A 576,716-nucleotide genomic window follows, 5' to 3' on the forward strand; every position below is an offset into this window, starting at 1 on the left:
AATACGTCAGCCACACACAGCCTCCAGACTGTCCTCCACGGACAGAGGCTCGAAGCCAGCTCTGGACCCAGGGGTCAAGCCCACCCCAGCAGAGCCAAGCCTCAGGCCTCCCTCCCCTCAGGAGCCAGGTCCAGAATAGTTGTCCATTTTAAACTTGAGGAACATCAGCATGTGGCCTCGAGTGTGAGGGCCACTCTGTCCCCCCCACAGTGCTTCGTGTACACTGTGACGTAATGTGAAGTCCTGCGTGATGGCCCCTTCTGCTCCCTCCTTGTTGAAGATGCGCTGGCCGTTCAGGGTCTGTGGCCATTGCTCTGCAGGCATGGTCGGCCCTGCAGGCAGTGTCCCTGGAAAAGGGTCTCTGTGTACTTGCAGAGCCATATGCCTTGTTTTGCTCTGGGAAGTGGTTTCTCCTCACTCAGGGACACACTTAATAAACCTATCTTTAAAATAGGTCACACACATAATTTAATGCCAATTTTGGAGAAAATCATTAACTTTCCCAGAAAGGCCACTGCTTTGTCTGAAACAAAACAAACTGTGGTGTCTCACTTCACACGTCAAAGCCAACACCGCAGGAGCCCATGTGCCAATTATCCAGCTGATGAAATCTGTCTTCTAGTATAGCCACATTGTCCCCCTCGCCCTGTTCTTCTCCAGCTACTACAAGACACGAATGCATACCTACCAACAACACACGCACGTGCAAAGCACTTGCTGCTGTCTGCACAGATCCATGGGCCACAGCTGGAGAGCAGGCTGTGGGTTCACAGGTGTGACCCAGTCTCACTCGGACTTCTCTACTCCGCAGCTTGAGCTGGGTCTCCTTAGACCTGACTCCACTACTCTCCTTGAGTCGTGAGAGTTAGAAGAAAAGACCAGGGTGCTGCATGAGCAGAAAGGTGGTGGAGTAAGAAGCTCTATGCCCCACGGATATACCCCATGTACCACGACACGTGGCCACACACCTCAGGAGACCTGCAGAGCCCCAGACACCCAGCAGTGACTCCAGGGAGTGAACGGGAGAGCAGTCCACCTCATCAGGGTCTGCCTCTACCCAGGCCAGCAGAGCTGAGAGGCCCTGAGGAGGAGGAGAGAGGTATGCAGGTCATGCCTGCCTGTCCCAGTATCGCAGGGCTGTTCCCGTACCACCTCCCCAGCTCTGAGGGAAGTGGAGCAATGTGGGTGCTGGGGCAGATGAGAGGAAAGAAATGGCCCGGGCAGCTCTCAGTTGCTGGCAGGCTGTGTGGATTGAGTACTGCCCGGTGGAGGGCAGGGCTGAGGGCCGTGTGCACAGCTGTGGGACTGGGAGAAGCAGCGCAGCCCGACACTTCCCCCTGGGGGCTTGCACGAGGCCTCTGGAAAGAGTGGACAGTTCAGGATGGCCCCCGCACTCTGCCAGGCTGGCAGACAGAGCACGGCCCCGAGATGTCTGCCACAGGAGGGAAGGGGAGGCACGGAGCCCGCGGTGGTGTCCCGGTGGTCAGCACAGCACTGCAGGGAAAGGGGCTGGAGGTGACACTAGCCCACTCAGCCCTGGGAGACGCCAGCCTGAGCGTCCTCACACGGGAGACAAGAGTGCAACACGCTCCTACCTGGAAAAGGCCCGGAGCTGCCGGGGTCTCTCGGTGGCAGAACTGTGAGGTCTGACCCCACTGAAGCCAGACCTACGTCCTAAAAGAGGGTCCGGCACAAAGCTGCAAAGGGCATGGGACATCATGGCTCCCTAGCACATCTCCAGTCACTGACACTACGGAGAGAGACCTGTGAATCAAGCCACCGTTTCAAAGAAGTGTCTCAGGGGCCCCGAGAGCAGACACCAAGAACGAAGCAATAACACATCAGCACAAGGACAATGTCAACAGAGAGGAGCCATAAAACAAGAAACAGGACATCTGTGGCTGAAGAACGCAACGACTGAGTGGAAGAACTCCATGGAGAGCTTCTATCGCAAACCCAGTCAAGCAGAAGATGTATAGAAACAGAAGGTGGCAAACATCAGCAAAGAGAGAGATTGACCCCTGCAGGGTTGGTGGGAGTGTGCACGGCTGAGCCACAGGGAGTGACCACAGGTGCAACCACCAGCCATCGGAACACCCAGAAAAAAACCTTCAATGCGGGCCCTGCAGGTCATGCCCCGAAGAACAGGGAAGTCCCCCACTGGCCACGGCGTGGGGACCTGGTGATGGTGTGTGAAGTGACCTGTCAGGCTGAGCCGAGATACATACCAGCTCCTGTCACAATCTAGGCATCTGCAGAGCCTTAGAAAGTCGGACCCACAAAGATGAGACCAGAACGAGGTGCGGGGTCTGTGCCTCACAGATGTGGCCCCAGGCAGACAGGAGGACCCAGGCCAGGAGATTCGTTGCACAGGGCCACCACTGTGCCCGAGAGCAGTTTATCTTACACTTGAAAACTGCTAAGAACGTCATCTTACACGGCCTCAGCACAAAACAGCAAAACACATGTTAGATAGTGTGGGTTTTATTTTTTTATTTTTTTAAATATTTATATTTTTTTTAGTTTTAGGTGGACACCATATCTTTATTTTACTTTTTGTTGGTGCTGAGGATTGAACCCAGGCCTCATGCATGCTAGGCCAGTGCTCTACCACTGGGCCTTAACCCCAGCGTGTGTTTTAATTACACGGACTTCGCCTTTTCACAAAATGTAGCTATATCAAAACAGCACACTGCGTACAAACTTGTGTGACATATGTCAATTAAAATACGAAAAGAAGGGAGGGAGAAAGAGAAGGTATATCCACCTAATGGACTATCATTCTGGCTTTTAGTAAAGAGGACTCTGCCACTTAGCGGGAGGCAGATGCCCCTGAAGGGCTCTGCAGAGAGCTGGTGCAGGATTCCACTCCCAAGAGGTATCGGAAGTCGTCCAGATGCACAAGTGCAGCTTAGAATGGCGGCTTCCAGGGTGTGGCTGGAGGAGGAGAAAACAGGGAACTCTCTTCTACGGATGCAAAGTTTCAGTCATGCATGCTGAGGGAGCTCACAAGGAGCACAATACTACTCTGTACACTTAACAAGGTGTTGAGAGGGAGCCAGGCATTGTGGCTACACCTGTGATCCCAGCAATGCAATCCTAGCAACTCCAGAGGCTGAAGCAGGAGGATCCAAACTTGAGGCCAGCCTCAGCAACTTCCTGAGACCCTGTCTCCAAAGATGAAAAGGACTGGAGATGTAGCTCAGGGGTAGAGCACCCCTGGGTCCAGTTCCCAGGACCAAAAATGTTGAAAGGGTAGATCTCACGCTGGGTTCTTACAACAAAAGGGAGGCACAAGCAAACTTCTAGAGGTGGTGGACACATTGAATACCGTGAACGTGGTGACCTTCTCAGGGTGTCTGCTTAGGAGACAACTCATTCAGTTGTACACGTTAGATATTTACACTTTCTGCATATCAGTCACTATTCAATAAAGCTGCTTTTCACAAACGGAAATGCTGTTGTTTGAGCTCTCCTTAGTCTTATTGATTTAATGATGAGATGGTCAGAACAGCGGTATTAGATCACCTTTTCTTTCAAAATACTTGTATCTACCATGCGTGCAGGGACCTTCAGACCAGGAAGGAGATGCACCAGGTCATGAAAAAACATCTGACACTCTTTGTTCCTCTGACCCTTCTGAGAATCTTGACATGCGTCTGAGATAAGAAAGAACTGACGGAGAGGAAGGGCTGAACAATACCCACTGATCTGCAGATCAGGGGTGAGTAGGGACCTCAAGCATGCTCCCTTTCCCTCGGCTCAGCTCTTGGCCCAGCGAATACGTGACCGCTCAGTCCTCGTGAACCCTCATGAGGACAGAGGCAGGGGCAGGTCTGTGGGCGTGGAGTGTGGGGCTTGAGCTTGGCTGGCAGAGGCTGGTGTGGGTCCCCACGCAGCTCCTGCCACATCATGTCCGCAGGGGACACAGTTTTCCTGAGAGGAGCTTCCTCTGCGCCCCCTTCACATCCTTATTCCGTAAGGTGTAGATAAGGGGGTTCAGAGTGGGGGTCACCATGGTGTAGAAGAGGGAGATGAACTTGCCCTGGTCCTGGGCATAACTGTCACTGGGCTTCAGGTACATGTAGATGATGGTCCCGTAGAAAATGACCACCACCGTGAGGTGGGAGGAGCAGGTGCTGAAGGCTTTGTACCTGGCCTCCGAAGACCTGATCCTCAGCACCGCTCGAGTGATGAAGCCGTAGGAAATGAGGATGACCACGGTGGGATCACGAGGAACAGGATGCTCACGAGAAAGAGCACCAGCTCGTTCACAGTGGTGTCCACGCAGGCCAGCTTGAGAAGTGCAGGCACCTCACAGATGAAGTGGTCCAGCCTGTGGTTGCTGCAGAGCGGCAGCTGCAGGGTGAAGGTAGCATGGATCAGGGAGTTAGCCAGCCCACTGAGCCAGGAGGCGGAGGCCAGCTGCTGGCACACCCGCGGGCTCATGATGACCACATATTGCAGGGGTCTGCAGACAGCTTCATAGCGATCCAGCGCCATGACAGCCAGAAGGATGCACTCGGTGGAGCCCAGAGCCAGGGACACGTAGAGCTGCACCACGCAGCCTCCGTAGGTGATGGTCTTCGCCGGTCCTCGCAGGTTCACCAAGGTCTGGGGTGCCAGGCTGGTGGTGAAGCAGACATCCAGCAAGGAGAGGTTGCTGAGGAAGAAGTACATGAGCGTGTGGAGAGTGGGGTCCAGGTACGAGACGGTCATGATGGCAAAGTTTCCCAGCAGGGTGAGGAGGTAGAAGAACAGGACAAACACGAAGAGCACAGCCTCCAGGCCGGGGTGGGCGGAGAAGCCCAGCAGAATGAACCCCGTGGGGGAGCTCCCATTGGCCCAGTCCATGCCTCCCAGGGAGCTGCCCCTGCAGAGGGAAGGAGGAGACCCAAGAGGGTGGGCCTAGGCCCTGTGAGAGCCCAAGGGGTCAGCAGACCCAGCCCTCTGTACTTCTCCCTCCAGCCCACTGACTGTCCGCGGGAAACCTCAAACACCTTCAGCTTTGGATCTGGTGATTGATGACCAGAGACGGAGTGGGTGTTTGCCTGCGTGTAAAGACTGTGCAGTGACTGTCACGAAAACAGGCTTTCCTCAGATGAAGGGGTGACGGGCCTCTGCGCTGTGCCAGCCACTGGCGAAAATCTTCACCGAAAACCTGATCACAGGCGCAGGTGGGGGTTGGGACGCGTGCCCCTTCTTGGCCGCCCCCACACGTGCTCATACTCCGTCTGTGCCCTTCTCTTCACAGTCCAGGAGACAAAACCAGATTGAACACTGACATAACTGAAATGCCAAAGATGAAGATCATTGTTAAAAATATACTTTATTTATCTAGGTATTATTTAGAAAATTTGGCTAAAAGTCTTCAAAGGTCAAAAAAAGAGAAATACTGAAGAATAATGTATATGTTACTAGTAAAGAGTTAAAATGCATTATATCATTCTTATAAAATTCACTTAAAAGAATACTTACACAAATCTATTAAAATTCCTTAACTTGAACCTGGAGAAAAATACCAATTAATTTTTTTTTTGAGAGAGAGAGAGAGAGCATTTTTAAATATTTATTTATTATTTTTTTTTAGTTTTTTCATTGGACATAATATCCTTATTTTTATTTTCATGTGGTGCTGAGGATCGAACCCAGCGCCCTGCACATGCCAGGCGAGCACTCTACCGTTTGAGCCACATCCCCAGCCCCACCAATTAAATTTTAAGGAAATGCAAAAAGTATATGAGAGAGGCCAAGGAGCCCGAGGTCATGAGTGAGAGTTGGACAGGGGTGCAGAAGCCCCCTTTGTGAAAGGTTCACAAAGACCTATGCCTGGGAGAAAGCAGGCAGAGTCTGCCTGATGGCCACTGAGCCAAGGGGCACCTCCAGCTCCCACCTCCACGCTGGCCTGAGATTCCCCAGGGCCCAAGGCTTCTTCTCGGATGGCCACTGACACAAAGACACCAGGAAGGGCTGACTGCAGAACGGTGTGGTGGTCCTCATGAGGTATCAGGCGCAGGGTGGGCACAGACTGAGAACCACCTGAACACACTCTTCCCTGACGGGGACCATGGAGTGAAAAATGCCCAAATAAATCTAAGCTGGTTTCCAATGGAGAGGGGGATAAACCAATGGCACAGGACGAGTCTGCACTTTGTTTTCAGATGAGAAAAGGAGGGAGATGTTAAATAACAGAACACAATTATCATTCTGAAAAATTGTCTGACTGGCCACCACTCCCAATTCAAATTCACGTCACAACCCGTCAGCCCGTGTTGCCTGCTGCGTACCCATACCCGGAGCTCAGCGCAGATTCTGAGGAAGGGATGCACACGGGTGCAGATTTGCTCCCTGCATGGGAAGCAGAAGCAAGGACGTCCACCAACACTGCCCACGCAAACCCGTGAGAGGCCTGTGGAGAACCGGGCTTTGGACCCGTCTGGAAGAGAGCCTTCTGCTCGTGCAGAAGGACGAGGGAGAAAAGGAAAGATCGCCAAGAGACTGCAAAGGACCTGGTTCAAGAACCTGGACACACTAGCGGCTGTGCCAAGGCTGATGTAGAGCCTGGCACTGCACAGACGGAGGAAAGAGATGCAGCTAGTAACACGCTCCTGTGAGCTGAAGAACCTTGTTCTCCAGGGTGGAGTGGCCCCTTTGCGTTCCTGCACCCCTGGGAAGCCCCCCACCCTGCAGCCCCCCCACCCTGGCTGCCCCCCACATGGCCACACCTTCTCTAACCTGCTGCCTGTGACACCCACGGGGAGAGTGACTGCAAGATCCTGGATCTCAGGAGACAAGGTCCTCCTGGCTCTGGCCCTAGCCTCCCCTGTCCCGGCTCCCCAACCTCATAAGATGCGTTTTGTGTCTCTTGTACCCTTAAATTATGTCTACCCCAAATCCAGATGCCACTGACCTCATGAAAACCTGCAAACACTGTAGGCTGCCTGGAAAGGAAGGGTCATATTTACCAAGACTTGATGGATGTCAAGTGCGCGCTAAGGGGTCAGCATGCTGCAAAAGGCTGGCTGCACTTTCCCAGTGTCCTGGGTCACACAGTCACTAGGCCGTTCTGGACATCGAGGAAAACAGGAAGTGGGCAACCTCAGGAATGGCTGGGTGGGGAGGTGCCAGAGAAGCCAGAGAGAGCAACAGGGACCCAAATGAAACTGCAGCAAAGCCTTTATTCACTTGCTGTGGAGCCATGAGGAAGCTCTGAGAGGTAGCAGGAGCTTCCCCTCCCACCCTCCTCCTAGGGAGCACAGTGTATGCCAGGTGTGAAGAGGAGCTGCCCCTGGGGGGACTCAGGAGGAGAAGAGGGGCTGGGCTTGCACAGGTGCTGACCACCGACTCAAAGACAGGCAGCTGTCCTTGAGATTCCCTTGCTGCATCTACAAGGCAGCCTCGAGAAAGACACAAGGAACACCTGTGCCCGAAGCATCAGGTGACAGGAATGCTCAGGACAGAGCTGGCAAGACAGGGACACGCATGACCAGCCAGGGACACCAAGTCCCCCCGTGACCCTTCAGTCTCAAGGCACTGCTGTGCTGCTGGCCAGGCATGGGAGAGCAGCTCTCCGGGGCCTGCCCACCACACCCTAGAGGTTGCCTGTGCCCAGAACCTCATGTGGGGTTTCGTCCACAAGCTGGCTCCACACCCTGCACCATGGCACCAGCCCAGGGCAGCCTCCGGCCACCACAGGCAGAGAGCTGTGCCATGGGCTGAAGGGGTACTCATAGCCTCTCCTAAGGGGCAGAACCAAGGTTCCTGGCCTGGCACACTTCCCAGATGCACCGTTCCTCCAGGATGACTCTGCCAACCAGAGGAAAGAGCAACGGTTACTGTCCCCCGTGTCTGCTCAGGCATCGTAGGACCAGGTCAGACGATCACCCGTTGGTGAAGTGCCTGGCCTCATGTTCAAGCTAGGTGCCCTGGACATGCAGACTTCAGTTCTTGCTGAACCTCAAGTCTGAGGAAATACAAGTGCTTCCCTGGAAGGACCCCGGAAAGGGAGACCAGAACCACAAGTCAGAAAGACCTGTCCTCCGCGACACCTCTGGTTTTCACCCAGCAGCATCTAGCCCCAAATCCATTTTATTCTTTTATTTAAACTTTTTCAAGTGTATTTAAAATTTTAAGTTATTATTTTAGAATGCTTTTAGGTTAACAGCAAAATTGAGGAAAAGGCAGAATTTTGACCATTTAAAAAAAACTGAAATGTAATAAACATTTACATTTTAATGAGGAGAGGGAGATCTCTCCTCCTTCTGTTTGTAATTTTACAGCAAAGATGCCTTCCAACCAGCAGCACTTATTGTGCCTGCTCATGAAGCCCGGATGCTCTGTGTAGGAAACACTCGGCTTATGATGCAGCCCAGGTCCCCCCTCGTCGTGGATCTGCCACCTGAGAAACAGTGTCCCAAACAGCCCTTGGTTATTAACAAGAGGCGGATTGTAACACCTTTTCCCACATCAAGTCCTGTTCCTCTTGACTCACCTTTTGTCTCCTGGCCCATGAGAAGACGCCCTGACTCTCACACCAATGCTGCTGCCTTTTCCCCTTAAGTCGGACCATTTCTTGTTCGCACCGTGAACTCTCCTGACTAGTTGCTGTGGTCTGTCTGCTCTGTGCAGTGAGTGGCAGAGGCTGGAGGGGTGGGAGGCTCCAGTCTTGCTGCTATCCACCAGGACTCACAGTCCCATCATTTAAAACTCTGTCATTTTGATTGACAGACGCCACTCCCCTGCTTGAGCCAGCAGCTCCCAATTTCAAAGGCCTGCAGAGCTTCCCTCCTGGAGGAAGAAGCCAGAGTAAGCCATTCCTCCGCAGCAGTTCTGCAGGGCTAGAGCTCCAGGGTTGGACTGCTCCCCTGGGGTACAGAGCCGAGGGTCTAGCTACTTGTCTGCCTGCGCACCTGTATGACTAGTGCCTCTCAATCTATCCTTCTAGTCATCGTGGCCATCATTATCCGTGGTGTTCTTATTTTAATTCTTGAGGGTTGGTGTCATACTAAGCAATTGCATGACACTGGCTTGCATTTATGAGAAATTACAAGATACAATTCTGAATCCCAGACAGTTCTTCTGGCCCAGGCAACATCACCATCACCCTAGTGACAGAAGCAGCTGACTGGGATGGGAACTGTGAGGTTCGTGGACTCCATGACCCCAGCAAGACCCTGGACACCCAGGCTGCACAGACTGCCAGCCTACTCACTGTGAAGGGCAGAGCTCACGTTTCTCCTGTCCTCAGAAAGCAAGCCTTGGGGTCCATGTCCAAATAATTCCCAGACCACGGGTCACTGACTTCAAATCAAGGTCTGTTGAGATACGTTTCCAGGACCCAATCCTGGAAAAGCCACCTCAGCAAGACAGGGGCTCCTGGGTGGGAAACAGAAGCCTCATCAAAGGGCCCTTGGTTTGTTCCTGGTGCTGCATCTTCTGGGGAAAGCCATGTCCCGCGGGCAATTAGCTGAGGAGCTGACTAACCTCTGACTAACCTCTGGGGGCGGTCCAGGAAGAAGAGGTTGCATCTCCCCAGTGTGAGGGGCCTTCCTCCTTGAGCATCACTCTGGGACCTTTTGCTTGATCAGGGAAGCAGCAGTCAACAGGCTTGTCCAACACTTAACAAAACCACAGTAAAAGAATAAATAAATAAAAATAACCCACTGTTATTTTTATAACGGTTATAGCTGGGAGTGATGGTGCATACCTGTCACCCCAGAGGCTTGGGAGGCTGAGGCAGGAGGATCCCAAATGCAAAGTCAGCCTCAGCAAGTTAGCAAGGCCCTGTCTCTAAATAAAATATAAAAGGGCTGGGAATGTGGCTCAGTGGTTAAACACCCTGAGTCCAATCCCTGGTATCCTCCCCTACACACACACACACACACACACAAAATCCACTTCTGCTAAGCCCTTCCCCCTTATGGCAGAGGATTCTCTCAACCCATTTAAAGCTCATTTTTCCACCTGTGCTCTTGGTTCCCTGCACCAAATAACTTGCTCCATGAGCATCTCTCCATCAGTACAAAGTAGCCTCACAATAAATTACCAGGAAAAGCACTGTCTCTCTTATAATCTCGTCTTTACCTGTGGAACCATCAAGCCCCACCCAGTTTCCTCACCTCTGATCCTGCTTCCTCTCTTGCAATTGGACACAGCTGCTGATCACATTCCTTTGTGCAGCTCCCTCAGGTGGACCAGATCCATGGGTCCACATAGAGTCTGCACCTGCTGATGGGCCTCCAAGAGACCTTGTTCAAACTCACACTATCCTGAAGGAGCAGAGGCCACTGCCAACCCAGTCATGCCTCTAGAGATGCGGGTCTCCCATCAGGCTTGATGGAAGAGCTGGGGGAAGGCCCAGAACCTGCCTTCTGAGTGTGACGTTCTTCACGCAATGTAGCACCATCACTTAGGGCATTCATCAACATGTTGAAACTGAGTCTGTTTACAAATATCTCAACATCTCTGTCTTCAGTACCTTGACTCTCTCAGAGCCTTCTATTGCTTAAATATTCTCTAAACTCTCTTCTCTGAACGTACAGCTTCCTTCAAATTTCAATATTTTCCTATATGAAATATACCAGTGTAGCTTGTAGTATGATTATTTGGGAGGAAAAACATCATTAAACACCTTTTTAAAGTTACTTCCCCTGGACTTTGGTACCTTGTATTAAGTATGTCTTGTTATATTAGTGTATATTGGGTAATTAGGGTATATTGTTATATTAATAAGTGTGCCTTGTTATATTGATGAGTGTTCCTTGTTATATTAGTGTGTGTTGTTACATTAACATGTGTTGTTATCTTGGTTTGTGCTGCTGTACTAGTGAGTGTGAGTGTACTAGTGAGTGTGGGTGTACTAGTGAGTATGGGTGTACTAGGGAGTGCCTGCTTATTCTCACTAGCACTCCTCACCATCCCCACATGCTCAGTTTGCTCCTGAGGCTGAGGCTCAGCTGAGAAAGATGACTGTCTCAAGTGAGTGACAGGCCTACACCTTGCAAAAACCAATCTTGGGTTGGGTTCCTAGCAGCTCCGTCCTCAGGTCTAGTGGCCTGGGTCTGCTTCCCAACCATGAAACCTATGGAATGCAAATTCTCCTGCCTTTCAGCTGGTGATGATGCTCTGTGGAGTAGAGAACACTGCAAAGACAATCATGCTCTAGGAAATACAAGGCCACCCATTCCTCCCAGACCGCTATGCCTAACATAAACCAATGCCTTTGTCCTTACAGAAATGGAAAAACTCAGATAACTCCAACCAGAGAGAGCACTGAGGTTTAATTTAAGGTTTTATGAAACTGAGGGAGAGAAAAACCACTCTTCATCACCCTAGAGAGTATGATATGGGTGTGTGGTGGTCTCGTGCCAGATGTGGTCAGCATTAGCAAACAGTCAGCTGGAGGGCTGTCAGTGGAAGACAACTACTTGGCAACTGTTGAAACCAGCAGCTGAATTGATTTCTCTGAGTCCCCACCCCAGCTCATTCCTCTTTCTTCTGTGTGTGCAAGTGCACGGGGATGTGGGGTGGGGTGGGGGTTGGTCTTGGATCTGGTTTTTATTCTTTGCTTCACCACTCCTTTAGGCACTCTGGACACCATCAAGCTCCAAAACCATCTTTAGGAAGTGGATTATTTTCTCTACCTTCTTAAATTTCTTTTTCCTACAATCATTTACATTTTAACCTTTGGCTCCAAGTGGATGCAAAATGTGCTTCCTGTTGGTGGAGGGAAGTCATTACAGAGATGTTTTATTACCACATGAGCACATCATATCTGAGTTATGAAATAACATGACAGTCCACATTGATGGTAGGTATTGATATATTTTCATAAAAATAAGCAAAGCCTAAACTGGTGAAAGACAGCTTGCATCGTTGACTAGGTATTAATTCAATGAAGATGTGATTACATCAGAGTAGAAATGTTTAATCCCATAACACACTGCAGTAAGACTTGAAAGCAGGAACAAAAAGCAAGGTAATTAGGAGTGCCAAAAGTTCAATCAGTGATCTTTAGAATTTATCAATTTTCAAACCCCTGAGCATCACAATGTAAGAATATTCAGGTTTAAAACTATTATTAAACAAGATAAAATGAATTAAGAAAGTTAATTTAGCAAAATACAAGAAAATAAAATAGTAAACTATCATTTTAAATAAACAGAAGTCTCTAAATTAAACATCAGCAAAAAAAGAGTCTAATAGCACATCAGAGATAAATATATAAAATTAAAAGTGTGGTAGATTTTAGAAACATTTTAATAGAATTCACTTCATAAAGAGGTTTCTACACAAGGCAGCAAATTAAGATGTTGTAACTCCAAGCAATTTGTAGTTTGGTTATAAAATTGGGAAACATACATTCTGCAAGACTCCCTGGTTTGTTTTTTAATTCCAGTGGAGAACATTTGCAGTCTTTCGTTTTGAAAAGCACCAAACGCTGCATTGAGACCAAATGAAGGAAGCTCCTCGCTGCCCCTCCCCAGATTCCCGAAGACTCTCTTCCCAAGCCCAGCCACTTTCCATCCCAACCCTCCCCAATGCTGACTGTCCTCTGGTACTTGATTTCTGAGCACCTGTTTTGAGCCTTTGAGACACTGCACCCTGGGTTCTCCACCACCACTAGAGACATTTTGTGTTGGGTGGGTGATGTGACCACATAAAGTAGTGTGGGGATTTGGGGTCCCACCATCTGGAACCAATCCACTGAGACTTAAGCCATCCCAGGAGACAGAGTCCACAAACACTTGACAATGCTTCTGTCTGTGTCCCCATGGCACCTGACACCTGTTAGGACTGCCAATTAAACGCACCACCCTTGGAAAACAAGGAACTCATAATGAATAATTGTCTTTGCCCCAGCTGTCTAGCTGAAGGCATTCCGACCCTCTATTTGTCTTTCTGTCACATGGCGTGGTGTTCAGCTTTCTGTTACTCCAACACACACCTGGGATCACCAGCCTATGGAAAAGCGGGTTTGGTTCTGCTCATGGTTTTGGATATTTCAGCCCATGCTTGGGGGTGGAACTGCTCTGGGCCGTGGTGTCCACCATGGTGGGAGCACATGGAGCAAAGCCGTTGATCTCATCACCTGGCAGCCAAAGAAAGAGACAAAGGAGAGGCTGGCACTGCCCGTGCCCTTGTTCTGGGACCGCCCAGTCCTGGTTTATGATGACTGGCTTCAAGTGCCGTGAGACCAAAGGAAGAGAGGCAGAGAGATCTCAGCTTGCACAGGGTAGGATTTACTCAGGGGCTTACTGACACAAAATGGGTCCTGGGTGGCAGCAAGATCAGTTGGATTCACGCAATTTGGGTCAGAAAGAGGGGAGTATTAGTGGGTTAGGGAAAAAGTGACTTCCTCCTGGCTGGAATAGACCTGGTTTGTTAGGATAATAATGAAGAGCCAGGCACACCCCTAGAGCCAGGGTCCAGTGGTAAAGGCCACATGTGACTAATGGCTTTGTCTCCTTAGGGCTTGCTGGGAAACCAGGCGGGAAACCCAGCTAGGGTTCCCCACGACCCAGGATGGCTGCCTTCGAGCCAGTCTGCCCCCATGCACAGCTTCATGGGCACAGCCCAGTGACCCAGACACCTCCCCTCAGCCCCATCTCCCAGGCTGGAGCTCTGTGCTAGCAGCCAAGCCTTCAGCGCCCAGGCCTTTGGGGACATTTCAGGTCCAGTCACAGTATTCCACCATGGCCCACAAGGGCCCTCGCAACATGCCATGCATGCATTTCAGCCCAGAGCACCAACATCTTAACTGCTACATGACCCAAAGTCCACGTCCGTCTCCTCCAAGACTCAGCTACCAGCCCTGTAAAAATAAAAATGAGAGTTACTTATTCCTGAGATTCAATAGTGGGACAGCTACAGGGTAAACATTTCCACTCCAAAAGGCAGAAAGAAGGGAACAAAAAGGAGAGCTCAGATCAAAGCAAGAGCAAAACCCAGCAGGGCGAACATTAAATCCTCAGGACAAGCCCATCCTTCTGGACACGTTGTGCTCAGACATGAGCTCCCAAGGGCTTGATTCTCGTGATGGTGGACCGCTGTGCACACTGCCTGCACTTCTTCCTCCCTGGGGTCTCAGTGAAGCTTCACCTCACCTCAGAGACCTGTGCATCATCGCTGTCAGGGGCGACTGGCGGGGAATCCAACCCCCAACACCCTGTCTGGCCCCTGGGCCTTGCTTTGAACCCTTGGTGAAGCCTCCACCATGTCCTGCACCCTGCATCCTGCAGAAGGAGTGTCACATGGAGACACCCATGTGAGCAGTGCTGGGCAGCCCAATCCACAGCTGCAGGACCTCGGAGCTGCTTGTTGGCCAAATGGGGTCGCCTTGGGCTTGGGGCTCCCTGGGCCTCTAGTCTCCACCAGTCCTGAAGCAGGCTTGCATTTCCACTTGTCTGAGCCTGTGATGGCTGCAGCCTGGGTGGTTCCTGAGATGCCCTCAAGGTGCCTTTCCTCTCGTCCTGGTGCTGAGCATGTGCACCCTCCTGGGCCAAAATCGCACACCCTCTTCTATAAGGGAACTGTAACAGTGATGTGTTCAACAGGGTGGAACCGAGTTCTGGAGTTATGCCACGGTGGGATCAGGTGCCTGTCTCTCTCTTTCTCTCATCTACCTCTGTATCTCTACTTACTAACTACGTTGTTTCTGTGAATAAAATGCACTTCACATGCCAATCGATCACAGTAACTGTGGGACACTAACTTTGGGGATGGCAATAAGTTGCCCCATGTCCAGGTTCAGTATGCAGAGCTGAGACCGGCCAGCGCTCCAGCTTCACCCATCGGCACACTCACTGCACTGAGAGGACAAGCCAACCCTGACTGCAGTTGCAAGGTTCGTTGTCACCCTTTACAAACCTTTGGGGACAGAGCACACTCCAATGACCCAGCCAGAAGGAACTCTGACTGTGAGGCAGTTTGAACTTGTTGGAGTTCCTACTCTGTCAGGAATTGCATCATATGACATTTCCTTAGCTTCCTTATTTTGTGTCCAGCCAGCTCTTGACCCACGGGATGAGTGGCTTTGAAACAACCCTGTTTGAGGTTCGTGTCTTACATGAGCATCTCCCCCCTACCCCAGGGAGCTACTGAGTGGTCATGAGGATGTGAAGAGAAGGGGGAACCTCAGGGTCACCCGGCAACCTTAAGCAAGTGTTGTTCACCTAGCCGTTGGTCTGGGGGTGCCGGTGTCCCTGTTGGCAATAAACTGAGGAACTGCTGACCTGTGGAGTCACCCAGGAACAACGAGTCACACCCTCTCCCTGTGTCCTTAGACACCTCTGGGGCTCATTACTTTATAGAGGAAATACATCGTTTAACATAGTTTCTGAGCTAATAAAAATAGCATTGTATTTTTCTAATATTTTCTTTTTCTTTTTAAACTAATTTTCTTTTCTGATCTCACACACACACACACAAAAAATACAAAAATGGTACATGGCAGTGGGTACATGTGATCCACCAGTAACCCAAACCGGGAAAGCACAGTGAGCCTCCTGCTCCCTGGCCTCTGTGGCTTCTCTCTGGCTAAGACACAGACAACCCTTCTTCCTTCTTGTTTTGTTATTTTTTCTTTTATTTATGATTAGGTTAAGTTACCATCATTTCAAAATAATTTGTAATAATCAACAGATGTTTTCTAAGCCTCCTAGTAACCACAAAGCAAGAATCTATAATGCACAAAAAAAAGTAAAAATCAAGGAATCAAAACACACTTAAGCAAGAAATCCAAGTTCCAGAAATGGATCCTAAGTCCATGGAGCTTGTGACGCAACTCTGAAAGGATGCAGAGGAACCCTCTAAGGGTCCCTCTAAGGACATTCAGGCAGTTGTACAAACGGGGATGTAAAACTACAAGAGCCTTTAGACCCGAGGCACCGCCCTGCATGTTCTAGTTGAATGGGAGGCAGCCGTGTGCCTCCCACCCAGGTTTCTCCTGTTCCTCTCACTTCTGAACCTTTATTCCAGCCAAGCCGCGTCTTGTTTAGTTCCAGAAGATGCTCACAGGTTCCTGCACGTCACTGTGGCTAAGCCAACTGTCGAGGGACAAGAACTCCCACACGCAGGGCCAGTGTAGTCTTCCTCTTTTCACCTCTGAGACTATAAATGGCCCTCCTCCCTTGACCTCGGTCCTGTCCTGCAATGGTCAGCACCGTGCAGGACGCTCCCCGCCCATTCTTGCTTGTCTCGCTGAACCGTTGGTTTATTTTGAGGGAGGTTTAAACGTGAGCATTCTTTCCTGCCGTGGACGGCCTAATGCCTGTTTCAGTAAAATGAAATGAAAAGGCAACATGGAGCTCACAAATTTTCCAAAGGTCAAGATCCAAGATTCTTCCTTTCTAGAACAAGAATGGTCCAGGCCACGGGCATTCAGAGTGAACCCATGTGAAACGAAGGTCAGTGGTGAGTGGAGATGATTGGATCACTTTTATGAAGCTTTTCCCTGAAAGATAAACCTTAAAATTATGTAAGCTGTGTTTTGTGATGGAAATGTAGCCATCCAGCAGCCATGGGTGCCCTGTTCATACCTCCGTGGACGCCAGAGAAGAGCACACAACTGCGTATTTCTTAGGAAGCAGAGGCCAGTCTCACTTGACGCCTAGAAACTTGACGCTCATCAGATCTGAGCATAGCCAGAGCCGGCCCTGCTGCCCGCTGTCTGTCACGTGGAAGGAAGTCCTGGTCCCTGTGCGGTGTCAACCCTCTCCCATCTCTTCCCTGCCTTCAGCAGGTGAGCTGCTGGGGCAGTGAAGGACTGGTCACAGGACAGCTCACCAACACCTCCACACACCCACACACACCCCTTTTACCCTGCAGCCATCTCAGCAGCATCCCGGTAAGCACATGGGCCCTGCATCCCTCTGCAACTGTGGGAAGGCACAAAGAGAAGCTGTGTCTTCACCAAGGGGCTGGCTGCTCTGGACATCCCCAACATGCCCCTGCTCACCTCAGTCTGGCAAAACACGGATTTACAGTGAGTCTCATAAGTGCTTCACAAATAATGCACTTCACAGAAAGTCCCCGGAGCCTAGGGCACTGAGGGTTCATGCCACACTACTACTGAGTGGCGGCCAAGTTGGGAATCTGCATGAATTCCAGGGAATTTAGAGAGAAAATGACACAAAAGTGTTCTGTTTTCAGATGATAAATGTGTTTACAAAAAGATGCCCTTCACGTGTTGCATGTACACCTTTTTGACAATCATGTACAGCTTACTCCCAGGACCTTCTCTAGGACCCTCTTCAGTGCCCCTTTAACCTCCTCATTCCTCAGAGTGTAAATCAGAGGGTTGAGCACGGGCGTCACCACTGTGTAGAACAGGGAGACAAACTTGCCCTGGTCCTTGGATCGGCTCCCGGCCGGCTGCAGGTACATGAAGATGATGGTCCCATAGAAGATGGTGACCACCAGCAGGTGGGAGGAGCAGGTCCCAAAGGCCTTCCGCCTGCCAGCAGCCGACCTGATCCTCAGCACGGCCTGGGCGATGTGGCCATAGGACACCAGGATGAGCGACAGGGGCAGCACCAGGAACAGGACGCTGGCCACAAAGAGCTCAGCCTCGTTGAAGGTGGTGTCCACACAGGCCAGCTTGATGAGCACGGGGACCTCACAGATAAAGTGGTCCACGCGGCGATGCCCACAGAAGGGCAGGCGCAGGGTGAGGGTGGACTGTACTAGGGTGGTGGTCAGTCCACTGAGCCACGCGGCAGCCGCCAGGGAGTGACAGAGGCGGGGGTGCATCAAGACAGTGTAATGGAGGGGACGGCACACGGCAACGTATCGATCGTAGGACATGACAGCCAGGAGGACACACTCGGTGGACCCCAGTGCGAGGGAGACGCAGAGCTGAGCCACGCATCCGCCATAGGAGATGGTTTTGAAGGGATCCCACAAGTTGACCAGGAGCTGGGGCACGACACTGCTGCTGAAGCTGAGGTCCAGGAGGGACAGGTGGGAGAGGAAAAAGTACATGGGTGTGTGCAGTCGGGGCTCCAAGCGGGAAACCAGGATGATGGCAGAGTTCCCCAAGGTGGTGAGCAGGTACAAGGCCAAGATGGTCACAAATAGAACCCTCTGCAGCCGAGGGTGGTCCGAGAATCCCACCAGGATGTAGCCTGCTGGGCCGCTCTCGTTGACACCCCTTTGCATCCACATCCCCACAGGTGCCGAGGCACAGCTGGGAAAGACGGCAGGCCCCACCAGGTCCCTGTGCCTGCCACCTCCGAGGAGGGCGCTCATGGGCGGCTCCCTTGAAGCAGGCAGCAGGTGGCTGGGCTCTGTGTCCTGGTGTCTGCCTCTGATGGTGTGGGGTGGACTGTCCAGGTCTTGCCATCCAAAGCAGAGCAGAGGGCAACTCGAAGGTTTTACAAGTCTGGAATAAACTAGATCACCTTTCCAACTTATCTAAGCCTACTCCTGTTCGTCACTGTCTTCCTGGTTACAGAAAGGTAGAGACTGAGATATTCCAACTAAAGACAGAACCTCAGGTCTTACTTTAGCACTTTTCAAATAAGGGGAATAAAGTCTGTTTTTCGTCATGTCCAAGTCTAGACACTAGTTATTCAGGTTTACATGGGTGAGAGATGCTGGGTTTGATTTCACTAAGTAAAAGCCAGCTCCTGAGACTTGGGTGACCTGGCAAAGACACCGTCTGGGGTGGTGGAAGCTCTCTCCTGGCCTCACGCCACTCCCCGCCTCCTGCTTCCCTCAGTCCTTGCTTCTTGGTCGTGTGTTCTCACATTTTGTAGCCTCCCTTTTGAGACCAGGTGCCTCTGGCCCCCACACTAGTTTTCCTGGGGACATGTCATCTCTGTGATTTTGACTCCCTTCTTTGGGGACCTTCGTACTGTAGGCACTGGCTCAGGGCACAGGTGCAGAACAACATTCCTATCACCAGAAGCAGCTAGGAGGAGGACGCTGCTGACCACGGCCAGTCCTTCCTGCAGGCCACAGCTACCAGAAGGACTCCTCTTAGCAGAGAAGTCGGAGCTCAGTGGTGGAGCACTGCCCAGCATGCATGAGGCTTCTGTCCCCAGTGCGGCAAAATCAGAAACAGAGAAAAGAATTCTTTACTGGTATGTACGCCTGAACCTTTGTTCTTATGAAATCTTTGGCAAAGGAGAGTTTTGGTTTTTAATGCTTTTTTAAATTTTATCTTGTTGCCTTCAACAAGGGGCATGTGGCTCTTCAGAATTGTTTGTGAAATTCACAGAGCCAGGGGGAGCCACACACAACAAGAGTGCCCAGCAGAGGGATGGCTGAAAAGTCACCCCTACCCCGCAGTGTGCATCTCTAGCCTTCCCAAGCGAGTTCACTGCGGTGTGGTCAACTGGTGTGAGGGTCACGTGACTCTCAAGGGAGGAGGGCACAAAGGCCTGGTAGAAGAGGCCCTGCTGCTCCAGTCATACCTCAGAGACACTGTGACTGTGCCACCCACCTGAGCTGCACTAACCCTGTGCATGTCAGCAGGGCTCCACAGCATGACAGCTGGGCAACAGGGAAACCCCGGGCATCAGGCAACAGGACCCCCTTCTGGCTGCTGCACCACAATCTGACCATCACAACATGGAAATGCCCACAGCCTCCTTATTGTCTGATCCTGCTCCCCCCACCTCCCCGCCCTAGGAAGTGCACGCACTGCATGGGCTGTGGTGAAAGGGGTGTTGGGCCCTAATAAAAGTCCACTCATAGGCAGCACCGGAGTGTGGACCGTGTTCTCTCTAGCTTGTGTTCATAAAACCAGATCACTAAAAAAAAAGTTTCATGCCCAAATTTGAAGAGAGTATTAAAATATATAATTCAAAAGAAACCTATCCAACAGCCAGAGTATTCGCAGTTTGGGACTCCTGCTCAACAAAGTAAGATAATTAAGAAAAAATTATTGGAAAACTATCAGAAAAGAATTCTTGGATAAAAACATCTAAAATTAAAAATTTACAAAAGCCAACATAAATTATGGTTTGTGAAATTCCTAATAAAATATGGGGTGGGTATCCAATAGCACATTAGAAATGATAACACAGAATTAGCAATTGCAGTAGTAATTTTGAGGATGTTTCAGGAACAGTTTTAGGCTCCTGCCTCAGACGGAGGCTGGCATACAAGACCAACAGCGTACTGGTAACACTCTGTGCTTTGGTTGCAAAGCTAAGAAACCTGGGCTGCAACACGTCATCATTACATTCCTTACAGTAAACTTCATGGCCCTGGTATAAAAACAGACCCGTAGGCCAGAAGACCCAGAGCCCAGCCACTTAGACCCCATGAGATGTGGAAAGTGACAAACCCAACATAGTAAGTCCTGGGGAAACGGAGGGAAAGGAAGCCACTCACTGGGGACATCCATCCTCTCCAGTACATCTCCCAGGGACAAGATGAGCCCTGGGGAGGACAGAGCCTTCCAGGACTAGACCACAGTCCCTAGGAAGAAGCCCAACTATCTACCCTTCCACACATAAGTCCTTCTCAGTGACAGTACAGTGAGGCCCCAGGGGGAGGAGATAATACTGGCCTTTGATGCCAGACCCTCCATCTGGGCCACTGACCGCTGACCCCAGACCCTCCATGAGACACGCTCTGGCATTAATTAAGTCACCTATATAAGCCCAGTCCCCTTCTTTATTCAGTGGCTCATTTTCCATCAGGAGAGTGGGTCCATCAGGACCATGAATAAAGAACCATAAATAAAGTGGGTCCATTAGAACCGTTTCTGAATAAAGGCTTTTGGCTGATGTGTGAAGTTTTTGTTCATCCAGGTCTTTTTCTGCGCTAACAAATACTGTCAACCTATCCTTGACAAAGTGCCCAAACATGCCCTGGAGAAAAGACAGCCCCTGTGCCCACTGGTGCTGGGGATCTGGTTACCCAGGTGTAGAAGGATGGGACTCGACCTTACCTCCCATCCTGCACTTTGATCCTGAAAATGGATCAAAGACCTGGGAATCAGACCAGAAGCTAGAAACTCCTAGGAGAAAATGTAGGGTCAGCTCTCAGCTTGGAGGCAACGGCTTTGTCAGTAGGACCCCCAAGCTCGGGAACTTGGGATAGCCTTGGGTTACAAAGCCTCTTCCCATCAGACCATTATTAGTGAAGAGAGAGCACCCAGGGGAAAGTCTTGGCTAGCTGCTCTTCTGACAAAGGATGGATCTCTAGGATATACAAAGAGCTTAAAGTAGAAAGTTTTAATGAAATGAAATTTTGAAATTCAAAAGAAACACTTTGGGAGTCAAAGCTCGGTGTCCCTAACATACAGAGAGGTCTTGGAAAGGACTGCCTCACCTTGCTGAGCCCGGTGAATCCTGCAGTCAACTGCCCCTCCTCCAGTGCAGGCAGTCTCTGCCAAGGTCCAACAGGTTCCCCACCAGCCTCCATGGGGGCCACCTCCCTGAACTTCTGCCTCTCCTTCTGCTCGACCTGCTCTCCCTGGACCTCACACACACGCAGCCTGGGCCAGACACCATTGGGCACAGACCTTCTAAACTGGCAGCTAGAAGGACCTATTTGCCCTGGAGGAGTTCACAGAGTCTGGGCAGTCCACGGAGGGTGTCCTCCGGAACTCTTCTGGAAGATGCAGTTCTCTGAATCCCATGGCTGATTATTTCCCACCCTCAGAAATGACAAGGTGATGACAAGGTGGGGGTGGGGTCTGTCCTGAAACCTTGCCAGCATCGCTGTCCTGCCTGACTGGAACACACCACGGACAGCCCTCACTGAAGGGCTAGATGAGCCAGCTCCTCACACCACCCCTGCTCCTGGCCCCTCCAGCTGCTCAGACGGGCCCTTCCTGACACTCAGGCTGCAGTGACATGACCATCGTCCCTCTCAGCTCTCACCACCAAAGAGGCCATGTGAGTCAACACCAGACACAAGCTCCCATACCCTACCTGGTTCACGAGGTTGGTCTTGTTCTTGCCGAGCACCCTGCACATCACTGCGGCTGCAGGGCGGGTACCGGGTGCAGGCCACACGGAGCTCGCAGATTCTCTTGAGATGCCAACCCTGCCCTGAGCCATTCACCCATCACTCTTCTCTGTTTGACACTTTTCACTTCCAGAATCCAACAACAGAACATAAATATGAAGGCTTCTTCAAAGAAAAGAAATCCTGAACACAGCTGTCTCTTCCAAGCCAAAGAGAGAGAACTCTAGGCCAAAGGCTAACTAACTAGTTTTGCCTTTAACCAGAAAGCTCTTCAACTGAACTCAATGCCTTTTCCCTCAGAGGGCAATTCTGGGCTGCAGCGTGAGGGGGCATGGGATGGGGAAATGACAGGAGGGGGCAAAGCAAGCCTTTTAATTGTCTTGAAGGTGATCAGCACAGGGAGGGGGAGCAGGGGTGGCACCATCATTCCTGAGGAGGAGCATTGGGAAACAGTTCACTGCTTGCATCTGCTAAATCACACCTGGCCACTGTGATTGGCCCTGGCTGCCAACCTCTGGCTCAGGAGCAACCGCTCTGGCAGTGTCTCCAGCCACCTGCAAGGAGTGGGTATAAACAGACCTTCCCAGGTGGTGCCCGGGGCATGGGAACTGCTAGAGAGGACAGAGTGGAAAGCAGACCAGGTGTTCCCAGAAGGCAGCAGCGAGCGTGCCCTCCAGGGAGCCAGGCTCCAGTGCTGGCCCCTGGAGACCATGTTGGGACTGAGGCCTTCTCCCAGGAGTCCAGGAGTCGGACCCCCAGGTGGAGCATGGCCCCTAGTTAGGAGTAAGAGGTGTTGCTCTGGCTAGAAGCTGCTTCTCAGGCTGACTCTCTGCAGTAGCTCAGAGAGGGGCCACTGCTGAGCTGCAGGAAGAGGCTTCTTCCAAGAAAGATGAAGAGTGGGGTGGGGGGGGACATCAGGAGAAAGTGAGCAGCAGAGTGGCAGCCTCAGGGAGGCACAGCTCACTTGGGAGAGAGGAGGAGCACCTGTTAACACAGCATGGGTCCCTGGAAGGCTTAGACAATCACTATCTTTCTTCTACAGAAACTCAAACAAAGCTGGGCATGGCAGTGCACCTGCAATCCCAGCCTAAGGGGGCTGAGGCAGGATTGCCAGTTCAAGGCCAGCCTCAGCAGACCCTGTTGAAAGAAAAGAAAAGAAAGGAAGGAAGGAAGGAAGGAAGGAAGGAAGGAAGGAAGGAAGGAAGGAAGGGAAAAAGAAAAGAGAGGGCTGGGGACGAACTCCGTGGTACGACACTGCCAAGTGTGCGCAAGGCACACCAACACAGTCCAAACCAGAGACTCCAGGTCACAGTCCTGGAAAAATACCCTCAGTCATGGTCTCTGCCATCACTTAGGGGACTGTGTGAGACACCAGCAAACTGGGCATCTCCCAAGGCTCACACACAGCCGTGGAACACCACGAAGGGGTCCTCGGGGAGATGGCCACGCGGGCAAATCCCCCAGGAATCGGCCCATGGCTGCAGGCAGCTATGACTGAGGTCGGGCACAACAACATGGGGGGCTGTGGCACTGCGCACCCTCCAGGGCCAACTGCCCCTCCACAGGGCTGTGCTAAGGAATCCACACCCCTGTCCCTAGTCCTTCATCTACTCTGATGACACTTCAGCTGGCTCAGAGAAGCAAATATTTCCTGGAACACCCGGTGCTGCCCCTTAGCACCTAGGATTATTATGGTGTCAGGGAAAATGTGAATTTAACTTAAAGCTTTTAAATAGCTATGAATTTTTGCTTTATTATATTCAGAACAGGAGCACCTGCTTTCCCTTGAATAACCACTGACCTGAACCCCTCGTCAGAGAGGTCCAAGATCTCCATCCTGCCAAGTCCTTGACAATTAAAAGTTACATTCTGGGAACTAAGACTTTGGACACATGTGGCAGGCAGAGAGCACCAGAGTGGGAGACTCTTATTATGCCCCGAAGGTGGAACCTGGTCTGAGACCCACAGGTGTCCCACGTAGCTCGAGGATCACATGAAAGTCAGCGTCATTTGAGAACGAGTTTGCCCCAGTTTTTAACAACATGGATTTTTTTAGTGTAAACATATTAGAATTTTATAGGAACTGTGGGAACTGCAAGCACTCTAGAAATATGGTTATTCCCAAGGTACCAAAGGCACAGAGCAGCCAGCAGGTGTCCGGGAGAGCCCCAAGCACGGTGGGAATGCAGCGGGGCTGCTCAGGACAAATCCAGGTGTGGTCACATGCTGCTCCCGAGGAGTCCAGAAGGAGGGCAGCCCAGCCTGAGAATGGAAATGGAGAGGGAACATGGTCAGAGCCAGAGGGAAAAGGAGCCAAATGTGGGGAGCAGCTACTGCACATACCGTCTATGCTTCAGAACACGGCATGTCCAGGGTGAACTGAAATCAGTTCTTCCAGGACCAAAGACATCAGTACACATTATCTGGATAGCATAGCCCTTGTTGAGGGGTTTTAGTTCAGTTCAAAATTTCCTTCTTAAGATAAATGTTTGCACAATGTAAGAGAATTTAAAACTTCAAGTACCCTGACCCAGAATCGATGTGTGGGGCTCATGGGACAGTGGACAATGTTGATGTCACACACTTGAAAGGGAGTGAGTGCAGTATGACCAGAAGGCAGGGAACTCGGCAGAGGTTGACTCATGAAGGCTCACCTGCCGGCAGTGGACTTGACCAAATAACAGAAGAAACCAAGAGATTGAACAGTTAAAAACAGCCTCTGTCTTTTTAATCTCAACCAGGGATGCTGAGGACCGTGCTGACCATGTCTGAAAACTCCAAGAAGAGAGTCCACATAGTTGATGCTCTTCTTGTAATAGGGACCTGGCTCCTGTCTCCTGGCACCCACCTTAACGCCAGCCACTGGCTGCGCATGCCTGGCTGAGCGCCCTGTGAACACGTGAAGCACAGGGACTCTGGATGACGGGCAGTTCCACAGCACCCGGGGGAGCCTACTGACTATGGCCACTGCCCTTCACAGGCACCGAGGCCCGGACATCTGCAGACTCATGAACAACCTGATCTTGCTCTTCTCCAGATGCAGCTGAGGAGTGACTCCCCGAGACCTGTGTCCACCCTGAAGTTGTTCACTCACACCATCCTGCTCAGGATGAAAGACTGGCTGACGGTGTCTTTCCCTGAATGAGCAGGTTTGCTATCTCAGCTCAGGTTTTCAAAGCTTCTCTTTCATGCTATTTATTAGAATGGGCCTGCACCTGGTGTCCTGCCACCAGGATGCCACTGAAGTCACCTCCTCATCCCTTACTGCCTACAAGAATGTCTCCAGAGCATGGTGGACAATCTGGTAAGAGAACAGGCTCCAGGTATGACCCGCTTTCTGCATTTTAGTTGTGTTCCTGAACATGTCACTGCATGAGGTGCCCTGGCTGGCTCAGCTGGGACCTAGAGAGGAGCAGAGCTGTCCATGGGGACGAGGTGCATGATACCAGCCCTGTGGAGGGACAAATGTGTGCCAGTGAACAGTGATTGCTGTGCCTATGGGCACTACTGCCAGCTCACATGGCCTTCGCATGCTCGAGGGCACCTTACTGTCCCCTGGAGCCTCACCTGCAAGCTGCAACAGGAAGCCCCAGACAATCAGAGCCACTTCCTGCTCCCCAAACATTGAGTATGGCTCCATTGCCCCTCCCACCACGGCTGCATGGTGTTCCCTCACTGAACCCACCTAGGCATCTCTATAAGTCCTCTAAGACTTGACCCAAAAGACAGGAAATCTTTAGAGAGATATCACATTTCCAACTAGTTCTACGATATTTTATATTTATGCATTGCTAGTATCAGAGTGTCAGGAATCTAATGACTTATTTATCTTTATGCTCTTAACGTCTACCACATTCTCCAAAAGCATTTGCTAAGTCAAAGTGCTTATGGAGCACCATGCTGTTTCACTGGGCAGATGTGGTGACCATGCTGTAACACATGCAGCGAGCAGCTGGACAGACATGCAAAACGTGCACCCCTAGAGCTCCCTGAGCACCACGTGGAAGCCCTGCTGTTTCACAGAAGGAATGCATGCCCCACCTACCGTAGGCAGGGCAAGCTTAAAGGCTTATGCACAAAGGCACTTCTTGGACTGCTTACCAACCACGTTGAACACAGTGCTACTGCAGAGGACGGACATGACAGTGACCACGCCACAGGGCCTGAGGTCAGGTGCTTAAGACAGAAGCATAAAGACAACTAAGTGTATGTCTGCACACACTACAACAAAAACAGAAAGGGCATCTCAGCACTCACCTCATGGCTCCCATCCCATAGATGTGAATAGAGAGCTGTTTAATCCCATGTGCTGCTCCAACCACAAACACCTGAAAGACAGGTTTCCCTATGTTTAACTGCACACTCTGAAGTCGGATGAAGACAGACAGACAGACAGATTGGATGAAACACTGGAATTTGTCTCTCACTAGACATTATTTCAGTTAATTCATCCATCAACCTCTGTTGGACGCACGCCGTGGCCAGCCCTCAAGCTGGACATAAGGGGTGTCTTAATGAGTTGGCCACTGACTCTCTATTCATTATGAGTCGTGTGCTCCATGCGAGCCAGGCAAGCACTCTACCAACAGAGCCCAGCCCAGCCAAGAATATGAAATAAGAAAGCTGTGTGTGTTGCTGTCAAGAATCTTGTCAGAGTAAAGTAAAATTAAAAACAACAACAACAACAACAAGAAACCCTTCTCAGTTGCCTGCTCGTGCTGCATGGATGGGGAGAGAGCAGCAGCACTAACCCTAGCCCAGGGACCCACAAGGTGAATAGTGAAGTATAAATAACCTTCCCTCAGGGTGTCACAGGCCCACTCACCTAGCTTGTGAGAGGATATCATGTCCTTGGAAGTCAGTATCTATAGATAACCCCAACATGGTGGCATACGCCTATTATTTCAGCTACTGGGGAGGTGAGGAAGGAGGATCCCAAGTTCGAACCAGCCTTAGCAACTTAACAAGGCCCTGGGCAAGTTAGTGAGAGTCTGTCTCAAAGTAAAAAATAAAAAAGGGCTGGGAATGTGACATACTGGCAAAGCATCCCTGGGTGCAATCCCCAATACCAAAAACAAAAAGGGAGGTAAATGAAGACAGCATTCTGTTTTCTGTGCATCCAAGGTGTGCTGCCAAGAGGAGTGAAAGGTTTGCTATTGATGTCAGAGCATATGAACACCATGCCAGCAGAGCCAGGATCTGCCAGGGACCTGAGGGGACACTCGCGGAGGACCCTGGGCGCCAGGCTGCCCTAGAGGACACGACTTACACACCTGTCTGTCTCCACAGGGAGACGAGCAGGACTCGCTTTCCTGTGGTCACAGAGGAGGAGGCCCCAGGGTGGAGGTTGCCCGCCCAGGGAGGCTCTGAGGCAGAGTGGAGTTGGGGCCCAGGGCTGGCGTTCCAAAGTGCTCCATGCCACACACACCTCCTGGTGAAGGAAATAAGTGGGCACATGGTGGCTGGGGGATGCCACCTCTCGTCCTCTTAATCACCCTTGTCCTCTCATGTCCTCCTTGCTGCTCTGCTTCCCCTAAGCCATCTGTCCTGCTTTGAGCTGCAGCTCTGCGCTCCCGAGGCTGCATTGTTCCTGGGGTGCCCCGATATCTAACATCTGAACAGGGGCTTTGCCATGGTGCAGAGGGTGCTCAGCGTCACCAGACACCGCAGCAAGTCCTGCTTCAGGGGGAAGCTTCTGGACCCTCTGCCTTGGAGCAAGAAGGGGAGGGAGGCTGAGTGGGAAGGCACAGAAAGCTCAGCCACAGGCTCAATAATTGAGGACCACAGTGGCACTGAGAAATGGCGAGAGGGATAAAGTGCCACCATGGGAAGAGCAGCAAACCCTCTCTGCAGCTCTGGGGTCCAGGGATGTGGCCTCCTGTGGCCATTGAGAAGGCCTGCTCCAGGCTGTTTTCCAGAAGTGCAGCATGGAGGGCAGGGTGGGCTCAGGACCCAGGCAGGAAGTGCTCCTCTCCCTTGAGGGATGGACCCTTGGCGTGGAGCTGAGCAGGTGCAATCCTTGAGCTCTCGGGCTATACACCTACGTGTTGCCATGGAAATATCTCCTAACTCGCCCTGAAACCTGCTGACATGTACATGAATTGTACCTAATATGCAAAAACATGAAAGTCGTATGTGTTGACGGGGAAGCTGGTGTTTTGACACATGGACACTCTGTGTGTTTAAGTCCAATTAAACGTAACTACCTCCTCAAACATCTGTCACTTATTTATGGAGAACATTCCAAACCATTCCTCCTGGGTTCCTAAATGTCCGCTGTGTCTTTGCTCTCTGGGCACCTGTGGCAGCAGCTCACCAGAACTCACCCCCATCTCCCTGCAACCTAGTGGGTGTTGACCAGCCTGCCCCACCCACCCTCCCTGCCCCTATTGCCCCCAGTAGCCACCATTCTGACCTCACAACTTACCTATTATCATTGAATGTATGGCTCACAAGGGAAGCTGCTGCTTACCATAAAGGAGTCCTGTGGTCAGAAAGCCTGGACGGACGTAACAAGGCAGGTTCCATCCGGTTCCCTCACCTCCACCAGCCCTGAGCAGGAAGGCACCCGGGAAACACAGCCCAGATGTCTCCTTCCAGACTCTGCAGTGGCTTTTTAATCTTGAAGTCATTCTGTCCATGAAAAATGCAGCCCTGATGGCCCCTGTGCCCAAGGCACATCTGTGGCAAGTAGGGGGTTGCTCCTCTCCTGGTCCCGGAGCAGCCCTATCTCACTAGGGAGCTGGCACCCTAACTGAGGCATGGAGGCTCCACGCTCCAGAGAGCTCAGTGGCCCCTGCCCCTGGGTGCCCTGCCCCACCAGGAAATGCTCCCTAAGCACAGGACAGCCAGAGAGCTGTTTCAGTGGTCCCTGGTGTCCTCCTGGGCAGCACTCTCCAGCCCCAAGAGCTCCAGCAGCAGTGCCACAACCCAGGGGCTCACTAAGCCCTGCCAGTCTCGTGGCCAGCCTCACAGCTTCCCCAGCAGACCCAGCCCCTTCAGGTCGCCTGCCTTGGGAGACTGGCCCTGCTCCCAGGACTTGTCCTCCTGCCGCCTGGGCTCTGCTGAACCGGAATTTTGGGCATTCACTTCTGGTACTCTACATCCCTCACATTTCAATTCCCCTGGTATCGGGACAAACCTCCTGCTATTCCTGTGCCAAACAGTCTTCTCACCCTCCTGTGTTTAGACCTCGCCCCTAAGAGTCTTGCCCAGCTGTCCATCTGAAGCAAATCCCTCTGACCATGCCTTTTATTTTAATTTCTAGCACACCTCCAGACCCGATGTCTCTCCAAATCGTGTGCACTAGAAACAGGCAGTACCTCTCCTGACCAGACCAAGGAGGCTCACACCAGTACCTGGGTGCCCAGGAAACGGCAGATATGGGAGGAGACCCTGTGAAATGAAGGCGAGAATGAAGGAGAAAGCCAAGTGAGGTCCACAGAAATGCACTGAAGGCAAATGAATGCAGCAACAAGAAACAGGGACAAGCCCAGGCCAACAGGAAATGGCCTTAAAGACTCACATTCTCAAATAGACAGTCAGCAACCATGCATGCTAAAATAGACCAAGCACACCCTCGGGATGGAAAGAGCTATTCTAAAAAGCTACTACCTAGGCAAAAAGGGCAAATGAAAGGTTCGATACAAGGGTCTACAGATTAGTGGAATAACCACCCTAAGAGGAGAAGAAATTCATAAAAATGGGAAAGATAAGAAAATTTAAAATCAGTGAATGTGGCCAAGAACATATAACCCGCAGGTGTTCCAACAGGCAACTCATTTCATGCTCCTCTTGCAGAGCAAATTTCTCTGTTGTTACGGGGACAGCCAGGTCAGCACAAGGCTCAACGAACTCAGCCCAATAAAAGTTTCCTCCTCACCCCGTCCAGACGGAGCCTGTTAGGTAGTAGCTATCCATGAGCCAGGAAATGTAAGCAAGGTCACAAGTGTCCTTTAAATCACTTTAGGGTCTTCTTTAAACTACTTCCAAAATAGATGAGAAAGCAAAGGGTGGTAGTTAGCAGAAGGTAGAAACAGGGGAGCTAATTGGAAATCACATCAAGAGAAAAGGATTAATAGGACTAACTCTTAACAGGGCCACTGAGGCTGATGGGAAGCTAGGAATTATGGCTACAAGCATCTCCAGCTATCTGGGATTGAAAATTCCTTGAGTGGTGCAGACACATTAAGGTAACTCTGACCAGCTGCTGACCCTAGTGCCCACCTTATCATGGGATTGACTTGTAGGTGAAGCTCCCCTCCCCTAAATAGGATGGCCACCAAGTTCCAGAGAGGTACCAAGTAAAATCAAAAACCACCGCCCGATGTGAAGGAGTTGAACACCTGATTGGCAAAGAGTGCAGAAGGGGGTCCCCAGCTCTCCTAGTGAACATAACAGTAGTAAAATTGGGGACAGCATCGTCTCCCTTGATGTCCTCTGCCTGGAGATATCTCTCCCTCTCTCTAGCTCTCTCTCTCTCTCTCTCCTCCCCAGGCTCTCTCTCCAACCTCAGTTTGCTTGTACTTCACTTTCACTTCTAATAAAGCTCTCTTGCATGACTTTTGGTGTCTTGACTTTAAAGTTTATTTCATCAAACACAAGAACCTGGTTTCCTGCGACGTCACATGAGCAGGGGCAGAGGAACCCCTAGGTTAGTTTTCCTGCAGGATGGGCTTCAGCCAGAGCATTGAGCATTCAGGGAGGGGCACTCCTGAGCATGAAAGGACTTGAGGGCAGCAGAGCTTGGTCACAGGGGAACACATGGCTTGGAGGGAGGCCAGGGAAGACCACACGGAGTCCAGCTTGTTGATGCATGTTGCCTCTCCATGTTGCGCAGACCAAGCAAGCACCTCTGTGGATGTCCCAGGGAGCCAGCTGTCCCCAGCTTCTTCACCCCAACCTGCTTGGCAGATGTCACCTGGCGGGAGCGGGAGAGCAGGTTCCACCCTGCCTCTGCAGCAGGCTGACAGGAGCAGCCTTTGCAATGCTGCAATCGACCCATTCTGACCCACCTGGGTGGTGACCACATGCTAAGACCTGGATCGAGACCGAGAGCTACAGTCACTGTCCCTGCGCTTCAGCCATCACATGAAGGTCTTTAGCATCCCAAGGTCTATGGTTTACCCACCCACAGTCACAGTCTAAATCAAGGACCACCATTTCTTGAGGGGACCAGAGAAATAACCCCCACCAGGCCTCTGTTCACCGCTGCGCCCAGCATGCTCTGCACTCTCCACCACAGGGGACAGAGTGACAGCTGTGAACTATCCACAGTCAGTCACTCAGCACTCATTTTTCTTGAATGACAGACCACTTAATTGAAAAGCATGTATTTATTATAAATAAGACATGAACAGCGGTTGCCTTCCCCTCGGAGGAACGCTTTGCAGGAGGCTTAAGGACTGGCTGTCATTGAGAGAAACTGGGTGACACTGGTCCAAGGGCCAAGGCCTCACCTGGGGCAGGCGAGCAGGCACAGGGGACACCCACTGTGTGAGCCTCTACAAAGTACAGACCTTCTTTTCCTCTAAAATAAGGAGAGAGTGGGGAAGTCACCAAGAGAAATAAAGAGGGTGCTGGAGTGGAAGGTCACTGGCGCATGGGATCCCAAGGGAGCAGTTACAACCCAGTTCAGGGGCTCCGTCAGCCCCAGGGAAAGAGAGCTTGCAAGGCAGGCGTGACGCTCTGGTCTTATTATTTAGCCAGACACTACTGGTATTTTTCAGCATGCAGATTGGACTCCAGATGGGACCTGGCATGGCTGTGCAGGGAAGGAGCCATGCGCTCTGAACCTCAGCACTGGTTAGTCCTCTCAGGTCCCCTCCTGATTGTTCCAATAACCCTCTCATTATGGAAAATGTCTTACCCAAGGGCTGATGTAGGTCCAGACACTTGGTTTACGCTCAATAAAATAATGTGCTGGGGGCGGGGGGCCTGAAGTAGAGCAGCTGGCTAGAGGGGGCAGCCCGGCTGGAGGCCTAAACCCTGACCACCTGCAGAGTTGCTCCCTAGGCAGGCCCGCTGCCTCCCAGAGACAGCTCTCCTCCAAGGCTTGTCGCTGTCAAAGTGTAGTTCATGGACCTAGAGACAGGTTTGAGGATAGAGAGATCTACCAAGAGCATTTCTACAGCTGGCCGTCACTCACCTGTGCTGTCTCGGAGCACTGACTGTGCAAGAGTTGAGGATGTGGAGGCTGGGGAGAGAGGGTGCGCTGGACGGGGACAGGGGGAAGGTGGTTAAGCTGCAGCTGGAGAAACTAGGAGTCCAGGGTGACTGTAGATGTCAGTAGAACACTGGGCATCTCAAACAGCTGGAAGAAAGGACTTCAAAAGCTTTTACCACAAAGAATCGTCAGGTGTCTGGGGAGACAAACAAGGCACCCATGTAGGAAGCATCAACCCCCTCAGCATGTGCAATGCTTATGTTTTACCTATCAGCTAAAACAAAGTTAATTTAAAAAGAGAGACCAAGGGAGAGCCAGGGTTTACTGGTACAGAGGGCTGGTTGGAGGCCTCACAGCAAGGAGGTGGGCAGGCACTTAAGGCCCTTTGTTAAGGAAAGTTTGGGGGACTTCAGAAGAACAGAGGAAACAGTAAAGGGGTGTCGACACTTGCTGGAGTAGGTGTGGGGGTCTCCCTGCTTTCTGGCCACAACGCCCCCTCCAGGCATATAGGGGGTCTTCTCTGGATCTCCCCCTAGGAGCAGCCTGCCCTGGGGATGGAATTGATGGCCCCTCCTTTCCCCGAATTTGCTGCTTTTCTTCAGGCAAAGAACTCTGAAAAGGCTTCTTTCTTCAGCTTAAAAGAATCTCCATATCAAACTCTGGGGTTCACGTGGTTCCCCACACGACCAAAAGGAAGATGATATTCAACTGAACTAAGGCAAATTAAACTTCACCACACACTGAGATGGGTAAGGGAAGAATAATCTCCACCAGTATTACATGTAACTTTTAGCCAACAATTAAATAAGAAGATGCAGGGGATGTGCCTGCAATTCACCTCCAGGTCAGAGGACTGTCCTTTAGAAGGTCTAGAGTTCCTGGGCACACTCATACACTGTCCTTGGAGAGGCTGCTCAGCCTCCAATCACCAGTGCTCCTCCTATGTGCTGTCTCCTTGAACTTGGCTTACTCTGATCTCTGACAGTAATTATCTGCCAGCAGATGAATCTACACAATAATGGGCTCCATCCAAGCCTTGGGTGAGCACCTGCTTCTTATCCTCCAAATCCATGAACATGTGCATTCCCCGCCCCACCCCACAATCTGAAGCTCCTTTAGAGTTAGTTTCACCTTTAATTTCAAATCTGTGGTCTTTTGATCATACAGCGGTCATAAATATATCCCTCATGTTTTTACAAGTGTTAGTATTTTTAGGGGCAACAGCCCTGTGGTAGAGAGCTTGCCTAGCTTGCCAAAAGGAAAGGAGGGCCAGCATTTTTAATGTTATTATTTGTTTTCGGTTAGCAACTTTAATCAACCATTAAAATGGTATAGAATGTGTGCAATTCTATATTAATGGACTTAAAACCCAAATAAGATTGAGGTGAGCCCCAGGGCAGCAATGAAACCAGAATCCTTAGCCACAGCTGGGCAAAGAGGGTCCAGGGGAAGAGCTGTGGCCTCTGCAGTGCTGCTGCCACCAGATGGATGTGGGGACATGGGTCCAGAGGGAGCAATCAGAGTGACTCAGCAGGAGGTCTCCAGAAGACTTCTTATTTTTACTTATTCACTCACTTCTTGCAGTACTGGTTTAGGCAAGAGCTCTATCACTGAGCTACAACCCAGCCCCCCCCCCCCCAGGTCTTTAGATTAGAACAAACAGCACAGCACCTTTTTGTGTTGATTGACAAAGGTGTGGGAGAAGGCCTGGAGTAGTTTCCCTGAGGCACAAGAGAGGTGTTGAGGGTAGTGGGGAAGGCAGGTGGTGGGAAACATCCTGAAGCAGGCAGGAACAGGGTGAGTTGCAGGTGCTGGCGGGCAGCAGATGGAGTGGTGGGCATGCCTGCGGGTCCTCCTGACCACCAGAATGTTTCTTAAAAACGCATGATGCTGCCAGGCGTGGTGACACACACCTGTAATCCCAGTGGTGCCAGAGGCTGAGGCAAGAGGATCGCTGGTTCAAAGCCAGCCTCTGCAATGGGCGAGGACTAAGCTACTCAGTGAGACCCTGTCTCTAAATAAAATGCAAAATAGGGCTGGGGATGTCCTCGGTGGTCTTGAGTGACTCTGAGTTCAATCCCCACTACCCACCCCAAAAATGGGAGGGGTCTCATGAACATGGAAGGGAAACCAGTGATGAAGGGGACCCTGGGAAAGGGGGAGGGAGGAGGGATGGGAAAGGAGACCAAATTGACCCAGTTGTGCCTGGTGCATGTGTGACTACATCATAGTGAGTTTCCCTTTGTGGATAATAGAGTGCACCAATTAAAAATAAATTGACAGAAGGAAGACCGACAGAGCGAGGGGAAGAAAGGAGGTAGTGTGGGGACTGAAATGGAGCACATTATGTCATGCACTTGTGAATCCATCAAAAGGAACCCCACAAGTAGGTAAAAATTAAAAAGAAATATGTTATAAAGTAATTAACAATAATCCAAATGTCTAACAGTCTTTCATCAAACCCCGGTTAGTGTGGGGAAAGAAAATTAAACAGCACTAATCATTTTAATTTTCAAAATATGATTTTTAATTTCTAAATGATGATAATTCTGAACTAAAAAATTATTATAGTTACAATTTTTTAAGAGAGAGAGGGAGAGAGAGAGAGAGAGAGAAAGAGAGAGAGAGAGAATTTTTTAATATTTTATTTTTTAGTTATCGGCGGACACAACATCTTTGTTTGTATGTGGTGCTGAGGATAGAACCCGGGCTGCACGCATGCCAGGCGAGCGCGCTACCGCTTGAGCCACATCCCCAGCCCTAGTTACAATTTTTGTAAAATTCTGAACTGATAGCAAGTCCACATTACTTCTCAAATACTGGATACTTAAAAGGTTAAAGAAAATGGTTTATGAAGGAAAAGACAGAAGAAAGACAAACAAAGACACCTTAAATTTTAAAAGTTAAAATAAAGGTAAAAAATAAGATGAAGAATTTAAGGGTAGGCACACAATGAGTGCTCATGAACCTGAGATCAGTAAGTACATCGCCTCCCACAGGGTGGATGTTTAATCCACAGAGGAATGTCATGGAGGGGCTTGAAAACACCTGCATTCAAGAAGCAGACACAGGAATGAACTAGAGGGAAAAGAGTAGGAAAGAATTGAACTAGAAAAATTCAACACAATTTCAATTTTAAATCACCAAATTGGCAAAATAGGGCAGCTTTTATTGATTTAAAGATCAAATCGACAACCATGTATTGATACACTGAAATTTCAGGTCACTAGCAAGCATCACTTATGTAAATCAAAAAATGTTAGGATTGACTGCACAAAATTGAAATGTACTATTAAGAAGAACTGGATTGACGTAGGGGATCAGCAGAGCATGTCTCTTCAACATCAGTATTTTAAGCTGAGTGCCATGGGAGGGAGCTGGTGCAGGAAGGGCCTCTGTGTCCCCTTTGCCTGGGGCAGGACACGGCCCCAGCTATGAGGGTCCTCTTGCCCCAACCACTAAGGACACCTTCCCCCTGGAGGTGGCACAGGAGGAATCTATAGAGAGAGCTGCCCGACTCTCCCTTATCTGCCAGGTATTTGCCTTCCCACAGCCTGCTGTTCCTGGAGGCCTGAAGTCTTCTCCCTTTTCCTTGTCACTTTAACAATTCACTAGTCTTATTGAAGGTGCCACGGACACTGGAGGTCTGGGTTGCCTGTTTGAGGATTACTGATCCCCTGATCTCTTCCGTGGATTATAAAACTCAGTGTAATGAACTCCATTTGTTTTCACGTGAATCTAGATGTCTGCTGTAATGGGGTTTTGCAGCAGGGGAGAGAGACTGGGCTCAAATCCAGATATAAATGTCGGACTGGAGAATTTAGAGCAGAGGGGCAGGGTGGTCAGTGTGGAGCGTTTCTAGGAAGAAACACCAAGATACACCGACTAAGTCAGTTCCACAGGATTCTTGCTGAAGGCAGGCTAGGGCAGCGGCCAGGCCTCCCCCGGGGGTGGAGGATGATGAGCCTGATGCAAACAGTGCCTTGCCCACAGGGTGTCCCTGGTCGCCCGCAGCAGGTTGCTTGCTAAACTTGGACAACGCAGAGACTGGAATGGAAGCTGAGTGTCGGTCCCTTTGGGAAAGAGTTCAAAGGGGCTGAGTGCAATTTGGCCAGCAAGAAAGTCCTGATCAAGGAGAGGTGCAGCCTGAGTTTGGCACTAGTTCTACAAATCCATCTTAGGTTTCTCGGAGCAGAATATGCAAATATGAAAAAAGTTGTAATCTTTCTTGTAGAAATTTAAAGTTAACACAATTGACAAAAAAAAATGGGGAAGGAAGAGTAGTTTGGCTGGCTGCAATGCTTACTTGTCACAAATACATTTAATGTAAATATTTATATTTTGTAAAATAAAAAGTATATACATTTTCCCCCCAATTCCAAGCACAGGCTGCTTTTAAAACCCACAGAATTTCCTGGGAGAACTGCCTTGGGTTACCCCTAAGAATGCCCCTCTGGCCCACCTGCTTTAGGGCCACCTAGAGGTTCTGGGATGAAGGGACTCTCCAGCCCCACCCCACCGCTGACCTTCTCGGAGGAGAGGAGTCCTGAGATGCAGTTGAACCCAAGAGGCCAGTAACTTAATCAGCTACAGGGTGAAGCTTCTGGGAAACCGAGGCAGCACAAAGATTCTCTTCAAACCTCGATTCTTGTGATTAAGTTAATCTCAGACCCGGCACTCAGAGTAGCAGGCATGAGTTCATTACAAGGGATGGGAAAAGGGACTGTCAAGGGAGAGAGAGAGAGGGTCCTCTCAGAGAGAAGAGGGACAGTGTGCCTCTGCTCCCCTCCAGTATTGTTGGAGGATTCCCAGGGAACTTTCCAGAGAATCCAGAAAACTCCCGACTTTTGACCGACAGCAGGATGATATCAGACTTTCAAATCCCCACTGTCATGACTACTCTAGGTCACTTTGGCCCAAGCTGACTGGTTCTTTGTAAGGGTCACAAAAGTCTCCCCCTTCAAGGTGACTGTGTTGTTCTTATCAGCATTTCAAGGCCTGCATTTCCTCTGCAGATAACAGAAATGTGACATATCCTGTCCACTTAGGCCAGGCAGGGCTGCAGGGAAATTGTTTTTTGAAAGTAAAAGTATTCAGGGGTCAGCACAGTAGGCCCATTTTGTAGAATTATTCCCTTAACCTCATGTTTCCCGCCAGTCACATCTGTCTGTCCCTTATCAATATATTTTAAGAAAATTATAAAACTATAAATTAAGGGATTTCCCAGCATTATCTACCAAACAGTAATAGAGAACACATCAGTCTGAGGATCCTGAGAACACCAGACCATCATAAACCCTCTGTGGTCACCAGAATGATGTCCTTCCCACACAAATCATCCAGGTTCCTTTGAAGAAGAATCCTGGGACCCACTCTCCAGATGGGCCAAATTTCCCCCTTGAATATGTATCCACTTTCCCAAATAAGTCTGTCTCTGACTAACACGTGCTGAAATCCTTCTGAATCAGATGGATGGAGAGCCTCCCTGGTCCTGAGCTGAGGTCTCCTCTGCAGGAACATTTCCCACGTTTTTTGGTGACAATGTAACCATGAACAGTGAGCAATCATCTGTTTAACAGTGATACAGTGGATCTAATGCAGAGAAGAGAATATTAAAACAGATGGTTACATTTCAGTGTAATCTGAGAATATAATTTCATGACACTACACTGTGAACAGAATTGATCTGAGATTCATCAGGATTCTAATTGGAAAAGCTGAAACCACAAAGCTTAACACAAGATCACAGGAGAACATGCTCATAACTTGGGAGCCTAAAATGGTCAGTTAGGACACAGAAAGCAAAATATTAAAATGATTCATAATTCTAACCTCATCAAAATTATAAACCCTGCTTGTCAACAGGTCCACTAACAGATGAACAGGTAAGACTTAGCATGACCAAGGACTTAGCACACGACTTCCTGGGCTTCCCTGTCCCCAACTCTGAAGTCACCCTCCTTCCAGTCCCCAGCTGCCCACCAAGCCCTACCACAGCCTCTCAATCTCACCTTCAACGCCAGGCTTATTATACATTAGGAATAAGGACAGAGACATACAGGGAGTAAATAACTTTGTCAGTTCCATAATGTGGTCTGATTTTTTACTAGACCAACAGGATGCCGGTGCTGCAGTTACTCGATTTCCATTAAGTTCTTTCAGACATCGACATCACCACCAAGAGGCACAAAACTAGTCAAAATCTGCATGCAACAAGTAGGACAGGCAGAGCGTGGCTGGAGTCCTGCGTGAGTGCTCATGGGGTGGGAAGGGGGGATCCTGTGGCTGTGGGAGACACTGTGGGCTCCAGTCTGCAACTTCTCAGGAAGGGCGGTCATCAGAGGCTAGCTCACTCCTGAGGTTCACCGGGAATGCAGGCGTTAAAACCAGCCTCGCATCGCAGTGAGTGTGAGCAAAGCCGTAAATAAGCACAGGGACTTTCCGTGAAGTTTTTGTTTGTTTTCATTTTTTCCTAATCTTTGAAAAGAATCCTCATCTTTACGGTTGGACTAACGAGCAACCACGTCCGAATCCTTTGTCCTTTCTCTCTGGGACACTTGCGTCCCTCCTCTGAGAAAGACCGGAGAAGACAAAAGCAGGGTCAGTCAGTGTCAGGTCGGCAGAGTCCGCCCTCGGTCTTGGGTCTGAGAGTTTATTAAGCAGACGACAGGTCCAAATGAGCAGGTACAAGTGGAGGTTCCGCGCCAGCAACTGGAGAAATGACAGGACCTGAGCTGCGAGGACCTGCCGGGGCACCGCGGTGCTGGAGGTACCACCCTCGGCGACCTCCGGCTTGGCAGGCAGAGTGTGCACGCTCCGCGCCGCCGCCGCTGCGACCAGGTGACCCCACCCAAGTCACAGGGGCGCCGCGCACAAGCCGCCCCGGCAGCGCAGAGACCCGCAGCGGACCTGGCCCCACGGACCTCGCTGGGGGCGGCAGCGGGCTCTAGCACGGAAGCACGAGCTCGTAGTCGTGCTCCAGGGTGCTGGCCATGGGGCTGGCAGTGGAGGTCCTCAGCAGCGCGTACTCCGTTTCCTGGGAGCCCCTGGACCGCCCCGGGCGCCGCGAGGCGCGGTCGATGTTCTCGTAGCCGTCCTCGTTGGAGCTCAGCGAGAGCCGGCGCAGGGGCGGGTGGCTGATGACTGTGTAGCACACCTCCTCCGAGCCGGGTTCCTGCACCGGGAAACCACAGGCCTGGGTCACACACGCACAGTCACCCCAGGGTTCTCACCCCGGGACCCCCAGGCCCGCTCCCAGGGGCATCGGGGACCTGCCCTAGCAGGCACCGTGCCCCAAGGCACTGCCGGGTCTGTGCCTGCCCCTCTCCAGTGATGGAGGAGGGAAGGACATTACCCTCGCAGTCACACATTGAGATGCCATGAGCAGATCATTAACCCGAGGTTTTTTTTATAAGAGAAAATTCTAATTATAAAATTAGAATTTCAACATATTTTCAATTGCATGGATAGTAAAGAAAAGAAAAAATCAGACGTTAATATATACAAATCAAACCAATGAGATGCTTGTGATGTAGTTTTTTTGTTTTGTTTTGTTTTTTTAAAGAGAGAGTGAGAGGGGGGAGAGAGAGAGAGAGAGAGAGAAGAGAATTTTTAATATTTATTTTTTAGTTCTTGGCGGACACAACATCTTTGTTGGTATGTGGTGCTGAGGATCGAACCCGGGCCGCACGCATGCCAGGCGAGCGCGCTACCGCTTGAGCCACATCCCCAGCCCTGTGATGTAGTTTTTAAAGGAAAAACTTTGTCCACATTATTGGTTTCTATCATGTTCACAAGCATGAATGCTAATTCCTGGGTACAGAGATAGGCAGAGATGTGGACGCTACACAGAAACGGTCTATGGTGTCCAGATCGGAAGTGCAAGTCTCTCTGATTCCACCTGTTTTGTTTTAGGAGCTTTAAAAATTAAAACATTAAGTCTCAGAGAAAATTGGACTATAACAATAACTTTCTAATCTTCTAAATCAGTTAAAATTTTCAAGTTTTTATTTCCTTCCATTTGTCCATTAATTTAATTACCAATTAAATGATTTAAAATTGAAAAGATTTATCTAAGTCCACTCAGAAATTGCAAGTACTTGAATAAGATCATCTGTATTTTAACATTTATCAGAAAAATTAAATGAAACTTAATTTGGGGTTCATCCTGATGATTTTTAATTACCTGATTAGAAGTGGATAGAAATTCTTTACCTAGAGGATAAAAAAACAAAAGGAAAAGAATGTGAGACTTTTGGGCCACCACCACAGTAGCAGAAGTGTAGGTAGAGCTGGTGGAGAAACTGCAGAGCCTGGTCCCCCACACTTCTGACTCCCCTGCAAGCCCAGACTTCCCCTGAATGGCAAGATGGAGAGGCAGGCCATCCTGCATTCTATGCAACTGGCACACACCAAGTCTGCTGACCGAGATGGACATTGGTAATATAAAGTCCACAAACACCAAGGCAATGAAGTACAGAGCATAAAGAAGAAGCCACGAGGCTGTGAATGTAAGACATAAACTCTATAAGAGTACCACAGGACAAGCATGATTCTTAAAGAGGAAAAGTCATGTAAGAGATAGATAGATACACAATAGCAAGAGTAACTATTCCAAATTAAATACAAATATACCCTTCAGGTTGATTCTGTCTGTGAACCTGAAGTAATTTGTATACAAGGAAATTGAATTCAACTTGTAGTAACTTGGCATCCACTACTATCCATTTTTTTTTTTAATAAACAAGCTCCAACTAGGGAATTCAACAAATACTGAATAAAGCAACTATCCCAATTCATAAGAATAAAAGTGACTGATTCTGAAACCTACAATCTAATATGTTTGACAGCTAATCTTACCAATTACTGGGCATATTAAGCAAATTGAATAGACTCTGTTGAACAAAATAAGCTAAGAATTTCTTTTTAAATTTTTTAATTTTTTTTATATATGACAATAGAATGCATTATAATTCATATTATACATATACAGTACAATTTTTCATATATCTGGTTGTACATAAAGTATAGTCACGTCCTTTGTGTCTTCTTACATGTACTTAGGGTAATGATGATCATCGCATTCCACCGTCTTTCCTACCCCTATGTCCCTTTCCCTCCCCTTTTCCCCTTTGCCCTATCTAGAGTTCATTTAATTCTCCCATCCCCCACCCTTTGCAGCATATTATGAATCAGCATCCTTAAATCAAAGAAATCATTCAGCATTTGTTTTTGGGATTTTCTAATTTCTCTTAGTTGCAAATGTCATTTACCTGCAAATGCCATGATTTTATTATCTTTTAAAGCTGAGTAATATTCCATTGTGTATCTATACCACATTTTTTTTGTCCATTCATCTAGTGAAGGGCATCTAGGTTGGTTCCACAGTTTAGCAATTGTGAATTGTGCTGCTATAAACATTGATGTGGCTGTGTCCCTATAGTATGCTGTTTTTAAGTCCTTTGGGTATAGATCGAGGAGTGGGTAGCTGGGTCAAATGGTGGCTCCATTCCCAGTTTTCCAAGGATTCTCCATACTGATAAGCTAAGAATTTCTAATAGCTAATTGTTCTTCACAAATAAAAAGTCATGTCCAAAGCATTGATTTCAAATAAGGAGTGCTACCTACATACGTTCATTTAATCATGTACCCTTATCAATGTAGCCATATGTGATTGTTTAGCTAGATAAGTATGTTTCAGTTCTCTCCTGTTTTATGATCATAGGCTGAGGAAGTTACGTAGCCTATGTGCAGTTCTAGAGACAAGTCTGAATGGCATGAAGAAATCATACTATTAGGTGAAGTGTTGCTGTTGGTGCTGAAATTCTTACAATATTGAGGAACAATTGTATAACTTTCATATTCAAAGGCCACAAAGTTGGTTTTGAAGGAGTTAAGGATGCACCATCTCAAAATATGCAAAAATTATAAATTGGTTATTTTAAGCTAAATTCACGAGGAGCGATACCTGTGGAAAGGGCTGTTTGGCCTGACTTTCCCTCTGCAGCAAGCCTGACAGATTCTTTTGAAGAGGGTATCATCCTTGTGCTAGGGTGGGACAAGAGCCAAAATGACCAGAGCCTGGTAATGGGGCCACACTGAAGGAGAATAACATGCTCACAGAGGCCCTGTTCCATTCACCCTCCAAACATGCATCCAGGTAACATCCCTAGAATGTGCTACCACAGTCCAGAGCTCCATCTGTCTTGTTGTTCCTCCACAAATGCATTGCTATTTGTCTAAAAAGCACAAAACCATCTTGCTTTGGTTATTCTTCAACTCCACTTTTTGGTGAAGGTCTCTACGTGTAAAATTTGTGAGACTTCTATGCTATTCTCTTGTGTTGACTTCATATTAATTTGATTCCTAGATCCAGCCTAAGAGCCCACATAAAAACCCAGGAGGGTTGCAGGTGTAGCTCAGTGGTGGGGCACTTGTCTAGCATACATCTGGCCCTGGGTTTCATCCCCAGACCCGGGAGAGACAGAGAAGCCTCAGGAGTGGAGGGAGGGATCTGGCCCCCCACATCCCACTTGCCCAGAAAACAGGCTGATGGGGCTGCCCCACCGCCTAAGGGCTCCCTAGGAGATGCATCCAGAGCTTCCCTGTCCCTGGGTTGTGGCCTCTCCGACCCTGAAGGCCAGCAACACAAGACATCAAGGGCTGGGCCAGTTTCACCCTGCTGCTTCACTTTGCCATCTTTCCTTCCCTGTCCTCCCACCTTTTCAGGGCCCATAGTCATAGGTGCTGCCAACCAGAACCTGGATATAGAGAGTGTGCAGGAGAGTGAGCATTTCAAAGTGAACATATGAATGTAGCTGCTGAAATGGCAAAGAAGGTCTTCCTCTCTCCAAGTCCAGGAAATACACACTAATGAGTATTGCATTTCTTCTTGAAATGCAAACTGAACTTGATTTAAATAAATCCAATTATCCAAGTATGCCTTGAAAGATCTTTTCTGCAGTTCAACACAAGTGCAGCCAAGCTGCAGAAGCTGGTGTGAAGGATGCTTCAAAGGAAGAAACGCCCAAAGATTTGAGAGTCTGGGCTGAGTTCTATCACCTGGTTTGGTTTAGAGGTTCAGCAGATACCATTAACATTTAAAAATGGGACATAAGCAGCTTATAGTTCAGAGCACTTGGGGCAGCAGGCCTACCTGAATCGGAGAGCTCACAGCCTAAACAATTGTTCCCATGGGGCATTATAGAAAGAATGGAGAGTATGGCCTATTTGTGATCCATGTTCTTCCAGAGCATGGAAACATAGGACATGGTATTATCATGGCTTTCAATTTGTGACTCAAGGCCTGAGTGAAGGGCCAAGGAAACTATTTTGAAGGTCTGCTTTGCACCTTAAGCCCTCCTTAGGGTAGTGGGACAAATACAGTTGTTCCTGGATCTGTTTCATCTGGGTTGAAAAGGCCCATCAACATACCCTGTGAATTTCTCCAGGACTGGACATCATAGGGTAGATAGCCACCAGTGCCCAGCTGGGAGCAGCATCACCCTGCCTCTCCTGCAGCAGGATGACCTCCCTGCAGTAACCAGGAAGGTGATTATACAAAGATGTGAGATTAATGACTTCGGTTGCCTCCCCTGTTAACTTCCCTTGTTTTGACCTGTGCAAAGATGGTTGAGTCGAAGTTTTCACAAACACTAGATGGAAACCTCAGTGTAGATGAAGCCTCTTTCCTGGACCCAGCAAGACATGCAAATGTCTAATATCCACTTCCCTGGTGTGCACCACAGGCTCCATCAGTTTCCATCTTTTGGTCAAAATCTGACTTCCAGGAAGGCTTCCCTTTCCATCTCCACATTCCTGATGGTCCACAGCCCTGAGGACAGAGGCGACAGATCCAGGAAGAGAGGAATCAGGCTCCTTAGCTGACTTCAAGCCCTGATGCCCAAGAAGAACAGGGACCTACCCTCTGGAAGGTTCTTCAGGCTTCATCCCCTGAATTACTTCAGGATGGACACATCAAATCAAGCCTGTATGCTCTCTTTCCAAAAGCAGTGCACTATCTGGTGAGCCCTTTAGTAAGCCATGCACCAGCTGAAGTTAGGTCCAGAGTGAGAGGTTCCATTAAAAATATCAATGCAATGTGTGGACTTGGGGACTGGGCTATGGCTCAGCAGTAGAGCACTCGCCTAGCATGTGTGAGGCCCTGGGTTCAATTCTCAGCACCACATAAAAATAAATAAATAAAATAAAGATATTGTGTCCAACTACAACTAAAGAATAAATATTTAAAATAAAATGTGTGAACTTGGTGCCAAGGTGTATTTTAGCAGTAGATGCTTTGCCTAGCGTGTGAGGCCCCCGGTTCAATTCCCAGGACTGGGGTGTATGCAGGGGGCGTGAATAAAATAACTGAAGGATGGACCACTAAGGAACACCACAATTTCAGATTGGACCCAGGACAGTGCAGTGGGGGAGGGTCCCAAGGTAGTGTGACCTCAGAGGGAAGCAGCTTCAGGAGACAGGTGTTGAGTCACAGCAGAGGGGCAAGAGACAGGGCAATCAGGATCCAGACTGAGGTCACCAGCTGGACCTGGCAGAGGTGTGACATGAAACATGGGTACAAAAGGCTTTTGCACCATGGTCCTTACGACCACACTGGCACTTGAAATCACTGTCAGGTGACACTTCCCATGTGATGACCATGGGGATTCCTGCTTGGGGTGGCAGTGGTATCTGCTGGCCCAGTGCCCCAGGCGTAGGGAGTGGGAAGAGCAAAGCTCCCCATGGCCAGAGGCAAGACGCAGGAGGAGTCCTGCAGGTGAAGAGGGGAGAGCTTGTCCCCAGTGCAGGCTCCAGCTGCAAGTGAGTGAGCTCTGGGCCCCAGCAGTGCTTGTGGCTGACACTGCGGGAGACCAGGCTGGCATGTTCCGGATCCTCTCTGCTGGCTTAACGCATTATCACAATGTGCACATACATCAAACCATCACCCACAATTTTTATTTGCCAGTTATACCTCAGAAAAAAAATGAGTGAATAGAAAAAAACTAGAGTTTTCTTTACAACATAGCTGTCCTCAGGGACTGAACACCGTTATTCTTAATTGCTTGTTTTGAATAATTACATAATTACTACCCTCAATGGTGTGGCAGGTGGAGTAAATAAAAAAGAAAAATATACTTCTCATCACCAGTTGGCACTATTTAAAAACAAATATATATATATATATATATATATATATATATATATATATATATACACATACACATAATTCAAGCTGGCACTATTTTAAAACAATAACATATATATTAAAATCCATAGGTTTTGGGCTAATCACCTTCTAAGTAAGTTTATGAAGTGTTGCTCAAAATAAATCAAGCACAAATATTACTGTGATTCGAAGAATAGTGAGGTCTGGTTTTGAGAAGGCAAGATTTTGAACAGCTGCCTCCAACACCAAGGGACCATCCATACCCTGGATGATTAGGTTTACCTCCCTGCTATCAAAGACCTTAGAAAGCAATGACTTACCATTCTTATCTTGACCTTGAGTCTCTCCTTCAACCATGGCCACTTCCTGCCTGCAAGGAAAGAGATAGTGAAGAGCCTCCGGTCTCCTCTGATCCTCCCACGCCCTTCACGGAGGCAGTGCAGTTAGGAGCCTGTCTCCCCAGCCCTCAGAAAAGTGGGGGATTCCAGGAAAGGGCGGGAACCAGAGAGTGCCCCAGCTGGGAGTCCCAGGACTTACCATCACCACACCACACATTGCCACACACAGGGAGAACACACGTAAGCGGGGGCAATGAGGACAACTCCAGGGAGACTGGCCATTTACCTCTCTGCTCTTCATGATGGGGCTGCAAATCCTAAAGGTGTTGAGAGGGCCCACAAATTCTCACAGACTTACAGGGGCACACATTAGAAAGTGTGGGCCGGCAGTGAGAGAAGTGGAGGTTGTCCTCACGGGGATACCGAGAGAAGGCCTGGGGACGATGGGCTGCCAGCACATCACCTTTATTCCCTTTCCACCCAGCCCCCTAAATCTAAGAGGAAGTATGGAGGCAGCCGAGGCACTACCTGTGCTGATCTTCACCTCAGAGGCAGCCAGTGCTCATAGAAGAGAGGTGCAGAGATGGGGGTGGGTGGGGCAAAGGAAGAAGTGCTCTAGAGCAGCCAGCCGAAGGAGGCCAATCCCAGCGCACGCCCCTCCACACCCTCAGACAGACACACACACACACACACACACACACACACACACACACACACTTGAGCCTGGAGCTGGAGAATGGCGTGATACTCACACAGCTGTGAATATAAAATATGATCTGAGAATCACCAAAAAAGAAAGTGTATTGCCGGGTGCAGTGGTGCACACCTGCAATCCCAGCAGCTCAGGAGGCTGAGGCAGGAGGATCGCAAGTTCAAAGCCAGCCTCAGCAATGGTGAGTCACTAAGCAACTCAGTGAGTTGTCTCTAAATAAAATACAAAACAGGGCCAGGGATGGGGCTAGTGGTCAAGTGCTCCTGAGTTCAATCCCCGGTACCAAGAAAGAAAAGAAAAAGTGTACTGTCAAACATGTTATTCCTCTGAGAATATATAACCTGTGAGGTTTTTTTTTTATGAAAAAGGGAATGAACATGACTGTGCAGCCACATTTGAAGTCTGCAACATGCAAACCTCTGGGAAACGTTGCAAAGAAGCTGGGAATGGAGAGCTCAGTTTGCTGCTCTCCAAGTTCTGAGGGTCTGGCCACAAATCCAAACCCACCCAAATGCAGGTGAGCATGGTCGGCACATAGCGTTGGCTTCCACTCTCACTTAAATCCAGCAGGGCAATCCTTGTCTAGGGGTCAGTTCCAGACAGTGGCAGTAATTCCAAATTCCCAGGAATGTGCTTGGATTTTCTTGGCTTGTGCTTTGAACTAAATTGTGTTCCCCTCAAGTTTCATATGAGGGAACCCTTTGTCCACAGGCATCAGAACGCTGTGGGCCTTTGCAGAGTAAAAATTCTGCTCAAACAGGGTCCTGTGAAGGGTCTCTCTTTCAATTTGCCTGGTATCCCTATTAGAAGCAGACCCTGGGACACAGAAAGATGACACAGATGGTAGCCACCCAAAAGCCAAGGATAGTGAGCTGTGATTTAGCCTTAATGACACCTTGATCTCAGTCTTCAGGCCTCCGGGACCATGGGGAGGTGGTTTATGCCACCCCACTTGTCTGTGGCCTGTGCCACCTGGCCTGTGGCACTTTCTGTGACAGCCCCAGTGAACCAACTCAGACTGATCTGTGACACTGGGGCAGAGACACCCAGAGGAACTAGCTGAAGGCAGTGGCCAGCCATTTCCTCCTCCTCCACCTCCCTTCACCCTACCAACTGTCCTCTGGAGGATGACTCCACAGACCACCTTGGTCATCTCAAATAAGGAGCCAGACAGGCCAGATGGAAAGCCACAGGCTCCTGCGGCTGCTCTGAACCCTTCACACCAAGGTACCTGGACTCCATGTGAGGCAGAGCAAAAGAAACAGTGAAATTAACTGAAATGAAAAGACAGTGCATCATTTGTGTCAGTCAGTAACGAGGAATAGGGAGGACGAGGGCGGGGAGTGTCTGAAATACGTAATGAGCTAAGTTTCTGTAGCAGGTACACTTCAAAATTATGATCTGAAACAAAAGGTGCAGAATATATTTTCAAATTCCCTGAGGCCAGCAGACCCACCGCCAGCCGGCACATTTTTTGCCGCTTGCGCTCCTGATAGACACCCGGGAAAGGACAGGCTTGGGTCTGAGCTCTGCTTCTCACCGGCCCAACTTCCGGTGGTGGTGCAGGACCACGTTACACGAGGACATAGAGAGTGTAGGTGACTGTCTCCCAGCTGACACAAGTGGCCAGGAGGACTAAGAAAACCCACGCAGCAGCAGAAGCACAGGCCACACGGGCCGGGCGCAAAGAAGAAAGGTGTGTTGGAGACGGTAAGAGTGGTGTTTGGGATCCAGAGCTCCTCACATCCAAGAAGAAGTGAAAGGCAACGTAGCCCAACACTGAACGCTGGGAACACAGCCTGCAAACTCCTGAGACGAGAAGAGGCTGGTGTGCCCTAGAAGTGGCCTCACTGAGACAGCACCACTCGCCTGTTCCAAGCACAGACTGACGGCTTCTAGTGTACTCAGAGTAGTGCGGCCAACCCACAGCGGTCCCCGCACGTCTCCTTCACTAAGAAGGGAAACTCCCTGATCCGGGCAGCCACTGCCCATGCGTCCAGCCTTCAGACCCGGACGCCATGTCCCTCCTGCCCCTGCTCCTCTCTCTGGGCACTGTTGGTCTCCCTCCTACCTCACTGTAATCCCAGGTCCTGCCACCTGCTTCCGGCCACTCCCCGCCCAGCCTCACTAGCCTCACTCTGCTCCACCTCTTGAGACCGCCTTTTTACACATGAATGAGACTTGTGGCACAGACAGAATATTATTTAAGTTTATATTCTTTCATCTTTCCATTCCTCAACAGGAAAGACTGAAAAGATACACAAAATTGGGGGTTCGAAATAATTAGAATAGCAACAATTTAGGGGAAAAAAAAGACTCCAGTAAAGATAAAACAATGATGTATGACTTCCTGCAAAGAAGAAAACAGAAATTACAAAAGTGGTGACCGAGGACGAGCGGGAGGAGAGAGGAAAGGGAGGTAACTGTATCTCGATTGTGGTGGTGACAGGACTGTGTATGTTTTTCTGAACTTATTAAACTATATACATAAAAGGTGAATATTATCGAATTATAGCTCCACAAATGAAAATTAAAGTCAAAGGCATTGAAAGATCTCATACAGTCCTTATTGGAAGTAAGAGTGAAGTTATGAATTAATTTAATGATATTCTGGTAAAAAAAATAATAGCCAAAATTTACACAGAAAGACATAGATAGATGTAGATAGACGTAGAAAGACTCCTCTCAGGAGCACGAATTTGCAAATTTAACCAGGAAGAATACTGTCTCTGGCCCAGCAGGTGGATGACAGGCCACAGATGTGATGGATAGAGAGAGTAACAGGGCTCTGGTCTGCCTCAGTACAGAGCCAGCAGAATTCCTGGACTCCTGCTACTGACCTCAACAGTGTGAGGAAGGCTAAAGAGGCCTTCCATGTCTTATTACCCTCTGATTGTAATCAAGACTGCTGCATCAGCTGAAGTGAAGGCTTCACTTATTTAGCAAGAAAAAGGAGAAGATAAAATCTACTGCACACCTTACTCCAGCCCTGACTGACTGCAGGGCTGGAAGAAGGTGGCCTCAGGTACTGAATGACTGACTGCAGGTGTGTTTGGGAGCTGGCCTTTATGCATGACCATGTCTCAGAGTCAGGTCTGGCTCTATTGATTATGAAACAAAAGTCTTCTTTAAATTCCTTATTGATGCCTAAATTAAATGGCTGAAGGAGAAGCCCTGGTTCAGACTCTGCACAGACTGCATTACTGCTGCCTGAGACCAGAGGCTTGCATGTGTCACAGGACAGGCTCCGCCACCCTGCTGTTTCTGCAGATTCACATACCAATGGAACCCTGTGCAGAGAAAGTCACAGTGAGAGACGGTGAGAGGGCCCAAGCTGCCAACCTCAGCTGCCCTCCAGCAAGCAGCCTGCCCCTCATGAGGAGGAGGAAGTATCTACCCCAGAGAGACAGACCAAGGCCCAGGATGACATGATGAGGAAGGAAGCTGACGGCAGAGATACAGAAGCCTGTGGTCATCAAGTCCACCAGGTGTTTCTGAGCCCGGGAGCCAGGGCCAGATATCAAGGGCCAGCGAGCTGTTTGTGCACTCTTGTCTTCCTTTTTCCACTGAGGATGGGACAACTGGTACATCCAGACAGTGGGACACATAGGGCTGGTGCCTAAAAAAGCAAGTGGTCTGCAAAGGGAGATGAAGCACAAGAAGCAAAGTAAGTCCAGAGTTTCAGCTGAGATCTGGGCCAGGAGAGGGAAGTGGGCTGTGGAAGTGCCAGAAGCTATGGGTGCAGAGGCACAGCCACCCGCCACGCACCCCCGAGAGCAGCAGGCCAGGTCCTTCAGAGGAGGCATGAGACTGAGCACCTCCAGGAGGCGCTCCTGTCCATCAGCCCCCCGAGGTGGAGGAGTAGCTTTAAAGAGAAACGATTGGGCACCAGTGCCTGAGGGGAGGCTGGGCTGCATGGCTTGAAGAACACAAAATGGTGGCAGGACAGGGCGGAGGCTGAGGAATGAGTCTGGAGAGGTGGACAGGAGCCAGTCCTACGCAGCTGGGGGTCCTGGTGAGGAGTGTGGGCTTCACTCTGGATGCAATGGAAGCTAATGGTCTTAATCAAGGAAAGAGTGTTACTAGACATATTTTCCAAAGGTTCTCCTGGCTACTTCATGAGAAATAGGCTGAAAGAAGCCCATTGTAAACGGTCAATGGGGAATAAGCATCCTTTACTCCAGCTAACAACCCTGCGTGTGTGTGTGTGTGAGTGTGTGTGTGTGTGTGTGTGAGTGACCTCACTAAGTTGCCCAGGCTGGCCTGGAACTTGTGACCCTCCTGCCTCAGCTTCCTGGTCCCTGGGACTACAGGCATGCATCATGTGGCCAGGACTCCTCCCTTTCCTTGAATAGCCAGTAAGAAGCAAGATGTGTACTAGCTCCACCTCTCTGGCTGACAGGTGCCACCTAACCTGCTCCCAGGGCAGAGGTGATCTCAAGGCTCGGCAGCTCCCTGGCTCTGAGGGGTCCCGTGGACAGAGACTCTGGGAGTGAACCCAGGAAAAACGCCTGACAGTTCTGCTCACCGTTTCCTTTTCACTCCTCGGTTTTCCTTCCTGTTCTTCTTTGGATTCTTTCCCAGGCAGCTGGATGGAGACACATAGGAGGAGAAAGAAGACCATTACCCTCTCCAGATGCTTTACTCCCTTCTCCAACTTTCTTAACCGTGGAAATCTTCTCCTTTGGCCAAACACCTCTTTCTCTCTGCATTGACAGGGAGTCACAAAAGCAGAACATGATTCAGAAATGAACCAAAGCTGCAACTCAAATGGGGCAATATCCATAGTCCGACATTTTAGATAGGCTCCAGGGTTGGTTGGGGTTTAAATGACCAGGCCAGCAAATTTCCCAAGTCTCCACAGGGCTCAGGTGAATCACCTGGCAAGGTATGGAGACCCTAGCATAGGGAAGGTGTGGCTTCTCCCATAGCCCAGATGGAGCCAGCAGCTGGTCCTCAGCCCTGCAGGGCAAGGCCCATGGGTCCTAGCCCCTGAGTGGGAGCGAGCTTCTAAGTCATCTGAAGAGTGAAGCTGAGGTGAGACAAATCCTGTGACTTGCATGGTTAACGCAAAGATTAGTGATGGGCCAAAGCCTGTGACTCGGCTACTCAGACTTTCTACTCCATTACCATCCAAGCAGCATTTCTTTGAATGCTTTTTCCCCTAAGTCTCCCTGATTTACAGTCTACTCTATTAGTCATTGCACCCAGATTTGACCATGACTGTGAGCATTGTGCATCTCTCCCTCAGAACCCACCCTGTACAAAGGCCAGGGACCTCCAGGTCACGCCCCAGCCCTGGTTCTCACCTCCACCTCTGTGCAGGTTCCTGCTTTCTGGCCACGTTGACCTTTCCTCCACATTGACCAACCCTGCCCTCCAAAGCCCTCCCTGCCTTTTCCAGCTTTCCCAACCATCACAACCTTTTTTTTTTTTTTTTGCCAACATTCTCTGTCCTTCAACACTGGCCAACATCCGCTGATACAGAGCACAATTCAGAAACCAAGCACAGAGACCCAGTGCCAAGCAGCTTGAGGAAACGCCCCACCACCCCTGTTATTGGCGCACCTTCCAGAAGTGTTTTGGAAATCGACGTGCAGGGCACCTGAGCAGACAGCAGGATTTGCACCATGCAGAGGAAGTCGGGGTCTCGCCTTCCAAAAGGAATGTTCTGATGTGGCGCTGGCATGTTATTCACAACCATGCACTGATGGTTGTCCCACTGGGCAGACCATGAGGCAGGAGGTGCGTACCCTCAGTGACCTAGTTCTCCCGTGGTTACTAGGGTCCAATGACTTACCTACCAAAGAATATTTGTAGTTTAAAATCAAAAGGCAGGATCTGACAGTTCTTGGCACTGGAGCGACCTAACTGGAATGTCAGATCAATATGCTAATGAATACGAATTCCCATCACACACAGCGTAAATTTTTATTAAGAGGAACTCAGATAATGTAAAAATTGTTTGACTGGATTAATTAATCAGCTAATACTTTATCATTTAAAAATAGATATTAAACTTTAAAATGTATCTTGGCCAAAGTTTTGGGATTATGGGAACTTTTTCAGACACTCTGCTTTTTTTATGCTTTTCTTGATTTTTCAAATTTTCCGTGCTAACTTGTGACTTCATAGAGCCATAAAGGAAGTCTCAGTGGGCAGCTCCCACATCAGCCACTGGCACCCACTTCTCCAACTATTTTGAAGTGAAAGAAAAGACCAAGAGTAAAACTGTAACTCAAGGTGCATGTCTGGGTATGAGCAACGTGCTGCACACCCCTACAGTAAGGACCTCGAGGGACTTCCTGGAGCTCACAGTGCCGGGAACCAAAGCCAAGGCAAAATGTGAGGGCGGGTTTCTAAATGACTCGGAAGGAAGACCTGGGGGCCAACCAGGAGGAAGTGAGAGTTCATCTCAACAAGCTGGAAAGGGATGGGGAGCAAACTGTTGGTAGAAATAAACATGGTGGAGAGCCAGCTATTAGACAGGAAGGCTGTCGAGAAGGTGCTACACCCCTGGCAAGACCAGCCACAGGAAAGGGAAAGACCTAAGGAATTAAATAAGCAGAAAATTCAGAGCAAATGCTGCAGCCTGAGGACAACCACGAAAGATTATCATAATAAACACGGCTTGGAACAGAAACCAGAAAAACCAACTGTAGGAGGTGGTGCATAAGTGCACTTAGGGGCTCTCAAGGATCCAGCCCACAAGACAAATGCAGCCTCTGTTGCATTTCAGACAGTAGAAAACGTCAACTGCTGTCAGACCCTTTCATGGGATTAGTATGATCTCATTCCAAAAGGAGGCAAGGAGAAGAAAAATAATCACAGCTCAATTTGCTCATGAAAATGGATGCAGTAATCCTTGCTAAAGCTAGAGTCAACCAAATCTAAAGATGCAAAAATAATATACAACACAACCAAGTGGGCTCTGCACCAGAAATTCAAGGATAGGTCACCATCACCAACAAAAAAACAATTAACATAAAAAAAACTAATTTAACAGAAAAATTGTGAAGTTATATCATAGTTTAAAAAAATCCATTTGATAAGATTTAGCCCCCATTAGCCACAAATGTTCTCATCATGCTTGTTCTAACATGAAATGCTCTTGTTTTGATAAAGGCCATGGGCCACAAGTACACAGCAAACTCTGTGGAAACACCTTCGGGAGAGTTACTAAGGTTGGGACAGGACAAGCATGCTTACGAATACTGAAGCGAAATGACATTAAAAAAGAAAAGGCCCGAGTGCTGTGGGCAGTAGAGCCTGGGGAGGTCCTTATCTGCACAGAGGGTGCATCACCAGGCAGGAGCCCAGGTGCTGACCATCAGCAGTGGAGACGAGGTACTCAGTGAGGCTGGTGGGCAGTCGTCTCACAGAATCCAGCAGCACCCCAACAAGGGCGGCCAGAAACGGTGACCTCAGACTCATTGCCATCACGTTTGGCATCTAGAACTCAACCTAAAAACGACTCAAGAAAGGAATGAAACCTGAAACTTGGAGAGCACACAAGAGGATCGGCGCAAGTACTTGGCTGGAGGAGACTGTCTGCATAGGTGTCACACTTAGCCACCAAATTCAGCTGAATATTTAGTGTTGCCCCCATCACAGTTCAAACTGGTACTTTTGATAGGGCTCACGGGTCCAGTTTTAACCGACAGTGCTGAGGAGCAGCGAGAAGGCACACGTGAACTGGACACCGTTGGGCAGCATCGATACTACCCTGCCCTCCTGGCATAAGGACCGCCAAGCTGCGAGGGACTCTCACAGCTGCTGCCAGGTCTCTGGTGGCAAAACAGGTGCTGTCCAAAGGATCAGGAGGCTTTGGCTTCTCCTCTGACAAACAGAACCGTCTTTGTGTCAAGTTCTAGTGTCCACTCTGCAGCCTGGCAGAGGGCACTGGGGAAGCTTGAATGTGAAACTACTCACAAAGCCTCCTGGTGTCCCAGCTTCCCGAGTCAGTTCTCAAACCCTCATCCCAGCCACCCCACGGTTCTGTGTAGAGCTCTCCCCACTGGAGAACCCTCCAAATGCTTCCTATTTCCCACAGTGACTATGACTAACAGTGACACTGGAACAGGCACTGAGCATGCAACAGTCACACTATGAAGACAGTGTGTTGCTCATGAAAGGCTGCAGCAAAAAGAAATTGCACAGACATGGAGAACACTACCTAAGGAAACAGATCCAAGTACAGGCACTCAGTGTATAGTCTACAAAAAAGAATTACATTCAATGGGAAAAGAATGGATCTTCTAACTTACAAAATCTGTCTTACATTTTGGAGAAAAGAAAGCTAAAACCCCACTTTATGCCATATGGTAATGGAGATTCAAGGTCTAACGGGGAAGGCAAAAGCACAGACTCAGTGGAAGAAAACTCAGAATAATGACTCTGTGACCCAGTCGTGAACAGAGCTGGGGATGCAACTCAGTGGTAGAGTGCTCAGGGCCTACTGTGTGCAAGACCCTGGGATCCCTCCCCACACCAGAAAACAAACATGAGGGGCAGGACTTTATCATAAATCCCAAAAGAATAACCTAGAGTTTCCCAAGAGAAGCAGAAGCCTACACCCCCAGGAGCACTGGGACTGAGTGTTTATGGAGACCCTTCATGACAGTCCAAACTGAAGCAACCCAAATGCCCTCGGTGGAGGATGCACACACATGCTCATATACACTTGCACATAAACAGACTCTGGTACATTCAATTAAAAAAAAAATAGAGTAAGCTGTTGGTGCCTGTGGTGTGGCCAAGTCTCTCTGACGATATGGGAGAAAGAAAGCAGGCACAGAAGAGGTGACATCGAGTGCATCCACTCATAAGGAGTCACACCCAGCAATAGAAACCACAGCAACATTTGGAGGTGACTGACCGGGGGAACACCAGGAACTCCCTGGGTTGACAGAAATCACAGACATTGTAACTGTGGGTGCGAGCACTCATAAAAGTAAGCAAGTGTTACGACGAACGCGCCATTTCACTATGTGCAAACCTTGCCTCAGTTCAGAAATCCACTCAAGGAAATGTATTTTAACAGACAAAAAAAAAATAGAAACTATGAGATAAAAATTGATGGATTCACTACTCAGTATTCAAGGTTTCTGATCAACAACATGAAGTGAAGTGAAGCCATGCCTGGTAGGCACAGATGCTGGCAGTGGCCAATACACAGGGGTGTCTAAGGTACTCACAGAGCATGCGCCAATCACAAATGATGCAAGAAACCCTGTGGAGCACGGCATGTATAGCAAAGCACCTGTACCATCCTTCCTTCATTAAGAAGATGGGGCAGAGAAGAGCCCTACTCCCTGGGAACCACCTGAAACTGACTCTGGCTCCTTTAGCCCTGAGAGGGAATGGGGGACCTCCCTATGGGCAACTATGAAGATCCAACCCTTACTTCCCATGCTGGGGATTGAACCCAGGACCTTGCACATGCTGGGCACACACTCCACTACTGAGCCATGCCCTCAAAAAGCCGAGTTCTAATCCATGTTGTCTGAGGAATTTGGGCTGAGTCTGAGCCACCCGGGGCAGGATGGATTTTCTATGACTGGAACTTTCTTTCAGCTCTCATCTTTGTTCCACTAACAGGCACTTGTGGTGCAGATTAACGGGTTCACGTGATATTCCCACTCATCATGCAGTGTGCATTAATCACATCTGACCTCTCTTCTTCACGCTTCCCTCCCATGCTGGACTGTCCTGTTTGAAGAGCTGGATGGTGTAGAGGCAGAGTGAAGGGATAGGTAAGGGGAGGCAGTGCAGAATGATGTCGTGTGCATATGTGCATATAGGACAGGGAATGTCACCTTTATGCATAAAGAGCCAATCGTAAATTAATATATGAACGAAAGGAACTCTACTGGAGGAAGGAGAATGGGGGAGGGGAGGAGGAAGAGAGAAATCGGGGAATCGTGAACTGAAATCGAATTCCATGCATGTGTCAGCTGGATGAACCAGTTTACTATGTACAACTATAAAACTCTAATAAAAAAATGGAAAAAAGAAAAGCTGGTTCACACAGACATCATAAGATATCTAAGATGATTAAGAACAATAACCTAGCAATCTACAATTCAGATTTTTGTCTGCATTAAGAAACTTCTCTGCTCTTTCTAGTTGATTAAGCAAGGTGTGCATACACATCTCACTCGCTGCACAGACAAGTCGAGAGGCAGAGAATCCTGCATTCTAGATCTGACATGTGCACCAGTTAGAGGTCTGCCATAGAAGACCCTCCGCCTTCTGCTTAGCGTTTGTCCCACAGACGAGCAACAAGCTTAAGGCTGCACTGCACCCATTATTCCCCTTTGGGAACCAGAGGCCGGCTTCCAGAAGGCGTGGGGGAGGCGCAGCCCAGCCTCCCAGGACAGGAGCCCTACAGTCCCACATGAATTCCCTTCCCCATCTAGATTACCAGAGAGGTCCCATGGGCTTCGGGCTCGTGTCAAGGGCCGGAAACCATCTCTTAGAACTGTGAAACCAAACCCTCTTCTGACGCATATCACCAGGGGAAGGAAGCCACCCTCCAGCCATCTACTGTGTGATTCCAACTGCAGAACGTTCTGGAAGAGATAAAACCATGGAGCCAATGAAAGATCAGTGGTTTTCTGGTGGGAAGGAAGGAGGAGTGAAGAGGTAGAGCACAGTGATATGCCCTGCAGGGTGCTGTGTGCATGGTACGCATTCGCCCAGACCCACAGAACATACGTCACTGACTGTGGGCCCGAGTGAAAACTGTGGACTTTGAGTGACACTGAGGTGCCCTGGTCAGCACTGTTACGTGTGCCACTCCGACGGGTGCTGACGACGGGGGAGGCTGTGCGTGGGTGGGGCAGGAGCGCAGTTTCACGGGAAATCTCCGCACCTTCCACTCAATTTTTCTATGAATCTCAAATTTCTCTTAAAAATAAAGTCTGTTAAAAAGTATTGGAATTCCATGGTCTGAAGGTGTCCCCAAACTTCACCTGTGGGAACTCAGTCCCCAGTGCAACAGTGCTGGGGCACCTTCCAGAGGTGACTGGGTCCTGAGTCCTCTTCCCTGTGAACACATCAGTGCACTGCTGGGGCAAGGACTGGTCACCAGGGAGTGGGCTCTTGAAGCAGGAGGAGCGGCCTCTTCCTTCTCTCTCCCGCCTGCTCACTTGACCTTCCTCCATGAGTGGACACAGCCAGAGGCAGGCCCTGACCTTGGACTGCCCAGCCTCCAGAGCTATAAGAGATAGATCTATACTCTTTATAAGTCACACAGTCTCAGAGATTCTCTTACAGCAACGGCAAAGCCGGGTGAGACAGGGAGGCAGCAATGCCTCCTCTACGGGGCCACTGAGGATTTGGTCCACCTACTCAATGCTGGGCACCCGCTGGCACTTTCAATGTGGCCTCTATTTGCTGTCCATGCCACTGGATTGGAGTGGCAGAGCAAGGGCTGGAGAGGGGTGGGCAGTCTTGAGCTCTTTGGTTGGATGAGTGGGTGGGGTGCTATTGGGTCCCAATAAAGAGAAGTACGCTACTGATAAAAAACAAAGGAGATTCCACGGATAGGGTGGGTGTTTCCTGTGACCTGCTTCCTCCATCCGGCAGCTGTGGTGAGACTCTGTGGTGGCTACAGGAGGACAGCCCCTGGGGACTGCATTTACTTTCCCTGCATTCTTTTTATTTCCGTTGATCTGGTGAGTTTCAGCTCTTCGCCATCTAACGTCTGGTTGTCTTCCCTCGGCCTCTCCCTGTCGCTGCACCTCGTCATGAGGATGGACACTCTCCCTAACCTGTGGGCCACATTGCATTTCTTTCCATCTCACACATGTCCACCATCTCACCACTTCCCAAGGGCCTCTGAAGGCCCTTCATCCCCAGTTGGTGAATCTCATTTTTAACTTCTCCCCCATGGGAGTCCACCCTTCCAAATATCCTCCAACGATGGACAAACAGTTTTCACTTCCTGCAGAGCTCTACCCTCCAAACGCTTGCCCGGTCCCCAGGTTGTCCCTGTGTTTGGACAGTCTCTGCATTGCTAAGCCTGCCTCCCATGACAGCACTCCCAAAGGCAGATGCTCAACACTCCTTCCTGCCATCCTCCCTAAGAAGCACCTCCCTCCTGTTCTCCTGTTTCTGCATCTGCCTGACCTGACAAGAGCGGCCACTGTGGTCATGACAGATGGCATCTAAATCACATGCTGCTTCAGCTCCTCTCAGAAGAGCCCACCTGGACGAGCTTCACTCCTCCCAGTTCCACTTCTCAGCTACAGGATCTCCATTGTCTGACCTACAGCAGCATGAGCATGCATGATGCTTTCCTCAGGACCTGTGCACTGGGCTTCACAGCCATCTGCCCTGCTCCAGTTCTCCCAAGGGTGAGCCTGCTGGGCCACACGGGCAATACCCTGGGCACATGCTGAGTTAAACTTTGAGCTGGGTCCTGTTGTCCCTCCCACCTACACAAACTCAGTGTCACCCTGGATGGTGGTGATCCTGCTCCATCACAGCCCTTTGGTCTTTTTAAGAAAGAGGAAGTTACTGAAAGGCCTGGTGGAAAACCAAGAGACAGCTGTGCCCTTTACCATGGCCAAGAGAGATGGTGTGGGCCACTCAGTGGATGCTCTTCTGCCTGGCTGGATGACCAGGACACCAAAATGTGGACAAAATGACCTGAAGGATCAAGTGTTTTTAGGCAATGAGAGAAGTACAAAGATGGAGGGGAAAGAATTCAGAACAAGCAGCTGTAGGATGGGCAGTAGTCACAGGGGAACCCCAGCAGCCTCCACCCTCCCTGTCCCAGGGGCTCCCCACTGGGCTCTGTGTCTGGAGGCTAAGCCCACAGTATCTCTGCCCTTCCTGCTCTGGTGGTTTGAGAGTCCCTGTCAAAACCCCGGTCAACACTTGTCAGTAATGGCTCTGGGCGGTGAGACCTGCAGAGAGGGTCTGGTCATGGGGACATGGCCCTTGTGGCGGGTTGCCTGTGAGGGCAAGATCTCCAGCTCCTCCTGACCACGCTGCAGCACCGACTTTGCACCACACTCAGACTTCCCAGAACCAAGAGGAATAAGTCCCTTTCCTTGTACGCCACAGTTCTGTGGTGTTCTGCTGCCGCGGCAGGAAATGGACTACAAGACTGGTCATTCTTATTACCTAGGGCCATGATGTCTCCGCCTCCCAGCCACCTTCCAAGCCCTGCTGCTCTGTATTCTACTGAAAGTGTCCCCACAGTCAGAACTTCGGCGCTAGCACAGATGTCACTTCTCCTGCTGGAGCACTCTGTGAGGCCAGGATCTTGGCCTCCCTGTGTCTCTAGCACATTTGCATGAGGCTCTGCCTGAGCCAAACAGTCCTGGGACTGTTCAAGGACAAGCTCCTTAAGACCAAAGGGGCTGAACAAGGGAGTTTAGGGAGACAAAGCCGTCTTTGCGCCTGCATAACCACCAGCTGTTCCCCTTCACACCCGTGCCCCTTCACATCTGTTCCCCTTCACACTCGTGCCTCTTCACACCTGTTCCCCTTCACACCTGTGCCCTTTCACATCTGTGCCTCTGTACAATCACCATGCTGTTCCCCTTCACACCTGTGCCCCTTCACACCTATGCCCCTTCACACCTGTTCCCCTTCACACCTGTGTCCCTTCACACCTATGCCCCTTCACACCTGTGCCTCTGCACAGTCACCATGCTGTTCTCCTTAAAACCTGTGCTCCTTCACACCCGTGCCCCTTCACACCTGTTCCCCTTCACACCTATGTCCCTTCACACCTGTGCCCCTTCACATCTGTGCCTCTGCACAATCACCAAGCTGTTCCCCTTCACACCTGTGCCCCTTCACACCTATGCCCCTTCACACCTGTGCCCCTTCACACCTGTGCCCTGTGCCTGAAATCTGAAATCTTCACAGCCAGACCAGGACAGGATGTCCCCTTCCCCTTTTTGAATCCTAGTTAGCCACCAAGCTAGGGCCTGGGCCGCTCTGAAGTCGAATCCTGGTGCTCTTCTAGGCCCTTTGTCCCCACAGAGCCCACCTGAGTGGTGGCAGGAGCCTGACTTGGGGAGGTCCGGCTGCAGAGAAGCCGGCACAGCAGGGCAAGGCAACAGGGCAGGGCACAGGAAAGCTGGGGTCAAGCTGGGAGGTGGAGGGACCCACCCTCAGGAGCTAATCCTGCAGCTTCCCACCACCACTGCAGGGGAAAGCCTGAGATGATTCAGATTCCCAAACAGCTGAAATCCAAAGCTCTCTGGATGGGAAGTGTGGGAGCCCAAGGAGAAGGTCAACCAAAGGCAGAGCTGGGAACCTTTGCCGGCCCAGGCACGGCCACTCTGGGTCCCACAGTTCAACAGAACATGGCTGAGTTGGATCTGTATCCTCTCGCGGCTATGATGTTTACAGAGTAAGTGACGTCCATGAAAGTTCCCAAAGAGGCTGCCAACATGAGCGCATTTTAACAACAACACACAAAGGGGGAAATTGAGAAAGGGAGAGCCCCCTTAAGTCTCAGCATTCCAAAGCAGATCCTCGCTCCCCTGGACCTCCTTGAGAATTACCTGTGCCTTAGTGCTGGGGTGTCAACAAATGTTTCAGGGACTTCACAGAATGTAAAAAAGGCATTGTCCTTGTGGTCAAATCATCCATAATCTAAAGGACTCACACATGTAGAATCACAACAGCGCACAGCCTGTGTTCAGTGTTGTAGCTGGACACAAACTGTCTCCAAGAAAACTGAAAGAACAATTTCTGGCAACAGCCAGGAAGACGAAGCATTAGATCAGAGCATTGCAGAATGGATGTTTGGACAAGTAAGTTGACTGGAATTAACTTTGGAGCAGGAGACCTGCCAGCCAGGGCAGGCACTTGAAATCAGAACCTCAGCCAGTGACCAGGGTGACAACAGCACAAGATGCAGGCAACATTTTATGACAGAAAGGGCAAAAAGGCATGTTTACTTAACCAGCTAGGCGCACTTTCTTCAAGTCCCTGCCACGTGCTGAGCCCCAGGGAGATGGCAGGGCTCTCAACAGGTGCCTGTGGACATCGGTCTGCCAGGCAGGAGGCACCAAGGGAGGGGCTGCAGCAAAGCTAGTGATGGAAGCAGCAGCCAAAGGAGAAGGAGCAGCGTGTACAGAACCTGAGAGCAGAGCCAGGGTGTGGCCGCCCAAGAGCTTACCTAGGGGAGGGAGGCAGCCTGGAGCACAGGAACCGTGCAGAGGGGGATCCCCAAGGGCTTGGGGAGAGGGGACCACAGAGAGGATGCCACAACGCCAATCCTTTCAGAAACATGTAAGGAGAACTGGGCCTGGTGTCACATCTGTTCCACCACCTCAAAACCCACCGAGCAGAACCACTCCTTGAAAGTATGCACCTGTGTGCTCTGCCTCCCCCTTCTCAGGCTCCTGGCCATGCATTTTATTGCCAACCCCAGAGGTTGGTGGATTGGAGGTCAATCCTAGACCCCAGGTAAGAAAAAAAGAAGGAATGGAGAGACTCAAGTGGCAGTGGTCTAGACCTGCCTGAAAAGATACAGATTCAGACTGTTAAGTTTCAATTTCAGATGAACATGAATTGCGTTTCATGTCAGTACCACCCACAAAAAAATGCCCAGGATATCACATGAGGTGCAATACCACAACAGCAAAACTTGCCTGATATTCTGAAATTCAGATTCGACCCATCATCTGCTATCTTCATGATCGGCACCTAGCGCTATCTGCACCTAGCACCCCACCGTGGCTCCATAGCTGGAGTGGCCATTTGCCCTTCAAGGACACTGCACTCAGAGCAGACCTCTGTGGCACAGCCTGGCCCACCTGCCCTGCCTCCTCCTCCCTCTCCTTCCCCCAGAAAGGGCGGTGTCCCAGCCAGGACTCACCTGAGCTCTCTCAGGAGACAATTTCCCATCCTCCCACAGGGCTCTGCTTCTCAGCTCCAGCTTCACTCCACCGGGCAGTCTTGACCAGAGCAACGCCCTGCAAAACGCGCAAGGTCCTCGTGGCATCTGACCACTCTCTTGAGCTCCTGCCAAGTGCTGGCTGCCGGGGGAACGGGCAGGAGCGAACAAGCAGAGATGGCCCTGAGGGGAGGGGAAAAGAACCGTGTGCACATGCAAGAGAGTTCATGCACACGCACAATTACAAGGCATGGGCAAACCAGGGTGCACAGTAGCGAATCTAAGACTCGGCTGTTTGCTTCAAAAAATTCCAGGCTCAAGACCAGACAGGGTAGGTGTCTGCTGTTCCTCAAAAGCCTGAGAGCTCAAGACTCCCAAATGCCTTTCCTTCCCAGCACATAAAAAGAAAATATCTTCTTAGGCAAAGGGAAAAAATAAAATTTATTTTTGTGGCTCTGGCCATGAAAATCAAATCACATGTCAGAGCCCCTTTCTCCGAATCTGACACTTCTAACCACAAGATGGGAAGAGAAAGGAGTGTGTATATAGGGCACACTGAGACCTTCTGCAGTAGGTGGAGGAGCAGCAGCTCTCCTTCCAGCTGTCACCTCCAGGGCTGATGTGGCAGGAGGAAGGATGCAGAGCCTGACTGGCCTCCCTCCATCTGGCCTGTGCTTCCTGCCGGGCCGCCCACTGGAGCCACAGTGCAAGCTGGTCCTGATGATAACGCCAAGGCCCCACCATCAAGGGCAGGAGATAAGCCAACAGCTGACTGAGCCTTTGCTCTCAGGGGAGAGAAGCCCCTCTAGCAGCCTCCAGCCTGGGAGGTGCTCCACAGGTAGCAACTCCTGCAGGATTGAGCCAAGGCGAAATCCATTTTCGGGATTGAGAAGCTGCAGCTGGTCCACTTCAGCTTTTTCCCCCAGGGGGAGACTAGAGCTGAGGAGTTTCAACTGTTAGCCAGTGGCAGAACGCAAGGATCTGAAGGACTGCATCTCGTTTAGCAGTTTCATGCTGTTCCTTTTTGTTGTTGTTGTTGATCACAAATGTGAGAAGATGAGGCAGAAGCAGTGCCTGAGTACTTTGATTGCCCCTCTACAGCCCTCTACAGCACACCTGGGCTCAGATCATGGTTCACCTGAGTCATACCTGAAAACCAGCACACCAAGCTCCAGTGCCGACTTTCTCACATGTGCCAGTCATCCAAGGACCCTGTCAGGGTGCAGATTCTGATTCTGTCTGATGGGTCAGCATCCTGCCTTTGTGACAGGTGCCCAGGGGATGCCTGCAGGTCCTGCAATCGCAAGGCACCTGGCCAGGTGTGCTGCCAGGTGGTCCTTGAGCAGCACTGAGACCACGCCTCAGGTCGGCTGGGTCAGAAACCCTGCTGGGCAGTGCTCCAGCTGCCTGCTAGAGTGCAGGACCTCAGGCAGCCCTCTTTCTCACACATGACTCCTTAGTCCCCAAGGCTCTGCTAAGCAAGACCACAGCTGCAGCACGGAAGGCCTGGGGGTCATGCAGCATCTCACACTAGCTGGAACCCAGATGGGGAAGGATGGTACTCAGCTCCACTACCACCGACTGAACAGCCAGCCTCCCACCTGCCTCGTCTGCTCCCTGGCATGGCCACCTCCATCCTGCAGGACGCTTTGCCAACCATGAGGCCTCAGTCCTCTGCATTTCTGCTTGGTCTCTGCCTGGGCTCCTGTCCACTGGCAATTGAAGGCTCACCTACCCGAAAGACAGAATCACCTCCATCTGCCCTGACAGCACTACCATGTCACTCTGGGTCTCCGTGCCAGATGTCCAGTGAGAGATGCTTCTTGCTTACTAAATTACTATATGCTTGGTGTGGGAAAATCTAGAAACTATAAGAGAAAAGAAAACCTCCAGAATCCTACTACCCCAAAATAACCCCACAGACCACTACTTCCTAGGCCATTTTTTGTTGTCAAGACATAATATTCGTATCATTTTATGGGCAGAGTATGATAATTCAATATGTGTTGTTGAGACATAATATTTGTATCATTTTATGAGTTTGAGTATAAAAATTCAATCTTTGCAATCACTATAGTGATTTAATCAGGGTGATTGGCATGTCCATCTCCTCACACGTTCCTCACCTGCCTGTTAGACCTTCCAGCAACCACCCCATCTCCCAGTATATCCACAGCCTTCTGAGAGTGCCTGAGTACTCTGATAAGCACCTCCACAGCCCTCTGAGCACCTGAGTACTCTGATGAGCACCTCCATAGCCCTCTGAGCATCCAAGTACTCCACAGCCCTCTCTGAGCACCTGAATACTCTGATTGCACCTCTGCAGCCTGCTGTGAGCTCCTGAGTACTCTAATTGTACCTCTGCAGCCCTCTTTCAGCACCTGAGTACTCTGATAAGCACCTCCTCAGCCCTATCTGAGCCCCTGAATACTCTGATGAGCCCTCCACAACCCTCTCTGAGCTTCTGAGTACTCTGATGAGCACAAGGAAGGTCCTCTTGTGACAGGTGGCCTACTGAACTGGGACTGGAGGTGCTGCCTCACCTGCTTCCCGCAGCAGCTGCTCACCGCCAGGAATCGAGAGGTGCAAAGGCCAGAGCTGGTAGTGCTGGGCACAGGGAGGTCGGACTCCCCAACTGGCATCAGGACTGGAGAGTGAGGCAGGCTGGTTTAACTCACTGCACAAGACCCTCGACTTCCTCCTGACTTTCCCTCGGACTCTGGGCCTTCCCTAGTACCTACCCATCATGAGCAATTCCCACGAACCCACCTCCACCCGCTCTCCCTCAGCAGTCTGTTGAGTGCAGGGATGTGTCCCAGCATTGGTTGATAAGCTCAACATGTTCTTCAATGCCCCGAGGGTTTTGATTTTAATTCTATGACACCAGGAAGTGGAACTTCAAAAGATTCTGATGTTTACAGCCAAGTAAGATTGGAGATTAATCTGCAGAAATTGATGGTGTTTACTTAGTCATTTATTTTGGATTTGGTGCCTATTACTTAAGAGGGGTTTGTAGTAAATATCTGAATTGCATTAAATTACATTGGAATCTTAGTTTTTCAAAGTGTAATCCTTAATGGAGGGAAAATATCAATATAATCCACTGTCATACAACCAAGATGCATTCACTTCTCATTAGAAATCACGGAAGTGCAGAGGAGACTTGGCTCTGCAAGTCAGGAGGCAGAATCCCTTCGCCTCTGGCCTTTAGAAGAGCAGACAAATCTAATGTGGAACTTACATATCATAGCCACTCTGTCTCATCCCACAGAGAAGCGGCATCTTCTTTAAGGCAAAGTATGCAAATCTCCCATTTTCTTCTTTGAGCTTTATTTTATTTTTGACTGACATGCAATAATGAAATCATTGATCTCATAGAAGCTACGACTAGAATATGGTCACCAGAGGTGGGGTGTCCAGAAAGAGGGTGGGGAGGGTTGGTCAGTGAGTCCAGCATTTGTCAGGAGGAATAAGTTCTGGCTTCCTCTTGCACAATAGGGTGACCACAGTTAACAAGAGTGTAATATCTATTTGAAAAAAGCTAGATAGAGAATCTTGAATGCCCTCACCCCAAAACAAGGTGAATGTTTAAAATGACAGATGTGCTAATCGCCATGATTTGGTCATTACATGATGAATGCAGGTATCCCTTTGTTCCTAATGCTGCATTCTGGAACCCCAAAGTCCTGTGGTCCATGTATTCCCCAAGGTCACCAGTGGCTCTGCATCTCACACCACCCCAGAGCAGGCATTGGGGCAGTGATCCACCTGGTAGAGTAGGTCACAGCCTTGGTTCTTGGCCCACGGGTCTCAGAGCCTATTCCATAAGTCACAGGAAAGGAGAGTGACCCGACAGAGAGCTCAGGCCACCCTACCATGGCCAGCAGGAGAATGACCAAAGCGGGGCTCAGCCTGATGGAGACAGCCTCCTGCCCTGGCCAAGAATCAGGACCGAGAAGGTCTGACAGGACACTGTGCGTGGTGCTACAGATGTGATCTGCTTCCCCCTTGTGTGGAAAGGCTCCAAGGTGTGGATCCAGCACTGACCATAGGACAGACTCCCATGCCTCCCTGAGTAAGGCCAGCACTCCTACCTATTGCAGTGACTTCCTCAGGACCTCCCTCACATCCACTTCCCTCCCTCATTTCCCAGAGCACTGGAGAGCTCTGGTGGGATTCCTTCCTCAGGGAGGCTCTGCAGGTGGTCGGGGGCTCCCCCAGAGACCCCTCTGCATTTATGCAAAGGCGCGGGGCAGGCAATAGGCTCAGGCTTATACTTGCACGCGTCTGCGCATGTGCACAGGTGCCCATGTCTTTACATTGTCGTTCACTGACTGCAGAAGTTGAGTACAGGGACATTCCCTGGAGGTTGCTAGGGTCTAGCCAGGGGCAGTGCTAGGCCTGGGCTCCACCGCTGAGCCACATCCCAGCCCTAAGCGGAGGTAGGTCTAGTCAGAACTGGCTGCAGAGTGCTCCTCTTTCTGGAGATGCTGGCCCCCCGGGAGCGGTCCTGGAAAATGTTAGTGTCGGGGGATGAGTGTAGGGTCCTCACCTCCTCTCTAGTGCCGCAGCCCCTGGACCTCAGGATGTGACTGCACGGTAGGCCCTGCTCAGTCATGGGGCCATCCCAAGACATGCCGAGTTTGCCGGCACCACGGTGGCGCGGCACTCTTGGGTACTGCGGTCTCCCACAGCGCACACCCCGAAAGTTAGCTTGCCAGTTAGAAGGGAGGAACAACGGTGACTGGACAGTAAGGACAGACAGCGCATAAGAAAGTGCTGTCTTTCTGGAAACACCGCAGGTGGGAGCGTGGTCCCCATGGGTGGCACATAGTGGTAGCCTGAGCCCAGAAGGGTGGCCTGCTGCACGGCACAGGGCTATGGCTGCTTCCCGTGAGAGGTTGGCTTCTTTTCATTGATGGATTTTCCCACTTTGTATTTTTACCCCTCAGTTGACCTCAGGTAACTGCAGCCACAGAACTAAAACAGTGCATAAGAGGGGCTGGGTGTTAGAGTCTGTAAACAAGTCTGAATGGCGCCTGGCAAAATGCCAGAGGGAGTGGTTTGTGAAGTAAGGCCAGCGAGCCATTAAGTGTGGAGATTCCTTATTGGTTAACTGCTGTATCGAGTTTATGTTAATTAAGATAAGCTGTGTATTCAGTAATATATATACCCCTCCAGTCGTACAATAAATGGCGTCCACTCCTGCTGTATCAACGTACACAAGTTGTTCGTCACCCCCCCCCCCCTGTTGTTTTGCTGCAGCCAGACTTCGACAGCTGGGTCTCTAATAAGGTGAGCGATTATAAGGAGACCCTTAAGGGGACCCTCCTCCAGTACAACCAGGTCTTCATTGGAGGAGGTTTGTAAGCAGGAGGGCCTCACATCCCAGAGGATCAGCCACCTGCCAGTCAAGGGGGAACCCCCAGGAGCAGCGCCTGGATCCCGACTCCCCTCCAGGTAGCTGCACGATCATTCCTGCGCAATGCCCAGTTGTGCGGGGTCTGTCAAGTGTGCCCTGGTGGGCCCCCTGGGTTTCCTTCTCCTGCGCATGCAAACGCACACACTTTCCTGGTTGCCCCTCTCCACCCCTCAAGCCTTCCTGCAGATAAGAGTCCTTGTTCTCACTGGGAATTCCTGCTACTCGGCTGTTGGCACCCCTGGGGACCACAGCCCTTGGCACTTACCACATGCATTAGCAGCATCTTGTGCTGGGTTCTGCAACTGGGATGCCCAGGCTACAGAGCAGACATCACCAGGCAACTCAACGAGCTCACGTTCTGAAAGAGCAGAGCAGGGAAGTAAAACTTGGGGAGAAAGCCACCGAAGTCAGGTGCTGAACTGAGCAAACGAAGGATAACATCTACTTTTAAGATGCTGAGATTTGCTGATTTTTGAACATTTAGCTATTGCCTATATAAAGTGGTTTTTCAAGTCTCTTGCCTGCTTTTCTCTTGGTGTCTCTGTCTTTTCCTTTTTGATTAAAAGTGCTCAGTTATATGTGAGGTCATTATTTTCCCACTCTGTCACTTCTCTTTGTACCTTTTAATGGTATCATTTAATGAATACAATTATTATATATTAAAAAGATAAAATTTCACCCTGCAATTTACTTTTTTCTTTTCAATTCAATTAAAATCCAATCATCCCACTACCGAGTATTTGTCATTTGGAGTGAGGTTTAGAGGAAACAGAGCAGGAGTTGGGACAGGTGACTGGACAACCCCAGTAGGCATGCCCAGTCGGGCACAGTGCCCTGGAGTGAGCTTTGAGGGCAGATGTGAAGACAGAGATGTGACCAAGCAAGAGATGGGAAACACACCTCTCTGGCCTGGTCCCCATCAGGACTAATGTGTGTGGAAGTGAGTGCCCAGCAGATGTGAGGAGCAAGCAAAGGCCCTGGGTAATTGTCACAGGAGGGTGAGGAGCTGAAGCCTCAAATCTTGGTTCCTGTGTTCTAATGAAAGAAAATTTAAATGCAGGCAGGAAAAGCACGCAAGAGAACTTTGTCATAAGTGAAAGTGAAGAAAGGCTCAGCAAGGAGCACTCTGAGGAGACGTGGTTGTCTCTGAGCAGAGAAGGAGAGCAGTACTCCGTCCAGATCTGTTGCTGTTTAGGCTTGTCCTTCTGCCATCTCCACCAATCAGATGTTGAACTCCCTCACATGGGATGTCGGGGTGTTGGCCCTAGTTGGTCTTTTCCAGAACTGTCATAGTGCCCATCCCAACCTGGGGACTTCCTCTGCAAGTCAGTCCTATGTTAATGCAGGCACTGGGCTGCAAGATCAGGCACACTGTACCTCCATGGACTGCACTACTGAAGAAATGTCCCTTTGTTATACACTGGGGAACCCATGGCATAAATCCTACCTGTACAGTGACCCCAGCTGACCCTGTCAGGGGTTGGCCTCATTGACCTTTCCCTCTTGATCTACTTCTTAATTGGCTCTCTTTGTTTCTTCCTGTTTATTCCCAGGCTTAGCACACCTATTATTTTTCTATAAATTACTTGATTATTTATTAGCCTTAAAAGTAATTTAAAGAAAACCTTCGACCTGCCACATTATGGGGTCACATTCCACTGACTGCTGCCTAATGGACAGCAGTTTATTTATTCATTCATCAATGATTAAAATAATATTGGTTGGATTCAGAGAGGTCATGGAGGTGGAAGGGGAAGACCCAGCCAGGCCAGGCTTTTTCTGGAGTCAGTGGACAATGGTGAGGTATTTCCAGGTAAGATGGAGGTGACCCGATTCACTGTTAATGCTGTTAATCTGCTGAGAAAGGTAGAGTCTTTAGTTGTGGGAAAGGATCCTAGTCTGGATAACTCAAAGGTAGAGTTAAGAGGATTTATTGATGGATTATGCATAAGATGGGGGGAGATTTGGAGAAGGACAGAGGTCACAGCTGGTACCACGGTTCCTGGAGCAAATGGAAAGACAGGGTCTCCATCAACTGGGGTGTAGGTGGGGCTGCACCTGGAGCAGACCCAGGATTAGCCCCCTGATGCCATCACAGCACACCCACAGAGCAGAAATTGACCTTCTCAGGGGCTCCAGGCTGGAGGTGCAGGGTCCCAGTGCAGCTGTGGTCCCCAGTGCGGCTGTGGTCCTGGGTGAGCCCCCTTCATGACTTGTGGCCAGCTGCCTGCCTGTGGTGTCCTCATGGGCCTTCCCTCTGTGCACATGGAGCGTGAAGGTGGTCCCTCTTCTTATAAGATGCCAGACCTCTGGGTTAGGGCATCACCCTCATGGTGTCATTTAATAACAGTCTCTCAAAGGCCCTGTCTCTAAACAGAGTCACACTGGGAGAGACCACCCAGCCCACAACACTGTCAGGTGCAGATGGCAGCCAGGTGCGTGAGTCTGAAGTGCAGTGCGTCTAGGAACGCCATTGGTAATTGAGCCCATTAGCTAGATAACAGCAGTGGGGAGGTGAGGCAGGAAAAAGGAATGCACAGCTGTGTGTGGGCCTTGTTCTACCCCTTGGTGGCCATGAGACCTGAGGTCACTTGCCCACCCACAGCTTCAGTGACCTCATCTGTCATGTGGGGGACTGAGTCGGAGTAGCTTGGATAACTCCAGGAAGACTGAAGGAGCACCCAAACGATGATCATCACTATGCAACAACTCATGGGGGTTTGCCAGCAGTAGGCCACGTCAACCACATAGTCAGCACAGTGACTATGGGCTCTAAGTAACAGACTAGCTCTAGAATCATTCATTCATCATCATAATGTAAATGATAAAAATTTGATTAAATTTTTAATCAATGATTAAAATAATATTGGTTGGATGCCATCAGCACACCAGGCATCAAGTCCTATGGTAGGATAGTGGGAAATGGACAGTCTTCTAGGACAGTCACAGATACTATCCTCATAGAACTGAGGAGTCACAATGACATATTGCAAATTCTTTCATGAACAGATATGAAAATTGATGACGAGTAGGTTCAAGTGGCCTGGCCAGCTGCCAGAACAGCCTTGGAACAGGGCAGTGTGCAAACCCAACTGATTCTTAGGCTGAACCCTTAGCAGTTGGACCAGCCACGGAGGGTTCCACTACACAAAGCCAAGAGCAGACCGACCCTCATGAAACGTGGGTCCATTTCTGGAAGAATCTAAAATGTCACTCAAGGCGATAGTCCTTATACGCCACACAAAAGATCACAACAGTCAGATGGAGACATCAAATGAAATCACAGACCAATGTGACTTACAAATAGAGACACACACACACACAAAACAAACAAACAAACAAACAAAAAACCAGCAAAAATGCTAACAAGCCAAATCCAGAGCAAGACAGATGCAGTAAGAACCAGAAAAGGATTCTATACTATGAGAGGAGGGGTTTATCTCCCAAATGCAGCAGTGGCCGACATGTGAAGGGTCAATGGATAAAATAAGTGGCATAATTCAAAAAGGGAACTTCCTCAGTGTGTGAAGACCACGCATGACAACCACAGCCGAGGTCACACTGGACTGACAGACCCAGCTCCCCGCAAGGGCAGGAATGAGGCACACAGGCCAGCATCCACCCCTTCCACCTGACACTGCTTGGGAAGTCCTGGTCATGCTAGGAGGACCCAAGAAAACAGAGGAGAGGGAAAAGAAGACCACCCACATCCACAGGTAACACGGCCTCATAGGTAAAAATAAAGCAAAGTAACAAAAAGGACATAGGGAACAAGTTATAATAGATAAGCGAATTTAACAAAATCGCAAAGGCTATTTTTTTGTGTTCTAATTAGTTATACAGGACAGTAGGATGCACTTTGAGCCGTCATGCATAAATGGAGTACAACTTCTCTTCTTCTGGTTGTAACTGATGTCGAATCACACCAGTGGTGAAGTCAAATATGTACATCGGGTAATAATACCTGCTTGATTCTACTATCCTTCCTACCTGCTTTCCTTCTATCCTCCCTTCACTCCCTCTACCTAATCTAATGTCTATTCTTCCCTGGCCTCCCCACCAGAGTGGGAATTAGCATCCACATATCAGAGAAAACATTCAACCTTTGGTTTTTGGGGGGATGAGCTTATTTCACTTAGCATGATATTCTCCAGCTCCATTTACTGGTAAATGCCATCATTTCAGCAGATGAATGGATAAAGAAAATGTGCTGTGTGTGTGTACACACACACACACACACACACACACACACACACACAATGAAATATCACTTATCCTTAAAGAAGAATGAAATGATGGCATTTGCCAAAGGCTATTTTGAAAATGAAAAATCCAGTATTCAATTTGTATGAAACCAATTCTTAAATTCATTTGACCCTAAAGAGCAAAAACAATCTTAAAAAAAAAAAAAAAAGTTGAAGGATTCACCCTTCCTGATTGCAAAACTTACTACAAAGCTGCAGTCATCAAAAGTGTGATGCCATCACAAGGACAGGACAGCCATCAGTGTGGAGATGACCACACTGACCTCTGACATGGCCTCAGTGGAGAAAGTGTCCTGTCTCAAAAAGTGGCAAGAAGACAACCAGATGTGCACCTGCTGAAGATCAGACCCCTGCCTTACACCACGTGTGACATCCAAGATACCCAAGGCCTAGGTGAGAGCCTAAAGTGGAAGACCCTCAGAAGAAAATAGCAGCAAGTCCACAGGACCCTGGTTGTGCAACAGTGTCTTAAACATGACACCAAAGCCACAAGCAACACAAGAAACAGGTGAAGTGCAAAATTAGGGACTGGTGTCCAAAAAGGAAAAGGCTAAGCGAAGGAGAGACGGTACTATCAAATCAGACACCTCCTAAGGGTCTGGCAGCCACCATACATGAGAACTCTTATGTCTCAACAACAGGAAAAACACACCAAGGAAAAAATTGGCAAAAGACTTAAATAGACATTTCCCCAAAGAAAATAAGCAAGAGACCAACAAACACATTTCCAAATGTACAACATGATTAGTCATTAGGAAAATGAACATGTACATTCAGAAAATGAGAAGGTACCTGCCATCTGCATGTGATATATCAAAGAACATAAATGCATGAATAATTAATTAAAACAAATAAAAAATAAAAAAACTAAAAGAGATATCGTTCCCATTACATGAGGCAAATCCATACAAACAGAAAGAAGATCCCTAGTTGCGGGGGGCTGGGGGCTTGGCAGAGGCAGGGGAGGCACCAACAGGTAGATGTTTGCTGCTTGCAGTAATAAAAGGGTCTGGAACGACTTAGCACTGAGGGTTGTACACTATTTTGAATTGACCTACTGCTACACTTTAAAATGTCTTCATCTCAGGTGTACATTATTATGATACAAATAAACTCACACTAGCATGGAAAATGCTATCTCATAAGCAGGAATAGAACAATAATAAAATGACTAATAAAAAAGAAGAGTCTACTGCAGCCTCTGCCAAAATCAGTGTAAGAGACAACTATGTCAGACTTCCCCCAACACCCCACAAGTCCCTGCGCACAGACTCACTCCTGGCTCTGCAAGCAATGCTCCAGTGTGGGCAGACACAAAACCAAATCCCAGGGTTCATAAAAGAAGCACACCTGTGCCCTCACTGCAGAGAGTGTAACTGTCCAGAGGGAACAGTCCCCGAGTGTCCCTCCTGCACTCCACTCCCTGGTGCACCCCCGCAGCCTACTCTCTTCTTGAAAGCTCCAGGGATGAGCAGCAGGCTCAGGACGTGCAGGGCTGTGCATCAGTATGTCCCTGGGGTCCCCTGTGTTTCTCCTCTGGAGCATGGCGGGACGACCTCCCTCCATGGGCTATTCTCTTCTCAGCAAAGCTGGGTGTGTTTTCAGTTCCAAGGCATCTGATCTAAGACTTAAGAAGGTGACCCTGGATGTGCGCTGGGCAAAGCTGGGCACGCTGTTCCACTGAGCTGGCTTCCCAGAGCTGGGATGGTGAGGTCCCAGGACTGATCTGCCCCTCCTGATCCCACATGGTCTGAATGCATGGGCATTACCAGTTCCCAAGGTTGTCCCCCTTCCTCCATGTCCCCTGCAGGAAGCAGAAGGTGGCTGCTGGCTCACCCTCCTGAGTGACCTTGGGTTTGCTCCTCTCTTGTGGGGGACAAGGGGACTGGGTCCCAGGCTTCCTGGTAAGTCCAGTGCAGGCTGAGGGGCACGGATCACTGAAATGCTCTGCCCTCCTCCTCCATGGCCAGGGTGTTTAGCGGTCGTCTACAACTGGGGGCACATGGGGCTGCATGGTGAGCTCAGGCCAATGAGGACTCATGGCTCTTCTCAGGGTCACTGGGCCACCACTCTCTGTTGACATGGCATGGAGGAGGGAAGCTGGTGAGGTGCAGAGTGAGGGTGCCGACTGTGTCACTAGGGACCGGAGCTGAACGTGATGGCAGGGTTCACTGTGACAGGATCGTACCCATGTGGGACAGAACTGGCTGCCTTCAGTGCCAGTGCCCCTCACTCCCTCACCTTCCCCCTGTCCTGCTGGTCTTCCTCCACTGACTCAGGGTTTCTGACTGGGCTGTGTGTGCCTCAGCTGGGTCCCTGGCTGTGCTCAGGGCACACAGAGCATCCCTGGGCCAACTCCAGGCAGCAGCTGCTCCCCTCCCCCAAGCCCCTTCCTCTCCTCCTCCAGCTCCCTGTTTCCATGGGTGGCCCCTCCCCTTCTGTCTCCCTTCTTCCACACAGGAGAGAACACGGGGACCTCCACTCTGTGCCTGGCTTATTTCTGCAGGAGGACATCTCCAGTGTTGAGGTGAGAGTGTGGTTGTCACCTTGGCAGAGGCCACCTCTTCCTCTGCTGGGGCTGTGGCCTTTGGGCTAGCTCCAGGGTCACCAGGAGCTCAGGCTGTGGATGCCTCTGGACGTTGCTGGAAACAGCCCAGAGCATCAGGAGGGTTGCTGGGCCTCCAAGAGTTGGCCAGACTGTCCCATCACAGGCACCCCTTGGTGTCATAATCATACTCATACCAAAACCAGATAAGGACATATCAAGGAAAGAAAACTACAGACCAATATCCCTGAGAAACTTAGATGCAAATCCTTTAAAAGTAGTAACAAATTATATTCAACATATTAAGAAGACTGTACATCATGGGGCTGGGGATGTGGCTCAAGTGGTAGCGCGCTCGCCTGGCATGTGTGCGGCCTGGGTTCTATCCTCAGCACCACATACAAACAAAGATGTTGTGTCCACCGAGAACTAAAAAATAAATATTAAAATTCTCTCTCTCCCTCTCTCTCTCTCTCTCTCTCTTTTAAAAAAAAGAAGACTGTACATCATGATTAAATTGGTTTTAGCAGGGTTGCAAGGACTGCTTTACACATGCAAATTGATAAATTTATCACATAAAGACAAATACTGACAAAAATTACTTAGTTCATCTCAACAGATACAGAGGAAATCTTTGACAAAATTCAGCACCCAATCATGATAAAAACACTAAAGAATTGGGGCTAGAAAGACCCTACCTCAATATCACGAAGGCTTTATATGAAAAACCCAAGATAAAATCACGTGAATGGAGAAAAACTCAAGCCACATCCTCTAAAATCAGGAACAAGAATGTCCACTTTCACCACTTCTATTTAATATAGCAGTAAAAATTCTAGCCACAGCAATTATGCAAGAAGAGGAAATGAGAGGAATAAAAACAAGAAAGCAAGAAGTCAAATTATCACTGTTTGCAGGTGAAATGATCTTGTACTTAAGAAATCTGCTAGAACTAATAGACTCACCAAGGTAGCAGGTTCCAAAATCAATATACAAAAATCAATAGCTTTCCCATATACCACTGTGAATCTTCTAAGAAAGATATCAGGAAAACAATTCCATTCACAATAGCCTTTAAAAAATAAATACCTAAGACCAAATATAACCAAAGAGGTGAAAGCCCTCTACTATAAAAAGTATTACACTAAAGAAAGATATTGACAAAGACATGAGAAAATGGAAAGACCTCCCATTTCATGAACAGGCAATATGAATAATGTTAAAATAACCAAACTAATAAAAAGCAATATACAGATTCAAAAATACCAATGACATTCTTCACAGAACTAGAAAAAAAAAGTTCTCAAATTCATTTTGAGAATTAAAAGACCCAGAAAAGCCAAAGAAATTCTAAGGGGAAAAAGAAGAAAGAAAGAAAGCAATGCCTGAGGATCACAATGCCTAACTTCAAATTATACTGCAGAGCGAAACAGCAAAAAATGCAGGGCACTGGCCTGAAAACAGACACACAGACCAGTGGAACAGAACAGAAGACAAGGAGACAAACTTGCACAAATAACATCATCTGATCCCTGAAAAGGTTCCCAGACCATACACTGGATAAGAGACAGCCTCTTTAACAAATGATGCTGGAAAAACTGCTTATCCATATTTAGAATGAGACTAGACCCTAATCTCTCCCTCTGCAAAAATCAACTCAAAATGGATCAAAGACCTAGGAATCATTTCAGAAGCTATGAAACTGCTAAAATAAAATGAAGGGTCAATGTTCCAACATAGAGGCACAGGTAATTAATTTCTCAATAGGACCTCTAAATCTCAAGAAATAATTCCAACAGTTAATTAGTGGTATGTCATCAAATCAAAGGGCTCTGCACAGCTAAAAAAAAAAAAGCAATTAGAAATGTGAAAAGAGAACACACAGAATGTGAACAAATCTTTGCTAGCTACTCTTCAAATAGAGGATTAGTATCTAAAATACGTAAAGAACTCAAAACAACACCAAAAACAAACAAACAAAAAAAGACCAAATAACCCAATTAATAAATGGGCAAATGAACTAAGCAGACATTTCTTAAAAGAAGAAGAACCAATGGCCAATAGATATATGAAAAATATTCAACATCATTAGCAATTAGGGAAATGCAGATCAAAACTACACTGAGATTTGATCTCACACCAGTCAGAATGGCAGTGATCAAGAAGACAATGATAATAAATAATAATGCTGGAGAGGATGTGGGGGAAAAAGAACACTTCTACACTGTTGGGGGTTGTAAATTAGGACAACCACTATTGAAATCAGTATGGAGCCTTCTCCAAAGAGTAGCAGCAGAGCCACAATGTAACCAGCCATGCCACAGCTCAGTATCTATCCTAAAGAATTAAAGTCAGCATTCTGTATGTAGCAATCTGTGCATACCCATGTTTAACACAGCACAATCCATAGTAACCAAACTCTGGATCCAGCCTCCATGTCCATCAGTGGATGAATGGATAAAGAAAATGCAGCATACACAGACAATGGAGTTTTATTCAGTCATAAAGAAAAATGAAATTATGTCATTTTCAAAATGGATGGAACTTGAGACCAGTATATTAAGCTAAATAAGCCAAACTCAGCAAGTCACGGGTCACATATTTTATCTCATCTGCGGAAGCTAGAGAGGGAAAAAGGAAAAGATGGGGATATCTGATGGAAACTGAAGGGAGATCAGTAGAGTAGAGGAAAGGGATCAGGGTGAGGGAGGAGGGAAGGCGGGGAGGAAATACTAAGGAATGATATCGGCCAGTTATTGTGTGTACTTATGAATACATAACAACAAACCCCACCGTTATGTACAACTATAACTCACCAGTAAATATGTGTGGAAAAAAATCCTGGCCAATGTTAAATCTAGATAAGTTATACAACCCTGGTTTCCTGTCTGTTTCTACGTATGTGTGTGCAAGCTGGATTTCATGTGCTTTTACCTGTACGTTACCTGATACAGATACCAAAATTGGCTAATGGATAAATAAGTGCTCTTGAGAAAACAAAAGAAATGGATCCAAATGCCTTTGGGCTCATGTGACTTAAACCTTTAACACAATTTAGGGGGGTTAGAAGATAGCAGAGTAGAAGAAAGCTGTATTCCTTGTCTCTCTGAGGCTTAGGATTCGAGCACAGGAGGACCTTTTCTCAGCAAGGTGAGTGAAAGAGGGGTTTCACTAAAGTTCGATATTGAACATTCAGTGGCTGAGGGACTTAGAAATTTGGGACAGTAAATGAAGAAGAAAGAGTACTTTGGAGCTCAGCTGCTGCTGCACCAAGAATATCAGTGGCAGTGATGATGGCGCTGATTCAACACAGAAGGAGGGACAATATAAAGAAACCCAGATTTGGGGATAATCAGGAGACCAAGAGCTGCCTACACTTACAGACCCAGAGGCTCCTCTGTGCACTGGTGCTTGAAAAGTACTCTCTGTTTCTCAGCTGGCCACAGAGAGCAGAAGCAGGGGTGACTTTGAAGCAATTGCTGCAGCTGCTGCCATGGAGCCCAGATATAGAGCAAACACTGCCACACCATCCTAGCAAGCACCTACCATGTGGCCTAGGGTGCACCTAGCAGAACATAGAGAAGATTGTGCCCAGCGGATTCAAGTCAGAGAAAGGGAGGGGAGTGCAACTGGCTTCCTCTCTGAGTCTGGTGGCTCATGGAACCAGCTGAAGTGGGCTGGGAATCTGAAAGGTACGAATACACCCAGGGATGAAGCCTGGGAAGATGGTGTTGGAGGCAGCAGAAAGTGTGCAGGACTGGCTCCCTGGTGCCTGGAGTAGAATTCTTGAGAGGTTCATGAGATCCAGCTCCTGACAGAGATCAGCAACTGCCAGGCCTTAGGGGTATGTTGATCTAAGCTCCCCTGAGACCTGATTAGCCCTCAGGCCCAGCCTCTGGAACCCCACTCATGGAACTCTGCAGGAGCCCCAACCTCATAGTGCACCGATCTGGCCCATGTGGACAAAACTCCAAATAGCAGTACTTCCTGATCCAGCCAACCTCTTACTGGTCAGAAGGGAAGCTGAGACTAACTTCAAACAATTTCAGACTTAGGCCTCTCCAACTGGAAGTTGAGAGCAACATCAAAACAGAATGTCATTATCAACCCCATTCTCTGGGGTCCTTATCTTCAAGACTCTCATTTCTCCCAGCCTAAAACTGAAGAGTCCACTGACTGTGGTTAGGGTTCACCCGTTCACCTTGTTAACAGCTGGCTCTGAAGGTCACCACCTGCAGTTCCAGGATGCAGAGTGGCACTCACCAGCCCTGTACCTGGGCATGGTCAGGGGGGCAGGAACAGCATGTTCACTGAGTGCTTTACCTGGGAACTCAGGGCTATGCAATACCTGCAGGTGGACCTGGGAAGGGAGAGCAGGGGCAGGTCACCAGGGCTGGAGAGCAGCCTGCCAGAAGGAGGGGTAGAGGGCCATCCACAGCACCACTGGTGTTTGCCAGGAGGGTCAGGTTCTGTCCCAGCATGTGAGTGCGGTTGACCACAGTGCCCTGTGTCCCTCCCAGAAGAGAGCAGTGTGAAGGGACTCCCTGAGGAAGCAGCAGAGGCCATGGTGATGCTCTGCTAGTGACCCTGAGGCCATGTCCACCCAGTGAGCACCCGAATCCCAGCTCACAGGAGCCTCCTAAACACGCACAGAGAGTGTGCACCAATCAGTCAGTTAGAGAACACGCAGGGACTCCTTGGCACAGGTAGAAATGGGACTCAGAGAGCACCAGGCATTTCCCCTGGGAGACTGTCGGAGAGGAGTCGTGCCGAGACAGGGTCTGCTCTGCAGACAGCCGGCCAGCGGTGTGCTGGACCCTGGAGAGGGCGTCTTGAGGAATGCATCCCCACCTCCTCCATGTCACAGGCAGCTGAGGCCCTCAGAGCATGGCTGGCTTCATACCTGGGACGTGGGGATGGGGGAGCCTGGCTAGTGTTCTGCCACTGCGTCATGCAGGAGTCCCAGTGATGGGTCCTTGCAGGGAGGCCCCACAGCTGACCTGAAAAGCAGAAGGCTGGTTTGACAACTGCCCTGTCACTTGTGGGAGGAAGTGTCCCCCCTGTGGACAGAGAGAAATGATGCTGACTCATAGCTGACACCCTGGCAAATGCAGAAATGTCACCAAGAGATGGATACCAAGGGGTGCCTGCGATAGAACAGTCTGGCCGACTCTTGGAGGCCCAGCAACCCTCCTGATGCTCTGGGCTATTTCCAGCAACGTCCAGAGGCATCCACAGCCTGAGCTCCTGGTGACCCTGGAGCTAGCCCAAAGGCCACAGCCCCAGCAGAGGAAGAGGTGGCCTCTGCCAAGGTGACAACCACACTCTCACCTCAACACTGGAGATGTCCTCCTGCAGAAATAAGCCAGGCACAGAGTGGAGGTCCCCGTGTTCTCTCCTGTGTGGAAGAAGGGAGACAGAAGGGGAGGGGCCACCCATGGAAACAGGGAGCTGGAGGAGCAGAGGAAGGGGCTGGGGGGAGGGAGCAGCTGCAGTCTGGAGTTGGCCCAGGGATGCTCTGTGCGCCCTGAGCACAGCCAGGGACCCAGCTGAGGCACACACAGCCCAGTCAGAAACCCTGAGTCAGTGGAGGAAGACCAGCAGGACAGGGAGAAGGTGAAGGAGTGAGGGGCACTGGCACTGAAGGCAGCCAGTTCTGTCCCACATGGGTACGATCCTGTCACAGTGAACCCTGCTATCACGTTCAGCTCCGGTCCCCAGTGACACAGTCAGCACCCTCACTCTGCACCTCACCAGATTCCCTCCTCCATGCCATGTCATCAGAGAGTGGTGGCCCAGTGACCCTGAGAAGAGCCATGAGTCCTCATTGGCCTGAGCTCACCATGCAGCCCCATGTGCCCCCAGTGTGTGGACGACCGCTAAACACCCTGGCCATGGAGGAGGAGGGCAGAGCATTTCAGTGATCCGTGCCCCTCAGCCTGCACTGGACTTACCAGGAAGCCTGGGACCCAGTCCCCTTGTCCCCCACAAGAGAGGAGCAAACCCAAGGTCACTCAGGAGGGTGAGCCAGCAGCCACCTTCTGCTTCCTGCAGGGGACATGGAGGAAGGGGGACAACCTTGGGAACTGGTAATGCCCATGCATTCAGACCATGTGGGATCGGGAGGGGCAGATCAGTCCTGGGACCTCACCATCCCAGCTCTGGGAAGCCAGCTCAGCGGGGCAGCGTGCCAGGCTCTACCCAGTGAATATCCAGGGACGCCTTCTTAAGTCTTAGATCAGATGCCTTGGAACTGAAAACACACCCCAGCTTTGCTGAGAAGAGAATAGCCCATGGAGGGAGGACAGCCCGCCATGCTCCAGAGGGGAAACGCAGGGGACCCCAGGGACAAACTGATGCACAGCCCTGCACGTCCTGAGCCTGCTGCTCATCCCTGGAGCTTTCAAGAGGAGAGAAGGCTGCTGCAGGGGTGCTCCAGGGAGTGGAGTGCAGGAGGGACACTCGGGGACTGTTCCCTATGGACAGTTACACTCTCTGCAGTGAGGGCACAGGTGTGCTTCTTTTATGAACACTGGGGTTTGTTTTTGACTGCCCTCACTGGAGCATTGCTTGCAGAGCCAGGAGTGAGTCTGCATGCGGGGATGTGAGCGGTGTTGGGGGAAGTCTGACATAGTTGTCTCTTACAATGATTCTGGCAGAGGCTGTAGTAGACTCTTTTTCTTTATTAGTCATTTCATTATTTGTCTACCCCTGCTGATGAGGCAGCATATTTCTTGCTAGTGTGAGTTTATTTGTATTGTGATAATATACACCACAGATGCAGACATTTTAAAGTGTAGCAGTAGGTCAATTCAAAATAGTGTACAACCCTCAGTGCTATGTCGTTCCAGGCCCTTTTTTACTGCAAGCAGCAAACCTCTACCTGTTGGTGCCTCCCCTGCCTCTGCCAAGCCCCCAGCCCCTGCAACCAGGAACCTGCTTTGTTGTGTTTGGATTTGCCTCAGTTCGAAGTCCCATGTTAAGGGAACCATAAAATCTGTGGGCTTCCTGTCTGGATTCTCTCATTTTGCACATTCCGAGGCTTTCCCATGTTGGGCCGTATGTCAGCTTCCCTTATCTTGCAGCTGAGCCATATACCCGTAGCCCCACCAGCTCCACTGCCCATGCTCTGTGCCTCACACACAGGTCACCTTGATTGGGCCCCTTGGGCTGCTGTAATGGGTGCCATGGGAAACCAGGGCCCCTCTGGAGAGCTCTAGGTCCCCTTCCTTGACATCACTGTCCTGCCCCTGAGCTCACAAGAGTCTCTGACCCCAGGTAGCCATCCTCCCCATTTTCTGCCCCATTGGCACGTGTGAAACGTACCACCGCCAAGCCCACAGAGCCAGTGTACCAGACTCTGAGCCAGATGGAGGTCAGGTCACCAGACCAGGCAGCGGAGGGCCAGGGAGATGGTGAGGGTGTGGGAGATGAGGACCGCTGAGCCTTTGGCAGGCTGTTAGTAGGCACTGCAGCATGCGGGTGGGGCCACAAGGCCCTGGCACCACAGTAAGGCTAGACACGAGTGCTGAAGTGTCCATCGGTCACGAAAGGGAGTGGAAACTGTAAAGGACTGTGGCATCACAAGGTCCCCAGGGTCCACCACTGTCAGTGGACATGGTCTTCTCAGCTGACTGGGCAGGGTCAGGCTGGGGCACACCCTCAGCAAGGCCTGGTGGCTGCGGGTAAATAGAATGAGTGGCTGGTGTTGATCAGCGGCACGAGGCCCACGGCGAGAATGGCAGAGGATGGTGGGCTGGGTGGCGAGTGTCAGGTGAGTCCAGGTATACTGAAGGCCACTGCCTCCAAGAACAGCTGTTGGCCACCTGCAAGAGGAACCCTCACACCCCGAGGGCTCCGGGTCTCCCTGCACATTTCTGTAAGTGCATGTCAGAGTTCCTCCTCTCCTACTCGCTCTCCCTGGTTCCACACAGACCATCGACGTGACCCTGGCATGGGTATGACCTCGTCTGTCTAAACGCCGGGCCCCGGCCCTGGACTGAGCATCAGTGAACTCAGGTGATGCATCCTGCATGCCTGGAGGGCATGGTCCCCGGCATCCTGCTGCCATGTCCCAGTCCCTGTGCAGCTGCCTTCAACATGATGTAGGTGCCTGTTCTCACAATGAGACCTGCAGACACAGTGTGTTCAGGACAGACCCTGCTACGTCAGCCCTGGAATTGATCTGTTGCTTCCAAGTTGTGTTTATTTGTTAAACTCTAGGTCTCATTATTCATCACATATGGCTCCTTTTCTGAGTTTAGACCAGAAAAGTGGTCTCCCTTTCTCTTTAGACCACACATGGGTACATCTTGCCCATGGACAGCAGAGCTGTGGGAAGCCACAGGGACACACATGCAGACCTCTGTCCTGGTATCCTAGCCTCTCTGGCATCCAGGTGTCTGTCACACCAAAATGAGTGTATGGTAAGAAACTGAGTCCTCAGACCCAGCTTTTAATTGTTGACATAGAAAACATACCTTTTTGTTAATCCTAGGGGAGGTCCATGCTCACTGTCCAAATATTTGGTTCATGTCTATTTAATAATGAGAATACTTAGCTCACTCTTACAGAGTTGAGGCAGATCAGAAGCAAACTTATTGCAAAATGACACCCACACAATGATCCTAGCTTCTCCCTCAAGCTGCCCTCTGCTGACACGGGATGCAGTGTGGTCAAGATGACTGGGTCAGGACCAGGGATGCATGGTCAAGCACCAGCTGTCATTCTCCTGGTCACACGGTTAGTGAGTAGCTGGCAACGTACTGGGCCTGGTCCCTGTCCAGCTCTGCAGCTCGGAGCAAGGACAGCACTGACGCACAGAGTGTGAGGTGGAGGTGAGGGTACTGATCCTGCTAACCAAAGCTGCTGCGCCCCACATTCTAGATTTCATCAGGAAACAGAAAGGGGCTTATCACTGGCAGAGCCTAAAAAGAAGCTGGGTTTTTTATGACACTTTAGTTCTGGAAATACCAATACAGATCTTTTAAAAGCTCTATTTTGCAGAGGTCTCTAGAGTTATATAGACCCCAGTGCTGCAGACGGAAAGCTATAGCCACACCCCATTGCAGACAAAGTCCCAACTTGACACCTTCCTACAGATTCGAGGCACTGGGCAGAAGAGGTGGATCAGTGAGTCATCTTCCTGTTCCTGGTGACCTCTCAACTCCACACGCCCACATACTTCCTCCTCAGCACCCTGTCCATCCTCAGCTTCTGCTATACCCAGCATCTTTCCCTGGCTGCTGGTCAGCCTCTGGGCCCAGGAAAAACCATCACAACTGGAGTGAACAGCCCGACTCCTTCATGTCCACGAGGCCATGGATGCATGCCCCTCTGGTCGTGGAGCATGGCTCTTTACAGCCAGCTTCAAGCTGCTCCATCATGGGTCATGATGCGTCCATAGCTGTGCTTTCAGATGGCAGCCTAAGCCTGGCTCAGTGGAACCGCCAGTTCCACCTGATGTTGTCCCCACCGACCATGTCCCTGGGGCTACACAGTCATTGCTGTCACTGATGCATCACACATTGTATGTGAGGTGCCGGCTGCCATCAGCCCATCCTGCCTGGACACACTGTCCTGGGTCTGTCCTGATCCTGGTCTCCTACAACTGTGTCCCTGCTAAGGGGCTGGGGTCAGCCTTCACCAGGTGACAAGGCGGTCACCACCTGCTCCTTCATGCAGTCTGGTCTCTGCTCCACAGCATGTCCTCTATGGTCAACCAGGGCACACCCATCCTCCTCCTGGAGTCCCTTTGAGTCTCCTCTGAGTCCCTTTGCCACCACATTCAATTACCCCATTTTTTTTAGTGTTCTTGTATATTTAAGATTCAAGAAGCATTTCCTGAATAAAGGCCCCTGTTTATAGAGCATTGCAATCAAATTAACCCAGTATGCCTCCTTCCCACGGCAGAACAGAGAAGCATAGGGATGATCTCTGTGGGTGTGGACTGGCTTCTGAGCACAGCACTCAGGAGGTTCCACTGTGGACAAGGTAAGCTTCTGTCTCACCTACTTTTGGAAATAAAAATCACACCAAACCCCAGGCCCTGCTGCAAGCTCCTTTTCATTCATGAACTCCCTTGAGGAATGAAAATCCCGTTATTTGAGACAAAATTCTTATGAATTTAGTTCATGTTTGATGTGAATGAATAAAGTTTTTTAAGTCATTACGAAATATGTTGAAAAAATTCAAAAGAAAAATTTGTATCAGAGCATCTGTAACATGATTTCTAAAAAGAAAAAAAAAACTCACAAGAATTGAGCATTAGCAGTAAGAAAGACAAATTGCTGGAACGAGTGGACCTCCATATGCTATCAAAAACCCTCATTTGAACCTCATCCCTTCTACAAGATCAACCCAAACTGGGTCACGGACGATTGATATGAAATGTAAAATCATAGGAGTTTAATAGAAAACAGAAGAAAAACACTTAGAGGCTGGGTAGACGCAGATTTCTTAGCACACCATAAGCCAATGGGCAACAGAGAGGCTGGCCAGGGGACGTCATTCAGATTGCAAATGCTGCTGAAAGTTACCGTGGAGAGCACCGAGAGGCCCTGTGAAAAGCTGGGGTGAGACTTCCGCAGGCCACTGTCCACCCATCGACTCTGTCCTGACTTGCTGAAGATTGCACCGACTCTACAGGGAAAACAGAAGCAAATCGTTAAAAATGAGTAAACACTGGAAACGGCCACCTTACAGAAAAGGACGTGGTGGTGACAAATCCACATGGAAAGGGGCCCTGAGTCATCACCACGAGGACGTTGGCATGGCGCGGCCTGCAGAGGGCCTGCACTGGGCCTGCACACCTCCTGCGCAGCTAAGGCCAGCTAGTGGCAGGGTGGCCACACACCACTGTGGGATGCACCCGCCACCATGTGAAAGGACTTGGCAGCTTCTGAGGGCCCCTATACGTTCCCAAGGAAACTTGTATTTAAGAGTTTATAGCAGCTCTACTTATCATTACCCAAGACCATGCACAGCCCAAATGCCCTTCAACCAGCGAAACAGGCACACGGAGGCCACCCATGCAAAGGAATTCTGCTCAGCACAAACTAAACCTGAGCGGCCCGTGCAGCCTGCTGACTTTGAACGGGCAACTTTAAAGTCAGCCGTGGCCTTCATAAGTGTCCTTCAAGATGACACGTATGCCACGCTGTCCTCAAGAAAAAATGATAGTGATGAACACAGATTCAGGATTCAGAGTTTAGGGCTGGGGCAGAGTGTAGACAGAAAGGGTACCAGGGAGCCCTCAGGGTGGGCACCCTGATCTTGATGGTCTTTATATAAGTCTATGTGTCTACAAAATTAATAGAACTGCACACCAAAATTTTTACAGTTTTACTTCAGGACAAATCTTAAAAAGTAAATCAACTCAAAGTAAGTGTTGCTTTCACCTGTATTTTTATCTTAGGTCTGTATATACACATGGACTCTGCACTTATTTGGAAGATTCTGTAGCAGAAAAATTTAAATTTGAAATTCATTTCTCCCTCTGGGATGAGGAAGACGCATGTCTGAGGCGTCTGAGCCTGGGCGTCTCTCCCAGGAGCTCCTTAACCTGAAGGGCCCAGGATGGCCTTGCTCCCCAGGGCCAGGAAGCGCTCTCTGCCATTGGTGTAACTGTGTTCCAAGGCCAAGTGAGGGAAGACAGGGCTCTGGGACTTCCTGCAGGCTGCCTTCCTGTGCAGACGCAGACCCTGGGGATCCCTAGGGTCCTGGAGGCCTCCCGCAGTTCAGCAGGGCACAGGAGATGCTCCTCAGAGGCCCCACCCAGACACACAGCGGACTTCTTAATGGCTCCATTCCCCGCAGACTTCTGTGCCAAGAGGGTAATGAGCCCCCTGTGCCAGGGGCTTTGTCTCAACAGGATGGATCTGAGGTCATTATTTTCACAGCATTTGTTCTAACATAATGATTAGTTCTAACATAATGATTCTTCCCATTTATTTGAGAGAAAACTGCTAATTACCAACTAACAACGTGTTCCCTCCAGGCCCAGAGAAGCAACCAGGACTGGAACTCTGGAACTTCGCTTTCCACGCCCAACCACGTCCCCAAGCCTCACTGTCCCACTGCTTTAACATCTGTCTCCCAAACCCAATTCCTAGTCTCCATTACTCTCCTGTTTCACTAATTAAACTTGCATAAGTTCTTCCTGAGTTGTTAAAAGGCTTTTTTCTTATTTTCTTTCATATGAGGAAGCTAGAGCAGAATAATGGAAGAAAAGGGGGGCAGATCCCTGGAAGTAGAGGGGAGGTCAGTGGAGCAGAGGAAGGGGGCCAGGAGGGAGGAACCAAGGCAGGAGATGACCAGCCCATGCTCTGCATACCACGTACACTCCACAGTGCATTGTGCCTGTGTCCAGCTGTAAAGCACTAAGGTAGACAATAAATGGAAGGAAGAGCTTAGGGAAAGGGAAGTGAGGAGATGGAGGAAAGAGGAAGCACAGAAGACTGAAATGGAGCAGGTGACATTGCACGCAGCCACGATTATGTCAATGTACCCCACTATCGTGTGATCATGGGGCACTAGGAGAGACGTTTTAAAAGGCTTTTTCTCCCCTTCTCCTCCAGGGCACACTGTAAGCTGCAGCAAGTGACCTTACTTAAATGTATCCTATTGATGCCAGGCTTGTCCTAGGCCCACTCATTTTCTCTCTGTGAGGGGCCAAACCAAACCCAGTCAGCTTAACACTGGTGGGGGCATGCCTCCATGCTGAACCCTGGGCGAATGCACCTACTGCCGTCTCCCTCTTCCCTGCACCACCTTCCTCATGCTCTCCTGCTCTCTAACACTCTCAGTCCTCAAGATCCAGCAGACGTGTCTCCAACAGGACACCAGACCTCAGAACTAAGAGAGGGGTCCAGCTGCCCCTCCATGGCAGGCCAGCATGGGCGCCACTGGATTTCCCCACCATCTTTTCATCCATCTCCACAGTCCTCACACTCGCTGAGCGAAGGAAAATCAATTAAGTGCAAATGACAAATGTGTGAATGTTGTCATTAATCATGAATTTTTCTATCCCCTGCAGGGACAGGGGATGTAGTGTCACTGGTAAGTATTTGTGATAAATCAGTACAGCAGTATAAAAGTGAGCTCTCACCATACCTGAGTTTGACTTCTGTGTTCTGCTTCTGAGGTAAAATCAACGTATTTTGCAAAGCTCTGTTAAGTACGCCCCCTCATACCAAGCTCTAGCTCAAGAGATGGGAGATCCTGCACTGGCTACACCTGCAAGGGGCTGTTCACTTAAGTACCTGGCTATTTGGGATGGAGCATGAGTTCATCTCTGCAGGTCTACCCGTGACCTGGAATCCTAGCCTTCCTCCATGGTAACAGCACAAGGCCAGAGCCCTCAGACCTGCACTACAGCGTACACTTGAAATTCCATTTTCTCTCCTTTCTTCAAAGCAAATTCATGTCAGGAAGGTGGAAGGCCCTGCTCAGAGGCGAGAAAGACTCACTTCCCTCTGAAAGGTCCCAAAAGTTCAGAGCACAAGCTCTTGGTGGGAACATGGCTGAGCAGCCTGGGTCGATTGCATGTGTCTGATGTGAAGAGACAGAGACAGGCACCAGAGTGACAGCTCACCACAACCTGAAGGAAACTCCAGATCTGTCAGAGTATGCGTGAGCTGCGAGCTAATGCAGCAGAGGTAGAAGCAGGACTTGCAGGCCCCGGTGGAGACCTTGTCTCCATAGTAACATCGCTAACTTTTATTATTAAAAATCAAATCACAGAGACCAGTTTCCACAGATTTGTATCCACAGGCTGGAGGGCAAGTTTGCATGAGTTTTAATCTTCAGGGACTGATCTATGGAAGCAAAAGATCTCCAGAAAACAGGTAAAACACACCAGCCTGGCCCTGAGCCCAGGGAACCCTAGCCACTCTGCACCTGGCCCTGAGCCCAGGGAACCCTAACCACACTGTGCCTGGCTCTGGAAACCAGGGAGCCCTACCCCACTCTGCACCTGGCCCTGGAAAACAGGGAACCCTAGCTTACTCTTCATCTGGCCCTGAGCCCAGGGAATCGTACCCCACTGTACATCTGGCCTTAGGCCAGAAACCCTAGCCCACTCTGTACGTGGTCCTGAGCCTCGGGAAACTCTACCCCACTCTGTACCTGGCCCAAAACCCAGGGAACCTTAGCACACTCTAAACCTAGCCTTAGCTCAAAACACCCTAGCCCACTCTGTGCAAGGCCCTTGAACCCTACCCTATTCTGAACCCAGTAAACCCTACCCCACTCTGCATCTGGCCCTGAGATGAGGGAACCCTAGCCATTCTGAATCTGGCCTTAGCCCAGGACACTCTTGCAACCATGCACCTGGACCTGAGCCCAGGAACCATAAACTGTGTACCGGTCTTACCCAAGGGAATCCTAGACCCCACTGCATACCTGGACCTTGAATCCAGGGAACTCTAGCCCACTCTGCATCTGCCCCTGAGCCCTGGGAAGCCTAGCACACTCTATACCTGGCCCTGAGCCCCAGGGAACCCTAGCCCACTCTACACCTGGTCCTGAGCCCCAGGAAACCCTAGCCCATTCCGCATCTGGCCCTGAGCCCCAGGGAAACCTAGCCCAATCCACAACTGGCCCTGAGCCCCAGGGAAACCTAGCCCACTCTACACCTGGCCCTGAGCCCAGAGAACCCTAGCCCACTCTACACCTGGCCCTGAGCCCCAGGGAAGCCTAGCCCACTCTACACCTGGCTCTGAGCCTCAGAGAACCCTAGCCCACTGTGCACCTGGCCTTGAGCCCAGGGAACCCTAGCCCACTCTGTACCTGGCTCTGAGCACAGGGAAGCCTAGCCCACCCTGCTTGGCCAAATCTGGACATAGTGCCCCCACCAATAGAAATGGACCATGGCCTCCTACGTCATCCCTTCCTTGGTTTCTCACACCCAGCTGCAGAGGTGTGTGTCAGATGTTTTCTTAATTTCATAATTTAGGAAACAGATTAGGGATCTTAAATGTGAGACCCAAAAGTGGAGAATAGCTGGCAGAAAACATAGATTAAAAGCTCCATGACAACAACTTTTTGGATAGAACCCCAAAAGCACAGGCAACAAATGTGGAAATGAACAGAATTCCATCAGACTGACAAGCTTCTGCACAGCAGAGGACCCAATCAACAGCAAAGGAGGACAGAATGGGAGAGCGCACCTGCAAGCCACACCTGACAGGGATCAGAATCCCAGACACACACGGAACCCAAAAAGCTCAACAGGAAGAAAACAAGTAATTTGATTCAAAAATGAGAGGAGGATCTAAATAGGTATTTCTCAAAATAGATATTTCTAACAAGGAGCATTCAAATGCCCATACAAAACCTTCAGAACCACTGACCATCAGGGCAACGCAAGTTAAGACCACGTGAGATGTCACCTCATGCTTGTTAGAATGGTCATTATCAAAAAGACAGAAAGTAATAAATGTCAGCAGGGGGCAAAGAAAAGGGAACCCTTGGGCGCTGTGAGCACAGCCACAGCAGAGAACGGCAGCCCCTGGGATCCAGCAGTTCCGCTCCTGGGCGTGTATCCAAAGGAACAGAGAGTAGTGTATAAGTGACAACTCATTCCCACACAAACTTCCACAAAGAACACACTTGCGGTGGTGCTTCTGAGATGCTCCTTAGGCAGGGTCCCTTAAGCCAAACCAACCAAAACCAAACAGATCCAAGGAGGAGCCAGATGAGGAGTCCACCCACTGAGCACAGCAGTGTGGCCGTGGGTCCTTCACAATGCCACTCTGTGACACCAGCTGCATTTATCCCTGCGTGACAAGGAATGCCAGCAAGCACAGAGCCTCCTCCCTGTGCAGCCAGGAGACAGTCTAGACAATTCCGTCACCCACAGCTTCAGAGAGGGTCTCAGTAAGCTCTGCAGCAGAATCTGCCCTGAGCTTGAGATAAGGGTTTCCTTCCCTTGTTGGTATCTTCTCTAAGCCAAGGACAAACGGAATCCCACACCAGGCTATCTGGAAGGGCACACCTGCGGCCACACTCTCAGCTCCACTAACTTAAGAGGAGGGGTCCCAAGTGCTGCTGTTACTGACTGGCAGCCATGCCACTGAGATTCCCAGCCCCTCAGCTCCATCTCACCCAGAGGCATGGAGTTGCCCCTGGGCACTGGCACAGCACCTTCCCAGATAAGTGTCCCCACGGGTGCTCTCCAGGCCCCTTCTCCAAGCAATTCATCCACGGATGGTTCCTTGGAAGGGTGGGATCAGCGGTTTCCAGCCAGGGAGCCCAGCGGAGTCATTATAGGTTAAAGCCACTGAGCCTGGCTGGGGGTCAGTGGCTCTCAGTGTGAACCCATTTCCCGACACGCTCTCTGCTCCTGGATTTTGTACCCCTCCAGGGTTAAACGAAAGCCAGGACTTAGAATAAGGCTAGTCTATGAAAGGGACCATCCGTTCACCTGGAACAGTCACCGGAGGGACGCTGCTGAGCAAGGAACAGGGTGGGCTGAGGCTCTCTGGTCACTCCCACCCCCCGAGGGAGCTCATGGTTCAGGACATGGGAAGAAGGCTTGGGGAAAGAGAGGAGTCAACTTTGACTATCCCCAACACAACAACTCCCAGGTCTGTCTGTCACCAGAGACTGGGGGGAGCCTTTAACAGACGCCTGCCCAGCCGTGGTCTTGCACTCCGGGGCTGCGGAGCCGGGAAGTCACATCCTCGGGCTCTGAGGCACCTGCTGCTGCGGCGCTGCTCTTAGTGACGTCCGGCTGCACTGACCTTGTAAGATCGCCAACAGCACCATGTCTGGTGAGGTTGGCCAGGAACCTCCCCAGGAGACTAAGGTCATCGGTCCCCTCGAATGAAGATCATCTGCCCGGCTCCTTCTAGGCCCTTGGCTGCTCAGCCCTCCTGGGAGCACTCTGCTGTGAGAACAGCCAAGGAGAGGGGCCAAGACCCCCAGTCCTCCCTTCCAGAAGATGCACCTAAAAGGCCACTCCCGGCTCATGAGGACAGCCTGGGCAGAGGCTGTTCTCCCTGCATGCCCAGATGTCCATTGGAAATGTGACCACAGTTGTGGGCACAGGGGTGCTGAGAAAGGCTGCTCACTGTCTCTCTTTGACACCTAGGATGTAGTTGCAAACTGCCTGGTGCTTGTGGGACAGGGCAGATGACAAGTCCCCTGCCATTGTGGAGCAGAGCTCCTAGAGCTGGCAGCTGGTCCCACCCAGACCTGGCAGGGCAAGCCACACTAGAACCCTGAGCCACTATGTTGTCTGCCTCACTTGGTGGCTCAGGTGACTGGGAACAGCTCCAGCAAGTCCTCCACATGGATCAGGCACCCCAATCTGAGCTCCCCGTGTCCCAATGCTCCAAAACCCAAAACCTCCTCAGCACCATCACCACCCAACCATGGAAACCCCACCCAGGACCTGCAAGCCTGTGGCAACACAGGTGATCTGAATGCCTACACAGACTTTGAGGCTATGTGTATGTGCACACAGGAAACACAGATGGATGTAACATTTGTACTTGAGACTCAAGTGTGAATTTGAGATATCTCATGATGTATATCCTCCCCAGCCTGCCTCCACAGAATACCACTGGCCTGAGGATGTGGACGAGGGCACTGCACTCAGCAGCCAGATGCAAGTGCTGCTCACTTAAGCTTCCCCAGACCCCTTCTCCCAGCCCAGGAGCCTGGCCACTGCCCCCTTCACATCCTTGTTCCTCAGGGTATAGATGAGGGGGTTGGCGCTGGGTGTGACCACCGTGTAGAAGAGTGTGAGGAACTTGCCCTGGTCCTGTGAGTAGCTGTTGGCCGGCTGCAGGTACATGTAGATGATGGTCCCGTAGAATAGAGAGACCACCAGCAGGTGGGAGGAGCAGGTGCTGAAGGCCTTCCTGCGCCCCGCGGTCGATCTGATCCTCAGCACTGCGGCTGCGATCGTGCCGTACGAGACGAGGATCAGGGACAGGGGCACCAGCAGAAGCGCCACCCCCAGGGCAAAGGCACAGGCTTCCACCAGCATGGTGTCTTCACAGGACATGGCGATGAGAGCCGGCATCTCACAGAGAAAGTGGTCACCCTGCGGCTCCCACAGCGCGAGAGCCGCATGGTCTGAGGACACATGACGAAGGCATTCAGAAAGCCGCAGCCCCAGGCCACAGGGACCAGCTGCAGGCAGAGGCGGGGGTGCATGAGCACCATGTAGTGCAGGGGCCGGCAGACGGCCACATGGCAGTCGTAGGACATGACGGCCAGGAGGACGCACTCGGTGGAGCCCAGCACCATGTAGACGTAGAGCTGGGCCACGCAGCCGTGGTAGCTGATGGTCTTGTCTGGGCCCCAGAGGTTCCACAGCAGCTGGGGCACAATGCTGGTGGTGAAGCAGAGGTCCAGGAAGGACAGGTTCCCAAGGAAGAAGTACATGGGCATGTGGAGCCTGGCATCCGCGAGGGACAAGAGGACAATGGCAGCGTTGCCCACCAGTGCCAGGACATAGAAGACCAAGACAGAGGCAAACAGGACCCTCTCCAGTCGAGGCCGGTCAGAGAAGCCCACCAGTATGAACGCCTGGAAGGAGCTGTCGTTGCCGCTCCCCATGGCCACCCCACTGTGTGCAGAAACATCGAGGGCACTGGTAAGAGAACACAGCATGGCCCCCTGCCCGCTGCACCCGGCTGTGCACTCAAGAGAGTTCACCTCTGAGTGTACACCTACAGATGCCCATTATGTTCAGGGCAGTGTGCCTGACTCCCAGGCAGGGCATGGATCTGCCCTGGAGCCTGCCGCCTTGGGGAACAGTACAGGCATGTGATGACCAAGGTGGGTCAGAAGCTCAGCCAGAAGAATTGTCGAGGGCTGGGTGTTGGCCAGTGGCTCCCAACGGGTGGGGAGAGCCCTGCAGCTGCGCCTATGTTAATGGAGGCCATGACCTGAGAGCTGGGCTCTGGCTGTGTTCACAGAAGCAATGTGACCTATGGCCCACTGAGCAGGATGCTCCCACAAGAGCCAGCAGGATGTGCCCAGGTACAGAGATCAAACTCAGGGGCGATGCTCAGGGACTTCTCGAATGCAGACAAGAGGCCACCTTGAATGGCAGGCCATTGTATCAAAACAGGACCCAATAATTCTTGAGGTGACAGATGTGATTCTGCCTCTGCAATACATGACCTACAACCCAGCTTGGCATCCTGTGTGTTGGCTTTCCTCATGCAAGATGGAAAGAGGACAGGGCTTTTAGGTTCCCATCCATACCTCCCATGTCTACATGCCTGGTGACAGTGGGCTTATACCTTGGCCACCTACAGCCTCCAGGGCTACAGTTGTCTAAGATAAGGGCTGTGAAGGGGACCCTGCATAATAGTGCCAATAGCTACTGAGGAAGGCCTCCCCTGAGACAGTAGTAGCAAGTGACACCAGGCAACTCAGGACAGTGGACATGGGAGTACAGAAGCATTTTGAAGGACCCCTGTGTGCATGTGGCTGCTGCCCTACCTGTCGGCCCTCATGGTGGAGTCTGCAAACTCTGTCTGGCTGAAACTGTGGTGGGGATCCCTAAGTTTGAATCCAACAGTTCAGACACCAGATCCCCAGCTAAGCCACACAAAGGGGTAGAAAAGGGGCAGGGAACCCTCAGAAGTGGCCAGACAAGTGCTAAAGAACCCAGAGACTTTCACAGGCACACTTTGCAAGCGTCGAGTATGAAGAGCAGCTGAGCTTCGGTATCCACAGACCCATTGCTAAATTGCACCCCATGGAGAGACCCAAGGACTGGCGATGACAAACTACATAAATTATTTAGCAATGGCTGTCACTTAGACTGCCACTCCTGAGCCAAAATTGCAAGGTGACCTCAGGTCTTTTAAAAACATTTTTCCTCCATGCTTTATTACATCAGTGTGAGGTGGCCACCATGCATAGTCCTCTGACTCGCATCCTGCCCAGGTGTTTAGTTGACAGTCATGAAATTGCAAAGGAGCTATGAAAATGTCAAATTTCTTTAGTAGTTTCATTGGCATGAAATAATAAATGTGAACTCATTATGGAAACTTCGGCCTAATGTTCTGAAATTGGGTTGGTGAATGGGACTTGATTCTCTGACCTAAGGTTATGCTGCAACCACACCAACTCATGGAGGACAGACCAGGGCTTTCTAGGCTTTAATGGATAGAAATTAACAACAAAGAGTAGGGGAACTATTTATATTTCAGATATACTGCACATTCTTATTTAGGAATTTTTAGACCCCTTTTTCCCCATGTGGGGATCAGCCACTGTGAGACAAAGGCATTGATCTGAAATGTGGGTCCAGGCCACACCACCTACTGAGCTAAGGTGAGACTCTCTCTGGCCATTCCTATCTCTATGCACTCCCTCCTTCCAATAGCAGCCAAGCCCAGGGCTCAGGTCCCCTTCTCTGCACTCCCTCCTGTCCTGTGCCAGCCAAGCTCAGGGCCCAGGTCCCCTACTCTGCACTCCCTCCTGTCCTGTGCCAGCCAAGCCCAGGGCTCAGGTCCCCTTCTCTGCACTCCCTCCTGTCCTGTGCCAGCCAAGCCCAGGGCTCAGGTCCCCTTCTCTGCACTCCCTCCTGTCCTGTGCCAGCCAAGCTCAGGGCCCAGGTCCCCTGCTCTGCACTCCCTCCTGTCCTGTGCCAGCCAAGCTCAGGGCTCAGGTCCACTTCTCTTCACTCCTCTCCTTCCTATAGCAGCCAAACCCAGGGCTCAGATCCCCTGTTCTGCACTCCCTCCTGTCCTGTGCCAGCCAAGCCCAGGGCTCGGGTCCCCTACTCTGCACTCCCTCCTGTCCTATGCCAGCCAAGCTTAGGACTCAGGTCCCCTGCTCTGCACTCTAACCTGTCCTGTGACAGCCAAGCCCAGGGCTCAGGTCCCCTCTCTGCACTCCCTCCTGTTCTATGCCAGCAAAGCTAAGGGCTCAGGTCCCCTTTCTTCACTCCTCCCTGTCCTATGGCAGCCAAGTCCAGTTCTCAGGTCCCCTGCTCTGCACTCCCTCCTGTCCTGTGATAGTCAAGCCCAGGGCTCAGGTCCCCTGCTCTGTACTCCCTCCTGTCCTATAGCAGCCAAGCCCAGGGCTCAGGTCCCCTGCTCTGCACTCCCTCCTGTCCTGTGCCAGACAAGCTCAGGGCCCAGGTCCCCTCTCTGCACTCCCTCCTTCCTATAGCAGCCAAACCCAGGGCTCAGGTCCCCTGCTCTGCACTACCTCCTGTCCTGTGCCAGCCAAGCTCAGGGCCCAGGTCCCCTCTCTGCACTCTCTCAGGTCCTATGGCAGCCAAGCCCAGGGCTCAGGTCCCCTGCTCTGCACTTCCTCCTTTCCCATCCTTTTCGTGCTATAGGGCTGTGGCTGCTGTCATTTGACACCTTTCCCTCACCAACCTGCACTTACATGCCTACAGAGAGCTCCCTTAGTCTCAGCCATCTCTAGAGGAAAGCCTGTGATTCTTTTCACAATCACAGAGAAGCTCTCTCTATGCTGATACAGAAGAACAGAGCTTTCTGTTCAACCTGGCTCCTCTCCCAAACAAGAGTGTGGTTTTATGTTAGCCCAGCAGGGACAAGGCAAACAAGTAGAACAGAATCATCTTTATATGCCTACGATTCATTGTAGAAATCAGTGTGTTCTATCTTTTTTGAATCAGATGCATTATCTTTCTCAAAAATGGAGTTCCAAATTAGAAATCGGGGTTGGGAAGCTCCCTACTCTGATGCACACTAACCAATATAAGCCCTAATAGAAGCCATCACAAAGATGATTTCAGTAGAGAGTCAGACCTGAGCCTCATTTCCACACACACACAAAAAAATTCAAAGTCCTCACCCTTCTTATTCCGGGAAAGTTGAGGACCTGAGGTTCTGAAGCCCTTCTTCCCTCAATTCCAGAGATCAGGGAGACTTCTCCAGAATGAGCAGCCAATTCTGGGTCTTCCAAAGGTAACTTCAGTGACAACTCTGATAGAAAATCAAACAGAAAAATGACATCTGACCTGAAGAAGAGTTGGTGGAGCTCTCAGCAGCAGAAGGAGGAGGAGAAATCACTTCCTGAGGCAGGAGTGGCCAGAGTCTCACCTTAGCTCAGCAGGTGGTGTGGCCTGGACCCACATTTCAGATCAAAATGCCTTTGTCTCACAGTGGCAGGTCCCTGCATGGGGGAAAAGGGGCCTCCATGAGGAAGTAGCCTGAGGTGGGGAAGCAGGCTGAGTCCCAGGCATAGCCAGGGACACCGTGGCACTGGCTCACCTAGGGGCAGGAAAGGTGGCTTTCATCTCCTGTAGCTTGGGAAATGAGGCACCTGGGGACCTGAGGAGGCTGGTGTCAGCTTGTTTACAGAGCCAAGCCCGGGGGACCCCAGGGACTATGGTGTTCTCAGGGACCCCCAGGGAGGAAGCACTAAGCTCCCACATATAAAAAATTAGCATAAGCCTCACAAATGTAAAAGGAAGCATGCATAGAACCCACAGGCTGAAAACCAAGACCCAGATGGAAAGAACCCCCCAAGATTTCAATCTGCAGAGGCCTCCAGCCTTGGTAGATTCAAGACAACCCAAGTGCCAGCTGTCCCCCACACAGGCTCAACACCATTCTTACCCCAAACCACACCCCTTCCAATTTGTAGCTACAGACAAGATTATTCTACATTTTTTTAAGGAAAGGAAAATAAACTAGAAAGGCCAATAGTGAGTAACTCTGAAAAGATAAGGAACACAGAGGAAGGAAGCAGCCTACCTGACTCCAAGAGTGTGTACAGAGTCACAGGACTGGAGCAGGGAGGGGAGCAACCCACAAAGACTGCCAGGGCCTGGAGCGAGCTCCCCACGTGGGCTGGAGCTCCCGAGAGGTTAGGAGCAATTCTGGGGAGAAGACACAGCCTGAGGACAAACACTGGCACTGAGGACACCCAGGGCCTCAACATAGGTCTCCTGTATGACCAAACATTCTGGACCATGAACTTGGATGCAAATGGACCACACAGCTCAAGGAATTGAATGTGTTGTGGGCTTCAATGTAAACTGTAAAGCTATGTAATTTTAAAAGAAGAAGGTGAGGAAACCTTCAGGACCCAGGAAGAGGCAAAAAAAAATTCTTAGACTTGACTCTCAGCAACCCACAAAAGGAAAGGTTATCGATTGGGCTTAACCCAAATCAAAACTCGCCTAGGAAAAGATACCACTAAGAGGCTTAAAAGGCAAGCTATAGAATGGAAAAACATTTTCAAACTATAACAGAGGTCTGGTGTCTAGAATATATGAAGCTCTCTCAAAAATATTCAGTTTAATCCGATTAGAAAATGATCAAATGTCAGGAGGAGGTGTTCTCACCACAGAAGATACGTCATGTGTTGGGGATACTAGTCATTAGGCAAATGCAAATTCAGATGCAAATGAAACATCGGCACAAACCTATCAGAAAGCTCCAAAGAAAAATACAGAAAATAACAAAGGCTCACAAAGAGGTAAACAAACTGGATGATGGATAGTCTTAAGAAAGGGAGAGAATGACGCCCTTAAACTTATACATGGATTTGGCTCTTGCTAGGCACGATGGCACAGGCCTGCAATCCCTGCTACTTGGGAGGCTGAGGCAGGAGGATTGCAAGTATTAGTCCTGCCTCAGCAACTAGGTAGACACTGTCTCAAAATAAAAAGTAAAAAAGGCTGGACTGTAGCTCCATGGTGGAGTACTTTCCCAGGATATGTGAGGCTCTGGGTTTCATTCCCAGCACAAAAAAAAAAAAAAAAAATTGAAAGAGAAAAGTATGTGAATGGGGCAGAGGCTATACTGGACTTGAATTATTGCTCTTAAAACCTGAGTGAAATGTCCAAGCGATTCCAAAACAAAGTTAAATGGAAAGCCTACAGTAAGCTAGTGTTGCCTCCATGTTTGGGCCCTGCCTTTCCCTCTGGCTGTTCTTCGAGTCTTGGCTTCAGCCCAGATGTCACCTGCTCCATGAGTCTTGCCCTGTGCACCCTCACTGTGGTTCCCAGTGCCCCTCTGTGCTGTCATTATGGGTTCAGGGCTCCCACCAGAACGGGAAACTGCCTTCTACGCTTCCTGGTTTCCCTCACCAGCTGTGAGTCCCTTCCAACCAGAATGCAAGCTCAGTGGAGTGAAGACCCCATCTGCAGACCCCAGCCCACAGCACTCGCACCAGCTTGCAACCTCCCACAGAGTGGGAGACAGACCAGAGATGGATGGAAGACAGAGGAGAGAGAGGGATGATAGACAATGGCAGGTGATACAGAGATCAGAGCTAGAGGATAGACACAGGGTGCATGGATGGGTGGATGGATCACCGATGACAGATGATTAGATGCCGCAGCCCGGCTGGCTGGGCAAAATAGCCGGGGGGTGATGAACAACTTGCGTACATTGATACAGCTGGAGTGGGAGCCGTTTATTGTAGGACAGGAGGGGTATTTATACATTCCACACAGCTTATCTTAATTAACATAAACTAGATACAGCAGTCAACCTATAAGGAATCTCCACACTTAATGGCATTACTTCACAAACCACTCCCTCTGGCAAAATGCCAGGCACCATCTTGACTTGTTTACAGACCCTAACAGATAGACATGTCACAGATGACCCATACAAGATGATGGATCTGGATAGATGGATGACAGATGATGTAGACACAGGAGCTGGAGGGTAGCTACAGGATGGATGGAGGGATAGGCAGACAACACATGATGGACAGGGGAGGGGGACACATGATAGATGATGGAGCTGGATAAAGAGATGACAGATGACATACATATCAGATAGGTGACAGATGACACAAGATGGACAGAGATGGAGAGACAGCTGGCTGAGTGGAAGAATGACTAGCACTCCTCATGGGGACAGAGGCTTGGGTGGAATTCTGTAAAGCACATTGACCGGCTGCTCCTCACTCACACTTATGTGGAATGTATGTAGCGTAACTTTCCATGTGGGGATCTGGAGGGGTTGGCCAGACCCTGTGTGGGGACACCTGTAAGGTTGGCTGGTCTATGTGTGGGGACACTGGGAGGGACTCACTGTTGCCTGTGTGGTGACACCTGCAGGGATCTCTGCCATCTCTACATAGCTGAACCTGACCCAGGCATGCTGAATGGTGGGGCAGAAAGGCCTCTCATGAGTCAAACCCATGTCACCTTTCAGGAAATGGGGTAAGTCGGGAGATCCAGGAATGTGCCTCCATGTGCACTGAGGCCCAGTGGTGACACTGTGACAGTGCTCTCCGTGCTGGGCTTGCACTGGTTCACCAGGAGCCCCCATGGCAAGTACAGCCCTCACAGTCAACAAGGCGTTCACAGACCAAGCCAGGCAGTGTCTGCTCTCCCAGGGACTCTGAAGGGTGACAGCCACACTGGGACCCCAGGAGTGAGTGTGGTGGCCAGTGTGAGGGAAGCACAGCTCCAGCTAAGGCCCGGCGGAGCCTGCTTCACCAGAGGCCCAGCTGCCCCAGAGACTGTGGCTGGCCTATAGGCCAGGGCTGCCCCAGAGGTCATGGCTGCCCTGGAGGCTATGGCTTCACCAGAGGCCGTGGCTGCTCCAGAGTCCATGGCTGTCCCACAGACTGAGGCTGCTCCAGAGTCTATGGCTGCCCTGGAGTCTGTGGCTTTAACAAAGGCCGTGGCTGCTCCAGAGTCCATGGCTGTCCCACAGGCTGAGGCTGCTCCAGAGTCCATGGCTGCCCTGGAGTCTGTGGCTTTAACAAAGGCCGTGGCTTCACCAGAGTCCACAGATGCCCCGGAGGCTGTGGCTTCCCCAGAGACTGAGGCTGCTCCAGAGGCTGAGTCTGCTCCAGAGGCCGTGGCTGCCCCAGAGGCTGTGGCTTCACCAGAGGCAATGGCTGCCCTTGGACTAGAATGCCCATGGTGACGGGCAGAGATGCTGGGTTCTCACTGGAGCCACAAGCTGCTTCGCCAGTCATGAACAAAGACACCTGTCCTCAGTCACCTTACCCTGGACGCGCCCAGCTCATCTCATGCAGAAGCCATGCCAGGCCCAGGAAGTACTTGGGAGGGAGCCTCTGGGGACTTAGAGTGGCTCCCTGTGCTGGACACAGCTCCCTCTGCTGCTCTGGTAGGGAGCCACACAGGGACACGAAGTGACCACAGACTGCTCAGCCCCTGGGGTGAGAGCTTTGCTGTGTGAAGAGACTTCCTTCACTTTCAGCCATGCACCCCGGGGGAGGACTATTCTCAGAATAATGAGTGAGACTTGACTCCCCCTGGATGCACCTTCCTGCAAACTTGGCCCTTGAACTAATTATCTGCTTGCACGTGGCTCAGACCCCAGAGGAGCCACACACTAACCCTCAGGAGGCTCAGTGGAACAAAAAATGCTCTCTCTTGGCTAAATTCTAGAGTCACCACCACAAGATCTCAGACCCTCTGAAGAGTCACACATCTCCTGAGCAAGGGCTCTGTGTCTAGGGCGGGCTGTCACTCTGCTCAACTCCTGCTTCTCCCCCTCCAGGTAGAGGGGCCAGGGCCAGGCTGGGCATGAGAGCAGGCCCCCTCCTTTCTCCTGGTGGCTCCACACCACTGCAAGACTCTCACCCAGGACGGGCAGCCTAGGCGGGCAAGGGGACAGAAAAGCAATCCTAGGCTGAATCTTCCCTCTCAGCACAGCAGCTTGCAGACCCAAGAAAAAATCAGGAGTAAAGGAGGCGAGCATCTATGGAAGCTGCTGACAGAGGAAAAGACAGTAGCCTAGACTCCTGAGAGCAGGACAGAAGGGCAAAGAGCCCACGTGGACCCCATGCAAGCCCAGAGCACTGGACCAGTGTCACACAGCAGGAGGCAGGCAGGATGCTCAATCTGATTCCAACCAAGTGTGAAATGTAGGGTGGCAAAGAAGGCGCATGAAACGTGGAAGAAATGTCACCTGCAAGTGAGCTGTGGAGGAGCCAGCAACCCCGTACAGGAGGCCACCTGGGCAAGAGCTGAGGGACTCCCGCTGCCACTGTGGAGGAGAGAAGGTGCTCTAGTGAGAAGGGCTCCAACGTGCAGAAAGGCAGGAGAAACTTCCAGACAGGGGACAGACATGCTACCCACCTGGCCTGCTGCCTACACGTGGCCTAGGTGTGTCACTCATCACAGAGCAGCACAGCAACATGGGACATTTTATAGTGATGATGAACATTAGGACAGCTTCTGGGAAGCTTGCCCAGCATCTACTCCAGCAGTGTTGGGAGGCAGAAGGGCTCTGTGATGGAAGGACACACTGAGCATGGGCGCCACAAACAGCAGGGCTGGGCGGTCTGACCAGGAGAGGGGCTCTGTTGGCCGTCACGGGAGCAGCCTCCCTTGGTGCACAGAGAGGGAAAGAGGACCCGGCTGAAACTATGGCCCCTGTGTGTGCTCAGAGCCAACAGCAAAAGGAGGTTGGTGTCACAGGAAATAGAGAGAGGCCACATCCGAGTTGGACTGGGTGCCACGAGTGGGTGCCCACAGGGTCCCAGTGCCCTCTAAAGGGATGCAGGGCAGACTGAGTACAGCCTGCCGTGAGGAAGGGACCCACGCTGCTCCACAGCAGGATCTCCTGGGAGGGATAAAAGGCCAGCACCACGGCAGTAGGGGTCCAGAGAGGGTTGGCCCTTCCTGTTTTTCAAGAACCTTCCTTCTGCTGGTCACCAAAGCTGGTGGCCAACTTGACCCAGTGGTTGCCCACAGTGTCATGGCACAAGGAAAATTCCTTATAAAATCACATTTGTCTTTTTATGCCTGGCTTATCTCACTTAAAATGATGGTCCTGGGCTTGTCCATTGCCGCTGGAGGAAGGATTGGCCTCTTGCTGGGAAAGGAGCTTGCCACTGTGCACAGCCCTCAGCCTCCCACCCTCCTGCTGATGGACACAGTGGCCGTCAAGCTTGGGTGCAGCTTCAGAAGCTCCCCTGGCTGATGTCCTCCTGGGCTGTGGTCCCCTAACTGACTGCTGGTCACCCAGCCACTGTGTCTTAAGTTTGGGAGGAAACTCCATGCCGCTCTCCATAACGCCTGTGCTAACTTCCCTTCCCACCACTGAGCAGAGGGCACCTGTCCTCCACACCCTGGCCACCTTAAGGGTTGCTTTTGTAATAGGCACTCGGACAGAGAGGGAAGAGACATGTGCTGGTCCTCACATACAGAATGTAAAAGAGCTGACCTTGGAGGAGAAGGCAGGATGGTGGCTGCAGTGCTGCCAGCCATGGGGGGACACTGGAAGACTGTGGACAGGAGTCATGGATGACAGCCGTGGCAGAGGGAAGGCTGAGAGATCTGCACTGGGCTGTTTAGTCATGACAGAAGAGTGGACGCTAAGCACCCTCTGCACCAGGAGGAGGCCAGCAGGTGGAACCCGCATCTCCATCAGCCAGACTTCCCCACTCCACCCACTCCGTGCTCCTCAGAGCCCCACGAGGCACCTGAGCAGTACCAACGAATGTGTTCCTCAACCAGAAACTAACAGAAATATAGGATACTTACTTATCCAAAATTGACCATGCTAAAGTTTGGTTTAGCTGGGTTTGGATACTGTAAGGGAGAATTCCTGTCAGGAGCTGAAGTGCAGCTGCCCAGCTGAACGGCCAGGGCTTCCGTGCGACAGGGGAGCACGAGAACTGGGACCAGGCACTGACCTTGCCCTGCCCACACTGGGTGCTCTGTGCTGCTGTGGTTTCCCTGGCTTGCTGTGTGGTCATTACATATTAAAGGAAAGTCGTGTGGAGAGTAAAGAAGTCACTTCAGCAGGCCTCCTCCTGCCAGGCCACCCGCAGCAGAGTGAGTCTGCACGCCCTGAGGGAGGCATGCCATCTGCTTTCCAGGGCAGGAAAGCAGAGCCCCAGGCTGGGGCTCCCTGTCCCACACCCTAGGGTCCCTGTGTCAGGCTGGCCCCACTGGATCCAGATGTGGACTCTGAGCATCAGCACTGTGCTCCTCAGCCATGCAGAGGTCCCACCATGCACAGCACCACCCCAGCCAGCCCAAAACCTACTGCCCCTGTTGTGGGCAGATTAGAACTCATACCCACCTGCTGCAACCAGCACTCTCTGGATGCATGCACATAGCTGATGGACTGCTGTCCACTGCGTCTCCAGCCTGTGTCACTGGGGAGTGAGCACACAGCCCCAAGATTCTGTTTCCTCTTCTTCTAACACCACGTGTGACCTTGGCCCCTCCAGCTGGTGATGCGCTTCCTAACTTTCTTGATGCATGGTGCCCACTCCTAGCGGCTGCACCTGGGTGAGGACACGCTGATCTAGAACCTGCACTTCTGAACAGAGGGCAGAGGACTGGGATCAGGGCACACGTTCAAAATGGCACAGAGGTATGTGAGCAGATCCACAGCCAGTCCTGAGAGGGAAAGGACAGTCCCGAGGGAAGAGCTCACCAGAGAGACTGGGGGCAGCTCTGAGGGCAGCTCTGAGCATGTGCAGGGGAGTGTCCCCCTGTTGAGAGTCACAGCCAAGTCGGGATGGCGCCTGGCATTTTGCCAGAAGTAGTGGTTGGGAGGTGCCGCCAGCGAGCCATTGGGATGATGGTGATTAAGTTAAGCTGTGTATAATTATTGGGATGGTGACTGATTGCTGTAACTGGATGATGCTGTATTGGGGCAAGCTGTGTATTCAGTTGTGTATGTGGACCTCTGCTGTCCGGCAGTGGGGCGGCTCCTGCTGCCTCAGGTGCCCACTACTTTTGAGTTCTCACAGAGTTCCCGTTGAGTTCCCATTGATTCTCGCGGAGTTTTCGGAGAGTTCTGAAGAGTTTCCATGGGGTTCTGGCAATAAAGTAGTTCCTGGTTGAACCTACAAGTGGCTCGTGACCTCCCGGTTATTTTGTGCCCAGCCAGACTACGGCATCCCCCAGGGGAGAGAAGGCAGAGGAAAGTCTGGAGAGAAGACAGGAGCGACAGGTCTGGCCCCCCACCCCCAAGAGAGTCCTCGAACCAGGCAGAAGGAGGGCATGGAGACAGCTGAGGAACACATGGCCCCAGGCCCTGCACAGAGGGCAGTGCCAAGCAGCCCCAGGAGGTGACAGACCACAGAGGACGAGCACAGGATGTCACCAGAGGCACACGGGTCATACACAGAGAACCAAGCCCAGGCAGGAAACGAGAGCAGACAGAGGGAAGTGACTGGTCCATGCAGGGGACCCTTAGGACAACGCCTGGAAGCCTCTCCTCATGAGTGCAGCAGAGCAGTTGGAGGGGCAGGAGGCTCAGAGTGCAGAGAGAAGGAAGGGACATCAAGGACACTGGTCCTGCAGGGGCAGGAGGCTCAGAGTGCAGAGAGAAGGAAGAGGGGTCAAGGACGCTGGTCCTACAGGGGCCCCCAGGTCACAAGGCCACCGGAACCAGACAATAGCGAAGTAGAAAGTGAGCTCGCTGTAACTAGGGATTCCCCACACACCACCAGCCACACCTCCGGGCACAGTAACTTCTGGACGTGGAGGCTTACTTCTGACCATTGCCCAGAGGCCAGTGAGGAAAGGACACAGTCTTCTCAGAGGCTCTGAAGAGATGACATTCTTTTCCTCCCACAACGTAGCTGTACCTAGATATGAATACCAGGTGAAGACAGCACAGACACCAAATCAGGCCCTGCAGCACCACTGACACAGCACCTCAGCTACTGCTAGAAGCCAAGCGCAGCAGGCCCACAGCATGGACACGGAGGTCAGGCAGGCAGGCCACCAGGACACAGCATGCTCCAGTGCACGAAGGCCAGCCAAGTTGGTGTTTGAAGAGAAGAGGAAGCAGAAAAAATTATATGAGGTTTTCTAATTTGATGCATTTGACAAAATTCAACTTTCTTTTAATGAAAAAATCAAAAAAGTAGGAATAGAAACTATGTCAACTTAATAACACACACACATAAAACCCACAGAAAACCTGAAATGATAGAATAAACAGTGCCCTGAAACTTAATGACCAGCCAGCTGGGCAGAAACTTGTCTCAAAACCCAGCAAAGGCGTCAAATACGCATTCTCCAAAGAAGAGGTGCAATGGCCATACTGTGAGGGACCAGAGGCACACGTCACAACCAGGAAAGGACAGGGGACGCAGGTGAGGTCCAGCTCCACACCTGTCAGGCAGCCAATCCACCCTGGGTCCAGCTTGTGGAGGATGTGCAGCCCCAGTACCCGCGTCCACTGCGGTGGAAATGCAGCGACATGGGAGCTTGCCAGACAGCCTCTTCCCCAGATTCCTCAGGTCTCTTGACTCCCAGTTCAACATTGTCCTTGTTGACTGTACCCCAAAGGCTGAAGCAGGTCAGGGAGCACCCCACACCACACACTGAGCAGCTCGGTTCACAGCAGCAAAACCTGCCGGCGACCTCTGGGTTAGCAGCAGGTAACACACCAGCAAATTCCTACATGTACTAAGTGGCCTGAAGAGGTAGGACCTCGAAACCTGCACTGCACTGTGCACTTCAGGGCATTCTGTAAGGAAAATGAGCTAATCGTGAAACTAAAAATATGGCATGATCACGTTAGCTGATGCAGTCAGAGAGGTCAGAATCACATGCAAGCAATGAAGCTGGGGGCTGCCCTGGGAGTCGGGAGGGTTGCACCACACGATGGTGTGCCTGAAACCACAGGGCACACAGTAGGAACAGGTAGGGCGGCAAACTTTATTTATATTTATCATAATGAAACAGTGGGGCAAAAAGGAAAGGAAGAGAGGCTTGCTGTCAATGAGCTGCAGCTGTCTCCTCCCAGTGAAGGACACAGCACCAGGCAGCTGCAGGGTAGCTGGTCACCAGCCCTCCTCCTGAGCCAGGGCCCTCCCTGACTGCTAGGGAATGACACAGCAGGCACTGTCCCCTGAGAGCCTTTCCTGGAAGAGATGTGAATGCCAAGTGCTGAAGCCCCTTGCCCTCTGGACAGCAGCAAGGCTTTGGAATGGATTGAGAGAGAAACTTAGTCATAGAAAAAAGAGTAGGAATAACAAGAATAAGTGCACAGGTGAGGCCACGGGGCTCAGCATGGACCTCCACATGAAGTCTGCCTGCAATGGGGCAGGTCTCCCTCCTGCGGTGTCACCAGCAAAGGCAGAGATTGACAGAGCAGACCCACACAGGGAAGGCTTCTCCAAAAACTAACGGGACCACCCACCACCATGGTGAAGGCCTCAGAGTGTTGCCATGGAGACACTGAAATGAAAACTCCCTGCTCATCTCACCTCTCTTGTCTGCAGCCAGTGGAGAGCCAGAGCCATGGGAGGAGAAAGCGTGAGCTCCCCAGAAGCACCATCCTGCTGGGCTTCTCAGATACCAAGCTGGAGCGCCCCCTCTGCACAGAGATGCTGGTCTCTGCATCCTCAAGCTCACAGGCAACAGCCCCACCATCTCTCTCTCCCTGCTGGAGCCCAGACTCCAGATGCCCACGTACCTCCTTCTGGGCAAGCTCTCTGTGCTGCACCTCTGTGTCACCTGCACCATTGTCCCACAGATGCTGGCCAACCTCTGGGGGACAAGAAGACGATTACCTCCGAGAGCTGCATCACACAGTCCTACCTCTTCCACTGGACAAGCTGCAAGAATGTTCCCTGCTGACGGTGATGGACTTTGACCTCTACATGGCAATCTGCCAGCCCCTCCAGTACCCACTCATCATGTGCCCGTGGGTGTGTGGGCAGCTGGCTGCCACAGTCTGGTCCAGCGGCCTGGCCAACTCTGTGCTCCAAGCCACACTCAGCCTCCAGCTTCCCTTCTGTGGGCACCACACCCTGGACCGCTTCTTCTGTGAGGTGCCGGCCCTGATCAAGCTAGCCTGTATGACACCAGGGCAAACGACCTGGCCCTGACCTTGGGAGCCATCCCTTTCGGCATAGTGGCTCCACTGCTTGTGCTCATCTTCTGCACCTGCATTGGTAGGGCCCAGGGTAGCACAAGGCACTGGGCACCTACAGCGCCCACCTGCTCTTCGTCCTCATGCACTTTGGGCCAGGCATCCTCATATACCTACAGCCACCTGCCAACAGCACTCAGGCCAAGTTTATGTCTCTTTTCTACTGTGTGGTCCCCCACTGCCCAACCCCCTGCTCTACACCCTGAGAACAAGGATGTGATGGCAGTCTGGAGGTGGCTGCATCCCAGAGCTGGCTCAGGTCCTAAGGAGTGGTGGTCTCTGCCTGTCTCCTGGAACAATGGCTCGAACACACCACGGCACTGACCAGGTGAGTCTCTGTGAACACAGAGGAAGGGTTCTTTTCCCCCTCGTCAACCACCCAGTGACAGGAAGACTCTTTAGACTCAAAAATCTCTAAGCACCATTGTGCCTGCCTTGGCGCTTCACCAGCGAGTCTGTCCAGAGCCAGAAGGACCAGCATCATCCACACCCCTATGGAGTGGAAAGTGCCACCTTGGAACCCTTTCCCACAACCACTCCCCTTGCCCAGGTGCCTTCCAACAAAGTTTGCTGACACCTCAAACATGAACCATTTATGGTGAAAACTTTCAAAGTCCTTTCTTTGAAATATACATCCCACATCATCTTAACACACGATGCTAGCCTCCACAGCCACCAACTGTATAACAGCACCAAAGAGCTCCCTGCTCCCGCCTACCAGTGATGATCCACCTTTCCCCATCCGTCGCTCTGTCCCTCCAACTCTGCTCATCCTCTGATCACAAACCACATTCCACTCACATCTCCTGTTCAGATTCCACACGAGTGAGATCTGTGGTACTTGTCTTTCTGTTCCTGGCTTATTTTACTTAACATATTAAAGATGCATGGCTTTCAAAAGTCAACATATTATTCAGTAATCATGACACATTTTTTAAAAATGAGCAGTACACATTATTCACTGCTATAGTTTTGATGTGAGGTATCCCTCCAAAAGCTCAAATGTGAAAAAAAATGCAAGAATATTCAGAGGTGAAATGATTATCTTATGGGAGGTGTAACTTCACTAGTAGGTGGATCTACTTGAATGGATTAACTGGTGGTACCTGTAGGCAGGAAACCTCTCCTGTCTCTCAGCATCTCATGAGCTTCCTTTCCTAACAGACTTCTTCATCCCACACTTTATCAAACCTTGGCTTCATTAATGCCCTCACCATCAATCTTTGGTCACTTAGGGGACATGATCCTTTCAACCTCACCATGACAAAAGTCACTTTGTGTTCCTCAATGAATGTGTGAGGAATATCCAGCACCTCTTTATAATTCTTGCCTGCATAGGATCATCACCTGCCTCTGCCTACTTTGTCTGTTTTACTGGCAATTTTAAAGATCAGAGCCAGCCAGCCCCTTGCACGTGGATTAATATGAATCCTGCATGCCCATAACCCCTGTGGCACAGAGCCCTGGTGGGGCACAGATCTGACTGAAAGGCCTCTGTTCATGGTGCCCTGCAGGTGTGCTGCACACACGGCCTGTGCAGGGGGCGGTGGGGACCCCTCTTTTGGTAGACGCCCACTTTTGATCCCGTCTAACAACCTCAAAGCAAGGAGTTTCCTTCTGCCTCTTTAGTCTCCACCATAATGTCCTTTGAGAGTTAGATCTTGTCCCCCACTAGACACAGCCTCTGCTTCTGGCAGCACCCTCCTCTTGCCACAGGCCTGAGCAGAATGGTGTCTTTGTGCACAGTTGGTTTAGTATTAGGAACAGAAAATTCTAGAGCAAGGCTTCCAACAGTCCTCTGTGAAATGCTGGCTTTCAGGGGTGGGTTTGGGGCTGCAAGGTGAGGTGGGAGATACATATGTGCACCAGCTCAGCTCTGAACCAGGGGATTGTGTGCAGCAATGGGCACTCGGGGACCAAGGGTGTGGACTGCAAGGCTGCGCTTTCCCGTGTCACGGGCAGGTATCTGTGTAGACTGTGTAGATGACCTGATCTCTGATAGACACATGGCACATACACATGTCAAACTGAGGGTCACTGCAGGCCACCTTGGCATCAGATGGTTCCTGAGGGACATCTCGCAGCAGCCCTGTCCTCACGCTTACTTCCCAAGGCTTCCACAGATGCTCAACAAGCTCTCCCTTCACCATATTTAGGCCAGACTTCATGCACCTTCAACCCTAGTGGGGACAGCTCTGCTGCTGTCACCATGTAGGTCCCTGGGCTCCCAGGCAGGAATGTCTCAGCACAGCAGCAGGTGGAGGCTGAAGCCGACCTTCCACAGCAAAGCTGAATGAGGCCCTGCAGCCTCCCCAGACACTCCTCACACAGCCCTCGGGCATCTCAGAATGAGTAGGACAGGACTGAAGCTGTCCGGCCTTGACCCTGAACATTGGGAAAATGTCATCTGGAAGAAGGAGGGACATGGGCACATCTCCTAGCCATTGTGCCCCGAGTGTCTAGAATGTCCCCCAAAGCCAGACAGGAAGACAAGAGGCTGAAGAGGCAACAGCAGGCAGGGATCCTCTCCAGACAGATCCAGAACACTGTACCCCAACAGGGCCACACCAAGGCCATCACCAGAGATGGGACTCCAGGGCCCCGGGGTGCAGCTCAGGGCCAGAAGACTATGGGGTGCCTAGTGTCACTGAAACAGCAAAAAGCATGCAGAGTCCTCACCCCAAATGATGAGCATGTGAGGACACACTTGTCAATTAGCTGGATTTGGTCACCCCACAAGGTACATGTACTTCAAAACATGAGTGTACACAATAAATTCACATGATTTTATCAGTTTGTTGAAACACCTGAAGACACTCCTGCTCACACCCAGCAGGACCTGCCATCCACACGAGAAGAGTCGAAGCACACGGGACGGGTAGAGGAGAGCTGTGCTCCCTCAGGGAAGGGCCATCAGGGCTCCCAAAAAGAGCAGCGCTCCAAGTGTGGTGAGCAGTCGTCCTTACAGTGCACACTGACAGGAACCCCCAAGGATACCCTCCACCTGGCTCCCCGCAGACCCTCCACACAGCCAGCTCAGGAAGAGCCCAGGCGTCCTCCACGGGTGAGCAGATGTGGACCTGGCGGTAAGGCCAACACAAGGACACACAGGGGACCCTCGGCCCTCAAGAGGGACGCCATTCTGTTGTTCGAACACCCTGGGTGGCTTGTAGGGCCTGTGCTGAGCAATCAGCCAGACAGGAAGAAAAGCCCTGAGTGATCTCACTCTTGGGACCTGAAGAAAAGGAGAGCCAGGCAGCAGCCACCAGGCCAGGCCCTGAGGAATTGAGGAGGGACAGGGGAAAGGGCACGGGTGCAGGTGCCCAGGAGGAGCCACACCAGGGCCAGGGCTCTCCACGGGGCTATGCACAGGGCAGCCGGCAGTGACTGCAGCGCTCTTACCACTGGACAGTGGGTGGCTGAGACAATGGACATGCAGCTTGTTCTGCAGTGCAAACCATTGTACCACAAACACAAAATACGGCAGCGCGTTGTGACTCAAATACACATAATAAGATTTATCCTAAAATGGAATAAGCCTTCCTAAAGTCCTTCCCTTCACTGTGTTGAGCTAGAATGTTTTAATTTCATTCCCTATTGAACTTGAACCTTTTCTCCCCTTGTAACCAATGAAACGGGTAGCTGGGACTGTGTACAGTGATCAGAAGAGAAATCTCCACATGTACCTGTGGCAGTCACTGTTCTAAGAGCTTGGCCAACACCCTTGCGTCTCACCCTTGTAACAAATTCTGGAGGGCCGTCCCAGTACTTCTCATATCTGCAGATGACACAGTGAGACACAGAGAAGGGAGGTAACCTGCCCAAAGACACAAAGAGAGTGGTTAACTCTGCTTTGGCCACTGGGGTCTCAGGCTCCACAGGGCCACCGCTGCTGGCTGCACTCTGACTTCGCAGTCTCCCTCCCAACCCTGAAGAGTCAAAACCCACTGCTCACCACCAGCTGCTCTTCCAAGAACCCAGGCCAACACAGGGCCTCGACTGGCAGCCAGCCCTTGACACCAATCAACAGACCTCAGGGACAGCCTCCTGCCAGGGGAGAAGCGGCACCACTGGCTGTCTGGGGACAAGGAAACTAGCCTCCCTCAGGGGCGGAGATGGCAAGATAAACCTGACTGAGGCACGCACATGCAGCAGGGACCTGCACTTTGCCCCTGGATGCCACATCCTCAGGAGTAACCTGGGAGCAAGGCTGGGCCACCTTGAGCCCACACCCGCCTGCTGCCTCAGAGATCGCAGAAGGCCCCACGCCTTCCAGCAAGCCTGCTGAGGGGGAACAGGTGCTGCTGAGGCTGAATCCCCTCTCCACTTGGACCGAGGGCCAGGTCAAGTGAGAGCAAGGTCCAGGACCTCCTCAGGGCATGGGCTGGATTGTCCTGAATGTGTAGGGCATTTCCAGTGACCATGGTCCTGCACCCCCCACACTGAGACCCCTTGGGCTGCAATAGAGCCTGCATCCTTGACCTTGTCCTCTATAGATGCCAGGGAACCACAGGGTACATGGCTGGCCCTCAGCTCAGACACACTGCCCTGCACAATGCACTACAGGCTGGCAGGGTGACAGCATGGATGCTGGTCTCTGCTGGATGCCACTAGGTCCCGGGCCAGAGGGCAGGAAGACAGTGAAGGATGGTCATGTACCAGGCAGCTGATTCAGCTCTGTGGACACCACTTGGACCGGGGGAGGCCACCAAAGCACATGGGGACCTGAGCCCTCCCCACAGCTTCATCCTGCTCCACCAGTGCCCTCACAAGGAAGGGGGACAGATCAAGGAAGCCAGGGCATCCCCAGAGAACCAGCTATAGGTTGGATCTCATGGCAAACCCAAGCGGCCCAGGGGCACACTGAGGGAGCTGGGCTGGTCCCTGACTCAGTGAGGGTAGCAGGAGCCTCCTGTGATGTCCCCGTCCCACAGGACCAGGGCTTACCACAGCAGTGCTGACGGGTCTGCACAGAGCACTGCACAACAGCAGTGGGGACTGGCACACCACTGCAAGCCACCCGACACCTCTGGGGGAGGGTGACAGGAGCCACACACTAACAGGGAACTGGCTGGAGCTGGGAGCCAGGTTGGAAGTGGGATGACCCAGTCCACGGTGTCAGGAAGGCATGTGGAGGACACGGAAATGAGAGCTGGAGACAGGGGTCCGGGAGGACTCGCCCTAGCAGGACTGAGTCAGGCTGGGAGACGGCTGTTAGAGCAGCAAGAGAGGCTGTACCTCGGCGGGATCTGTGTTTGTTCAGATAGAAGACAGAGAAGGCCAATGGGGTCAGAGGCTCCTCCTGCAGAGCTCCAAGTCAAAAAAGACAGATAGCCAGGCATTCCATGCAGGGCACAAAGGGCCAGGGCTGGACAGTGTCATGCTGTGAGGTTGAGAAACTGTGGGGGTGGTGTGCACGTGTGCCCAAATAGGGAACACGTGACTGCAGGCACCTAGGCGCTGTGTCTGTGCACCCAGGTGTGGTATGGATGCATGTGCCCATCCAGCTTGTGTCTCTATGTGTGCACCCAGGAGAGATGTGAGTGTGTGTGTGTGTGTTTGTGTGTGTGCGCACATGCCCAGGTAGGATATGCATGTGTCTGTGAGCTCAGATAAGGTGTGTGTGTATGTGTGTGTGTGTGTGTGCCTAGGTAGGATATCTCTGTGTGTGTACACACATGTGCCCAGATATGGTGTGTGTTTGTATATATGTGTGTATATGTGTGTGTGCACCCAGGTCAGGGTGTCTCTTTGTGTGTGCACACATGTGCCCTGGTAGGGTGTGTGTGTGTGTGTGCACACCCAGGTAAGGGTGTCTCTGTGTGTGTGCACATGTGTGCCCAGGTAGAGTGTGTGTGTGAACACGCGTGCATGCCCAGGAAGGGGTGTGTCTGTGTGTGTGCACACACCTGCCCAGGTAGGGGGCGTGTGTGTATGTATGTATGTGTGTGTGTGTCCAGGTAGGTGTGTGTCTGTGTGTGTACACACCTGCCCAGGTATATTGTGTGTTTGTGTGTCCAGGAAGGGGTGTCTTTGTGTGTACACATGTGTGCCCAGGTAGGTTGTGTGTGTGTGTGTGTGCACGCCCAGGTAGTGGTGTCTCTGTGTGTGTGCACACGTGTGCCCAGGTAGGGTGTGTGCTCTGTGTGTGTGCACCCCCCAGGAGGGGGTGGGGGCCACGCTGAACCTCCTTTGTTAAAGTCATGCCAACCAAAAGCACAAGGTACATCATCTCAGCCATTTAGAATGGCTATGATCATAAAGGGAAGAAGTTCCCGCTGGGGAGGAATTAGAGAAGAACCACCTCCCACCCTGTTGGTGGGGCATAAATTTGTGTGGCCATGGTGGGGAACAGCCAGGTCCCTCAAAGAACTGAAAGAGATCTACCTTGGTCCAGCACAGCCCTGGGTGTGTGCCCAAAGGCAAAGGCTCTTATGCAGGGGGTATCCGCACGGCTGTCCTGTTCACTGTGCACAACTCCCTACAGCCAGGAGCCCAGGTGCCCATCAGCGAGGAATGAAGGAAACGCAAGAGAGTGTCCTTCAGCCACAAAGAATGAAATCCTGTTCAAACATGTACAGCCAGAGCAGTGAGAACTTGTGCTCCATTTGTGTACAATGTGTCAAATGCATGCAACTGTCAGGAATAACTAATTAGAACAAATTTTAAAGTTTTAAAAAGAAGAAAAAAAAACATCAAATTCCTGTTCATAGCAAAATGGGTGGAACTGGAGGGTGCTGTTAGGTGAAACCAGTCAGGCACAGAAGACTGACAATGTCCTCTCCCTGAGGCTGAAGAGTGGGCCTGAACAGAACACCCATTACTAGGGGTGGGGAAGGAAGTGGGGAGTGTGGGAAAAGGGCGCTGGATGCCACCCCTGCCACCTCTGCAAGCATGGTACCCTCATCGGTGCTAATAAACACATGAAAAATCCCTTCCCGGTTTGGTTGCCCCCAACAGGCCAGGCCAGATGCTGAGAGAGGGGCTGCCCCTGGCCAGAGCTGCCATACCAAGGAGGACCCAGTAGGCCCACACCCCACCCAGGGGAACATAGAGGCCCATTTGAGGCCGGCTTCTCTCTCTGAGTGAGAAATTGCAGCACTGGAGCAGGCTGAGGAGGAAATGTGGAGTGCAGGGGAAGCCATTCTGATTCGCTCCAGCACAGCTTCCAAGGATGGAAGGAAAGAGGCACCTTGGAGCTCCAAGTGAGAAACAGAGAACAAGGCCTCTTGGAAGGAGATCAGTGCTGGGGAAGCACCTGCCCTGGACTGGCCAGGCACTGGCCCTGCAGTGGCCTGTTGCACAGACATGGTCGAGAGCAAACACAGCAGCCACAGCAGGAGGCCAGACCCTGGAGGGCAAAGCAGGGACTGGGCAAGGAGGGCAACACTGAGAAGGGGAAGCTCTACCTGTGGACAGAAGACCAGGGGAAAGGCAGAAATGCAGCCAGTCGAGACTTCTCAGATTTTCTTTATTGTACCGTTTTGACAAGAGACTTTACATAGAGAACTGAACCCAACACAGAGGTCGTTTTCTTCCCCAGTGTCTTGATTTCTCCTGTGAGCATGCTGGGGATAGAACTGGGGCCTCACAGAGACTAAGCCCTTGTGCTAACCCTGAGCTGTACCCCTTTACTCCCCCAAGTTTTTACCCTGTTCATGGTGACTTCAGAAAAGCCACTCTCCCGTCATAGAAATGTCATACGCTAGCTTTCTTTTCCATAACTGAAAATTAATCCTCCCTAAATTACCTACATAGAGGGTTTGACTTCTTTCCACTCTCAGCATGGAGCAATAGCAAGCCCATCATGAACTTGAAGGCACAGTGCTTGGGAGAGGATAGGAGTTGGGGACCAAAGGCCCTGAGTGGGAAAGCCCATGCATAAAACATGGCAGCCCAGGTACCCCCAAACAGCAAGGTCCCCCAGAAGCCTCACTGCTTCCTTCCTGAGAGAGGACAGTAGACTGGCAAAGAAGTCACATGTAGAGTGCGAGCTCAGAGGCAGGCTGATCTTCCACTGAACACCTCCAGAGCTGGTCTTCACAGGTTCCTGTGCTCAACACTCTGTGCTTGGGGGCCTCTCAGGGGTCATGACAAACCTAGAGCTGAAGTGACATGTCTCGGCTGCTCCACTCCAGGTACCCATGCAGTCTGGCACTGCCAAAGCCAGTGATCTGTGGGAGGGGAGAGTGCTGTGCCCCAGAGAGGCATGGGCACCTCTTGCAGCCAGAGTTGAGCCCCCAGAGCCCCCAGCTGCTTATGAAGCCCGTCTTGCTTTATCATCTTCCTCCTTTCTCCCACCACCACCACCAAAGACAAGGTGAAAAGCCTGAGAGTGGACAATTCCCCTGAGTGTGTCTGCAAAGACCTGAAGCAGTCCAACTCAAATAAACCTGTCATGTGTGCGTCCCCTCACCCCAGTCCCTTGGCCACCTGAGGCTCTACTCCCCATCTCAGCAGATGCAGACACTGACGTTGGAAACATGAGGGGGCATGGTCACAGAGAAGGAAGGGAAGTGAGGACACAGGTGCAGTTGTCTGACTCCACCAGTCCCAGTGACTGCAGAGGTCAGAAAGGTCAGACAGGTGTAAAATGATGATTACCTTCTGACAGGACTCATTCATTCCCACTCTCTTGACTCATCACAGGTGCCACAAGATGCCTCACCATGAGAAGTGACAACCAGAGCTTCCTGTGGGATCCTCCAAAGGACTTCATCCTTCTGGGCGTCTCTGACAGACCATGGCTAGAACTTCCTCTCTTCGTGGTCCTCCTGGTGTCCTACATTCTGGCCATGCTGGGAAACATTTCCATCATCCTGGTGTCCCGGCTAGATGCCCAGCTGCAGAGCCCCATGTACATCTTCCTCAGCCACCTGTCCTTCCTGGACCTGTGCTACACGACCACCACGGTCTCCCAGATGCTGGCCAACATGGGCAGCTCCAGGAAGACCATCAGCTACGGTGGCTGCACCATGCAGTATGCCATTTTCCACTGGCTGGGGTGCACCGAGTGCATCCTCCTGGCTGCCATGGCCCTGGACCGTTACGTGGCCATCTGTGAGCTCCTACGGTATGCCATTATCATGCACCGCCCTCTCTGCCAGCAGCTTGTGGCTGTGGCCTGGCTCAGTGGCTTTGGCAACTCCCTCGTTCAAGTGGTCCTGACAGTCCAGCTGCCCTTCTGTGGGTGGCAGGTGCTGAACAACTTCTTCTGTGAGGTGCCAGCTATGATCAAGCTGTCGTGTGCGGATACCGCAGTGAATGACACCACACTGGCCGTTCTGGTGGCCTTCTTTGTGCTGGTCCCCCTGGCTCTCATCCTCCTCTCCTATGGCTTCATTGCCCAGGCTGTGCTCAGGATCCAGACCTCCATGGGATGGCACAAGGCCTTTGGGACCTGTTCCTCCCACCTGGTGGTGGTCTCCCTCTTCTACCTGCCTGCCATCTACATGTATCTACAGCCCCCCTCCAGCTACTCCCAAGAGCAGGGCAAGTTCATCTCCCTCTTCTACTCCATAATCACACCCACCCTCAATCCCTTCATCTACACCCTGAGGAATAAGGACGTGAAGGGAGCTCTTAGGAGACTCCTGGCCAGGGCCTGGAAGCCCTGCAGAAGATGAAGATCCATGTCATGGCCATGTCCATCGCCTGGATAGCAGGAGGCAGTAGTCACGTGCAGAGTGCCTTCCCACAAGGGGCTGAAAATGCACAGTGGGTAGGTACTGTGAGATCCACCGCCTCAACACCTCCCTGTGGTCACAGTGCCTAAAATCCCAAGTCTACTGATGAAATCACTCACAAGTGTGTAATTACAAGAAACCAGGTGTTTTTGAGAAAGGTTTCAGTGTGCTGGTGTGAAACAAATATTTGTCAGATGAATTAATTTCGAACTTCCCGATTCTTGCCCCTTTTCCTCTTTCTCCATTTCTATTTCTCTTCTGTTTGTCCCCTCTTAAGCTCCCTTCCTTTCCCATTACTCCTAAGCATATATAATACAGTGTGAAACTATCTTATTTGCTTATAATAAATGCAGGGTCTTCATAGATTTGAAGATGAATTCCACATAGATTTTTCAAAATCTTACAAGAATGAAGAAGAGTGCTTTCTTCCTGTGAACACAGATAATTTTTTTTCCATAGCTCAAATTTCCTTCTTTGCAAAGTTTTCCCACCATTGACTGGCAACTAGTGACACCAAACCCACTCTGGATATGTAAGACTCCACACCAGGTTCCAAGGACAGGGAAAATACGCCATAATCTCTAACTTAAAAAAGGATTTTTCCAGTTGAGAATGCAAGCTATACATACTAATGACGGTTAGAACAATAAAACTTTTAAAATTTTTCAAGATAAGCTACCCAAATTGAACCAAGAGGACTTAGAAAACCTAAACAGACCAACAGCAATGAGATTCAATCAGTAAATAAAAAGCCTTGCAACAAAGAGAAGCGCAGGATTCCCAGTTGAATTCTATGATATAAAGAGAGGGTGTTATGGTTAGGATGTATTGTGTCTCCCAAAAGCTCCTCCCTTGGGGCAAGAAGGTTTCAAGGTGCAATGACCTAACCAGTGGGTAACACCATTGAAAGGGCTGAGGCTTTGGAAGGATGGGGGGAGCATGGAAGGGGGGCGGGGGGCGTGGACGGGGGGCGTGGATGGGGGCGTGGTCATGGGTGGTGCGCTGCTGGAGGCGTGGCCATGGGTGGTGCGCTGCTGTGGGCGTGGCCATGCCATGACAGAGGGTCTCCCTGGCCCTCCCTCTCTCTGCTTGAAGGTCGCCCTGGCTGGGCAACTTCCCTGCGCCACAACTTCCCCTATGATGCTCCCTCACCTCAGAGCAAGGAGCCGCGGATCTTGACTGACCCTCTGAGACCCTGAGCCCACACAAGCTCCTCTGCCTCCAGGCTGGTCTTGCTGAGTGTTTGGGTCACAACAGGGAGGAGGAGCTGACTGGTACCGGGGACACACCCATGCTGAGCCTAACCAAAACCTGAAGAGGACATGTCAAGGTGAGAAGGCCACAAATTAATGACCTTGATCAACGCAGATGAAAAACTCCTGAACGAAATGTAGTATTTTCCTGAAACGTGACCTGAGGAAGCGAAGGATCACGCCACTGGAACCCACTGTAGCCAAGGAAGTTCCGCTCCCCGCCGCCCCCCCGCTCCCCCCCCCCCTCTGTGCATGCATGCACACCCAGGGCCCTGCAGTGTAGTGCTCTGGGCGCTCTGCACACGTTCAGAGCTGCCTTTTCTGGAGCCCTCTGCTGGGTGCTCGCCTGGATGCTGGAATCTGTGTGGGGTGTTTAATACCCTGACCTAAGGGACAGCCTGTGCCTAGTAGAGGACAGTAGGCAGAGAAACAAGCAGCCGCCAGCTTCAGTGATCAGTGATTGGAGGCCAGAGTGCTTTCTCTACGTGACCAATGTGCAACAGAAAGTTAAAGTTAAAAACCACCATTTACACAGGCTCAAAAATTTAAGTTTTAAGTGTGGTAAAATGTGTGCAAAAGTATATCCCGAAAGCTTGTGAAACTATGTGGAAGTAAAAACGAAATCTTAACTAAACGGAGGGCTATTCTTTTAAAAATAAATAAATAAATAATAAGTTCAAGGTAGAAGTATAGCTAGCTTTCATAGAAGGCCTGGGGTCCAGGCGAGCAGCCCAGTGCACCTATGCTCACCACCTGGCTGGGCCCTCCTAACCCTGCAGGAGGGCTGCCCTCTCAAGATGTGCCAGCAGCTAGCAAGAGCAGGCAGAAACTGGATGTCTGCCTGATCCCTCCTGCAGAGAAGGGAGGCTCCAGGACAGAATTCCAAGTTGGCAGTTTCTTTCTTCATGTTATAGATTCATTTACACTTAATTTGTTTTTTTTTCCTCCTGTCTTGTTTTTATCAAATGTTAACATAGCCAAACCCAGAAAATAACAATGAACGTCTAAAACTTAAGAAAGAAGGAAAAATCGTGATGAGCTTTCTGACACTAAAGGCAAAAATAAAATATAAGTCCACAAGGCTGTAGGATTTGATGTTAAAATACGAGGAAAAGATGAATAACTATTGCAGGTATCAGGACCACAAAGATTTTTTTCCAATGGACTGCCACAGAGTCACTGGATAATAAATACCTCAGAGCCCCTTATAATTACCTTTTGGAGCATCCAGACTGGCATAGAGGAGCATTTTAGTAAATGCATGGGTGCAAGTCACAATTCGACAGGAGGCAGCCTGTAATGCAGCACTCTGAGGAGGTGATCTTGTTCTGGGAAACATCTGAGAGTACTAAGAACTGCACTTCTCAAAACAGATGTGCTAGTTCAAAAAGTGCTCTAAGCCTGGCACAGTGGATCATGCCTATAATACCAGGCTGAAGCAGGAAGATCGTGAGTTCAAAATCACCCTCAGCTACTTAGTGAGGTCCTGAGACACTTAGTGAAGTCTGTCTCAAAATAAAACATAGAGGGTTGCTGGGGGTGTTGCTCAGTGGTTAAGCGCCTCTGCATTCAATCAACTTAGCAAGGCCCTCAGAAACTCAGTGAGAACCTGTCTCTAATAAAATACACATGCTCTGCAAAAAAAAAAAAAAGAAAAAAGAAAGAAAGAAAGAAAAAGAAAAGAAAAAGGGCTTGGGGATATGTCTCAAAGTTTAAGCACCCTGGGTTGAATACCTAGGAACAAAATAATAAAAAAAAAATTTTTAAAAAAACTTGTCTCAAACTCTAGAAGGTAGAGACTAATTTTCCACCCAATGAACCAGCACTGGTCTTCATGACATGCGTGACAGAATGCAGTGGAAGACGATCTCCACCTTCCAGACCAGGTTGTAGGAAGCTGGTAGTTTCCAGGTAGTTATGCTTCTTTAGGGCCTGAGACATCAGGAAACTCAGTAGTTCTAAGGCTGCCATTCAGGGAGGCACCCAGGGTGAACTTGTGGGGTCACCATAAATGTCCTCGGACACCTGATGAATTGAGAAGTGTGCACCCAGGAGAATACTATCCAGACTTTGGAAGGGAGTCCATGCTGCCATCGTCAAGGATGAATCCCCAGCAGGTGAAGTGAGTGGAACAGACAGGTGATGTCGCCCGCAGAACCTACAGCAGCCCGGCCCTGGCTCACCCCTTCCTCATTCTACCACAGGAGGAAACAGCAAACAGCAGGCCACACCGATGGCGGGCAGCCTGCTGGCCCCGTATCATGGGCCTCCTAGAGTCCAGAGCCATGGGAAATAAACTTCTGATCTTTACTACATAAGTAAATAACTGGAAATCAAACTTACACAAGCAGAAAATAGAGACTGTGGGCCTGGAGAGATGTTGGTCAGAGGCCACACGGCTTCAGATAGGCTCTCAAGAGCCCTGTGGTCCAGGTAGTGACTCCAGAAAACAATACTGTGTTGTTACCCAGGGGCTCTGATGCCAAACCCCACCAAGTAGGTCAGGTGAGCTTGATTTAGCCATTCCACCATGTATACATATTTTAAAAACTCACCATGTGTGACATAGATATGTTCAATTTTTATTTGACAACTTTAGTTTAATTTGAAATTTTAAAATGTGGTAGTCGTCGGGAAAGCCCACTTCAGTTAAGGTAACCAAAGATGGCTTCTCAGAACGGGGGCCATTGGCATGAACTGAAAAGATGAGGAAGGTCCAGGCTTGTGAGGAAGAGGGAGGAGAACTTGAAGATTGTGAAGAAAAAGGTCCAAAGCCAAAGAAAGGCCATGTGTCCACAGCAGCCAGAGATAGAGGAAGCCACAACCACAGGCCACAGGTCAGAGCAAGCCAGGACTCACAGTGGCAGCCATCCATGAAGAGCTCCCAGGGGCAGTGCTGATCCTGGGGAGCACAAGGTCCTTCTGCTCCCTGAGGAGGCCCTGCCTAGGTCTGGCTGTGGGAGACCTACTCAGTGGGACACTGAGTTCAGCACCTCTGAACACCCCAGAAAGGGGTGTAGATACACAGAAACCAGGCAAAGCTCTACTTCTGGTCCTTCCCTGAAGCCCTAGGTGTCTGCAATCAGATTTGATCTTACAGTCCTGTGCTTTAACAAACTAGGTCCACCTCGAAGGCACTCTTTGCCAGCCCTGGTTTCTGTCCTTGGTCCTAGCTTTTCCTTACTACTTCTCTGCCCACAGGTAGCCTGTCTACATTGCACATGCCTGCAGCTGACACTGCACCAAAGTGTGCACACTGCCTGGCCCATATGTCTTTCACCTTTTCTAGTCTTCTCTGCATGGATCTAGAGGCACTATCTATGACCCAGCTAGTCCTCATAGCAACTCTAGATTTCCCGTAGCTCTAGCCACCAATGACCATGAAGGTTCTCATGTTTCCAACAGTTGTGCCTGCTAAAAGAGAAGCAATGCATCCATCAACCTCAGATAACAAAGATGTTGCTCCATGCCACTAGACCAGTGCTATACTAGGTCAGCATGTTCTCCCGTACTGCTCTGCAGGAAAAAGCTTTCCCATCCTCAAATAAGTCCTTAAGTCTGGGAGAAGTAATGGTTTCTTCAAATGTGCATGCACCGTTTCAAGATACTAGCGTCAAGAAGAATCAGAGAAACGTGGTAACACAAGGAACACAAAAAGACTTCATTAAATGAATGGTCCAACAAAATTAGAGACCTTGATATAATGAAAATGGGAGAACAACATAACAGTTGGGTTAAAACAAAATCAGTTCAATGAAGAAAGTTTATACCAGGAGCCAACCCATGACACCCACCCTGATTCAGGCACAGATGACTTCCTATTCCTCTTAGAATAAAGTTCAAAATACTCACCATGGTCCACAGTCCCCATGACCAGGCAATGATCTCTGTAATCCTTTTCTACCTTCCCTTGATCTTGCTCCCTCCCCTCAGGGCCTGTGGCATTATTTCATATCCCTGCACTTAATCCAATGCCTCTGGTAGCACCTTGCTCCCACTTTTCCTGCCATCACAGGATAATGAAGCCCTCACTCAGAAGCAATCCAGTCTTGGAACCATGAACACTGAATGCCTAGTTTGTGTCCTTTACAGAGCCTTCTTTATTGTATTTATTGTACTTAATTTATTTTACCCCTAAATATTAACTGAAATGAAGGAGACCAGACATATTATCTTGGACACTGTTCTAACCTACATAACTACTTGCACTTTATCTTCCAGGACTCAGTCAAATTTGCAAAATGAGTAAATAGATGCATGGAGACACTCATGGACTCTCTGCTTCTCTAGGCTTTCAGGTCAGGACCTCCACATATGGCCCACATCAGCCAGTATCCCTCAATCTCCCTTGATAAGCTTTTTCATTGGCAAAAATAATTTTGGCAAGTCATTTTTTAAAGAGATAAGCACCATATTCAGGTTCTCATACATGCTAAAGCACTCTACCACTAAGCCATATACCCAACACCTGGGTCAATGCTTTTAAACAAAACAAGATTCCTATAAAATGGTCTAGTGTTGGGGGGGAGTTGAGGTGAAAATTGGAGGGAGCCATATATGGAACACAGAGTTTTTGTGGCAGATGAAAGGCCTTGTGAGGACCACACTGCATACTCTTTGCACTGCTGAGGTTTGGGGAAACCTTTCTGTACCATGCCCACCCCAAAAGAAAAACTTGCCAGCCTAGATTCTTCAGAACTAAATGGAAAACATTCATCAGATACACTGAACAGACATCTATGGACAATTTAATCCAGCAACAATAAATTCATTTGCTTCTCCATGAAACAATGACCATTCTTTGAAATAATTCATATTGTCAGGCGTGGTGGAACACACCTGTAATCCCAGCAGCTCAGGAATCTAAGACAGAAGGATTGCAAGTTCAAAGCCAGCCTCAGCAAACAAAAGATGCTAAGCAATTCAGTGAGATCCTGTATCTAAATAAGGCTGGGGATGTGGCTCAATTGTCAAGTGCCTCTGAGTTCAATTCCTTGAACCAAAAAACATCATATTTTTGAGTACAAGGTAAATACAAGAAATAGAGGTAACTTCTTGCACCCTATAAGATCATAAATGAAAGAAAGAAGAAGTTAATGACAAGAAACAAACCTTTTAATGCCTGGAGGTTAAAATATACAAATCTGGATTAGGATTGGATAACGGATACAATCAGGGGAGAAAAAATTTCAGAAATAAATGGGAACAGGGATACAATACGTCAAAATCCGTTGGGTTACTAACACCCATAAATAATTTATGTACCTATATATCAATGGAAAATGAACTGAAAAAGAAATTAGAAAATTATCCCATTCAAAATAGCCTCAGAAAACAATACAATACTTTGGAATATATATAAGAAAAGGTATGAAATAGTTCTACAATGAAAACTACAGAATACTGAAGAAAGAAATTAAAGACCTTTGAAGATGGACAGATCTCCCAGGCCCTAATTCTGCCTATCTTAGGCAGAATTAATATTGTCAAATTAACCATACTACCCAAAGTGCTTTGCAGATTCAATGCAATTCCTATAAAAATACCAATGAGTTCCTTTGTAGAAATAGAAAAATCACCCATAAAACTCATTTGGAAATATTAGAGAATCAGAATAGGCAAAGCAGTCATTAGCAAGAAAAGTGATGCAGGAGGCATTACAATCAGTACCAGAACCATGGTAAAGAAGAGAAGACACAGAGAAAAACCCACATAAGTACAGTTATCTAATATTATAAAACAGCACCAAAAACAAACACTGAAGAAAAGATAGCACTTTCAACAAATGGTGCTGGGAAAACTTGAAATACACATGTAGCAAAATGAAATTAAATCCCTACTTCTCACCCTGCACACAACTCAAAGTGGATCAAGGACTTAGGCAATAGAACATAGAGACCCTGCAATTAACTGAAGAAAAAGTAGAAATGTAAGCTTAGGAACTTACTTTATTAACAACACCAGTACAGCACAAGAAGTAAAATCAAGAATCAATAAATGGGATGGAATCAAAGAAGCAGCCTTTAAAATTCTTCTCAGCTCAAGAAACAATAATATGAAGAGAGAGCCTACTGAACAGGAGAAAATCTTTACCACCTGCACCTCAGTTTTAGCATTAATCTCCAGGATATATGAAGAACTCAAAAACTTTACACTACTACTAATAATAATATTAATAATAACAACAACAATAACAACCACCCAATCAATAAATGGACTAAGGATCTGAACAGACACTGCACAGCAGAAAAAATACCATCAACAAACATATGAAAAAATGTTCATCTTTAGTAATTATAAAAATGCAAGTCAAATCAACACTGAGATTTCATCTCACTTCAGTCAGAATGGCAATTATCAGGAATTCAAGCAACAATAAATGTTGGGGGGATGTAGGAAAAAGGTTCATTCATACCTTGCTGGTGGGAAGGCAAATTTTCAATTTATCATTATGGAAAGCAGCATGGAGATTCCTCAGAAAACTTGGAATTGACCCAGTTATCCCACTTCTCAGTTCATACCCAAAGGATTTAAAGTCAGAATACTACAGTGATGCAGCCACATCAATGTTATAGCTAAACTATAAAACCTGTCTAAGTGCCTTTCAACAGATGAATGAATAAAGAAAATGTGGTATACATACACAACCATATATTACTCAGCCTTAAATAAGAATGAAATTATGGAATTTGGTGATAAATGAATAGAGCTGGAGAATATCATGCTTAACAAAATTAACTAATCCCAAAGAACCAAAGGCTGAATGTTTTCACTGAACTTCAGATGCTAATTGACAATAAGGGTTGGGGTTCCTAGGGACAAACAGAGGTACTGTGGATAAGGCAGAGGGGAGTGAAGGAAGGGGGAAAGGAATGGAGGTAGGAAGAATAGCAGAATGGATCTGACATAATTACCCTATGTGCATATATGACTACATGATCAGTGAGTCTACGTCATGTACAACCAGAAGATTGAGAAGTTATGCTCCATTTATGTATGATGTGTCAAAGAGCATTCCACTGCCATGTACAACTAAATAGAATGAATAAAAAATGTTTTTAGGTGCTCAGGAAAAAAGAAACACACATCAAATAACTGTAAAAGATTAAAAGGTGTATCAAAGATGAAATCAGAATTAGAAATCACCTGATCTAATCCACCTATTTCATTAATGAAAAACCTTATTACAATACTAACATATCCCCAACCAGAAAAAAATGAGAAAGTCAAATAATTATCAAAATTATACTACATACAGAATTATAGTTCACATGTGAAAAATACTGTGATACATACAAGAAGAATAAAATTTTATAAGATGAAGGCAATCTCATGCTGCCGTCATTTTCTGGCTTAAAATTGGCACCCACGCTTCTCAAGGAAAAAAGATGATGGACATGGAATCAAACTAATGGAGTTCCCTCCACAGCCATCTGTTTCCTTCTCTGGCTTAGTATCCTTCATCCTTACTGCAAGTTATACTATTCCACCACAAGGATGAAAGATCACCCAAAGGATCATGGCAGGCACACATGAGGAACACCAAAATTGGAGGCAAATGAGAAAGGAGGGCTGTGCTATTACTATCATCAATATGATGGACTAACACTAGCTTCCCTGTGTGCCTAATGCTAGGAATTCAAAAAGAAGTGAGATAATATGAACCTTTACTCAGCCATAAAATAAATGAAATTATATCATCTGCAGGAAAATGGGTGGAGACCATAATACTAAACAAAATAAGTCAAACTTAGAAGATCAAAGATCATATGCATTCTCTCATATGTGCAAGCTAGAATGGAAAAAGAAATAGAAAGGTGTGGGGGATGATCTCTGGAAGATGAAAGGGAGGTAATTAAAGAAAAAGACCAAGGGTTGAGAGGTAGGCAGGGAGGGAAGAAGTGCTGGGAAGCAATATTGGCCAAATTATATTGTTAAATTTTGTGCATGTATAAATATGTAACACAAATCCTTCTTATGTACAATTTTAATGCACAAATTTTAAAAATGTTGAAAAAAAAATAATAGCCAGTGTGAACTGATTGTTTCAGCTTTAAAATCTACAAATATCTATAATCATTTAATGATGCTCTGTCTTTTGGAAGCCCTATTACATATGTACACATGTATGTGTAATTTTTTCTGCATATTTATATTACTGTACTAAACATAGATAGATAGATAGATTGATTGATTGATTATGAAACTCAAGACTTACAAAAGAACTCAACCTATTCATAATCAGGGTGAGCCCCTGACCTTCTAAATGTGGACCCACTTAACAAAAGACAGCATGATTTATGCTCTTTATATAATGGCTTGTGGTTTTCTAACTTAAGTGCTTTTTGTTTGGGTCCTTTATTTATTTTAACCCAAATTTGATATCCCTACAGATATATTCATGTTCTAAAACAGAACGGGATAGACAACCTGTCCAATATTAAAAGTAAATATATTAAATACCAAATAAAAATGCTATTATATATTTTTCAGCATCCAAAACAGTGCTAAATGCGAAAATAGGTTCCAAGGAAAAACTTTCTGAATAACAAAGAGTAAGAATCAAAAAATAGAAAACTATAAAAGTAACCTTACCCATATACCTTATAAAGGCAACATAAAATGACTTACTTACATATCATAATATAGAAGTTATGGTAGCTTATAGTTATAGGTATTTAATTATATGAGCATTTACTCCCTGCTGAAGAGCATTTATGTTTCAAGGACAGATCTTCTGTTTCTACACTAATATCAATCATTCTTCCAACCATAGGAAAGTTCATTACTGAATTCTCATTCTGTGTCATATGGTCAATCACAAAACAATGCATTATGGTCTCTTCAGTACATTTATAAAACACTGTAATGAAAAACTAACAGTTGCAAATAAGTAGATGATATACACTATAGAAATGTTCATCCAACTAATGACTTTAGACACAAAGAACACACAATGTCAATTAGTGTTATTCTTTCAATTTCACTACATGAGACAATAAACCAAATGTTCAAGTTCTAGTAGTTGTAATAAAACTTTCTAAAATAGATATAAAAGTACTTAAGTTTGGGCTGCAGTTGTATCTCAGTGGTAGAGCACTTGCCTAGCATGAGTGAGGCACTGGGTTCTATCTCAGCACCATCTACAACTAAAAAATATATAAAGTAAAATATTTTTTAAAGTATTCAAGTTTTTAGAAAATTTTGACTTTCCAGTTGGCAACAGGACCACAATGTGCCAATAGAGCAAATCAGGAGTAAGGCATGTAGGCCCCCATCCTGTTTCAAATCTGGTGTTACTGTAGAATACTGTAGAATACTGGGATTCTTACAAGAATCTCACATAAAGCCCAAGAACATATTCAATTATGTACAAAACTACCCTATGTACTTTGGGTTTTTTTGTTTTGTCTTTTTAAGCAGCAATCAGACTTTTAACCTAATAAGAGAATCATTTTAGAAGTCATAATAGCTGGGATAGGTGCGGTGGGGCACAAGTGTAACTCAAAAACTCAAGAGGAAGAGGTATGAGGATGGTAAGCTTGAGGTCAGGCTGGGCAACTTACCAAGAACCTGTCTCAAAATTAAAAATAAAAAGGACTGTGGCTGGGGTTAGGTGGTAAAGAACCTTTGAGTTCAACCCCCAGTTTAACAACAACAACAAAATCCCACAGTGGTATTCATCTTTCTTTTCGACTGAAAGGGTAAAGTACAAGGGGTCACCACAACTTGTTACAGACTAAAATCCAACTAATAATTCCAACACCACCTGCTGTTCTAGCAGGGAAGGCTACAAGGAGGTCTAGTGGTGTTATCCATTTCCTCAGCACAACAGTCACATGGGCAGAATACTACTTCCAAATGAGTGACATCATCAAGGTAGCTTGCAATGTACAGAAAGCAACACTTAAAAATCACTTTATCGCGATGGGGATGTGGCTCAAGCAGTAGCGTGCTCGCCTGGCATGCGTGCGGCCCGGGTTCAATCCTCAGCACCACATACAAACAAAGATGTTGTGCCCGCCGAAAACTAAAAAATAAATATTAAAATTCTCTCTCTGTCTCTCTCTCTGTCTCTCTCTTTAAAAAAAAAAATCATTAAAAAAATTTTTTAAAAAAATCATTTTGTCTTGGCTAGTTGAGCAGTCCGTGCTTTCACATAAGTCTTGAGCTGGTCCACCATCTTGTTGATCTTCCATTCCAGCCTGGCATATCTGGCAAACTCATCCATCTTTTTGACCATGGAGAACAATTGCTTCATATCCTGGATCTCTGCCCTCATCTGCGGCTCTGGCTCTGCATCATTCTGCAGCACTCTGGACATGAAGGAGGACAAGGTCAGAAGGAGGATCAGAAGGACATTGCATCCAAACAGGAAGCAGAGGACCAGCAGCCACGTCCAGCTCTGGGACTTGGTCAAGTTCTTCCATTGTTCCAAGATACTCCCTGCAGCCCAGGCACCTCTAAGAGAAGCTCCAAGGGGACCTCATCAGTAGGCGTACCCGCAACTGCGCACTGAGTCCCACTAGCCCTGCTTCCTTGATTGAGGTTTGTAAAATTTATTCCTACACACATTACATATTTGATGCTTTCTTTAATTGTTATAGCCCAACTTAGATTATGGATCAGCCCAATAAGCACCCTATAAAATGGAGGATATTAATAGATAAGACAAGATTAGATAATAGGATAAATAATGTTAAGTTATCCTGACTGTACTTAAAAGAATTTAGCCTTTGGCTGGAGTTGTGGCTAAGTGGTACAGCGCTTACCTAGCATTTGTAAGACACTGGGTTCAATTCTCAGTACCCCATATAAATAAAGTCTATTGACAACTTAAAAACAAAACAAAACAAAACAAAACCTTGCCTAAGTGACTCCATTTGGAACTTCCAAAATGTAACCCTAGTTATATAACTTATTTCTTATAAAAGTTGTTTATTTTTGTACTGCATGTGTTTGGAACAAGGATGTGGTTATATGCATTGGGTGGCTGATTGTTAACTTTAGCTTCTGTGTCCTCCTTGCTTGCTTGCATCTACATTTTCCAGGATGTTGTTTTTCCCCTTATAAACCCCATAGAACTTGCACCCTGTACTGTTCCTGGCAGAAACAGTTTGGGTCCATCAGGGAGCAGTCGCCAGCTAGCTAAATAAAGACTCTCCAATTTGGAAAAAATTCAGTTGAGAGTGTTTTCCGAGCTATAGACCCATAACAAAATGGTATCTTTTTTTAAAATCTCTATTTATGAGCATTCACTTCTACCATATATACAATTGATTTTTATTTGTAGGTTGATCTTGAATCCTGCAATTTTACTATTACTTCCAGACATTTTTAAAAGATTCAGTGATTTTTACTATAAATGTTCATGTTTTCTGCAAATAAAGTTAATTTATTTTTTTAATTTTTCATTAGTATGATTTTTAGTGTTTTTCCCCCCTTAACTGAGTACATCGACAGACTCTTTAGTAGCAAACAGAAAGAAATGATATGTACAAAACCCCATTTGTTTCTGAGGATTTGGTTAAGTATTCAGTCTATTGTCATTAAGTATTGTGTTTCTGATAAGTTTTTAATAGATTCCCTGTGTCAGATTGAGGCACTTACTTTCTATTCCTAGTTTGCTAAAATTTTAAACAGAAGTTGATATTGGGTTACTAGGAAATACTTTTCTACACTTATTGATTTTACGAATATATATGTGTATATGTATATGCATATTACATATATATGTCATTTTATATCATTGATATGGAATTGCATTGATCAATTTTGGAATGTTAAATCAACTTTGCATCTCTATGAAAAACTTTGGTATGATATATTAACCTATTTCGTATATTGTTGAATTTTCTTTGCCAAGTTTTGGTTAGAATTTTTGCATCCAAGATCATTGTGTGGGGGGTTGGGGTGGGAGTGTTGGGGGGAATCATTAGGGAATTAGTGATCTTAGTTTATAATAATATTCTCTTGCAATGCTCATTCCTGGTTTTTTTTTCATGAAAATAATCCTGGACCCATTAAGTGAGTTGAAAAGCACTTCATCTTTCTTTATAGTTTTGTGTAAAATTTTATTACTTCTTCCTTTTGTAATTGGAATTCAATATTGTTGCCACTTGAGATTGGATTGTATTGGTACAAGGGTTTTTAACTAAAATTTCTATTTCTTTTATAGATACAAGACAATTGACCAAATCTATTTCTTCTTGAGTAAATTTTGGTTTATTTTGAACTTTGTAAGAATTTATTCATATTATAATAGTTGTCAAATTTATTGGCATAAAGTAATTCATAATATTTTCTGATTCTTTTTTTGAGGAGAATATGGTTGAGTGCTTGTTTGTAGATATTCTGTCCATGGAAATAGACATGGAAGCATTTCTCCTGGTGAGCAAATTCCCAGGGGTGTTAACTGGTGCCCTGATTCCCACAATTGGCATACCCAGCCTCCTCCCTGTGAGGTAATTAGACAACTAAGCAGTCACTATCTGGTCTCCTTAACAATGTCCTTGGAGAGAAATTACTCTGTGTTTGTATTAAGGGGATCTTACCTCAGTTAGCTAGCACTTGGGTTAAAGAAATACTAATTAGAATATAGTCATAGTAACAGGAAGTATATATTCTTTGAGTTATAAACTCCCAGGCAGGGAAGAGTGGTCATTTCACTTCTGTACTTCTCCATCATCACTTCATTTTGCTCCTCTCCACTCCTCCTGTTTGCTTGTACTTGTGTGTCTGTGTCTGTTCTTTGTGCACCTCCTTACAGGTATTCCTCCACAGGTGTTCCTTTACACTTGATATTGAACCCAGAAGTGCTTAACCAGCGAACCCACATCCCTATCTCTTTTCATTTTTTTTTTTTTATTTTGAAACAGGGTCTCACTAAGTTGCTTAGGGTTTTATTAAGTTGTTGAGGCTGGCCTGAAACTTGCAATTCTTCTGTCTCAATCTCCTGAGCCATGGGGATTACAAGAATGTGCCAACAGGACAAGTTGACTTTTCATTTAATATCCATAGAATATTTAGTGATATAATGTCTCACATTCCTAATATTGGTAATTTGTGTCTATTATTAAATTTACTTATCATTCTTCTAAAGATTTATCAAGGTTATTTTATTTGTTCTAGAGACAGCTTTTGTTTTTATAGATTTTAGAAGTGTTTTACTTAATTGATTTCTGTGCTGATGGTTCTTTTTTCTCTGACTTCATTAATTTCTTGTTTGTTTTTATTTTCTGCTGTTAAGGTGGAAATTTTATCAATACAAACTAATTGTCAGATAATACATGCAGTAACATGTATCCACACCATACCTACCTCTCTATTACATCACATACTTTCCCCTGTGATTTTCATCTTGCATTAGTGGGACACATTTGCTGCAATTAATGACCCCAAATTGGCACTACATTATTAGCTCTATTCCATAACTTACATTGTTTCACTCTGAGTTATGCAGTTTTGCGGCTTCTGATAGAAAGCATAATGATAGAATGCATTCACCACCCTAAAATCCCCTGCCATTCATCTATTTATCCTTCCCCTCTTTCCTCCTAAACTCCTGGTAACTATTGAGTTTTCTAAATCTCTGTATGAATTTACCTTTTCCAAAATGTTGTATAGTTTAAACTTTCTAGTATATAGCATTTTTAGACTACCATCTTTCATTTACTAGTATACATTTATAATACCTCCATGTCTTTTTATGGATTCATACCTCATTTATTTTTATTGCTGAGTAATATTCTGTTGTATGCATGAAGTACTGTGTGTTCATCTATTAACCAGGACAAAGACATCTGGGTTGCTTCCCATTTTGTGATTATCAACAAATCTTCCATAAATATTCATGTGCAGGCTTTTGTTGAACATAAATTTTTGACTCATTAAGACAAATACTTAGGCATGAAATTGCTGGATTATAAAGTAAAACTATGTCTTTGCAAGAAACTTCAGAGTGGTCTTCCAAAGTGAATGTACCACTTTTCATTCTGACCAACACCCATGAAAGTTCCTTTTACTTCATATTCTCACTTGTATTTGATATTGTCATTTTTCAAAAAAAAATAGCCACTTCAATTGTGGCATAGTAGTGTCATGTTGAAAATCCCTAATGACACATAGTATTATATAGTTTTCAATAAGCTTTTGTTCCATGTGTAGATTTCCTTTGGTAAAATGGGTTTTCAGGTTTTTTAAAAAAATCTATTTACTAATTGTGTTTTTTCCTTATTATTGTATTTTTGGAGTTACTTTTATACTTTGGATGCAAGTTTTAAGAAGATATTTGTTGTGTAAATATATTTTCCCAGTCTATGATTTGTTTCTTTATTCTTTCAAAATTTTTTTCCAGAGTAGTAGTTATTGATTGATTGATTGATTGGTTCATGCATTATTTGTGATGGTATCTCACTATATTGCCTAGGCTTGTTTTAAACTACTGGACTCATATATTCCTACCACCTCAGCCTTCCAGGTGCTTAAAGGTTTTCATTTTATCAAACTTACAATTTACTAGTATTTTTTTTCATGAATTATATTTTGCTATTGAATTTTAATATCCACTGTCAAATTCAAGGTCACCTAGACATTTTGTGATGTTATTTTATAAATGTCTTATATTAAAATTTGGGTTTTGAAGTTTAACTCATGGAAGTAGAGAGTAAAATGATTGTTACAAGACACTGGCAACAAAACAGACATGTCCTTAGTGGAATACCATAGAAGACACAGAGATAAATCCCTACATGTACAGTCATCTGATCCTTGACAAGATATCAGAAACATACACTGGAGAAAAGACAGCCTTTTTACAAGTGGTTTTGAGAAAACTGGATAACATATGCAGAAAAATTTAATGAGAACCTTATTATATATTTCAAAATAACTAAAAGTAAGTTTAACATGTTTTACCAGAAAAATATCAGATCATTGAATGACTAGATAGATATGTTAATAAGCTTGACCTCTTAATAATTCCATATTGTATACATACATAAAAATCATGTTACCCCATAAATATTTATAATTATGAGTTCCCAATTTAAAATAATGTTAATAATGTTAATAAAAATTACATCTAAGATGCAGGTTGAATAAATATTTATTGAAAGGAGTAAGGATTGTTTTAGTGTTATGGTTTGGATCTAGTGTTATGGTTTTGGATCTCAAAGGGCTCATGTGCTGAAAGCATGGTCCCCAGTGCATCAAGTTGCACAGATGGGGATTTTAGGAAATTATTGGATCCTAAGTTCTCTAACCTCATCAAAGGATTAATTTATTGATAGCTGGATAGACTTCTGGGAGGCAGAACCTAGTTGGAACTAGTAGGTCACTTGTGAACTAACCTGGAGATTATCTTCTCCATTGCCTGTTTCTTTGATTCTCTTTCTCTGCTCCCTGGCTGCCCTGAACTGAAAAAGCTTTTTTTTTTTTTTTCCACTAAATGCTTCCACCATAATATTCTTCATCACCTCAGGCCCAAGAAATGGAACCATCCAGCCAAGGACTTCAACCTCTGAAACTGTGAGCCAAAATTAATCTTTCCTCTTCCAATTTGTGTCAGGTACTTTAGTATCAGCAATGAAAAACTGAATAGCACAGATCATATCTTGATTAATTTTTTTTTCTTTTTTTTCCCGCTGCTGCTGCTTTTTTATCTCTCCTTTTCCTCTTCCTCTATTTTCAACATAAAATATACAAAGATTTTACTTGGTGTGGAGAAATTATCTTTCCTGTATTGAATTGCCTTTGCTTTTTTGTAAAAGAACAGTTAACTGTGTTTATGTGCTTTCATTTCTGGATTCTCTGTTTTGTTCCATGGATCAATTTGCAAGTCATATAAGTGTTGTCTTCTTCTCCAATATTGTTGACTATATGGGTCTTAAGCCTTTCTATAAGAACTTTAGAATAAGTTTGTTAACTTCCACAAAATAAATTTTTTGGTGTTTTCACTGAATTGTATTAAATGTATAGATCATTTTGAAGAGAAATGACCTCTTGACAGCATTGGTTTTTCTCATCTATGAGCATGAAACATCTTTTAATTTGTTTAAATCTTCTTTGATTTTTTTCAGTTGAATTTTTAAATTTTACTCATATAGACTCTGACTATATTTTACCAGATTATATCAAAGTATTCATTTTCTTGATACTAATGCAAATAGTATTGTGTTTTTAATTTCAAATTCCCATTGTTCATTGAAGGTATATAGGAAAGTAGTTGACTTTGTATAGTAACTTTATATCATGGAACATTGTATAACCATTTCTTAATTATAGAAGTTTTTCTGGTTGAATCTTTGAGATTTTCTACATAAAAAATCAAGTCATCTGTGAATAAAAGCATTTAATTTCTTTATTCCAAATTTGTATACATTTTTTTTATTTTTGTTGTTTTACTGCATTAGCTAAGAATCCAGGAACAGTAAAATGGGGTATTCATGCCATCCTCCTGATCTTAGGAGCAATCATTCAGCTGTTCACATCATGTATTACATTGCTGTTGGGTTTCTTATTTTTTTTTTGATAGATTTTTAAATCTAATTAAGGAATTTCCATTGTATTCCTAGTTTCCTGAAAGTTTAGTCATGAATGAGCATTGAAGTCTGTCAGATGCATTTTCTGGACCTTTTTATGTGATCAAATGATTTTTCTTCTTTAGTGTGATTGATGAGTTAATTACTTTAACTATATTTTGAATGTTAAGCTAGTCTTGCACACCTGGAGTAAATGTCACTTGGTCTTGGTGTAGAATTGTTATTATGTATTGCTAGAATCTGTTTGCCAATACTTTTTTTGAGGATTTAAAAAAAAATCTTATGTTCCTGAAAGATATTGGTCAGCATGTATTTTTTTCTAATTTTGCCTTTATCTTGTTTTGGTATTTAGCCCCATGGAATAATTTGGGAAATGTTCTATGTTCTTCCATTTTCTGGAAGAGATTATAAGTCATTGTCATCATTCCTTCCTTAAATTTTTGGTATAATTTAACAGTGAAGTTATCTGCACCTATTGTTTTTTTCATTGGAAGGCTGTTGATTATTCACCCTTTTTTTTTAGATATAAACCAAACTTACTTAACATTATCTATTTCTGCTTTTGTGAATGCTGTAGACTGAGTTAGTATCCCTTTAAGATATATTAGTTGAAACATTGTCTCTTATGTGATGATATTAGGAGGTAGGGACTTTGAAAGGCAGTTAATTTCTGAGGGTGGAACCTCATGAGTGGGATTAGTGCATTGATAAGGGAAGCCACAGGGATCCTCACCCCTTCTGCCATGTGAGAACACATTCATCCATATTGCAGGAAGTGGATCCTCATCAGACACTGAAACTGCTGATGGCTTGCATTGATTTTGAACCCACTCATCCTCCAGTAAGATGAGAAATAAGTTTCTGGTCAATTCAAAATAACATCAATCCACCCTGTTTGTGTTTTTCTGTCACATAGCTTCATGAATATATGAAGACACTGCATTTTGGTATTTTGTGTCTTTCAAGGAATCAGTGCATTTTAAAATTCATAAGCATACATAATTTTCATAATATTTTTGATAACTTTTAAATGTCCATGACATCAGTGGTGATAAACTTCTTTTATTTCTGACATTAGTAGTTTTAAAATATTTTATGTCTGTTTCCTCTCCTCTTATCTTTCCTTCTCCTCTACCTTTTTTTTTTTCTTCTCTCTTTGCTGTTTTCCCTTCTCTTTCAGTTACCTTGGCTTGGGTTTTATCAATTTTATTGGTCTTTTCAAAAAATGAACTTTTAATTTTGTTGACCTTTTGATATTGCTTTCCCTTTAAAATTTTCACTGATTCTTGTTCTAATTTTTGTTTCTTTTTTTTCCTGCTTTATTTAGGCTCTTTCTCTATTTTCTTAAGGTGAATGCTTAAATTATTAGTGTTATATTTTTTCCAGTGCTAAACTCTTACTTCTAATTACTGTTTTCTCTACATCCCTCAAATTTTGACCAAAAGTTTTAATTTTCAAAATGCTTTCTAATTTCTCTTGAGACTTTGGCTTATGTGTTATTTTGAAGTCTATGGTTTGATCTTCAATATTTTGGGAATTTTGGTGTATTATTCTGATATAGTTTTCTACTTTACTCTGTTGTTGTCCAAGGATGTGTTTTGTGTGATCATTATTCTTTTAATTTGTTCAGTTGTGTTTTATATCCTAGCATACGATCCATCTTGGTTGGAGTTCTATGTGAGCTTGAGAAGAATGTCAGTTGTGCTATTGTTGGATGAAGTATTCTATAAATGTCAGTTATTTCCAGTTAATGAGCAAGCATCACTCATCATACTTGGCCTCTTTAGACTGAAATATATGGAAATGTTATTCTCTTGAGAGTGGGAAACATAGGATAAACTAGCCAGAAAAGTGGGTGTGTACCTCTCCCTCCCTAGCATTGCTAGTAGCCAGCCAGGTTTAAGATTTACTGTCCTTGCCTGCACTTCCCTGTATTACCACCAGAGCAGCCTGGACGTGGGGCTCTGCAGGTGTGTGGGGCAAGGAGTGCAAAATGGCAGATGAGTGGATGTGTCTGCAAGTTCCACCTTCGCCCCACATCAGAGAGGAGAGAAAAGGCTGGGAGGATGTGTGCCAAGAGAGCTCTGCATTGAGTGAGATATTGGATGTGGGATGGAGGAACCTCAGATAATGTGGACGTGAACCCTGTTCCTGGAACGTTGCTCAGGATGCTCACTCTTTTGAAATTGCAGACCTGCAGCACAGTAGTGGTGGGGGGTACTTGTAAGTACAGCAGATATTTTAAACTTACATTGAAAACTTAGAAATTGGGTTGTTATTGTTAATAAATATTGACAAATGTAATCATTGGTCTGTTTCTGAAAATGCAGCTTTAAAAGTATCTCCATTTCCCACCACTAAAATTGTTTTTCCTCTTGTTGCATCAAAAGTATAAGAAGCATGTTTTGACTTTTGTGAATCTAAATGTAGGCTGCTGTTTTGTATATTCTTTGAGTAAGTGCAAGTTCTAGTGAAACCTCAGATTAGCGCTAGAATATTGACAGGTGAGATGAGGTGAGTGCACATAATAGGAATTTGCAACTTATGCCATTTCATTACAAATGTGTTTCATAGGAACTATGTAAGAAAAAGTAATAGAGGAACTGGCTCTGTCCTGCATAGTGTAGATCCTTGCAGTTGCTACTCTGCAGAGTAGAGTGGACCAGAGAACTCTGGCACTGCACTGGCAGGCACAGAATCAGGTACAAGAATAAATCAGGATTTTTTGGCATTTTTCTGGGAGACTTCCAGCTCCTCTCCCTTGAGGGCTTTTGCTTAGTTGAAAATGGTTTGTCATTCAGGTTGTTTTAAATGTTCAAATGCTTGTATTTTGTGATTTGTTCTATTTCTGATTTTTGTGGGTTCAGGGTAGTCATGTTGATTGCTCTGCTCTGCATTAACCCTATGATATGGTAGCCAAATGCTTCCAGCAGACCTCAAGGCATTTTAATCTGACAATTTAAAAAAAAAATGGTTTAAAAATCTGGATCACAGGCCTTTTCTTTTCTTCGGGAATTTTTAAAATATTCCTCATGTCTTTCACTCTCTCCATTCCTCATTAAGTTTTTTTAATTAGTTGTGGCTGGGCCTGGTGGTGCACTCCTGTAATCCTAGGGGCTCAGGAGGCTGAGTCAGGAGGATCATGAATTCAAAGCCAGCCTTAGCAACAGTGAAGCACTTAGCAACTCAGGGAGACACTGTCTCTAAATAAAATACAAAATAGGGCTGGGGATATGGCCCAATGGTTGAGTATCCGTAAATTCAATCCCTAGTACCATCGCCCACTCAAAAAAAAAAAAGCACATTGTGGGCAGGAGGACAAATTAATGTGATTTTCAAGAAAGTCACATTGCTGCCATGTATTCAGATTAAGTTTTGTCATCATGGGAAAGTTTAGCCTGAAGGGAAAGGCATTGCAAAGTTACTCTTCCATCATTCATCCCTCTGTGCCAAATGGCTTACTGGTTTCATTTCACTCATTTAAGACCATAGTGTATGTGAGTCCCTGAAACAGATGAACATGCAAATACCGACCTGCATTTCAGACACAGTTTTAATTTAGCTTTGTGTAACCACCTCCACAAATTAATTAAAATGGGACATTTACATAAAACCTAATCATTAAGTCCTGCAAGAAAACATTGTTATTTTGCTAAGAGATTTAAAAATAACTAGACTAATTAATTTGCTTATAGAAATGAATTACCAGATAATTCCACACTCAGTCACTGAAGTACAATTAAAAAGTAAGTCACTGGATGTCACTCTTACCTGGAGGAAATGTGGCTTCTGAAAACTTTGCCATGAGAGGAGCAGACGGCTTTGCTGCCTTTCCTGTTTCCTTAGTTTTAATTGCATAATATTAATGTTGTTAACAGTTTTATTCTTTGTTTTCCATTGGTATTGCATTCCCTGGAACCTAAGGGGGTGCCCCCTCTGACACTGAGCATTCTTGCTAAAGAGTCACATGTGCAGGTGCTCTGTGGGGAGGGGCAGTAAACTTGCCTGCAGTGAATGTGTTTCTATGCTCAGCTTTCTGTGGCTCTCTGGATGACTCTGTAAATTTCAGTGCTAGCTTTTTCATGTATCACCTCTTTTTTAATTTGTTGTATTTAGTACTCAAATTAATGTTAAAAAAATAAATTGACATTGCCATGAACATTTTAGATAATAAGGTCAATCTCCATAGGGAAGAGATGGCTATTGATATAATGTCAAGATTATATTTAAATGGCTTGTGGCTTCAAAGGTTCACAGAGACTAGAAAAATTACATTTGATAATTCCTTAGGGCTCCCATTCTGATAGTACAAATTGTGGAAGTAGAAATAATGGAGAATAGGACTGGGGCTGTAGCTCAGCAGCAAAGTGCTTGCCTAGCATGCACGAGGTAGTGGGTTTGATCCTCAGAACCACATAATAATAAACAAATAAAATAAAGGCATTCTGTCCATCTACAACTATAAAAAAAGAAATAATGGAGAATAAATGTTATTAATCTTATTAGGTAAGATAGATAAGCTAATATTTCTTTGTTTTCTGAGGATTTGGGAACTATTTGTGTTTGTGTGTGTTTGTGTGTATGTGTACACAAGTAAGACACTTAAAACTTGTATTTGAAATCTGTTATTACCAAGTCATTAAGAGCTATTCTCATGTCTGTGCTATCCTCTGAGAAATTAAATTTAATTAATTAATTAATTAATTAATTTTTCTTTACTGAGGATTAAACCCCAGGGCACTTTACCATTGAGCTACATCCCCCACCTTTTTTTTTTTTTGAGATGGGGTCTCCCTAAATTGATTAGTGCCTTGCTAGTTTGCTGAGATTGACCTCAAACTTGCAGTTCTCTTGGGAAGAAATCCAATATTCCGGCAGGCGAGGAGAGATCAAGTCTATGACCTCTTCATCTGTGTGGGCATAGGAGTTGTAATCAGTCTAAATTCTGTTTGCTCAGGATCACTAGGCAATGCTGAGCTGACGTGGATCTGGGGCGAACCGTCTGGGCTTCTCAGAACACACACTGAGCCCACAGACAAACAGCTGTGACTCAGCACTAATCCATCTGGCTGAAACAACTGGTCAGCCCTTCTGATCCTACGGAGGTAAATGCCAACCGAGTCTTCATAGGTAGTGGCCACAGGTTTGAAACGGGGCTTGGGAGAGACAGTAAGGACCCACCCGTTGCATTGGTCACCCAGCAAAGGGAAATGAACTGTCGCCATTTGCAAGAGATACCACCATGGCAGAGAACTGACGTCACCAGACTGCGGCGGAGGAGATAACCTCATTGAAACCAGCGGCGACAGGTGTGTAATTCCCTAGCCTTCCCTCTCCACACATCAGGGAATCCTTAAGGGCCCCTCCCAGCTCTCCAGTGAGTGCGATAGCCAGACCTAGGGAATCAGAAGTGGCGCGGGATCCGCGGCGCGAAACTCCCAGCTACCGCTCCCACCAGTGCTGACAACTGTGGTCTCTTGCACCAGCTACCAGGGGCGTGGCTACCGGAGGGCAAGTAAAATTTGCTGAGGATTCTCAGCCCCAAGCTCTACAAACTTAGGGTCTGAGGGAATGGCAAACAGGGACAGTGTGCCCAGTCGTTCATGAAAACAGGGCTCCCGGGAGCAGCAGACCTGGCGTGTAGCCAGTATTGTGGTGAGCGTCACTGGTGAGAGGGGCCTGGCTAGAGGAGAAGTGGGGAAGTGACTAGACACAAGAGGAGGCCCTAGGCACTCAGGATTGGAGACTGGCCCAGTCTGGGAGGAGGAACTGCTGCACAGTGATTGTTTCCCAAGTATTGACAGGAGAAGCTTGGCCTGGTGGGCACAGCTCCACCTACTGGAAGAGAAGTTAATCAAACTCTAAGACTGCATTTATTAGGTTTTTTTTTTTATTTGTTTTTTTTTATTTTCATTTTTCTTTCTTGTTGTTTTTTAATTTTTTAATTTTTTAAAAGCTTTTTTTTCTAATTTTAATTTTAATTTTTTATTATTATTTAAATTTTTTTTCTTTTTTTATTTCCTATTTTTTTCTTCTTTTGTCTTTTCATTTCTTTTCAATTTTCTTATTCCCCCTTCCTTGAATTCTACCTGCTTACTCTCATTCTCTTTAGTGACTTCTTCCCTTCCCTTCTAATACCTTTCTTCCCAAGCATCAAATAAATTTATAGGAGTAAACAGTAACTCAGCAGTCAAACAGAACAAGAAGTAACATGAGCAGCATCAAAGAGCAAGGAAGAAAAGGAGTACAAACAATGCAGGACAGCCTAAATATTCAGGAGGACCTAGAGTCATCAGAAAAATGGTCATATAAAGAACTCAAGGAACACCTTAGACAGATGGAATGGAAACTTAAAGAGGATATGAGACAGCAAATTCAAACAGTGAAAGAACACATTGAAAATGAATTACATAAACAGATAAAAGAAGAAGTTAAGCATCTTTATCAGGAGATAGAGATTATAAAAAAATTCAAACAATAATTCTAGAAATGAAGCAAATGATAAACCAAATTAAAAACTCAATTGAGAGTATCACTAACAGAGTAGAACAAGTAGAAGCCAGAACATCAGATAATGAAGACAAAGTATATCATCTTGAAAAGAGCCTAGCCAACTCAGAAAGGCTGGTAAAAAATCACGAGGAAAAACATCCAAGAGTTAGCCATGAAGATCCACAAAGAAATAGTCTGTGTACTATTGATGATTAAAGTAGTTAAAGAATAAATTAAGAATATAGAAGGCTGGGAGACATTTTGATGTGAGTTTATCCCATCTGTTCAGATTGTTTGACCAACACTTTGACATCACCACAGGTTTTTGGATATTGTGGTTTATTGTCATTGATGATGCTTTCTCATCTTGAGAGTCAGTTTCTGCATCTGGGGAATCAGCCATCAAGTGTTGCACAAGTCTTGCTGGGATCCATATTGGTCTACATATTCTGGAAAAACACAAGCAAAAGCTTTCACTAGGGTCAATAAAGGGGCTGGTGGTTGCCATTGTTGTTTTTGAGGATATTTCCAGACTACTTATAGTAACTTGAGGGACTTGTTAATGGCTCCTAATATTTCTGTATTGGGTTATGGTTAACATCATCAAATTTCAAAAAAATTAGTTAAATAAAGCCATATTGGTTAACATATGAGGAATTGCATCAGTTAGCAAGGGATTCTATCTCTAATTTTTGTGTTTTGAGCCATAAAATTTTGATGGGCTGTCTGAAAAATGGCTTGTGCTTGGGGGTTAAAAGGAATTCTTGGAAAATATTTAATGTTCTATTGCTCACAGAATACAGCAAACATTTTGAAAGTATAAGCTGAACCATTGTGTGCTGTTACATTATGTGAAAAACATTTTGTCACAATGCTTTTGAGCATATGTTGAATGACATGATTAGTTTTTTCCCCAACCATAGGAGTAGCTGTAAGTAGTCCAGAAGATGTGTCAATTGTGACATATAAATAGTTTAATTTACCAAGCAAGGGTATGAGTATGACAACAATCTTCCATAAAGACAATGCCTTTAAACTCCATGAAATGACTCCTTGAGGTTGTAAGACACCCCACCCCCCAAAAAAAGAAGCATAACTTTTACAAGTTTTCACTATCTGTTTAGTTTGTAGGATACTGAGTGTAGAAAAAAACTGTTTAAGGGAGTGGAATGAATGATGGAATTAAGCATGTAACTCTTGCAGATTCCCAATCAGTGCCATATTCACTTCACATGGCTTGATCTGTTAAATTATTAAACTTTGAGATAAATCCAGGTAAAACAGTATGTGATGAATCCAGCCTAATTCCATCTTAAGACTGGGAGCCATCTGTCACAAGGTCATGAAAAGTTCATTTCTGTTTTAATGTAAAATACTAATATTTCTATTTGGCCTGATCACACTTTGGTGTTTTAAACTTGCTTGGAACTCCTTCCCAAGCTTTGAACTTACTTATGCCTGGCTCTCCCTCACCAGATAACAATCCTTCCTAAAAATCTCAGCTGCTCCTCATTAATTCTGATGGTGGAATCTGAGTTTACTCCCTACCTTGAGATGTTAAGACATGTGGATTATTAACCTGCTATCTGCCTTTGCATTATGCTTCCCAGGACCCTGTCAGCTGTAAGCTGCCTAGACATCTATCTTTGTAACTTTTTATGTTATAAAAACTTCCCTGCACTTAGACCAGGCACTGTCCTCTGGGTGAGGCAATTCACTGATCAGCTCTCTTGTGAACTCAATATAAGCTTGTTTTAATTTGGTTTAGAATTAGCGTCAGTGGGCTTTGCTTTGCATTCTGGGTTCAACATAAGAGCTCTGATATGAGTGATGAACAGTGAGTTAGTATATTTTTGGAGCACTCTTTGAGAAGAAAGAAGGAGTATATCCAAAGCTGATTTTGCTTTCCCTTTAATAAAGGAACAAGGAAACCTGGCTATAAGTTAGGCACAATAAACACTATCAGTAAAGATGTATATATAGTGACTTAGCTTCAATGACCCAAGTGGTTGCCTGTAACGCTAATAATTGGGGTGAGGCAGGTAGCTCCTTGTAAGTTCAGGTTTTGTATTCATCCCTGGTAAGATTATAAATAAGAATTAATAGGCCACCAGAATAACTGGCATCAGTACTGATAAGGTCAGCTCCAGGAATTTGTTTATCACAAATTATCTTTAAAAAATAAACTGTTTTATCAAATAAATCTTGAATAGGTTTGCAACGAGTAAATGATTAACCAACGAAAAAGTCATAATTGAATGTTGAAACAGGATATTATTTTTCAAATGGAGGTTTACTTCCTGTTTAATTAATGGCAAGACAAATTTATCAGGTTTTAGACCAAATAATTGAAGAGTCCTAGTGTGTAGTTGTAATACCATTAGACAAAACATACTAATTTGGGGATAATTTTGAAAGAAAAAGCAGCAGAAAGATGCACTGATTCTAAATGGCTACTTTATTCCTGGAAAAGAAGACCAGTGGGAATAGGTGAGGTGTATAAACTATAGTAATAATGTCTTTGTCAGGATCCCATTGGCTAAGATGCAAATCAGCAAGCTGATTATTAACCTCTTATAAGGCTTTGTAAGCTTCAGGAGTTAATCTTCTTAAAGACAAAGAATATAGATCATTCTCCAAACATTGGAACAGAGGAGGTAGAGCCCTTCAAAGAACCTGTTGAAATGTAAGCCAATTTCTGTTTCCTAAAACCTTTTGTAAATCATTTAAAGAGATTTTATGTAAATGTTGAGAGCCTGTATTAAGATCACTGCAAGAGTTAATAAATGATTCACAAAAAGTGAAAATGGGCTAATTTTTGAACATTTCCTGGAGCTCTATTTAATTCAATTTCTTTAAGTGTTAATTGGACTTGTTGGAAGATGGAGTCTAGGTCTTGTGCAGAGGGGTGGGCTAAAATAATGTCATCCATATAATGTATAATCATGAGGTCTGGTACCTTGAAGAAAGGCACCAAAGCCTGGAATATATAATATTGACTGGTTTTCATGCCTTATGTTAAACCTAACATCGCCATCTCTGACATGGTACAGCTTGATTTAATATATGCAGAAAGAGTCAACTCCTCTATATGGCACTGTTGCAACATCTGTGAAAAAGAAAAAAAGAGGAGACTCCTTGCTCTTTCTACATTCTTTCTCCTGTTCTTTCTCCATTTCTACTTAAATCTCAACATCTCATATCAGATACCCCCTTTTCTTCTACATGTGTGTTACCCTCCTCTTGCTCACTATCTTTTGTTTTTGTTAGCTTTCCCCATTTTCCTTCTGATCTTCTCTTGCGATAGCTGTCTCTCCCAAACAATAGTGGGCCACTGCTGCAATCTCTTCTCCACCCGGAGTGAGCCACTAACAGCTAGCAAAATAACATAAAAGTAGTTTGAGGCTTGTTTATGTGTTTGCTACTGCTGCTGAGGAGCATTTTTTCAGAGCCAGTTGGTTGCCAGACGTCGGTATTGAATATTCCTTCCAAAGGAAACCATGGATTTGTAGCTAAAAATTCTTGCCAAAAAGTTTCTAATTCCTAATAGTTTACTTTTATACCCTGGGCATTTAAAAGCTGTTGTGTAATTAGTAGATGAGCATGTTTATGTTAACCAAGTAAATTACCCATTGCCCTGACCGCTTATGTTTTGAGCTTTGCGATTCCTTATGGCGAGGGATCCCTCAAGCAAAATCACCTGATTATACAATGTTTGAGCACCAGAATGTTGAAGGGCCTGCCCTTCCGATATCTACTGTGGGAGCTTGAGGGCATGGAGAAACCCCTCCAGAGAATGTTTCAGAGAACAAAATATGCTTTATTTCACAGCAAAAATAGCTTTAAGAGTGAGTATTTGCCAATTTACATATAACAGTCATGATATGCCAGAGGTGATTCACAACAGACCATCTTATGGATGTCCAGACATCGAGAGTCTAGAAACTGACATGTAGGCTGACCTTGCACCAACAGGGCAATAACTCCTTGTCAAAGGAACAAGAAAGTTGCACTTGACAGTGTTCTGACAGAAATTTGTCCCCAAACATAATATTCTATGTTAGAATTTCCCTGCTGAACATTGAGCAAGATAAGTATTCCTCCATGTAGTTCCAAGGTCAGGTCCTGCAACCAAAACTGAAACTAAAAATCTATAAAGTCTTACTTAGAACTAAGGCCTGTTTATCTGAACCTTTATGCTAGTGTCTCTTGAGTACCTGGAATTGTTTCTTGTAACAAAATCAGAAATGCATGTATATTGGTCATGGCACACACTACCTTCAAATAGTTAAATGGAAAATATGATTTGTAAAGGGTGAAAAGTACATTAGTGAATGAAAAAAATTATACTAACCTCCTATCTTGAACATCACTATACACATATTCTGCATAATTTCAGTGCAAAGTCCTTTACTATATGCTGGAATACTTGCTCTTGACCTCTCTTGGCCTTCCACCTCTCTGTAATGACTTTTAAATGAATGTTCTACCACTCTGTTCTGTCTAGTAAAACCTTATGCATCCCTTCCAGACCTGGAGTAGATTTTCAGACTTAACCCATTAAATTCCCAGGAACTCAATTCTATGACTATTTCAATGAAATTGATACAGGTGCATTAAAATAGGTTTGAACTTATCATTGAGAGCTTATATATTATCATGTTGCTGTTAATCAACATTATATTTATTTTAATGTGCTTACAGTCTTATAACCATTACATATCACATAATTATATGTCATATACTGTATTTAGGTTTTCATACGTGTTCCACACCTGGGACCATGGGACACAGTTTCTCTTCCCATGGCTGCATCTCACACAAAGAAAAAGGGCTAACATCAGCCATTTGAGTACATATGCATGACACCTCTTGGGACGCAAATAACATTCAGAAGTAGGTTCTGCACAGATCCACCTTGGCTAGAATAAAGGCATGGAACATGAGATTTCAGAGATGGCAATAGCCAGAGGTTCTGGAACATTGTGCTGGGTGAGAGGCAATGTCTGCTCAGTATCAGTGGCATCAGGAACTTCCCCAAGCAATATGCAGTATAACTTTATGGTTTCTCCCAACCGTATAGTTTCCAACCCAGATTCTCAGACCCCTTTAAAAAATCTGTAAGCTACCTAATGCCCTTCAATAAATGTTTAAGTCCTGCAACTAAGTATTCTGGCAGATACATAAAGTTCAAATTTTGCATCTTATTCCAAGATATTTTAAGACTGTTAGTGGATTATGCATAACTTGGTTCTTTTAGAATATACAGGAACTTACACATTATAGTGATAGTTTAAGACATCAAAATGTAATGAAGATTGGAGTCACAGGGCTTTTTGATGTTTTAACAACTTTAGGCAGAGTGAGCAGTCTGTTTGACCACTTCTTACCTGCCCACTAAGAATTAGGTAGTGTGTTTTCTGTATTGAATATGGGCAGGACCATGACCAATTGCATCAGTGTTAAAGAAGCTTTGTGACTTCCAAGAATAAATCAAATGACACAATAGACACACCTCTGCCTTATATCCTGAGATACCCCAAGCCATCATAAAAAAGTCTGGCTACCCAAATACCACATGCTGAAGGTAGCTGAGACCATATTGATGAGCCATATTAGGTGATCTCACTGACAGACCCAGCTGAGGAATCAGTTGTGAGACACAGTTTTGTGTTTTTTTTTTTTTTTAATTGATACTTGTATTGTCTGGTCTTCCCTTGACTTTCTTGCCAAGATTTGATTATTGGAGGAAAACTAACTCTTGCCTGGTCTTGCCTTATCTGGCCTTGCCTTGCCTCTTCGTGGCATGGCTGCTGAGAAGTTAAGACTTGCTTGGCCTTGCCTAGCATGACCTTGACTTGTCCTTCCAGCCTTGTCATGGCTTGTGCATCAGGGGAAGCCAAAGCTTGCCCTAACTTGAATTGGTGGCTTGCTTCATTGACCGACCATGGTTTAGCTATGAAGGGGAAAACCAGTCTTTCCTTGCATTATTATTTCTTTTTCCTTTGATATCCCTTGCTGTGATTGAGCTATCTAAGAAAAGCCAAATTTTCCCTGGTCTGGCCCAAACTTTCATGGCTTGGTCATGAGGGAAGCCAGGCTTTGCCTGGCCTGACCTTGCCTTCTGTATCAGGAAAGCCAACCCTTGTTTGCTTTTCTTCCTCACCTTACCTTTCTTCTCTTGCATTGCTATGGCTTGGCTACTGAGGGGAAAACAAGCCTGGCCTTTCTGCATTTTGCCATGCATTGCCTTGAGATGGCTGTCATTGGGAAGCTAAATTTGTCTCATTGTTCCTGTCCTTGCCCTTAGCTTTGCTATGAAGAGGAAGCCAAGCCTTTACTTTCCTTGCTGTTTTGTCTTTTAAAGACTTGACTGTAGAAGGGAAGCTGAGCTCCCCTGGCCCCATGCTGCTTTGCTTTCACTTCACTGGGCTGTCAGAAGAAAGCCTCACCTTGCCTTCCTTTCCTATCCAGGTCTAAGAAACCTCTGTATTCTCAAATATTAGTATTAAGGTTCTTATTCCAGCTGCCAAGAAGGGGAATAACATGGATGGTGAAAGGAGACAGACAAAATTATACAAAATACATGTATGAAGATGTGAATTTGGTGTCAACCTATCTATATATAAACAGAGATATGACAATTTGTGTTATAAAGATGTATTAAAAATTGTAATGCAAAAAAAGAGCTCATGTATAATGGCATAATTTGGCATGAACATACTTTATATACAGAGTTATGAAAAATTGTTCTGTGAATGGATAAATATGAATGTAATGAATTCCACTATTGTCATGTATGTAAGAAATAAATAAGTAGATAAATATATAAATAAAATAATACCATGTCACATTTATTCTTTTATATTTTAATACTCAGGGAATACTCAGAAATATTCCTTTTTGTTTTTTTTTCTCTCTTTTATTGAGTGATGTCCTGCTTGCTTAAGACACCCCTATATTAACTAGCTCATAAAATATACATTATTTTAGTATCCATTAAAGATAATGTACCCATTTTTATAGTCTCTTCAGCATTATTTTGGCCATACTTACCTCTACATTATTTGCAATGAATTATATATATATATATAATATATATATATTTTGCATTGGAAATATATATATATATATATATATATATATATATATATACACACACACACACACACACACACACTATGGCTCATCAATATTTTATATATATATAATTTACTTTATATATATATAAAATATTGATGAGTCATATTATATGTGTTTTCACTGCTAAAGATTGACAATAAGGCTTTCTTTCAAATGCATAGCAAAATGTCATAATGGGGACAGTTCTCATTTTGTTCTTGTTTGATTGTATGTTTCAATTATAACAGGATGATAGTGCAGTGTATATATAGCATTTTTTTTCTGCATGCTACCAGGGACTGAACCCAAGATTGCATTACTTCTGAGCTGTACCCCGCAGCCTATTTATTTATTCTTATTTTGAAAAAGGGTCTAAGTTTCTGATGTTCTTAATGAGTTGTTGAGGCTGGCTTTGATTTTGTGATCCTCCTGATTTATTTTCCCATTACTAGGATTTCAGGCCTGCACCATTATAGCCAGTCACTATTTTTTTTAACATTACATGCATGTGGCCCAGAAACCACATTAGACCAAGATAGTTAATAATAAATTCAAAAAGATATAAATTAACTAAAAGACCCCTTGAATATTTCTTTTTTTAAAGAGAGAGTGAGAGAGAGAGAGAGATTTTTAATTTTAAAGCGAGAGAGAGAAAGAGAGAGAGAGAGAGAAAATTTTAATATTTATTTTTAAATTTTCGGCGGACACAACATCTTTATTTGTATGTGGTGCTGAGGATCGAACCCGGGCCGCATGCATGCCAGGCGAGCAGACTACTGCTTGAGCCACATCCCCAGCCCTTGAATATTTCTTAGTAATATATTATAAAAGCTAATTTTAAAATTTTGTTCATATGTGCACATAAAAGCTCCATGAAGAATAAATATTTCAAAGACAATATTTCTAGGTAAACAAAAATTAGCTTATTACAGGATACTCAAATATACAAATTGGTCATATGGATTAATTGAATTCAAAAACAGAAATAAAAGTGGAGAAAATTTTTAAGTAATGTCATTTAGATATCTGAATTTTTGAAAATTTTACATAGTCACTTGAAAAATATTGTGTGACACAAGTTGAGATATGCTTACAAAGGAGCAAGAAAGGTACATAAAGTACCTTTAAAGTGATTTGCTACATTAGCAGAAAATTGGATATTCCATGAAGACCATCAAATTAATGCCTGTAGACCAATCCACAGCATGTTCATATGTGTAAATAAAGGCACCTTTTTGACTCTTATTTTATAGCTGCTAGGCATCAACCTCAGGAACTTTCATGCACACTCATTGTAGGCAATCACCCTGCCACTATTCTAGTAATAAACAGATTTGGAATGAGTCCACTCCCATTCATTTATTGTCTATTACAGATTTCAGACAATAGCAACAGAAATTTATTGCGTCCCAATTCCTAACATAAATAAAATTATTATTTTCCAAATTTATCTTATTCATATCTCATTGTGATTTTAAGATATTGAGGATTTTTTACAATATATCAGGTTTTCTAAGTGAAAAATTATAAGATTAATAATAAAGAACTTTTAATCTTTCTTGTGTATATGTCATTTATCTCCTTTCTTTGCTTAAATGTTTCTATTTTCTATTTAAGTATATAAACAGCATTAGCTGGCATGCCTCAGGTTCAAGATTTTAATTGAAAAAATTAAGTGTTTTGCCATCTAAAAATGGCGCTATCTCCTGATTTGCAGAAGTGGTGCTCATTTCTTTTTCACTTTCAGTGCTGTTTCAATTAGAAGTACTCACCAAGATGCACCTTTATCTGTACTCCTCATTAAAGTGTTGATTAGACATGAGAATAATCTCTTTAACTTATGGATTACTATATCTAGAATGTATTTTTCTTGTTTTATAGATTCTCTTTACAGATGTTCTAATTAGACTTTTCCACTTCCATTCATTTGTACAACTTTTATGCCATTGAGTTTATATTCATGTTTTTTGATATTAATAAAATAAAACATCAAGACTTCCATGATAAAATTCTGCAGTCCAGAACATATTGAAGCACCTTAGAATCTAATGATCTGATCCTTAAATTTACCTAGAACTCAGTTATTAACCTATACTGTCTGCATGCCCACCTAATGGTAGTTTATAGTCCGCTTTCTGATATAATTTATCCATTCATATTTGTTACTTACTGAGTTATTTTTATTTGTCTGAAATTTATTTTAAAAATAGTCCTCCTTCTTGATTCTCAAGTGAATTGCTATTAATTACCTGACATATTCTTTTGTGATTTTGATTAATTTATTCATTGGTATAGGAGATTGAACTCAGTGGTAGTCTTTCACCAAGCTCCATTCCAAACTTTTCCATATACTAATCTGACACAGAGTCTCATTGTTGCTTAGGGCCTTGCTAAATTGTTGCAACTGGCCCTGAATTTGTGCTCTGATCCAGCCTCCCAAGTAAAATCATTTGGAAAAATGTACACATCAATCTCCTGAACTTTTTGTTTGTTAAATTCTCTTTACTGGACTGTGGTTATTATTCTTTCTCAATACTAGTTATTAAAGTTTCGCTTGCCTTATTTTTTCCCTTTATTTAAGGTTGAGAAGCTTGGCACAGTGCCTCATGCCCTTAATCCCAGCATGGTAGAGGTGGAAGGAAGCAGAGCATCCTAAATTGGAAGCCAGCCTGGGCACTTGGTGTCTCAAAATTAAAAGTGGTCATTTAAAAAGGATGGTGTGTACAGCTCAGTGGTGGAGTACCCTTGGGTTCCATCCCCAGTACTGGGGGTCAGGGAGATTGAGAACCACAAATTTAATGATCATTTGTATTTTCAATTATATATTTGATAGATTTTTTCCTAATATTTAATTTACTGTCATTTATTTTTTATTGCTTAGTATTTCTTAATACTTTTAAAACTGTAGTTTTTGACATTCTTGTTTCTTAACAGAAACCCTAAGAAACCTCATTTGCTAGGCCCCACAGATTTTACAGGATAGCATGGCTCTGTGTTATGGCTTTTCTTGAGGTGCTCCTTGAACTAGTTTGCCTTTGGTTGAGAATTTTAGTTTCAAACTTCTCCCTCCTGGTGGCTGCACACAGGGGAAGATCTTCACCAGCAAGCCCAGTTAAGTATTTCAGGGCTTTGTCACCCTTGCTGTGGATACACTCTTTCCAGACACTTAGCTTTCTAGGAAGAAAGCTGTGGAATTCTATCAAAAGTACATAAACTTTTCTTCCACCTGGTTTCTGCACTGTATGTTCTTTGATGTTCAATGGTTTTTCCTCTTTCTCAATGTGACTAATTATCAAAATATGCCACCAGTTCTGTGTCACAGTAGACAGAAAACAGTTCCCTAAAAATCCAGAATATTGGAGCTATGTTCTCCTTTCTCTGACACTAAAAGGGGAAAACTGAGAATTGGGCAGTTTCTCCTGATCATACTGGTGTGTCAACTTGGGGGAAAAGCTGATCTGTGAGAAAGGCAAAAGTTTTCCTTTACCATTTAGTGAGGCTATTCTTGGTTTTGCCCTCTATCTCCAGTTCTTATTAGTTTTACTGCAACTATTTGGCTGGGTATTGAGGCTGTTTATATACATTTATGTGTGGTTGTGGGAAAGAGAAATCATTTGTATAGCTGTTTTGGTGGAGTCTAAACTCCCTTCATCCACTTGGGAGTTCTTGTTATTAGAAGTGGAAATGTTCCATTGATGAATGAGTAATTGTAAAATTAAGTGCATGAAATTAAGTGTAGATGTGTTAAAAGTAAAATTCAATGGTAACTTTGGAAAAAGTAGTTCTTGGAGTTACGCAGGAAGAGAAAAGCACAAGAGTGAGATTCACAAATGAATGGAAGACTTGGGATATGGCTTAGGGTAGAGCATATTCTGGATTAGACTGGAATATCATCAATCAATCAGTCAATCAATAAAAAAATAAAAACTAATTTTAATTTAGTGTTTGCAGACCCTCCTTTTGAAAGTCATTGTATCTAAGTGGAATAATGGAGAATAATCTTTGTTCTTCTTTAACTGTATTTTTCAATCTTTTACATAATGATCATATGTAAAAACTTTGAACATTTTAAAAATTACATATGTAACACCAAAAATGCTAAAAAATAAATTCATAAAAATTTAATCTACAGTCACCATGAAAATTTCTTCCTGATTTATAAACTGAGTATTAATTTTCTCATTCTTAATGATAACACAGGGCTGGGGTTGTTTTTCAGTGTAAGAGAATTTTTCTAGCATGGATGAGGCATTGTTTTTGATACTCAGCACCACATATAAATAAATAAATAAAATAAAGGTCTATCAACAATTAATATTTTTAAAAAGATAACAGAATAAGTTTCAAGGGCAGATATGCAAAGTGCTTATTAATATTGAAATGGTGAACTCAATAACAAAACCTGAGGGCAAATTCAGAAAATATTCTTATTTCATAAACTGAATTGTACAGAAAGTCTGTAGAAGAATGATGTGGTGCATATGAAGTGTGTTGAGCATACAAAAGAAAAAACACACATGCAGGTCACCACTCAGGTTTCACAGCATTAGAGGAACATTGGATCAACAAATCAAGACTAAATCCAGAATGTAGCTTGTTTTGGCAAATAAAGTGTTTCTGTTGTTGTTTCCTTTTGCCACACTGAGATTTGTCCTCAGGCTTCATATGTGCTATACATGTACTCTACCACTGAGCCTCACCCCCTTACGCTGAAAATATAGTTTTATTGGAATGCCATCAGGCATTCAATTATTACATTTGCAGATTTTAGGCTATGACCACAGAGAACTTCTGGTCCACAAAGCCTAAAGTCTTCATGATGTGCTCCTCTAAAGAAATATTTGCAAATTCCATTGGTATTAATTTTAATATCACCAAATATATTGACATATTGATGGAACAGGGATCCCTATGTGCAATCTACCAGCAGCATTCAGGTTAACTTGAGAGTCAAATATTTGAGCATTTATCCACTGGTTATGAAAATTAAAATCTAATTATAAACTGAAGAAAAATCTATAGAACTACTACTGAAATATACCATTCAAAAATCAAAATCAAAGATATCATGAATAGCCCAGAAATGCTAAAGGAACCATCCCAGATTTAAAAAAAAGCAGAAGAAACAAGACCACTGGACACAGTGAATAATTGATATTAAAATTTCCCAAAATTGGATTTATTTTGGTTCAAAGACAATTGTTAAAATAACTGTCAAATTTTGAATAAGATTTGTAGATATTCACAATATAGTTTACTTATTTTGATCATTGCACCATAGTTACAGAGATAATTTCTCATTTTTAGATAATGTGAGTTTTTTTATTTACAAATAAAAAGACATTGTGTGCATCTTGCAAATGTTTCAGAGATAAAAACTGTTATGTACGTAGACTTATCTAGAAATGAAGAATAACATTTAAGGAATGTTTCTTATGAATTCCTTTCACTGCTGTCTTAAATCTTCTATAAATCTGAGATTATCAAAATAGAACATTTCTGAAAGAAAAATAAATTTTTAAAATATTAACAAGTAACAGCAAACACAATAAAATAAACCATGAATCTGTATAGGTATAATAAATGAACAAATTTAGTGGTGAATGATACACATTTATATTTATATTAATATGTATAGTCTCAAACTATCTTCACACAGATAATGATTACAAAGTAAAATCCTGCAAATACCACATTAATGACCAATATTAACATCAGCAGTAATGAGGATATTATAGGTCACAAGATGTGATTCAAAGTGAAAATCATAGAATTGATTTCTGTGGTACTCTTGCCAAAAACATGTAACCTAGCTCCAATCCATTTTAAGCACATTCTACAAGCTTTCCCTCTGAAAAATTCAAGGTCATGAAGGTTAAGAAAAGACTAAGGAATATTTAATTCAGAAGGCATCTATAAAATAAAACAATTAAGTTCATTTCATGTCTCTGAAGGAAATATTTTTTTTATAAAGAACAATATTAGGCTACTAGAAAACATGAAAATAATCTGAGGATTAAGTAGTCCAAGGCATTATGATAGAATGTATAAGTGTTGATTTGAGAAACAGCATTTGCTTAATGTGTGTGTGTGTGTGTTTTTTTTTTTTCGCTTTTTTCCTTTATACAATTTTGGAAAATATTAGTGAAGTTGCAGATTCTAATGCAAAGTACTTTTTTCCACTGAAGCATTTTAAAATGAATTGTTAACATATGCCATCTTTCATGATAGGTTTAGTATTTCCTACAAGTCAGAACATGCTAGATAACAATATAACCTTCATAATGAAACTGATACAATTAACAACTATGCTGTTACCTGTTAATATTTGAAAAATATACTCATAATAAATGAATGTTGAATTGTAGTTATCTAGCATGTTCTGACTTGTACAAAATACTAAAAATATCATAAATGATAGCATATGTAAGCAATTCAATTTAAAATGCTTCAGCAGACAAAAGTACTTTATATTAGAACCTGTAAATTTACTATTATTTCCCAAGATTGTATAAACAAAAAGAAAAGGAAAAAAATAAAGATAAAACACTAAGCAAATATTCTTATTAGAAAAATTAATAAGTCAGTGCCTGAAATATAAATTTAAAGATGGCAGTATAATAATTGCAATACATTAATCCATTATTGAATATAGTAACCAGCATGTAAAAATAATGTTGCCTAATTCTCTGGACCCATATTCAGTGATATAATATAAATAATCCATCATTAATGTGATATTTAGATCTACCAAATTAGTGTTGACTTGGTTGCTGAATTGAGCTTAAATGCTAACATTTAGATAGTCTGAAAACACATCTAATAAAAACTGGTTTGCACTTGCACTTCAAATTTTCTAGCAGATATAAACAATTTTCATATTTTGATAATTTCATTATATATGTTACACACATCCATTTCAATAAAGTATTTACATCATACATTTCATAAATAATGTAAATATTATATTAACAGTCTGAAAAACACATATTAGCTTTCATTTTTTTTTTCTTAAAATCTCTGTATATCTTTATGATGTTTCCAAAAGTAAATGTTGTCTTGTCTTATTAGTAATTCTTAAGGCAGAAGCTCCCATGGTCAGGATTCAAATCCTGCAGAAAGAGAAAAAGAATTATATTTTTTCTCAAACATTTTATAAGTATAAATCAGTGAAGAAGTTTAGAACTTTTCATTGTTTATAAGAAGAAAAAAAGATATGTCCACAATACAAAATCACTTTGGAATGCAGTACACCCATATTTTCATACATAGTTGTCTTTATGACCGAGTATCAGAGCTTTGGGTTTTCCACCCCTTATGCATAAATTTGACAACCATATGCTAGGGTATTCTGGCAAGAACTGGGATGACAACATGGAGATGATAATGGGCACCTCTCAACAGTCATATACAATAGCTTCAAAAGCAGACAATCAGGCAATTTCCATACAGAGTCATTGGCATTAGGACAAGGATAAAACAGGTTACTACTGGAACACTTAGAAGGGACTTCTGTCCCAAATTTGTGTCAGTGTTTGAGGTCCTTCAATGGAAGTGATACATGAGTTAACACCTGAAGTAAAAGGAGAAATTGTGAGAGAAAGGGAAGAGGTGCATGCAGACACCGAGATGAGAAAGAACACTTTTGTGGAATCACAGTGGTCCAGTGTCACTAGAATCTAGAGCAAAGTGCCAATAAAGCAAGTGAGATGACATAGCCTGAGTAACCTGACAAAAATCCAGTTGTTTGGATATTTTAATTTTTGGCTAAGAAATTTCATACTTTTATTGAGGCAAATGTAAACTAATGACAGAGTCATGACAGGGTATTTTTAATGTGTGACTGTTACTAAGTCAGTCTGGGATTTTGGCCATAAACCACAGAAAATGGGTGATACCATTTTTTCCCACAAAAGAATGTCAGTGTACAGGCTGACAGTTTCATAGAGAGGCAGAAGTGGGAAAAAAAGCAGTTTCACACTTAAGGTCTTTAATTTGTTGATATTCAGAATTGGAAAAAATACATAGCTCTTTAATTGTAATTGATTTCAGAAGTTATGACCAGCAGTTTTTAAACATTTGGCTCATTATAGATGTGCGCTTCATGAGTTATGTGGTAAATACTTCAACTCTTATATAAATATCACCATGTAGAGTGTTTTTTGTATAAAACTCTTCTCTTACTAATTCCCCAAATAGGGTCTAAAATATATTACTGAACATAGTAAGTATGTTGTAGTGATAACAATAAGGTGGTGTCTAATACCTTTACACATCTGATGTGAAAACAAATGATTTTGACTGACAGAATTCCCATTCCTGTCTTTATGTTCTATTTTTAAAGAAAATTATTTTAAACAAAAATTTTTACTGGTGCATTTGACTATATATAATAGAGAAATTGATTATGACATATTCACAGATGCACATAAAATAATTTGATCACTCTTCCTCTCTAGTACTTTTTTCCTCTCCTTCTCCCTTCACCTTTGAAGGCATTCTGCAGGGATTACGGAGACATATCTTTGAAACGTGATGAAAGAGTTTAAAAAACACTCTTCTATTCAGGCTAGCATGATATGGCAAACTAATGTTCCACAAGGAAATGTAGAACTATTACATTAAGTTTTAAATAAACTAGCTTATGCATAAGTAAAAAAGAAACATCACTTTCTCCCAGAAATACATTGGAAAAAGAGTTGCCTCCCAAATCCCCTTTGCATTGTGTCTACATTCATACACAATTTATCATTGTTTTGTAAATGGTAAATTATCTCATTTTTTTCTGGTAAGAACTAATAAGAACAACTTATACTTGCATCCTGCATAACAACTAACTTTCATTCTCTTTTTGTAAATAGTCATCCAATTTCATGACTCTGAAGCACTTCAAACCCGATTCTCTCATTTTTTTCAGAAAGATATTCATGTAAGCTAAGAAACTGAAAAAAAAACGTATATCAGCTATTAAATTAAATTTTAATTTATATGTTAAAATTATTTCTTTCTGTCATAACTATTTAACTTCAGCATTGTTTTATAAAGCTTAGATTTGTTCTCCTGTGACTTTTTAGGTCAAAATGCCAAATAAAAGAATAAGGTTGAGGCCACATTTAACATAGATATGCATGGCTTTACTATGTGTTAAGAAGTTCATCAAAACACCATTGAAGCAGGGTGTGATGGCACATGCCTGTAATCACAGTGGCTTAAGAGGCTGAGACAGGACAGTCTTGAGTTCAAAGCTAGTTTCAGCAACCGTGAGGCCTAAGCAACTCACTGAGACCCTGTCTCTAAATAAAACATGAATAGGATTGGGGATGTGGCTCAGTGGTCAAGTGTCCCTGAGTACAATCCCTGGTGCAAAGAAACAAACAACCAAAAAAATAAATAAATAAAACCATGGAAGCGCTAAACCAAGGTGCAATGAAAGCAAGATGGTATCTTTTATTTGTTCATTTTCAAGCAGATATTTCATTATTGTAATAATACCCCTAATTAAAAAATTGTCAAATATTATAGAAATATCTTCAAATGGGTTCAAAATAGCTGGAAATTGTTTTTCTTATTAGCTCTTAAAAATATAGCTCATCATTTTTGGACTAATATTTGACTCGCTCAAATGAAGTCTTAGTATGAAGGAAATCACCGGGTTGTACTGAAGGGCTCCTGTTATACAATGCAACTCTAACCCTAACCTAACCCTAACCCTAACCCAACCCAAGCCAGGGAGTTGGGGACAGCACTCAGTGTGGAAAAGTGAAATGAATCTGATCAAATTTTTTTTGTGAATCCATATGAAAATATCACAGTGAATTTCACCTTCATGTATATTCATAATGCATAATTCAAAAAGAAACTTAAAAACTACAAATAAGTATAAGATCAGTACAGCAGAAGAAAGAGAACCCAGGGAGGAAGAAGGGGAGATAAAGTGGAAGTACCGGTCACTGAATTAGAGCACATTATATTTCATGCTTGTTTAATTATTTCAAAATTAACCTCAATATTATTTATGTCTAAATGCACTTTCAAAATTTTCATCAAATAAAAGAATAATTTAAACTTTCCATAAGAGTAAGTGGAGGGATCGTTTCTCAGTGGTAGAGTACTTCCCTACACATGTGAGGCACTGGGTTCAATCCTCAGCACCACATAAAATAAAGAAAATATATAACTAAAAAAAATATTTTAAAAAGAGAGTAGGTAGAAATTGTCCATATGTGGGCACAACACTAAAAGAATCAGAACAGAGACAGTGTATGCAATTATGGGTTTGTAATTTCTCTAAAGAAGTGTACATATTTCTAGAGGGCTTCAAACTTCCAATTAAAGCAATGTTGGTGGAAGAGAGACAGAAATCAGCGATGTATGACTTTGCAGGTAACAATGCTGCCTTCTTGAAAGACTCTCCTTGGAAGATTCTTGAGGATGCCATTAGAAATATGGATATTTTAAAGATAAATATAGCAGATGATGTATACCTTAGTTTATTTGACTACCAAAGCCATTTTACTATGTTGAAGTATATTAAATCACCATGGTTTCCTTAAACACATGCAACTAGAAAATTTTAGTAAAGCTAGAAAGATTCATATTTAGTGAACCAGTTCAAGGACTTAAAGAATGTTCCTTGAAGATATTGTCAAGCATTTATTACCATCATATGTATATTCTACCTATTACCTAGATAAATTAAGCATTTGACAATGAGACAATTCAGAGCAACAGCCACTGGTTCAGAACAAGATAGGTGAGTGGGTGATCAAGATAGATTAAAGCTGCTGCCTAGAAAGTTGGCCCATGAACTTGTTACCAGGGCTTCAGGAGACTGCCCATTCATTCTGTCATTCACAGGCCCCAACACTTATCATCAGAATATTTTTAACTACTTTGCAGATTATACTTCCCATCATCACAAGTATGACAATGTAGAGAGGAAAAACTATATAGAACATTTTGTCTCTAGATACCATGTAAGGATAATATTTAAAAATTAAAATAAAAATCAGTTAATCTGTCAGGTGTCAGAATGTGCCCAGAGTGTAGTTATAGCAACACTGGATACATAAGGTTTCAGTTATAACCTTTCAAAAATTGTGAAACTTGTTCATGTTTCCATGTAGAAGCAGTTTTGTCACAATATAACTATGTGAATCACAAAACTTCAAAAATACTTAACTAAAAGTCTAATAGACCAGATTACATATAGGAGAACACCAAGGGAAGAAAGCTTAATAGTTTACCTTCAGATGTAAAATGCAAAGGTGAGTGAAAGATAAACTTCCTAGACTAATATTTCAAGAGTACATTCATTTCCTAACATTACTTCCACAAATTATAGGGTTTAGTTCGCTTTTGCATGCTACCGATCTCATGAACCTGTCTCAAAGTTATGCAGTAGACACAAATTAAGGAGACTAAGTTGCTCTCTTTCAGTCTAGGTTTTGACATACTTGTGGAATCTGGATTGTTCTATATGGAAGTGCCTATATTCTCTCAGTTGCATTTCTTAGAACTTTCAGTTCAGATTCCAGATGGCTAATTCTGAGTTCCATCTGACTTCTTATTGAAGTAAAATTAGTCATTCTGAACTGCTCTGTAATTTCCGGAGCTGCTTCTTGTGTCTAAAGAACATAAAAAGAATATATTTTAAAAATAATTAGAACCCAAATAAGTATTATGTAGTTATTTTATTTACTTCTGAGTCAAAAATTCAGACAGCAATTTTAAAAGTGAAGAAAAAAATATTAGACAGTAAACTTCTGTCATCAGTATCAATTACATTAAATCTGAACCAATAATAATTGAGTTCTTCCTCTCCCCCTTTCCCCCCTCATTCCCTGCCCTCCTCCTCCTCCTTTCTACTGCAAATGGAACCCAGGGCATTGCACTAGCTAGGCTATCTACCATTGATCTATGCTCAAAGTAATGAATCATTCTCACATTAGCACTCAGATCTTCCGATAATTTAAAGAATTATAGAATCAATTCAAAATATGAAAGTTGAAATTTTTAACTTAACAATTCAAAAGTATATTTCTGCATCATATTTTTTTTCTCCTCATAGTCTTACTTATGCCCACTATTATCGAATATCCAACAGTTATCTGATGAAAATTATTACTCAGATCAAATTAGCTGAAAGGATGATGTAAATTGTGGTATTTGAAGGGGCATCAAATGTCTTCCTTCTCTTAGAAATCTACACAACATCTTTCCTCAAGAGATATAGAATACACCTATGATACGTATATCCAAAATACAGTTTACAATGAAATGAATTAAAGCAAATTGCAGATAAGTAAGATAGCCTGTAAAATCAGAAATACTTGTTTTTGCTTCTCCTCTAAATCCCATCTTGCTCGATGTTCAATGTCACATTCCCACCGTACTCCTTGGCCTCGTTCTACTCGAGTGCTCTGTGTGTGCCTTGGAAAGTTTACTACATTTTCTTCCAACTTCTTTTGATTCCTTTCTATTTTTCCAAATGTATCTTGTATACTTTTTATAAAAAACAAGTTCTGCATAAAACATTCATAGTTTGTTCTCAAATGTAAATGCTTTGAAGATGCATTTTTCATCTTTGTAGTGAGATCATCCATCTGCATGAATAAAAGAAGTATGAAAAAACACAATATGAAAATTGATAGACCCAACCTTTCTTAAAATTGGGCATCTCGCCATAAAACCATGAAAAGATAATTTTGGCTTTACTATAAATTACTGCAAATTCTGAACCTGCTTGGAATGCCTGCCGTGCCCTGAACTCACCCAGGTCCGGTTTTCCCTGACCATATAACAACCCTTTCCTAAACCTTAGTGACGCCTGATAAATTCTGGCCTTCCCTGGCCGGACAATGACCCTCTCTGAGTCTCTAAGATCTCCATAAATTCTGATGCCGGGGCCAGCAAAAATGTAAACTTGTGTTATGCTCCTCAGAGTGTTGTTATCTGTAACCCCCCCTTTGTGTAACTTTTTGGGCTATAAAACTGGGCCACAAAGAAGCCTTGGGGCTGTCTTGTTCCCGCCGTTTGGGGAGGGAAAGGCAGCCCGGCCGGTCGAAATAATAAGCTTGCTTTAATTTGATTTTAATTGGAGTCAGTGGTCTTTTCTTGCGTCCTGGTCTAACAAAAATAAAATACTGAAAATATTTGACACAAACTCAAACAACAAATTTTACATAAACTCAATTGCAACAAAACAATCTATACCAGCATTATGAAGAGTAGATTAAGTTTCTATAATAAGGTATATTAACTTTTCAGTTGGTAAGGATTACACATCTATAAATCCCAATTCTTGCTACATAATAAATGTTGAGGAAATCTATATAGAAGATGATTTTTCCCATACTGAATTTACAATTGGATTAAGTGAATTTAATTTTATATTTTGTCACTGAAATATAGTTAGAATAAAAGTCTTAACAGGCCAATCTACTAACAAAAAATATTGATTGATATCAAATAGTAATTTTGTTAAAACAACTATTAGGCATTAATATTTTCCATTCATTCTAGAATAGGTGTGGATATCAGATATTACTCTCACCTTGGGAGAATTTATATCTCAACAAGATAATCACCATGCAAACACTGTTGGTGACAGAAAAGTCAGAGAAAGTGCATGAAAAATAAAAATTCATTTTATGTGATCTCTGAATAAACATGATCAAGTGAATAAAAACAGACAAGTCAGAAAGTACAGAATGAATAAGACAGAGATATGGTAAAATTGGCACAATTCATGAAGACCACAAAGAGGCAGGGTAATAAAAGCATGTCCAAATATTAACTTGTAAATAGATGCCCCTAGACGTGTAGTACTGGAGTTGTCAAGAGGTGGAAGCATTTTATGGTTTAGCAACTGATAACTGGCTAAGTGACATGGTCATAAAACAAAATTTTACTAGACAACAGAAAGAAATAAAATAGTGATGCTTGCTACAACACAGAGGATCCCTGAAAAAAGTATTCTAAGTCAATGAAACTGGTAAAAAACAAAAGACCTACTGTTGTATAAATTCACTTGTATGAAATATCCATTACAGAGTAATTTTAGAGTTAGAACTATAAGCCAACTTCCAAATAAGATTTCCAAAAAGCAAAAGTTAATATCAAGAGTCAGCAAATGGTGGCTGGTAGTTCAGTGGTAGAGTGCTTGCTTAGCATGTGTGCAGCTCTTGATTTGATCCTCAGTACCACACATGAATAAATAAAGATAATGTGTCCATTTACAAATAAAAATATTTTTTAAAAGCATCAATATGGGGCTGGGGCTGGGGCTGTAGCTCAGTGGTAGAGTGCTTGCCTACCATGTGTGAGGCATTGTGTTTGATCCTCACCACCACATAAAAATAAAGATATTGTGGTCTATGTACAACTGTTGTTTTTTTTTTTTAAAAAAAAAAGATCAATAAATGGGTTGGTATCAAACTAAAAAACTTTTTCACAGCAAAGGAAACCATCACGAATTATGAACACAGAACCTTCAAAATGTGAAAAAATCTTTGCCATGTGCATCTCAGATAGAACATTAATTATCAGGATGTACAAATAATTCAAATTTTTTAACACCAAAAGAACACCAACCAATAATCCAATCAATAAATGGGCAAAGGAACCAAAAAGGCACTTCCCAGAAGAACATATGCAAATGGTCAGAAAATATATGAAAAAAATTCAATTAGAGAATTGCAAATGCCACACTGAGATTCCATCTCACTCGGGTCAGAATGGCAACTGAAAAGAATAAAATAATGATAGATGTTGGTGGCAGTGTGGGGAAAATGTTCACTTACACATTGCTGATGGGACTGCAAATTGGTGCAATCACTCTGGAAAGCAGTATGGAGAGTCCTCAGAAATCTTGGAATGTAACCGCCATTTGACCCATTTATCCCTCTCCTTGATTTACACACAAAATCCTTAAAATCATAATACTACAGTGACACAGCCACAACAATGTCTAAAGTGACTCAAATCACAATATTCAAGCTATGAAACCTTCAATAGATGAACAGATTTAAAAAATGTGTCATGTACACAGGATGGAATATTAATAAGTTGTGAGAAAGAATGAAATTATGGCATTTGCCAGTAAATGGATGGAAATGGAGATTATCATCCTAAGTGAAATAAGCCAATCCTCCAAATCCAAAGGCTAGAAGTTCTCTTTCATAAGTGAATGCTAACACACAGTAAGGAATGTGGGAAAAAAGAATAGAAGTTCATTGAATTAAGACAAAAGGAATGGGAGTGAAAATGGAAACAGAAAAGACAGTAGAATAAATCTGAAACAACTTTCCTATATTCACATGTGAATACATGACCAGTGTAACTCCACATTATGTACAAATATAAAAATGTGAAGTTATAATCTATGATGTAAATATTCAAATACAGTCTACTGTCATATATATCTAAAAAGAACAATAAAGAAACAGTGTACTACAGGGACATAGCCACATCAATGTTTATCGCAGCACAATTCACAATAGCTAGACTGTGGAGCCAACCTAGATGCCCTTCAATGGATGAATGAATAAAAACATGTGGCATATATACTCAATGGAATATTACTCAGCACTAAAAATAATGAGACCATGGCATTTGCAGGGAAATGAATGGCATTAGAGCAGATTATGCTAAGTGGAGTTAACCAATCCCAAGAAAAACAAATGCTGAGTGTCTTCTCTGATATAAGGGGGGTGACTCAAAATGGGGAAGAGAGGAAGAGCATGGGAAGAAGATTATCTCTACACAGGGAAGAGGGGTGGGAGGAAAAAGGAGGGAGAAAGGGAATTGCATGGATGGTGGAAGGAGACTTTCATTGTTATACAAAATGCATGTATGAAGATGTGAGAAAAAAATAATAGTGTTACCTTAGATGAGGTAGAGAGAAGTGATGGGAAGGGAGGGGGAGGCAGGGGAGATAGGAAGGATAGTAGAATAAAACGGACATTATTATTACCATGTGTATATATGTGAATGCATGACCAATGTGATTCTGCAACCTGTATACTCAGAAAAATGAGATATTTTATCCCATGTCATTCAAATTTATGATATGTCAAGGTCATTGTATTGTCATGCGTAACTAATTAAAACAAATTTAAAAATCACATAAAAATAAAATAGAGTCTTGCCTAAAGTTAAAAATAAATAAATAAAAAGTACTATGGTTTACATTTGTAAATTACTAAAATAATATATTGGTAGTGTTCTAGGACTTTGGACGTGTAGGGATTAGAAAACTGACAGCTAAGAGGTTCCAGGTTTCTTTTCAAGAACATGAAAATGTTCTAAAATTGACTGTGTAAATGGTTACATAACTCTGTTAATGTACTAAGAGACACTGTATTTTACATGTTATATGGGTGAATTTGATGTCAGGTGCATTACATATATCATAAAAATGCCTTTTAAGAGATGTACTGAAAAAAAACTTAGCTAACATTTTTCATTGTCTAGTTTGGATAACAGTCCAGACATAATACAAATATTTATATGCTTCATAATGTATCTAAATAAATGAAAAAATAAAGAAATAGCCTAAGTTTTTCAATAATTAAACTAAAACCTAAACATATCTGTATTTTGAGAAAAGCATAAAAAAATGTGTACACGTTTTGAAAGTCAATTTAGTAATTACTTGCAGATTTTGAATAGATGCACAAAAATGAAGTAAAAATAACAAATTTTCCTGAAACATTCTATTAAATAGTACCTCTATTTAGTTTTCCTTGTTGTACCATGGAAGTAGAGACAGCATGAAAAGCTGCTGGGTTATAGGAAAAAGTCTCAGCTTTCCTCAGACTAGATATTTTAATGAAAGATGCTGATTTTGTAAGAGAAAAATTCTAAAAGAAAATTTTAAGTGTAAGAAATAAGTGCAGTATAAAGATCCCCAAATATAATAAAATTATAATGAAAATATAAAGAAAGCTGTTCATTGAAATTAGAATCCCAGAATAACTTATTACTTAAGCAGGTGTTGATTTACAGATGACATGTTCAATTTTCTACATACTTGACTTGTCATTTGTCTTAGTTTCTTCATTAAATCCTGTCTTTATATTTTAATTTATGCGAAAATGTGCTAAATCTTCTAGAGAAGCCTCTGATACACGTTGTAGTTTCAGGGTACCAGCTGGCTGTTTTTCAAGGTGTCTCGCAACTACCTGATATTTCTGTTAATGATTTTGTTACTCAGCTCACTTTAAAAATTTATTATTATTGTTATTATTACTATTGTTATTATTATTATTATTATTATATAATGATGTTTACTCTGAAAAAATATCACTACATACAACAGTAAGCTGCTGTTTATTTCTGAATTCCCTTAAGAAAATAGAAGATTGTGTACTCCTGCTTAGTCACTATCACATTCCTTACACAACAGGGTGAGCCCTGTATCTCTACATACTGCCCTTGATAAAGTTGCAATCTTTAACAAACTACTGAAATCTCAATCAAAAATGGTTACACAGGTCTCATTGGTAGTGGTGAATTCTACAGAGGTTATTATCTCTCTCTTATTAGAGACTCAAGTTAATACGCCGCATCCTCACATCTTTAAAGCTTTGCTAAAATAATTCCAATATACTTTCACAAAGAATAAAGGAGATGCTAGGTAACCTGGTCTCCACCTCACTGCCTGTCCACATCTCCTAGATTTCTCACTGGTCTTCACACCACTCCTGCTTTACATAAACCTGTCACCCTCATTAGTCTGGACATGGGGGTTCAGTGCCAAATTAATGAATTTTAGATGGCTACAATTATCTTTGTCATTATATAATAGGAATTAGGCGATGAAATGAAGAAAACTATTAGCAAGTTATCATGAATATATGCATCAAATTACAGATGAAATCAACTGTGGTTTTGCTGCAATTCATCACATTAGTCCCAATTTATGATAATGACAAATAGATGCTTTTAAAGAGGTGGACAAAACATGATTGAAAACAAACAAAAAAAAATATTAGGACAGTTATTTTCAGATTTATGATAAACTTAAATGACTAAAAATAAATTTACCAACTAGAAATATACAAAAATATACTGAAGAAAGTCTATTACAAAATACAGCATCTACATTTCAGTTCAACTGTAAAATCTGGAATGAACTGTAAAAGTAACTAATTTATTTGAAACTAGGTATGAGCATTTCCATTATGTGTTTCATTGTGATCTTCAAGTATAGCAACAAGAAGACATTAAAATTGTTATTCAGTAATGGGATGTAGCTCATTGGTAGAACATGTGTTTAGCATGTGCAAACTTGGGTTGAATTAATAGCACCAAAATTAGATATTGTTTCAGCATTATTGAGACCATATTACTAATGTCAGCATATAAACCTACAAAAAATCTTAACTCAACCTCTTAAATCTTTATAAGAAACAATTTCTTAAATTGAAGGGTCAGGCCCAAGTTTTAAAACTTTCCTCCTTTTTAAATATTAAAATACATTTTAACTAAGTCTTTTGTGTTTAGTTGACACATGAGTACCTATAGTTATTTTAAAATATGTACACAGTGTGTAAGAATCAGAGCAGGGAAATTGGAATACTCAGCACTTCAAACACAGATTGGTTGTGCTGCAAATGAGGTCTAAGTTATTTTGGCTGGACAACAGGTTGTAGTTCTGTGTTGATACAGAAACACATTCATAATATCTACATTTTTATATTCATCAAGATTCAACATTTAGCCATAAGCAGATATCACTTTGAGTATTCCTTTGAAGACTCTTTATAAAGATATCTTGCTTGATACTTACTTCTTCTGCTTTCTCCTTTCCATATTGATCCAGTTGTTCTTTTAAATGATTAGTTTCATTGATTAATTCCAAGTATTTGTTTTCCAGCATGAAACGATATCTGTCATTCCGAGCTTGAAGTTTTTTTATAACATCATAAAATTGGGTTTGGACATTAATAATTCCATCTATTTTATTTTCACCTTTGTTCTGATAGTCATGCAACTGGTCTTCATGCAATGTAGTTTCTCTTTGTAGTTTAGATACCTTCTCCTTAGAAGCTTCCTGCTTTCTGAGATGTTCATTCCTTTTCCTTTCTTCATTTTGATACCTGTGTTCCATCTCCTTCAGTTGGCACTGTCTTTGTTTCAAGTGTCTGTTTACTTGATCTGTAGCCAAAGGCATTACTCTTGTCTGATGCAGCTCTTTTTCTAGGTCACTTGTTTTTACTTCAGACTTTGGAACCTGTTGGGAAGGAATCTCACTACTACCATTTAGGTTAGATACATCAATATTCTTTTTTTCCTGTGAACTATCTGTTTCTGGTCTTTCTGTGCTTTGTTTTTCACTCTCAGGTGTGAAATTTTTCGATGTATTCTCAACTTTCCAAATACCCAACTGTTCATTGTCCTGAAATATTTCCATAAGTGTTTCCTCATTCAATTTTTGTGTCCATGGAAGGCTGGTATTCTTTTCTCTTAAAATTTCAGTATTCTCAAAGCACTTCTTTTCCTGGTTCTGATATTTTACTGTGTCCATTCCCAGTCTCTTCATAGAGACCTCATCCTTCTTCTTGTGATATTTATGCAATAGCTTGTTCTCTGTCCCATCAATAGGAGAAACCTAAATAAAACCAAGGACACATTTAGCTAGCACTCAATAAAATGATGTTTCATAATTTTAACTGAAATTAAAGAAAAACCTGTTTATTTATATGGTGAAAGGGTTTCAATAAATAGATACCCACAGAAGAAAAGTTAGATGTAAACTTCTGAGCTTATAAAAATATAAATTCCCAAGAGTTCAAAAGTTAATTCAAGAAGATGGATCTATGAGAGTAAAAGAAAATTATAACTTAACGAATGTAAGAACTGCCAGGTTCAGGGGCTCATGCTTGTAATACCAGTGTCTCAGGATACTGAGGCAGGAGGATCACAGGTTCAAAGCCAGTCTTCAGCAATTCAGTGAGACCCTGACTCATTCATAAATAAATAAATAAATAAATGGCTGGGATGCATCTCAGTGGTTGAGCACCCTGGTTCAATTCCTGGTTATAAAAAAAAATAAATAAAGATTGAAAAAATCTGCATTATACCAAAATGAAAAAAAGATTAAGTGATTAGTTAGTTCGCCAATGGAAAAAAAATAACTTTGCAGAAAAGAAGCAACAGAGAAAACCCCACACATGTAGTTATCTAATACTAGACAAACACACTATAAAACATGCATTGGGGAAAGAATAGGTTCCTCAACCAATTGTGCTGGGAAAACTGAAAACCCATATGTCATAGGAGAAATTTAACCCCTATTTCTCAAAAACAAGTGGATCAAGGATCTAGATAATAGATAAAGACCCTAGACCTATTACAAGACTATACAGGCCCAGCACTCCATCTTGTCAGTGTAGGAACTGAATTCCTCAAAAAGACACTTAAAGCACAAGAAGTAAAATAAAGAATCAATAAATGGGGTGGTATCTTTACAGCAAAGGAAACCATCAAGAATGTGAGTAGACAGCATATAGAATGGGAGAAAATCTTTGTCACTGACATGTCAGATAGAGCATTAATCTCCAGAATATATAAACAACTCGAAAAATAACTCACAAACAAAAAATAACCCAATCAATAAATGAACAAAAAACTGAGCAAGCACTTCAAAGAAAAATATGTACAAACGGTTAACAAGTATATGAAAAAAATGTCCAACATCTTTAGCGATTAGAAAAATGAAAATTAAAACTACACTGAGATATACAGAATGCAAGTAACAATAAATGTTGGTGAGAATGTGGGGAAAAGATTGACTCATACATTGCACCAAGCAATTTTTCAGGAAAGCAGTATATAGATTTCTCACAAAACCTGGAATGGAACGACCATTTGACCCAGTTATTCTGCTCCACAGTGTATACTCCAATGATACTATAGTGACACAGCCACATAAATATTTATAGCAGCTCTTCACAAAAGTTAAGCTGTGGAACCAACCTAGGTGCCTTTCAACACATGGAAGGATAAAGACAATGTGTTATATATACACAATGGATTCAGCCATGAAGAATGAAATTATGGCATTTGCTGGCAAATAAATGGAACTGGACACTGTCATGCCAAGTGAAATAATCCAGTCCTCCAAATCCAAAGTATGAATATTCTCCTTAACATGTAGTTGGTAACACACATAAGGGTGGAGGATAAAAGAATAGAAGTTTGTTGGTTAGACAAAAGTGAATGAGGGCTGAGAGGGGAGGGGAATATAGTAGAATGAATCTGACATTACATTCCTATGTTCACATATGAACACATGACCAGAAAAACTCTACATAGAACAAGTTATATGCTATGTATGTGTAACACACCAAAAGAACTCTATTGTAATGTATACCTAAAAACAATAAATAAAAATTAGAATTCACTACTTCTTTGTTGATCCACTTTTAGGATCGGATGATCTACCCCTTAAACAGTTAAAAATTCCAAATATTTTATTATGTACCTATCTGTTGGGATGGCTTCAGTGGCAAATAAAAGAACACTTAACTTTAAGAAGAATAAGTTTGCAATGTGACACCTCATGTATTCAACCAGACCATAGTAAGAGCCTTAGCTCTACATCTACTGAGACATAACAAAAGTTCTCCAAGGTCTTTTCCTAAAAATATTCCTAGCATATTCTGTTTTCAAACATTTTGTAGCTGTGAATGAGAATTGCACCTATTGATAAATTATAAATGTAGGAACAGCATTAAACACATGATCTATATCAATGAACAATGTATCACAATTTTGAAAAGGAGCACAAGGCTAAAAACATAGGCAAATTGCTCTCTCTCTCTCTCTCTCTCTCTCATCATTTGAAAACAGAAGAAAATAATTCAGGAAACATTTCCTTTCTGCACATGTCTATCTCTTTTTGTTTGCAAAAATGTGTTACTGAAATTTCATATTGTAAATTCTGGCATTATGGTCTCATGGAAATTGTCTGTAGATTTCATTTTGTTCTGCTAAAATCTACAAATTTATTTCAGCAAGGTTTTTGCTGTATATCAGCAGGTGACAGAAGTCTAAAAGATTAATTTAAGAGTGGGACCTTCAAGATTAAAAAATAATTCCAAAAGGTAGATTTATTCTTTATGAGTAAATGTCTTACATTTCACTTGCACAAATGACAGATAAATTTGGGTGAGTGAAAATATTTCTTGGGGTGGGGATGTGGCTCAAATGGTAGCACGCTCGCCTGGCATGCGTGCAGCCCAGGTTTGATCCTCAGCACCACATACAAACAAAGATGTTGTGTCCGTCGAAAACTAAAAAATAAATATTAAAATTCTCTATCTTTAAAAAAATTTAAAAATTAAAAAAAAACATTTCTTAAATGCAGACAGAAATGTAATTGTGAAACACTTTTAAAAAATGATTTAAATAGGTGCATAGATATTTAGTTTGTATTTTAACATAAAACACCTAAATTTATATTTATGTCAGTGATTAAACTAAACTTCTTCATTCAGAAAACAAATGCTGAACAACTACCAGATGCAAAGTTTTGCTGTAACTAGTTTTGTCATAAATATCATCATTTAATTTTAGAGTCAGATAACATTGTGGTATTTTTTTTCTGGTTCGTCAGATCTTTTTTTAATTTTTTTATTGCCAAATAATGAACATTGTGTTTTAAATCAAAATTGTACTTCACACCCCACATACCCATGCTTTGGGAAACAGCAGACTGCATATAAATGGAGGTCCTATAAGTCTGTGTTTCCTGGCATTGTGGGAGATGTCTGAAGTATGTGGAAGTACACACACATGATGACTGCATGTTGGTGAAATTGCCAAACAGCACATTCCTCAGACCACATTGCCATCATTAAGTGAAACATGGCCACATACAATAAGTTAAAGGGATTTTATAAATAATTCAAATGAAACACAGTAAAAATTTGAAACTTTACTGAACGTTCATTTACCTGATTAAAATGATTTCTTGCAGTCTCCAATTCTGTATCTATTGTACAAACAGAGATTTCAGCTTGCTTTCTCACTTGATCCTCTTTGTTACATTCTGTTTCTTTTTCTTTTAATGGGATCTTATTTTTTTCATGTAACATATCATCATTTTTTCTCTTCACCTCATCTTCTTTTAAGGTATATCTGAAGTTAATATGGATGCCTTTTAATTGATTTTTGCCAAAAACCAAAAATGTCTTTTTATGTTCGGGCTCTTTGTATGCTGATTTAGTATCTTAATAAAAATTTTATGTTCTCTGAAGCTTTTCTAGTTTAACATTTTAAATTTCTCCTTTAATCTTGTGTAAAACATACATAATTGAAAGTCAATAATAAAAGATTGTTTTGTTATTTGATAAGTTTCTGTTACTAGCAAATCTTTTAGATACCACAGAAAAGTAAATTAGAAATGATTTGGTAAATTGACAAGTTTAAGGTAATTTTTTTGCACAATCATAGGTCCTCCCCAGTTAAAAAGATAATTTCATGTCAAATAAGTTTTAAAGTCATTGTTTATATACAAACTTATGAATTCAGTAGTAATATCATTTATCTTCATAAAATATGTCAGGCATACCTATAATTGGCTTACAGTGTAACAGCATATTCAGACATTCTTTTTTCAATATGTGTCTTTTGGGGCTGGGGCTGTAGCACAGTGATAGAGTGTTTGCCTAGCATGAGTAAGGTGCTGGGTTCGATCCTTAGCACCACATATAAATAAAATAAAGATATAAAAAATATGTATCTTTTGTATTACTATAACCCCGAACTGGGATAAATAATCTAATACCTGTTATTATACTTTTTATGTTTCTTTTATGGTAACACTCTCAACTTACCTTTTTGATCATTATGTATTTTACAAAAAGCTTAAAATCCATTTTTGAACAAGATGGGACCTAATATTTAATCCATTAATGAAGAGTAATGTTCTTCAACAGATGAAGGGATAAAAAAATATGTGTGTGCACACACACAATGGAATATAAGACATAACAAAAATAAATTTATGTCAACATATAGTCTACTGTCATGTATACCTAAAAAACATAAAAAGTATATGTCCTTTCAATATAGAAATATGAACACATTTATGAATGAGAATGAATTTAAATAAAAAAATAATCTGTTTTCATTTCATTTTTTAATGAATGTTAACGTTAGAAGTGTAGCCTAGTATCTAGCTCAGCACTAGCACATCACACTAGTAACACAAAACCCTGAGTTTGATACCCAAAATCAGCCTAAAAACTATAAATGTATAACATGTTTCAGGGCAGTGAAAAATGCCTTGCTGGTGGAATACAAACTTTCTTGAGAGAAATTTAAAAATCCTGTCATCTTTTTAGAGTTTCCCAACTTTAACCAAATAACTCTATATTGAAATTTTTTTCAAAAGTAAACAGAAATATAGAAAGTTATTTTTTTTTCTTTTCTTATCATCCCCAACTTTGGTACCAGGCATTGAACCCCCAGAAGCTAAATCCCTTAGCTACATCCCAAGGTCTTTTTTATTTTTTTTTCTTTTGTTAGAGCCAGGGTCTCATTAATTTGCTTAGGACATTGCTGCTATGTTAATGAGGATTATTTTGAACTTTTGATCCTCCTATCTTTGTCTCCCAAGCTGCTGGAATTATAGGCACATGCCATGGTATCTGAGTAGGAAATGATTTTTTTTATAAATGATATTTCTTGAAATATTAATTGTAATAAAAAGTTAAAAATATAAACAAATAACAATCCCAAATTATGCTTGTTAAATAAATAGATTACTAGCAGATGGGGTTCCATAGAGACATTAAAATTGTGATAGGGAAAAATATGAACTTAGTTTTTAGAAGTAATCGCATTTAATAATATGCTATCATATTTGTAAGTATTTTATAATTTATTCACGTTTTCTCCTTTGCAAAGTGCTAACAGATGAGGCAGTATTTAAAAAAATTTTTGTACTTCTTATTTTACTGGATTAAAGGAAAAGATTCCACTCCTTCTTTCAACCTAGAATATAATACCTCAAATTGTGGAGTTGTTGTTTCAATTCTATATTTTCTTGCTTAAACTCTGATACCCTCTTTTTTAGCTCATGAATCTCATTTTCCAGTTGTGCATTTTTTTCAAAATGTAGTGAACACTGTGTGCAGTGACTTTTTTTGCTTTTTATTATTCTTTGAAGTGATAGAACTGCTTTCTGGGTTTTCGATACACTAACAGAATCTGTCAGAAAAAAGAAGATGGAAATAAAATATGTGACTAATTTAAATATATGAATGCTGTATATTTCACATGCATTATTTATACACTAAAACAATGAGTGCATAAAACACATGACACAATATGCTGAACTCTGAAGATATAGCAGATGAGATTAGACCCCTACTTTAGCTTAAAATCTAATGGAGAAGACAGACACAAAAAAGATCATTATAATTTTAGACAGATATTAGAAAAGAGGTTTGTGATCTAATACATAAATCTGATCTTTAGAAAAAATTCCCTGTGGAAAATAAAAATACACTGAGAAATGAACAGAAAGAAGGTAGAATGTGAAGAACATTATTCTTCCCAACATAAAAATTCAAGTTTTCCAACTCCCCTGTGGTCTATACTTGTCTTGTACAGAAACTAAGAGGGACACTCCCACTATAACCTGCTGCTGGACTTTGGTCTTGAGAGAGACAACTCTTTATCTTTCTTGCTTTTTCTTTATTCCCTGTTTACCAGGTTCATTTCTCCAGGTATTAGAATATATCAGCACTCATGTTATAAATCAATATTCTATCCAAAGAAAGAACTGTGTAGAATATGTTGTTCTTACCATGGACATGTCCATCTTCTTTCTCTTTTGCTTTATGATGTTTCTCTCCAGATGAGTGAGAAACACACATCTGTGGAGAATCCTCAGAAAATACCTGCAAAATAAAGGACCCCAATGAGCTGCATGAAGACTTCACTATCACTCTTTTAGACATCACCCAAGTTTTGGTCTTGGAAGCAGCTAACTAACATGTAGATAACTACAGACTGAGCAGTCATACTTTCCATAGCGTGTCTTAGCATTGTGCTCCAGATGAAGCTGAACACTTATCTTCCAATGGCTCCTGATTTGGTAAAAGCAGGCTGGATGTCATAGAAAAGGCATTCCTTGACAACATGCTAACAAAGGTGTATACACCACAAAGGACGGCAGGAATGATATTCATTGTAACTCATCCGACTTTGAATTCACCATCAAATGTGAGAAGGCTTTCGAGTCTTATTTTAAAGAATTTTGAGGAGTATGTTTCATATTAAATATGATTACACTTTTTTTAATCTTTATTTCATTTATTTATTTATTATGTGGTGCCGAAGATCGAACCCAGTGCTTCACATGTGCTAGGTAAGCGCTCTGCCACTGAGTTACAACTCCAGCCCCTTTCCAATGTTTTTTTTTTTTTGATTATATATAATTGATGAACCTTTATTTTATTATATATATATATATATATATATTTTATTATTGGCTGTTCACAACATTACAAAGCTCTTGACATATCATAATTCATACATTAAAATCAAGTGGGTTATGAACTCCCATTTTTACCCCAAATACAGATTGCAAAATCACCTCGGTTACACAGCCACATTTTTACATACTGCCATATTAGTGACTGTTGTATTCTGCTACCTTTCCTATTCTCTACTATCCCCCCTCCCCTCCCCTCCCATCTTCTCTCTCTACCCCATCTACTGTAATTCATTTCCCTCCATGTTTGTTATCCCATTCCCCTTACAACCTCTTATATGTAATTTTGTATAACAATGAGGGTCTCCCTCCTTTTCCATGCAATTTCCCTTTTCTCTCCCTTTCCCTCCTTTTTAAACAATGAACTAACAAAGTTTTTGTTTGAAAATATGAGACTTAGGTGTTCAGTTGGGGATTTAACACTGAGATATGGCCCCTGCCCAGGAAATACCCCAAAGGGAAAGCTGTAAATCCAAGGACCTACATATGCCAGCCAAATAAAATAAATCTAGATGTGTGCTAAATCTCACACCAGGAATGTTGGCAATGTGAGAAAAAAGATGAGATAGCATCTCTAAATTCCATCATTCCCCATTAATGCACACAAATACATTTCTTTAATATACTAAGACATTTTAATAAAATTATTCAACATAGTGACTGAATTTTCTGCAAGGATGAGAAACAAAATGAAAAGGTCACCACAGAAAAATTGTTTAATACATGTAAGAAGACAGAAATTGCGTCAACATACTTTATACACAACAAGAGATATAAAAAATTGTGCTATATATGTGTAATAAGAATTATAATGCATTCTGCTGTCATTTATTTTTAAAAAATCAATAAAAAACAAACAAAAAATAGCAAAGAAACATTAACCAGGATATAAAGTTAATATATATATATAATATATATTAATATATATATATAAATATATACATATTTCAACTTGTAGCAAATAACTACTGATTTTCACTAGATTTTGAGCCTTTGACAACATCACCCTTTCACATGAATGCAGTCAGTGACCATTACCATTCATAACCCAGGTGGTTATTCGTCAGTCTCAAATTTAGTCTCAACTTTTTATTTTTCAAAATGTTTATGCAAGTGGAAGCACAAGCAACATTTTGAATTGTTTTTCCTCCATTACATAGTAAATTTAGCTATAAGTTAACAGGACTACTAATGCAATTTTCAGATTCTAACCTGTTCAGAGTAGTTTTAAATGTAATTAGTAATATATAATGCCTGGATTCCAAAAGACTATTTAAAAGGTATTTTCATTTGGCCTCCTTTACTTTCCTCAAGAAAGAAAAACAAGAAGAAACAGGAAGAAATGCTTTATATGTTGACATACCTGAGACTGGGTACATTGAGCGTCATCAAAACTTTTGTGCTCTTCTTCTGAAGTCATGTCAAAATGGGTCTCTGCTGATAAATGAATACATTTACTCACATTCCTTAGAACTGCATTAGAAAGCGTGAACATCAATCCAAATAGAAATGGATAATTGTAACACCAAAACAACTTAATATTCCCAAATGTGATTTCCAATTAAGTTTAATATTTGGTAAATAATTACTGGTTTCAACTTTCCACAGTTTTTCTTTTTTCTTTTTCTTTCTTTGTGTATACACCTTGGGAGTGGACCCACAAACTTATGCATTCTTGTCAAATACTCTACCATTTAGTTCTATCCCATGGCCACTTTAATTGGCAACTGGAGTCCTCTGAGTGGACTGAATACAGCCATCCTTCAAGGCTTGGACTTCCAAGTAGTAAAAAATAATAAATAAAGATGTACCCATTTGCACCCAACAAACATTGAGTTCTCAGGGAGTATTTTTTCTTGATCCAACTCCTCAACACACATCTTATAGAGACATGACAGGATACAAGGTTCAGTGCAAACCATATTGCCAAGCTTTGTCTACTCAAGATCAATGAAATTCGCTCAGAAACAAGCTTGAAAATACACATGGAAAGAAGGGCTGATTCTGGGAAAATGTTAGTATAGAGTAAGCTGCATTCTAAGTTGCACTATTGCATGGAGACCAAAGAGTTGGTGAAGAGCTTCTCAGCAAAGTGAGTGAAAGAGGGATTTTATTCAAATCCCTAAAATTTCTGAACACTGAAAATGTCCAGAGATTCAGTAATCTGTGTACCATAAACAAAAAAAGCCTACAACCTGCATGCAGATCTGCCTCAGACAAAGGGGGAGAGAGAAGAGGAAGTTGCATTCTAAGTTGTACCATGATGTGCCCTGCTAAGGAGAAACCTGAGATCAAAAATATTGCTTAAACTGATCTGACCAAAAGGTGCACTATGCACTGGTGCTTAAAAAGCATGCTCTTCTCTCAATGGGTGATGGGAGTACTGAAGCCATAGCCATCCTCGGAAAGAGTGCAACAGTATTTCTTTGATTCAGTTCCTCTAAACAACACACACACACACACACACGAGGATCCTGCAAGTGCCTATCAAGGGACCTAGGTTGTGCCTGATGGAAGATAGAAAAAACTGGTGCAGGCTAGACTATACCCATGTGACTCCAGTGAGAAGGGCAAAGGGGAACCTATGTGTCTGGAAGCTAATGTGATCAGCTGAAGTGTCAGAGAAAATGACCTAAGAAGGCAGAGAAAATGTGCCCCCAGGGATGGTGTTTTTTCTGGCTACTCACCCCCTCAAAAAGACAGGTGAGAGGTGAGTAGCCAGAGAGCAGGAGATGGTGAGAGCATGAAATTCTGTAGGCCCACACAGAGAAAAGTATGAAATAGGTCAGGATTTGTCTCAGAATAAAGGGATAGGTGAGGCCTAATGCCAGAGGACAGTTGAGGCAGAGGAAAGGTATAAAGATACAGAATGAGGCTTGCCTCATGTCAGGAAATATTTCTAAGAAATTTCAGAAGGTTGACCTCTCACATTCTAAAGAGATGCTTATGGTGACATTTGCATGGTAGCTAGTTCACTCCAAAGGCTGGAAATAGGGAGAATGTAATAGTATGATATGTAGGGGAAACAATTCAGAATTGAGGGGATATTCCCAGAAACAGAGGAGAGATCATTTTCTGTGACTACTGATGACATTGTGAGGAAAATCCTCCCACCTCTTTGGGAAAACCACCTTACATGTGAGAACACTGGTAGCATTTCAAGTGTTTTAACATTGTGTTGTAATGTAAAACTTACCCAATTTGACTGTCTTTTCTTTCACCTTGCCTAATCCTTTCCGTGGAAGTGCCTCTTTTATTGTGATGGGATCAGTGCGCTTAGAAAGAAGATAGTACATAAAGAGTGTATTTTTCATTGACTACAAAGTTAATAATTTAGAATAAATATAGAAATTTAATTACCTTTCTGAAATCAGATGAATCCCTAGAGGCTGAAAAACAAAAGGGGTATATAATCAAGCAAAGCTGAAGAGGGCAAAACAACTCATACATTACAGATGCCTCCACATACATCTGAGGTCCATGGTTCAGCTGTGCTCAAAATTATGCTATCTCCTGGGTTTCTGTGCTGGCTGGTTTGGCTGACAACAATCATGTGACTAAAGGAATTTTGAGAATAGGTTTTGTGAAACATGCTGTTCATTTCACAAACCTGAGATTATTTGTCCAATGACCATAAATAAAACAGACAAGGAAACATATACCAATGCAAAGATACAGAATGATGGAGAATCCAACAATCCTCTAGTGGAGAAGCAAAGAAGGTCCCTAAGAGATTCAATGGCAAAGGTGAAGTCAAAACAAAAACAAGCCATAGAACCTATCTTACTGAAATACTACTGAAAAGATTTAATCTTTATAATTTTAAGTATGTATATATTTACTGCATTTGTCCTTTCATTTTTGTTTAGTAAGGCCAAAGCTCTGTTCAGATCCCAGGGAAATGTTAGGTTCATTTCTCAACAAAGATATCTGAAGGAGTCAGTTGATATACATATTTTGACACTGAAAGCTATGACATTTATTGTTTGTTTTTTATATTCAGGTGTGATGCTGGTTCCTCTTGTGCATCCTCTATTCCTGTATTCTCTGATTTAAACAGATTCGATTTTCATGATCCCCTTGTGTGAGAACAGATAGTTTCTACATCTAAGAAATAAGGGTTAGTTGGTTTAAACTTTTGAGACATAAAAACTTAAAGGGAAAGTTGAAATGGAAGAGCACAGCTTTATCTGATAACAATAATATATTATTACACACACAAACACACGTATATATGACAAAGATTTTGAGTATTCTAAGAGTAAACTGTATAAAGAGTTCTGTTTGCAAATGAGTTTGGTTTGGTGTGACTTGCCAGTGTTGTAAGTGTATTCACAAAAGGCCAGGCCTATCAAAAAAATTATAATTAGCTTTTGAAGGATGAGGATGTAGCTCAGTAATGAAGTGAATTTCTAGAATGCCCATGATCAAAATTTTATTTTCAGGCAAATAGGAAAGAAATACAGAAAGTAACTATGTAAGGAAAAAAGAGAGGGAGGGAAGGGAGTAGAAAGAAAAGAAGGAAGGAAGGAAGGAAGGAAGAAAGGAAGGAAGAAAGGAAGGAAGGAAGGGAGGAAAGAAGAGAAAGAATTGAGCTGTCATTAAAAATCACGAATGATTCTGAAATGTAATTTTGCAACTCAGAATGACTCAATTTAAACCACAGCAAGCAGTATGTCTGGTAGGTATGGAGAAAAGATGGTCATGGCTGGAATCTTTCCCCAACTTACAAGCCCCTCATGATTTAAATGATGGACAAGTTTCAGTCGCTCACATATTGTGAAAGATAGATATACTGATAGCCCCTGAATTGCATGCTCTCAGTTTCCCCTTCATTCACTCCAAGATTACCCAGCTAACTTATTTTGTTTCTTCCACATTTCTCCTTCCCAGGAACTTTTCAAAAGCAACATCTTGATCTCTGGTCTTGATTCTTTATATTTTTCATTTTGTCTATGAATTATCCCCACCCTTTCTTTTTCTTTTCTTTTTTTTTTTAGTTGTAGATGGACACAATGTCTTCATTATATTTATTTATATATTTATTTATATGTGTTGCTGAGGATAAACCCAGTGCCTCAGGCATGCAAGGCAAGCACTCTACCACTGAGCTACAACCCTAGTCCACCACTCTTCCTTAATTCCCAATTTAAGGATTAGACCTAAGAAATATAAATTCTATACTTTGAGTTCTTATCACTTTCCAAGAGACAAGATCAGAATAAAAACTAGATGTATGCAATAACTTTATTACATTTGATGTTCCAGTGGCTCTGCATTTAGTTTTGCTAAAAGGAAAACCTCTCCTGACCTCTTTACATGGTGGCCGGCAGATAGTGATCATTGGAATCACCTTACATGGAAGAAAACATAGAAGTGCAGGCCAGGTAAGTCAGAGTATACATTTTCAATAGGGATCCCCACAGGTGATCTATTAGAGTCTGAGAGTCTGGGTCTGCACTTAGTCTGCTTCTCATTTCCCTGCCTTCAAATGCCTTACAATAATAGAGCCAGTTTTCCACCCAATGATGTTCCCAAACCTGAACAATGAGAAGAAGTCCTTTCTCCTTCATTTACTCACTGTATTCTCTCTGCTTTTCTCAGTGTCTATTCTCCCTTCTCCTGTCCAAATTGTCCAAAGAATATTTTAAAAACCTATGAATTTAGGTATCAGTCCATAACAATTTGCACATTTTTCCACTTCCCATACTTCTGTGTCTGCCATCTGTGCTTCATCCCAGGTAGTGGCAAGAATGTCTATAATATAGGTATTTTTATTTTTTATTTGATTTAATTACAATATTGTTTTATATAAATTTATGACCAGACACATGGATTTATGAACATTTCACTTAAAAAGAAAAAAAAAAAACTTCTTTTCTTCATGATCAGTTCTTCACATGTCAATTCCTTTCTAATGACAACTCAGAAAAGAGTGGTGAGAAAAAATATTCACACCTTGAGTCATTTGCACAACTGGAAACTCACACTTTCCTTCCACATTTTGAACAGGTGGTCTCTTGATTCTGGTATATGACTGAAATTTATCAGCCTTCATGGCTTCTTTTTCCTTCATTTACTCGCTGCACTCACTTTCTCTGCCTTTCCCAATGTGTATTCACCCCTATCCTCTCTACTTCACAATTTCCAACTCCCCTATGATCTATGCATATCTTGTATAGAAACTAAGAGGGACACTCCCACTATAACCTGCTGCTGGACTTTGATCTTAAGAGAGACAACTCATTATCTTTCTCACTTTTTCATTATTACCTATTTACTAGGTTCATTTTTCCAAGTATTAGAATAAATCAGCACTCATGTTAGAAATCAATATTCTGTCCAAAGAACTGTGTAGAGTATCTAGTTCTTACCATGGACATGTCCATCTGCTTTCTCTTTTGCTATATAATGTTTCTCTCCAGATGAGTGAGAAATGCACATCTGTGGACCACCCTCAGAAAATACCTGCAAAGTAAAGGACGCCAATAAGCTGCATGAAAACTTCACTATCACTCTTTTAGACATCACCCAAATTTTGGTCTTGAAAGCAGCTAACTAAAATGTAGATAAGTACAGTCATATTTTCCACAGGGCAACCTAGAATTTGTGCTTCATCTGAAGCTCAACTCTTGTCTTCCAATGGCTCCTGGTTTGGTAAAAGCAGAATGGATATCATAGAAAAGGTATTCCCTGAAAATTCAATAACATAAATGAATGTATTCTAAGAGTGTAAACAACCATATATCACAATCCCACAAGATGAGAATGCATTAAATACTTAATTAAACATTCTTGAGAAATGTAATTAATATTATGTTGCATTACATGTTTTAAATAACAGACTTATGAGACTCAGTGTGATAAGAGATTTGGAATTATGTGATGTTGAGCAGGAATAAGACTTTATTGGACTTGCCTCATTTTGGACATCACAGTCTCACAGGATCTAAAGAGCTTATAGTAAGTGTTTCACTGAGAGAAAATCCAGTTTAATAAAATGACAAAGTAGGGTGAAGAAATGTTTCTATTGTACTGTTAGAAAGCAACATACAGGATCTGGGTAGAGTAAACATGTTCCTCTGAGAGAGAACTAAAAAGTACACCAATGAAGAAAAATGACAGCACAAAAATGTACAGCACTTCCTGACTATTTTTCAGAGCTTGAGTCATATTGGATCCTGTGTGCATTCTGGATTAAAAAAAAAAAAAAGAGCAGCTATGGAAAAAAGAAAACCTGGAGAGGCACCGTAGAGAGCCTCAGACCAAATGAAACCCAGAATTTTGGCTTTTAGAATAGTAAATGAATTCAAGGATTACACCAGCCATCCATGGGCTGGGTGTGTGAGCTATGCACATTTGAGTGTATGAGAAAAACTGGTCTGAAATTACTGTCTGATTAGGATCTGCATGTATGTGTGTCTTTTCACTCACTCTGCCTGTGATACCCACAGAGCACCTGAGATGGGTGTGATTTTCCATGTTTATATGTAACTAAAACTGACCCACTGGGAAGGACCATCTTTTACCATAAATGTACTCAATGACCATCATCACTATATATGTTCATTAATTAAAATGATTATTAGCAAAACCACTAATTTTAACTTCTTCATCATTTTAAGGGGTTAAAAAACAGAAACCCAAATAATACTCAGAAAAAAAATCTGCCCTAATCACAAGGATAATATTTATCTATATGTTATCCTGAATTTTAATGCTATTTTCAGATTCATAACCAGTTAAATTCTATTAGGTTTCAATATTAAATTATCATCTTTAGATTTCAAACCACTGTTATGAAAGGTAATAAAATTTGCCCATATTGACTTTCTGAAAACAAGGAATACAGTAAGAAATCAGTAGTTTTAAAAAATATATCTGAGTGAACACACCTGTGGCTGCTTATTTTTGGTGTAATCAAGACCTTCCTCCTCTTCTTCAGATGATGAGAACGAAAGTAGTTCAGCTGAAAAATGTATGTAGATTTACGAAAACAACTTAGAACATTTAGAGAGAATGATAGTCTGCCAAAAATAAAAAAGTAATAATAAGCTTGAATTTTAGGTGCTATTACCTCTTTAACTGTTTATTGGTGGGGTATACTTGTGTGTACTCAGTGATTTAAACCTAGAACATTGCAACATTGGCAAGAGCTCTGCCAGAGTTGTATATTTGTTTGTTTTTGGAAACTGGGTCTCTCTAAAGTGTTTGTTTTGGCCTGAGACTGCCATTCTCTTGTCTCAGTCTCCCAATAGCTGTGTTTAGAGGTGATCCACTGTACCCAGCAGAGAATTTTTTTCAGGCAATGTTTTTAGTGGTATAAAACTTCAATAGTCTACCTGAGGAGACACTATGTATCACCAGGTTTAAGAAACCAGAATATCTCAAAGGTATATCCACTCAAGATGAATGAAAATTTGCCAGAATTAAATTTTAAAAACACTATAGAAATGTGGGGATACACATAATTTGGTATTCTCTTCCCCATAACAGTAACTTTTAAAAACAACTATTCATCAATAGTCATTTCCACAGTGACTTAGACTCTACTGTTATCAATGAACATCTTGCATATGCAATATTTTTCTACATTACTCTAAACAAATGTGATCTTCTGTAAGACTTAGTCTGTTCAGTCCTGCATGATTATCAATCTCCTTGTCATAAACTGCTTTTTACCCCCTTGAGGTGTCTCAGCATTTCAGCCACTGTTCAACTGGATACATGCCAGTTGACTTGTAAATTACTCCTTCCCCTGTCTAGCCCTTTGGCTCCTGAACTTGAGAAGACCTGTTTTATATCACCTTAGCATCAACAGTTTATTTGAACCGAGAATTATTATGTTCCCTATGAGAATAGAGTAAAAAGGTGCCAGGAATAATGGCTTTCCTAGAGCTAGGATTCAGCAGAGACTAAAGGAATGAAGTTACCAGTAAGAGGCAGAAAATGGGGAAAGCTTAAAAGGCTGTAGCTAGACACAGAGTGAAGCATTAAATGGGTCAGTATTTGTCTGAAAATATAGGGATTGGTGAGGAGCCATCAAGATGACAGTAAAATTAAGGGAAAGGATAAAGTGTTAGGCTGAATGCATGAAAGATTTCTGGGTAATTTTAAAAGCTGGCCTTTTATCTTCTAGAGAGGTTCATAGTCACATTTGCATGGTAGCTAGATGGCTCCAAATGCTGAAGATAGGATGAGTGTGGAGAGCATATGCATGAGCAGAAATGAATAAGAAGGTGGCAGGAGTGCCAAATAGAGGGAAGCAGGCCAGAATGGAAAAAAATGTTCCATGAAAAATAGAGGATATATCATTTTTCTGGGACCAGTGTAGAATGAAGTTCCATTAAGTAATAAAGGACAAAGCTGGGTCCCTGGAATAAGAGGCTCTGTACTGTTACAAAAGTTTTCAAATGGCATGTAGAATAAAACACACCAACTGTATAAGTTCTTTGGGTTTACCATGTAATATTTGAATTTCTCATTTTTGTATGTTAAGGGACTCATTTTAGTGCTTGGGGGTCAGTTTCCTGAATCTTGTATTTACCCAACCTTCCAATGAATAAGAGAAAAAGCTTCGTGGCAGAGCCACTGCTTAGCATGCCAAAGTATCTGTGTTCAGTCCCCACCATTGAAAAGTAAACTAAAAACAAAAGCAAACAAAAAAAGAAAGAAAAGCATGAAGAGGGAATATATAAAGTGGTTTGTGTAAGTAGTTTTGAATTTACAACTCTGGGTCAATAAAAATCATAAAAGAGTAATTTCCTAAAAATACTCTATTAGTTTTATAGAAAATGAATAATATAAAGAATGCACTATAATACTTTGTATGGTTTAATACAGAGATAATCACAACTGATGAAGGACATAGAATCCACAGCTGCATAAAGTACAACACGGGTTCAATGTAAGTATTCAATAAAGTGGGTATTATATTAGAATTGAAATTAAATTTTGATTGGGTCTTGTTTCACACATTATACTTAATCTCTGGGTTCAGACACATATTTTTATGTTCATCTCCCAAGATTTGGGAATTATTGGCAGCTATGCAGTAAGGTTTTATAAAATTTTGGAGGAAAATAGAGCCTCATAATTCACCTAACAGGTATAAGAATTACGGGAAATTTAATTTTAAAAATGTCTGAGATAAAGATTTTTTTAGAAATCATTTTGTTGTGACTTTAAAGATATTATTTTAAACTTGTATGCCAATATAGACACTGGAATGTGTATGTATGTGTGTATGTATGTATATGTATATATATATATTTTTTTTTACCTGATTTGCATATCCTTTCTTCTGTTGTCCCCACTGTATTCTTTTGAAGAAAATACCTCCTGTCTAAGATAGGCTGTATGGGTTTGGAAAGTAGATATTAAATACGTGTTGTACATTTTATACTATACACAGTTAATAATTCAAGATAAACATAGAAGTTTATAATTACCTGCACAACAGGATGTGTGAAATTCTGAAATTCTGAAAAGCAAAAGGGATACACAATTCACAAAACATGAATATGACAAAATCACCCACACCTTCCTGCTGAATTGACAGGGAGTCAAGTTCCAAGGGTTAGCTTTGATAAATAGTATTTTAACATTTGGACTTCTGTGTTTGCTGGTTTTTGTTGAGTACAGCAGCATGATTCAAATATATTGAAGAAAAACATCCAATATTAGTTTAATTAAGCATAGAGTTAAGTTTTCAGAAGTGAGATTACATTTCCAATTACCACAAATATATTAGGGAATGCACACATGCCAAGTAAAGGTGCGGATTGATTGAGGGAATGGGGATATCTAATCAGAGGAGCAAAGGAGAAACTTTGGGGTATAAATATATAAAATAAAGAAAATAATTTAACAGCAGGTATGTTTAATGTAGCCTATCACAATCATTTCATTAACTTTATTACAGGTATGTATCCTGTTCCTCCATTTGTCCTACAATATAGTAAGTCCAAAGTTGTGATAACCGTCAAGTGGAAAGTATAATTCATTTGCATTGAGGAAAGTTCTGAGAAATGATCAGCTTTGGTATACACTTATTAAAATAATCATTTTTCCATACCCATGGAGGACAGTGGTGTATCTTCTTTTAATATATCCTCTGGTATGACCCACTCAAAGTTTCTTGATTCATTCATTTGAGAAGACATAGGAACTGTATCTAATAAATAATTTTTAATAAGCATAAAATATTAATATATGGTAATCCAAAGGGGAAAAGTGAACTGAAATGCAAAAGAATTATCAGACATGAAAAACATTTTATATTTCAAATTCATTAGCATATATACAAAAAATAACAGCTTTGGTATTCAACAAATTAACCTAAAGAGTCTGCTGTTTACAAAATGAGCCTTGTTTGATATAACTTCTTAGACTTTCAAAGATTTTCATAAAATATCTGTCATATCAGAATACTAGCTATTTAGAGAAAAGGACTTGGCAGAGTAATTGAGTGCATTCCTAGCATGCCCAAAGCCATGGTTTCATTAAAGAAAAAAACTAATTGTCTTTTTAAATGCCCCATGTTTCTTAAATGCTATGTTTCTGATCTCAAATACTGATATCAATACATCCCTATACTTGGTAGTTATGGAGCAAAGGAATTAAAGTGGCTGGTTGCCCCAATTCTAACAGTTTCCCCTGCTTAAAACCATCTCTGGACTAGTAATTCTCACTTCTGTTTGAAGGCAAATATAGTGAAACCAGCTGAAATGCATTACCTCAGTCTCCTTATTATTACCTTCAAAATTACCTAGCTAATTTTATTCTCTCCTCACTACCCCATCCCTTTGATTTTCAAAAGCTATCTCTAGACCTGTAGTCTTGATTCTTTTTGTTGTTGTTGTTGTTTAGATTATTCCCACTACTTTCTTCCCAATGCAGTAACTGTATCTTAAAAATACAATTTCCAGGAGCTGGGTTTTGGCTCAGTCTTAGGGCGCTTGTCTAACACATGTGAAGTACTGGGTTGAATACTCAGCAGTATATAAAATAAATAATATAAAGGTATTGTGTCAATTTACAACTCAAAAAATCTTTAAAAGAATACAATTTACATTAACAGAGACATGAGATGGGAGGGAAAGGGAGAGAAAAGGGAAATTGCATGGAAATGAAGGGAGACCCTCAATGCTATACAAAATTACATATAAGAGGTTGTGAGGGGAATGGGAAAATAAACAAGGAGAGAAATGAATTACAGTAGATGGGGTAGACAGAGAAGATGGGAGGGGAGGGGAGAGGGGATAGTAGGGGATAGGAAAGGTAGCAGAATACAATTACTAATTGGGCATTATGTAAAATTGTGGATGTGTAACCGACGTGTTTCTGCAACCTGCATTTGGGGTAAAATTGGGAGTTCATAAGCCAGTTCAATCTAATGTATGAAATATGATATGTCAATAGCTTTGTAATGTTGTGAACAACCAATAAAAAAATAAAATTAAAAAAAAAAAGAATACAATTTGGGGGCTTGGGTTATGGCTCAGCGGTAGAGTGCTTGCCTTGCATGTGCAAGGCTCTGGGTTCCATCCTCAGCACCACATAAAAATAAATAAATAAATAAATGAAGTTATTGTGTACAACTACAAAAAATATTTTAAAAAAATACAATTTCTATGTTTCATCCATTTGTTCTTCCCCTTTGCCAACAGACATAATCAAAAACAAAGCAAGATTTATTCTCTAATTTAATATACTTATGCCATGAACTAAGACACAATGGCTCTTAATTTAGATTTTCTAAAGGGCAATTCATTGAACTGCTCTTGCAAATCAGAATGTAGTCTGGGAATCAAGGAGCACTGGAAGCATCTTTGAATGTATTCAGGATGTAGAACCAAAGACCTGCTGAGTCAGAACATACATTTTGTACATGGTCCCCAACATATGATTCAATAAAATTTGAGAGTTCTTATGCATGCTTAATCTTCTACCAATTCTTCTAACTTAACATGCCTATTTGATGTTTCTTTTTGCTTTGTTATTTTGTTATTGGTACTGGGGATTGAACCCATGGGTGTCTAACTACTGAGCAACATCCACATCCCTTTTTATATTTTATTTAGAGAAAGGGTTTTGCTGAATATCTGAGGGCCTCATTCAGTTACTGAGCTGGCTTTAAAATTAAAATTATTTCTCTGTCTTCAGCCTCCAGAGCCACTGGGAATATAGGCATGTACCATGTGCCTGGCCATTTATTTCACCTATTTAAAATTCTCCCTATTTTGTAGTCTAATTTGTAGATGTATTAGAAGTCATAATCTCTCCAAGGAATGTTTCATCAGGCCATCATCAATGTGCATCTGCTTATTTTTTCTTTTTCTTTCTTTCTTTTTTTTTTTTGGTTATTGTTGTCTATAGTCTTTTCTCATTATTCATTTCCGAATTCTTCTCTCCCCTTTCTTATGTCCCAACTTTTGTCTAATTTCAGCAGGTCTGGACTTAATAACTCAGCTCCTCTAGGACCACTCCAACTTACCCTGTGGTTGCAACTTGATAAGATACACTATTTCAACTCCCATACTATTTATTATTTTCATTTCTTCCACTATTAAATCATACTAGTGCTCATGTTGTAAACATGCATTATATCCAATGATTTTATAATGAGTGGTTCTTACCTTCTGTGTGTCCATTTATACCATCTTTTTCTCTTTGATGTGCATCACCAAATGAATGACCAACACTATTCTGAGGAAGAATCTGAGAGATAGTCGTCTGGTAAAATTAAACAACTAATGAATTATATGAAGATTGCCTAATCAGTATTCTAAGGAGACACCTAATTTTCCAGATTTGAAATAAATTAGATTAAAAACTAGAGAAGTACACATTAAAATAGAAATATTTTATATCACAGTGTTATATATACTCTGCAAATCAGCCAAATATTATATTCATTTGTCTACTAACGCTATAAAACCAGGATAGAAGGACAATAGAGAACTATCAACACGAGGGCTAGGGTTGTGGATCATATATATATATGAGATAATGGGGTTCATTATAACTTATACAAAAATGCATATAACATATTTAGACAAATCTTACTGCCCAGTACATTTTCTAACCCTTCCGATATCTCTCCACTAATCCACCAAAAGCAGTTGTATGAGGACAGTTTATACTAAGGGCTACCTCCATTTGAAAATCTAAGATATTTCAATTTAAAAACCTCATAATGCATCCCAAGGTCTAAGAAAAACCTCAGTAAATGAATTCTAAAACCAATACAAGAAAAGAATTCATTAAAGTCAGAGCCAAAATTATAAAATAGATATTTTTTTAAAAAAACATAGTAATAATGAAACAAATAGTTTGTTTTTAAAATGGTAAATAAACTTGATAAACCCTTGGCCAAGGGAACTAAAAGAAAAAAGGAGATACAGATGAATAAGCTAGAAACAAAAAGTGAAATATTAAAACAGATACCACTGAAATCCAGAAGATCTCTAGAGACTATTAGAAAACTTATATTTCAATGAATGGGAAAAATTTAGACTATTTTAAAGAATAAAATTGAAAGATAAATAACCCTAAGTGATATTAATGAAATATGTCATAAAATGTTGAATCAAATAGATAGAGAAAACCATAGCTCAATAACAAGCAATTAGGTTGAAGCAATAATAAAAAGCCTTATGGACCAGAGATTCAGAGGTGAATACATGGCTAAATTTTATCAGATATTTAAAGAAGAACTGATATTAATCCCCCATTACATTTAAGAGGAAAGGAAAGATGCTTTCAAAGCAATTCTGAAAAGTATTACCCTGACTGGAAAAGTGAAGATTGGACAGAACAAGAAAAAAACTAGATCTCTTATGATTTTGCACATTCGAGATCTAGTTTTTTTCTTGTTCTGTCCAATCTTCACTTATACATCAGACACTAGAATGGCAATATGTAAATCAATGGAAGGGTAACTGATGTGATACAGCAATCTGTACACGGGGTAAAATTGGGAGTTCATAACCCACTTGAATCAAACTGTGAAATATGATATATTAAGAACTATGTAATGTTTTGAACGACCAACAATAAAAAAAAGAAAAAACTAGATATCAATATCCTTGAGGAACATAGTATAAACATTCTCATAAAATCTTTGCAAACCACATTCAACAACACATTACAAAATAACATACATATCAGGCATAGTGGTGTAGGTCTATACTCTCAGGAAAGCATCAGGTTGTTTGAGGAACACTGTAATTTCAAAGCCAGCCTGGGAAATTTAGTGAGACCTGTTATCAAAGTGAATAATAAAAGGTGCTGGGGATGTGGTTCCTTTGTACCATGCTCCTGGTTTGAGACTCTAGTCACATACAAAAAAAAAAAATCCATAAAAGCTGATTTTGATCCAGGATGATTCAATACATGCAAATCAATAAAACTAATACATCACATATAGAATCAAGAGCAAAATTACATGATCTTTTAAGAAGTGGCAGGAAAAGCCTTTCACAAATTCAATGACCCTCATGACAAAGCCCTGAGAGATTAGAAATAGGAGAATTTTATTAAAATAAAGACCAAGTATACCAAATCCAAAGCCAATAGTAAAATGAAGAAGAATATTTTCTCTAAAATCAGGAAATACACAAGGATGTTCATTGCTGCCAATCTCACTAATCACAGTACTTAAAATTTTAGAAAAAGAGAAAGAAATAAAAGGGATTAAAATAGGAAAGTTAAAATGTTAAATTATTTCTATATGCAAATGATTTAGTCCTATTCTTAGAAGAACATAAATAATATATTATGAAAATTCTACTTTGATGAATGAATTCATCAGAGTAACAGGATACAAAACAAACATATAAAATAAACTGTTTGCCTATATACCATAGCAAACCTAGAGAGAATAAAGCAAGAGTAATAGCTCATTCAAATAACTTTAAAAATAGCTAGGAATAACCCTAAACAAAAAAGTGAATGACCTCTTCAAGAAAAATTACACATTGAAGAAAAAAATAAGAAAACAATAGGAAGTAAAAAGATCTGCTATGTTCATAGAGAAGCAGAATTAATATTGTGAAAATGGGCATAGTAACATAAATGAATTATAGATTCCATGTATTCCCATTCAAATTCAAATGATATTGTTTGCAGAAATGGGGGGAAAATAACTACTTCTAAATTTGTATGGAAGAAAAACAAACAAACAAAAAAATACTTAGACAAAGTGATACTGATCATAAGAGAAACAATGGATAAACCACAATGCCCAATTTCAAATATAAAACAGAGCCATAGTAATAAAAACCATGGTCCTGGTGTAAAGAAAGACCCATAGACCAATGGATAGAAAAGAAGTCAGAGAGCAAACCCAGGGGTACAGTCATGTGATACTAGGCAAAGACAACAAAAACATATTTTGGAGAAAAGACAAACAACATTTTAGAAATAGTGTTGGAAAAACTAGATATCTATATGTAAAAGAAGAAACCTAGATGCCTATTTTCTAACACTGTACAAGAGTTTATTCAGAAAGGACTAAAGACATATGTACCAGACTAGAAGGTTTACAAATACTAGAAGAAAATATATGGAAAACACTTCAGTATATAGGCAATAACTTCCTGAATAGAGCCCCCTACAGCTCAGAAAATAAGAGCAACAATGGATAAGAGAGGGTGCATCAAACTGAAAAATTCCTGCATAGTAAGTGAAACACAAAACAGTAAGAAGTGGTAGCCTCCAGAGATGGAGAAAAGCTTTGCCAGCTATTCTTCTGACAGAGGATGAATATCCTAAAAATATTAATGCAAATATCTTACTACCAGAAAAACAAAAACCTTTTCAATAAATGAGCAAATGCACAGATAGTTCTCAAAATAAGAGATACAAATGGCCAACACTTCAGGGGAAAGAAAAAAAAAACCATAACATCTTTATCAATTGGGAATATGCAAATCAGAACAACATCAAGCTCCCATTTTCCACCATCAACAAAGGAATCATCAAGAAGGCAAATAATACTGGGAAGATGAGGAGAAAAATCTCTTACATGTGAATGGCAGGAACATAAATTACTGTATCACTATGGAAATTCATATGAAGGCTACTCAAAAACTGAACATAGAACTACTTTATTATTCAAATATACTACTCAGTACTTACCAGAAAATATTAAAGTCAGCTTATTTTAGAGATATACATATGCCCATCTTGCCATGACACTATTAATAATAGGCAAGTTATAGAATCAGGCTAGATGCTAGTTAATAAAAGAATGGGTAAAGAAAATGTGGTATATATAAACAAGGAAGATTTCTATGCATAGAGAACAACAAAACTAAGTTAATTTTAGGAAAATGAATAAGACAGGGAAGAATAATTTTAAATAATATAAGCCAGACTCAGGAAACAAGTATCATATATTTCTCTCACATGGCAAACTAGAGGTGGAAATGTTCAACATAAAAATAGATGAATAATAAATTTTATCCATTAGCTCTTCATAACTGAAATAAAATTAAAGTAATTTCAAAAACAAAAGATATCGTTTACATTTAACCTTATTTTAGCTTCTTCAGGATATTTGCAAATATATTTCCTAACCTGGAACAGTTCATAAAAATAGTAGTGTTTTACAATAAACATTAAAGTAAGTAAATACAGAAACATCTAAAATTTGAAATTTCAAAATTTGACATAGAATCTATATATTTTAAGAAACTATAATGGAAAAACAACAATTCTGAAACTAAAGTATTACCATACAATTATTGAGTGTTTCTGCTTCCAGAACTGGTTATTACTTTGCATACACCATTTATTCTTTGATTAGATGAAGAGTAAATTTTTAGAAAATTTCATTACCTCAAATTTCTTTAGAATTTTTATTGGTTCTTTTCAGTTATACGTCAAAATAGAAGTTACATACTAGAATATAATTATAAAAGCATAGAATATAATTTGTTCTAACTCAGGACCTAGTACTTCCTTCTGTTCTTCTAATCTTTCTGCTATTTACTTAGAGTTTTTTTTTTTTTTAATTACTGTCACTTTTAGTGGAAAGACTCAAAGTATGGATATGCAAGCCATTTTAATACAAGTATTAAGATACAGATTCTAGATTTCTGGGTTGCCATAATTCCCAATATTACTTTAGTATAAATATGGAGCCACGGAAAGAAATAGAGAATATAGGTCTCCTCAAATGCTATGATACCAAAATATCAAGGGTCCAAGTAAAAAAAGAAAAGTTATGTGCAATGTATATTATATATTCCAAACTAAAGGCACCAGCGAAATTTCACAATTTTATAAAAATTAATTTAGGCATGAGTATTGTAAGTCATGTAAGAATGATTTAAAAACCACAGTAATGAAAACTGATAAAAAATCCTTGAATAAATATTATATTTCCTCTACAGTTAGAAAGCTGTTTCTAATGCAATTTTTCTTTCACTATGTATTTCACAGCCCATTGTTACTTCCAGCCCCCAGGATCCCCAAGTACTTGAGAGAACAGTGATACAAAAAGCATTTTTTTTAAATCAACATAATTCTTTAAAATGGATTCTTAGCAAATATTCATATAAAATATAAGAAAAAATATAGCTAAATTTTCAGCATTAACATCTTAAAACACAAAATTCAGAGCAAGAACATGAGGTTTTTTACAAAAAATCACTTTACCTTAATAGGAGCTTCACAGCTGTCCCGAACCATTGCAAACAAGGAATCATCTGAGTGTGATTTTTTGATAGATCTTTAAAGCAAAAATGTATAACAAAAATGGTGAATAGTTTTCTTTTTAAAATAAACTCTGTTTAATTTAAGGTATAACTTATTAAATGGTGTTTCTTGATTGATTAATTAAAATATGACCTCCAATTAAAAAAATAGCTTGTGTTCACCTCTTTCAATTCTACTGCTGTGAATCTATAAAATATTTAATACAGATATTAAGGCACTCTTAGTTCCAATTCAGAGCAATAGCCAGTACATGAGCAGAAACAGATAATAATTTGTTCTTGCAAATTGCCTGTCTTGAAGGCTGAATTTAAAACCCAATTAATGGCTGACATTTTTTTTTCACTTGAACTGAAACACACCTCTGGAAACACAAGACAAGATAACAAGAGGCACAGTTCTCTCTCGTGAATATCCAGGAGTCAAATACTAAGCAATGTTGTCCTTCAGCATGGAAATCACCAATAATAATACACTATTTATTCCCTCTACCCATAAATAATGCACAGAGTTCTCTGGAACTTTAAAAATTATTGAAAGTTAAAAAGTGAATATATATGTTATTTAGAATACCTTTGTCAGAAACATTGAAATAAATTATAAAATTGATTTTTCCTGTATAGGTCTCACTTTATTCAGGTCCTCATAAACTAGCAAGCACTCAGACACCCAGGGGAAAGACTGCCAGAAAAGCAGAGTCTTGGTATTTGTACCTCTGTTTCCCTAGCTATTATGTAAATACCCTCCTTCCTCTGGGAATCCATTTCCCAGTCACTCATCTGCAAAATTCAGTGGCAGTCTCTAAACTTGAAATCTACATCCTTGAATATTCAGATTCCTGACACAAGGTTAAACTAAATGGAGTCTCAATTATTGGCCTGTCTGAATACCTTTCCAACTACTCAACTGAAACTTTGTAATAACTTTCCCTGCCAATCACTCCTTTGCCCAGCACTACATGTACATTTTAAGGACATCAGCAATTTGGAAAGAAAGTGAAGGTGAATGAAAACCTGTTTTGTGCCACAGATTCATGTATTCTAACAATTTCCACAGTCTGTTTCACTAGTCTCTAATCCATTCTTGCATTGCAGAGATGAAAACAGGCAAAATACAAGCTATTAAGACTTCCTCTAAATTTGGTATTAGTATGCCTTTATAGAGAGCTTTTAATATTCTGTGTCCTTCATTCCTGTTTTGTGCTCATCAAATTAATCATAAACCCTAAGATTTTGGTCTCTTTTTTAAAATGCTTATTCCTACCCAACACAGTGTTGTTACTCTGGGTGAATACTTTTATACCCCTTTCCTTCACTAGTTAAATTTTGATCCTCTACCACTGTGTTCACTTAAAAATTCTAGTCTTGTCCTCTTTAGTTGGGTTCCTATAGTCAATCTTCAATCTATTATTTAAAAAATCACCTTAAAAATGATAACCATAAAGTGTACTGAGCTCAGAATTAAGAAACTGGAGTTTAAATCTCATTGTTGTCATTGTACCCAGAAAACTCCCTTTAATATATTTAAGTTTCAGGTACATCCTCAAAACTATCATTTGGCTGGCATGTAGAACACATGCTGAAAGACTAGAAGGTTTCTAAAATTCCTTAAAATTCTGAAATTTCTAAACTTTTGATCTGTCAAAAGAAAAAAAATTCAATTGACAAAACAGAAACACAAAGAGAACAAAACAGAAAATACAAATAGAAATTAAATAAAAGGTTATAGTCATAAAAAAGGAAAAAAGTATAAAAGTAAAAGTCTTCATAAAATTGTTAGGGGTAGTAATTGAAGAGAAACTAACTGGAAAATCAGGAAGTAGAGAAATTAGAATGTCCTCTAAGGATTAATATAAGTAATACAACATTGTCTAAATAATGTTATTCATAACTTTCAGAAAAATAATTTCTCTACAGCACTTGCCTGATCTTCTTGTTTATTAGAAACCATGAGGCCATAGCTCATTGAGATTTTCCATAAAAGCTTTTGATATATTAAGAAAAAATCTTGATTACTAGTGGAACTGTCAATATCAGGACAAAATCTTGGACTACAACCTGGCTTATCAGGTAAAATATAAATCAGAATTAACACACAACTGCCTTTGACTTTCTAAATTGATGATACACAATATGAAAGTTAAAATGTGAATATATATGTTATTTAGAATACATTTGTCAGACACATTGAAATAAATTGTAAAATAGATTTTTCCTGTATAGGTCCCACTTGGTATCAACCTGTACAGTGGAACAACACACTGGAGTTGTCAGCCAGGTAAGACTACAGTCTAAACACAGGCCTGAAACTTATTAATTACACAAATATGGGACAAATAGTCAACCTCTATGAATGACAGCTCTTTATTAATAATTAACAGATTATAATAGCACAGATACTTTCAAAGTGCTTATAAGATTACTTTAGGAAACAAGTGTTAACTGAATGTGGTGTCTGTCCCACACTAGAATACTCAACAAATCCTTCTACCTTCACTCTCCACTTAGTTAACAGACATTTTTTATTTAAAATCTATAAATTCATACCTTCTTAATGAGTCATCTTTAGGACTTTCTTTCACTACTAAATAAAACAGTAAAATATATAATTAATATAATTAATCAAAAACAGAAATATAAAATATAAAATTTTATGACTCTGACGTTTTGTTATAAAATGTTCCTCCAGACATCACAAGATCTGATCTCAAATTATACTATAGTGCTACAAAAATTGCATGGGATTGGCACCAAAACAGGCAAAATGTCCAATGGAACAGAAAAGATTCAGCAATCTGTATACGGGGTAAAAATGGGAGTTCATAACCCTTTTGAATCAAACTGTGAAATATATCAAAATACATGTAATGTTTTGAACTACCAACAATAAAAAAAAAGAGCAAATACTAAAAAAAAAAAAGACATCACAAAGACAAAAATCACATACATACTGTCTTGTTAATCTAGACAAAGGCACCAACAACATATATTAAAAGAAAAGACAGCCTCTTAAACAAATGGTACTGAGAAAACTGGAAATATGCATGTGGCAGAATAAAATTGAACCCCTACCCCTATCCCTGCACAAAACTCAACTCAAAAGTACATCAAGGAACTAGGCATTAAACCAGACATCCTGTACCCACTAGAAGAAAATATTGGCCCAACTTTCCATCATCTTGGCTTAGGAACTGACTTCCTCAACAAGACTTCTAAATTGCAACAAATAAAATCAAGAATCAATAAATGGGAAGGAAACAAAGTAAAAAGCTTTCTCACAGGAAAGAAAATTATCAAGAACATGAACAGAGAACCTACAAAATGGGAGAAAAACTTTACCACCTGCACCTCAGAACATTAGTCTTCTGGATATATAATGAATTCAAAACAAACCAGCACAGGAGGCTGAAAGAGGAGGATCAAGAGTTCAAATCCAGCTTCAGCAATGGTGAGGCACTGAGCAATTCTATGTCTAAATAAAATGCTAATCAGAGCTGGGTATGGGGCTCAGTGTTAGAGAACTAGCCTTGCAGGTGTAAGACCCTGTGTTTGATCTTCGGTATTACATAAAAATAAATAAATAAATAATAAATAAGTAAATTGTGTCCATCTACAACAAAAATAATAAAAATAAAATAAAATAAAACATAGGGCTGGGGATGTGGCTCAGTGGTTGAATGCCCACGAGTTGAATCCCCACTACTTGCCCCCATGAAAAATAAATCAAAAAACTTAACACACACACACACACACACACACACACACAACCCAATATAGTTAATATTCTCTTCTAGTGGTCATAGGATGTCAATAAATGCGCAAAGGATCTGAAACTGGTTATTCACAGAACAAGAAATACAATTGGTGAGCAAATATATTTTTTAAATGCTCAATATCCAACCAGCAGTGTATGAGGGTACCCTTTTCCCGCATCCTCACCAGCATTTGTTGTTGTTTGTCTTCATCATGGCTGCCATTCTTACTGAAGTGAGATAGTATCTTAGGGTAGTTTTGATTAGCCTTTCTATGATTGCTAGAGATGGTGAGCATTTTTTCATATATTTGTTGATTGATTGTATATCCTCTTCTGAGAAGTGTCTGTTCAGGTCCTTAGCCCATTTGTTGATTGGATTCTCTGTGTGTGTGTGTTTGTGTGTGTTTAGCTTTTTGAGTTCTTTGTATACCCTAGAGATTAGAGCTGTATCTGATGTGTGAGGGGTAAAAATTTGTTCCCAGGATGTAGGCTCCCTATTCACCTCACATATTATTTCTCTTGCTGAGAAAAAGATTTTTAGTTTGAATTCATCCCATTTGTTAATTCTTGGGTTTAACTCTTGTGCTATAGGCATCTTATTAAGGAAGTTGGGGGCCTAGCTCCACATGAGGAAGATTAGGGCCTACTTTTTCTTCCATTAGATGCAGAGTCTCTTGTTTAATTCCTAGACCCTTGATCCATTTTGAGTTAACTTTTGTGCATGGTGAGAGATAGGGATTCAATTTCATTTTGTTGCATATGGATTTCCAGTTTTCCCAACACCATTTGTTGAGGATGCTACATTTTCTCCAGTGCATGCTTTTAGTACCTTTGTCTAATATAAGGTAGTTGTACTTTTGTGGGTTAGTCTCTGTGTCCTCTATCCTGTACCATTGGTCCACCCGCCTGTTTTGGTGCCAATACCATGCTGTTTTTGTTACTATTGCTCTGTAGTATAGTTTAAGATCTGGTATAGTGATACCATCTGTTTCACTCTTCCTGCTTAGAATTTCTTTTGCTATTCTGGGTCTCTTATATTTCCAGATGAATTTCATAATTGCTTTTTCTGTTTCTGTGAGGAATGTCATTGGGATTTTGATCAGAATTGCACTGCTGGTGAGATTGTAAATTGGTGCAGCCAATTTGGAAAGCACTATGGAGATTCTTGGACAACTGGGCATGTAACCACCATTTGACCCAGCTATTCCTCTTCTAGGACTATACCCAAAAGACCTAAAAACAGCATACTACAGGGACTCAGCCACATCAATGATTATAGTAGCACAATTCACAATAACTAGACTGTAGAGCCAACCTAGATGCCCTTCAATGGATGAATGGATAAAAACATGTGGCATATATACACAATGGAATATTACTCAGCACTAAAAAATAATAAGATCATGGCATTTGCAGGGAAAAGGATGGCATTAGAGCAGATTATGCTAAGTGAATTTAGCCAGTCCCCAAAAAACAAATGCCAAATGTCTTCTCTGATATAAGGGGGGTGACTCAAAATGGGGAAGAGAGAAAAAGCATGGGAAGAAGATTACCTATACACAGGGAAGAGGGGTGGGAGGGAAAGGGAGGAAGAAAGGGAATTGCACGGATGGTGGAAGGAGAGCCTCATTGTTATACAAACGACATGTATGAAGATGTGAGAAAAAAAAGGAATAATGCTACCTTAGATTAAGAAGAGAGAAGTGATGGGAGGGGAGAGGAGAGGTTGGAAAGATAGGAAGGATAGTAGAATGGAATAGACATTGTTATTATTGGTGTATATATGTGAATGCATGATCAATGTGAATCTACAACTTGTATACTCAGAAAAATGAGATTTTGTATCTCATGTGGTTCAAATGTATGATATGCCAAGGTCATTGTACTGTCATGTGTAACTAACTGAAACATATAAAAATAAAAAACGAATTGTAGTGCAAAAAAGTACATGTAAAATGGCATAAATTGATATAAACATACTTTATATTCAGAGGTAAAATTGTGCTTTATATGTGTAATAAGGATTGTAGTGCATTCCACTGTTATCATGCACTTAAAAAATTATAAAATCAATAAAAAGGAGAAAAAAATACAAAAATGCTAAATTTCTCTAGAAATTAGAAAATTCAAATTAACATTACATTGATATTCCATTCTTGGTCCAGTCAAAATAGGAATTATCAAGAATACAAGTAACAAGAAATGCTGGAGAGAATGTGAGAAAAAAGTGACACTCATACTTTGCTAGTGAGACTGCAAATTGGTGCAAGTACTCTGGAAAACAGTATGGAGATTCCTCTGAGAATGTGGAATGGAAAAACCATTCAACCAGTTATCACCCCAGTTGAATCTTGATTTTATTTGTTGCAATTTAGAAGTCTTGTTGAGGAAATCAGTTCCTAAGTTGACATGATGGAGAGTTGGGCATATATATCTCCAAGTGACTTTAAATCAATATACTACAGTGACACAGCCACATCAATGTCTACAGCAGCCCAATTCACAATAGTTAAGCTAAGGAAACAACCTAGGTGAGCTTCAACAGATGAAAGGTTAGAGAAAATGGAGTACATATACACAATGGAGTATTTCTTATCCATAAAGAAGAATGAAATTTATGGCACTTGCTGGTAAATGGATGGAACTTGAGACTATTATACTTAGTGAAATAAGCCAATACCAAAAAAACCAAAGGCCAAAAGTTCTCTTTGATCCTAAATAGAATCAGATGTAGCCCATGTATGTAAAAAATACACCCTAGTGTCATACATATCTAAAAAAACAAAATAAAACCTGGTGCTGAAAAAAAAATAAAAATAAGAACAGCGATAAAAAGCTTTAACCTAACACACACATTTAGTAATGGAAAGAGATGGCTAAAATTCAGTGGTCTGGACACACTAAAGCAAGACTAGAAATAAATGAAGAAACTCTTACAGAATTATGCGAGTTTGAGATCTTCATTTATGCAGGTTCTCAGCCTAAGTATCTCCCATATATTTGCAGACACCATATTATTGACAAGTATGGAGGAACCACCACAGAAAATGCATTTCAGATACTCTACTGCCTATATCACTATTTCACTAACATGACTCCACTCTCACAACACTGACAAAGAAAGTTGTTACTTAACAGTGCAAGCTATCACCATTCAGGAGTCACAGATAAGACATAGGAAACTACAATAGAGACACCATTTGGAAAATAATTCAACATCACACATTTAATCAATAGCATAAGACACATCATCCAGGGAAAACAGTTTCCTAAGCAGACACTCAAATAAATGTGGAAAAGATATATATCCCTGAAGATGTACAAATTTCAATATATAAATATAAGAAAGATAAAAAGCAAAGTAGCATGACTGTTTTATAGTTAATTACCCTAGAAACTATTTCCAAAGATAATGCAATATAAAAAATGCCAGAATAAAATTCAAAAAAAATGTTAAAATAGTGAATTATTTCAAAGATGAAGCAAAGAAAAACTGAATAGATTAAGGAAAACAATGCAGGGCATGAAAAAACAATTCAATACAGATTCTGAAAAAGAATCAATTAGAAATCTTGAAAATAAAGAGCTCAATATATATTTTATATATTTATATAAATAAATATATCCAGTTGAAGTTAGACCCATAGACTAGATCAAGTGAAAGAAAAAAATACCAGAGCTTGAAGTTGATGATGAAATATCACATTCAGACAATATCAACAACAATCAAAATAATTGTAAACAAATTACAAAACCACTAGACACAATTCATAGACTACTTTTATGAATCACTGGTACACATAATGGAGAAGAGGTACAGGCTACAGGCAATAAAAGCTTTCTCAGTGGATAAAAGAAACTATTTCTTATATCTTGTGAAAGTTATGGACATCCAGGTATAAGATTTTAGAATACCAAATGGACATGGCCCGAAAAGAACTTCTCCAAATCATAGTCTATAAAATTACCAAAGGTAAACTGAAATCTATAATAATGGCCAAAGGAAATATAAACATATCAGAAAAATATTAGATTTCTGAGTAGAAATTTTAAGGCCCAGGAAATGGTATATTTCAAACCCCAAATAAAAATGTTAAAAAAGAAACAAAGACAATAATTGTAAAATGGATGGAAAGGGTGGTCATCATGTTAAGGTGAAAAAATCAGAAACAAAACCCCAGTTATCACATTCTCTCCCTAACATGTGGAATCTAGGAAGAAAATAAGAATGACTAGAAAATGATGGAGGGAACTTTAAGGAAGAGGGAAGTTAACTGGGGATGAAAAGGGGAGTAGAGGGGAAAATGGAAGTAAGTAGAGTGGTCAGGATTCAAGTATTGTATATGTGTGTATAGAAATATCACTGTGAAATTCACTAATGTAGGCACGCAATAGGAGCTGATATTAACAGTTGACAAGAACACCTGGTTTTATAACAAGTCCAATCTGCTATCATGTGACCATATACGAAACAGAATGTATAATTTAAAAATATTCTTACTTCTGCAAAGACATAAAATTTCAGGGTCAAAATTAATGTAAAATTTCTTCAGACAATATCATTTAGATGATAAATTTCTTATAGTTAATTATTAAGATATCCTGGATTCTATATGAGCAAGAAAGATATAAAAAATATGAATGGAATTTGAACATTTATTTTTTTCCACTCTTCTTTTGTGATCAAACATTCTTACTCTTATTTACACAGGGCATGAACACCAAGAGTAACTCATTTTTTTAAGTCTTACCTGGATTGAAATGTACTGATGTTCTAGATTGTGCTTTCATGTATTCAAGAATTAAATTTCTGTTTCTATATTTGAAAAAAGCAATAAAATTGGTATTTTAACACTCATATGAAAACACTGGCCAAATATAATACTTTATAATATTTTAGATCTAGTATCAGAACTTTTTCATATGCTCTCCTAATCTGTATGCCCTATAAACATTTTGTTAACTTGAAAATTATTTGTACAATGTTTGTTTTTTTCTGTTTTGTGAGATGGTATCTCATGATGATGGTCAGGCTGATCTTAAAAACCTGGGCTCAAGCAATTGTCCTGCCTCAGGCTCTTAAGTAGCTGGGGTAATTGCATGTGTCACTGCACCGATAGCTTGAAGTTAAAGAAGAAAAAAGGTGAAATGATCATTAATTGAGAACAGGACAGGTAAATATATTAACTAGTGTAGCTTGAACTCAGAAAATGCCCTGTCTCTGTAAAAAATAGTTTTCTGTTCTTGCACAACTTCTTTCTCTTAGGCTTAAGGCCTTTTAAAAAATAAGGGTTGTATCACTTTAGTTCACCAGGTTGTTATGGAGATTTACTAAGATAATATTGAAACACGTTAAGCAAAATAGTAAAATAATGGCATACTTAACTACTTACAATCTCAGCTAGAACTAATGTGCATTTTTCATAGGTTCTAATATTCAAAAGTTAAAATTATTTTTAAAAATGCTTGAGTCCTAATTTTCATGATCAATTGGTCTCTTCTTTGTGCTTTATAACTCAAAGCAAATCAACAATTAATTTATAACTATTTATAAATATCTCCTTAAATTAGAGAATATAATCATCCCCTTCTGTGAGACTAATCAATAATAACAAAGGCAAGAAATTAACAAATGCCAAAAACCTGGACTACTACTATTTCTTCTCTACCTAGTTGAACAGAATCAGCAGATAAGTGTAGCTACATTTCCATTTTGATCTCCAACTGACTTGGAACACAAAATTTTCTTTAACACAATGAATACTGAGGAGTCATGATGGGGCTTAGCTCTCTTAGATTCAATGAATCTGCTTAATATATTTTGAGGCAGACATTAATAAATGCTGAAAACTTTAGGCAGCGATTCCAACAGCTTGGAAATTTCCATTACTTGGGAAAAATACTAGAAGTGCCAATCTAAATTGGCACTCACCATGGAAAACAGTGATGTGGAACCCCCTGCAGTCAAAGGAAATCTATTTCAAGGGATGGAAGGATTTGGGGCATTGATCTGTTAGCCAAGATGACAGAAAACTCTGATCTCTTCCAGAGATTACTTGAAGCTTTACTTGAAGTTTTCTAATAGGTTTGAATGATTTTAATTTTATGACAGAAAAGACAAAGTCCTAAAAGGATAATGCACCAGAAAGGGCAAGGCTAATATGGGGATTCCACATAAGGTTCCTAAAAGGGGGACAGGGTCAGAGTGCTTAGTATTTGTTGGCCAAAGCTAGAGGCCAAGCTGTCAAAGCAGAGTGCTTCTGCTTGGAAACAACTGTTGAATAAAAAAGCATACGTGTATGAGAACTAAAAAGAGTGTTGAGTCTAAGTGTGGGTTACCATGAAGACTCAGGGATTGGATCAGACAGGATATTTTGAAATAAAAGCTCTTCACTACCAGACTGCAGGAACAGGTCTGGCAGAAACACCACAGCAACAGAACTGACAGAGACAAAGGAACAATTTAAAAATCTATTTATTCCCCTCCATCTGACTACAGAATTATCTTCCTTACACTTCAAGGATATCATTAGGTCCTTGATAAATTAAAGGGGGATGGTAGAATAGCTAACTTCAGCTAAACAGGGAATTTCAAGACTCAAATAGCAAATTATAAAAGCATAGGTGTGATACTATCTCTCCCTGTGAGGAGGGGTTATGCTTGAAATGAATTGGATAATGCTGGAAACCCTAAGGATAAAGGTTTACGAAGTCCTAAGATATTAGCTAGTGGTATATCTCAGTGGTAAGAAAATTTCCCAGCATGCATGAGAAGAAAAAGAAAGGAGAGGGGAAGAGAGAGGAGAGAACAAACCTTGAAGGTGACTCATGCACACATCACTACTTATTTTCTTAAAAATAACTAATCCATTTTAATTATGTATATATGACAGTAGAGTGCAATTTGATTCATTGGACACAACTGCAACAACTTTCATTTCTGATTTTACAGGATGTACCATTGCATCATATATGCAGTCATACCTGTAGAAAGGTAATAATGTCTTTCTCACTCCACCATCTTTCTTGCCTCCATTACCCCTCCATCCTTCTCTTTGCCCAATCAAAGCATCATCACTGCTTCTTGGCTAGACTTTGAAGGGTTTCTGACTAATGAACTGTCCTAACTCACTACGGTTCCATACATAGTAATGCTATGAAATCTCACCTCATATATAAGATGCAACAGGTGTAACTATTGTGGATATACATCTAATGTTGATTAGTATTGTAATGTAAATACTTACGCAGTACTTCCACTAGCAATGGCATAAGACAAGGCAATCTCTCCACAATTATCTGAAGCAGACACATTAACACCACATTCAAGCAGCAGCTCAGCTATGTGTGTTGACTTATGTTGCACAGCCAACATGAGGGCTGTTCTAAAATAAGAGAGATAACTTCAGATTTAGGTATTTTAATAAGTTTATTTAAAAAGCCATTGTAATACATTTTACCAATTTGACATCTAGCTTTACATACACTAACAGACATATACATCTTGGAAGATCAAGTCTTTATCTTTCTAAATCATTTGTAAGTCTAAAAGGAAAACAAACACATAAAAAAATAAATCATGTGTCCCAAAAGGGGAGAGTTACAAACTTAAAATCCTTCAATGAACATTAATTATGATGAGGTCATTCATCTGGAGTTGGCAAAGATTTCAATGAATAAAGCTCCATTTCTTTCTTAGAGTGATGTAATATATTGTAACTCACAGTCAGCCAAAGGTCAAGGAGTAAAAAAGGTATTTGCAGGTATAACATAATAACAGTAGCACTGGTGATAATAATAATAATTGTTGCTTCAGTCATTCACTCTGAGAAGCATATGCCAGGCATTGAAATCAATGCTACATGTATAATCTTGCAACCAGATTTCAAGCATATGTTACACTCTTTTTCATTATAAATGTTCAAGATTTGTTAAGACTAATTAGACGTCACTTAGGAAAAATCTGAAATCAATATTCTACAAATTAAGTAATTTAAAGAAAATAGTCATATAAAGGAAAAAATAATTCTCAATGTCTATCTATACTCAACACAGCATTTCCAAAAGAAAACTATACCAGGAGAAGATGAAATATTGCAGAAAATTTTAAAAGTTCAATACTGAATAAAAGCACAAACTAAAGTCTATATTTTACAAAACTAACATGAAAACTCTAGCTAACACAAGATTATGTGATCAACAAAGTCAAATAGTAATCATCAGCCAATAATTATAAGGGCATGTGAATCATACTACATACTCTTAATGTGTTGCTCAGTTTAAATAATTGCTTTTCTCTTTAATTTTAGTTTATGTTCATAAATTTCACTCTATTCCAATGATTATGTCATTCCCATTAATTTAATATTTTTAACTTGAGTGATTTTACTACAATATTAACCTTTTTCCAAAAAATATAAAGTACTATACCTTCCCTTATCATCAACTTCATGTATGTTTGCTTTGTTCTTAATAAAAAATTCTACCATCATCTTTCTGTTTTTCTTTATGGCGAGTAAAAGTGGTGTTTGGCCACTCTGAAAAACAACAAATATAGTTTATTCACAAAATTACTACTTTTCAACTGAAGTTAACCTTACAAAATACTATATGAACATAAGCATATAATAATAATGTAAATTAAGAGTAGCCACTCTCTTCTCTTCCCATTCTGCTTCCATACGTGCTGCTCTTTCATTTTGAGATGCCTCTCCTCTGTCTAGAGTGGCCACATGAACTCCAGCATTTCTAAAACTGCTTCATACATTTACTGTTTCCATGGATCTTTGCCGCTGTCAAGCATTCATCCTGGCATCTTGGAGTTATGTAACATGAACCCTCCTCAACCAAGAGCATCTTTAGGACATAAACTTTATTTTATATCCCAATAGACCCATTCCCTAATACATATTAGTAAAGGATATAAGTATTATATTTCACTAACAAGCCAAATTCTCAACTAACTAGTAGGGTGTATAAATCATATTCTGAAGAACGTCTACTTTTCCAGTAACACCAAGCCTCATAGAAAAGATTCCTTGTTTTACTGTTAAGAGAAAATTTACACAACTGTGCATTGTATGTCCAGTAGTACAGAAATAGCTTTTCCATTGCTTAACACCTACTTGACACTGATTTTTTATTGGAGATATTCACATGTGAACAATTGAAGTTACAGGAATATATTTCTGAGAGCTTTCTGGCAACATGGAAGTTTTCTCCATGTTATACAAGTCCACTTGATTCTTTTTTATTTATGAAATTAGAATCCCAGATTCCAATGTAAGGAATTTCTGCTTAAAATTGATAGAGTCTGAGTAAACTATGTTGCTTTTTCATAATTGTTCCTGTGTCTTCTCTTATTATAAGTTGAAAGATATTTATCTTACATGTCAGAAAGTTCAATACAAAAATATATTATTTTATGCAATTGGAGAAAAATTTTCCAACTAATCCACTGAGAGCGGATTAACAAAGAGAAATAACCAACTCAAAAAAAATTAACACAGAGCTGGAATTATGGCTCAGTGGTAGAGCATTCACCTAGCACATGTGAGGCCCTGGGTTTGATCCTCAGCAGCACATAAAATAAATAAAATCAATGTTTTGTGTCCAATAAGAATTAAAATATAAATATTTTTAAAAACTCCAAACAAACAATAAAACCACCCAGTCAATAACTGAGCAAAAGAACTAAACAGAAATTTCTCAAAAGAAACACAAATGTCCCAACTATATATAAAAAAGTCTTCTACATCTCTAGCAATTATGTTAATGCAAATAAAAACTACACGAAGACTTTATCTTACTCCAGCCACAATGGTAATTATCAAGAACACAAACAGTAATATATACTGGTAAGAATGTGGGGCTGGGGATGTGGCTCAAGCGGTAGCACGCTCTCCAGGCATGCGTGTGGCCCAGGTTTGATCCTCAGGACCACAGACAAAGATGTTGTGTCTGCTGAAAACCAAAAAAAATAATAATAATAAATATTAATTCATTCTCTCTCTCTCTCTCTCTCTCTCTCTCTCTCTCTCTCTCTCTTCCCCTGGTTTAAAAAAAAAGAATGTGGGGGTAAGGCACACGTTTACACTGTTGGTGGGACTACATACTAGTACAACCACCCTGGAAAACAGTTTGGAGATTTCCCAAAATCTAAGAAGGGAACCACAACATGAAACAGCTATCCTATGACTCAGTATTTTCCCAAAATTACTAAAACAAAATTTTACGTGTAACTGTATATTAATACAGTCACATGTGTGTTTACAGTAGCACAATTCACAACAGGTAAATTATGAAATTAACCCAAGTACCTGTGAATGGATGAAAGGATTAAGAAATTCTGGTGCACATACATACAATGGAGTATTACTCAGCCATAAAAATACATTATGTCATTTGTTGGTAAATGAGTTGGTATCCAAGAATATCATGCTAAGTGAAATAAGTCAAATAAGAAACTCAAAGGTAAAATGTTTCATATGTGGAAACTGGAGTTAATTAAAGAAAAAGAAATGAAGAACAGAATATCAAAAGATGTAAAGAAGATCATTAGTTTAGAAAAAGAAGATTGAGAGGCACAGAGATAATGAAAAAGGGAAGGCAATGAAGAAGGAAATCTTTAAAATTCATGTTATATGCATATATAAATATACTACAGGTAATTGCACCCTTATGTATAAGTAAAAAGAATCAACCAAATATAAATAAATAGACAGGTGAAAGGAGGTCCAGGAGAATAGGAGGGGGAGAATGGAGGAGGAGGGGTAGACAGATGGAAAAGGGGGAATCAATGACTCAACTGGAATTCCATGCATGTAAGATTTTGGGGAAATTAATTCAACTACTATGTAAAACTATTAACTCTAATAAAAATAACATTGAAAATTTATTCTCACTTGTAACGACAATCCTGGTAACATAATGCTTGGTTATTTTCCAAAATTCTTTTTATTCTCATCCACTTTAATTGCTACTTAAAGTTACTTATAATTTTAGGCAAAATTTAATTCAGAAATTTTGTGTATCATCAAGATTTATGCTGATCTACACAGATTACTTGTAGCATCATGAAAGGCACTAAACATTTGCATTTTTAAGGAACAAAGCTGAAGACTGATACATAGTACAGCTGGCAAAATCCATGAGTTATTGACTTCTAGTAATAATTTATCCATTCTAGCAATGAGTGACCTAATCAGCTGTTCAAAAATTCCAGTGGGAACATGATTTTTATAGTATATATAGAGAAAACTATTTAACTTCCAAATTCTAAATTCAAACAATTAATCCCATATGAAAGAGATTCATAATATATTATGTAGTCCATATTCTTGTATATCAGTAGAAAACACCATGAAATCTTTATCACACTATATTAAAAAAGAGGAGTTGTAACCTCATTTATAGAGGCAAAGTAGGTGATTGGAGTAAGTGCTGCAATTGCCAGAAGCAAACTGAAGAACATGTGTGCCCAGCATGTGGGAGGCAAACCCTGCACACCACAACCACACAGTACTATGGCTCAAGGGGACCGCATCAGGTTCCTTCACAGAAGCTTGAAGTTCAGATTTCTGCATGAGTCTCTTGAATTCTAAGTGTGGATTCAACTGATGGAGGCAAACTAAATACACACATGAGATACAAAAGGAGGAGGAAGAATACGAGGAAAACTTCCAACATTTGCTAGTATTTTAATAAAAAGAAAATTTGCTTATGATCAGTATTTTTAACATGCATTACTGTTAATTTTAAGAAAAAATTTAAATATTTTGAAAATAATAGTGATTGATGTATATACCGTGTTTTTGGCTTCAATATCTGCGTTGTTTGAAAGCAGTTTTGTTGCTATTAATGTGTTCCTATAAAAGATAACATAGTGGAGCGGAGTTTCACCCTTGTTGTTGTGAACATTTGGATTGGCACCATGTTCTAGAAGAATAATTGCACATTCCTCTTCCTCATATTGTAGGGCCTGTTGGTTTTAACCAAGAAACAGATTGTAAATTTTGGAAATCCAAGAAAAACATTTCACGTTTTACTCATTAGTTATAACTAAATGGCATTAACCAATTTTTCTTCTAAGCATTTCATCAAATTCATTTCCTGCAAAACCACTGGTATATCTACCTTCATCAATGGTGTGTTGCCATCACTGTCACACAAATCGACATTACATTTCTTCTTCACGAGAAGAGCCACCGCTGCTGGTCTGCCATAGGCACAGGCATAATGTAGAGGGGTTCTGTGCAAGTAAGAAGCTTTATTAGGAATTCATAAGGTACCTTTTGAAATATACAACTATTTATGCAATTATAAACATTAAGTAGCTCATAATTCCTCTATTTTCTTGTGAAGAAGGTACAATATTTAGTAGCTGTCATTACTTATTTTATTAATGAATGATCAGCCTATGCCACTGACATTTTCTTCTTATTTCTTGTTTCTGATACTGCTGGGGATTGTACCCTGGGTTACTCAACTAATGAGTCATATCCTAAGCACATTTTTATTATATAAACAATTTTGATGCAGGGTCTCACTAAATTGCCCACTGTGGTCTTAAACTTCCAATGCTCTTGCCTCAGCATCCTAAGTCACTGGAATCATGGGTATGTGCGACTGTGCCTGGTTCCATTGATTTTACTTATTTTTCTTCGCTTTGTTTTCATATTGCTGGGGATAGAACCCAGGCCTGAAGCATTCTAGGTAAAGAAGAGCTCTACCACAGAACCACATCCCCAGAGCAGAGCAGTCCACTTGCCTAGAAAGAAGATGGACTTGAGATTTAGCTCATCTTCAGTATGAATTCTACTTTAGACTCTGTGATGTACTAGTTATCCCACAGTCTTACTCTCCCTCAATTTCCTAAAAAAGTAAGGATTAAAATGAGTATCTCCCTGAATACTACCAGGATGCTTAATGGAGAATCTATGTAAAACATCTGAAGGTTTTGTAGCACCAGCAACAGCTCCATAATTGGTAGCTATTGTAATCAATATTATTGCTTTTTATCAACTAAGAGTATTTCAATTAATAAGTTAGTAGTATTGTAGTGATTTTTAAAAATATATTTTTAAAACTATGTATTTCAATGAGTCTAAGATGATTTTTTTTTCTTATCATTTTAACAACACTGACAATGGAATCCCACTAATAATTCGGGCTGCATTACAACTATAATTGGCAGCATTTAATTTTTTCTTCATCAACAAAATAAAGAACCATCATAATTCATGGTGCCTTACCTTAAGTGAAATGTGAGACAAACAATAGATTTATGGAAGTTCTCATGACATGGATGGCATTTAAATTCAGTTTAAATATGTATGATAGGTAAAGTAGGCTGAATAATAACAGTAAAAGGCCAAACCAAAAGCAAACTTAATGCCAAAGGAAAAAGAACCCAAATGAATTAGTATGGTTAAATTAATTCAGTATTTATATATATGGGATTTATATATGAATCAGGTGTTTTCAATGTTCAGTATTTAATACTGTCTTAATTTTTCACAAGGGACGTTTACAATTTCTTACCTCCATGAATGAATGATTGAAAAGGAGGAAGAACTGTTTCATTTGAAATTGAGTCCTATCATGTCAGTTTTAATTAACTGGTCACACCTAGAAAGTTTTTATGTAAGAGTTCTCTGAGATAGTAGAATGTGTCAAATACAAAATAAGTAGCTGTGCAGTTCTTCCGCATTAAAATAGAATTAAAGAATAATTCTTTAATGCTTTACTTTATAAAAGTTTCACTTAAAAATACTAAAGTTGAGAAGTTTAGTATTTTTATGTGAAACTTTTATAAAGTAAAGCAATATTTTTCAGGAGTAATAATCTTTTATACTTGCTCTCTTCTATTCTCACCAAAACAAAATTATTAACCTATAATTGCATATGTAAAATAAAATATACATATATAAGAAATGTATGTATAGTAATATCTACAATAGATGAAATGCACTATAGGACATCTATATAGAAATGTACTAGAAAAAAACATAAATGCTTTCTTCATGTTGGCAAAGACATTCTAAGAAATAATGAATTTGAAAGAAGACTTCTTTTTTTTCCTACATCTCTTTTTAAAATTTATTATGTTGATGATGATGACAATGTTATTGGTGTTGTTTTGCTGGGGAATATATCCTTACCCTTTGCTTTGACATGCAAGAAGTGCTCTAACATTGAGCTACATTTCCAACCTTGGAATTCTAATTTAATCAGATAAAATACTCTAATTTTACAGATGCTCAAGTGAAAGTGACATATGAACATAGAAAAAATATTTATGTCCTTGGCAATAGAAGGAATTTAAGTCTAACAAATGAAATAAATTTGCAGCTACAATATTTTGAAGATGAAGAGTAGTGGTATTGGGCTGTTGATTATGGCTTGAGCTGTTTATTGCTCCTCAAATAGATGATTTAATGATAACTGCTGTGCCACATTTATAACTGTGCATGCCACTACCTACCAATTTCATTTTACTCTCCCTTCCAGATATTTGAGCATTCTTTTTATCCTGTTCCAGATACTAATCTTTTGGCCATTGGCAAACAAGTAATTTGTGAAAGTTAATAATGTATTTTGATACACAGAACAGCAAGTCTTTGTTCATTGCAAACATTTTCTTAGTGTCATCATGACCCTAAATGACTGCGTGTGGAACTAAAAAATGTACAGATATTTTTATTTGTTTTTTGTGAAATTGATAACCACAGAGAGAGCTCACATTTGGGGTCAGTGAGTATTCTAATTCACAAACCACAAGCAGGGCCTACCTTTGAAACTCTTACTCGCTTCAGAACAGAGTAGGGTAAGCTACAGTAGGGCAGCAGCAGGCAGCACTGTACAGACTAGGCACCCTTTGTGTGCTACTCCCTTGGCCCTGGTGACTGAGAGTTTGCACTGCCTGGATGCTCTCAACTAATGCTCTACTCTTCATGCTTGTACAGATACACGGTAATGGATAACTACAGGAAAGGGTACTGGAAGAGTGGAATCAGCAATTTTGGAATTTTGTGCGAGAAGCTTTTGGCAGATGCTTTTTTACTTTAGTCTAAAGTGATAACAAAATTGAAAAAGCATGCTGTGTTTGGTGTTTGGAAAGTGTGAAAGCTGCCAGTGAACTCTACTGTCCTCTGTGGAAAGGTAGTTAAAGGTAGTTAACTTCACTAACTGAAGTTAATGAAGTATTTGCAGAAAATTCAGGGCTTGTCAACACTGTTGTTATGAAAATGGTTGGATGATCAAGATGACACCCAGTTATTCTAAGAATTTCATAAATTAGTGAGTGAAGCATGTGAGAAATTAGTAAAATCTTATTTTTAGAGGTGGAAGACACACCCCTAAATATACTAGTGTGAAAGAATTTTAAAAATATATAAAAGAAGAAATAACATGGAGCCATCTTCCCAATTCAGAGTTCTTGTGAGGCTCTTGGGACACAACAGGTAATAGATTACATCTGAAAATTTTTCAATGCTTTTGAAAATGTTTACATTAAAAGCTGTTGTGTGTATTTATTTAAAAAAAAAAATCAGTGACCTTATAGGGAAATTTTAAGTATCTGGGAAACCAGTTAAAAATTTGGTTTTGTTTAGCTGCCCATTAGAAGTCCTGGGTACTGAACTTCCAAGGTGTGCAGGTCCTGGATATTGAGGACTCCACAGAATATTAAAGTCAAATATTCTGGTGAAAGGAGAACTGGTATCTTTTCTGCTCTGCTCCCATTGGCACAGCCTGGATGGTGCAGGCTTCAATTCCATCAACCCATTGGTCCCTTACCCCTCAGTCCCTGGCCTCCCAGACCCTATTACCTATTTTTATGATCGGTGCCATCAACATTACATCCACGTCCCAGATAACGCTTGATTCTTCCCAATTCACAATTTCTGGCAGCCTGGTGGATCTTCCCAAGAGGGGTATATCCGAAAAACTTGATTCCCAAGCTTATATAAATAAACTTTCTCCATGCTCTATCCATCGTAAAGACAATTAAAGACAAGTGGCCTACAAAAGCAGGTCTGCCATCACCTATCTGCCAACCAACTGGCAAAATCGTCGTTGCCAGGTGACACTGATAAACACAAAGGCACATTCCAGAATCTGCATGGCCCTAGGTGATTGGCTCCTGGAAGGTCCGCCCCCTGTACTGTGATCAGCACCTGGCTGTTCTGTACAGACCCCACCAAGAACCAGGTGGGACTGCTCTGAGACCCCCCAAGACCCATACAGTGAGTGAGATGCCCCACCAGAATCAGGTGGGCCTCAATGGCGGGCAGGTGAGAACCCCCCACACCCAGACCTGGGTGGGCAGGACTCATCCTCTCTGCCATTGCACAGCTGCCTATGTCCACAGCAGGAAACAAATATTGCACTCTTCCTATTACTTTATTCAGTAAATGGCAGAAAAGGAGATCCCTGACTTAAGATGTCCATTAAAAAAATCTGGAAAAATTCAGGAATGCCTTTAATTTAAAGCAACAGATTAGAAGAAAACAACAGAATAACTGCGCCAAAAGCAATTTTAGTGTCACTCTGCTGCATCATCCACTCCCTGACATAGCTCTGCTCAACACAAAGAGGGAGTAAGCAGCCCACCAGTTCTACTCAAAAGCAAAAGGAGAATAGTGTAACAACCATCACCCTAGGCTTTCCAGTGTAGTACCAAAATGTCTTGATTCGGTTTCTCCCGACCCAGATTACTGAGCAGAGAAGAAGAGATGAGCTATTTGGAGATGACCTGAAACAAAGAAGTGGTGCAACACATGGATCAACTTGCAGCCGAAGAAATCATGGTCCCCAGTGGTACTGTGCCCAGAACCCCCACAACCTCTGCACTGTCTCCTTCTGTAAACAACTCTAGCCTTCATTTCTGGCGTTCCCTCAGGGTTTGCCATTACATACTTCAGGTGCTTGCTCCAAACAGACTGCAGTAGTTTTTGCCACTGAGGAAACCAACAGCCACAGAGGAACCCTGCATCTTTCCCTACTACAAAAAGCCTCAAAGGTGTTTGCATTCACAGTCTCCAAGCACCTGTACCACTACCTCTAGATTCTGCCTACCCAAGGTAACCTCAGCTAGAGTTGCCACAAATCCAGACTCAAGGTCACCAAACACCCTTTTCCTGTGCAAGAGAACATGAAGGCTGCAGCCCATACTGGAGGCATAATCCCATGTGATGGGTGTACACCCGCAGCCATATCCATGCACACTGCCAGATGTTGGACTGGCAGTTGCACATGCACAATACCACTTCCAACACCAGTCACGAGCCACTGCTCACCATATTTAGCAGCCTCTGAAGTTACGTACACATGTGTCACCAGCTCTGTTTCATGGTGTTATTAACATATGTAAGCACCCAGAGTCCCATTAACCATCCCCACCACCATGTAGCTTTGCCTGAAGAGAGTTGTTCTGTGCCACTGCACACGTTTCTCCTCAGTTCCACTCACAAAAAAATAGTGCATGTTTACAGCCATCCTCAACACCTCCATGTCCCTGCCACCATACTTCAACTCACAGGTGAGGTTTCTAGCTTTATGCATCCATGATTAGGCCCCAGATCTGTAGATACACAGCAGCCAGGCAAAGCTCTACTTCTGGTCCTTCCCTGAAGCCCTAGGTGTCTACAATCAGATCTGATCTTACAGTCCTGTGCTTTAACAAACTAGGTACCACCTCATAGGCACTCTTTGCCAGCCCTGGCTTCTGTCCTTGGTCCTAGCTTTTCCTTACTATTTCTCTGCCCACAGGTAGCCTGCCTACATTGCACATGCCTGCAGCTGACACTGCACCAAAGTGTGCACACTGCCTGGCCCATATGTCTTTCACCTTTTCTAGTCTTCTCTGCATGGATCTAGAGGCACTATCTATGACCCAGCTAGTCCTCATAGCAACTCTAGATTTCCCATAGCTCTAGCCACCAATGACCATGAAGGTTCTCATGTTACCAACAGTTGTGCCTGCTAAAAGAGATGCAATCTCAGATACCAAAGATGTTGCTCCATGCCACTAGACCAGTGCTATACTAGGTCAGCATGTCCTCCCGTACTGCTCTGCAGGAAAAAGCTTTCCCATCCTCAAATAAGTCCTTAAGTCTGAAAGAAGTAATGGTTTCTTCAAATGTGCAAGCACCTTTTCAAGCTACTAGGGTCAAGAAGAATCAGAGAAACGTGGTAACACAAGGAACACAAAAAGTCTTCATTAAATAAATGGTCCAACAAAATTAGAGACCTTGATATAATGAAAAGGGGAGAACAACGTAACAGTTGGGTTAAAACAAAATCAGTTCAATGAAGAAAGTTTATACCAGGAGCCAACCCATGACACCCACCCTGATTCAGGCACAGATGCCTTCCTATTCCTCTTAGAATAAAGTTCAAAATACTCACCATGGTCCACAGTCCCCATGACCAGGCAATGATCTCTGTAATCCTTTTCTACCTTCCCTTGATCTTGCTCCCTCCCCTCAGGGCCTGTGGCATTATTTCATATCCCTGCACTTAATCCAATGCCTCTGGTAGCACCTTGCTCCCACTTTTCCTGCCATCACAGGATAATGAAGCCCTCACTCAGAAGCAAGCCAGTCTTGGAACCGTGAACACTGAATGCCTAGTTTGTGTCCTTTACAGAGCCTTCTTTATTGTATTTATTGTACTTAATTTATTTTACCCCTAAATATTAACTGAAATGAAGGAGACCAGACATATTATCTTGGACACTGTTCTAACCTACATAACTGACTTGCACTTTATCTTCCAGGACTCAGTCAAATTTGCAAAATGAGTGAATAGATGCATGGAGACACTCATGGACTCTCTGCTTCTCTAGGCTTTCAGGTCAGGACCTCCACATATGGCCCACATCAGCCAGTATCCCTCAATCTCCCTTGATAAGCTTTTTCATTGGCAAAAATAATTTTGGCAAGTCATTTTTTTAAAGAGATAAGCACCATACTCAGGTTCTCATACATGCTAAAGCACTCTACCACTAAGCCATATACCCAACACCTGGGTCAATGCTTTTAAACAAAACAAGATTCCTATAAAATGGTCTAGTGTTGGGGGGGTGGTTGAGGTGACAATTGGAGGGAGCCATATATGCAACACAGAGTTTTTGTGGCAGATGAAAGGCCTTGTGAGGACCACACTGCATACTCTTTGCACTGCTGAGGTTTGGGGAAACCTTTCTGTACCATGCCCACCCAAAAAGAAAAACTTGCCAGCCTAGATTCTTCAGAACTAAATGGAAAACATTAATCAGATAGACTGAACAGACATCTATGGACTATTTAATCCAGCAACAATAAATTCATTTGCTTCTCCATGAAACGATGACCATTCTTTGAAATAGTTCATATTGTCAGGCGGGGTGGAGCGCACCTGTAATCCCAGCAGCTCAGGAATCTAAGAAGGATTGCAAGTTCAAAGCCAGCCTCAGCAAACAAAAGGTGCTAAGCAATTCAGTGAGATCCTGTATCTAAATAAGGCTGGAGATGTGGCTCAATTGTCAAGTGCCTCTGAGTTCAATCCCTTGAACCAAAAAAACTCATATTTTTGAGTACAAGGTAAATACAAGAAATAGAGATAACTTCTTGAACCCTGTAAGATCATAAATGAAAGAAATAAGAAGTTAATGACAAGAAACAAACCTTTTAATGCCTGGAGGTTAAAATATACAAATCTGGATTAGGATTGGATAACAGATACAATCAGGGGAGAAAAAAATTTCAGAAATAAATGGGAACAGGGATACAATACGTCAAAATCCGTTGGGTTACTAACACCCATAAATAATTTATGTGCCTATATATCAATGGCAAATGAACTGAAAAAGAAATTAGAAAATTATCCCATTCAAAATAGCCTCAGAAAACAATATAATACTTTGGAATATATATAAGAAAAGGTATGAAATAGTTCTACAATGAAAACTACAGAATACTGAAGAAAGAAATTAAAGACCTTTGAAGATGGACAGATCTCCCAGGCCCTAATTCTGCCTATCTTAGGCAGAATTAATATTGTCAAATTAACCATACTACCCAAAGTGCTTTGCAGATTCAATGCAATTCCTATAAAAATACCAATACTAACTGAAGTTAATGAAGTATTTGCAGAAAATTCAGGGCTTGTCAACACTGTTGTTATGAAAATGGTTGGATGATCAAGATGACACCCAGTTATTCTAAGAATTTCATAAATTAGTGAGTGAAGCATGTGAGAAATTAGTAAAATCTTATTTTTAGAGGTGGAAGACACACCCCTAAATATACTAGTGTGAAAGAATTTTAAAAATATATAAAAGAAGAAATAACATGGAGCCATCTTCCCAATTCAGAGTTCTTGTGAGGCTCTTGGGACACAACAGGTAATAGATTACATCTGAAAATTTTTCAATGCTTTTGAAAATGTTTACATTAAAAGCTGTTGTGTGTATTTATTTAAAAAAAAAAAAAAATCAGTGACCTTATAGGGAAATTTTAAGTATCTGGGAAACCAGTTAAAAATTTGGTTTTGTTTAGTTGCCCATTAGAAGTCCTGGGTACTGAACTTCCAAGGTGTGCAGGTCCTGGATATTGAGGACTCCACAGAATATTAAAGTCAAATATTCTGGTGAAAGGAGAACTGGTATCTTTTCTGCTCTGCTCCCATTGGCACAGCCTGGATGGTGCAGGCTTCAATTCCATCAACCCATTGGTCCCTTACCCCTCAGTCCCTGGCCTCCCAGACCCTATTACCTATTTTTATGATCGGTGCCATCAACATTACATCCACGTCCCAGATAACGCTTGATTCTTCCCAATTCACAATTTCTGGCAGCCTGGTGGATCTTCCCAAGAGGGGTATATCCGAAAAACTTGATTCCCAAGCTTATATAAATAAACTTTCTCCAGGCTCTATCCATCGTAAAGACAATTAAAGACAAGTGGCCTACAAAAGCAGGTCTGCCATCACCTATCTGCCAACCAACTGGCAAAATCGTCGTTGCCAGGTGACACTGATAAACACAAAGGCACATTCCAGAATCTGCATGGCCCTAGGTGATTGGCTCCTGGAAGGTCCGCCCCCTGTACTGTGATCAGCACCTGGCTGTTCTGTACAGACCCCACCAAGAACCAGGTGGGACTGCTCTGAGACCCCCCAAGACCCATACAGTGAGTGAGATGCCCCACCAGAATCAGGTGGGCCTCAATGGCGGGCAGGTGAGAACCCCCCACACCCAGACCTGGGTGGGCAGGACTCATCCTCTCTGCCATTGCACAGCTGCCTATGTCCACAGCAGGAAACAAATATTGCACTCTTCCTATTACTTTATTCAGTAAATGGCAGAAAAGGAGATCCCTGACTTAAGATGTCCATTAAAAAAATCTGGAAAAATTCAGGAATGCCTTTAATTTAAAGCAACAGATTAGAAGAAAACAACAGAATAACTGCGCCAAAAGCAATTTTAGTGTCACTCTGCTGCATCATCCACTCCCTGACATAGCTCTGCTCAACACAAAGAGGGAGTAAGCAGCCCACCAGTTCCACTCAAAAGCAAAAGGAGAATAGTGTAACAACCATCACCCTAGGCTTTCCAGTGTAGTACCAAAATGTCTTGATTCGGTTTCTCCCGACCCAGATTACTGAGCAGAGAAGAAGAGATGAGCTATTTGGAGATGACCTGAAACAAAGAAGTGGTGCAACACATGGATCAACTTGCAGCCGAAGAAATCATGGTCCCCAGTGGTACTGTGCCCAGAACCCCCACAACCTCTGCACTGTCTCCTTCTGTAAACAACTCTAGCCTTCATTTCTGGCGTTCCCTCAGGGTTTGCCATTACATACTTCAGGTGCTTGCTCCAAACAGACTGCAGTAGTTTTTGCCACTGAGGAAACCAACAGCCACAGAGGAACCCTGCATCTTTCCCTACTACAAAAAGCCTCAAAGGTGTTTGCATTCACAGTCTCCAAGCACCTGTACCACTACCTCTAGATTCTGCCTACCCAAGGTAACCTCAGCTAGAGTTGCCACAAATCCAGACTCAAGGTCACCAAACACCCTTTTCCTGTGCAAGAGAACATGAAGGCTGCAGCCCATACTGGAGGCATAATCCCATGTGATGGGTGTACACCCGCAGCCATATCCATGCACACTGCCAGATGTTGGACTGGCAGTTGCACAGGCACAATACCACTTCCAACACCAGTCACGAGCCACTGCTCACCATATTTAGCAGCCTCTGAAGTTACGTACACATGTGTCACCAGCTCTGTTTCATGGTGTTATTAACATATGTAAGCACCCAGAGTCCCATTAACCATCCCCACCACCATGTAGCTTTGCCTGAAGAGAGTTGTTCTGTGCCACTGCACACGTTTCTCCTCAGTTCCACTCACAAAAAAATAGTGCATGTTTACAGCCATCCTCAACACCTCCATGTCCCTGCCACCATACTTCAACTCACAGGTGAGGTTTCTAGCTTTATGCATCCATGATTAGGCCCCAGATCTGTAGATACACAGCAGCCAGGCAAAGCTCTACTTCTGGTCCTTCCCTGAAGCCCTAGGTGTCTACAATCAGATCTGATCTTACAGTCCTGTGCTTTAACAAACTAGGTACCACCTCATAGGCACTCTTTGCCAGCCCTGGCTTCTGTCCTTGGTCCTAGCTTTTCCTTACTATTTCTCTGCCCACAGGTAGCCTGCCTACATTGCACATGCCTGCAGCTGACACTGCACCAAAGTGTGCACACTGCCTGGCCCATATGTCTTTCACCTTTTCTAGTCTTCTCTGCATGGATCTAGAGGCACTATCTATGACCCAGCTAGTCCTCATAGCAACTCTAGATTTCCCATAGCTCTAGCCACCAATGACCATGAAGGTTCTCATGTTACCAACAGTTGTGCCTGCTAAAAGAGATGCAATCTCAGATACCAAAGATGTTGCTCCATGCCACTAGACCAGTGCTATACTAGGTCAGCATGTCCTCCCGTACTGCTCTGCAGGAAAAAGCTTTCCCATCCTCAAATAAGTCCTTAAGTCTGAAAGAAGTAATGGTTTCTTCAAATGTGCAAGCACCTTTTCAAGCTACTAGGGTCAAGAAGAATCAGAGAAACGTGGTAACACAAGGAACACAAAAAGTCTTCATTAAATAAATGGTCCAACAAAATTAGAGACCTTGATATAATGAAAAGGGGAGAACAACGTAACAGTTGGGTTAAAACAAAATCAGTTCAATGAAGAAAGTTTATACCAGGAGCCAACCCATGACACCCACCCTGATTCAGGCACAGATGCCTTCCTATTCCTCTTAGAATAAAGTTCAAAATACTCACCATGGTCCACAGTCCCCATGACCAGGCAATGATCTCTGTAATCCTTTTCTACCTTCCCTTGATCTTGCTCCCTCCCCTCAGGGCCTGTGGCATTATTTCATATCCCTGCACTTAATCCAATGCCTCTGGTAGCACCTTGCTCCCACTTTTCCTGCCATCACAGGATAATGAAGCCCTCACTCAGAAGCAAGCCAGTCTTGGAACCGTGAACACTGAATGCCTAGTTTGTGTCCTTTACAGAGCCTTCTTTATTGTATTTATTGTACTTAATTTATTTTACCCCTAAATATTAACTGAAATGAAGGAGACCAGACATATTATCTTGGACACTGTTCTAACCTACATAACTGACTTGCACTTTATCTTCCAGGACTCAGTCAAATTTGCAAAATGAGTGAATAGATGCATGGAGACACTCATGGACTCTCTGCTTCTCTAGGCTTTCAGGTCAGGACCTCCACATATGGCCCACATCAGCCAGTATCCCTCAATCTCCCTTGATAAGCTTTTTCATTGGCAAAAATAATTTTGGCAAGTCATTTTTTTAAAGAGATAAGCACCATACTCAGGTTCTCATACATGCTAAAGCACTCTACCACTAAGCCATATACCCAACACCTGGGTCAATGCTTTTAAACAAAACAAGATTCCTATAAAATGGTCTAGTGTTGGGGGGGTGGTTGAGGTGACAATTGGAGGGAGCCATATATGCAACACAGAGTTTTTGTGGCAGATGAAAGGCCTTGTGAGGACCACACTGCATACTCTTTGCACTGCTGAGGTTTGGGGAAACCTTTCTGTACCATGCCCACCCAAAAAGAAAAACTTGCCAGCCTAGATTCTTCAGAACTAAATGGAAAACATTAATCAGATAGACTGAACAGACATCTATGGACTATTTAATCCAGCAACAATAAATTCATTTGCTTCTCCATGAAACGATGACCATTCTTTGAAATAGTTCATATTGTCAGGCGGGGTGGAGCGCACCTGTAATCCCAGCAGCTCAGGAATCTAAGAAGGATTGCAAGTTCAAAGCCAGCCTCAGCAAACAAAAGGTGCTAAGCAATTCAGTGAGATCCTGTATCTAAATAAGGCTGGAGATGTGGCTCAATTGTCAAGTGCCTCTGAGTTCAATCCCTTGAACCAAAAAAACTCATATTTTTGAGTACAAGGTAAATACAAGAAATAGAGATAACTTCTTGAACCCTGTAAGATCATAAATGAAAGAAATAAGAAGTTAATGACAAGAAACAAACCTTTTAATGCCTGGAGGTTAAAATATACAAATCTGGATTAGGATTGGATAACAGATACAATCAGGGGAGAAAAAAATTTCAGAAATAAATGGGAACAGGGATACAATACGTCAAAATCCGTTGGGTTACTAACACCCATAAATAATTTATGTGCCTATATATCAATGGCAAATGAACTGAAAAAGAAATTAGAAAATTATCCCATTCAAAATAGCCTCAGAAAACAATATAATACTTTGGAATATATATAAGAAAAGGTATGAAATAGTTCTACAATGAAAACTACAGAATACTGAAGAAAGAAATTAAAGACCTTTGAAGATGGACAGATCTCCCAGGCCCTAATTCTGCCTATCTTAGGCAGAATTAATATTGTCAAATTAACCATACTACCCAAAGTGCTTTGCAGATTCAATGCAATTCCTATAAAAATACCAATACTAACTGAAGTTAATGAAGTATTTGCAGAAAATTCAGGGCTTGTCAACACTGTTGTTATGAAAATGGTTGGATGATCAAGATGACACCCAGTTATTCTAAGAATTTCATAAATTAGTGAGTGAAGCATGTGAGAAATTAGTAAAATCTTATTTTTAGAGGTGGAAGACACACCCCTAAATATACTAGTGTGAAAGAATTTTAAAAATATATAAAAGAAGAAATAACATGGAGCCATCTTCCCAATTCAGAGTTCTTGTGAGGCTCTTGGGACACAACAGGTAATAGATTACATCTGAAAATTTTTCAATGCTTTTGAAAATGTTTACATTAAAAGCTGTTGTGTGTATTTATTTAAAAAAAAAAAATCAGTGACCTTATAGGGAAATTTTAAGTATCTGGGAAACCAGTTAAAAATTTGGTTTTGTTTAGTTGCCCATTAGAAGTCCTGGGTACTGAACTTCCAAGGTGTGCAGGTCCTGGATATTGAGGACTCCACAGAATATTAAAGTCAAATATTCTGGTGAAAGGAGAACTGGTATCTTTTCTGCTCTGCTCCCATTGGCACAGCCTGGATGGTGCAGGCTTCAATTCCATCAACCCATTGGTCCCTTACCCCTCAGTCCCTGGCCTCCCAGACCCTATTACCTATTTTTATGATCGGTGCCATCAACATTACATCCACGTCCCAGATAACGCTTGATTCTTCCCAATTCACAATTTCTGGCAGCCTGGTGGATCTTCCCAAGAGGGGTATATCCGAAAAACTTGATTCCCAAGCTTATATAAATAAACTTTCTCCAGGCTCTATCCATCGTAAAGACAATTAAAGACAAGTGGCCTACAAAAGCAGGTCTGCCATCACCTATCTGCCAACCAACTGGCAAAATCGTCGTTGCCAGGTGACACTGATAAACACAAAGGCACATTCCAGAATCTGCATGGCCCTAGGTGATTGGCTCCTGGAAGGTCCGCCCCCTGTACTGTGATCAGCACCTGGCTGTTCTGTACAGACCCCACCAAGAACCAGGTGGGACTGCTCTGAGACCCCCCAAGACCCATACAGTGAGTGAGATGCCCCACCAGAATCAGGTGGGCCTCAATGGCGGGCAGGTGAGAACCCCCCACACCCAGACCTGGGTGGGCAGGACTCATCCTCTCTGCCATTGCACAGCTGCCTATGTCCACAGCAGGAAACAAATATTGCACTCTTCCTATTACTTTATTCAGTAAATGGCAGAAAAGGAGATCCCTGACTTAAGATGTCCATTAAAAAAATCTGGAAAAATTCAGGAATGCCTTTAATTTAAAGCAACAGATTAGAAGAAAACAACAGAATAACTGCGCCAAAAGCAATTTTAGTGTCACTCTGCTGCATCATCCACTCCCTGACATAGCTCTGCTCAACACAAAGAGGGAGTAAGCAGCCCACCAGTTCCACTCAAAAGCAAAAGGAGAATAGTGTAACAACCATCACCCTAGGCTTTCCAGTGTAGTACCAAAATGTCTTGATTCGGTTTCTCCCGACCCAGATTACTGAGCAGAGAAGAAGAGATGAGCTATTTGGAGATGACCTGAAACAAAGAAGTGGTGCAACACATGGATCAACTTGCAGCCGAAGAAATCATGGTCCCCAGTGGTACTGTGCCCAGAACCCCCACAACCTCTGCACTGTCTCCTTCTGTAAACAACTCTAGCCTTCATTTCTGGCGTTCCCTCAGGGTTTGCCATTACATACTTCAGGTGCTTGCTCCAAACAGACTGCAGTAGTTTTTGCCACTGAGGAAACCAACAGCCACAGAGGAACCCTGCATCTTTCCCTACTACAAAAAGCCTCAAAGGTGTTTGCATTCACAGTCTCCAAGCACCTGTACCACTACCTCTAGATTCTGCCTACCCAAGGTAACCTCAGCTAGAGTTGCCACAAATCCAGACTCAAGGTCACCAAACACCCTTTTCCTGTGCAAGAGAACATGAAGGCTGCAGCCCATACTGGAGGCATAATCCCATGTGATGGGTGTACACCCGCAGCCATATCCATGCACACTGCCAGATGTTGGACTGGCAGTTGCACAGGCACAATACCACTTCCAACACCAGTCACGAGCCACTGCTCACCATATTTAGCAGCCTCTGAAGTTACGTACACATGTGTCACCAGCTCTGTTTCATGGTGTTATTAACATATGTAAGCACCCAGAGTCCCATTAACCATCCCCACCACCATGTAGCTTTGCCTGAAGAGAGTTGTTCTGTGCCACTGCACACGTTTCTCCTCAGTTCCACTCACAAAAAAATAGTGCATGTTTACAGCCATCCTCAACACCTCCATGTCCCTGCCACCATACTTCAACTCACAGGTGAGGTTTCTAGCTTTATGCATCCATGATTAGGCCCCAGATCTGTAGATACACAGCAGCCAGGCAAAGCTCTACTTCTGGTCCTTCCCTGAAGCCCTAGGTGTCTACAATCAGATCTGATCTTACAGTCCTGTGCTTTAACAAACTAGGTACCACCTCATAGGCACTCTTTGCCAGCCCTGGCTTCTGTCCTTGGTCCTAGCTTTTCCTTACTATTTCTCTGCCCACAGGTAGCCTGCCTACATTGCACATGCCTGCAGCTGACACTGCACCAAAGTGTGCACACTGCCTGGCCCATATGTCTTTCACCTTTTCTAGTCTTCTCTGCATGGATCTAGAGGCACTATCTATGACCCAGCTAGTCCTCATAGCAACTCTAGATTTCCCATAGCTCTAGCCACCAATGACCATGAAGGTTCTCATGTTACCAACAGTTGTGCCTGCTAAAAGAGATGCAATCTCAGATACCAAAGATGTTGCTCCATGCCACTAGACCAGTGCTATACTAGGTCAGCATGTCCTCCCGTACTGCTCTGCAGGAAAAAGCTTTCCCATCCTCAAATAAGTCCTTAAGTCTGAAAGAAGTAATGGTTTCTTCAAATGTGCAAGCACCTTTTCAAGCTACTAGGGTCAAGAAGAATCAGAGAAACGTGGTAACACAAGGAACACAAAAAGTCTTCATTAAATAAATGGTCCAACAAAATTAGAGACCTTGATATAATGAAAAGGGGAGAACAACGTAACAGTTGGGTTAAAACAAAATCAGTTCAATGAAGAAAGTTTATACCAGGAGCCAACCCATGACACCCACCCTGATTCAGGCACAGATGCCTTCCTATTCCTCTTAGAATAAAGTTCAAAATACTCACCATGGTCCACAGTCCCCATGACCAGGCAATGATCTCTGTAATCCTTTTCTACCTTCCCTTGATCTTGCTCCCTCCCCTCAGGGCCTGTGGCATTATTTCATATCCCTGCACTTAATCCAATGCCTCTGGTAGCACCTTGCTCCCACTTTTCCTGCCATCACAGGATAATGAAGCCCTCACTCAGAAGCAAGCCAGTCTTGGAACCGTGAACACTGAATGCCTAGTTTGTGTCCTTTACAGAGCCTTCTTTATTGTATTTATTGTACTTAATTTATTTTACCCCTAAATATTAACTGAAATGAAGGAGACCAGACATATTATCTTGGACACTGTTCTAACCTACATAACTGACTTGCACTTTATCTTCCAGGACTCAGTCAAATTTGCAAAATGAGTGAATAGATGCATGGAGACACTCATGGACTCTCTGCTTCTCTAGGCTTTCAGGTCAGGACCTCCACATATGGCCCACATCAGCCAGTATCCCTCAATCTCCCTTGATAAGCTTTTTCATTGGCAAAAATAATTTTGGCAAGTCATTTTTTTAAAGAGATAAGCACCATACTCAGGTTCTCATACATGCTAAAGCACTCTACCACTAAGCCATATACCCAACACCTGGGTCAATGCTTTTAAACAAAACAAGATTCCTATAAAATGGTCTAGTGTTGGGGGGGTGGTTGAGGTGACAATTGGAGGGAGCCATATATGCAACACAGAGTTTTTGTGGCAGATGAAAGGCCTTGTGAGGACCACACTGCATACTCTTTGCACTGCTGAGGTTTGGGGAAACCTTTCTGTACCATGCCCACCCAAAAAGAAAAACTTGCCAGCCTAGATTCTTCAGAACTAAATGGAAAACATTAATCAGATAGACTGAACAGACATCTATGGACTATTTAATCCAGCAACAATAAATTCATTTGCTTCTCCATGAAACGATGACCATTCTTTGAAATAGTTCATATTGTCAGGCGGGGTGGAGCGCACCTGTAATCCCAGCAGCTCAGGAATCTAAGAAGGATTGCAAGTTCAAAGCCAGCCTCAGCAAACAAAAGGTGCTAAGCAATTCAGTGAGATCCTGTATCTAAATAAGGCTGGAGATGTGGCTCAATTGTCAAGTGCCTCTGAGTTCAATCCCTTGAACCAAAAAAACTCATATTTTTGAGTACAAGGTAAATACAAGAAATAGAGATAACTTCTTGAACCCTGTAAGATCATAAATGAAAGAAATAAGAAGTTAATGACAAGAAACAAACCTTTTAATGCCTGGAGGTTAAAATATACAAATCTGGATTAGGATTGGATAACAGATACAATCAGGGGAGAAAAAAATTTCAGAAATAAATGGGAACAGGGATACAATACGTCAAAATCCGTTGGGTTACTAACACCCATAAATAATTTATGTGCCTATATATCAATGGCAAATGAACTGAAAAAGAAATTAGAAAATTATCCCATTCAAAATAGCCTCAGAAAACAATATAATACTTTGGAATATATATAAGAAAAGGTATGAAATAGTTCTACAATGAAAACTACAGAATACTGAAGAAAGAAATTAAAGACCTTTGAAGATGGACAGATCTCCCAGGCCCTAATTCTGCCTATCTTAGGCAGAATTAATATTGTCAAATTAACCATACTACCCAAAGTGCTTTGCAGATTCAATGCAATTCCTATAAAAATACCAATACTAACTGAAGTTAATGAAGTATTTGCAGAAAATTCAGGGCTTGTCAACACTGTTGTTATGAAAATGGTTGGATGATCAAGATGACACCCAGTTATTCTAAGAATTTCATAAATTAGTGAGTGAAGCATGTGAGAAATTAGTAAAATCTTATTTTTAGAGGTGGAAGACACACCCCTAAATATACTAGTGTGAAAGAATTTTAAAAATATATAAAAGAAGAAATAACATGGAGCCATCTTCCCAATTCAGAGTTCTTGTGAGGCTCTTGGGACACAACAGGTAATAGATTACATCTGAAAATTTTTCAATGCTTTTGAAAATGTTTACATTAAAAGCTGTTGTGTGTATTTATTTAAAAAAAAAAAAATCAGTGACCTTATAGGGAAATTTTAAGTATCTGGGAAACCAGTTAAAAATTTGGTTTTGTTTAGCTGCCCATTAGAAGTCCTGGGTACTGAACTTCCAAGGTGTGCAGGTCCTGGATATTGAGGACTCCACAGAATATTAAAGTCAAATATTCTGGTGAAAGGAGAACTGGTATCTTTTCTGCTCTGCTCCCATTGGCACAGCCTGGATGGTGCAGGCTTCAATTCCATCAACCCATTGGTCCCTTACCCCTCAGTCCCTGGCCTCCCAGACCCTATTACCTATTTTTATGATCGGTGCCATCAACATTACATCCACGTCCCAGATAACGCTTGATTCTTCCCAATTCACAATTTCTGGCAGCCTGGTGGATCTTCCCAAGAGGGGTATATCCGAAAAACTTGATTCCCAAGCTTATATAAATAAACTTTCTCCATGCTCTATCCATCGTAAAGACAATTAAAGACAAGTGGCCTACAAAAGCAGGTCTGCCATCACCTATCTGCCAACCAACTGGCAAAATCGTCGTTGCCAGGTGACACTGATAAACACAAAGGCACATTCCAGAATCTGCATGGCCCTAGGTGATTGGCTCCTGGAAGGTCCGCCCCCTGTACTGTGATCAGCACCTGGCTGTTCTGTACAGACCCCACCAAGAACCAGGTGGGACTGCTCTGAGACCCCCCAAGACCCATACAGTGAGTGAGATGCCCCACCAGAATCAGGTGGGCCTCAATGGCGGGCAGGTGAGAACCCCCCACACCCAGACCTGGGTGGGCAGGACTCATCCTCTCTGCCATTGCACAGCTGCCTATGTCCACAGCAGGAAACAAATATTGCACTCTTCCTATTACTTTATTCAGTAAATGGCAGAAAAGGAGATCCCTGACTTAAGATGTCCATTAAAAAAATCTGGAAAAATTCAGGAATGCCTTTAATTTAAAGCAACAGATTAGAAGAAAACAACAGAATAACTGCGCCAAAAGCAATTTTAGTGTCACTCTGCTGCATCATCCACTCCCTGACATAGCTCTGCTCAACACAAAGAGGGAGTAAGCAGCCCACCAGTTCCACTCAAAAGCAAAAGGAGAATAGTGTAACAACCATCACCCTAGGCTTTCCAGTGTAGTACCAAAATGTCTTGATTCGGTTTCTCCCGACCCAGATTACTGAGCAGAGAAGAAGAGATGAGCTATTTGGAGATGACCTGAAACAAAGAAGTGGTGCAACACATGGATCAACTTGCAGCCGAAGAAATCATGGTCCCCAGTGGTACTGTGCCCAGAACCCCCACAACCTCTGCACTGTCTCCTTCTGTAAACAACTCTAGCCTTCATTTCTGGCGTTCCCTCAGGGTTTGCCATTACATACTTCAGGTGCTTGCTCCAAACAGACTGCAGTAGTTTTTGCCACTGAGGAAACCAACAGCCACAGAGGAACCCTGCATCTTTCCCTACTACAAAAAGCCTCAAAGGTGTTTGCATTCACAGTCTCCAAGCACCTGTACCACTACCTCTAGATTCTGCCTACCCAAGGTAACCTCAGCTAGAGTTGCCACAAATCCAGACTCAAGGTCACCAAACACCCTTTTCCTGTGCAAGAGAACATGAAGGCTGCAGCCCATACTGGAGGCATAATCCCATGTGATGGGTGTACACCCGCAGCCATATCCATGCACACTGCCAGATGTTGGACTGGCAGTTGCACAGGCACAATACCACTTCCAACACCAGTCACGAGCCACTGCTCACCATATTTAGCAGCCTCTGAAGTTACGTACACATGTGTCACCAGCTCTGTTTCATGGTGTTATTAACATATGTAAGCACCCAGAGTCCCATTAACCATCCCCACCACCATGTAGCTTTGCCTGAAGAGAGTTGTTCTGTGCCACTGCACACGTTTCTCCTCAGTTCCACTCACAAAAAAATAGTGCATGTTTACAGCCATCCTCAACACCTCCATGTCCCTGCCACCATACTTCAACTCACAGGTGAGGTTTCTAGCTTTATGCATCCATGATTAGGCCCCAGATCTGTAGATACACAGCAGCCAGGCAAAGCTCTACTTCTGGTCCTTCCCTGAAGCCCTAGGTGTCTACAATCAGATCTGATCTTACAGTCCTGTGCTTTAACAAACTAGGTACCACCTCATAGGCACTCTTTGCCAGCCCTGGCTTCTGTCCTTGGTCCTAGCTTTTCCTTACTATTTCTCTGCCCACAGGTAGCCTGCCTACATTGCACATGCCTGCAGCTGACACTGCACCAAAGTGTGCACACTGCCTGGCCCATATGTCTTTCACCTTTTCTAGTCTTCTCTGCATGGATCTAGAGGCACTATCTATGACCCAGCTAGTCCTCATAGCAACTCTAGATTTCCCATAGCTCTAGCCACCAATGACCATGAAGGTTCTCATGTTACCAACAGTTGTGCCTGCTAAAAGAGATGCAATCTCAGATACCAAAGATGTTGCTCCATGCCACTAGACCAGTGCTATACTAGGTCAGCATGTCCTCCCGTACTGCTCTGCAGGAAAAAGCTTTCCCATCCTCAAATAAGTCCTTAAGTCTGAAAGAAGTAATGGTTTCTTCAAATGTGCAAGCACCTTTTCAAGCTACTAGGGTCAAGAAGAATCAGAGAAACGTGGTAACACAAGGAACACAAAAAGTCTTCATTAAATAAATGGTCCAACAAAATTAGAGACCTTGATATAATGAAAAGGGGAGAACAACGTAACAGTTGGGTTAAAACAAAATCAGTTCAATGAAGAAAGTTTATACCAGGAGCCAACCCATGACACCCACCCTGATTCAGGCACAGATGCCTTCCTATTCCTCTTAGAATAAAGTTCAAAATACTCACCATGGTCCACAGTCCCCATGACCAGGCAATGATCTCTGTAATCCTTTTCTACCTTCCCTTGATCTTGCTCCCTCCCCTCAGGGCCTGTGGCATTATTTCATATCCCTGCACTTAATCCAATGCCTCTGGTAGCACCTTGCTCCCACTTTTCCTGCCATCACAGGATAATGAAGCCCTCACTCAGAAGCAAGCCAGTCTTGGAACCGTGAACACTGAATGCCTAGTTTGTGTCCTTTACAGAGCCTTCTTTATTGTATTTATTGTACTTAATTTATTTTACCCCTAAATATTAACTGAAATGAAGGAGACCAGACATATTATCTTGGACACTGTTCTAACCTACATAACTGACTTGCACTTTATCTTCCAGGACTCAGTCAAATTTGCAAAATGAGTGAATAGATGCATGGAGACACTCATGGACTCTCTGCTTCTCTAGGCTTTCAGGTCAGGACCTCCACATATGGCCCACATCAGCCAGTATCCCTCAATCTCCCTTGATAAGCTTTTTCATTGGCAAAAATAATTTTGGCAAGTCATTTTTTTAAAGAGATAAGCACCATACTCAGGTTCTCATACATGCTAAAGCACTCTACCACTAAGCCATATACCCAACACCTGGGTCAATGCTTTTAAACAAAACAAGATTCCTATAAAATGGTCTAGTGTTGGGGGGGTGGTTGAGGTGACAATTGGAGGGAGCCATATATGCAACACAGAGTTTTTGTGGCAGATGAAAGGCCTTGTGAGGACCACACTGCATACTCTTTGCACTGCTGAGGTTTGGGGAAACCTTTCTGTACCATGCCCACCCAAAAAGAAAAACTTGCCAGCCTAGATTCTTCAGAACTAAATGGAAAACATTAATCAGATAGACTGAACAGACATCTATGGACTATTTAATCCAGCAACAATAAATTCATTTGCTTCTCCATGAAACGATGACCATTCTTTGAAATAGTTCATATTGTCAGGCGGGGTGGAGCGCACCTGTAATCCCAGCAGCTCAGGAATCTAAGAAGGATTGCAAGTTCAAAGCCAGCCTCAGCAAACAAAAGGTGCTAAGCAATTCAGTGAGATCCTGTATCTAAATAAGGCTGGAGATGTGGCTCAATTGTCAAGTGCCTCTGAGTTCAATCCCTTGAACCAAAAAAACTCATATTTTTGAGTACAAGGTAAATACAAGAAATAGAGATAACTTCTTGAACCCTGTAAGATCATAAATGAAAGAAATAAGAAGTTAATGACAAGAAACAAACCTTTTAATGCCTGGAGGTTAAAATATACAAATCTGGATTAGGATTGGATAACAGATACAATCAGGGGAGAAAAAAATTTCAGAAATAAATGGGAACAGGGATACAATACGTCAAAATCCGTTGGGTTACTAACACCCATAAATAATTTATGTGCCTATATATCAATGGCAAATGAACTGAAAAAGAAATTAGAAAATTATCCCATTCAAAATAGCCTCAGAAAACAACATAATACTTTGGAATATATATAAGAAAAGGTATGAAATAGTTCTACAATGAAAACTACAGAATACTAAAGAAAGAAATTAAAGACCTTTGAAGATGGACAGATCTCCCAGGCCCTAATTCTGCCTATCTTAGGCAGAATTAATATTGTCAAATTAACCATACTACCCAAAGTGCTTTGCAGATTCAATGCAATTCCTATAAAAATACCAATGAGTTCCTTTGTAGAAATAGAAAAATCACCCATAAAACTCATTTGGAAATATTAGAAAATCAGAATAGGCAAAGCAGTCATTAGCAAGAAAAGTGATGCAGGAGGCATTACAATCAGTACCAGAACCATGGTAAAGAAGAGAAGACACAGATAAAAACCCACATAAGTACAGTTATCTAATAATGTAAAACAGCACCAAAAACAAACACTGAAGAAAAGATAGCATTTTCAACAAATGGTGCTGGGAAAACTTGAAATACACATGTAGCAAAATGAAATTAAACCCCTACTGGGCTGGGGATGTGGCTCAAGGGATAGTGCGCTCTCCTGGCATGCGTGCGGCCCGGGTTCGATCCTCAGCACCACATACAAACAAAGATGTTGTGTCTGCAGATAACTAAAAAATAAATATTAAAAATTCTCTCTCTCTCTCACTCTCTCTTTAAAAAAAAAAAAAGAAATTAAACCCCTACTTCTCACCCTGCACACAACTCAAAGTGGATCAAGGACTTAGGCATTAGAACATAGAGACCCTGCAACTAACTGAAGAAAAAGTAGGAATGTAAGCTTAGGAAATTACTTTCTTAACAACACCAATATAGCACAAGATGTAAAATCAAGAATCAATAAATGGGATGGAATCAAAGAAGCAGCCTTTAAAATTCTTCTCAGCTCAAGAAACAATAATATGAAGAGAAAGCCTACTGAACAGGAGAAAATCTTTACCACCTGCACCTCAGTTTCAGCATTAATCTCCAGGATATATGAAGAACTCAAAAACTTTACACTACTACTAATAATAATATTAATAATAACAACAACAATAACAACCACCCAATCAATAAATGGACTAAGGATCTGAACAGACACTGCACAGCAGAAAAAAATACCATCAACAAACATATGAAAAAATGTTCATCTTTAGTAATTATAAAAATGCAAGTCAAATCTACACCGAGATTTCATCTCACTTCAGTCAGAATGGCAATTATCAGGAATTCAAGCAACAACAAATATTGGGGGTATGTAGGAAAAAAGGTTCATTCATACCTTGCTGGTGCAAAGGCATATTTTCAATTTATCATTATGGAAAGCAGCATGGAGATTCCTCAGAAAACTTGGAATTGACCCAGTTATCCCACTTCTCAGTTCATACCCAAAGGATTTAAAGTCAGAATACTACAGTGATGCAGCCACATCAATGTTATAGCTAAACTATGAAACCTGTCTAAGTGCCTTTCAACAGATGAATGAATAAAGAAAATGTGGTATACATACACAATCAGATATTACTCAGCCTTAAATAAGAATGAAATTATGGAATTTGGTGATAAATGAATAGAGCTGGAGAATATCATGCTTAACAAAATTAACTAATCCCAAAGAACCAAAGGCTGAATGTTTTCACTGAATTTCAGATGCTAATTGACAATAAGGGTTGGGGTTCCTAGGGACAAACAGAGGTACTGTGGATAAGGCAGAGGGGAGTGAAGGAAGGGGGAAAGGAATGGAGGTAGGAAGAATAGCAGAATGAATCTGGCATAATTACCCTATGTGCATATATGACTACATGATCAGTGAGTCTACGTCATGTACAACCAGAAGAATGAGAAGTTATGCTCCATTTATGTATGATGTGTCAAAGAGCATTCCACTGCCATGTACAACTAAATAGAATGAATAAAAAATGTTTTTAGGTGCTCAGGAAAAAAGAAACACATATCAAATAACTGTAAAAGATTAAAAGGTGTATCAAAGATGAAATCAGAATTAGAAATCACCTGATCCAATCCACCTATTTCATTAATGAAAAACCTTATTACAATACTAACATATCCCCAACCAGAATAAATGAGAAAGTCAAATAATTATCAAAATTATACTACATACAGAATTATAGTTCACATGTGAAAAATACTGTGATACATACAAGAAGAATAAAATATTATAAGATGAAGGCAATCCTCATACTGTAGACATTTTCTGGCTTAAAATTGGCACCCACGCTTCTCAAGGAAAAAAGATAATGGACATAAAGTCAAACTAATGGAGTTCCCTCCACAGCCATCTGTTTCCTTCTCTGGCTTAGTATCCTTCATCCTTACTGCAAGTTATACTATTCCACTACAAGGATGAAAGATCACCCAAAGGATCATGGCAGGCACACATGAGGAACACTAAAATTGGAGGTGAACGAGAAAGGAGGGCTGTGCTATTACTATCATCAATATGATGGACTAACACTAGCTTCCCTGTGGGCCAAATGCTAGAAATTCAAAAAGAAGTGAGATAATATAAAACTTTACTCAGCCATAAAATAAATGAAATTATATCATCTGCAGGAAAATGGGTGGAGACCATAATATTAAACAAAATAAGTCAAACTTAGAAGATCAAAGATCATATGCATTCTCTCATATGTGCAAGCTAGAATGGAAAAAGAAATAGAAAGGTGTTGGGGATGATCTCAGGAAAATCAAAGGGAGATAATTAAAGAAAAAGACCAAGGGTTGAGAGGCAGGCAGGGAGGGAAGAAGTGCTAGGAAGCAATATTGGCCAAATTATATTGTTAAATTTTGTGCATGTATAAATATATAACACAAATCCTTCTTATGTACAATTATAATGCACAAATTTTAAAAATGTTGAAAAAAATAATAGCCAGTGTGAACTGATTGTTTCAGCTTAAAAATCTACAAATATCTATAATCATTTAATGATTCTCTGTCTCTTGGAAGCCCTATTACATATGTATACATGTATGTGTACGTTTTTCTGCATATTTATATTACTGTACTAAACATAGATAGATAGATAGATAGATAGATAGATAGATAGATAGATAGATAGATTATGACACTCAAGACTTACAAAAGAACTCAACCTATTCATAAGCAGGGTGAGCCCCTGACCTTCTAAATGTGGACCCACTTAACTAAAGACAGCATGATTTACGCTCTTTATATAATGGCTTGTGGTTTTCTAACTTAAGTGCTTTTTGTTTGGGTCCTTTATTTATTTTAACCCCAGTTTGATATCCCTACAGATATATTCATGTTCTAAAACAGAATGGGATAGACAACCTGTCCAATATTAAAAGTAAATATATTAAATACCAAATAAAAATGCTATTATATATTTTCCAGCATCCAAAATACTGCTAAATTCGAAAATAGGTTCCAAGGAAAAACTTTCTGAATAACAAAGAATAAGAATCAAAAAATAGAAAACTATAAAAGTAACCTTACTCATATACCTTATAAAGGCAACATAAAATGACTTACTTACATATCATAATATAGAAGTTATGGTAGCTTATAGTTATAGGTATTTAATTATATGAGCATTTACTCCCTGCTGAAGAGCATTTATGTTTCAAGGACAGATCTTCTGTTTCTACACTAATATCAATCATTCTTCCAACCATAGGAAAGTTCATTACTGAATTCTCATTCCGTGTCATATGGTCAAGTATTAATGAGAGACAAGGGAATGGCATTCAACTGTAATTGAGATGCTCATATACTTTTAAGAATTTCATTAAATTCATGTCACTCTACTACAATCATTTTTAAAAGAATGGTTTATAAGTATGAAGAAGGAGTGATTCAAAATCTTATTTTATTACATCTACAATAGAAACATACCTTGATGTTTTTGATTCAGATACATGGTCAAATGTTTATATTTTCCATTGGGTAGAGTTATTTAATTTTCCATACAAATCCACAAAACATTTGCTTACTGTACCCTGTCAGAAAATAGATTTAGAGGTAAAAGTATCTGTTTTTTAAAAACTGTGTAGTGAATATGGCTCTCAAAATATCAGTGGAAAACATACTTATGATTTTTCTTAAGAAAAATATCACTTAATATTAAAACAACAGTTGCAAGATAATAATTGGAACAGCTCAGTGAAATTTCCCACAGGTGGTTAACAAGTCACAACATATAAACACCAATATAGCCGAGAAGGATATGAGTTGGTTCCAAAATGCATTTATAACTTGAAGCTTTTAATTTATATTTTCCTTCTCTTCAAATCAAGTAGCCCAGCCTGAAGAACTCTCCAAATCATTTGAGATAAGCTTATGTATATTAAATAAGAATATATCCTGGAGGATCTAATGGATCAAATTTATAGTCTCAATCAATTTTTTCCAATTTGACTTTGAAGAGAAACTCAACATTGAAGCAAAACCAGTATAAATGAAAATGTAAATCTTAATATATAAAATTGAGATACATTAAGTTCCACTTCAAAATAGCCTTAAAAACTGGAAAAGAATAAACTGAATAAAAAACAAAAGCTCAAAATTTTGATTAAAAAGTATCTCCTTCCCTGTTAATAATTATCTATTAATATGACTAATATACCATACAACAATTTTAAGAAGGAAAGTTTATTTTTGCTTACATTTTCAAAACCTTCAGTACATGGTTGGCAAACACCACTGCTTTGGGCTCAAGGTCAAATAGAAAATCTTGGCCAAAGTTCAAGAAGAACATAGAGATTCAGGCTAATGGTGTCAACCTTTTTGATAAAATAACACTAAAAAAAATTCAAACATTAAAAATAAGATAGACATATACATACACTATACATACAGAATCCCAAAGAAAAAACATTAAGATAAAAAGCAGCTCTGCAAGACATATTATAATCAAAGGATCTAACAATGGAAATAAAGACAAATAGTAAAAGATACACATGAAAAACATTAGGTCACATTTATATAAAATTATATTTGTTTGTATAAATTTCATTATATTTATGTTTATAAGCTTCACTTCAAACTTCTCACCTCAGACTCTAAAATCAAGGGGGTTTGGAATAAAGTATTCCAAGCTTTGAAAGTATATACTTACCAATAAAGACTGCTATGTCCAGCAAAGTTATGAACGGAACAAGGAATGACATGATCAGTGACATAATCAGACACAGAATGCAAAGGGTTGAAGGTTTTATACCCTATGAAAAAGCTAGAGAGAAAAATTAAGAACAAACAGGGATCACAAAAAAATAGAAAGAAGATCACACAGTGATGAGCCACCTGACTGGTTACAAAGACATAAGAGGGTAAAGCGGTAGCTACAGGATGAAATGTACTTTGGAATATATAAAAATGCCCTGAAGTTTCTGAGAATTCTCTCTCAATGAGGAATAAATTAAAAACAGTATTTATGCCCTAAAAAACATCATATGATTTAATTGCCAGAGGAAAGAAACACTGCACATGTATCAACTGAGGCTATGGAGAGAATTCATTCATAAGTCGCCAGAAGGCAGTACAGAGTGCAGTGAGTGAGTGGAGGGCTACTGGCACTCTCTCAAAAGAATGCCAGAACTCCTCATTTTCTTCACTTCAGTCATGGTTTTCACATCTATTGGTAGACTGTTGGGTTTTGAAATGTCTATCCCAAGTACAAAATCAATAACCATATTGCCATCTTTGTTTTTGTTCAAATTCTGCTGTATGTCACAGCTTCCTTCCTCAAATATCCTCAAGTCCACGTTCAAAGGCTGGTTCTCCAATACAGATGCAAGTACACAGTCTGCTTTGATCAGCTACTGATGCACCAGGACCAACAACATCATGTCTTGACAGGCAAACAGTACTGCAGGAACTTCCACATATCCAAACAGAGCTACCAAAGAGGCACACATTGATAATGGCCCATGAGCTGAATGCTGATGTCACCAGCAGCAGAGTTGATGTTCCCGGAAAATGGGGTGCATGGTGTCAGCCAAAGACCAATCACCAGACAATATGAAGACCCCATCCATTCACAGCTTCCACTTCTTTGGTCAGAACAACTTCCTATTCTCTCAACCCCAAACCTCAATATATGAGTAAGTAAGACTAGCACTAAGCATCTGTTTCTTTCTTTTTTTAAAAAAAATTATTTTTTACTTGTAGTCGCACACAATACCTTTATTTCACTTATTTATTTTTATGTGGTGCTGAGGATCGAACCCAGGGTCTCACATGTGCAAGGAGAGTGCTCTACCCCTGAGCCACAACCCCAGCCCCTATGCATCTGTTTCTTAACAACACTGATCTTAGATATTGGTCTTTCCTTTTTCTCTTTCGACTTGTGATTTTGAGAAGGTCCACTTCACGGTGCTGATCAACCTCACTTGCTTCAGGCATACACCTGAGCTCCCAGAGAAGCAACCTGTGAAATTTGAGGGAGGGGTCTACACTGCAGGATCTCTTAGAAGATCCAGACACTATTGTAGCTCCTGTGATATCTTGCTTCTCAATTGCTAGGCCTCCCTAATCCAAGCCAGCTGCCAGCACTGAGGGTTCCTTCTTCCCTTCAAGCACAAAAATGGAAGAGGCTTTGCTCCTGGAGCTGTAGGTCTCAAAAAGATAGGATCCTACATCTTGGCATGCTGTGGTTGTTGGGGGTTGAGGGTACAAAGTGCAACACACTGGCATTTACACCAGGACACCTGGATATTCAGCTTTTCAGTGGCAAGGTAGTTTTTAAGATGGGTGAGCTTAAAATATTGAATGGGACAGACAGCAAAGTTGCTGAGTACTCAGCTTGCACAACTTGATGACAAATGTCAGTGGAAAGACACTGTTTATTGGTAAAGGTAAAGTAAAATTCAAAGTACCAGAAGAGATATAAAAAGAGCTTTGGGCAAGGTAAGCTTGTTTTAAATTACAGGAGTCACTGGTATACAAAACAATGAAACCCTACCAACCACCTATGACCTATTGACTATGGTGAAAACTTCAAAAGTTTGCAGGAGACTCCTCATTGAGGAAAAAAAAAGTGCTAAATGCTTTTCAGAACCTGGATTTCATATTTGCTATTACAATATGCTTAATAACAAAAGGAAGTTTCTCTCTAACCAATGCCCACAATCAGTCACCATAAAATACTTCCTCCTCCATGTAATAACCCTACCTCACCCCCAGGTACAGGCCCTACATCCTTGAGGACACACATCCTTACTGGTGTGTGTCCCCAGGCTTGGCATTCTCTAACCTCTTCAAAGATCAATCAGCCAATGTCCAGACCCAAACTGCTACTCCTCAGCCAGTTGCCCCTGCACTGCCTCCCACTGCTTCCCCTCCCAGGACTCCCAGCCTAATCCCCACAAGAACCCTGTCCTGACAGGGTCCTGCATTCTATCAATTCCCCTTTCTGGAACCTCCCACTGCCTCCCACTTTCCTGCTGTTCACTAATACCTAGACACACATCCCAGGGCTTCCTGGCATCCAAAGCACTGTGGTGCATGTAGAAGGCAGGTGGTCCTCTCAGTAGCAATATTCAGGAGCACACTTCCCCATCGTGTAGGCCACAACTAACCTCCAATTTGCGTCATTCCCCTGGAGTCAAGCAGAATCCAGATCGGGGGGCTCTCTTCCATCCTTAAGCACTGGTGATGGTGTCTGCCAAGTGGATGTTGAACCAGAGCCCACACTGCCTTTCTGCTCCACTGCAAACCAGTGCCTCCTAGCTTGCAGCAGGGTCTCCAAGTGTCTCCAATCCACTGATTCATGGTCAGCCTCAGAATCTCTCTCCAGCACCTGCAAGATCACACTTGGTTTGAGTGTGAGAAATGATGTATCTAGGAGTCATTCCCTTAGCATTGGAGCACCATTCTTCCCATTATACTTGGTGTCCCATCCCATCAACACAACCTGTCATACACAGAAATGGAATTTAGAGTGCAACCCTATCATGAAATACTCTTCACAAGAAACCAGTTCACTGACTTGAGGCTGGTAAAACTTCTACTCAGCAAGCAAGCCCTGAAAACTACCAGGCCAAGGATCAGAGGCAATGGTGCTGCTATTTCCATACACTTCTAATACCAAACACAGTGTGTTACTAAGCATTCAGACAACAGGGATACATTTATCAAAACTGAGCACAAATAGAATGAGCTAAAATAACCATGTTAATATATTTAACTACCACGAATATGTACAACTCTGGTACATCTAAGTTTCTACTGGTCAAAATATAAACATCATTTACAAAAGAAGGAGAGAGAAAATAAGAACTTCACTCACACTCGACTTTTTTTTTAGGTTTACATACAGAAGGAAACTGGAAGCAAGAAAGATAAGGAAAGGCAAGGCAATGTCCTCACCATTATTACAGTACTAACAGATCAAGGCTAAACTAAAACAATTCTAGATTCTTCTACCTAGAAAAGATACACACAAATCTCAATATATAGATAATTTTTTTCACAACATATAATGCTTTTCTGTTCAGAGATATCTTGAAGGATCATACTGCAGTATCCTTTTTCTTTCCTACTTGAGAATGCCATGGTCCCCCTCAGGTTCAAAATACTTTTGAGTACTTAATTGCACATGTGTGAATTCTATTTGGAATAAAAGTCATCTCATCACGCACTTCATAAAAGGATCTACAGTGGTCTAAATGACTGTATAGACATTGGGGACCATGTTAATAAACAACACTGGACAGCTACTCTGCTTATTGGGAAAGACCAAATAAAAGTCAAGAAAGAAGTACACAAAATGTTTCTGACAACATTAAGTTGTACATGGATGTGGAAATCTTTAGCATACAAAAGAGTGGACCGCTGCCATTCAGTTGAACTGGGATGAACTATCAGTGAAGAAGAAAATAACCACTCCTGAGACTAATCAGGTGAAGTATAGACCTGCACTAAAAACCTGCAAGTTCTTCTTCAGAGGAAACACAACTACTGTCAGCTCACGTTCTGAACCTTGACTTCAAATGACACTGCTTCAGGACACTTATTTATGTAAGAAATCTCTCCTTTATTCCAGTCCAAGTGTGCTTCCCACACCCTGAAGCCCTCCCAGTTCCCAAGCTTGGCATGCTATCACCTCTGAAAAGCTGCTGCCCCCAACAAACACCCAGCCTCCACTTCCTCTGCTCTGCACAGAACCCCTGAACAGGCTTCAAAGGTCTCCCCTCCCGCATATCCTTCTAACCCCAACCTTCCTCAGCAACACTGTGCTGGTCCCCTGGAACTTCTTTTGACAAAGAATGAAACACCTCCCACTCCCCCTGGTCACCCTAGAGCCTTCCCTACCTGCTGCTGGATGCCCTTCCAGGATGGGGTTGGGCTGGCAGGTGATGTCATCCAGGATGGTACAGAAGACTCCAGGTACCACAGGCCAGCCTCTTGGGAATGTAACCCTGCTTACATGAAGCAGAAAGTTTTTAATTCTTACTGAACTGAGATTAAATGTCATTTGTATTTACCTTGGCTCCCCATCCAGAATCTGCTAAAAGTTTACCTCCTGTTTTTCCATGAGCTCTTCTTGTCATCTACATCGTTCCTCTTCTATCCATAATAAAGTACATATGAAAAACGGTTCATTTTCAGAAAAATTCAAAAGCTTGTACATTTCTTTAAATTAAAATTTTTTTAAATCTATACTGTATATTTCATCATATGCTGGCCTGGTAAAGAATTATCCTTCCATATTTAGTACTTTAGAGCTAAGTTTTTAAACAGTGTGATAACAGAAAAGAGTGGGACGGTATTCCATGTACTTATATTTTTGTGAGTGTTTAAACATTTTAATAACAACATATTAAAAAATAAAAATAAGGACTGCTTCTGTGTAACAGTTGCCACCCTTATCCAGGTGCACTGGCGTATACTTCTCACCTCATCTATTCAGTAGGCCAAGACAGAATATCTCAACTTTGAGGCAAGTTTCAACAACTTAATGAGAGATTGGAACAAAAAATGTTTTTTAAAATTAAAAATATATAAGTTCAGTTGTTTGTTAAAGTGCCTCTGGATTCATTAAAAAATATCAATGAAAAAGGTGGGGAGGGGCTGGGGATGTGGCTCAAGCAGTAGTGCACTCGCCTGGCATGTGTGCGGCCCAGGTTTGATCCTCAGCACCACATACAAACAAAGATGTTGTGTCCACCGAGAACTAAAAAATAAATATTAAAAAATTCTCTCTCTCTCTCTCTCTCTCTCTCTCTCTCTCTCTCTCTCTCTTTAAAAAAAGAACAGAAAAAGGTGGGGAGGACATCACCACTGGGAGCTGTCCTAGGTAGTTACTTCAGCTTTCCTCCTGTGCACCCCACAGAGTTATACCCTCTCTTCCACCCAGGTTTCTAAATTTTGGAGAGAAGCTGTGGCTAACCGATTAAGATGTGAACTGTTGTATAATGTTCCTTTAGATTTACAAAAGCCAGAATATCTGGTGATTCTCAGATAAAATCAGAATGTGCCATGCCTCTTCTTAGTCTTTAGCTATATACCAGCACAAAACAAGCAAATTTCTGTGACATTTACCATGCAGAAAGAAATATGTTGATTCAAAAAAGTATAGGTACTAGCCCCAGAAAGTCAAGCTCCATTGTGATGGTCCATTCAGAAAGAAAGAAAAGGAAACACACCCTCAATGACAAAAGTTCTGCTTAAAGAAACCTCTCCCACTGCCTCACAATCCCATCTTTCTCTCCCTATAAAAATCCTTTGTGTCCCTCAGATTCCCAAGAGGACACTATGAGGATGACAGCACCCTCCCTCTACCAGTGTGCTGGATCTTCAGTAAACCTGATTTCTTTCCCACTAATTCACATCTCCTGACTACTGGTTTTCCAGTAATGAGGAGCCTGGACCTGGATCTGGTAACACCTGGAGTCTGCCAGTCTTCTCTATCACTGATGATGACTCCAAATTCCTTTTTAAAAACTCCCTTTTACATCATGTCTATAGGTTCATGTTTCAACAAATGATTCTTTTCTATTTTCAAAGTAGCCCTTTTATACAGATAATGGTTTGTGAAGAAACACTGATTATGGAGTGCTTACACCCTGTAGCAACTCTTCAGGGTGCTAGTGATCAAAAGGTACAGCAAGGCATTGCATATACTTCCATAAGTGCTCAACAAGCTCACAAAATGCTCACACACCATTTACAGAGTGTAAAGAATCATGAGCCCACATACCTCTTGATACACCACCTCTAGGGTGTAGGATACCATCTTTATCTTCTCCCTGAAGCAACGGATCATTTTACCAACTAATCCGGAACCTCACACTTCAAAATGAACTTCCCACATTCTTATTACTCCTAGGAGGGTACTATTTGCCAGCTGTTGAACAAAGGTCAGGTGCCTCTCAGGATACTAGTTTTGTTTTCATCATGTGCTCTGAATGAAGGATGTTGAACAATTCAGATAGTGGTGTTTTAACCATCTCCTAACTTCTTATCGTTTTATATAAAAGGCACTGCATGTGCCACAAACTTTTATTCAACTACCCACTGATTGATCTCTATTAAATTTAGTGATCATTTTGAAAGTTAATCAGTGGAGAAATTCACAGAGAGAGGGGCCCTCTCTAGTTATAAACCTGTTACGCTGAAGCACAATAAAATTATTCCCAGATATAAGGTACAGGAGAGAAGACCCTTTTTACTTACTCTTCCATATGCTTGTGGTCTTACGATTTTGCTTCGCTTATCTGTCCCTGTGTCTTTTTTATGCATTTGCTTCTTTATTTTTTTCTTCTGATGTCAAAATGGAAAAAAAGGGGAATAAAACGTGCAAAACAAATGACAGTTTGTAATAATACACACACACACACATAAATATATATTCAATTGAAACGAGAATACAGGCTTACTTCTGAGTTCTTTGAGTTCTTTCACTGACTGTTCTAATATCCTTCAGCTATATCTGTCAACTTTTGAATGAGGCAATTTGTTTTTTTTATATTATAAGCAGAGCCTCTCTCCCTACCTCACCCACCCCAAACATCTGTATTTAGAAAATCAATGATGAATCCTAAACAATATTTTAAATTGTCAACATCTAATACTGGCAAAGAGGACATAATGCTAAACCATCATACTATCTGGGCCAGTGGGTTTTAATAAGAATGTCTTATTATCTCTATTCAAACAAACTGAATTCATTAGATTTTTGGGCCTGTTACTACAGCTTGGCTCAGGGAAAACACAAATAACAGTGCAGAACTAGGTTTCTATCTGTACTCTATGACTTACTGAAAGTGGGATTTGGCTAAAGGGCCTACATTTTATGAACCTACTTCCATGATTTTAAATAGGATTATCACTGCCTTTATCTCTTGAAGGTATTATGACTCTTTAAATGAGCATAACACACAAGTAATTTATATTTTGCTTTCCATGTATCATTTATTATTGAACTGCTTCAAGAGGGACATGAGTTGCCCATTTACAGATCTTCTTTACAGCAAAGAAAACAATCAAGCATGTGAAGAGAACCTACAATGGGAAAAAAATTGTTGCCACCTGCACATCAAGTTCAGCATTCATCTCGAGGATATATAAAGAAATCAGAAAACTTAACACTGTAAAAACAAGCATTCCAATCACCAAATGGGCAAAGGAACTGAACAGGCACATCACAGGAGAAATGCAAATGGACAACAAATATATGAAATAAAATTTCAACATCACTAAACATTAGAAAAGTGCAAATTAAAACTACACAGGCATTCTGTCTCTCTCCAATTGGGATGACAATCATCAAGAATACAAGTAATAATAAATGTTGGAGAGGATGTAGCAAAAAAGTTCACTCATACGTTGCTGGTTGGACTGCAAATTGGTGCAACCAATACTTGAAAGCAGTATGGAGATTCCTCAAGAAACTTGTAATGGAGCCACCAATTGATCAAGTTATCCCACTTCTCAGTATAAACATAAAGGACATAAAATCAGCATAATAGACCCTATCAACCAAAGGCCAAATAATCTTAATGATATGTGAATACTAACAAATAATCAGGGGGGAGAAGGAAGGATACATATTGATTGGATTAGACAGATGGGAATAAAAGAAGGTAGGGGAAATGGGAATAGAAAAGACAGAATGAATCAGACATAACTTTCCTATGTTCGTCTATTAATACACACACACAGTGAAGCCCCATATCATGTTACAACCATAAGAATGGGATCCTAATTAGAATAAGTTATACTTTATGTGTATATAATATTTCAGAATTCACTCTACTGTCATTTATATATCTAAATAGTGAAGAAAAATATTGTTTTAATTCCATACTATAAACCCACATAGGATGTTCAATGAAATTCTAGTAATCTAAATTTAGAAGAGTAATATTGCAACTTTTGGGATAATTGATAAGTAAATTTGAGCAGTGTTATTTTATGCATCAATTCCTGCTCTAAGATTCTCAAAGAGGCAGCTACTAAAAGATTTGAAGTCCTTTGTAGTTCTCTGGGACTATTTCTGGGAAGCAGTCTCATGTCTACACATGTCTCATTCTTCCTTCTCCCTCCTGATTATTTGTTAGTATCCACATATCATAAAGATTATTTGGCCTTTGGTTCTTTCAATGGACAGGTGGACCCATGCTACAGCGACACTGTGACTACAACCTTGTGTGTTCCATGTGCTTCTGGCTGGAGCACAACTTTACTGAGCTTCATATCCTAGTTTATTCTGTGTGAGTGATGGCTGTGTGTACCTCACAGTGCTGCCATGGGAAATACAGGGAATAGGGCACATTAAGTGCTCAATACATGCTCTGGGTTGAACAGTCATGTCCTTCCCAGCATATCAGCTTATTACCTCATCTGGAAATGAGGTTTTTGCATATAAAAATGTTGTATGAGTCCATAGTCAATTAGAGTGGGCTATAATCTAATGATTCATGACCTTAGAAGAGGAAATTTGGACAAGTATACCTGTGCAGAGAAAACAACATGTGATAATCATGACAGAAAAAGGAGAGATGAATCTACACGTCAAGGTATGCCAAGAATTTCCTACAGCTACTGAAAGCTAGAGGAGACAAGGAAAAATCCTCCCTTAGACCTTCCAGAGCAGATACCTTATAATAATTCAGTTTGGACTCCTAGACTCCACAACTGTGGTACAATAAATTGATTTTTTAGGACACCCAATAAATATTATTTTTCAGAGTAGTCCTAGGAACCCAAAAGGGCCCATGTTTGGCTCCTCCTTGACACTCAGTAGAGGAGTTAGTCCCAGACTGGTAGCTTCCTTTCATAAAAGGGAAAAAGAGGAATCCCATTGTCATCAGCAATATCCTGTGTCCACAAAGTCCTGGATAAAATATCATGAAAATGCAGAGTGGAATTCTAAGAGTAAACGATGTTCTAAAATTCACATGGAAATCAACAATCCAAAAGATGAGATTCTAAAAACTGATATGAAGACAGTGGTTGAAGTACAGAGATAGGGCTTGCAGTCTTCAGGGAAAAAATCTGAAACTGTGGAAGGACCATGAGACTGGAAGATCCCACATGCTCCAATTGATCATGGACATATGCAGGTGTGATCTAAGTAGGAGCTACAGTAGGTTTCTCTGTAGGGCACTGGGAAAAGAGGTAGGGAAAGAAGGTGAAGACTGGACCCAAGGAGGACCTTATGTCACCTTCACTGCCCCTGAAATTTCTAGACCAGGGCCATCAGTTGGAAGTGTTTAGACCAGGAACTTTAGCAAACCCTGGGTGCTTGTAAGGAATAAAGAAGGGCCACCCTGGGCCCTGAGTCAGACACTCTGAGTTGAGGCCCAGAAGTCTGAGTCTGAGTGAACTCTCCAAGTGACTGTCATGTACCCTACTTGAGATGTACTGTTGTAGTCTTGAACAGATGGCCTGGGGTGAAAGTGTCAATTTTATTCTCCATAAAGACACCTGGGAATTACAGAATCATACCAATAGCTTTTCTCTTCCAAGCTTCTGACCCTTCATCCTAGTCTCTCTTAAAATCAAATATCCAAAAGAATATATGGTTATATATACACAATAGAACATTACTCTGCCTTAAAGAAAAATCAAATTAAGGCATTTGGCAATACATTCATGGAACTAGGAACTATCAAGCTAAGTGTAATACGTCAGTCCCAAAAACCAAAGGCCAAATATTTTGTTTTATATGTGGATGCTAATACACAATAACGGACAGGGAAGATATAATCGAAGTTCATTGGAGTAGACAAAGAGGAATGAAGGTAAGAGAGCAGCATGACAATAGGAAAGACATGAGAATGAATTGAACATAACTTTCCTATGTTTATATATGAATTCATGACCAGTGAAATTCCACACCATGTACAACCACATGAATGGGATCCTAATTAGAATAAGGTATATCTCATCCATATATAATATCTCCAAATGTACTCTACTGTCACATATATCTAAAAAGAAGAAATAAAAAAGGAGTAAAAGGACCTGGGGGAGGGAAGGAAAAAAAGGGAAACACTGGGGTATAATATTGCTTATTTTTATATTAGATTTATATGTGAATATGTAACAATAAATCCATTGTTCTGTAATACTATAATGCATTTACAAAAATATGAAAAAAATTAAAAAGTGGATAGTGGCACATGAACCTAATTGGAAAATCATGCCTTGGTTCAATTCCCAATTCCAAAAAAAAATTTAAGTACATATATGTGTACATATATACATATGCGCACACGCATGCATGAGCACACACACACACACACACATATACAAAATTTACTGTATAAACAAATTTACGTACAAAAATACCATGATATAATCAGTAGATTCAGAAAAGCCTATTCACAACACTCAGCACCCATTCAGGTTAAAAACACCAGAGGGACTAATGATAGAAGGAGAAACCAAATGCCAACATCAAACTGAATTAAAAAAAAAAACTGAAACATTTTTTTCTAAAAACAAAAGCAAAACATGGAAGTAAACTTTCACCACTCCTTGAATTCCCAGCAAGAGCAAACAGGCAAGAGAAGAAACTAATTTCATACACATAGAAAAAAGAACTCCTGTTGCCTCTGTTTACTGATGACATGAACATTTTACTTAGATGATTTTAAATGCTCCATCAGAAAATTTATAGTGCTGATAACAAATCTACTAAAAGAGATGATACAAGAAAATAATATATAAATCAATTGCAGTCCTATAAACAATAGCAAACCCTCTTCAAAACAATTGAGAAAAATGTCTCATTCAAAACCCCTAAAGAAAATACTTTGGAAAATATCTAACTTAGGAGATGAAAAACCTCAACAATGAAAATTATAAAATAGTGAAGTAAAACAAATCAAAGACAATCTTAAGAAGTGGAAATACTTTCAATAATCTTGAAAAAAGCAAAATTAATATTATCCCAATGGTCATACTACCTTAACCAGTGAACAGACTCAATACAATCCCAGTCAAAATATCAATGACATCCTTCACAACACAGACATTCTTCATAACACACAGAAAAAACACATTTCTCAAATTCATTTTGACACAGAAGTGACATAGAACATCAAAATGTATCCCAAACCAGAAGAGTGATGCTGAGATCTTCATAGTACCAGATATACAATTATATCACAGAGCTTTAGTAAAAAAAAAAAAAAAAAAAAAAAAAACAGCATTATATTGCACCAAAACAGACCTGAAGATGAATGGAAAAAAAAAAAACACAGACAAACCCACATAGATAAAGTGACCTGATATGCGACAAAGCGGCCAAAAATATATGTTGAAGAAAACAGAAACACTTTAACAAGTGGTGCTATGAATACTGGATATTCATATGTGAAAAACATAAAACTTGATCCCTATCACCCTGCATAAAAGCCAACTCCAAGTGTATCAAAGACCTAGGAATTAAACCAGAAACTCTACAGTTGCTTAAAGAAAATGAGGCCCAACACTCCAACATATTGACAAAGTCATCAACTTAACAAGACCTCTAAAGCACAAGAAATAAAACTAACAGTCAATAAATGAGATGAAATCAAATTTCAAAACTTCTGCACAACAAAGGAAACAAGAATGTAAACAAAGAGCTTACCAATGTGATAAAATATTTTTCATCTGTTCCTCAGGAAATTAATATATAGAATAATAAAAAAAACCTAAAAAATATTAAACCCCAATTACTAAATGAAACAGGCACAAAATCTAAAACAGACATTGCTTAAAATAAAAAATACAAGTGGTGTGTGTGTGTGTGTGTGTGTGTGTGTGTGTATAAATATACATAAAACATATTTAGGAATCAGGGAAATGACAATCAAAACTACAAGGAAGAGAAAGTCTGTTATAATGTCCTTGCTCTTTCCCTATACTTCAATAAAACTATTAGATTCAAACAGAACTGCATGAAGATTTTATCTCACTCCACTCAAAATATCAATTATCAAGAATATTGTGCAGAGATCCACATATCAGACAAAACATTTGGGGGGAAAGGAAGAATAAAGTTTATTGGATTAGACATAGAAGGATGAAGGGAAAGGAGAGGATGGGAATAGGAAAAATAGTAGAATGAAACAGACATAACTTTCCTATGTACTTCTATGAATTACACAACCTGTGTAACTCTATATATAGCACAAGAATGGAAAGTTATAGTCCATGTATATATAATATGTCAAAATACACTTTACTGTACATACACCTGAAAATAATTTTTAAAAAGAAAAAAAGAATAATTCATGGGGAAATGCAGTGTTGGTAGGACTTCAAATTAGTACAGCCATTCTTGAAAACTGGATGAATAGCCCTTTCAAAACTTGGAATAGAACTACCATCTGACCCAGTTGATTCATTCCTTGGTATATACCCAAATATCTGAAATCAGCATACTATAGAAACACAGGCACATCAGTGCTTATAGCAACACAATTCATAATAACCTAATTACAGAACCAGCCATCAAACCCATCAACAGAGTAATTGATAAAGAATACATGGTGTATATACACAATGAAGTTTTACTTAGTCATTAAGAAGAATTAAATTATGGCACTAGGTGGAAAATTGATGAAATGAGAACACAATTCTAAGTGAAATAAGCCATACTCAGGAAGCCAAAGGTCAAATATTTCCCCTCAGATGTGAATACTCGACCACATAATGGAAAAGAGGGCATTCAACAAAAATAGCAGAGATATCTGTGGAAGGGGTTACATAGAAGGCATGGAGGACAAACAGAGGGATGAACAGTAGAATGAAACAAACTAAACTCTCTTTGTACATCTATGAATAAATCATGGTGAATTTCAATGTTGTATATGTCTATATTGCAGTAATTTAAAAATGTATAAATAAATAGATGTTAAACCAACAGAAGCCAGACTCATTGTTCTCTCTTTCACTATTCCTCTAATTTTTCTTTTACTTTTATTTCTTCTCTTCCCCCTCATAAATAATGAACAATATGTTGTCTATGGATCAGCCCTATTTTGAAATTGCAAATCTTTGTCTCCCTAATATATTCTTCTTTACTCTTAATTATCTCTATTTTTAACTTCTCTTACCACTGGTTAGTTTGTATAATGTCAGACCCCACCACTAATGCAATAGAAGCAGTTAAAACACTGGAAGTCATAGGTAATACCAATTGTTTGAGTTTTTGATGGACATAATTCATGATTAACTACTATCTTTAATGATAGAAATTGCTGACCCTATAATTTCTGTTTATTGTGTCAATCAACATTGTACATGTCATAATAGGAACTAAGTATTTAATTTAATCCTATATGTTATATGCATAGGTTTTTGCAGTTATTTGACTTCCCTTAATCTCTGAGGCACTGGAAAATTACAGGATAACTAAAAGCTGGTAGAGTAGAAACCCCACTATTTCAGATCCATTTGAAGATGGGTTGATACATAAACAATATGAAAAAAAAACAAGAGAAGAAAACATCCAAAACAGAATGATTCAACAATAGACTCTACTGATACTGCAGTGTAAGAAATGTCAAGGAATAAATTTAGAAAGTTCAAAGATAAGAAGACATAAGAGGTAAAAAATGAGGTAAGGATTGGAATTAGAGAGAAAATATTAGAAGTGAAAGATCATGTCAAGAAGGAGATATAGATTTTGAAGAAGGATAATTTGGAAACTCTTGAAATTGAAGAATCAATAAACCAAATTAAAAATTTAATGGAAAGCATTACCAACAGACTACATCATTTGAAAAATAGATATTGATATAATAAAGGCAATATACATAATCTTGGCAAAGAAACTTGATCATGGAGAAAAGATGTTAAGAGAATAGGAGCTGAATTTCAAAAAATATGGGATAGTATTAAAAGGTAAAATCTAGGATGTATAGGGGCTCTGAGGAACAAATTAAAGGAATGCAAAATATTTTCAATAAAACAATGAGAGAAAAAATATCAAATATTAAAAATTAAATGGAAAACTCTTTTTGATTTCAGATTTGGTTTATACTCTAACACCTTAAAATATAAAAATCTTAAGTGTGCTCATCAGATTCCCTTATTTCAGGGCTCACAAAAAATACTATTTGACTAAACTTTTTTGAGAAAATTGAATTATAAATTTGGAGAATGCATATGACTTTAATTGGATACATTCAGGTATTCAGCATTAAAAATAATTTAAATAATACATATTTTACAAGAATATTGCAACTTGAAAACCCAAAAGGCTTAGGATATTTAAACAATACCACAAATATCATAAATGTATGGGGGACAAGTTTCATACATTATTTGTAGTTACTCAATGGTCATAAGATAAAAGTGGCCGAAGTGTATTGAAGCTTTCCTGTAAAATGAATGTTATGCTACAATGTAGCTCACATTTAAGAAATTATACTTGAATGAAAGTCACATTATAATATGAATAGCCTAGTATCAACTTTTTTATTAAATAAAAATGTTTTCCTTGAGTGATGTCTGAAATTTTTCAGAATATAAAGCCCTAGACCTCACTTCCTCACAAATATTGACACACAAAGATTATGGTCCAATGATCCCATAAGAACATTGCATAAGCCAGTTATGAAATTGGGGTATTCCAGGAATACAGTTTTATTTAAAGAGGTAAAAAAAAAGGCCATTTCCATTCACTTGCTATCAACCCCATGCCCAACCCAGCAAGGCAAACATAATTCATGACTACTTTCTTAGGAGAAGGGTGGATATGCTTCCAATATTATAGGTGTTGTTTAGGGAGAGACAGATGTCTGAGGAAATGATTTGTCTCACTTGTCTCAAGGCTCATATGAGGAAATTTCTTACTTTCAATACCTGAGTTGGGCTGAGAACCAGAGAGAGCTCAAAAGGATTGTCTAAGCATCAGACTCTACCATATAGCAATGAGACACCAGGGGAAGGAAGAGAGTACAAGACTTTCTTAAAGAAACCAGCAAACCTAATTCAGAAATCATCTTTCAAGTCCAGAAAAGAACCACTCCCATAAAAGACCCAAGGGGCTTCCAAAATTTCTGGCTAATTTGTGAAACTTGTCCCCCATACAAAATTGATTCACAAAGTCTGGAAGAGGTAGCTGTTTCTTCAAATGCAAAAACAAAACAAAAAATTATAACAGAAATAACAAGACACATGAAGAAACACAGAAACACAAATAAATCAAATAAATGAGATAACTCTACAAAGACCAATCCTAAGACTTTGAAGGTCTATGAATAATTTCATGAAATGAAAAATAGTCCTTGTAAAAATACCTACATGTGTTATGAGGAAACAGCAGAAAACTACACAAAAGGGCTGGGATTCTGGCTCATTGGTAGAGCACTCACCTAGCACACAAAAAGTCCTGGGTTCAATCCTCAGCACCACATAAAAAAATAAAATAAAGATACTGTGTCCAACTACAACTAAAAAATAAATATTAAAAAAATGACACAAAATCAGGAAAATGCATGTAAAGTGTAAAAATGCCAACATGACAGTATTTAAATAAAACAACAATTGAAATAAAATATTTTTTGAAATTATTGATTCAAACAAAAAGAAAATTAAAGGGCTGGGGATGTGGCTCAAGCGGTAGCGTGCTTGCCTGGCATGCGTGCGGCCCGGGTTCGATCCTCAGCACCACATACAAGATGTTGCGTCCGCCGAGAACTAAGAAAAAATAAATAAATGTTAAAATTCTCTCTCTCTCTCTCTCTCTCTCTGTCCCCATTCTCTCTCTCACTCTCTCTTTAAAAAAAAAAATTAAAAATATAAAATTTTAAATGTGAAGAAACTCTAAGGGACTTATGAGACAACATCACAAGGACAAATATGTGTTTTGCATGTATCTCTAAAGAAGAGAAAGAGAAGGGTGAGTAGAACTCATTTGAAAAAATAAAAGACATTTTTTTTTCAATTCTGAGAAAGAAAATGGATACCCAAATTCAAGAAACTCAAAGAAAAATAATTAAGATGAATCCAAAAAGGACCCAAAGTGAGGAAAATTATAACAATCAAAATTTAAAAATAAAGATTTTTGATGGGTTGCGGCTGTGGCTCAGCAGAAGCACACTTGCCTGGCAAGTGTGAGGCACTGGATTTGATTCCCATCACCTCATATGAATAAATAAATAAAACTCTGTTCAATTCTCAGCACCATATATAAATAAATAAATAAATAAAGTCTATCAGCAACTAGAAAATAAATAAACAAATAAATAAATAAAATGAAAATAAAAAACTTTGAATATAAGAAGTGAAGAGTGATTTATCTCCTAAGATGGAGCTTTCAGAAAAACATCAGCAGATTTTTTGGAAGAAAACTTTAGGTCAGATATGATGTATTAATTTTTCAAAGAAAAAGGATGCACACACACAAAATAAAAACAATTTAACAACTGAAAAGAGAGCACCAGCAATAATTTCGTTTAAAAATTAAGAAAAAATAACAACTTTTTGGCAAAAAAATAAAAGCTGAGAGAATTAATTACCACTAGACTTCCTTTTTGGAATTGCTACAGGCAGTCTTTCAAGTGGAAACAAAAGAATGGTATAACAAAAAAAGCAAATGATCATATAAACATTCTAGGAAAGGAAAATATGCAAATACTGATTCTTTTTATTTATCAGAAAACATTATTATATTTCTCATCACTGACAGCATAAAATATGTTAATTTGAATACAAAACCTATATAAAATTATTTCTCCTTTTTTTAAATTTGTTTCTTTTTACATACACATGACCCTAGGATGTATTTTAACATATTGTGCATATATGGAGTGCAAACCATTCCAATTTTTATCCCATTCTTGTGCAGGTATACTGCTCATGTGTTCATATGCACATTCAAAAATCATGTGCAATTCATTCTACTCTTTTTCTTCTTCCCACCCCTCCCTTCATTCCCTTTTGTCCAATTCAGTGAACTCCTATACTTCCCCTCCCTTGTTATGGGTTAGCATCCACATCTCAGAGAGAACATTTGGCCTTTGGTTTTTTTATATCACTTAGCATGACAGCTTCAGTCCCATCAATTAACAAGCAAATGCCATATGTTCTTCTCCTTGAGACTGAGTAATATTCCATTGTGTATATATACCATACTTTCTTAATCGATTCATCTCTTGAAGAGTACCTAGGTTGTTCCAACAATGTGAATTGTTAATATTACTCTACTACACACTTAAAATGGCTAAGATGTTATTTTAAAGGAATTACTATTTGATTTTTTTAAGTATCATTTAAGAAAATTTATTCCTAACTGAAAATTATAGATTTAAAATACCAGCATATTTTAATACAAAACAACTATTTACACATCTAACTTAAGAATGTTCAAATGGCATTACAAAATGGGATACTTAATAGAGCTTGGGACTGTAAAATAAAATATGCAATAAGCCTGTCACTCTTGTAAGTTGTTTATTTTAAATTATAATTTGAACAAAATTAATCTGTCAGTCTATAATAATGGCTAAGATGGTAAAATCCATTATGTTTTTATTACTTGCAGTAAACATGAGGGAATTAATGTTGCCCCTTAAACAATATGCTTGAAGGACTTATATATAAGATAATGGGAACGGAGGGACCTGTGAGAACAGAAGCAGATTGGAATGAGGCAGCTTCAAGCTGACAAAAATTGAAGAGGATTAATGGTTATCACCAAAGCTAGGAAGAGGAACGGATGGATTTTATCCAGAGTCTCAGAAGGAGCACAGCCTTGCTCACACCTTGATTTCAGATTCTGACAGCTAGAATTTTGAGAGAATAAATGTCTGTTGTTAGCTACACAGTTTGTGGTATTTTGTTATGTAACTTCCAGGAAACTTACATAGCCCCATTCAGGGCTGCTCTGTCACATAACTCTTAACCACACATGGGCAGAAATAATAAATAAACCATAAAGAAATTACAAATTGAAAAAATAATTTTGGATTTTAAAAAAATAACATTTACCTACTACTACATTTACTACTACTACTAGAAACACTTTTAGTTATTGCCAAGAGTTACCATGGAATCTGGATAGAATAAGTATGTAATCAGATATTGTGAAAATTTTGGCTGGTACGGTGTGGATTTAGGTATTTTCATTGTTATTTTGGACTCATATGCAAAAATGAAAGGAGCTCAAATATTTGAAAATATATACAGATATGAATTTGAATTCTAATTTTAGTACCTTGCTATTTTTTTAAATATTTATTTTATTAGGTGTAGATGGACACAACACAATGCCTTTATTTTTATGTGATGGTGAGGATCGAACCCGGGTCCTGCCCATGCTAGGCGAGCGCTCTACCACTGAGCCACAATCCCAGCCCCAACCTTGCCATTTTGTAACACAACAGGTAGTTTTTAAATTAATTTAGAAATCATAGTTTTCTTTATTTCTATTAGTTTATGCTGTATTGAGAGAAATACATTCATTTTAGCTTGCCGATTTAGAATTCAGTGTAAGGAAATCTGAAAGAACTCCCTAGATACTTCTGTTCTAGAACATCAAAACATTGCTTTACATTGTACATATATATATATATATATATATGTGTGTATATATGTACACTAAAATATTTACATATATGATTATATGTATTTAATGTGTACATAATTCACAGTGTTCTTTGAAAATTGCATATTATACATTGTAAGCTAACAAAAAAGTATTTTTTATTCCTTTTCACAAAAATCCACTTTTTCTTGTAGTTGCACATCTGAAAATAAGATGGAAGTAGGTATAAATATGCACTTTTGTTTCAAAATGCCATTTTTAGGGAAAAATATAAACTAGACTGATCTCTTATTAATATTGAATTAGCATAATATTTATAAAAATGTTTTAAGGATTATACAAAGTTTACTAAAGTTTTCACTGTGATGAGACTGGAATAATATTTCTGCAAAATAGTTGAAATTCTAATGTTATATTTATTGTAGGAAAATTATATATTAATTACATTTCTAATGATGGCAGATAAAAAACTACATAAAAATTACTGTCGTCCTTAATTAAATGTGCATTCATTCTGAACTTTATTGAGATGCTTATGCAGTTCTACTAAAGAAACAGGTGATAATGTCATGGAGAAGAATTTACCTACAGCTTGTTCTTCTGCTGCAAGGTGCTTAATGTCATGCCTGTAAGAACTTGAACATCAATGTGTTCTACTGTTTAACTTACAATGCATGTACTCATCCATAAGATGTCACACGTTTTTTTCTGTAACTTCTGGCAAGATTTTTAGAAATGAAGTTAATACTATAAAAATTTCAAGTTCTACAATTAATTTATTAGATTTATTTTCAAAAAATTAGAAATTTTCTAGTTATCCTTTTTTATTCTCATATAATAGACCTGCTACCTTGTGTCCACACTATAATGCTTTACTATAGTATAATGATACAGTTAAATATTTTGTAGAGCTACTCCTTTTTATTTTCCAGGTATCTCTATTATGAATAGTTATATTTCATGCACACTTATGCATCCTATACAAATGTTTTTGTTAAATTTAAATTATTTAAGTATTATCCTTTATAGCTTAAATTTATAACTTATTTTTTAATTAAAAATATCCTGAGTGTTTATTTTTTTCTCAAAAACAATAACAGTGCTATTTATTTCAGTGAAGTGTTGTAACATTTTTTCAAATACCTTAGATCACTTTTTCAAATTATTCTCAGAAATACTGATACAGATATTTTTTAAAATTTTATTTTTACCTTATATCTGACTGCTGATACTGAGGATTTTTAGTATACTATTCCCTTAACAAAGATAAGCAACATGAATTTCTTTTATTTTTAGTATTTATTTTCAGTGCATAAAAGCATGTTAAGTTCTAAGCTGCAAGAAGGAGAAAATAAACTGACAGATTCTTCATTAAGTCTCAATAACAAAGAGAAGATCATGCCACTAAAACATGATTCATCTTACTTCTGCCAGTCTCTTCAGCAGTTAAAATAGGGAAAACAATCACCCATATTGAAGAATCACTGGAAGGACTAAATTAGAGAACTTCTATATGTTTAGCTTACCAAATAACAAAAAGAATTCATTATCATTATATTTATGTTAGTTTCTCTTTTGTTTGTATTTTTATCCTAAAGGTACATCTGAAGTAATGTGACAAGAGTGAATATTTTTAGAAAGAAATTTCTGATGTAAGTGAAAATAATAGGAAAAGCTACAGAAGAGGGGTGTCATGAAGACAATTGGGGGAGGGGCTCTTAGTAATAACATTTCAAATAGCTGCAGTTAATGTGTTCCGAGAATGTCACCCAACAGTTTATGAACAATGCATAAAATTTTTCAAACATCTGTATGGAAAAAGAACCATTCGTCACCAACTGATTTATGACAAACCAAACCCAGAAAGATTAGCTGTCACTATTTAGATCACAGAGAATTAATGATACTGTCAGGGATTAAATCTCTCTGATACTTCAGCACTGTTGTGATATGATGACAAAGGACCTCAAGGTAGATGACAGTGGCAAGAGTCGCTGCTATTTTTGTTGGGCACTGTCTACATGGCAGCTTGTCTCCTCGTCATTTATTTATAACTAATGGAAATTATAAACAAGCTGTTATATTTATTGCTACCTTTTAGATAGAGAAATAGGAACAGAAAAAAAAAGTAAATTGCCTCAGTTCCCAAATAGCAAATGGTTCAAATCTTGATGACTTGTCATGACAGAACACCCATCTTAGCGTCCTTTGTAGAGGACAAGTTGACGTTTTCCTCCCTTGTCATATAAAAAGAAATAATATCAAATTGCCTTTTCAATCTCCAATCAAACATGTTCATAAATAAATGGATAAACATACAGATAGACTCATATCAATCAGAGAGAGAAAAAAATAAACATTTTCCAAAGTCCTTGTTATTATTTTCATAGTTCATTATTTGCCACTCACACCCCAGCTTCAGTAAGCCTCCAGATTAGGATTCTTAAGCCATATTTATGATTAAATGTTTTATATCATCAAAGAATGGTGGCCAAACCATGCCCACTATACACTAGATATAACTAGATGACAACTAATTATTAACAAAAAGAAATATAAATAACTAAAGTAATATACCAATTTTTCAGTAATTTAAAATTATCAAAATAAATCCCATAAGTCATAAATATTATGATTAGGACAAAATAACCTTATCTTTTTGTTTGTTCTACCTAAATAAAAAAAAACAACCTTTAATGTGTTACCTTATAAAATACACATTCATTTCATGAAATTGTTATCAACTAATTGGTTCTTTTTTTCATTTATTTTTATTCATTTATTTTCTAACACTGGAGATTGAACCCAGGGATGCACTACCACTGAGAAAGATCCCCAACATTTTATTTCAGTGAAGCAGATGAAACCATTTTTGAGAAAGGATCTCACAGAGTTGCTGAGGCTGCCCTTGAACTTGCAATCCTCCTGTTTAATTGTCATTATGTCCTATATTTTCAAATTAATGTTATTCTCTGGTATGTATATAACTCCTTATTACAAAAAGTACTGTGATTAAGACCTTTAAAAATTTCAACATTGAAATATAGAAATATTACCTCCCGTTACATGTATTCTAATAAAATTAAAAACAATCGCAACAATGTAAAAAACATACAAAGAGTTGAAAACATTTGTCTCAAACTTTAAAGATCATGTAACATACTGGAGAATACATTGTAAATTTTCTAAACAATTTATTTAGGTAGCTATAGTATATGAGAAAAGGAGGTGGTAATAGTTTATACTTTGCAAAGAGTGAAAAAAACTAAGATAAAACTAAAAAAAGAAAAACAAAATGGAAACATAGCTGTTATTTTGGACTTCTCAAATGCATTTAATATTGATGATCTTCCCAAATAATTAGTCTCACTGTGTACTGATATTATCTGATCAATATCTAATATTAAAAGATCAATTACAAAATAAAGAATGTACCAGCAGATAACACTTTTTCAATTTTCATTTTTCTGTTTATTATCAGATATTTCATTTTTCTGTTTATAAACTATTTATATCAGATACTTCATTTTTAAGTTCAAATTTTATAGCAAAATTATACCAGAGTTTCCATACAAATACAAATACATTTGCCTAACATAAAAAGTCTTTCTGTCCTTCTCTCTCCCCTCTCTCTCTCTATACACACAAACACACACACACACACACAGACAGTCATACACGTTTATGCACACAAACATACACACACACAGAGAAATATTCAGAAAATTCTGCTTTAGCTAGAAAACATTATTAATAAGAAATAAATGGTTTTTGTATAAGATGTATTGAATAATATAATTTGTGTTAGGAAACAAAGGGAAAAATGTCAAGATATGATAATTTAAAAATTTGATGCTCAATGGTGAACATAGATTATTATATGTTTAATGGAATTGTTTTACTTCTCTTCATTTTGTTATCACCTTTGTAGAATATTTTGGTTTATGTGGTTCATAAATACATAACTTAAGAAAAAGTGTTGGGGCCGGGGATGTGGCTCAAGCGGTAGCATGCTCACCTGGCATGCGTGCGGCCCGGGTTCGATCCTCAGCACCACATACCAACAAAGATGTTGTGTCTGCCGAAAACTAAAAAATAAATATTAAAAAAATTCTCTCTCCCTCCTCTCTCACTCTCTCTTAAGAAAAAAAGAAAAAGTGTTGATGAAATAAAAATAGATTATGCATGTCAAAATATTTTTACATATTAAATGTAAATCTTGAGGAGTCTGTGATGCAAGTTAAGCAGAATACCTCAATAAATTAATACATTATGTATACTAGAAATCCTTACAATGCCAACAAAAAGGAAAAGACTAACAAAAAGAATTTTATTTAAATAATGCAGCAATAGTTATGTGTGACTTTTCTTAACTTTAGCACCAAATAAAAGCCAAATATTTTTAGACCTTACATGGATATATATACTGCCTAGATAATAATGCATGTGCTCATTTTCTTGCTGACTAGGTTGATTATTTGTCTTAAGTGCTAGAAAAATAGACATTTTAATTATTAGTAAATCTTAATTTATATCATCATTATTGATATTATTTTTGAATAATCTCAAAGTATTCTTTATTCATGACTCATGTGGCCATTTTATTTATTCTTGCATCTCAATACATAAATTCAATGGTATCTATGAAATTCTCCATTTTTATAATATAGTCTGTGGCTGGGGATATAGCTCAGTTGGTAGGGTGCTTTCCTCACATGCACAAGGCCCTAGATTCAATCCCTTGGGATATAAAGGTAAAATTGAGGTACTATTAACAAACATGGTAAAGTAAAAATGACAAATCAATTTTATAATAACACAGTAAACACTTAAAATTAAGTATACTGGAATAAACTATGTAAATTATTGAGAAAGTCAAAGATATTGTTGCATAAAAATCTAGTAAAGTTCCAGACAGAAACTGTCATTGTGTGTTTGAGAAACAGTTGTAAAAACTTTTTATTTACATGACAGTATTGAGGACAGTGAGATAACGGTTTGGCTAGGTAGATATTTTCACACTTGGAAAGCCATAATATTAGGGAAATATTGGGATAAATGTGGTAGGCAAGACACAAAAACCATTTTTGAAGAGTATGATGGTTGGAATGTAGTTAGTTCAGTTATTATAGAAGAAAGTATGGAGAGTCCTCCAAAAACTAAAAATAGAGCTACCACATATCTTGAAATTCCACTATTGGGGGTATACAAAAAGGAATGAAATGAGCATGGCAAAGAAACACCTGCACTACCCTACTGATTGCAGCACTGTTCATAATAGCCAGGAAATGAAAACAACAGATGTGCCCATAAACTGACAAATGGATAAAGAAAATGTGATATATACAAAGAAATATTATTTGACCACAAAATTAAAAGAAGTCCTGTCATTCGCAACAACAGAGATAAACATGGAGGACATTAAGTTAAATAAAATAATCCAGGCACAGAAAAACAAATATTACCTGATTCCACTTATATGTGAATTCTACAAAAGTCAATCTCATAGATGTTGAGAGAATAGTTGTTACCAGAAGCTGAGAAGAGTGTAGAGGGTGGGAGGATGGAGAGAGATTGGTCAACCAGAACACCATTACAGTTAGGATGAATAAGTTCTTGTGTTCTATGGCAGAGGCGGGTGAATACAGCATTGAATAACTGAAACTAGATACAAAGGAGGATATTTAAAATATTTACAATAAGAAATGATAGAAGTTGAGATAGACATTACCCAGGAATCAAAGTAATTACATTGTACATACTAATATGTACTTATGAGGTGTTAAACAATATAAATCTTTGAGAGAAGAAATATTGCCTTGGACCTCAGAATAAATGAGAAGAAAAGCCAGGCACTGTGGTGCACACCTGTAATGTCCATGAGTTTAGAGACTGAGATAGGAGGATGCCCTCTAGGGAAGAATACAGGTGATTTGGATAAGGCAGAGGGGAGTGAAGGGAGTGGAGGAGGGTAAGAGGATAGGAAGAATAGTGGAATGAATCAGACATTATTAACCTTTATACATATATTATTACATGACCAGTGTGAATCTACATCATGTACAACCAAAAGAATGGGAAGTTATACTCCATTTATGTATGTCAAAATACATTTTATTCTCAATTATAACTCATATGAACAAATAAAACAATCAAGTATGCATCCCTTTTCTCCATTTATACCATCATCATTCTAAACCAAACCACTAGCCGGGGCTTGGAGGCCCTGGGATACGTCACAGAACTGCTGTGGGAAACCAAAATTTACACATTTAGTTTCCTCATGAGAGCCCTCATTTGCATTTAGAGGTATTCTAAATAGCAAAAACTATGAAATGAACTTATACAAATATAATCAACACTCAGAAAGGTATTCTACATAATTGAAAATCAAAAGTGACAGGATTTCAAAGCATACACACACACACACACACACACACACACACACACACACGTGTATACGTTGAGGTGTAGCCACAACCCCAGCCCAGGAATTCAGGGCTACATATTTTAATGGAAATATGTAACCTTGGTTGCATCTGCTACACATAAAATACTTCTAAGAAATGATACTCCTCATATATTCTCAATCCCACTGTGAAATCCCAAAAGTAAAAAAAGAATTAATTATAATAGTGCTGGTTAATGTTAATATTCTTAATTGCCTACTTTGATGCTAACTTGTGAAACCCCTAAGTAAAACCTCGTTATGACAAATGACCTTGTGGTAAAAATAAAAATTAACCCTAACTTTGCTACCAGCCTCTTTTATCAGATGGCGATCATAATAAATTCCCACCTATAGAACATGAACAGAGGCTCAAACATATCAAATGATGAAGTGAAAAAATAGAAAACTTTTTTTTACTAAAACTGGTTCTATGAACAAAAATATTGACATGAAATATGTGTGTTATTATAAAGACATGTACTTACAAAATGCATGTCTCAACAGAGCAAAATGTCACCAGAAGACAAATGCCTTAAAAACCTGACCATTTCAACTACAGTTTATCTCCCAGTTTAAGACAAAAAAAACTGATAATTAAATTTCCATGAAGCTTTAGTAACACACACTGGACAAAATACACATCAAAGTATTTCAGAATGAATATACCCTTTGCACAGCAAAAAGGGAAATGCCAATGGATGAGTAATTGTACTTACTGGGAAATAGTGAACTAAAAAGCAAAGTAAATGAGGACTTACAAAAATGGTTTCCATAAAAATGATTGATTTAAAATATGAAAGTCATTGATATATAAACAACGAATCATTACAAATCACCTAATTGTAATAAAATATAAGGTACAAGAAAAACACATAAATTATATGTACAGAATGTAGAGAATAGACTTATACTATAAACTTGCAATTAACTCTTTTGGGGGGACAAACAAAAGAAAACACTGGCAGATAAAGTTGAGAACACAGCTTTTAAAATCACACACATATGCACAGCTTTAAAAATGATACATGTGTACTCAAATTAAACCAGGTGTTCTGCTTTCTCCCTTTAACATCCTCCCATTCAGGCTAGCCCCCAACCAAAGTTTCCCTTCACTCTTACTCCCCCTACAAGGTCCCAATACTGAAGCCAGGTACCGGCCCTAAAACCTCCACCACACAAACTCACCTGCCTCCCGGAGCACCCAGGAACAGCACCCAAGTGCCTCTGCCCCACTGCCCTGCAACCTCTGCCACACCCACTCAGCTCCTGCCAAGAGCACCCAGGAAGAGCACACTAACTCCTATGCCCCACTTCCCCACCTCAACAGGCCTTAGCACTAGTGCCTCCTCTAGGCACTCCCTCTCAGCAGGCACCCACTACCCCACCTAGCTGCCAGTCCCTCTGCACCTCTCCAGCCAGGGTTGCGCCCCCAGAGGCCTCACAACGTGTGTCTGCTCCAGTCATCACCTTGCAGCCACAGGCACTGAGTGCCCCCTCCCCACACACTACCCCACCTAGCCTCTGGTCCCAGGACACCTCTCCTGCAACGGTCCAACCCCCACAGGCCTCAGAAAGAGGCCCCTCTCAAGGAACCACCTCAGAGGGGCCAGCACAGCATGCCCCCTCCACACACACAACACCACCCAGCTCTAACTCATCCAGCTCTAGTCCCCAATGCCTCTCCTGCCAGGGCTGCGCCACCCCCCCCAGGCTTCCCTTCAAGCAACTGCCTCCCAGAGACAGGCACAGTGTGCCCCATCACCACACATTACCCACCGAACTCCTTCACCACCCAGCTCCGGTCCTGTAAAACCTCTCCTCCCAGGGCCATATGCCACATGCCACTGGGGACACTGGAGTCCTCCCTACCTGAGACTGTCCTCATAAGTCCACAAAGACCAACAGGAGGTGGTGGTGAGGGCCATGCTGCCCCTGTGGGAGGCCCAACATCCTCACCCATGAATGAGAAAGGACGGCAAGGACACCTTCCCAGTGGGTGACATAGTCTAGGGGCAAGACTGGAGCAGCCAAGGCAGCCATCAGTAGAAAGGATCTCTGTGATTTGAAGGCCCCAGATTCTCTACAATCTGCAGTACACTTTTAGGCTGCCCAGAAATCCACTGTGCAGACGCAGTTTGGGATAGGTCCCTGCATGAATCAGTGAATGTGTGCAAACTGCATGCACATGTGTGTCGAGGGTGGGGCTATGTGCAAGGATGTTCCCAGGCCCTACCTCACAGTTATAGAAACAGTTCAGCCCTCCCAAGGTACTACCTCACCCAGCTCTGGTCCCCTAAGACCTCTCCAGCCAGGGTTGTGCCCCTACAAGCCTCAGGACGACTGCCCCCTCCAGCTAACCCCTAGCAAGAACAGGCACAGTGCATCTCTCCCCACAAAAGTTCCTACCCCACCAAGCTCCACCCCATTCAGCTCTGGTCTCCCAATAACTCTCCAGCCAGGACTGCATCCCCACAGGCCTCAGCACAAGCACCCACTGTAGGCATTGCATTGCAGCAACAGGCACAGCAAGTACCCTCCCCATGTACTACCCCATCCAGTTCCTGGTGCCCTAACACCTCTCCAGTGAGGGCCTTGTTCCCACAGGCCTCAGCAAGAGCGCCCTCTCCAGGCATCTCCTCACAGGTACAAACACAGTGTGCCCCCTCCCCACCAACTACCTCACCCAGCTCCGTTCCCCTGAAGCCTCTTCAGCCAGGGCGGTGTCCCCAAAGGCCTCAGCATGAGCTTCCTCTCCAGGCACCACTTTACAGAAACAGTGTGCAGCCTCCTCACACACTACCACACCTAGCACCTACCCCATCCAGTCTGGTCCCCCAACACCTCTCCAGCCAGGGCCATACGCCACACATTGCTGAGGGCACTGGAAGTCTCCCTACCTAGGCTCTGCTCCCAGGTTCAGCAGGAAGGATCTCAGGTACTTGAGGAACATGCTTCTCCACTGTCTACTGGCCACTTCTGGATGCCTGGAAACTCAGAGCACAGAAACAGTTTGCAATATGCCCGCCCAAGCTTGTGTGCTTCATGCACTCACCTGTGTGTTGAGGGTGGGGCTTTGCCCAGGAATGTTACCAAGTAATGCCTAGTGGCAACAGGCACAGTGCGCCTCCTCCCCAGACACTACGCCACCCAGCTCAGGTCCCTTAAGATCTCCAGCCAGGACCCTTCCCCCACAAGCCTCAGCATGGTCACCCCTTCAGTCACTGCCTCTTAGGGACAGCACAGGGCATCCCCTCCCCTGCACTATCCCACCCAGCTCCTACCCCACGGAGCTCCTACCTCATCCACCTCCTACCCCTCCCATCTCCTACCCCACCCTGCTCCTGGTTCCCTAAGAACTATCCAGCAAGGTTCCTATTCCAAACAGGACTCAGCAGGGTCGGCGCATCCATGAACCTCCTTACAGGGAGAGAGAGACACTTTGCCTCTTCCCCATGCATTACTTACCCAGCTCTGATCCCATGACGCCGCTCCAGCCAGTGCTGCACCCCACAAACTGCTGGAAACACTGGTGCCGTCCCTACCTGAGGCTCTCCACTGGGATCCACAATGTCCAACAGGAGCACACTGGTGAGCACAAGGCTGCCTTTGTGGGAAGCCTCACATCCTCACCAGGAACTGCAAAGTGGAAAGCCGGAAGGGACTTCATCCTAGAGGGCGACAAAGCTTCCTGGCCAGGAGCAGAGTAGGCCAGGCAGCCTTCGGAAGGTAGGTCCTCAGCTAAGTGAAGACACGTGCTTCTCCACCAACTGCCTGAAACGTCTAGGCCTCAGGAAGTAGTTTGCAGTGCGTCCGTGCGTGCTTGCGTCCGTGCGTGCTTGCGTCCGTGCGTGCTTGCGTCCGTGCGTGTTTGCGTCCGTGCGTGCGTGCGTCCGGGCGTGCGTGCGCCCGGGCGTGCCTACATTGGTGCTACTTACCCAGTGGGCTAGGGTGGTGTAGCCCTGTGGGTGGCCACCCCCTTCCCTGTGCAGGTTCTCCACACTATAAAATGAAGGTTTTGTGGGCCCCTTCTGGTGTGGAGCCCCCTGATTGTGGTGTCCTGGCCGCTAGGTTCCCCTCTATGGGAAACAGAGTGGTGGGGTCCAAGCTGGGCTTGCAGGACACCTCTCCTCCCCTCAAGCCCACCGGAGCCATCTCAGCACAGATGTCAGAGTCTGCTGGTCTCACCGGCCTTGCTGGGCAGAGGAAAGGTATGCCCGGATTGGGTGCAGGGGAGGCCGCCCTTTGGACCTGGGCTCTGGGCAGGTCCCTGCCCTCTCATGGCCAGCTCCAACCTCTGGTTGGAGTCAGAGCTGTTTCTGACCTCTGTGGTCATGGGGCCCATGCCCAGTGGGCTATGTTAAGAAGAGCCACAAAGTCACCTCTGCCCCCACAGCCCCAACCCCGCCTCAAGCCTGATGCCAGGCTGGACCCTGCCCAGCCCTGTCCTCAGTTCCCTCACCATCTGCCTGCAGCCCTGCCTGCCACCTGCTGCCCCTTAGCTGTGCTTGCCGTTCTCTGGCCACTTGCTGCCTCTTCTGTCCAGACCCGCTCCCTTCATTCTCATCCCTGGTCACAGGCTCTGCATCCTGCTGACCTCACTGGTCTCTTCCTGCTGGCACCACCTCATGGTCTCCCTGCCAGGGCCTGGTCTCCTGCTCACCATCAGCCCCTAGGAGAATTGTAGTGAACTTTTGGGGGAAGCATGACCCCACAGTGTTGTGTTTGTTCCCCCAGGGGAGGCCCTGGTGGATGAGGAGGCCCACGGCCACCTGTCCCTCGCTGAGGTGGGCACAGAGGAATTCCTACAGAAACTCACCTCCCAGATCACTGAGATGGTGTCGGCCAAGATCACACAGGGTGAGAGGGCCAGGATGGGCATCCAGGTTGCCCAGGGGAGGCTGGGAACCTGTGTCCTCGCATGGGGCCTAGCTAGGACTCTGTGCCTGGGAGCCCTGGAGACTGGCTGGGTGGTAGGCAGTAGGGGGACAGCCTTCCAGGGACATCACAACCCTTGTGTTCGCCCAGCCAAGCTGCAGGTGCCTGGAGGTGACAGTGATGAGGAGTCCAAGACTCCGTCCACCTCCCCCCGGCATGGCCAGTGGCAGCCCTCCTCCAGCGTCCAGGAGTCATCCTCGGAGTCAGAGAATGGGGACTCCTGAGGAGAGGTGGGTGGGCTGGGACCATTGGGAACAGGGCTTGGGGCCTGACCTGCTGAAGAGACGATAGGGGACTGCAAGGGCCTGGTGCTACCAAGGGAGGGGCATCACCCCCAGAGACACCAAGGGACACCAGAGGTTGGAGCAGAGGGCAGGGTCTCTGCACGTGGGTTCCTGCAGAGCACTACCTCTGATGTCACTCTTACTGCCATCTGTGGAGAGTGCACCTTTGCCTCCAGAGCCCACCACCTCTTGGGTTGCAGGGGGCAGTGGGCAGCAAGGCGCTGTGAGCAACCACAGTCTAGGCGCCCGTCCACGTGGGCAGGAGCCAGCCCTCTCACTGCCATCTGTGCAGAGTGACCCTGGGGGCTCCTGCCCTGTGGCCTTGGACTGGGTACCTCCTTGGCCCCTGGAGTCAGCACACTCCCCTCTGTGCTCTTGGGGGTTTTAGGGGGTTTGGAGAACCTCTCCCTCCTCAGAGGTGGGGGGCCATGGGTGGCCTTGGCAGGCCTCACCCCTCTGGCCCCAGGACTTAGGCCCATTTCTCTTTATCAGATATCTGATATCTACGTGGCCACGGCCGACTACCTATCCCTGGGGGCCGAGCAGGATGCCATCACACTGCGGGAAGGCCAGTATGTGGAGGTCTTGGACTCAGCCCACCCGCTGCGCTGGCTTGTGCGCACCAAGCCCACCAAGTCCAGCCCCTCCAGGCAAGGCTGTGTGTCACCAGCCTACCTGGACAAGAGGCTCAAGGTATGGTAGTCTGGAGCTGGGGGAGGGTGCCAAGGCCCTGGGATCCTGGCCCTTCTCCAGACAACCCTGGAAGTAAGGGACAGGAGCCTGGTGGCCACAGAGGAGGTGTAACAAACTGGTGCCCTGGGACAAACTCCTGTTTCTCAACAGCTGTCTCCTGAGTGGGGGCCCAGTGAGGCCCCCAAATTCCCCGAGGCCGTGTCCAAGGATGAGTACAAGACCAGGCTGAGGTATGTGTTGGGGAGGGTTGAGGTTGGAGTCACAGCTGGCTGCTGGGCCTCAAGGGCCAGCTGGCGTTCTGCCCTGCTTCTTCATGGGGGACCTGTGCTTGCTGAAGCTGTGTGAGCCTCCTTAGGTCACGGTCCTGCCCCTGGTTTCTGCAGCTGTGCCCTCCCAGAGCCTCATGCGTGAGGGCTTCCTGGAGAATAGGTGGTGCCCTTGCTCCACCACCTACCCACTTTCTGAAGCTGGATGACAGGCTCCTGTTCACAGGAATCCCGTTTAACTGCAGTGCAAGGGAGCAAGCTCTCCATGTGTACCTAGTCCCCATGTGGAGACTAGGGACAGTGGGAGCAGGGCAGCTGCTGGGCACCCCCTGATGCCACTCTTCCGCCAGCTCTGTCATCCAGGAGCTGCTGAGCTCAGAGCAGACCTTTGTGGGTGAGCTTCAGTTCCTCCAAAGCCACTACATACAGCAACTGGACCGTGCTCCCTGAGCACCAGCAGCTGTGGCCAGCCAGAAGGCAGTCATTTTTCGCAATGTGCAGGACATCAGTCGCTTCCACAGCAGGTAGGCAAGGCCACACACATGCATGTGGGGTGCACCCACAGCTGTGGGTCAGGCCTCGTGGAGGGTGACACTCATCAGCTAGGGTAGGAACTCGATTTACCCACGGGCACATCCCACTTGTGTGATGCCCCAGTGACAGACGCTCGCCATATGAGTTGAAGGCTGCAGAATACCTGCCACCCATGAGCACTCACACAGGCCCATGTGCATGCACATGAATGTACATGGGCACACGGGAAGTCCCATGTGCATACCACATATGCTCACGCACCCAGCCTCAAATGTGCATGCACATGTGCTTGGTATGTTGATATGCGTGTGCACATAGTGTATATGTGTGCACACATACATATGTGAATCCTGTACAAAAATGTGCATACATGATGGATACACATAGGTATGTGCACTCACATGCATGCTGATCTCCATGCACGTGCACTCTTGCACACTCACACAAGCATTTGAGTGCATGTGTGTGCCATGTGCACATCCACAGACACATTCAGGCAAACACATGCACACATATTATACACACATGCCACACATGCATGGTCACATCTGCACACTTGTGTATACATGCACAGTCACATGCGTGCACACATGCACCCACACACGTGCACTTGTACATGCATGTACCCACATATACATGCTCACATACTACACATCTGCACACTCGTGAGCAAGTGTACATAACCACGTGCTTCTGTACGTGCCCACGTGTCTGCACAGCCAGCTTAGTATACTCAATCTCACAGGCCCAGAACCCACTCCTGGGCAAGAACCATAGCCACTCAAGGAGAGGGCCCAGGACTGGGCTGTGAGCTGTGCCTGACCCTGTCCCTGACCCTGTCCCTCTCTGTGGCAGCTTCTTGCAGGACCTGCAGCGCTGTGACACAGATGACGATGTGGCCATGTGCTTCATCAAGAACCAGGAAGCCTTTGAGAAGTACCTGGAGTTCCTGGTGGGCCGTGTGCAGGCAGAGTCCGTGGTTGTCAGCACGCCTGTCCAGGAGTTCTACAAGGTGCCCGTGCCTGGCTCCATGGTGTTGGCCACCGAGCCCCTCCCTGGCTGCTCCCAGGCCTAGTGCTGGCCTTGACTCCCATCAGAAAACTCACTGACCTGAAAGTCCCCTGAGGCTTAGCCCTTGTCCTGTGCTCTTGGCCTTAGTTCATATTCCCTGATCTCTTCCCGCACAGTCCCCAGGGCCCCTTGAGCCTTGTAGCTCTGTGCTCCTGGGCTGGCCACTTCACTGCCCAAGTTCTGTGCATGCCTCCGGCTAGATGGTAACACAGCCATTGTCCAGATTCAGGGCCAGGTGTGAGAGTGCCCCTGGGATGTCCTCTACTGTCAGGAGGCCCTAACTGGGGCTGTGCTTTCTTGCCCGAAACCTGCCCTCTGGTGCCTACAGAAATGCGCTGAGGAGATGCTGTCCGCTGGGGACCCCTCGCAGCCACCCCCACCCCCCACTGCTGCACTACCTGGAGCAGCCGGTGGAGCGGGTGCAGAAGTACCAGGCTCTGCTCAAGGTGGGAAGCCATGTCCTGCCCCAGCCCTGAATGTCCAGGCCAGGCCTTGGGGCTGAAACAGTCTGGGTCCTGACCCTTGGTCCGCCTCAGGAGCTGATCCGCAACAAGGCCCGGAACCGGCAGAACTGCACCCTTCTGGAGCAGGCCTACGCAGTCGTGTCAGCGCTGTCCCAGCGTGCTGAGAACAAGCTGCACGTGTCCCTCATGGAGAACTACCCCGGCACCCTGGAGGCCCTGGGGGAGCCCATCCGCCAGGTGGGGGGACTTGCGTCTGCTGCCAAGTGGTGGGGTGTGGCTTTTGTGGGTGCTGGGCTCATAGATGACCCTGGGGTCTGCCCCCAGGGATGGGGCCAGGCAACCACAGTCCAACCACATCTACTCACACCCCAGGGCCACTTCATTGTGTGGGAGGGCGCACCAGGGGCCCACATGCCTTGGAAGGGCCACAATCGCCATGTCTTCCTGTTTCGGAACCACCTGGTGATCTACAAGCCCCGATGAGACTCGCGCACCGACACCTTCAGCTATGTGTTCCGGAATATGATGAAGGTCTGTGGTGCCAGGGGCTGGAAGTGTCATGACACAGGGAGGTTTCCCTGTTCCTGGGCTCCAGGGTGGCCACTTTAGGAGAACTTGCCATTGTTCTGCGGTGACCTGGGCATAGCCCTACTGGACCCTGTCTGTCTGGGGATGCTTAGCTCTGTCCTCCCACTAATGTTGCACCCCTCAACAGCTAAGCAGCATCGACCTGAACGACCAGGTGGAAGGGGACGACCGTGCCTTCTAGGTGTGGCATGAGCGGGAGGACTCTGTGCGCAAGTACCTGCTGCAGGCGCGCACAGTCATCATCAAGCACTCCTGGGTGAAGGAGATCAGCGGCATCCAGCAGCGCCTGGCCCTGCCTGTTTGGCGTGAGTGTCCCTGGTGCTGTGCTGGGGCGGGGACCTGAACATCACTTAGATGCCCAGCGGGCTGCACCCAGGCCAGGCACGTGGGCATGTGTTGCTTTCTGCACTGGTGGCTTGGTTCTCCCCTTGGTCAGATCTAGCTGAGGGACCGGTGGCTTTGGCCTCCCAGGGAGCCCCAGAGCAGGTGTTGAGCTGACCCTGACCCAAATGGGGGACACAAAGGGATGTAGTGGGGACATAGCATAGCTCCAGACTTGGGGTATCTGACCAGGTCATGTTTGGGTGTGATGGTCTTGCACCCTGGTCTGTCCCTGCCTTGTGCAGCCACACCCAGCTTAGTCAGTAACCAGGCCCTTGGATGTGGGGCTACTGCTGTTGTTGGGGGCAATTTGCCAGGGTGCACCCAGGGGACATAGGCCTGACATCCCACCCTCAGAGTCCTCAGACCCCCACATGTGTCCTCAGTTCCTCCGGAATTTGAAGAGAAACTGGCTGACTGCACGGCTGAGCTGGGGGAAACTGTAAAGCTGGCTTGCTGTGTGACCGGCACACCCAAGCCTACTGTCAGCTGGTATAAGGGTACCTGCCAGGGCCTACAGACTGACCCTTCACAGGAACCCCCACCAGGGGTGGGCTGCACGGGGGCTGAGGACAGCATGGGGTCTGGTCAGTGGGCTGGGCATGGGGAACAAGAGACAGTCCAGGCCTGTTCAAGGGCAAACATCCTGAGGATGGACAGTGAACAGGTAAGTCAGGTGGTGCCATGGCCACCCTGGGGAATGAGCAGGGTGAAGAGTCAGCACAGGGCCAAGACAGACATGCCTGAGGGCAGCCGAGAGAGCACCAGGACCACAGAGGGGGCCACAGGCAGGCACCTGGGTGCAGGAGAGGCCTGTGAGCTTAATGGGCCAGGAAGGGTGCTGATCACACTGTACCTTCAGGGTTACGGAGCACAGCCTTACGTGGCTCAGGGATGGGAGCTGCCAAGGTCAAGGGAGGTCAGGTGTCTCCCAGGCCTGTCTCACTTGACACTGCCACAGGCTTGGGGTCCCGAGACCATCCTCACTTCCTGCACCACCATAGGCTTGGGGTCCCGAGACCACTCTCACTTCTGACGTCCAGTTCACTGGTCCCCAAGATTGGAAGCCTACAAACACTTTGGGGTGTCCACCACTCTTGCTAGGCCAGACTCAACCCGTGTACCTGCTGAGGGCTGTGGCCAGGTCCCCTTAAACCTGTGCAGTGACTGGCTGCCTGCATAAGCTTGTTCAAGCTTCTCTGGCTGGGCAGCTCAGGCTCTGGGTGTGGTGGGGGGGTGGGAACCCACAGATTGACCATATAATTTCAGGAGGCACTGTTAAGACCTGGGTGCTTAGGGTTTTTAGATGCTGATGCCAAAGTAGTACTTTCATATAAAGGTGCCTCAGCAGCTTCTACACTGGGGTCCTGATTTGTGCTGCCTGGTGACCCCCACTCCTACCCAAATCCTACGGAGACCCAGAGAGATGGGGCCTGGCTGTGGTGGTGGAGAAACAGAGGTGCTGACTGCGCAGTGAGTCAGCAGACAGCAACTGCAGCCCAGCCCTGGTCCAGGCTCAGCCTCCTGGAAGGGGATTAGGGGAGATTAGGTACCTGAATCAGAGCACTGGGAGCTGCAGGGTTGCAGGGAACATGGATCCAACTACTCCATCCTGGGCAGCCCAGCCAAGAAACTGGGGGCTCTGCAGGGTACAAGGTGATGACCTCTGTGTAGTGGGGTGCTTGTGTCTGCCCAGGTGGAAAGCGTCAGTGCTTCCTCCTGTCATTCTTAGGCAAGACCCTGTGTAGGCAGGAAGTCTCCTCTCTTGTACAGGGTTCTGGCTGGGGCTCAGCCTCAGGCTGACTGAGGCTTCTGACCCCTTCCCAGCCCAGAGCTAGCAGAGCTATGACAGATCTGTGGAGTGACCAGGCCACTCAGCCCCAGACTAGCTCGAGACCCCAGGCTGTTCCAGGGGACATTGCTGACCTTGCCAGCCCCAGCTGGCCAGGATCCTTCAGCTGTCCTTTCCAGCCATGTCACTGTCCCACTCTCGAATCTCTCTGTTCCTACTTGGGCCAGAGAATTGTATGAGGAGGGCAGGCAGCAGATGAGCACTGTGAGCCAGGGTGTGGGGTCTGGAGCAGCTGAGTGGGCTAGGAGTGCTTGTTGGATAATAGGAGCCTGGCCAGCTGGGGGGTTCCTTTCCTTTTCTTCTGCTGCTGAAGAATGGGGTCAAGGGGATGTGTGGAACCCCACAGAAAAGTTGAGGGATAAAGGATGTGGGCACACCTGGAGGAGGCTCAGAGCAAAGCAGTTGTGTAGAGAACTGCCACCTGTGGTACACAATGGCATCCACAGTGGGAGCAGACAGAAAACTGGTGCCCACTGGGGGCCTCTAAGGCCCAGCCTGCCTGGCCTCCCCCTCCTACTGCCAGGGAAACATAGCCAAATTGGAGTTTTAGACCCTGGTAGCAGCAGTGTGTGGCAGGGGATGGCACTCATGGGCAGCGTGGCCCAGGTGCACTGGGTAGGTCTGTGGGGAGAGCTATCAGAAGGCAGAAGGCAAGTGCCAAGTTGCTGGAGAAGCAGGGCTGCCTGGCTGCTGGAGGAACCTTAACTGGGGAGACTGGAGCTGAAGGGGGAGGAAGAGGACATGCTTTTACAGTTAAAGAGCTCTGCACTGCTGGGCCATGGTGCCATCTGGCCAGGCTTGGTGGGTGGGGTAATGTGCAGGACAAGAAGAGACCCCTGGGGAGGAAGCACCCCGCCTTAAACTGGGTTCTGCAGGTGGCTCTGAGGAAGGGAAGGGTGTAGGTGGGGCATGGCGAGGGGCTCATCACAACACCACTGGGACCTTCTTTCCACTCCTTCACAGGTCCCCAACATTGCCACCACTATGGATCACTCCTTCAGCGGTGCACCGCGCTTCCTGACCCGGCCCAAAGCTTTCGTCGTGTCTGTGGGCAAGGACGCCACACTGAGCTGCCAGATCATGGGCAACCCCACGCCACACGTAAGCTGGGAGAAGGACCGGCAGCTGGTGGAGGCAGGCCCACGCTTCCATCTGGCCCAGGACGGCGACATATACTGCCTCACTATCCTGGACCTAGCGCTTGGCGATAGCGGGCAGTATGTGTGCCTCGCGCGCATCGCGATTGGCGAAGCCTTTGCGGCCGGGGGCCTGCAAGTGGACGCTGAGGCCGCGTGTGCTGAGCAGGCACCACACTTTCTGCTACGGCCTAAGTCCATCCGCGTGCGCGAGGGCGCTGAGGCCACATTTAGCTGCCGCGTGCGCGGCTCGCCACGACCGGCTGTGAGCTGGTCCAAGGACTGGCGGCGCCTGGGTGCACCAGACGCAAGCTGCGCATCCGGGCGGCGCGACAGCGGGACGGTGGCACCTACGAGGTGCGGGCAGAGAACCCGCTGGGTGCAGCCAGTGCTGCTGCCTCGCTGGTGGTAGATTCAGACACGGAAGCTGCCAGCCCACCTGGGGCCTCCACGGCAGCACTCCTGGCTCACCTGCAGCAGCCACGTGAAGCCATGCGCGAAGGGGGCGTCCCCGCCTCACCACCCGGCGCTGGCACCCGCACCTGCACGGTGACAGAGGGCAAACACGCGCGTCTCAGCTGCTACGTGATGGGTGAGCCCAAGCCTAAGATAGTGTGGAAGAAGGATGGGCAGCTGGTGACAGAGGGACGGCAACACGTGGTGTATGAGGACACACAAGAGAACTTCATGTTGAAGTTTCTGTTCTGCAAGCAGTTGGACCGCGGCCTCTACACCTGCACTGCGTCCAACCTCATGGGCCAGACCTACAGCTCCGTGTTGGTGGTGGTGCGAGGTGAGGACCATGGTGCCAAGCGGGGGTCCCAGCAAGAAGCTGCCTGCGCGCAGGCAAGGGTCCTCCCTGGTCCCTGTGCCCACCTCCTTTGGCCCTAGCCTCCGCTGCCATAGGTAGCCCAATGGCGCAAGTCAGTCGTGGAATATAGACCAGAGTTGGAAGTCTGGGTGGCTCTCGCCTTTCACAGGTTTTGTTTCTGGTTTGCATAATGCAGGGGCTAAGATCCTCCGTCTTTACTGATTGTAGGGACCTGCTTTCCACCACCGCAGTGCAACCCGCCAAGTCCCTGCCCCTCTCCCACTGCACTTATCCCTACCCTGCCGAGACCCCTCCAAACCTCACCATTTCCGGAACCTTAATACTTAGCCCCCTGTCTTTATCACGTTTTCCTTGCCAAACCCCACTTCCCCACCTTTATCCGACATTGCCTCTTTCCCATTTCTGGTCCCATCCCCTGGGGCCCCCTGCCAACGGCCACCCTATATCCTACACCCTTTTTACCCCTTCCCACCTCCTCCACCTTCTTCTGTCTCTGAATTCTGCCCCCCCCCACCACCACTTCTCAACTCCCAGATCCCAACTCCTGCACTCTGGAGCCTCCTGTCCTCCGGTATCCTCTGGCCCCTCTCACCAGCCGGTCTCCACAGAGCCTGCCATGCCCTTCAAGAGGCGGCTGCAGGACCTGGAGGTGTGGGAGAAGGAGTCTGCCACGTTCCAGTGCGAGGTGCCGCAGCCCACCACAGAAACTGCGTGGTTCAAGGAGGAGACGCGGCTGTGGGCGAGCGCCAAGTACGGCATGGAGGAGGAGGGCACCGAGCGCAGGCTGACAGTGCACAATGTCTCGGCTGAAGACGACCCCATGTACATCTGCGAGACCACGGAGGGCAGCCGCACCGTGGCGGAGCTCGCTGTCCAAGGCAGGCAGTGGAGGGCGGGGAGGGCAGATTGCGCGGTAGGCGCACACAAAAGGGGCGAGGATGGGGCCGGCATGGGATAGAGCGGACGGGGGTGGCATGTGGGGGGGGGAACCACCTGATGGGACAGAGCTGGACTGGAGTGAAGGGGTGGGAAAGTTGGGGAGTTGGGGAGGGGTTGGGAGGATTGGCCTGGCGGGGGTGGGCAGGGGCAAGTTAGGGGCAGGATGGGGAAATGCAATGGCGAGCCAGTATGCTGGCCGCAGGTAGAGCTAGGGGCAAGGCTGACTAGCCTGGGCTCTTCCCATCCCAGGGAACCTGACTCGGAAACTGCCCCAGAAGACAGCGGTGCGCGAGGGGGACACTGCCATTTTTTGCGTGGAGCTGGCAGTGCCTAAGGGCCCTGTGCGCTGGCTGAGGAACCAGGAGGAGGTGGTGACTGGTGGCCGAGTGGCCATCACAGCGGAAGGCACGTGCCACATGCTGACCATCTTTCAGTGCAGCTTGGAAGACATGGGTGAGGTGGTCTTCATGGCTGGAGACTCCCGCACTTCCACCCAGTTCTGCGTGTCTGGTAAGGCCCTGAGTGATACTGCAATGACGTCTTCCCTAGGACCCCTGCCTCAGTCCTTGGGCACATGGCCATCAGCGGCCCCTGATTCTTGATCAGGGCTATGGGGAGGCTGGGGGGAGGTGTGAGTCATGCTCCTCCTTCCAGGTGAGGCCTCTTCGGTATCAGCCAGAGACTACAGGTCTGGGGTAGGGTCCTGAGGCCACAGCTTCCCTGATGGCTGGTGGTCCAGTCTTTTGGAGGGCTGAGGTTCTGTGATTCCTTTTCTGGGCCCCTGCCGCAGTCCCGCTGCAGCAAAATAAGGGGGGGGGGGGTGACGAATAACTTGTGTACCTTGATACAGCAGGAGTAGGAGCCATTTATTGTAGGGCAACAGAGCTATTTATACATTTTGCACAGCTTATCTTAATTAGCATAAACTAGATACATCAGCCAACCAATAAGGAATCTCCACACTTAATGGCTTGCTTTTGTTACTTCTCAAACCACTCCCTCTGGCATTTTGCCAGGCACCATCCAGACTTGTTTACGAACTCTAACATTCCCCTGGCAAAATACCAGGTGTTATTTTGACTTGTTTACAGTCTAACAGGCCCCCATTAGTGACCTTGGCCCATCTTTTGCTAGCCCCCAGGAGGCCACCTCTCCACCCCCCTGTGGACCCTGTGGTGAAGGACAGAACTGAGAGTTCTGTGACCCTTGGCTGGTATCCACCACCCCCCGGGGACCACCCTGTGACCATTGATGGCTACCTGGTGGAGAATCGGCGGCTGGGTACCTACATCTGGAGCTGGTGCCACAAGAATGAGTGGGTGGCCACACCTGAGCTCACCGTCACAAGTGTGACTGAGGAGGGTGACTTCCAGTTCAGGGTGTCAGCTGTCAACAGCCTTGGCCAGAGTCCACACCTGGAGTTCCCGGGGACCATCCACCTGGGTAAGTGAAGCTGCCTAGAAAGGAGTGACCCCTTGTACCAGGGGCTGCCCCGGCCAGAGCAGAGCACAGCCTCCAGCAAGGCCTTGAAGAGACTCTTTGTGAGGGTGGGGACATTGGGGCCTTCTTAGTGGGAAGGGAGGGGACCCAAGACAGGACTCAGGTCCCCTGTCTCCAGTAGCCCCAGGGGATGCAGCTTCAGTGCTGCCCAGCTTCAGAGGTTTGTGGGATCCTGGGGTATTGCCAGGTGGTTCTGGCTCGTTCCCTGTCTGTTGTGACTTGTGCTTATGGCTCCCTGTCTGTTGTGACTTGAGCCTAAATACCCGTCCTTTGGAGGAAGAGGAAGGGGAGGCAGGGACCTCACCTGCCCTGGTCCCCTCCTAACTTGCCTGCACCACAGCCCCCCAGCTGGCCGTGAGGACGCCCCTGAAGGCAGTGGCAGCAGTGGAGCGTGGAGAAGTCACCTTCTCTGTGGACCTTACTGTGGCCTCTGCTGGTGAATGGTTCCTGGACGGGGTGGCTCTGAAGGCCAGCCGCACGTATGTGATCCGCTGTGATCGCACCTGGCATACACTCACCATCCGAGAGGTGCCTGCCAGCCTGCACGGGGCACAGCTCAAGTTTGTGGCAGATGGCATTGAAAGCAGCATTTGGATGGAGGTCCGAGGTAGGCCTGGGTCCAGGAGCCTGTTTCCTTGAGTCGGTGTCAGCATGGGGTCCTGGGAGAGCTGCCCCTTTGGAGTTAGCCTGCAGCAGCAAGAGGAAGCAGGGCAGGGGGTGGGGCGCTGAGGCAGCAGGCCAGGCAGGGTGTGTGTGGACAGCAGGTGGCCAGGCAGGGTGTGTGTGGACAGCAGGTTCAGCTGGACCCTGCCTCTCTGCCTGCCTCCTTCTTCCACCCTCCTCTTCATCCACCCACCCCATCCTCTCCTCATTCTGACCTTGTTTTTCCTTCCCCCCGTCTCCCTCCCTTACTGCCTTCCATTGCCCTGGTCCCTTCTGTCCACCCATCCCTGGCCCCCAGCAGCTCCTGGGCTGACTGCCCACAAGCCACCAGCGGTAGCCGCTCGCGAGGTGCTGGCCTGGCTGCACGAGGAGGCTCAGCTGCTGGCTGAGCTGTCGGACCAGGCTGCAGCTGTGACGTGGCTGAAAGATGGCCGTGTGTTACCTCCTGGGCCCAAGTACGAGGAACAGGCTTCAGCTGGGTGGCGGGCACTGCTGGTGCGCGACGTGGGGAAGGATGACGCTGGCCTCTATGAGTGTGTCAGCCGTGGGAGCCGTGTTGCCTACCAACTGTCTGTGCAAGGTGAGGGTCTTGGGAAGGCAAGCCAGGGCCCACGTCCTTCCTGGCCCTTCTGTGGTGCGGGACATGCATCCCCTGTCCCCAGGCTGCAAGGGGTTCTGGGCAGCTGGGCAGCAGGGCAGCATGGGGAGGGTGGGAGGGCAGGCCCAACTCTGTAGGAGGGATAACTGTGGGTGGCCACTTGGGTGAGCAGTGAGTACCATGGTTGGGACTCAGCAAGCTGGCCAGGGTGCCTCTTATCTGGGTCAGAATCAGTGTCCTGTGTGGTCTGTGAGCCTGGGCCCTCCAGCCTGCAGCCTCTGTGCCAGGTGCGTGGTCAGGAGCTCTGTGGTCCCTGACCACCTCTGCCATACTCTGCAGGCCTCACGCCCTTCCTACGCAAAGACACAGTGGGCTGCTGTGTGGATGCTGAGTTGGGGGGCCCGGCGAGGTTTGAGTGTGAGACTGCGGATGCCCACATCCCCGTGTGCTGGTTTAAAGATGGCAAGGAGCTGGGTGGCTCCTGCCAGCGCTTCTCTCAGGAGGACATGGGGACCTGGCATCAGCTGGTAGTGGCCTCGGTCAGCAGGCAGGATGATGGCACCTACTCCTGCCATGTGGGTGAGGACTCTGTGGACTTCCACCTACGGGTCTCTGGTAAGTGCCTTATGTATACCTGTGCCCATACCTGTGGGTGGAGAGCAGATCCTGCTGTACACAGCACAATGTGACTGACCTTCTCGACCCTTCTTTATTGAGCCAGTGGTTGGGGGCAGCTTCTTCCCTGTTTGGGAAAATAAAATAAAATGCCAAACTAATGCTTAGAAGGTTAAAGGATCCAAACATGGAAAAGAAAGTACCAGGAAGGAAATTTAGGAACAAAGGATGAACTCTATCCCAGCTTTGGGAGAGTGTTTCCTCTGCCTGAACCTCCACTGCCCATTGTGCCTGCCCTGCAGGGGGCCACTCTGCAGTCCTGAAAGCCTCTTGCTTACTCTGTGCTTGTGGGCTGGGCTCTGGCTGGGAAGCTCACAGGATTTTGAAGTCCTCCTTTTCCATTTAAACCAAGGGCTGAGGGGACCCACAGATATGTGAAGTGTCATCTGAGGTTGAGATTTAAGTCTGGTGGGTCTGACCATGGCCATGACCTTCCTAGAAGCTCCCAGGGCTCAGAGATATAGGCTGGGAAGTTCAGGGACAAATGCACAAGGGATTCTTAGGCGTCTGTGAGGCTGTTGGGGCCGCCCACCCCAGGAGGGCTTGCTATAGTGTGGCCATGATGGGCTCTGGTTCCCAGCCTGGGCTACCCCAGGCCGGGTGCAGCTTGTGGACCCAGGGACAGGGAGGCCCTGCAAATGCCAGTCGCACACCAGCTCTAGAGGCAAGCATTGGACACTTCACACTAGAAGTCACAACCAGGTGTCACTGCCAGGGGCTGGTTGGCTATATGCAGAGCTGAAGGCAGGTACTGTCAGGTTTCCCTGCTGGAGCAAACTCAATCTGTCGGAAGTGTGCTATGGAGGTGGGCAGGAGTTTGGGCACAAGGGAGACGTTCTCTGGGCTTATAAAGGACATCTTGGCAATTTTTGCAAGGTCTGTCCTGTGACTCTCCTGTGCACACCAGGGTCTCATGGGGAGGGGCATCCCCTCCCACTTTCCTTAGGAAAATGTATCCTGAGGGATCCACATGGCAGGCTCTGTTAGCTCGGGGTCCAGAGCCTGTTAATCAGAAACCAGAGGTTTGGGTGGGGCTCACAACCAACATCACTCCCTGTGTGTCCTCAGAGCCCAAGGCTGTGTTTGCCAAGGGACAGCTGGCACACAGTGAGGTGAAGGCCCAGGCAGGGACGAGTGCCACTCTGAGCTGCGAGGTGGCCCAGGCCCAGACAGAGGTGACATGGTACAAGGATGGGAAGAGGCTGAGCCAGAGCTCCCAGGTGCGCATGGAGGCCTCTGGCTGCAGGGCGGCAGCTGGTGGTGCAGCAGGCAGGCAAGGCGGACGCTGGGGAGTACAGCTGCGAGGCAGGGGGCCAGAAGGTCTCCTTCCGCCTGGACATCACAGGTGGGTTCTGCTAGGGCTGGGTGAATGGAGGGAGGGTGGTAACTCTAAGGCTCCTGTGGCAGCCTAGGCTCTGTGAGGTCTATGTCCTTCCTGACTTGGGCCTCAGCATCTGTGGCCCAGCTCTGGGTGGAGTTTGGCACTTGTAATTGCTTGATACTGGAGACCATGTCCTGCAGGGGCAGGGGCTCCCTCTACCTGGCCATGCCTACTTGCTGGGCCCAGAGCTCCAGAAGCCCTTGCTGGGGCCCTTTGGAATCCTGCATGTCCATCTGTCCTTCCCCCATCTCCTCCTTCTTCCCACTGTGACCTGTCCCTGAGCCTGTGAAGGGTCCACAAGGGGCTCAGAGCCTCTCCCTTGATAGCCCATCTGGTGCTGGGCTCTCTCCCAATGACCTGCCTGGTGCTGGATTTTTCCTGATTGGCTCAGGGTGACAGTTCTCTGATGATTGGTCCACACTAGCACTTGGCTTCCTACTGATTGGTCCACAGTGGCACTTGGCTGTCTGCTGATGGGCTGGCACTGAGCTCTCTGGGAATTTGCCCCATCTGGTACTGAGCTGTCTGCTGACTGGCCCACACTGTTACTGAGCTCTGTGCTGATTGGCTGGCACTTGGCTCTCTGCTGATTGACTTGCACAGGCTAGAGGTCTTTGCTGACTGGCCAGCACTGGCTGTTTGGTCTCCTGCATTCCGTTGGTAGCTGTTGCCAACAAAGATGTGGGTTTCTGGTTTGGTGCTCAGGTGGACTTCCCTGCTGTGTTTACCTCCACCCGCTTTTGTGCCCCCTGCATGGTGGGAGACTTGGGAAGCCACTGATGGGCTGGGGTCCCAGGGAGGAGAAGGGTCATGGTCTATTCCCAATGGCTGGGAGGTTGGTGGCATCAGGAGGTAGGCCTGGCTGTGGTGGCCTTGTGGGCTGTGACAGTGCAGTTACCTGCAGGATCAGAGTGGATCAGGAAGTGCTTAGGGCTCTGATGAGGACAGGCTGCCCAGCTGTCCACCCACCAGCCTTGGAGTTTGCAGCTTGGGTCATGCGTAGGACAGAACTTAGGCATGGCCATGCAATGTTCTGCTCATGATGGACACTCTGCTCAGCCATCCCCGGGGTGGGCTTGGGCTGTGAGACAGGGCTGGGTCTGTTCTGGAGTCCCTGACCTGCGTGTCCTTTCCCTCTGTCCCCAGAGCCCAAGGCTGTGTTTGCCAAGTGGCAGCCAGCATACAGTGAGGTGAAAGCCCAGGCGGGGACGAGTGCCACTCTGAGCTGTGAGGTGGCCCAGTCCCAGACAGAGGTGACATGGTACAAGGATGGGAAGAAGCTGAGCCAGAGCTCCCAGGTGTGCGTGGAGGCCTCTGGCTGCAGGTGGCAGCTGGTGGTGCAGCAGGTGGGCAAGGCGGATGCCGGGGAGTACAGCTGCGAGGCTGGGGGCCAGAGGGTCTCCTTCCGCCTGGACCTCACAGGTGAGTTGATGAAAGGACTTTGGTCACAACATGGGATGGGTGTGGAGGGGCCTGTATGAACTCGTCCTCTCGTGCCGAGTAACTGGTCACCCTGAACCTCAGAGGCCCAGAACACCAGTTGGAGCGAAGCTATGGTGGTCACCTGGGCCTGTGGTGGCAGGTCCCCCTGGCCTAACACAGGTGCTCCCCATTGGGCTGTGGTTGGATTGGCTCACTGCACAGGGACTTCTTTCCCCCTGTGGCGTGGCTGGCCATTTCTGTGTCTGCAGCCCTGTCTCCCTCTGGTCACTGCTGCCCAGCAGCTCTCATCCTGGGTGCGATTCTCTGTGGAGAGCCCTGGTTCCTTTCTGCCTTGGCTGGACTGAGTCCAGGCTCAGGAAGAGCCACAAAGCTAATAAATGTCCACCTTCTGCAGGTCAGAATGTTACTGTGTGTGGTTCTGTTGGTCAGAGAAGCTTAATGCCAGCCTAATCCCAAGGACACAGAGTAGACTGTTGGGATGGGAGAAGCATATCCCATTGTAGAGGCTGTGGACTCAGGGAGGCTAGACCCATTGGAGACGTTTTGACAGTCTATTCCAAGGACTTACATGTTAATTTTTTACCACTGTGAATTTTTTTTTTTTTTTCGGGGCCAGGGGAGGGTGGATACTTGCTGTCTTATGGTTGCAAGATGGCTTTTACAGCTCCAGCCATCACATTTAACATTAAAAGCAGAAAGAATATGGAATGAGTATGTATCAAGTTTTGTGTGTGTGCGCGTGCATGATCACGTGCACACCAGTGCTGTGTAATAAATTGTCACAAACATAGTGGATTAAAATGGCACGAATTTAGTGGTGCACAATTCTGTCAGTTCTGGGCATGTTGTGGCTGGGTCCTGTGTTTTGTGTCTCTGGCTGGCTCATTCTGCTGGTTCCTCTTCCAAGTTGTGGGAGGAACTTGGTTTCTTCGGTGGTGGTCTGGTCCATGGCCCTGTTTCTTTGCCGGAGGTCAGCCTGGCTGCTGCGGAACTGAGCTCCTGTCCCTTCCTTCCCGTCTGGCCAGGAAGAGCTTGTGGTGATGTGAGATGCGTGTTTGGTCTCTGCCGGTTCCTGGTGTCTGCTCCTGAGGTCCTGGAGTCTCTGAGGGGCTGAGTCTTGCCCGATGCTGAGCCCACTGCTGACTGGCAGCCCAGAGCTGGTCCCTGAAAGACCAAGGCAGGGTCAGCCTCCAGGGAAGAGAGAGGGGCTGCGGGCTGAGTGGACTCTGGGTCGCCAAGGCTTCTTGCTGTCTGCCTGTCTGTCTGCCAGACAGCCTCCCCACTGGGTGAGAAGTGGTGTTCCTTGTGCTTCGGTGTGCATTTCCTTACTGACTAATGACACTGAGCATCTTTATTTTATTTTAGGGTCCTTTTTAGTCACACACGACAGTGAGTCCATTTTGACATGAATGTGAAAGGGTGGTATCCCTCTTGCTCTTCAGTCCCAGCTCCTCTCTTTCCCCTCCCACTTCTGCTCTTGATCTTTCTGCCGTTGACCTACGGTTGTTTCTAAGTCAGTTTCTTGTGGGTGACAGGAAGGTGAGACTCTCGTGGTATGTCCACACACGCACACAGGAAGGTTCGTCAGGTTCGGCCACTGTCTTTCCTTGCCCCAGTTCTCCTCCCTCCCCTTCGCCCCTTGTCTACTCCACTGGGCTTCTATTCTGTTGTTTCTTAATCTCCCTCTCTTCACTTATTGTGGGTTAACTTCCACATATCAGAGAAAAGGTCTGACTTTTGGTTTTGGGGACTGGCTTCTTTCACTTAGCATAACTTGTCTAGATCCATCCATTTACTGGCGAATGTCAAGTTTTTCTTTTTTTAAAATATTTTTTAGTTGTAGATGGACACAATGCCTTTATTTATTTATCTTTATGTGATGCTGAGGATCCAACCCAGGGCCTCACACATGCTTGGTGATCGCTCTATCACTGAGCCACAACCCCAGCCCAAGTTGTTCTTCTTTATGGCTGGGTATTATTCCATTATGTATATATGCCACATTTTCTTTCATTTGCTAATTGGCTATTTTCTTTGGAGAAAAAAATCTTCTTGAATGCTCTCTTTGCCTGTTTTTTTGTTTGTTAATTTGTTTTGAAGTGGTGCTGGGAATGGAACCCAGGGCTCTGTGTTCACTAAGCAACCTCTACCACTGAGATGCACCCTGGTCTCTCTGCCTGCTTTTAAGCCAGGCTGTTGCCTTTACTGTTGCTTTGTGGGATTTTAAATGGTCTACATGGGCCTCCCCGGGCATGTGATTCAGCTGGTTCCCACCTACTTCCAGACTGCTGGGTAATGCAGAAGAGCCTCTAGGCTGGGTGGAGCTGTTCCTGGTCCTGTGTGTGAAGGGTGGAAACCCGCCCCCCCAGGCCTGCTGCCCGCTTGCGCCCTGGCTCCTGCTGCCGCCTGTGCCCTGGCGCCTGCTGCCTGCTCAGATGGGCCATGTGGAACCTCTCGCAGTGTTTTTATAATTTCATCCTTTGTACTTTTCAAATCTATTAGTTCCTTTAAAAAGTACTTTCTTTGTGCGGATGCCCTCTAGGTGAGTCCCTCTGGGCCTTCACGTCTCTGGAGTGCTCTCAAGGGCAGCTGCTGAGGCAGGTGGGGGCCGCCCAGGCTGGGCCCCTGGAGTGGTCTCCTTCAGGTCCTCCTGTGGACAGGAGCAGGACTGAGGAGGAGGGGCTCCCGGAGGTGGACTGAGGTGGGCTTCACAGCTGCCGAGGCGGGTGGGGGCCGCCCAGGGGCGATCTCGCATGGCTGCTTTCCCTGCTTCTTGGCGCGTCTTGTGGGTCTGAAATGCCACGGGGTATGGGGAGACTCTCGAGGTCCGTGACCCCGAGTGTGTTGGCCGCGCTTTGCTGTGAAGCTGTGTGCCCTCCCGTGTGGCTGGGCTGTGACCGGAGGCCCAGGTGCTTGGTCTGTAGGGGCCCTTGGTGCAGTTCACCCTCCCCAGGCGTGAATGGCAGGCGTGTGGAGGTACCTTTCAGCCGGGCCCCCTCCGGTCTTCTGCTCCCTGTTCCCCACTGCCTCGGCCACCTAGAGTCCAGTGAACCCCCCTGGGGGCAAGGCTGCTTCCCTGGGGGACCTTGACTATGAGAACCCTGCAAGTGGAGTTTCCAGGGCTCTGCATTCAGGCAGCAGAACAGCCACAGGTCTCCGCAGTGCCCCCCACAGGCCCTGCCTGGCCCGACTGTTGCCTCCAAGCCCCTCAGAGCCCGGGAAGGGGATGGCTGTCCCCGGCCTCAGCTGTCTGCCTGGAGTCACACTCCCCAGACTTCTGCAGTCCTTTGGGTAATTCCCAGAGTTCTGAAAAGGTCAATTCCACTTATTTTCCTCTAGTACTTTCATTGCTTTGGAGGAAGAGAGAGTTTTCAAAAGTCACTGTTTGCTGATACCGCGGAGGAATGTTTGAATGTCCAGCTGGCCTTACGTTCCTTAGATTGTGCAATCTGGTGGCCATGCACACATTTACACACATGCATACACACACACTTCAACACACACACACAGCTACGTGTACACTTGCATGTGCTCCCTGACACATAGACCAACACACCCATATGTGCATGCACACACACTCACATAACACACGCGTGCCTTATCCTCATACTAGGCATATAACACAGACATATGCCACACCCATACACTAGTACACAGCACATGTGAATATATGCCCACATAGTATGTGCACATTTACATAACACATTTAAACACATATACACACTCGAACATACACGCACAGATCTACACCCTCATCCACACACTGCACAGTAACACACACACTCATGGATGAGGTCATGCAGGCACTTAGACACACGTGCATCCACACATTTAAAGACACACTTGTGAATAGTCATGCACACATGCGTGCGCGCGCGCGCACACACACACACACACACACACAGTGGTTGGGAGTTCCAGAGGGACCAGGTTCCCCTTGAGGTCCACTGTGACTCTCTGTAAGGCGAACCTTGAACGTGAGGGAGGACCTGGGGAAGCCCTACACTAGAGGCTGTGTGTGTTTTGGCTGTCAACCAGCAGGACGTGGCCAGTTCCAGCCTGAGACAGGCTGGTCCAGGAGGGCATCTCCTGTTGGGTCTGGAGGTGTTTGTTGGAGGTGGTTGTGAAGTCACAGGAAGAGGTGACACTAGCCAGGTGCTATGCCCTGAGGGAAGGCGAGCAGGTGGTCAGCTGGGTCTCCACCTGGGCTCCAATTGTTAGGCCAGGACGCAAGAAAAGACTACTGACTCCAATTAAAATCAAATTAAAGCAAGCTTATTATTTCGAGCGGCCGGGCTGCCTCTCTCTCCCAAAATGGCGGGAACAAGACAGCACCCCAGCTTTCCTGCAGCCCAGCTTTATGGCCCAGAAAGTTACACAAAGGGGGGTTACAGATAACAGAACTCTGACAAGCATCACACTAATGGTAGTTTACATTTTTTGCTGGCCCCAACATCAGAATTTATGAGGACCATTAGAGCCTCAGAGAGGGTCATTGTCAGGCCAGGGAAGGCCAATATTTATGAGGTGTCACTAAAGTTTCAGAGAGGGCTGTTATCTGGTCAGAGAGCCAGGCATGGTGAGTTCAAGGCACGGGCAGGCATTCCAAGCAGATTCAGAATTTGCAGTAATTTATAGTAAAGCCGAAATTATCTTTTCATGGCTTTGTGGCAAGATTGCTCCCAATTTTAAGAAAAGATCAGTTTGGGTCTATCACAATGGCCAGGAAGACAACTGCAGGGAGTGGGCCTGGGTCCAGTATGTGCAGGGGTCGCCCTCCTGCTGGCCAGAGAGGCCAGTGCTCTGAGCCAGCTGCGCCTGTGGGCATTATGCCCTGACTTTGAGGACAGCTTTGCTATCCTTAGGAGGGGTTTGTCCCCAGGCTCCTGAGTGTGGGAGTGGTGGGTGTGGCTAGGCACTAGGGTGTCCCTCAGGAGGGTTAGCACTGCCTCGCAGGGTGATTTTGTTTCCAGATGGGTTGTTCCTGAAGGGAGAGTCTGACCCCAGAACCTCTTTGCCTTCCTTACTTCCACACTTCCTCCATAATGTGACATAGCAAGGTGCCCTCACCAGGAGTAGCCCAGTCTTGGAACTTCAACCTCCAAAGCTGTGATAATAAGCTAAATAGAGCTCCTTTCTCCACACAGTGAAGCCTCAGGCATTTTGTTACAGAACAGAAAACACACCAACTCAGGTTTGGAACTGGAAGTACATTTGAAAGGCATGTGACCTTTCTTCTGGGGAAACCCTGGAGTAACTGGAGAGGCCAAGAAAGGGAGTGGTCTTGTGATTCCTGGGGGTAGGCAAGGAGGGTGACAACTTAGACTATTAACAGGGAGAAAGGCAGGAGGCTCTGCAGTGCTTCAACTTGGAGAGACCAGGTCTGAGGACAGACGGTTATCAGGAGATGGAGAGGAACCCAGGCTGCAGAGAGCTTCAGGGGTAGGGCAGAGTAGACTGGGCTTCAGCACACGCAGAGATCAGGGGGAGAAGCTCCCCGAGGTGGACTGCAGGCTGGGAGGGGTGCAGGGCAGGGGGCACCTGGGAGGGCTGTGGACAGGGGCAGGTCTGAGAAGGAGGGGCTCCCCAAGGTGAACTGCAGACAGGGTGGGGTGCAGGTCAGGGTGCACCTTGGAGGGCTGTGGATATGGGCAGGTCTGAGGAGGAGGGGCTCCCCGAGGTGGACTGAAGGCTGGGAGGTGTGTAGGACAGGGAGCACCTGGGTGGGCTGTGGACAGGGGCAGGTCGAGGTGTAGACACTCTCCCCAGTGGAGTCCAGGCTGCTCAAGGACACAGTGCAGTTTCCACCTGGCAGTGGTCAGGCCAAGAGCTGATCTCTCTGGCTGGAGCAGTATATGGAGTTTTCCTGAGGTGTGGTTCCCAGTCCTCACTGGGGACGGCCCAAACCATCCTGTCTTGTCCTCATTAGGTTCTAAGTGAAAAACAAAGTGCAGCGTGGTTAGCGACCAATGCTGAGAGGGCTGCAAGCAGAGAGCAGGGCTGAGGGTCCCCTGGTGTCCACTGTGAGCTCGTGGTGCACAGCTCCAATGAAGTGCGGGAACCGGGGCCGGCCCCATCTGTCTGCTGAGCCTCGAAGTTCCCCCATCCTTGCAAGTCCAAGGCCCTGCTGCGGCTCAAGGCTGCACGGAAGCCTTCGGCTGGCCAGGTCACAGAGCAACGGAGGCCTCCTGTGTTTCTTGGCCATGACAGAGAACTGGGACTGTCCATGAGCCAGCCTGGGCTGCCTGGGACCCACAGAGGCAGCTGCTGCCTGGCTGGGACCTTGTGGGTGCTGGGTGGTGGGCGATGGTGGGTGGTGGGAGATATGGGATGTCGTTGTGGGAAGAGGGTGATGTGAGCCACTCCTGGGGAGCTAGGGGGTCTCACTCATGGAGGAAGATGAACAGGCAGGATTCAGAGAGTGTTGTGGGGCCAAGGAGTTCTGCCAAGGGCGAGAGGAGGGCAGCAATGCCACAGGTAATGGGCAGGCCACGGAGGTCGAAGGGAGAGCCACCTGGGTGTGGGTATGTGGGCTGTGGCAGAGATCAGTGGCTGTGGGGGGACAGGTGTCTTGACTGCTCTCCTGTGGGCCTGGCTCTGAGCATGAGGGACAGAGTAGGGGGAAGAGCCAGTGGGTGGAGGCTGACCGTTGCCCCAAAAGCCCTGTCCATAGCTGTGTCCTGAGTCTAAGAGGATGGTGGGGTCTCCAGCCCTCTTGCTGTGGTCCTGTCTGTCCTGGCCACCAGGTCCCCAGGGGTGGTGGATGAGGGATAGGAAAACAGGGCTTTCCTGCACCTTTTCTGAAGACAGGCTTGGGTATTGTTTCCGTCCAGTCTTTGACACCAAAACGGTCCCTGAGGCCAGGGCACATTTTCGTGAAGGAGGTTGTTGGCTTGTGGCTCTGGAGGTTCCAGAGGTAGTATCATGTGAGAGAAGCCTGTAAGCAGGAGGGGTCACGTCCCCAGACAGGAGCCAGAGAAGTGTGGTGGGGCTCACCTCTCTGTGACACCCTCCTCCAGAGCCAAGAATCCCGCCAGGTTCCCCAGGTCTTCCTGGGCTCCGTCCATCCCTGGGGTTCCCACCAGGCCAGCTCTTGGTGGGCCCTCCATCTGCTAACCCACAGGGCACATGTGACCTTGGGGATACCCTCAAATCTCAGCAGACATAACAGCAGAATCATGCATAAGGTGGATGTGGATGTATTTCTTAAAAGAAAAGACTTTAAAATCCAGTCCAGGGCATTGAGAGTTTCTGCACACTTGCGTTGAGATCTCAGAGAGCTGTCCCTAAGGCAAAAGTCTCTATTAGATGACAAAGTGTGATGTGGCGGGGGTACAATCAGCCAGTCTGTGTGTCTGGTCCCACCAGTGTGATGGACTTCTGTAGTGTGGAAACCCTCTTTTCATGAACAACAAGAGATGCTGGTGGAACTGTTACACAGGAGGGGACGTCAGCACCTGACCTTGAAAGGATAGGGGGTTTCCAGGTAGTGGACATGAGGAGGGGACAGTTATGTTCATTCTCTGTGGGCCTGTCGGTCTGGGAAGCTGGGTCTTCCTTACACATGTGTTCGTCAACTTCTCCTCATTGAGAGGGAATTCCCAGCAGCAACGAGAAGAAGAGACATGATGACATTGTGTTCCAAGTTGTAAGGGTCACCGGTCAGCCGTGAGCCCCAAACCCAGCTCAACTGCATTCAAAAATGAGGTAAACGAAGAATTTTCAGAAAGCATGTTCAGAGAGCTTACCGTCCACAAGATGGCCAAAGAGTCACCAATGTGTGCATTGTATAAGGAAGAAGATCCAACTTAGGCTAATGAATGGATCCTACAGGCACCAGAATTTGAGGACAAGAAGGTGAGCCCTCATTTATTTATATCAATTAAATTCTCCTACTCTCTGTCCCCAGAGCCCAAAGCTGTGTTTGCCAAGGGGCAGCCGGCACAAAGCGAGGTGAAGGCCGAGGCGGAGGCGAGTGTCACTCTGAGCTGCGAGGTGGCCCAGGCCCAGACAGAGGTGACATGGTACAAGGATAGGAAGAAGCTGAGCCAGAGCTCCCAGGTGCACGTGGAAGCCTCTGGCTGCAGGGCGGCAGCTGGTGGTGCAACAGGCGGGCAAGGCAGATGCTGGGGAGTACAGCTGCGAGGCGGGGGGCCAGAGGGTCTCCTTTCACCTGGATGTCACAGGTGGGTGATGCTGGGGTTGGGTGAATGGAGGGAGGGTGGTAACTCTAGGGCACCTGTGGCAGCCTAGGCTCTGTGAGGCCTGTGTACTTCCTGACCTTGGACCTCAGCATCTGTGGCCAAGCTTTGGGTGGAGTTGGGCACTGGGGGTTGTTTGTGGCTGGGGAGCATGTCCTGCAGGGGCAGGGGCTCCCTCTACCTGCCTGTGCCTACTTGCTGGGCCTAGAGCTCCAAAAGCCCTTGCTTGGGCCCTTTGGAATCCTGCATGTCCATCTGTCCTTCCCCCATCTCCTCCTTCTCCCCACTGTGACCTGTCCCTGAGCCTGTGAAGGGGCCACAAGGGGCTCAGAGCTTTTCTCCTGATAGCCTACCTGGTGCTGGGCTCTCTCCCAATGATCTGCCTGGTGCTGTTTTTGTTGTTGTTGTTGTTGTTGTTGTTGTTGTTGTTTTTCTAATTGGCTCAGGATGATGGATCTCTGATGATTGGTTCACACTGGCACTTGGCTGTCTGCTGATTGGTCCATAGTTGCACTTGGCTATCTGCTGATTGGCTGGCACTGAGCTCTGTGCTAAATTGCCCCATCTGGTACTGAGTTGTCTTCTGACTGGCCCACACTGTTACTGAGCTCTGGGCTGATTGGCTGGCACTTGACTCTCTGCTGATTGGCTTGCACAGCCTCTGAGGTCTCTGTTGATTGGCCAGCACTGGCAGTTTGGTCTCCTGCACTCCTTTGGTAGCTGTGGCCAACAAAGATGTGGGTTTCTGGTTTGTTGCAGGCAAGGCGGATGCCGGGGAGTACAGCTGCAAGGCCGGGGGCTGCTGTGTCTGCCTCCCCCTGCTTTTGTGCTCCCTGAGTAGTGGTAGAGCTGGGAAGCCACTGATGGGCTGGGGTCCCAGGGAGGAGAAGGGTCATGGTCTATTCCCAATGGTTAGGAGGGTGTTGGCATCAGGAGGTAGGCCTGGCTGTGGTGGCCTTGTGGGCTGTGACAGTGCAGTTACCTGCAGGATCAGAGTGGGTCAGGAAGTGCTTAGGGCTCTGATGAGGACAGGCTGCCCAGCTGTCCACCCATCAGCCTTGGAGTTTGCAGCTTGGGTCATGCATAGGATAGAACTTAGGCATGGCCATGCAATGTTCTGCTCATGATGGACACTCTGCTCAGCCATCCCTGGGGTGGGCTCAGGCTGTGAGACAGGGCTGGGTGTGTTCTGGAGTCCCTGACTTGTGTGTCCTTTCCCTCTGTCCCCAGAGTCCAAGGCTGTGTTCGCCAAGGGGCAGCTGGCACACAGTGAGGTGAAGGCCCAGGCGGGGACGAGTGCCACTCTGAGGTGCAAGGTGGCCCAGGCCCAGACAGAGGTGACGTGGTACAAGGATGGGAAGAAGCTGAGCCAGAGCTCCCAGGTGCGCGTGGAGGCCTCTGGCTGTAGGCGGCCGCTGGTGGTGCAGCAGGTGGGCAAGGCGGACGCTGGGGAGTACAGCTGCGAGGCTGGGGGCCAGAGGGTCTCCTTCCACCTGGACGTCACACGTGGGTTTCTTGAGGCTTTTCCTTGTGTTGCTTGGGATAAGTGTCAGGAAGTTAGAGTGTGTGCTACTGCTGGCCCCTATTCTCACAAGGCTTCCCTACCACTATGGCCTGCCACTGGAAATTCACCCTGAAGACCTGGAATTTGTTGACTGTTGTTTTGTCTTTTTACTTGCTTACACTTTACAACAACTCTATGTGGAAGGATTATGATTATACCTATTTTAAGATAAGGCTCAGGTAAGCTCTATACCTGGCTAAGATTTGTCTAGTAAGGATTTGCACCATCAGGGGTGTGTGTGTGCTTGAAGAACTCCGGCTTCCCTATTTATGTAGCAGGACTGCTGTGATATAGAGTCCCTGCCTTTTGCTTGTATGAAAACAAGATCTCTTTCTGAGGGATCTTTTTTCTGGGTATCAAATTATAGTTCAGCAGTTACTTTTTTTTTTTTTTTAAGAGACACTTATATATATTTTTTTATTTTGAAGACTTTTAAATTTTTAAATTTTGTTCTAATTAGGTATACATGACAGTAGAATGCATTTGACACATCATACATAAATGGAGTAAAACTTCTCATTCTTTTGGTTGTATGTAATCATGTAGGAACAAAGGGTATTCTATTGTCATTTCTACCTGCATACCGCCTGCTCTCCCTTCATTCCCTTCTGTCTAGTCCAAATTATCTCACCCCTCCCAACCTTATTGTGAACTAGCATCTGCATATCAGGGAAGTCATTTGGCCTTTGGTTCTTCGTGATTGGCTAATTTTGCTTAGCATATTTGTCTCTAGTTTCATCCATTTACTGACAAATGACATGGTTTCATTCTTCTTTAAGGCTGAGTACTATTCCATTTTGTATATATACCATAGTTTTTTATCCATTTATATGTTGAGGGGCACCTAGGTTGATTCCATAGTTTAGCTACTATGAATTGAGCTTACTATTTACTTTTTTCCTATTTAAAGAGGCCATTCCATTGTTTTGAGGTGGTGGGTCTGTTATGAGGTGGCTCCACCCTCATGAATGGATGAACACCATCTCCTGGAGGAGGGCAAGTCAAGGCTTCCATATTGTACTTTGAAATATTTTCACATTAGGTTTATTATGGTTCCTTTGAGAGTCAGGTATTTTTTTTTTCCTTCTGTTACTTTTGACTTTTTCATTTCAATTTTGATTTTCTGCAGCATGACATTGATGAAACTTATATGGTTTCCTTTGTATTCATCCCAGTGGGGGTTTCTGAGCATCTTGAATCTGTGGGCTTATATCTTTGATCAGCTGTGGGTGTACTTGGCCTTTGCTGTCCTGTTCCATGTGTGTCCCCTTTCAGGACTCCTGTTTGGCTCTGTTAGACATTTGCATGTTTTTTACATGTATATCCTCTCTTTGCCTCATAATCCTTTCTTCTTTATTTGCTTTAACCTGGATATTTTCTTTTGACCTGTTTTTTAATTTACTAATATCATGTCCTGCTATATCTAATTGTTTGTCAGTCCCACAAAAAGTGAGTTTACTTTGAGTTATTGCATTTTATGCTTCATAAGTTCCACTTCATCAATTTTTTATGGATTCTAAGGTTTGAGGTTCTGTAGTGGAAGTCACCCCATAATTCCTGGGTCTTGTACATGTTAAGCCCACATTCTACCAGTGAACTCTATCTCCAGTAAGTTGCCAGATTTGATTCATTTTCTTATCTTTATTTTTTCAGTACTACTAAGCATGGTTATATGCCTGTCCAATAGCTGTAACAACTGAGATCACCTTTCCTCTAGCATGGCATTTGGGTGTGTGTGTGTGGGGGGGAGATTTGATAATATTTATGCCAGTTCCTGGCATGTCAAATAATTTTCAAATTAACTGGCATTATATGAGAAAAGATGTTGAATATGGATGACTTTGTCTTGCTTCAGAGAGAGGATTCCTCTTTGCTCTTCTAGGCAGGTGGAGGATTACTGACCCATTTGGGCACATTCCAGAATCCTCTGACTCGAGGCTGAGTTGCAGTTTGATCAGGGTCTTTTAGCTCTGGTTTGCCTGATCCTGGGCATAGTCCTCCATGGATTTCTCCAAAGATTAGGGTACTGTTATGGCCCTTTCCTAGGTTACCAGCAGCTGTAACCATTGTTTCTTTAGGAAAGCAAGACGCTGAAATGTTCACACTAACTGTCAGAGGCTTTCTGCTTCTCTTCTGCTGTAGTTCCGATGTGTTGTATCTCGGATGTCTGTGTGTGGGCTTGGTACCTAGTGCACTGGTGTTTTGAGGTGGTGGGTCTGTTATGAGATGGTTCCACCCTCGTGAACGGATGAACGCTGTCTCGTGGAGGAGGTCAGGTCATGGCTTTCAGTTTTGTGACCAGATCATTACTTACCTGCAGGTGTTGGGCAAGATGTTTGGGATGCATTGGTTCTTGTGAGAAAGGGTTGTTTTAAGAATCCTGGTGCCTCAATGACACCTCACATACTCTTGCTATTGGGATGCCATGAGGCCTCCTTAGAGCTACAGCAATGCCACACCATAGCCTTGGACCTGCAGGTCTTAGCTACATAATCTTTTCTTTTCTAACATCTGGCCTCAGCCATATATTTTAGCAATACAAAACGAACCATGACAGCTCTGTAGCCTCCTGCCCCCACGCAGCTTCAAACTCCTCAAAGTCTGGATTGGAAATGACTCAAAAGTGGGCTTCATTCTCTACTGCTCTTTTCCTTGGGGCTTGGCTCTTCAATCTCAAGATTTATTCTATTTGTGTGAGAAGTCCCTGCAACTTTGGCTCCCTTCTTTCTTAGAGCTGCACTGCACCTGGCCCTTTGCATGGGTTTTCACTGTTTTGTCATAGAAACAAAGACAAACAGGGGCCCAGTGTGAGCACACCTCTGAGAATACCTCCCTCAGGACTTTGCCTCCTCACACCCAGACTCCTTGGACTGCTCTGAAGCACACTGCTAGGCGCACATGTCCACCGTCCTGCTCATGCCATGTCTGTTGTTGCAGGATGATCCTTGGCACTCACCAGGGCTGAGGGTCCCCAAATATCACCCTGACCATGGTGTTCCCTGGCCCTGCATCTGTATCACCAGTCTCCTCCTCCAATTTAGGGCACTCACTGATCTCACAGAGTGTGGGACCTCCTGCTCAGTCTCCTCTTCCAGCATGGCATCCTGACTGATGTCATGGAGAGTGTGGGACCTCCTGCTTGATCCCCTCCTCCAGCATGACGCCCTGACCAATCTCACGGAGGGTGGGACCTCCTGCTTGGTCCCCTCCTCCACCATCGCATCCTGACTGATCTCACGGAGAGTGTGTCCTCCTGCTCGGTCCTCTCCTCCAGCATGGCGTCCTGACCAATCTCACAGAGTGTGGGACCTCCTGCTCAGTCCTCTCCTCCTTGGCCTTTGGTTCTTCATGATTGGCTAATTTTGCTTAGCATATTTGTCTTTTTACTTGCATGGCATCCTGACTGATCTCATGGAGAGTGTGTCCTCCTGCTCAGTCCCCTCCTCCAGCATGGCGCCCTGACTGATCTCATGGAGAGTATGTCCTGGTGTCCATGCTTTATCTGCCTTTGTCTTCCCCTTCTGAAAGTGCTATGGGAGCATAGCCTTCTGTCTGACTGGGGCAGCATCTGCTGAGGTCTGCAGTTGTCTGTGCCTGAGTTCTCCACAAATGGTAGCCGTGGAGACCAGTGAGTCAGTGAACACCACATCCACTGTGTGGACTCTCTTCAGCATATTTACATGCCGAAATGGACAGGGATGGAAACTAGTGCTGTGAGGGGGCATATGATTCAGTTGGAGTGGGACGTACACAGTTCAAGACCCTCGAGGTTGTGGGAGGTTGGAGACGGGAGCTGCCCGCACTGCTGAGAGTGCCACTTGGTGCCCTGTTTGAGAGGTCTCCTAAGGCCATGCACATCCTGTGCTGCCATGGACATCCACAGCAGCCTTCCTCATTGTATCCCCATCCTGGAAAAAGCCCCAACAAGCCCCAAGAGTAAGGGAATCCCTCAAGGCGCTATGCAGCACAACTCTGTCCCAGCACAGAGACCAATGCCTGTGCAGCCACGTGGCGGTTCTCACAGACTCTGTGCTGGAGGAAGGAGACCAACCCCAGCATCCTCAGTTGTGGGCCTGCTCTGAGAAAGGCTGTCAGTGGGGTGCCGCAAGGTCCCACGGGACCATCACATGTGCTGCCGCTACACGTGCACAACTGACTTGGTCCTTGAACAACCAGAGGCCAGGCCCTGGCAGCATGTTACAGGGGTCAGAGCAGCGGCTGCCCCCGTTCTGCTGTGTGTGTGTGGCCCCTTTGTAGGTTAGTTGGTGTGTTCTGGTTGGGTGGAAATGGGAACACCTGAGGTCGTGGAGCCAATACCTTGATGTGGACTCACACTGAAGTGAAAGTCACGATTGGTTTGTAGAGGAAAAGGTGTGTCAGCCTGGAGTGTGGTAATGAACAGCCTGGACCTGCCAATGCAGCCACTGTCACGAGGCAGACAGTGAAACAGGGACCAGGAGTTGATGGTCCAGCCTCTTCCCTCCAGCTTCAGATCTCGCTTGGCTCAGGACATGGCCAACATGAGAAGTTGACCTCTGAGACAGGAAATGCTCTGTGAACACAAGCCTGATGGGAGTGGACACATGATGTCTCTTCATTGAGGACCCAGTACACGGAGCTTGAAGCTTTAGTCCTGTCAGGTGGGTTGATATCAGTACTGTGTCCCTGATCTGTGCGTCCCTCCCCTCTGTCCCCAGAGCCCAAGGTGGTGTTTGCTAAAGAGCAGCTGGCACGCAGCGAGGTGAAGGCCGAGGCGGGGGCCAGTGCCACTCTGAGCTGCGAGGTGGCCATGGCCCAGACAGAGGTGACGTGGTACAAGGATGGGAAGAAGCTGAGCCAGAGCTCCCAGGTGCGCGTGGAGGCCTCTGGCTGTAGGCGGCAGCTGGTAGTGCAGCAGGTGGGCAAGGCAGATGCTGAGGAGTACAGCTGCGAGGCCGGAGGCCAGAGGGTCTCCTTCCGCCTGTACATCACAAGTAGGTGATGCTGGGGTTGGGTGAATGGAGGGAGAGTGGTAACTCTAGGGCACCTGTGGCAGCCTAAGCTCTGTGAGGCCTGTGTCCTTCCTGACTTGGGCCTCAGCATCTGTGGCCCAGCTCTGGGTGGAGTTTGGCACTTGTAATTGCTTGATACTGGAGACCATGTCCTGCAGGGGCAGGGGCTCCCTCTACCTGCCCAAGCCTACTTGCTGGGCCCAGAGCTCCAGAAGCCCTTGCTTGGGCCCTTTGGAATCCTGCATGTCCATCTGTCCTTCCCCCATCTCCTTCCTCTCCCCACTGTAACCTGTCCCTGAGCCTGGGTAGGGGCCACATGGGGCTCAGAGCCTCTCTCCTGATAGCCCACCTGGTGCTGGACTCTCTCCCAGTGACTTGCCTAGTGCTGTTTTTCTTTTTCTGATTGGATCAGGATGACAGTTCTCTGATGATTGGTCCACACTGGCACCTGGCTATGTGCAGATTGGTTCACACTGGCACTTGGCTGTCTGCTGATTGGCTGGCACTGAGCTCTGTGCTAATTTGCCCCATCTGGTACTGAGTTGTCTGCTGACTGGCCCACACTGTTACTGAGCTCTGGGCTGACTGGCTGGCACTTGACTCTCTGCTGATTGGCTTGCACAGCCTCTGAGGTCTCTGCTGATTGGCCAGCACTGGCAGTCTGGTCTCCTGCACTCCTTTGGTAGCTGTGGCCAACAAAGATGTGGGTTTCTGGTTTGTTGCAGGCAAGGCGGAAGCCAGGGTACAGCTGTGAGGCCGGGGGCTGCTGTGTCTGCCTCCCCTTGCTTTTGTGCCCCCTGCGTAGTGGTAGAGCTGGGAAGCCACTGATGGGCTGGGGTCCCAGGGAGGAGAAGGGTCATGGTCTATTCCCAATGGTTAGGAGGGTGTTGGCATCAGGAGGTAGGCCTGGCTGTGATAGCCTTGTGGGCTGTGACAGTGCAGTTACCTGCAGGATCAGAGTGGATCAGGAAGTGATTAGGGCTCTGATGAGGACAGGCTGCCCAGCTGCCTACCCACCAGCCTTGGAGTTTGCAGCTTGGGTCATGCATAGGATAGAACTTAGGCATGGCCATGCAATGTTCTACTCATGATGGACACTCTGCTCGGCCATCCCTGGGGTGGGCTTGGGCTGTGAGACAGGGCTGGGTGTGTTCTGGAGTCCCTGACTTGTGTGTCCTTTCCCTCTGTCCCCAGAGCCCAAGGTGGTATTTGCCAAGGAGCAGCCATCACGCAGCGAGGTGAAGGCCGAGGCGGGGGTCCTGTGCCACTCTGAGCTGTGAGGTGGCCCAGGCCCAGACAGAAGTGACATGGTATAAGGATGGGAAGAAGCTGAGCCAGAGCTCCCAGGTGCGCGTGGAGGCCTCTGGCTGCAGGCGGCAGCTGGTGGTGCAGCAGGCTGGCAAGGTGGACGCTGGGGAGTACAGCTGCAAGGCAGGGGGCCAGAAGGTCTCCTTCCACCTGGACGTCACAGGTGAGTCCTGTGGTGCCTGTTTGGAGGTGATGAGACTGGCTTTTGGCCCAGATGGACATTCCTGTGAAATGTTTTCCTATTCGATCTCATCTCTCCAGCTTCCATCTTCCTAACTGGGGGACAGTATCTGGCTGGGAATGGCTCACAGGGAGAGGGCTTTTTATGAACCCCTAGTGGGGTTTCCACTCTCCAATCACCAGTCACACCACAGAGTCTACCCAGAGCCTTCCAGGTTCTACTTGGTGTGCAGGACACTGGCTCTCCCTGTGGTCTGACGTGGACCAGATGTTGTGTCTGTGCATTTCTTCAGATGCTCTGGTGTCCTCCACGACCCCTCACCTGCACCTCGGCTAGTTCTCACTAGTGAGAGAGGTCTGAATTTCCCAACTGGGGTAATGGGTATTTCACCCATCGCAGGGTGTGTGGAATTGTTCAAGGCATATGGGCATGTTGGAGTTCTGGTGTTCTGGGGCAGCCTCCCCTCCTGTGAATGGTGTGGCCATGGTCTGTGACTCAAAGCTGGTGGGAAACCCTGACCTAATGTGGGAGGTTTTCCTACTGTTCCATCCCACAGATAAGAACCAGCCCTTTGCCCAGTGTGTACATGCTGCGTGAGCCCATGCCCACTGGCCAGTCATCAGATGGCATGGTCAAGGTAGTCAGAGTGTCACAGTCTGATGTTCAAGTAATGGCCTCCAAACCACAAGCTTTACTACAATGTGTTCTCATAATTGTTTGCTTTTGTTATTAGGCACTGTTTTTAATTTTTTACTGTGCCTAATTTTAAGATAAGCTTCATCATGCTGTGTGTACGGGGAAACCCAGAACCCCACAGGGTCTGTGGTACCAGTGTCCAGGCATCTGTTGTGGGTCCTGGGTGTGTTCTGAGCAGAGAAGGGGATGCCTCTACTGTGCTGAGGGTGCTGAGGCTTCCCCAGGGTATGAGCTGGTGTGGCCTGCAAAGGGTCTGCCGTAGCCATCCAGCCAGATGTCCTTCTCTAGGTGGCTTCCTGTCCTGGACAGAGTCTCTGAATTGTGCGTCCCTTCCCTCTGTTCCCAGAGCCCAAGGTGGTGTTTGCCAAGGGGCAGCTGGCACACAATGAGGTGAAGGCCCAGGTGGGGGCGAGTGCCACTCTGAGCTGCGAGGTGGCCCAGGCCCAGACAGAGGTGACATGGTACAAGGATGGGAAGAAGCTGAGCCAGAGCTCCCAGGTGCGCGTGGAGGCCTCTGGCTGTAGGCGGCAGCTGGTGGTGCAGCAGGCCGGCAAGGCGGATGCCGGGGAGTACAGCTATGAGGCCGGGGGCCAGAGGGTCTCCTTCCACCTGGACGTCACAGGTGAGTCCCTGCACAGCACCTTGCCTTGTTTGGTGACAGGCCCTGTGCTCTCTGTTAGACTTCTGTGCTCGGCCGTGCCCCTCCTCTCTCCCTCCTTGTTCATATGTAGCTGGGCTTGGTAGTTGCGCGGGAGGACTGCCCACCCCCTCACTCTGGAGTATAACTCCGCGTGGGGTGCACTAGCACCCTGAACGCTGCCCTGCCCCTGCTGATGTTCTCTGCTGTCTGCGTTTTGCTCCCTCTGGCCTGCAACCTCTGATAGACCAGGTATCTCCCCAGGGAATGCTGAATGTTCCTCTGCTTCCTATGATCTGGCTGCTCCTGAATGCTGTCCCCAGCACCACATGGGTAGTTGCTGGTGAGGGACATTTTAATTGATGCCGGGTAGGGTCAGTCTTGGTGTTATCTCAAGACTGACCTTAGGTATCTGGGATGCTCCTATGTCCTTTCTCTAGGGCAGAGATCTCTGTGCACCGCTGGGCAACCTCTAGGCCTGGGCCTGCCTGCAGTGTGTGTGGGCAGAGGGTTGGCAGCCATGTCTGGGCTGCCCTTGGAGTCAGGGTGGGCCTTCAAGGGAAAGTTTGGTTCCTTTTTTTTTCTTTGGTTAGCACTGTTCTATGTCAGAATTTTACTTTGGAATTTGACTTACAGATTTAGAACTGCAAAGGAATACATTAGTTGAAGCTACATCAGTTTTCATTAAAGTTGAGTTTCTGTAACAGGATCCACTAGCTGGTAGAGCAGAGCTGATGTTGTAGAACTTCCTAGTGAGTCGTGTGTGTCTGCCTCCCTGACTGACTCACAGGGAGTCTAAGAGCCCAGTTTACTTTCCTTTCACTGTGGAGTCTTAACATCAATCAGGTGGGCTGTGGCACAGCAGACCTCCAGGTGCCCAACAGAATGGCATGGCATAGCAACAGAAGGGGTTTGTGATCATGTATGGGTCCCCAACACCCTGTGTATCTTTCTAAGATGTTATTTTAGGAACTCCAAGATGTTGTTTTATGATATTTTTATGGTGATAAATTTGGAAAGTCTTGACAAATTGACAGATTCTTGAGAAACAATATGAAGATGTCACACAAGAAAAAATAGACAACTCAAACTGTCCTATAACTTAAAAAAATAAGAAATATTTTTCATAGAGAAGGGTGTAAGTCCAGGAGCTCTCCTGCTAAATGTTCTGGAAAAAACTGACTCCACCTTCCTTGAGGGTCTTCCAGAGAACAGAAGAGGAAGAAACACTCTCGATCCTGCTGGACGTGGACAGCACAGTCCACCGGGAAAGTGTGGAAGACAGATGCATCTCCTGAGATGTCAGGCCACAACTTCAACAGCACCCAGCAAAAGTGATGGAGCAGTGGCCAGGAGGAGACGGTGCACCCCCCACCCCAGGGCAGTGTCCAGGAACGCAGCACTGGCTGAGAGTGAAACACTGGGGAACCCAAAGAGCAGCTGCGATAAGGATACAGCATCAGGCCATCCACCAGGTCCCTGACCACGACAGCAATACGTGGACAGTAGGAACCGCTAGCTGGCGTGCAGCGAGAGCAGGACCTTGAGGGGAAGGCACAGATGGGAAGAGGAAAATGGAATTGAAGGTACTGCAGTTGGAGTTGAGTGGAATTCTGTGGCTCTGTTCCGGAAATCCAAGAATATGTGATCAGGTGGAGTTAGTGGCTTACCAAGGTAGCCTGTGCAGATTTGAGTCCACTCTGCGGAGGGCAAGCAGCGAGCAGTGGAAAATGAAAGCTCAGAGTAGAGGATGAAGGCCTCTTAACCAGAATGTTAAGCCAGAAGTGCTTTTGTTTTAGATTTTCTTGGATTTGGGGATATTTGCATACACATAATGAGCTATCTTTGGGATGAGACCTGAGTGTAAATGTGAAATTCACTTGTTTCATGAACATTCCACACATAGCTTGAAGACGATTTTGCACAACATTTTAGGAAGATTTTGTGCATGAAATGAGGCTCCTGGTGTAGGATTTTCCACCTGGAACAATCATGTAGTCGCTCAGACAGTTTTGGATTTTGCAGCATTTTGGTTTTGAATCAGGGATGCTCACTTGTGTTTACATAAGAAGCACCTTTCTGATGCTAAGTGTAAAGCAAGACATTGAAAGGCTCTTCAGGGTAAATCAGACATTTTTGAGAGACACCAAATAACATCTAAGTAAGTGGACATAAGGGCATGGAAGAGTCAGACCATCAGCCTGCAGGGTCCCCACGCTGTGGAGCAGGCCTGGGTGCAGGGTGCAGAGCATGCTGGCCCTCAGGCTCTGACAGGCAAGCTGAGCATCCCCCATCACTGAGAATTGACTAAAGCTATGGTAGCAGACAGCAGGTCCACGGTGTGAGACACAGGAGCCCTGCACCCAGCTGTGCCTATGGGACTATGGGACTCCACATAGCCCCCACACAGACAACACTGTATTCATTCTTGGGAACGTTTGTGAAGCCACATGGAAACACAGCTGTCTGGTACTTCTCACCATGTACAAAAGCTAGTCAGGAGAACTAGAGATTCAGGATCCTGGGAGAGCTGTGGTGGTCTTAGATGACATCACAGATGCTTAGAGACTTCGTGCCAAGGAAAGATTTCTAACAGAACAAGACATGCTCACAGCGGAGCAAGAGTGACAATGTGACTATGTTAAAACAAAGACTCAGACACATTGGAGGCTTCTGGTTCAGTGTGCTTGGTGTTGCTGCATCTCAACAACAGGCTGGGTAACATATCTGAGAAGTTCCTGTGGCTTACAGTTTTGGTGGCTGAAGGTCCAAACAGCATGGAGCCCATTTCCTGGTGAGGGTTCCAGCTGCACCACAAAGAGAAGCAGAAGGGGACTGGCCACATGCAGAGGGGGCCAGACACACCAAGATTCGTGACAGCCTGCTCTTGTGAGACCTGATCCATACCTGCAGGAGCCAGCTTTCCCCGAAAACCTTGATTCACACAAGAGGGTGAAGCCCTGAGCTCATCAGCTTCCACTGGGTCCCCATGACCTCCACACTGCATACAGGAACCAGCTTAAGGCACGGGAGTGTTGGGGGACAGCACATCCAAGCCATGCAACACACAGAGGGAGTCTACAACCATCCTGCGGGAGACAGAAAAGCTTGCATATATAAAGAGAGCACCTAGATTAAAAGAAAAACCATCAACTGAAAATGCACATCAGGCTTGAACCTTGAAACATCAGAGGAGCACCACTGAAGGCCAAATACACGAGAAGGTCTCTACCCTCAGGACAGGACCCAGGAGCCAAAAGTGACCCATATGTCCCCAGAGGAGCTGCCAACATGCTCAGAGCAGGCAGGAGGTGGGCCCTCCCAGGTCCTGCCCAGAGCTCATGCTCTGCACAGTTCTGGGGAGACTCTTCTTGGTCACTGAGGGACAGGTACAGCATCAGGCCCTGCAGTCCCTTCCTGGAGGAGCCTGTGCAGGGAGCTGTCACATAGTCCCCACCTGGAACAGCTCCATGCAACAGGCTGTGTCACATACCATGGTCCCTTGTGCTGAGGGTGCTGGGTTCTCCAGGACACAAGCTGGTGTGGCCTGCAGAAGGGTCTGTACTCAGCCACCCAGCCAGATGTCCTTCCCCAGGTGGCTTCCTGCCATAGACAGAGTCCCTGACCCATGTGTCCCTTCCCTCTGTCCCCAGAGCCCAAGGTGGTATTTGCCAAGGAGCAGCTGGCACGCAGCGAGGTGAAGGCCGAGGCGGGGGCCTGCGCCACTCTGAGCTGCGAGGTGGCCCAGGCCCAGACAGAAGTGACAGTGACGTGGTACAAGGATGGGAAGAAGCTGAGCCAGAGCTCCCAGGTGTGACTGGAGGCCTCTGGCTGCAGGCGGCAGCTGGTGGTGCAGCAGGTGGGCAAGGCGGATGCTGGGGAGTACAGCTGCAAGGCCGAGGGCCAGAGGTTTCCCTTCCGCCTGGATGTCACAGGTGGGTGCTGCTAGGGCTGGGTAAATGGAGGGAGGATGGTAACTCTAGGGCACCTGTGACAGCCTAGGCTCTGTGAGGCCTATGTCCTTCCTGACCTTGGGCCTCAGCATCTGTGGCCCAGCTCTGGGTGGAGTTGGGCATTGGGGTTGTTTGTGGCTGGGGAGCATGTCCTGCAGGGGCAGGGGCCTCCTTCTACCTACCTGTGCCTACTTGCTGGGCCCAGAGCTCCAGAAGCCCTTGCTTGGGCCCTTTGGAATCCTGCATGTCCATCTGTCCTTCCCCCATCTCCTTTCCTCCCCACTGTGACCTGCCCCTGAGCCTGGGAAGGGGTCACACAGGGCTTACAGCCTCTCTCTTGATGGCACATTTGGTGCTGGGCTCTCTTCCCTGCCTGGTGCTGAGCTCTCTCTTGATTGGTCTGCACTGGCACTGAGCACTCTGCTGACTGGCCCATAGGGGTACTGAGCTCTGTGCTGATTGGCTGGTACTTGGCTCTCTGCTGATTGGCTTACACAGGCTCTGAGGTCTTTGCTGATTGGTCAGCACTGGCATTCTGGTCTCCTGCATTCCTTTGGTAGCTGTTGCCAACAAAGATGTGGGTTTCTGGTTTGGTGCTCAGGTGGACTCCCCTGCTGTGTCCGCCTCCAACGGCTTTTGTGTCCCCTGCATGGTGGGAGAGCTAGGAAGCCACTGATGGGCTGGGGTCCCAGGGAGGAGAAGGGTCATGGTCTATTCCCAATGGCTGGGAAGGTGGTGGCATCAGGAGGTAGGCCTGGCTGTGGTGGCCTTGTGGGCTGTGACAGTGCAGTTACCTGCAGGATTAGGGTGGATCAGGAAGTACTTAGGACTCTAATGAGGACGGGCTGCCCAGCCATCTACCTACCAGCCTTGGAGTTTGCAGCTTGGGTCATGTGTAGGATAGAACTTAGGCATGGCCATGCAATGTTCTACTCATGATGGACACTCTGCTCGGCCATTCCTGGGGTGGGCTTGGGCTGTGAGACAGGACTGGGTCTGTTCTGGTGTCCCTGACCTGTGTGTTCTTCCCCTCTGTCCCCAGAGCCCAAGGCTGTATTTGCCAAGGGGCAGCCAGCACACAGTGAGGTGAAGGCCCAGCTGGGGGCGAGTGCCACTCTGAGCTGCGAGGTGGCCCAGGCCCAGACAGAGGTGACATGGTACAAGGATGGGAAGAAGCTGAGCCAGAGCTCCCAGGTGCGCGTGAAGTCCTCTGGGTATAGGCAGCAGCTGGTGGTGCAGCAGGCGGGCAAGGCGGACACCGGGGAGTACAGCTGCGAGGCCAGGGGCCAGGGGGTCTCCTTCCGCCTGGACGTCACAGGTGAGTTCTGAGTTTGCTGGTGTGTGAGGATGAGACTGATACAGCGGATGTTCCTAGGTGCTCCTGCCCTCAAACTCCATGTCTCCACATGCCCCGTGCTCACCTGTGGTCTTCAATCCTAGTGTGAGTACCGATGGCCAATCCATGTGGACAGCTAGGCTTCTGCACCAGACTTGCCCTCCCAGGTCTAATGCTGAGGGGCGTTTCTCAGCACCTGGGAAACTATGCACTACGTGCTGTGGCTTTACCTGCTGCTCGGGCTGAGGTGGTCCAGATACCTGAGGCCATTGGGATCATCGCCCTTTCATTTCTCTGGTACACTCTTCCCTCTGTCCTCATGGATCTGAATGCTCTCTGAGCAAGTTCATGGGGGAAACACACGGACCCTAATTTTGTTGCACTGACTGTGCAACATGAAGGGCGGGGTGGTGCATTTGCTGGGAAGCTGGGAGGCCAGAAAGTCTCTTTTAACAAGACCTATTTTCATTTTGTCTCAAGTTGGAGCAGTCAGTGTCTACATTCCCTCCATGGCTTGGTTTATAAATTCAGAAATGAAAAGGAATAAACCAATGAAGTCACATCTGCATGCTTCATTAAAATTTATTTTCTACACTCTTAGCTGCTGAGGGGTAGAGCGTTAACACACAGCATCCCCCTAATAAGCCGTGTGTCTGCTCCCCCTGGCTGGTTGGCAGGAAAGCCGGGAGCAGCTTCATTTCCTTTGTCGAATGAGTCTAATGTCACAGAGAGAGGACCATGGGCACAGTGCTCTGCAGTTGCATCTGCATTAAAGTTTTGTGGGTGTATGTGGACACCAGGGAATCCCACTGAGTTCACTGGAAATGTCATGGTGTGAGGATAGGCCATTATTTTATACAAGGCAACAAGGTACCTTTTCTTAGTAATCAATTACTAGAAGATCATGTCAAACCTACACAAGAAAAACTAGGGAGTGGAACAGTCCTCTAATCTTCTAAAGAAGTAGAATCATAGTAATAATCTTATAGAGCCTTATCTTAGCCCAGTGGCTCTGCAACAAATCATACCAAATATTATCCCATGTTAATAGACATTCTAGAATGCTGAAGGAGGAAGTACACTCCCTAGCTCATTTTATGTAGGTAGTACATGATCGACGCTAAAGCATACAAGGTCAGCAAGAGGCTTCTATCGCCAGTGTGAAGTTCAAGCTCCTCTGCTAATGTTAGCCCAATGAGTCCAGCAAAGTGAAGGGATTGTCTGCTCTAGGAGATGTGAAGTGCAGGAGTGCAGGCCTGGTTCACCCAGGAACATCAGGTGGTCACCAGGGCCCAGTGCTAACAGGCTTGAGGGACAGGGTATGACTCTTCCTGGGCATGCAGTGACAGTATTTGATGAGTGTGACATCAGAAGTTGTAAAGATTGTTTGACACAATTCAACATGCAGTTCTTAGCAAACTCTGGATGAGATGATTCCTCCTTAGCTTAACAGAGTGGTTGTAGGAAAAGTGAGGGCAAAGGGACACCAGTGGTGCAGACTTCAGAGTGTCACCTTCAAGACCAGGAGTGGACAAGGGAGGGGTTGCTGTCGGCATTGGAAAGGGAAGGAATGGGGCTCGGACACTCGGGGCTCACAGAGGACAGGGTTATCAGTACAGAATGCCGGAAATATCATTGACTGTGTCCAGGAGGAGAGCAGGGGCAATGTCCATGCTCAGGTGTTAGTGTACAGACTCTTCTTCATCCACACGAGTAAGCAAGCAGATGATGGAAGTGGAGTTTCCAAGAACTAGCACAGAGCCAAGAGCGTGGCGTTACTGTTCCAGGTCTTCTCAGACACAGGCCCACAGACGTGGTGAAGATGCACATCACTAGACACTGGAGAGGAAGCAGAAGGGGTCTAAGTGCATGGAGGCATTCTGTGGGAGAGCCAGAGGTTCGCAGTCACAGTCCAGGTGCTGCTTCTCTCTAGGAGTAGGAATATCGACAGGCCAAATGGGCAGAGCCACTTCTGGAGAGCAACTGGAGGGCACGGGCGACCAGAGTCAGGACATTCGCATGGCTGAAGGCAGGAGCAGACAAGAGGACAGGGGCAACTGAGCAGTTAGCTCAGAACAACTAGGTAGCTGGTGGGCTGGCCATGCCTGTAACCCCAGGGACTCGGAGGCTGAAGTAGGGGGAGGCAGGTTTGAGGCCAGAATCAGTAACTTAGCAAAACCCTATCTCAAAAAATATAATTTTAAAAAGCGAGTTGGGGATGTAGCTCAGTGCTAGAGTGCTTGCCTAGCATGTGCAAGATCCTGGGTTCAATGCCTAATATCATACACACACACAAACACACACACACACACACACACACACACACCCCAAAAAAAAAGGAAAGAAAAGGGACACAGCTCTGAGTATAACCAGGTCCCTCTCCTCCTTCATGACTCTGTTCTGGTGCTACCAGGAGGTATAGAGAGGGATGTTATTTTCCAAACTAGTTCTAAGACCATTAAACTTAGAAAAAAATTGAAAATCAGATATCCAACTCAACACAAAAGGAATCCAATACAGGCTGTACCTCAGCGTAGAGGTGAAGCAGGTCTTCAAGGTGGACCTCAGTGGAGGTGAGGCGGGCTCTTAGCAGGTGTCCTGTGTTTCTCCATGACTTCAAGTTAATTGTACTTTTCTTAGAGAGAACGTAGGGCATTGGCCATTAAGCAAACAGATGTATTTACCTGTGGTGAAACTGAAACTGCCCCATCAAAAGACACTCTATAGGAGGAAAGGGCAAGTCCCTCAGATGGGGCCTACTCAGGACCCATGACTGTCCACAACCTAGCAGGTAATCATATGCAGAGCTGCTAAGAAGGAATTGGAAAACACAGTGCTACTGAAAGTAGGCAGGATAGTTTAGCAGGACCAGCCCAGAGCAGCCCACAGCAGGACACAGCAGGACACAGCAGCCCAGAACAGCCCAGAGCAGTCCAGAGCAGCCCACAGAGCCCACAGTAGCCCACAGCAGCCCACAGCAGCCCACAGCAGCCCAGAGCAGCCCACAGCAGGACACAGTAGCCAAGAGTAGCCCAGAGCAGGACACAGTAGCCAAGAGTAGCCCAGAGCAGCCCACAGTATCCCAGAGCATCCCACAGCAGCCCAGAGCACCCCAGAGCAGGACACAGCAGCCCAGAGCAGCCCAGAGCAGCTCACAGCAGGACACAGCAGCCCAGAGCAGCCCACAGCAGCCCAGAGCAATCCAGAGCAGCCCAGAGCAGCCCAGAACAACCCATAGCAGGACACAGCAGCCCAGAGCAGCCCAGAGCAGCCCATAGCAGGACACAGTAGCCAAGAGTAGCCCAGAGCAGCCCACAGCATCCCAGAGCAGCCCAGAGCAAGACACAGCAGCCCACAGCAGTGCATAGCAGCGCACAGCAGCCCAGAGCAGGATGCAGCAGCCCAGAGCAGCCAACAGCAGCCCACAGCAGCCCAGAGCATCCCACAGCAGGACACAGCAGCCCAGAGCAGCACACAGTAGCCCAGAGCAGCCCATAGCAGCCCAGAGCAGTCCAGAGCAGGACACAGCAGCACACAGCAGCACACAGCAGCACAGAATTGCCCAGAGCAGCCCAGAGCAGCCCACAGCAGGACACAGCAGCCCAGAGCAGCACACAGTAGCCCAGAGTAGCCCACAGCAGCCCAGAGAAGTCCAGATCAGGACACAGCAGGACACAGCAGCCCAGGGCAGCCCAGAGCAGCCCACAGCAGTCCACAGCAGCCCAGAGCAGGACACAGCAGCCCACAGCAGTCCACAGCAGCCCAGAGCAGGACACAGCATCCTACAGCAGCCCAGAGAAGGACACCACAGCCCAGAGCAGGACACAGCAGTTCACAGCAGGACACAGCAGCCCAGAGCAGGACACAGCAGCCCACAGCAGCCCAGAGCAGGACACAGCAGCCCAGAGCAGCCCACAGCAACCCACAGCAGGACACAGCAGCCCACAGCAGCCCAGAGCAGGACACAGCAGGACACAGAAGCCCCGAGTAGCCCCAAGTAGGACACAACAGCCCACAGCAGGACACAGCAGCCCAGGGGAGCCCAGAGCAGGACATAGCAGCCCAGAGCAGCCCAGAGCAGCCCACAGCAATGCAGCAGACATTGGCAGCGTCTACCTCATGGGGCTAAGGAGAGTGGGTGGGAGCCAGAGCAGTGTAGACACACCCAGAGGGATATTGGGCTGGCCCTTCCAGACCCTCCCCAGAGCTCATGCCCTGCATAGTCCTGGGGAGACACTTCCTGGTCTCCAAGGGGCGGGTGCTGTGTCCTTAGGGAGGAGTCTGAGTATCACAGTGTTCCCACCTGGTACAGCCCCAAGCAGCAGGTACAGGCTGTGGTCCCTTGTACTGAGGATGCTGGACTTCTCCAGGGCACGAGCTGGTGTGGCCTGCAGAAGGGTCTTTCCTCAGCTGTCCAGCCAGTTGCCCTTCCCCAGGTGGCTTCCTGGACAATCTCTGATCTGAGCATCCCTCCCCTCTGTCCCCAGAACCCAAGGCTGTGTTTGCCAAGGGGCAGCCAACATACAGTGAGGTGAAGGCTGATGCGGGGGCGAGTGCCACCCTGAGCTGCGAGGTGGCCCAGGCCCAGACAGAGGTGACGTGGTACAAGGATGGGAAGAAGCTGAGCCAGAGCTCCCAGGTGTGCGTGGAGGCCTCTGGCTGCAGGCGGCAGCTGGTGGTGCAGCAGGTGGGCAAGGCGGACGCTGGGGAGTACAGCTGTGAGGCTGGGGGCCAGAGAGTCTCCTTCTGCCTGGACATCACAGGTGAGTTCCTATGGGACACTAAGTTGGCTTGTTTGGAGGTGATGACTGGCTGTACCCATGGCTGACCCAGTGGTCTTTCCACTTGACTTCCCCCAACTGCTTACCCCATCTTCCCCACTCCATGGTCAAGCCTAAGGCTGAGCCGGGGGTACTGGAAGGGAAGACAGGAAGGACAAGGGCCCTCTGTGCCTCAGAGGCTTGGTCATGCCTGGCACCTGCTCAGAGCTGTCCTGATATCCCTCCGGGTCAAGGACTGCGTCTCTACCAGGCTTTGAGTTCTGAGGTAGACCGACGTCACTGTCCCGGTTGTGAGGGTTGTGACTGAGCTTGATCTGGAGGTTCTGGCAGCTCCAGAGACCCACATCCAGCTTCTGATTTTAGTGTCTTTGACCCTGATGAGGGGAAACCCAAGCTCCGGTCATACTAGGAGTTATCTCAGGGTTGACCCACAGGTTACCACGTCTATGTGTCTGGCCTGCTTCTCTCCTGGCATGTGGATTCAACGTTCTCTGTGTACCCACCGTGACATCGTGCAGGTCCACAGTTAGTCAACACGCTCCTTAGGCAAACCTCTGAGGTTTGGAGTCGTCGTTTTAGAGCAAATTTTGTTTTTCTCTTTCTTTGATTAGAGCACTGTGCATCAATGTGCCTCTTAGGAGTTTAATTTGTGAGCGTGGAAGTGGAACGAGTGTGAAGCTTATGGCACACCTGTGGGTTTTGTTGGAGCTGTGTCACTGCCACAGCAACCTGACTGGCCAGGCAGAGAGTTCTGAGCATTTCTCTGGTGATTCCTGTGTCTAGCTTCACTGCTGAACCCTGAGAGCTCTGGGAACTGGTGTAGTGCCCTGTGTCAGGGTGCACCTGGGGGGCAGGTGCCCCGAGCTGCCGTGTGATGGCTTGGTCCTGTGCCCTGTGTGAGCACTTGTTGCCATGGGCACCAAACACAGGCTCACTGTGTGTGTTCTTGTCAAGGTATTTGTGGCATTTTATGATTTAATGCAAGGAAATTTGAAAAAATTGACAAATTAGCCAATTCCTGGACAACTACATCAGAATTTACACAAGAAAAAGTAGAGAACTCAAACAATCCTATAGCTTTTTAAAGCAATGGAGTCTAATTTAAAAAATCTCTCAAAAGAGCTAAATTCATTTATCATGGGTAAATTATACCATATATTTTTGAAATAAACTACTCTGTTCATGATCATCCTTCTAGAGAATAAAAAGGGGATATGTGCCCCCTGACTCATTTTATATAGATGGTATAATACTGACATCAAAATCTGGTGAAAAGTGCATTCAACTTTGCAATCACAGGCTCATCTCAGATGGATACCAGGGCCAAAATCCTGTGCAGAACACTGGCAAACTGCATGGGGCCCATACTGAGAGCACAGCACACACTGGGTGAAGATTGGAATCCAGGACACAAAGTTGTTTATTGATCAGAACATCAACAAATCAGTATGATTATGGCTTGAAGAGACCATGAGAGAAAAGGCATGAGTCCCCTTCAGAAGATAGAGTGCCGGGTTTCAGTTCATGACTAAAATGCTCAGGGGTCACTCCAGGGAAACTGGGATGACTAGATTGTGCAAAATAACTACACAAGAGATACAAATATCTTTTTCATTGAGGTCGCTGTGACGGCTCCTCTGACCTTAAGGGTCTGCAGGAAGAGAGAGAGAGAGAGAGAGAGAGAGAGAGAGCGAGCGAGTGCACACTCTGACCCCTTTTATTAAGGAGAAGCGATTCAAATGAGGCAAGGGGTCAGGTTTCAGGGGTCTGAGTCTATCTTCCTGATGTCCACTGTCAGCAGGTTGACTGACACCTGGATAGGCCACAGCCAAGGGCACAGTAAGAGAAGGGGACACACATAAGGCACTTCCATGGAAGATTCTATCCTAAACAGGGCAAGGGGTTATATTACAAAGGAACAGATGAGTATAGCTCCACCCATGGGGCTGTAGCAAGACACACCCATGCACAAGACACCGACCCTCGGACCCAAGAAGGGTGGGGAAAGCTCTGCCACATTTCTGCGACTGAGCGCCTCAGCACCCAGCTGGGGAGTATGACTCAGTCAAGTGCAAGGTTGGTCTCCCACAATAGAGAATGGAGTGCTCGATAATGTTACAGAAAATGTGGCACTGGAGAGAGACAAGCTATGCTTGGAGATGTAAACAGCAAGATTCTTTCAGCTCCTGTGCAGGCTCGACAGAGTCTTCTCTGAAGGCTGAGCTCTCCCCTTTGTTCTCAGCATCTTAATACAATACAGACTCCTGGGTTTCAAGATTTCCCTCATGCAAGTGGCCTTGCTCCCTCCTCGATCTCCAGGCAGCTGCCACAGCTGCTGAGCAAGCCTGATTACAGAAGCAGAGACTTGCAGACTGCAACTGTTTACACAGAGAGACCCCTCAGGAAGGAGTTGCTGCTGCAGTAGAAGTTTGACTTCTTGCCTGAGAGACATAGTTTAGCTTCCTTTTGTGTTTAGACCTTCTTAGGCTGGGGTGTGGCTCCATGGTGGAGCAATTGCCTGCATGTAGGAGGCCTATCAGGTCCCAGCACTGCAGCAAACCCCTGGTCTGGTAAGAAGAGGAGCTTCCTAAGCCCTCTGTGGAGGGCACCACAGCAGCAATCGCCACCCTTTAGCATAACTCTGAGCACTTCCCTTTTAAGGACAACAGGGCCACATGACAGTGTGTCCAGCCTCATGTAGATATTGAAGAGGAATATCAAACAGAGACTCACAGCTTGGGTAAAGTGAGCGTAGATTCCACAGAGTCGGTGGTCAACACTTCTGTCTGTAGATGGGCTGCAGAGTCAGAAAGTAACAGAACTACCATAGCATCCCCAGTACCATGGTTGTAACTGCATGCAGAGGAAGCATATTTAAGGCCTCAGAGGACAAATTAGTAAGTATGTTAGGGAGACACAGAGGTGACATGAGTCAGTGTTGAGAAATGTGTAGAAGACAGAGAAACGTCTGCTCCTGATGATCCACAGAGTTCTTTTTCAGGGAGTGTGAAGATTGTCAAGTTGAGTCCAAAGGCCAGGTGGAGACACCGTACCATGGGCAAAGAGAGAACATTCAATCTGTCTAAACCCAGAAGTATTCTTCAGCCATAGTACAGAAGACAGCTGGGCACCACAAGGGCATAGAGACAGGGCCAGAACAGCGCATGGAGCCCAGAGACCTGAGCATCCTCAGAGCACCTTTTACCATGGCAAGGGTGTGGGGCACAGAAAGAGGATGGCTGTCAGGTGAGTGGTATGGAGGCCTCAGCCACAGGTCTGCATGGAAGAGAATGAAAGTGACGTCTCCCTCTCTCCACACACAGTCATCAATTGGGTGCGTCAGATTCCCACCTGGAGTAGAACCAGCTCTTAGCAGGTGGTGTGGATCGTGTATGACCCCAGGGTAACAGGTTCCTACACAGGACGTGATGGCGCTGCCCACAGAGGCAGATCAACATATGTCTCCTGAAACGAAGGACTATTATTGAAATATGTAACGAGCCCCAGAACAAACATGAAGGAGAGCTCACGCTACTGACTACTGAGTACGAGTCTCAGCAGGGAGACCAAGCACCATTGGCTAGAAAAGGAAAAGCCTCAGCCACATGGGCCTCAGGATAAGGCACAGGAGTGGCCGAACATCACCAGAGAAGCTGTCAGGCTCATAGCAGGCAGGAGCTGGGTGACCCAGCAGAGCTCATGCCCTGCACGGTCCTGGGGGGATTCTTGCTGGTCATGGGCAGGTGCATAATCCCCAGGGAGGAGCCTGTGCAGAAAGCTGTCACAGTGTTCCCACCTACAACAGCCCGTGCAGCAGGGGCAGGCTGTGTCACACACTGAGGTCCCTTGTGCTGAGGGTGCCTTGCTTCTACAGGGCACGAGCTAGTGTGGCCTGCAGAAGGGTCTGTCCTCAGCTGTCTAGCCAGATGGCTTTCCTCAGGTGGCTTCCTGCCCTGGACAGAGTCCCTGACCTGCGTGTCCCTCCCCTCTGTCCCCAGAGCCCAAGGTGGTGTTTGCTAAAGAGCAGCTGGCACGCAGCGAGGTGAAGGCCAAGGGGGGGCCAGTGCCACTCTGAGCTGCGACGTGGCCCAGGCCCAGACAGAAGTGACATGGTACAAGGATGGGAAGAAGCTGAGCCAGAGCTCCCAGGTGCACGTGGAGGCCTCTGGCTGCAGGCGGCAGCTGGTGGTGCAGCAGGCAGGCAAGGCGGATGCCAGGGAGTACAGCTGCGAGGCCGGGGGCCAGAGGGTCTCCTTCCGTCTAGATGTCACAGGTGGGTGCTGCTAGGGCTGGGTGAATGGAGGGAGGGTGGTAACTCTAAGGCACCTGTGGCAGCCTAGGCTCTGTGAGGCCTGTGTCCTTCCTAATCTTGGACCTCAGCATCTGTGGCCCAGCTCTGGGTGGAGTTGGGCACTGGGAGTTGTTTGTACCTGGGGAGTGTGTCCTGCAGGGGCAGGGGCTCCCTCTACCTGCCTGTACCTACTTGGTGGGCCCAGAGCTCCAGAAGCCCTTGCTTGGGCCCTTTGGAATCCTGCATGTCTATCCCTTCTTGCTTCCTTATCTCCTCCCCTCCCCACTGTGACCTGTCTCTCAGGCTGGGAAAGTGCCACCTATGGCTGGGAACCTTGCTCCTGATAGCCAGACTGGTGCTGGGCTCTCTCCTGATAGGTCCAGGATGACAGCTGTCTGCTGATTGGCCCAAAGTGGCACATAGCTCCCTACAGATTTTTTCCACACTGGCATTGAGCTCTCTGCTGATTTGCTGGCAGTTGGCTGTCTGCTGATTGGCCCACAGTGGCACTTGGCTGTCTGCTGATTGGCTGGCACTGAGCTCTCTGTTAATTTGCCCCATCTGGTACTGAGCTGTCTGCTAACTGGCCCACACTGTTACTGAGCTCTATGCTGATTGGCTGGCACTTGGTTCTCTGCTGATTGGCTTGCACAGGCTCTGAGGTCTCTGCTGATTGGCTAGCACTGGCAGTCTGGTCTCCTGCATTCCTTTGGTAGCTGTGGCCAACAAAGATGTGGGTTTCTGGTTTGGTGCTCAGGTGGACTTCCCTGCTATGTCTACCTCCTCCTGCTTTTGTACTCCCTGCATGGTGGGAGAGCTGGGAAGTCACTGATGGGCTGGGGTCCCAGGGAGGAGAAGGGTCATGGTCTATTCCCAGTAGCTGGGAGGGTGTTGGCATCAGGAGGTAGGCCTGGCCTGACTGTGGTGGCCTTGTGGGCTGTGACAGTGCAGTTACCTGCAGGATCAGAGTGGATCAGGAAGTGATTAGGGCTCTGATGAGGACAGGCTGCCCAGCTGTCTACTCACCAGCCTTGGAGTTTGCAGCTTGGGTCATTTGTAGGATAGAACTTAGGCATGGCCATGCAATGTTCTGCTCATGATGGACACTCTGCTCAGCCATCCCTGGGGTGTGCTTGGGCTGTGAGACAGGGCTGGGTCTCTTCTGGAGTCCCTGACCTATGTGTCCTTTCCCTCTCTACCCAGAGCCCAAGGTCGTGTTTGCCAAGGAGCAGCCTGCACACAGCGAGGTGAAGGTCCAGGTGGGGGCCTGCGCCACTCTGAGCTGTGAGGTGGCCCAGTCCCAGACAGAGGTGACATGGTACAAGGATGGGAAGAAGCTGAGCCAGAGCTCCCAGGTGCGTGTGGAGGCCTCTGGCCGCAGGCGGCAGCTAGTGGTGCAGCAGGTGGGCAAGGCGGACACTGGGGAGTACAGCTGTGAGGCTGGGGGCCAGAGGGTCTCCTTCCATCTGGATGTCACAGGTGAGTTCTTGTGGTTCTACCATCACTGTGTTTGGAGATGAAGGGGAGCCTTGCTAGTGCCCACAGTGACCTGGTGTATTTTCCATCCATGTCCATGTCTGTCCGTCTCCTGAACTCACACCTGTGGCTAAGCCACTGGGTGTGAGAGGAAGTATGTGAGGAGGCCACAGCTGTGTGCTGCACTTGGCGTGTCCACCTATGATGTCCATCTCATATTCCCATAACCTGTCCTGACCCAGCAGTGTTAGTCTTTTCTGGACTCTGCTCTTCCCTGGTACTCAGGGCTGAACCAACGAGGGTCCCTCTCTGGAGTATACCACAGTTCCTCCAGGACTCACCCAGCCCCCCAGACGCTCTTCCTACCAAGAGATTTTTGAGTTTGTTGAACCAACCTGGGAAATCCCAGACACTCAGCCAGATCAGGATTTGACCAATGCTGACATGGGCTATGGAGGGTTAGTTGTGTAGGTGTTCTGGAACACTCTTCCCTTCTTTCCAAGGACTCGGACATGCTACCCCTCTGTGGACAAGTGCTGTGCTACTCACAGGAGAGGTTGGAATCCTGTTTTCAAAGCAATTCATGTTTTGTGTTATTTTATCTCTTTCTCTCTCTCTCTCTCTTTTTTTTTTTTTTTTTTTTTTTTTTTTTTGTGGTGCTGATAGACAAGTGCTCTACTCTGAGCTACATCCTCAGCCCTAGTTCCAATATTCTGGACCAGAATTCCCCTTGGTTCAACTTAGCAACTTAGAGGTAGAACATAGTTCTAAAAAAAAATGTAGTTCATCAATATAGTGCTTTGGCACAGTTGGTGAGGCCGGATTACTATTTGGCTAGGCTGTTCCCTTTTCCTGGGGACTCTGTATCTGGTTCCCTGCTGATTCATGGAGCCTGCTTGTTAGGAGAGTTGAGCTTCCTGTCAGTGTGGGCATGGTCCACAGGGATACCACATAACATCCCCAACCTGCAACCCCAGATGCTCCCAAGGCAGAGGCTTTGTGCTGACATGACACCACAAGTCATGGGCTCCACATTGCACAGCTTCACTTCATATACAAAATTATTAAAAACACTATATAATCACCTTCAGGCTCAGTGTTTAAGGTCTTCATGAAACATAAATGAATTTTGTGGTTAGCATTGGGTCTCATCCCCAAGAAAGCTCAACATTTGTCTGCAAAGATCTTGAAATCTTTTTTTTTTTTTTTTTCAATCTGTAATCCAAAGCACTTCTGGCCCAGGCATTTTGGAAAAGGGATTCTCAACCCATATTTGGTCTACATACCAAACCCTGTAATATCTATTTTTGATACATTATTTTAATAAGCATATACATTATTTTATGCAACCAGATTTGAAAAGTTTTGATAAATTATCCAGTTTCTTAAAGACTAAATAAAAACTGACCCAAGAAGAAATAGAGAGCTTACATAGTTCTCAGGGCTGTTAAGAGTGGAGCCAGGAGGAAAGCGGCTTTTCAAGGGGCAGTAGAAGCCAAGTGGCTCCAGTGGAGAAGTCCCCACATGTGCTGGAAGTGAACTCTCCTGTATCCAGGGAGGTTCCTGTAGAGAACAGAAAGGGGTGCACTTTTAAGTCTCACTTACAGAAGTAGTAACATTGGTACTAACACCAAACCAAAAAAATAGGAGGAATTCATATTTTAGGTCAATCTGTTGTCAGTATCAACTGAACAAAGATTTAGCAGGCTGAATTCAGTAATACATTAAGAGAATCAGAATGCTAATGGACTTCTTCATCCAGGGATACATGTCTGCTTAACATTACAAATATCAGGAAATCAACATGAAGCATTATCATTTCTGATTGAAAAAATGTCATTCATCAATATAAGTGCAGAATAAAGTATTTGACACTGTAAATTCAGAAGAAATGTTTGACAAAATGTATCCTCAATCATACTATAAAATTCATTTGTCTTAAGATTTGTAAAGCAGTGCAAAAGATGTAAGTAGAAGATTCTTTCTCAATTTAGTAAATAGTTTTGTACAAAATTCACAAAGGGAAACCCTGAGAGTGTCTCTGAGAGCAGGAACCTCCCAAGGCAGCAGCTGTCACTGGTGAAGCCGCAGCGCATAGCATGGTTAGGGAGGAGAGGAAACGAGAGGCATGAAATCAGGAAGAAGTGAAGGTTACAGATGGTATGATTTGTCCAAAAGCTAAACCACTGGCTCAGTAAGATCTGAGACATTCAAGTGCCATATATAAAAACAATATAAAGTAAGTGTGTCACAGCACACTAGCAATAAGTGATTTGAAAAGGACCCCATGAAAGATCTGAAAGAGCTTCAAAAGTGCTGTTAGTAATTTCAAGCCTGATAAAAGACATCAGAGACCCTGTGTGCTTTTTTGAGAGATGACAAAGATATACATAAATGGACAGAAATATGTGGAAGGATCAGGGATGCTCTGTCCCAGTCAACATCTAAGCAAGTGTGTTTTGGGATGGGGTGCAGAGGTGAGCTCACACACAGACTTGTGCAGAGGTGGAGTCCCAGTACCCGGTCTGCATTACCTTTTCTCACTCTGCACACGTGTGAAGAAAGGATGGCTCTTCTGTAACACAGGGTCGTGTGAGCACGGGAGGGTTCCTGTCTCACAACCTGAGAACGAAGTATGCACACGATGCTGGGTGAGAGCTCCATAGCAGATTTATCAGAAGCAAGGCCAGCTCCCACAGCATGGAAGGATCCCCAAGCGCACTGTGGGGACCCTCTGTCCAGGAGTCTTCTGTCCAGGAGTCTTTATACTGCTTTGATGAGGAATTAACCTTTGACTGGAGAGTTCACGTGACTGTTGTCTTCCTATGACTCAATTCAGAGTGTGCAATTTTAACTTCTTATTCCAACAGTGGGATGGTGTAATGTGTTTGTTAACTTGAATGTTTCTTGTTCTCATTCTTTAAAACAGAAGAATTGCCTAGGTTCAAAGCAGCTCCTTGGCATTGACCAATGTTGAGGTCATCAAGAAACCTGGGGGAGCAGCAGGAAATGTGGGCTCCAAGCACGAGTAGTCTTCCAGTTAGGAGCCAAAACAAAATAGAACCCAAGCCATGAGCTGTAGCCTAGGGTTTGAATCTGGGGTGGTGGGACCCCATTCTATGAGGTCCAGATTTCTATTTGCCTATGTGTCTCCTGCCTTACTTTGACAAATGGAGCTTTGAACATTTAACCACTTGAAAGAATTAGACCAGTAACTCACAGCTTATGGGGTAAGTTCAAGATGGGTTGGAGAATTCAGTGCAAAAGTCAAACCATAAACATCTGAGATGATGGTGTGTACTTTATAAGGACCTGAGGAAGGAAAGCTTTCCTGCATAGAACCCAAATGCACTCACCACAAGAGCGAGGTCAACATATTTGATCACATTAGAACTAAATGCACTGACTCATCAGAAGACTCTAGGCACTGTGGAAAGATGGGAAGACGTTCACATCATAGCAGTGGTCAGATCTCAGGCATTCATTATACAAAGAAGCTGGAAGTGAAGGGAAGAGGACAATGCTACTAGGCATGGAGTGGAAACTGTGGACTGACACCCAGGATGAGTACATACTGGTGGCTAACAGGAGTGGCTCAGGCTTCAGAGGAGCTGCCAACATGCTCAGATCAGGAGGAGCTGGGCTCTGCCAGGGCCTTGCCCAGAGCTCATGCCCTGCATGGTCCTGGGGAGACTCTTCCTGGTCATTTACAGGGGGGTACCGTGTCCCCAGGGAGGAACCTATGCAGGAACCTGTCAGAGAGTCCCCACCTGGAACAGCCCCATGCAGCAGGGGAGGGGGCTGTGTCACACACTGTGGTCCCTTGTGCTGAGGGTGATAGGGCTTCTCCAGGGCATGAGCTAGTGTGGCCTGCAGAGGGTCTGTCCTTAGTTGTCCAGCCAGATGTCTTTCTCCAGGTGGCTTCCTGCCTTGGACAGAGTCCCTGACCTGTGTCCCTCCCTTCTGTACCCAGAGCCTAAGGTGGTGTTTGCCAAAGAGCAGCTGGCACGCAGCAAGGTGAAGACCGAGGCGGGGGCTAGTGCCACTCTGAGCTTCAAGGTGGCCCAGGCCCAGACTGAGGTGACATGGTACAAGGATGGCAAGAAGCTGAGCCAGAGCTCCCAGGTACGCCTGGAGGCCTCTGGCTGCAGGCGACAGCTGGTGGTGCAGCAGGCGGGCAAGGCGGACGCTGGGGAGTACAGCTGCAAGGCCGGGGGCCAGAGGGTCTCCTTCCGCCTGGATGTCACAGGTGGGTGACATCCTGCCAGGGCTGGTCAGGACGGATGCTTGCCTGACAAATTGGGGCAATCAGTATTTACCTGCAGGGCTCTCTGGCCTTGTGCATGTTGGGGCCCTTGAGGGACCACTTCCTGGAGCTTCCAGGTGCTGGAAAGTCCTTGGGTCAGAGCACCTAGTCATTTCCGCACATTTCTGGGTCTCCTGCCCAGCTTCCTGTACCTGTCCACCATAACCCTATCATAATTCCTGTGATTGAGGCTGGGGCACAGGAGGTTCAGGAAGCTGTTAGTGCCCAGAATTGGTGGAAAGAGCTCCTCCCCAGATGGAGTCTCCGTCTAGGCTAAGGCCCCCTGCATGCTGGGATTCCAGCCTGGCTGTCAGAAGTCTTGGCCCCAATGTCCTCTGCAGATCCTGGCTCTTGTCTTGATCCTGGGGGTCCTGACAGTCCAGCTCTTCTGAGGTGGGCACTGTGGGATGGCACCCTGCCCGCTGCACCTCAGTCTCATTTGCAGCCCCCTTCCCTTTCCTCCATAGCCCCACCCACCCATGTGGTCCTCTCTGCACTCTGTGGGCTTGGCATCTGTTGAACACACAGTACTTCTGTCAGAAAGGCTGGCAGGAGTGTCCCTCCAGGCTGACACCCTCCCAAAGAATTCCAGCAGTGTTGATGCAGAGCATCCCACACCAGACTTCTCACTGTAGCAGTCTCTGTCCTTGACTGTGCTCTTGACCACTCACCCACCAGCCACTGACTCTGCAACCAATGCTCTATCAGAGTGCTCCAAGGGCAGGATGGGAGGGCCTTTTTGGCCTCCTTGGCCCTCTCTGCTCTGGTGCTCTCTCTAGTGCCCAAAGTCAGTCTCTGCTCTTGGGGTTTGACACCCACACAGTTTCCTTGGGCTGCCTTTGAGGATGCCACCCTCCCCGCAGTTGGGGGAGGCCTGATCTGGACTGCTAGCTGCCCTTTCTCCCTGTGGTATCCATTTGTGGGTGGATTTCTCTCTGAAAGGCAGGACCTTGGGTAAAGAGCTGGTGGCCCCCAACCTGGTAGCAACTTCTTCTGGCCATCCTGTATGACCCTGAGGACCCTAAATGGTGGCCCTTAGGTGCTGGCCCGACAGAAGCAGTGGTTAAGGCTAGTGTGGAGAGTCCTACACCTTCATGTCAACTGACCTCCCCCAGAGCCAGCACCTGAGTCCCAAGACCTGGAGAGATCTGGCCGCAGGGAGCCTCTGGTGATCAGGAAACATGAGGACATCGTCCTGACAGCCACGCTAGCCACACTCTCTGTGGCGGCACTGACTTGGCTCAAGGATGGTGTGGAGATTCGGCGCAGCAAGTGTCACCAGGCTACCAGCCTGGGGGACAGGCACACCCTGACAGTCAGAGGAGCCCAGGTGCTTGACAGTGCAGTCTACAGTTGCCGGGTAGGCACGGAGAGTCAGGACTTCCCAGTGCAGGTGGAAGGTGAGCTCCTCCAGGACCACTGGGCCTGCTGCACCCACCTGGTGCAGCCACCCATAGCAGAGCCCTGTGGAGCTTGGGGTATGCAAGGTAACTGATGGACATCCCCTTGTGCTTGCAGAGGTGGTTGCCAAGTTCTCTAGGCCTCTGGAGTCCATCACAGGGGATCTGGGTGGCACAGTGACCCTGGCCTGTGAGCTGAGCCCACCACAGGCAGAGGTGGTGTGGTACTGTGGGAGCACGCAGCTGCGGGCGGGCAAGCACTTCCAGATGGCCGCCAGAGGGCACCCTCCGCTTGCTCACAGTGTCAGGCCTGCGTGAGGAAGACGCAGGAGAGTATGTGTGTGAGAGCCGTGATGACCGCACCAGCGCCCAGCTCAGTGTCCGTGGTATGCTAGGTGGGTTGGGGGGTGTAAGCTGGGGATGGTAAGGGGATAGGGCAGTGGGCCACCTTCCAGCAGCTTCCCTGAGAAGGTGTGCAAGGGGTGGAGATCTTCACAGAGACACTCCTACCTCCTCAAGCAGACCTTCCCCTGCAGTGCCCCGCGTGGTCAAGTTCACATCTGGGCTGAGCGCAGTGGTTGCAGAGGAGGGCTGCGAGGCCACCTTCCAGTGTGTGGTGTCCCCCAGCGATGCAGTGGTCACGTGGCACCGAGACGGCAGCCAGCTGCAGCCCAGTGAGAAGTTCCTCATATCCCAGACTGGTGCCAGCCACAGCCTGACCATCTCTAGTGTGGCAATGGAGGATGCGGGCCAGGTCACAGTGGAGTCTGAGGGCGCCACCTCTTCAGCTGCCCTCGGGGTCAGAGGTGAGCTTGGGAAAGGGACCTGTGGGGCAAGCAGCTCCCTGCCACAGACTCCCCTGTAGGCTGGTTCCCAGGAGCTGTATTGTTCCTGCAGCCAGCTAGTCTGGCTGACCTCAAGGGACCCAGAACCTGTCCACCAGGGGATGGAGGTGACTTGGGTAACATGAGGAGCTGGGCGCCTTCTCCCTAGAAGGAAAGATACCATCCTGAAGATGCATCTGGTGGGGAAGGGCCAACTGAGGTTGAGGCACTCAAGGGAGACTTCCTGCAGGAGTCGGGGCCCAGCTGATCTGGTGATGGGAAGGTGAAGGGAGTGAGGCTGGCAGCTGGTAGAGGCAGAGGCAGGAGACGGGGAGAGCTTTGAGAGCCAGAACTTCACCTGAAATAAAGTGGGAGCCATGGCAGGTTCCTAAGTGAGGGAGTGATGGAGACAAATGCACTGGGGCGCTCACAGAGCAGCCTGGGGTGGGGAAGCCCTCTGGAGTCTGCTTTTCATTCCTTTACACAAGCACATGATCTTGGTTGTAGTAAAGTGCAGGGATTCCAGTGGCTCTGATGGGCACCACCCATTTGCTGGAGACCAGATACTGCTGGCCTTGGGCCACACTTGGTAGTTCCAGGCACTAGGGCATGGCACGGTTGTTCCAAGCTGGGAGGCTGGGCAACGTAGGGACCTGGTGGGGGCAGTGCGGCCATCTGGGTTATGGGCGGGCTGGCCCTGGGTGTCTAGGATGACCTTGGCTCTTGCGCCAACCCAGAGGCGCCTGTGCTGTTCAAGAAGAAGCTGGAGCCGCAGACCGTGGAGGAGCAGACCTCTGTGACGCTGGAGGTGGAGCTGACGCGTCCGTGGCCCGAGGTGAAGTGCACCTGGAACGCCGCAGTCTTGGTGCCGGGGGAGAATGTGGAGATCCAGGCGGAGGGCACACGCCATCGCCTGGTGCTGCGCAGCGTGGGCTTTACCGACCGCAGCTTTTTTGGCTGCGAGACACCAGACGACAAGACCCAGGCCAAGCTCACTGTGGAAAGTGAGTGGCGCTGTGCTGGCTGGGGCCTGGGGCGTCGGGAGGGGCGGGACACCACCTTCTTCCAAGGGGCAGGTCCTGGGGTGTGGGCCGATGGCCGCTGGCCTCTGCTCACCTCTGGCACCTCCTGGGGAAGCTGGCTGTGCTACCCTGGGGTCCCAATGCTGGCTGGTGGAAGGGCAGGGCTCTGGGTACAGCGGACCACTGGCGCCTCTCCTGCATCTCCACAGTGCGCCAGGTCCGGTTGGTTCGGGGCTTGCAGGCAGTGGAGGCAAGAGAACAGGGCACAGCTACTATGGAGGTGGAGCTGTCGCATGCCGAAGTGGAGGGTACCTGGACACGTGACGGACTGCGGCTGCAGCCAGGGCCTAGGTGCCATGTGGCTGTGCACGGGGCCACGCACATTCTCACACTCTCGGAGCTGCAGCCACAGGACAGTGGGCTAGTGGCCTTCAAGGCAGAGGGCGTGCACACGTCTGCCCGGCTGGTGGTCACTGGTGAGTGGGTGGAGGTAGCAGGACCTACTCCAGAGAGGCCTGCCTCCTTCCCCAAGGCGGCCTGGGAGGCAATGGGGACATTGAGGACCAGGATGTGTGACTTGAGACAGCCAGAACTCCCTATCACCCGCCTGGGAAGCACCTTCTAGACCATTGATCACCTTCCTCCTGTCTTCCCAGAGCTGCCTGTGAGCTTCAGCCACCCACTGCAGGACATGGTGGCTACCCAGAAAGAGAAGGTGACCCTGGAGTGTGAGCTGTCCCGTCCCAACGTTGATGTGCGCTGGCTGAAGGTGCTTCTCTCCCACTCCTTTATGTCCTCCCTGCCTCTCACCAGTGGCAGCTGCCCTCCACCAGTGCCTGACCAGGCCTCTTGGTTCCACAGGATGGTGTGGAGCTATGGTCAGGCAAGACCATGGGCATAGTGGCCCAGGGTACCTGCAGAAGCCTCATCACTTACCGGTGTGAGATGAGGGACCAGGGCATCTATGTGTGTGACACTGGTGAAGCTCAGAGCTCTGCTTCTCTGAAGGTGCAAGGTGAGGCTTGGACAGGTGGAAAGGGCAGGGCCTAGGATTGTGAGTGCCTCCTTGCGCACCTGCAGCCTGCAGCCAGGTGCTTGGCTGCCTGTGCCCTTAGCTCTCAGCAAACTGGAGCCCTGGGTGGGAGCACCAGGATGGCCACTGTACCTGCAGGCATGGCTGGGTCTTGCTCCCTCCTCAGGCCGAAGTGTCCAGATTGTGCGGCCCCTGGAGGACGTGGAGGTGATGGAGAAGGAAGGTGCCAGTTTCTCCTGTGAAGTCTCCCATGACGAGGTGCCTGGCCAGTAGTTCCGAGAGGGGATTAAGCTGCGGCCCAGTGACACTGTGCGTATTCGCCAGGAAGGTGCGTGTGGGGCAGGCTGGCTGCAGGTGGGGTAGACCTGCCCCCAGGCTGCTCCCTTCATTCCAGGGCTGGGGGCTTTTGTCCCTAGGAAGGACATACACACTCATCTACCAGAGGGTCCTGGCAGAAGATGCAGGGGAGATCAAATTTGTAGCAGAAAACGCAGAATCGCGAGCCCACCTCCGAGTGAAAGGTGAGTGGAGTGTGGAGAGGGGGGGACTAGGGTGTAGGGGTGTACGGGGTATGTGATAGCCCCGCCATCCCAAACCAGACCGCTTGCTGGGACTGGGACAGCAGTGGTCAGGAGGAGGAACCGGAGTGTCACATCTTTTACAGGAAAATGTGGTCGCAGAGGGAGGAGCAACCTGGGGGGTGTGAGGACTCAGGGTCTCAGTGAACTCTCCCTCCTTGGGTTGCAGCCATCACTGGAGAGGAGGGTGTGCACTCCAGCAGGTGGCGATGTGGCCTGCCAGGGCAGGAGAGGTAGGAGGGTCTGAGGTTGTGGGTGGGGGTGAGTGCAGGATGGGGGCATGTGGGATGGGGCTTGGGCACTGGGACTATGGTGTGTGGAGCTGGACATGCACATTCAGGGTACACATCAGCTGTGATGTGTGAGGCGTGGTGGGGGGCACGACCATGGTGCCAGTGGTCTGTGGTACACAGCTGGTCCTAGACCAGCCTGGATGGGGACAGTCTGGCCCCTGCTGCCTCAGGTGTAAGTGCACAGGCTGTTGGGGGCAGCATCCAGTCCTTCAGCAGCCCAGCTGGGAGAGCCTGTTGCCAAAGTGCTCATGGTTGGGCCCTGAACCCACTGGCCACACACTGCAGAGTTGCCAGTGACCCTCCTCCGCCCGCTGAGGGACAAGATTGCCATGGAGAAGCACCGCGGAGTGCTCGAGTGCCAGGTGTCCAGGGCCAGTGCACAGGTGCGGTGGTTAAGGGTGGCAAGGAGCTGCAGCCTGGACCCAAGTATGAGATGGTCAGCGATGGCCTCTACCGCAAGCTGGTCATCAACGACATGCAGCCAGAGGATGAGGATTCTTACACATGCGATGCTGGCGATGTCAAGACCAGTGCCCAGTTCTTTGTAGAAGGTGTGTTCCAGGCCAGTGGCAGCTCTCAGGTTCTTGGGGGTGGCTATGGTTCCCAAGATCTGTGCTAGAAGTCCTGGAGGTGGCCCAACTGGGGACATCCAGGCAGCTGGATGTGGACACAGGAAGATGTGGGTGCAGAGGGAGGAGCAACCTGGGGGGTGTGAAGACTCGGGGTGTCAGCGCACTGTGGGGAAGGTTTGTGTTCAGGAAGGACCTCAGAGCCTGCGGGGGTGGACAGGTCCAGCCTCCAGGTCTACCGTGACTACCTCCTCTCCCACAGAGCAGTCCATCACCATCATACGGGGCCTGCAGGATGTGACCGTGATGGAGCCTGCTCCTGCCTGGTTCGAGTGTGAGACTTCTATTCCCTCCATGAGGCCACCCAAGTGGCTTCTGGGCAAGACTGTGCTGCAGGCAGGGGCAAATGTGGGCCTGGAGCAGGAGGGAACGGTGCACCGGCTGACACTGCAGAGGACCTGCTCCACTATGACTGGGCCTGTGCACTTCACCATTGGCAAGTCCCGCTCCTCTGCCCGCCTGGTTGTCTCAGGTAAGCTGAGGTGGGCATGGCTCAGGGCCTCCAGTGGGCCTGGCTCAGATGGTGGGTAGTTATGGCCTGGGCTCACAAGGTGGGGGTGTGTGGGGATACACAGGACAAGGTGGGCAGGAGGTATGTAAGGGCTGGGCACACCATGGTGCTTGTGGTACCTGGGCCCGGGGTGGTGGGTGGACACAGCTCAGTGGTTTGTTGGGGGAAGGATCAGGGCATGGGAGATTTTGGCTGGAGCTGGTGCAGGATTGGGAACCAGTGGTCAGAGGCCTGCAGAGCAGGGTGCAAGCGCTGGGGCAGGGCAGGGCAGGATGTGTGGGGCCAGGGCATACATGGGTAGGTGTGTGGGGTGCGGGGTATCTTGGGGACAGGGAGGGGCATGTGGAGGAGAGTGGGGCAGGAGAGGAGGGGCAGGTCATGATGTGCAGGGCAGAACGTGGACTCAGTGGTGTGGGTAGAAGACTGTAGAAGAATATAGCTCAGACCCAGGGCACCCAGTCCTGTGGCCCTACAGCCCTGCCTTATTCTCGCTGTAGACATCCCGGTGGTGCTAACCCGGCCACTGGAGCCCAAGGCCGGGCGTGAGCTGCAGTCGGTGGTCCTGTCCTGTGACTTCAGGCCGGCCCCTAAGGCCGTGCAGTGGTATAAGGAGGACACACCCCTGGCCCCATCGGACAAATACAAGATGACGCTGGAGGGCCAGATGGCAGAGCTGCGCATTCTCTGGCTCACCCCTGCTGATGCTGACACCTACCGGTGCCACGCAGGCAATGCTCAGAGCAGTGCTGAGGTCACCGTGGAAGGTAGGACATGAGGTGGGCAGGCCATGGGAGGGCCTGGGGTGGGCTGTGGCCGTGGGCAGCACTAAGGCCCGGTGTGTGCCTTCTAGCTCGGGACGTGGCAGTGACGCAGCCGCTGCAGGATGCTGAGGCCACCGAGGAGGAGCGGATGTGCTTCTCGTGCGAGCTGTCCCGCGAGGATGAGGAGGTGGAGTGGTCGCTCAACAGCACACCCCTGTACAATGACAGCTTCCACGAGATCAGCCACGAGGGCCACCACCACACACTGGTGCTGAAAAGCGTGAGGCGGGCTGATGCAGGCACCGTGCGCGCCAGCTCCCCCAAGGTGTCCACTACTGCCTGCCTGGTTGTCCGAGGTGAGCTGTGCTTGTGGGGTCTATGGGTCCCCTCCGTTCATGGACAGGTATCAGGCTTCCCTCACCAGCCCCATCTTCCCTGCAACCAAGCCAGTGGTGTTCCTGAAAGCACTGGACGATGTGTCCGTGGAGGAGTGTGGCACGCTGGCCCTGCAGTGCGAAGTGTCAGACCCCAAGGCCCGTGTGGTTTGGCGCAAAGATGGCGTGGAACTTGGTCCCAGCAACAAGTACGACTTCCTGCACATGGCGGGCACATGGGGCCTCGTGGTGCACGACCTGAGCCACGAGGATGCTGGCCTGTACACCTGCCATGTGGGCAGTGAGGAGACCCGGGCCCGGGTCAGCATGCATGGTGCGTGGCCAAGGGCTGGCCGAGGTGGGGTGTGGGAAGGGTCGGCACATGGTGGTCTTCCTGCATCCCAAGAGGCCCATGCTGCTCTCCAAGACCCTGGGGCTGCTTTGCAGAGCCGGGGGAAGTAAGGAGCTCCCACAGTGGCTGGTGCTTGTGGAGGTCCTGTGAGGTCCCAGAGTGGACAGGCAGGGGGATGGGAGACTCTCTGGATATGCCTGGGGGCTGAGGTTGGCAGAGACATTGCTTTGTGCTGCAGGAGCAGATTTCTGAGCAGAAACCAAGAATTCAGGGTCCGGGCAGGGCCTGCCTAGGAAGGGCTCCCTGGCCAAGGGTAAAGCCTGGTCATGCAGTGAGGGCAGCTTCACACAGATGACATGCACTTCCCCTCTTAAGGAGCCAGACCCAACCCTGGACCCTGAACTCTTGGGTCTTTTGAGTGCATCCTTTTCAGCCAGTGTTGGGTTCCAACTGCAGGGCCAGCACCCCCTATCCAGGTTCAGCGTCTGGTCATCCTGAGCTCAGTCCCTAACATATTCTGTTTCCAGGGTGTGTGGTTGGCAGGCCACTAGTTACTGACCTTGTAGCTGCTGGCCCAGGTTGGCCTTGGTGGTTTCTGATGAGACAGGAAAGGAGAGGGGGGTGGAGTGTTTGTCACAGAGTGGGGCTCATGCTGTCTGAAGGCTCTTCTCCTGGGGCTCCTGTCCTTTTTCCCTTGGGGTTTGTGAGTGGTGGGAAATGTGGGTGGTCCTTGCTTCCCCTTCTTTGGAGCTCATAGCCACTGGCTACACAGGCACCAGGACATGGCCAGCCCCAGGCCAGGGGTGCATCATGATTTGATGATCGTGCCCTGCATAGGTCCTGGGCCTGGGGGCAGGGGGCCAGCCGGCCAGCCCACCTGCTGGGGCCAGCCCTGCCTGGGGTCTTGCATGGGCAGTGCTGCCGGTGTCTGGCTCTGGCCTGAGGAGTCTCTGTGGCTTGCAGACCTGCACGTGGGCATCACCAAAAGGCTGAAGACGGTGGAGGTGCTGGAGGGGGACAGCTGCAGCTTCAAGTGTGTCCTGTCCCACGAGAGTGCAGGCTACCTGGCCATGTGGACTGTTGGTGGGAAGACAGTGGGCAGCTCTGGCCACTTCCGGGCAGCACGCCAGGGCCGCAAATACACCCTGACCATCCAAGAAGCTGTGCTCAACGATGCTGGGGAAGTGGTCTTCTCTGTGCGGGGTCTCACCTCTAAGGCCTCACTTGTCGTAAAAGGTGAGTGTGATGAACCCAGCTGGGGACTTGTCACCAGAGGCCCCCAGGCTGCTGAGCCTGAGACCCTTTCCAGGTGGTCAGGAGTGGTTGAGGGACTGACCCCAGCCCTCAGTGAGCTTTCCTTTAAAGGATGTGGGGGCATGGAGGCACCTGCTGGACCTGGGAGAGATTCTGGCCCTCTGAGGGGGTCACTCTGAGCTAGTGTCCTTGGGCCAGGCCCAGGGTTTGGGTCTTAATCTGACTGCTCTCCTGGCTGGGGTTCCTAATGCACATGGCTCACCCTACCATCCCGCGACTCTTGAGCAGGGGCCACAGGGTCTATGCTTGGCTGGGAGGTTCCCAGCGGTCTGGACCTGTGCTCTTGGTGTACATGCCTGGTGCACACTGCAGGCTCAGTGTTGGGTCTCAGGAGTGGCCTGAGCACTGCTGTGCTGGGTGCCTTCCCCTGGTGGCCAGGGCTCCTGGCAAGTCAGTGTTGGAGGCTCCTGGGGCCTGGGGTCCAGGCTCTGTGGTGTTGGTCTTGAAATGGACGCTCCCAATGCCCACCCCTGTCCCTGCCCCTGCCTGAGCATGTCTGTGCTTCCTGGGTAGACACTTTTGTTCCCTTCAGAGAGGCCAGTGGACATCACAAAGCCCCTAGAAGACCAGCAGGCCACGTTGGGGGAGGACGTGGTGCTCACTTGTGAACTGTCTAGGGCAGGAACCCCTGTGCACTGGCTGAAGGATGGGAAAGCCATCCGCGAGAGTCAGAAGTACAAGCTGCTCCACGAAGGCACGCAGGCTGTGCTGGTCGTCCATGGAGCCTCTCTCAAGGACTCTGGCACATACACGTGTGAGACGGACGCTTCCAAGAGCACAGCCAGACTCCGTGTGGATGGTGAGTGCCCACACGGCCCCACAGCAGCTCTCCCTTGGCATGCCCAGGACCCCTGCCTCAGAGCAGGGGAGGTCTCTCTCAGGGCTCAGCTTCCATGGCCGTCAGGAGGGACAAGGCTGGCCTGGGATGTATGCAAGCTTTACACTCACCTCTTCTGTCTTCTCTCCCAGAAAAGGCCAACAGGTTTACAGAGGAGCTGGTTGACCTGCAGGTGGAGGAGAAGGGCACGGCCGTGTTTGAGTGCAAGACGGAGCTCCCGGCATCCACCGTGACGTGGCGCAAGGGCCTCAAGGAGCTGCGGGCCTCCGGGAAGCACATGTTGAGCCAGGAGGGCTTGGCCCTGCGGCTCACCATCCGCACCCGGGAGAAGACAGACAGTGACACCTACACCTGTGACATTGGGCAGGCCCAGTCCCAGGCCTGGCTCCTGGTGCAAGGTGAGAGGCTGATGCAGCCACAGTGCTCACGTGTGCCCTGGCTTTCAGCACCTCGGGGGCTCAGGTGGGCCTTATTGAAACTGACCCTAGAGGCTGTGCTTGGCCTGCCTAGCCTCTCCATCTCTGGGTTGCTCCCTGTGCCTTTCTGTGGGTGAGTCGATGGCTTCTTTCCCTGGAACTATCCTTGCCTGCTGCATGTTCCTTCTGGGCTCAGGCGCACTCTGCTCTGGGCCTGCTCACCTTTTTCCCTCTCCCTGCCCACCAGAGGGGCAACCTGACCCAGATGCTGACAGCAGGGAGCCCAGGTGTTCCCAGGGTGGAGCTGTTAGTGTGCCTGTGATGTCTAAACAGGTGGAGGGAGATTCTCCAAAGAATAATGATGTTACTCGGAAGAGTGGAGTGTTGCAGGGCTATGGTAAACTAAGTGTGTGCCAGGGAAGCTATGGCCAGGGGAAGGCTTTAGGGCACAGAAGGGAAATAGTCAGGTCCAGAGTTGGTGGCCTTGGAGACCCCATGCAGGTGCTGGCTTCTGCGTAGGTGGAGGCCACTGCTGCGCAGGTGTTCTGTCAGAGGTCTGGTCTGCAGTGCAGTGGTCTGAAAGAACAGAGCGACTTCTGCTCCTGAGCTGCTGGGTGTGAGGTGTAGGACTGGGAGGTGTTGAGAATGTGCTCACCTGAGATGGGCAGGTGGAGCCTTCCCTGGGGAAACTTCCAGCTCTGGTTTTGCCAGGGTCTCAAGGAACGTTCCTCCTGGATCATGGCCTTTCACAGTGGTTGTGAGGGCTTGTTTGCATCTGGTGTACTGGGTGAGAGCCACCATTTTTCTTGCTTTGCAACGTAAATTGGAACTAAAAGGGTCTGTGGTGGCCTGGGGTTGCAGGACGTACCACCAGCATCAGGACAAGTGCGTCCCAGCCCTCCTGACCATCCTTCACCTGGCCCTGGCATCCTGGGCTGGCATCCAGGGCCGAGTTTGCTAGAAGTTCTTTCTGGGTCTGTCTTCTGGGGATGGCAGAATGGTGTCCAGAGCCTTGCAGACCTGAGCTGGGAGATGGGACTGGGACTCAAAAGTCACCCTGAGACAGACTGTTCTGCACTGTTCAGCTCCCATGTGCATCCTGTTGTCAACCCTGACTGGCTAACCAGTCACTTGCTTGCTGCTGGGAGCCCTCCTTGGGTCTGGAGAGAGCCAGACTTCCCTGGGCAGCAGGCCCTGATGGCTGTCTGTGCCCTGCAGGGCAGAGGGTGCTCATCACGGAGGAACTGCAGGACATGGAAGTGTACAAGGGCTCCTCAGCCACATTCTGCTGCCGTGTTGCCCCTGCTGACCACAGGCCTGTGCGCTGGTTCCTGGACGAGACACCCTTGCATGCCAATGAACTCAATGAAATCGTGGTCCAGCCTGGGGGGTACCATGTGCTCACCCTGCGGCAACTGGCGCTGAAGGACTCGGGTACTATCTACTTTGAGGAGGGTGACCAGAGGACCTCGGCCACCCTGCGGGTCACTGGTAGGTTTTGTACCTCAAGGCCAGGGCCATTTGGGGTGGGGATGTCATACTGTTCATGCTGCTCAGGGTACAGTTTGAGGAGGGTGGGAAACAGCTCAGGTGGCAGCTGAGTCATGTCTGAGCTTGGGTGCAGACTCATGGTGACGTGAAACTAGATGTCATCAGCATGGGGATCCTAGGAAGGCAGGTGTGTGCACTGGTGCTATTTGGGATGAACGCCCCTCGGTAATGCTCAGAATCCTGGTCAGCATGTCTGAAGGTGGCCTGCTCCCTGCCAGGGCGAGAGCCACACAGAGCCCACCCTGTCCCCTCAGCGTTCCCGTCTGTGGCTGCAGCCCGAGGCAGCGGCAGACATGGACAAGATGATGACCATCTGCAGCAGGGGCCTCTCTTGCAGTAACACCACAGCCTCAGGGACCCTGGCTCCTTTCTCTTCCTCCAGAGAAGCCGAGCATCTTTTCCCTGGAGCTCTCAGATGCCACGGTCACAGAAGGCGAGGACTTGACCCTCACGTGTGAGACCACTGCTCCTGACACCCCCATGCACTGGACCAAGGATGGGAAGATGCTGTGACCATCTGCTAGGTGCCAGCTGAGCTACGAGGGCTGCTGTGCACAGCTGGTCATCACAGGTGCCACCCAGCAGGATGGTGGGCGATATAAGTGTGAGGCTGGTGGGGCCTGGAGCAGCTCCATTGTCAGGGTCCAAGGTGAGCTCAGTGCCTGTGGCTCCCAGTCTACCTGGCAGGCAAGGGCTGGGGTGCATGGGTGTCCATGTCGGTGGGTGGCCTGAACTGCATGGCTGCCCTCCTGCTGCTGACCTGCCTCGCTCCTGGCTCCCTGGCTTTCTAGCCCGTTGGCTGGCCTCAGATTGCTTGGGCTGCCCCAACCTGGGCGGATGGGAACCAGGACCTCACCTCCCAGCCTGGAGGCTTAGGGTCTTAAGGTTGCAGGTTACAGGGCTGGTGCCTTCTGAAGCCGCCCGCCTGCATGTTCTATGTGTGTCTGGAATTAGGGTCCACTTCTAATTATCTGCCTCCCACACTGTGTTTGGAGGTCCTGGGTCAGGCTCCGGCACCCATTTCTTGGGGCATGCTGGTCTGCCGCAGGTCTGCCGTGTGCCTGCCCTGCTGGCCTGCCTCCTGTGACCCTTCAGGAGTGAGGCAGCAGGGCTGGGACCACCCCCACCCTGGCTGAGAACCTCGTGGCTGGGGGTTCCTGCTCAGGGAGGTGAGCAGAGCATGTCTCTCTGCAGCTCGGGCAGTTAGGTTCCAGGAGGCGCTGAGGGACTTGGAGCTGCCGGAGGGTGGTGCCGCCACGCTGCACTGTGTGCTCTCCTCGGTGGTGGCGCCCGTGGAGTGGCACCATGGGGAAGATGTCCTGAGGTCCAGCAGCAAGTACAGCCTGCGCCAGGAGGGTGCTGTGCTGGAGCTGGTCATCCGGGACCTGCAGCCCCAGGACGGGGGCAAGTATTCCTGCTCCTTCGGGGACCAGATGACCTCAGCAACACTCTCTGTGAAAGGTGAGCACCTCTGCCTGCCTGCCTGCCCACATAGCTGGACTGGCTGCTTGCCACTGCAGAACAAAGTGATGTTCTCTGTGTCTTTGGTCTCCTCAGCCCTGTCTGCCCAGTTCATAGGAAAACTGAGAAATAAGGAGGCCACGGAAGGGGCCACAGCCATGCTGCGCTGCGAGCTGAGCAAGGCGGCCCTTGTGGAGTGGAGGAAGGGGACAGAGCCCCTCAGAGATGGGGACAGACTGAGCCTGAAGCAGGAGGGGGCTGTGTGTGAGCTGTAGATCCAGGGCCTGGCAGAAGAGGATGCTGGGGAGTATTCGTGTGTGTGTGGGCAGGAGAGGACCTCGGCTACTCTGACCGTCAGGGGTAAGGACCTCTATGGCTGTGCAGGCATGTCTTGGTACCAAGTATGGACCCCACTCTCCATCAGCTTGTCCCTTTCCCTCCCGTCTGTGCCACCCTCCTCTTGTGGACCACAGGGTCCTTCCTGCTTCCTGGGCTGTCATGAACCAGGAGACTCCAGTGGCCATGGCCAGTGTCCCTGATGTCACTGTGGTCTCCCCTGTTACCCTGCTGGCTCGTCTTGTCCTTTGTCTGGTCACATGCTGTCTCCCAACATCACAGTGAACCTGAGGCCCTGTGTCTTCTGACCCTCCCCAGCTCTGCCTGCCCACTTCGTAGGAAGACTGAGGAGTAGGGAGGCCACGGAAGGGGCCACGGCCATGCTGCGTTGCGAGCTGAGCAAGGCGGCCCCCATGGAGTGGAGGAAGGGGACAGAGACCCTCACAGGCGGGGACAGACTGAGCCTGAGGCAGGAGGGGGCTGTGTGTGAGCAGCAGATCCAGGGCCTGGTTGAGGAGGACGGCGGGGAGTACTCGTGTGTGTGTGGGCAGGAGAGGACCACGGCCACGCTGACCGTCAGGGGTAAGGACCATGTGTGTCCTCAGGCACTGGCTGCTGTGTGTCTGAAGATAATTTCAGGTTCCTTGTGTGCTGTGTCTGCTGTATCCTCCACTGCTATGTGCTCTTAGGCTTCTCTCACACTTGCACTGTGGGGCCTGCTCAGACCCAGAGCAGCAGAGAGTGGGCTTTTCCCGGCCCCATGTGTCACAGCCTGGGATGGAGAATGTGGGTGAGGCCAAAGCATTAAGATGGCGCAGGAGGCCTTCAAGGAGTGCACACTGGAGAAGGGGGTGGGCGGGAGACAGAGGAGGAGCAAGTGGAGGGTACTCTGACGGGTGTCCCTGCAGCCAGGGCAGCTGCCTGCATTGGGGCCATCTGATGGGCAGGTGAGGGCCCCAGTGTCTGTTCAGTGTGGCGGGAAGGATCTCCCCCAGGTGTGAGGGGCCTCTCACCCAGGATGCTGCTGTCTCTGATCCCATGTCAAGAGTCAGGGAGGGACTCCTGGGGCAGTAAAGTGTATTGTGGGGCAGGGCATGGCCATCTGTTCACCTCCACCTGTAGTGGAGGCCCCACTGTGTGCATGGATGTTGGTGACCTCTGTGGAGAGGCCCCAGTGCCATGACATGATGGAGCATGGACGGAACGTGTTCCTGCACAGAGGTAGATCCCCGTGTGACAGAAGCATGTGCACACCAAAGCCCACCGTGTTGCTGCAGGATGCTGGAGGGAGGCCACCGGGAAGATGCTCCCTCCCTCGACTCAGGGAGCGCTGCCTGTGGCTGGGAAGTGGGACCCTGCTGACCACCTGGGAGCTGATTCCAGAACTGGGCGTGGCCCAGGAAGGACCAGAGGTGCACAGCCCTCCTGGGCCCTTCCAGAGAGTGCTTCACTTTCTAGGATGCTCCGAGGCCCTGTTGCCCTGAAGCCCCTGGGGCGGATGGACCTGGGCTGGTGGCTGGAGGGCCCCAGGAGCCAAGCTGTCCTCCCTTCTCTGTGGGGGCTACCCATGTGCTGCCGTGGATGGGCCATTGTTCATTTGTGGGTTATCTCGTCAACTCTGCTGTGGAGGCGAGCTTGCTGGCACTGTGAACAATGGGCATGGGCCCTGTGACTGTATGTTCCAGGGTGACAGTTCCAGGAGGAGAGTGGGGGCTTCTCTCCCTGGCCAGGGTGCTCCTTTTCTTGGTTTGCTCTGGAAGATGGAGTCGGGTGTGGTTATGGGAGAGTTTCAGACAGACTGTCGATGTCCCCAGCCATCTATCAAGATCAGAGAACAGCTGTTACAGAGAGCTTCAGAGAGGTTGTGGCCAGGCTAGGCCCTTCAATCTGGTGCTGTACAGAATCTGAGCTGGGCCAGGCCACAGAGGACACTGTGGAGTGGCACGGCCCTTCCAACCCATGTTCCTGCCCATCCGTCTGGGCCCTATGACCTTCTGTGGGCCTGTCCTCATGCTGAGGCCCTCTTCCATGTCTCACTGGCCTCCACATGAATGGACAGCCAGTCTGCTGTCCAACCCCCTGGGCCGCCTGTGTCTGGTGCTTCCATTCCTGTTTCCAGGTTGTCTCCCTTGCTGAGTGCCATGTCTTACCCCACGTGTTCTACAGAGACCCTGGTGTTCTTTGTGGCCTCCTCAGGCCAGTCCCGTTCATGCCAGGCATGAGATCCATGGATGTTGGAGCAGACCCTGGCTGGGAAGCGTGTGGGCAAGACCACTGGAAGCCTCAGCCCACAGCTAGTGCTGAGCAGCCCAGCACCGGACATGTCCAGCTGGGCTCACGTCCTCTCTGTACTGTCTGTGTCCTGTCTCTTCTGTGCACTCAAAGAGCATAATTGCATCCATGTCTTTCTGGCCCCCAGCCCTGCCTGCCAGGTTCACAGAGGGTCTGAGGAATGAGGAGGCTGTGGAAGGGGCCACGGCCACTCTGCGGTGTAAGCTGAGCAAAGAAACAGCAGTGGTGTGGAGGAAAGGAACAGAGACCCTCAGGGAAGGCCACAGACACAGCCTGCGACAGGAGGGAGCTATGTGTGAGCTGCAGATCCGGGGCCTGGCTCTGGAAGATGCTGGGGAGTACTCCTGCATGTGTGGGCAGGAGAGGACCTCTGCCATGCTGACCATCAAGAGTAAAGAATGTGTCCTCATGGGTTGTGGCTTGGCATTTTCGTGTCATCCACTGCCACTTTCTGCTCCATTTGTAGTACTGCTCCTGCATGGTCTGTGGCCCTGTCCTCTGCCTGGGGTCCTCCTGCTCTTGTTCATGTGCTGTGTTGTCCTCTCCACTGGCCACTTTCCTCCACATCTGTACATTAGTTCACTATCCACACCACGTGGCTATGTGTGTGGTTCTTTGTGGATCACATGTGCCTTTGGAGTCCTCCAGACTGCCCCATGTTCTCAGTGATTGCTTGGCCCTCCTCAGCCTTGCCTGCCAGATTCATAGGAGACCTGCCTGAGAAGCCAAGAGGCCACAGAAAGGTCCATGGTCACTCTGCTATGTAAGCTGAGCAAGGTGGCCCCTGTGGAGTGGAGGAAGGGGTCTGAGACCCTCAGGGATGGGGACCTGTACAGGCTGAGGCAGGAGGGGGCCACGTGTGAGCTGCAGATCCAGGGCCTGACTGTGGCAGAGGCTGGGGAGTACTCGTGCGTGTGTGGGCAGGAGAGGACCTCGGCAGTGCTGACCGTCAGGGGTAAAGACCTCCCATGACTGTGGGCTTGTTTGGGTTTCTGCCTTTGCTCTGTGTCCAGCCATGGCCATGCTGCCCCTGTTGTCCAGAAGGAGGGTGCCCTTTCCCTCTGTCTCATGCTGTTTCTCTGTCCTGCTTGGATTTCTGTCATAGCACTGCCCAGTGTACTAGTGCCTTGCCAGTCTCCCCAGGGACCTCATATGGCCAGCTGTCATGGAGGGACAGAGCTCCCACCTTGTTTTCCTAATCACCTTTTGTCGTTCCTCCTCAATCTCTGCATGCCACGTATAGCCCAAGATTTTCTTTTGGGGGTCCTGGGGGTTCTGATGCCCAGGGAGGTTCCCCAGCCTGGGCTCTGCACCTTGCCCCTGATTGCCAGTGTGTCCACGTGAGGCAGTCAGCACCTGCTGCCCCTCAGCATCTCAGGGGCATGAGGGACAATCCTGCCTGGGGATTACTGGGACAGCCTGGCCTGCAATGGGGAATTATGGCCTTTCCTGTGGACTCAGCCATGCCCTAGGGTCTGGCCTGGGGAGACACAAAGCCCTGCCCTGTGATCTGAGCCTCCTGTCCCTGTCCTGAGGTCTGGGAGGAACAGGGCCTTGTCCACAGTCTGGGAAGGATATTGCCTTGTCCTGTGGTCTTGGGGAGAATCACCCTTCCCTGGGGTCTGGTGGGAGTGGGACAAGGTCTTGTGCTGGCCAAATGACTATATGACTGGACTTGGCCCTGCTCTGGTGGTCCAAGGGGGACACATCCCTCTGGCAAGGCTAGAGGTTCTGAGGAGGAGGCTGCCATTAGAAAAGCCTGTGGCAGATCTCTGCTCTGCCCCCAGCTTCCTCACCTCCCTCATTACATAGACCGGTCCTGTGGAGGTAGGCCAAGGGGCTGGGAGAAGCTGGGCTCCCCAGCTCTGGCCAGCTGTGTGCCTGATCTTGACCCTGCCTCCTCCCCATCTGCAGTTCCACAGGCTGTGTTCTGGGAGCCCCTGCAGTGCCTGCAGGCTGAGGAGGGCTCCACAGCCAGGTTGCAGTGTGAGCTGTCCCTTCCCAATGCCACTGTGGTCTGGAGCAAGAATGGCCTGGAGCTGCAGGCTGATGGGCGCCTGGAGTTGCAGCAGCTAGGCTGCACCGCTGAGCTGGTGCTGCGGGACCTGCGCCGGGAAGACGCGGGCGAGTACAGTTGTGCTTGTGGCTCCCAGGCTACCGCGCCACCCTCACGGTCACAGGTGACCTCACAAGACAGGGCGAAGCCTAGCGTGGGTGCAGAGTCCCCGCTGACCCTCAAGGCTGCAACCCTGGGGGGGGGGGGTCCCAGCAGAGAGGACCTGGCTCAGTGGGGCGGGGCGGACCTGCCCTAATAACTTTGCTCGCTCCTCCCACCTCGTGGTTCTGCCCGCCCAGTTCCTCCCTGCGCCCCAAGACCAAAGGACAAGGCTGTGGACAAGGCCCTGTTCCTCCCAGATCCCAGGACAGGGAGCACCACCTAACCTTTCCTCTTTCTCTCTTCCTTACCCGTTGGGTGCCTCTTCCTGTGCAGTCCCCCAATTCCTCCTGGTGGCTGTGATCCCACCCCCTCCCCGTAGTGCGGGGGTCTTGCCCCTGTGCGAAGCCGCTCGCGTGTCCTCTGCTTCTCTATATCCGCTCCAGGACCTCGCTTCCCTGGGTCTCTCCTTTTCTGGTAGCTTTGCTGGCTGGTATTGCCTCTGCCCCATGCAGTTCCCCAGTTGTTTCTTCCCAAGGGTATGCCTTGTGGGTCCGGCTCAGGATTTGCCCAGATGTGGTTCTCCACCTACACGGTTAAATGCTCAGGGTCTCGCTGTCATGTTCTCTTTCCTGCCCCGCAGCTGCACCTGTGGGGTTCCTCTGGGAGCTGCAGGCCTTAGAGGTGGATGAGGGAGCTACAGCGCACCTGCGCTGAGAGCTGAGCCAGGCGGGAGCGAGCATGGAGTGGCGCAAGGGCTCCCTGCAGCTCTTCCCCTGCGCCAAGTACCAGATGGTACAGGAGGGCTCCGCTGCTGAGCTGCTGGTGCGCGGGGCGGAGCAGGAAGATGCAGGAGACTACACCTGCGATGCGGGTCAGGCGCAGACCACAGCCTCTCTTTCCATCCGCTGTGAGCTGCCCACTGGCACCTGTGCTTCCCCAGCAGCCTCATACCTCAGGGGTGGGCAGGCACCTTGCTCAAGGCGAACATGAGGTGGGAACCTGCAGTCTTCAGCTTTCCTTTCTTGTCCCTCAGCCTCCAAGCCCAAGTTCAAGACGCGGCTGCAGAGCGTGGAGCAGGAGGCAGGCGGCATGGCTCGGCTCTGTTGCCAGCTGAGCGAGGCTGAGCCAGGGGCCCCTGTGCAGTGGCTAAAGGAGGGCGTGGAGCTGCCTATGGGCCCCAAATATGAGATGTGGTGCCAAGGGGCCATGTGCGAGCTGTTGGTCCATGGGCTGGAGACCAAGGACACGGTAGAGTATGCCTGTGTGGTGGGTGGCCAGAAAACCTTGGCCTCTCTCAGGGTCAGAGGTGAGCCAACCAGGACCTCGTGACACACCCTCTTCCTGACAGCTCCCCTGGGGGCATACCTGGCTGTGACAAGTGCAGCTCACAGGGTGGTGGAGGTCCCTCAGGTTATAGGCTCTCTTCTTGCTACTCCACCCCCATTCTGATCCTCCAAGAGAAGGGCTTTATGGGGGTAGGCATGAAGCCTGCAGCACTGAAGGCTGTGCTCCCTCCTGCCCCCCAGCTGGCAGCAGACTGGCCTGAGCTGACCTGGTGGCCCTTTCTGGCACCTACCTGCTCTTCCTGAAGGTCTTACTTTCCTGGTGACCTGGCCAGGACTGGGCCTGCAGCAATGTTGGAGCCAAACAGGGCATCTATCCACTGTCCTGCAACCAGAGCTGTACCCTTGGCCTTGGGGAGATAGCTGCCCCAGCTATTTCTAGACTCATTGAGTGAAGCAGCTGGCAAATGCCACACAAGGCAGAGGAGTGTTAGGTGGCCAGGAAGGCTTTCTAGAGGGGCACTGGGGCTGGCCCAGCCTGAAAAGGGACTCTTCTTACCACCCACTAGAGCCTGAGGTGACCATCGTGAGGGGCCTGGTTGATGCCGAAGTGCAGGCTGACGAGGATATGGAGTTCAGCTGTGAGGTGTCACAGGCTGGGGCCACAGATGTGCAGTGACGCCTCCAGGGCCTGCCACTGCAGAGCAACGAGGTGACAGAGGTGGCTGTTCGGGATGGCTGCATCCACACACTCCAGCTGAAGGGTGTGACACTTGAGGACGCTGGCACCGTGTCCTTCCATGTGGGCAGCCATGCATCTTCTGCTCAGCTCACTGTCAGAGGTAGCCAGCTCTGGGTGGGCCTGCCCTATCACTGCCCCTGGGAGGCTGTCCTGGCCCAGCCTCTGTTCGGGACAGAAGTGGACAGCAAGGGTCCCTGCTTTTGGGATCCTTGGGTGTTGGTAGAGAGAGGGACTATGAACTGGCCATTTCTTAGTAGCCCCAGTCAGGACGGAATGATTCTGGGCTGAAGACTGAGTCATGCTGGTGAGCAGGCAGTGGTGGGCTTCCCAGAGCTTACCAGTTTTAAAGCTCCAGTTTCCCTCTCCTGATTTTCATGAGGGGTCATTGCAGACTGGCCGCCCCAGCCTTCAGCCATCTTGGCATTTCCCTTTGTTCAGATCCCTGGCTAGAGGAAGGACTGATAACACACCCCCATGTACTGTCTTCAGGAATTGGGGTGGGGTCACCAGGGAGGACCCCCAGAATATGGAAGCTATGCTAAAGAAGGGAGCATCCTGGACACAGAGGCTGACACCCATGCCTACCCTGTGTCTAGTCCCAGAGGTGACCATCCTGGAGCCCCTGCAAGACATGCAGCTGAATGAAGGCCAGGATGCCCACTTCCGGTGCCGGCTGTCCACAGCTGCAAGCCAGGTAGCCCGCTGGGCTTTGGGAGGGGTACCTCTGCAGGCCAACGAGATGAATGACATCACTGTGGAGCAGGGCACCCTTCACTTGCTCACCCTGCACAAGTTGGGGCTCTGGGACCTGTTCCACTTGGACAGGGATGGTTCCAGCTCCATTCAGAAAGACCCTCCACTAGGGGGTCGGGTTAAGGAGGTGATGAGCCCCATCACTAGGGGCTGGCTAGATGGACCAGTCCTTCCTGTCAGGATGAGTTGGCCAGGGCTAAGCATCTTCCTCCCTGTGTCCTCAGGTGACCCCTGAAGATGCGGGAACCATCAGTTTCCAAGTGGGTTCATGCAGCTCAGAAGCCCAGCTGAAAGTCACAGGTGGGCAGCTCTCTCCCATACCTAGGCCCTGGCCTGTGGATGCCTGTTTTCAGGGCACCACAGCATCTTGCCTAGTGGCAGCTGGTGTGTGTGTGAGTGTGTGTGTGTGTGTGTGTGTGTGTGTGTGTGTGTGTTGGTGTGGGGAAGAAACCCTAGACTTAGCAATTTTCCAGTCCTTGATCCCTCAAGTCATGGAGTGGGGTAGGCTGGTGAAGATCTTGAGGAATGCTGTGTATAGGGGGAACACAGGCCAGGACTGGTATTCTCTGTAGGAGAGCCTTGCTGCCTTGGACCCTGAGGTGGAGACAGGGTCTTTTGGACATCATCTTCCAATGCCTGTCCTTCTGATATGGTCCATGTGGGCCCACACACATCCATGTTGAAACGCTCTTGGATACCACACAAGCTCAAAGGTGTGGATGCAACAGCTGATGCGTGACACCTGTGTGGACTCAGGCATGGTGCACATGGCCCCAGAATGCAAACAGGACTTTAGGAATCTTCAACTTGGATTGTACCTTGACTCCACAGGTCACTCTTGAGTGCATTCCCTTGCTGCCCTATTCCAGGTTCTCAGACTGGTCCCATCAGTCCACACCAATCATCCATTTATCCATCCACCCATTAACCACCTCTCCATCCACCCTCCCATCCATCCATCTCTATCCATACACTTATTTATCAACCATCCATCCATCTACCATTCATTCATTTACTACCACCATCTGTCCACTGTCCACTCACGCACCCATTATCCATCTATCTATCCCTCCACTTTCCGTTCATCTATTACCTATCTTCCATATCTAGCTATCCACATACCTTTCCACTCATCCTCTGTCCATCCATTTATCACACATTCATCCATCTACCACCAGTTCATTATCCTTCTGTCCATCCACTAACCCATTAACTATCCATCCATCCACCCATCAACCATCTACCAGCCACTATCAAACCACTTATCTACTCACCATTGAGCAAGCCCCTACCATGGTCAACTCCTGGACCTTGAGGTCCAAAGGTAGCTTTGCCCTCAGGGATTCCCCATCTGCTTGGAGGAGCTGGACATGGAGACAGTGTATGTTTGAATCTCATGCTCTCCTCCCCAAAAACCTAAAGAATAAACAGATATGGTCAGCTCTGTGGCCTGGGGGCTGGGAAAGGCTACTTAGTGCCTTAGGTTGAGTGATGAAGATGAAGTGTCATGGGTTTCCTGAATGGGAGCAGTGCAGGAAGGGCCTTGTGTGTTCCTGGGGCGATGACTATGTGGGGGTGACATGGCTCTGTGTCCCTTGCCTGGGAAAGATGGCTCATTATGCATCAGGACAGTGATCTCAGGGGGAGGGCCCTGGGCCTAGGTGTGTGAATGGATGGCCAGGTAGGGGTGTGATAGGCAGGCCTGGGAACTGTTGCTCGGGGCAAGACCCAGGAGCTGGCAGAGCATGAGAAGGAGGTGCAGATGTACACTTGGGGAAGGCAGGTGCTGGTGGGGTGCATCGAAGGGGAGGAGTGTGGAGAGGCTCCTGAAGGAGGGCTTGCTGGGGTGGGCATGGGGGCTGCCCTGCACATCACTGTCCTGATGGGCTCTGGTGTCTGCCAGTGACTCCCACCTGCCCCTTGTGGCCCACCTCCTGGGGTAAAGGCATCTAGGCCTTAACAAGCTGAACAGTGTCTCTGTCTTCACAAGGAGGCCCCAGGATGGCCTGTGGAAAGCGCTCAGAGAAGCACAGGGTGGTGGTGACATCCTCCCTACCTGGCCCTAGGCAGCAGGTGGTGGAAGAAGTCTCTGTCTGGTCCTACTGGCTGGCCTGTGGGGATGGGAGGATTAGACGTGGATGCTGGTATCCTCTTCCTCCAACCACCCTGAGTGTCCATCAGGAGGTAGACAGGATGGAGACTGTATGGAGGGCACAGGAGGGCAGGCATGATTCATCTGGGAAGTCCCTGAGCTCGGACCTTCTGTGTGACAGGGACAGGAATTTTTGTATCCAGCATCAGGGCCCTGAACCCTGGGGCTGAGGGACTTAAGAGGAAAACTGGATGAGGTGCCCTCTTGGGATTGAAGATGCCCCCAAGGACAGAGAGGTCCCCTTCTGAGGCCAGCCACCACCTCTGGGGAGAAGCAGGTGCTGGGGCCTCTGCTTCCTGCCCTAACCTGGGTCAGACGAGGCATCCGCACTAGAAGGAGCCCCAGTCATGGGGCTTGGGGCTTGTCTTCTCTCCTGATGATCAGGGTACCATGCATGGCATGGCCTCCTCTGGGTGAAACCTGTAGTGTTCTGATGGGGTGTGAGCTGGGCTCACCGTGGTGGCCTCTGTGCTTCCCTCTGTGATGAGGGTGGATTTCTAGATCCCAGGGCTCAGGTCATCCTTTTGGTCTGGATGGTGCCAGCAGGCCCCAGGGTGGCCCCACACCAGTGAGTCTCATAGCTAGGCTAGCACATCCCATTTCTGACATCTGTTCTAGAGAATGGTCACTATTCTCTTCCTGTCATACTTCCTCAACCTAGAACATTTGACCAGACACTCACAACAGACATAAGCAGTTCTCCAGTGGACACCCACTGGGTGTCTTGTGATTCGGTTCTGACACTATCTACCCAGATTTAGCACAGACCCTGCAAGCTAAGGGCTCAGTCCATAGGCTTCCCCGGCTTCAGATGTCAATGGCAAATCTCAGGTTGCTACCCAAACTTCTGAGTGGCTTCAAGTGAGGGCTCCCACTGTCCTCTCCTCATGCTTGACCAGTTTGCTAGGACAACTCACAGAAGTCAGGGACACACTCATCTTGGATAGCTTGTTGCAGAGGTTCCCGCTCAGGGACAGCCAGGTGAAAGACAAGAATGGGAAAGGACACAGATTCCATGTCCTCTCCACGCTGCCCTCCCAGCCTGTGTTCAGCATTGTGGAAGCTCATCTGGTCTTGTTAAGAGTTTGTCTTATGGAGATTGATGTCCAACCACCCTGCTTTCTCAGAGGATGGGACTGAGCCTTGTAACCCTGTAATCACTTGATCTTCTTGGTGACCAGTCCTTTCCTGAAGCTGTCTCAGGGCTGGACCTGAGTCACCCCATTAACATAATCTCAGGTGTGATTAAAAGAAAAAAAGAGCCTGTTATATATAACGAAGGGACTTGCAGCATTTTCAGGAGATTCTGCTGGGTTAGGAGCTCTGGGCCAGGAACTGGGCATAAAGAGAAAACCTGCTATCATAGGACACACCTGCACCAGTAGCCCCAGGTAGCCTCTAAGTGATGGACCCAGCCCTCCTTCTTGCCCTCTTATGCAGAGGCTGCACTGTGCCTGGTCCGTGGCCTGCAGAGTGTGGACGTCTTCGCAGGGGAGGTGGCCATGTTCTCCTGTGAGGTGTCTCGTGCAGGTGGGCCAGAGGCCCGCTGGTGGCTGGATGGCACCTTGCTACAGGACAGCCCCCAGAGTGCCATCACTGTGCGTGATGGGACCTTTCACTCCCTCACACTCTCGGGCCTGGGGGTGGCCGACTCAGGCACCATCACCTTCCGCACAGGGCCCCTGGTCTCCACAGCTAAGTTATTGGTCAAAGGTATTGACCACTGGGGACTTCCCCATGCTGGTGCTTCTGCTCCTGCTGCCACATGCTTCCTACAGGCTCCTGGGGAAAGGGGGAGGATGGGCACTGAGGGTGGGGACTGTCCCCAGAGCCAGAGGCTGGGCATCACTCTACATGTGCCACCTACCCTGGGCACCCCCAGGGGGCACAGTGGGCAGCTCTTACTTTTGAATGGGAGATCTAGCTGGAGGCTAGGTCCACTGCCACCTGCCAGGTAGGGCCAGTGCATTGCCGCCTGCTTGGCCACCAGTCACCTAGTTAGCTGCACATCCCCAGCCACAGGGGCCAGTCCCTTTGGGGGCGTTTTTGGGCTTCTGAGGGGAGGCCCATGCCCTTGGCCCTGGCCTACCTGTCCCTGCTCACATCTGCTCCTCTGCTGTAAGCTCAGCTGAGATCCATGCCCTTCTGGGGAGGAGCTGACCAGACAGGGAGAGTAGCAGCTGCTAGGGTCTCCCTAGCCTCTTCCCAACAGCTCTGCCTGGTGCCTGCTGTGTGCTGTCATGTAAAATGTGTTGAGATTTCAACAAATGGAGATGGAATGGGGGCCCTGGGTGGGCAGCAAGGCCCCTGGAGAGGAGCAAGCAGGGCAGGGGTTCTGGGTTCTGGGGCAGGCCCTAGGACATCCAGAGGAGCCTTTCCAGTGGCGTATGTTTCTGGGGGCCAGCAGGTATGTGGGGCCAGAGGAGCTCTGTCTGGACAGAGGTGAAGCCTAGGCACTATGCTCATGAGTGAGGTGTGTCTGATGGAGGGCTCTGGGCTGCGGTGTGGGTTCCCTTCCTAGCCACATGCCAGGCAGCTCCTGCTAAATTGTCACTATGAAGCTCCATGCTTGCAGCCGCTGAAGCCACTAACACTGAGTGGGGTGGGTGGGCCATGGTAGTGCTGTTCCTCAGGGCTGATGCGTGTCCGGCATGTTGGCCGACAGATCCTACGGTGGAGGTGGTCAGTGCCATGCAGGACCTGGCAGTGGAGGAGGGTGGCTCTGCCGAACTCCTCTGCCAATACTCACGGCCGGTACAGGCCACATGGAAGATGGACGAGCGGGAGGTACATGCAGATGGGCACCGTGTCATCATAGAGCAGGACTGGACTGTAGCCAGGCTGACCTTCAGGCCGGCCCTGCCCTGTGACAGTGGCATCTATTCTTGTGAGGCCGCAGGCACTCGCGTGGTGGCACTGCTACAAGTGCAAGGTGAGGCCACCTGGCGGGCATCCCAGGTCCAGCACGGCTTTGGCATGGCTCTGACCATGCAGCAATGGTGGAGTGGCAGGCAGCAACAGCCAGCTCCGCACTACAGGGGACCTACATAGCGGGAACAGGCCGGTGGCAGGCACCTGCCCTGGGCATTGCACTGCTGCCGGATCAGGGCATGCTGCTGCTGAGCTTGTGCTTCTGGGAGGAACCATGGCCAAGAGAACCTGAGAGGGATGGGGGGACAGGGGCTGAGGACCAGGGAGGCCTCCATCAGCAGGGCTATGGGGGGAATGTACCTGAGCAGTAGCAGGGCCAGGAGTGCTATTGGGACACGAGGACAGGGTTGTGTCCATGCCTGTGACTGAGCTGGCTGGGTGGTGTGAGTCTGCGGTCTGTGAATACCTGTGAGTTTCCTGTGGTCAGGAGACCACTGTTGATGTGAGGGGTCCAAAGGGTGGGCGGGGTGTGGAGGGAACACTACAGGCCTGGGTGCCGCCCTCCTGAAGCTGCTGGCTCTCCCAAGGTACAGTGAGGTCAGCAGTCCCTGAGCCTTGCTCTCCCTACAGCCAAGAACACCGTGGTCCGGGGCCTGGAGAATGTGGATGTACCTGAGGGTGGGGAGGCCTTGTTTGAGTGCCAGCTGTCCCGGCCTGAGGTGGCTGCCCACACCTGGCTGATGGACGATGAGCCCGTGCACACCTCGGAGAATGCGGAGGTGGTATATTTCGAGAACGGCCTGCGACACCTACTGCTGCTCAAAAACCTGAGGCCACAGGACAGTTGTTGGGTGACTTTCCTGGCTGGGGACATGGTCACCTCTGCTTTCCTCACCGTCAGAGGTAATGACAATGAGAGCTGGCGGGGCGGAGGTGGGTGAGACCTCTCCCACAGGAGGTTGGGCCACTTTCTGGGCAGCCCAAGGTGGCTTCCAGGACTCTCCCACCAGAAGGGAAGTTGCTCCTTGGGAACCCCCACTCTACCTCCAAAAAGAGTTGTCTGGACTGCTCACTCAGGGGATGGGGCCTGGGACAGGAACAGCTTGCAGGAGAGTCCTCCACCTGGGCTGGTGGCCTCTGGGAGAGTGCTGGGGCCCTGCACGGCTGCCGGATCAGGGCATGCTGCTGCTGAGCTTGTGCTTCTGGGGGAACCATGGCCAAGAGAACCCGAGAGGGAGTGGGGACAGGGGCCGAGGACCAGGGAGGCCTCCATCAGCAGGGCCATGGGGGGAGTGAACCTGCACAGCAGCAGGGCCAGGCGTGCTGTTGGGACATGAGGACAGGTTTTGTCTATGCCTGTGACTGAGCGGCTGGGTGGTGTGAGTCTGCTGTCTGTGAACACCTGGGAGAGGGCGGGGCCTGGAGAGTTGGCTGGAGGCAGGACATCAGTCTTTGAGACAAGCCCTGCGGCTAGGGAATGGAGTGAGATGTGGGGAGCCCAAAGGGGGTCTCCAAGACTCCTCCAGGGGCTGGGCAGCGCTCCCAGGACTGGAGTGCAGCTTCCAGTGCAGGGTGTGTGTCTCCCAGGCCCCTCCAGTGTGGGGCTCTGCAGGTAGGGAGAGCTGGTGGAGATGGGATCTCTGTCCACTCCCACTCAGTGGGAAACCCAGTGGGCCGTGCTGGGCTTGCCCTCTCTGGACCCTCCTACACACCCGCATTCATTCCACCCCTGACTGCAGGCTGGCGCCTGGAAGTCCTGGAGGCCCCCAAGGATGTGGTGGTGCGAGCTGGCACACAGGCTCGATTCACCTGCGTGCTCAGGGAGGCCCTGCCAGTGGGCGAAGCCACCTGGTACATCAACGGAACTGCGGTACAGCCTGACAACGACGACTGGACCGTCACTGCTGATGGCAGCCACCACACCCTGCTGCTACGCAATGCACAGCTACACCATGCTGGGGAGGTCACCTTTGCTGCCCGAGACACAGTGACCTCAGCTCGACTTTCAGTGTTGGGTGGGTGGTTTGTGTGTGTGAAGGTGTGTCCCTTCTCTGCAGATTGGGTCACAATCCTGACACTAGGGTGGATGACCATCCTGGGCTGGGTCCTGCTATGAATCTGTCCCACCCCCAGAGTCTTAGGATGCTCCCTCCATTCCTAGGTAGCTTCTCCTGCAGGTGTGTGGGCCAGGTCACTAAAGTCTCAGGGCTGCTGTTGATCAGATGTGTCCTGGCTCAACCCTGAGTACCCCCTGAGGCCATGATCCCCAGATCACCACCTACCTTCCCCTGCTTTGTACCTGGGAGAGGTCCAAGCTGGGCCCTTGAGGGGTGGGCAGGAGGATCAAGGTTTCCAATCCATACGTGCTGGGGGCTCTCACTGGCCTCCCACTCAGAGTGGGCTCTGGGTATGATCTCACGATGGTAGAGAAACGTATCAGCATCCCTTGCTACCAGGGCTCAGGGGAGGTGATCTGCCCAGTGCCTACACTGTGTCCAAACCAGACTCAGGGGTTGCTGGAGGGGGCCCGCAAGTCCCAGTGAATACACTGACCTACTCTTCTTCCCTGCAGGCCTCCCTGATCCCCCAGAAGATGCCGAAGTGGTGGGTCGCAGTGGCCACTCCGTGACGCTGTCCTGGGTGGCTCCCACAAGCAATGGTGGAGGGGGTCTGTGTGGCTAACGGGTAGAGATGAAGGAGGGGTCCAAGAGCCAGTGGCATTTGTGCCACGAGCTCGTGCCCGGGCCTGAGTGTGTAGTGGAGATGGACTGACTCCTGGGGAGACCTACCGTTTCCGAGTGGCTGCTGTGGGCCCTGCAGGTGCTGGGGAGCCTGTGCACCTGCCCCAGATGGTCAGGCTGGGTGAGTAGCCATCTTGGTCCTGGAGAATGCCCAGCTTCTCCAAGGTGGAGGGAAGAGTTGGCAGGGTGAGGTCTGGACCCTGGAATGCCCCCACACCTGATGTGGCCTGTCCTCCATGGACACTGTTCCCCAGCAGAACCAGTGGAGCCTGCACCTCCCCCGCCCCCTATCCCTGTGAGCCGGCAGGTGGTGGCCTGAGAGGATGTCTGTCTGGAGATGGAGGTGGCAGCTGAGGCCAGCGAGGTTGTCTGGCACAAGGGGACGGAGTGCATCCAACCCAGTGGGCACTTTGAGGTCCTTTCCCGGGGGCGGCAGCAGACACTGGTGATCAAGGGCTTTAGGGAAGAAGACCAGGGCAAGTACCACTGTGGCCCTGCCCATGCCCTGGTCTCCATGGAGGCTGCTACCTTCCAGGGTGAGTACTAGGTTTTGGGCTGGGAAACCTTGAATGTGGAAGGGGGTGGCCTGTCCCACCCCATCACTTTCTCCCGGGAGGTTGTCAGTGCCCCACCTCGGAGCCTGATCCAGGTGCATTCCCTGTGCATGTGTCCCACCCCTGCAGTGTGGGCCTGTGAATCTAGGCCCAGGCTCACTGTGCAGAGCCATTTTCTGTTCTGGTCACCACATTGTCTATGCAGGAGGTGAACTGACATAGGGAGGGAAGACTGAAGCTCAGTGCTTCTAGTCCTGGTAAAACCAGTTGCCAAGTGGGGAACAGAGGTCCAGTGATAGGCTTGGGGTCACAGCTCTGGTGATACCCTCCTGCTCTCCTCAGTGGTGCTGACCCCTGGCTCTGGGGACAAGGCTCCCACACAGCCCAGCCTGCCCCCTGAGGCAGCCCAGGAGGGTGACCTGCACCTGATGTGGGAGGCCCTGGCCAAGAAGCGTCGCATGAGCCGTGAACCCACGCTGGACTCCATCAGTGAGCTTCCAGAGGAAGATGGCCACGTGCATCACCTACAGCAGGAGGTGGAGGAGGTGGCCCCTGACTTCTCTGAGGGCTACTCCACAGCTGATGAGCTGGCACGCACTGGAGAGGCTGACCTCTAGCACACCAGCTCTGACAACGAGTCCCGGGCAGGCACACCTTCCCTGGTTACTTACCTCAAGAAGGCTGGGCGGCCTGGGGTCTCACTCCTGGTCAGCAAGGTGAGCCTCTACTTGGCTTGCAAGGGGAGGCCCAGTGTTTTACCCTTGCCACTACCACCCACGTGCTTGTCCCTCCTTCCACCGATTTCTCCACCCGTCCATCATCCATCTATTTGCTAAAGCCTTTTCCTATGAAGCTGGGGCCAGTCTCTCTGGTGTTCCTCATTACCCATCAGTCCCCAGTGGGAACTGTATAGAGTGATTTCAGGGAGTTGGGCTTGCTTTGTGATAGCAACAAGAGCCAGCAGGTACCTCATACTCCATGAGGCTGGCACAGTTGCCAGGGCCTGAGAGGCAGAATGGATAGCCGTGCGGAGATCAGTGCTGGGCCCTGGTCTTGTGTGTCTGGCCTCGGGGCCCCTGTCTCACTGTGATACTGTGCTCTGTGCCCACAGGCCAGGGCCCCAGCACCCTCCTCTGTGGAACCACAGAAGCAGCAGGAGCACCCAGCCCAGGTGCACCCACCACCGATAGGTCTGAGTGCTGAGGATCTGGGCGACCCCTCCATGGACAAGGCAGCAGTGAAGATTCAGGCTGCCTTTAAAGGCTACAAGGTCCGGAAGGAGATGAAGCAGCAGGAAGGACCCGTATTCTCCCACACATTTGGGGACACTGAGGCCCAGGTGGGGGATGCCCTGAGGCTGGAGTGTGTGGTAGCCAGCAAGGCTGATGTGCGAGCATGCTGGCTGAAAGACGGCGTAGAGCTCACTGACGGGCAGCACCACCACATTGACCAGCTCGCGAATGGGACGTGCACCCTGCTGGTCACTGGCCTGGGCCGTGCCGACACTGGTCGCTACACCTGTCAGGTGAGCAACAAGTTTGGCTGTGTGAGCCATAGCGCCTGTGTGGTGGTCAGTGGCACCGAGAGTGAGGCTGAGAGCTCCTCCCGGGGCGAGCTGGACGACGCCTTCCACCGCACTGCCTGGCGTCTGCACCGGCTCTTCCGCACCAAAGGCCCAGCGGAGGTTTCTGATGAGGAGCTGTTTCTTAGCGCTGACGAGGGTTCCCGGGAGCCAGAGCAACCTGCGGACTGGCAGACCTACCGCGAGGATGAGAATTTTGTCTGCATCCGTTTCGAGGCCCTAGCCGAAGCTCACAGGGCAGTCATCTGCTTCCGAGAGATGTTCACCACCATGGGCATCGGGGTGGAGATCAGCCTGGTGGAGCAGGGGCCCAGGGGGGTGGAGATGCGCATTGGCAAGGTGGCCCCTGCCCCTGCAGCACCTCTGGAGCCAGTGTCCACTCAGCTGACTTCTGATGCCGGTGAGTCCAACTGCTCCACAGAGTTGGGTCTGGAGCTGGAGTCCAAGGGGGTAGAGGAGGAGTGAGGCCAGCAGTGGCCAGCACCAGCTGAGAGGTCCAGGGGTTACCTGGGCTCCAGCACTCTGCAAGTGCAGCCTCCGAGGTGTAAAAAGTCCCGACTCATTGAACAAAGCTGAATTTGAATCCCAGAGCTGAATTTGAATCCCAGCTCTGCTTCTTATTAGCTGTGTGAGCTTAGGGAAGCCACATAGTCTATCAGAGCCTCGGCTTTCATGTGGGCAAAATGGGAATGTGAATACTTACTTTCTGGAGAGTTTTATTTATTTTTTCCCAAGGAGTCTTGGAGATATAACCCGTATAGAACAGGCACCGACTTCCACAAGGCACTTCACTTCCATTTCACCCACTGAGTTACTTATCAGCCACGCCACTGTGCCTGCATCTCTGCAGGGACAGGAGGTAGCTGGGATCAGTTACCCTGGCACGCCCAGAAGTTGCTCTCCTACAGTCCAGATCCCGAACAGCCCTCAGCCTTCCGCAGTTACTGCTCTTCCCATCCCTGTCTAGCGCTTCATCCCTCTTGCCTCCTGGTGGCCTGGGCAGCAGGAGAGACTTTTAGAGAGCTGGGAAGAGGGCTAAGCCTAGCAGGCAAGCTTCAGGGTCTGTGTCACGTCAAGTCTGCAGGTGCTCCCACATGGCCTGTTGCCGGGCAGCTCACACATGTCAGACCACCCAGCTGGTGTGATCGGTGTGTTTGTGGCCACAGGCGTGAGTGGCATGCCCAGGCTAACATGCTACATGCCCTGTCTGCTGTTCTAGCCCCCGTGTTCCTGACGGAGCTGCAGAACCAGGAGGTGCAGGATGGGTACCCCTTGAGCTTCGACTGCATGGTGACGGGCCAACCTGTGTCCAGTGTTCGCTGGTTCAAGGATGGGAAGTTGCTGGAGGAGGATGACCACTACATGATCAATGAGGACCAGCAGGGTGGCCACCAGCTCATCATCACTGCTGTGGTGCCCACAGACATGGGCGTCTATCGCTGCCTGGCGGAGAACAGCGTGGGCGTCTCTTCCACCAAGGCTGCGCTCCGAGTGGAGCGTGAGTGCACTCTGGGGGTCTGTGTTACCAGGGTGGGGATTAGAGTCTCCTGAGCAGGGCTAGAAGAGTGATCCAGGGCTCTGGTCTTAGACCAGATAGGAGTTAGGGCCTCCAGGTCTTAAGCTGGTGGAGACTTCCCTTGAGCCAAGCTCAAGGCCACAGTTCCCCTGGGAGCCCAGTGGTGGAGGGTGGAGGTCTCTTGTGTCTGCCGAAGGCGTCCAGGCTGGGGAGACCAGGAAGGTGTGGAAGAGGAACCAGGGGAGCCCAGCTGCTCAGCCACTGCCTTGGGGCTGCTCTGGAGCCCTGGCTATTGCTGCAGGAGACTCTTGGGCATGCGGGTGGCTGCTGCCAAGAGCAAGGACACTTGCTCTTTGTTTAGATTCCTGATGGTGCTCATGGGCCTGGGATCTCCTGGGTGTTGAGGGTTTCTGTTGTTCTAATGAGGTGACTCCTGCAGGGTCCCTGTAGCCTTGGTGGGCAGGCTGGCCAGGAAGACCAAGCTTTGACAGGAAGCCTGGAAAGGGCCCCACCCCATTCACTGGGGATGGCGTGTGACACAGCTGGAGTAGGGTGCCCAGGCTGTGGGCCTCAGAGAACTTCAGCCTGATGGAAACAGAGGTGCTGGCAGGGGCTGTGCCCACCACAGCTTGCCCAACATTATCTCACATCTGGCTGCTCCTGAGGTGTCCTTAAGACACCTTCAGCCTAGGCAACAGGACCCTTGGTTGGCTTCTGTGAGCTGCCCTGGAAGGTTACTCCTGCCCCAGGGAGACCATGGGTCCTGATTTATAGCTACTGGGTCCACCCCAGCGAGGAGCCTGGGCTTCTGACTGGCCTCTGAAGCAGGTTGTCTTGGGGCCTGACCTGTCCCCAGGCAAATAGGGTCAGAGCTGAGCTGGGCTAGTGGACATGCAGCTGGCGGGTGCCCTGGCTGCAGAACTGCTGCTGGTGTGTGTGGGGTCATGGTGGAGGCTCCCCTGCACACAGGCATGCTCGGAGCCATGGCATACTGCACACTGATGGCTGGTCTCCTTCCAGAGCTGAAAGAGCTCTTCACGTGTTCCTGATTCCGGGCTGCATCAGAGGCATGATCTCGGTCTTTCCCTTTCTTGGGGGCACCGTGTCTGGCCTGATGAAGGCTAGGGTCTCTGCTCTTTCTTGCCTGCTTGGGCTTTGCCACACGTATGCAAGAGCTGCCTGATGTGAGTCATAAAGACCCACATGTGTGCTTTCTTCTGGAAACTTGATGGTAGCTCTTAAGTTGAGGTCTTTGGTTCCCTTGGAGGGAATTTGTGAGTGTGAGGTAAGGCTCCAAGTTCACTCTTGCTTAACACCATTTGTTAAAGACTGTTTTCTTCCATTTTATTGTCTAAGAAATCTTGTAAAGTCCCCCAATTTTACCTAAATGTCACTGAGAACATGGCAAGAAGGGCCAGGGGTCTCGGGTCCTTGGCTAAGGCGCAGCTGCCATTCAGCTCCCACTGGCCCAGGCCCAGGGCCACACCTCCCAACCATCCTGCTGGGGTAGCATCTCAGCATGGGCACTCTGGGGACTCTCGCTTGGCCCATAGTGGTGGAAGTCCAGCTTGTTGCCCCTTCTTGGCCAGAAATCCAAGTCTCTTTCTCTTGGTTTTGAGGCTTGTGTCTCCAACCTCTCATGCCCTGGTGGGATGGAACCAGAAGGTTCTGCCACTGTCCCTGTCTGCTGTTCCTGGAGACTCAGGTCATATGACATTTTGTGCTCGGCCTAAGAGGCTTGCAGTTAGTTATGGGTGTGGAAGAATGAGGCTGGGAACAGCAGGGGTGGGCAGGCCCAGGAGGGCGCGTCCCCCTGAAATCCCAAAGTCCTGAGCCTCCTCCACTCATTTTTCCTCCCCAGTGACCAGCACAGACTACGACACTGCCGCAGACGCCACAGAGACCTCATCCTACTTCAGTGCCCAGGGATACCTGTCTAGGTGGGGCCACACAGACAGCGGCCCAGGGCCTCCCGGGAAGTGGTGATCTGGGCTGGGTGGCTTAGATTGACTTTCCCAAGCCTGCAGCTTTCAGTCAGACCCTGGCCGTTTCTTTCCCTCTGCCCCTCCACTCAGCAGACAGGGAACCTCAAACCCATCCGCCTCTGACCTTCACCCTGTGGGCCCTCCCGCCTGGACCCTCAGCCTGCTCCACTTTATGGCTACCCCCTTATTTGTCTTTTTTGCCAGCCGGGAGCAAGAGGGAACCGAATTAGATGAGGGGCAGCTGCCCCAGGTGGTGGAGGAGCTGAGGGACCTCCAGGTGGCCCCTGTTACACGCCTGGCCAAATTTCAGCTCAAGGTGAAAGGTGAGGTGCTGGGGAGTGGGCACCGTAGCTGGAGGGAGGCCAGGAGCTGTCTCCCGTTGGTCTCACATGGGAAGGGCCTGACCAGTGGAGGTCAGGAGGTCATGTGTGCCTGCTGCTGGGCAACAGGAGGCTGCCACCCCACCCCCACACCAGAGGCTCGCTGGCCTCTGAGCAACCTCTTTTCTGGGCCTTTGTTTGTCTCCCATCGAAAGAGTGTAGTGCCCATTGAGAATGGTCCTGTGCTGACCACTCTCCTCCATGGGGTAGGCTACCCAGTCCCCAGATTGTACTGTTTCAAAGATGGCCAGCCCCTGTCTACATCTGCCCACATTCGCATGGCTGACAAGAAGACACTGCACACCCTGGAGATCGTCTCTGTCACCCGGGAGGACGCTGGCCAGTATGCGGCCTATATCAGCAATGCTGTTGGTGCTGCCTACTCATCTGCCCGGCTGCTGGTCCGAGGTGTGTGCCCTGAAGGAGTGAGCAGTGCCACATGTACTGCATGCCAGGCCCCATCAGGCCGGGGCCCAGCCCATAGCCCCTATGCACAGTGGCACAGATGGCAAAATTGCCCCACAGGAGCGGGTGCCCAGTGGGGCTTGGACGCCCTGAGTGATGAGCAGGCTCTTGGGGGAAGCGGATGAACACTGGACCCAGCAGACCCGCACAAAGCCCCAGTGGCAGCTCTGACAAGAAAACTCCTGTGTCCTTATTTTCCCAAACGTTCTGAGCACTGAGAGCTGACTCCCAGTTTGACCCATACTGGTCCTGCAGAGAGATTGTTGCTGGGTCCTCCTCCTGCCTCTCAGGGTGCAGCCCCAGCTGCCATCTCCCAGTGCCCATGTGGTTCCAGGCGGGGCCCCAGACTCCCAGTGGGCACAGGGAGGGTGGGGATGTCACACGGATGTACACTGGAGTGTGAGTTCTTTGGCCTCCGGGCCAAGGTTTCAGGCAGGGTAATGGACCTTTGACCATGGGTGGGGCCATGCCCAGGTCCCCCCACTGGGCAGTAGGACCAGGACCTTCCCACGTGTAGGGAAGCAAGGGAATCTGTGCATGCTGCACATCTGACTCCCTCTGCACTTTTCAGGTCCTGATGAACCAGAAGAGAAGTCAGCATCAGGTGAGATGGCCCTGTGGGCAGACAGAGGCTGGGTGGATTGTGGGCGTGAGGCCAGAGTGGACCAGCCTTGGGCCTGGTAGTGGTGGAGGTGCAGGAAGAGGGATCTGTGGGGCCACAGGCACAGGCCGCAGAGAACTACCTGGGGTTCCCAGAACAAGGACGTCAGGACATGGGAGCTGAAGGAAGGGTGCTGGGTGTCCCCATGGCTGTCCTTGCTCTCCCAGATGTGTGTGAGCAATTGGTGCCACCCCGCAATCCTGGAGAGGTTCACCCCCAAGAAAGTGAAGAGGGGCTCCAGCATCACATTCTTGGTGAAGGTAGAAGGTGGGCATCCTCACTCCCCGGAGAAAGAGCACCCCCCCAGGACCCCTATGCCACCCTCCCATGGGTCGCCCATGCCACCCTCCCACAGGCCACCCATGCCACCCTGCGTGGCCTCCTGCTCCACCCCTCATATCACTCTTGCCAAGCACCTTCTTCTGGAGGCCCATAGCCAGTGGGGCTGTGTACCCACTGAGCCCTCTCCTGCCCACAGGATGCCCGGCCCCCACCATACACTGGCTCAAGGAGGAGGCCGAGAGAGGCATGCTGTGGATTGGCCCCAACACCCCAGGCTACACTATGGCCAGCTCTGCTCAGCAGCACAGCCTGGTCCTGCTAGATGTGGGCTGGCAACACCAGGGCACCTACACGTGCATTGCCACCAACGCCGCTGGCCAGGCCCTCTGCTCTGCCAGCCTGCATGTCTCAGGCCGTGAGTAGGGAGCCTGGGTGTGGTGAGGGACCAGCTTGGGATGTATGGCCTTCACCCACCTGTGATCCTTCTCCTGCAGAGCCCAAGAGCAGTCTGGGCCCAGTGGTGCAGGCCAGTTTGGCCTGGAATCTCAGCCCTGCCTGCATGGTGCACAGATGGCCTGCAGGCCCTGCCCAGAGCCCTCTGTTCAGCCCCTCTGAGGGATGGTGCTTGGAGGGCAGGCCTGTCCCCCAACCCCATGGGTGACCAAGTGCTGAGAGTGGACAGGGAGGTGGGCTTAGGCACAGACCCTTGCCAGGGCTTCTTAGTCCAAGACTCCGTCCGCCTCCCCCCGGCATGGCCGGTCGTGGCCCTCCTCCAGCGTCCAGGAGTCATCCTTGGAGTCAGAGGATGGGGACTCCCAAGGTGAGGTGGGTGGGCTGGGACCCTTGGGAACAGGGCTTGGGGCCTGACCTGATGAAGAGACGATGGGGGGCTGCAAGGGCCTGGTGCTACCAAGGGAGGGGCATCACCCCCAGAGACACCAAGGGACACCAGAGGTTGGAGCAGAGGGCAGGGTTTCTGCACGTGGGTTCCTGCAGAGCACTACCTCTGATGTCACTCTCACTGCCATCTGTGGAGAGTGCACCTTTGCCTCCAGAGCCCACCACCTCTTGGGTTGCAGGGGGCAGTGGGCAGCAAGGTGCTGTGAGCAACCAGTCTAGGCGCCCATCCACGTGGGCAGGAGCCAGCCCTCTCACTGCCATCTGTGCAGAGTGACCCTGGGGGCTCCTGCCCTGTGGCCCTGGACTGGGTACCTCCTCGGCCCCTGGACTCAGCACCCTCCCCTCTGTGCTCTTGGGGGTTTTAGGGGGTTGGGAGAACCTCTCCCTCCTCAGAGGTGGGAGGCCATGGGTGGCCTTGGCAGGCCTCACCCCTCTGGCCCCAGGACTTAGGCCCATTTCTCTTTATCAGATCTTTGACATCTACTTGGCCATGGCCGACTACCTACCCCTGGGGGCCGAGCAGGATGCCATCACACTGCGGGAAGGCCAGTATGTGGAGGTCTTGGACTCAGCCCACCCGCTGTGCTGGCTTGTGCGCACCAAGCCCACCAAGTCCAGCCCCTCCAGGCAAGGCTGGGTGTCACCAGCCTACCTGGACAAGAGGCTCAAGGTATGGTAGTCCGGAGCTGAGGGAGGGTGCCAAGGCTCTGGGATCCTGGCCCTTCACCAGAGAACCCTGGAAGTAAGGGACAGGAGCCCGGTGGCCACAGAGGAGGTGGAATAAACTGGTGCACTGGGACAAACTCCTGTTTCTCAACAGCTGTCTCCTGAGTGGGGGCCCAGTGAGGCCCCCGAATTTCCCGAGGCCGTGTCCGAGGATGAGTACAAGACCAGGCTGAAGTATGTGTTGGGGAGGGTTGAGGGTGCAGCCACAGCTGGCTGCTGGGCCACAAGGGCCAGCTGGCGTTCTGCCCTGCTTCTTCATGGGGGACCTGTGCTTGCTGAAGCTGTGTGAGCCTCCTTAGGTCACGGTCCTGCCCCTGGTTTCTGCAGCTGTGCCCTCCCAGAGCCTCGTGCTGGAGGGCTTCCTAGGGAAGAGGTGGTGCCCTTGCTCCACCACATACCCACTTTCTGAAGCTGGGTGACAGGCTCCTGTTCACAGGAATCCCGTTTAACTGCAGTGCAAGGGAGCAAGCTCTCCATGTGTACCTAGTCCCCATGTGGAGACTAGGGACAGTGGGAGCAGGGCAGCTGCTGGGCACCCCCTGATGCCACTCTTCCGCCAGCTCTGTCATCCAGGAGCTGCTGAGCTCAGAGCAGACCTTCGTGGGTGAGCTTCAGTTCCTCCAAAGCCACTACATACAGCAACTGGACCGTGCTCCCCGAGCACCAGCAGCCGTGGCCAGCCAGAAGGCAGTCATTTTTCGCAATGTGCAGGACATCAGTCGCTTCCACAGCAGGTAGGCAAGGCCACACACATGCATGTGAGGTGCACGCACAGCTGTGGGTCAGGCCTCATGGAGGGTGACACTCAGCAGCTAGGGTAGGAACTTGATTTACCCATTGGCACATCCCACTTGTGTGATGCCCCAGTGACAGACGCTCACCATATGGGTTGAAGGCTGCAGAATACCTGCCACCCATGAGCACTCACACAGGCCCATGTGCATGCACATGAATGTACATGGGCACACGGGAAGTCCCATGTGCACACCACATATGCTCACGCACCCAGCCTCAAATGTGCATGCACATGTGCTTGATATGCGTGTGCACATAGTGTACATGTGTGCACACATACATATGTGAATCCTGTACAAAAATGTGCATACATGATGGATACACATAGATATGTGCACTCACAAGCATGCTGATCTCCATGCATGTGCACTCTTGCACACTCACACAAGCATTTGAGTGCATGTGTGTGCCATGTGCACATCCACAGACACATTCAGGCAAACACATGCACACATATTATACACACATGCCACACATGCATGGTCACATCTGCACACTTGTGTATACATGCACAGTCACATGCATGCACACATGCACCCACACACATGCACTTGTACATGCATGTACCCACATATACATGCTCACATACTACACATCTGCACACTCGTGGGCAAGTGTACATACCCATGCACTTCTGTACATGCCCACGTGTCTGCACACCCAGCTTAGTATATACTCAATCTCACATGCCCAGAACCCACTCCTGGGCAAGAACCATAGCCTCTCAAGGAGAGGGCCCAGGACTGGGCTGTGAGCTGTGCCTGACCCTGTCCCTGACCCTGTCCCTCTCTGTGGCAGCTTCTTGCAGGACCTGCAGCGCTGTGACACAGATGACGATGTGGCCATGTGCTTCATCAAGAACCAGGAAGCCTTTGAGAAGTACCTGGAGTTCCTGGTGGGCCGTGTGCAGGCAGAGTCCGTGGTTGTCAGCACGCCCGTCCAGGAGTTCTACAAGGTGCCCGTGCCTGGCTCCATGGCGTTGGCCACCGGGCCCCTCCCTGGCTGCTCCCAGGCCTAGTGCTGGCCTTGACTCCCATCAGAAAACTCACTGACCTGAAAGTCCCCTGAGGCTTAGCCCTTGTCTGTGTTCATGGCCTTAGTTCATATTCCCTGATCTCTTCCCGCACAGTCCCCAGGGCCCCTTGAGCCTTGTAGCTCTGTGCTCCTGGGCTGGCCACTTCACTGCCCAAGTTCTGTGCATGCCTCCAGCTAGATGGTAACACAGCCATTGTCTAGGTTCAGGGCCAGGTGTGAGAGTGCCCCTGGGATGTCCTCTACTGTCAGGAGGCCCTAACTGGGGCTGTGCTTTCTTGCCCGAAACCCGCCCTGTGGTACCTACAGAAATGCGCTGAGGAGATGCTGTCCGCTGGGGACCCCCCGCAGCCACCCCCACCCCCACTGCAGCACTACCTGGAGCAGCCGGTGGAGCGGGTGCAGAAGTACCAGGCTCTGCTCAAGGTGGGAAGCCATGTCCTGCCCCAGCCCTGAATGTCCAGGCCAGGCCTTGGGGCTGAAGCAGTCTGGGTCCTGACCCTTGGTCCGTCTCAGGAGCTGATCCGCAACAAGGCCCGGAACCGGCAGAACTGCACCCTTCTGGAGCAGGCCTATGCAGTCGTGTCAGCGCTGCCCCAGCGTGCTGAGAACAAGCTGCACGTGTCCCTCATGGAGAACTACCCCGGCACCCTGGAGGCCCTGGGGGAGCCCATCCGCCAGGTGGGGGGACTTGTGTCTGCTGCCATGTGGTGGGGTGTGGCTTTTGTGGGTGCTGGGCTCATAGATGACCCTGGGGTCTGCGCCCAGGGATGGGGCCAGGCAACCACAGTCTAACCACATCTACTCACACCCCAGGGCCACTTCATTGTGTGGGAGGGCGCACCAGGGGCCCGCATGCCTTGGAAGGGCCACAATCGCCATGTCTTCCTGTTTCGAAACCACCTGGTGATCTGCAAGCCCCGACGAGACTCGCGCACCGACACCTTCAGCTATGTGTTCCGGAATATGATGAAGGTCTGTGGTGCCAGGGGCTGGGGGTGTCATGCAGGCCAGTGGAGGTTTCCCTGTTCCTGGGCTCCAGGGTGGCCACTGGAGCAGAACTTGCCATTGTTCTGGGGTGACCTGGGCATAGCCCTACTGGACCCTGTCTGTCTGGGGATGCTTAGCTCTGTCCTCCCACTAATGTTGCACCCCTCAACAGCTAAGCAGCATCGACCTGAACGACCAGGTGGAAGGGGACGACCGTGCCTTCGAGGTGTGGCATGAGCGGGAGGACCCTGTGCGCAAGTACCTGCTGCAGGCGCGCACAGTCATCATCAAGCACTCCTGGGTGAAGGAGATCAGCGGCATCCAGCAGCGCCTGGCCCTGCCTGTGTGGCGTGAGTGTCCCTGGTGCTGTGCTGGGGTGGGGACCTGAACATCACTTAGATGCCCAGCATGGCCCAGGTCACCCACAGGAATTTTGTCATTAGCGTAGATGCCAGCATGGCCTGGGTCACCTACTAGGAATCTTGTTGGCGTAGATGCTGGCTTGGCCTAGAGCATCCATCAGGAATCTCATTATTGGTAGAGGTGCCAGCATTGCCCTAGTCACCCACCAGGAATCTCGTCATGGGTGTAGACAGCAGCATGGCCCGGGTCACCCACCAGGAATCTCATCATTGGCATAGAAGCCTTCATGGCCTGGAGCATCCTCCAGGAATCTGTTCATTGGTGTAGACACAGCATGGCCTGAGTCACCTACTAGGAATCTCGTCATTGGCATAGACACTGGCATGGCCTGGGTCACCTACTAGAAATCTCCTCAATGGCATAGACACAGAATGGCCTGAGAATCCCCCCAGGAATCTCATTGTTGGCATAGATGCTGGTGTGGCCCAGGTCACCTACTAAGATTCTCCTCATTGGCATAGATGCCAGCGTGGCCCAGGTCACCCACCAGGAATCTCCTAGTTGGTAGAGGCTAGCATGGGCCAGAGCCTCCTCCATGAATGCCATTGTAAAATAGTGTCCAGTCTGGCCCTGAGCCACAAACCCCTAGGCTAGCCCATCTGTTGTGGCCCAAGGTTCCAGAAAATCCGAGGCTCTTCCCTGGCAGACTGTTCTCGGGTCCTGAGGCACCTTGCTGGTGCCAGGGATCAACATGATTCCTTTGGGCAGCATGGAGCGTTGACTACATGGAAACCCCATGGTCTTGTGAGCAGCAGGGGGCATGGTTCAGATCTGTCATCTGTCACCTTGGCTGTAGTGCCAAGGGCCTGCTTAGGGACATGACATCATGTTGATGGTGGCCATGGTTGCATCCTGGATGCATTTTTAAGGCAGAGCCAGCCAGATTTGCTGATGGGTTGCATGGGGTGTGTGGAAGAGAGATGGCATCCAGGGAGCAGCACAGGGGTTGTGGACAGCAGAGGCCACTGGTCCTATTCACAGAGGTGGGGCAGACCCACAGGGAGGCAGGCTGGTACATTCTGAGCTGGGCAGGGAGGAAAGAAACCCAGATTTGTGAGGTTTTGAAGAATCCAGGTGCCCATTGGGCTCCAGGTGGTTATGGAGGGGATAGCTTGAGAATAAATCTAGAGCTTGGGAGAGATGTCTGGCTGGAGGTGAGAGATGGCAGGCAGGCAGGTCCTTGGCATACAGTGTGTCTGAAACTATGGGTCAGGTCTAGTGCACAGCCTTCAAAACAATCCCCGCAGCTTAGGAGACTGAGACAGGAGGATGCAAGTTCAAAGCAGCCTCAAAAACCTAGCAAGGCCCTAAGCAACTTAGTAAGACCCTGTCTCTAAATAAAATGTAGAAAGGGCTGGGGGTGTGATTCAGGCCCTTGGGTTCAATCCCTGGTGCGAGAGAGAGAGAGAGAGAGAGAGAGAGAGAGAGAGAGACAGACAGACAGACAGACAGACAGAGTGTGGTCAGTTTGTGGAATGAGCGTGAAGAGATGAGGTTCAGGCTTCAAGGCTTGGGATCTGGGATTCACAGAGTCAGAGAGGTGGGGAACATAAGTGAAGGGGCGGCAAGCCAGAGAGATGGGAGGGACCCCAGGAAGCTAGCGAGGAAGGGCGGCCAGGCAGAGAGGGCCCAGGAGTGCCCAGAACTCTGGCCAGACCCCAAAACAATGAATGAGTCCAGCTTCCCTTTCCTGGGTGATGAGGCTAGCGAGCTGCCGTGTCAGTGGGCTTCAGTTTAGCTAGACCATGCGAACCCAAGCCCATGAGTGGAGACCCTTGGATCCAGATTCTCATGGAGTCAGCTGCCTTGCATCAGGGAGTGGAGTGGAGAGCAGAGCCCACCCTGCCCTTGGGGGACATCCACTCATTCAGGAAGCTCTCTTCCTTTTGATGGATGCGGCTGGGCAGCCCTTATCTCTTGTTCCTCAGGGAGTCCAATTGGCCTATCCCTGAGTGGAAGATCACAAGGCCTCACTGGGTTGGGCATCTGGTTTCCTCCAAAGCCCCACTGCATGCTGAGAGCTGATTTTCAAAAGTGGTATCTGACAGCCATGTCTGGCAGGGGATAAGTCCCAGACCCAGGGGACGCTTCACTCATCAAGGGCTCTAGCCGCGAAACGGTCTGTCTCAGGAACGTGCGACATGTCTTGGTCCATTTCCTGATGTGCCAACAAGACACCTGAGTCTGGGTTACTTATAAAGTGAAGAGATTGTTTTCAGATTGAAAGTCCAAAGGGCATGGTGCCATCTGGTGGGGTTCCCCTTGGTGGCCTCATGACTTCTTGGGAGTCTTGCCAGGGGGAAGGAGCAGTTGCAGTGACAGGAAGAGAGGGGCTCAGGACCAGGCTTGCTTTTATAGCAGCTTGCTGACCTCTGGAGACCTGCACCCATCCCTTCCAGTCAGTGCCCTCAGTGACTGAATTCACTTCTGCTGGGCTCTATTTCTCAGGAGGGGAGTGCTCCCAGGGCACCCCATTCGGAGCCACCGCATCCGGAGCTGCTGGGCTTGCACGACCTATGTATGTGCCTACCACCTGGGGCCATGGGGGCAGCAAGTGGATAGAGCTGGTGGTGATCACTCTAGCAGCCAGCTCCCTTTGGCCATTTCTGCTGGCCATACAAGGACATCAAGTTGCGATTCATCTTCTCATTACCTTGGCTGCCTCTGTGCTATAGCAAGGCCTGGCACTTCCTCTGCCAGCCACGCAAAGGCTGGGAAGTTGGGGTGTGGCATCCACGCTTTACTGCCAGGTCTTTGTGTGGAGCTGTCCCAGCTTAGCTGGTTAACTATCAAACCAAATGGCCTGCAGCAGCCCCTGGGTCAACAAGGGCACATTACACTAGTGGCCTCAGGAAGACCAGCAGGTTGCCTGGCTCCCCCTGAGCAGAAGGCTGGTGCTAAGGGTCCACCATGTGTGAACTCAGAGTCACACGCAGTTTCAGGCCAGAGTTCAGATGCAGACATTATCGCCATGGCACCCAGAGGTCCCTGTCCACAACTGGGTGGCCTGGTGCCTGTGTCCAGCACAGCCATGGAAATCTGAGTTCCTTCTCGAAGCCCCCTGCAGATTGGATGGGTAGAAGGGCCCTCCATCCCTCTGCATGCTGTGATGAGGGACCAGGTATGGGTGGGAGGGAAGGGGTGTTAGGCAGTGGATTATGTAGCTGTAGGCTTGGTGGGATTGAGTGAGGATGGGCCCATAGCCAGGGAGCTGGGCATGATCAGCACATGGGAGGTCCGCAGGGAGTCACACTGGGGCGTTGGGGTGACCATGGACTTAGCTGTCCATGTGGATGTCTTCTGTCAGGTTCAGGTCTCTTCACCTGGCCCTGCCTCTAGCTAATGTCCAAGGTGGACATAGAGACACAGAGACAGAGGTCTGAGCCACACCCTCTGTGGAGAGAGGGTAGAGAGAGAGAGAGAGAAACAGAGACAGACCCAGAGAAGTGCAGGCCAGCCCCAGCCTCTCATCCACCGGGGCAGGCTTACAAGGTCCCTGCCCGACAACAGCCCTCACTCCTCCTTTCTAGATGGGAAGCCAGTGGAAGTGGACCCTCACCACATCCTCATCGAAGACCCAGATGGTTCCTGCACCCTCATCCTGGACAACCTGACTGGGATCGACTCTGGCCAGTACATGTGCTTTGCGACCAGCGCCGCTGGCAGTGCCAGCACCCTGGGAAAGATCCTGGTGCAAGGTGAGCCTGGAGGCCCGTGGGGCAGGGAGACACCCTGACCAAGCCCACCATGTGGCTCTGGTGGATGGGTGGAAGGGCCCTCCATCCCTCTGCTCACTGTAATGAGGGACTGGGTATGGGTGGGAGGGAAGGGCAGGCAGGCAGGCATGTGAGGGTGGAAGCCCTATGTGGTCATGGGCTCACTTAGGGCTCAGGAAGAATGTGGGGGCTCGGACACCCCCAGCTCCATCAGAGTGGCTCTTTGTCTCTCTCCACCCTGCAGTCCTGCCACGGATGGTGAACAAGGTCCGGGCCTCGCCCTTTGTGGAGGGAGAGGATGCCCAGCTCACCTGCACCATCGAAGGCGCCCCACACCCTCAGATCAGGTGGGCCAGCACATGGTGGGGCACCAGGGAAGGGGCTTCAGGCTCCTGTCTGCAACACAAGGGTTGTGCAGCTGTACGGGGCTGGGCACAGTAACTGTCTAATCACTGAAGAGAGGTCATTGTGGGGCTGAGACCCACTGGGCATGGGGCCTCTGCCATAAGATAGCATGGCCAAGCTGGATGTGGGCATCCAGAGGGTGGGTTCACCGAGGACTGTAGCATCTGGGCCAGGGCAGCGGCTCTGCAGCACAGGGAATGTCACACCCTGCCTCATGGACTCTTGGGATGGGTTCTAGGTGGTACAAAGATGGGGCCCTGCTGACCGCGGGCAACAAGTACCAGATGCTGACTGAGCCCCGCAGCGGCCTGCTGGTGCTTGTGGTCAGAGCAGCTGGCAAGGATGACCTGGGACACTATGAATGCGAGGTAAGATGGGTGGGCAAAGAGCCTCATGGCCAGCTGTCCACTGGGGCTTGACAAGGGAAGGGCCTGGGCCCTTGGCACAGGCCCGGAGACACCAGGCCACTGTCACCCATCATCCCCAACCCACCACACCATGTCTGGCCTTGCTCCTCTTCCACACGAGGCTGAGCCCTGCCACCTGCCATTGTTCCCACCCTCTCAAAGAAGCCCTTTGGTTTTTGCCTTTCTAGGGAACCCAGTGCTGACCTCAACTTTCATCCATTTATGTAAAAAGTAGTGTTAGTTTCCACCTTTGCCTGGTGTCATATACATGGGACCCTACAGAGGGAAGAGCTGCCCTGTCCCTGTTCATTGTCCAGAAGCCCAAGGCTGGGGCTCCTGAAAGCAAGGCCCAGTCTGAGCCTCTGGTCTTCAGGGCCTGTCCTGGCACACAGTGACATTGAGCAGGTGTGTGCCTGCTGCAGGGCCCCCGAGAGCCCCAGGCTCCAGTCTCTGGCTCTTGTCTAGAGGCCAGCCTCCTGCATGTGGGCCCCACATGCAAGTTCCAGGAGGCAGGGAGACCCAGCCAGCTCTGCACTTCAGGGGCTCAGAGCCACACACAGCCAGCAGCCATCTGCACAGCGCAAGATGCCTGGGCAAGGCCCTGGCTGGGAGCCCTGTCCCCTTTGGGGGACACAGTCTCAGTGGGGACCTCAAACTAAAGACCACCAGAGTGGACGAGAGACAGCTAGGTCCCTTGAGGATAGGGGTCCTGAGTGGTTTCTGTCCATCCTGCAGCTGGTGAACCGGCTTGGCTCCACTTGTGGTGGTGGGGAGCTGTACATGCAGAGCGCTGTGCTGCCGGCCCGGGAGCAGCACCACAGGGAGCAGACTGTGGCTGCCATAGAAGGTAGGTGCCACCGAGCCTGTTGCCCATGCTGCCTAGGTGGGTCCTCAGGCTTGAGCCTTGTGTCACAGCTGCACAGCCATCCAGGACTGGGAGGCAGCAGACCCACCATGTCTCAGAGCGGGTGCACTTCCTGCAGGGGTGGCTGGGCAGGCATCTTAGGCAGATGACCTGGCTAGAAGAGAAGGCTGTGGGGTGGAGCCCAGAGGCTGCAGGCCACCTGGTCTCAGCACCTGTGGGGCAGGTGGAGGTGGCCAGGAACCCAGAATGAACGCTGGAGAGGCTGCTCTGTGGTGGGGAAGCGTGAGCCCTGCCCCTGGCCTGCAGGACAACCCATGGAGTCACCTCTGACCCAGGGCAGCCTGCCTGGCAGTGGTCACACAGGCCTCCTGCAGGCAGCAGCTGGGATGGGCTGCACTTCTAGAGAAGGGGGTTTCCCCCTGAGGGCAGAGGCAGGACAGTAGGACATCTGGGGAAGAGCATCTACACCAAGGGCAGAGGGCAGGACCGTAGGATGTCTGGGGAAGGGGCGTCTACACTGAGGGCAGAGGCAGGACAGTGGGACGTCTGGGGAAGGGGCATCTACACTGAGGGCAGAGGCAGGACAGTAGGACATCTGGGGAAGGCATCTCCACTGAGGGCAGAGGCAGGACAGTAGAATGTCTGGGGAAGTGGTGTCTACACTGTGGGCAGAGGCAGGACAGTAGGACATCTGAGGAAGGGCATTTCCACTGAGGGCTAAACTGATGAGTGGAGAGTCAGATATTGGTCTGGCCCTTTCCCACCAGGCTGAATTGGCCTTGGAGAGGCCAGAGCATTTGTGTTTTAGTGTCCCTGCCCTGGCCTAGGTCACTCCCAGGGTCATAACAAGTCACTCCTACAAGGCCCCATCTGGGTGAGCCAGTGCCCAGGCCACCAGGATGGGAGGAGGGCCACTGTTATATGTCTTGGCTCCCAGGTGGAGTTGCCCCCCTGGAAGGGCTGCCTTGGCAGGTGGGGAGTCCTTGTCCCTAGAGCCATCGAGCAGAGGCTGGACCCATGTTGGTGGAGCCACAGCTTCCACAAGAGGGTGGTTGGAAAATGTGTCGTCCAATTCCTGAGCACAGGCTCCTGTGGAGTGTTCCCACTGCAGTCTGTCCATCCCAGGGACCAACACACAGGGTCTCTGTCCCTCTGGACCTTCAGAGGACCGGGCCAGCCAACGCCCTAGATCCCAACCCTAGGAACTTCGAAGCCCCCGTGGCCCTCATGGACTCTTTCTCCAAGGGCAAGTCCCTGTGTGAGGGCTTGTGACCCTCACCTGCCATATTGGACCTGTGTTCCTGGGGACCCGTGACATAATACTGTCCCACAACCCGGGGACAGCATCACCATGCATATATGCTTTTGCCGCCACCGGCTCGTCCACTTCCTCTGCATTGCGTGTCTCATGGTTGGGGACGTGCCCTTCTCACTGGGGCAGGAGTGTCCTCTGCAGCTGTTCTCTTGTTGGTCACGATGGGTCCCTTTCTGGAAGAAGGCGGGTGTCAGCGTGAAGAGCAGGCCTCCAGAGCCCACTGGGGCCAGGCACATCACTGAGCACTGGTTCTCGAAGGCCATGCAATCAGAGCCCTGTGCCTCCTGCTTCCTAATCCTGTCCTGCTGCTTTGTCTGAACCGGTGGCTCCTCAGCCAGAGGGGCCCTGGCTGTCTCCTGTCAGTGGCACTGACCTGGCTTGAGTGTCTGCACCAGGCCAGGATGCTGCTTTGCACGGCTGCAGCCCTCCTGTAACGGCAGACTCACTGGGGCCTACAGCTGGTCTAGGGCAGTTGGGGACCATGAATAAAGTGCCAGCTTAGCAACCCAAGGTGTCCTGGAGCAGCAAGATGGAGCAGTAAGCTGGGTCCCTGCCAGGGAGGACCCAGGTGGAGGCCCTGGGCTTTCCTGTCCTTCTGTGCACAGGAGCTTGCCTGCAGATGACACACAGGTTGTCCCTCTTTGTGCCCAACTTAGTCTAAATACATACAGCTTCCTGACTGGATTCCTATTCCCGCCATCAGCCACTTCCCTGTAGAAAAGCCTGTGCAAACAATTTAAACATATAAACGCACACATGCCTCAGCACAGCCTGTGCAATCAATGCACATATATAAGCACACACTGCCTGAGCACAGCCTGTGCAAACAATGCACACATATAAACACACTTGCCTGAGCACAGCCTGTGCAAGAAATGCACACATATAAACACACACAAGGCTGAGCACAGCCTGTGCAAACAATGCACACATATAAACGCACACACACTCCTGAACACAGCCTGTGCAAGCAATGCACACTTATAAACACACACATGCCTGAGCACAGCCTGTGCAAGCAATGCACACATATAAACACACATGCCTGAGCAAACACATGTACATGTGCTGATGTGCACATACATAGATACACACTTGTGTGTGTGAATGTGTGTGCAGCGTGTCTGAGCATGCATATGTGTGCAGACAAGTACACCTGTGTGCACATTTGTATGCAAGGTACATCCATGTGCAGGCACACAAATGTAGCCAGTGTGACCTCCAATGCACACACACACAGTGTCTAATTCTTGTGTCCATCATCTGAGACAAGCTTGAAATGCCATAAGTTGCCTAGGGAAAGCCTGTCTCAGTGTTGCAGTGCAGTGAAGCAGAAAGTCCCCTGGTCCAGGAGATGTGGGACCATGTCCCAGTACAGGCCACTTGGCTTTGCTGGCCACCTCCTCCACCTTCCCATTGAGCAGTGAGCGGGCTGCTGAGCCTGGAGATAGCCTGCAGTAGTCAAGCCCAGGCCTGCCCGGAGGTCAAGGGAAGAGGCCTCAAGGTGGTTGGGAGTAAGTGCTGCCTGGTTCCAGATGAGTTTCATCCTCTCTGGAACTCCAGTCCCCAGCAGCAAGATGGAAACATAGGCCCCATGGGCTGGCTTTGGTAAGGGCAACAGCTGGGAAAACCAGGAAAGGCCACGCAGTTGGGACAGCTGCCCTTCACACTCAGACCTCAGGCACCCACCACATGCATGGGGCTCAGATGTGCCACGTGCAGCACTCTGGTGCCCCCTCCCCTGGAGACACTCACCACATGCATGGGGTTCAGATGTCCACATTCAGGACTCTTGTGTCCCTCTCCCCTGGAGACACCTTTTGGACTTGAACTTGTTTTGTGGCAAAGGCATCAACCATCCTGGCCCCATTGTGGCTGGTGGCCCACTGCATGGCCACAGGCTTCTCTTCCCTTTCCCTAGGCCTCAGGGCTATGTTGGGCTACATGTTCGAGGAATTCACAGGCTTATGTCAGCATGAGGAAAAGCCTGGGCCCTTTTGAGTAGGCAACAGATGCCAGGAGGGAGAGTTTGCTATCCTTGGGGTGCCTGCTGTCACACCCCAGCCCCTTGGGGCAGATGCTCTCACCCGTCTGTAGCTGAGGAAGCTGGACCTCCTAGCTGAGACAGGCTGCCCAGGAACACATGGCCAGTGCTCCCAAGCCCAGCAGGTGGCTGCACTGCAGTGCCATCAGGGAGTCAGCCCCAGGCACTGGCTTCTCTGTAACCCTTGCTATTCTGACTGTTTTCTTTGTAGTCACTGAGCAGGTGACTAAAGTCCCCAAGAAAACCGTCATCATGTAAGTGCAGGCGTGTTCCTAACATGTCCTCGGACTGCAGTGCCCTGCATGCCACTAACCTTCCTGGACCTTGCTGTGTGTCCTGGCCACTTGCAGTGACTGCACTAACAGCCTGGCTCACTTCTGGCCACCAGTGCCTTGCAGATTTCTCACCACAGCCGTGGCCTCAGGTCTCTCCACACGTCACGGCTCTCTTGCTCTGCACACAACACAATGGCTCACGAGAGTCGCACCACTAGGGTGGGGCTGGGACTGAGCCACTTCCCTCAGAAGACTAGAGACAGACTCTTATCCCTTGGTACCCCAGGTCTGGGACGGTATCATCCAACAGAACTTGCTGCAGTGGTGAGAGTATTCTCTCTACACTGCCCAGTGTGGCAGCCACTAGCCACGTGTGTCTGTTGAGTACTTGAAGTGTCTAGTGCAGCTTTAGAAATGAATTTTAGGGGCTAGAATTGTGGCTCAGTGGTAGCGCACTTGCCTGGCATGTGTGAGGCCCTGGCTTTGATCTACAGCACTGCACCACTGCACATAAATATATAAATAAAATAAAAAGATCCATTTACAACTAAAAAAAAATTTTTTTAAATGAAGGAATTTTAGCAGTCTCCAAACCCAAGCCTAACCAAGGTTCAGGGAAGTGAGGAGGCTTAGGGTGGCTCCCAGAAGTCAACTGAGAGCCCATTTCCCCAGAGCCATGCCCGTGGGCTCTTTGTCCTTCAGTACCTTCATGCTGTAGAAAATCTGGGCATGTTGGTGAGCTGACTTGGGGGATCAGAGCTGGGTGAACTCACAGAACATAGGCTTGCTTATGACCTGGACAGTCCTGGAGACTTGCAGAGGAGGTATGCAGGTGGAGGTGTGGGGAGCTGTAGGCAGGACTGGCTGAGGATTTTATAGGTTACAGGCTGGGATGCTCCAGGATAGAAACCTCCATTCCCCAGGGGCTGAGCAGCCTCCAGAAGGGCCTGAAGGTAGCTGTGCTACAGAAGAATTCTGTCATCAGAATTGATGAGGCCCTGGGTTAGCTCTTCCCTGACCTCCCTTCTCCCTAGAAGTAGGCTTCTCCTACTGTGCCACCCAACAGATGGGAACAGTTGGGTGGTAGAGTGCCATCCTGGGTACAAGCAGGTGTTCTAGGGCCTCAGACAGGTTATTGCTCCCTTCCCTCCACAGGGGGAGCATTGTAGAGATGGAGCCAGATCCCATTTGGGAAGCTTCAGAGGCGACCTGAGGGGGACTGGGGATGAGAAACATTCTGGGAAGTATCCACCTTTGTCCTGCAGAGAAGGCTGTGCCCCCTCAGCTTTGGCCCTCAATAGGCCACCAGGAGCCTCAACCTCCCCACCAGTCAGTGGAGTAGGAGATTCCCTTCCTCCTGGACAAGGGATAGGGAATGTAGGGTTCATCACTGCTGTGCACCTTGAGGGTGCCCATGTGTCTCTGGGCCCATCCCTGGGAGCAACTCTTCCTGGAGCCCCGAAGTTAGAGCAAGAAATAAAAATAAGTGCTGAGAGAGAGAGAGAGATAGAGATAGGCAGTGCCTTGGTCATAGCACCAAGTCCTGACCATGGGTAGATCTTCAGCTGAGCCCCGTGGACTTGCCTCCCTCAGCTGGAGCCTGCTCCCTGCTCATGGCCCACTTTACCTCAGCTCCTGCTAGAGCCAGGATCACTGGCAGCAGAGGAGGACCTGGGCTAACCAGTGCATTGCTGACCCTTGGATCTGGGCATTTTTGAGCCTTTCCCCCGTCCATGCCTGTAAAGGGGATCAGAACCACTGAGGGTCCTTGCTGAGACAGGCCAGGGCTGCAGAGTCGCTGGCCCTCCCAGCATGCACTCCTGAGCTGTTGGCCTTGAGCTCTGCCCCTCCCACCTTGGGAGATGCCAGCCAGGCAGGGGACATGGCCATGTGGAGCTCAGTGTTCAGCCAGTCTTCCCCTTGGCCTGATGGGGCCTCACTGGCCTTAGATCCAGAGGCAAGGAGCACAGGCCACAGGCCAGCAGCCTGTCACTTGCCAAGGACTTCACGGCATGCGGGCACTTCCTGGTAGCAGGCTGGGCACCCTGCCTGAGGTACAGAGCAGAAAGCCTGCTGAAGAGGGGGACGGGGAGACAGTGCAGTCCTGGTGTCCAGAGGCTTCAGCTTGGGTGATGTAGCATGGGCCTTCTAGGTGCCTCCACATGTCTTGAGCAGAGCAGAACTTGAGCTTAGCCATGTGAAACACTGTGCTTGGTTTCCTTGGCTTCCTGCCAGGGGCTCTGCAGGTGGGGCTGAAGAGCATGTGTAGGAGTTTGCACACTCACCCTCCTCACCTGTTTGTACCTTAACTTGGCCTCTGGCATGTGTTGATGGCTTGGAGCTGGGTGAGGCTGCAGATCTCTATGCCCATCTCTTCTTGGGCCCTCTCCCCTACCAGAGAGGAGACCATCACCACCGTGGTGAAGAGTCCCCGTGGCCCACGACGGTCCCCCAGCAAGTCCCCCTCCCGCTCGCCTTCCCGCCGCTCCACCAGCCCACAGAGGCCAGTTCTGTTGGCCCCTGACCTGCTGTTCCTGCCGGGGTCCAGGCAACCTCACAGGCCTGAGACAGAGCCAGGCCAGAAGCCCACTGTGCCCACACTGTACGTGACGGAGGCTGAGGCCCCCTCCAGAGCCCTGCCAGGGGGCACAGGGCCCCAGCCCAAGTGGGTGGAGGTTGAGGAGACTGTTGAAGTCTGAGTGAAGAAGTCGGGTCCTCAGGCTGTGTCTCCAGCCAGGGAGGTGCCCAGAGGCATGGGGGCACTGCTCTTCACACTGCCTGGTGGGATGCCAGGTGGGGACCCCAACGCCAACAACTCCAACAACAAGCAGCTGGACCAGGAGCCCCATGCCCAGGGTCCAGCTGTGGTCCGCATTGGGGAGCCCCTCGTCTTCCATGTGGATGCTGGGGGCAGTGTGGACTGGGCTGCTTCTGGAGCAGTCAGCCCTGAGCCAGAGGAGACTGGGGCTGCCCTCAGGGACAGCAGCATGGAGTGGGCAGGAGGAGAGAGTGATGGGGAGAGCCCTTTCGTGGTGGAGGAGCCCCAGGACACGGATGGCCTTTGCAGCCGTGACCCCAAGATCCTCACACACAATGGTCGTGTGCTGACCCTGGCTGACCTGGAAGATTACGTGCCCCAGGTAGGGGAGACCTTTGGCTGCTGTGGCCCAGCAAGCAGCACCTCCGACGACATGCCCTATGAGGTCTCCGTGCTCCAGAGAGAGATCAGTGAGCCCACCGTGGGGCAGCCCATCCTGCTCAACGTGGGGCGCCCACCCAGACATGTGGGTCCACCTGGCTTCTTCAGGACAGGATCCCAGGTCCACAGCCCCGAGTACCTGTCCTTCCATGTGCGAGGGGCCCGAGCTGGGCCTGTGGACAGTGCTCCTTGGACCTCCTCCTGCACTCAGGTCCAGCACTCTACAGATGGCAGGCAGAACAGCTTTCCACCCAGATGGTCAGCTTGGGGACTGTGGGAGAGACTGTCACTCTGCATATTCGCCCAGATGGAGATAAGGCCCCTGGCCCCCTCCCAGGGCTGAGGCCACATACCCTGGCAAGACAGGGAGGCCAGGGCACTCTTACTGTGCCGTCCTTGCAGCATGGGGCGTGCACCCTGCTGGGCAGCAGCACCTGCTCAGGAACCCCAGCTCACCTCAGTCGCCTGTGCTCAATGCGCTGCTCTTCTGAGCTCGGGGTTCAGCCTGCCATGCCCTCTGTCCTGCGCCCTTCCTACCTCACTGGACTTTGGTCCTCAACAAAGAGGACCACAGTGCCTACAATGCTGGATGCACTGAAGTCCTTCAAGAGAGCCCTGGCCAGGGGCAGCTCAGAGACCAAGCTCTGGGTTGTCCCTTTTGACCTGCAGGAGCCTCCAGGCTCTGGACACAGATGTGGACTTGGGCCTGTGTCCTGCTCCCACTGGGCACAGCCTTGCCTGTCCCCAGGCTAGGGATGGGACCCAGACCCCCAAAGCCACACCCAGGGCCTAGTGGCCACCAGCGGCTCTGCAGGGTGGACACAGGGTCTGTGTTGGGAAGTACACCTGTATTCTGGCTGATAGAGCAATAAACCAGTCTGCGCCTCCTCTCTGCTCCTCTCGCTCTCGCACTCAGTACCCCGGGATCCCCTCCACCCATAGCCCTGGTTGGGCCTAGACCAACTGCCCTTGTTCCTTCACTCCAAGGTCAAGCTGGGAGCCACATGGGTGCCCTGTATTGGCTCCTGTGTGCCCAGACGGGCTGTGGCAGCACATGGGCCTGTCTTGTTCCCAGACAGGGGCTGTGGGGCTGGTCCTGTGGACACATGATATGACCAGAATCACCCATAATTGTCACTCTGGCCCACCAGGAGCAGTGCAGGCTTTCCTCTACCTGGCACCTGAGGCTAGTGTCAGGACAGATGTGATGTGGGGGTGTGATATGGTGGTCCCAAGTTCTCGGCATCTAGAGGTTTACCCCTTTGTCCCCAGCTGAGGTGACCCAGGACAACCTAGCATCTGTCAGAGGGGTGGGAACCACTCTGTGCTGAGCTCCTACCATGAGGCTTCCCAGGGATCCACTGACCTCTTGGATGGGGAAGGGGAGGGTGGGTTCCCTGACCTCACAGAGGGCATCCTGGAGCTGCCTCTCCATTTTGGGTGCCCCTCCTGGGCAGGGGCTCAGGAGGTCTAAGGAAGGCTCTGGGAAGGGACCTTCTGGGGATGGGAGTGGTCAGCATCCTCAGGTTGCAGACGGTTGGCAGGTGGGAAGGGCAGGGGCCATGCCCGGCAGGGGCCTGGGGAGTCCTTCAGGGATAGGGGGAAGGGGCCAGGGAAGGGTAGCATGGCCTGGACTAGCTGTAAGTGGAGGGTGGACGGTTACTATGCAGATGGAGTTGGGTAAGGATAGGGTAGTGGGTCTGTCCCCAGGAGGGGGGCCAATGGCTCTGGCCACCCGGACACCAGCCCCATGATCCCTTGGACCTTGACATGGTATCAGGCTGCCCCCAGGTTTAGAGCTGGGGTTCAGAGTCAGCCTTGTAGGACAGCCAGCCTTGGGATGAAGTGTGTGCTGGGATTTGGGGCACATGAAGGGTGAAGGGTGGGTTCCCGGTCCCCTGGCCCAGGAGGAGGAGGAGTTCTCCATGGGGCACCTGGGTGAGGACAGGCCTGAGCTCCAGGGGGGGAAGTAGCTGTCCGCAGTGTGGGTTCTGGGGCTTCTCTCTCTGTGCCAAGCCTCCATTCCTCACAGCCTCCTGAGCAGGTGGGTGAGTGAAGCAGGTGGGAAGGGCCAGCTGGGGGTCAGCCAAGTGGACTGTCTCTGACAGGGACTAGTCTCTGGAGGCCCCTACCTGGGGTCAGGCCACACCAGACCCTGGGCCTTACCATCTGCTGCTGACCCACTTCTTCATAGGTGTTACCCAGGACGGCTCCGCCCAGTCCTCCCTTGGAGCCGACCAGGAAGTCCCATCTGTGCTGCAGAGACTGCTGGGCCCTGAGGCTCCAGGCCCTTCTGCAGGGGACTTTGCCAGCCCCACCCCTGGCCCCAGGGAACCACTGGCATTTCAGGAGGCTGAACAAGATGGGCAGGTGTCCCTGGTGCAGATCCGGGACCTGTCAGGGGATACAGAGGCTGACGACACTGTGTCCTTAGACATTTCAGAGGTGGATCCCACCTACCTCAACCTCTCTGACCTGTATGACATCAAGTATCTCCCATTCGAGTTCATGATCTTCAGGAGGGTCCCCAAGCCCTGGGAGCAGCCAGAGCCGCCCTCTCCTGAGGCTGAGGCTGGGGAGGAGCTGGCAGAGTTCCCTGAGGCTGCGTGGCCCTGGCCAGGGGCGCTGGGCCTTCGAGCTGGCCTGGAGATCACAGAGGAGCCGGAGGACCTGGAGGCACTGCTGGGGGAGGCTGCGGCCAGCAGAAAGCCCAAGTGGTCCCCCTCCCATGGCCTATTCCAGTTCCCTGGGAAGTGTCTGCCACTGGAGGAACCCCTGGAACTTGGGCTGCGCCAGAGGGTGAAGGCTTCCATGGCTCACATCTCCCGGATCCTGAAGGGCAGGCCGGAAGGTGACTTCCTCCTCGTCCTATCCCCTGGCACATCCCTGCCCCTTAGGATCACTCACCCTTTCGTGCTCAGGGTCCTGCTGGACCCCCCCTCTGGTGCTGTTGCCCCTACCTCCCAACTGCACCCACGGCTCTACCTGAGTCCTGGGGGCACCTCTGCTGACCTGAACCTGCCTTACTGGGCATGTGAGGCCATCCTGGAGACAGCTGCAGGGAGGGGACCTGGGGAGAGGGCAGCCAGAATCCCAGGCCTCCCCCACTGTAGACCCTCTGACCCAGGAGTCTTATGGCCCCACCCTCAGTGACCTCAGACCTTCTGAGCCCAGTCCAGTGGCCCCAGATCCTCCTGACTCCAGGTCTCTCTTGATCTCAGAGCAACTCGACCCTAGGCACAGCTGACCCCAGCTTCCCTGACCCCTGAGCTGCCTGGAAGTCCCAACTCCAGAGCAGCCTCTGTGACCCCCACCCTCCTGACCCCAACCTGACCCCAGCCCCAAGCAACCCCCTCCTGCACTGTAGGCCTTAGAGCCCCCAACAGCCCACTGCTGAGGGAGGTGGGAAGCAGGTCCAGCTTATCTTCACCACCCCAGTCCCTGAGACCTGGGCCTGCCAGGAGGACAGGCAGTGTGAGGAAGCTAGTGCTGCCCGAGGACAGACCTCCCTACTGAGACCCTCCCCCTCCTCCTACAGGCCTAGAGGAGCCCCCCAGGAAGAAGGCAGGCCTGGCTTCCTTACAGCTGTCAGGTCTGAAGGGTAGGGACCAAGGTGAGCAGGCCCCACTGTCTCAGGGTCCTTTCCCAACCGCCATGGTGCCTACACCAGAGGGGCAAGCCCCCACCCACCTATGGGGCTTAAGCCCAGAGCTGGGCATGGGGGCTGAGCAATCTTGGAGGGCTTCCAGGAGGAGGCAGTGCTGCGTCCTGCCCACACTTTCTGGCCTGGACTTCCCTCTGAAGGCTCTTCCTGCCTCCTCCTCAGCACCAACGTTCCTGAGGGAGCTCTCAGATGAGACCGTGGTCCTGGGTCAGTCAGTGACACTGGCTTGCCAGGTGTTAGCCCAGCCAGCTGCCCAGGCCACTTGGAGTAAAGGTAAGGGGTTGGGATACAAGCAGGGCAGCAGGGGCCCTCACTGTCTAGGGGAAACTCAGACCAGCTCTGGGCTGTCACAGATGGGGCCCTCCTGGAGAGCAACGGCCACCTCCTCATCTCTTCCACCCTGAAGAACTTCCAGCTGCTGACCATCCTGGTGGTGACTGCTGAGGACCTGGGCATGTACACCTGCAGTGTGAGCAACCCTCTGGGCACAGCAACCACCACGGGCGTACTCCGGAAGGCAAGTGGGTGCGCTCTGCTAGAGGTCCCTGCCAGGCCAGGGAGGCTGGGCTGGGAGTGCTGAGCCTCGTTTCGTGAGCTGGACTGGGCCACTCCCTCAGCTGTGGGGCTGTGGGATTTGGGGTTCAGGAGGTGACCACAGGTGCGTCCGAGTTACCGAGCAGTCCAGTCCTGATGGGCCGGGTATTGCATGTGGCTGCTGTGGGTGCCTTCTGGACTGTCCAGGGTCTTCAGGGGTTCGCAGGAGGCAGGAGACTGGAAGGCAGGGGTTGGGGAGCAGCGTGCCCAAGAAGGAGGAGAGCGGTGTGGCAGTGTTCCAGCCTGCTGTGCACCCTGCTGCCAGGAGCTGGCCCAAGTCCTCTGCTGGCCAGGAGGCGGAGCTCCCTGTGGAGGGTGCCACCCTGCCCTCCAGTGGTGCAGGAGGGAGGAGCCCCATCCTGTTTGTGTCTTCATCAGAGTAGAGTCAGGAGCTGAGTATGCAGTGCCTGGGGTGTGTGGGCAGCTGAGATGGCTGCTGGCCCAGTCTGGAACTTGCAGACTGACCTCAGGCCCTGTACTGGGACGTTCAGCCAAGCTTAGAAACCAGGGCAAGGCCCCCCGACCAGAGCCTGGGCCACTCCACCGAGGCCTGAACATACCCTGGCAAAGGGCTGGCCAGGAGGGATCCTGGTGGGGATGGCTGGGCAGACATCTGACTGCCCACTAGGGAAGGAGGCACGCCCCTCCTCCCATTGCTTTCTAGGACCTCACCCACCCCAAACAAATGGCACTGGGAGAGGGTGGGCTTAGGAGCCTAACATTTGCCGAAAGTAAGGGAGGGTGAGGCAGGGCCAGCTAGAAATCAGCCCTGGGGGTCAGATGCTGACCCAGACCATGGGTGGCCTCTTGCAGAGCGCCCCTCGTCTTCCCCACTCCCGGACATCGGGGAGATTTACACAGACAGGGTGCTGCTGGTCTGGAAGTCCGTGGAGTCTTATGGCCCTGTGACATACATCGTACAGTGCTGCATAGAAGGTACTGTGTGGGCCCTTTGCCCTCTCTCCCTGGGGCCCCTGAGGCTCAGCATGCCCCCAGGGTCAGTATGGAGGGCCCTTGCCCACAGCCTGCTCTGTGTCCTGGGGAAGGTCTTTCCTCCTTCCTCCCCAACTGCCTCTTACTCCATCTGTGACCAGGTGGTACCTGGACCACCCTGGCCTCTGACATCTTCGACTGCTGCTACCTCACCAACAAGCTGTCCAGGGGCGGCTTGTATACCTTCCGGACAGCATGCATCAGCAAGGCAGGAATGGGCCCCTACAGCAGCCCCTCGGAGCAGGTCCTCCTGGGAGGGCCCCGCCACCTGGGTGAGCCACTCCTGGGTAGCCAGTGGATGGGGTGGCTGGCAGATCAGAACAGGCACCCTCCTGCCTGCGGACCCTGTGGTGGCCACTGCGGACCCTATGGTGGCCACTCCTGCACTCAGCCAGCATTCAAAGCCTGCACATTCTGGGGCCCCTCACCCTTCAGCTCCCTTCACTCACCCACACCCACTGGTGCCACCCCAAGAATTGGCAGTGACTTCCTGGGTGCTGGGTCTGGGTTGGGTGGAAGAGTGGTTTGATGGATCAATAGTGTCTGTTGTGGGCCTGGGAAAGGTGGTCCCTGGTCCATCCTGGAAAGCACCCTGCTGCTCAGGATGCGTATCCCCAAACACACTTATGATGAGGGCTTTGTTGTGTCCTGAATCCAAGTTCCCTTCTCCCCTGCAAAATGACCTGAGGGAGCAGAGGCCAGAGCGGGCACTCAGGCAGGGCCACTGTCTGGTGTCTGAGGAGGAGTGAGGGAAGAGGAGGGGAGAGCCTGCGTTGGTTGGGATCCTCCTGAACCTGTCACCTGCCCCTCCCTAACAGCCTCTGAGGAGGAGAGTGGCCAGGGGCGGCCAGCCCCGCCTCTCCCCAGCACCAGGAACTTCGCCTTCCAGATGCAGATCCGGAGGTGCAGGGGCCTCTGGGGACAGCGGGCAGTGGGATGGTTCCTCAAGCTGCCCTGCTGGCTCTTCGTGCTCCCACTCCCACATTCCCATGTCAGCTCAGAGCCTCTTCCCTGTGTCTGGCTGCTGCCCCTGCTGAGCTTGGTCTCTGCTGCTCTGAGTGCATGGGGGCCACTCAGGTCCTGCTGTGTCTCTCTCCCAGGGGCCGCTTCAGCGTGGTCCCTCAGTGCAGGGAGAAGGCCAGCGGGCGGGCCTTGGCCGCCAAGATCGTTCCCTACAGGCCTGAGGACAGGGCAGCTGTGCTTCGGGAATATGAGGCACTCAAGAGGCTGCGCCACCCGCACCTGGCCCAGCTGCATGCTGCCTACCTCAGCCCCCGGCACCTGGTGCTCATCCAGGAGCTGTGCTCAGGGCCCGAGCTGCTGCCATGCCTGGCGGAGAGGTGGGGGCAGAAGGCTGGGTGGAGGGATGGCTGGACAGGCAGATGACGCAGGGTTCTGGGAGGGAACGCCGGGCCTGCCACCCTCCTCCACATGCCTGACCCCGAGCTGTGTCAGAACCGGGTGCCTTTCCCAGTCCACTGCTCCTTCCCTGTGCACATGCCCCCTTGGGGCCTGTCCTGAGCCACCTCTGCCCCCAGGACCTCCTACTCAGAATCCGAGGTGAAGGACTACCTCTGGCGGATGCTAAGTGCCACCCAGTACCTGCACGCCCAGCATATCCTGCACCTGGACCTAAGGTCTGAAAACATGATGGTCACCGAGTACAACCTGCTCAAGATTGTGGACCTGGGCAATGCCCAGAGCCTCACGCAGGAGAAGGTGCTGCCCTCTGACAACTTTAAGGACTACCTAGAGACCATGGGTGCGTGTGTGGCCACTGTGAGAGGGCAGGCATGGGCGCCTGACCTGTTGGGGGGGGCAGGAGGAAGCCCTCTCCCTTCCTCTCTACTCTCCCCTCCCCTCAACTCCACTGCAACCCTCCAGCCTCACACCTGGGCCCACCCACTTGGGCCCACCCACCTGTGCCCATCTGTGGTGCCCACCTTCTGACCTCTCACCTGTGCCCCTCCCTCTGTGCCCACCCACCCATGCCCCTCTGCAGCTCTGGAGCTCCTGGAAGGCCACGGGGCTGTTCCTCAGACAGACATCTGGGCCATTGGTGTGACAGCCTTCATCATGTGAGCCCTTCATGTGTCTGGGGAGAGAGGTGCTAGATGGGTAGGGCAGGGCTCCATCTGTCTGAGGGTGCCCTCAGAGTCCCCATGAATCTCCACGGAACCATCCAAATATGACCTCAGAGTCCCTGCACCCCATCATCCTTAACGGGTGACCTTGGAGTCCCTGCACCAAATCATCAAGGGTAATGGAGAGCTCCCTGCGCTTCCTGTTCTCTCAGGCTGAGCACCGAATACCCTGTGAGCAGCAAGGGGACACGCGACCTGCAGAAGGGCCTGCGCAAAGGACTCATCCAGCTGAGCCGCTGCTACGCGGGGCTGTCAGGTGGCGCTGTGGCCTTTTTGCACAGTGCACTGTGTGCCCAACCCTGGTACAGAGCGCCCCGCCTCGCCACGCCACGCCCCCCGTCCCGCTCTCAGGCTGCTCTCTGGCCCGCTCACCGACCCTCCCTCCTCCCCAGGGGCCGGCCATGCGCCTCCAGCTGCCTGCAGTGTCCCTGGTTGACAGAGGAGGGACCTGCCGCCTCCCGGCCAGCGCCAGTGACCTTCCCCACCTCACAGCTGCGCGCCTTCATGCACGAGCCTTCATGCACGAGCCTTCATGCACGAGCGCGAGAAGCGGCGTGCGCTGCTGTACAAGAGACACAACCTGGCCCAGGTGAGCTGAGTGCCAGCCCTGCAGAAGCGCGTGTGTGGAGTGGCTCGCTGGGCCACGCAATGCACAGACGCACAGACATACCAATAAAAGTGCGAATCCGACTGAAGTGTCTTCTGCCTCACTCAGGGTATTCCGCGGCTCAGGGTATTCCGCCCCCCCGCCCCCGGGGTGGCTGGGCACCCCCATGGAAGGCGGGCTTGGGAACAGTTCCCTGGGAAGCCGGGCACTCTCAACCCTGTTGAGGTTGTGTGCACAGCCCTCACTTGTGTGCGTTTATATTAGGACGCCTTAGTTCTGCTTCATCACAGGACCGCACACCCTGGCCAATCGCCTTCCCCCATGCATGCAGCTCCGCCCATTGGACAGTGCATCAATGGCAGTTCTTGAACAAAACCGCAGAGAGGCAGAGGGGAGTTGCTCTCCACAGCAGTCTGTGGGGGTTTCACCCCTCTTGTGACGATTGCTGGCTCTCAGCCACAGTGAAAAGTAGATTGACATTCCAAAAGATGGACAGTTACTACAACAAAATACCTGAGATAATTAACTTTATACAGAGATAAAATGTATTTGGCTCACATGTTAAAGAATCCAGGCCATGATGGATTGGCCAGTGGTGAAGCAGCACATCACAGTAGAGAAAAACCATTGAGGTCATCAGCCAGGAAGCAAAGAAGAAGAGGAGGGAGCAGAGGTCCTACTATCCCCCCGGAGGGCACACTCCAATGACCTAATGCCCTCCCACCAGCGCAAAGTCTCCATCGCTTCCCAAGAGCAGCACCTAGAACTAAGCCTCCAATATACTCGACTCTCTGGCATGTCCAACACCCTGCTCCAGCAGGAGCACGGTGGAGACATCCCAGAACTGGCCTGGGGTCCTTCTCTCCCATGTAACCCCCTCTCTCATGCCAGCCTCGAGGTCCCTCTGAGAACCAGGCCACCTCACACTTCTGTCTCAGCACAGCTGAAGCACACCAGCCCAAAACAGCCACTGCTGATCGGCTGTGTGGCCACCCCTGTGTGGGGTGTGGGGAGGCACCCTCGCAACTGCCCGCCCTCTGACAGTAGCCAAGCAAACACATACCTGCCTCCTCAATTGCTCTTTGGGATGACCCAGATGAGCCCCAGTCCCTTGGTTCTTTCCACGCCTGCTTCCTGAGCATGCTGTGGTTGCTGGGGTGGAGAAGGGCAATCTTCACTGCAACCAAGGATAACCCGCAGCTCTGTTCCTGGGGGCACTGGGCTGGAAGGCATGGACAGCCTCTTGGTCTCAGACAATCCCAGGGACCCAGTGACTGCCCAGTGCCATGAGTCCAACCTGCCTCCACCTCCCTATCTCCAGGTTACTGTGCTGGAATACTGCCACCCATCCAATCTTACTGAAGCCAGGACACTTGACCTAAAACCTGAACATCTCAAAAACCAAGCTGATGGGTCCCCACTCCTGCCCTACTTCCCTCCTGCTTTGCATTTCTGCCAGCGTCAATGCATGGACAGTGAGTCTGTCTTCCATCACTGTACCCAAGGCTGGGAAATATGTAAGGAAAAGAGGTTTCTCATCATCCTTCATGAGTGACCTTGGAGTCCCTGCACCAAATCAAGGACTTGCCTATGCTCGGGGTCCCTGGTCACATCAGATCATACTGGATGTGACCCCATGGACTCGCCTAGGCTTGGGGTCCCTGGCCACATCAGGTCACAGTAAACAGTGTTGACTAAAGAAGACTTTGAGATGACCTCTATTGAATCACCAAGGCCAGACGATGCACAGGGGAAGCTCTAAGGGAAAGTGAACCAGGTACTTGTGGTGGTAGTTTTGATTTTGGCAAAATCACAATCTGCTGTCCTGGCCGCTGTTGTTATTATCATTAGTTTTCATCTTAGCCATCCCTGAGTGCACATTTGGGTATTGTAAATTACATTCAGAAATTCTATTCTGAGTCAAAAGCACAAAGCAGATTAGGAGGAAAGAAAGAACCTGCCGGAATTAGAGCAGCCCCGGGCAGGGAGAATGCGGGCAGTGGGAATGCCTGTGTGTCCACCAAGTCACTATGAAATACACGAGGTTGGAGTCTCAGAGGCAGGTCAGGTCTGCATGTCCCTCCCATGGAACTCTCCAGTAAGGACAAATACAACACAGCCTGGGACCCATGCACGAAAATGGCGATAGGGATTAGCCACTGAAGTCAGCACCTACCCTACACAGCACTCGTGGCTTAGGTTGACCCAGAGCAAATAGCACGTGGCCAGAAGCCCTCCCACAGCATCCCCCCAGTGACACATGGTCCAGGTATCAGATTTGGCTGGCTCTGAGAGGGAAGTATGAGGTGACCAGATGTCCTGGGGACAAGACTCATGTCTGGGTGTGCAATGTATCTGCACCCTGTGACCTCACACCCGTGCGGGCAGACAGTGGCCTGGGAAGTGCTGTCAGCACCTGCATTCTGCCTGTGTCTCCCCATCAGGCAGGAGCAGGTGCCCAATAGCAATGCCTCCCTACTTAGTGTCTAGGAAAGAGGGTGAAAATAAAAGGTGAAATTGAAGCATCCACAACCATATTAGGGAATTTTACCACTTTGTTCAGGTAGAGAAAAAAATAAATGGATTTGTACAAGTATTGCAAAAAATTATTGGAAATATTTGTGTGATAGACAGATAGGTAAGACTGTGAGACCAGAAGAGGTTTGTGCTACATGCAGAACCCCAGAGGGGTCACAATCCTCCCTCGCTGAGGCAGTGCAGGCCACATGTTCTGGCCACTGTGGAATGATGTCAGTGACTATCGGTGAAAGAATGACCAGCAAGCAGGGCTAGCCATATGGAAGTTCTAGAGAACAATCTAAATGATACCTGTGTCGAATGGAAAAACAAACTAAAAATCCACTTTAAAGAGTATCTCACGGAGGAAGCAGGAGTCTGGCAGCCAAGTTCTCTCCCAGCTCTAGGAGTTCTTGGGTCAGTGTCAGGAGAACCTCAGATTCTAGGCATATGCAGTTTTCTGCACTGAACTAGTAATGAGATTAGTACTAAGCATAGAGCATCAAAGACAACTCAAGGTTTGAAATGTCACCATGCAGAACATTTTTACCACATGGACCTTAGATACAAAGAGCACTGAGAACACAGACCCTCAGCTTCTCCTGAGACCCTGTGTTCTGTCAGTGTGACATCAACACAGATACCTCACGTCCCATGCACATATAGATGCTGGAACCTCCGTCAGCTTTTTCACTGCTGTGACTTAAAGACCTGACCAACACATCCATAGGGGAGGAAGAGTTTATTTGAGGGCTGGGCTCACAGTCCATGGAAGGCCAGCTCCATTCCTCCGAGCTGCAGGTGAGGCAGGACATCATGGGGGAGGAGTGTGGCAGAGAGAAGCAGCTCACCTCACAATGATCAGAAAGCAGAGAGAGGTCTCCACTTGCCAGATACAAATAGATTCCCCAAAGCCACACCCCAATTCCCACCTCTTCCAGCCACACCCTACCATGTCAGTTAATCCCATTAGAGATCATTTCACGGATTAGGCTAAGGCTATAACCCAAATATTTCTCTTCCAATACTTCTTGCATTGTCTGACACTTGAGCTTCTGGGGGATACCACATCTAAACCATAACATGGGGCAACTGGGCTGAGAGTGGTAATAGTTGGATGACAGGTAGGTAGGTAGATTGACAGACAAAAAGATGGCAGAGTTAGACAGATAATAGATGGGTGAATGAAGACGATACCTAGATGGGTGGATACAGATGATAAGCAGATGACAGCTGGATGGGGATGATACCTAGATGGGTGGATGACAGATGATAAGCAGATGACAGATGATAGGCAGTTGGCAGCTGGATGGGGACAAGACCTAGATGGGTGGATGACCGATGATAGGCAGATGGCAGCTGGATGAAGACAATACCTAGATGCACAGATGTTCCATAGGATGCTTCATCTCCTAGGAGGGCACAGGGGCATGCCATGGGAACTCATCACACTACATAGGCTGGTGTGCAGTTAAAAACTTAGGAATTTTTCACCTACTATTTTTAACCCACAGTTGACCACAGGTAACTGAAACCACAGAGAGTGAACCTGTGGATGAGAGGGGAGTACTGTAGAGGAAAACAGAGATGCATACAGAGAGATGGCAGGATGACAGGAGTGATAAAGTGAACAGATGCAGATACAGGAGACCGAGATCAGAGACAGGTGCAGGCCTAGATTCAGCCAGAGACTGAGGGCTTCACATGGGTCGGTGGCTGTGGAAGACAGAGCAGGTGGATATAGACATGGATGGATGGATTGATATCTAGACTGACAGATAGTGGATGGTATGGAAGACAGACAGACACTCACACTCACACACACTCTCTAATTTAGAAACCAAGAGGTTTTCAGCAGTTTTCATGTGCTCACCGTTACCATGGAGTTCCCAGGGACAGGGGGTTCTCAGGAGCAGAACCAAGGATGATAGCAGAAGCCAGAGCAGGGCATCTGAAAAGCAAGGGCTGCCCTGTCCTCGCCCAGCCACTGGCTGCAGAGCAGCATCCTGGCCAACGGGCTGCAGGTGCAGGGCCTCTCCCGCCCAGTGACAGCCAGCACCTGTGTTGAGGCAATGAAGCTGCCCAACAAGGTGCCCCAGAGCCCATCAACCTGCAGACTGCAGAATCACAGCTGATGGATTTTTGGAGCCACACAAATGATATCTGTGGTGCTGGGAGAGTCTGCTCAAGACGAACACCCATGTGCAGGAAAGTGATGGTCCTTGCAGAAGCTCGGCTGCCCTTGTGTGGGCTCAGATCAACACAGATGGCTGAGTGGCATAGTGCTGGCCACAGGTCTCTGCACAACAGGACAGTGAAGGGACAAGGTGCCAAGGTTCGTGGCCGGGGGTTCTTGGGGAGAGGCAGGTGCCTTGGAGGTGCAGAGGTGGCCTCGAAGCCTGGACAGTGCCAAGCAAGAGCTGGACAGCAGCCAACAGAACGTCCTCAACACTAATGTTACAAAACAAGTCCCCAAGGACGTGGCTCCTGGGAGGAAGTGAGCAGTATTTAGGGAGGAAGAAGGAGCTCAGCCTGAAGTGCTGGAGGGAGACACTGAACAGCCACGCTACCACTGAGGGGACATTCAGGGACCTGTGAACAGCAGGCAGTGGACGGTGTGACTCATGGGAAGGGGCTTTGAACAGGGCCAAGCAGGAGGAGCTGGGCCAATGGTGGTGGGCTGGATCATGTTCGCTGGCAGAGGGTACATATGGGGATCCCACAGGGCGTCCCACGCAGTGTTGCTAACAGAGTCGTGGTGAGAAGCCCTGGGGTGTGGACCAAGGCAGGCAGCAGACGGGCAGGCTGTGGGGTAGGAGGTAGGGCATGGGTGGGCAGACAGAGGGTGCTGGCGGCAGGCTTGTGCCTGCCCTCGCAGTCAAGAATGGCATGGTGGCCACATGGTACACTGGTCTCAGTGGAGAAGAAGAAACAGTGTGCAAACCTGGCAGGAGGATGGAGGAGTAAAGCGTGCTCAGTTCACCCACATGGTGAGCCACCAGCCCCACCCTCACCTCTGCCCTCAGCTCCAACCTCACATGATTTTGTCAAAATGTTTTTAATGAATCACAACTTAGCTATACAGCACATACTTCTTTTATATCCTTTTCTCCCAGGGAAACCGGTTATCTCAAGCCAACAGTCCAAATGGAGCAAGGCTAGTATTTTGTGATCTTTCCTGGTTGGCTTACTTCCAAGCAGCCATTTGGGAGAGAGAATTCAGCTCTGTTAAATATTTTCTCAGAAGGTGATATTGTCTGCCAGAAGAAGAAGTGAGCCCCTGACCATTCTCCTCCTAACGGTCTCCCTATCTGGTCTGTTTTGTGTTGCTAAGAGCACACCTGGGAGTGGGTGACGTGGACGGAGGAGAAGGCTCCAATCGAGCTCCAGCATCGGCCAGGCTTGCTTGCTGCATCACCACATGGCAGAAGGAGGCAGGGCAAACAGGAGAGGGGATGAACTCACCCTCTCAGGATGGCGCGGACCCTATGTTCTCAACACCCACCTCTCTGCTGCACATGTTTTCCCTCGACGAATGTTCAAACCAAGGTACTCTCAGAACTTGAGAGTGTTTAGTCCCTTTCATGGGGGGCCTTATGGTGTTCCTGGCTAGGACAAGCTTTTGCCCCCTTCACAAGAACCCCAACAGAAGCTGTGGTCATGACCAGAGTCTCCAGAGCCCGGTTTGCCGAGAGCGGGAACTCCGCACCTTTCTCATCTTGGTGACCCTGTGGAGAAAGCTCCATCACAGGCTGCCTGTGTTTGTGCTAGACTCTTGCTAAGAGGCGTGAGCAGAGTAGTACCTTGTAAGTCCTGGAGGGTTCTTTGCTCAGTGGTTGTAAGGATTCTTTGTCTTCAAGCTGCCTTTGGAATAATATCAATGCTTTCCGCGGCACACCGCTCCCCACATGGACCTCACAGACACTCTAGAACACTCTAACAGCTGTAGACATTCAGGCTCATCAGACTGTGGTGCTTTCTCAAGGCCAGCCTACATCTTGGGCCATAAAACAGGCCTCAGTAAATCCAGAAAAATAAAAAAAATCATTATTTTCTCAGACTGCAATATAATAAAATTAGAAACTAACAAGAAAAATTGTTAGAAATCGTACAGGAACATGGAAACAACATACTCTTGAACAACAAATAGGGCAGAAATCAGAAAAGAAATTAGAGTTTGCTGGAAGCAAGTGAAGATAGAAGCACCACACACTCAGGGTCGTGGAGTGTAGCACTGTCGGTCTCAAGAGCAAGTTCCGAGCAGAGGAGCCACATCACAAAGCACAAGGACTTCCGATGAACAACCCAAGAGTGCAACTCAGGAGCAGAATGACGGGACCCATTCAGCCCAACCTAAGGTTAGGAGAAAGAAGGAAATATCAAAGATCAGAGCAGAAATCAGTGAAATAGAGACCAAGAAAACCACATAAAGGAGCAATGAAATAAAGAGCCGCCGTCCTTTTAAAAATAAACAAAATTGACAAATACTTAATTGAATTAACCTAAAAAGAGAGAGGACCCAAATAAACAACATTAGACATGAAAATGGAGATAACTGATACCACAGAAGTTCAAAGGATCATTAGAGAACATTTTGAAAAAGTACATGCTAATAAATTGGAAAACCTAAAAGAAAGGGACAAATTTCTGGACACCCAGGACCTATCAAAACTGAATCAAGAGGGCACAGGAACTTAGAGGACCAAGAACAAGGCGTGAGATTGAGTCAGCAATGACGCCTCCCACAAGGAAAAGCCAGCATAGATGGCTCCACCGCCGATTTTACCAAATGTCCAAAGAAGTACGAACAGTTGCTTCTCAGATCTTTCCATAAATAGAAAGGGAGGAAAGAAGCCTTCCAAGCTCACCCTACCAAGCCTCACTGTACTCTGCTACACACACACACACACACACACACACACACACACACACACGAAAGAAGGAAAAGAAAACTACAGACCAATAAACTCAATGAACATAGAGGCAACAATCCTTAGCAAATACTTGCAAATCAAATTTAATGGCACATTAAAAAGGTCAAACAACATGATCAATTTGGTTTCATTTTAAGTACACAAGGACGGTTGAACATCTGCAAACCAACACATTTAATAAAGCACATAAATGGAACCAAGGTGAGGTTTATGTGGTCATCTCAAGAGACCCAGGAATTTAACTCCCCTCCATGACAAAGTCCCTGAACAACAGGCAAGAGACAGCCCCACAGCCAACATCACACAAACAGAGAAGAACTGAAGAACTTCCCCCAAGATCAGGAGCAAGACAAGGGTGTCCACTCGCACCACTTTTACACGAGTACATTACTAGAGGTTGCACTCAGAGCAATCAGGCAAGAGAGATAAATGAAAGACATGCAAAGAGGAAAGGAAGAGTCACACTATCCCTGTTTGCAGATGATATGATGCTAGACAGAAGAACCTGAAGACTACGCAGAGACTCTAGGAGCAGATGAGCAAATCCAGCCAGGCAGCAGAGTGCTAACCCAACATCAGAAAGTCAGGAGCCACTGTACGTACAGCCACAGTGAACTCCCTGGCAAGGAATCCGGAGGCACTCCCACTCCTAACACACACGCCTGCCGGGATACAGCCCTAGCAGAAATCCGGAAGTCCTGAAGGAGGAGTGGCGTCAGCGAAAGAAGAAGAGATAGGACAACGGGTTGCAAGCTACTAGCAGCCTCCAGAAAGATCTGCTGCCCCCGGAGGGGCCTTTATTTTTATACCTTTTTTACAGGTGTTTTTTCGGGTCATTAATGGATAGCCTCAAAGCCTTTTCAAGAGTTACAATCTTTTCTGACATATATTGATTACCTAAGATATTGAGTACATTGTTTAAAGTATTTTTCTGTAACCTTAGCCAATCATGATTAGGCTTTTATGTTTTTACCTCGATCACTAGGTGCTAGGTTATGCAACTAGACTGCATATCTCCAGACCTATTATTCACTTCTAACTTTAAAGCATACCCATAATTATTTCATTAACCTTTAACTTTAAAGCATACCTATGATTACTGATAAACTTTCTTACTTCTAAAGTCCCAATAAAACACACTTAAAATAGTGAAAGTCTATTACTTAAAAGCCTACTACTCTGAAGTGTCTCTAAAATATGTCTATGTTCATTATACATTATTTTATTTTTAATTTCCTGCCGCAGTCTGGCTGCAGCAAAATAACCCTGGGGGGGGGGTGACAAATTACTTGTGTACGTTGATACAGCAGGAGTGGAAGCCATTTATTGTAGGACAGGAGTGGTATTTATACATTCCACACAGCTTATCTAATTAACATAAACTAGATACAGCAGTCAACCAATAAGGAATTTCCACACTTAATGGCTTGCTTTTGTTACTTCTTAAACCACTCCCTCTGGCATTCTGCCAGGCACCATCCAGACTTGTTTAAGAACTCTAACATTCCCCTGGCAAAATGCCAGGTGTTATTTTGACTTGTTTACAGACTCTAATATTTCCTCCTTTTGTTTAATTTAAATAACGACCATAGTGGTTTTTACAGAAACACCATAAATAACCTGCTACAAACAGAAAGGGAGGATACAAAATGCTACAATACCAAGCCAATTGATGGTTCCATGCAAGAAGCCCTTGGAAAAATTATACCAGCAATGACACCGTTAGCAAAGATACCGAGTTACAATTTGTTGTAGATTACAGTTTGTTGTCTCAGTCCAGGTAAAGCAGTGTCTCAATAGATTAACTCACAGTCCAGGTAAGTTCTGCAGGCAGCTAGCTTGATCCGAAGTCTCGTCCGGTTCTCAGCCGAAGTCTCATCAGGTTCTCAGAAACACTGGAAATTCTTTCACCTTCGTTTTCACCGGCTCTGGGATGAAGGCAGGAACTCCGCAATGCTGGCTAAAGAAAATCCTGTAGCATTCCAGCAGGCACTAAGAAAACAACCTTCTGAACAATTTAGTACATTATCTCAAGGTTTTTTTACATTTGAAATAGGCCTTAATGGCGCTCGTTCCTCATTAGCTTCCAGGTGTGGGAGAACCATTGTAGTTACTGGCCTTGGAAATGATCAAACTTTAGGGATGGGGCATCTTCTGCCGGCTGTAGTGGCAGCCCTGGATGGCCCTGGGGAGTGTCCCGGACTCAAACTGCTTCCGGGCACAGGTTTGGATTTGGGCTCTTGCAGTGGCATCCGCCCGCTGCCAGCACTTGGAAAGTCCTTGTGCCATGACCGGCTTGCACACCTGGCAGCCGCCGCCGTGCCGATTGATGCACCCTCCGGTATCAAAAAGTATTCAGTAATATCCTTTTGCTGCAACTTTTTTCCTGATAATCCTTCTTCTTCTGAACTTTCTTTTTCTTTCTGATTAGAGTTCCTGGGCTCTTATCAACACATGCCCTAACTGCTCTTGGTTCCACTGGGGTGCCTCTTTCCCTTATCAATTTACTTAACACCCCTTCCATATTTTCATCACAAAGACAATACAATACACTGAGACAAAACAAGACACAAACATACTGTATCAATCTTCTCCATTTTCTCAAAATGGCCATTTTTCCTCTCGCCCTATCTGCCTAAGGACAAGCCTATCTATGGACGGGCAGCTTTTTTTCGTCACTTACCCCCGAGTGTCTGGGGGCTCCCCATAACAGGCCACCATCTGCAAAATAACCCGGGGGGGGGGTGAAGAACAACTTGCATACATTGATACAGCAGGAGAGGGAGCCATTTATTGTAGGACAGGAGGGGTACTTATACGTCCCACACAGCTTATCATAATTAGCATAAACTAGATACAGCAGTCAACCAATAAGGAATCTCCACACTTAATGGCTCAATGGCATTACTTCACAAACCACTCCCTCTGGCATTTTGCCAGGTGCCATCCAGACTTGTTTACAGACCTTAACATTAACCACTCCCTCTGGCAAAATGCCAGGTGCCATCCTGACTTGTTTACAGACTCTAACAAACATATATTCTATAAATGGTTTAATGTAATGTATAGGCAAATTTAACATTGATAATTGAAAATACAAGCTAAAATAAGCTTTAAAATTTATATCATTGTACATGGATTTAAGAGAAATTTGGTTTAGTTATAAAGGTAAGGTAAGGATTAATATTTCATTCTACTTAGGATTCTGCTTGCATTAAAGAATGAACATGTACCTTGGGAAATATAAATATTCAAAATAATATATGTGAAGATATTACATCTCTTCTAACACAAAGGAGAGTACATTTTGAGTCATGTGATCATATATTTTGTACATATGGGGATGTGTGTGTGTGTGTGTGTGTGTGTGTGTGTGTGTATATATATATATCTTACATTAAAAATTGAAATAAAATTCAAACATAAACTTTAAATTTATAATTGGGGTACATGAATTCATGTAAAATTCTCCTTAGATATAAAGGTAAGCTCAATATTTAATTTTCTTTGGAATTGGGTTAGGGTTAAAGAACAATAATTGGGAAATCTCAATATTTTAAGCATATATATGTGTGGAAATATGCATTAAAGTGTGTATAAACATACATGTTTTAAGACAGGAAAAAGTATAATTTGAGTCAGATGATTAAATATTATTTACATATGGGGACACAAGCATATAACCCATAAATGGTACATTGTAATGTTTATGTAAATCAAGAGACTCATAAAAATTCATATTGATTTACATATTTTTAAATAAAACATGGTTTAGGTATTGAGGTAAGGTAGGGCTTAATATTTAAATTTGTTTTGGGTTAGGGTTAAGGTTAAGAAATGATAATGTGTATCAGGAAATATCAATATTCATAAAAATGTATGTGTTGTGATATGTATGATAACATATATAAGCATGCAGGTTGTGACACAGGAAGAGTCAAATGTTAGTCAAGTGATTAAAAGTTCTGTAAATATGGCAATGCAAGAATCTATCTCATAAAATATGGGTAGTAATATAAATGCAAATTTAATATTGATACATATTATGATTACATATGTGAAATACACATAAAATTTCATATTGGTATACAAGATTTTAAATAAAATTTTGTTTAAGTACTGAGGCAAGGTAAGTTTTTATGTAAAATGTTTGTTTAAGTTAGGGTTAAAGAATTAACATATATATGAGGATATATGAATATTCATTAGAAAGTACATGTGAAATTCTGTATGAAAACAGATACATACATGTTCTGTCAAAGGGAATAATAAAATATGAGTCATGTGTTTACATATTTTATAAATATGGGAAATGAAATGATATATATTATAAAGGACTTATTGTTATAAAATATGTATATTAGATATTGAAAATTGAGTTAGAAGTAAAAATACCCTTTAATATTGATATAGGTGTACATGGATTTATATAAAAATTGGTTAATATGTAGTGGTAAGATTAGGTTTAGTGTGAAATTTTGGTTTTGAGTTAATGTTAGGATTACAAAAATTAGCATGTATATGTGGAAATAAAAATAGTCCTAAGAATGTACATGAAAATATGTACAAAACATATATAAATATACATGTTGTGACACAGAGAAGTGTAAAATATCAGTCATATAACTACACTTCCTGTATCTAGGTTGATTGGAGGATATATACTATAAATGATATATATTAATATATATGCAGATTTAAATTTGATAATTAAAAATGGAAGTCAAAATACAATTTAAAATTTATATTGGTGTATTTTGATTCAAGTCAAATCTGACTTAGATATAGAGATAATGTAAAGGCAATATAAATTTTGGTTTGAGTTAGGATTAGGGTATAGAATGGACACATATGCTGGAAAATATCTGTATTCACATGACTGACATGTAAAAATATGTAAAAAAAAAACATAAAAGATACATGTCCTGACACAAGGGAGAGTGTTTTGTAAATAATGTGATGAGACATTTTGTAAATATGGAGTTAGAAATAGATACCCTATAAATGATATAGTGATATGTATGTAAATTTATTATTGAAAATTGAAAATAGAAGTCAAAGTACACTCTAAAATTCTTATTGGTGTATAAAGGTTGAAGTAAAATTTTCCTTTCTTATAGAAGTAATATAAGGATCAATATAAAATTTGGATTGTGCTAAGGTTTTAGTGAAAGAATGAATATTTGAATTTGGAAATATCAATATTCATAAGAATATACTATGAAATTATGTTTCATAACATATATAAACACACATGTTGTGACACAGGCATGAGTAAAATGTAAGTCATGTGATTACAAATTTGGTAAACATGGGGATGAAGAATATATCCTATAAACAATATATACCAGTATATATGCAAATTTAATATTGATAATTGAACATATAAGTTAAAATACACATAAAATTTTATCATAGTTTACATGCTTTTAATAAAATTTGGTTTAGTAATTGAGATAAGTTAAGTGTTTACATAAAATTTTGGTTTGAGTTAGGGTTATAATTAGCAAGTGTTTGTGGAAATATGAATATTTGAAAATATGAAATATGAATATTTCTAACAATACACCTATGAAATTATGTACAAAACATACATGTAGTAATACAAGGAAGAATTAAAAAGTGAGCCATGTAATTACACATTTTGTAATGATGGGAATGCAAGGATACATATCCCATAAAGGATGTAGCATAATACAAATGCAAATTTAACATTGATAATTGAAAATAGAAGTCAGAATACACTTTAAAATTCATATTCTTTCCAGTCACAGTGGTGAACACCTGTAATTCCAGCCACTCTGAAGGCTGAAATGGGAGGATTATGAGTTTCAAGACAGCCCCAGCAGCAGCAAGGTGCTAAAGAATCCTGTCTCTAAATAAAATACAAAATAGGTCTGGAGATGTGGCTCTGTCCTCAAGTGCGAGTGAGTTCAATTCTAGTTTAAAAAAAATCATATTTTGGTATATGGATTTAAGTAAAATTTGGTTTAGATATAGAGGTAAGATAAGGGTTAATATAATCCTTGTTTGTGTTAGGATTAGGGGTAAAGACTGAATATGTATATCAGGAAATATAAGTATTCATAAGATTGTAAAAGTGAAAATATGAATGAAAACATAGACACGTGTTCTGACACAATGAAGAGTAAAATGTTGAGTCATGTGATTACATGTTAGAAGTCAAATGAGTATCAATTCAAATTAACTTAATCAGATTCCCTATTTTGTTTTTCAAATTCATTCCAATCTATTCAGCAGAAATATTAAATGTTTATAAAACATACTTAATTTGAAATGCTTTCAATACAAAACAATTCAATCACAAAACAATGCATTATGGTCTCATCAGTACATTTATAAAACACTGTAATAAAAAACTAACAGTAGCAAATAAGTAGATGATATACACTATAGAAATGTTCATCCAACTAATGACTTTAGACACAAAGAACATACAATGTCAATTAGTGTTATTCTTTCAATTTTACTACATGAGACAATAAACCAAATGTTCAAGTTCTAGTAGTTGTAATAAAACTTTCTAAAAATAGATATAAAAGTACTTAAGTTTGGGCTGCAGTTGAATCTCAATGGTAGAGCACTTGCCTAGCATGAGTGAGGCACTGGGTTCTATCCTCAGCACCATCTACAACTAAAAAATATATAAATATTTTTAAAAGCATTCAAGTTTTTAGAAAATTTTGACTTTCCAGTTGGCAACAGGACCACAATGTGCCAATAGAGCAAATCAGGAGTAAGGCATGTAGGCCCCCATCCTGTTTCAAATCTGGTGTTACTGTAGAATACTGTAGAATACTGGGATTCTTACAAGAATCTCACATAAAGCCCAAGAACATATTCAATACAAAACTACCCTATGTATTTTGGGTTTTTTGTTTTGTCTTTTTAAGCAGCAATCAGACTTTTAACCTAATAAGAGAATCATTTTAGAAGTCATAATAGCTGGGATAGGTGCGGTGGGGCACAAGTGTAACTCAAAAACTCAAGAGGAAGAGGTATGAGGATGGTAAGCTTGAGGTCAGGCTGGGCAACTTACCAAGAACCTGTCTCAAAATTAAAAATAAAAAGGAATGTGGCTGGGGTTAGGTGGTAAAGAACCATTGAGTTCAACCCCCAGTTTAACAACAACAACAAAATCCCACAGTGGTATTCATCTTTCTTTTCGACTGAAAGGGTAAAGTACAAGGGGTCACCACAACTTGTTACAGACTAAAATCCAACTAATAATTCCAACACCACCTGCTGTTCTAGCAGGGAAGGCTACCAGGAGGTCTAGTGATGTTATCCATTTCCTCAGCACAACAGTTACAGGGGCAGAATACTACTTCCAAATGAGTGACATCATCAAGGTAGCTTGCAATGTACAGAAAGCAACACTTAAAAATCATTTTATCTTGGCTAGTTGAGCAGTCCGTGCTTTCACATAAGTCTTGAGCTGGTCCACCATCTTGTTGATCTTCCATTCCAGCCTGGCATATCTGGCAAACTCATCCATCTTGTTGACCATGGAGAACTCTTGCTTCATATCCTGGATCTCTGCCCTCATCTGCGGCTCTGGCTCTGCATCATTCTGCAGCACTCTGGACATGAAGGAGGACAAGGTCAGAAGGAGGATCAGAAGGACATTGCATCCAAACAGGAAGCAGAGGACCAGCAGCCACATCCAGCTGCGGGACTTGGTCAAGTTCTTCCATTCTTCCCAGATACTCCCTGCAGCCCAGGCACCTCTATCAGAAGCTCCAAGGGGACCTCATCAGTAGGCGCACCCGCAACTGCGCAGTGAGTCCCACTAGCCCTGCTTCCTTGAATGAGGTTTGTAAAATTTATTCCTACACACATTACATTTTTGATGCTTTCTTTAATTGTTATAGCCCAACTTAGATTATGGATCAGCCCAGTAAGCACCCTATAAAATGGAGGATATTAATAGATAAGACAAGATTAGATAATAGGATAAATAATGTTAAGTTATCCTGACTATACTTAAAAGAATTTAGCCTTTGGCTGGATTTGTGGCTAAGTGGTACAGCGCTTACCTAGCATTTGTAAGACACTGGGTTCAATTCTCAGCACCCCATATAAATAAAGTCCATTGACAACTTAAAAACAAAACAAAACAAAACAAAACCTTGCCTAAGTGACTCCATTTGGAAGTTCCAAAATGTAACCCTAGTTATATAACTTATTTCTTGTAAAAGTTGTTTATTTTTGTACTGCATGTGTTTGGAACAAGGATGTGGTTATATGCATTGGGTGGCTGATTGTTAACTTTAGCTTCTGTGTCCTCCTTGCTTGCTTGCATCTACATTTTCGAGGATGTTGTTTTTCCCCTTATAAACCCCATAGAACTTGCACCCCGTACTGTTCCTGGCAGAAGCAGTTTGGGTCCATCAGGGAGCAATCGCCAGGTAGCTAAATAAAGACTCTCCAATTTGGAAAAAATTCTGTTGAGAGTGTTTTCCGAGCTATAGACCCACAACAAAATGGTATCTTTTTTTAAAAATCTCTATTTATGAGCATTCACTTCTACCATGTATACAATTGATTTTTATTTGTATGTTGATCTTGAATCCTGCAATTTTACTATTACTTCCAGACATTTTTAAAAGATTCAGTGATTTTTACTATAAATGTTCATGTTTTCTGCAAATAAAGTTAATTTATTTTTTAATTTTTCATTAGTATGATTTTTAGTGTTTTCCCCCCTTAACTGAGTACATCAACAGATTCTTTAGTAGCAAACAGAAAGAAATTATATGTACAAAACCCCTTTTGTTTCTGAGGATTTGGTTAAGTATTCAGTCTATTGTCATTAAGTATTGTGTTTCCGATAAGTTTTTAATAGATTCCCTGTGTCAGATTGAGGCACTTACTTTCTATTCCTAGTTTGCTAAAATTTTAAACAGAAGTTGATATTGGGTTATTAGGAAATACTTTTCTACACTTATTGATTTTATGAATATATATGTGTATATGTATATGCATATTACATATATATGTCATTTTATATCATTGATATGGAATTGCATTGATCAATTTTGGAATGTTAAATCAACTTTGCATCTCTATGAAAACTTTGGTATGATATATTAACCTATTTCGTATATTGTTGAATTTTCTTTGCCAAGTTTTGGTTAGAATTTTTGCATCCAAGATCATTGTGTGGGGGGTTGGGGTGGGAGTGTTGGGGGGAATCATTAGGGAATTAGTGATCTTAGTTTATAATAATATTCTCTTGCAATGCTCATTCCTGGTTTTTTTTTCATGAAAATAATCCTGGACCCATTAAGTGAGTTGAAAAGCACTTCATCTTTCTTTATAGTTTTGTGTAAAATTTTATTACTTCTTCCTTTTGTAATTGGAATTCAATATTGTTGCCACTTGAGATTGGATTGTATTGGTACAAGGGTTTTTAACTAAAATTTCTATTTCTTTTATAGATACAAGACAATTGACCAAATCTATTTCTTCTTGAGTAAATTTTGGTTTATTTTGAACTGTAAGAATTTATTCATATTATAATAGTTGTCAAATTTATTGGCATAAAGTAATTCATAATATTTTCTGATTCTTTTTTTGAGGAGAATATGGTTGAGTGCTTGTTTGTAGATATTCTGTCCATGGAAATAGACATGGAAGCATTTCCCCTGGTGAGCAAATTCCCAGGGGTGTTAACTGGTGCCCTGATTCCCACAATTGGCATACCCAGCCTCCTCCCTGTGAGGTAATTAGACAACTAAGCAGTCACTATCTGGTCTCCTTAACAATGTCCTTGGAGAGAAATTACTCTGTGTTTGTATTAAGGGGATCTTACCTCAGTTAGCTAGCACTTGGGTTAAAGAAATACTAATTAGAATATAGTCATAGTAACAGGAAGTATATATTCTTTGAGTTATAAACTCCCAGGCAGGGAAGAGTGGTCATTTCACTTCTGTACTTCTCCATCATCACTTCATTTTGCTCCTCTCCACTCCTCCTGTTTGCTTGTACTTGTGTGTCTGTGTCTGTTCTTTGTGCACCTCCTTACAGGTATCCCTCCACAGGTGTTCCTTTACACTTGGTATTGAACCCAGAAGTGCTTAACCAGTGAACCCACAACCCTATCTCTTTTCATTTTTTTTTTATTTTGAAACAGGGTCTCACTAAGTTGCTTAGGGTTTTATTAAGTTGTTGAGGCTGGCCTCAAACTTGCAATTCTTCTGTCTCAATCTCCTGAGCCATGGGGATTACAAGAATGTGCCAACAGGACAAGTTGACTTTTCATTTAATATCCATAGAATATTTAGTGATATAATGTCTCACATTCCTAATATTGGTAATTTGTGTCTATTATTAAATTTACTTGTCATTCTTCTAAAGATTTATCAAGGTTATTTTATTTGTTCTAGAGACAGCTTTTGTTTTTATCGATTTTAGAAGTGTTTTACTTAATTGATTTCTGTGCTGATAGTTTTTTTTCTCTGACTTCATTAATTTCTTGTTTGTTTTTATTTTCTGCTCTTAAGGTGGAAATTTTATCAATACAAACTAATTGGACAGATAATACATGCAATAACATGTATCCACACCATACCTACCTCTCTATTACATCACATACTTTCCCCTGTGATTTTCATCTTGCATTAGTGGGACACATTTGCTGCAATTAATGACCCCAAATTGGCACTACATTATTAGCTGTATTCCATAACTTATATTGTTTCACTCTGAGTTACGCAGTTTTGCGGCTTCTGATAGAAAGCATAATGATAGAATGCATTCCCCACCCTAAAATCCCCTGCGATTCACCTATTTATCCTTCCCCTCTTTCCTCCTAACTTCCTGGTAACTATTGAGTTTTCTAACTCTCTGTATAAATTTACCTTTTCCAAAATGTTGTATAGTTTAAACTTTCTAGTATATAGCATTTTAAGACTACCATCTTTCATTTACTAGTAAACATTTATAATACCTCCATGTCTTTTTATGGATTCATACCTCATTTATTTTTATTGCTGAGTAATATTCTGTTGTATGCATGAAGTACTGTGTGTTCACCTATTAACCAGGACAAAGACATCTGGGTTGCTTTCCATTTTGTGATTATCAACAAATCTTCCATAAATATTCATGTGCAGGCTTTTGTTGAACATAAATTTTTGACTCATTAAGACAAATACTTAGGCATGAAATTGCTGGATTGTAAAGTAAAACTATGTCTTTGCAAGAAACTTCAGAGTGGTCTTCCAAAGTGAATGTACCACTTTTCATTCTGACCAACACCCATGAAAGTTCCTTTTACTTCATATTCTCACTTGTATTTGATATTGTCATTTTTTAAAAAAATAGCCATTTCAATTGTGGCATAGTAGTGTCATGTTGAAAATCCGTAATGACACATGGTATTATGTAGTTTTCAATAAGCTTTTGTTCCATGTGTAAATTTCCTTTGGTAAAATGGGTTTTCAGGTTTTTAAAAATCTATTTACTAATTGTGTTTTTTCCTTATTATTGTATTTTTGGAGTTACTTTTATACTTTGGATGCAGGTTTTAAGAAGATATTTGTTGTGCAAATATATTTTCCCAGGCTATGATTTGTTTCTTTATTCTTTCAACATTTTTTCCAGAGTATTAGTTATTGATTGATTGATTGACTGGTTCATGCATTATTTGTGATGGTATCTCACTATATTGCCCAGGCTTGTCTTAAACTACGGGACTCATATATTCCTACCACTTCAGCCTTCCAGGTTCTTAGAGGTTTTCATTTTATCAAACTTATAATTTACTAGTATTTTTTTCATGAATTATATTTTGCTATTGAATTTTAATATCCACTGTCAAAATCAAGTTCACCTAGACACTTTGTGATGTTATTTTATAAATGTCTTATATTAAAATTTGGGTTTTGAAGTTTAACTCATAGAAGTAGAGAGTGAAATGATTGTTACAAGACACTGGCATCAAAACAGACATGTCCTCAGTGGAATACCATAGAAGACTCAGAGATAAATCCCTACATGTACAGTCATCTGATGCTTGACAAGATATCAGAAACATACATTGTAGAAAAGACAGCCTTTTAACAAGTGGTTTTGAGAAAACTGGATAACATATGCAGAAAAATTTAATGAGAACCTTATTATATATTTCAAAATAACTAAAAGTAAGTTTAACATGTTTTACCAGAAAAATATCAGATCATTGAATGACTAGATAGATATGTTAATAAGCTTGACCTCTTAATAATTCCATATTGTATACATACATAAAAAAACATGTTACCCCATAAATATTTATAATTATGAGTTCCCAATTTAAAATAATGTTAATAATGTTAATAAAAATTATATCTAAGATGCAGGTTGAATAAATATTTATTGAAAGGAGTAAGGATTGTTTTAGTGTTATGGTTTGGATCTAGTGTTATGGTTTTGGATCTCAAAGGGCTCATGTGCTGAAAGCATGGTCCCCAGTGCATCAAGTTGCACAGATGGGGATTTTAGGAAATGATTGGATCCTAAGTTCTCTAACCTCATCAAAGGATTAATTTATTGATAGCTGAATAGACTTCTGGGAGGCAGGAACTAGTTGGAGCTAGTAGGTCACTTGTGAACTAACCTGGAGATTATCTTCTCCATTGCCTGTTTCTTTGCCTCTCTTTCTCTGCTCCCTGGCTGCCCTGAACTGAAAAGCTTCTTTTTTCCACTAAATGCTTCCACCATAATATTCTTTTTTTTATTGGTTGTTCAAAACATTACAAAGCTCTTGACATATCATGTTTCATACATTAGATTCAAGTTGGTTATGAACTCCCATTTTTACCCCAAATACAGATTGCAGAATCACATCTGTTACACATCCACATTTTACATAATGCCCTATTAGTAACTGTTGTATTCTGCTACCTTTCCTATCCTCTACTATCCCCCCTCCCCTCCCCTCCCATCTTCTCTCTCTACCCCATCTACTGTATTTTATTTCTCTCCTTGTTTATTTTCCCATTCCCCTCACAACCTCTTATGTGTAATTTTGTATAACAATGAGGGTCTCCCTCCATTACCATGCAATTTCCCTTTTCTCTCCCTTTCCCTCCCACCTAGTGTATCTGTTTAATGTTGATCTTTTCTTCCTGCTCTTCCTCCCTGCTCTGTTCCTAGTTGTTCTCATTATATCAAAGAAGACATTTGGTATTTGTTTTTTAGGGATTGGCTAGCTTCATTTAGCATAATCTGCTCTAGGGCCATCCATTTCCCTGCAAATTCCATGATTTTGTCATTTTTTAGTGCTGCGTAATATTCCTTGGTGTATAAATGCCACATTTTTTTTATCCATTCATCTATTGAAGGGCTTCTGGGTGGGTTCCACAGTCTAGCAACTGTGAATGGTTCTGCTATGAACATCGATGTGGCAGTATCCCTGTAGTAAGCTCTTTTAAGGTCTTCAGGGAATAGTCCTAGAAGGGCAATAGCTGGGTCAAATGGTGGTTCCATTCCCAGCTTTCCCAGGAATCTCCATACTGCTTTCCAAATTGGCCGCACCAGTTTGCAGTCCCACCAGCAATGTACAAGTGTACACTTTTCCCCACATCCTCGCCAGCACTTGTTGTTTGACTTCATAATGGCTGCCAATCTTACTGGAGTGAGATGGTATCTTAGGGTGGTTTTGATTTGCATTTCTCTGACTGCTAGAGATGGTGAGCATTTTTTCATGTACTTGTTGATTGATTGTATGTCCTCCTCTGAGAAGTGTCTGTTCAGGTCTTTGGCCCATTTGATGATTGGGTTATTTGTTTTCTTATTGTTTAATTTTTTGAGTTCTTTGTATACTCTGCATATTAGGGCTCTATCTGAAGTGTGAGGAGTAAAAATTTGTTCCCAGGATGTAGGCTCCCTATTTACCTCTCTTATTGTTTCTCTTGCTGAGAAAAATCTTTTCAGTTTAAGTAAGTCCCATTTGTTGATTCTTGTTATTAACTCTTGTGCTATGGGTGTCCTATTAAGGAATTTGGAACCCGACTCCACAATATGTAGATCGGAGCCAACTTTTTCTTCTATCAGACGCAGAGTCTCTGATTTGGTATCTAGCTCCTTGATCCATTTTGAGCTCACTTTTGTGCATGGTGAGAGGAGGGGATTCAGTTTCATTTTGTTGCAAATGGATTTCCAGTTTTCCCAGCACCATTTGTTGAAGATGCTATCCTTCCTCCATTGCATGCTTTTAGCTCCTTTATCAAATATAAGATAGTTGTAGCTTTGTGGATTAGTCTCTGTGTCCTGTATTCTGTACCATTGGTCCACCCGCCTGTTTTGGTACCAGTACCATGCTGTCTTTGTTACTATTGCTCTGTAATATAGTTTGAAATCTGGTATCGCTATACCGCCGGATTCACGCTTCCTGCTTAGAATTGCTTTTGCTATTCTGGGTCTTTTATTTTTCCATATGAATTTCATGATTGCTTTATCTATTTATACAAGAAATGCCGTTGGGATTTTGATTGGCATTGCATTAAACCTATAGAGAACTTTTGGTAATATCGCCAGTTTGATGATGTTAGTTCTGCCTATCCATGAACAGGGTATATTTTTCCATCTTCTAAGATCTTCTTCTACTTCTCTCTTTAGGGTTCTGTAGTTTTCATTGTATAAATCTTTCACCTCTTTTGTTAGGTTGATTCCCAAGTGTTTTATTTTTTTTGAGGATATTGTGAATGGAGTGTTTTTCCTCATTTCCATTTCAGAAGTTTTGTCGCTGATATACAGAAATGCCTTTGATTTATGCATGTTGATTTTATATCCTGCCACTTTGCTGAATTCATTTATTAGTTCTAGTAGATTTTGGAGACCCTTTTGGGTCTTCTAGGTATAGAATCATGTTGTCTGCAAATATTGATAATTTAAGTTCCTCTTTTCCTATTTTTATGACTTTAATTTCTTTTATCTAATTGCTCTGGCCAGTGTTTCGAGAACTATATTGAATAGAAGTGGTGATAGAGGGCATCCCTGTCTTGTTCCAGATTTTAGAGGGAATGCCTTCAATTTTTCTCCATTGAGAATGATGCTAGCCTACGGCTTGGCATAAATAGCTTTTACAATGTCAAGGTAAGTTCCTGTTATCCCTAGTTTTTCTAGTATTTTGAACATAAAGGGATGCTGTACTTTGTCGAATGCTTTTTCTGCGTCTATTGAGATGATCATATGGTTCTTATCTTTAAGTCTATTGATGTGGTGAATAACATTTATTGATTTCCGTATATTGAACCATCGTTGCATCCCAGGGATGAATCCTACTTGATCATGGTGTACAATTTTTTTGATGTGCCTTTGTATCCGATTCGCCAGAATTTTATTGAGGATTTTTGCACCTAGGTTCATCAGAGATATTGGTCTGTAGTTTTCTTTCTTTGAGGTGTCTTTGTCTGGTTTCGGAATCAGGGTGATGTTGGCCTCATAGAATGAATTTGGCAGAGCTCTCTCTTTTTCTATTTCCTGAAATAACTTGAGAATTGGTATTAATTCTTCTTTAATGGTTTTGTAAAACTCCGCTGTATACCCATCTGGTCCTGGGCTTTTCTTGGTTGGAAGTCTTTTGATTGCTTCTTCTATTTCATCTATTGATATTGGTCTGTTTAAGTTGTGGCTATCCTCCTGACTCAGTCTGGGCAAATCATATGACTTAAGGAATTTATTGATGTCTTCACTATCTTCTATTTTATTGGAATATAGGTTTTCAAAATAATTTCTAATTGTCTTCTGTATTTCTGTAGCGTCTGTTTTAATATTGCCTTTTTCATCCCGTATGTTAGTAATTTGAGTTCTCTCTCTTATTCTCTTCATTAGCATGGCTAGGGGTCTGTCGATCTTATTTAGTTTTTCAAAGAACCAACTTTTAGTTTTGTTAATTTTTTCAATAGTTTCTTTTGTTTCAATTTCGTTGATTTCGGCTCTGATTTTAATTATTTCTTGCCTTCTGCTACATTTGCTGTTGTTTTGCTCTTCCTTTTCTAGGTCTTTGAGATGAAGTGTGAGCTCATTTATTTGTTGGTTTTTCCTTTTTTTGAGGTATGACCTCCAGGCGATGAATTTCCCTCTTAAAACTGCTTTCATTGTGTCCCATAGATTCCGATATGTTGTGTCTGTATTTTCATTTATCTCTAAGAATTTTTTGATTTCCTCCTTTATGTCTTCTGTAACCCATTGATAATTCAGTAACATATTGTTCATTTTCCATGTGATGTAGGATTATTCCTTCCTTCTTTTATCATTGATTTCCATTTTCATTCCATTATGATCAGATAAAATGCATGGTATTATCTCCACCCCTGTATATTTACTGAGGGTTGCCCTATGGCATAATATATGGTCTATTTTTGAGAAGGATCCATGTGCTGTTGCGAAAAAAGTATAGCCACTTGATGTTGGATGATATATTCTATATATGTCAGTTAAGTCTAGGTTGTTGATTGTGATATTGAGTTCTATAGTTTCTTTATTCAACTTTTGCTTGGAAGATCTGTCCAATGGTGAGAGAGGTGTGTTGAAGTCACCCATAATTATTGTGTTGTGGTCTATTTGATTGTTGAACTTGAGGAGAATTTCTTTTATGAATGTCGCAGCACCATTATTTGGTGCATAAATATTGATAATTGTTATGTCTTGTTGGTGAATGGTTCCTTTTAACAGTATATAATGACCTTCCTTATCCCTTTTGATTAATTTAGTCTTGAAGTCGATTTTATTCGATATGAGGATGGCCACTCGTGCCTGCTTACGAGGACCGTGTGCGTGGTATATTTTTTCTCAACCTTTCACCTTCAGCCTGTGTATGTCTTTTCCAATCAGATGTGTCTCCTGGAGGCAACATATTGTTAGATTTGTTTTTTTTTTTCCATGTTACCAGCCTCTGTCGCTTTATTGGAGAGTTTAACATTTATAGTTACTATTGATGTATGGTTTGTACTTCCAGCCATGTTTGATTATTTATCTTCTTTTAGTTTGTTTCTCCAAGATTAGCTTTCCCCCAGCCCTCTGACTTTATAGAGGCACTTCCCACTGATGGTTTTGGTTATTGTTTTTCATTTCTTCCTCATGTAATGTTTTGCTCAAGACACTTTGCAATGCTGGTTTTGTGGCTACAAATTCTTTTAGCTTTTGTTTATCATGAAAGATTTTTATTTCGTTGTTGTACCTGAAGCTTAATTTTGCTGGATACAGAATTCTTGGTTGGCATCCATTGTCTTTCAGTGTTTGAAATACATTGTTCCAGGACCTTCTCGCTTTCAGCGTCTGTGATGAAAAATCCGTTGTTAACCTTATTGGTTTACCCCTAAATGTAATCTGCCTCTTTTCTCTTGTAGCTTTTAATATTTTCTCTTTGTTCTGTATATTGGATATCTTCATAACAATGTGTCTTGGCATTGGTCTACTGTGATTTTGTGTGCTCAGTGTCCTGTATGCATCTACAATTTGTATATCTGTTTCCTTTTTTATTTCTGGAAAGTTTTCTGTAATTATTTCATTCAGCAGGTTACTCATTCCCTTGGTATGAATCTCTGTGCCTTCTTCTATCCCGATGACTCGTAAGTTTGTTTTTTTTATGTTATCCCAAATCTCTTGGATGTTTTTCTCGTGATTTTTTACCAGCCTATCTGAGTTCGCTAGACTCTTTTCAAGATGATATATTTTGTCTTCATTATCTGACGTTCTGGCTTCTACTTGCTCCACTCTGTTGGTGATACTCTCTATTGAGTTTTTAATTTGGTTTATCATTTCCTTCATTTCTAGAATTATTGTTTGATTTTTTTATAATCTCTATCTCCTGATAAAGATGCTTAACTTCTTCTTTTATCTGTTTGTTTAATTCATTTTCAATGTGATCTTTAAGGTTCCTTTCCATCTGTCTAAGGTGTTCCTTGAGTTCTTTATATGACCATTTTTCTGATGACTCTAGGTCCTCCTGAATATTTAGGCTGTCCTGCATTGTTTGTACTCCTTTTCTTCCTTGCTTTTTTATGCTCGTGTTACTTCTTGTTCTGTTTGACTGCTGAGCTACTGTTTACTCTTATAAATTTATTTGATGCTTGGGAGGAGAGATATTAGAAGGGAAGGGAAGAAGTCACTAAAGAGAATGAGTGTAGGCAGGTAGAATTCAAGAAAGGGGAAGTAAGAAAATTGAAAAGAAATGAAAAGACAAAAGAAAAAAGTGAAAAGAAAGAAAGAAAAAACGAAAAAAATAAAAATCTAAAACCCCCCAAAATTATAATGATAATAAAAAATGGAAATTAAAGTTTAAAAAATAATAGTAATAATAATAGAATAAAAAGAATTAAAAAAATTGAAACCATTAATAAGAAAGTTAAAGAACAACAACTACATCAACAACAAAAAGTGAAAATAAAATAAAATAATACTAATAATAATCATTAAAAAATAATAATAATAATAAATGCAGTCATAGAGCTCGATTAACTTCTCTTCCAGTAGGTGGAGCTATGCCCACTGGGCCAGGCTTCTCTTCTTGATATGTGGGAACCAATCACTGTGCCTCAGCTCTTCTTCCCAGACTGTGCAGGTCTCCAATCCTGAGTGCCTATGGCCTTCTCTTGTGGTTCCTCAATCCAGGCCCCGCTCACCTGTGACGCTCATCAAAATACTGGCTACATGCTGGGTCTGCTGCTCCTGGGAGCCCTGTTTTCATGGATGCCTGGGCACACCCTTTCTGTTTGCCTCCCTCAGACCCTAAGTTTGTATGGCTTGGGGCTGAGGACCCCCAGTGAATTTGTTTGCCCTCAGGTAGCAACTCCCCTGGTAGCTGGTACAAGGGACCTCTGTTGTCAGCACTGGTGGAAGCGATAGCCGGGATTTCTGCACCGCTGGTCCCACGTCACTCCTGATTCCCTGGGTCTAGCTACCGTGCTCAGTTGGCTTTTACCTCTGTGAGTTCAGGTGGGCCGACTAGTTATTTCAGCGGGATCGTTAGTGCTGAGTCATGAGAAGCAGGCGAACCAGAGCTTGAATGCAGCTGATTTGTGCTCAGTGTGTGTTTTCTGAGGGGCCCAGACTGTACGCCCTAGTTCCACGTCAGCTCAGCATTGCCTAGTGATCCTGAGCAAACAAGCTTTAGATAATTTACAGCTCCCTATGCCCGTGCAGTTGAAGAGGTCAGAGACTTGATCTCTCCGCGCCTGCCACCATGTTAGACCTCCTCAATGATATTCATGTTACCCTTATAGTTTCCTGGCATAAGCAAGATCTTGGGATTATACAAACTGCTGCTTCCTGTTTCCAGTCCAGTTTTCTAGAACTGAAACCCTGCTGCCGTTGCCTCCACCTCTGGGCCGCGGTCACGGGCGCCTCGCTTGTCCGCGGCTCTCCGGCCCCTTCCTCCGGAGCACGGGTCCCCTCGCAGGGGGATGCCGAGCGACCCCAGAGCAGGCTCTGCCCAAAGGTGCAGTGGGGAACAGGCGACCGTGGCACTTGAGGCCGTGGTCCTGCCTTCGGAGGACAGGGCTCTGCATGCAGCCCAGTTCCAGTCTCTAGATGTGGCAGCTGGACCATTTAGACAGAGCCATCAAGACAGCATGCAGAAAGCAAATGGCGGCTCCCGCGGAGTGGATTTTCGGCCCCAAAACCACAGCCCAGCCAACAATCCCAATCCACTAACTCTCCCTGTATAGAAAATATTCAATTTGACGCAAGGACCCACTGACTCAGCATCTGGAGGCCCCATATACTCTCAGAAAGCCTCCAATGAGCAACAAGCAAAAAGGAATTTGGAAGGAAGCAGGAAAAGACAAGAGATGGAATTTATCTTCAAGGAAAAACAGGGCTGGGGATGTAGCTCAGTGGTAAAAGCACTTGACTTTTGGCACCAGGTTAGATATCCAACACCTGAAGGAAAACAAAATAGGAAATAGGAAATAAAAACCAAAAAGGAAAAACAATTAAGCAAAGATTGTGGAATCAGCCTAGATGCCCTTCAATAGATGAATGGATAAAAAAATGTGGCATTTATACACAATGGAGTATTACTCTGAATTAAAAAATGACAAAATCATAGAATTTGGAGGGAAATGGATGGCATTAGAGCAGATTATGCTAAGTGAAGCTAGTCAATCTTTAAAAAACAAATACCAAATGACCCCTTTGATATAAGGGGAGTAAACAAGGACAGGGTAGGGACGAAGAGCTTGAGAAGAAGATTTACATTAAACAGGGATGAGAGGTGGGAGGGAAAGGGAGTGAGAAGGGAAATCGCATGGAAATGGAAGGCGATCCTCAGGGTTATACAAAATGACATATAAGAGGAAAGGAGGGGTAAAACAAGATAATACAAATCGAAGAAATGATTTACAGTAGAAGGGGTAGAGAGAGAAAAGGGGAGGGGAGGGGAGGGGAGGGGGGATAGTAGAGAATAGGACAGACAGCAGAATACATCAGACACTAGAAAGGCAATTTGTCAATCAATGGAAGGGTAACTGATGTGATGCAGCAATTTGTATACGGGGTAAAAGTGGGAGTTCATAACCCACTTGAATCAAACTGTGAAATATGATGTATTAAGAACTTTGTAATGTTTTGAACAACCAACAATAAAAAAAATAAAATTAAAAAAAAATAAAATTAAAAATAAAAAAAAGAAAATATTCAAAAAAAAAAAAGAAAAAAAAAGGTGGGGTGTACTGAGCTTTCTTTGTCTCAGGTACTTACAATCCACTGCTGATTACACATTCAGCTTCTCTGCCGGGCCCACCATAATATTCTGCATCACCTCAGGCCCCAGAAATGGAACAATCCAGCCAAGGACTTCAACCTCTGAAACTGTGAGCCAAAATTAATCTTTCCTCTTCCAATTTGTGTCAGGTACTTTAGTATCAGCAATGAAAAACTGAATAGCACAGATCATATCAAGATTAATTTTTTCTTTTTCTTTTTTTTTTCGTTGCTGCTGCTTTTTCGTCTCTCCTTTTCCTCTTCCTCCATTTTCAACATATAAATATACAAAGATTTTACTTGGTGTGGAGAAATTATCTTTCCTGTATTGAATTGCCTTTGCTTTTTTGTAAAAGAACAGTTAACTGTGTTTATGTGCTTTCATTTCTGGATTCTCTGTCTTGTTCCATGGATCAATTTGCAAGTCATGTAAGTTTTTTCTTCTTCTCCAATATTGTTGACTATATGGGTCTTAGCCTTTCTATAAGAACTTTAGAATAAGTTTGTTAACGTCCACAAAATAAATTTTTTGGTGTCTTCACTGAATTGTATTGAATGTAATAGATCATTTTGAAGAGAAATGGCCTCTTGACAACATTGGTTTTTCTCATCTATGAGCATGAAACATCTTTTCATTTGTTTAAATCTTCTTTGATTTTTTTCAATTGAATTTTTAAATTTTCCTCATATAGACTCTGACCATATTTTACCAGATTATATCAAAGTATTAATTTTCTTGATACTAATGCAAATAGTATTGTGTTTTTAAATTCAAATTCCCATCGTTCTTTGAAGATATATAGGAAAGTAGTTGACTTTGTATAGTAACTTTATATCATGGAACATTGTATAACCATTTCTTTTTTTTTTTTAAAGAGAGAGTGAGAGAGGAGAGAGAGAGAATTTTTAATATTTATATTTTAGTTTTCAGTGAACACAACATCTTTGTTGGTATGTGGTGCCGAGGATCGAACCCGGGCCGCATGCATGCCAGGCGAGCACGCTACTGCTTGACCAACATCCCCAGCCCACCATGTCTTAATTGTAGAAGTTTTTCTGGTTGAACCTTTGAGATTTTCTACATAAAAATCAAGTCATCTGTGAATAAAAGCATTTAATTTCTTTATTCCAAATTTGTATACATTTTATTTTTTTTATTTTTGTTGTTTTAATGCATTAGCTAAGAATCCAGGAACAGTAAAATGAGGTATTCATGCCATCCTCCTGATCTTAGGTGCAATCATTCAGTTGTTCACATTATGTATTACATTGCTGTTGGGTTTCTTATTTCTTTTTTTTTTTGATAGATTTTTAAATCGAATTGAGGAATTTCCATTGTATTCCTAGTTTCCTGAAAGTTTAGTCATGAATGAGCATTGAAGTCTGTCAGATGCATTTTCTGGACCTTTTTATGTGATCAAATGATTTTTCTTCTTTAGTCTGACTGATGAGTTAATTACTTTAACTATATTTTGAATGTTAACCTAGTCCTGCACACCTGGAGTAAATATCACTTTTTTGGTGTAGAATTGTTATTATTATTATTATTTTTTATTTTGTTAAAAAAAATTGTTATTTTTTGGTGTAGAATTGTTATTATGTATTGCTAGAATCTGTTTGCCAATACTTTTTTTGAGGATTTAAAAAAAAATCTTATGTTCCTGAAAGATATTGGTCAGCATGTATTTTTTTCTAATTTTGCCTTTATCTTGTTTTGGTATTTAGCCCCATGGAATAATTTGGGAAATGTTCTATGTTCTTCCATTTTCTGGAAGAGATTATAAGTCATTGTCATCATTCCTTCCTCAAATTTTTGGTATAATTTAACAGTGAAGTTATCTGCACCTGGTGTTTTTTTCATTGGAAGGCTGTTGATTATTCACCCTTTTTTTTAGATATAAACCAAACCTACTTAACATTATCTATTTCTGCTTTTGTGAATGCTGTAGACTGAGTTAGTATCCCTTTAAGATATATTAGTTGAAACATTGTCTCCTACGTGATGATATTAGGAGGTAGGGACTTTGAAAGGCAGTTAATTTCTGAGGGTGGAACCTCATGAGTGGGATTAGTGCATTGATAAGGGAAGCCACAGGGATCCTCACCCCTTCTGCCATGTGAGAACACATTCATCCATATTGCAGGAAGTGGATCCTCATCAGACACTGAAACTGCTGATGGCTTGCATTGATTTTGAACCCACTCATCCTCCAGTAAGATGAGAAATAAGTTTCTGGTCAATTCAAAATAACATCAATCCATCTGGTTTGTGTTTTTCTGTCACATAGCTTCATGAATATATGAAGACACTGTGTTTTGGTATTTTGTGTCTTTCAAGGAATCAGTGCATTTTAAAATTCATAAGCATACATAATTTTCATAATATTTTTGATAACTTTTAAATGTCCATGACATCAGTGGTGATGAACTTCTTTTATTTCTGACATTAGTAGTTTTAAAATATTTTTGTCTGTTTCCTCTCCTCTTATCTTTCCTTCTCCTCTACCTTTTTTTTTCTTTCTCTTTGCTGTTTTCCCTTCTCTTTCAGTTACCTTGGCTTGGGTTTTATCAATTTTATTGGTCTTTGCAAAAAATGAACTTTTAATTTTGTTGAACTTTTGATATTGCTTTCCCTTTAAAATTTTCACTGATTCTTGTTTTAATTTTTGTTTCTTTTTTTCTGCTTTATTTAGGCTCTTTCTCTATTTTCTTAAGGTGGATGCTTAAATTATTAGTGTTATATTTTTTCCAGTGCTAAACTCTTACTTCTAATTACTGTTTTCTCTACATCCCTCAAATTTTGACCAAAAGTTTTAATTTTCAAAATGCTTTCTAATTTCTCTTGAGACTTTGGCTTATGTGTTATTTTGAAGTCTATGGTTTGATCTTCAATATTTTGGGAATTTTGGTGTATTATTCTGATATAGTTTTCTACTTTACTCTGTTGTTGTCCAAGGATGTGTTTTGTGTGATCATTATTCTTTTAATTTGTTCAGTTGTGTTTTATATCCTAGCATGCGATCCATCTTGGTTGGAGTTCTATGTGAGCTTGAGAAGAATGTCAGTTGTGCTATTGTTGGATGAAGTATTCTATAAATGTCAGTTATTTCCAGTTAATGAGCAAGCATCACTCATCATACTTGGCCTCTTTAGACTGAAATATATGGAAATGTTATTCTCTTGAGAGTGGGAAACATAGGATAAACTAGCCAGAAAAGTGGGTGTGTACCTCTCCCTCCCTAGCATTGCTAGTAGCCAGCCAGGTTTAAGATTTACTGTCCTTGCCTGCACTTCCCTGTATTACCACCAGAGCAGCCTGGACGTGGGGCTCTGCAGGTGTGTGGGGCAAGGAGTGCAAAATGGCAGATGAGTGGATGTGTCTGCAAGTTCCACCTTCGCCCCACATCAGAGAGGAGAGAAAAGGCGGGGAGGATGTGCACCAAGAGACCTCTGCATCGAGTGAGATATTGGATATGGGATGGAGGAACCTCAGATAATGTGGACGTGAACCCTGTTCCTGGAACGTTGCTCAGGATGCTCACTCTTTTGAAATTGCAGACCTGCAGCACCGTAGTGGTGGGGGGTACTTGTAAGTACAGCAGATATTTTAAACTTACTTTGAAAACTTACAAGTTGTGTTGTTATTGTTAATAAATATTGACAAATGTAATCAGTGGTCTGTTTCTGAAAAGGAAGCTTTAAAAGTATCTCCATTTCCCACCACTAAAATTGTTTTTCCTCTTGTTGCATCAAAAGTATAAGAAGCATGTTTTGACTTTTGTGAATCTAAATGTAGGCTGCTGTTTTGTATATTCTTTGAGTAAGTGCAAGTTCTAGTGAAACCTCAGATTAGCGCTAGAATATTGACAGGTGAGATGAGGTGAGTGCACATAATAGGAATTTGCAACTTATGCCATTTCATTACAAATGTGTTTCATAGGAACTATGTAAGCAAAAGTAATAGAGGTTGAACTGGCTCTGTCCTGCATAGTGTAGATCCTTGCAGTTGCTACTCTGCAGAGTAGAGTGGACCAGAGAACTCTGGCACTGCACTGGCAGGCACAGAATCAGGTACAAGAATAAATCTGGATTTTTGGGCATTTTTCTGGGAGACTTCCAGCTCCTCTCCCTAGAGGGCTTTTGCTTAGTTGAAAATGGTTTGTCATTCAGGTTGTTTTAAATGTTCAAATGCTTGTATTTTGTGATTTGTTCTATTTCTGATTTTTGTGGGTTCAGGGTAGTCATGTTGATTGCTCTGCTCTGCATTAACCCTATGATATGGTAGCCAAATGCTTCCAGCAGACCTCAAGGCATTTTAATCTGACAATTTAAAAAAAAAATGGTTTAAAAATCTGGATCACAGGCCTTTTCTTTTCTTCGGGAATTTTTAAAATATTCCTCATGTCTTTCACTCTCTCCATTCCTCATTAAGTTTTTTTAATTAGTTGTGGCTGGGCCTGGTGGTGCACTCCTGTAATCCTAGGGGCTCAGGAGGCTGAGTCAGGAGGATCATGAATTCAAAGCCAGCCTTAGCAACAGTGAAGCACTTAGCAACTCAGGGAGACACTGTCTCTAAATAAAATACAAAATAGGGCTGGGGATATGGCCCAATGGTTGAGTATCCCTAAATTCAATCCCTAGTACCATCCCCCACTCAAAAAAAAAAGCACATTGTGGGCAGGAGGACAAATTAATGTGATTTTCAAGAAAGTCACTTTGCTGCCATGTATTCAGGTTAAGTTTTGTCATCATGGGAAAGTTTAACCTGAAGGGAAAGGCATTGCAAAGTTACTCTTCCATCATTCATCCCTCTGTGCCAAATGGCTTACTGATTTCATTTCACTCATTTAAGACCATAGTGTATGTGAGTCCCTGAAACAGATGAACATGCAAATACTGACCTGCATTTCAGACACAGTTTTAACTTAGCTTTGTGTAACCACCTCCACAAATTAATTAAAATGGAACATTTACATAAAACCTAATCATTAAGTCCTGCAAGAAAACATTGTTATTTTGCTAAGAGATTTAAAAATAACTAGACTAATTAATTTGCTTATAGAAATGAATTACCAGATAATTCCACACACAGTCACTGAAGTACAATTAAAAAGTAAGTCACTGGATGTCACTCTTATCTGGAGGAAATGTGGCTTCTGAAAACTTTGCCATGAGAGGAGCAGACGGCTTTCTGCCTTTCCTGTTTCCTTAGTTTTAATTGCATAATATTGATGTTGTTAACAGTTTTATTCTTTGTTTTTTTTTTTAAAGAGAGAGAGATATTTATTTATTTTAGTTATTGGCGGACACAACATCGTTGTTTTTTTTTGTATGTGGTGCTGAGGATCGAACCCGGGCCTCACGCATGCCAGGCGAGCGCACTACAGCTTGAGCCACATCCCCAGCCCCAGTTTTATTCTTTGTTTTCCATTGGTATTGCATCCCCTGGAACCCAAGGGGGTGCCCCCTCTGACACTGAGCATTCTTGCTAAAGAGTCACATGTGCGGGTGCTCTGTGGGCAGGGGCAGTACACTTGCCTGCAGTGAATGTGTTTCTACGCTCAGCTTTCTGTGGCTCTCTGGATGACTCTGTAAATTTCAGTGCTAGCTTTTTCATGTATCACCTCTTTTTTAATTTGTTGTATTTAGTACTCAAATTAATGTTAAAAAAATAAATTGACATTGCCATGAACATTTTAGATAATAAGGTCAATCTCCATAGGGAAGAGATGGCTATTGATGGTTCTTCAAATGTCACGATTATATTTAAATGGCTTGTGGCTTCAAAGGTTCACAGAGACTAGAAAAATTACATTTGATAATTCCTTAGGGCTCCCATTCTGATAGTACAAATTGTGGAAGTAGAAATAATGGAGAATAGGACTGGGGCTGTAGCTCAGCAGCAAAGTGCTTGCCTAGCATGCACGAGGCAGTGGGTTTGATCCTCAGAACCACATAATAATAAACAAATAAAATAAAGGCATTCTGTCCATCTACAACTATAAAAAAAGAAATAATGGAGAATAAATGTTATTAATCTTATTAGGTAAGATAGATAAGCTAATATTTCTTTGTTTTCTGAGGATTTGGGAACTATTTGTGTGTGTGTGTGTTTGTGTGTATGTGTACACAAGACACTTAAAACTTGTATTTGAAATCTGTTATTACCAAGTCATTAAGAGCTATTCTCATGTCTGTGCTATCCTATGAGAAATTAAATTAATTAATTAATTAATTAATTAATTAATTAATTTTTCTTTACTGAGGATTAAACCCCAGGGCACTTTACCATTGAGCTACATCCCCCACCTATTTTTTTTTTTTTTTGAGATGGGGTCTCCCTAAATTGATTAGTGCCTTGCTAGTTTGCTGAGATTGACCTCAAACTTGCAGTTCTCTTGGGAAGAAATCCAATATTCCGGCAGGCGAGGAGAGATCAAGTCTCTGACCTCTTCATCTGTGTGGGCATAGGAGTTGTAATCAGTCTAAATTCTGTTTGCTCAGGATCACTAGGCAATGCTGAGCTGACGTGGATCTGGGGCGAACCGTCTGGGCCTCTCAGAACACACACTGAGCCCACAGACAAACAGCTGTGACTCAGCACTAATCCATCTGGCTGAAACAACTGGTCAGCCCTTCTGATCCTACGGAGGTAAATGCCAACCGAGTCTTCATAGGTAGTGGCCACAGGTTTGAAACGGGGCTTGGGAGAGACAGTAAGGACCCACCCGTTGCATTGGTCACCCAGCAAAGGGAAATGAACTGTTGCCATTTGCAAGAGATACCACCATGGCAGAGAACTGACGTCACCAGACTGCGGCGGAGGAGATAACCTCATTGAAACCAGCGGCGACAGGTGTGTAATTCCCTAGCCTTCCCTCTCCACACATCAGGGAATCCTTAAGGGCCCCTCCCAGCTCTCCAGTGAGTGCGATAGCCAGACCTAGGGAATCAGAAGTGGCGCGGGATCCGCGGCGCGAAACTCCCAGCTACCGCTCCCACCAGTGCTGACAACTGTGGTCTCTTGCACCAGCTACCAGGGGCGTGGCTACCGGAGGGCAAGTAAAATTTGCTGAGGATTCTCAGCCCCAAGCTCTACAAACTTAGGGTCTGAGGGAATGGCAAACAGGGACAGTGTGCCCAGTCGTTCATGAAAACAGGGCTCCCGGGAGCAGCAGACCTGGCGTGTAGCCAGTATTGTGGTGAGCGTCACTGGTGAGAGGGGCCTGGCTAGAGGAGAAGTGGGGAAGTGACTAGACACAAGAGGAGGCCCTAGGCACTCAGGATTGGAGACTGGCCCAGTCTGGGAGGAGAAACTGCTGCACAGTGTTTGTTTCCCAAGTGTTGACAGGAGAAGCTTGGCCTGGTGGGCACAGCTCCACCTACTGGAAGAGAAGTTAATCAAACTCTAAGACTGCATTTATTAGGTTTTTTTTTTTTTTTTTGATTTGTTTTTTTTTTTCATTTTCATTTTTCTTTCTTGTTGTTTTTTAATTTTTTAATTTTTTAAAAACTTTTTTTTCTAATTTTAATTTATTATTATTATTATTTAAAAATTTTTTTTCTTTTTTTATTTCCTATTTTTTTCTTCTTTTGTCTTTTCATTTCTTTTCAATTTTCTTATTCCCCCTTCCTTGAATTCTACCTGCTTACTCTCATTCTCTTTAGTGACTTCTTCCCTTCCCTTCTAATACCTTTCTTCCCAAGCATCAAATAAATTTATAGGAGTAAACAGTAACTCAGCAATCCAACAGAACAAGAAGTAACATGAGCAGCATCAAAAAGCAAGGAAGAAAAGGAGTACAAACAATGCAGGACAGCCTAAATATTCAGGAGGACCTAGAGTCATCAGAAAAATGGTCATATAAAGAACTCAAGGAACACCTTAGACAGATGGAATGGAACCTTAAAGAGGATATGAGACAGCAAATTCAAACAGTGAAAGAACACATTGAAAATGAATTACATAAACAGATAAAAGAAGAAGTTAAGCATCTTTATCAGGAGATAGAGATTATAAAAAAATTCAAACAATAATTCTAGAAATGAAGGAAATGATAAACCAAATTAAAAACTCAATTGAGAGTATCACTAACAGAGTAGAACAAGTAGAAGCCAGAATGTCAGATAATGAAGACAAAATATATCATCTTGAAAAGAGCCTAGCCAACTCAGAATGGCTGGTAAAAAATCACGAGAAAAACATCCAAGAGTTAGCCATGAAGATCCACAAAGAAATAGTCTGTGTACTATTGATGATTAAAGTAGTTAAAGAATAAATTAAGAATATAGAAGGCTGGGAGACATTTTGATGTGAGTTTATCCCATCTGTTCAGATTGTTTGACCAACACTTTGACATCACCACAGGTTTTTGGATATTGTGGTTTATTGTCATTGATGATGCTTTCTCATCTTGAGAGTCAGTTTCTGCATCTGGGGAATCAGCCATCAAGTGTTGCACAAGTCTTGCTGGGATCCATATTGGTCTACATATTCTGGAAAAACACGAGCAAAAGCTTTCACTAGGGTCAATAAAGGGGCTGGTGGTTGCCATTGTTGTTTTTGAGGATATTTCCAGACTACTTATAGTAACTTGAGGGACTTGTTAATGGCTCCTAATATTTCTGTATTGGGTTATGGTTAACATCATCAAATTTCAAAAAAATTAGTTAAATAAAGCCATATTGGTTAACATATGAGGAATTGCATCAGTTAGCAAGGGATTCTATCTCTAATTTTTGTGTTTTGAGCCATAAAATTTTGATGGGCTGTCTGAAAAATGGCTTGTGCTTGGGGGTTAAAAGGAATTCTTGGAAAATATTTAATGTTCTATTGCTCACAGAATACAGCAAACATTTTGAAAGTATAAGCTGAACCATTGTGTGCTGTTACATTATGTGAAAAACATTTTGTCACAATGCTTTTGAGCATATGTTGAATGACATGATTAGTTTTTTCCCCAACCATAGGAGTAGCTGTAAGTAGTCCAGAAGATGTGTCAATTGTGACATATAAATAGTTTAATTTACCAAGCAAGGGTATGAGTATGACAACAATCTTCCATAAAGACAATGCCTTTAAACTCCATGAAATGACTCCTTGAGGTTGTAAGACACCCCACCCCCCAAAAAAAGAAGCATAACTTTTACAAGTTTTCACTATCTGTTTAGTTTGTAGGATACTGAGTGTAGAAAAAAACTGTTTAAGGGAGTGGAATGAATGATGGAATTAAGCATGTAACTCTTGCAGATTCCCAATCAGTGCCATATTCACTTCACATGGCTTGATCTGTTAAATTATTAAACTTTGAGATAAATCCAGGTAAAACAGTATGTGATGAATCCAGCCTAATTCCATCTTAAGACTGGGAGCCATCTGTCACAAGGTCATGAAAAGTTCATTTCTGTTTTAATGTAAAATACTAATATTTCTATTTGGCCTGATCAAACTTTGGTGTTTTAAACTTGCTTGGAACTCCTTCCCAAGCTTTGAACTTACTTATGCCTGGCTCTCCCTCACCAGATAACAATCCTTCCTAAAAATCTCAGCTGCTCCTCATTAATTCTGATGGTGGAATCTGAGTTTACTCCCTACCTTGAGATGTTAAGACATGTGGATTATTAACCTGCTATCTGCCTTTGCATTATGCTTCCCAGGACCCTGTCAGCTGTAAGCTGCCTAGACATCTATCTTTGTAACTTTTTATGTTATAAAAACTTCCCTGCACTTAGACCAGGCACTGTCCTCTGGCCCTACTCTTGGGTGAGGCAATTCACTGATCAGCTCTCTTGTGAACTCAATATAAGCTTGTTTTAATTTGGTTTAGAATTAGCGTCAGTGGGCTTTGCTTTGCATTCTGGGTTCAACATAAGAGCTCTGATATGAGTGATGAACAGTGAGTTAGTATATTTTTGGAGCACTCTTTGAGAAGAAAGAAGGAGTATATCCAAAGCTGATTTTGCTTTCCCTTTAATAAAGGAACAAGGAAACCTGGCTATAAGTTAGGCACAATAAACACTATCAGTAAAGATGTATATATAGTGACTTAGCTTCAATGACCCAAGTGGTTGCCTGTAACGCTAATAATTGGGGTGAGGCAGGTAGCTCCTTGTAAGTTCAGGTTTTGTATTCATCCCTGGTAAGATTATAAATAAGAATTAATAGGCCACCAGAATAACTGGCATCAGTACTGATAAGGTCAGCTCCAGGAATTTGTTTATCACAAATTATCTTTAAAAAATAAACTGTTTTATCAAATAAATCTTGAATAGGTTTGCAACGAGTAAATGATTAACCAACGAAAAAGTCATAATTGAATGTTGAAACAGGATATTATTTTTCAAATGGAGGTTTACTTCCTGTTTAATTAATGGCAAGACAAATTTATCAGGTTTTAGACCAAATAATTGAAGAGTCCTAGTGTGTAGTTGTAATACCATTAGACAAAACATACTAATTTGGGGATAATTTTGAAAGAAAAAGCAGCAGAAAGATGCACTGATTCTAAATGGCTACTTTATTCCTGGAAAAGAAGACCAGTGGGAATAGGTGAGGTGTATAAACTATAGTAATAATGTCTTTGTCAGGATCCCATTGGCTAAGATGCAAATCAGCAAGCTGATTATTAACCTCTTATAAGGCTTTGTAAGCTTCAGGAGTTAATCTTCTTAAAGACAAAGAATATAGATCATTCTCCAAACATTGGAACAGAGGAGGTAGAGCCCTTCAAAGAACCTGTTGAAATGTAAGCCAATTTCTGTTTCCTAAAACCTTTTGTAAATCATTTAAAGAGATTTTATGTAAATGTTGAGAGCCTGTATTAAGATCACTGCAAGAGTTAATAAATGATTCACAAAAAGTGAAAATGGGCTAATTTTTGAACATTTCCTGGAGCTCTATTTAATTCAATTTCTTTAAGTGTTAATTGGACTTGTTGGAAGATGGAGTCTAGGTCTTGTGCAGAGGGGTGGGCTAAAATAATGTCATCCATATAATGTATAATCATGAGGTCTGGTACCTTGAAGAAAGGCACCAAAGCCTGGAATATATAATATTGACTGGTTTTCATGCCTTATGTTAAACCTAACATCGCCATCTCTGACATGGTACAGCTTGATTTAATATATGCAGAAAGAGTCAACTCCTCTATATGGCACTGTTGCAACATCTGTGAAAAAGAAAAAAAGAGGAGACTCCTTGCTCTTTCTACAATCTTTCTCCTGTTCTTTCTCCATTTCTACTTAAATCTCAACATCTCATATCAGATACCCCCTTTTCTTCTACATGTGTGTTACCCTCCTCTTGCTCACTATCTTTTGTTCTTGTTAGCTTTCCCCATTTTCCTTCTGATCTTCTCTTGCGATAGCTGTCTCTCCCAAACAATAGTGGGCCACAGCTGCAATCTCTTCTCCACCCGGAGTGAGCCACTAACAGCTAGCAAAATAACATAAAAGTAGTTTGAGGCTTGTTTATGTGTTTGCTACTGCTGCTGAGGAGCATTTTTTCAGAGCCAGTTGGTCGCCAGACGTCGGAATTGAATATTCCTTCCAAAGGAAACCATGGATTTGTAGCTAAAAATTCTTGCCAAAAAGTTTCTAATTCCTAATAGTTTACTTTTATACCCTGGGCATTTAAAAGCTGTTGTGTAATTAGTAGATGAGCATGTTTATGTTAACCAGGTAAATTACCCATTGCCCTGACCGCTTATGTTTTGAGCTTTGCGATTCCTTATGGCGAGGGATCCCTCAAGCAAAATCACTTGATTATACAATGTTTGAGCACCAGAATGTTGAAGGGCCTGCCCTTCCGATATCTACTGTGGGAGCTTGAGGGCATGGAGAAACCCCTCCAGAGAATGTTTCAGAAAACAAAATATGCTTTATTTCACAGCAAAAATAGCTTTAAGAGTGAGTATTTGCCAATTTACATATAACAGTCATGATATGCCAGAGGTGATTCACAACAGACCATCTTATGGATGTCCAGACATCGAGAGTCTAGAAACTGACATGTAGGCTGACCTTGCACCAACAGGGCAATAACTCCTCGTCAAAGGAACAAGAAAGTTGCACTTGACAGTGTTCTGACAGAAATTTGTCCCCAAACATAATATTCTATGTTAGAATTTCCCTGCTGAACAATGAGCAAGATAAGCATTCCTCCATGTAGTTCCAAGGTCAGGTCCTGCAACAAAAACTGAAACTAAAAACCTATAAAGTCTTACTTAGAACTAAGGCCTATTTATCTGAACCTTTATGCTAGTGTCTCTTGAGTACCTGGAATTGTTTCTTGTAACAAAATCAGTAATGCATGTATATTGGTCATGGCACACACTACCTTCAAATAGTTAAATGGAAAATATGATTTGTAAAGGGTGAAAAGTACATTAGTGAATGAAAAAAAAAACTATACTACCCTCCTATCTTGAACATCACTATACACATATTCTGCATAATTTCAGTGCAAAGTCCTTTACTATATGCTGGAATACTTGCTCTTGACCTCTCTTGGCCTTCCACCTCTCTGTAATGACTTTTAAATGAATGTTCTACCGCTCTGTTCTGTCTAGTAAAACCTTATGCATCCCTTCCAGACCTGGAGTAGATTTTCAGACTTAACCCATTAAATTCCCAGGAACTCAATTCTATGACTATTTCAATGAAATTGATACAGGTGCATTAAAATAGGTTTGAACTTATCATTGAGAGCTTATATATTATCATGTTGCTGTTAATCAACATTATATTTATTTTAATGTGCTTACAGTCTTATAACCATTACATATCACATAATTATATGTCATATACTGTATTTAGGTTTTCATACGTGTTCCACACCTGGGACCATGGGACACAGTTTCTCTTCCCATGGCTGCATCCCACACAAAGAAAAAGGGCTAACATCAGCCATTTGAGTACATATGCATAAGACACCTCTTGGGACGCAAATAACATTCAGAAGTAGGTTCTGCACAGATCCACCTTGGCTAGAATAAAGGCATGGAACATGAGATTTCAGAGATGGCAATAGCCAGAGGTTCTGGAACATTGTGCTGGGTGAGAGGCAATGTCTGCTCAGTATCAGTGGCATCAGGAACTTCCCCAAGCAATATGCAGTATAACTTTATGGTTTCTCCCAACCGTATAGTTTCCAACCCAGATTCTCAGACCCCTTTAAAAAATCTGTAAGCTACCTAATGCCCTTCAATAAATGTTTAAGTCCTGCAACTAAGTATTCTGGCAGATACATAAAGTTCAAATTTTGCATCTTATTCCAAGATATTTTAAGACTGTTAGTGGATTATGCATAACTTGGTTCTTTTAGAATATACAGGAACTTACACATTATAGTGATAGTTTAAGACATCAAAATGTAATGAAGATTGGAGTCACAGGGCTTTTTGATGTTTTAACAACTTTAGGCAGAGTGAGCAGTCTGTTTGACCACTTCTTACCTGCCCACTAAGAATTAGGTAGTGTGTTTTCTGTATTGAATATGGGCAGGACCATGACCAATTGCATCAGTGTTAAAGAAGCTTTGTGACTTCCAAGAATAAATCAAATGACACAATAGACACACCTCTGCCTTATATCCTGAGATACCCCAAGCCATCATAAAAAAGTCTGGCTACCCAAATACCACATGCTGAAGGTAGCTGAGACCATATTGATGAGCCATATTAGGTGATCTCACTGACAGACCCAGCTGAGGAATCAGTTGTGAGACACAGTTTTGTGTTTTTTTTTTTTTAATTGATACTTGTATTGTCTGGTCTTCCCTTGACTTTCTTGCCAAGATTTGATTATTGGAGGAAAACTAACTCTTGCCTGGTCTTGCCTTATCTGGCCTTGCCTTGCCTCTTCGTGGCATGGCTGCTGAGAAGTTAAGACTTGCTTGGCCTTGCCTAGCATGACCTTGACTTGTCCTTCCAGCCTTGTCATGGCTTGTGCATCAGGGGAAGCCAAAGCTTGCCCTAACTTGAATTGGTGGCTTGCTTCATTGACCGACCATGGTTTAGCTATGAAGGGGAAAACCAGTCTTTCCTTGCATTATTATTTCTTTTTCCTTTGATATCCCTTGCTGTGATTGAGCTATCTAAGAAAAGCCAAATTTTCCCTGGTCTGGCCCAAACTTTCATGGCTTGGTCATGAGGGAAGCCAGGCTTTGCCTGGCCTGACCTTGCCTTCTGTATCAGGAAAGCCAACCCTTGTTTGCTTTTCTTCCTCACCTTACCTTTCTTCTCTTGCATTGCTATGGCTTGGCTACTGAGGGGAAAACAAGCCTGGCCTTTCTGCATTTTGCCATGCATTGCCTTGAGATGGCTGTCATTGGGAAGCTAAATTTGTCTCATTGTTCCTGTCCTTGCCCTTAGCTTTGCTATGAAGAGGAAGCCAAGCCTTTACTTTCCTTGCTGTTTTGTCTTTTAAAGACTTGACTGTAGAAGGGAAGCTGAGCTCCCCTGGCCCCATGCTGCTTTGCTTTCACTTCACTGGGCTGTCAGAAGAAAGCCTCACCTTGCCTTCCTTTCCTATCCAGGTCTAAGAAACCTCTGTATTCTCAAATATTAGTATTAAGGTTCTTATTCCAGCTGCCAAGAAGGGGAATAACATGGATGGTGAAAGGAGACAGACAAAATTATACAAAATACATGTATGAAGATGTGAATTTGGTGTCAACCTATCTATATATAAACAGAGATATGACAATTTGTGTTATAAAGATGTATTAAAAATTGTAATGCAAAAAAAGAGCTCATGTATAATGGCATAATTTGGCATGAACATACTTTATATACAGAGTTATGAAAAATTGTTCTGTGAATGGATAAATATGAATGTAATGAATTCCACTATTGTCATGTATGTAAGAAATAAATAAGTAGATAAATATATAAATAAAATAATACCATGTCACATTTATTCTTTTATATTTTAATACTCAGGGAATACTCAGAAATATTCCTTTTTGTTTTTTTTTTCTCTCTTTTATTGAGTGATGTCCTGCTTGCTTAAGACACCCCTATATTAACTAGCTCATAAAATATACATTATTTTAGTATCCATTAAAGATAATGTACCCATTTTTATAGTCTCTTCAGCATTGTTTTGGCCATACTTACCTCTACATTATTTGCAATGAATTATATATATATATACACACACACACACACTATGGCTCATCAATATTTTATATATATATAATTTACTATACATATAAATTATATGTATATATATAAAATATTGATGAGTCATATTATATGTTTTCACTGCTAAAGATTGACAACAAGGCTTTCTTTCAAATGCATAGCAAAATGTCATAATGGGGACAGTTCTCATTTTGTTCTTGTTTGATTGTATGTTTCAATTATAACAGGATGATAGTGCAGTGTATATATAGCATTTTTTTTTCTGGGTGCTACCAGGGACTGAACCCAAGATTGCATTACTTCTGAGCTGTACCCCGCAGCCTATTTATTTATTCTTATTTTGAAACAGGGTCTAAGTTTCTGATGTTCTTAATGAGTTGTTGAGGCTGGCTTTGATTTTGTGATCCTCCTCATTTATTTTCCCATTACTAGGATTTCAGGACTGCACCATTATAGCCAGTCACTATTTTTTTTTTAACATTACATGCATGTGGCCCAGAAACCACATTAGACCAAGATAGTTAATAATAAATTCAAAAAGACATAAATTAACTAAAAGACCCCTTGAATATTTCTTTTTTTAAAGAGAGAGTGAGAGAGAGAGAGAGGGAGAGAGAGAAATATTTTTAATTTTAAAGAGAGAGAGAGAAAGAGAGAGATAATTTTAATATTTATTTTTTAATTTTCGGCGGACACAACATCTTTATTTGTATGTGGTGCTGAGGATCGAACCCGGGCCGCATGCATGCCAGGCGAGCAGACTACTGCTTGAGCCACATCCCCAGCCCTTGAATATTTCTTAGTAATATATTATAAAAGCTAATTTTAAAATTTTGTTCATATGTGCACATAAAAGCTCCATGAAGAATAAATATTTCAAAGACAATATTTCTTTGTAAACACAAATTAGCTTATTACAGGATACTCAAATATACAAATTGGTCATATGGATTAATTGAATTCAAAAACAGAAATAAAAGTGGAGAAAATTTTTAAGTAATGTCATTTAGAAATCTGAATTTTTGAAAATTTTACATAGTCACTTGAAAAATATTGTGTGACACAAGTTGAGATATGCTTACAAAGGAGCAAGAGAGGTACATAAAGTACCTTTAAAGTGATTTGCTACATTAGCAGAAAATTGGATATTGCATGAAGACCATCAAATTAATGCCTGTAGACCAATCCACAGCATGTTCATATGTGTAAATAAAGGCACCTTTTTGACGCTTTTGTTTTATTTTATAGCTGCTAGGCATCAACCTCAGGAACCTTCATGCACACTCATAGTAGGCAATCACCCTGCCACTATTCTAGTAATAAACAGATTTGGAATGAGTCCACTCCCATTCATTTATTGTCTATTACAGATTTCAGACAATAGCAACAGAAATTTATTGCGTCCCAATTCCTAACATAAATAAAATTATTATTTTCCAAATTTATCTCTTATTCATATCTCATTGTGATTTTAAGATATTGAGGATTTTTTTTTTACAATATATCAGGTTTTCTAAGTGAAAAATTATAAGATTAATAATAAAGAACTTTTAATCTTTCTTGTGTATATGTCATTTATCTCCTTTCTTTGCTTAAATGTTTCTATTTTCTATTTAAGTATATAAACAGCATTAGCTGGCATGCCTCGGGTTCAAGATTTTAATTGAAAAAATTAAGTGTTTTGCCATCTAAAAATGGTGCTATCTCCTGATTTGCAGAAGTGGTGCTCATTTCTTTTTCACTTTCAGTGCTGTTTTAATTAGAAGTACTCACCAAGATGCACCTTTATCTGTACTCCTCATTAAAGTGTTGATTAGACATGAGAATAATCTCTTTAACTTATGGATTACTATATCTAGAATGTATTTTTCTTGTTTTATAGATTCTCTTTACAGATGTTCTAATTAGATTTTTCCACTTCCATTCATTTGTACAACTTTTATGCCATTGAGTTTATATTCATGTTTTTTGATATTAATAAAATAAAACATCAAGACTTCCATGATAAAATTCTGCAGTCCAGAACATATTGAAGCACCTTAGAATCTAATGATCTGATCCTTAAATTTACCTAGAACTCAGTTATTAACCTATACTGTCTGCATGCCCACCTAATGGTAGTTTATAGTCCGCTTTCTGATATAATTTATCCATTCATATTTGTTACTTACTGAGTTATTTTTATTTGTTTGAAATTTATTTTTAAAATAGTCCTCCTTCTTGATTCTCAAGTGAATTGCTATTAATTACCTGACATATTCTTTTGTGATTTTGATTAATTTATTCATTGGTATAGGAGATTGAACTCAGTGGTAGTCTTTCACCAAGCTCCATTCCAAACTTTTCCATATACTAATCTGACACAGAGTCTCATTGTTGCTTAGGGCCTTGCTAAATTGTTGCAACTGGCCCTGAATTTGTGCTCTGATCCAGCCTCCCAAGTAAAATCATTTGGAAAAATGTACACATCAATCTCCTGAACTTTTTGTTTGTTAAATTCTCTTTACTGGACTGTGGTTATTATTCTTTCTCAATACTAGTTATTAAAGTTTCGCTTGCCTTATTTTTTCCCTTTATTTAAGGTTGAGAAGCTTGGCACAGTGCCTCATGCCCTTAATCCCAGCATGGTAGAGGTGGAAGGAAGCAGAGCATCCTAAATTGGAAGCCAGCCTGGGCACTTAGTGTCTCAAAATTAAAAGTGGTCATTTAAAAAGGATGGTGTGTACAGCTCAGTGGTGGAGTACCCCTGGGTTCCATCCCCAGTTCTGGGGGTCAGGGAGATTGAGAACCACAAATTTAATGATCATTTGTATTTTCAATTATATATTTGATAGATTTTTTCCTAATATTTATTTTACTGTCATTTATTTTTTATTGTTTAGTATTTCTTAATACTTTTAAAACTGTAGTTTTTGACATTCTTGTTTCTTAACAGAAACCCTAAGAAACCTCATTTTCTAGGCCCCACAGATTTTACAGGATAGCATGGCTCTGTGTTATGGCTTTTCTTGAGGTGCTCCTTGAACTAGTTTGCCTTTGGTTGAGAATTTTAGTTTCAAACTTCTCTCTCCTGGTGGCTGCACACAGGGGAAGATCTTCACCAGCAAGCCCAGTTAAGTATTTCAGGGCTTTGTCACCCTTGCTGTGGATACACTCTCTCCAGACACTTAGCTTTCTAGGAAGAAAGCTGTGGAATTCTATCAAAAGTACATAAACTTTTTTTCCACCTGGTTTCTGCACTGTAGGTTCTTTGATGTTCAATGGTTTTTCCTCTTTCTCAATGTGACTAATTATCAACATATGCCACCAGTTCTGTGTCACAGTGGACAGAAAACAGTTTCCTAAAAATCCAGAATATTGGAACTATGTTCTCCTTTCTCTGACACTAAAAGGGGAAAACTGAGAATTGGGCAGTTTCTCCTGATCATACTGGTGTGTCAACTTGGGGGAAAAGCTGATCTGTGAGAAAGGCAAAAGTTTTCCTTTACCATTTAGTGAGGCTATTCTTGGTTTTGCCCTCTATCTCCAGTTCTTATTAGTTTTACTGCAACTATTTGGCTGGATATTGAGGCTGTTTATATACATTTATGTGTGGTTGTGGGAAAGAGAAATCATTTGTATAGCTGTTTTGGTGGAGTCTAAACTCCCTTCATCCACTTGGGAGTTCTTGTTATTAGAAGTGGAAATGTTCCATTGATGAATGAGTAATTGTAAAATTAAGTGCATGAAATTAAGTGTAGATGTGTTAAAAGTAAAATTCAATGGTAACTTTGGAAAAAGTAATTCTTGGAGTTACGCAGGAAGAGAAAAACACAAGAGTGAGATTCACAAATGAATGGAAGACTTGGGATATGGCTTAGGGTAGAGCATATTCTGGATTAGATTGGAATATCATCAATCAATCAATCAATAAAAAAATAAAAACTAATTTTAATTTAGTGTTTTCAGACCCTCCTTTTGAAAGACATTGTATCTAAGTGGAATAATGGAGAATAATCTTTGTTCTTCTTTAACTGTATTTTTCAATCTTTACATAATGATCATATGTAAAAACTTTGAACATTTTAAAAATTACATATGGAACACCAAAAATGCTAAAAAATAAATTCATAAAAATTTAATCTACAGTCACCATGAAAATTTCTTCCTGATTTATAAACTGAGTATTAATTTTCTCATTCTTAATGATAACACAGGGCTGGGGTTGTTTTTCAGTGTAAGAGAATTTTTCTAGCATGGATGAGGCATTGTTTTTGATACTCAGCACCACATATAAATAAATAAATAAAATAAAGGTCTATCAACAATTAATATTTTTAAAAAGATAACAGAATAAGTTTCAAGGGCAGATATGCAAAGTGCTTATTAATATTGAAATGGTGAACTCAATAACAAAACCTGAGGGCAAATTCAGAAAATATTCTTATTTCATAAACTGAATTGTACAGAAAGTCTGTAGAAGAATGATGTGGTGCATATAAAGTGTGTTGTGCATACAAAAGAAAAAAACATACATGCAGGTCACCACTCAGGTTTCACAGCATTAGAGGAACATTGGATCAACAAATCAAGACTAAATCCAGAATGTAGCTTGTTTTGGCAAATAAAGTGTTTCTGTTGTTGTTTCCTTTTGCCACACTGAGATTTGTCCTCAGGCTTCATATGTGCTATACATGTACTCTACCACTGAGCCTCACCCCCTTACACTGAAAATATAGTTTTATTGGAATGCCATCAGGCATTCAATTATTATATTTGCAGATTTTAAGCTATGACCACAAAGAACTTCTGGTCCACAAAGCATAAAGTCTTCATGATGTGCTCAGAAATATTTGCAAATTCCATTGGTATTAATTTTAATATCACCAAATATATTGACATATTGATGGAACAGAGATCCCTATGTGCAATCTACCAGCAGCATTCAGGTTAACTTGAGAGTCAAATATTTGAGCATTTATCCACTGGTTATGAAAATTAAAATCTAATTATAAACTGAAGAAAAATCTATAGAACTACTACTGAAATACACCATTCAAAAATCAAAATCAAAGATATCATGAATAGCCCAGAAATGCTAAAGGAACCATCCCAGATTAAAAAAAAAAACAGAAGAAACAAGACCACTGGACACAGTGAATAATTGATATTAAAATTTCCCAAAATTGGATTTATTTTGGTTCAAAGACAATTGTTAAAATAACTGTCAAATTTTGAATAAGATTTGTAGAGTAGATATTCACAATATAGTTTACTTATTTTGATCATTGCACCATAGTTACAGAGATAATTTCTCATTTTTAGATAATGTGAGATTTTTTTAATTTACAAATAAAAAGACATTGTGTGCATCTTGCAAATGTTTCAGAGATAAAAACTGTTATGTACATAGACTTATCTAGAAATGAAGAATAACATTTAGGGAATGTTTCTTATGAATTCCTTTCACTGCTGTCTTAAATCTTCTATAAATCTGAGATTATCAAAATAGAACATTTCTGAAAGAAAAATAAATTTTTAAAATATTAACAAGTAACAGCAAACACAATAAAATAAACCATGAATCTGTATAGGTATAATAAATGAACAAATTTAGTGGTGAATGATACACATTTATATTTATATTAATATGTATAGTCTCAAACTATCTTCACACAGATAATGATTACAAAGTAAAATCCTGCAAATACCACATTAATGACCAATATTAACATCAGCAGTAATGAGGATATTATAGGTCACAAGATGTGATTCAAAGTGAAAATCATAGAATTGATTTCTGTGGTACTCTTGCCAAAAACATGTAATCTAGCTCCAATCCATTTTAAGCACATTCTACAAGCTTTCCCTCTGAAAAATTCAAGGTCATGAAGGTTAAGAAAAGACTAAGGAATATTTAATTCAGAAGGCATCTATAAAATAAAACAATTAAGTTCATTTCATGTCTCTGAAGGAAATATTTTTTTATAAAGAACAATATTAGGCTACTAGAAAAACATGAAAATAATCTGAGGATTAAGTGGTCCAAGGCATTATGATAGAATGTATAAGTGTTGATTTGACAAACAGCATTTGCTTAATGTGTGTGGTTTTTTTTTTTCTTTTTTTTTGCTTTTTTCCTTTATACAATTTTGGAAAATATTAGTGAAGTTGCAGATTCTAATGCAAAGTACTTTTTTCCACTGAAGCATTTTAAAATGAATTGTTAACATATGCCATCTTTCATGATAGGTTTAGTATTTCCTACAAGTCAGAACATGCTAGATAACAATATAACCTTCATAATGAAACTAATACAATTAACAACTATGCTGTTACCTGTTAATATTTGAAAAATATACTCATAATAAGTGAATGTTGAATTGTAGTTATCTAGCATGTTCTGACTTGTACAAAATACTAAAAATATCATAAATGATAGCATATGTAAGCAATTCAATTTAAAATGCTTCAGCAGACAAAAGTACTTTATATTAGAACCTGTAAATTTACTATTATTTCCCAAGATTGTATAAACAAAAAGAAAAGGAAAAAAATAAAGATAAAACACTAAGCAAATATTCTTATTAGAAAAATTAATAAGTCAGTGCCTGAAATATAAATTTAAAGATGGCAGTATAATAATTGCAATACATTAATCCATTATTGAATATAGTAACCAGCATGTAAAAATAATGTTGCCTAATTCTCTGGACCCATATTCAGTGATATAATATAAATAATCCATCATTAATGTGATATTTAGATCTACCAAATTAGTGTTGACTTGGTTGCTGAATTGAGCTTAAATGCTAACATTTAGATAGTCTGAAAACACATCTAATAAAAACTGGTTTGCACTTGCACTTCAAATTTTCTAGCAGATATAAACAATTTTCATATTTTGATAATTTCATTATATATGTTACACACATCCATTTCAATAAAGTATTTACATCATACATTTCATAAATAATGTAAATATTATATTAACAGTCTGAAAAACACATATTAGCTTTCATTTTTTTTTCTTAAAATCTCTGTATATCTTTATGATGTTTCCAAAAGTAAATGTTGTCTTGTCTTATTAGTAATTCTTAAGGCAGAAGCTCCCATGGTCAGGATTCAAATCCTGCAGAAAGAGAAAAAGAATTATATTTTTTCTCAAACATTTTATAAGTATAAATCAGTGAAGAAGTTTAGAACTTTTCATTGTTTATAAGAAGAAAAAAAGATATGTCCACAATACAAAATCACTTTGGAATGCAGTACACCCATATTTTCATACATAGTTGTCTTTATGACCGAGTATCAGAGCTTTGGGTTTTCCACCCCTTATGCATAAATTTGACAACCATATGCTAGGGTATTCTGGCAAGAACTGGGATGACAACATGGAGATGATAATGGGCACCTCTCAACAGTCATATACAATAGCTTCAAAAGCAGACAATCAGGCAATTTCCATACAGAGTCATTGGCATTAGGACAAGGATAAAACAGGTTACTACTGGAACACTTAGAAGGGACTTCTGTCCCAAATTTGTGTCAGTGTTTGAGGTCCTTCAATGGAAGTGATACATGAGTTAACACCTGAAGTAAAAGGAGAAATTGTGAGAGAAAGGGAAGAGGTGCATGCAGACACCGAGATGAGAAAGAACACTTGTGGAATCACAGTGGTCCAGTGTCACTAGAATCTAGAGCAAAGTGCCAATAAAGCAAGTGAGATGACATAGCCTGAGTAACCTGACAAAAATCCAGTTGTTTGGATATTTTAATTTTTGGCTAAGAAATTTCATACTTTTATTGAGGCAAATGTAAACTAATGACAGAGTCATGACAGGGTATTTTTAATGTGTGACTGTTACTAAGTCAGTCTGGGATTTTGGCCATAAACCACAGAAAATGGGTGATACCATTTTTTCCCACAAAAGAATGTCAGTGTACAGGCTGACAGTTTCATAGAGAGGCAGAAGTGGGAAAAAAAGCAGTTTCACACTTAAGGTCTTTAATTTGTTGATATTCAGAATTGGAAAAAATACATAGCTCTTTAATTGTAATTGATTTCAGAAGTTATGACCAGCAGTTTTTAAACATTTGGCTCATTATAGATGTGCGCTTCATGAGTTATGTGGTAAATACTTCAACTCTTATATAAATATCACCATGTAGAGTGTTTTTTGTATAAAACTCTTCTCTTACTAATTCCCCAAATAGGGTCTAAAATATATTACTGAACATAGTAAGTATGTTGTAGTGATAACAATAAGGTGGTGTCTAATGCCTTTACACATCTGATGTGAAAACAAATGATTTTGACTGACAGAATTCCCATTCCTGTCTTTATGTTCTATTTTTAAAGAAAATTATTTTAAACAAAAATTTTTACTGGTGCATTTGACTATATATAATAGAGAAATTGATTATGACATATTCACAGATGCACATAAAATAATTTGATCACTCTTCCTCTCTAGTACTTTTTTCCTCTCCTTCTCCCTTCACCTTTGAAGGCATTCTGCAGGGATTACGGAGACATATCTTTGAAACGTGATGAAAGAGTTTAAAAAACACTCTTCTATTCAGGCTAGCATGATATGGCAAACTAATGTTCCACAAGGAAATGTAGAACTATTACATTAAGTTTTAAATAAACTAGCTTATGCATAAGTAAAAAAGAAACATCACTTTCTCCCAGAAATACATTGGAAAAAGAGTTGCCTCCCAAATCCCCTTTGCATTGTGTCTACATTCATACACAATTTATCATTGTTTTGTAAATGGTAAATTATCTCATTTTTTTCTGGTAAGAACTAATAAGAACAACTTATACTTGCATCCTGCATAACAACTAACTTTCATTCTCTTTTTGTAAATAGTCATCCAATTTCATGACTCTGAAGCACTTCAAACCCGATTCTCTCATTTTTTTCAGAAAGATATTCATGTAAGCTAAGAAACTGAAAAAAAAACGTATATCAGCTATTAAATTAAATTTTAATTTATATGTTAAAATTATTTCTTTCTGTCATAACTATTTAACTTCAGCATTGTTTTATAAAGCTTAGATTTGTTCTCCTGTGACTTTTTAGGTCAAAATGCCAAATAAAAGAATAAGGTTGAGGCCACATTTAACATAGATATGCATGGCTTTACTATGTGTTAAGAAGTTCATCAAAACACCATTGAAGCAGGGTGTGATGGCACATGCCTGTAATCACAGTGGCTTAAGAGGCTGAGACAGGACAGTCTTGAGTTCAAAGCTAGTTTCAGCAACCGTGAGGCCTAAGCAACTCACTGAGACCCTGTCTCTAAATAAAACATGAATAGGATTGGGGATGTGGCTCAGTGGTCAAGTGTCCCTGAGTACAATCCCTGGTGCAAAGAAACAAACAACCAAAAAAATAAATAAATAAAACCATGGAAGCGCTAAACCAAGGTGCAATGAAAGCAAGATGGTATCTTTTATTTGTTCATTTTCAAGCAGATATTTCATTATTGTAATAATACCCCTGATTAAAAAATTGTCAAATATTATAGAAATATCTTCAAATGGGTTCAAAATAGCTGGAAATTGTTTTTCTTATTAGCTCTTAAAAATATAGCTCATCATTTTTGGACTAATATTTGACTCGCTCAAATGAAGTCTTAGTATGAAGGAAATCACCGGGTTGTACTGAAGGGCTCCTGTTATACAATGCAACTCTAACCCTAACCTAACCCTAACCCTAACCCAACCCAAGCCAGGGAGTTGGGGACAGCACTCAGTGTGGAAAAGTGAAATGAATCTGATCAAATTTTTTTTGTGAATCCATATGAAAATATCACAGTGAATTTCACCTTCATGTATATTCATAATGCATAATTCAAAAAGAAACTTAAAAACTACAAATAAGTATAAGATCAGTACAGCAGAAGAAAGAGAACACAGGGAGGAAGAAGGGGAGATAAAGTGGAAGTACCGGTCACTGAATTAGAGCACATTATATTTCATGCTTGTTTAATTATTTCAAAATTAACCTCAATATTATTTATGTCTAAATGCACTTTCAAAATTTTCATCAAATAAAAGAATAATTTAAACTTTCCATAAGAGTAAGTGGAGGGATCGTTTCTCAGTGGTAGAGTACTTCCCTACACATGTGAGGCACTGGGTTCAATCCTCAGCACCACATAAAATAAAGAAAATATATAACTAAAAAAAATATTTTAAAAAGAGAGTAGGTAGAAATTGTCCATATGTGGGCACAACACTAAAAGAATCAGAACAGAGACAGTGTATGCAATTATGGGTTTGTAATTTCTCTAAAGAAGTGTACATATTTCTAGAGGGCTTCAAACTTCCAATTAAAGCAATGTTGGTGGAAGAGAGACAGAAATCAGCGATGTATGACTTTGCAGGTAACAATGCTGCCTTCTTGAAAGACTCTCCTTGGAAGATTCTTGAGGATGCCATTAGAAATATGGATATTTTAAAGATAAATATAGCAGATGATGTATACCTTAGTTTATTTGACTACCAAAGCCATTTTACTATGTTGAAGTATATTAAATCACCATGGTTTCCTTAAACACATGCAACTAGAAAATTTTAGTAAAGCTAGAAAGATTCATATTTAGTGAACCAGTTCAAGGACTTAAAGAATGTTCCTTGAAGATATTGTCAAGCATTTATTACCATCATATGTATATTCTACCTATTACCTAGATAAATTAAGCATTTGACAATGAGACAATTCAGAGCAACAGCCACTGGTTCAGAACAAGATAGGTGAGTGGGTGATCAAGATAGATTAAAGCTGCTGCCTAGAAAGTTGGCCCATGAATTTGTTACCAGGGCTTCAGGAGACTGCCCATTCATTCTGTCATTCACAGGCCCCAACACTTATCATCAGAATATTTTTAACTACTTTGCAGATTATACTTCCCATCATCACAAGTATGACAATGTAGAGAGGAAAAACTATATAGAACATTTTGTCTCTAGATACCATGTAAGGATAATATTTAAAAATTAAAATAAAAATCAGTTAATCTGTCAGGTGTCAGAATGTGCCCAGAGTGTAGTTATAGCAACACTGGATACATAAGGTTTCAGTTATAACCTTTCAAAAATTGTGAAACTTGTTCATGTTTCCATGTAGAAGCAGTTTTGTCACAATATAACTATGTGAATCACAAAACTTCAAAAATACTTAACTAAAAGTCTAATAGACCAGATTACATATAGGAGAACACCAAGGGAAGAAAGCTTAATAGTTTACCTTCAGATGTAAAATGCAAAGGTGAGTGAAAGATAAACTTCCTAGACTAATATTTCAAGAGTACATTCATTTCCTAACATTACTTCCACAAATTATAGGGTTTAGTTCGCTTTTGCATGCTACCGATCTCATGAACCTGTCTCAAAGTTATGCAGTAGACACAAATTAAGGAGACTAAGTTGCTCTCTTTCAGTCTAGGTTTTGACATACTTGTGGAATCTGGATTGTTCTATATGGAAGTGCCTATATTCTCTCAGTTGCATTTCTTAGAACTTTCAGTTCAGATTCCAGATGGCTAATTCTGAGTTCCATCTGACTTCTTATTGAAGTAAAATTAGTCATTCTGAACTGCTCTGTAATTTCCGGAGCTGCTTCTTGTGTCTAAAGAACATAAAAAGAATATATTTTAAAAATAATTAGAACCCAAATAAGTATTATGTAGTTATTTTATTTACTTCTGAGTCAAAAATTCAGACAGCAATTTTAAAAGTGAAGAAAAAAATATTAGACAGTAAACTTCTGTCATCAGTATCAATTACATTAAATCTGAACCAATAATAATTGAGTTCTTCCTCTCCCCCTTTCCCCCCTCATTCCCTGCCCTCCTCCTCCTCCTTTCTACTGCAAATGGAACCCAGGGCATTGCACTAGCTAGGCTATCTACCATTGATCTATGCTCAAAGTAATGAATCATTCTCACATTAGCACTCAGATCTTCCGATAATTTAAAGAATTATAGAATCAATTCAAAATATGAAAGTTGAAATTTTTAACTTAACAATTCAAAAGTATATTTCTGCATCATATTTTTTTTCTCCTCATAGTCTTACTTATGCCCACTATTATCGAATATCCAACAGTTATCTGATGAAAATTATTACTCAGATCAAATTAGCTGAAAGGATGATGTAAATTGTGGTATTTGAAGGGGCATCAAATGTCTTCCTTCTCTTAGAAATCTACACAACATCTTTCCTCAAGAGATATAGAATACACCTATGATACGTATATCCAAAATACAGTTTACAATGAAATGAATTAAAGCAAATTGCAGATAAGTAAGATAGCCTGTAAAATCAGAAATACTTGTTTTTGCTTCTCCTCTAAATCCCATCTTGCTCGATGTTCAATGTCACATTCCCACCGTACTCCTTGGCCTCGTTCTACTCGAGTGCTCTGTGTGTGCCTTGGAAAGTTTACTACATTTTCTTCCAACTTCTTTTGATTCCTTTCTATTTTTCCAAATGTATCTTGTATACTTTTTATAAAAAACAAGTTCTGCATAAAACATTCATAGTTTGTTCTCAAATGTAAATGCTTTGAAGATGCATTTTTCATCTTTGTAGTGAGATCATCCATCTGCATGAATAAAAGAAGTATGAAAAAACACAATATGAAAATTGATAGACCCAACCTTTCTTAAAATTGGGCATCTCGCCATAAAACCATGAAAAGATAATTTCGGCTTTACTATAAATTACTGCAAATTCTGAACCTGCTTAGAATGCCTGCCGTGCCCTGAACTCACCCAGGTCCGGTTTTCCCTGACCATATAACAACCCTTTCCTAAACCTTAGTGACGCCTGATAAATTCTGGCCTTCCCTGGCCGGACAATGACCCTCTCTGAGTCTCTAAGATCTCCATAAATTCTGATGCCGGGGCCAGCAAAAATGTAAACTTGTGTTATGCTCCTCAGAGTGTTGTTATCTGTAACCCCCCCTTTGTGTAACTTTTTGGGCTATAAAACTGGGCCACAAAGAAGCCTTGGGGCTGTCTTGTTCCCGCCGTTTGGGGAGGGAAAGGCAGCCCGGCCGGTCGAAATAATAAGCTTGCTTTAATTTGATTTTAATTGGAGTCAGTGGTCTTTTCTTGCGTCCTGGTCTAACAAAAATAAAATACTGAAAATATTTGACACAAACTCAAACAACAAATTTTACATAAACTCAATTGCAACAAAACAATCTATACCAGCATTATGAAGAGTAGATTAAGTTTCTATAATAAGGTATATTAACTTTTCAGTTGGTAAGGATTACACATCTATAAATCCCAATTCTTGCTACATAATAAATGTTGAGGAAATCTATATAGAAGATGATTTTTCCCATACTGAATTTACAATTGGATTAAGTGAATTTAATTTTATATTTTGTCACTGAAATATAGTTAGAATAAAAGTCTTAACAGGCCAATCTACTAACAAAAAATATTGATTGATATCAAATAGTAATTTTGTTAAAACAACTATTAGGCATTAATATTTTCCATTCATTCTAGAATAGGTGTGGATATCAGATATTACTCTCACCTTGGGAGAATTTATATCTCAACAAGATAATCACCATGCAAACACTGTTGGTGACAGAAAAGTCAGAGAAAGTGCATGAAAAATAAAAATTCATTTTATGTGATCTCTGAATAAACATGATCAAGTGAATAAAAACAGACAAGTCAGAAAGTACAGAATGAATAAGACAGAGATATGGTAAAATTGGCACAATTCATGAAGACCACAAAGAGGCAGGGTAATAAAAGCATGTCCAAATATTAACTTGTAAATAGATGCCCCTAGACGTGTAGTACTGGAGTTGTCAAGAGGTGGAAGCATTTTATGGTTTAGCAACTGATAACTGGCTAAGTGACATGGTCATAAAACAAAATTTTACTAGACAACAGAAAGAAATAAAATAGTGATGCTTGCTACAACACAGAGGATCCCTGAAAAAAGTATTCTAAGTCAATGAAACTGGTAAAAAACAAAAGACCTACTGTTGTATAAATTCACTTGTATGAAATATCCATTACAGAGTAATTTTAGAGTTAGAACTATAAGCCAACTTCCAAATAAGATTTCCAAAAAGCAAAAGTTAATATCAAGAGTCAGCAAATGGTGGCTGGTAGTTCAGTGGTAGAGTGCTTGCTTAGCATGTGTGCAGCTCTTGATTTGATCCTCAGTACCACACATGAATAAATAAAGATAATGTGTCCATTTACAAATAAAAATATTTTTTAAAAGCATCAATATGGGGCTGGGGCTGGGGCTGTAGCTCAGTGGTAGAGTGCTTGCCTACCATGTGTGAGGCATTGTGTTTGATCCTCACCACCACATAAAAATAAAGATATTGTGGTCTATGTACAACTGTTGTTTTTTTTTTTTTTAAAAAAAAAGATCAATAAATGGGTTGGTATCAAACTAAAAAACTTTTTCACAGCAAAGGAAACCATCACGAATTATGAACACAGAACCTTCAAAATGTGAAAAAATCTTTGCCATGTGCATCTCAGATAGAACATTAATTATCAGGATGTACAAATAATTCAAATTTTTTAACACCAAAAGAACACCAACCAATAATCCAATCAATAAATGGGCAAAGGAACCAAAAAGGCACTTCCCAGAAGAACATATGCAAATGGTCAGAAAATATATGAAAAAAATTCAATTAGAGAATTGCAAATGCCACACTGAGATTCCATCTCACTCGGGTCAGAATGGCAACTGAAAAGAATAAAATAATGATAGATGTTGGTGGCAGTGTGGGGAAAATGTTCACTTACACATTGCTGATGGGACTGCAAATTGGTGCAATCACTCTGGAAAGCAGTATGGAGAGTCCTCAGAAATCTTGGAATGTAACCGCCATTTGACCCATTTATCCCTCTCCTTGATTTACACACAAAATCCTTAAAATCATAATACTACAGTGACACAGCCACAACAATGTCTAAAGTGACTCAAATCACAATATTCAAGCTATGAAACCTTCAATAGATGAACAGATTTAAAAAATGTGTCATGTACACAGGATGGAATATTAATAAGTTGTGAGAAAGAATGAAATTATGGCATTTGCCAGTAAATGGATGGAAATGGAGATTATCATCCTAAGTGAAATAAGCCAATCCTCCAAATCCAAAGGCTAGAAGTTCTCTTTCATAAGTGAATGCTAACACACAGTAAGGAATGTGGGAAAAAAGAATAGAAGTTCATTGAATTAAGACAAAAGGAATGGGAGTGAAAATGGAAACAGAAAAGACAGTAGAATAAATCTGAAACAACTTTCCTATATTCACATGTGAATACATGACCAGTGTAACTCCACATTATGTACAAATATAAAAATGTGAAGTTATAATCTATGATGTAAATATTCAAATACAGTCTACTGTCATATATATCTAAAAAGAACAATAAAGAAACAGTGTACTACAGGGACATAGCCACATCAATGTTTATCGCAGCACAATTCACAATAGCTAGACTGTGGAGCCAACCTAGATGCCCTTCAATGGATGAATGAATAAAAACATGTGGCATATATACTCAATGGAATATTACTCAGCACTAAAAATAATGAGACCATGGCATTTGCAGGGAAATGAATGGCATTAGAGCAGATTATGCTAAGTGGAGTTAACCAATCCCAAGAAAAACAAATGCTGAGTGTCTTCTCTGATATAAGGGGGGTGACTCAAAATGGGGAAGAGAGGAAGAGCATGGGAAGAAGATTATCTCTACACAGGGAAGAGGGGTGGGAGGAAAAAGGAGGGAGAAAGGGAATTGCATGGATGGTGGAAGGAGACTTTCATTGTTATACAAAATGCATGTATGAAGATGTGAGAAAAAAATAATAGTGTTACCTTAGATGAGGTAGAGAGAAGTGATGGGAAGGGAGGGGGAGGCAGGGGAGATAGGAAGGATAGTAGAATAAAACGGACATTATTATTACCATGTGTATATATGTGAATGCATGACCAATGTGATTCTGCAACCTGTATACTCAGAAAAATGAGATATTTTATCCCATGTCATTCAAATTTATGATATGTCAAGGTCATTGTATTGTCATGCGTAACTAATTAAAACAAATTTAAAAATCACATAAAAATAAAATAGAGTCTTGCCTAAAGTTAAAAATAAATAAATAAAAAGTACTATGGTTTACATTTGTAAATTACTAAAATAATATATTGGTAGTGTTCTAGGACTTTGGACGTGTAGGGATTAGAAAACTGACAGCTAAGAGGTTCCAGGTTTCTTTTCAAGAACATGAAAATGTTCTAAAATTGACTGTGTAAATGGTTACATAACTCTGTTAATGTACTAAGAGACACTGTATTTTACATGTTATATGGGTGAATTTGATGTCAGGTGCATTACATATATCATAAAAATGCCTTTTAAGAGATGTACTGAAAAAAAACTTAGCTAACATTTTTCATTGTCTAGTTTGGATAACAGTCCAGACATAATACAAATATTTATATGCTTCATAATGTATCTAAATAAATGAAAAAATAAAGAAATAGCCTAAGTTTTTCAATAATTAAACTAAAACCTAAACATATCTGTATTTTGAGAAAAGCATAAAAAAATGTGTACACGTTTTGAAAGTCAATTTAGTAATTACTTGCAGATTTTGAATAGATGCACAAAAATGAAGTAAAAATAACAAATTTTCCTGAAACATTCTATTAAATAGTACCTCTATTTAGTTTTCCTTGTTGTACCATGGAAGTAGAGACAGCATGAAAAGCTGCTGGGTTATAGGAAAAAGTCTCAGCTTTCCTCAGACTAGATATTTTAATGAAAGATGCTGATTTTGTAAGAGAAAAATTCTAAAAGAAAATTTTAAGTGTAAGAAATAAGTGCAGTATAAAGATCCCCAAATATAATAAAATTATAATGAAAATATAAAGAAAGCTGTTCATTGAAATTAGAATCCCAGAATAACTTATTACTTAAGCAGGTGTTGATTTACAGAAGACATGTTCAATTTTCTACATACTTGACTTGTCATTTGTCTTAGTTTCTTCATTAAATCCTGTCTTTATATTTTAATTTATGCGAAAATGTGCTAAATCTTCTAGAGAAGCCTCTGATACACGTTGTAGTTTCAGGGTACCAGCTGGCTGTTTTTCAAGGTGTCTCGCAACTACCTGATATTTCTGTTAATGATTTTGTTACTCAGCTCACTTTAAAAATTTATTATTATTGTTATTATTACTATTGTTATTATTATTATTATTATTATATAATGATGTTTACTCTGAAAAAATATCACTACATACAACAGTAAGCTGCTGTTTATTTCTGAATTCCCTTAAGAAAATAGAAGATTGTGTACTCCTGCTTAGTCACTATCACATTCCTTACACAACAGGGTGAGCCCTGTATCTCTACATACTGCCCTTGATAAAGTTGCAATCTTTAACAAACTACTGAAATCTCAATCAAAAATGGTTACACAGGTCTCATTGGTAGTGGTGAATTCTACAGAGGTTATTATCTCTCTCTTATTAGAGACTCAAGTTAATACGCCGCATCCTCACATCTTTAAAGCTTTGCTAAAATAATTCCAATATACTTTCACAAAGAATAAAGGAGATGCTAGGTAACCTGGTCTCCACCTCACTGCCTGTCCACATCTCCTAGATTTCTCACTGGTCTTCACACCACTCCTGCTTTACATAAACCTGTCACCCTCATTAGTCTGGACATGGGGGTTCAGTGCCAAATTAATGAATTTTAGATGGCTACAATTATCTTTGTCATTATATAATAGGAATTAGGCGATGAAATGAAGAAAACTATTAGCAAGTTATCATGAATATATGCATCAAATTACAGATGAAATCAACTGTGGTTTTGCTGCAATTCATCACATTAGTCCCAATTTATGATAATGACAAATAGATGCTTTTAAAGAGGTGGACAAAACATGATTGAAAACAAACAAAAAAAAATATTAGGACAGTTATTTTCAGATTTATGATAAACTTAAATGACTAAAAATAAATTTACCAACTAGAAATATACAAAAATATACTGAAGAAAGTCTATTACAAAATACAGCATCTACATTTCAGTTCAACTGTAAAATCTGGAATGAACTGTAAAAGTAACTAATTTATTTGAAACTAGGTATGAGCATTTCCATTATGTGTTTCATTGTGATCTTCAAGTATAGCAACAAGAAGACATTAAAATTGTTATTCAGTAATGGGATGTAGCTCATTGGTAGAACATGTGTTTAGCATGTGCAAACTTGGGTTGAATTAATAGCACCAAAATTAGATATTGTTTCAGCATTATTGAGACCATATTACTAATGTCAGCATATAAACCTACAAAAAATCTTAACTCAACCTCTTAAATCTTTATAAGAAACAATTTCTTAAATTGAAGGGTCAGGCCCAAGTTTTAAAACTTTCCTCCTTTTTAAATATTAAAATACATTTTAACTAAGTCTTTTGTGTTTAGTTGACACATGAGTACCTATAGTTATTTTAAAATATGTACACAGTGTGTAAGAATCAGAGCAGGGAAATTGGAATACTCAGCACTTCAAACACAGATTGGTTGTGCTGCAAATGAGGTCTAAGTTATTTTGGCTGGACAACAGGTTGTAGTTCTGTGTTGATACAGAAACACATTCATAATATCTACATTTTTATATTCATCAAGATTCAACATTTAGCCATAAGCAGATATCACTTTGAGTATTCCTTTGAAGACTCTTTATAAAGATATCTTGCTTGATACTTACTTCTTCTGCTTTCTCCTTTCCATATTGATCCAGTTGTTCTTTTAAATGATTAGTTTCATTGATTAATTCCAAGTATTTGTTTTCCAGCATGAAACGATATCTGTCATTCCGAGCTTGAAGTTTTTTTATAACATCATAAAATTGGGTTTGGACATTAATAATTCCATCTATTTTATTTTCACCTTTGTTCTGATAGTCATGCAACTGGTCTTCATGCAATGTAGTTTCTCTTTGTAGTTTAGATACCTTCTCTTTAGAAGCTTCCTGCTTTCTGAGATGTTCATTCCTTTTCCTTTCTTCATTTTGATACCTGTGTTCCATCTCCTTCAGTTGGCACTGTCTTTGTTTCAAGTGTCTGTTTACTTGATCTGTAGCCAAAGGCATTACTCTTGTCTGATGCAGCTCTTTTTCTAGGTCACTTGTTTTTACTTCAGACTTTGGAACCTGTTGGGAAGGAATCTCACTACTACCATTTAGGTTAGATACATCAATATTCTTTTTTTCCTGTGAACTATCTGTTTCTGGTCTTTCTGTGCTTTGTTTTTCACTCTCAGGTGTGAAATTTTTCGATGTATTCTCAACTTTCCAAATACCCAACTGTTCATTGTCCTGAAATATTTCCATAAGTGTTTCCTCATTCAATTTTTGTGTCCATGGAAGGCTGGTATTCTTTTCTCTTAAAATTTCAGTATTCTCAAAGCACTTCTTTTCCTGGTTCTGATATTTTACTGTGTCCATTCCCAGTCTCTTCATAGAGACCTCATCCTTCTTCTTGTGATATTTATGCAATAGCTTGTTCTCTGTCCCATCAATAGGAGAAACCTAAATAAAACCAAGGACACATTTAGCTAGCACTCAATAAAATGATGTTTCATAATTTTAACTGAAATTAAAGAAAAACCTGTTTATTTATATGGTGAAAGGGTTTCAATAAATAGATACCCACAGAAGAAAAGTTAGATGTAAACTTCTGAGCTTATAAAAATATAAATTCCCAAGAGTTCAAAAGTTAATTCAAGAAGATGGATCTATGAGAGTAAAAGAAAATTATAACTTAACGAATGTAAGAACTGCCAGGTTCAGGGGCTCATGCTTGTAATACCAGTGTCTCAGGATACTGAGGCAGGAGGATCACAGGTTCAAAGCCAGTCTTCAGCAATTCAGTGAGACCCTGACTCATTCATAAATAAATAAATAAATAAATGGCTGGGATGCATCTCAGTGGTTGAGCACCCTGGTTCAATTCCTGGTTATAAAAAAAAATAAATAAAGATTGAAAAAATCTGCATTATACCAAAATGAAAAAAAGATTAAGTGATTAGTTAGTTCGCCAATGGAAAAAAAATAACTTTGCAGAAAAGAAGCAACAGAGAAAACCCCACACATGTAGTTATCTAATACTAGACAAACACACTATAAAACATGCATTGGGGAAAGAATAGGTTCCTCAACCAATTGTGCTGGGAAAACTGAAAACCCATATGTCGTAGGAGAAATTTAACCCCTATTTCTCAAAAACAAGTGGATCAAGGATCTAGATAATAGATAAAGACCCTAGACCTATTACAAGACTATACAGGCCCAGCACTCCATCTTGTCAGTGTAGGAACTGAATTCCTCAAAAAGACACTTAAAGCACAAGAAGTAAAATAAAGAATCAATAAATGGGGTGGTATCTTTACAGCAAAGGAAACCATCAAGAATGTGAGTAGACAGCATATAGAATGGGAGAAAATCTTTGTCACTGACATGTCAGATAGAGCATTAATCTCCAGAATATATAAACAACTCGAAAAATAACTCACAAACAAAAAATAACCCAATCAATAAATGAACAAAAAACTGAGCAAGCACTTCAAAGAAAAATATGTACAAACGGTTAACAAGTATATGAAAAAAATGTCCAACATCTTTAGCGATTAGAAAAATGAAAATTAAAACTACACTGAGATATACAGAATGCAAGTAACAATAAATGTTGGTGAGAATGTGGGGAAAAGATTGACTCATACATTGCACCAAGCAATTTTTCAGGAAAGCAGTATATAGATTTCTCACAAAACCTGGAATGGAACGACCATTTGACCCAGTTATTCTGCTCCACAGTGTATACTCCAATGATACTATAGTGACACAGCCACATAAATATTTATAGCAGCTCTTCACAAAAGTTAAGCTGTGGAACCAACCTAGGTGCCTTTCAACACATGGAAGGATAAAGACAATGTGTTATATATACACAATGGATTCAGCCATGAAGAATGAAATTATGGCATTTGCTGGCAAATAAATGGAACTGGACACTGTCATGCCAAGTGAAATAATCCAGTCCTCCAAATCCAAAGTATGAATATTCTCCTTAACATGTAGTTGGTAACACACATAAGGGTGGAGGATAAAAGAATAGAAGTTTGTTGGTTAGACAAAAGTGAATGAGGGCTGAGAGGGGAGGGGAATATAGTAGAATGAATCTGACATTACATCCCTATGTTCACATATGAACACATGACCAGAAAAACTCTACATAGAACAAGTTATATGCTATGTATGTGTAACACACCAAAAGAACTCTATTGTAATGTATACCTAAAAACAATAAATAAAAATTAGAATTCACTACTTCTTTGTTGATCCACTTTTAGGATCGGATGATCTACCCCTTAAACAGTTAAAAATTCCAAATATTTTATTATGTACCTATCTGTTGGGATGGCTTCAGTGGCAAATAAAAGAACACTTAACTTTAAGAAGAATAAGTTTGCAATGTGACACCTCATGTATTCAACCAGACCATAGTAAGAGCCTTAGCTCTACATCTACTGAGACATAACAAAAGTTCTCCAAGGTCTTTTCCTAAAAATATTCCTAGCATATTCTGTTTTCAAACATTTTGTAGCTGTGAATGAGAATTGCACCTATTGATAAATTATAAATGTAGGAACAGCATTAAACACATGATCTATATCAATGAACAATGTATCACAATTTTGAAAAGGAGCACAAGGCTAAAAACATAGGCAAATTGCTCTCTCTCTCTCTCTCTCTCTCTCTCTCTCTCTCTCATCATTTGAAAACAGAAGAAAATAATTCAGGAAACATTTCCTTTCTGCACATGTCTATCTCTTTTTGTTTGCAAAAATGTGTTACTGAAATTTCATATTGTAAATTCTGGCATTATGGTCTCATGGAAATTGTCTGTAGATTTCATTTTGTTCTGCTAAAATCTACAAATTTATTTCAGCAAGGTTTTTGCTGTATATCAGCAGGTGACAGAAGTCTAAAAGATTAATTTAAGAGTGGGACCTTCAAGATTAAAAAATAATTCCAAAAGGTAGATTTATTCTTTATGAGTAAATGTCTTACATTTCACTTGCACAAATGACAGATAAATTTGGGTGAGTGAAAACATTTCTTGGGGTGGGGATGTGGCTCAAATGGTAGCACGCTCGCCTGGCATGCGTGCAGCCCAGGTTTGATCCTCAGCACCACATACAAACAAAGATGTTGTGTCCGTCGAAAACTAAAAAATAAATATTAAAATTCTCTGTCTATCTTTAAAAAAATTTAAAAATTAAAAAAAAACATTTCTTAAATGCAGACAGAAATGTAATTGTGAAACACTTTTAAAAAATGATTTAAATAGGTGCATAGATATTTAGTTTGTATTTTAACATAAAACACCTAAATTTATATTTATGTCAGTGATTAAACTAAACTTCTTCATTCAGAAAACAAATGCTGAACAACTACCAGATGCAAAGTTTTGCTGTAACTAGTTTTGTCATAAATATCATCATTTAATTTTAGAGTCAGATAACATTGTGGTATTTTTTTTCTGGTTCGTCAGATCTTTTTTTAATTTTTTTATTGCCAAATAATGAACATTGTGTTTTAAATCAAAATTGTACTTCACACCCCACATACCCATGCTTTGGGAAACAGCAGACTGCATATAAATGGAGGTCCTATAAGTCTGTGTTTCCTGGCATTGTGGGAGATGTCTGAAGTATGTGGAAGTACACACACATGATGACTGCATGTTGGTGAAATTGCCAAACAGCACATTCCTCAGACCACATTGCCATCATTAAGTGAAACATGGCCACATACAATAAGTTAAAGGGATTTTATAAATAATTCAAATGAAACACAGTAAAAATTTGAAACTTTACTGAACGTTCATTTACCTGATTAAAATGATTTCTTGCAGTCTCCAATTCTGTATCTATTGTACAAACAGAGATTTCAGCTTGCTTTCTCACTTGATCCTCTTTGTTACATTCTGTTTCTTTTTCTTTTAATGGGATCTTATTTTTTTCATGTAACATATCATCATTTTTTCTCTTCACCTCATCTTCTTTTAAGGTATATCTGAAGTTAATATGGATGCCTTTTAATTGATTTTTGCCAAAAACCAAAAATGTCTTTTTATGTTCGGGCTCTTTGTATGCTGATTTAGTATCTTAATAAAAATTTTATGTTCTCTGAAGCTTTTCTAGTTTAACATTTTAAATTTCTCCTTTAATCTTGTGTAAAACATACATAATTGAAAGTCAATAATAAAAGATTGTTTTGTTATTTGATAAGTTTCTGTTACTAGCAAATCTTTTAGATACCACAGAAAAGTAAATTAGAAATGATTTGGTAAATTGACAAGTTTAAGGTAATTTTTTTGCACAATCATAGGTCCTCCCCAGTTAAAAAGATAATTTCATGTCAAATAAGTTTTAAAGTCATTGTTTATATACAAACTTATGAATTCAGTAGTAATATCATTTATCTTCATAAAATATGTCAGGCATACCTATAATTGGCTTACAGTGTAACAGCATATTCAGACATTCTTTTTTCAATATGTGTCTTTTGGGGCTGGGGCTGTAGCACAGTGATAGAGTGTTTGCCTAGCATGAGTAAGGTGCTGGGTTCGATCCTTAGCACCACATATAAATAAAATAAAGATATAAAAAATATGTATCTTTTGTATTACTATAACCCCGAACTGGGATAAATAATCTAATACCTGTTATTATACTTTTTATGTTTCTTTTATGGTAACACTCTCAACTTACCTTTTTGATCATTATGTATTTTACAAAAAGCTTAAAATCCATTTTTGAACAAGATGGGACCTAATATTTAATCCATTAATGAAGAGTAATGTTCTTCAACAGATGAAGGGATAAAAAAATATGTGTGTGCACACACACAATGGAATATAAGACATAACAAAAATAAATTTATGTCAACATATAGTCTACTGTCATGTATACCTAAAAAACATAAAAAGTATATGTCCTTTCAATATAGAAATATGAACACATTTATGAATGAGAATGAATTTAAATAAAAAAATAATCTGTTTTCATTTCATTTTTTAATGAATGTTAATGTTAGAAGTGTAGCCTAGTATCTAGCTCAGCACTAGCACATCACACTAGTAACACAAAACCCTGAGTTTGATACCCAAAATCAGCCTAAAAACTATAAATGTATAACATGTTTCAGGGCAGTGAAAAATGCCTTGCTGGTGGAATACAAACTTTCTTGAGAGAAATTTAAAAATCCTGTCATCTTTTTAGAGTTTCCCAACTTTAACCAAATAACTCTATATTGAAATTTTTTTTCAAAAGTAAACAGAAATATAGAAAGTTATTTTTTTTTCTTTTCTTATCATCCCCAACTTTGGTACCAGGCATTGAACCCCCAGAAGCTAAATCCCTTAGCTACATCCCAAGGTCTTTTTTATTTTTTTTTCTTTTGTTAGAGCCAGGGTCTCATTAATTTGCTTAGGACATTGCTGCTATGTTAATGAGGATTATTTTGAACTTTTGATCCTCCTATCTTTGTCTCCCAAGCTGCTGGAATTATAGGCACATGCCATGGTATCTGAGTAGGAAATGATTTTTTTTATAAATGATATTTCTTGAAATATTAATTGTAATAAAAAGTTAAAAATATAAACAAATAACAATCCCAAATTATGCTTGTTAAATAAATAGATTACTAGCAGATGGGGTTCCATAGAGACATTAAAATTGTGATAGGGAAAAATATGAACTTAGTTTTTAGAAGTAATCGCATTTAATAATATGCTATCATATTTGTAAGTATTTTATAATTTATTCACGTTTTCTCCTTTGCAAAGTGCTAACAGATGAGGCAGTATTTAAAAAAATTTTTGTACTTCTTATTTTACTGGATTAAAGGAAAAGATTCCACTCCTTCTTTCAACCTAGAATATAATACCTCAAATTGTGGAGTTGTTGTTTCAATTCTATATTTTCTTGCTTAAACTCTGATACCCTCTTTTTTAGCTCATGAATCTCATTTTCCAGTTGTGCATTTTTTTCAAAATGTAGTGAACACTGTGTGCAGTGACTTTTTTTGCTTTTTATTATTCTTTGAAGTGATAGAACTGCTTTCTGGGTTTTCGATACACTAACAGAATCTGTCAGAAAAAAGAAGATGGAAATAAAATATGTGACTAATTTAAATATATGAATGCTGTATATTTCACATGCATTATTTATACACTAAAACAATGAGTGCATAAAACACATGACACAATATGCTGAACTCTGAAGATATAGCAGATGAGATTAGACCCCTACTTTAGCTTAAAATCTAATGGAGAAGACAGACACAAAAAAGATCATTATAATTTTAGACAGATATTAGAAAAGAGGTTTGTGATCTAATACATAAATCTGATCTTTAGAAAAAATTCCCTGTGGAAAATAAAAATACACTGAGAAATGAACAGAAAGAAGGTAGAATGTGAAGAACATTATTCTTCCCAACATAAAAATTCAAGTTTTCCAACTCCCCTGTGGTCTATACTTGTCTTGTACAGAAACTAAGAGGGACACTCCCACTATAACCTGCTGCTGGACTTTGGTCTTGAGAGAGACAACTCTTTATCTTTCTTGCTTTTTCTTTATTCCCTGTTTACCAGGTTCATTTCTCCAGGTATTAGAATATATCAGCACTCATGTTATAAATCAATATTCTATCCAAAGAAAGAACTGTGTAGAATATGTTGTTCTTACCATGGACATGTCCATCTTCTTTCTCTTTTGCTTTATGATGTTTCTCTCCAGATGAGTGAGAAACACACATCTGTGGAGAATCCTCAGAAAATACCTGCAAAATAAAGGACCCCAATGAGCTGCATGAAGACTTCACTATCACTCTTTTAGACATCACCCAAGTTTTGGTCTTGGAAGCAGCTAACTAACATGTAGATAACTACAGACTGAGCAGTCATACTTTCCATAGCGTGTCTTAGCATTGTGCTCCAGATGAAGCTGAACACTTATCTTCCAATGGCTCCTGATTTGGTAAAAGCAGGCTGGATGTCATAGAAAAGGCATTCCTTGACAACATGCTAACAAAGGTGTATACACCACAAAGGACGGCAGGAATGATATTCATTGTAACTCATCCGACTTTGAATTCACCATCAAATGTGAGAAGGCTTTCGAGTCTTATTTTAAAGAATTTTGAGGAGTATGTTTCATATTAAATATGATTACACTTTTTTTAATCTTTATTTCATTTATTTATTTATTATGTGGTGCCGAAGATCGAACCCAGTGCCTCACATGTGCTAGGTAAGCGCTCTGCCACTGAGTTACAACTCCAGCCCCTTTCCAATGTTTTTTTTTTTTTTGATTATATATATATTTGATGAACCTTTATTTTATTATATATATATATATATATATATATTTTATTATTGGCTGTTCACAACATTACAAAGCTCTTGACATATCATAATTCATACATTAAAATCAAGTGGGTTATGAACTCCCATTTTTACCCCAAATACAGATTGCAAAATCACCTCGGTTACACAGCCACATTTTTACATACTGCCATATTAGTGACTGTTGTATTCTGCTACCTTTCCTATTCTCTACTATCCCCCCTCCCCTCCCGTCCCATCTTCTCTCTCTACCCCATCTACTGTAATTCATTTCCCTCCATGTTTGTTATCCCATTCCCCTTACAACCTCTTATATGTAATTTTGTATAACAATGAGGGTCTCCCTCCTTTTCCATGCAATTTCCCTTTTCTCTCCCTTTCCCTCCTTTTTAAACAATGAACTAACAAAGTTTTTGTTTGAAAATATGAGACTTAGGTGTTCAGTTGGGGATTTAACACTGAGATATGGCCCCTGCCCAGGAAATACCCCAAAGGGAAAGCTGTAAACCCAAGGACCTACATATGCCAGCCAAATAAAATAAATCTAGATGTGTGCTAAATCTCACACCAGGAATGTTGGCAATGTGAGAAAAAGATGAGATAGCATCTCTAAATTCCATCATTCCCCATTAATGCACACAAATACATTTCTTTAATATACTAAGACATTTTAATAAAATTATTCAACATAGTGACTGAATTTTCTGCAAGGATGAGAAACAAAATGAAAAGGTCACCACAGAAAAATTGTTTAATACATGTAAGAAGACAGAAATTGCGTCAACATACTTTATACACAACAAGAGATATAAAAAATTGTGCTATATATGTGTAATAAGAATTATAATGCATTCTGCTGTCATTTATTTTTTAAAAAATCAATAAAAAACAAACAAAAAATAGCAAAGAAACATTAACCAGGATATAAAGTTAATATATATATAATATATATTAATATATATAAATATATACATATTTCAACTTGTAGCAAATAACTACTGATTTTCACTAGATTTTGAGCCTTTGACAACATCACCCTTTCACATGAATGCAGTCAGTGACCATTACCATTCATAACCCAGGTGGTTATTCGTCAGTCTCAAATTTAGTCTCAACTTTTTATTTTTCAAAATGTTTATGCAAGTGGAAGCACAAGCAACATTTTGAATTGTTTTTCCTCCATTACATAGTAAATTTAGCTATAAGTTAACAGGACTACTAATGCTATTTTCAGATTCTAACCAGTTCAGAGTGGTTTTAAATGTAATTAGTAATATATAATGCCTGGATTCCAAAAGACTATTTAAAAGGTATTTTCATTTGGCCTCCTTTACTTTCCTCAAGAAAGAAAAACAAGAAGAAACAGGAAGAAATGCTTTATATGTTGACATACCTGAGACTGGGTACATTGAGCGTCATCAAAACTTTTGTGCTCTTCTTCTGAAGTCATGTCAAAATGGGTCTCTGCTGATAAACGAATACATTTACTCACATTCCTTAGAACTGCATTAGAAAGCGTGAACATCAATCCAAATAGAAATGGATAATTGTAACACCAAAACAACTTAATATTCCCAAATGTGATTTCCAATTAAGTTTAATATTTGGTAAATAATTACTGGTTTCAACTTTCCACAGTTTTTCTTTTTTCTTTTTCTTTCTTTGTATATACACCTTGGGAGTGGACCCACAAACTTATGCATTCTTGTCAAATACTCTACCATTTAGTTCTATCCCATGGCCACTTTAATTGGCAACTGGAGTCCTCTGAGTGGACTGAATACAGCCATCCTTCAAGGCTTGGACTTCCAAGTAGTTGTGAATAAAGATGTACCCATTTGCACCCAACAAACATTGAGTACTCAGGGAGTATTTTTTCTTGATCCAAATCCTCAACACACATCTTATAGAGACATGACAGGATACAAGGTTCAGTGCAAACCATATTGCCAAGCTTTGTCTACTCAAGATCAATGAAATTCGCTCAGAAACAAGCTTGAAAATACACATGGAAAGAAGGGCTGATTCTGGGAAAATGTTAGTATAGAGTAAGCTGCATTCTAAGCTGCACTATTGCATGGAGACCAAAGAGTTGGTGAAGAGCTTCTCAGCAAAGTGAGTGAAAGAGGGATTTTATTCAAATCCCTAAAATTTCTGAACACTGAAAATGTCCAGAGATTCAGTAATCTGTGTACCATAAACAAAAAAAGCCTACAACCTGCATGCAGATCTGCCTCAGACAAAGGGGGAGAGAGAAGAGGAAGTTGCATTCTAAGTTGTACCATGATGTGCCCTGCTAAGGAGAAACCTGAGATCAAAAATATTGCTTAAACTGATCTGACCAAAAGGTGCACTATGCACTGGTGCTTAAAAAGCATGCTCTTCTCTCAATGGGTGATGGGAGTACTGAAGCCATAGCCATCCTCGGAAAGAGTGCAACAGTATTTCTTTGATTCAGTTCCTCTAAACAACACACACACACACACACACACACACACACACACACACACACACGAGGATCCTGCAAGTGCCTATCAAGGGACCTAGGTTGTGCCTGATGGAAGATAGAAAAAACTGGTGCAGGCTAGACTATACCCATGTGACTCCAGTGAGAAGGGCAAAGGGGAACCTATGTGTCTGGAAGCTAATGTGACCAGCTGAAGTGTCAGAGAAAATGACCTAAGAAGGCAGAGAAAATGTGCCCCCAGGGATGGTGTTTTTTCTGGCTACTCACCCCCTCAAAAAGACAGGTGAGAGGTGAGTAGCCAGAGAGCAGGAGATGGTGAGAGCATGAAATTCTGTAGGCCCACACAGAGAAAAGTATGAAATAGGTCAGGATTTGTCTCAGAATAAAGGGATAGGTGAGGCCTAATGCCAGAGGACAGTTGAGGCAGAGGAAAGGTATAAAGATACAGAATGAGGCTTGGCTCATGTCAGGAAATATTTCTAAGAAATTTCAGAAGGTTGACCTCTCACATTCTAAAGAGATGCTTATGGTGACATTTGCATGGTAGCTAGTTCACTCCAAAGGCTGGAAATAGGGAGAATGTAATAGTATGATATGTAGGGGAAACAATTCAGAATTGAGGGGATATTCCCAGAAACAGAGGAGAGATCATTTTCTGTGACTACTGATGACATTGTGAGGAAAATCCTCCCACCTCTTTGGGAAAACCACCTTACATGTGAGAACACTGGTAGCATTTCAAGTGTTTTAACATTGTGTTGTAATGTAAAACTTACCCAATTTGACTGTCTTTTCTTTCACCTTGCCTAATCCTTTCCGTGGAAGTGCCTCTTTTATTGTGATGGGATCAGTGCGCTTAGAAAGAAGATAGTACATAAAGAGTGTATTTTTCATTGACTACAAAGTTAATAATTTAGAATAAATATAGAAATTTAATTACCTTTCTGAAATCAGATGAATCCCTAGAGGCTGAAAAACAAAAGGGGTATATAATCAAGCAAAGCTGAAGAGGGCAAAACAACTCATACATTACAGATGCCTCCACATACATCTGAGGTCCATGGTTCAGCTGTGCTCAAAATTATGCTATCTCCTGGGTTTCTGTGCTGGCTGGTTTGGCTGACAACAATCATGCGACTAAAGGAATTTTGAGAATAGGTTTTGTGAAACATGCTGTTCATTTCACAAACCTGAGATTATTTGTCCAATGACCATAAATAAAACAGACAAGGAAACATATACCAATGCAAAGATATAGAATGATGGAGAATCCAACAATCCTCTAGTGGAGAAGCAAAGAAGGTCCCTAAGAGATTCAATGGCAAAGGTGAAGTCAAAACAAAAACAAGCCATAGAACCTATCTTACTGAAATACTACTGAAAAGATTTAATCTTTATAATTTTAAGTATGTATATATTTACTGCATTTGTCCTTTCATTTTTGTTTAGTAAAGCCAAAGCTGTGTTCAGATCCCAGGGAAATGTTAGGTTCATTTCTCAACAAAGATATCTGAAGGAGTCAGTTGATATACATATTTTGACACTGAAAGCTATGACATCTATTGTTTGTTTTTTATATTCAGGTATGATGCTGGTTCCTCTTGTGCATCCTCTATTCCTGTATTCTCTGGTTTAAACAGATTCGATTTTCATGATCCCCTTGTGTGAGAACAGATAGTTTCTACATCTAAGAAATAAGGGTTAGTTGGTTTAAACTTTTGAGACATAAAAATTTAAAGGGAAAGTTGAAATGGAAGAGCACAGCTTTATCTGATAACAATAATATATTATTACACACACAAACACACGTATATATGACAAAGATTTTGAGTATTCTAAGAGTAAACTGTATAAAGAGTTCTGTTTGCAAATGAGTTTGGTTTGGTGTGACTTGCCAGTGTTGTAAGTGTATTCACAAAAGGCCAGGCCTATCAAAAAAATTATAATTAGCTTTTGAAGGATGAGGATGTAGCTCAGTAATGAAGTGAATTTCTAGAATGCCCATGATCAAAATTTTATTTTCAGGCAAATAGGAAAGAAATACAGAAAGTAACTATGTAAGGAAAAAAGAGAGGGAGGGAAGGGAGTAGAAAGAAAAGAAGGAAGGAAGGAAGGAAGGAAGAAAGGAAGGAAGGAAGGGAGGAAAGAAGAGAAAGAATTGAGCTGTCATGTCAATGATTCTGAAATGTAATTTTGCAACTCAGAATGACTCAATTTAAACCACAGCAAGCAGTATGTCTGGTAGGTATGGAGAAAAGATGGTCATGGCTGGAATCTTTCCCCAACTTACAAGCCCCTCATGATTTAAATGATGGACAAGTTTCAGTCGCTCACATATTGTGAAAGATAGATATACTGATAGCCCCTGAATTGCATGCTCTCAGTTTCCCCTTCATTCGCTCCAAGATTACCCAGCTAACTTATTTTGTTTCTTCCACATTTCTCCTTCCCAGGAACTTTTCAAAAGCAACATCTTGATCTCTGGTCTTGATTCTTTATATTTTTCATTTTGTCTATGAATTATCCCCACCCTTTCTTTTTCTTTTCTTCTTTTTTTTTTTTAGTTGTAGATGGACACAATGTCTTCATTATATTTATTTATATATTTATTTATATGTGTTGCTGAGGATAAACCCAGTGCCTCAGGCATGCAAGGCAAACACTCTACCACTGAGCTACAACCCCAGTCCACCACTCTTCCTTAATTCCCAATTTAAGGATTAGACCTAAGAAATATAAATTCCATGCTTTGAGTTCTTATCACTTTCCAAGAGACAAGATCAGAATAAAAACTAGATGTATGCAATAACTTTATTACATTTGATGTTCCAGTGGCTCTGCATTTAGTTTTGCTAAAAGGAAAACCTCTCCTGACCTCTTTACATGGTGGCCGGCAGATAGTGATCATTGGAATCACCTTACATGGAAGAAAAAATAGATGTGCAGGCCAGGTAAGTCAGAGTATACATTTTCAATAGGGATCCCCACAGGTGATCTATTAGAGTCTGAGAGTCTGGGTCTGCACTTAGTCTGCTTCTCATTTCCCTGCCTTCAAATGCCTTACAATAATAGAGCCAGTTTTCCACCCAATGATGATCCCAAACTTGAACAATGAGAAGAAGTCCTTTCTCCTTCATTTACTCACTGTATTCTCTCTGCTTTTCTCAGTGTCTATTCTCCCTTCTCCTGTCCAAATTGTCCAAAGAATATTTTAAAAACCTATGAATTTAGGTATCAGTCCATAACAATTTGCACATTTTTCCACTTCCCATACTTCTGTGTCTGCCATCTGTGCTTCATCCCAGGTAGTGGCAAGAATGTCTATAATATAGGTATTTTTATTTTTTATTTGATTTAATTACAATATTGTTTTATATAAATTTATGACCAGACACATGGATTTATGAACATTTCACTTAAAAAGAAAAAAAAAACTTCCTTTCTTCATGATCAGTTCTTCACATGTCAATTCCTTTCTAATGACAACTCAGAAATGAGTGGTGAGAAAAAATATTCACACCTTGAGTCATTTGCACAACTGGAAACTCACACTTTCCTTCCACATTTTGAACAGGTGGTCTCTTGATTCTGGTATATGACTGAAATTTATCAGCCTTCATGGCTTCTTTTTCCTTCATTTACTCGCTGCACTCACTCTCTCTGCCTTTCCCAATGTGTATTCACCCCTATCCTCTCTACTTCACAATTTCCAACTCCCCTATGATCTATGCATATCTTGTATAGAAACTAAGAGGGACACTCCCACTATAACCTGCTGCTGGACTTTGATCTTAAGAGAGACAACTCATTATCTTTCTCACTTTTTCTTTATTACCTATTTACTAGGTTCATTTTTCCAAGTATTAGAATAAATCAGCACTCATGTTAGAAATCAATATTCTGTCCAAAGAACTGTGTAGAGTATCTAGTTCTTACCATGGACATGTCCATCTGCTTTCTCTTTTGCTATATAATGTTTCTCTCCAGATGAGTGAGAAATGCACATCTGTGGACCACCCTCAGAAAATACCTGCAAAGTAAAGGACGCCAATAAGCTGCATGAAAACTTCACTATCACTCTTTTAGACATCACCCAAATTTTGGTCTTGAAAGCAGCTAACTAAAATGTAGATAAGTACAGTCATATTTTCCACAGGGCAACCTAGAATTTGTGCTTCATCTGAAGCTCAACTCTTGTCTTCCAATGGCTCCTGGTTTGGTAAAAGCAGAATGGATATCATAGAAAAGGTATTCCCTGAAAATTCAATAACATAAATGAATGTATTCTAAGAGTGTAAACAACCATATATCACAATCCCACAAGATGAGAATGCATTAAATACTTAATTAAACATTCTTGAGAAATATAATTAATATTATGTTGCATTACATGTTTTAAATAACAGACTTATGAGACTCAGTGTGATAAGAGATTTGGAATTATGTGATGTTGAGCAGGAATAAGACTTTATTGGACTTGCCTCATTTTGGACATCACAGTCTCACAGGATCTAAAGAGCTTATAGTAAGTGTTTCACTGAGAGAAAATCCAGTTTAATAAAATGACAAAGTAGGGTGAAAAAATGTTTCTATTGTACTGTTAGAAAGCATCATACAGGATCTTGGTAGAGTAAACAACATGTTCCTCTGAGAGAGAATTAAAAAGTACACCAATGAAGAAAAATGACAGCACAAAAATGTACAGCACTTCCTGACTATTTTTCAGAGCTTGAGTCATATTGGCTCCTGTGTGCATTCTGGATTAAAAAAAAAAAAAAAGAGCAGCTATGGAAAAAAGAAAACCTGGAGAGGTACCATAGAGAGCCTCAGACCAAATGAAACCCAGAATTTTGGTTTTTAGAATAGTAAATGAATTCAAGGATTTCACCAGCCATCCATGGGCTGGGTGTGTGAGCTATGCACATTTGAGTGTATGAGAAAAACTGGTCTGAAATTACTGTCTGATTAGGATCTGCATGTATGTGTGTCTTTTCACTCACTCTGCCTGTGATACCCACAGAGCACCTGAGATGGGTGTGATTTTCCATGTTTATATGTAACTAAAACTGAGCCACTGGGAAGGACCATTTTTTACCATAAATGTACTCAATGACCATCATCACTATATATGTTCATTAATTAAAATGATTATTAGCAAAACCACTAATTTTAACTTCTTCATCATTTTTAGGGGATTAAAAAACAGAAACCCAAATAATATTCAGAAAAAAAATCTGCCCTAATCACAAGGATAATATTTATCTATATGTTATCCTGAATTTTAATGCTATTTTCAGATTCATAACCAGTTAAATTCTATTAGGTTTCAATATTAAATTATCATCTTTAGATTTCAAACCACTGTTATGAAAGGTAATAAAATTTGCCCATATTGACTTTCTGAAAACAAGGAATACAGTAAGAAATCAGTAGTTTTAAAAAATATATCTGAGTGAACACACCTGTGGCTGCTTATTTTTGGTGTAATCAAGACCTTCCTCCTCTTCTTCAGATGATGAGAACGAAAGTAGTTCAGCTGAAAAATGTATGTAGATTTACGAAAACAACTTAGAACATTTAGAGAGAATGATAGTCTGCCAAAAATAAAAAGTAATAATAAGCTTGAATTTTAGGTGCTATTACCTCTTTAACTGTTTATTGGTGGGGTATACTTGTGTGTACTCAGTGATTTAAACCTAGAACATTGCAACATTGGCAAGAGCTCTGCCAGAGTTGTATATTTGTTTGTTTTTGGAAACTGGGTCTCTCTAAAGTGTTTGTTTTGGCCTGAGACTGCCATTCTCTTGTCTCAGTCTCCCAATAGCTGTGTTTAGAGGTGATCCACTGTACCCAGCAGAGAATTTTTTTCAGGCAATGTTTTTAGTGGTATAAAACTTCAATAGTCTACCTGAGGAGACACTATGTATCACCAGGTTTAAGAAACCAGAATATCTCAAAGGTATATCCACTCAAGATGAATGAAAATTTGCCAGAATTAAATTTTAAAAACACTATAGAAATGTGGGGATACACATAATTTGGTATTCTCTTCCCCATAACAGTAACTTTTAAAAACAACTATTCATCAATAGTCATTTCCACAGTGACTTAGACTCTACTGTTATCAATGAACATCTTGCATATGCAATATTTTTCTACATTACTCTAAACAAATGTGATCTTCTGTAAGACTTAGTCTGTTCAGTCCTGCATGATTATCAATCTCCTTGTCATAAACTGCTTTTTACCCCCTTGAGGTGTCTCAGCATTTCAGCCACTGTTCAACTGGATACATGCCAGTTGACTTGTAAATTACTCCTTCCCCTGTCTAGCCCTTTGGCTCCTGAACTTGAGAAGACCTGTTTTATATCACCTTAGCATCAACAGTTTATTTGAACCGAGAATTATTATGTTCCCTATGAGAATAGAGTAAAAAGGTGCCAGGAATAATGGCTTTCCTAGAGCTAGGATTCAGCAGAGACTAAAGGAATGAGGTTACCAGTAAGAGGCAGAAAATGGGGAAAGCTTAAAAGGCTGTAGCTAGACACAGAGTGAAGCATTAAATGGGTCAGTATTTGTCTGAAAATATAGGGATTGGTGAGGAGCCATCAAGATGATAGTAAAATTAAGGGAAAGGATAAAGTGTTAGGCTGAATGCATGAAAGATTTCTGGGTAATTTTAAAAGCTGGCCTTTTATCTTCTAGAGAGGTTCATAGTCACATTTGCATGGTAGCTAGATGGCTCCAAATGCTGAAGATAGGATGAGTGTGGAGAGCATATGCATGAGCAGAAATGAATAAGAAGGTGGCAGGAGTGCCAAATAGAGGGAAGCAGGCCAGAATGGAAAAAAAAGTTCCATGAAAAATAGAGGATATATCATTTTTCTGGGACCAGTGTAGAATGAAGTTCCATTAAGTAATAAAGGACAAAGCTGGGTCCCTGGAATAAGAGGCTCTGTACTGTTACAAAAGTTTTCAAATGGCATGTAGAATAAAACACACCAACTGTATAAGTTCTTTGGGTTTACCATGTAATATTTGAATTTCTCATTTTTGTATGTTAAGGGACTCATTTTAGTGCTTGGGGGTCAGTTTCCTGAATCTTGGATTTACCCAACCTTCCAATGAATAAGAGAAAAAGCTTCGTGGCAGAGCCACTGCTTAGCATGCCAAAGTATCTGTGTTCAGTCCCCACCATTGAAAAGTAAACTAAAAACAAAAGCAAACAAATCTGCTGAGAGGTGGGAGGGAAAGGGAGAGAGAAGGGAAATTGCATGGAAATGGAAGGAGACCCTCAGGGTTATACAAAATTATATACAAGAGGAAGTGAGGGGAAAGGGAAAAACAGTACAAGGGGGAGGAATGAATTACAGTAGTGGGGGTAGAGAGAGAAGATGGGAGGGGAGGGGAGGGGAGGGGGGATAGTAGAGGATAGGAAAGGCAGCAGAATACAACAGACATGAGTTTATCAATATGTAAAGCAATGAAGTGTAACTGATGTGATTCTGCAAGCTGTATACGGGGTAAAATGGGAGTTCATAACCCGCTTGAATCAAAATGTGAAATATGATATATCAAGAACTATGTAATGTTTTGAACAACCAACATTAAAAAAAAAAGAAAAAAAAAAACAAAAGCAAACAAAAAAAGAAAGAAAAGCATGAAGAGGGAATATATAAAGTGGTTTGTGTAAGTAGTTTTGAATTTACAACTCTGGGTCAATAAAAATCATAAAAGAGTAATTTCCTAAAAATACTCTATTAGTTTTATAGAAAATGAATAATATAAAGAATACACAATAATACTTTGTATGGTTTAATACAGAGATAATCACAACTGATGAAGGACATAGAATCCACAGCTGCATAAAGTACAACACGGGTTCAATGTAAGTATTCAATAAAGTGGGTATTATATTAGAATTGAAATTAAATTTTGATTGGGTCTTGTTTCACACATTATACTTAATCTCTGGGTTCAGACACATATTTTTATGTTCATCTCCCAAGATTTGGAAATTATTGGCAGCTATGCAATAAGTTTTTATAAAATTTTGGAGGAAAATAGAGCCTCATAATTCACCTAACAGGTATAAGAATTACGGGAAATTTAATTTTAAAAATGTCTGAGATAAAGATTTTTTTAGAAATCATTCTGTTGTGACTTTAAAGATATTATTTTAAACTTGTATGCCAATATAGACACTGGAATGTGTATGTATGTGTGTATGTATGTATATGTATATATATATATATTTACCTGATTTGCATATCCTTTCTTCTGTTGTCCCCACTGTATTCTTTTGAAGAAAATACCTCCTGTCTAAGATAGGCTGTATGGGTTTGGAAAGTAGATATTAAATACGTGTTGTACGTTTTATACTATACACAGTTAATAATTCAAGATAAACATAGAAGTTTATAATTACCTGCACAACAGGATGTGTGAAATTCTGAAATACTGAAAAGCAAAAGGGATACACAATTCACAAAACATGAATATGACAAAATCACCCACACTTTCCTGCTGAATTGACAGGGAGTCAAGTTCCAAGGGTTAGCTTTGATAAATAGTATTTTAACATTTGGACTTCTGTGTTTGCTGGTTTTTGTTGAGTACAGCAGCATGATTCAAATATATTGAAGAAAAACATCCAATATTAGTTTAATTAAGCATAGAGTTAAGTTTTCAGAAGTGAGATTACATTTCCAATTACCACAAATATAATAGGGAATGCACACATGCCAAGTAAAGGTGCGGATTGATTGAGGGAATGGGGATATCTAATCAGAGGAGCAAAGGAGAAACTTTGGGGTATAAATATATAAAATAAAGAAAATAATTTAACAGCAGGTATGTTTAATGTAGCCTATCACAATCATTTCATTAACTTTATTACAGGTATGTATCCTGTTCCTCCATTTGTCCTACAATATAGTAAGTCCAAAGTTGTGATAACCGTCAAGTGGAAAGTATAATTCATTTGCATTGAGGAAAGTTCTGAGAAATGATCAGCTTTGGTATACACTTATTAAAATAATCATTTTTCCATACCCATGGAGGACAGTGGTGTATCTTCTTTTAATATATCCTCTGGTCTGACCCACTCAAAGTTTCTTGATTCATTCATTTGAGAAGACATAGGAACTGTATCTAATAAATAATTTTTAATAAGCATAAAATATTAATATATGGTAATCCAAAGGGGAAAAGTGAACTGAAATGCAAAAGAATTATCAGACATGAAAAACATTTTATATTTCAAATTCATTAGCATATATACAAAAAAATAACAGCTTTGGTATTCAACAAATTAACCTAAAGAGTCTGCTGTTTACAAAATGAGCCTTGTTTGATATAATTTCTTAGACTTTCAAAGATTTTCATAAAATATCTGTCATATCAGAATACTAGCTATTTAGAGAAAAGGACTTGGCAGAGTAATTGAGTGCATTCCTAGCATGCCCAAAGCCATGGTTTCATTAAAGAAAAAACTAATTGTCTTTTTAAATGCCCCATGTTTCTTAAATGCTATGTTTCTGATCTCAAATACTGATATCAATACATCCCTATACTTGGTAGTTATGGAGCAAAGGAATTAAAGTGGCTGGTTGCCCCAATTCTAACAGTTTCCCCTGCTTAAAACCATCTCTGGACTAGTAATTCTCACTTCTGTTTGAAGGCAAATATAGTGAAACCAGCTGAAATGCATTACCTCAGTCTCCTTATTATTACCTTCAAAATTACCTAGCTAATTTTATTCTCTCCTCACTACCCCATCCCTTTGATTTTCAAAAGCTATCTCTAGACCTGTAGTCTTGATTCTTTTTGTTGTTGTTGTTGTTTAGATTATTCCCACTACTTTCTTACCAATGCAGTAACTGTATCTTAAAAATACAATTTCCAGGAGCTGGGTTTTGGCTCAGTCTTAGGGCGCTTGTCTAACACATGTGAAGTACTGGGTTGAATACTCAGCAGTATATAAAATAAATAATATAAAGGTATTGTGTCAATTTACAACTCAAAAAATCTTTAAAAGAATACAATTTACATTAACAGAGACATGAGATGGGAGGGAAAGGGAGAGAAAAGGGAAATTGCATGGAAATGAAGGGAGACCCTCATTGCTATACAAAATTACCTATAAGAGGTTGTGAGGGGAATGGGAAAATAAACAAGGAGAGAAATGAATTACAGAAAATGGGGTAGACAGAGAAGATGGGAGGGGAGGGGAGAGGGGATAGTAGGGGATAGGAAAGGTAGCAGAATACAATTACTAATTGGGCATTATGTAAAATTGTGGATGTGTAACTGACGTGATTCTGCAATCTGAATTTGGGGTAAAATTGGGAGTTCATAACCCACTTCAATCTAATGTATGAAATATGATATGTCAATAGCTTTGTAATGTTGTGAACAACCAATAAAAAAATAAAATTAAAAAAAAAGAATACAATTTGGGGGCTTGGGTTATGGCTCAGTGGTAGAGTGCTTGCCTTGCATGTGCAAGGCTCTGGGTTCGATCCTCAGCACCACATAAAAATAAATAAATAAATAAATAAAGTTATTGTGTACAACTACAAAAAATATTTTAAAAAAATACAATTTCTATGTTTCATCCATTTGTTCTTCCCCTTTGCCAACAGACATAATCAAAAACAAAGCAAGATTTATTCTCTAATTTAATATACTTATGCCATGAACTAAGACACAATGGCTCTTAATTTAGATTTTCTAAAGGGCAATTCATTGAACTGCTCTTGCAAATCAGAATGTAGTCTGAGAATCAAGGAGCACTGGAAGCATCTTTGAATGTATTCAGGATATAGAAACAAAGACCTGCTGAGTCAGAACATACATTTTGTACATGGTCCCCAACATATGATTCAATAAAATTTGAGAGTTCTTATGCATGCTTAATCTCCTACCAATTCCTCTAACTTAACATGCCTATTTGATGTTTCTTTTTGCTTTGTTACTTTGTTATTGGTACTGGGGATTGAACCCATGGGTGTCTAACTACTGAGCAACATCCACATCCCTTTTTATATTTTATTTAGAGAAAGGGTTTTGCTGAATATCTGAGGGCCTCATTCAGTTACTGAGCTGGCTTTAAAATTAAAATTATTTCTCCGTCTTCAGCCTCCAGAGCCACTGGGAATATAGGCATGCACCATGTGCCTGGCCATTTATTTCACCTATTTAAAATTCTCCCTATTTTGTAGTCTAATTTGTAGATGTATTAGAAGTCATAATCTCTCCAAGGAATGTTTCATCAGGCCATCATCAATGTGCATCTGCTTATTTTTTCTTTTTCTTTCTTTCTTTTTTTTTTTTTTTGGTTGTTGTTGTCTATAGTCTTTTCTCATTATTCATTTCCGAATTCTTCTCTCCCCTCTCTTATGTCCCAACTTTTGTCTAATTTCAGCAGGTCTGGACTTAATAACTCAGCTCCTCTAGGATCACTCCAACTTACCCTGTGGTTGCAACTTGATAAGATACACTATTTCAACTCCCATACTATTTATTATTTTCATTTCTTCCACTATTAAATCATACTAGTGCTCATGTTGTAAACATGCATTATATCCAATGATTTTATAATGAGTGGTTCTTACCTTCTGTGTGTCCATTTATACCATCTTTTTCTCTTTGATGTGCATCACCAAATGAATGACCAACACTATTCTGAGGAAGAATCTGAGAGATAGTCTTTGGTAAAATTAAACAACTAATGAATTATATGAAGATTGCCTAATCAGTATTCTAAGGAGACACCTAATTTTCCATATTTGAAATAAATTAGATTAAAAACTAGAGAAGTACACATTAAAAATAGAAATATTTTATATCACAGTGTTATATATACTCTGCAAATCAGCCAAATATTATATTCATTTGTCTACTAACTCTATAAAACCAGGATAGAAGGACAATAGAGAACTATCAACACGAGGGCTAGGGTTGTGGATCATATATATATATGAGATAATGGGGTTCATTATAACTTATACAAAAATGCATATAACATATTTAGACAAATCTTACTGCCCAGTACATTTTCTAACCCTTCCGATATCTCTCCACTAATCCACCAAAAGCAGTTGTATGAGGACAGTTTATACTAAGGGCTACCTCCATTTGAAAATTTAAGATATTTCAATTTAAAAACCTCATAATGCATCCCAAGGTCTAAGAAAAACCTCAGTAAATGAATTCTAAAACCAATACAAGAAAAGAATTCATTAAAGTCAGAGCCAAAATTATAAAATAGATAATTTTTTAAAAAAACATAGTAATAATAAAACAAATAGTTTGTTTTTAAAATGGTAAATAAACTTGATAAACCCTTGGCCAAGGGAACTAAAAGAAAAAAGGAGATACAGATGAAGAAAGCTACAAACAAAAAGTGAAATATTAAAACAGATACCACTGAAATCCAGAAGATCTCTAGAGACTATTAGAAAACTTATATTTCAATGAATGGGAAACATTTAGACTATTTTAAAGAATAAAATTGAAAGTTAAATAAATCTAAGTGATATTAATGAAATATGTCATAAAATGTTGAATCAAATAGATAGAGAAAACCATAGCTCAATAACAAGCAATTAGGTTGAAGCAATAATAAAAAGCCTTATGGACCAGAGATTCAGAGGTGAATACATGGCTAAATTTTATCAGATATTTAAAGAAGAACTGATATTAATCCCCCATTACATTTAAGAGGAAAGGAAAGATGCTTTCAAAGCAATTCTGAAAAGTATTACCCTGACTGGAAAAGTGAAGATTGGACAGAACAAGAAAAAAACTAGATCTCTTATGATTTTGCACATTCGAGATCTAGTTTTTTCTTGTTCTGTCCAATCTTCACTTATACATCAGACACTAGAATGGCAATATGTAAATCAATGGAAGGGTAACTGATGTGATACAGCAATCTGTACACGGGGTAAAATTGGGAGTTCATAACCCACTTGAATCAAACTGTGAAATATGATATATTAAGAACTATGTAATGTTTTGAACGACCAACAATAAAAAAAAGAAAAAGAAAAAACTAGATATCAATATCCTTGAGGAACATAGTATAAACATTCTCATAAAATCTTTGCAAACCACATTCAACAACACATTACAAAATAACATACATATCAGGCATAGTGGTGTAGGTCTATACTCTCAGGAAAGCATCAGGTTGTTTGAGGAACACTGTAATTTCAAAGCCAGCCTGGGAAATTTAGTGAGACCTGTTATCAAAGTGAATAATAAAAGGTGCTGGGGATGTGGTTCCTTCGTACTATGCTCCTGGTTTGAGACTCTAGTCACATACAAAAAAAAAAAAAAATCCATAAAAGCTGATTTTGATCCAGGATGATTCAATACATGCAAATCAATAAAACTAATACATTACATATAGAATCAAGAGCAAAATTACATGATCTTTTAAGAAGTGGCAGGAAAAGCCTTTGACAAATTCAATGACCCTCATGACAAAGCCCTGAGAGATTAGAAATAGGAGAATTTTATTAAAATAAAGACCAAGTATACCAAATCCAAAGCCAATAGTAAAATGAAGAAGAATATTTTCTCTAAAATCAGGAAATACACAAGGATGTTCATTGCTGCCAATCTCACTAATCACAGTACTTAAAATTTTAGAAAAAGAGAAAGAAATAAAAGGGATTAAAATAGGAAAGTTAAAATGTTAAATTATTTCTATATGCAAATGATTTAGTCCTATTCTTAGAAGAACATAAATAATATATTATGAAAATTCTACTTTGATGAATGAATTCATCAGAGTAACAGGATACAAAATAAACATATAAAATAAACTGTTTGTCTATATACCATAGCAAACCTAGAGAGAATAAAGCAAGAGTAATAGCTCATTCAAATAACTTTAAAAATAGCTAGGAATAACCCTAAACAAAAAAGTGAATGACCTCTTCAAGAAAAATTACACATTGAAGAAAAAAATAAGAAAACAATAGGAAGTAAAAAGATCTGCTATGTTCATAGAGAAGCAGAATTAATATTGTGAAAATGGGCATAGTACCATAAGTGAATTATAGATTCCATGTATTCCCATTCAAATTCAAATGATATTGTTTGCAGAAATGGGGGGAAAATAACTACTTCTAAATTTGTATGGAAGAAAAACAAACAAAAAAATACTTAGACAAAGTGATACTGATCATAAGAGAAACAATGGATAAACCACAATGCCCAATTTCAAATATAAAACAGAGCCATAGTAATAAAAACCATGGTCCTGGTGTAAAGAAAGACCCATAGACCAATGGATAGAAAAGAAGTCAGAGAGCAAACCCAGGGGTACAGTCATGTGATACTAGGCAAAGACACCAAAAACATATTTTGGAGAAAAGACAAACAACATTTTAGAAATAGTGTTGGAAAAACTAGATATCTATATGTAAAAGAAGAAACCTAGATGCCTATTTTCTAACACTGTACAAGAGTTTATTCAGAAAGGACTAAAGACATATGTACCAGACTAGAAGGTTTACAAATACTAGAAGAAAATATATGGAAAACACTTCAGTATATAGGCAATAACTTCCTGAATAGAGCCCCCTACAGCTCAGAAAATAAGAGCAACAATGGATAAGAGAGGGTGCATCAAACTGAAAAATTCCTGCATAGTAAGTGAAACACAAAACAGTAAGAAGTGGTAGCCTCCAGAGATGGAGAAAAGCTTTGCCAGCTATTCTTCTGACAGAGGATTAATATCCTAAAAATATTAATGCAAATATCTTACTACCAGAAAAACAAAAACCTTTTCAATAAATGAGCAAATGCACAGCTAGTTCTCAAAATAAGAGATACAAATGGCCAACACTTCAGGGGAAAGAAAAAAAAAACCATAACATCTTTATCAATTGGGAATATGCAAATCAGAACAACATCAAGCTCCCATTTTCCACCATCAACAAAGGAATCATCAAGAAGGCAAATAATACTGGGAAGATGAGGAGAAAAATCTCTTACATGTGAATGGCAGGAACATAAATTACTGTATCACTATGGAAATTCATATGAAGGCTACTCAAAAACTGAACATAGAACTACTTTATTATTCAAATATACTACTCAGTACTTACCAGAAAATATTAAAGTCAGCTTATTTTAGAGATATACATATGGCCATCTTGCCATGACACTATTAATAATAGGCAAGTTATAGAATCAGGCTAGATGCTAGTTAATAAAAGAATGGATAAAGAAAATGTGGTATATATAAACAAGGAAGATTTCTATGCATAGAGAACAACAAAACTAAGTTAATTTTAGGAAAATGAATAAGACAGGGAAGAATAATTTTAAATAATATAAGCCAGACTCAGGAAACAAGTATCATATATTTCTCTCACATGGCAAACTAGAGGTGGAAATGTTCAACATAAAAATAGATGAATAATAAATTTTATCCATTAGCTCTTCATAACTGAAATAAAATTAAAGTAATTTCAAAAACAAAAGATATCGTTTACATTTAACCTTATTTTAGCTTCTTCAGGATATTTGCAAATATATTTCCTAACCTGGAATAGTTCATAAAAATAGTAGTGTTTTACAATAAACATTAAAGTAAGTAAATACAGAAACATCTAAAATTTGAAATTTCAAAATTTGACATAGAATCTATATATTTTAAGAAACTATAATGGAAAAATAACAATTCTGAAACTAAAGTATTACCATACAATTATTGAGTGTTTCTGCTTCCAGAACTGGTTATTACTTTGCACACACCATTTATTCTTTGATTAGATGAAGAGTAAATTTTTAGAAAATTTCATTACCTCAAATTTCTTTAGAATTTTTATTGGTTCTTTTCAGTTATACTTCAAAATAGAAGTTATATACTAGAATATAATTATAAAAGCATAGAATATAATTTGTTCTAACTCAGGACCTAGTACTTCCTTCTGTTCTTCTAATCTTTCTGCTATTTACTTAGAGTTTTTTTTTTTTAAATTACTGTCACTTTTAGTGGAAAGACTCAAAGTATGGATATGCAAGCCATTTTAATACAAGTATTAAGATACAGATTCTAGATTTCTGGGTTGCCATAATTCCCAATATTACTTTAGTATAAATATGGAGCCACGGAAAGAAATAGAGAATATAGGTCTCCTCAAATGCTATGATACCAAAATATCAAGGGTCCAAATAAAAAAAGAAAAGTTATGTGCAATGTATATTATATATTCCAAACTAAAGGCACCAGAGAAATTTCACAATTTTATAAAAATTAATTTAGGCATGAGTATTGTAAGTCATGTAAGAATGATTTAAAAACCAAAGTAATGAAAACTGATAAAAAAATCCTTGAATAAATATTATATTTCCTCTACAGTTAGAAAGCTGTTTCTAATGCAATTTTTCTTTCACTATGTATTTCACAGCCCATTGTTACTTCCAGCCCCCACGATCCCCAAGTACTTGAGAGAACAGTGATACAAAAAGCATTTTTTTTAAAATCAACATAATTCTTTAAAATGGATTCTTAGCAAATATTCATATAAAATATAAGAAAAAATATAGCTAAATTTTCAGCATTAACATCTAAAAACACAAAATTCAGAGCAAGAACATGAGGTTTTTTACAAAAAATCACTTTACCTTAATAGGAGCTTCACAGCTGTCCCGAACCATTGCAAACAAGGAATCATCTGAGTGTGATTTTTTGATAGATCTTTAAAGCAAAAATGTATAACAAAAATGGTGAATAGTTTTCTTTTTAAAATAAACTCTGTTTAATTTAAGGTATAACTTATTAAATGGTGTTTCTTGATTGATTAATTAAAATATGACCTCCAATTAAAAAAATAGCTTGTGTTCACCTCTTTCAACTCTACTGCTGTGAATCTATAAAATATTCAATACAGATATTAAGGCACTCTTAGTTCCAATTCAGAGCAATAGCCAGTACATGAGCAGAAACAGATAATAATTTGTTCTTGCAAATTGCCTGTCTTGAAGGCTGAATTTAAAACCCAATTAATGGCTGACATTTTTTTTTCACTTGAACTGAAACACACCTCTGGAAACACAAGATAACAAGAGGCACAGTTCTCTCTCGTGAATATCCAGGAGTCAAATACTAAGCAATGTTGTCCTTCAGCATGGAAATCACCAATAATAATACACTATTTATTCCCTCTACCCATAAATAATGCACAGAGTTCTCTGGAACTTTAAAAATTATTGAAAGTTAAAAAGTGAATATATATGTTATTTAGAATACCTTTGTCAGAAACATTGAAATAAATTATAAAATTGATTTTTCCTGTATAGGTCTCACTTTATTCAGGTCCTCATAAACTAGCAAGCACTCAGACACCCAGGGGGAAAGACTGCCAGAAAAGCAGAGTCTTGGTATTTGTACCTCTGTTTCCCTAGCTATTATGTAAATACCCTCCTTCCTCTGGGAATCCATTTCCCAGTCACTCATCTGCAAAATTCAGTGGCAGTCTCTAAACTTGAAATCTACATCCTTGAATATTCAGATTCCTGACACAAGGTTAAACTAAATGGAGTCTCAATTATTGGCCTATCTGAATACCTTTCCAACTACTCAACTGAAACTTTGTAATAACTTTCCCTGCCAATCACTCCTTTGCCCAGCACTACATGTACATTTTAAGGACATCAGCAATTTGGAAAGAAAGTGAAGGTGAATGAAAACCTGTTTTGTGCCACAGATTCATGTATTCTAACAATTTCCACAGTCTGTTTCACTAGTCTCTAATCCATTCTTGCATTGCAGAGATGAAAACAGGCAAAATACAAGCTATTAAGACTTCCTCTAAATTTGGTATTAATATGCCTTTATAGAGAGCTTTTAATATTCTGTGTCCTTCATTCCTGTTTTGTGCTCATCAAATTAATCATAAACCCTAAGATTTTGGTCTCTTTTTTAAAATGCTTATTCCTACCCAACACAGTGTTGTTACTCTGGGTGAATACTTTTATAGCCCTTTCCTTCACTAGTTAAATTTTGATCCTCTACCACTGCGTTCACTTAAAAATTCTAGTCTTGTCCTCTTTAGTTGGGTTCCTATAGTCAATCTTCAATCTATTATTTAAAAAATCACCTTAAAAATGATAACCATAAAATGTACTGAGCTCAGAATTAAGAAACTGGAGTTTAAATCTCATTGTTGTCATTGTACCCAGAAAACTCCCTTTAATATATTTAAGTTTCAGGTACATCCTCAAAACTATCATTTGGCTGGCATGTAGAACACATGGTGAAAGACTAGAAGGTTTCTAAAATTCCTTAAAATTCTGAAATTTCTAAACTTTTGATCTGTCAAAAGAAAAAAAAATTCAATTGACAAAACAGAAACACAAAGAGAACAAAACAGAAAATACAAATAGAAATTAAATAAAAGGTTATAGTCATAAAAAAGGAAAAAAAGTATAAAAGTAAAAGTCTTCATAAAATTGTTAGGGGTAGTAATTGAAGAGAAACTAACTGGAAAATCAGGAAGTAGAGAAATTAGAATGTCCTCTAAGGATTAATATAAGTAATACAACATTGTCTAAATAATGTTATTCATAACTTTCAGAAAAGTAATTTCTCTACAGCACTTGCCTGATCTTCTTGTTTATTAGAAACCATGAGGCCATAGCTCATTGAGATTTTCCATAAAAGCTTTTGATATATTAAGAAAAAATCTTGATTACTAGTGGAACTGTCAATATCAGGACAAAATCTTGGACTACAACCTGGCTTATCAGGTAAAATATAAATCAGAATTAACACACAACTGCCTTTGACTTTCTAAATTGATGATACACAATATGAAAGTTAAAATGTGAATATATATGTTATTTAGAATACATTTGTCAGACACATTGAAATAAATTGTAAAATTGATTTTTCCTGTATAGGTCCCACTTGGTATCAACCTGTACAGTGGAACAACACACTGGAGTTGTCAGCCAGGTAAGACTACAGTCTAAACACAGGCCTGAAACTTATTAATTACACAAATATGGGACAAATAGTCAACCTCTATGAATGACAGCTCTTTATTAGTAATTAACAGATTATAATAGCACAGATACTTTCAAAGTGCTTATAAGATAACTTTAGGAAACAAGTGTTAACTGAATGTGGTGTCTGTCCCACACTAGAATACTCAACAAATCCTTCTACCTTCACTCTCCACTTAGTTAACAGACATTTTTTATTTAAAATCTATAAATTCATACCTTCTTAATGAGTCATCTTTAGGACTTTCTTTCACTACTAAATAAAACAGTAAAATATATAATTAATATAATTAATCAAAAACAGAAATATAAAATATAAAATTTTATGACTCTGACGTTTTGTTATAAAATGTTCCTCCAGACATCACAAGATCTGATCTCAAATTATACTATAGTGCTACAAAAATTGCATGGGATTGGCACCAAAACAGGCAAAATGTCCAATGGAACAGAAAAGATTCAGCAATCTGTATACGGGGTAAAAATGGGAGTTCATAACCCTTTTGAATCAAACTGTGAAATATATCAAAATACATGTAATGTTCTGAACTACCAACAATAAAAAAAAGAGCAAATACTAAAAAAACAAAAAAGACATCACAAAGACAAAAATCACATACATACTGTCTTGTTAATCTAGACAAAGGCACCAACAACATACATTAAAAGAAAAGACAGCCTCTTAAACAAATGGTACTGAGAAAACTGGAAATATGCATGTGGCAGAATAAAATTGAACCCCTACCCCTATCCCTGCACAAAACTCAACTCAAAGTACATCAAGGAACTAGGCATTAAACCAGACATCCTGTACCCACTAGAAGAAAATATTGGCCCAACTTTCCATCATCTTGGCTTAGGAACTGACTTCCTCAACAAGACTTCTAAATTGCAACAAATAAAATCAAGAATCAATAAATGGGAAGGAAACAAAGTAAAAAGCTTTCTCACAGGAAAGAAAATTATCAAGAACATGAACAGAGAACCTACAAAATGGGAGAAAAACTTTACCACCTGCACCTCAGAACATTAGTCTTCTGGATATATAATGAATTCAAAACAAACCAGCACAGGAGGCTGAAAGAGGAGGATCAAGAGTTCAAATCCAGCTTCAGCAATGGTGAGGCACTGAGCAACTCTATGTCTAAATAAAATAAAAAACAGAGCTGGGTATGGGGCTCAGTGTTAGAGAACTAGCCTTGCAGGTGTAAGACCCTGTGTTTGATCTTCGGCATTACATAAAAATAAATAAATAAATAAATAATAAGTAAATAAGTAAATTGTGTCCATCTACAACAAAAATAATAAAAATAAAATAAAACATAGGGCTGGGGATGTGGCTCAGTGGTTGAATGCCCCCGAGTTGAATCCCCACTACTTGCCCCCATGAAAAATAAATCAAAAAACTTAACACACACACACACACACACACACACAACCCAATATAGTTAATATTCTATTCTAGTGGTCATAGGATGTCAATAAATGCGCAAAGGATCTGAAACTGGTTATTCACAGAACAAGAAATACAATTGGTGAGCAAATATATTTTTTAAATGCTCAATATCCAACCAGCAGTGTATGAAGGTACCCTTTTCCCGCATCCTCACCAGCATTTGTTGTTGTTTGTCTTCATCATGGCTGCCATTCTTACTGAAGTGAGATAGTATCTTAGGGTAGTTTTGATTAGCCTTTCTATGATTGCTAGAGATGGTGAGCATTTTTTCATATATTTGTTGATTGATTGTATATCCTCTTCTGAGAAGTGTCTGTTCAGGTCCTTGGCCCATTTGTTGATTGGATTCTGTGTGTGTGTTTGTGTGTGTTTAGCTTTTTGAGATCTTTGTATACCCTAGAGATTAGAGCTGTATCTGATGTGTGAGGAGTAAAAATTTGTTCCCAGGATGTAGGCTCCCTATTCACCTCACATATTATTTCTCTTGCTGAGAAAAAAATTTTTAGTTTGAATTCATCCCATTTGTTAATTCTTGGGTTTAACTCTTGTGCTATAGGCATCTTATTAAGGAAGTTGGGGCCTAGCTCCACATGAGGAAGATTAGGGCCTACTTTTTCTTCCATTAGATGCAGAGTCTCTTGTTTAATTCCTAGACCCTTGATCCATTCTGAGTTAACTTTTGTGCATGGTGAGAGATAGGGATTCAATTCCATTTTGTTGCATATGGATTTCCAGTTTTCCCAACACCATTTGTTGAGGATGCTACATTTTCTCCAGTGCATGCTTTTAGTACCTTTGTCTAATATAAGGTAGTTGTACTTTTGTGGGTTAGTCTCTGTGTCCTCTATCCTGTACCATTGGTCCACCAGCCTGTTTTGGTGCCAGTACCATGCTGTTTTTGTTACTATTGCTCTGTAGTATAGTTTAAGATCTGGTATAGTGATACCATCTGTTTCACTCTTCCTGCTTAGAATTTCTTTTGCTATTCTGGGTCTCTTATATTTCCAGATGAATTTCATAATTGCTTTTTCTGTTTCTGTGAGGAATGTCATTGGGATTTTGATCAGAATTGCACTGCTGGTGAGATTGTAAATTGGTGCAGCCAATTTGGAAAGCAGTATGGAGATTCTTGGAAAACTGGGCATGTAACCACCATTTGACCCAGCTATTCCTCTTCTAGGACTATACCCAAAAGACCTAAAAACAGCATACTACAGGGACTCAGCCACATCAATGATTATAGTAGCACAATTCACAATAACTAGACTGTAGAGCCAACCTAGATGCCCTTCAATGGATGAATGGATAAAAACATGTGGCATATATACACAATGGAATATTACTCAGCACTAAAAAATAATAAGATCATGGCATTTGCAGGGAAAAGGATGGCATTAGAGCAGATTATGCTAAGTGAATTTAGCCAGTCCCCAAAAAACAAATGCCAAATGTCTTCTCTGATATAAGGGGGGTGACTCAAAATGGGGAAGAGAGAAAAAGCATGGGAAGAAGATTACCTATACACAGGGAAGAGGGGTGGGAGGGAAAGGGAGGGAGAAAGGGAATTGTACGGATGGTGGAAGGAGAGCCTCATTGTTATACAAACAACATGTATGAAGATGTAAGAAAAAAAAGGAATAGTGCTACCTTAGATTAAGAAGAGAGAAGTGATGGGAGGGGAGAGGAGAGGTTGGAAAGATAGGAAGGACAGTAGAATGGAATAGACATTGTTATTATTGGTGTATATATGTGAATGCATGATCAATGTGAATCTACAACCTGTATACTCAGAAAAATGAGATATTGTATCTCATGTTCAAATGTATGATATGTCAAGGTCATTGTACTGTCATGTGTAACTAACTGAAACATATAAAAATAAAAAACGAATTGTAGTGCAAAAAAGTACATGTAAAATGGCATAAATTGATATAAACATACTTTATATTCAGAGGTAAAATTGTGCTTTATATGTGTAATAAGGATTGTAGTGCATTCCACTGTTATCGTGCACTTAAAAAAATATAAAATCAATAAAAAGGAGAAAAAAACACAAAAATGCTAAATTTCTCTAGAAATTAGAAAATTCAAATTAACATTGCATTGATATTCCATTCTTGGTCCAGTCAAAATAGTAATTATCAAGAATACAAGTAACAAGAAATGCTGGAGAGAATGTGAGAAAAAAGTGACACTCATACTTTGCTAGTGAGACTTGAAATTGATGCAAGTACTCTGGAAAACAGTATGGAGATTCCTCTGAGAATGTGGAATGGAAAAAACATTCAACCAGTTATCACCCCAGTTGAATCTTGATTTTATTTGTTGCAATTTAGAAGTATTGTTGAGGAAATCAGTTCCTAAGTTGACATGATGGAGAGTTGGGCATATATATATATATATATATATATATATATATATATATATATATCTCCAAGTGACTTTAAATCAATATACTACAGTGACACAGCCACATCAATGTCTACAGCAGCCCAATTCACAATAGTTAAGCTAAGGAAACAACCTAGGTGAGCTTCAACTGATGAAAGGTTAGAGAAAATGGAGTACATATACACAATGGAGTATTTCTTATCCATAAAGAAGAATGAAATTTATGGCACTTGCTGGTAAATGGATGGAACTTGAGACTATTATACTTAGTGAAATAAGCCAATACCAAAAAAACCAAAGGCCAAAAGTTCTCTCTGATCCTAAATAGAATCACACCACCACAGAAAATGCATTTCAGATACTCTACTGCCTATATCACTATTTCACTAACATGACTCCACTCTCACAACACTGACAAAGAAAGTTGTTACTTAACAGTGAAGCTATCACCATTCAGATGTAGCCCATGTATGTAAAAAATACACTCTAGTGTCATACATATCTAAAAAAAAAAACAAAATAAAACCTGGTGCTGAAAAAAAATTAAAAATAAGAACAGCGATAAAAAGCTTTAACCTAACACACACATTTAGTAATGGAAAGAGATGGCTAAAATTCAGTGGTCTGGACACACTAAAACAAGACTAGAAATAAATGAAGAAACTCTTACAGAATTATGCGAGTTTGAGATCTTCATTTATGCAGGTTCTCAGCCTAAGTATCTCCCATATATTTGCAGACACCATATTATTGACAAGTATGGAGGAACCACCACAGAAAATGCATGTCAGATACTCTACTGCCTATATCACTATTTCACTAACATGACTCCACTCTCACAACACTGACAAAGAAAGTTGTTACTTAACAGTGAAGCTATCACCATTCAGGAGTCACAGATAAGACATAGGAAACTACAATAGAGACACCATTTGGAAAATAATTCAACATCACACATTTAATCAATAGCATAAGACACATCATCCAGGGAAAACAGTTTCCTAAGCAGACACTCAAATAAATGCGGAAAAGATATAAATCCCTGAAGATGTACAAATTTCAATATATAAATATAAGAAAGATAAAAAGCAAAGTAGCATGACTGTTTTATAATTAATTACCCTAGAAACTATTTCCAAAGATAATGCAATATAAAAAATGCCAGAATAAAATTCAAAAAAAATGTTAAAATAGTGAATTATTTCAAAGATGAAGCAAAGAAAAACTGAATAGATTAAGGAAAACCATGCAGGGCATGAAAAAACAATTCAATACAGATTCTAAAAAAGAATCATTTAGAAATCTTGAAAATAAAGAGCTCAATACCTCAAATAAATATATCCAGTTGAAGTTAGACCCATAGACTAGATCAAGTGAAAGAAAAAAAATACCAGAGCTTGAAGTTGATGATGAAATATCACATTCAGACAATATCAACAACAATCAAAATAATTGTAAACAAATTACAAAACCACTAGACACAATTCATAGACTACTTTTATGAATCACTGGTACACATAATGGAGAAGAGGTACAGGCTACAGGCAATAAAAGCTTTCTCAGTGGATAAAAGAAACTATTTCTTATATCTTGTGAAAGTTATGGACATCCAGGTATAAGATTTTAGAATACCAAATGGACATGGCCCGAAAAGAACTTCTCCAAATCATAGTCTATAAAATTACCAAAGGTAAACTGAAATCTATAATAATGGCCAAAGCAAATATAAACATATCAGAAAAAGATTAGATTTCTGAGTAGAAATTTTAATGCCCAGGAAATGGTATATTTCAAACCCCAAATAAAAATGTTAAAAAAGAAACAAAGACAATAATTGTAAAATGGATGGAAAGGGTGGTCATCATGTTAAGGTGAAAAAATCAGAAACAAAACCCCAGTTATCACATTCTCTCCCTAACGTGGAATCTAGGAAGAAAATAAGAATGACTAGAAAATGATGGAGGGAACATTAAGGAAGAGGGAAGGTAACTGGGGATGAAAAAGGGAGTAGAGGGGAAAATGGAAGTAAGTAGAGTGGTCAGGATTCAAGTATTGTATATGTGTGTATAGAAATATCACTGTGAAATTCACTAATGTAGGCACGCAATAGGAGCTGATATTAACAGTTGACAAGAACACCTGGTTTTATAACAAGTCCAATCTGCTATCATGTGACCATATACGAAACAGAATGTATAATTTAAAAATATTCTTACTTCTGCAAAGACATAAAATTTCAGGGTCAAAATTAATGTAAAATTTCTTCAGACAATATCATTTAGATGATAAATTTCTTATAGTTAATTATTAAGATATCCTGGATTCTATATGAGCAAGAAAGATATAAAAATATGAATGGAATTTGAACATTTATTTTTTTCCACTCTTCTTTTGTGATCAAACATTCTTACTCTTATTTACACAGGGCATGAACACCAAGAGTAACTCATTTTTTTAAGTCTTACCTGGATTGAAATTTACTGATGTTCTAGATTGTGCTTTCATGTATTCAAGAATTAAATTTCTGTTTCTATATTTGAAAAAAAGCAATAAAATTGGTATTTTAACACTCATATGAAAACACTGACCAAATATAATACTTTATAATATTTTAGATCTAGTATCAGAACTTTTTCATATGCTCTCCTAATCTGTATGCCCTATAAACATTTTGTTAACTTGAAAATTATTTGTACAATGTTTGTTTTTTTCTGTTTTGTGAGATGGTATCTCATGATGATGGTCAGGCTGATCTTAAAAACCTGGGCTCAAGCAATTGTCCTGCCTCAGGCTCTTAAGTAGCTGGGGTAATTGCATGTGTCACTGCACCGATAGCTTGAAGTTAAAGAAGAAAAAAGGTGAAATGATCATTAATTGAGAACAGGACAGGTAAATATATTAACTAGTGTAGCTTGAACTCAGAAAATGCCCTGTCTCTGTAAAAAATAGTTTTCTGTTCTTGCACAACTTCTTTCTCTTAGGCTTAAGGCCTTTTAAAAAATAAGGGTTGTATCACTTTAGTTCACCAGGTTGTTATGGAGATTTACTAAGATAATATTGAAACACGTTAAGCAAAATAGTAAAATAATGGCATACTTAACTACTTACAATCTCAGCTAGAACTAATGTGCAGTTTTCATAGGTTCTAATATTCAAAAGTTAAAATTATTTTTAAAAATGCTTGAGTCCTAATTTTCATGATCAATTGGTCTCTTCTTTGTGCTTTATAACTCAAAGCAAATCAAAAATTAATTTATAACTATTTATAAATATCTCCTTAAATTAGAGAATATAATCATCCCCTTCTGTGAGACTAATCAATAATAACAAAGGCAAGAAATTAACAAATGCCAAAAACCTGGACTACTACTATTTCTTCTCTACCTAGTTGAACAGAATCAGCAGATAAGTGTAGCTACATTTCCATTTTGATCTCCAACTGACTTGGAACACAAAATTTTCTTTAACACAATGAATACTGAGGAGTCATGATGGGGCTTAGCTCTCTTAGATTCAATGAATCTGCTTAATATATTTTGAGGCAGACATTAATAAATGCTGAAAACTTTAGGCAGCGATTCCAACAGCTTGGAAATTTCCATTACTTGGGAAAAATACTAGAAGTGCCAATCTAAATTGGCACTCACCATGGAAAACAGTGATGTGGAACCCCCTGCAGTCAAAGGAAATCTATTTCAAGGGATGGAAGGATTTGGGGCATTGATCTGTTAGCCAAGATGACAGAAAACTCTGATCTCTTCCAGAGATTACTTGAAGCTTTACTTGAAGCTTTCTAATAGGTTTGAATGATTTTAATTTTATGACAGAAAAGACAAAGTCCTAAAAGGATAATGCACCAGAAAGGGCAAGGCTAATATGGGGATTCCACATAAGGTTCCTAAAAGGGGGACAGGGTCAGAGTGCTTAGTATTTGTTGGCCAAAGCTAGAGGCCAAGCTGTCAAAGCAGAGTGCTTCTGCTTGGAAACAACTGTTGAATAAAAAAGCATACGTGTATGAGAACTAAAAAGAGTGTTGAGTCTAAGTGTGGGTTACCATGAAGACTCAGGGATTGGATCAGTCAGGATATTTTGAAATAAAAGCTCTTCACTACCAGACTGCAGGACCAGGTCTGGCAGAAACACCACAGCAACAGAACTGACAGAGACAAAGGAACAATTTAAAAATCTATTTATTCCCCTCCATCTGACTACAGAATTATCTTCCTTACACTTCAAGGATATCATTAGGTCCTTGATAAATTAAAGGGGGATGGTAGAATAGCTAACTTCAGCTAAACAGGGAATTTCAAGACTCAAATAGCAAATTATAAAAGCATAGGTGTGATACTATCTCTCCCAGTGAGGAGGGGTTATGCTTGAAATGAATTGGATAATGCTGGAAACCCTAAGGATAAAGGTTTACGAAGTCCTAAGATATTAGCTAGTGGTATATCTCAGTGGTAAGAAAATTTCCCAGCATGCATGAGAAGAAAAAGAAAGGAGAGGGGAAGAGAGAGGAGAGAACAAACCTTGAAGGTGACTCATGCACACATCACTACTTATTTTCTTAAAAATAACTAATCCATTTTAATTATGTATATATGACAGTAGAGTGCAATTTGATTCATTGGACACAACTGCAACAACTTTCATTTCTGATTTTACAGGATGTACCATTGCATCATATATGCAGTCATACCTGTAGCAAGGTAATAATGTCTTTCTCACTCCACCATCTTTCTTGCCTCCATTACCCCTCCATCCTTCTCTTTGCCCAATCAAAGCATCATCACTGCTTCTTGGCTAGACTTTGAAGGGTTTCTGACTAATGAACTGTCCTAACTCACTACGGTTCCATACATAGTAATGCTATGAAATCTCACCTCATATATAAGATGCAACAGGTGTAACTATTGTGGATATACATCTAATGTTGATTAGTATTGTAATGTAAATACTTACGCAGTACTTCCACTAGCAATGGCATAAGACAAGGCAATCTCTCCACAATTATCTGCAGCAGACACATTAACACCACATTCAAGCAGCAGCTCAGCTATGTGTGTTGACTTATGTTGCACAGCCAACATGAGGGCTGTTCTAAAATAAGAGAGATAACTTCAGATTTAGGTATTTTAATAAGTTTATTTAAAAAGCCATTGTAATACATTTTACCAATTTGACATCTAGCTTTACATACACTAACAGACATATACATCTTGGAAGATCAAATCTTTATCTTTCTAAATCATTTGTAAGTCTAAAAGGAAAACAAACACATAAAAAAATAAATCATGTGTCCCAAAAGGGGAGAGTTACAAACTTAAAATCCTTCAATGAACATTAATTATGATGAGGTCATTCATCTGGAGTTGGCAAAGATTTCCATGAATAAAGCTCCATTTCTTTCTTAGAGTGATGTAATATATTGTAACTCACAGTCAGCCAAAGGTCAAGGAGTAAAAAAGGTATTTGCAGGTATAACATAATAACAGTAGCACTGGTGATAATAATAATAATTGTTGCTTCAGTCATTCACTCTGAGAAGCATATGCCAGGCATTGAAATCAATGCTACATGTATAATCTTGCAACCAGATTTCAAGCATATGTTACACTCTTTTTCATTATAAATGTTCAAGATTTGTTAAGACTAATTAGACGTCACTTAGGAAAAATCTGAAATCAATATTCTACAAATTAAGTAATTTAAAGAAAATAGTCATATAATGGAAAAAATAATTCTCAATGTCTATCTATACTCAACACAGCATTTCCAAAAGAAAACTATACCAGGAGAAGATGAAATATTGCAGAAAATATTAAAAGTTCAATACTGAATAAAAGCACAAACTAAAGTCTATATTTTACAAAACTAACATGAAAACTCTAGCTAACACAAGATTATGTGATCAACAAAGTCAAATAGTAATCATCAGCCAATAATTATAAGGGCATGTGAATCATACTACATACTCTTAATGTGTTGCTCAGTTTAAATAATTGCTTTTCTCTTTAATTTTAGTTTATGTTCATAAATTTCACTCTATTCCAATGAGTATGTCATTCCCATTAATTTAATATTTTTAACTTGAGTGATTTTACTACAATATTAACCTTTTTCCAAAAAATATAAAGTACTATACCTTCCCTTATCATCAACTTCATGTATGTTTGCTTTGTTCTTAATAAAAAATTCTACCATCATCTTTCTGTTTTTCTTTATGGCGAGTAAAAGTGGTGTTTGGCCACTCTGAAAAACAACAAATATAGTTTATTCACAAAATTACTACTTTTCAACTGAAGTTAACCTTACAAAATACTATATGAACATAAGCATATAATAATAATGTAAATTAAGAGTAGCCACTCTCTTCTCTTCCCATTCTGCTTCCATACGTGCTGCTCTTTCATTTTGAGATGCCTCTCCTCTGTCTAGAGTGGCCACATGAACTCCAGCATTTCTAAAACTGCTTCATACATTTACTGTTTCCATGGATCTTTGCCGCTGTCAAGCATTCATCCTGGCATCTTGGAGTTATGTAACATGAACCCTCCTCAACCAAGAGCATCTTTAGGACATAAACTTTATTTTATATCCCAATAGACCCATTCCCTAATACATATTAGTAAAGGATATAAGTATTATATTTCACTAACAAGCCAAATTCTCAACTCACTAGTAGGGTGTATAAATCATATTCTGAAGAACGTCTACTTTTCCAGTAACACCAAGCCTCATAGAAAAGATTCCTTGTTTTACTGTTAAGAGAAAATTTACACAACTGTGCATTGTATGTCCAGTAGTACAGAAATAGCTTTTCCATTGCTTAACACCTACTTGACACTGATTTTTTATTGGAGATATTCACATGTGAACAATTGAAGTTACAGGAATATATTTCTGAGAGCTTTCTGGCAACATGGAAGTTTTCTCCATGTTATACAAGTCCACTTGATTCTTTTTTATTTATGAAATTAGAATCCCAGATTCCAATGTAAGGAATTTCTGCTTAAAATTGATAGAGTCTGAGTAAACTATGTTGCTTTTTCATAATTGTTCCTGTGTCTTCTCTTATTATAAGTTGAAAGATATTTATCTTACATGTCAGAAAGTTCAATACAAAAATATATTATTTTTATGCAATTGGAGAAAAATTTTCCAACTAATCCACTGAGAGCGGATTAACAAAGAGAAATAACCAACTCAAAAAAAATTAACACAGAGCTGGAATTATGGCTCAGTGGTAGAGCATTCACCTAGCACATGTGAGGCCCTGGGTTTGATCCTCAGCAGCACATAAAATAAATAAAATCAATGTTTTGTGTCCAATAAGAATTAAAATATAAATATTTTTAAAAACTCCAAACAAACAATAAAACCACCCAGTCAATAACTGAGCAAAAGAACTAAACAGAAATTTCTCAAAAGAAACACAAATGTCCCAACTATATATAAAAAAGTCTTCTACATCTCTAGCAATTATGTTAATGCAAATAAAAACTACACGAAGACTTTATCTTACTCCAGCCACAATGGTAATTATCAAGAACACAAACAGTAATATATACTGGTAAGAATGTGGGGCTGGGGATGTGGCTCAAGCGGTAGCACGCTCTCCAGGCATGCGTGTGGCCCAGGTTTGATCCTCAGGACCACAGACAAAGATGTTGTGTCTGCTGAAAACCAAAAAAAATAATAATAATAAATATTAATTCATTCTCTCTCTCTCTCTCTCTCTCTCTCTCTCTCTCTCTCTCTCTCTCTCTTCCCCTGGTTTAAAAAAAAAGAATGTGGGGGTAAGGCACACGTTTACACTGTTGGTGGGACTACATACTAGTACAACCACCCTGGAAAACAGTTTGGAGATTTCCCAAAATCTAAGAAGGGAACCACAACATGAAACAGCTATCCTATGACTCAGTATTTTCCCAAAATTACTAAAACAAAATTTTACGTGTAACTGTATATTAATACAGTCACATGTGTGTTTACAGTAGCACAATTCACAACAGGTAAATTATGAAATTAACCCAAGTACCTGTGAATGGATGAAAGGATTAAGAAATTCTGGTGCACATACATACAATGGAGTATTACTCAGCCATAAAAATACATTATGTCATTTGTTGGTAAATGAGTTGGTATCCAAGAATATCATGCTAAGTGAAATAAGTCAAATAAGAAACTCAAAGGTAAAATGTTTCATATGTGGAAACTGGAGTTAATTAAAGAAAAAGAAATGAAGAACAGAATATCAAAAGATGTAAAGAAGATCATTAGTTTAGAAAAAGAAGATTGAGAGGCACAGAGATAATGAAAAAGGGAAGGCAATGAAGAAGGAAATCTTTAAAATTCATGTTATATGCATATATAAATATACTACAGGTAATTGCACCCTTATGTATAAGTAAAAAGAATCAACCAAATATAAATAAATAGACAGGTGAAAGGAGGTCCAGGAGAATAGGAGGGGGAGAATGGAGGAGGAGGGGTAGACAGATGGAAAAGGGGGAATCAATGACTCAACTGGAATTCCATGCATGTAAGATTTTGGGGAAATTAATTCAACTACTATGTAAAACTATTAACTCTAATAAAAATAACATTGAAAATTTATTCTCACTTGTAACGACAATCCTGGTAACATAATGCTTGGTTATTTTCCAAAATTCTTTTTATTCTCATCCACTTTAATTGCTACTTAAAGTTACTTATAATTTTAGGCAAAATTTAATTCAGAAATTTTGTGTATCATCAAGATTTATGCTGATCTACACAGATTACTTGTAGCATCATGAAAGGCACTAAACATTTGCATTTTTAAGGAACAAAGCTGAAGACTGATACATAGTACAGCTGGCAAAATCCATGAGTTATTGACTTCTAGTAATAATTTATCCATTCTAGCAATGAGTGACCTAATCAGCTGTTCAAAAATTCCAGTGGGAACATGATTTTTATAGTATATATAGAGAAAACTATTTAACTTCCAAATTCTAAATTCAAACAATTAATCCCATATGAAAGAGATTCATAATATATTATGTAGTCCATATTCTTGTATATCAGTAGAAAACACCATGAAATCTTTATCACACTATATTAAAAAAGAGGAGTTGTAACCTCATTTATAGAGGCAAAGTAGGTGATTGGAGTAAGTGCTGCAATTGCCAGAAGCAAACTGAAGAACATGTGTGCCCAGCATGTGGGAGGCAAACCCTGCACACCACACCACACAGTACTATGGCTCAAGGGGACCGCATCAGGTTCCTTCACAGAAGCTTGAAGTTCAGATTTCTGCATGAGTCTCTTGAATTCTAAGTGTGGATTCAACTGATGGAGGCAAACTAAATACACACATGAGATACAAAAGGAGGAGGAAGAATACGAGGAAAACTTCCAACATTTGCTAGTATTTTAATAAAAAGAAAATTTGCTTATGATCAGTATTTTTTAACATGCATTACTGTTAATTTTAAGAAAAAATTTAAATATTTTGAAAATAATAGTGATTGATGTATATACCGTGTTTTTGGCTTCAATATCTGCGTTGTTTGAAAGCAGTTTTGTTGCTATTAATGTGTTCCTATAAAAGATAACATAGTGGAGCGGAGTTTCACCCTTGTTGTTGTGAACATTTGGATTGGCACCATGTTCTAGAAGAATAATTGCACATTCCTCTTCCTCATATTGTAGGGCCTGTTGGTTTTAACCAAGAAACAGATTGTAAATTTTGGAAATCCAAGAAAAACATTTCACGTTTTACTCATTAGTTATAACTAAATGGCATTAACCAATTTTTCTTCTAAGCATTTCATCAAATTCATTTCCTGCAAAACCACTGGTATATCTACCTTCATCAATGGTGTGTTGCCATCACTGTCACACAAATCGACATTACATTTCTTCTTCACGAGAAGAGCCACCGCTGCTGGTCTGCCATAGGCACAGGCATAATGTAGAGGGGTTCTGTGCAAGTAAGAAGCTTTATTAGGAATTCATAAGGTACCTTTTGAAATATACAACTATTTATGCAATTATAAACATTAAGTAGCTCATAATTCCTCTATTTTCTTGTGAAGAAGGTACAATATTTAGTAGCTGTCATTACTTATTTTATTAATGAATGATCAGCCTATGCCACTGACATTTTCTTCTTATTTCTTGTTTCTGATACTGCTGGGGATTGTACCCTGGGTTACTCAACTAATGAGTCATATCCTAAGCACATTTTTATTATATAAACAATTTTGATGCAGGGTCTCACTAAATTGCCCACTGTGGTCTTAAACTTCCAATGCTCTTGCCTCAGCATCCTAAGTCACTGGAATCATGGGTATGTGCGACTGTGCCTGGTTCCATTGATTTTACTTATTTTTCTTCGCTTTGTTTTCATATTGCTGGGGATAGAACCCAGGCCTGAAGCATTCTAGGTAAAGAAGAGCTCTACCACAGAACCACATCCCCAGAGCAGAGCAGTCCACTTGCCTAGAAAGAAGATGGACTTGAGATTTAGCTCATCTTCAGTATGAATTCTACTTTAGACTCTGTGATGTACTAGTTATCCCACAGTCTTACTCTCCCTCAATTTCCTAAAAAAGTAAGGATTAAAATGAGTATCTCCCTGAATACTACCAGGATGCTTAATGGAGAATCTATGTAAAACATCTGAAGGTTTTGTAGCACCAGCAACAGCTCCATAATTGGTAGCTATTGTAATCAATATTATTGCTTTTTATCAACTAAGAGTATTTCAATTAATAAGTTAGTAGTATTGTAGTGATTTTTAAAAATATATTTTTAAAACTATGTATTTCAATGAGTCTAAGATGATTTTTTTTTCTTATCATTTTAACAACACTGACAATGGAATCCCACTAATAATTCGGGCTGCATTACAACTATAATTGGCAGCATTTAATTTTTTCTTCATCAACAAAATAAAGAACCATCATAATTCATGGTGCCTTACCTTAAGTGAAATGTGAGACAAACAATAGATTTATGGAAGTTCTCATGACATGGATGGCATTTAAATTCAGTTTAAATATGTATGATAGGTAAAGTAGGCTGAATAATAACAGTAAAAGGCCAAACCAAAAGCAAACTTAATGCCAAAGGAAAAAGAACCCAAATGAATTAGTATGGTTAAATTAATTCAGTATTTATATATATGGGATTTATATATGAATCAGGTGTTTTCAATGTTCAGTATTTAATACTGTCTTAATTTTTCACAAGGGACGTTTACAATTTCTTACCTCCATGAATGAATGATTGAAAAGGAGGAAGAACTGTTTCATTTGAAATTGAGTCCTATCATGTCAGTTTTAATTAACTGGTCACACCTAGAAAGTTTTTATGTAAGAGTTCTCTGAGATAGTAGAATGTGTCAAATACAAAATAAGTAGCTGTGCAGTTCTTCCGCATTAAAATAGAATTAAAGAATAATTCTTTAATGCTTTACTTTATAAAAGTTTCACTTAAAAATACTAAAGTTGAGAAGTTTAGTATTTTTATGTGAAACTTTTATAAAGTAAAGCAATATTTTTCAGGAGTAATAATCTTTTATACTTGCTCTCTTCTATTCTCACCAAAACAAAATTATTAACCTATAATTGCATATGTAAAATAAAATATACATATATAAGAAATGTATGTATAGTAATATCTACAATAGATGAAATGCACTATAGGACATCTATATAGAAATGTACTAGAAAAAAACATAAATGCTTTCTTCATGTTGGCAAAGACATTCTAAGAAATAATGAATTTGAAAGAAGACTTCTTTTTTTTCCTACATCTCTTTTTAAAATTTATTATGTTGATGATGATGACAATGTTATTGGTGTTGTTTTGCTGGGGAATATATCCTTACCCTTTGCTTTGACATGCAAGAAGTGCTCTAACATTGAGCTACATTTCCAACCTTGGAATTCTAATTTAATCAGATAAAATACTCTAATTTTACAGATGCTCAAGTGAAAGTGACATATGAACATAGAAAAAATATTTATGTCCTTGGCAATAGAAGGAATTTAAGTCTAACAAATGAAATAAATTTGCAGCTACAATATTTTGAAGATGAAGAGTAGTGGTATTGGGCTGTTGATTATGGCTTGAGCTGTTTATTGCTCCTCAAATAGATGATTTAATGATAACTGCTGTGCCACATTTATAACTGTGCATGCCACTACCTACCAATTTCATTTTACTCTCCCTTCCAGATATTTGAGCATTCTTTTTATCCTGTTCCAGATACTAATCTTTTGGCCATTGGCAAACAAGTAATTTGTGAAAGTTAATAATGTATTTTGATACACAGAACAGCAAGTCTTTGTTCATTGCAAACATTTTCTTAGTGTCATCATGACCCTAAATGACTGCGTGTGGAACTAAAAAATGTACAGATATTTTTATTTGTTTTTTGTGAAATTGATAACCACAGAGAGAGCTCACATTTGGGGTCAGTGAGTATTCTAATTCACAAACCACAAGCAGGGCCTACCTTTGAAACTCTTACTCGCTTCAGAACAGAGTAGGGTAAGCTACAGTAGGGCAGCAGCAGGCAGCACTGTACAGACTAGGCACCCTTTGTGTGCTACTCCCTTGGCCCTGGTGACTGAGAGTTTGCACTGCCTGGATGCTCTCAACTAATGCTCTACTCTTCATGCTTGTACAGATACACGGTAATGGATAACTACAGGAAAGGGTACTGGAAGAGTGGAATCAGCAATTTTGGAATTTTGTGCGAGAAGCTTTTGGCAGATGCTTTTTTACTTTAGTCTAAAGTGATAACAAAATTGAAAAAGCATGCTGTGTTTGGTGTTTGGAAAGTGTGAAAGCTGCCAGTGAACTCTACTGTCCTCTGTGGAAAGGTAGTTAAAGGTAGTTAACTTCACTAACTGAAGTTAATGAAGTATTTGCAGAAAATTCAGGGCTTGTCAACACTGTTGTTATGAAAATGGTTGGATGATCAAGATGACACCCAGTTATTCTAAGAATTTCATAAATTAGTGAGTGAAGCATGTGAGAAATTAGTAAAATCTTATTTTTAGAGGTGGAAGACACACCCCTAAATATACTAGTGTGAAAGAATTTTAAAAATATATAAAAGAAGAAATAACATGGAGCCATCTTCCCAATTCAGAGTTCTTGTGAGGCTCTTGGGACACAACAGGTAATAGATTACATCTGAAAATTTTTCAATGCTTTTGAAAATGTTTACATTAAAAGCTGTTGTGTGTATTTATTTTTAAAAAAAAAATCAGTGACCTTATAGGGAAATTTTAAGTATCTGGGAAACCAGTTAAAAATTTGGTTTTGTTTAGCTGCCCATTAGAAGTCCTGGGTACTGAACTTCCAAGGTGTGCAGGTCCTGGATATTGAGGACTCCACAGAATATTAAAGTCAAATATTCTGGTGAAAGGAGAACTGGTATCTTTTCTGCTCTGCTCCCATTGGCACAGCCTGGATGGTGCAGGCTTCAATTCCATCAACCCATTGGTCCCTTACCCCTCAGTCCCTGGCCTCCCAGACCCTATTACCTATTTTTATGATCGGTGCCATCAACATTACATCCACGTCCCAGATAACGCTTGATTCTTCCCAATTCACAATTTCTGGCAGCCTGGTGGATCTTCCCAAGAGGGGTATATCCGAAAAACTTGATTCCCAAGCTTATATAAATAAACTTTCTCCAGGCTCTATCCATCGTAAAGACAATTAAAGACAAGTGGCCTACAAAAGCAGGTCTGCCATCACCTATCTGCCAACCAACTGGCAAAATCGTCGTTGCCAGGTGACACTGATAAACACAAAGGCACATTCCAGAATCTGCATGGCCCTAGGTGATTGGCTCCTGGAAGGTCCGCCCCCTGTACTGTGATCAGCACCTGGCTGTTCTGTACAGACCCCACCAAGAACCAGGTGGGACTGCTCTGAGACCCCCCAAGACCCATACAGTGAGTGAGATGCCCCACCAGAATCAGGTGGGCCTCAATGGCGGGCAGGTGAGAACCCCCCACACCCAGACCTGGGTGGGCAGGACTCATCCTCTCTGCCATTGCACAGCTGCCTATGTCCACAGCAGGAAACAAATATTGCACTCTTCCTATTACTTTATTCAGTAAATGGCAGAAAAGGAGATCCCTGACTTAAGATGTCCATTAAAAAAATCTGGAAAAATTCAGGAATGCCTTTAATTTAAAGCAACAGATTAGAAGAAAACAACAGAATAACTGCGCCAAAAGCAATTTTAGTGTCACTCTGCTGCATCATCCACTCCCTGACATAGCTCTGCTCAACACAAAGAGGGAGTAAGCAGCCCACCAGTTCCACTCAAAAGCAAAAGGAGAATAGTGTAACAACCATCACCCTAGGCTTTCCAGTGTAGTACCAAAATGTCTTGATTCGGTTTCTCCCGACCCAGATTACTGAGCAGAGAAGAAGAGATGAGCTATTTGGAGATGACCTGAAACAAAGAAGTGGTGCAACACATGGATCAACTTGCAGCCGAAGAAATCATGGTCCCCAGTGGCTACTGTGCCCAGAACCCCCACAACCTCTGCACTGTCTCCTTCTGTAAACAACTCTAGCCTTCATTTCTGGCGTTCCCTCAGGGTTTGCCATTACATACTTCAGGTGCTTGCTCCAAACAGACTGCAGTAGTTTTTGCCACTGAGGAAACCAACAGCCACAGAGGAACCCTGCATCTTTCCCTACTACAAAAAGCCTCAAAGGTGTTTGCATTCACAGTCTCCAAGTACCTGTACCACTACCTCTAGATTCTGCCTACCCAAGGTAACCTCAGCTAGAGTTGCCATAAATCCAGACTCAAGGTCACCAAACACCCTTTTCCTGTGCAAGAGAACATGAAGGCTGCAGCCCATACTGGAGGCATAATCCCATGTGATGGGTGTACACCTGCAGCCATATCCATGCACACTGCCAGATGTTGGACTGGCAGTTGCACAGGCACAATACCACTTCCAACACCAGTCACGAGCCACTGCTCACCATATTTAGCAGCCTCTGAAGTTACGTACACATGTGTCACCAGCTCTGTTTCATGGTGTTATTAACATATGTAAGCACCCAGAGTCCCATTAACCATCCCCACCACCATGTAGCTTTGCCTGAAGAGAGTTGTTCTGTGCCACTGCACACGTTTCTCCTCAGTTCCACTCACAAAAAAATAGTGCATGTTTACAGCCATCCTCAACACCTCCATGTCCCTGCCACCATACTTCAACTCACAGGTGAGGTTTCTAGCTTTATGCATCCATGATTAGGCCCCAGATCTGTAGATACACAGCAGCCAGGCAAAGCTCTACTTCTGGTCCTTCCCTGAAGCCCTAGGTGTCTACAATCAGATCTGATCTTACAGTCCTGTGCTTTAACAAACTAGGTACCACCTCATAGGCACTCTTTGCCAGCCCTGGCTTCTGTCCTTGGTCCTAGCTTTTCCTTACTATTTCTCTGCCCACAGGTAGCCTGCCTACATTGCACATGCCTGCAGCTGACACTGCACCAAAGTGTGCACACTGCCTGGCCCATATGTCTTTCACCTTTTCTAGTCTTCTCTGCATGGATCTAGAGGCACTATCTATGACCCAGCTAGTCCTCATAGCAACTCTAGATTTCCCATAGCTCTAGCCACCAATGACCATGAAGGTTCTCATGTTACCAACAGTTGTGCCTGCTAAAAGAGATGCAATCTCAGATACCAAAGATGTTGCTCCATGCCACTAGACCAGTGCTATACTAGGTTAGCATGTCCTCCCGTACTGCTCTGCAGGAAAAAGCTTTCCCATCCTCAAATAAGTCCTTAAGTCTGAAAGAAGTAATGGTTTCTTCAAATGTGCAAGCACCTTTTCAAGCTACTAGGGTCAAGAAGAATCAGAGAAACGTGGTAACACAAGGAACACAAAAAGTCTTCATTAAATAAATGGTCCAACAAAATTAGAGACCTTGATATAATGAAAAGGGGAGAACAACGTAACAGTTGGGTTAAAACAAAATCAGTTCAATGAAGAAAGTTTATACCAGGAGCCAACCCATGACACCCACCCTGATTCAGGCACAGATGCCTTCCTATTCCTCTTAGAATAAAGTTCAAAATACTCACCATGGTCCACAGTCCCCATGACCAGGCAATGATCTCTGTAATCCTTTTCTACCTTCCCTTGATCTTGCTCCCTCCCCTCAGGGCCTGTGGCATTATTTCATATCCCTGCACTTAATCCAATGCCTCTGGTAGCACCTTGCTCCCACTTTTCCTGCCATCACAGGATAATGAAGCCCTCACTCAGAAGCAAGCCAGTCTTGGAACCGTGAACACTGAATGCCTAGTTTGTGTCCTTTACAGAGCCTTCTTTATTGTATTTATTGTACTTAATTTATTTTACCCCTAAATATTAACTGAAATGAAGGAGACCAGACATATTATCTTGGACACTGTTCTAACCTACATAACTGACTTGCACTTTATCTTCCAGGACTCAGTCAAATTTGCAAAATGAGTGAATAGATGCATGGAGACACTCATGGACTCTCTGCTTCTCTAGGCTTTCAGGTCAGGACCTCCACATATGGCCCACATCAGCCAGTATCCCTCAATCTCCCTTGATAAGCTTTTTCATTGGCAAAAATAATTTTGGCAAGTCATTTTTTTAAAGAGATAAGCACCATACTCAGGTTCTCATACATGCTAAAGCACTCTACCACTAAGCCATATACCCAACACCTGGGTCAATGCTTTTAAACAAAACAAGATTCCTATAAAATGGTCTAGTGTTGGGGGGGTGGTTGAGGTGACAATTGGAGGGAGCCATATATGCAACACAGAGTTTTTGTGGCAGATGAAAGGCCTTGTGAGGACCACACTGCATACTCTTTGCACTGCTGAGGTTTGGGGAAACCTTTCTGTACCATGCCCACCCAAAAAGAAAAACTTGCCAGCCTAGATTCTTCAGAACTAAATGGAAAACATTAATCAGATAGACTGAACAGACATCTATGGACTATTTAATCCAGCAACAATAAATTCATTTGCTTCTCCATGAAACAATGACCATTCTTTGAAATAGTTCATATTGTCAGGCGGGGTGGAGTGCACCTGTAATCCCAGCAGCTCAGGAATCTAAGAAGGATTGCAAGTTCAAAGCCAGCCTCAGCAAACAAAAGGTGCTAAGCAATTCAGTGAGATCCTGTATCTAAATAAGGCTGGAGATGTGGCTCAATTGTCAAGTGCCTCTGAGTTCAATCCCTTGAACCAAAAAAACTCATATTTTTGAGTACAAGGTAAATACAAGAAATAGAGATAACTTCTTGAACCCTGTAAGATCATAAATGAAAGAAATAAGAAGTTAATGACAAGAAACAAACCTTTTAATGCCTGGAGGTTAAAATATACAAATCTGGATTAGGATTGGATAACAGATACAATCAGGGGAGAAAAAAATTTCAGAAATAAATGGGAACAGGGATACAATACGTCAAAATCCGTTGGGTTACTAACACCCATAAATAATTTATGTGCCTATATATCAATGGCAAATGAACTGAAAAAGAAATTAGAAAATTATCCCATTCAAAATAGCCTCAGAAAACAATATAATACTTTGGAATATATATAAGAAAAGGTATGAAATAGTTCTACAATGAAAACTACAGAATACTGAAGAAAGAAATTAAAGACCTTTGAAGATGGACAGATCTCCCAGGCCCTAATTCTGCCTATCTTAGGCAGAATTAATATTGTCAAATTAACCATACTACCCAAAGTGCTTTGCAGATTCAATGCAATTCCTATAAAAATACCAATACTAACTGAAGTTAATGAAGTATTTGCAGAAAATTCAGGGCTTGTCAACACTGTTGTTATGAAAATGGTTGGATGATCAAGATGACACCCAGTTATTCTAAGAATTTCATAAATTAGTGAGTGAAGCATGTGAGAAATTAGTAAAATCTTATTTTTAGAGGTGGAAGACACACCCCTAAATATACTAGTGTGAAAGAATTTTAAAAATATATAAAAGAAGAAATAACATGGAGCCATCTTCCCAATTCAGAGTTCTTGTGAGGCTCTTGGGACACAACAGGTAATAGATTACATCTGAAAATTTTTCAATGCTTTTGAAAATGTTTACATTAAAAGCTGTTGTGTGTATTTATTTTTAAAAAAAAAAATCAGTGACCTTATAGGGAAATTTTAAGTATCTGGGAAACCAGTTAAAAATTTGGTTTTGTTTAGTTGCCCATTAGAAGTCCTGGGTACTGAACTTCCAAGGTGTGCAGGTCCTGGATATTGAGGACTCCACAGAATATTAAAGTCAAATATTCTGGTGAAAGGAGAACTGGTATCTTTTCTGCTCTGCTCCCATTGGCACAGCCTGGATGGTGCAGGCTTCAATTCCATCAACCCATTGGTCCCTTACCCCTCAGTCCCTGGCCTCCCAGACCCTATTACCTATTTTTATGATCGGTGCCATCAACATTACATCCACGTCCCAGATAACGCTTGATTCTTCCCAATTCACAATTTCTGGCAGCCTGGTGGATCTTCCCAAGAGGGGTATATCCGAAAAACTTGATTCCCAAGCTTATATAAATAAACTTTCTCCAGGCTCTATCCATCGTAAAGACAATTAAAGACAAGTGGCCTACAAAAGCAGGTCTGCCATCACCTATCTGCCAACCAACTGGCAAAATCGTCGTTGCCAGGTGACACTGATAAACACAAAGGCACATTCCAGAATCTGCATGGCCCTAGGTGATTGGCTCCTGGAAGGTCCGCCCCCTGTACTGTGATCAGCACCTGGCTGTTCTGTACAGACCCCACCAAGAACCAGGTGGGACTGCTCTGAGACCCCCCAAGACCCATACAGTGAGTGAGATGCCCCACCAGAATCAGGTGGGCCTCAATGGCGGGCAGGTGAGAACCCCCCACACCCAGACCTGGGTGGGCAGGACTCATCCTCTCTGCCATTGCACAGCTGCCTATGTCCACAGCAGGAAACAAATATTGCACTCTTCCTATTACTTTATTCAGTAAATGGCAGAAAAGGAGATCCCTGACTTAAGATGTCCATTAAAAAAATCTGGAAAAATTCAGGAATGCCTTTAATTTAAAGCAACAGATTAGAAGAAAACAACAGAATAACTGCGCCAAAAGCAATTTTAGTGTCACTCTGCTGCATCATCCACTCCCTGACATAGCTCTGCTCAACACAAAGAGGGAGTAAGCAGCCCACCAGTTCCACTCAAAAGCAAAAGGAGAATAGTGTAACAACCATCACCCTAGGCTTTCCAGTGTAGTACCAAAATGTCTTGATTCGGTTTCTCCCGACCCAGATTACTGAGCAGAGAAGAAGAGATGAGCTATTTGGAGATGACCTGAAACAAAGAAGTGGTGCAACACATGGATCAACTTGCAGCCGAAGAAATCATGGTCCCCAGTGGTACTGTGCCCAGAACCCCCACAACCTCTGCACTGTCTCCTTCTGTAAACAACTCTAGCCTTCATTTCTGGCGTTCCCTCAGGGTTTGCCATTACATACTTCAGGTGCTTGCTCCAAACAGACTGCAGTAGTTTTTGCCACTGAGGAAACCAACAGCCACAGAGGAACCCTGCATCTTTCCCTACTACAAAAAGCCTCAAAGGTGTTTGCATTCACAGTCTCCAAGCACCTGTACCACTACCTCTAGATTCTGCCTACCCAAGGTAACCTCAGCTAGAGTTGCCACAAATCCAGACTCAAGGTCACCAAACACCCTTTTCCTGTGCAAGAGAACATGAAGGCTGCAGCCCATACTGGAGGCATAATCCCATGTGATGGGTGTACACCTGCAGCCATATCCATGCACACTGCCAGATGTTGGACTGGCAGTTGCACAGGCACAATACCACTTCCAACACCAGTCACGAGCCACTGCTCACCATATTTAGCAGCCTCTGAAGTTACGTACACATGTGTCACCAGCTCTGTTTCATGGTGTTATTAACATATGTAAGCACCCAGAGTCCCATTAACCATCCCCACCACCATGTAGCTTTGCCTGAAGAGAGTTGTTCTGTGCCACTGCACACGTTTCTCCTCAGTTCCACTCACAAAAAAATAGTGCATGTTTACAGCCATCCTCAACACCTCCATGTCCCTGCCACCATACTTCAACTCACAGGTGAGGTTTCTAGCTTTATGCATCCATGATTAGGCCCCAGATCTGTAGATACACAGCAGCCAGGCAAAGCTCTACTTCTGGTCCTTCCCTGAAGCCCTAGGTGTCTACAATCAGATCTGATCTTACAGTCCTGTGCTTTAACAAACTAGGTACCACCTCATAGGCACTCTTTGCCAGCCCTGGCTTCTGTCCTTGGTCCTAGCTTTTCCTTACTATTTCTCTGCCCACAGGTAGCCTGCCTACATTGCACATGCCTGCAGCTGACACTGCACCAAAGTGTGCACACTGCCTGGCCCATATGTCTTTCACCTTTTCTAGTCTTCTCTGCATGGATCTAGAGGCACTATCTATGACCCAGCTAGTCCTCATAGCAACTCTAGATTTCCCATAGCTCTAGCCACCAATGACCATGAAGGTTCTCATGTTACCAACAGTTGTGCCTGCTAAAAGAGATGCAATCTCAGATACCAAAGATGTTGCTCCATGCCACTAGACCAGTGCTATACTAGGTTAGCATGTCCTCCCGTACTGCTCTGCAGGAAAAAGCTTTCCCATCCTCAAATAAGTCCTTAAGTCTGAAAGAAGTAATGGTTTCTTCAAATGTGCAAGCACCTTTTCAAGCTACTAGGGTCAAGAAGAATCAGAGAAACGTGGTAACACAAGGAACACAAAAAGTCTTCATTAAATAAATGGTCCAACAAAATTAGAGACCTTGATATAATGAAAAGGGGAGAACAACGTAACAGTTGGGTTAAAACAAAATCAGTTCAATGAAGAAAGTTTATACCAGGAGCCAACCCATGACACCCACCCTGATTCAGGCACAGATGCCTTCCTATTCCTCTTAGAATAAAGTTCAAAATACTCACCATGGTCCACAGTCCCCATGACCAGGCAATGATCTCTGTAATCCTTTTCTACCTTCCCTTGATCTTGCTCCCTCCCCTCAGGGCCTGTGGCATTATTTCATATCCCTGCACTTAATCCAATGCCTCTGGTAGCACCTTGCTCCCACTTTTCCTGCCATCACAGGATAATGAAGCCCTCACTCAGAAGCAAGCCAGTCTTGGAACCGTGAACACTGAATGCCTAGTTTGTGTCCTTTACAGAGCCTTCTTTATTGTATTTATTGTACTTAATTTATTTTACCCCTAAATATTAACTGAAATGAAGGAGACCAGACATATTATCTTGGACACTGTTCTAACCTACATAACTGACTTGCACTTTATCTTCCAGGACTCAGTCAAATTTGCAAAATGAGTGAATAGATGCATGGAGACACTCATGGACTCTCTGCTTCTCTAGGCTTTCAGGTCAGGACCTCCACATATGGCCCACATCAGCCAGTATCCCTCAATCTCCCTTGATAAGCTTTTTCATTGGCAAAAATAATTTTGGCAAGTCATTTTTTTAAAGAGATAAGCACCATACTCAGGTTCTCATACATGCTAAAGCACTCTACCACTAAGCCATATACCCAACACCTGGGTCAATGCTTTTAAACAAAACAAGATTCCTATAAAATGGTCTAGTGTTGGGGGGGTGGTTGAGGTGACAATTGGAGGGAGCCATATATGCAACACAGAGTTTTTGTGGCAGATGAAAGGCCTTGTGAGGACCACACTGCATACTCTTTGCACTGCTGAGGTTTGGGGAAACCTTTCTGTACCATGCCCACCCAAAAAGAAAAACTTGCCAGCCTAGATTCTTCAGAACTAAATGGAAAACATTAATCAGATAGACTGAACAGACATCTATGGACTATTTAATCCAGCAACAATAAATTCATTTGCTTCTCCATGAAACAATGACCATTCTTTGAAATAGTTCATATTGTCAGGCGGGGTGGAGCGCACCTGTAATCCCAGCAGCTCAGGAATCTAAGAAGGATTGCAAGTTCAAAGCCAGCCTCAGCAAACAAAAGGTGCTAAGCAATTCAGTGAGATCCTGTATCTAAATAAGGCTGGAGATGTGGCTCAATTGTCAAGTGCCTCTGAGTTCAATCCCTTGAACCAAAAAAACTCATATTTTTGAGTACAAGGTAAATACAAGAAATAGAGATAACTTCTTGAACCCTGTAAGATCATAAATGAAAGAAATAAGAAGTTAATGACAAGAAACAAACCTTTTAATGCCTGGAGGTTAAAATATACAAATCTGGATTAGGATTGGATAACAGATACAATCAGGGGAGAAAAAAATTTCAGAAATAAATGGGAACAGGGATACAATACGTCAAAATCCGTTGGGTTACTAACACCCATAAATAATTTATGTGCCTATATATCAATGGCAAATGAACTGAAAAAGAAATTAGAAAATTATCCCATTCAAAATAGCCTCAGAAAACAATATAATACTTTGGAATATATATAAGAAAAGGTATGAAATAGTTCTACAATGAAAACTACAGAATACTGAAGAAAGAAATTAAAGACCTTTGAAGATGGACAGATCTCCCAGGCCCTAATTCTGCCTATCTTAGGCAGAATTAATATTGTCAAATTAACCATACTACCCAAAGTGCTTTGCAGATTCAATGCAATTCCTATAAAAATACCAATACTAACTGAAGTTAATGAAGTATTTGCAGAAAATTCAGGGCTTGTCAACACTGTTGTTATGAAAATGGTTGGATGATCAAGATGACACCCAGTTATTCTAAGAATTTCATAAATTAGTGAGTGAAGCATGTGAGAAATTAGTAAAATCTTATTTTTAGAGGTGGAAGACACACCCCTAAATATACTAGTGTGAAAGAATTTTAAAAATATATAAAAGAAGAAATAACATGGAGCCATCTTCCCAATTCAGAGTTCTTGTGAGGCTCTTGGGACACAACAGGTAATAGATTACATCTGAAAATTTTTCAATGCTTTTGAAAATGTTTACATTAAAAGCTGTTGTGTGTATTTATTTTTAAAAAAAAAAATCAGTGACCTTATAGGGAAATTTTAAGTATCTGGGAAACCAGTTAAAAATTTGGTTTTGTTTAGCTGCCCATTAGAAGTCCTGGGTACTGAACTTCCAAGGTGTGCAGGTCCTGGATATTGAGGACTCCACAGAATATTAAAGTCAAATATTCTGGTGAAAGGAGAACTGGTATCTTTTCTGCTCTGCTCCCATTGGCACAGCCTGGATGGTGCAGGCTTCAATTCCATCAACCCATTGGTCCCTTACCCCTCAGTCCCTGGCCTCCCAGACCCTATTACCTATTTTTATGATCGGTGCCATCAACATTACATCCACGTCCCAGATAACGCTTGATTCTTCCCAATTCACAATTTCTGGCAGCCTGGTGGATCTTCCCAAGAGGGGTATATCCGAAAAACTTGATTCCCAAGCTTATATAAATAAACTTTCTCCAGGCTCTATCCATCGTAAAGACAATTAAAGACAAGTGGCCTACAAAAGCAGGTCTGCCATCACCTATCTGCCAACCAACTGGCAAAATCGTCGTTGCCAGGTGACACTGATAAACACAAAGGCACATTCCAGAATCTGCATGGCCCTAGGTGATTGGCTCCTGGAAGGTCCGCCCCCTGTACTGTGATCAGCACCTGGCTGTTCTGTACAGACCCCACCAAGAACCAGGTGGGACTGCTCTGAGACCCCCCAAGACCCATACAGTGAGTGAGATGCCCCACCAGAATCAGGTGGGCCTCAATGGCGGGCAGGTGAGAACCCCCCACACCCAGACCTGGGTGGGCAGGACTCATCCTCTCTGCCATTGCACAGCTGCCTATGTCCACAGCAGGAAACAAATATTGCACTCTTCCTATTACTTTATTCAGTAAATGGCAGAAAAGGAGATCCCTGACTTAAGATGTCCATTAAAAAAATCTGGAAAAATTCAGGAATGCCTTTAATTTAAAGCAACAGATTAGAAGAAAACAACAGAATAACTGCGCCAAAAGCAATTTTAGTGTCACTCTGCTGCATCATCCACTCCCTGACATAGCTCTGCTCAACACAAAGAGGGAGTAAGCAGCCCACCAGTTCTACTCAAAAGCAAAAGGAGAATAGTGTAACAACCATCACCCTAGGCTTTCCAGTGTAGTACCAAAATGTCTTGATTCGGTTTCTCCCGACCCAGATTACTGAGCAGAGAAGAAGAGATGAGCTATTTGGAGATGACCTGAAACAAAGAAGTGGTGCAACACATGGATCAACTTGCAGCCGAAGAAATCATGGTCCCCAGTGGTACTGTGCCCAGAACCCCCACAACCTCTGCACTGTCTCCTTCTGTAAACAACTCTAGCCTTCATTTCTGGCGTTCCCTCAGGGTTTGCCATTACATACTTCAGGTGCTTGCTCCAAACAGACTGCAGTAGTTTTTGCCACTGAGGAAACCAACAGCCACAGAGGAACCCTGCATCTTTCCCTACTACAAAAAGCCTCAAAGGTGTTTGCATTCACAGTCTCCAAGCACCTGTACCACTACCTCTAGATTCTGCCTACCCAAGGTAACCTCAGCTAGAGTTGCCACAAATCCAGACTCAAGGTCACCAAACACCCTTTTCCTGTGCAAGAGAACATGAAGGCTGCAGCCCATACTGGAGGCATAATCCCATGTGATGGGTGTACACCTGCAGCCATATCCATGCACACTGCCAGATGTTGGACTGGCAGTTGCACAGGCACAATACCACTTCCAACACCAGTCACGAGCCACTGCTCACCATATTTAGCAGCCTCTGAAGTTACGTACACATGTGTCACCAGCTCTGTTTCATGGTGTTATTAACATATGTAAGCACCCAGAGTCCCATTAACCATCCCCACCACCATGTAGCTTTGCCTGAAGAGAGTTGTTCTGTGCCACTGCACACGTTTCTCCTCAGTTCCACTCACAAAAAAATAGTGCATGTTTACAGCCATCCTCAACACCTCCATGTCCCTGCCACCATACTTCAACTCACAGGTGAGGTTTCTAGCTTTATGCATCCATGATTAGGCCCCAGATCTGTAGATACACAGCAGCCAGGCAAAGCTCTACTTCTGGTCCTTCCCTGAAGCCCTAGGTGTCTACAATCAGATCTGATCTTACAGTCCTGTGCTTTAACAAACTAGGTACCACCTCATAGGCACTCTTTGCCAGCCCTGGCTTCTGTCCTTGGTCCTAGCTTTTCCTTACTATTTCTCTGCCCACAGGTAGCCTGCCTACATTGCACATGCCTGCAGCTGACACTGCACCAAAGTGTGCACACTGCCTGGCCCATATGTCTTTCACCTTTTCTAGTCTTCTCTGCATGGATCTAGAGGCACTATCTATGACCCAGCTAGTCCTCATAGCAACTCTAGATTTCCCATAGCTCTAGCCACCAATGACCATGAAGGTTCTCATGTTACCAACAGTTGTGCCTGCTAAAAGAGATGCAATCTCAGATACCAAAGATGTTGCTCCATGCCACTAGACCAGTGCTATACTAGGTTAGCATGTCCTCCCGTACTGCTCTGCAGGAAAAAGCTTTCCCATCCTCAAATAAGTCCTTAAGTCTGAAAGAAGTAATGGTTTCTTCAAATGTGCAAGCACCTTTTCAAGCTACTAGGGTCAAGAAGAATCAGAGAAACGTGGTAACACAAGGAACACAAAAAGTCTTCATTAAATAAATGGTCCAACAAAATTAGAGACCTTGATATAATGAAAAGGGGAGAACAACGTAACAGTTGGGTTAAAACAAAATCAGTTCAATGAAGAAAGTTTATACCAGGAGCCAACCCATGACACCCACCCTGATTCAGGCACAGATGCCTTCCTATTCCTCTTAGAATAAAGTTCAAAATACTCACCATGGTCCACAGTCCCCATGACCAGGCAATGATCTCTGTAATCCTTTTCTACCTTCCCTTGATCTTGCTCCCTCCCCTCAGGGCCTGTGGCATTATTTCATATCCCTGCACTTAATCCAATGCCTCTGGTAGCACCTTGCTCCCACTTTTCCTGCCATCACAGGATAATGAAGCCCTCACTCAGAAGCAAGCCAGTCTTGGAACCATGAACACTGAATGCCTAGTTTGTGTCCTTTACAGAGCCTTCTTTATTGTATTTATTGTACTTAATTTATTTTACCCCTAAATATTAACTGAAATGAAGGAGACCAGACATATTATCTTGGACACTGTTCTAACCTACATAACTGACTTGCACTTTATCTTCCAGGACTCAGTCAAATTTGCAAAATGAGTGAATAGATGCATGGAGACACTCATGGACTCTCTGCTTCTCTAGGCTTTCAGGTCAGGACCTCCACATATGGCCCACATCAGCCAGTATCCCTCAATCTCCCTTGATAAGCTTTTTCATTGGCAAAAATAATTTTGGCAAGTCATTTTTTTAAAGAGATAAGCACCATACTCAGGTTCTCATACATGCTAAAGCACTCTACCACTAAGCCATATACCCAACACCTGGGTCAATGCTTTTAAACAAAACAAGATTCCTATAAAATGGTCTAGTGTTGGGGGGGTGGTTGAGGTGACAATTGGAGGGAGCCATATATGCAACACAGAGTTTTTGTGGCAGATGAAAGGCCTTGTGAGGACCACACTGCATACTCTTTGCACTGCTGAGGTTTGGGGAAACCTTTCTGTACCATGCCCACCCAAAAAGAAAAACTTGCCAGCCTAGATTCTTCAGAACTAAATGGAAAACATTAATCAGATAGACTGAACAGACATCTATGGACTATTTAATCCAGCAACAATAAATTCATTTGCTTCTCCATGAAACAATGACCATTCTTTGAAATAGTTCATATTGTCAGGCGGGGTGGAGCGCACCTGTAATCCCAGCAGCTCAGGAATCTAAGAAGGATTGCAAGTTCAAAGCCAGCCTCAGCAAACAAAAGGTGCTAAGCAATTCAGTGAGATCCTGTATCTAAATAAGGCTGGAGATGTGGCTCAATTGTCAAGTGCCTCTGAGTTCAATCCCTTGAACCAAAAAAACTCATATTTTTGAGTACAAGGTAAATACAAGAAATAGAGATAACTTCTTGAACCCTGTAAGATCATAAATGAAAGAAATAAGAAGTTAATGACAAGAAACAAACCTTTTAATGCCTGGAGGTTAAAATATACAAATCTGGATTAGGATTGGATAACAGATACAATCAGGGGAGAAAAAAATTTCAGAAATAAATGGGAACAGGGATACAATACGTCAAAATCCGTTGGGTTACTAACACCCATAAATAATTTATGTGCCTATATATCAATGGCAAATGAACTGAAAAAGAAATTAGAAAATTATCCCATTCAAAATAGCCTCAGAAAACAATATAATACTTTGGAATATATATAAGAAAAGGTATGAAATAGTTCTACAATGAAAACTACAGAATACTGAAGAAAGAAATTAAAGACCTTTGAAGATGGACAGATCTCCCAGGCCCTAATTCTGCCTATCTTAGGCAGAATTAATATTGTCAAATTAACCATACTACCCAAAGTGCTTTGCAGATTCAATGCAATTCCTATAAAAATACCAATACTAACTGAAGTTAATGAAGTATTTGCAGAAAATTCAGGGCTTGTCAACACTGTTGTTATGAAAATGGTTGGATGATCAAGATGACACCCAGTTATTCTAAGAATTTCATAAATTAGTGAGTGAAGCATGTGAGAAATTAGTAAAATCTTATTTTTAGAGGTGGAAGACACACCCCTAAATATACTAGTGTGAAAGAATTTTAAAAATATATAAAAGAAGAAATAACATGGAGCCATCTTCCCAATTCAGAGTTCTTGTGAGGCTCTTGGGACACAACAGGTAATAGATTACATCTGAAAATTTTTCAATGCTTTTGAAAATGTTTACATTAAAAGCTGTTGTGTGTATTTATTTTTAAAAAAAAAAATCAGTGACCTTATAGGGAAATTTTAAGTATCTGGGAAACCAGTTAAAAATTTGGTTTTGTTTAGCTGCCCATTAGAAGTCCTGGGTACTGAACTTCCAAGGTGTGCAGGTCCTGGATATTGAGGACTCCACAGAATATTAAAGTCAAATATTCTGGTGAAAGGAGAACTGGTATCTTTTCTGCTCTGCTCCCATTGGCACAGCCTGGATGGTGCAGGCTTCAATTCCATCAACCCATTGGTCCCTTACCCCTCAGTCCCTGGCCTCCCAGACCCTATTACCTATTTTTATGATCGGTGCCATCAACATTACATCCACGTCCCAGATAACGCTTGATTCTTCCCAATTCACAATTTCTGGCAGCCTGGTGGATCTTCCCAAGAGGGGTATATCCGAAAAACTTGATTCCCAAGCTTATATAAATAAACTTTCTCCAGGCTCTATCCATCGTAAAGACAATTAAAGACAAGTGGCCTACAAAAGCAGGTCTGCCATCACCTATCTGCCAACCAACTGGCAAAATCGTCGTTGCCAGGTGACACTGATAAACACAAAGGCACATTCCAGAATCTGCATGGCCCTAGGTGATTGGCTCCTGGAAGGTCCGCCCCCTGTACTGTGATCAGCACCTGGCTGTTCTGTACAGACCCCACCAAGAACCAGGTGGGACTGCTCTGAGACCCCCCAAGACCCATACAGTGAGTGAGATGCCCCACCAGAATCAGGTGGGCCTCAATGGCGGGCAGGTGAGAACCCCCCACACCCAGACCTGGGTGGGCAGGACTCATCCTCTCTGCCATTGCACAGCTGCCTATGTCCACAGCAGGAAACAAATATTGCACTCTTCCTATTACTTTATTCAGTAAATGGCAGAAAAGGAGATCCCTGACTTAAGATGTCCATTAAAAAAATCTGGAAAAATTCAGGAATGCCTTTAATTTAAAGCAACAGATTAGAAGAAAACAACAGAATAACTGCGCCAAAAGCAATTTTAGTGTCACTCTGCTGCATCATCCACTCCCTGACATAGCTCTGCTCAACACAAAGAGGGAGTAAGCAGCCCACCAGTTCCACTCAAAAGCAAAAGGAGAATAGTGTAACAACCATCACCCTAGGCTTTCCAGTGTAGTACCAAAATGTCTTGATTCGGTTTCTCCCGACCCAGATTACTGAGCAGAGAAGAAGAGATGAGCTATTTGGAGATGACCTGAAACAAAGAAGTGGTGCAACACATGGATCAACTTGCAGCCGAAGAAATCATGGTCCCCAGTGGTACTGTGCCCAGAACCCCCACAACCTCTGCACTGTCTCCTTCTGTAAACAACTCTAGCCTTCATTTCTGGCGTTCCCTCAGGGTTTGCCATTACATACTTCAGGTGCTTGCTCCAAACAGACTGCAGTAGTTTTTGCCACTGAGGAAACCAACAGCCACAGAGGAACCCTGCATCTTTCCCTACTACAAAAAGCCTCAAAGGTGTTTGCATTCACAGTCTCCAAGCACCTGTACCACTACCTCTAGATTCTGCCTACCCAAGGTAACCTCAGCTAGAGTTGCCACAAATCCAGACTCAAGGTCACCAAACACCCTTTTCCTGTGCAAGAGAACATGAAGGCTGCAGCCCATACTGGAGGCATAATCCCATGTGATGGGTGTACACCTGCAGCCATATCCATGCACACTGCCAGATGTTGGACTGGCAGTTGCACAGGCACAATACCACTTCCAACACCAGTCACGAGCCACTGCTCACCATATTTAGCAGCCTCTGAAGTTACGTACACATGTGTCACCAGCTCTGTTTCATGGTGTTATTAACATATGTAAGCACCCAGAGTCCCATTAACCATCCCCACCACCATGTAGCTTTGCCTGAAGAGAGTTGTTCTGTGCCACTGCACACGTTTCTCCTCAGTTCCACTCACAAAAAAATAGTGCATGTTTACAGCCATCCTCAACACCTCCATGTCCCTGCCACCATACTTCAACTCACAGGTGAGGTTTCTAGCTTTATGCATCCATGATTAGGCCCCAGATCTGTAGATACACAGCAGCCAGGCAAAGCTCTACTTCTGGTCCTTCCCTGAAGCCCTAGGTGTCTACAATCAGATCTGATCTTACAGTCCTGTGCTTTAACAAACTAGGTACCACCTCATAGGCACTCTTTGCCAGCCCTGGCTTCTGTCCTTGGTCCTAGCTTTTCCTTACTATTTCTCTGCCCACAGGTAGCCTGCCTACATTGCACATGCCTGCAGCTGACACTGCACCAAAGTGTGCACACTGCCTGGCCCATATGTCTTTCACCTTTTCTAGTCTTCTCTGCATGGATCTAGAGGCACTATCTATGACCCAGCTAGTCCTCATAGCAACTCTAGATTTCCCATAGCTCTAGCCACCAATGACCATGAAGGTTCTCATGTTACCAACAGTTGTGCCTGCTAAAAGAGATGCAATCTCAGATACCAAAGATGTTGCTCCATGCCACTAGACCAGTGCTATACTAGGTTAGCATGTCCTCCCGTACTGCTCTGCAGGAAAAAGCTTTCCCATCCTCAAATAAGTCCTTAAGTCTGAAAGAAGTAATGGTTTCTTCAAATGTGCAAGCACCTTTTCAAGCTACTAGGGTCAAGAAGAATCAGAGAAACGTGGTAACACAAGGAACACAAAAAGTCTTCATTAAATAAATGGTCCAACAAAATTAGAGACCTTGATATAATGAAAAGGGGAGAACAACGTAACAGTTGGGTTAAAACAAAATCAGTTCAATGAAGAAAGTTTATACCAGGAGCCAACCCATGACACCCACCCTGATTCAGGCACAGATGCCTTCCTATTCCTCTTAGAATAAAGTTCAAAATACTCACCATGGTCCACAGTCCCCATGACCAGGCAATGATCTCTGTAATCCTTTTCTACCTTCCCTTGATCTTGCTCCCTCCCCTCAGGGCCTGTGGCATTATTTCATATCCCTGCACTTAATCCAATGCCTCTGGTAGCACCTTGCTCCCACTTTTCCTGCCATCACAGGATAATGAAGCCCTCACTCAGAAGCAAGCCAGTCTTGGAACCGTGAACACTGAATGCCTAGTTTGTGTCCTTTACAGAGCCTTCTTTATTGTATTTATTGTACTTAATTTATTTTACCCCTAAATATTAACTGAAATGAAGGAGACCAGACATATTATCTTGGACACTGTTCTAACCTACATAACTGACTTGCACTTTATCTTCCAGGACTCAGTCAAATTTGCAAAATGAGTGAATAGATGCATGGAGACACTCATGGACTCTCTGCTTCTCTAGGCTTTCAGGTCAGGACCTCCACATATGGCCCACATCAGCCAGTATCCCTCAATCTCCCTTGATAAGCTTTTTCATTGGCAAAAATAATTTTGGCAAGTCATTTTTTTAAAGAGATAAGCACCATACTCAGGTTCTCATACATGCTAAAGCACTCTACCACTAAGCCATATACCCAACACCTGGGTCAATGCTTTTAAACAAAACAAGATTCCTATAAAATGGTCTAGTGTTGGGGGGGTGGTTGAGGTGACAATTGGAGGGAGCCATATATGCAACACAGAGTTTTTGTGGCAGATGAAAGGCCTTGTGAGGACCACACTGCATACTCTTTGCACTGCTGAGGTTTGGGGAAACCTTTCTGTACCATGCCCACCCAAAAAGAAAAACTTGCCAGCCTAGATTCTTCAGAACTAAATGGAAAACATTAATCAGATAGACTGAACAGACATCTATGGACTATTTAATCCAGCAACAATAAATTCATTTGCTTCTCCATGAAACAATGACCATTCTTTGAAATAGTTCATATTGTCAGGCGGGGTGGAGCGCACCTGTAATCCCAGCAGCTCAGGAATCTAAGAAGGATTGCAAGTTCAAAGCCAGCCTCAGCAAACAAAAGGTGCTAAGCAATTCAGTGAGATCCTGTATCTAAATAAGGCTGGAGATGTGGCTCAATTGTCAAGTGCCTCTGAGTTCAATCCCTTGAACCAAAAAAACTCATATTTTTGAGTACAAGGTAAATACAAGAAATAGAGATAACTTCTTGAACCCTGTAAGATCATAAATGAAAGAAATAAGAAGTTAATGACAAGAAACAAACCTTTTAATGCCTGGAGGTTAAAATATACAAATCTGGATTAGGATTGGATAACAGATACAATCAGGGGAGAAAAAAATTTCAGAAATAAATGGGAACAGGGATACAATACGTCAAAATCCGTTGGGTTACTAACACCCATAAATAATTTATGTGCCTATATATCAATGGCAAATGAACTGAAAAAGAAATTAGAAAATTATCCCATTCAAAATAGCCTCAGAAAACAATATAATACTTTGGAATATATATAAGAAAAGGTATGAAATAGTTCTACAATGAAAACTACAGAATACTGAAGAAAGAAATTAAAGACCTTTGAAGATGGACAGATCTCCCAGGCCCTAATTCTGCCTATCTTAGGCAGAATTAATATTGTCAAATTAACCATACTACCCAAAGTGCTTTGCAGATTCAATGCAATTCCTATAAAAATACCAATACTAACTGAAGTTAATGAAGTATTTGCAGAAAATTCAGGGCTTGTCAACACTGTTGTTATGAAAATGGTTGGATGATCAAGATGACACCCAGTTATTCTAAGAATTTCATAAATTAGTGAGTGAAGCATGTGAGAAATTAGTAAAATCTTATTTTTAGAGGTGGAAGACACACCCCTAAATATACTAGTGTGAAAGAATTTTAAAAATATATAAAAGAAGAAATAACATGGAGCCATCTTCCCAATTCAGAGTTCTTGTGAGGCTCTTGGGACACAACAGGTAATAGATTACATCTGAAAATTTTTCAATGCTTTTGAAAATGTTTACATTAAAAGCTGTTGTGTGTATTTATTTTTAAAAAAAAAAATCAGTGACCTTATAGGGAAATTTTAAGTATCTGGGAAACCAGTTAAAAATTTGGTTTTGTTTAGCTGCCCATTAGAAGTCCTGGGTACTGAACTTCCAAGGTGTGCAGGTCCTGGATATTGAGGACTCCACAGAATATTAAAGTCAAATATTCTGGTGAAAGGAGAACTGGTATCTTTTCTGCTCTGCTCCCATTGGCACAGCCTGGATGGTGCAGGCTTCAATTCCATCAACCCATTGGTCCCTTACCCCTCAGTCCCTGGCCTCCCAGACCCTATTACCTATTTTTATGATCGGTGCCATCAACATTACATCCACGTCCCAGATAACGCTTGATTCTTCCCAATTCACAATTTCTGGCAGCCTGGTGGATCTTCCCAAGAGGGGTATATCCGAAAAACTTGATTCCCAAGCTTATATAAATAAACTTTCTCCAGGCTCTATCCATCGTAAAGACAATTAAAGACAAGTGGCCTACAAAAGCAGGTCTGCCATCACCTATCTGCCAACCAACTGGCAAAATCGTCGTTGCCAGGTGACACTGATAAACACAAAGGCACATTCCAGAATCTGCATGGCCCTAGGTGATTGGCTCCTGGAAGGTCCGCCCCCTGTACTGTGATCAGCACCTGGCTGTTCTGTACAGACCCCACCAAGAACCAGGTGGGACTGCTCTGAGACCCCCCAAGACCCATACAGTGAGTGAGATGCCCCACCAGAATCAGGTGGGCCTCAATGGCGGGCAGGTGAGAACCCCCCACACCCAGACCTGGGTGGGCAGGACTCATCCTCTCTGCCATTGCACAGCTGCCTATGTCCACAGCAGGAAACAAATATTGCACTCTTCCTATTACTTTATTCAGTAAATGGCAGAAAAGGAGATCCCTGACTTAAGATGTCCATTAAAAAAATCTGGAAAAATTCAGGAATGCCTTTAATTTAAAGCAACAGATTAGAAGAAAACAACAGAATAACTGCGCCAAAAGCAATTTTAGTGTCACTCTGCTGCATCATCCACTCCCTGACATAGCTCTGCTCAACACAAAGAGGGAGTAAGCAGCCCACCAGTTCTACTCAAAAGCAAAAGGAGAATAGTGTAACAACCATCACCCTAGGCTTTCCAGTGTAGTACCAAAATGTCTTGATTCGGTTTCTCCCGACCCAGATTACTGAGCAGAGAAGAAGAGATGAGCTATTTGGAGATGACCTGAAACAAAGAAGTGGTGCAACACATGGATCAACTTGCAGCCGAAGAAATCATGGTCCCCAGTGGTACTGTGCCCAGAACCCCCACAACCTCTGCACTGTCTCCTTCTGTAAACAACTCTAGCCTTCATTTCTGGCGTTCCCTCAGGGTTTGCCATTACATACTTCAGGTGCTTGCTCCAAACAGACTGCAGTAGTTTTTGCCACTGAGGAAACCAACAGCCACAGAGGAACCCTGCATCTTTCCCTACTACAAAAAGCCTCAAAGGTGTTTGCATTCACAGTCTCCAAGCACCTGTACCACTACCTCTAGATTCTGCCTACCCAAGGTAACCTCAGCTAGAGTTGCCACAAATCCAGACTCAAGGTCACCAAACACCCTTTTCCTGTGCAAGAGAACATGAAGGCTGCAGCCCATACTGGAGGCATAATCCCATGTGATGGGTGTACACCTGCAGCCATATCCATGCACACTGCCAGATGTTGGACTGGCAGTTGCACAGGCACAATACCACTTCCAACACCAGTCACGAGCCACTGCTCACCATATTTAGCAGCCTCTGAAGTTACGTACACATGTGTCACCAGCTCTGTTTCATGGTGTTATTAACATATGTAAGCACCCAGAGTCCCATTAACCATCCCCACCACCATGTAGCTTTGCCTGAAGAGAGTTGTTCTGTGCCACTGCACACGTTTCTCCTCAGTTCCACTCACAAAAAAATAGTGCATGTTTACAGCCATCCTCAACACCTCCATGTCCCTGCCACCATACTTCAACTCACAGGTGAGGTTTCTAGCTTTATGCATCCATGATTAGGCCCCAGATCTGTAGATACACAGCAGCCAGGCAAAGCTCTACTTCTGGTCCTTCCCTGAAGCCCTAGGTGTCTACAATCAGATCTGATCTTACAGTCCTGTGCTTTAACAAACTAGGTACCACCTCATAGGCACTCTTTGCCAGCCCTGGCTTCTGTCCTTGGTCCTAGCTTTTCCTTACTATTTCTCTGCCCACAGGTAGCCTGCCTACATTGCACATGCCTGCAGCTGACACTGCACCAAAGTGTGCACACTGCCTGGCCCATATGTCTTTCACCTTTTCTAGTCTTCTCTGCATGGATCTAGAGGCACTATCTATGACCCAGCTAGTCCTCATAGCAACTCTAGATTTCCCATAGCTCTAGCCACCAATGACCATGAAGGTTCTCATGTTACCAACAGTTGTGCCTGCTAAAAGAGATGCAATCTCAGATACCAAAGATGTTGCTCCATGCCACTAGACCAGTGCTATACTAGGTTAGCATGTCCTCCCGTACTGCTCTGCAGGAAAAAGCTTTCCCATCCTCAAATAAGTCCTTAAGTCTGAAAGAAGTAATGGTTTCTTCAAATGTGCAAGCACCTTTTCAAGCTACTAGGGTCAAGAAGAATCAGAGAAACGTGGTAACACAAGGAACACAAAAAGTCTTCATTAAATAAATGGTCCAACAAAATTAGAGACCTTGATATAATGAAAAGGGGAGAACAACGTAACAGTTGGGTTAAAACAAAATCAGTTCAATGAAGAAAGTTTATACCAGGAGCCAACCCATGACACCCACCCTGATTCAGGCACAGATGCCTTCCTATTCCTCTTAGAATAAAGTTCAAAATACTCACCATGGTCCACAGTCCCCATGACCAGGCAATGATCTCTGTAATCCTTTTCTACCTTCCCTTGATCTTGCTCCCTCCCCTCAGGGCCTGTGGCATTATTTCATATCCCTGCACTTAATCCAATGCCTCTGGTAGCACCTTGCTCCCACTTTTCCTGCCATCACAGGATAATGAAGCCCTCACTCAGAAGCAAGCCAGTCTTGGAACCATGAACACTGAATGCCTAGTTTGTGTCCTTTACAGAGCCTTCTTTATTGTATTTATTGTACTTAATTTATTTTACCCCTAAATATTAACTGAAATGAAGGAGACCAGACATATTATCTTGGACACTGTTCTAACCTACATAACTGACTTGCACTTTATCTTCCAGGACTCAGTCAAATTTGCAAAATGAGTGAATAGATGCATGGAGACACTCATGGACTCTCTGCTTCTCTAGGCTTTCAGGTCAGGACCTCCACATATGGCCCACATCAGCCAGTATCCCTCAATCTCCCTTGATAAGCTTTTTCATTGGCAAAAATAATTTTGGCAAGTCATTTTTTTAAAGAGATAAGCACCATACTCAGGTTCTCATACATGCTAAAGCACTCTACCACTAAGCCATATACCCAACACCTGGGTCAATGCTTTTAAACAAAACAAGATTCCTATAAAATGGTCTAGTGTTGGGGGGGTGGTTGAGGTGACAATTGGAGGGAGCCATATATGCAACACAGAGTTTTTGTGGCAGATGAAAGGCCTTGTGAGGACCACACTGCATACTCTTTGCACTGCTGAGGTTTGGGGAAACCTTTCTGTACCATGCCCACCCAAAAAGAAAAACTTGCCAGCCTAGATTCTTCAGAACTAAATGGAAAACATTAATCAGATAGACTGAACAGACATCTATGGACTATTTAATCCAGCAACAATAAATTCATTTGCTTCTCCATGAAACAATGACCATTCTTTGAAATAGTTCATATTGTCAGGCGGGGTGGAGCGCACCTGTAATCCCAGCAGCTCAGGAATCTAAGAAGGATTGCAAGTTCAAAGCCAGCCTCAGCAAACAAAAGGTGCTAAGCAATTCAGTGAGATCCTGTATCTAAATAAGGCTGGAGATGTGGCTCAATTGTCAAGTGCCTCTGAGTTCAATCCCTTGAACCAAAAAAACTCATATTTTTGAGTACAAGGTAAATACAAGAAATAGAGATAACTTCTTGAACCCTGTAAGATCATAAATGAAAGAAATAAGAAGTTAATGACAAGAAACAAACCTTTTAATGCCTGGAGGTTAAAATATACAAATCTGGATTAGGATTGGATAACAGATACAATCAGGGGAGAAAAAAATTTCAGAAATAAATGGGAACAGGGATACAATACGTCAAAATCCGTTGGGTTACTAACACCCATAAATAATTTATGTGCCTATATATCAATGGCAAATGAACTGAAAAAGAAATTAGAAAATTATCCCATTCAAAATAGCCTCAGAAAACAATATAATACTTTGGAATATATATAAGAAAAGGTATGAAATAGTTCTACAATGAAAACTACAGAATACTGAAGAAAGAAATTAAAGACCTTTGAAGATGGACAGATCTCCCAGGCCATAATTCTGCCTATCTTAGGCAGAATTAATATTGTCAAATTAACCATACTACCCAAAGTGCTTTGCAGATTCAATGCAATTCCTATAAAAATACCAATACTAACTGAAGTTAATGAAGTATTTGCAGAAAATTCAGGGCTTGTCAACACTGTTGTTATGAAAATGGTTGGATGATCAAGATGACACCCAGTTATTCTAAGAATTTCATAAATTAGTGAGTGAAGCATGTGAGAAATTAGTAAAATCTTATTTTTAGAGGTGGAAGACACACCCCTAAATATACTAGTGTGAAAGAATTTTAAAAATATATAAAAGAAGAAATAACATGGAGCCATCTTCCCAATTCAGAGTTCTTGTGAGGCTCTTGGGACACAACAGGTAATAGATTACATCTGAAAATTTTTCAATGCTTTTGAAAATGTTTACATTAAAAGCTGTTGTGTGTATTTATTTAAAAAAAAAATCAGTGACCTTATAGGGAAATTTTAAGTATCTGGGAAACCAGTTAAAAATTTGGTTTTGTTTAGCTGCCCATTAGAAGTCCTGGGTACTGAACTTCCAAGGTGTGCAGGTCCTGGATATTGAGGACTCCACAGAATATTAAAGTCAAATATTCTGGTGAAAGGAGAACTGGTATCTTTTCTGCTCTGCTCCCATTGGCACAGCCTGGATGGTGCAGGCTTCAATTCCATCAACCCATTGGTCCCTTACCCCTCAGTCCCTGGCCTCCCAGACCCTATTACCTATTTTTATGATCGGTGCCATCAACATTACATCCACGTCCCAGATAACGCTTGATTCTTCCCAATTCACAATTTCTGACAGCCTGGTGGATCTTCCCAAGAGGGGTATATCCGAAAAACTTGATTCCCAAGCTTATATAAATAAACTTTCTCCAGGCTCTATCCATCGTAAAGACAATTAAAGACAAGTGGCCTACAAAAGCAGGTCTGCCATCACCTATCTGCCAACCAACTGGCAAAATCGTCGTTGCCAGGTGACACTGATAAACACAAAGGCACATTCCAGAATCTGCATGGCCCTAGGTGATTGGCTCCTGGAAGGTCCGCCCCCTGTACTGTGATCAGCACCTGGCTGTTCTGTACAGACCCCACCAAGAACCAGGTGGGACTGCTCTGAGACCCCCCAAGACCCATACAGTGAGTGAGATGCCCCACCAGAATCAGGTGGGCCTCAATGGCGGGCAGGTGAGAACCCCCCACACCCAGACCTGGGTGGGCAGGACTCATCCTCTCTGCCATTGCACAGCTGCCTATGTCCACAGCAGGAAACAAATATTGCACTCTTCCTATTACTTTATTCAGTAAATGGCAGAAAAGGAGATCCCTGACTTAAGATGTCCATTAAAAAAATCTGGAAAAATTCAGGAATGCCTTTAATTTAAAGCAACAGATTAGAAGAAAACAACAGAATAACTGCGCCAAAAGCAATTTTAGTGTCACTCTGCTGCATCATCCACTCCCTGACATAGCTCTGCTCAACACAAAGAGGGAGTAAGCAGCCCACCAGTTCCACTCAAAAGCAAAAGGAGAATAGTGTAACAACCATCACCCTAGGCTTTCCAGTGTAGTACCAAAATGTCTTGATTCGGTTTCTCCCGACCCAGATTACTGAGCAGAGAAGAAGAGATGAGCTATTTGGAGATGACCTGAAACAAAGAAGTGGTGCAACACATGGATCAACTTGCAGCCGAAGAAATCATGGTCCCCAGTGGTACTGTGCCCAGAACCCCCACAACCTCTGCACTGTCTCCTTCTGTAAACAACTCTAGCCTTCATTTCTGGCGTTCCCTCAGGGTTTGCCATTACATACTTCAGGTGCTTGCTCCAAACAGACTGCAGTAGTTTTTGCCACTGAGGAAACCAACAGCCACAGAGGAACCCTGCATCTTTCCCTACTACAAAAAGCCTCAAAGGTGTTTGCATTCACAGTCTCCAAGCACCTGTACCACTACCTCTAGATTCTGCCTACCCAAGGTAACCTCAGCTAGAGTTGCCACAAATCCAGACTCAAGGTCACCAAACACCCTTTTCCTGTGCAAGAGAACATGAAGGCTGCAGCCCATACTGGAGGCATAATCCCATGTGATGGGTGTACACCTGCAGCCATATCCATGCACACTGCCAGATGTTGGACTGGCAGTTGCACAGGCACAATACCACTTCCAACACCAGTCACGAGCCACTGCTCACCATATTTAGCAGCCTCTGAAGTTACGTACACATGTGTCACCAGCTCTGTTTCATGGTGTTATTAACATATGTAAGCACCCAGAGTCCCATTAACCATCCCCACCACCATGTAGCTTTGCCTGAAGAGAGTTGTTCTGTGCCACTGCACACGTTTCTCCTCAGTTCCACTCACAAAAAAATAGTGCATGTTTACAGCCATCCTCAACACCTCCATGTCCCTGCCACCATACTTCAACTCACAGGTGAGGTTTCTAGCTTTATGCATCCATGATTAGGCCCCAGATCTGTAGATACACAGCAGCCAGGCAAAGCTCTACTTCTGGTCCTTCCCTGAAGCCCTAGGTGTCTACAATCAGATCTGATCTTACAGTCCTGTGCTTTAACAAACTAGGTACCACCTCATAGGCACTCTTTGCCAGCCCTGGCTTCTGTCCTTGGTCCTAGCTTTTCCTTACTATTTCTCTGCCCACAGGTAGCCTGCCTACATTGCACATGCCTGCAGCTGACACTGCACCAAAGTGTGCACACTGCCTGGCCCATATGTCTTTCACCTTTTCTAGTCTTCTCTGCATGGATCTAGAGGCACTATCTATGACCCAGCTAGTCCTCATAGCAACTCTAGATTTCCCATAGCTCTAGCCACCAATGACCATGAAGGTTCTCATGTTACCAACAGTTGTGCCTGCTAAAAGAGATGCAATCTCAGATACCAAAGATGTTGCTCCATGCCACTAGACCAGTGCTATACTAGGTTAGCATGTCCTCCCGTACTGCTCTGCAGGAAAAAGCTTTCCCATCCTCAAATAAGTCCTTAAGTCTGAAAGAAGTAATGGTTTCTTCAAATGTGCAAGCACCTTTTCAAGCTACTAGGGTCAAGAAGAATCAGAGAAACGTGGTAACACAAGGAACACAAAAAGTCTTCATTAAATAAATGGTCCAACAAAATTAGAGACCTTGATATAATGAAAAGGGGAGAACAACGTAACAGTTGGGTTAAAACAAAATCAGTTCAATGAAGAAAGTTTATACCAGGAGCCAACCCATGACACCCACCCTGATTCAGGCACAGATGCCTTCCTATTCCTCTTAGAATAAAGTTCAAAATACTCACCATGGTCCACAGTCCCCATGACCAGGCAATGATCTCTGTAATCCTTTTCTACCTTCCCTTGATCTTGCTCCCTCCCCTCAGGGCCTGTGGCATTATTTCATATCCCTGCACTTAATCCAATGCCTCTGGTAGCACCTTGCTCCCACTTTTCCTGCCATCACAGGATAATGAAGCCCTCACTCAGAAGCAAGCCAGTCTTGGAACCATGAACACTGAATGCCTAGTTTGTGTCCTTTACAGAGCCTTCTTTATTGTATTTATTGTACTTAATTTATTTTACCCCTAAATATTAACTGAAATGAAGGAGACCAGACATATTATCTTGGACACTGTTCTAACCTACATAACTGACTTGCACTTTATCTTCCAGGACTCAGTCAAATTTGCAAAATGAGTGAATAGATGCATGGAGACACTCATGGACTCTCTGCTTCTCTAGGCTTTCAGGTCAGGACCTCCACATATGGCCCACATCAGCCAGTATCCCTCAATCTCCCTTGATAAGCTTTTTCATTGGCAAAAATAATTTTGGCAAGTCATTTTTTTAAAGAGATAAGCACCATACTCAGGTTCTCATACATGCTAAAGCACTCTACCACTAAGCCATATACCCAACACCTGGGTCAATGCTTTTAAACAAAACAAGATTCCTATAAAATGGTCTAGTGTTGGGGGGGTGGTTGAGGTGACAATTGGAGGGAGCCATATATGCAACACAGAGTTTTTGTGGCAGATGAAAGGCCTTGTGAGGACCACACTGCATACTCTTTGCACTGCTGAGGTTTGGGGAAACCTTTCTGTACCATGCCCACCCAAAAAGAAAAACTTGCCAGCCTAGATTCTTCAGAACTAAATGGAAAACATTAATCAGATAGACTGAACAGACATCTATGGACTATTTAATCCAGCAACAATAAATTCATTTGCTTCTCCATGAAACAATGACCATTCTTTGAAATAGTTCATATTGTCAGGCGGGGTGGAGCGCACCTGTAATCCCAGCAGCTCAGGAATCTAAGAAGGATTGCAAGTTCAAAGCCAGCCTCAGCAAACAAAAGGTGCTAAGCAATTCAGTGAGATCCTGTATCTAAATAAGGCTGGAGATGTGGCTCAATTGTCAAGTGCCTCTGAGTTCAATCCCTTGAACCAAAAAAACTCATATTTTTGAGTACAAGGTAAATACAAGAAATAGAGATAACTTCTTGAACCCTGTAAGATCATAAATGAAAGAAATAAGAAGTTAATGACAAGAAACAAACCTTTTAATGCCTGGAGGTTAAAATATACAAATCTGGATTAGGATTGGATAACAGATACAATCAGGGGAGAAAAAAATTTCAGAAATAAATGGGAACAGGGATACAATACGTCAAAATCCGTTGGGTTACTAACACCCATAAATAATTTATGTGCCTATATATCAATGGCAAATGAACTGAAAAAGAAATTAGAAAATTATCCCATTCAAAATAGCCTCAGAAAACAATATAATACTTTGGAATATATATAAGAAAAGGTATGAAATAGTTCTACAATGAAAACTACAGAATACTGAAGAAAGAAATTAAAGACCTTTGAAGATGGACAGATCTCCCAGGCCCTAATTCTGCCTATCTTAGGCAGAATTAATATTGTCAAATTAACCATACTACCCAAAGTGCTTTGCAGATTCAATGCAATTCCTATAAAAATACCAATACTAACTGAAGTTAATGAAGTATTTGCAGAAAATTCAGGGCTTGTCAACACTGTTGTTATGAAAATGGTTGGATGATCAAGATGACACCCAGTTATTCTAAGAATTTCATAAATTAGTGAGTGAAGCATGTGAGAAATTAGTAAAATCTTATTTTTAGAGGTGGAAGACACACCCCTAAATATACTAGTGTGAAAGAATTTTAAAAATATATAAAAGAAGAAATAACATGGAGCCATCTTCCCAATTCAGAGTTCTTGTGAGGCTCTTGGGACACAACAGGTAATAGATTACATCTGAAAATTTTTCAATGCTTTTGAAAATGTTTACATTAAAAGCTGTTGTGTGTATTTATTTTTAAAAAAAAAATCAGTGACCTTATAGGGAAATTTTAAGTATCTGGGAAACCAGTTAAAAATTTGGTTTTGTTTAGCTGCCCATTAGAAGTCCTGGGTACTGAACTTCCAAGGTGTGCAGGTCCTGGATATTGAGGACTCCACAGAATATTAAAGTCAAATATTCTGGTGAAAGGAGAACTGGTATCTTTTCTGCTCTGCTCCCATTGGCACAGCCTGGATGGTGCAGGCTTCAATTCCATCAACCCATTGGTCCCTTACCCCTCAGTCCCTGGCCTCCCAGACCCTATTACCTATTTTTATGATCGGTGCCATCAACATTACATCCACGTCCCAGATAACGCTTGATTCTTCCCAATTCACAATTTCTGGCAGCCTGGTGGATCTTCCCAAGAGGGGTATATCCGAAAAACTTGATTCCCAAGCTTATATAAATAAACTTTCTCCAGGCTCTATCCATCGTAAAGACAATTAAAGACAAGTGGCCTACAAAAGCAGGTCTGCCATCACCTATCTGCCAACCAACTGGCAAAATCGTCGTTGCCAGGTGACACTGATAAACACAAAGGCACATTCCAGAATCTGCATGGCCCTAGGTGATTGGCTCCTGGAAGGTCCGCCCCCTGTACTGTGATCAGCACCTGGCTGTTCTGTACAGACCCCACCAAGAACCAGGTGGGACTGCTCTGAGACCCCCCAAGACCCATACAGTGAGTGAGATGCCCCACCAGAATCAGGTGGGCCTCAATGGCGGGCAGGTGAGAACCCCCCACACCCAGACCTGGGTGGGCAGGACTCATCCTCTCTGCCATTGCACAGCTGCCTATGTCCACAGCAGGAAACAAATATTGCACTCTTCCTATTACTTTATTCAGTAAATGGCAGAAAAGGAGATCCCTGACTTAAGATGTCCATTAAAAAAATCTGGAAAAATTCAGGAATGCCTTTAATTTAAAGCAACAGATTAGAAGAAAACAACAGAATAACTGCGCCAAAAGCAATTTTAGTGTCACTCTGCTGCATCATCCACTCCCTGACATAGCTCTGCTCAACACAAAGAGGGAGTAAGCAGCCCACCAGTTCCACTCAAAAGCAAAAGGAGAATAGTGTAACAACCATCACCCTAGGCTTTCCAGTGTAGTACCAAAATGTCTTGATTCGGTTTCTCCCGACCCAGATTACTGAGCAGAGAAGAAGAGATGAGCTATTTGGAGATGACCTGAAACAAAGAAGTGGTGCAACACATGGATCAACTTGCAGCCGAAGAAATCATGGTCCCCAGTGGTACTGTGCCCAGAACCCCCACAACCTCTGCACTGTCTCCTTCTGTAAACAACTCTAGCCTTCATTTCTGGCGTTCCCTCAGGGTTTGCCATTACATACTTCAGGTGCTTGCTCCAAACAGACTGCAGTAGTTTTTGCCACTGAGGAAACCAACAGCCACAGAGGAACCCTGCATCTTTCCCTACTACAAAAAGCCTCAAAGGTGTTTGCATTCACAGTCTCCAAGCACCTGTACCACTACCTCTAGATTCTGCCTACCCAAGGTAACCTCAGCTAGAGTTGCCACAAATCCAGACTCAAGGTCACCAAACACCCTTTTCCTGTGCAAGAGAACATGAAGGCTGCAGCCCATACTGGAGGCATAATCCCATGTGATGGGTGTACACCTGCAGCCATATCCATGCACACTGCCAGATGTTGGACTGGCAGTTGCACAGGCACAATACCACTTCCAACACCAGTCACGAGCCACTGCTCACCATATTTAGCAGCCTCTGAAGTTACGTACACATGTGTCACCAGCTCTGTTTCATGGTGTTATTAACATATGTAAGCACCCAGAGTCCCATTAACCATCCCCACCACCATGTAGCTTTGCCTGAAGAGAGTTGTTCTGTGCCACTGCACACGTTTCTCCTCAGTTCCACTCACAAAAAAATAGTGCATGTTTACAGCCATCCTCAACACCTCCATGTCCCTGCCACCATACTTCAACTCACAGGTGAGGTTTCTAGCTTTATGCATCCATGATTAGGCCCCAGATCTGTAGATACACAGCAGCCAGGCAAAGCTCTACTTCTGGTCCTTCCCTGAAGCCCTAGGTGTCTACAATCAGATCTGATCTTACAGTCCTGTGCTTTAACAAACTAGGTACCACCTCATAGGCACTCTTTGCCAGCCCTGGCTTCTGTCCTTGGTCCTAGCTTTTCCTTACTATTTCTCTGCCCACAGGTAGCCTGCCTACATTGCACATGCCTGCAGCTGACACTGCACCAAAGTGTGCACACTGCCTGGCCCATATGTCTTTCACCTTTTCTAGTCTTCTCTGCATGGATCTAGAGGCACTATCTATGACCCAGCTAGTCCTCATAGCAACTCTAGATTTCCCATAGCTCTAGCCACCAATGACCATGAAGGTTCTCATGTTACCAACAGTTGTGCCTGCTAAAAGAGATGCAATCTCAGATACCAAAGATGTTGCTCCATGCCACTAGACCAGTGCTATACTAGGTTAGCATGTCCTCCCGTACTGCTCTGCAGGAAAAAGCTTTCCCATCCTCAAATAAGTCCTTAAGTCTGAAAGAAGTAATGGTTTCTTCAAATGTGCAAGCACCTTTTCAAGCTACTAGGGTCAAGAAGAATCAGAGAAACGTGGTAACACAAGGAACACAAAAAGTCTTCATTAAATAAATGGTCCAACAAAATTAGAGACCTTGATATAATGAAAAGGGGAGAACAACGTAACAGTTGGGTTAAAACAAAATCAGTTCAATGAAGAAAGTTTATACCAGGAGCCAACCCATGACACCCACCCTGATTCAGGCACAGATGCCTTCCTATTCCTCTTAGAATAAAGTTCAAAATACTCACCATGGTCCACAGTCCCCATGACCAGGCAATGATCTCTGTAATCCTTTTCTACCTTCCCTTGATCTTGCTCCCTCCCCTCAGGGCCTGTGGCATTATTTCATATCCCTGCACTTAATCCAATGCCTCTGGTAGCACCTTGCTCCCACTTTTCCTGCCATCACAGGATAATGAAGCCCTCACTCAGAAGCAAGCCAGTCTTGGAACCATGAACACTGAATGCCTAGTTTGTGTCCTTTACAGAGCCTTCTTTATTGTATTTATTGTACTTAATTTATTTTACCCCTAAATATTAACTGAAATGAAGGAGACCAGACATATTATCTTGGACACTGTTCTAACCTACATAACTGACTTGCACTTTATCTTCCAGGACTCAGTCAAATTTGCAAAATGAGTGAATAGATGCATGGAGACACTCATGGACTCTCTGCTTCTCTAGGCTTTCAGGTCAGGACCTCCACATATGGCCCACATCAGCCAGTATCCCTCAATCTCCCTTGATAAGCTTTTTCATTGGCAAAAATAATTTTGGCAAGTCATTTTTTTAAAGAGATAAGCACCATACTCAGGTTCTCATACATGCTAAAGCACTCTACCACTAAGCCATATACCCAACACCTGGGTCAATGCTTTTAAACAAAACAAGATTCCTATAAAATGGTCTAGTGTTGGGGGGGTGGTTGAGGTGACAATTGGAGGGAGCCATATATGCAACACAGAGTTTTTGTGGCAGATGAAAGGCCTTGTGAGGACCACACTGCATACTCTTTGCACTGCTGAGGTTTGGGGAAACCTTTCTGTACCATGCCCACCCAAAAAGAAAAACTTGCCAGCCTAGATTCTTCAGAACTAAATGGAAAACATTAATCAGATAGACTGAACAGACATCTATGGACTATTTAATCCAGCAACAATAAATTCATTTGCTTCTCCATGAAACAATGACCATTCTTTGAAATAGTTCATATTGTCAGGCGGGGTGGAGCGCACCTGTAATCCCAGCAGCTCAGGAATCTAAGAAGGATTGCAAGTTCAAAGCCAGCCTCAGCAAACAAAAGGTGCTAAGCAATTCAGTGAGATCCTGTATCTAAATAAGGCTGGAGATGTGGCTCAATTGTCAAGTGCCTCTGAGTTCAATCCCTTGAACCAAAAAAACTCATATTTTTGAGTACAAGGTAAATACAAGAAATAGAGATAACTTCTTGAACCCTGTAAGATCATAAATGAAAGAAATAAGAAGTTAATGACAAGAAACAAACCTTTTAATGCCTGGAGGTTAAAATATACAAATCTGGATTAGGATTGGATAACAGATACAATCAGGGGAGAAAAAAATTTCAGAAATAAATGGGAACAGGGATACAATACGTCAAAATCCGTTGGGTTACTAACACCCATAAATAATTTATGTGCCTATATATCAATGGCAAATGAACTGAAAAAGAAATTAGAAAATTATCCCATTCAAAATAGCCTCAGAAAACAATATAATACTTTGGAATATATATAAGAAAAGGTATGAAATAGTTCTACAATGAAAACTACAGAATACTGAAGAAAGAAATTAAAGACCTTTGAAGATGGACAGATCTCCCAGGCCCTAATTCTGCCTATCTTAGGCAGAATTAATATTGTCAAATTAACCATACTATCCAAAGTGCTTTGCAGATTCAATGCAATTCCTATAAAAATACCAATACTAACTGAAGTTAATGAAGTATTTGCAGAAAATTCAGGGCTTGTCAACACTGTTGTTATGAAAATGGTTGGATGATCAAGATGACACCCAGTTATTCTAAGAATTTCATAAATTAGTGAGTGAAGCATGTGAGAAATTAGTAAAATCTTATTTTTAGAGGTGGAAGACACACCCCTAAATATACTAGTGTGAAAGAATTTTAAAAATATATAAAAGAAGAAATAACATGGAGCCATCTTCCCAATTCAGAGTTCTTGTGAGGCTCTTGGGACACAACAGGTAATAGATTACATCTGAAAATTTTTCAATGCTTTTGAAAATGTTTACATTAAAAGCTGTTGTGTGTATTTATTTTTAAAAAAAAAATCAGTGACCTTATAGGGAAATTTTAAGTATCTGGGAAACCAGTTAAAAATTTGGTTTTGTTTAGCTGCCCATTAGAAGTCCTGGGTACTGAACTTCCAAGGTGTGCAGGTCCTGGATATTGAGGACTCCACAGAATATTAAAGTCAAATATTCTGGTGAAAGGAGAACTGGTATCTTTTCTGCTCTGCTCCCATTGGCACAGCCTGGATGGTGCAGGCTTCAATTCCATCAACCCATTGGTCCCTTACCCCTCAGTCCCTGGCCTCCCAGACCCTATTACCTATTTTTATGATCGGTGCCATCAACATTACATCCACGTCCCAGATAACGCTTGATTCTTCCCAATTCACAATTTCTGGCAGCCTGGTGGATCTTCCCAAGAGGGGTATATCCGAAAAACTTGATTCCCAAGCTTATATAAATAAACTTTCTCCAGGCTCTATCCATCGTAAAGACAATTAAAGACAAGTGGCCTACAAAAGCAGGTCTGCCATCACCTATCTGCCAACCAACTGGCAAAATCGTCGTTGCCAGGTGACACTGATAAACACAAAGGCACATTCCAGAATCTGCATGGCCCTAGGTGATTGGCTCCTGGAAGGTCCGCCCCCTGTACTGTGATCAGCACCTGGCTGTTCTGTACAGACCCCACCAAGAACCAGGTGGGACTGCTCTGAGACCCCCCAAGACCCATACAGTGAGTGAGATGCCCCACCAGAATCAGGTGGGCCTCAATGGCGGGCAGGTGAGAACCCCCCACACCCAGACCTGGGTGGGCAGGACTCATCCTCTCTGCCATTGCACAGCTGCCTATGTCCACAGCAGGAAACAAATATTGCACTCTTCCTATTACTTTATTCAGTAAATGGCAGAAAAGGAGATCCCTGACTTAAGATGTCCATTAAAAAAATCTGGAAAAATTCAGGAATGCCTTTAATTTAAAGCAACAGATTAGAAGAAAACAACAGAATAACTGCGCCAAAAGCAATTTTAGTGTCACTCTGCTGCATCATCCACTCCCTGACATAGCTCTGCTCAACACAAAGAGGGAGTAAGCAGCCCACCAGTTCCACTCAAAAGCAAAAGGAGAATAGTGTAACAACCATCACCCTAGGCTTTCCAGTGTAGTACCAAAATGTCTTGATTCGGTTTCTCCCGACCCAGATTACTGAGCAGAGAAGAAGAGATGAGCTATTTGGAGATGACCTGAAACAAAGAAGTGGTGCAACACATGGATCAACTTGCAGCCGAAGAAATCATGGTCCCCAGTGGTACTGTGCCCAGAACCCCCACAACCTCTGCACTGTCTCCTTCTGTAAACAACTCTAGCCTTCATTTCTGGCGTTCCCTCAGGGTTTGCCATTACATACTTCAGGTGCTTGCTCCAAACAGACTGCAGTAGTTTTTGCCACTGAGGAAACCAACAGCCACAGAGGAACCCTGCATCTTTCCCTACTACAAAAAGCCTCAAAGGTGTTTGCATTCACAGTCTCCAAGCACCTGTACCACTACCTCTAGATTCTGCCTACCCAAGGTAACCTCAGCTAGAGTTGCCACAAATCCAGACTCAAGGTCACCAAACACCCTTTTCCTGTGCAAGAGAACATGAAGGCTGCAGCCCATACTGGAGGCATAATCCCATGTGATGGGTGTACACCTGCAGCCATATCCATGCACACTGCCAGATGTTGGACTGGCAGTTGCACAGGCACAATACCACTTCCAACACCAGTCACGAGCCACTGCTCACCATATTTAGCAGCCTCTGAAGTTACGTACACATGTGTCACCAGCTCTGTTTCATGGTGTTATTAACATATGTAAGCACCCAGAGTCCCATTAACCATCCCCACCACCATGTAGCTTTGCCTGAAGAGAGTTGTTCTGTGCCACTGCACACGTTTCTCCTCAGTTCCACTCACAAAAAAATAGTGCATGTTTACAGCCATCCTCAACACCTCCATGTCCCTGCCACCATACTTCAACTCACAGGTGAGGTTTCTAGCTTTATGCATCCATGATTAGGCCCCAGATCTGTAGATACACAGCAGCCAGGCAAAGCTCTACTTCTGGTCCTTCCCTGAAGCCCTAGGTGTCTACAATCAGATCTGATCTTACAGTCCTGTGCTTTAACAAACTAGGTACCACCTCATAGGCACTCTTTGCCAGCCCTGGCTTCTGTCCTTGGTCCTAGCTTTTCCTTACTATTTCTCTGCCCACAGGTAGCCTGCCTACATTGCACATGCCTGCAGCTGACACTGCACCAAAGTGTGCACACTGCCTGGCCCATATGTCTTTCACCTTTTCTAGTCTTCTCTGCATGGATCTAGAGGCACTATCTATGACCCAGCTAGTCCTCATAGCAACTCTAGATTTCCCATAGCTCTAGCCACCAATGACCATGAAGGTTCTCATGTTACCAACAGTTGTGCCTGCTAAAAGAGATGCAATCTCAGATACCAAAGATGTTGCTCCATGCCACTAGACCAGTGCTATACTAGGTTAGCATGTCCTCCCGTACTGCTCTGCAGGAAAAAGCTTTCCCATCCTCAAATAAGTCCTTAAGTCTGAAAGAAGTAATGGTTTCTTCAAATGTGCAAGCACCTTTTCAAGCTACTAGGGTCAAGAAGAATCAGAGAAACGTGGTAACACAAGGAACACAAAAAGTCTTCATTAAATAAATGGTCCAACAAAATTAGAGACCTTGATATAATGAAAAGGGGAGAACAACGTAACAGTTGGGTTAAAACAAAATCAGTTCAATGAAGAAAGTTTATACCAGGAGCCAACCCATGACACCCACCCTGATTCAGGCACAGATGCCTTCCTATTCCTCTTAGAATAAAGTTCAAAATACTCACCATGGTCCACAGTCCCCATGACCAGGCAATGATCTCTGTAATCCTTTTCTACCTTCCCTTGATCTTGCTCCCTCCCCTCAGGGCCTGTGGCATTATTTCATATCCCTGCACTTAATCCAATGCCTCTGGTAGCACCTTGCTCCCACTTTTCCTGCCATCACAGGATAATGAAGCCCTCACTCAGAAGCAAGCCAGTCTTGGAACCATGAACACTGAATGCCTAGTTTGTGTCCTTTACAGAGCCTTCTTTATTGTATTTATTGTACTTAATTTATTTTACCCCTAAATATTAACTGAAATGAAGGAGACCAGACATATTATCTTGGACACTGTTCTAACCTACATAACTGACTTGCACTTTATCTTCCAGGACTCAGTCAAATTTGCAAAATGAGTGAATAGATGCATGGAGACACTCATGGACTCTCTGCTTCTCTAGGCTTTCAGGTCAGGACCTCCACATATGGCCCACATCAGCCAGTATCCCTCAATCTCCCTTGATAAGCTTTTTCATTGGCAAAAATAATTTTGGCAAGTCATTTTTTTAAAGAGATAAGCACCATACTCAGGTTCTCATACATGCTAAAGCACTCTACCACTAAGCCATATACCCAACACCTGGGTCAATGCTTTTAAACAAAACAAGATTCCTATAAAATGGTCTAGTGTTGGGGGGGTGGTTGAGGTGACAATTGGAGGGAGCCATATATGCAACACAGAGTTTTTGTGGCAGATGAAAGGCCTTGTGAGGACCACACTGCATACTCTTTGCACTGCTGAGGTTTGGGGAAACCTTTCTGTACCATGCCCACCCAAAAAGAAAAACTTGCCAGCCTAGATTCTTCAGAACTAAATGGAAAACATTAATCAGATAGACTGAACAGACATCTATGGACTATTTAATCCAGCAACAATAAATTCATTTGCTTCTCCATGAAACAATGACCATTCTTTGAAATAGTTCATATTGTCAGGCGGGGTGGAGCGCACCTGTAATCCCAGCAGCTCAGGAATCTAAGAAGGATTGCAAGTTCAAAGCCAGCCTCAGCAAACAAAAGGTGCTAAGCAATTCAGTGAGATCCTGTATCTAAATAAGGCTGGAGATGTGGCTCAATTGTCAAGTGCCTCTGAGTTCAATCCCTTGAACCAAAAAAACTCATATTTTTGAGTACAAGGTAAATACAAGAAATAGAGATAACTTCTTGAACCCTGTAAGATCATAAATGAAAGAAATAAGAAGTTAATGACAAGAAACAAACCTTTTAATGCCTGGAGGTTAAAATATACAAATCTGGATTAGGATTGGATAACAGATACAATCAGGGGAGAAAAAAATTTCAGAAATAAATGGGAACAGGGATACAATACGTCAAAATCCGTTGGGTTACTAACACCCATAAATAATTTATGTGCCTATATATCAATGGCAAATGAACTGAAAAAGAAATTAGAAAATTATCCCATTCAAAATAGCCTCAGAAAACAATATAATACTTTGGAATATATATAAGAAAAGGTATGAAATAGTTCTACAATGAAAACTACAGAATACTGAAGAAAGAAATTAAAGACCTTTGAAGATGGACAGATCTCCCAGGCCCTAATTCTGCCTATCTTAGGCAGAATTAATATTGTCAAATTAACCATACTATCCAAAGTGCTTTGCAGATTCAATGCAATTCCTATAAAAATACCAATACTAACTGAAGTTAATGAAGTATTTGCAGAAAATTCAGGGCTTGTCAACACTGTTGTTATGAAAATGGTTGGATGATCAAGATGACACCCAGTTATTCTAAGAATTTCATAAATTAGTGAGTGAAGCATGTGAGAAATTAGTAAAATCTTATTTTTAGAGGTGGAAGACACACCCCTAAATATACTAGTGTGAAAGAATTTTAAAAATATATAAAAGAAGAAATAACATGGAGCCATCTTCCCAATTCAGAGTTCTTGTGAGGCTCTTGGGACACAACAGGTAATAGATTACATCTGAAAATTTTTCAATGCTTTTGAAAATGTTTACATTAAAAGCTGTTGTGTGTATTTATTTTTAAAAAAAAAATCAGTGACCTTATAGGGAAATTTTAAGTATCTGGGAAACCAGTTAAAAATTTGGTTTTGTTTAGCTGCCCATTAGAAGTCCTGGGTACTGAACTTCCAAGGTGTGCAGGTCCTGGATATTGAGGACTCCACAGAATATTAAAGTCAAATATTCTGGTGAAAGGAGAACTGGTATCTTTTCTGCTCTGCTCCCATTGGCACAGCCTGGATGGTGCAGGCTTCAATTCCATCAACCCATTGGTCCCTTACCCCTCAGTCCCTGGCCTCCCAGACCCTATTACCTATTTTTATGATCGGTGCCATCAACATTACATCCACGTCCCAGATAACGCTTGATTCTTCCCAATTCACAATTTCTGGCAGCCTGGTGGATCTTCCCAAGAGGGGTATATCCGAAAAACTTGATTCCCAAGCTTATATAAATAAACTTTCTCCAGGCTCTATCCATCGTAAAGACAATTAAAGACAAGTGGCCTACAAAAGCAGGTCTGCCATCACCTATCTGCCAACCAACTGGCAAAATCGTCGTTGCCAGGTGACACTGATAAACACAAAGGCACATTCCAGAATCTGCATGGCCCTAGGTGATTGGCTCCTGGAAGGTCCGCCCCCTGTACTGTGATCAGCACCTGGCTGTTCTGTACAGACCCCACCAAGAACCAGGTGGGACTGCTCTGAGACCCCCCAAGACCCATACAGTGAGTGAGATGCCCCACCAGAATCAGGTGGGCCTCAATGGCGGGCAGGTGAGAACCCCCCACACCCAGACCTGGGTGGGCAGGACTCATCCTCTCTGCCATTGCACAGCTGCCTATGTCCACAGCAGGAAACAAATATTGCACTCTTCCTATTACTTTATTCAGTAAATGGCAGAAAAGGAGATCCCTGACTTAAGATGTCCATTAAAAAAATCTGGAAAAATTCAGGAATGCCTTTAATTTAAAGCAACAGATTAGAAGAAAACAACAGAATAACTGCGCCAAAAGCAATTTTAGTGTCACTCTGCTGCATCATCCACTCCCTGACATAGCTCTGCTCAACACAAAGAGGGAGTAAGCAGCCCACCAGTTCCACTCAAAAGCAAAAGGAGAATAGTGTAACAACCATCACCCTAGGCTTTCCAGTGTAGTACCAAAATGTCTTGATTCGGTTTCTCCCGACCCAGATTACTGAGCAGAGAAGAAGAGATGAGCTATTTGGAGATGACCTGAAACAAAGAAGTGGTGCAACACATGGATCAACTTGCAGCCGAAGAAATCATGGTCCCCAGTGGTACTGTGCCCAGAACCCCCACAACCTCTGCACTGTCTCCTTCTGTAAACAACTCTAGCCTTCATTTCTGGCGTTCCCTCAGGGTTTGCCATTACATACTTCAGGTGCTTGCTCCAAACAGACTGCAGTAGTTTTTGCCACTGAGGAAACCAACAGCCACAGAGGAACCCTGCATCTTTCCCTACTACAAAAAGCCTCAAAGGTGTTTGCATTCACAGTCTCCAAGCACCTGTACCACTACCTCTAGATTCTGCCTACCCAAGGTAACCTCAGCTAGAGTTGCCACAAATCCAGACTCAAGGTCACCAAACACCCTTTTCCTGTGCAAGAGAACATGAAGGCTGCAGCCCATACTGGAGGCATAATCCCATGTGATGGGTGTACACCTGCAGCCATATCCATGCACACTGCCAGATGTTGGACTGGCAGTTGCACAGGCACAATACCACTTCCAACACCAGTCACGAGCCACTGCTCACCATATTTAGCAGCCTCTGAAGTTACGTACACATGTGTCACCAGCTCTGTTTCATGGTGTTATTAACATATGTAAGCACCCAGAGTCCCATTAACCATCCCCACCACCATGTAGCTTTGCCTGAAGAGAGTTGTTCTGTGCCACTGCACACGTTTCTCCTCAGTTCCACTCACAAAAAAATAGTGCATGTTTACAGCCATCCTCAACACCTCCATGTCCCTGCCACCATACTTCAACTCACAGGTGAGGTTTCTAGCTTTATGCATCCATGATTAGGCCCCAGATCTGTAGATACACAGCAGCCAGGCAAAGCTCTACTTCTGGTCCTTCCCTGAAGCCCTAGGTGTCTACAATCAGATCTGATCTTACAGTCCTGTGCTTTAACAAACTAGGTACCACCTCATAGGCACTCTTTGCCAGCCCTGGCTTCTGTCCTTGGTCCTAGCTTTTCCTTACTATTTCTCTGCCCACAGGTAGCCTGCCTACATTGCACATGCCTGCAGCTGACACTGCACCAAAGTGTGCACACTGCCTGGCCCATATGTCTTTCACCTTTTCTAGTCTTCTCTGCATGGATCTAGAGGCACTATCTATGACCCAGCTAGTCCTCATAGCAACTCTAGATTTCCCATAGCTCTAGCCACCAATGACCATGAAGGTTCTCATGTTACCAACAGTTGTGCCTGCTAAAAGAGATGCAATCTCAGATACCAAAGATGTTGCTCCATGCCACTAGACCAGTGCTATACTAGGTTAGCATGTCCTCCCGTACTGCTCTGCAGGAAAAAGCTTTCCCATCCTCAAATAAGTCCTTAAGTCTGAAAGAAGTAATGGTTTCTTCAAATGTGCAAGCACCTTTTCAAGCTACTAGGGTCAAGAAGAATCAGAGAAACGTGGTAACACAAGGAACACAAAAAGTCTTCATTAAATAAATGGTCCAACAAAATTAGAGACCTTGATATAATGAAAAGGGGAGAACAACGTAACAGTTGGGTTAAAACAAAATCAGTTCAATGAAGAAAGTTTATACCAGGAGCCAACCCATGACACCCACCCTGATTCAGGCACAGATGCCTTCCTATTCCTCTTAGAATAAAGTTCAAAATACTCACCATGGTCCACAGTCCCCATGACCAGGCAATGATCTCTGTAATCCTTTTCTACCTTCCCTTGATCTTGCTCCCTCCCCTCAGGGCCTGTGGCATTATTTCATATCCCTGCACTTAATCCAATGCCTCTGGTAGCACCTTGCTCCCACTTTTCCTGCCATCACAGGATAATGAAGCCCTCACTCAGAAGCAAGCCAGTCTTGGAACCGTGAACACTGAATGCCTAGTTTGTGTCCTTTACAGAGCCTTCTTTATTGTATTTATTGTACTTAATTTATTTTACCCCTAAATATTAACTGAAATGAAGGAGACCAGACATATTATCTTGGACACTGTTCTAACCTACATAACTGACTTGCACTTTATCTTCCAGGACTCAGTCAAATTTGCAAAATGAGTGAATAGATGCATGGAGACACTCATGGACTCTCTGCTTCTCTAGGCTTTCAGGTCAGGACCTCCACATATGGCCCACATCAGCCAGTATCCCTCAATCTCCCTTGATAAGCTTTTTCATTGGCAAAAATAATTTTGGCAAGTCATTTTTTTAAAGAGATAAGCACCATACTCAGGTTCTCATACATGCTAAAGCACTCTACCACTAAGCCATATACCCAACACCTGGGTCAATGCTTTTAAACAAAACAAGATTCCTATAAAATGGTCTAGTGTTGGGGGGGTGGTTGAGGTGACAATTGGAGGGAGCCATATATGCAACACAGAGTTTTTGTGGCAGATGAAAGGCCTTGTGAGGACCACACTGCATACTCTTTGCACTGCTGAGGTTTGGGGAAACCTTTCTGTACCATGCCCACCCAAAAAGAAAAACTTGCCAGCCTAGATTCTTCAGAACTAAATGGAAAACATTAATCAGATAGACTGAACAGACATCTATGGACTATTTAATCCAGCAACAATAAATTCATTTGCTTCTCCATGAAACAATGACCATTCTTTGAAATAGTTCATATTGTCAGGCGGGGTGGAGCGCACCTGTAATCCCAGCAGCTCAGGAATCTAAGAAGGATTGCAAGTTCAAAGCCAGCCTCAGCAAACAAAAGGTGCTAAGCAATTCAGTGAGATCCTGTATCTAAATAAGGCTGGAGATGTGGCTCAATTGTCAAGTGCCTCTGAGTTCAATCCCTTGAACCAAAAAAACTCATATTTTTGAGTACAAGGTAAATACAAGAAATAGAGATAACTTCTTGAACCCTGTAAGATCATAAATGAAAGAAATAAGAAGTTAATGACAAGAAACAAACCTTTTAATGCCTGGAGGTTAAAATATACAAATCTGGATTAGGATTGGATAACAGATACAATCAGGGGAGAAAAAAATTTCAGAAATAAATGGGAACAGGGATACAATACGTCAAAATCCGTTGGGTTACTAACACCCATAAATAATTTATGTGCCTATATATCAATGGCAAATGAACTGAAAAAGAAATTAGAAAATTATCCCATTCAAAATAGCCTCAGAAAACAACATAATACTTTGGAATATATATAAGAAAAGGTATGAAATAGTTCTACAATAAAAACTACAGAATACTGAAGAAAGAAATTAAAGACCTTTGAAGATGGACAGATCTCCCAGGCCCTAATTCTGCCTATCTTAGGCAGAATTAATATTGTCAAATTAACCATACTACCCAAAGTGCTTTGCAGATTCAATGCAATTCCTATAAAAATACCAATGAGTTCCTTTGTAGAAATAGAAAAATCACCCATAAAACTCATTTGTAAATATTAGAAAATCAGAATAGGCAAAGCAGTCATTAGTAAGAAAAGTGATGCAGGAGGCATTACAATCAGTACCAGAACCATGGTAAAGAAGAGAAGACACAGATAAAAACCCACATAAGTACAGTTATCTAATAATGTAAAACAGCACCAAAAATAAACACTGAAGAAAAGATAGCATTTTCAACAAATGGTGCTGGGAAAACTTGAAATACACATGTAGCAAAATGAAATTAAACCCCTACTGGGCTGGGGATGTGGCTCAAGCGGTAGTGCGCTCTCCTGGCATGCGTGCGGCCCGGGTTCGATCCTCAGCACCACATACAAACAAAGATGTTGTGTCTGCAGATAACTAAAAAATAAATATTAAAAATTCTCTCTCTCTCTCACTCTCTCTTTAAAAAAAAAAAAAAGAAATTAAACCCCTACTTCTCACCCTGCACACAACTCAAAGTGGATCAAGGACTTAGGCATTAGAACATAGAGACCCTGCAACTAACTGAAGAAAAAGTAGGAATGTAAGCTTAGGAAATTACTTTCTTAACAACACCAATATAGCACAAGAAGTAAAATCAAGAATCAATAAATGGGATGGAATCAAAGAAGCAGCCTTTAAAATTCTTCTCAGCTCAAGAAACAATAATATGAAGAGAAAGCCTACTGAACAGGAGAAAATCTTTACCACCTGCACCTCAGTTTCAGCATTAATCTCCAGGATATATGAAGAACTCAAAAACTTTACACTACTACTAATAATAATATTAATAATAACAACAACAATAACAACCACCCAATCAATAAATGGACTAAGGATCTGAACAGACACTGCACAGCAGAAAAAAATACCATCAACAAACATATGAAAAAATGTTCATCTTTAGTAATTATAAAAATGCAAGTCAAATCTACACCGAGATTTCATCTCACTTCAGTCAGAATGGCAATTATCAGGAATTCAAGCAACAACAAATATTGGGGGTATGTAGGAAAAAAGGTTCATTCATACCTTGCTGGTGCAAAGGCATATTTTCAATTTATCATTATGGAAAGCAGCATGGAGATTCCTCAGAAAACTTGGAATTGACCCAGTTATCCCACTTCTCAGTTCATACCCAAAGGATTTAAAGTCAGAATACTACAGTGATGCAGCCACATCAATGTTATAGCTAAACTATGAAACCTGTCTAAGTGCCTTTCAACAGATGAATGAATAAAGAAAATGTGGTATACATACACAATCAGATATTACTCAGCCTTAAATAAGAATGAAATTATGGAATTTGGTGATAAATGAATAGAGCTGGAGAATATCATGCTTAACAAAATTAACTAATCCCAAAGAACCAAAGGCTGAATGTTTTCACTGAATTTCAGATGCTAATTGACAATAAGGGTTGGGGTTCCTAGGGACAAACAGAGGTACTGTGGATAAGGCAGAGGGGAGTGAAGGAAGGGGGAAAGGAATGGAGGTAGGAAGAATAGCAGAATGAATCTGGCATAATTACCCTATGTGCATATATGACTACATGATCAGTGAGTCTACGTCATGTACAACCAGAAGAATGAGAAGTTATGCTCCATTTATGTATGATGTGTCAAAGAGCATTCCACTGCCATGTACAACTAAATAGAATGAATAAAAAATGTTTTTAGGTGCTCAGGAAAAAAGAAACACATATCAAATAACTGTAAAAGATTAAAAGGTGTATCAAAGATGAAATCAGAATTAGAAATCACCTGATCCAATCCACCTATTTCATTAATGAAAAACCTTATTACAATACTAACATATCCCCAACCAGAAAAAATGAGAAAGTCAAATAATTATCAAAATTATACTACATACAGAATTATAGTTCACATGTGAAAAATACTGTGATACATACAAGAAGAATAAAATATTATAAGATGAAGGCAATCCTCATACTGTAGACATTTTCTGGCTTAAAATTGGCACCCACGCTTCTCAAGGAAAAAAGATAATGGACATAAAGTCAAACTAATGGAGTTCCCTCCACAGCCATCTGTTTCCTTCTCTGGCTTAGTATCCTTCATCCTTACTGCAAGTTATACTATTCCACTACAAGGATGAAAGATCACCCAAAGGATCATGGCAGGCACACATGAGGAACACTAAAATTGGAGGTGAACGAGAAAGGAGGGCTGTGCTATTACTATCATCAATATGATGGACTAACACTAGCTTCCCTGTGGGCCAAATGCTAGAAATTCAAAAAGAAGTGAGATAATATAAAACTTTACTCAGCCATAAAATAAATGAAATTATATCATCTGCAGGAAAATGGGTGGAGACCATAATATTAAACAAAATAAGTCAAACTTAGAAGATCAAAGATCATATGCATTCTCTCATATGTGCAAGCTAGAATGGAAAAAGAAATAGAAAGGTGTTGGGGATGATCTCAGGAAAATCAAAGGGAGATAATTAAAGAAAAAGACCAAGGGTTGAGAGGCAGGCAGGGAGGGAAGAAGTGCTAGGAAGCAATATTGGCCAAATTATATTGTTAAATTTTGTGCATGTATAAATATATAACACAAATCCTTCTTATGTACAATTATAATGCACAAATTTTAAAAATGTTGAAAAAAATAATAGCCAGTGTGAACTGATTGTTTCAGCTTAAAAATCTACAAATATCTATAATCATTTAATGATTCTCTGTCTCTTGGAAGCCCTATTACATATGTATACATGTATGTGTACGTTTTTCTGCATATTTATATTACTGTACTAAACATAGATAGATAGATAGATAGATAGATAGATAGATAGATAGATAGATAGATAGATTATGACACTCAAGACTTACAAAAGAACTCAACCTATTCATAAGCAGGGTGAGCCCCTGACCTTCTAAATGTGGACCCACTTAACTAAAGACAGCATGATTTACGCTCTTTATATAATGGCTTGTGGTTTTCTAACTTAAGTGCTTTTTGTTTGGGTCCTTTATTTATTTTAACCCCAGTTTGATATCCCTACAGATATATTCATGTTCTAAAACAGAATGGGATAGACAACCTGTCCAATATTAAAAGTAAATATATTAAATACCAAATAAAAATGCTATTATATATTTTCCAGCATCCAAAATACTGCTAAATTCGAAAATAGGTTCCAAGGAAAAACTTTCTGAATAACAAAGAATAAGAATCAAAAAATAGAAAACTATAAAAGTAACCTTACTCATATACCTTATAAAGGCAACATAAAATGACTTACTTACATATCATAATATAGAAGTTATGGTAGCTTATAGTTATAGGTATTTAATTATATGAGCATTTACTCCCTGCTGAAGAGCATTTATGTTTCAAGGACAGATCTTCTGTTTCTACACTAATATCAATCATTCTTCCAACCATAGGAAAGTTCATTACTGAATTCTCATTCCGTGTCATATGGTCAAGTATTAATGAGAGACAAGGGAATGGCATTCAACTGTAATTGAGATGCTCATATACTTTTAAGAATTTCATTAAATTCATGTCACTCTACTACAATCATTTTTAAAAGAATGGTTTATAAGTATGAAGAAGGAGTGATTCAAAATCTTATTTTATTACATCTACAATAGAAACATACCTTGATGTTTTTGATTCAGATACATGGTCAAATGTTTATATTTTCCATTGGGTAGAGTTATTTAATTTTCCATACAAATCCACAAAACATTTGCTTACTGTACCCTGTCAGAAAATAGATTTAGAGGTAAAAGTATCTGTTTTTTAAAAACTGTGTAGTGAATATGGCTCTCAAAATATCAGTGGAAAACATACTTATGATTTTTCTTAAGAAAAATATCACTTAATATTAAAACAACAGTTGCAAGATAATAATTGGAACAGCTCAGTGAAATTTCCCACAGGTGGTTAACAAGTCACAACATATAAACACCAATATAGCCGAGAAGGATATGAGTTGGTTCCAAAATGCATTTATAACTTGAAGCTTTTAATTTATATTTTCCTTCTCTTCAAATCAAGTAGCCCAGCCTGAAGAACTCTCCAAATCATTTGAGATAAGCTTATGTATATTAAATAAGAATATATCCTGGAGGATCTAATGGATCAAATTTATAGTCTCAATCAATTTTTTCCAATTTGACTTTGAAGAGAAACTCAACATTGAAGCAAAACCAGTATAAATGAAAATGTAAATCTTAATATATAAAATTGAGATACATTAAGTTCCACTTCAAAATAGCCTTAAAAACTGGAAAAGAATAAACTGAATAAAAAACAAAAGCTCAAAATTTTGATTAAAAAGTATCTCCTTCCCTGTTAATAATTATCTATTAATATGACTAATATACCATACAACAATTTTAAGAAGGAAAGTTTATTTTTGCTTACATTTTCAAAACCTTCAGTACATGGTTGGCAAACACCACTGCTTTGGGCTCAAGGTCAAATAGAAAATCTTGGCCAAAGTTCAAGAAGAACATAGAGATTCAGGCTAATGGTGTCAACCTTTTTGATAAAATAACACTAAAAAAAATTCAAACATTAAAAATAAGATAGACATATACATACACTATACATACAGAATCCCAAAGAAAAAACATTAAGATAAAAAGCAGCTCTGCAAGACATATTATAATCAAAGGATCTAACAATGGAAATAAAGACAAATAGTAAAAGATACACATGAAAAACATTAGGTCACATTTATATAAAATTATATTTGTTTGTATAAATTTCATTATATTTATGTTTATAAGCTTCACTTCAAACTTCTCACCTCAGACTCTAAAATCAAGGGGGTTTGGAATAAAGTATTCCAAGCTTTGAAAGTATATACTTACCAATAAAGACTGCTATGTCCAGCAAAGTTATGAACGGAACAAGGAATGACATGATCAGTGACATAATCAGACACAGAATGCAAAGGGTTGAAGGTTTTATACCCTATGAAAAAGCTAGAGAGAAAAATTAAGAACAAACAGGGATCACAAAAAAATAGAAAGAAGATCACACAGTGATGAGCCACCTGACTGGTTACAAAGACATAAGAGGGTAAAGCGGTAGCTACAGGATGAAATGTACTTTGGAATATATAAAAATGCCCTGAAGTTTCTGAGAATTCTCTCTCAATGAGGAATAAATTAAAAACAGTATTTATGCCCTAAAAAACATCATATGATTTAATTGCCAGAGGAAAGAAACACTGCACATGTATCAACTGAGGCTATGGAGAGAATTCATTCATAAGTCGCCAGAAGGCAGTACAGAGTGCAGTGAGTGAGTGGAGGGCTACTGGCACTCTCTCAAAAGAATGCCAGAACTCCTCATTTTCTTCACTTCAGTCATGGTTTTCACATCTATTGGTAGACTGTTGGGTTTTGAAATGTCTATCCCAAGTACAAAATCAATAACCATATTGCCATCTTTGTTTTTGTTCAAATTCTGCTGTATGTCACAGCTTCCTTCCTCAAATATCCTCAAGTCCACGTTCAAAGGCTGGTTCTCCAATACAGATGCAAGTACACAGTCTGCTTTGATCAGCTACTGATGCACCAGGACCAACAACATCATGTCTTGACAGGCAAACAGTACTGCAGGAACTTCCACATATCCAAACAGAGCTACCAAAGAGGCACACATTGATAATGGCCCATGAGCTGAATGCTGATGTCACCAGCAGCAGAGTTGATGTTCCCGGAAAATGGGGTGCATGGTGTCAGCCAAAGACCAATCACCAGACAATATGAAGACCCCATCCATTCACAGCTTCCACTTCTTTGGTCAGAACAACTTCCTATTCTCTCAACCCCAAACCTCAATATATGAGTAAGTAAGACTAGCACTAAGCATCTGTTTCTTTCTTTTTTAAAAAAAAATTATTTTTTACTTGTAGTCGCACACAATACCTTTATTTCACTTATTTATTTTTATGTGGTGCTGAGGATCGAACCCAGGGTCTCACATGTGCAAGGAGAGTGCTCTACCCCTGAGCCACAACCCCAGCCCCTATGCATCTGTTTCTTAACAACACTGATCTTAGATATTGGTCTTTCCTTTTTCTCTTTCGACTTGTGATTTTGAGAAGGTCCACTTCACGGTGCTGATCAACCTCACTTGCTTCAGGCATACACCTGAGCTCCCAGAGAAGCAACCTGTGAAATTTGAGGGAGGGGTCTACACTGCAGGATCTCTTAGAAGATCCAGACACTATTGTAGCTCCTGTGATATCTTGCTTCTCAATTGCTAGGCCTCCCTAATCCAAGCCAGCTGCCAGCACTGAGGGTTCCTTCTTCCCTTCAAGCACAAAAATGGAAGAGGCTTTGCTCCTGGAGCTGTAGGTCTCAAAAAGATAGGATCCTACATCTTGGCATGCTGTGGTTGTTGGGGGTTGAGGGTACAAAGTGCAACACACTGGCATTTACACCAGGACACCTGGATATTCAGCTTTTCAGTGGCAAGGTAGTTTTTAAGATGGGTGAGCTTAAAATATTGAATGGGACAGACAGCAAAGTTGCTGAGTACTCAGCTTGCACAACTTGATGACAAATGTCAGTGGAAAGACACTGTTTATTGGTAAAGGTAAAGTAAAATTCAAAGTACCAGAAGAGATATAAAAAGAGCTTTGGGCAAGGTAAGCTTGTTTTAAATTACAGGAGTCACTGGTATACAAAACAATGAAACCCTACCAACCACCTATGACCTATTGACTATGGTGAAAACTTCAAAAGTTTGCAGGAGACTCCTCATTGAGGAAAAAAAAGTGCTAAATGCTTTTCAGAACCTGGATTTCATATTTGCTATTACAATATGCTTAATAACAAAAGGAAGTTTCTCTCTAACCAATGCCCACAATCAGTCACCATAAAATACTTCCTCCTCCATGTAATAACCCTACCTCACCCCCAGGTACAGGCCCTACATCCTTGAGGACACACATCCTTACTGGTGTGTGTCCCCAGGCTTGGCATTCTCTAACCTCTTCAAAGATCAATCAGCCAATGTCCAGACCCAAACTGCTACTCCTCAGCCAGTTGCCCCTGCACTGCCTCCCACTGCTTCCCCTCCCAGGACTCCCAGCCTAATCCCCACAAGAACCCTGTCCTGACAGGGTCCTGCATTCTATCAATTCCCCTTTCTGGAACCTCCCACTGCCTCCCACTTTCCTGCTGTTCACTAATACCTAGACACACATCCCAGGGCTTCCTGGCATCCAAAGCACTGTGGTGCATGTAGAAGGCAGGTGGTCCTCTCAGTAGCAATATTCAGGAGCACACTTCCCCATCGTGTAGGCCACAACTAACCTCCAATTTGCGTCATTCCCCTGGAGTCAAGCAGAATCCAGATCGGGGGGCTCTCTTCCATCCTTAAGCACTGGTGATGGTGTCTGCCAAGTGGATGTTGAACCAGAGCCCACACTGCCTTTCTGCTCCACTGCAAACCAGTGCCTCCTAGCTTGCAGCAGGGTCTCCAAGTGTCTCCAATCCACTGATTCATGGTCAGCCTCAGAATCTCTCTCCAGCACCTGCAAGATCACACTTGGTTTGAGTGTGAGAAATGATGTATCTAGGAGTCATTCCCTTAGCATTGGAGCACCATTCTTCCCATTATACTTGGTGTCCCATCCCATCAACACAACCTGTCATACACAGAAATGGAATTTAGAGTGCAACCCTATCATGAAATACTCTTCACAAGAAACCAGTTCACTGACTTGAGGCTGGTAAAACTTCTACTCAGCAAGCAAGCCCTGAAAACTACCAGGCCAAGGATCAGAGGCAATGGTGCTGCTATTTCCATACACTTCTAATACCAAACACAGTGTGTTACTAAGCATTCAGACAACAGGGATACATTTATCAAAACTGAGCACAAATAGAATGAGCTAAAATAACCATGTTAATATATTTAACTACCACGAATATGTACAACTCTGGTACATCTAAGTTTCTACTGGTCAAAATATAAACATCATTTACAAAAGAAGGAGAGAGAAAATAAGAACTTCACTCACACTCGACTTTTTTTTTAGGTTTACATACAGAAGGAAACTGGAAGCAAGAAAGATAAGGAAAGGCAAGGCAATGTCCTCACCATTATTACAGTACTAACAGATCAAGGCTAAACTAAAACAATTCTAGATTCTTCTACCTAGAAAAGATACACACAAATCTCAATATATAGATAATTTTTTTCACAACATATAATGCTTTTCTGTTCAGAGATATCTTGAAGGATCATACTGCAGTATCCTTTTTCTTTCCTACTTGAGAATGCCATGGTCCCCCTCAGGTTCAAAATACTTTTGAGTACTTAATTGCACATGTGTGAATTCTATTTGGAATAAAAGTCATCTCATCACGCACTTCATAAAAGGATCTACAGTGGTCTAAATGACTGTATAGACATTGGGGACCATGTTAATAAACAACACTGGACAGCTACTCTGCTTATTGGGAAAGACCAAATAAAAGTCAAGAAAGAAGTACACAAAATGTTTCTGACAACATTAAGTTGTACATGGATGTGGAAATCTTTAGCATACAAAAGAGTGGACCGCTGCCATTCAGTTGAACTGGGATGAACTATCAGTGAAGAAGAAAATAACCACTCCTGAGACTAATCAGGTGAAGTATAGACCTGCACTAAAAACCTGCAAGTTCTTCTTCAGAGGAAACACAACTACTGTCAGCTCACGTTCTGAACCTTGACTTCAAATGACACTGCTTCAGGACACTTATTTATGTAAGAAATCTCTCCTTTATTCCAGTCCAAGTGTGCTTCCCACACCCTGAAGCCCTCCCAGTTCCCAAGCTTGGCATGCTATCACCTCTGAAAAGCTGCTGCCCCCAACAAACACCCAGCCTCCACTTCCTCTGCTCTGCACAGAACCCCTGAACAGGCTTCAAAGGTCTCCCCTCCCGCATATCCTTCTAACCCCAACCTTCCTCAGCAACACTGTGCTGGTCCCCTGGAACTTCTTTTGACAAAGAATGAAACACCTCCCACTCCCCCTGGTCACCCTAGAGCCTTCCCTACCTGCTGCTGGATGCCCTTCCAGGATGGGGTTGGGCTGGCAGGTGATGTCATCCAGGATGGTACAGAAGACTCCAGGTACCACAGGCCAGCCTCTTGGGAATGTAACCCTGCTTACATGAAGCAGAAAGTTTTTAAGTCTTACTGAACTGAGATTAAATGTCATTTGTATTTACCTTGGCTCCCCATCCAGAATCTGCTAAAAGTTTACCTCCTGTTTTTCCATGAGCTCTTCTTGTCATCTACATCGTTCCTCTTCTATCCATAATAAAGTACATATGAAAAACGGTTCATTTTCAGAAAAATTCAAAAGCTTGTACATTTCTTTAAATTAAAATTTTTTTAAATCTATACTGTATATTTCATCATATGCTGGCCTGGTAAAGAATTATCCTTCCATATTTAGTACTTTAGAGCTAAGTTTTTAAACAGTGTGATAACAGAAAAGAGTGGGACGGTATTCCATGTACTTATATTTTTGTGAGTGTTTAAACATTTTAATAACAACATATTAAAAAATAAAAATAAGGACTGCTTCTGTGTAACAGTTGCCACCCTTATCCAGGTGCACTGGCGTATACTTCTCACCTCATCTATTCAGTAGGCCAAGACAGAATATCTCAACTTTGAGGCAAGTTTCAACAACTTAATGAGAGATTGGAACAAAAAATGTTTTTTAAAATTAAAAATATATAAGTTCAGTTGTTTGTTAAAGTGCCTCTGGATTCATTAAAAAATATCAATGAAAAAGGTGGGGAGGGGCTGGGGATGTGGCTCAAGCAGTAGTGCACTCGCCTGGCATGTGTGCGGCCCAGGTTTGATCCTCAGCACCACATACAAACAAAGATGTTGTGTCCACCGAGAACTAAAAAATAAATATTAAAAAATTCTCTCTCTCTCTCTCTCTCTCTCTCTCTCTCTCTCTCTCTCTCTCTCTCTCTCTCTTTAAAAAAAGAACAGAAAAAGGTGGGGAGGACATCACCACTGGGAGCTGTCCTAGGTAGTTACTTCAGCTTTCCTCCTGTGCACCCCACAGAGTTATACCCTCTCTTCCACCCAGGTTTCTAAATTTTGGAGAGAAGCTGTGGCTAACCGATTAAGATGTGAACTGTTGTATAATGTTCCTTTAGATTTACAAAAGCCAGAATATCTGGTGATTCTCAGATAAAATCAGAATGTGCCATGCCTCTTCTTAGTCTTTAGCTATATACCAGCACAAAACAAGCAAATTTCTGTGACATTTACCATGCAGAAAGAAATATGTTGATTCAAAAAAGTATAGGTACTAGCCCCAGAAAGTCAAGCTCCATTGTGATGGTCCATTCAGAAAGAAAGAAAAGGAAACACACCCTCAATGACAAAAGTTCTGCTTAAAGAAACCTCTCCCACTGCCTCACAATCCCATCTTTCTCTCCCTATAAAAATCCTTTGTGTCCCTCAGATTCCCAAGAGGACACTATGAGGATGACAGCACCCTCCCTCTACCAGTGTGCTGGATCTTCAGTAAACCTGATTTCTTTCCCACTAATTCACATCTCCTGACTACTGGTTTTCCAGTAATGAGGAGCCTGGACCTGGATCTGGTAACACCTGGAGTCTGCCAGTCTTCTCTATCACTGATGATGACTCCAAATTCCTTTTTAAAAACTCCCTTTTACATCATGTCTATAGGTTCATGTTTCAACAAATGATTCTTTTCTATTTTCAAAGTAGCCCTTTTATACAGATAATGGTTTGTGAAGAAACACTGATTATGGAGTGCTTACACCCTGTAGCAACTCTTCAGGGTGCTAGTGATCAAAAGGTACAGCAAGGCATTGCATATACTTCCATAAGTGCTCAACAAGCTCACAAAATGCTCACACACCATTTACAGAGTGTAAAGAATCATGAGCCCACATACCTCTTGATACACCACCTCTAGGGTGTAGGATACCATCTTTATCTTCTCCCTGAAGCAACGGATCATTTTACCAACTAATCTGGAACCTCACACTTCAAAATGAACTTCCCACATTCTTATTACTCCTAGGAGGGTACTATTTGCCAGCTGTTGGACAAAGGTCATGTGCCTCTCAGGATACTAGTTTTGTTTTCATCATGTGCTCTGAATGAAGGATGTTGAACAATTCAGATAGTGGTGTTTTAACCATCTCCTAACTTCTTATCGTTTTATATAAAAGGCACTGCATGTGCCACAAACTTTTATTCAACTACCCACTGATTGATCTCTATTAAATTTAGTGATCATTTTGAAAGTTAATCAGTGGAGAAATTCACAGAGAGAGGGGCCCTGTCTAGATATAAACCTGTTACGCTGAAGCACAATAAAATTATTCCCAGATATAAGGTACAGGAGAGAAGACCCTTTTTACTTACTCTTCCATATGCTTGTGGTCTTACGATTTTGCTTCGCTTATCTGTTCCTGTGTCTTTTTTATGCATTTTCTTCTTTATTTTTTTCTTCTGATGTCAAAATGGAAAAAAAGGGGAATAAAACGGGCAAAACAAATGACAGTTTGTAATAATACACACACATATATATGTATGTATATATATATATATTTTTCAATTGAAACGAGAATACAGGCTTACTTCTGAGTTCTTTGAGTTCTTTCACTGACTGTTCTAATATCCTTCAGCTATATCTGTCAACTTTTGAGTGAGGCAATTTGTTTTTTTTATATTACAAGCAGAGCCTCTCTCCCTACCTCACCCACCCCAAACATCTGTATTTAGAAAATCAATGATGAATCCTAAACAATATTTTAAATTGTCAACATCTAATACTGGCAAAGAGGACATAATGCTAAACCATCATACTATCTGGGCCAGTGGGTTTTAATAAGAATGTCTTATTATCTCTATTCAAACAAACTGAATTCATTAGATTTTTGGGCCTGTTACTACAGCTTGGCTCAGGGAAAACACAAATAACAGTGCAGAACTAGGTTTCTATCTGTACTCTATGACTTACTGAAAGTGGGATTTGGCTAAAGGGCCTACATTTTATGAACCTACTTCCATGATTTTAAATAGGATTATCACTGCCTTTATCTCTTGAAGGTATTATGACTCTTTAAATGAGCATAACACACAAGTAATTTATATTTTGCTTTCCATGTATCATTTATTATTGAACTGCTTCAAGAGGGACATGAGTTGCCCATTTACAGATCTTCTTTACAGCAAAGAAAACAATCAAGCATGTGAAGAGAACCTACAATGGGAAAAAAATTGTTGCCACCTGCACATCAAGTTCAGCATTCATCTCGAGGATATATAAAGAAATCAGAAAACTTAACACTGTAAAAACAAGCATTCCAATCACCAAATGGGCAAAGGAACTGAACAGGCACATCATAGGAGAAATGCAAATGGACAACAAATATATGAAATAAAATTTCAACATCACTAAACATTAGAAAAGTGCAAATTAAAACTACACAGGCATTCTGTCTCTCTCCAATTGGGATGACAATCATCAAGAATACAAGTAATAATAAATGTTGGAGAGGATGTAGCAAAAAAGTTCACTCATACGTTGCTGGTTGGACTGCAAATTGGTGCAACCAATACTTGAAAGCAGTATGGAGATTCCTCAAGAAACTTGTAATGGAGCCACCAATTGATCAAGTTATCCCACTTCTCAGTATAAACATAAAGGACATAAAATCAGCATAATAGACCCTATCAACCAAAGGCCAAATAATCTTAATGATATGTGAATACTAACAAATAATCAGGGGGGAGAAGGAAGGATACATATTGATTGGATTAGACAGATGGGAATAAAAGAAGGTAGGGGAAATGGGAATAGAAAAGACAGAATGAATCAGACATAACTTTCCTATGTTCGTCTATTAATACACACACACAGTGAAGCCCCATATCATGTTACAACCATAAGAATGGGATCCTAATTAGAATAAGTTATACTTTATGTGTATATAATATTTCAGAATTCACTCTACTGTCATTTATATATCTAAATAGTGAAGAAAAATATTGTTTTAATTCCATACTATAAACCCACATAGGATGTTCAATGAAATTCTAGTAATCTAAATTTAGAAGAGTAATATTGCAACTTTTGGGATAATTGATAAGTAAATTTGAGCAGTGTTATTTTATGCATCAATTCCTGCTCTAAGATTCTCAAAGAGGCAGCTACTAAAAGATTTGAAGTCCTTTGTAGTTCTCTGGGACTATTTCTGGGAAGCAGTCTCATGTCTACACATGTCTCATTCTTCCTTCTCCCTCCTGATTATTTGTTAGTATCCACATATCATAAAGATTATTTGGCCTTTGGTTCTTTCAATGGACAGGTGGACCCATGCTACAGCGACACTGTGACTACAACCTTGTGTGTTCCATGTGCTTCTGGCTGGAGCACAACTTTACTGAGCTTCATATCCTAGTTTATTCTGTGTGAGTGATGGCTGTGTGTACCTCACAGTGCTGCCATGGGAAATACAGGGAATAGGGCACATTAAGTGCTCAATACATGCTCTGGGTTGAACAGTCATGTCCTTCCCAGCATATCAGCTTATTACCTCATCTGGAAATGAGGTTTTTGCATATAAAAATGTTGTATGAGTCCATAGTCAATTAGAGTGGGCTATAATCTAATGATTCATGACCTTAGAAGAGGAAATTTGGACAAGTATACCTGTGCAGAGAAAACAACATGTGATAATCATGACAGAAAAAGGAGAGATGAATCTACACGTCAAGGTATGCCAAGAATTTCCTACAGCTACTGAAAGCTAGAGGAGACAAGGAAAAATCCTCCCTTAGACCTTCCAGAGCAGATACCTTATAATAATTCAGTTTGGACTCCTAGACTCCACAACTATGGTACAATAAATTGATTTTTTAGGACACCCAATAAATATTATTTTTCAGAGTAGTCCTAGGAACCCAAAAGGGCCCATGTTTGGCTCCTCCTTGACACTCAGTAGAGGAGTTAGTCCCAGACTGGTAGCTTCCTTTCATAAAAGGGAAAAAGAGGAATCCCATTGTCATCAGCAATATCCTGTGTCCACAAAGTCCTGGATAAAATATCATGAAAATGCAGAGTGGAATTCTAAGAGTAAACGATGTTCTAAAATTCACATGGAAATCAACAATCCAAAAGATGAGATTCTAAAAACTGATATGAAGACAGTGGTTGAAGTACAGAGATAGGGCTTGCAGTCTTCAGGGAAAAAATCTGAAACTGTGGAAGGACCATGAGACTGGAAGATCCCACATGCTCCAATTGATCATGGACATATGCAGGTGTGATCTAAGTAGGAGCTACAGTAGGTTTCTCTGTAGGGCACTGGGAAAAGAGGTAGGGAAAGAAGGTGAAGACTGGACCCAAGGAGGACCTTATGTCACCTTCACTGCCCCTGAAATTTCTAGACCAGGGCCATCAGTTGGAAGTGTTTAGACCAGGAACTTTAGCAAACCCTGGGTGCTTGTAAGGAATAAAGAAGGGCCACCCTGGGCCCTGAGTCAGACACTCTGAGTTGAGGCCCAGAAGTCTGAGTCTGAGTGAACTCTCCAAGTGACTGTCATGTACCCTACTTGAGATGTACTGTTGTAGTCTTGAACAGATGGCCTGGGGTGAAAGTGTCAATTTTATTCTCCATAAAGACACCTGGGAATTACAGAATCATACCAATAGCTTTTCTCTTCCAAGCTTCTGACCCTTCATCCTAGTCTCTCTTAAAATCAAATATCCAAAAGAATATATGGTTATATATACACAATAGAACATTACTCTGCCTTAAAGAAAAATCAAATTAAGGCATTTGGCAATACATTCATGGAACTAGGAACTATCAAGCTAAGTGTAATACGTCAGTCCCAAAAACCAAAGGCCAAATATTTTGTTTTATATGTGGATGCTAATACACAATAACGGACAGGGAAGATATAATCGAAGTTCATTGGAGTAGACAAAGAGGAATGAAGGTAAGAGAGCAGCATGACAATAGGAAAGACATGAGAATGAATTGAACATAACTTTCCTATGTTTATATATGAATTCATGACCAGTGAAATTCCACACCATGTACAACCACATGAATGGGATCCTAATTAGAATAAGGTATATCTCATCCATATATAATATCTCCAAATGTACTCTACTGTCACATATATCTAAAAAGAAGAAATAAAAAAGGAGTAAAAGGACCTGGGGGAGGGAAGGAAAAAAAGGGAAACACTGGGGTATAATATTGCTTATTTTTATATTAGATTTATATGTGAATATGTAACAATAAATCCATTGTTCTGTAATACTATAATGCATTTACAAAAATATGAAAAAAATTAAAAAGTGGATAGTGGCACATGAACCTAATTGGAAAATCATGCCTTGGTTCAATTCCCAATTCCAAAAAAAAATTTAAGTACATATATGTGTACATATATACATATGCGCACACGCATGCATGAGCACACACACACACACACACATATACAAAATTTACTGTATAAACAAATTTACGTACAAAAATACCATGATATAATCAGTAGATTCAGAAAAGCCTATTCACAACACTCAGCACCCATTCAGGTTAAAAACACCAGAGGGACTAATGATAGAAGGAGAAACCAAATGCCAACATCAAACTGAATTAAAAAAAAAAACTGAAACATTTTTTTCTAAAAACAAAAGCAAAACATGGAAGTAAACTTTCACCACTCCTTGAATTCCCAGCAAGAGCAAACAGGCAAGAGAAGAAACTAATTTCATACACATAGAAAAAAGAACTCCTGTTGCCTCTGTTTACTGATGACATGAACATTTTACTTAGATGATTTTAAATGCTCCATCAGAAAATTTATAGTGCTGATAACAAATCTACTAAAAGAGATGATACAAGAAAATAATACATAAATCAATTGCAGTCCTATAAACAATAGCAAACCCTCTTCAAAACAATTGAGAAAAATGTCTCATTCAAAACCCCTAAAGAAAATACTTTGGAAAATATCTAACTTAGGAGATGAAAAACCTCAACAATGAAAATTATAAAATAGTGAAGTAAAACAAATCAAAGACAATCTTAAGAAGTGGAAATACTTTCAATAATCTTGAAAAAAGCAAAATTAATATTATCCCAATGGTCATACTACCTTAACCAGTGAACAGACTCAATACAATCCCAGTCAAAATATCAATGACATCCTTCACAACACAGACATTCTTCATAACACACAGAAAAAACACATTTCTCAAATTCATTTTGACACAGAAGTGACATAGAACATCAAAATGTATCCCAAACCAGAAGAGTGATGCTGAGATCTTCATAGTACCAGATATACAATTATATCACAGAGCTTTAGTTAAAAAAAAAAAAAAAAAAACAGCATTATATTGCACCAAAACAGACCTGAAGATGAATGGAAAAAAAAAAAACACAGACAAACCCACATAGATAAAGTGACCTGATATGCGACAAAGCGGCCAAAAATATATGTTGAAGAAAACAGAAACACTTTAACAAGTGGTGCTATGAATACTGGATATTCATATGTGAAAAACATAAAACTTGATCCCTATCACCCTGCATAAAAGCCAACTCCAAGTGTATCAAAGACCTAGGAATTAAACCAGAAACTCTACAGTTGCTTAAAGAAAATGAGGCCCAACACTCCAACATATTGACAAAGTCATCAACTTAACAAGACCTCTAAAGCACAAGAAATAAAACTAACAGTCAATAAATGAGATGAAATCAAATTTCAAAACTTCTGCACAACAAAGGAAACAAGAATGTAAACAAAGAGCTTACCAATGTGATAAAATATTTTTCATCTGTTCCTCAGGAAATTAATATATAGAATAATAAAAAAAACCTAAAAAATATTAAACCCCAATTACTAAATGAAACAGGCACAAAATCTAAAACAGACATTGCTTAAAATAAAAAATACAAGTGGTGTGTGTGTGTGTGTGTGTGTGTGTATAAATATACATAAAACATATTTAGGAATCAGGAAAATGACAATCAAAACTACAAGGAAGAGAAAGTCTGTTATAATGTCCTTGCTCTTTCCCTATACTTCAATAAAACTATTAGATTCAAACAGAACTGCATGAAGATTTTATCTCACTCCACTCAAAATATCAATTATCAAGAATATTGTGCAGAGATCCACATATCAGACAAAACATTTGGGGGGAAAGGAAGAATAAAGTTTATTGGGTTAGACATAGAAGGATGAAGGGAAAGGAGAGGATGGGAATAGGAAAAATAGTAGAATGAAACAGACATAACTTTCCTATGTACTTCTACGAATTACACAACCTGTGTAACTCTATATATAGCACAAGAATGGAAAGTTATAGTCCATGTATATATAATATGTCAAAATACACTTTACTGTACATACACCTGAAAATAATTTTTAAAAAGAAAAAAAGAATAATTCATGGGGAAATGCAGTGTTGGTAGGACTTCAAATTAGTACAGCCATTCTTGAAAACTGGATGAATAGCCCTTTCAAAACTTGGAATAGAACTACCATCTGACCCAGTTGTCTCATTCCTTGGTATATACCCAAATATCTGAAATCAGCATACTATAGAAACACAGGCACATCAGTGCTTATAACAACACAATTCATAATAACCTAATTACAGAACCAGCCATCAAACCCATCAACAGAGTAATTGATAAAGAATACATGGTGTATATACACAATGAAGTTTTACTTAGTCATTAAGAAGAATTAAATTATGGCACTAGGTGGAAAATTGATGAAATGAGAACACAATTCTAAGTGAAATAAGCCATACTCAGGAAGCCAAAGGTCAAATATTTCCCCTCAGATGTGAATACTCGACCACATAATGGAAAAGAGGGCATTCAACAAAAATTGCAGAGATATCTGTGGAAGGGGTTACATAGAAGGCATGGAGGACAAACAGAGGGATGAACAGTAGAATGAAACAAACTAAACTCTCTTTGTACATCTATGAATAAAGCATGGTGAATTTCAATGTTGTATATGTCTATATTGCAGTAATTTAAAAATGTATAAATAAATAGATGTTAAACCAACAGAAGCCAGACTCATTGTTCTCTTTCACTCTTCCTCTAATTTTTCTTTTACTTTTATTTCTTCTCTTCCCCCTCATAAATAATGAACAATATGTTGTCTATGGATCAGCCCTATTTTGAAATTGCAAATCTTTGTCTCCCTAATATATTCTTCTTTACTCTTAATTATCTCTATTTTTAACTTCTCTTACCACTGGTTAGTTTGTATAATGTCAGACCCCACCACTAATGCAATAGAAGCAGTTAAAACACTGGAAGTCATAGGTCATACCAATTGTTTGAGTTTTTGATGGACATAATTCATGATTAACTACTATCTTTAATGATAGAAATTGCTGACCCTATAATTTCTGTTTATTTATTATTGTGTCAATCAACATTGTACATGTTATAATAGGAACTAAGTATTTAATTTAATCCTATATGTTATATGCATAGGTTTTTGCAGTTATTTGACTTCCCTTAATCTCTGAGGCACTGGAAAATTACAGGATAACTAAAAGCTGGTAGAGTAGAAACCCCACTGTTTCAGATCCATTTGAAGATGGGTTGATACATAAACAATATGAAAAAAAACAAGAGAAGAAAACATCCAAAACAGAATGATTCAACAATAGACTCTACTGATACTGCAGTGTAGGAAATGTCAAGGAATAAATTTAGAAAGTTCAAAGATAAGAAGACATAAGAGGTAAAAAATGAGGTAAGGATTGGAATCAGAGAGAAAATATTAGAAGTGAAAGATCATGTCAAGAAGGAGATATAGATTTTGAAGAAGGATAATTTGGAAACTCTTGAAATTGAAGAATCAATAAACCATATTAAAAATTTAATGGAAAGCATTACCAACAGACTACATCATTTGAAAAATAGATATTGACATAATAAAGGCAATATACATAATCTTGGCAAAGAAACTTGATCATGGAGAAAAGATGTTAAGAGAATAGGAGCTGAATTTCATAAAATATGGGATAGTATTAAAAAGTAAAATCTAGGATGTATAGGGGCTCTGAGGAACAAATTAAAGGAATGCAAAATATTTTCAATAAAACAATGAGAGAAAAAATATCAAATATTAAAAATTAAATGGAAAACTCTTTTTGATTTCAGATTTGGTTTATACTCTAACACCTTAAAATATAAAAATCTTAAGTGTGCTCATCAGATTCCCTTATTTCAGGGCTCACAAAAAATACTATTTGACTAAACTTTTTTGAGAAAATTGAATTATAAATTTGGAGAATGCATATGACTTTAATTGGATACATTCAGGTATTCAGCATTAAAAATAATTTAAATAATACATATTTTACAAGAATATTGCAACTTGAAAACCCAAAAGGCTTAGGATATTTAAACAATACCACAAATATCATAAATGTATGGGGGACAAGTTTCATACATTATTTGTAGTTACTCAATGGTCATAAGATAAAAGTGGCCGAAGTGTATTGAAGCTTTCCTGTAAAATGAATGTTATGCTACAATGTAGCTCACATTTAAGAAATTATACTTGAATGAAAGTCACATTATAATATGAATAGCCTAGTATCAACTTTTTTATTAAATAAAAATGTTTTCCTTGAGTGATGTCTGAAATTTTTCAGAATATAAAGCCCCAGACCTCACTTCCTCACAAATATTGACACACAAAGATTATGGTCCAATGATCCCATAAGAATATTGCATAAGCCAGTTATGAAATTGGGGTATTCCAGGAATACAGTTTTATTTAAAGAGGTAAAAAAAAAAAAGGCCATTTCCATTCACTTGCTATCAACCCCATGCCCAACCCAGCAAGGCAAACATAATTCATGACTACTTTCTTAGGAGAAGGGTGGATATGCTTCCAATATTATAGGTGTTGTTTAGGGAGAGACAGATGTCTGAGGAAATGATTTGTCTCACTTGTCTCAAGGCTCATATGAGGAAATTTCTTACTTTCAATACCTGAGTTGGGCTGAGAACCAGAGAGAGCTCAAAAGGATTGTCTAAGCATCAGACTCTACCATATAGCAATGAGACACCAGGGGAAGGAAGAGAGTACAAGACTTTCTTAAAGAAACCAGCAAACCTAATTCAGAAAAAGTTTTTTCTCAGCAAAAGAAACAATAAGAGAGATAAATAGGGAGCCTACATCCTGGGAACAAATCTTTACTCCACACACTTCAGATAGAGCCCTAATAACCAGAATATACAAAGAACTCAAAAAATTAGACAATAAGATAACAAATAACCCAATCAATAAATGGGCCAAGGACCTGAACAGACACTTCTCAGAGGAGGACATACAATCAATCAACAAGTACATGAAAAAATGCTCACCAACGCTAGCAGTCAGAGAAATGCAAATCAAAACTACCCTAAGATACCATCTCACTCCAGTAAGACTGGCAGCCATTAGGAAGTCAAACAACAATAAGTGCTGGAGAGGATGCGGGGAAAGGGGCACTCTTGTTCATTGCTGGTGGGACTGCAAATTGGTGCAGCCAATTTGGAAAGCAGTATGGAGATGTCTCGGAAAGCTGGGAATGGAACCACCATTTGACCCAGCTATTCCCCTTCTCGGTCTATTCCCTAAAGCCCTAACAAGAGCATGCTACAGGGACACTGCTACATCGATGTTCATAGCAGCTCAATTCACGATAGCAAGACTGTGGAACCAGCCTAGATGCCCTTCAATAGATGAATGGATAAAAAAAATGTGGCATTTATACACTATGGAGTATTACTCTGCATTAAAAAATGACAAAATTATAGAATTTGGAGGGAAATGGATGGCATTAGAGCAGATTATGCTAAGTGAAGCTAGTCAATCTTTAAAAAACAAATACCAAATGACTCCTTTGATATAAGGGGTGTAAACAAGGACAGGGTAGGGACGAAGAGCTTGAGAAGAATATTTACAGTAAACAGGGATGAGAGGTGGGAGGGAAAGGGAGTGAGAAGGGAAATTGCATGGAAATGGAAGGCGATCCTCAGGGTTATACAAAATGTCATATAAGAGGTAAGGAGGGGTAAGTCAAGAGAACACAAATGGAAGACATGATTTACAGTAGAAGGGGTAGAGAGAGAAGAGGGGAGGGGAGGGGAGGGGAGGGGGGATAGTAGACAATAGGACAGACAGCAGAATACATCAGACACTAGAAAGGCAATATGTCAATCAATGGAAGGGTAACTGATGTGATACAGCAATTTGTATACGGGGTAAAAGTGGGAGTTCATAATCCACTTGAATCAAACCATGTAATATGATGTATTAAGAACTATGTAATGTTATGAACGACCAATAAAAAAAAAAAAAAAGAAGGTCATGGAGGAAAGTAGGCCTTCACTTTCAAGCAATACCAGAGAAATCCTTCTCATACAGTGATACCAGAGGATGGCTCTCTAGCCACAGTTTGTTGATAAAGTGGGAGGATCTGAGCTGAACTGTTAGGGGCCTTGGAATGGGCCCCCACTCCCACTAACCAATTAAGTCATCTCTGGTAGTCTTTTAACTTCTAAACATAATACCACTGATTATCTATGTTATCACATTGTATCCTCAAAACAGAGTTTTGATAAAGATGCATTGACTCCATTGTATAGAGGAGGAAACTCATAGCTTGAGTTTAGATAATTGGCCCAAAATCCTATAACTAATACCTAAGGAGAGGCTTCAATCTGACCTCAAAATTTAGATCTTAATCTATGGTTTTCTAGTGCCTCTTCCCAAGGGATAATCAACATTCATATTTCTGGATTTTTTTTTTTTTTGTGTGTGTGTGTGTGCATGCACATGTGCATATTTTCCAAGCAAATGGAATAAGACCTATTTTTTTGTGTGTGTATATGCTTAACGATTGCTGTACTGGACTAAATAAAACCTTTTATAGAAATCTAAAAAAAAAAAAAAAAAAAAAGAAATCATCTTTCAAGTCCAGAAAAGAACCACTCCCATAAAAGACCCAAGGGGCTTCCAAAATTTCTGGCTAATTTGTGAAACTTGTCCCCCATACAAAATTGATTCACAAAGTCTGGAAGAGGTAGCTGTTTCTTCAAATGCAAAAACAAAACAAAAAATTATAACAGAAATAACAAGACACATGAAGAAACACAGAAACACAAATAAATCAAATAAATGAGATAACTCTACAAAGACCAATCCTAAGACTTTGAAGGTCTATGAATAATTTCATGAAATGAAACATAGTCCTTGTAAAAATACCTACATGTGTTATGAGGAAACAGCAGAAAACTACACAAAAGGGCTGGAATTCTGGCTCATTGGTAGAGCACTCACCTAGCACACACAAAGTCCTGGGTTCAATCCTCAGCACCACATAAAAAAATAAAATAAAGATACTGTGTCCAACTACAACTAAAAAATAAATATTAAAAAAATGACACAAAATCAGGAAAATGCATGTAAAGTGTAAAAATGCCAACATGACAGTATTTAAATAAAACAACAATTGAAATAAAATATTTTTTGAAATTATTGATTGAAACAAAAAGAAAATTAAAAATATAAAATTTTAAATGTGAAAAAACTCTAAGGGACTTATGAGACAACATCACAAGGACAAATATGTGTTTTGCATGTATCTCTAAAGAAGAGAAAGAGAAGGGTGAGTAGAACTCATTTGAAAAAATAAAAGACATTTTTTTTTCAATTCTGAGAAAGAAAATGGCTACCCAAATTCAAGAAACTCAAAGAAAAATAATTAAGATGAATTCAAAAAGGACCCAAAGTGAGGAAAATTATAACAATCAAAATTTAAAAATAAAGATTTTTGATGGGTTGCGGCTGTGGCTCAGCAGAAGCACACTTGCCTGGCAAGTGTGAGGCACTGGGTTTGATTCCCATCACCTCATATGAATAAATAAATAAAAGTCTGTTCAATTCTCAGCACCATATATAAATAAATAAATAAAGTCTATCAGCAACTAGAAAATAAATAAATAAGTAAATAAATAAAATGAAAATAAAAAACTTTGAATATAAGAAGTGAAGAGTGATTTGTCTCCTAAGATGGAGCTTTCAGAAAAACATCAGCAGATTTTTTGGAAGAAAACTTTAGGTCAGATATGATGTATTAATTTTTCAAAGAAAAAGGATGCACACACACAAAATAAAAACAATTTAACAACTGAAAAGAGAACACCAGCAATAATTTCGTTTAAAAATTAAGAAAACATAACAACTTTTTTGGCAAAAAAATAAAGGCTGAGAGAATTAATTACCACTAGACTTCTTTTTTGGAATTGCTACAGGCAGTCTTTCAAGTGGAAACAAAAGAATGGTATAACAAAAAAAGCAAATGATCATATAAACATTCTAGGAAAGGAAAATATGCAAATACTGATTCTTTTTATTTATCAGAAAACATTATTATATTTCTCATCACTGACAGCATAAAATATGTTAATTTGAATACAAAACCTATATAAAATTATTTCTCCTTTTTTTAAATTTGTTTCTTTTTACATACACATGACCCTAGGATGTATTTTAACATATTGTGCATATATGGAGTGCAAACCATTCCAATTTTTATCCCATTCTTGTGCAGGTATACTGCTCATGTGTTCATATGCACATTCAAAAATCATGTGCAATTCATTCTACTCTTTTTCTTCTTCCCACCCCTCCCTTCATTCCCTTTTGTCCAATTCAGTGAACTCCTATACTTCCCCTCCCTTGTTATGGGTTAGCATCCACATCTCAGAGAGAACATTTGGCCTTTGGTTTTTTTATATCACTTAGCATGACAGCTTCAGTCCCATCAATTAACAAGCAAATGCCATATGTTCATTCTCCTTGAGACTGAGTAATATTCCATTGTGTATATATACCATACTTTCTTAATCGATTCATCTCTTGAAGAGTACCTAGGTTGTTCCAACAATGTGAATTGTTAATATTACTCTACTACACACTTAAAATGGCTAAGATGTTATTTTAAAGGAATTACTATTTGATTTTTTTAAGTATCATTTAAGAAAATTTATTCCTAACTGAAAATTATAGATTTAAAATACCAGCATATTTTAATACAAAACAACTATTTACACATCTAACTTAAGAATGTTCAAATGGCATTACAAAATGGGATACTTAATAGAGCTTGGGACTGTAAAATAAAATATGCAATAAGCCTGTCACTCTTGTAAGTTGTTTATTTTAAATTATAATTTGAACAAAATTAATCTGTCAGTCTATAATAATGGCTAAGATGGTAAAATCCATTATGTTTTTATTACTTGCAGTAAACATGAGGGAATTAATGTTGCCCCTTAAACAATATGCTTGAAGGACTTATATATAAGATAATGGGAACGGAGGGACCTGTGAGAACAGAAGCAGATTGGAGTGAGGCAGCTTCAAGCTGACAAAAATTGAAGAGGATTAATGGTTATCACCAAAGCTAGGAAGAGGAACGGATGGATTTTATCCAGAGTCTCAGAAGGAGCACAGCCTTGCTCACACCTTGATTTCAGATTCTGACAGCTAGAATTTTGAGAGAATAAATGTCTGTTGTTAGCTACACAGTTTGTGGTATTTTGTTATGTAACTTCCAGGAAACTTACATAGCCCCATTCAGGGCTGCTCTGTCACATAACTCTTAACCACACATGGGCAGAAATAATAAATAAACCATAAAGAAATTACAAATTGAAAAAATAATTTTGGATTTTAAAAAAATAACATTTACCTACTACTACATTTACTACTACTACTAGAAACACTTTTAGTTATTGCCAAGAGTTACCATGGAATCTGGATAGAATAAGTATGTAATCAGATATTGTGAAAATTTTGGCTGGTACGGTGTGGATTTAGGTATTTTCATTGTTATTTTGGACTCATGTGCAAAAATGAAAAGAGCTCAAATATTTGAAAATATATACAGATATGAATTTGAATTCTAATTTTAGTACCTTGCTATTTTTTTAAATATTTATTTTATTAGGTGTAGATGGACACAACACAATGCCTTTATTTTTATGTGATGGTGAGGATCGAACCCGGGTCCTGCCCATGCTAGGCGAGCGCTCTACCACTGAGCCACAATCCCAGCCCCAACCTTGCCATTTTGTAACACAACAGGTAGTTTTTAAATTAATTTAGAAATCATAGTTTTCTTTATTTCTATTAGTTTATGCTGTATTGAGAGAAATACATTCATTTTAGCTTGCCGATTTAGAATTCAGTGTAAGGAAATCTGAAAGAACTCCCTAGATAATTCTGTTCTAGAACATCAAAACATTGCTTTACATTGTACATATATATATATATATATGTGTGTGTATATATGTACACTAAAATATTTACATATATGATTATATGTATTTAATGTGTACATAATTCACAGTGTTCTTTGAAAATTGCATATTATACATTGTAAGCTAACAAAAAAGTATTTTTTATTCCTTTTCACAAAAATCCACTTTTTCTTGTAGTTGCACATCTGAAAATAAGATGGAAGTAGGTATAAATATGCACTTTTGTTTCAAAATGCCATTTTTAGGGAAAAATATAAACTAGACTGATCTCTTATTAATATTGAATTAGCATAATATTTATAAAAATGTTTTAAGGATTATACAAAGTTTACTAAAGTTTTCACTGTGATGAGACTGGAATAATATTTCTGCAAAATAGTTGAAATTCTAATGTTATATTTATTGTAGGAAAATTATATATTAATTACATTTCTAATGATGGCAGATAAAAAACTACATAAAAATTACTGTCATCCTTCATTAAATGTGCATTCATTCTGAACTTTATTGAGATGCTTATGCAGTTCTACTAAAGAAACAGGTGATAATGTCATGGAGAAGAATTTACCTACAGCTTGTTCTTCTGCTGCAAGGTGCTTAATGTCATGCCTGTAAGAACTTGAACACCAATGTGTTCTACTGTTTAACTTACAATGCATGTACTCATCCATAAGATGTCACAAGTTTTTTTCTGTAACTTCTGGCAAGATTTTTAGAAATGAAGTTAATACTATAAAAATTTCAAGTTCTACAATTAATTTATTAGATTTATTTTCAAAAAATTAGAAATTTTCTAGTTATCCTTTTTTATTCTCATATAATAGACCTGCTACCTTGTGTCCACACTATAATGCTTTACTATAGTATAATGATACAGTTAAATATTTTGTATAACTACTCCTTTTTATTTTCCAGGTATCTCTATTATGAATAGTTATATTTCATGCACACTTATGCATCCTATACAAATGTTTTTGTTAAATTTAAATTATTTAAGTATTATCCTTTATAGCTTAAATTTATAACTTATTTTCTAATTAAAAATATCCTGAGTGTTTATTTTTTTCTCAAAAACAATAACAGTGCTATTTATTTCAGTGAAGTGTTGTAACATTTTTTTCAAATACCTTAGATCACTTTTTCAAATTATTCTCAGAAATACTGATACAGATATTTTTTAAAATTTTATTTTTACCTTATATCTGACTGCTGATACTGAGGATTTTTAGTATACTATTCCCTTAACAAAGATAAGCAACATGAATTTCTTTTATTTTTAGTATTTATTTTCAGTGCATAAAAGCATGTTAAGTTCTAAGCTGCAAGAAGGAGAAAATAAACTGACAGATTCTTCATTAAGTCTCAATAACAAAGAGAAGATCATGCCACTAAAACATGATTCATCTTACTTCTGCCAGTCTCTTCAGCAGTTAAAATAGGGAAAACAATCACCCATATTGAAGAATCACTGGAAGGACTAAATTAGAGAACTTCTATATGTTTAGCTTACCAAATAACAAAAAGAATTCATTATCATTATATTTATGTTAGTTTCTCTTTTGTTTGTATTTTTATCCTAAAGGTACATCTGAAGTAATGTGACAAGAGTGAATATTTTTAGAAAGAAATTTCTGATGTAAGTGAAAATAATAGGAAAAGCTACAGAAGAGGGGTGTCATGAAGACAATTGGGGGAGGGGCTCTTAGTAATAACATTTCAAATAGCTGCAGTTAATGTGTTCCGAGAATGTCACCCAACAGTTTATGAACAATGCATAAAATTTTTCAAACATCTGTATGGAAAAAGAACCATTCGTCACCAACTGATTTATGACAAACCAAACCCAGAAAGATTAGCTGTCACTATTTAGATCACAGAGAATTAATGATACTGTCAGGGATTAAATCTCTCTGATACTTCAGCACTGTTGTGATATGATGACAAAGGACCTCAAGGTAGATGACAGTGGCAAGAGTCACTGCTATTTTTGTTGGGCACTGTCTACATGGCAGCTTGTCTCCTCGTCATTTATTTAAAACTAATGGAAATTATAAACAAGCTGTTATATTTATTGCTACCTTTTAGATAGAGAAATAGGAACAGAAAAAAAAAAGTAAATTGCCTCAGTTCCCAAATAGCAAATGGTTCAAATCTTGATGACTTGTCATGACAGAACACCCATCTTAGCGTCCTTTGTAGAGGACAAGTTGACTTTTTCCTCCCTTGTCATATAAAAAGAAATAATATCAAATTGCCTTTTCAATCTCCAATCAAACATGTTCATAAATAAATGGATAAACATACAGATAGACTCATATCAATCAGAGAGAGAAAAAATAAACATTTTCCAAAGTCCTTGTTATTATTTTCATAGTTCATTATTTGCCACTCACACCCCAGCTTCAGTAAGCCTCCAGATTAGGATTCTTAAGCCATATTTATGATTAAATGTTTTATATCATCAAAGAATGGTGGCCAAACCATGCCCACTATACACTAGATATAACTAGATGACAACTAATTATTAACAAAAAGAAATATAAATAACTAAAGTAATATACCAATTTTTCAGTAATTTAAAATTATCAAAATAAATCCCATAAGTCATAAATATTATGATTAGGACAAAATAACCTTATCTTTTTGTTTGTTCTACCTAAATAAAAAAAACAACCTTTAATGTGTTATCTTATAAAATACACATTCATTTCATGAAATTGTTATCAACTAATTGGTTCTTTTTTTCATTTATTTTTATTCATTTATTTTCTAACACTGGAGATTGAACCCAGGGATGCACTACCACTGAGAAAGATCCCCAACATTTTATTTCAGTGAAGCAGATGAAACCATTTTTGAGAAAGGATCTCACAGAGTTGCTGAGGCTGCCCTTGAACTTGCAATCCTCCTGTTTAATTGTCATTATGTCCTATATTTTCAAATTAATGTTATTCTCTGGTATGTATATAACTCCGTATTACAAAAAGTACTGTGATTAAGACCTTTAAAAATTTCAACATTGAAATATAGAAATATTACCTCCCGTTACATGTATTCTAATAAAATTAAAAACAATCGCAACAATGTAAAAAACATACAAAGAGTTGAAAACATTTGTCTCAAACTTTAAAGATCATGTAACATACTGGAGAATACATTGTAAATTTTCTAAACAATTTATTTAGGTAGCTATAGTATATGAGAAAAGGAGGTGGTAATAGTTTATACTTTGCAAAGAGTGAAAAAAACTAAGATAAAACTAAAAAAAGAAAAACAAAATGGAAACATAGCTGTTATTTTGGACTTCTCAAATGCATTTAATATTGATGATCTTCCCAAATAATTAGTCTCACTGTGTACTGATATTATCTGATCAATATCTAATATTAAAAGATCAATTACAAAATAAAGAATGTACCAGCAGATAACACTTTTTCAATTTTCATTTTTCTGTTTATTATCAGATATTTCATTTTTCTGTTTATAAACTATTTATATCAGATACTTCATTTTTAAGTTCAAATTTTATAGCAAAATTATACCAGAGTTTCCATACAAATACATTTACCTAACATAAAAAGTCTTTCTGTCCTTCTCTCTCCCCTCTCTCTCTATACACACAAACACACACACACACACACACAGTCATACACGTTTATGCACACAAACATACACACACAGAGAGAAATATTCAGAAAATTCTGCTTTAGCTAGAAAACATTATTAATAAGAAATAAATGGTTTTTGTATAAGATGTATTGAATAATATAATTTGTGTTAGGAAACAAAGGGAAAAATGCCAAGATATGATAATTTAAAAATTTGATGCTCAATGGTGAACATAGATTATTATATGTTTAATAGAATTGTTTTACTTCTCTTCATTTTGTTATCACCTTTGTAGAATATTTTGGTTTATGTGGTTCATAAATACATAACTTAAGAAAAAGTGTTGGGGCCGGGGATGTGGCTCAAGCGGTAGCATGCTCACCTGGCATGCGTGCGGCCCGGGTTCGATCCTCAGCACCACATACCAACAAAGATGTTGTGTCTGCCGAGAACTAAAAAATAAATATTAAAAAAATTCTCTCTCCCTCCTCTCTCACTCTCTCTTAAGAAAAAAAAGTGTTGATGAAATAAAAATAGATTATGCATGTCAAAATATTTTTACATATTAAATGTAAATCTTGAGGAGTCTGTGATGCAAGTTAAGCAGAATACCTCAATAAATTAATACATTATGTATACTAGAAATCCTTACAATGCCAACAAAAAAGAAAAGACTAACAAAAAGAATTTTATTTAAATAATGCAGCAATAGTGATGTGTGACTTTTCTTAACTTTAGCACCAAATAAAAGCCAAATATTTTTAGACCTTACATGGATATATATACTGCCTAGATAATAATGCATGTGCTCATTTTCTTGCTGACTAGGTTGATTATTTGTCTTAAGTGCTAGAAAAATAGACATTTTAATTATTAGTAAATCTTAATTTATATCATCATTATTGATATTATTTTTGAATAATCTCAAAGTATTCTTTATTCATGACTCATGTGGCCATTTTATTTATTCTTGCATCTCAATACATAAATTCAATGGTATCTATGAAATTCTCCATTTTTATAATATAGTCTGTGGCTGGGGATATAGCTCAGTTGGTAGGGTGCTTTCCTCACATGCACAAGGCCCTAGATTCAATCCCTTAGGATATAAAGGTAAAATTGAGGTACTATTAACAAATATGGTAAAGTAAAAATGACAAATCAATTTTATAATAACACAGTAAACACTTAAAATTAAGTATACTGGAATAAACTATGTAAATTATTGAGAAAGTCAAATATATTGTTGCATAAAAATCTAGTAAAGTTCCAGACAGAAACTGTCATTGTGTGTTTGAGAAACAGTTGTAAAAACTTTTTATTTACATGACAGTATTGAGGACAGTGAGATAACGGTTTGGCTAGGTAGATATTTTCACACTTGGAAAGCCATAATATTAGGGAAATATTGGGATAAATGTGGTAGGCAAGACACAAAAAACATTTTTGAAGAGTATGATGGTTGGAATGTAGTTAGTTCAGTTATTATAGAAGAAAGTATGGAGAGTCCTCCAAAAACTAAAAATAGAGCTACCACATATCTTGAAATTCCACTATTGGGGGTATACAAAAAGGAATGAAATGAGCATGGCAAAGAAACACCTGCACTACCCTACTGATTGCAGCACTGTTCATAATAGCCAGGAAATGAAAACAACAGATGTGCCCATAAACTGACAAATGGATAAAGAAAATGTGATATATACAAAGAAATATTATTTGACCACAAAATTAAAAGAAGTACTGTCATTCGCAACAACAGAGATAAACATGGAGGACATTAAGTTAAATAAAATAATCCAGGCACAGAAAAACAAATATTACCTGATTCCACTTATATGTGAATTCTACAAAAGTCAATCTCATAGATGTTGAGAGAATAGTTGTTACCAGAAGCTGGGAAGAGTGTAGAGGGTGGGAGGATGGAGAGAGATTGGTCAACCGGAACGCCATTACAGTTAGGATGAATAAGTTCTTGTGTTCTATGGCAGAGGCGGGTGAATACAGCATTGAATAACTGAAACTAGATACAAAGGAGGATATTTAAAATATTTACAATAAGAAATGATAGAAGTTGAGATAGATATTACCCAGGAATCAAAGTAATTACATTGTACATACTAATATGTACTTATGAGGTGTTAAACAATATAAATCTTTGAGAGAAGAAATATTGCCTGGGACCTCAGAATAAATGAGAAGAAAAGCCAGGCACTGTGGTGCACACCTGTAACGTCCATGAGTTTAGAGACTGAGATAGGAGGATGCCCTCTAGGGAAGAATACAGGTGATTTGGATAAGGCAGAGGGGAGTGAAGGGAGTGGAGGAGGGTAAGAGGGTAGGAACAATAGTGGAATGATTAGACATTATTAACCTTTATACATATATTATCACATGATCAGTGTGAATCTACATCATGTACAACCAAAAGAATGGGAAGTTATACTCCATTTATGTATGTCAAAATACATTTTATTCTCAATTATAACTCATATGAACAAATAAAACAATCAAGTATGCATCCCTTTTCTCCATTTATACCATCATCATTCTAAACCAAACCACTAGCCGGGGCTTGGAGGCCCTGGGATACGTCACAGAACTGCTGTGGGAAACCAAAATTTACACATTTAGTTTCCTCATGAGAGCCCTCATTTGCATTTAGAGGTATTCTAAATAGCAAAAACTATGAAATGAACTTATACAAATATAATCAACACTCAGAAAGGTATTCTACATAATTGAAAATCAAAAGTGACAGGATTTCAAAGCATACACACACACACACACACACACACACACACACACACACGTGTATACGTTGAGGTGTAGCCACAACCCCAGCCCAGGAATTCAGGGCTACATATTTTAATGGAAATATGTAACCTTGGTTGCATCTGCTACACATAAAATACTTCTAAGAAATGATACTCCTCATATATTCTCAATCCCACTGTGAAATCCCAAAAGTAAAAAAAGAATTAATTATAATAGTGCTGGTTAATGTTAATATTCTTAATTGCCTACTTTGATGCTAACTTGTGAAACCCCTAAGTAAAACCTCGTTATGACAAATGACCTTGTGGTAAAAATAAAAATTAACCCTAACTTTGCTACCAGCCTCTTTTATCAGATGGCGATCATAATAAATTCCCACCTATAGAACATGAACAGAGGCTCAAACATATCAAATGATGAAGTGAAAAAATAGAAAACTTTTTTTTACTAAAACTGGTTCTATGAACAAAAATATTGACATGAAATATGTGTGTTATTATAAAGACATGTACTTACAAAATGCATGTCTCAACAGAGCAAAATGTCACCAGAAGACAAATGCCTTAAAAACCTGACCATTTCAACTACAGTTTATCTCCCAGTTTAAGACAAAAAAAACTGATAATTAAATTTCCATGAAGCTTTAGTAACACACACTGGACAAAATACACATCAAAGTATTTCAGAATGAATATACCCTTTGCACAGCAAAAAGGGAAATGCCAATGGATGAGTAATTGTACTTACTGGGAAATAGTGAACTAAAAAGCAAAGTAAATGAGGACTTACAAAAATGGTTTCCATAAAAATGATTGATTTAAAATATGAAAGTCATTGATATATAAACAACGAATCATTACAAATCACCTAATTGTAATAAAATATAAGGTACAAGAAAAACACATAAATTATATGTACAGAATGTAGAGAATAGACTTATACTATAAACTTGCAATTAACTCTTTTGGGGGGACAAACAAAAGAAAACACTGGCAGATAAAGTTGAGAACACAGCTTTTAAAATCACACACGTATGCACAGCTTTAAAAATGATACATGTGTACTCAAATTAAACCAGGTGTTCTGCTTTCTCCCTTTAACATCCTCCCATTCAGGCTAGCCCCCAACCAAAGTTTCCCTTCACTCTTACTCCCCCTACAAGGTCCCAATACTGAAGCCAGGTACCGGCCCTAAAACCTCCACCACACAAACTCACCTGCCTCCCGGAGCACCCAGGAACAGCACCCAAGTGCCTCTGCCCCACTGCCCTGCAACCTCTGCCACACCCACTCAGCTCCTGCCAAGAGCACCCAGGAAGAGCACACTAACTCCTATGCCCCACTTCCCCACCTCAACAGGCCTTAGCACTAGTGCCTCCTCTAGGCACTCCCTCTCAGCAGGCACCCACTACCCCACCTAGCTGCCAGTCCCTCTGCACCTCTCCAGCCAGGGTTGCGCCCCCAGAGGCCTCACAACGTGTGTCTGCTCCAGTCATCACCTTGCAGCCACAGGCACTGAGTGCCCCCTCCCCACACACTACCCCACCTAGCCTCTGGTCCCAGGACACCTCTCCTGCAACGGTCCAACCCCCACAGGCCTCAGAAAGAGGCCCCTCTCAAGGAACCACCTCAGAGGGGCCAGCACAGCATGCCCCCTCCACACACACAACACCACCCAGCTCTAACTCATCCAGCTCTAGTCCCCAATGCCTCTCCTGCCAGGGCTGCGCCACCCCCCCAGGCTTCCCTTCAAGCAACTGCCTCCCAGAGACAGGCACAGTGTGCCCCATCACCACACATTACCCACCGAACTCCTTCACCACCCAGCTCCGGTCCTGTAAAACCTCTCCTCCCAGGGCCATATGCCACATGCCACTGGGGACACTGGAGTCCTCCCTACCTGAGACTGTCCTCATAAGTCCACAAAGACCAACAGGAGGTGGTGGTGAGGGCCATGCTGCCCCTGTGGGAGGCCCAACATCCTCACCCATGAATGAGAAAGGACGGCAAGGACACCTTCCCAGTGGGTGACATAGTCTAGGGGCAAGACTGGAGCAGCCAAGGCAGCCATCAGTAGAAAGGATCTCTGTGATTTGAAGGCCCCAGATTCTCTACAATCTGCAGTACACTTTTAGGCTGCCCAGAAATCCACTGTGCAGACGCAGTTTGGGATAGGTCCCTGCATGAATCAGTGAATGTGTGCAAACTGCATGCACATGTGTGTCGAGGGTGGGGCTATGTGCAAGGATGTTCCCAGGCCCTACCTCACAGTTATAGAAACAGTTCAGCCCTCCCAAGGTACTACCTCACCCAGCTCTGGTCCCCTAAGACCTCTCCAGCCAGGGTTGTGCCCCTACAAGCCTCAGGACGACTGCCCCCTCCAGCTAACCCCTAGCAAGAACAGGCACAGTGCATCTCTCCCCACAAAAGTTCCTACCCCACCAAGCTCCACCCCATTCAGCTCTGGTCTCCCAATAACTCTCCAGCCAGGACTGCATCCCCACAGGCCTCAGCACAAGCACCCACTGTAGGCATTGCATTGCAGCAACAGGCACAGCAAGTACCCTCCCCATGTACTACCCCATCCAGTTCCTGGTGCCCTAACACCTCTCCAGTGAGGGCCTTGTTCCCACAGGCCTCAGCAAGAGCGCCCTCTCCAGGCATCTCCTCACAGGTACAAACACAGTGTGCCCCCTCCCCACCAACTACCTCACCCAGCTCCGTTCCCCTGAAGCCTCTTCAGCCAGGGCGGTGTCCCCAAAGGCCTCAGCATGAGCTTCCTCTCCAGGCACCACTTTACAGAAACAGTGTGCAGCCTCCTCACACACTACCACACCTAGCACCTACCCCATCCAGTCTGGTCCCCCAACACCTCTCCAGCCAGGGCCATACGCCACACATTGCTGAGGGCACTGGAAGTCTCCCTACCTAGGCTCTGCTCCCAGGTTCAGCAGGAAGGATCTCAGGTACTTGAGGAACATGCTTCTCCACTGTCTACTGGCCACTTCTGGATGCCTGGAAACTCAGAGCACAGAAACAGTTTGCAATATGCCCGCCCAAGCTTGTGTGCTTCATGCACTCACCTGTGTGTTGAGGGTGGGGCTTTGCCCAGGAATGTTACCAAGTAATGCCTAGTGGCAACAGGCACAGTGCGCCTCCTCCCCAGACACTACGCCACCCAGCTCAGGTCCCTTAAGATCTCCAGCCAGGACCCTTCCCCCACAAGCCTCAGCATGGTCACCCCTTCAGTCACTGCCTCTTAGGGACAGCACAGGGCATCCCCTCCCCTGCACTATCCCACCCAGCTCCTACCCCACGGAGCTCCTACCTCATCCACCTCCTACCCCTCCCATCTCCTACCCCACCCTGCTCCTGGTTCCCTAAGAACTATCCAGCAAGGTTCCTATCCCAAACAGGACTCAGCAGGGTCGGCGCATCCATGAACCTCCTTACAGGGAGAGAGAGACACTTTGCCTCTTCCCCATGCATTACTTACCCAGCTCTGATCCCATGACGCCGCTCCAGCCAGTGCTGCACCCCACAAACTGCTGGAAACACTGGTGCCGTCCCTACCTGAGGCTCTCCACTGGGATCCACAATGTCAAAAAGGAGCACACTGGTGAGCACAAGGCTGCCTTTGTGGGAAGCCTCACATCCTCACCAGGAACTGCAAAGTGGAAAGCCGGAAGGGACTTCATCCTAGAGGGCGACAAAGCTTCCTGGCCAGGAGCAGAGTAGGCCAGGCAGCCTTCGGAAGGTAGGTCCTCAGCTAAGTGAAGACACGTGCTTCTCCACCAACTGCCTGAAACGTCTAGGCCTCAGGAAGTAGTTTGCAGTGCGTCCGTGCGTGCTTGCGTCCGTGCGTGCTTGCGTCCGTGCGTGCTTGCGTCCGTGCGTGTTTGCGTCCGTGCGTGCGTGCGTCCGGGCGTGCGTGCGCCCGGGCATGCCTACATTGGTGCTACTTACCCAGTGGGCTAGGGTGGTGTAGCCCTGTGGGTGGCCACCCCCTTCCCTGTGCAGGTTCTCCACACTATAAAATGAAGGTTTTGTGGGCCCCTTCTGGTGTGGAGCCCCCTGATTGTGGTGTCCTGGCCTCTAGGTTCCCCTCTATGGGAAACAGAGTGGTGGGGTCCAAGCTGGGCTTGCAGGACACCTCTCCTCCCCTCAAGCCCACCGGAGCCATCTCAGCACAGATGTCAGAGTCTGCTGGTCTCACCGGCCTTGCTGGGCAGAGGAAAGGTATGCCCGGATTGGGTGCAGGGGAGGCCGCCCTTTGGACCTGGGCTCTGGGCAGGTCCCTGCCCTCTCATGGCCAGCTCCAACCTCTGGTTGGAGTCAGAGCTGTTTCTGACCTCTGTGGTCATGGGGCCCATGCCCAGTGGGCTATGTTAAGAAGAGCCACAAAGTCACCTCGGCCCCCACAGCCCCAACCCCGCCTCAAGCCTGATGCCAGGCTGGACCCTGCCCAGCCCTGTCCTCAGCTCCCTCACCATCTGCCTGCAGCCCTGCCTGCCACCTGCTGCCCCTTAGCTGTGCTTGCCGTTCTCTGGCCACTTGCTGCCTCTTCTGTCCAGACCCGCTCCCTTCATTCTCATCCCTGGTCACAGGCTCTGCATCCTGCTGACCTCACTGGTCTCTTCCTGCTGGCACCACCTCATGGTCTCCCTACCAGGACCTGGTCTCCTGCTCACCATCAGCCTCTAGGAGAATTGTAGTGAACTTTTGGGGGAAGCATGACCCCACAGTGTTGTGTTTGTTCCCCCAGGGGAGGCCCTGGTGGATGAGGAGGCCCACGGCCACCTGTCCCTCGCTGAGGTGGGCACAGAGGAATTCCTACAGAAACTCACCTCCCAGATCACTGAGATGGTGTCGGCCAAGATCACACAGGGTGAGAGGGCCAGGATGGGCATCCAGGTTGCCCAGGGGAGGCTGGGACCCTGTGTCCTCGCATGGGGCCTAGCTAGGACTCTGTGCCTGGGAGCCCTGGAGACTGGCTGGGTGGTAGGCAGTAGGGGGACAGCCTTCCAGGGACATCACAACCCTTGTGTTCGCCCAGCCAAGCTGCAGGTGCCTGGAGGTGACAGTGATGAGGAGTCCAAGACTCCGTCCGCCTCCCCCCGGCATGGCCGGTGGCGGCCCTCCTCCAGTGTCCAGGAGTCATCCTCGGAGTCAGAGGATGGGGACTCCTGAGGAGAGGTGGGTGGGCTGGGACCCTTGGGAACAGGGCTTGGGGCCTGACCTACTGAAGAGACGATGGGGGGCTGCAAGGGCCTGGTGCTACCAAGGGAGGGGCATCACCCCCAGAGACACCAAGGGACACCAGAGGTTGGAGCAGAGGGCAGGGTCTCTGCACGTGGGTTCCTGCAGAGCACTACCTCTAATGTCACTCTCACTGCCATCTGTGGAGAGTGCACCTTTGCCTCCAGAGCCCACCACCTCTTGGGTTGCAGGGGGCAGTGGGCAGCAAGGCGCTATGAGCAACCACAGTCTAGGCACCCGTCCACGTGGGCAGGAGCCAGCCCTCTCACTGCCATCTGTGCAGAGTGACCCTGGGGGCTCCTGCCCTGTGGGCTTGGACTGGGTACCTCCTTGGCCCCTGGAGTCAGCACACTCCCCTCTGTGCTCTTGGGGGTTTTAGGGGGTTTGGAGAACCTCTCCCTCCTCAGAGGTGGGAGGCCATGGGTGGCCTTGGCAGGCCTCACCCCTCTGGCCCCAGGACTTAGGCCCATTTCTCTTTATCAGATCTCTGATATCTACGTGGCCATGGCCAACTACCTATCCCTGGGGGCCGAGCAGGATGCCATCACACTGCGGGAAGGCCAGTATGTGGAGGTCTTGGACTCAGCCCACCCGCTGCGCTGGCTTGTGCGCACCAAGCCCACCAAGTCCAGCCCCTCCAGGCAAGGCTGAGTGTCACCAGCCTACCTGGACAAGAGGCTCAAGGTATGGTAGTCTGGAGCTGGGGGAGGGTGCCAAGGCCCTGGGATCCTGGCCCTTCGCCAGACAACCCTGGAAGTAAGGGACAGGAGCCTGGTGGCCACAGAGGAGATGTAACAAACTGGTGCCCTGGGACAAACTCCTGTTTCTCAACAGCTGTCTCCTGAGTGGGGGCCCAGTGAGGCCCCCAAATTCCCCGAGGCCGTGTCCAAGGATGAGTACAAGACCAGGCTGAGGTATGTGTTGGGGAGGGTTGAGGTTGGAGTCACAGCTGGCTGCTGGGCCTCAAGGGCCAGCTGGCGTTCTGCCCTGCTTCTTCATGGGGGACCTGTGCTTGCTGAAGCTGTGTGAGCCTCCTTAGGTCACGGTCCTGCCCCTGGTTTCTGCAGCTGTGCCCTCCCAGAGCCTCACGCGTGAGGGCTTCCTGGGGAAGAGGTGGTGCCCTTGGTCCACCACCTACCCACTTTCTGAAGCTGGGTGACAGGCTCCTGTTCACAGGAATCCCGTTTAACTGCAGTGCAAGGGAGCAAGCTCTCCATGTGTACCTAGTCCCCATGTGGAGACTAGGGACAGTGGGAGCAGGGCAGCTGCTGGGCACCCCCTGATGCCACTCTTCCACCAGCTCTGTCATCCAGGAGCTGCTGAGCTCAGAGCAGACCTTCGTGGGTGAGCTTCAGTTCCTCCAAAGCCACTACATACAGCAACTGGACCGTGCTCCCTGAGCACCAGCAGCCGTGGCCAGCCAGAAGGCAGTCATTTTTCGCAATGTGCAGGACATCAGTCGCTTCCACAGCAGGTAGGCAAGGCCACACACATGCATGTGGGGTGCACCCACAGCTGTGGGTCAGGCCTCGTGGAGGGTGACACTCATCAGCTAGGGTAGGAACTCGATTTACCCACGGGCACATCCCACTTGTGTGATGCCCCAGTGACAGACGCTCGCCATATGAGTTGAAGGCTGCAGAATACCTGCCACCCATGAGCACTCACACAGGCCCATGTGCATGCACATGAATGTACATGGGCACACGGGAAGTCCCATGTGCACACCACATATGCTCACGCACCCAGCCTCAAATGTGCATGCACATGTGCTTGATATGTTGATATGCGTGTGCACATAGTGTACATGTGTGCACACATACATATGTGAATCCTGTACAAAAATGTGCATACATGATGGATACACATAGATATGTGCACTCACATGCATGCTGATCTCCATGCACGTGCACTCTTGCATACTCACACAAGCATTTGAGTGCATGTGTGTGCCATGTGCACATCCACAGACACATTCAGGCAAACACATGCACACATATTATACACACATGCCACACATGCATGGTCACATCTGCACACTTGTGTATACATGCACAGTCACATGCATGCACACATGCACCCACACACGTGCACTTGTACATGCATGTACCCACATATACATGCTCACATACTATACATCTGCACACTCGTGAGCAAGTGTACATAACCACGCGCTTCTGTACATGCCCACGTGTCTGCACAGCCAGCTTAGTATACTCAATCTCACAGGCCCAGAACCCACTCCTGGGCAAGAACCATAGCCTCTCAAGGAGAGGGCCCAGGACTGGGCTGTGAGCTGTGCCTGACCCTGTCCCTGACCCTGTCCCTCTCTGTGGCAGCTTCTTGCAGGACCTGCAGCGCTGTGACACAGATGACGATGTGGCCATGTGCTTCATCAAGAACCAGGAAGCCTTTGAGAAGTACCTGGAGTTCCTGGTGGGCCGTGTGCAGGCAGAGTCCGTGGTTGTCAGCACGCCTGTCCAGGAGTTCTACAAGGTGCCTGTGCCTGGCTCCATGGCGTTGGCCACCGAGCCCCTCCCTGGCTGCTCCCAGGCCTAGTGCTGGCCTTGACTCCCATCAGAAAACTCACTGACCTGAAAGTCCCCTGAGGCTTAGCCCTTGTCCTGTGCTCTTGGCCTTAGTTCATATTCCCTGATCTCTTCCCGCACAGTCCCCAGGGCCCCTTGAGCCTTGTAGCTCTGTGCTCCTGGGCTGGCCACTTCACTGCCCAAGTTCTGTGCATGCCTCCGGCTAGATGGTAACACAGCCATTGTCCAGATTCAGGGCCAGGTGTGAGAGTGCCCCTGGGATGTCCTCTACTGTCAGGAGGCCCTAACTGGGGCTATGCTTTCTTGCCCGAAACCCGCCCTCTGGTGCCTACAGAAATGTGCTGAGGAGATGCTGTCCGCTGGGGACCCCTCGCAGCCACCCCCACCCCCACTGCAGCACTACTTGGAGCAGCCGGTGGAGCGGGTGCAGAAGTACCAGGCTCTGCTCAAGGTGGGAAGCCATGTCCTGCCCCAGCCCTGAATGTCCAGGCCAGGCCTTGGGGCTGAAACAGTCTGGGTCCTGACCCTTGGTCCGCCTCAGGAGCTAATCCGCAACAAGGCCCGGAACCGGCAGAACTGCACCCTTCTGGAGCAGGCCTACGCAGTCGTGTCAGCGCTGCCCCAGCGTGCTGAGAACAAGCTGCACGTGTCCCTCATGGAGAACTACCCCGGCATCCTGGAGGCCCTGGGGGAGCCCATCCGCCAGGTGGGGGGACTTGCGTCTGCTGCCAAGTGGTGGGGTGTGGCTTTTGTGGGTGCTGGGCTCATAGATGACCCTGGGGTCTGCGCCCAGGGATGGGGCCAGGCAACCACAGTCCAACCACATCTACTCACACCCCAGGGCCACTTCATTGTGTGGGAGGGCGCACCAGGGGCCCACATGCCTTGGAAGGGCCACAATCGCCATGTCTTCCTGTTTCGGAACCACCTGGTGATCTACAAGCCCCGACGAGACTCGCGCACCGACACCTTCAGCTATGTGTTCCGGAATATGATGAAGGTCTGTGGTGCCAGGGGCTGGGGGTGTCATGACACAGGGAGGTTTCCCTGTTCCTGGCCTCCAGGGTGGCCACTGGAACAGAACTTGCCATTGTTCTGGGGTGACCTTGGCATAGCCCTACTGGACCCTGTCTGTCTGGGGATGCTTAGCTCTGTCCTCCCACTAATGTTGCACCCCTCAACAGCTAAGCAGCATCGACCTGAACAACCAGGTGGAAGGGGACGACCGTGCCTTCGAGGTGTGGCATGAGTGGGAGGACTCTGTGTGCAAGTACCTGCTGCAGGCGCGCACAGTCATCATCAAGCACTCCTGGGTGAAGGAGATCAGCGGCATCCAGCAGTGCCTGGCCCTGCCTGTTTGGCGTGAGTGTCCCTGGTGCTGTGCTGGGGCGGGGACCTGAACATCACTTAGATGCCCAGTGGGCTGCACCCAGGCCAGGCACGTGGGCATGGGTTGCCTTCTGCACTGGTGGCTTGGTTCTCCCCTTGGTCAGATCTAGCTGAGGGACCGGTGGCTTTGGCCTCCCAGGGAGCCCCAGAGCAGGTGTTGAGCTGACCCTGACCCAAATGGGGGACACAAAGGGATGTAGTGGGGACATGGCATAGCTCCAGACTTGGGGTATCTGACCAGGTCATGTTTGGGTGTGATGGTCTTGCACCCTGGTCTGTCCCTGCCTTGTGCAGCCACACCCAGCTTAGTCAGTAACCAGGCCCTTGGATGTGGGGCCACTGCTGTTGTTGGGGGCAATTTGCCAGGGAGCACCCAGGGGACATAGGCCTGACATCCCACCCTCAGAGTCCTCAGACCCCCACATGTGTCCTCAGGTCCTCCAGAATTTGAAGAGGAACTGGCTGACTGCATGGCTGAGCTGGGGGAAACTGTAAAGCTGGCTTGCCGCGTGACCGGCAGACCCAAGCCTACTGTCAGCTGGTATAAAGGTACCTGCCAGGGCCTACAGACTGACCCTTCACAGGAACCCCCACCAGGGGTGGGCTGCACTGGGGCTGAGGACAGCATGGGGTCTGGTCAGTGGGCTGGGCATGGGGAACAAGAGACAGTCCAGGCCTGTTCAAGGGCAAACATCCTGAGGATGGACAGTGAACAGGTAAGTCAGGTGGTGCCATGGCCACCCTGGGGAATGAGCAGGGTGAAGAGTCAGCACAGGGCCAAGACTGACATGCCTGAGGGCAGCCGAGAGAGCACCAGGACCACAGAGGGGGCCACAGGCAGGCACCTGGGTGCAGGAGAGGCCTGTGAGCTTAATGGGCCAGGAAGGGTGCTGATCACACTGTACCTTCAGGGTCACGGAGCACAGGCCTTACGTGGCTCAGGGATGGGAGCTGCCAAGGTCAAGGGAGGTCAGGTGTCTCCCAGGCCCATCTCACTTGACACTGCCACAGGCTTGGGGTCCCGAGACCATCCTCACTTCCTGCACCACCATAGGCTTGGGGTCCCGAGACCACTCTCACTTCTGACGTCCAGTTCACTGGTCTCCAAGGTTGCCTTCAGGTTCAGTGATTCACCAGAAGGTCTTGGAGTTCAGAGCTATTATGCTTAGGGTTAGGGTTTACTTCAGCATAAAGACAAGACTGCAGCCCCTGAGAAAAAAGAAGAGCACTTCTGGAGTGTCCAGTGTCACCACTTATGAGCTGCCAGCCTCCGGCTCCCAGTGCAGTGAGGAAGAGCACCTTCTCCTCCCAGTGACACCTGAGAACACAAACAGACCTATGCCAACCAGGAGGCTTAATGCACTTGACATCAGCATTTGTCACTGGAACTCTGTCAGACCTGCATGGCTGACCGCTCATGTGGCTGACCTCAGGCTCTAGTCCTCCTGAAGTCAAGATTAATGGCCTGAAGCCCACTATGAATCTCACGTTAGCATAGAAGACAGCATGGAGATCCACAAGGAAGCTCATTGTTAGTGTAGACGCCAGTGTGGCCTGGGTCATCCATCAGGAATCTCCTCATTGGTGTAGATGCCAGTGTGGCCCAGGAATCTCGTTATTGCCATAGACACCAGTGTGGCCCTAGTCATCCACTGGGAGTCTCGTCAAAGGTGTAGACACCAGCATGGCCCAGGTCACCCACAGGAATTTTGTCATTGGCGTAGATGCCAGCATGGCCTGGGTCACCT

General features: G+C 43.9%; 5 protein-coding genes, 1 long non-coding RNA gene and 6 pseudogenes across 6 annotated transcripts in view; 6 read left to right on the top strand and 6 right to left on the bottom strand.

Moving 5' to 3' along the window:
• Nucleotides 1-324, bottom strand: part of LOC144250345 (olfactory receptor 14L1-like) — a 6,277-nt gene extending 5,953 nt beyond the window's left edge. Inside the window, exon 1 of the mRNA XM_077793000.1 lies at nt 225-324. Coding sequence (XP_077649126.1) covers nt 225-324 — 100 coding nt within the window. The remainder of the gene's footprint in view (nt 1-224) is intronic.
• Nucleotides 325-3,910: 3,586 nt separating this feature from the next.
• LOC144250355 (olfactory receptor 2G3-like) lies at nt 3,911-4,854 on the bottom strand (annotated as a pseudogene).
• Nucleotides 4,855-17,211: 12,357 nt separating this feature from the next.
• LOC144254719 (olfactory receptor 2G2-like) lies at nt 17,212-18,159 on the bottom strand. The gene has a single exon (XM_077798208.1). The coding sequence runs from the start codon at nt 18,157-18,159 to the stop codon at nt 17,212-17,214; it is 948 nt and encodes a 315-aa protein (XP_077654334.1).
• Nucleotides 18,160-92,048: 73,889 nt separating this feature from the next.
• LOC144254721 (putative olfactory receptor 2W6 pseudogene) lies at nt 92,049-92,992 on the bottom strand (annotated as a pseudogene).
• Nucleotides 92,993-106,758: 13,766 nt separating this feature from the next.
• On the top strand, nt 106,759-107,449 carry LOC144250363 (olfactory receptor 2C1-like; annotated as a pseudogene).
• An 8,449-nt stretch (nt 107,450-115,898) lies between these two features.
• LOC144250370 (olfactory receptor 2B11-like) lies at nt 115,899-116,855 on the top strand. Its single transcript, XM_077793109.1, has one exon. The coding sequence runs from the start codon at nt 115,899-115,901 to the stop codon at nt 116,853-116,855; it is 957 nt and encodes a 318-aa protein (XP_077649235.1).
• A 10,993-nt stretch (nt 116,856-127,848) lies between these two features.
• Nucleotides 127,849-265,891, bottom strand: LOC144250376 (guided entry of tail-anchored proteins factor 1 pseudogene; annotated as a pseudogene).
• A 665-nt stretch (nt 265,892-266,556) lies between these two features.
• On the top strand, nt 266,557-267,488 carry LOC144254729 (uncharacterized). The gene is made up of 3 exons (XR_013343583.1): nt 266,557-266,618; nt 267,145-267,267; nt 267,436-267,488. It is a non-coding gene; the product is annotated as an uncharacterized LOC144254729 (long non-coding RNA).
• Nucleotides 267,489-270,393: 2,905 nt separating this feature from the next.
• LOC144250381 (obscurin-like) lies at nt 270,394-274,028 on the top strand (annotated as a pseudogene).
• A 434-nt stretch (nt 274,029-274,462) lies between these two features.
• On the top strand, nt 274,463-382,932 carry LOC144250408 (obscurin-like). The gene is given in 106 exon segments (XM_077793216.1): nt 274,463-274,922; nt 274,925-275,407; nt 276,055-276,324; nt 276,635-276,895; nt 277,520-277,828; nt 278,226-278,492; nt 278,847-279,128; nt 279,486-279,761; nt 280,890-281,068; nt 281,070-281,166; nt 282,349-282,624; nt 290,555-290,733; nt 290,735-290,831; nt 292,077-292,352; nt 297,108-297,383; nt 298,596-298,654; nt 298,656-298,872; nt 299,933-300,208; nt 303,877-304,158; nt 305,219-305,494; nt 310,000-310,275; nt 314,292-314,345; nt 314,348-314,566; nt 315,788-316,063; nt 320,034-320,309; nt 321,488-321,766; nt 321,885-322,042; nt 322,044-322,152; nt 322,303-322,572; nt 323,328-323,594; nt 323,822-324,088; nt 324,269-324,381; nt 324,474-324,627; nt 324,812-324,973; nt 325,062-325,166; nt 325,802-325,906; nt 325,909-326,067; nt 326,348-326,617; nt 327,154-327,420; nt 327,507-327,780; nt 327,842-328,125; nt 329,107-329,379; nt 329,990-330,256; nt 330,427-330,693; nt 331,930-332,202; nt 332,645-332,911; nt 333,457-333,723; nt 333,820-334,083; nt 334,378-334,641; nt 336,479-336,742; nt 337,039-337,064; nt 337,066-337,306; nt 338,266-338,508; nt 338,511-338,531; nt 339,150-339,416; nt 339,543-339,815; nt 340,362-340,634; nt 341,131-341,325; nt 341,510-341,587; nt 346,941-347,213; nt 348,050-348,325; nt 348,883-349,070; nt 349,073-349,172; nt 349,306-349,587; nt 349,948-350,321; nt 350,717-351,587; nt 352,407-352,685; nt 354,565-354,643; nt 354,893-355,011; nt 355,279-355,476; nt 356,105-356,137; nt 356,362-356,390; nt 356,392-356,461; nt 356,673-356,891; nt 356,971-357,038; nt 357,200-357,301; nt 357,846-358,046; nt 358,197-358,276; nt 358,663-358,836; nt 359,696-359,852; nt 360,239-360,355; nt 360,446-360,610; nt 360,746-360,904; nt 361,092-361,336; nt 364,787-365,040; nt 365,303-365,405; nt 365,702-365,831; nt 366,606-366,717; nt 370,306-370,348; nt 372,768-373,813; nt 373,816-373,893; nt 375,763-376,419; nt 377,107-377,181; nt 377,395-377,505; nt 377,586-377,753; nt 378,640-378,762; nt 378,921-379,091; nt 379,638-379,722; nt 379,920-380,159; nt 380,358-380,581; nt 380,822-380,897; nt 381,116-381,265; nt 381,356-381,459; nt 381,491-381,552; nt 382,298-382,439; nt 382,892-382,932. Coding segments are annotated over 106 exon segments (22,518 nt in total).
• Nucleotides 382,933-396,195: 13,263 nt separating this feature from the next.
• LOC144250419 (guided entry of tail-anchored proteins factor 1 pseudogene) lies at nt 396,196-396,633 on the bottom strand (annotated as a pseudogene).
• A 177,241-nt stretch (nt 396,634-573,874) lies between these two features.
• LOC144250433 (obscurin-like) overlaps nt 573,875-576,716 on the top strand; it is a 12,098-nt gene continuing 9,256 nt past the window's right edge. Inside the window, exons 1-5 of the mRNA XM_077793277.1 lie at nt 573,875-574,030; nt 574,121-574,285; nt 574,421-574,579; nt 574,764-574,941; nt 575,404-575,517. Coding sequence (XP_077649403.1) covers nt 573,875-574,030; nt 574,121-574,285; nt 574,421-574,579; nt 574,764-574,941; nt 575,404-575,517 — 772 coding nt within the window. The remainder of the gene's footprint in view (nt 574,031-574,120; nt 574,286-574,420; nt 574,580-574,763; nt 574,942-575,403; nt 575,518-576,716) is intronic.

Source organism: Urocitellus parryii, chromosome 1 (assembly GCF_045843805.1).
Source record: "Urocitellus parryii isolate mUroPar1 chromosome 1, mUroPar1.hap1, whole genome shotgun sequence".
Taxonomy (NCBI): Eukaryota; Metazoa; Chordata; class Mammalia; order Rodentia; family Sciuridae; genus Urocitellus; species Urocitellus parryii.

Bases quoted from the DNA above. Each gene is read 5' to 3' on its own strand.
- LOC144250370 (XM_077793109.1), top strand. From the start codon at position 115,899: ATGAGAAGTGACAACCAGAGCTTCCTGTGGGATCCTCCAAAGGACTTC.
- LOC144254719 (XM_077798208.1), bottom strand. From the start codon at position 18,159: ATGCAAAGGGGTGTCAACGAGAGCGGCCCAGCAGGCTACATCCTGGTG.